The sequence below is a fragment of the Panthera onca genome, chromosome D4, assembly GCF_046562875.1.
Source record: "Panthera onca isolate mPanOnc1 chromosome D4, mPanOnc1 haplotype 2, whole genome shotgun sequence".
Classification (NCBI taxonomy): domain Eukaryota; kingdom Metazoa; phylum Chordata; class Mammalia; order Carnivora; family Felidae; genus Panthera; species Panthera onca.
In genome coordinates, this window is record NC_138351.1 from 48925488 (window position 1) to 49502203 (window position 576716).

General features: G+C 35.6%; 1 long non-coding RNA gene and 1 pseudogene across 1 annotated transcript; one reads left to right on the forward strand and one right to left on the reverse strand.

Moving 5' to 3' along the window:
• Positions 1-55031: 55031 nt before the first annotated feature.
• On the forward strand, positions 55032-480398 carry LOC144614052 (uncharacterized). The gene is made up of 4 exons (XR_013551586.2): positions 55032-55146; positions 433547-433624; positions 477971-478053; positions 480223-480398. It is a non-coding gene; the product is annotated as an uncharacterized LOC144614052 (long non-coding RNA).
• Positions 178508-216547, reverse strand: LOC132663377 (transcription factor BTF3 homolog 4 pseudogene; annotated as a pseudogene).
• Positions 480399-576716: the final 96318 nt, after the last annotated feature.

Consider the following 576716-nt stretch of genomic DNA (forward strand, 5'->3'; position numbering starts at 1 on the left):
AAAAAGAGGTGCTTCATATATTGTGTTCATTTTTATAGTTGGTGGGAGTAAACATCCAATATATTTCATTGTAGCAGAATTCAAACTCTGTCTCTTTGCAGATTCATATTGACTGACTTGGTTTCATGCTTGCAATACAAACTTTTTGGCAAATAGACATGTCTCTTTACTCTTTTAAAAAATATTTCCCACATGGTTGGTACATACTAAGCCACTGTTAGTTCTTTATTAATAAATTGAAAATGTGAAATGTGTATTTGAAAAGAAGCCCAGGATATTACATAAAAACGATCTGACTCATTTTTTGTTCTTTGTCCAAGAGACTATCGCAGACCCCTGTGTTTTAGCTCCTCAGTACAGAATTTTTGAACCATACTAAAAATATCAACTACTATGAAACATTTCTTTGTTTTTCCTACCTCTTGCCTTAATATCTTGACAATTCCTAGCATAATACTCTCTCTTCCTTAACTCTTCAGTTCATACATTCTGTCCTTAGGGACAAACTATTCACTTGACATAAAATGATCACCGGAATGTACATAATTTCAAGGTAAGTGGATTTGAATGTAAGCTGAGGAAGAGAAGAACAATGTGAACATTTATCATTGACATTTGCATTTTTAAAATTTAGTCCTATGACAATCTTTAGAGTTATATAGTATTGTCTGTCTTTTGTAAAGGCAGTTATAGTAAATAATTTTCCCAGAAGATGTATGCCCTGAACTGTTAGGATCTTTCTTCCCAAATCCCTCAACTGTGGTTTTGTTAAACTCCATTTGAACTTCAGTAGTGTTATTAAAATCTGAATAACACTACCAGCCTCACAAGGTGTTTTAGAGCATTAAAAATTGTAATAAATGCAAAGTCCCAGGCATCTTCTGATTAGTTTCCTCCTATATAGGAAATTTTTTTTTGAGGACCTAGTTTATGAACAGTAGAAGTGGATTTTGAGCCAGTACATCATCAGTGCTTCTTACACTTTGTTGAATGAATGAATGAATAAAGTTCTCCTTGTTCAAAAGTACAATCCATTCTAATTGAAGTGAGGCCATTTGTTGTACCAGCTTTGAATTCAAACAGATCTGAATCTTAAAACCTGGCTCTGCTTCTTCCGTGATGATAATTATATAATCATAATTCCCAGGAATTACATGAAACACAGAGAAAAAAATTAGCAAGCAAACCTAGTTAATGTGATATAAGATAATAGTGTTTTGGTGTAAAAATATCAAAAATGGGGCACCTGAGTGGCTAGGTCAGTTAAGCAACTGACTCTTGGTTTTTGGCTCAAGTCATACTCTGATGGTTTCTGAGATTGTGTGCTGACAGCATCGAGCAGATAGGGATTCTCTGTCTCCCTCTATTTGGCTCTCATCCTCCCTCCCTCCCTCTCCCCCCACCCTCTCTCTCCCCCCACCCTCTCCCTCAAAATAAATAAAATCTTAAAAAAAAAATTCACATATTTTCATCCAGGAAAACCATATTAACAAATAAGGAACACTTTAACTTGTGTTTTAAAACTTCATGTTGAGGGGTGCCTGCATGGCTCAGTTGGTTGGGCATCTGACTTCGGCTCAGGTCACGATCTCCCAGTTCATGGGTTCTGCATCTGGATCTGTGCTGATGGCTCGGAGCCTGGGGCCTGCTAGGATCCTGTCTCCCTCTCTGTCTGCCCCTCCCCTAATCGTTCTCTTTCCCTATCGCTCTCTCTCAAAAATGAACAAACATAAACAAAAAATTTAAAAAATCTCATGTTTAAGAAAATGGTCTGATAGAGTCACATATGGATATATTTTAGTGAAGGGTAAAAATTTTCCACAGTTCAACTGTGTTATTTTTAAAAATCAACGGATATGGAGAAAGTTTATAAAAAAGGGAGATAGCCAAATTAGGAATAAATTAGAAAGTATATTCTAATCTATTGTGAGGCTATACCTGGACTGTGCCATTAACTAGTTGTGTCCTTTAATGAAAATAACTGCTATTTCTTGTAATCTCAAATAATTGTGCCATAAAATGTCCACATTCCTTTTACTTCTAAAAATTCCCTGATTCAACATATTTTGTATGCTTGTTAGCTACTTTAGGATTATGCAACTAATCAAATAGGGTTCTAGGTTGAAATGAACTGACTTTTCTCATCTGATATTCCTTCTATATTTAGCCTCCTACTTTCTGTACTGTGACTGTTTTACCTTCACTCGTACATACATCATTTCTTAAACCTTCACCTTGAAAATTCACCTCGTTAAAATACCAAAACATTCCTTAAATAACAAGCCTATGTCTCGAGGTAGATTTCTTGGATATTTCTTTGCAAAACAGAACCTAGAATTTTGCCCTTTATGATTTATGAAAAGTGTGGGTCATTCCACAGCTAGGTCTTACCTCTAAAGTAAGTGCCATTTGCTATCCACATTTGGGGATTCATTTATTAAGAGGCTGAGATATGAACATCTGTCCATGTTCCAACTGAACAAATCATTGTAAGTAACCTTTCTAACCCAAGTTCAATGGCTGAGACAGACCATTATTTATATCTGAGGGGTTTTGTTTTGTTTTTGCAACAAAAGCCATTCTCTTACTGTACTCTCAACAACCGCTTGTATTGCATTAATCAGACCTTAATTAACAAGGAAGAAAGGTGATAATTTACATTTATTTCAAATTGACACATTGTGCTTTATTTAGCAAATGAGACCTGTCAGGCACTGCCAGTGATGCTTAGATTGAAGACAGAGTGTCGAAAATATGTCTTCCACCTGCCTGTGCCTTTGTAGGAGGGAACTTTCAGTGTGTTTACACAGGGATCATTAGACGTACCTCATGCTAAGCGTTCATGAATCTTTGAATAAGAAATGCTCAAAGGTCATCAGGTATGAAATATTTTATAATGACACACTGCCATAAGGCATGAGAAACTGATTTATCCTCCAAAGTAAACTCAGAGGATAAAGGAAAGAGAAACAGGTCTCCAAACCATTGCAGATCTATCTGAAGAGTGGAGGGTTGAAACTGTGAGAAGGAGGGCTAGGAAAAGTGTATTGACTGAGCATCCTGCAATTCAAAGATGGGTTGGGGGTCTGAAGTAAACAGATGAGCACTCGAATTTATTATCAGCTTTTGAGAAAGGACATTAAGTTGCTATCAAATGTTAGGAAGAGAAGAGAATTTAGGAATCAGAATCACCAACCCGCTAATTCTGTGAGGTGAAAATGGAAAATTAGATAATTGGTTGGCTCCTTCTTGCCTTTCACTGGCCATGTTAGGAAAGGTTGAATTTGAAATTTAGGAAGGCTGAAAGAAGTGGATAGTTAAAGTAGATCCATGTTTTCCTCCTGCTCTTTTAATCTAAGCATGTTTTCAAGGTTTTTATTATCATATATTTCATGCCACAGTTTAAGCCAGGCAATAAGAAAGGTCCTGCAAGCTTCTCTCTTCCATGTTGGATGAGCTTAGACCCTTGATCACCCCCTATAGGATGCTGTGCATGTGCCGGCATCCATGACTTGTCTCATGTCTTTTTTTGTTGAGATGCCTGCTCCATATACTCTATATGGGAAACCTCTTGGCAGCTTTAAAATGTGGCTCAAATCTCATCCCTCCCCACCCCAAAGCTTTTGTTCTTCCGGGACTTCTGTGCTCCCAGAGCATTTTAAGTGGCACTTATCACATTGTATATATACCTCTTATCTGCCGACGTGTAAGTTCTTATTTATCTTTATTTCCTCCTTGCTCAGTCCAGCGTCTGGCACAAGGAAAATCTTTCAAAGCTGCTAGTTGAATTAGATTAAATTTCAATACAAAATTCAGTGTTCCAGCTGAATATTTCCAGCTGGAATTTTGTTATGGTGAAATTTTTATATTTGATCTTTGTACTGTGTCACTCAACTGGCCCAGGGATATGTATGTATACTCAGAGGTGTAATTGTGCTGCTGAAGATAAAATTTATGTGATATATACCATATATAGTATGCATCTATTAATGCATAGAAACAGCATATACAATCTCAAAATGTTAACCCCCCCTCAATTATACAGTTTTTATAAATTTGTAGACTCTCTTCCATTACTTTTATCAGTTGACTTTTTTATTAACATAAATCATTAGAGAAGCTTAAGCCTTTCAATCATTCAGCTCCTGATTTGCATGCTAATTTGTCTCCTTATTTCTTAATAAATAAACTTGAGCAAGTTACTTAATCTCTTTTGTTAGTGTTTTTAAAGTTTATTTTCTTTAGAGATAAAGAAGCTAATCACAGCTACCTCATTTTATTATTTTAAAAGATAGAATGGATAAGATGCACCAAGTCCCAAGCAAATCTTAATTGTTCCATTCATGTTTACTACCCTCTCATCACTCTTAGGATCATATTGTAGAAAGTACATAAACTTATATGTCAAGGACTGAAATTCGCATCAATTAATGACACTGAACAGGTCTCTTAACCACTGTGAAATGCCATTGCCTTGTTTAAAAACACAGTTTCATCGAAATAGCGGCCATTCTATGAGAGAAGCTCTTTGGAGGAAAGAGAGATTTCTTGTTTGATGAATGTTGTTGCAGGTATAAAGCCAAATGCAGATGAAAAAGACATGATAGGGCATGATAGACTATGATGCCAAATCTGCATAGTCTCACAACACTAAATTGATGGTAAGGTTTGAAGTAGAAATGTTTCCTATTATGATCTGCCCAGTAGGAATATTGATTTTTATTTTCTCAGGTATGCTAAAGAAAACATATTATTTATGGATCAAAGTTGTAAATTTTGTTTTATAGGTAAGATTAGTAGGAATTAGAAAAAATGTAGTCCACTTTTAAAATGGATTTCATTATTGCAGATAAGTTGTTCTATGAATGTTCAGTAGCAGAGCTGGGGCTAAAGCTAGGTTCCTGTCTACTCCCATGATTTCAGCTCTTATCTCTAAGGGAAGAAAGAATTTCCAGATCTCCACATTCTCTTTTTCAATTGCTTGCTGACATATCTCTAGATAATTTAATACTAGTATTGTAAACATAAAATATTACAAATATAGTTGTTTGTAATTTTAAAGTGCCAATTCTCCACACACTTATTACTTATCTAGATTTTCCATTCTCTTGGTCACAAAGAATCAAAATTTGTTTCATTTCATTCCATCTATTTCCAAAATCTGTAGTGTCTCATTCTGGAGTGTTTATTGCAAAGATCTCTTTTATACCCACCACCTTGACCGCTGTTGATGATTACAACATACAGTTGCTGCCTTTGGTCCTTTTCTGAAACCATTTTTTTTTAAATATATATACTTTATCTGTATAAATTTTTCAAAAAAATGACAGGCCATATTGTGGCTTCTCACTGCCTAGAGGATTAACTTTAGTTCTTTGAGCCTGGCACACAGGACTCGTCGGAAATGGTTTAATGATTGCGGTTTTTGAGAATTCAGAAGGTTCCTCTCGCAGAAGATAGCTGGAAGACATGAACAACATACACACTTCTAACAATATTTTGAAGATTTACAGAGCAAAGATTGGGGAGGAGACAGAAATCCAGAGAGAGGAACCTGGAATTTACCCTGGTAATGCATTGAGATTTGGGCAAGAGGTAGTGCTCTTTGAAAATCTGGAAAGTGCTTTTGAGAGGCTCTTGAGTATATGGGCACAAAGTTGGAATTCGGGGCCTGATGTGGTCCCACTAACACTTGTGTGCTTTGAGGTGGAGGTTCTAAGAGCTTCACCACAGAAGTCAGTCTTGGTGATAAGCAGACAAGCCCTCACAGAATCTAAAGTCTAGCATTAAATAATTTCAGAGCTATCAATTCGACTAAGGTGATCTTAGATTAATAGTGTCCCTAGGAACCTGGCAAGTGCAAATGTAAATTCTCTCTGGAGGAAGATAACATTATTCTAGTTCTTACATTATTTCAACAGATGATTTTTTTGGATACAGTGTCTGAGATAAAACAAAAAAGGAAAGGCAGATGAGTAGACAAAACAACCTGAATGATAACAAGAAGAAGCAACAAAGAAAAAGACCTTCAGTTAATGGATGTGTTTGATACAGACTCTGAAATACTATACAGTATTCAAAAAGAAAAAAACAACAACAACAAATCAAGACCACTGGGGGCCTGGGTGGTTCAGTGGGTTAAGTGGTTAAACGTCTGACTCTTGACTTGGCTCAGGTCATGACCTCACAGTTGGGTTTGTAAATTCCAGTTCCATATCGGGCACCCCACTGACAATGCAGAGGCTGCCTGGGGTTCTCCGTCTCCCTCTTTCTCTGCCCCTCCCCTGCTCACACTCTCTGTCTCTCTCAAAATAAATAAAAAATAAAAATAAATAAAATATGTAAAAAAAAAATCAAGACCAAAATTTTAGCAAATAACTAAAACCTATAAAAAGGATATTAAAAATATGAAATAATAAAAAGGTAATTAAAGTATTTAGAAGTTGAGTTTATCAACCAGTAGATACAGATAACATGAATAAGTGAATTACTAAAATGAAGCTGAAAGTTAAAGATGAAAAACAAAAATAGATATGACATATGGAGAATATAGTATAAAGTTCATATATATGTATGCTGTATGTAATTGGAGTCTGAAAAAGAAGAAATGTGGCAAAAGTCAGATATGCAGAAATGTTTGAAAACTTACTAATATTCTTAAAACCATTACATCTTACAAACCCAAAGCTTCATGGCTCATGGGTCAAATAACAAATTTCATTGGATATTAGAAAATATTTTGTACTAAAAGATGGTAAAAATACTACAAATCAAAACTTGTATGATGCAGGAAAAGTCATGCTTAGAGGGTTATTTATAAACTTAAATGTATATATTAAGGGGGAAAAAGGTTGAGAAGTTTCCTTAAGAAATTAGAAAAAATTAATAATTATATCTAAAGAAAGTCAAATGAAGGATATAAAAGAGTAGAAACTAATAGAATAGTAAAACAATGGAGACGATTAGCAAATTAGAATATTTTTAAAAATTAGTGGAATTGGTAAACCCCAAAATAAATGGGAGAAGACACAAGTGCCCTAAATATAAAAGGGAACATTACTACAGATCAGGACATGAGAAAGGTAGCAAGAAGATACTATGAGCAACTTTATGAAAAATGATAAGAAATGAACAAATTTTTAGTGAACTAAAATTGTAAAAACTAACATAAAAATGCAAAATCTAAATAATTTCTGATGAACTTTAATATACCGTTACCTTTATGCCCTTACACAAATACACAAACTTATATCAAGTGAATGAATTTTACTAAAAGATGGAACACTTTTCAACCTGTTTTATGAGATCAGCATAAACTTGACAGTGAAGTCAGATAATATAATTAAGTACAGCTCAATCATAAACCCTGAAACAAATTTTCTAAAGAAAATTAGAACTCAACACATTAACAGAATTAAGGAGAAATATCACACAACCTGCTAAAAAGACACAGAAGAAAAGCTTTCAATAAGGTCAATATTCATTCATTAAAAGGAAACTATTAGTAAAGTAAAATAAAAAGAAATTTCCTTAATCTGATAAAGGGTATCTCCAAAAATCTTCAGCAAATAACATGGTAATGAAGAATTATTAAAAGCTTTTCTTTTTGGATCTGAGCACATGTCCACTGTCTCCTGTCTTACTTGACATTACTTGGAAGTCTACATAGTGTATTAAGATGCAAAAAAGAAAAAAAATGCAGATATTAGGAAGGAAACTATGAAATTGTAATCATCTGCAGTTAATATGATTATGTACAGAGAAAACCCCAAAGAATCTAAACAATTAGAATTAACAAATGAGTTTAGCAAGCATATTTCCGGATGGTAACAGTAAGAATTTGGAAAAGGAAAGAAAAAGGAATCATTTTAGTTGCATAAATAATGTGAAAAATACTGGAATAAATACAGGGAAACCTATGTAAGTCTTCTATACAGAAAACTGTAAAAATAGTATCAAGAAGGCCTAAATAGGGGCTCCTGGGTAGCTCAGTTGGTTGGGTGTCCGACCTCACCTCAGATCATGATCTCTCACTTAGTGGGTTCAAACCCCACGTTGGGCTCTGTGCTAACAGCTCTGAGCCTGGGGCCTGCTTTGGATGCTGTGTCTCCCTCTCTCTCTGCCCTTTCCCATATTGTGCGTGTGCATGCTCTTTCAAAAATAAACATTAAAAAAATTGAAAGAAGGCCTAAATAAATAGAAGAAAATGCATATTCATAGATCAGAAGGTTCAGTACTGAAAAGGTCTGAATTATCCCAATCCAAATCCTAATAGTTTTTTTTTGGGGGGGGTGAGGGGCGGGTGGTAGTGATGATTATAAGATTTACATAGAAATAAAAGGTCCCCGAATAGCATAGATAATAGAAGAATAGGTAGGAAGGACTTGTTCTCTCAGCTGTTAACTTACTGTATTATTACTGTAATTAAGACACTGATATTGTCACAGGAACTGGAAAATAGATCAAAAGAAATAAAAGTCCAGTGAAAAACCCATATTTTTGAGGATATTTAGTTAGAAAGTTGGCACTGCTAAACAGTGGGGGAAGGTTAATCTTTTTAATAAAAGTATGTAGGGCACTGGCATTTCTACATAAAAATAGTGAAATCCAATACCAAGTACAAAATCCAGGTAGTTTTTAAATTTAAATCTTTTAGAAGGTATTAGAGGATAATATGCTCATGACTTTGGAATAGCGAAAGCCATCGTTCTACACCAGCAAGTCATTTGCCTGCTGTACTTAATTCCTCACTAGATTAACCTGGCTTTCCTGTCCTGGTGATAATTTGTTGACAGGATAAACTTTCAGACAAATAATAGCTACCCAATAAGCCACTGGCTGGCCATAGTCTTCAAAGTCTGTTTGTATATAGATGAGAGTGGTCAATTACATTTTTTCTCTCAGTTTTTTGAAATAAGAGCTATAAGAGTATGTTGCTCAGCAAGTGATTTGCTCCTAATTAGACTCCATTAATTAACTCCATTAAAATTTTTGGAAAGAAAATTAAATCAGGTTCTATTTAAAAGGTGTTTCCCTGATCATATGCCATATGTAGGTGCCTCAGGATTTCTATAGTGCAAATTGGCATAACGTTTTAATTCCTTTGGTAAGATACATATCAACAAGATTTAGTCTTAGTCTTAATTACATTTGAATACCAAAATCTATGTTTTACCTCTAACTGCAGGAGAAAAATTCACCTAATTTACAAATATGTCTATTAAAAATATAAATGAAACTCAAACTTGAATTAATTTTTGTTTCCTTAAAATATAAACAAGTACAGCCATCTAAAAATACATAATCCAGAAAGTTCAACACAAATAAAAGATAAAATAAATTTTACTAGCCTCAGAAAAATCTAGGCATATTTAATGTAAATACCTTAGTTTATGGTTCATATAAATACAGATATGAAAAATAGTATAGTGTAAAGTTTCAAAGAAAAAAACATTAAAAGGTGGTCTTTTGTTGCTTATACTTGACTCATTCCCATTTCTGCCTATATATTGAAATTTTCAATAAATTCCATTCTGTATTTATCTCACACTCAAGGAAATTACCAATGTGATCTTGACAATACTTGACCAACTCCTCTCTTACCTCAATTACTTAGTTCTTAAATTCCAAAAATTAAGTTCTCAAGTTGTCATTCTTTTGTACATGTATTCATTATCTATTATTCAATAAACAAATCTTTATTTACTATTCCAAAACACTAGCACTTTAGTAGGATTTACATACTTAGTCCTAACAGATCCAAAGGTTTCTAGTCAGCCCCTTCCTCCACCTACTCCTACCCACCTCTAATGCTCCCTCTGCCCGCTATGGGTAGATCTTACCTTATTTTGATTCCTTTCCCTAAAGTTTTTAATTAGCAAAGTATTGCATGGCATTTGAATGCTGCTGATTAGCTTCTAAAAGAATATCTTCACTGACAATCCCATTGTGTATTAAATCAATCCAGTTTTTGATTTTTTTTTCTTATTTGAATGAAACCAGTCATTTTCCATATTAATTTAGTTTTATGAAAGAACAACACAGTTGTCATTCATCTCCTTGTAGAAGCTACTAATTTTAAAAGTGGCTCAGATCTGAAAGCCAACTCAGTACTAGGAATTAAATTAAAATTGACAGATACACAACATTAAGGTTCGACAGAAGATTTAGATCATTGAGCTATAAAATGAAACGTGTATGCTCCCCAAATCAAAGCCTCTCTCCTCCAAAATACTGTTCTTTCATTCCTATTATGCCGCATTTATTAAGTTGTAGAAAAACAAGCTGACAGAAGTCACTTTGTTTTGCACTTGTGTAGCCACAGAGCTTCAGTTTCCTCCTTGTCAAAAGTCATCAGCTTGGTCACATTTCTATCTTTCTCTGCACTAGGATTATAGAATCAATGGGATACTCAGGTGGCCATCATCTTCTCAGTCACTTGAGCCCCGTTTTCTACATGAAGGCTCTGAGGCTATGTAGGGATTGCTTGCAGGGCACCTGTCTACTTATGTTAAAAGCAGGCATGGTGTATAGGTTTATTCTTCTCGTTCACTTGAGCTGTTACCAACCAAGTCTGTGTTTCCCTTATGTTTCCTTGTACACATTTACTTCACACATAGGTAAAATGACTTTTTTTACCCATACTGTAGCGGGTATCCTCATGTCTGCGTTACCTATACCCTTTCTCTCTCAACCCCTGATGAGTGGGCAGCTGAAAGAGAAGCTGTCCTACATTCCAGCATATTGGACTAGAGACAAGCAACTGATGAACAATGAATAACGCTCTATTCTGTGAATGAGGAAATGCGAGATGGGGCTTCTCAAACATACCAATACACTAGGCCCTCCTAGAGGTCAGCTGAAGCAGAAATATTGGGATGAGGCCCATACCATTTAAACTTTTGAATTGTTTCTATTGGTCAGAATCAAGAACCACTGATTTTGATCTTAGTTTTCTTATACCTATTTTCATAGGCTACTTTCTGTGTGTATATGTGATTTTCTATATTCATATTATGAACACGTATGTGTATGGCCACATTCATATATGTTGTCACAAAAACTTAATTTTTGGTGCTTACTCTGATTTCTATAATTCTATCATAGTTTTCACTAACCTGAATGAATGATCTTGAATCTCTCCTTTCTACCATATTATTCCATATGATACTTAGTCTGTGTCAACTAGACATTAATTACAAAAAAAAACCACATCCATTTCTCTGCTGCATAAAATATGATTAGAATTCCAAATAGTAAATTAGTCCTTAAAATAATGCATAAGTAATTTGTCACATATAACACTTTCCTGATAAAAATATATTGATATGAAATGATAAATACTATTTTGATTAATAGGTTAAATTGAATTTTTCTTTTAATTCACTTTTTCTACATTGCATTTATTAAAAATGCTACAGAATTTAATTAATGTTTAACATGGAAAATTGTGTTTGGTAATTGGCTTAATTTTTTTGCTAATTGGTTACATATTAAATCCTCATTTTCATAGAACACTGCTCATTACCAAGAAAAATAATTCTAGTCAAGAAAATATTCATCACTTTGTTGGGGGTTTTATTCCTAACTTAATAAAAAAAAAGTTAATTTTCAATGAATTATTTCTAGTTAGGGATATTAACTTTAATCAGGCAAACTTCTTACCATTTTTAGCTTACAGTTTATATATACAGTTAAACATGTGTGTGTTTATTTACCAAAGGCTGTGTGTATTTAAACAGAAATAATTACCATCCATAAATGTCTGTTGGTTAAGTACTTAATAATTACATTACTGGCTCAAAGTAAAACATTTTTATGCATTGTGGTTTTTTTTTATACTAGATATAGATTGTAACAAAATCCTGTGGTGATGAGGAATACATTCCTTGATGAGGCAAAATATTATTTCAAACACCAATAATTCATATTTCATATAAGCATTTGCCTATTTATAGGTTGGCTTAAAATTAACCTGAAATTTCCTATTGTTGGAGACATGTTCATCCTAAGGGTACAGTTTTCTGCATTTATAAGCCTGTACTTAAATACGAATAATACATTTTAGTTTGTTATTATTGTCAATGTCTACATGAGTTGACTTAAATGCTAAGTCTGTAATCTTTCAAAATGCCTAAGTTCATATTTTTCCAATGACAAACTATACTTTTACCAAGTTTGCAGTTATTTGTGGGGCTTATTATATTTTAATAAGAAAACATTTATTGCAAACCTGTCACATCTTTTAAAACATGTTTAAAATACTTTGAGAAATCTAGAAATAACTCTCATAATAACTTATATTTCTATAGTCAGTATTTGAAAAACAGTTTGAATATATTTTCCCTTTGGAATTTAAAATTAACAGTTAAGATGGGGCACCTGGGTGGCTCAGTCAGTTAAGTGTCAGTTAAAGGTCTGACTTAGGCTCAGGTCATGATCTTGTGGTTAGTGGGTTCGAGCCCCACATTGGGCTCTGTGCTGATAGCTTGGAGCCTGGAGCCTGCTTCAGATTCTGTGTCTCCCTCTCTCTCTCTCTGTCCTTCTCCCACTTGTGCTCTCTCTTGCTTGCTCTCTCTCTCAAAAATAAATAAACATTAAAAAATAAACTGGTAAGAAATTAAAAAAAAAACAACCTGATATCTATATTCCTGACTAAAAAAAACTACATCTTTATATTTAATAGAATGTATACACATATGCATTTTTGCCTTCATTAGAAGTGAATAAAAATAGTAGTATGACTATATCAGAAAGTTAATATAGGACATACTTTCTTAACTGTCCCTTAAGAAATAGATTTTGGTTCTTTTCATTCTATGCAAAATGAGCACCATTGTATTGGTGGTCCATAATATTAAATATTAAGGCAATATTTTTATGAAAAAAATTACGCCCTTGTTTGGTGCATCATATAGTCCAAAAATATCTCTGTTTGACAATTGTATATGCTGTGAACAAGGGAAAAGTAGCATAGACTTACATGGGAGCAATCATTTAGGTATTTTTACCATTCAGAGGAATCATAATGAGTACACCCATGTATCTTGAAATAATCACTGGTGGTAGTTACACAATGGAATAAAATATATTGATGAGACTAAGCCTCGCAAAATGACAGAGAAGTAACCAGAGTTGATATTCATTTGTTTTTCTGATTGAAATACAGTCCTTCAGGCATTCCCATTAAGAATCATGAATAAATTTTTATTAAACTTTAAAAATTTTCATATGAAACAGAAGAAAAAAGTATATGGAATTATATTTTCAAATGTTTTTTTGGTGTGAAATATAACACAGTTACAGAAAAATGCCCCCCCCCCAAGTATAGATTAATGCATTATCACTAAGTGAACAGCTGGAGAAACTCTAAGTCAAGAAATAAAACATCTTTAGTGCCTCCATTGTGCCTCTCCTTATCTGTTCATTCTTCTCTAAAAGGTAATCTCTATCCTGACTTTTGTGAAAAGAAGTTACTTGATTTTCCTCAAAATTGTACCACTAAAGCCTGTATCTACACATACTATTACAGTTTTGTCTGGTTTCAAAGAATATACAAATGGAATCATTAGAATGTTTCCTCTTGTCTGATTTATTTTACATGATATTTTTTTGTTTTGAAGCACTATAATTCATTTTCATTACATTATTATATTGTATGAAGATACTGTCACGTCTTTATTTTAACATTGATGGGCATTAGGTTGTTTCTGTTTTGGAACTATCACAAATAATGCTGCTATGAATGTTTTCATAATGTCTCAGTATGGATTTTTTCTTGGATATATTTGGAAGAGTAGGATTGGCCACAGAGTGTGCATTTATCCAACCTAAGTAGTCGATGCTAAACTGACTTTTTAAACCCACTTAAGAAAAATGGCTTTCAGAATGATTGTGCTAATTTACTCATTCCATTCTTTACCTGAAACAAACATACAGACTCCTCAGTTCCAAAGATGCCCCTGCCTAAGGTGACTAAAACAGACACCTACACTTTTACTCCTTTTCCAAAAGGAGGCATGTGATGGTAACTTCCAGAAACTACATCCAAAGTTGCTGACATGAAATGAATTTTCTGAGTCCATAGTTTCCAAGTGATGTTGATTATCCTTCCAGTTATTCCAAAATCCACTAGCCATTCTATGAAACCCAGCACAGCATTTTCAAAGATGAATAAAATCTTGACTATTTACCTTGAGTGAGAAGATATGACCTTTGAGATGCTCTTCTGTGCTGCAGAGCCTGCTTAAAAGAAACGTGCCAGAAGGCAGATAGCATCTCAGAACTTTAAGTAGACAATAGGAGAGTGGAAGAATATATACATACATAGTGATTAAGAAACGTATTTAACCTGATAAGTCAGTGTTTGCATTTGAAATTTGATAACTCAGTTTTCTATTGTCAAAGTGCATGTACTGCACATTAAAGGGAGGTGAATAAGATTCATAAAAAAACAGTTTAGTTTCCCTAAACAAACAAACAAAAAACACATTTGGTAGAATGAGAGATTGCTGAGCCAGCCTTTTTATTAGGGGCACTCAAATTTCAGTATGAGGCTGTTCTTGCCCTTTTGTTTTCCAAGTGCCATTTTGTTTTATTGTCAAGTAGTCTTCCAGTCCACCTCTTGGATATGTGTTGGTTGTGTGGTGAGGTTGGATCAGGTTTTGGTAAGGAGGAATTACACCTGGCTGCCAAGATTCAGAAAGGAGGTTAGGAAAAGACCAACTAAAAGGCTGCAGTTTAAAAAGTAGCTTTTTAAGCTCATTTTTGTTTTCAGCCCTGTTTTTAAGATCTGCCCTCAACTGGGCTAATGACCATGGGTCTGGAGCCTCTCCAGATCAATATTCTCCAGGGGGAGAAGGTGGGTCCCTTGGCTTCGCTTTTCCCCTAGGCATTTATATGATTATTTCTTCTGCTCTTTTAAGCCAGTTATCACTTCTCCATATGCTTTCTTCCTTGCAACCAGTAGAAATAACTTGTCTGCTGTTTGCTGTTCTCTGATTTTCTATCCTTGGGTTTATAATAATTTACCATACTTTGGTGGAGCCTGGGAAGACAGATGAAGTAAATTCATGTAGGCATAGAAACATTGTGCTAAGTAGACTATAACCTCTATGAAGAGTGGACATGTGACTTTGTTATTCACATTTCCATACCCATGGTCTAGCCCTAGTACCTAGTACTCAGTAAATATGTGTCAAATAAATCCTCGAATGACTGTTTCAAAAAGAAACACCTTTGCAATATTTAGATGCCTGTTTAACAGAGTTTATGTCCAGTAAAAAAGAAGGGAAATGCAGAAGTAAGGTGGAAAGGACGTCAGACTCTTTTTCTGATCTGGCCGGGTGGCATAGACAGACGGACAGTTGCTATTTAAAACTTCAGTACCATTTGTCTCTTAGTGCACATTACCAGATTTGAAAGGCTGTGAACATTTAATTCTTTCCCGAGCGTACTTCTTTGTTTACTCCTAGGGTATCGGGATCACATTCCTGTGCCGCTTGTAAGTACTATCAAGTGATTCTTTCTCTTTATCCTGAAAAAATAGAAAGTCAAAAGCGTATTTTTCTTACTTGGGATTTTTAAATGTGTCATGGTGAATTAAAGAAGTCACCTTCCATACACCCTGGCTTTGTAAAAGCTGGTCTGCTCTAATTCTTAGAAGATAGCCATTTTTTATTTGAACAAATCTGTCCGGTAACTCTGTATTCTTGCAATCTTGAAAAACCTACACAGGTTGATCCTGAAATACTTTGATCAAGGATGTAGAAAGCAGAAACAGGTCTGAATATTTCTCTAGACCCTCTCAAAAGATGAGAATTTCTTAGCATCTTTAATCTGGCACTTTTATGACAACATTGGCATGATGGATGTGCACTTATCAGAATAAGTTAGATTACTTTATTCTCTATTGCTTTTAAAGAACTTGGGAATTCTAATTTGATTTAGGCCTTTTGGCTAATGTCCATCTAACCCAGCATGACTTATAAAATCTACCTTTATAAATATGTGCTTTTTAGTATATGTTCAATATATCAAAACATTTATAAGAGCAGGCAAAAATTCTTCAGAGACATCATACTCTTCCTGAGTATTCCCTCTGGGTAAAGTTACTAGTTTGGGAGGTGAAAATATGTTGAAATACTATATCTGTTTACAAATGAATATAGTTAATGAATCAGTATAATGCTACATAAGCCTGCGCTCTCTTATTTCCTGGAGAATCCCACGGTTCCCTCTTATCTATGTACGCTAATTTGAAATTAAATTCTTTATATGAAGGAAACAGAATTAAAGCAGTGCCACAGCCATGATGTGTCTACTTCTAAAAATTCTGCTTAGTACACAGATGTTGGTGACGCACTCTATAGATAGCCCATTAGCTTTTGCTGTATTCAGAGGACCAAAATTAGTATTGCTACCATCCTGTGACTATGGCCATTCTTAATGACTCTTGCAATGTTTATGGATAAAACCAATTCTCAATTATCACTCTGGTAATTGAGGCTGCATTTTTAGCATAAGTGAAAACCATGGGAGGCCCAGAACTTCACCATTGCAGAGAACCTCAAAGCCTCCTCACTCTGCCCTTTCTTTATAATTTGACCTTCTTTTTATTTCAGAACCTTGTTCTGATTTGATCACATTCCTCAGTGCCTGGAAAAGTTCTCATAATACACATTAATTTATCATATTCTTCGTATATATTTTTTTCCATCTGAGCTATTAGACCCTTTCTTTTTTGCTTTCCACGATGGAAGCTTTGTTCACACACCTCCTACCTACATTTTCCTTACATGATTCCTAATAGAGACCTATCCTGAAGTATGTAGAGCTGACATTCTGAATGGTAGATATCAGGGATACATGAATTTTAAGTTGTGCTCTGTCTATAGACTAATACCTTGAGGGCAGAAGCTTTGTTTATCCCAATAAATGATGTATCCTCATAGCCTAGTGCAGCATATGGCACATGGTAGGCATGTTTGTTGTGTGAATGATTGTAACTGTGATTCCATTAATTTTGAACTTCCAAATAACCAGAACTGTTGCTTTAGTCCAGCTACGAATGGGTGTGTCTGAGAATTGCACCAGGATCTGACTCATGTTGCATCATGAAGAGGAAATAATTTACTGTGTTCATCATTGCCCTTAGCAGCAATCATCACAAAAGAGGTTGTAAATGCTTAATTGTCTGTGGAGATCTATGTGGTGGTGTGTGAAGAGTAGGAAAGGCACAAAATTCAGAGGTTTTGACAGACCCATATGATGTAGACTGGGACAAGCTACACCAGGTGGAAGGCAGAATTTGGTCCATTTTGATGGCAAAATCCAGAAATATGAAAATTTCTATTTTTATGCTACAGAATGATTTGATTTTTCCTAAATAAGGTCATTTTATTTAAAAGTGTTGAGAACAACTTTTATGAATAGTTATTATGTGTAATAGTTGAATAGCTATTAACAAAATTATAGAAAAAAACAACCAATGCCCAGATGCTCAGCGAATTTTATGCATACAAACTTTCTTGCCATAGTTTTTCTACATCTCTATACATAAAGAATAACTATTAGTAAATTAAGAATTAAGAGCCTCTTGAAACTAAAAGATAGTAGCTTAAGGAAGTTTCCAGTCTTACTGATGGAGGGAGAGAAATATTTCACATGTTTTTAACATGTATTTGGGAAATTCAAGCATAACAATTCTAAGGCGCAATAATGTCTTGAATAAAACAAGGAGAGACATCTGTTTTTTTTTTTTTAAGGTACTCTAACAGTATATGTACTGACATTATCCTGATTATTTGAATTTGCTAATAATTGTCCTCCGCATAATACTAGCACAGGTTCAACCTTAAGATGCATATGTTGTGCTAATGTTAAGATTAGCTGATTAATATTGATGGCAGCTAAGGCCAGTGGCTAATGTCTGACATCTGTTTGGGAAATCAGTGTTCCAATTCAGGAAGCTGACATTTCTGTCGAGGTTAGAATGAGGGGTTATTGTGTAAGGAATTATGATTAGGGTTTTGTGTATGGTTAAGGTTAGGAATAGGGACATGATCTATTTCATTTCTGTTCATCTCAGTGTATTTCTGGTGTCAAGCTGCTTGCTCTGTTCTGTGTTAACAGGGAGGTCTTCCCCTCTGTCCCCTTGTGGCACGTTCACTGTGGCACATTATTTCACTTGCTCCTTCTATGTTAATGGACTGATTGATCTCCTTTTCTTCTGTGTGAGTGCTTACCTTGTCCTTAAACAGTCTTTCCATCTGGGACAGAGGCATTTTATTTGTTGATGTTCCATTTTTGAAAAAAGTCACATGTAGATACTTGCACTAATGTAAAGTCAGGGTTAATTTTTATGTCACCCTTTTACAGATACCAAAACCAATCTTGATCATGAAACCACATCAAAAGGCATTTTAGTTTTTGGAGGGAAAAGTAAAAATACAGATTTATCCCCCAAAATGTCTGGAATATTTGTGAATCAAAACTGTAAGCCAAAAAGAAAATAAGTATCATAAAGTTCTTGAAAGTTTTCAGGCATAGAAACTGCTTTTATTCTTGTTCGTTAGGGGATTTAATATGGGTTCAAGTTTTAAGGAGGGTGCGGATGAAGGAAAGTAGAATTTGCATGCAGCTAATACAAAGGGAGTAAGAAAGTTTTATAATCTTATTGCAACAAAAGGGGCAGTAGTGAAGGGAAATAACCACAAAGATTCAGAAAACAGATCACCTGGAAAAGCAAAGAACAGTGTAATGAACACATGTTGAATTAAATCCATTTTACGTCCATTTTGCTTCAACTGAAAAATCAAGTTGAAAATCACCAAAACCTTGAAAACTCAGAAACATTTCTCAGAAACATCCGAGGGTCTAATATACATTGCTTGTTTCATGTTTGTAATGAAGTCCCTGAAGCCATGAACCAAAAGGATCAAGACATTCTGTGCAATAAGGCAGAAAACTAGAATTTTATCACACCTTGGAAGATTTTTCTTTTTTTTTTTTTTTGGAAGATTTTTTTTCTAAAATGACTTGTTTTTTAAATAAGATGGTTTTATATTAAAAGTGTCAGTTAACACCAAAAAATATTTCTGTAGTACACATCTGTCTATGGATGAGTTGGAAAACAAAACTAAATCAGAAGAATATGGAAATAGGCTGTGAGCATTCTATGGAGGTTGAGGCTAGGAAAAATGGTTTTTTTTTGGTTATGATCTGTCCAGATTACTGTCAACTCTTAGACAAGGATATTTTGTTTGTTTCAGTAAAATATCTCTGCCAAAATGTAGCTTGGGCAAAGAGTACTACTTAAACTTGTTGTACATAAGATTCCACACCTTTAAAATGGATATCGTGGGATGCCTGGGTGGCTCAGTCATTTGAGTGTACAACTCTTGATTTGTACTTGAGCTCAGGTCGTGATCCCAGGCTCATGGGATAGAGCCTTGCATCAGGCTCTGTGCTGAGCATGGAACTTCCTTGAGATTCTCTCTACCGCCACCCCCGACCCCTCCCCTGCTTTGTCTCCATCTAAAATTTTAAAAAGTTAAACATTGATAAATAGGGATATTGTGATAATTAATGAGGTACTACATTTAGACATACCTGATAGTAAGTGCACAATAAATAATGTTTAATATTAGAAGTATTAATCTTATATAATTCCTAGCTAGCTTTGGGCCTTTTCTTAGTATACACTCAATAAATGAATGAATGAACGAAGAAAATGTCCACAGCATTTTTGGAAGAATACGATTCAAGGAAAGTATTCAAATTTTGAATTAGAAGTTACTGAGTGTAGTCTCTTACCTACTAAGGCAGTCCTCTAATTTGTGCGCATGGATTTATACTGTCCTGCAAAACATTTTCCTTAAGTTAAAATGAAATGGGAGTACACTTAGCTTTTGCCTATTGGTGCTAACTTTAACCCCTGGAGCCTCAGAGGTGTTCTACATTGTACCGTTAATAACACTATGCCTTGGAGTACAGGAAATACCACTGCTTTGTTTAGACTTCTATCTGGGTAAAACATTCATTTTTATTCTCAGTTGACTTGATTTTCTTGGAATAATTGCTCAATCATTCTGATTTTTAAATGTCTCCTTGCACATACCATGACCAGGCCATAACAGAGACTCCAGAAAGCTCTGACTTGTGCCCAGATGGATTATTAATAGTGACTGACTTTATTATCACCCCAGCTAACAAGAATTTATCGCTTGGTACGTGTTAGGCGCTGTAGTAAGGCTGTAGATGATTTAGTTCTGCTTTTTTCCAGAACCCTCATACGGCAGATTTCATTACTGTCATTTCTTCTATTTAGAAACAGAGGTAGAGCCTTTTTCTATCACTAGCCTAAGGACTTGCATCTCGTTGCTGGGAGAGTTGCATCTGAAACCTTTGTCTTTCCTGACAGGAACAATAGAGTTTTCACCTCTCTACTTCCCTGCTATAATTTCTGCCTTTTCCTGGACACCATGATATAAACCGTGGTATTCTTGAAAGATATGGCTAAAAATTCACCGAAAGTTAAAAAAAAAAAATCTCCCTCAGGTGTAGAATTTGGGTGGTTGATTAAGGCTTCCCTGTACCAAATAGAATCTCAATCCAGAGTGGGGCTTTAAATATTGTCATTTCATTTAACTCTTAGTTATGAAGTAGTTGTTGTTATTGCTATTTAAAGTAATACATATCATGTACCTCCCTGGTCATACACATGAATTGCTAATGCAAAGATATTGTATATGCATATGTCAAGGGTCTGCTCCACCTTTGTGAATACTCTTTAAGATTGCATTAGCATTTTTGACAGTCATAGTGTATTGTTATTTCATACTGAGTTGTGCTGACTAAATCATACATCTTTTTCTGATGAACTATTCAATGGGCATTCTAAGATTTGGTACCCCAGCAATTAAGGACATAAAGGCTAGGTTCTTAAGAGAACAATTTATTAGATCTTTGCTTTCATGTGAATCTTCTCCAATTAGAGATTCACATTCAGTCTATACTAATGCACTTCTGGGACCCTAAAGTTACTTGATTGGTTCTGCTATCAGCGAAATATTAGGGCTGAAAGGCAAACGATGCAAGTATGAAAGCAAGGAAAAGGAAAGGAAGGAAATTCAGTGGTTTGATATTTTGATTGATAGTTGTAGGGTTCATGCCAATAAAAGTCATTATTTGGACAGCGTTACTGTGGTTAGTGACTCAAGCAATGTGTTCATCATGCCATATTTTATTTTGATATTCTTTATTTTTTAATAAGGAAGGGACGTATTCTTCTTCTGAAAGAAAATGACAATATACAGCAGTCTGGGCATGAAGCTTGCTTAAACCTATCTCAAACGTAGGTCATGAGAATGGGAGCTTTTACACCTGTCGTATTCATTGGGAGGGAGATGATTATTCCAGATCTTTAAATTAATAATATAACATCACATGCTTTAAAAGTTAAAATAGTGACATAAATGATGAGAAGTCTTTCAGCCCAAAGGATACTTTTTACACTGAGAGTAAAGTGAAGCATATCCTAAAAGAACCAATAAATAAGAGAAGATAATCAATATGCTCAGAGACAAGTATGCTCAGCACACAAAAGTGAGCAGTTTCAGAGAATGCTGGTGCTGTTTCAATGAAATGAATCAATTGTAACTAAATTTCTAAATAATCTAGTAATATTTGATTTTTTGATGCATGAAATTAATTTTACTGCAGATTTTTAATATAACAATATGTTCCCAACATGGAGGACTTTTCTAATTTAGTATTTGAAACCTTATGTAAAAAAAAAATGTTTCCCTCTTTTTATGTTTTGTATTAGCCATAACTTAGGACATTTTTTTGAGGAAGGTTTTGTTTTTCTTTCTCAAGTCTCAGTAAGCAGAATTTAGTTGAATTTGATAAAACTAGTTATATAAGACGAGGTGGGTAATTTAACTGTCAAGCAAACTGGAGATAGACTACATAGCACTTTTTGTTTTTCTTCCGGGAAAGTATCATTTAAAAAGCATTCATTCCCTTCAAAATACTTCCTCACCTTATCGCCTCTAATGAATTTCAATGCTGTTGGTGAAAAATATTTTGAAATATTGGTCATAAGATAGTTTTCAAACATTCCAGTGAAGTGCTTTAGAGCTTCACCCTGTAGCATCGGGAGGATTCATTCCTGTTGAAACAAGAGAACGGAAAACAAGACTGGCTGTAGCAGTCGCGTGCTCCAAAAGATTCAAGTCAAGTGGAAATCAGAAAAAAAGAACAGGCAGCACAGATGGTTAAAAGTAAGTTAGTGTTTCTGAAATTAGCTTAAATTGTTTTAATAGCTATTTATATTTTAATAGCATCCTTCAGTGGTTCGTCTTTTGACATTCTATCTATGAAAATAGGTGCCAAATTGAGAAAGTACTTGCGTATTTATAGGGATATTAATTTGCGGAACTGGATTCTTAAGGCTGCTATGAATCACCCCAATGCCAATATCTAAAAACACAAACAAAAACTCCCAGTTTTGATTATCTTTGTTTTCTGATTTTATATAAAAAAAATCTGTTTAAAGATCTGGATCTTCACTAAATCCTGTACAGGATGGCTGTATTTCTAGGAGACTGTTCTAACCACTCATTTTCATTTATGTGGTGCATTATGTTACCTGAAAAGCTGTTAAGGTGGTAGAATCCAATGACAGAAAAACCATCCCAGGAACAGAATTCTATTGCGTCAGGATCCGTTGGACATTTTTCTTTCTTTTTCAACTCAGGGTGGGCAGTTTTTAGAGATGTGACCTAGTCTTCCTTCTTTGTTTAAGTATTTTTAAATTCTAGTCATTGTGCAGTGAGAATTTGCAGGTGTTTCTCGGAGAACTTTTTCCCCTCTAGCTGGATGTGGAAAGGACAATGCAATTAATAACAGATGGCACGGGATGACCACGTCCTTGAGAGAACGCCTTATTGGCACCTCCTGCTAATTGTATCACATATAACACAACTAAAAGCATAATAAATCTGAACTGGGGGACATTTTATGCAAGAGCTCTTCTCCTTTTCCAGACGGTAAATTGCTCAGCTCTTGAAATATCTATAACCTTGTGACACCTAACTTGCATTAGCTTAATTGCCTTTTTTCCCTCTCCCTCCCCCTTCCACCCTCTCTTTCCCTCTCCCCACCTCTTTCTCTCTTTCTCTCGCTTTTTCTCTCATATATATTTTGTTCCTCTTGGGTATAAGGAAACAATTGGGCTTGTGTTTCTCTACCTAGTTTAGTGCTGGGTCTAAAACAGCTATATTTCTTGGCTTGTATGGAATTTGGTCAGAGTTTGATCTCCTAGCTTTAATGAGAAATTATGCTTTCAGAGGGCTTTAAAACACTTTGCTTAACATTAGTTTTGGGAAAGAAAATGTATATCTAACTGCTGATTGAATAAACCTGCAGAAGAGAACTTTGATTAATTGGGAAAACATGTAAGCTTCACACGGACACACAGGCACAAGGCTTTCTTTTTTGCACAATGGCAGTGACTCACAATATCTTGTAGCAGTAAAAAGAATTATTCTCACTCACTCCACGACTTAGTTTGTTATTAACAATCGGTAACGTACCAATTTTTTAGTGTGTCGTAATGTAACCTCCTAGCAGGCATTTTTTTTCTCTTCCACTAAGAAAACGCTGTAGCAAGTATCGTGAATTTCTTATTTATTTCCTGCACATCTATTTTCAGTTTTGGAGGTTTGCCTACAAGCAATCAAAAAGCAATGAGGGGGTTAAAACAAATACCTCCAAAGTGTGGAATGTATGTTTAAATTGTGTCTTGGTTGGCTGTTTGTGTGTTCTGTGTGTGCAGGCATGTGTCCTTTCTTTCACTAGGTGGATGTCTTTTCCTCTGCAGTAATGTATCGTCACTGGTTAGAGTGACTTTGATATTTATGTCAGTTGGTTAAACCAACTCTAAAATAATAAGACAAGTTTTAGCAGATGTAAGAGATGACATAAGGAAATTCAACCATATTCTGAGATCCTTCTGATATTATTACTGCTCCTGGATCCCCTATTGGGTGCTTACACTTTGAAGCAACAACATAAAAGGGTATATCTGGACCCGGGGCACACGAACTTGGATGTGAAGGAAAATGGAACTTTGTCATGATTTTGACCATTTTCATTTGGTCTCTGGTGAGATGTGAGGTATTCTGCTAAGTTATCTGGTAGACATGTAATTCCCAATAGCAGGCTTACAGAGGAGCAAATAAATCAACATTATTCTTATTCCTAACTTAAAGAGAGGTTGATTTAGGTCCTGGTCTGCCGATAGCTAATGAATGACCTTGGGTAGGTAAGTCTCAACACTTTTCTGAGCATCACTGTCTTTCCTTATACAGTGAGAGATCAGGACTAGAATCAGTAGTATTCAGACAGTGCTTCCTTGAAGATTAGGAGTTCTGCTCACCCCTTCTTGCAGATGGTGGGTTGGGGGTAAAGGGAGAAGGTAGATAGGGGATCCGCTTATGCTCAGAGCAATTTTGGTATTGTTGTCATGTTTGTTTCATGTAACATTTCCTTTGAGCAATTGTGCCTACATGTCGCATAGCTTAAATTATCCAAAACAATTAGACTGCATAATTGCTAAGGTTTTCCGTTTAGTGAGAAATCCTAAGATATGTGTATTAGCATGCCTCCTATTTAATACGAACTAATTCAAATGTACTGAGTGAATGAAACCTGGCATTTAGAAACAATTTCTCTGCTCTTTCTTGTTCTGCAGTTGATTTGAATAATAGACCATACAGGGATGAAAATCAGTAAACTCCTTTGCATTAAAGGTGCGTGTGTGTGCGCACGCATACATGTGCATGTTTAAGATGTGTGTCACCTGTGTGTCTATGTTTTGAAGAAGCAGTCATTTATATAGCAGGAAGAATCGCTAAAACCCACGTGAATGATGGGTCATGTGCTTTCCTTTGATTTCATGTTTGTCATCTTCATGCCTGGGTATTTATAGTCCACAGTCCTCAGGTCAGTGCAGATGGATAGTTGCTCAGTAGAAACATAAAGATTGTTTTTATCAGACTTAGAAAAAAGAATGAAAGCATAATATTAATTATAGTGACACTTGGCCTTTGTGTCATCTGTGTCCCTGTTCATATCAGACATTTTCTGGGAGCAGATCCTTATTTCTGGGTCAGTAGTCAAATAAAGATGTTTGCTGTATACAGTGGAAAGAGAGGCTAATGTGATAGGAAATATACTCATTACCATATATCTCTGCACAATAACTCATCCTATTCCTGACTTTCTCACTTGTGGTTGCTGTGAAGACGGGGGCAATTACACAGAGAAAGTATCTGAGAAAGACAAAGCCTGGAATGGATACAATAGCTTGTTTGTGGGTGGGAACCTTGGCCTCGTTCTCTAAGCCTGATCACTTAACAAATTTCTTAAGGCATAGTTGATGCTCAGGAAGTCTTTGATGCATATAAATAAGTGAAATAATAATAATAATAATAATAATAATACTTGGGCCAATACAAAAGATAAGGTGATTGCTACATAAAGATAAATTTCTATTAGGAATTGTTTATAACATAATACAGTGAACAAATGTGCATTTGCATATGCTGTTTTATATTATATGTGATTGCAACAACTAAAAATAAAAAAAGCCTATTATTAAAAAGAGGGCTGTTTCCTGTACACTAATATCAGTCAAATGTTGTCATTTACTGGGGGTAGGGAGGAGACAATGTCAAAGAAAAAAGTTAGGAATTGAATGTACCGTTCTTTGTTTATGATAACCTTTCTCCTCTGCAACTCATTATAGGTTTTGCCACTCATTTTTGAACCTAAATTTATCTCTGGTCCACACAACCAGGTGATATCTCACCTATATTATTGTAAATTATTTACATCACAAATTCTGGGTCATGAAGCAGAGGTGATGGAATATTTTTACATAAAAATGTTGGAATCATGTTTTATTTTCAGCTTCTTAGGCTGATCATTTTATTTGCAGTGTAAGTATGTCCTACATTAGCTTCTGGATTTGGGTACTAGTGCAGTGAATGGGATCAGTGAAGGAAGAAGCACTCTGTGCCTCTCGATTAATGTTATACCTCAAATCCTTGGGTAATTGTTGATCTACTTGGATATAATTACACTTTTCTGTTATTTTATGACTTTGGATATGTCATTTGAAATTGATTCGATCCTTGTTCAGAATAACAGTGATAATACTAGGCATTGATTTATTATTGAGAGTTGGAGGGCATCATAATGTTTGGTAGTAGAGGATTGATAAGCATTAACTATTATAAAGTCAGTAGTGGAAAAATACTGGCTTTGGAATCTATCTGACTTAGATTGAAATTTTGGCTTTTCCAGTTACTTGTTTGATACTGAAACAGTTTCTCCTACTCGAGGTTGCTTATCTATAAAATAGCATAAAGACCTCACATGGGGTCATGTTGAGGATTAGAGGTAATAAAAGCAGAATGCCCACTGTAGTATTGCTGTATCCTATTCATTCAAGATTCACTCCTTTTATCAGTGTTCTTTTTTTCTGATACTAGCAAAAAGGAAAATACTGGTTTAGATCAGTGGTTCTCAGCCAGGGGAAGTTTGGGAGGTTTTTGATCTCGTTTGTTCTCTTTTTCTTTTCTTTTCTTTTTTTTTTTTTAATACACCAGTGCCCTGAGGGATGTTTGTTAATATCTGGAGACATTTTTGGAGGTCACAAGTTGAGTGAGGGTGCTACTGGAATTTAGTATGTGGAGCCTAGAGTGCTACCAAATATCTTGCAATGCATAGGACAGTCTTTCCTAACAAGTATTTGGCCCAGAGTTTCAATAGTGCTTAGATTGAGAAACCCTGATTTCAATTACTCTGAGTCAAGCTGCTGTCTTGAAAGACAAGTTGTAATTTAAATGAACTCCTTCAGATTCCACGAATTTAAGCTAGGAAGTGTCTATACCAAATGGCCTTACTATCCTTTCTGTTATGCTTGCCTGGGTCTTAGGCTAAAGGAAATGACTTCTGCCCTTAATATAACATAGTAGAAATGCCTCAAAATTTCCAGTCATTTAAGACATAAAGCATCTGAATTATAATTGTCTCCTGATCAAATTGGCCGAGTAGTTAAGAATTGAAACTCTCATTGACCTGAATTAGTTATTCTGTGGTCTGCGTTTTGCACCACCTTTCGACTTAGCTATTTTCAGGAAACGAGAGGGCTTATGGAGAATCAATGATGCAGTGGATGGCTAAAAGCATAATTACTTTAGCACAACTTTCTTTACTAACATTAGTTTTAAGAGTATAGTATTTATTGTATAAGCTCATGTATTCTATTCATATTAATTCATATTTGGAATGTGGTCATTAGTACAGATTAATGACTTAGGTTGGAACGTAGATGACACAAAGACCTGGTGCCATCCTAGTTGACAATAGGGTGTTTTCTTTTAAGGCAGATAAAAACTACCTTCATGTTGTCATTGAATACCCATATATTTTGAAAAAATGTGCTGGAGATTGCAGACTTTAAACAGAAGAGAGATAACATGCAAAATCAAAGAAAAGCAGAAGAATATGTGATACTTATCTACCTTTATTCAAAAAAAACCCCACTGTTTAAAATAGTTGTGTATCAAATTAGCTGTTTAATCCTCATAAAGAGGAAAAAATAACACTTCGCAATTGAAATTTGCCTGTTGTAGGTGTGGCGGGACATGGAGCAAAAAGAGGGGATAAAGTCTTGTTTCCCTGCAAGTTTATACTCCTTTATCTCTTCATCCTTACAAGTGGACTCAGGCAGACGTTTCTTGATTTGTGTCGGTTTTATTATTTCCTAAGTAGGCAGCAGTGTTTATAGGACAAAGAGTAGCACAAAAAATTTTTTTTTTCAACCAGAATTTTTTCTCCCCCTGAACTTTTAGCACCTTGACTCCATACAATCTCCCTTCTTCTTTTCCTATATCACTTCGTTATCTTCTGGGTGCTTGTCTGCCATGTGGAGTATAAATAATGAGCCCTAACAAAAGGCACAGTAGTCGCATCAAATAGGTAAACTTGCTGAAGGAGTCAGGAGGGATAAGCAATGTTATATTGACAAGCTGCACTAGAGGGCAAGAGAGAGAAGAATTCTAGTTTCAGCTGCACTACTACAGAAAATACAGAAGGTAAACTTGTATGTTCACCCTTGGGAGGTTAGTAAATGGAATTCATTTCAAAGTCTCTTTCAGATACCTGGCACTTATGTGGGAATAAAAATAACTCCATAAAGTAGGTAAAAAAAAAAAAAAAAATTTGTGTCTTACCTATCCCAGAAAAGAATTCATTGGTGTGCAAGAAGAAACCTTAAAAACAAACAAACAACAACAAAAAACAAAAACACGCACCAAAAAATCCTGGAAAATAAAAATAAATAAAAAGCAGAATTTCTCTTTGCTGGGACAAAGGCACAAGGAAAATCTTGTCAAGTGTTTTAATAGGGAAAAGAATCTTGCCAAAATTACAAAATTCCTTGATTGACTTTTTCTTTCTTCAGCCTAATAGTCAGCTGGGTATCTCCCCCTTCTCCTAGTGAGATTTTGTTGGGATATCAATGTGGTGACTATGTCTTTGAACAAAGTACTATCATGTGCTGGTGACCATCTCTCTTATTATAACAAATATGAATTAAAATGGATGGCAAGGAGACATCCCAGTGGAAAATGTAACACTGGGTTATTTACCTGTTATCCATCCACTGGACCAGCAGGGAAGGGGGGTGAACTATCCCCTGCTAGGTCGGCTTGTTTGAAACTGTGCTTCTCCCTCATGTGGCCGGAAATCCACAGAAGACTTCTTCCTTAAAATGACATGAGCTAACAAATCTCTGCTCTTTCCTGTGTTTCTGTTCAACAAGGGCTGGCTGCAAAGTACTCTTGTGTTTGTGCCCTGAGTTGGGAACTGAGTGTTCTTTTGAACACTCTCTAATGGGTTAAAGAAATTGAAGTGCATTATAAATGATAAAATCCAAACATACTAGAGACACTGAATTGACTTGTGGAAGCAAAACTTACTGAAATTACAAACGATTAATTTCAATGAAAAATGTGTACAAATAAAGAATATTATGTTGAAATTTAGGGCATGTCAAGAGTTTATCAGAGGATGTTTATCAAATAATTTGAAGTGATTTAGGAATAATCCCTTAGGAATATCATCATTATCATTCGTTAGGAATGCTCCAAAGCAAATGGTTTTTTTACGGTAGCATGTGACTGGGAGAAATAATTAGAATAAAGGGGATGGTGAGATAGATGATAGAAAATTCTAGAATTGGAAATTTAGAGGATACATATTAGCTTTCTAAAATCTACCCTTAATATATCAGTGTACTTGTGTATGGAGAAAACTGATTTGAATAGCTATTTGGTATCTTTTTTAATTTTTGAGCATTTCGTCTTCCATTTGGTATATATGAGCAAGCTATAGTCACTCCTATTGCATACAATAGGCAAAAAATTAAGAGATTTCAAATTATAGTATTTAACTTGAGAAAAAAAAAGTGGAGGCATAGCACTGTTGGGAACATTGCTAACCTAGACTTGGTGGTTATACAAAACAGAGCTGACTTTTTACAATGACCAAAACACCATAACAGAGGAGAGCCATTGCCTGAGGAAGTGGAAAATCCAAGTTGTCTCTCTTTATTTGAAAGGAGCCCCCTTTCTCATGTGTAAATGTCATTCTGCAGTAAGTAATGAAAACTCGAGAGAACCCTGAGGGGCACCTGGTGCTTTTAGTAAATGATGCAAGCCCCATTGACTTACTGCTCCCTTTGGTATCAGAGCTCCTTCCATGCTTCCAGAAGAAGCAAGATCAAGAGGCTGAGAACATGCAGCTTCATATTAGGGCCTTAGCAAAGGGAATTTGAAAACATCAGGATACCTCGAATGTTTATGCTTCCCCAAAATGGGGTCACTTGGCTAACTCCGTCTGAGAAAGGGCCTGTCATGCCTTTCAAGGCAGGGAGACAGATGACCAAGCTAGAGATACTAAGTTGGTTGATGGAAACATTCAGTAGATGAAATATTTTGCATTAAATCGGGCAACTTTTAGCCCTTGAAAATATTGTCAGTATTACCTGCTTCCAAACAAACATTACATACATACACTTTTTTGCATAATTTTTTCTCACTCTTTCAAAACAAGCTCTATTGAGTTAACTTTTGATGGCTTCAATCAAATATCTTCTTTTAAAATTTTCATTTATTTATTTTGAGAGAGAGAGAGAACACACCAGGAGAGGAGAGGGGCTGAGGGAGAGAGAAAGAGAGAGAGAATCTTAAACGGGTTCCACATCCAGTGCAGAGCCCAAAGCAGGGCTTGATCCCACGAATTGTGAGATCATGACCTGAGCCGAAATCAAGAGTCAGACGCTGAACTTACTAAGCTACCCAGGTGCCCCTCAATCAAATATCTTCTACCTTGGCATTTGGCAAAGAAAAAGAAACATCATTGTAAACACTTCTTAATGTAGAATATCAAGTTGAAGAGACAAAACTCTGTATCTTAAGGAAAGCTGTCTAATCAACTAACCAAGGCACTGACTTTCCATAAAGAAACGTAACAGTCATCTTGTTCTTCACAACATGGTAGGATATTTATATTTACTTCATCAACAGAAGATTCCTCACAAATACAAGTACTCAGAGCAAGGGTGCCGTGTGGAGTATTCAGGAAGGAGCCATTTCTCTTGCTATTTATATGATCTTAGGATTTGCAAGGTAAAATGTTTGCCTCTATAAATTGGTTACTACCCGGGCAATACGAGCGCAACTTTCATACTAAAAGAGCATTTTTAAATGTAAAAACTTAAGGAATAAAGTAAAAAATAAAAATAAAAAAAATCACTTCTATAAGACAACCATAGTATTTACCATATTACATAAAACTTATTTAGGAGGTTGTTCTTACCCTTGAAAGAAAGATATAAAAGTGAAGAGAGATGAAAGATAGGGAAAAAACCACGTCCCAAACTATATGTTTACAACATAGAAAGACTGCACGCAGCCCTGTTAATGAGCAGGGCATGTGCCAGCTGTGCCTGCAGATGGTACTGATATGTAACTAGACTATTGGCCAGTAGGCTCACTGGGGAGTCCTAGACCCTGTCTTACTCTTATTCAGTCTGTAAAATGATATAGCTGGACTCCCTCAGGCCTGAAGACAGAGTTAGAGTCCACATACACAAGGAATATCAAACCAGGAGTCAATCATATTTCTAGCCAAAAAGGTCAAGTATTGAACTTAATCAGCTGGGTGAAAACAAGCCACTTGTCAACTTTGTCTTAGGGGCAGGGAGCTCGATTCTTATTATCTCAGATGGCAGCAGTGTCTTGGCTTTGGGATGCGGGAATGACAGAATGGAAACACCACGTTTAGTATTTTAGAACTAAATACCAAAGTGTTTTAAGTAGTAACATGGATTTGGGGGATCTGTGAAAAGTCAATGAAACATAAAAATTGTTACTTTCATTGAAGTATTGAGAGGTATATTTCATACTTTCTTTCTTTTTTGGGGTATAGTAATTAAGTGGCTCCCATCTACAAAGCAATGTCTTCTCATCAGCAATTCGTAGCTGAGAAAGCCGATGCTGGAAAGCCTTAGTGCGGCTCTCGTAGGTAACCGGTGGTAGAACCAGAAATTAGACCAGCGCTCTCTACAGCTAAAATCTGTGTTCTTACCACCAAATCACTATGAACTTCAGTGTCTTCTAAGCCAACTGCTTTGTTGTTTTGCCCTTAATTATTTAATATGCTTTGATGTTTAATTTTTTTAACTAATGTTAATAGGGTAAATGTTAATTATGTGGCACCTGATAATTTTTTACTTTGATCAGCAGAATAACAGACTTTAGTGCCCTTAATTCTCTTTGATACTATTGGTTTTAAGAATGAGGGAAAATAATTTTTTTCTCCTCTGAAAAATCAAATACAGTGTTTCCCTTGCAATAAATATTATGGCACAAATGTAATAGTTTCAAAGGTAATTGAGTTTTTCTCCTTCAAGATTAGACTTGTAGGATTAATGTTATATTCAAGACATAAATATAATCACGTAGCTTATAAACAGTCTAATAATTAAAAAAGAGTGGGTCATTGCTTTTATTAAAAAATTGAGAATGGCTTTTTAAAAATGTCCAACACTAAGCAAGAGACTAACTTGCTTTTGGGTAGTGTGAAATGTAGGAAGTATTGTAAAATACATGTTTTTAGAATTTTTGCTATCCTATCCCTTTTCTCTTTAATTTATTTATTGATATGATAGAAATACCAGAAGATTCAGAGAAAGAGGGAGAACATTTTTGAGCATCTGTTAGGTACCAATAACTGTGCTGGTGTGCTTTTCCTTCTTGGTCTGGTTTAAGCACAGGTAAACTTAGTATTGTGGTCTCCTTAGTTATAAGGAAAATGGAACTCAAAAAGGTCCACTAATTTAGGAACTGGCATGACAGATATTTAAGGCTACATCTCTCTGGCCATAGAGGCTTGGCATTTTCCCTCTGCTTTATGGTGGAATTACAAATGCACCACTGACTTCATCAGCTTTCCTTTTCAGTGCTCACAAAATAGATGTTGGAATAAAATTAAGGAAATCCGGGGAAATAGCGATTTAAATTTTAGGTTGTCTCAATACTTGAAATCAGTTGCTAACATAGTATACATAGTTTGAATACTTGTACATTGAACTCAATTCTTTTTTTTTCTACATTGACTTCACTTTGTTAGCAGTTGGGTATAATTCTTCATATTTATTTTTGTTTATCTTCAGTACACAGAAGATCTTAATTATTTAAGATTTACATTTACCATTTAGTTTTTCAAGTGAGGTCTGTAAAAAAAAAAACAACTTATTTTTAAGTATGCTTACATTTTAAAGGAATATTTCTGTAAATTCGTTTTGGATGCCAGGGATCTTTAAACCCCAACCTCCCCCCCTATTTTAGGTATAATTAAATTAAACTTTCTGTTGGGGCAGCTATCTGCTTCCAAGGAAGGTAATTTTGTTAAAACTTTAAAAACCCTAGGTAAGCCATAGGAGGCTTGATCTCATTCTAGGGTTAGAGAGCCACTTTCAGAATGATATGCTATGATAAAGAGATGAAGGCAAAAAGTAAAAAACACAGTGTCAGACCATCATGATGTATAATTAGTATGGTAGAGACTATATTTTTCAAAACGTTCAAAAGCATGTTTCATTGAACTTAATCTTGTCCGTTTCCCTGCCATCCCTAAATTATAAATGTGTGCACAAATACACACATATTAGCTCTTTGCTTAAAACTCTCTTAAGCATTGACATTAGCCTGTTAAATGCCATGGCAAGCCTAACAGAAAGCCCAGTTACTTAACTAAAGTTCTCTCCGTAGTCATTTGGTCAGAAAACTTACCTTTATACAGGATCACTCAAAATAGCGAGAACACTTTTTTAAGGACATACCCAAAGCCCCAGTACTTTTTTTAAGTTTATTTATTTATTTTGAGAGAGATAGAGCACGAGAGGGGAAGGGGCAGAGAGAGAGTAAGAGAGAGACAATCCCAAGCAGGTTCCATGCTGCCATCCCAGAACCAACGTGAGGCTCGAACTCTGAACTCTGAGGTCATGACCTGAGCTGAAATCAAGGGTCGGACGCCTAACCGACTGAGGCACCCAGGAGCCCCTAAAGCCATAATATAAAGGGATTTACTGTACCAATTTGAAAGGATGATGAGGAAAATGATTAGAGGAACTTGAAATCATCCAGGTGAGAGACGATGAGGACCTGAAATAAGGCCACAGAATAGGATAGATTCAACAGATACCCAGAGTAGTATGTGGAATTCATCTGCTTAAGTGACCATTACATGCAGAGGAAAGAGTACCATATACCAGATCTGGCTGAAGTGACTGGTTACACAGTGGTATGATTTGACAAAGTCAGGAAGAGGAATTGTTAGCATAAAGGTAAGGAATTCACTTTTGGACAGTTGGCTGGGAAATACTTGGAATTCATCCAACTTGATTTTTCCAGTGGAAGGTAGAAGTAAGTCTGGAGCATACCAAAAAAAAAAAAAAAAAAAAAAAAAAAAGCCTCAGAAAAGATAGAGATGTTGGAGTCACCATGCTGTATACAGCTCCTGGGAGAGGGATGGGACTAGGGATGACTTCATCTTTGACGGGTAGGCATCCAATTACTTCATTAAATGCAGCAGTGGAACAAGGTGCTGACAATGCAAACTGTAATTTTGCTCCCAGAAGTCCTGTTTTTGAAATCGACAAGTAAATTTAAAAAATACCTGCATATTAAATATTTTAGATAGAGCATATGGTGAGGGATCCACGAGGCTGAAATTGCAGTTGTCCCACAAAGAAACGGGCAGAATTGGAGAAAGTTAGTGTCTGGAGAGGTTTAAACTTCTCTATGGACTCATGCCAATGAATACTGCATTAAGGTTATAAATACATTAATCAAGAAAAGAGGCGTTGAATAATGATTCATCCAGAACTTAAAAATCCTGTGATCTATTTGAAGCAGGCTGACAACATTATAGGAAACAGTGCATTTCCTGTTAAGCATTTGCTTGTTTCATTTACTGTAATTCCCTATTCCTGTTAACCTATTCACTTTTGCCTGAAACTTCTGTATTTATATTCAATTCAATAATCAGTGACACTTACTATAAATGGTGTGTTTGAGAAAGGTTTGTGTGCTTTTGGGTTAAGTGAAACTTGAGTCCATATCCCCTCCCATTTCAAGAGGATAATAAGAGTACTGACTATTGTGTACTAAGTGCCTACCTAGTGCCATGCTTTAGTAGGAGCTTTGCACATATTAACTAATCTTCAAATCAATTCTGTGAGCTTTGTTATTGTCCTTTAAAGCCCTAGAAACTGAAGCTCTGCACATTAATATTCAAAAGTACAAAATCAGAAGGAAACAGAAGTCAATGTTGATGATTGGTTTGAACGATTCCATGGTCTGTCTGTAGTCTTCCCATTGGTTTGTGCTTGCTATACATGGAAGATTAAAAAAAAGAAAAAGGTGGGGGGAGAAATGGTCCTGTTCTACATCAATTAATTACATACCATAGAGTAACATTTATTTGCGAATCTTCACTGTATTTTCCCATTTTTTTGTAATAGCAGTTAACAGAAACTAATACACACAAGCAAGATTTTCAATTTTTGAGCTTTGCTTTGTTCTAGAACAGGGCAATGGTAGGGGATGATTTTAAATACTGTAGAAAGTAAAGATTGAAAAAAAAGGAAGGATTGAATTGATAAATATATATAAGAAATACCAGATAACTTCTCCAACTTAAGAATTGATTTTATCTCTATATAAAAAACAAAACAAAACACTATTGGTGCTGCCTTTTCCAGAAATCTCCTTCTTAAGCTTTTTTTCTTTTTAAGAAGGACATTAGAAAATATATTTAATATTCCACAAAAACTGCTCTGCTTTGCCTTTTAGAAGGAATCAGAGGAGCAATGGTATCAGTCAGCAGACCATTTATTCAAAATCTATTAAACAAATTAACTCACCATTGATTAGTTTCTCATGCAGCATGATGAGTTGGTGGATGAACCAGGCTTCTGACATCAGAGAAATGCACAACTCTTCTTTGCTCATGAAAGTTCTCGATTATAATTTGTTTAATTTACTATACCCAGTGAAATTCATTATGCCTTCCGTATCAGGTGTGAATGGGATTAAACTTTTAAAATTTATATTTGAAATTACTGAATATTCTCTTAGAGCCCTGATACTAATAAAAATTTACCTCAAAGTTTGCTGTTGTCAGTATCTTAGTCACTAACATGGATCTGTTTTTGTTCATATACATGTTTAAAATGAATTCTCACAGGTAAGTAAGACAAGTAAAGTTGAAGATGAGGTTAGCCAAAGGAGAGAAGATGTGTGAAAATAGTTATATAGAGTGGTCTTAAATGGTACCAACATGAATTAAGAAATGTGTTATATAAAGGCAACTTTCCTTATCTCTAGGTGGAATGTCTATAGTCATGCTAAATGCTTTTTGATAAGTTTTGACATTTTAAAATGAAAGCTGTTTTAACAAAACCACACTTAAGAAAAACGCTTAATCATTTTAAATGCTGCCTAATTGGTGAATAGATATTCTGTTTCTCTTACAGGATTTTGTCAGTTGACATTTTTGGTATATTATGAAAAAAATACTAAGCATAATAATTAAATGCTTGTATACTGGAGATGAAGAAAGAGAATATTGAAACAAATAGCATGCAAATATTTCCTTCAGTCAAGTAAAACTGTCAAGTACTTCTATTTTCTTATCAAATTTGTTTGCCTTCATTGTATTAGATCAAAACCGAAGAGATCACTGCTTGGAGTCTTCTTCAAGAACAAATCAGAACTACAACTATCTGTAAAGTGAATCTTTTCAAGAATATTTTACTGATCAAGGACTTCTTTTAAGTCAAACTGATCTTAAAGAGAAATAACCATGCTTAACACTTTTATAATGCTTTTGCCTCCAAATAACTCAACTGATTAATTCTAATTAATCTTTACAACACCCTTGTGAGGTGACAAATTGGCTAGAACAGTTCCGCCATTCTGATATAATTAATTATAATCATGTATATATATATTAAAAACACAGTTGTATTTTACTTCTTAAATTTGTAGCTTCTAATGTAAATCACATCATACTCATTTGATGAAAAAATGATGTTGTAAAATGAGAACAGATTTAAAATCATGTCTGTTGATGCTTTAAGAGGAAATCAGAGTTGGGCTTTGGTTTTCCCATTTGTGCATGGAGCATGTTTGAAATAGCAGAGTATGGGGCAGCTAGGTGGCTCAGCCAGTTAGGCAACTGACTTCATCTCTGATCATGATCTTGTGATTTGTGAATTCAAGCCCTACATTGGGCTCTGTATGGACAGTGCAGAACCTGCTTGGGATATTTCCATTCTCTCTCTCTATCTCTCTCTCCCTCTCTCCCTCTCTCCTACCTGCATGCTCTCTCTCTCAAAATAAATAAAAAAAAATTATCCTTGTAAAATAAGAAATTAAAAAAGAAAGAAAAAAACCCCAGCAGAATATGATCAAGTATGGGTATTTCCTGGCCTAGGACCTGAGGGACCCTAGATTCTAACCTTAGTTTTCTCATTAACTTACATGTCTGACCTTGAAACTTACTTTTCTTAGCTATCAGGTAGTGATAATGTTACCTACCTAGCTATATCAGAGATGTTTGACGGCTAAGTGGGACAATCTATGGGAAATAGCTTTATTATTTTAAAACATTTTTAAAATAGAAGTTATATAGTTGTGAAAGAAAAACTAACTATTATAAAAATGTATTGCTAAGGACAGAGATAAAGAGTTTATGGGGGCTTGCCTTTTATTTCATTAATTCAGCATTTAAAAACATATTTATTGAGCTAGTCAATGACTAGAGAGCTCACACATGGTGAAGGGCATGTATACAGTGGGGAGGGTATATCTGGTAAATCTGTATAATATAAATATATTAATTATGACTCTCTTGACCTGGCATATCCTAACATTAAGTTTCTTAATTAGTACCTTGAAAGGAAGCTTGGGACTGAAAGTCCTTCAAATGGATGATGTAACTTATAAGCAGTGGGTCTCGTCCTCTTCATCAATTATAACATCTAAAAGAAATGATCAAAAGAGAGGGTGATGCTGACTGTAGTCATGCAGTGACCTATGTGATAATAGCTTCAGGACCTTTGTCCACTGTTCCGAGCCCCATACCTCTCCACCTGAAATATACAACCTGAAGAACACCACCTTGAGTCACAAACCTTTTGTCTTCTTTAGAGGGGAATAGCTCCCATCTTGGGCGCTGCCCTCATTTATTTTTCCTGGTTTCTCTTACATTGTCTGTTGCTCTTTGTGAGGCTCCTTTGCTGGTTTCTGTATATCAGACCTCTAAAACTGGAATGCTCCAGAGATTACAGTACTTGGACCTTTTTTCATTTTGCATTGACTACCTAGGTGGTCTCATTCATTGCAGTGGCTATAATGCCTTGAACTTTGAAATACAGCTGTCGATTTTGGATTTCTTGCCTATGCTTTTACCCTGACATAGGGAATCATATTTCCAATACCTACTCACCATCCAAACTTGAATATACTTAGTACGTATCAAACTTAAGAAGTCCAAAACCATATTCCTGACTCCTGCATTTGGTTTGTTCCATCCATCTCTTTGGTCTGTAAATGGCAATTCCATTCTTCAAATTATTGAAACAAAAGCCTCAAGATCACCCTCTATTTCTTTGTCTCCTATACTTCACAAATCCTGTTGGCTGTACCTTCAAAATACCTCCACAGTTCAGTCCCTTCTCATCACATCAAGTAGAACATCCTGACTCAAGCTACTGTTGTCTCATCCTATCCCAACAGTTCCTAATGGTTCTTCTTGTTTCCACCCTTGCTACCTTATGGTATATTTGTAGTCGTCATACAGAATTATGGTTCTCACCCTTCGCCACAAAGCAGACTTACCTGAAAGTCTTATTAAAATATAGATTGCTGGGCTCCATTCCCAGAGCTTGTGATTCAATTAGTGAATTTGCACTTCTACCAAGTTTCTGGGTGATTGAATGCTAATGGTCTAGGGACCATCCCTTGAGAACCTGTAGAACTTTCCTTCTCCAGGTATGGCCCACTGACCAACAATATCACTATGACTGAGGAGCCTGTCAGAAATAGAGAATTTTGGACTTCACTCACACCCAGTGAATCAAAATCTGCATATTTATAGGATTCCAAGGTGATTGTTCTATACATGTCACAGAAACACTGATGAAGAGTATTCCTTTTACATTTCAATCACATAATATTATTCCTTTACTCAAAATGGAGTTCCATCTTGGTATGGATAAAACCCTAAATTTTTACCAGGTTTAGAAAGTTCTGTGTGATCTGGCCTCCTGTTAAACCCTCTGACTTTGTTTCCTCCCGCACATCTGCTGATTTACTGCCCTCCTGCTGCATTGATCTCCTTTCTTGAACCCACTATGCTCTGAGCCACTATGATTTTGCTTTTTCACAGCCTGGAGTGCATTTTTCCCCAGTAACAATGTGGCTTATGTGCTCACTTCCTTTGGCACTCTGCCAAAAGTCAACTGTATCAGTGAAAACCCTTTTACTAACAATAGCTAATAACAGTTTCCCCTCCTTAACCTGACACTTCATTTTTTCTTTCTTTTTTTTTTTTTAATACAATTTATTGTCAAGATAGCTAACATACAGTGTATACAGTGTGCTCTTGGCTTCGGGAGTAGATTCCCATGATTCATTGCTTACGTAACGGCACTCAGGGCTCATCCCAACAAGTACCCTTCTCAGTGCCTTCATTTATTTCTTAACCTGCTTTAGTTTTCTATGTAGGACTTACTAAGATCTGACATACTACATATTGACTTAGTAGCTAATTTCTAGAGCATAAGTTTATTTACTAGAGGTATTTTGACTCTTTAGTTCACTTTTATATGTCCAACGCCTTGAACAGTGCCAGGCACATGGTAGGGATGAAAAATTTGAGTGAATTAAAAAAAAAAAATCTTTTCCCAGGACTGAATTTTGAATCAGAAAGTACTAGAGCCTGCCAGTACAGGGTGCAGAAGGGAGGGGAGAAGCAGAGTTCCGGATTAAGATTCAACAAAAAAGGTCAAGTAGAAGACAGACTTTCTTTGATAATTTTTCTTAGGTTTTTAATGAGGAGACTGATTTATAATTTACATATGGTCGTTGTGTATAAGACATATTTTCTCCAGTTTTATACTTTATCATAGGATGATAGACCAAAATGATGGGAAGTTTACTAATGCATTTACTGTCGGCTTACTTTACACCATTGGACCCAGCTACGACTACTTTTGGCTAAAGAATTTTAAATTACTGGTGATAATGTACAGGAGTGTGTACAGTGGGAAGGAGGTAGCCAGTGAGAAGATGTAGGCTTAGGTGTTAGGATTGTTTTTATTTGATGCCTTTGTTAATGATCTGGAAGGAAGAATGAGAAGTTCATTAATTAAATTCACGCGTTTACTAAATTGGGGGGTGCCAGTGACACCAGGGAAGAGAAGAAGAAAAGGTGGAAGGTTTTAGAGGAGTCAGAGTGGAGAGATGTGAGTTGGAATTCTGTCTGTAAGGAAGGTCCAGATTTAAAATGTGGGACATATTTAAACAGTCACTTGTGATAATATTCCTTTGGTAGTGGTGGTAGCATCGATAATGTTGGGGGAAATAATTTGTTATGGCTGAATTCTGACTCTCTTGTATCAAGAGTGGCTCAGGCACTGTCATTTCTGTGCAGTAAGCCATCACAGAAATCCTATGTGTAGCAAAAGACAACTCTTAATCTTCAACTATAATTAGATTTTATTTAAATATGTCTAGGGGTATTAGATGCACATGGCCCATATGGGGAAGCATGCGGTATTCTGGGAAAGAATTCTTCCTAAGGGAAGGGACTAAGGGCTCTTTACATAATGGGTCAGAGCTGGAGGAACAGGTGATTTATGAGCTCAAGTCTTCATTCAAATTGTAATATGGCCCAGCGTCCATGGTGTCACTTCTGAACCCCAGAGCCAGTAAAGCTGTTAGGTAGAATCATTCTTAACTTGTCATAAATGGCCAGATATTGGTAGTTTCCTGTATTTTCACTAATGAGCTCTTTGGTATAAGAAGCTTAAAGTTCTGAGGAACCAGTGCACCTGCACTGAGAGGAGACTTCACCCAGTTGAGTGCAGCCGGTGTTAGGGAAACACTGATGGCCAGCAGATGCTGTACTTATTTCTGCTGAGTGGTAGCAGTGGAAATGGAACTTCTAGTAAGAATTAGCAGCTGGAGGAAGAGAGGAGGAAAATGAATTTCAAGAGGTGCTCCAGAAGACTAATCCACAGATGAGAAAGACTTGGGAATTCTCACAGAGGAGGTATTTGGGGTCATAAATTCTGCTTTACAATTCTAACTTTTATATTTTGCCTCAGGCTGTTGTGACACAGAAAATGTAGCTACACACTTAGTATAGTAGGTACAAAAAAGCAGAGCAGAATTAGGATCTGAAGGACTTGAGGAAACCTATGATACGTTCAAGACCAATTGCTCTGCTCCTCCCGTCTGCCCTCCTGAAGAATGTATCTATGGCAGCAGATGATATTCTCAGACTTTAAGTGCAGCCACTTTGGAGGGGTCCTAATGAGGTAGAACTATGGTTTTGTTGGTGTTATTACCGTGTGTGTGTGTGTGTGTGTGTGTGTGTGTGTGTGTGTGAGAGAGCATTGAAGAAAACACATTGCGTTCCCTCAAATTGGAGTGCTCAGAATACCAGGTGTTCTCTCTCTGAGGAGCCAGGAAAACTTCCAGACTCTTAGCATTCTGCAGCCTTGGGTGGCATAAAGCAAAAGAAAACGCATGCATACCATACTTTCATGTAGAGTGTCCCTGTTTTGAACTACGTGTGAGGGATGTTCGTCAACAGCTCCAGCCCTCTGATTCTTAGCTGCCTTAGGTATAAAATAACCAAATGGCACCAGATGTTCTTGATGGCTTTTTTCCTAATGTAATATTCTATCATACCACTATGTTGATACTTTTAGTGGATGTTAGGCGCTCTCTATATATTTCACTTCATGAGAGCAATTTTGTAGCCAGAATAATCTTTAAAAATCAACCAATACAAATGAACAATAACAACAATAACAAGTAGCTATCATTTAATGATAGTGAATGGTCATTGTGCACCAGACATTGTGCTAAGGAATTTTCATGAATTATCTGGTTTAAATCTTAAATAAGGTTAGGGTTCATTTAGTGCCCATGGTAAAGCATAGAACAAGGCTGGGAGGGCTAGGATGAGACACTTTTTAAACTTTTCATCACCCCCTCCCCCCCCCCCACCACCCAATTATGCACAGTAGCTCTTACTGGTATAGACAAATGTTTTCCTACCTTTTTTTTTTTTTTGAACTAATAGAAGATGCAATGAATAAAATACTGTAAGTACAGTGCACAAATACGACCAGTGTGATTCTTGGTCGTTTTCTACACTGCTGACAGAGAAATAGAGTATAGATGAACTTTATGAAGATATCTTAGTGCCACTCTATCTAGAAACGTTTCTCAAAAGGCCGATTCACTCCAGTGCTACTTTCCTGGCTTTGCATCATGTTTAAATTATGATGAACTCTTAAGCATGCTGGATGAAAGCATTTTTCCATTCTTTCAAAACTTCAAACCATAGTGTAGGAACTATTGATTTTTACCCAAGTGTCCTCTCTGTAGTATTTCAGAAACTTTATCCAGACAAAGTAATTGGTAGTTCTAGGCTCCTTATTCTCACAGCTGCCAGGTCCCCTAATTTGGAGTAGAGAGTCAACCGTCCTTAATAGATGATTTATAGCAGGGCAAAAAAGAGCTATTGGACACCTGCAGAGCAGAGTAAATGCACCATATTGAGCAGCTGAGGATGTTTCTTGACAGATTTTGTTTTAGGTAAAAATGTGAGACATTTTTTTCTATAGGTTTCTTAAAACATATATTATAAGAGAAAGAAAATCCATATGGTATTTATTTAAATGTTTTAAAAATTAGATATTGGGAGAGACTCTTATATTTGTATTTTTCTTTGAGACAGAACATTTTATTTCTCCAAGAATAAAGAGAAAGAAAAAAGACCTGAAAATTCATGTTTAGTTCCAAATTTAAAGTCAGATTTGACATGGTTTTTAAAACATGACCAAACAAAAATAAGTCTGTGGTTTCAAAGAATGAAGTCAGCTTCAGGGGGAAGCAGGCAAGCTGTTTCTCTGGAAGACTCCTTATTCCCTTAGTCAAAACAGAGCAGCAAACAAATAAACAGAGCCCTCAAGTAGTAGCACCAAATGGTAGTTTGGGACATAATTCTACAGAATTTATAGCTTTAACCACACAGGACTGGGTATCAATTCAGGGTTTCTCTTTCCTTTATGCTACGAAACAAAAGAACCCTGTTAAAAGAGGTAATGAATTGTGTAGGCTGTAATTGCTAGTCTGTCGGTAACTGTTACTGGTTTACAGCGCTTGAGAGCGAGCTGGAAGTAGGCTGTACTGTGTAGTCTGCTAATCCATACTTGTTAGTAAACGGAGGGGAGAAGGAGAAATAACCATCTTCCAGAGCTGTTTTTAAAGAGCACCTTTACTCTGACGACGTGGACTAACATGGTACCTAATTTTACTCAGCTTGAAGTAATTTTTATAATGACACACAGAAAATTCACAAATACTAAGTCACAATATGAGGCCCGGGTTGATGTTACGTGAAGAAAATAAAGGAACTTTTTCTTCTTTCTCTCTCCCTCCCTTTCTTCTTTTTTCTCTCCTCTTTCCCTCTCCCTTCCCTCCCTCCCTCCCTCCCTCATTCCTTCCTTCCTTCCTTCCTTCCTTCCTTCCTTCCTTCCTTCCTTCCTTCCTTCCTTCCTTTTCCTGCCTGCATTCCTTCCTTCGTTCCTTCGTCCTTCTTTTTCCTCCTATGTATCTATACACACATCTACCTTGTTGAATATATTTTTATATATTTAAAGATTTGTTACATCTCAGATGTGGCCCTGAGAACGTAGAAAATGCTGATTTCCTTAGCCTGTTCCCCCTATTTTTATTTCAGGCTGCGCTATATATTTTAATTTGCTTGAGCCAGCACAGAATTAAAATACTGGTTGGGGTGGGGCTCCTGACTGGCTCAGTCTGTAGAGCAGGCGACTCTTGGTCTTAAGGTTATAAATTTGAGCCCCATGTTGATGTAGAGATTATTTAAAAATAAAATCTTTAACAAATGTATTGGTTAGGGTGAATAGAATGACATCAACAAAAGCCTGATAGATTAGAAATAAGTTATTTTTAATTAGTAGTGCTCCCATTTCTTACATATTGCAAATAATTTATATCTTTTTTTTAATGTTTATTTTTGACAGAGACAGAGCACGAGTGGTGTAGAGGCAGAGAGAGAGAGAGAAAATCTGAAGTAGGTTTCAGGCTCTGAGCTGTCACACAGAGCCTGACATGGGGCTCGAACTCACGAACCGTGAGATCATGACCTGAGCTGAAGTTGGGCGCTTAACCGACTGAGCCACCCAGGGGCCCCATAAATAATTTATATCTTTATTTGAGCGATTTGCTTTTCTACTTTTTCCAAATAATTGAATGATTAGAAATCACCCTCCCTTTTCACTTTTACCATAAAATCTTTGAGAGTGGTTCAAATGACTATGTTAAAAATAAATACTCAAGGAAGGAGTCAAATTCTTTGGAAAGAGTATTAGGTGTCCTTAGCATTTCAAGCCCTAATTGTTGACTGACTAACAAGACAAAGAAGAACACCTTTAGAAAGGATTTTTATAATTATTACTGGGCTTTCACTTCTTTTATATTGGTTTCTCAACACACATATTGTAGACATCAACAACAGAATTAAAGCAGCAAGTAGAAGTGGGAAATTAACATTTACTGAGCATGGATGCTTTACATACACTAATTTTAGTGAACACCTTAGGGATTAATATCCCTATGCTACATGTAAAGAAGACTTTTACAGATGAAGAATCTTACCTCTTATTAAAAATGATTAAGTCTTAAATATGAACCTCGATCTCCTTTGCCCCAAAAAGTTACTTTTTCCTAACATTACTTTGGTAAAGAAAAGGAAAATGACAACAGGAACACAAAAGTAGTGGTTTATGTGTATACAGAGACATTTTATTTTTCAGTGAATAACCTAGGCTCCTCAGGAGAAAGAATTAATTTGGTTATATTTATAATTTTCCTCTGCATATATGATGCCATACCCAGTGAAAACTAGAAGATGGATGCATCCATATGCAAAGTAATAATCTTCTATCAAGTGTTATACCTTGTATGTTCTCAAATTTATCTTTCCATTTTCCACTTGAAATGTACTTCTCTCTTAAATAAAATTCTTTCAGAATTAAAAATCTCTGATTTTCATATACCAAACAATAGGCACATAAATGTTATCTTTTCATTTAGTATGGTGAGCCCAAATATAGTATATTACGAGAAAACATAAGCAACTTATGAAAACATATGTACCTAAGTACATTTACAGATATAATAAAGTAAATGAATATATCATAAAATTTCATTGTTTGGCTTTAACTTTTATCTATCCTGGCACAGGTTTTAGAAGATTGTGGATAGGGGGAAAATGAAAAAAAAAATAACAGGTTATAAGGCAAGTATGAAAAGTAGCTTTAATACCTGAGTTTCAAATCCAGATTTATCTACAAAATTAATCTGAGTTTCCTAGGCTAAAATATCAGTTTGTGGCTAATTTTTCAGATTGAGTTGTTTGTTTTCTTACTGAGTTTTGAAAGTCTTTAGATACTCTGGATATAAGCCTTTTATTAGATGTATGATGCAAGTATTTTTACTGTGTCTTGTCTTTTCCTTCTTTTAATAATGTCCTTGAAGGGCAGATATAATTACATTTTCTGAGGTCTTTATCATTTTTCGATGGAGCATGGGTCAGGAGTCCTATTTAAGAATTCTTTGACATAGATCACAAAGATTTTCTCCTATGTCTTCTTTAAAATTTTTTTTTGAATTTTGATTTTAAATTTTGAACTATGATCTATTTTGAGTTTTTGTGTTTTTGTGTTTTTTGTTTTTTGTTATTGTATTTTGTGAGTTATAGATCAAAGCTATTATTTTCCCAAGTAGGTAGCCAACTGTTCCAGTGGCATTTGTTGAAAAGATAAACATTTCAACCACTTGCACTTTACAGTTGGGTAAAAATCAATTGACCATATACATGTGCGTCTATTTCTAGATTCTATTATGTTCCATTGATCTGTTTGTCTGTCTTGATGCCAACCATGTTATATTGACCTTTGTAGCTTTAAAATAAATCTTGAATTGGTCAGGTTAAGTCTTCCAACTTAGTTCTGTTTTCAAAGTTGTTTCGGCTATTCTAGATCTTTTGATTTTCATATAAATTTTATAATAACCTTGTCAATTCCTACAAAAAATTACTGGTATTTTGATATGTGTTTAAGCTACAGATCATTTTGGGGAGAACTGACATCTAAACAACACCAAGTCTTCCAATTAATGAATTCATGATGTTACTACATTTATTTAGATCTTGAAAAAAATTCTAAGTGATATTTTTAAGTTTTCAGATATGGCAGATTTATTCCTAAATATGTTATATCTCCATATTACTATACATGGTATTTTAGAAAATAATGGTTCTAATTGCTTATTACTAGTAACAGAAATATAACAGACTTTATAACACTTATGGATCAGTTTTTTGTTTGTAGATTCCATTGGATTTTCCATATAGACATATAGTTGTATTGTCCATGAATAAAGACAGTTCTAATTCTTCCCCTAAAATCTGAACTTTTAAAAAATTTCTTGCATTGTTGCACTGGCTAGGATGTTCACAATGATGTTGCATAGGAGTGGGGATAGGGGACATTGTTGTTTTTTTCCTGATCTTAAAGGGAAAGCAGTTCAACTTTTTCCATTAAGTATAATCTGAGATTTTTTTTCCATAGTTGTCTTTTATCAGATTTATTTGATTTCTACTCCCTGTTTTCTGATTTTTTTTTTTTATCTGAAATGGATATTGGACAATGTCAAATTTTTTCCTCCATTTATTGGAAAGATTGTATGATTTTTCTTTTTTAGTTTGACATGGTGAATTGCAAATTATATATTTATTGATGGTTTCTGTTTGCTGAATTTTATCTGGAATATTTGTGTCTTTATTCATGGATATTGACCTGTAATTTTCTTTCTTGGAATATCTTTGTGTGATTTTGGTATCAGGATAAGTTTTGCCTCATTGAACGAGTCAGGAATTATTCCATTCCCTTAATTTTACAGAAAGAGTCTGTACAGAATTGATACTTTTTTCCTTGAAAGCTTGCTAGAATTTGGGGCTTCTGGGTGCTTCAGCCACTTAAGTGTCTGACTTTTGATTTCGGCTCAGGTCATGATCTCACAGGCGTGAGATTAAGCCCCACATGGGGCTCTGTGTTGACAGTGTGGAGCCTGCTTGGAAATTCTCTCTCTGCCCCTCTCCCACTTGTGCATGTGCTCAGGCTTGCTCTCTATCAAATAAATAAACTTAAACAAACACAAAAAACTTGCTAGAATTCACCAGTGAAGCCATGTAGGCCTGAAATATATATTTTTTTCTTGTGAGGTTTTCAAGTGCAAATTCAAATTTTTCAAAAAGACATGAGGTTCTTCAATTGATCTGTTTCTTCTTAAGTGAGCTCTGGCAGTTTTCGTAATTCAGTGCATTTGTTCATTTCCTCTATGGTGTTTAAATTATTGGCACAAACTTGTTGATAATATTCTGTTATTATCCTTTCAATATCTATAGTATCTCCAGTGGTATCACCTCTTGCATTACTCGTTTTTATAATTTATATCTTTTTTATTTCCTGACTATTCCAGCTAGAGGTTTATTGATTTTTGAAATTCTCAACCAGTTTTTGATATAATTTCTTTCTCTTTTTTTCTCTATTTATTGATTTTTCACTCTGATCTTTATCATTTTCTTTCTTCTGGTTACTTTAGATTTAATTTGCTCTTTTATAGTTTATCTACATCTTCATCAGCACTTATTATTAGAGTTATTATGATTAGTTATCTTTTTTACCATAGCAGCCCTCGTGGGTATGAAGTGGTATCGTGTGGTTTTGATTTGCATTTCACTTAAGGCAAACGATAGACTTATGTTGTGCTTCTAATCCTTTCTCAGAATATCTGTTATCAGCATGTCTATCATGATTCAAATCCTTCAAATGGCAATAAATACATTATTCTTTTCTAACTGCCTCTATTACTTACAAGTATCCTAATGATAAAATTGCCATCAATAATAGTCAACACTTTTTAAACACTTCCTGAGGTCTAGGCTTTTATATATCTCACTCAGTTCTCACACAGTCACATAAATGAAGAAAACTATGTTAAGTGAGCTTCAATAATGTGGAACAGGAGTTGTCAAACTACTGCTGAAAGGCCAAATCCATCCCACTATCTACTTCTCAATGGCTACAAGCTCAGAATATTTATTACAGTTTAAAGTGTTCTTAAAGGAAACAAAGAAGAATATGAGACAGAGACCTATGTAGCCTGGAAGCTTAAAATATTTCATATATGACCCTTTACAGAAAAAGTGTGTTGACCTCTAACTTATAATGACACACACAGGCTTCAAAATTAAGGTCACCAATAGTGGAATAAGGGTTTTACCACTGACAACGTATAGTTTACCTTTGAACAACATGGAGGTTGGGGCCGTTGGTCCCTTGCACAGTCAAAAATCCGTCGGGTAACTTGGCCCCCCCAAAACTTAACTACAAATAGCCAACTGTTGACCAGAAGTTTTACCAATAACGTAAACAGTCAATTGACACATATTTATATGTATTAGATACTATATTGTTACAATAAGGTAAACTAGAGAAAAAATATTAAGAAAATAAGAGAAAATACATTTACATGCTATCCTGTATTTATTTTAAAAAGTCTACATATTAGTTGACCCACTCATTTCAAACTCATATTGTACAAGAGTCAATTGAACTTAAAGCTGTGTGTGGCCTCCAGTTACCTCACTTAGTGAAAGAGCAGGGGAAAACCAAGCAAACACAGAAGTCTAAATTTTTAAAAAAGATAAATTGTGCTGCGTATTATGTGCTTAATATAAATCCTATGACTTGATGTAGAAGAGAGAAGAAAATTTGAACACAATCCCTTGAATGTACGTGAGGAAAGAGAAAACTTACTATACTTGTACAAAACGTGAATCGAATGTGAACGAATATATTCTGGGGATTGGTGCATACTTTTACTTCTCCACAGTCCCTAAGGATGCTGCATTTCTGTAGGTGAGATGCCCTCACCCAGAAAGATAAAGATAAGCCACTAGATAGTATATGATAGAGGAAGACAGACTGGCCTATGGTAAGAATTTATAGTAGAAAATAAAATCACCAATCTGAGGGTATGGATTATTCGAGTACAAGGTAGTAGCGTTGGATGAATTGTATAAAAGTAACAGCAACTCTGACATTCTAAACCAAGTGCCAACTATAAATATTGACAAAGCAACATTCACAAATCAAAGTACTCGATTTTTTTGTTTGAGCCATTTTATATGTCCTCTGTGCCATCTAGAGATCTGGTTAATTATCATGGTAGACTTTGTCCTGTGATGATCAGCACTGTTCCATGTTTTCTATTCTCTCATCTTACCTACCCTTCTTGTCTATCTCCTCTATGTTTCTTTAAAGAATCAAATAACTTTGTACTATGAAGCCTTTGATGATAAACACATAGTATCTTTTTTTCAGCGCCTTCTTTTTTCTAAAATAATGTTTGCTAATTGGAACTCATATCCAAAAATAAAAATTTTGAATTCTCAGAGCAACATTATTTACTTTTTATGGTAAAATAATCGTATTTTAAGGAACTTATATGTGAACCTGAAATCACATCCCATCTTTAAAGAAGGCTTTAGTTGGTGTTACACTCTTTATCTTGAGGCTTGAAATGTTATCATTAGTAACTACATTTTTTTAATGCTTAAAGTAATTAAACCCATTGCTTTTTCATCAGAATGAAACACCCTTAAATATAAGCAATTTAAAAACCTATAGTGTCATTGGTCAGGCTGAAACCTGAATGCTGGTAAGAATCTCAGTATTCCACATTGTCTTTCATTGATGGCTACACTAACACAATTATAATATTTTATATTTCAGAATGGCAATGTAACCGATCCCGAAGGGCACATTCTTTTTGCACATCCTTTGTGCCCTGCTAGGTCCTATCAACTCCTTTCTAGAATATCCTCTAATTTAATTTATCTTTGAATAATTGTTTACCAGATCAAATCTATCATTTTTTTTTCCTCCTGTAAGAAATCCTTTTGACCTTTACAGAAGACTGGACTTATAACTGAACATTATGCCAATGGAAATGATAAGATTTGATCTAAGACTTCAGAAATTTGCTTTAAGATAGTGGTATATTAGCAAATATTCACAAGTTCTTTCCTTATACAAGCAATATTTTTATGAAAATAAATAATATAATGTTCTTGCAGAATTATTTGTGAGATTTCTTTAAAAAGTAATTTATTTTTGTTAGCTCTCAGTACAATTGTTTCTTTTTCTCCCTAGCTAGGAAATATATATTAACTTATTTTATCTTCTTTTATTACCTTAGGCATTCACTATAATTCCTGGATTTAGATTTGAGATAAAATAGTGTGTAATGAAACAGTCCAGCTAGTGTTTCTTTTTAAAGTAGGGACAAAATTATATAGACAGTTGAATCAGGTATGTTGTCACAGTCATGTTTTAAGTGACCCATTTCATCTTTGCATATTAAAATTATAAACATCCTTTGGTCATGTTGAAACTATAATACCTCCAAAAAATTTTTCTTTGGCTAGCCTGTATTTTCTCTATTCTGTTGTTCAGGGCCCTTTATAAAATTTGCTGCTTTCTTTTTTCTTCAAATGTGCTTTTTTTTTTTTTTAATAAGCTTTATATTTCTTTAGAAATGGTCTACATATTTTATCTGAAAATGATTGACTCACTGATATCTAAGCTTTTGTTACTAAAATGCCTTCCCAACTCTTTGCTTATGAAAGTCTTATCTTCCCCCTGAAAGCTCACATTGTACCTGTTCTATAAAGTTAACAGTAATGATCTGATTTAACTCTTTCCTAAATGAATTCTAACACTGATATTCTTAAAAAAAACAAATTGGCACTTTTACTATTATGGGCAACTCATTGTATGTTTCTAGAGGCTCCAACTAGATGGAGGGTCAAGGGCAAGGAAAAAGATTTTGTATCTGTCTAAATGTCTACAGCCTGTCACATGGTAGATCCTGAATATACATTATTGCATTTATAAATTGATCAATTATTTTTATTTATAATTAATATTTGCATAAGAATTAAATTACAGGCAACCTAACTTAGGGAAAAACAAAAATGAAAGCATCCCAATTAATGACTGGGGCCAAAGACAGAATAGAAATTAAGCTGGCAGAAGCAATGTAGGTACTAAGGCTGGATATGTGAGTTACTTCACCTCTATTCTGATTAAAGAGCTGCACGTGGTCCCCACTTCACCAAGCAATCACATTCTCAACAGTTACTTTGGCCCAAGAGCTTCTATTCTTGCCTAGGGCTTTTATCTTATTCTCAACAAAGTAGAATGATATTGTCTAGCATAAGTCAAATTATTTCATACCTGTCTTAGACATGCCCACAAATTTTCCATTTTATTCACAATAAAAGTGGAAGTCCTTAGTATGAGGTGTGTTTGAGTCAGGGTAAATTATAGGCAGTAACAAACAACTCAGAATCTTAATGAGTTAAACAACCAAAGTTCATTTCTACCTTCTGCTGTGGGTGGGTTTTTTGTTTGTTTTGTTTTGTTTTGTTTTGTTTTTTGGTGGCTGTGAGTCATGTCCTTCACAAACATCCAGGGAGCAGGACTGCAGAGCAGTTACCATCTCAAAAATGCTTATCACCATGCTGAGGCAATTATATTCACTAGTCTACGAGAATCACATACCATATTTTGATCACAACTCTTTGTTCATAACTTGTTTTAATTGTTGCACTGCAACGTGGGGGCAGGAAATAGAACTTTACCTGAAAGAGTACACAAGAGGGGCAAAATCACAGTCCACAAGGCTTTATAGGTGGCCTCACCTCCAACTGCATTAATTGTCTTGTCTTAACCTCCTGATACTTTGCTCTTAGTTGATTTTACTACTGACAAAATAGCTTCCTCACTGCTACCTGAACACCCCAGGCATGTTCTTACTGTTACCTTACTCTGAAATACCTTCTCCCAAATATCTTCCTGGGATATTTACTTATGTACTTCCCTCAGGCATTCACTCAAATTGCAGCTGTCTCAATAAGTACTTCCCTTGTTATCCCATCTAACATTACTGCTTCCCCACCAAGCCACTGTTTCCCACTCCCAACCCCCTTGTCCTCCTCAGTCCTTTTTCTTATATAGTTTATCATCAGTATCCCTGAAAATGAAATTCAATGAAGAAAAGGGATTTTAGTCTGTTTTGCTAGATGTCAGCCTACAGGACATTGCCTACCCATGGTAAATCTTAATAAATATTTGTTGCATAAATTTTGAGTCAAAAGTTATGAACACTGCAATTATGACTACAATGACACATTCAAAATTACAATTTATAATTATTTGTTGACAGCTACTATATAACATCTATTATAAGCAAACATTTTATAATACTTGCTGATATATTAACCCATTTTGTTGCAGGATAATGCCAGAACGTAAACACAATTATCCCCACTTTACAAATGTGTAAATAAGTGATAAGAATTAGTATGCTTAAGGTCATACAGTAATAAAAATTTACTAGAAGATAACATGGTAAAGTTTTCATTTAATGTTCATTTTAATTAAAGAATTCTCACCAAATACCTATGAGTTGAAGGGCATTGTACTCGTAATGAAAGAAGATAGGAAATTTAGTTAAAAGCAGTGATTTTCAAGTCCTGAAAGTAATGCAAATAAATTCATGTTCACTTTCAGTATCTTTGTACGGGATAGCAACAGTCCTCTGTCCTAACTGTACATTAGAATCCTACATGGATCTTTAAAAAAAAAAAAAAAAGCTGATAGTCCATTCCTACCCCTAGAAATTCTGATTCAAACTCCCTTCAGTAATTCCAGTATGCTGCCAGTGTTGAGAAGCATTGAGTTAGATGATTAACTTAACCACTGAGCTGCTGCTGGTGGTGGTAGTGGTAGGGCGGAGGATTTGTGGATACTATTTGTTGGAAACGAGGAGTCCCTACGTATGGTTGAGGATAGGTTAGGTTACATACCCTTGCCCAGTTGTTCCACCGATCAAGGAAAACCATGATAGAAGCAATAGTTCATTAAAATACTACATATATTTTCAAATATCTCATCAGTCTTTTGTGGATGTTTCTTTTATCCTTTCTGATTTTGGTAAGAATAAGCTGACAAAGTTGTTGGAGAACAGAGAAAAATTATGCTCCCGACTCTTCAGTTCCGTTTTGCGTTGTCAGGTTGTTAGGGTTGGCAGAAAATTTTTCAAAAAGTCATTGTTTTATCTGGGATTATTCACATATGTCTTCACACACCCAGTTCTGGTCCTTTGGATTAAGGAAGCCTATTCTGGGGAATTGTGGTCAACATATTTTTGTTACTGAATTGGTGGAATTATGGGCATGTTGGTGCAGATGTTAAGTTTCAACACATAATGAAATCACACCCCTCTTTCTACAGTACAGAAAGGTTTGGTGTCTCCTTAGGATGGCCAAAACCATGAGAGGATAGTAAGTCTCCAATTTTCCATGAATTAACAATCATGGGTGTTTAAGCTAGTGTTGGGTTTCACCTGCAACAATCAGTTTAATTTTGTTATTAACTCAATTATGTTGAAATAAATTAGAGTGTCCACTATAGCATCTAATTCTCTATTTTTCTCTTGGTGGCATCTCCACAAAGTTGAGTTGCTTTAACTTTATTCAGACATTAAAATATTCATGATCCTGGTGGTGAAGAATGGCCCATTTTTTTCAGTCCAGCTCATGAATTAATTCAATAGCTAGGCTTAGTAACCTGGAAGGTGTTGGCTTCTATTTCAGATAAATTATTGTGAGGAAAGAATACAAAAGATTTATTACAAATCATATGAATGATACAGCATCTTTATGGCATGCAGCTTGTAGTGTTAAAAAACAGCAATTCTCTACCTCAGTTAACGCAATGGATATGCTACTCAGTGTTTCTAAGGTTGCAAAATGCCTGCAGAACTGTCTCCGAAGAGATTTACTCTAGGATTCAGTTCTAGAATATATGAGGAGGGGGGTAATTTTCATTTCCCATTATTTATGAACTAGCCTTGGTGTATCATTCAAGCTCTCTAACTTTGTTGATGGGCCTCAAACTCCTCACACTTTGTGCCTCAACTGCACACCTCAAAACACTATACATCACACACACCATTCTCCATCAAAACAAATCAGAACTTTTTTGAAGGGCCTGTTTAATTTGAGCTATGTTACCTTTCTGCGATTACCATTTCTTCCTCTAAATGCTGCTCTAAAGACACACAGCACAGCCTAATTTAACAGTACCTACTGTTTCGATTCACAGTGATCTGTTAATTTTACCACCTTTCTCTAAGTAGTATGACTTCTTTTGAATTGAGGACCTTTCTAGACCTTGTAAGGGCACAAGTATTATAAAAGGATAGCTAGAATCCTCGCTCTGAATAAACAGAAGGCTTATTTTCTGGTTTTGAGATCTCCTATAAATTTCTTCAGTCACTTCTCATTAACAGAACAAAATGTAGGTTTTGCCATTCTAGTGGAGCTCAAGTTATTTCCTTGTGGAGGGTTTTAGGGTCTTAGATTTTTTGCTGTATTCTTTACCATATGTTCCAACATGCACTTCAGTAATGGTTCTCTCAGAGGATTGGTGCAGGACTCCCAGAGACTCTGTGACTCTTCGAGGCTGCTGTAAAAATGGACACATGGCTAGTGAAGGTTTATTTGAACCCCATATTCACATTACATACTTCATTTCTACATTACTATTTTTAAGACCCAGCATTAGAGAAGAGAAAGGGTTCCATAGCATTTCTTTAAGCTATTTAGATTTTCTAACATCGTTCCCAACTAGCCTGAAAAATTCTGGGGATGGAATTAGAAGACAGCTTAATTATTGGCTCTGTTACACATTAAATGGGCAGTGTTGGGAAACTCAAAATCTTGAACTTCACATTTCTTTCTCTCTACTTCTCTTTCAAGGCTATTTGAGTTAAATAGATTTGTGTGAATGGTTGTTGAAAATCTACAAAGTCCTATATAAATTGTGCTGAGCATTGTCTTTTTTCCCCTCCAGTTTCATAATCTGCCATTTCCACCCTGCTTGGTGCCTGAGGAGCCGAACCCTATGGACCACTCCAGCAGGACTCTTGTTGCCATCTGGCTTTCAGCTGGCGAGTGGGAAGCACATCAAAGGTAGGAGAGAGGAAGGATGGAGAAGTCATGGTGTGTTTCCCCTGACTCCCTCCTTGCCCAGGCTGCAATTTGTCAATGACTCTGTTTCCGCTCTTTTTCTCTACCAATATGGACAATTCCTCTGGGGTATTTTCTCTCCTGTACCTGTAGGTACTGGTGGGCCCTGATATCTGGTCCTCTTCTGTCGTTGCTAGCTTCAAGGCTATTTTACCTAGTTCCACGCCCACCCCCCACCACATTTTCAAAAACAGTTTCTTCAGCATACTCTCTTCCATCATCTGTTTTGATGTTGCTAATTTATTAATAAGCGGATACTCTATACCCCAGTATAAATCCACATATAGAAATTCATATTTTCTGAAATTTTCTAAACAAACATACACACAAACACATTCCTAAATATATGTTTTCCCCTTTTCCAGAACACCTTTCCATGGTGGGCTTGAGTGCTATGTTAAATTTCAAAGGCATTTCATGAATTTATACTCAGTTTTGTTTAAAATTGTGACCTTATTTCTGCTAGTCTTGATTTTTAATTTTAACTACTTTTAGATTAACTTAAGTGTTATCGAAATCATATGTAACTATTTGTATCAACAGTATTTTTCATATGCGGTTTTAATATAAATATGTGTGTGTGTGTGTGTGTGTGTGTGTGTAACATGCAACTTTATGGCTAGAATACATGTATTCATAATCCAAAAAGTTTTTTAGAAGGGATTCTTCATTGTCATCAGGAAATTCTTTTCCCATGAGAATGTGAGAAAGTCTGGCGTATCGCAGCTCATAGGTCATTCTTCCCAAGAAAGAAATGTTCCTTGAGGACATTCGTCCTTGAGGTTCACGTGCAGTAAATACTGTTATGGGTGCATCATGCCAGCTTACCAGCTGCAAACTCACCTTCGCTAGTCAAGTAAGATGTTTGTGGACTTGAATTATTCAAATAGCCTAGAGCCTGATAATTTTTTTTTTACACTGAGGTCATTTGCAAGCATCAGTACTGTAACTGGTGACCGGAGTTACATAATGTAGAAACAATGATGTCACTCAGCTGAATACTTCTACTCTTAACACTCAGCCCGTGGTCATTCAGGCACAGTACAAGTGGAAGTCACTGTTTCAGGAAAATTTATCAGAGCATCAGAGCTTACTGGCTTCCATGAGCAAGTTAACTCTTTACTTTATCAGTCACATGTCTACTCCTTTAGCTCCATTCTGAGACAGGATAAAGACTGGCTTCTCCATTGCAATTTTACCTCAATTCGAGGTTGCCTTACTATTCACTGTTCTCCTCATGGAAAACATTAAAAGATAGAGGTCACTGCAGTCCTTCTCTCTGGCCAGGCTTTGATTCAGCTATACAAGGAACATGGCGCTACATATATATATATATGTGTGTGTGTGTGTGTGTATGTATGTATATAAATGTATATATATATAAATGTATATATATATTTTATACATACGCATATGTAATCCTTCCTTTATATTTTTGTTCTTATTTTAGTCCATTGCAAGTATTATGACGGTTGTCTCTGCTCTTACTCACAATGCTAAATGCACTTATGTTATCCATTTGGCTTCTTGGGCTCTCTAAACAACAGAAAATGACCAGAGGTCAGATGGGAGTTTGAGGCAAGGCTTTTATTGGGACTTATGCTTCAGCACAAGGGAGACAACACACAAAAAAAAGGTTCTTCAGGCAGGCACCTTGACCAAAGACCAGGGAAAGTTTTCAAAGATGTAAAGATGCAAAAGGAGTGATGTCTAAACATGCGGAGGAGGGGAGAGGCACAGAAAGTTGGGCACACAGTACAGTGGATAGAACATGCTTTTTCATGCATTGCATATCTAATTAGCATGTTAAATCTCCACCCCTCGGTGTAATTTTTAGTATTATAATGAGGGGAAAATGTGGGTGAAAGGGTAGCACTGGGGTCCACCTTAATGCAGATTGGTTTGGTTAGGTCTTTGCTGGTCTCCTCGTAGAGTCAGGAATTCCTACAAGATATGCTACTCAAAAGGCATAGGGTTTCCATTATCCGGGAACACTGGGTTTCCCTCTCAGAAGCAAGGGGACCCAAGTCTAGTCCATGCTCTGTCTAGGGTTGAGATGCAACCAGCCATCCCAGAGAAGACTAATCTTTGATTTTAAACCTATCATCTCAGTTACTGTCAAACACTAACATGAAGGTTTAAATTTGTGATGATGAGTTTTTTACCTCTTGATGTAGGGATATATTTTTATTAGATTAACTGCATTAAATTGCTAACCTGGAGAATAAAGGGAGGCTGCTTATATATCTAAGCTCTTGATAGATTTTAACTTCATGAGAATTGTAATTAGTGTCAGTAAGATCGATGCTATTTGAAGTTCATTGAATTCTCAACTAGGTGATACTCATTATTTTCTTTTTGAGCACCTACTCAGTATAATCCTTTTTTGGTCTGATAGAGTTGCATTTGGTGTGATATTTTGAAAAGTACTCTAGTATAAGAGCGAGAGTTTGGATCCTTCCAAAATTATGTTTGCATATCAATTGTAACACTTCCTGGTTAACATTAGATTGAACACATGTTATATTGACTTTAAATTTATATTTAAAAATGAGAAGCTAATAATACTTAAAACAGCTAGCTGTGAATAGTCAACAAATGTTGATTTAATTTCCCCACTTCTATCCTCCTCTTTCATGTTTGCTTATAGACACTTGGGTAAAGATTTTAGCTCCTACTAGCATTGTAGGAAAAAGGTAAATTTTTCCTTTCTATTTTATTTTGCTCCTTTAAATAAATGGTGGTCAAATACACATAACATAAAATTTCCCATCTTAACCATTTGTAAGTACACAATTAAGTAGTGTTAACTACATTCATATTGGTGTGCAACTAATCTCTAGAACTTTTTTCATCTTGCCTAACAAACTCTGTAATGATCAAATAACACCACCCCATCTGGCTCCTCCCCCCACCCCCACACCCAAATTTCCTTCTATAGTGTGACTTTTAATGATTGCAGCAAAGTTAATAAAATCGAAGATTTATTCCAAGTTACTGTGTTTCAGTAACATGATTTATAATCACATTAACTATACACCTCTAGTTTTTAGAATAATTTAGGAGATTTTGCTAAAGAAATCAAATAATTAGGTTATATCTATTATTGTATTCTTATCCATTAAATACAAGGAAACCAACAAATCAGAAAAGGAAATTATTTACTCTACCAGTTTCCTCAACCTTTGGTTTTAGAAAACATAGTAATTATGTCTGTAAATCATAGTCACCAAATACATAGGATCAGTGGGTTAGGGTCTTTGCTATAAACAAGGCCACGTCTGATAACTGGAGACTTGGGGACACTGAATCTTACATTTTTTGTCAGCTCTCTCGTGATTCTCATAATGGCTGAAAATGTGAATATTTTTACTTACATTTAAGTTATGCTGAAAGTAGTTTAATGCTTATTTCTAAAGTTCTAAATTTATATCTAAGTTTGTTTCATATCTAATTTTCAGTTCTTAATTACTTCCTAGCCTTCAACATATACGTGTTATAGGTTGAAGAAACAAGTAAGTAATTCACTTAGGAATGTAGAAACGGCAATTCTTAAATATTATTTATGTGCATTTTTAAACTTCAGAAATATTTGATGTCAGTAACAAAGAAGGATTAAGGATTAAGTCTGCTAATAAATGTAAAACACTGAAAATAATGCCTGACACATAGAAAGTGCTAAAAAATTTAGTTATATTGTGATTATTGCTATTATTATTAATTGGGGAATTAAATTGAATGGACAGCAAGTGTGATACTTACCAAAGTTACAGTATTGGACAAAACTCAGAGGTTCTTTTCACCCCAGATACCTACTCTATAAAATATGTGCCTAAAACCTATCTTATGGAAAGAAATACAACAAATGATTTAGGTTTTTTAATTCTGCACATGCAAGGTACTTTCAGATCCAAGACATTTTCTGAACATAATCCTGAAATGCTGGGGTTTCTTTCAAAAAGCAGCAACCAATCTATAAGCTTTTCAAAGCTGAATATTTTTTTATTTTTTTATTCCTTCTAAAATAAATGAATATGTATGTAACTAAAAGAGTAGATCTTCACTTTGCTTTCTGTAGGTGATATTTTCTGTATTCATAATTTAACTAGGAGTGCTAGCTAATTTTTTTAAGTAAAGAAAGGAAGAAGCATTATGTTCCTTCTCATTTCTGCAAAAGTGTATTTGCGTGTAAGAGGAAAGATGCAGAGGCCATTTTAAAAATTGTCCTATTCACTTCAGTCTGCTATAACAGAGTTCCATCGAGAGGGTGCTTAAACAACAATTTGTCAGAGTTTTTGGAGACTGGGAAGTTCAAGATCAAGACTCTGGCAGAGCTAGTGTTGGTGGGAGCACTGATCCTGGTTTGCAACAGGATATCTTCTTAAATGCTCATATAGAGGAGATAATGAGCCATACTCTCTTCCTCTTCTTCTGAGGGCATTAATACTATCAGGGGGTCTCTGTGCCCTGGACTTACCTAAATTTAATTACCTCCCAAGGTCCACACCTGTTAATACCATCCATTGTAGGTTAGATTTCAACATAAGAATTACAGGGAGACACAAATATGCTGTTTGTAAGCATTCACCTTATAATGTATTGAGATTTTGTGTCTTTCAGGGTACTTTGTAGAATTTGTTTTACAGTAAGTGTAAACTTTTTTTCACCCTGGATTACTTTGTTTAATTCCAATGAATCCTACCATCATTTTCAATGCCGTTACGTTTCATTCTTAAGGAATCTCCCTGACCCCCTACATTATGACCTTTTACATTTGGACAGATTGCTCAGGATAATAGCACTGGCCAAGCCTATATGGGTGTCTAAAGTCTAGTAGCTGTTCTACTTCTCTGATACATTTGGTAATCTTTGTGGAGCCTGGGAAGGGAAGTTAAATTATTATAGTAAACATGCACCAAAAAGGGATTCTCCACTTCTCTCAGGGGCAAAGAGTCATGGATTTCCATAGTGAGCAGAACTTCAGAACTTCATGCATTTTCTAGCATTGAGACTGTTTCTATTCTAGCAAGAAGCCCAGACTTCTAGAAATTGAAAATCAGGAGGGGAGTTTGTTTAGAAGTAAATTCTCTTTGATATAGCCCACAATGAACTTTCCCCTACATCAGTGGTCCCACAAGCCTGGGCGTGTATCCGAATCACTTGAGAATTTGATAAAATACAGATTGCTGGGCCCTACCACCAGTTTTTTGATGTTAGGTGGGGGTTGAGAATTTGCATTTCTAGAAAGGTCCTAGATGAAGCTAATGCAGCTGGTTCAGTGTTCTCACTTTAAGAAATGCATTCCTAAGGCAAGAAGAAGAAAAAGATTTGACTATAAAAAGACTCAGTGGTGAGACATATGCCATACAAGGAAAAAAAAAACAAGAAAGATGAATATCTCAATACATTATCATACCAAATAGTTTTGTGGGAATATAGGGAACGAATGCACAGGATTTAAAGCCAGACAAAGAATAATTTAAATTGTGTCATTGACATACACATGGACAATTAACTTATAGAACCTTGTTTTTTTTTCATCTCTTTAATTTGACTAATACCAGCTTCTTAGTATAATGGTTGTGAATATGAAGTAAGAGTAGTGAAGCACCTGGCCCATTTAACAAATGCCAATTACCCTTCTCACGTTTACAGGTGTTTCTGAGATAACAGGTTGGAAAATGGAAACAGCACCCAGGGTTTTTTGTTTGTTTGTTTGTTTGTTTGTTTTTTGTTTTGAGTAAGGCAAGCTTGAGTTCTAAATTCTGCTTTATTAATGAGATATTCAACCTCTAAGCCTTAGGTTCCTCACCTCTAAAATGCTGTCACGAGGATTAAGTAAGATGGTTTTGGTAAAGGAGTCAGTTTATCTTGCCCAAAATAAACAATGAGTCAATACTGCGTTCTTGTCCTACCATCAACAGTGAGAGACCATGAATTTGTCAAATGTGTGTATTTCTTGTATAGAATGGAATCAAAATCTGCTCTGGACTTGTAGCTGTGATACTTGTCAACCGAGTTCATGTTGGGAGATCTTCCTTAAACTGGAGTAGTTTTATGAAAAGTTTAGGGAAAAACTTTTAAATACTCATTTAAACCCACATTTCTCCCCGTGAATACCAATATTAATGAAGCTGAATGAAAGTAAAGTCTATCTCCAAAAGAGGGAAATTGATAAAAATCCTATCCACCTCAAAAATTGGCATTAATCTTCTTTGTTACTTGTTTGGAAATTTTGATTTAGGCTCTTTGAAAAAGAATGAAGAATTTTGGACCTCTTCAAGCAGTGAATGAATCTTTCTATAGATATTTTATGTATTATTTTAGTAAGATATACATAACAAAATTTAGCCATCTTTAAACATACTATCTGTGGCATTAATTATATTCACAGTGTTGTGCAAACATCACCACTTCAATATGGTAGGAAAGGAAAAAAATCTAAAACTTTTAGAAGTTAATATTAGAGAATATCTTATTTTTAGCTTGTGGTATAAGTGGTTTTTTTTTAATTTCTTTTAAAAACAAGGTGAGCAAATATGAATCATATAGGAAACATTTGATAAGTTTAATGGTATCTGTGTATATAATAATATCAGAAAAGAATAAGAAGTTACAGTCTCAAGGGGCGCCTGGGTGGCTCAGTTGGTTAAGCGTCCCACTTCAGCTCAGGTCATGATCTCACGGTTCGTGGGTTCGAGCCCCGAGTCGGGCTCTGTGCTGATAGCTCGGAGCCTGGAGCCTGTTTTGGATTCTGTGTCTCCCTCTCTCTCTGCCCCTCCCCTGTTCATGCTCTGTCTCTGTCTCAAAAATAAATAAACATTAAAAAAAAAAGTTACAATCTCAAGAAGTTAGAGCAACTTAGGGCTGATCAGGTTTTAGTATCCAGAATATATGAAAGACTTGTTCAAAACGGTTACTAAAAGGGAAACACCCCACCAAAATAGTAGCAAAAGTCATGAACAAGAAGTCTACAGAAGAGCAAATATAAATACTGAATACGCTAATGAGAAAATGTTCAAACTTGATAATAATCAGGCAAGTATAAATGAAAACAGCAGGGAATGCTTAAGTGACAAAAATTTGAAAATAGAACAATACCAAATCTTGTTAAGGATGGAGAAAAAGGGAATTCTGATACAGTGCTGTGGGGTCCAAAATCAATAAAAATGTCTGTAAAAAAACCAATTTTATTGTGAAATAGATTTGAACATATACATACTCTAGGTCCTTGTGATAGATGATGTCATTGTTGATAATAGCAACAGTGCAAACAACCCAACCACCTTTCAACAATCAACTGAATGAATAATTGGTCTATCCTACAATATACTTATACAGTAAACGTGTGTAGATCTCAAAACCATAAAACTAAATGAAACTAGTAAGTAAATGGATAGTTAATTACATTTATAATAACATTAAAAAGAGAACAGGGGAACCTTGGTGGCTCAGTCAGTTGAGTGTCTGACTTCAGCTCGGGTCATGATCTCACAGTTTATGGGTTCGAGACTTGCATCAGGCTCTGTGGTGACCACTCCGAGCCTGGAGCCTGTTTCAGATTCTGTGTCTCTCTCTCTCTCTGTCCCTCCCCTGCTCACACTCTGTCTCTCAAAAAAAAAAAAAATTGATATGTTGTGTGTATATGTGTGTATATATATACATACACAGTTGACAGCTATAAACAAAACCAAATACATGATTACATCAGAAATCAGTTTATCTTCTGCTGGGGTAAAGAAGGCGGGGGGACATCATGAGGAAAATCCACAGAGCTTGTAAGATAGGGATAAAGTCCTATTTAAGTTGCTTGGTAAGTACGTGAAGATTCATTTTATTGTTTATTTTTCATGTGCACATTATTGTGTCTTTAATATTTTTGGGGAATCTCATTTAGGAAGTATAAAAGGAAAAACATAGAAAAGAATTAGAAAATATATACATGCCAGTGGGCTTTATTGCACTAAGGGAATTCATTGTAAATTGTGTTTCCCACATCTAATATTTTCATTCTGGGGCTAGAATATGAAAGATAGACTATCACATGGAGGCTTCCTCCCTCACCTTCCAACATCCTGCTCATCCTGATGGATTGCCTGCAGCACCTCCCTTCTTGTGGAATCTGGAATAATCAGTTTATTTCCTTTGAATAGCAGTTCATCATTTTCATTGATTTTCTTTCTGCGGGTAAAATATTCTTTGATTTCTTATGTCACTTCACTTTTCTCTTTAAACTATCCATCTCTTCTCTGGCCTCAAAACCTCTGGGGGCTCCTGTTCTCCCTCTGCTTGTCTGACTGAGGGTAGATTTCCTTGTGAAAATGCTGAGGGATTTTTTTTTCTTCATCACCCCAACTACGTGTGTGTCTTCTACTCTATCAATATCTGCCGTAATTTGATGTAGTTGAAACTCCCTTTCTTTCTTGTTGCCGTCTGTCATGGCAAGCAACATACACAAAGGATATATACAATAAGCAATTTTCTTGCTGGACTGCTGTGGGCAGGGACTTGGGTTTTTATAGTAAGTACTTATGCTGTTAGTGCCAGGAAGATTTAAGAGCGCATTATTCTGAGAACATCAAGCCCCTGTATTGCACTTCTATTTCAGAGAGAATTATTGGACAGAAACGTGGAAACTTTACTGACAAAAAGATCATCCTATTTCCCATCAACCAGGTTAAACAATTCCAGTGATTGCTAATAATCCACATGATTAATATATATTACTACTTTGCTATGTAACAGCCACTATGCTGTGGTAATTATCTCATTTTATCAGTGTAAGAGCTTTGATCTGGTAATGATAGGCAAAAGTCCAAATTGAAATTGAAGAAAAAAAAACTGAAAAGAAGAAAATTAAAGGGAGAAGAGTAAAACAAGGGAAAGGTTGTGAAAAAGGAGAAATGAGTCTCATTTGGTACTTCTTATGTTATCTGTAACTTATAAAATCTAATCTGGAGGTAAAATTTTAGATGAAGACACAGTAGAAGAAACATTTTAATTTATTGTTCTAAGAATAAGGTACTTACATACACCATGCTTTTCTCATCTGTTCGAATGAGAGCTAAGAAATTATATCACATAAGACAATTTACGGTGAATTTTTAAATTGACCACCTAGATCGAAGAGTCTAAAACAAATACCCCAAATTGGTCATCATTTTCTTTTTTAAAAAAATAATAATAAAATAACTTTATTCTTAATTTTCATTAAGAACACATAAACCTGAAATCATGCTATAAACCTGAAATGATCCTATAACATGCATAAAATACTATTGTTTTCTGCATTATACTCGGATTCATAGTAATTTATCCAAATATTTTTACTTATTTTGCCAAATACTTAATATTTTAGCAATTACTTCAGATATGCTTATGCTGTTTAAATAGACATACAAATATCTATATACACATATATCATTTAGCTGTGTAATCCTTGCTATATAATATAAGCATATGGATATAAGAAAACTTGAATTTTTTTCCTAAAGAATTTCAACATATTGTCATGACCAATGCTGGAGTGACAAACTTGCATATATAATATCTGCACACTTTTTCATAATTTTCTCTTTCTAAAAGAAGAATTGCTAGAATCCATGCTTATGGACTTTGAATATATTTTTCTGAACGGCCCCCTAGAAGTCAGTGTCAATTTAAATGCTCCTTAAGTTTCTGAATGGCTGTTTTCATATCCTTAACAACACTGGATCAGATGAATCTTTTAACCTTGCCAATCTGACAAATACAAACAGTAGCTCTTTGGTATTTTAGCTAATTTATTCAAATGATGCCTAAGTTTAACATCTGTCTTAAGTGGAATTCCTTGGGAAACAGACTTGCATGTGGGAATTTTACTGGGAGGTGCCCACAGAAATAAGAGATTAAGTAGATCTAGGTGAAGAGAGTTGAATTGCAAAACGGTTGAAACATGTAGTTATGATTCCCCAGGGTGAAGAGGAACTAAGGTTGCCTTTCCAAGTTTCCTTGAATTAGGTATGTACTCATTCAGAATGCCTGTCTATTCCCCTTTACTGAGTGTATGTTCAAGCAAGTAAATGGCCATAGGTGCTTCTGGAAAAGGAATGTGGATCTCTCTCATATATATCTGCTGAGGTGCTGTAGTGTTGTTCGTTGTGTGGACTGTCCTCTACTTTAATCAGTGGGTTCTGGCGCAGGTCCAGAAACTTCTCAAGGATTGTATATGTATTGGGATTGCTGCCTTCCTCTCTTGACTGGCTGTCCTTGATTTCTTTTGGTTGTATAGAATGAGCAGTACCTTACTGGTTGCACATCAATCTTGCCCTTAAGAGCAGTGAGTTCTCAAAATTATCTTCGTAGATCTCTGTGGATCAGGCTTCCATGGGTATCACTCAAACATTGCTACTTATTTATGGTATCTGGACCCACTTTGCTTCTAAGAGCTCAGCAACACCACCTGTCCTGTATTTTCTAGATTGTATCATCTGCACCTCTGTCAGTGAGCCAAAATTTTCATATTCAAGTTCTTTTGTGAATTGTGCTCAACTAAACTCTTTAACCTCTCTACATTATAGGTTACTCTTTTGCGAAATAAGAAAAAAAAGTGAATTGTTTCCTTTCAACCTCATATTCCTGTTTCCAAGATAAAGTGAATAAAAATGTGTAAATATGTTGCATAAAACTGTAGTCCTAAACAAGTGTATCACAGTATTTTTATTTCTCATTACAAAATCATGCAGTGGTAGTGTCTCAAAATACCCTGTTTGGAAAGTGTTGGAAAATCAGTACATCTTCTCCCATAGCTAAGTCTCTGCAAGGGTTAACCGTTAAACACTTGCGTCCATAACAAACAAGACTTTCCTTTTTGCCACAGTTACAGAATATAATCCTAGAAACACTATACCTAAAATATTAGGTGGAATCAAGGAACAAATTGGGTGGGAAGATAGTTTGACTGAAAGAGCATTACTGGGACCCTGGGGACAGCTACTTAGGGAATCATACTGAGAGCTGAGCATACTCACCAGAGTATATGTACTTTTCTCTGTGTGACTTGGAGGTTGAATGGAAAAAGTACAACCCACTTCCTCTGGCTCAACTATCCCATACCTTCTCTTATGGGGTAGGATCTACTTTAGCAGTTAGGTTGCTGCTATTGAACTTAAAAACTTTTTTTAATGTTTTTTAATTTATTTTTTTGAGAGAGAGAGTGCAAGCAGGGGATGGCAGAGTAAGGGGGAGACACAGAATCTGAGGTAGGTTCCAAGCTCTGAGCTGTCAGCACAGAGCCAGACACAGGGCTTGAACTCACAAACTACGAGATCATTATCTGAGATCATGACCTGAGCCAAAGTCGGACGGTTAACCGACTGAGCCACCTAGGTGCCCTGAACTTTTGATTATTTTTGATGAGTATTTTCATTATCATGAGACCCAGATGATTAATATTCCATATCCTATAACAAAAGAAGTGTTTCACTAAAGCAAAGGTAAATTTTCAAAAAGGAAACCTTCATCTCCTGATGATGAGTCTAAAAGAGCAGAGGGCTTTACGATGAGAATACTTGTTTTTTGGATGCCCAACAATATTTTTCTTAACATAAAACAATGTTTTTCTGTTTTTTTTATATTTTACCTCAAACAAAAAAATTCAGAAAATTATATAATGCATATATAAGTATATAAATACACACATACATCACTGTGATATACAAATTTTAAAATTTTTTGGCAAAGATGTAGAGGAAAAAACTCAGGAACTGTTGATAGGAATGTAAATGAATGTAGCTACTGTGGAAAACAGAATGAAGGTTTCTCAAAGAGTTAACAGTAGAATTACCATATGATCCAGTAATTCCAATCCTTTGTATTCCCAAATAATAAAAAAAAAAACATTAATTCAAAAAGACATATGAGCCCCTATGTTTATTGCAGTATTACTTATAATAGCCAAACTATGGAAGCATCCCAAGTGTCTGTTGATAGATGAATGGACAAAGAAGAGAAGTGGTATATATATACAATGGAATATTACTCAGCCGTAAAGAATGAAATCTTGCCATTTACAATAGCATGGATAGAGCTAGAGAGTGTAATGCTAAGGGAAATAAGTCTGTCTGAGAAAGACAAATAGCATATAATTTCACACATATGTGGAATTTGAGGGAAAACAACAAATGATCAAGATAGAAGAGACTGAAAACCAGACTATTACCTATAGAGAACAAGCTAGTGGTTACCAGAGGGGAGATGGGTGGAGGGACAGGTGAAATTGGCAGAGGGGGAGTAAAGCGTACACTTATCACAATTAGTACTGAGGAATGTATAGAATTGTTGAATCACCATGTTTTATATCTGAAATTAATACAACACTGTATGTTAACTATACTGTAATTAAAATTTTTTAAAAAAGTTTTTTTTAAACAAATTTTAAAATTCTGCATCCTTTGTTGGTAATACCTTACTTTGGGGTTTTGTTATCTTTTTTTCTTATTTTAGAAAATAGGTTATATTAATACGTACTTTTTGTAGTTCAAAGTTTTAACATTTTCTGATAGAGGCTTGGCTTCTGGCTATAAAGAATAATTTGACATCTTAATTTATTGAGATCATTAAATAAATCTTTATATTGTCTAGAAGGAATTGAAATAAAAAGTTTTTTTTTTTATTTCCTCAAAGCTGTAACTGTAGCTGAGTTGAGACTTCACTTATCTTGAGTTAAAATTTGTACTGTATGATAGCCATTTAAAAATGAAATGTGTATCTGGAATGGTGACGACAAATCTTTGTTGCAGTTTTTTGAAAATAAGTAGTTTATCCCATATTATGTTCTTGATCTGGGTGTGTTAACGATTTCAGAGTTACTGAGAATCTGGCAGGAAACATCAAAATAAATGAATGGAAAATCTGTATTAACTAACCCATTCACACAATTAAAATTAGAGCATAATCACACAATTAAATTTAGAGCATATGGATGAATTCTTCTTTTTCCAGTTTGCATAGTTGTCAAATTTAGAAAAGCTGTTGAAGAAAATTAAATATTAAATCTGGAGGTGTGACCTTTTGACGGCTTGAAAATAAAAGCATAAATTTAGGGGATCAAGCTATTGAAAATCAGAGATAAATGGAAATGTAAAATTTTATTAAAATATTAATATGCAGGAAATTCTGATTCCAGGAAGCAAAAAATGAATTTTATTTTTTAATTTTTTTAAAAAAGATTTTTTTTAATTAAAAATATTGAATGTTTATTTTTGAGAGAGAGAGACAGAGTGAGAGTAGGGGAAGGGCAGAAAAAGAGGGAAACACAGGATTTTTTTTTTTTTTTTTAAATTTAGAGCATGCACGGGGAAAGGGGCAGAGATAAAGAGAAGGCCAAGTAGCCTCCACACTCAGTGCTCAGCCCAACACAGGGCTCTATCCCATAAACCTAGGATTATAACCTGAGCTGAAAACAAGAGTTGGACGCTCAACTGAATGAGCCACCCAGGAGCCCCAGAACTTTATTTTAATAATTAAAAGTTAACTCAGTTTCAAAAATAGATTTACTGCTTTGTCATGCAAATATGTCATTCCAGTAGGTGACTAGGTTTATTTTATACTTTACTGTTTTGTATTACAAAGCCACAACAAAGTCTTTTTTTTTTTTTTTGCTTAGTTAAAACTCCCTAAGAGATAATTATTTAAACATAAAATAATAGAAACATATTGTGGATTTATTACATAGGTATATGTCACATATTGAATGGCAATTCAAGCATAAATGTTGGGAGGGGAGAAATGTAAGTAAAGTGAATCACTATAGCTTAAATATGGGCCGGGGTAAGTAAAAAAAAGAAATGTACACCATAAAAATCAATAAGAAAACAAATAGCAAACAATAAAAAGAATTAGCTAACAAAATAGATGGTATGGAATCATACAAGAATCGAAAAAAAAAAGGGAAAAGGGATCAACAAAAAACGACAAATATAAAACATGGAGTAAGGAAAATAGAAACAAATCAAAATATATCCATAATCACATTAAATGCAACAGGGAATTAAATTGAAATGCAGATTGTTGTGAGAATGGATAAAAAGCAAGACAACTGCATACTGACTATAAGAAACACTCTAAATGAAGACTTCAATGGATTACAAGTAAAATGATGGACAAGGATATATAAAATGCTAATACTAATTAAAAAGTTTTGAAGCCCTATGCAACGTACATTTTGCAGCAAAGAATATTACCAAAGATAAGCATATTCAACAGGAGCAAAGAAGTTTAGTTCATCAATAGGAAATAACGGTAAACATTTATTAACATGACAACAGAGCTTTCAGTATATTTATCAAAAAAAAAAAAAGAAAGTTTTAAGGAGAAGTAGACAAATCCACAGTTTAGGTTGAATGCTTTAACATTCTGCTGCTAATAATTGAGAAAATAATTACAAAATCAGTAAGAGAATGGAATATTCGAAGAACACTATCAAGTAGTAACTTGATCTCATTGATATTTATAGACCACTTCAGCCAAATGTAACAGAATATACATTCTTTGCAAGATCACATGGAACATTTGCTAAGACAGAACATATTCTGGCCTATAAAACAAGAATCAGTGAATTCAAAAGGATTCAAGTTGTAGGAAGTATTTTCTTTGACCACAGTGGAATTAAAGTAGAAGTCAGTAGAAAATTTTCCAGATACTTGGAAACACAATTCTAAATAATATGTGGGTCAATAAAGCAAGCACTAGGATACCCTAGATATTAGAAATACAAAAGAAATTGATTAAATAACATCTGGGACACTTCCATCATTAAGGATCCAACACTCAAAATGACAGAACTGCATCCATAGCCTACATTTTCTACTACTGAAGCTAATAGTACTCAGGTACTAGTACAATGCTGCTTTGCCTCATTTGTTCCATGTCCTCAAAATAAAAGACAATTGCACTAAAATATCATGTAGGTTGTAGTTTATACTGTTATGCTATGTTGGAGAAGAATGCTTCAACGTGCCTCTTCCTTAAGATTGCATTCCGAAGTATCATTTGCCAGTATTGATATGTATCCATTTTTCTGGGTTTTTTCTGTATTTCTGCTTATTCATGGTTCTCGAGCTACTTATGAATCAGCACAAAATTGGCAGTAGTTTTTCTGGAGAGCTAAAGAACATTTTGCAATATTACAAAGTTCATATTATTTATTGATTTGTGTTTTTATAGGAATAGAGGTAGTGTGCAAAGTGTAATACTAATTCTTGTACAGAATAAAGGACTCATGCAATTAATTACAGGATCTGAAAAAAAGACTGAATAAGTAGCAAACAATATGCAATAAGTAAAAACAAGTAAATAATGGCAGGACTTGAGCATAATTTTTTGATAGAATGATGTTGTGTGCTTAGTATTCACCGAAAATCTTTTCACATTCATGGTGCTCACAGCAAAGCATTTCAAATTTATAGATATGATTTAGTAACTTGACATATAAAAATAGAAATAATAATCACTACCAAATGTGGCACATTCAAAGTAAACTTATTAATTTAATAGGTAATAAAGAAAAGAAACTATACATAAAAAGTAAATAAGTCCTACTTTAACTGGATTGTACTAAAGACAGAAATCTTGCAGCTATAATGTGCCAGAGGTAAAAAAATGCTTTGGAAAATTTTTTTCCCACCCTTATAATTAACTAAGCATTAAACAAAAAAGTCAAAATTAATGAGTGCTTTATTGGTTTCACTTGTTTTTAAAGTATAGGCTTAGACTAACACGAACACCAAAAAAAATTTTTATTTGAAGTACTGATTTGAGAGATTGTCAAGGACAAGTCTATGGAGATGATAAGGATGGTGAAAAAAAGAATTTATAAGACACAGTTCCCCCCCCCCCCCGATTTTAAGACTTTTATGCCTTATTATAGAGCATTATTTAAATTTTTACTAAGAGACACGATGGTTTCAGAATAGATTTATATTAGACTTTATAAATAAACTAGAAGAACTAAGAAAACAACAGAAAAAAATTTTAAACATGAAATCCTGTTATTTGACAGAAAAACAGAATTTTTAATTTGCTCTGTATGTACTTACTTGGTATGAATTGTTACTTATAATTAATGCTATTGTTAAAACCTTTCAAACAACGATAAAAAAAAAAATAGTTTCGTTATTTCACTTTTGAAAGGAGTAAATGCTTATACACATAAATTTTAAAGAAGCTTGTTAAATGAAAACATTTAATATAAAATATAAAATATTTATTTTATATAAGGAAATTATAACCATGAACAAAAAGGTTTGTATAATTAGGGAGAATATCCAGGAAAAGACATTAAAAATCATAATTCTATTTCTGTACACTGTAGATTGCAGGTATAGTTTAAATTGAGAAGACCTTTTAAATAAATTGCATGATATACTGCTATTTTCAGTTTTTTTTATACTTCAGCATCAAAAGATGGAGAAGAAAACCTAAGGCATACTATTTGCACACACTAGATTTCTTCAAGAGTCAGTAAAAACCATAATATAATTGATAGTGATTTTTTTATTGGTAACATTAAAATATTTTTAATATTTTCTGGGAATAATTTATATATGTTCTATAATGTTTGGATATTCTATGTAAAATTCTTGATCTGAAATTGCTTTAAATTTTTAATGTTTCAAGTTGCCATTCTCTCAGCTGGGTAAATTTTCTTTAAAACTAAGAAAAAAAAAACTAAGACATAAATTAATATTGACAATTACACAAAAATTTCACCTAATTAGGTAAAAATGTGAAATTATGTGAAATTCTTGATAGTAATGTCAGTATTAGTGATTTTACTAAAATGTAGGCTCTTATCAATCAACATATGACTTTATTATATTTATATTTTATTGTATTTCTCGTACAAACATCACAGGCTCATCAGTAAATCCCCCAGATGAGAATAATGATAAATTTTCTTAAATGTTTAGACCAGCCTTGTCAAATAAAACTCCACATTTACCTGTAGTTTTCAATTTTATTATTATGAAAGTTTATCAAGATAGGAAGAAAAACTGTCGAATATTTATTATCTTAATTTATATTTCTGAATATTTACATAGAAAGTATGTGAGCTCCATTTATACTCTTGCCACGGGTCCTGCAAATAATAGGAACTTGCTGCTCCTGGCGACCCCTGTTGGACTTGGGTCCCGCGGAGCAAGTATTAAACCTCTGAGATTTCAGGGATGTTCTTACTGTCCATTCTAATTACAACGGGGACTGATAGTTGACTTCTGTTTTCATTAATTTTATTACTATCTCTATGAAACGAGTATAATTGTGCCTAACAAGCACATAACACGTACCCTCTGAACTTCACGGAAGACCTACTTCCAATTTAGAGTTTTTGGACACTTCTAAATCCTACACAGTACTTGGGAGCAACCTGGCCTAGTCTGCAGCCCACCTTATGTTTTCTTGCTCTGCCCTGGGTCTGACAAGATGAGGGACACCTAGGGATACCCACTCAGGGTTTGCATTTCTCTCTGGAAAGGAAGACCCAGGAAAGGGCTCACTCAGGCTTCAGTTGGGGGTTCTAAGGCACTTGCTGAGGAAGTGGGGGAGACCAGAAAACCCCAAGCAGCAGCTGGAGAATGTGGGCTCAAGTGAGTAAATCCTGGTTACACTAACGACTCTGACTCATGTGTAGAAGGGAGCACAGCTGGGGAGGTGAGGACCAGAGTTCCTCCAAAGCCCTGGGCTCAGATCCACATCCCCTCTTGCCTAGGTCTCAGAGTGGTTCTGGTGCCAGGCGCTGTGCTAGAAAAGAAAATGCAGAGCTAAAATACACATTTCCAGATACCAAAGGAACTTAGATTGTAGTGTAGTTACTGATTGGAATATTTGCATGATTTCTATGTAATCCTTTCTGAACTAATAAATAACCATAGGAAGTGAAATAATGAAAATGAAAATATTTTAATAAAAGATGTTATATAAGTGCACATCATCACTTATGTTGCTATTCTTAGGTCATTGATTTGTGTCATTAATATTTGTCTTTGAAATTATTCTCTGAGTTAGAATTCTAGAAAAAAACTGTGGTTAAAAAGAGTGCCAGGTATGGCATACTCTTAGCTGCATAGAATTTCTTAAATCAAACTTTTTTTTTTTTAAGTTTATTAATTTATTTTGAGAGGGAGAGTGAGCACAGTCTGGGGAGGAACAGAGACAGAGGGGGAGAGAGAGAATCCCAAGCAGGCTCCATGCTATCAGCCCAGAGCCCCATGTGGGGCTCGAACTCACTAACCATGAGATCATGACCTGAGTCAAAATCAGGAGTCAGACGCATAGCCAACTGAACCACCCAGGTGCCCCTCAAAATAGGTTTTGAATTAAGGTAGGTTTGGGGGTAATTAGTGATGATCAATTCTTGCATATAAAATATAATTTCAAATGGAAAGAAATCTGTTTTCTTTTGAATGAGTGACATTAGCATTTTCCACATAAATCCTGTCCTCTTCCAGCTTTGTTACTTATCCTTGCTCCATTCTTTTATATTCCTCTTTCCACCACCTCACGCACATCTCTGTTTGACTTTCCATATCCAGCTACTTATTTACTTTCGTAAATCTGCTAACTTGCATTAAGATGTTCCTTTAAAGTCGTGCATTTGCTTGGGTATACATTTATTCTTGTATTTAAATTTTTGAGGTAATAAGTTTTAGGGAAATCCAGCTGAGATATCCAGCCCACTCTGTGTGATATCTGCATTTTATTCCAGGCATATCTATAATAATCTCTTCAGAAAGTGGAATCTATACTCCCACATGAGCAGAGAGTGCTAAATTTTTAATAACTTCCTTAGGGTTTTCATTTTTACTATGATGCTTTCAAAGATTACAGTATAATTTAGGAATGAGAAAATGTTAGTGTTTTTACCAGTAAGTGTTAAACTATCATTACATTCATTTGTCAGTCTTCTGTACTTTGATTTCCATATTTAAACATACGTAAGCTTCTAAAACTACACGGAAGGCAAGATAACTAAACCATGGTTTCTTCATTTATGTAATGAAGGATAATGGTAGTACTACTTATAGTTTTGTGGTGAGGATTAAATGGAATTTTTGCCCCTGTCATGTAGTTGAGCTCCTGGCTCAGATCAAGTATTCAATTCATTTTAATTATTACCAGGCAGTTACTCTAAGCATAAACAGTGATCTGTATTGTCCATTCGACTGGTTATTTGGAGGTTGATCACCAATTAGTATGCCCTATCCCCTTATAAGCAAATTGGTAGTTACTCTGAATTATGCCAATAAAGTGGTTAGTTAAAAGTGAAATTTGACAAATAGTATAATAGATCGTTCAGTAATTAGCTCTTTTTATGAAGGAAAAATACAATTTAGCCATTTTAAGTCAATTAGCTTAGGCCTTACTATTCAATATACAAAAACAACTTTATAAGGGAAATGAATGCCATAGAATTATAAAATAACTGGCTTTAAAATACTACAACTCCTATATTGCTTATATTTAAAAATATTATTTGGCTCACTATTTTAATTATTTTTTTTAATAGCAACCTTATTTATACTTTACCTTATTCTTCTGGGGGACAATATTCCATCTGTTTCATTTTTAAGCCAGATCTTTCAGGGTACATAGAAGTTTCTTAATTTCAATTTTGGTTTGTATGAGGCCTTAATTATTTCTTAGGTCATTTTATTTTTTCAGTTACACAAGGATCTTAGAATTTTTAAAAATCTCATATTTATAGAAAGATTTTCTAAGGATTATGAGATTTCATGAACATTATAATTTTTATGGTGAAAATTTTGAAATATACACAAAACTAAGGAGAATTGGATAATCAACTTTATGTACTTAACACATGGTTATAAAAATCAGTTGCCATTTTGTCTATTTAATTTAATATGTATTTTAAAGTATATACTGGTAATATAAATATATGATCAAATATATGAAATATAAATATATAGTACCTCCAAGACTCAGGAGAAATACTAAAAAAATTCTCAGCGTATCTTTCTTATTTCTTGTAAGACCTCTGTAAAAATTAATTGACCAGTGATAAGCCGACCATTGAAGAAAAATAACACAAACTAATAATTTCCCCATGGCCTTGTCCAGCTATGAATTATACAGGGATCTTCTAAAACTATTGAGCATATAATTTGTAGGAGAATTAAGTTTCAACCCACTTCCTTTAACTTATAAAGAAAAAAGTTTATGTACCACCAAATGAAAAGGAAAAATAAATCTCTCTGTGTATAGATGTTATATCTTGTTTTATCTAAGTATAAAGAATCTTCAATGAGGAAAATCAATTTTACTTTCACCAGATCATTAATGGTGTACACTCAATCTAAATATTTTTACAAAATAGCATAGCTCTCTTTTTATATTAAATGAGGTAGAAATAACATATAGTGTTATAATAGTTTCAGGGTGCAATATAATCATTCAACAATTCTATACATTTCTCAGTGTTCATCCTTCTAAGTGTACTGTTAACCTCCTTTCCTTTTTCACCCATCCCCCCTGCCCATCCTTCCCCTCTGGCAACCACCAGTTTGTTCTCTGTATTTAAGAGTCTCAGTGTTGTTGGTTTGTTTGTTTTTGGTCTTTGGTTGGTTTGGTGTTTTTTTTTTGTCTTTACTTTTGGTCTTTTTTTTTTCTTTTCTTTGTTTTGTTTCTTAATTTTCATATCAACACTCTATTTGAATTCCAGTCCCTGATAAGATACCAAAGGAAATGTCTCTCGGATGTAGTTTTTGATATATATTCTAATATAGTTATAAAAAGTATGGGTCGAATTTGACATAGTTCTTCCTAGTATCTTTCCAGTGGCTATTTTGTTTGGGACACTGGGATCAAACACTTATTTGTGAGTCAACTTAGATAACTGGGGCTGCCTTGTGCTAATTTCGGTCTGCCATAGCAATAAACAGCAGTGTAACCTCCACAGGAAAACACACCTTCTCCCTCCTAGCATTTGTCTGGGACTAAAACTTTTTTACATGGGCCCCCGTGACCTCAGGCAGCAATCTTGTTCTCTCAGGATAACAAACAGATAAATTCATTTGATTCCTTAAAGGAAGGGGGGTTATGTGAAAAGTCAGAGTGTTCATCATCCCATAAACACCTTAAAGGAAGTAAAACTACAAAACCGAGAGGGCAATGAAAATTGTTAAAACCATATATATGAAGTTCACTCCGCTAAGATTGGAAATAAGGCACTAATACCCATTCTCACTTCGCCGGTGCTAGAAAATTTAGTCAAGGCAGTGAAGGAAGAAAACATTTTCATTTAAAGGCATATGTAATAGAAGGGGAAGAAATAAAACTATACCTATTCATAGACAACACAGTGTGTAGAAAAGCGTAAGGAATCTAAAATTAAAAAAAAAAAAAGACTGAAAATACCAAAATTCCCAGAGCTAATAAGTGAATTTTTCAAATTTAGAAGATACAAGTCAACACACAAATTTCTATATAATAGCAACAAAAAACTGGAAAACGAGTTAAAAATACAATACTGTTTATAATAGCACCAACAAAAATTAAATATTTGAGTATAAATTTAATAAAATTTCAGGATGTCTCTGCTAAAGACTACGAAATGCTGATAAAAGATATAAAGGAAGACCTAATGAAATGGGAAGACTTAGTTTCTGAGATTGGAAGACTCAACATAAAAAATGTTAAGTCTTCCGGTGCCTGAGTGGCTCAGTCAGTTGAACGTCCTACTTCAGCTCAGGTCATAACCTCATGGCTCATGAGTTTAAGCCCTGCATTTTGCTTTCTGCCGTCATCAAAGAGCCCTCTTCGGATCCTCTGTCCCCCTCATTCTCTGCCCCTGCCCAACTCATGCATTCTCTTAAAAATAAATAAACATTAAAATGTTAATTCTCCCTGAATTGATAAATAGATTTAATGCAATATCAAAAAACCCAACAGAGATTTTGTAGATACAGACAATATGATTCTTAAAGTTGTATCAAAGTGCAAAGAAATGAAAAAATAAATGAAACGTCAAGTTGGAGGGCTCATACTACACAGTTTTAATATAAAATTATAATTAAGAAAGTGTTTTGGTAAAGGTATAGACACATAGATCGGGAGAAAAGAATAGAATCTAGTAACACATTCACACATATACAGCCATTTGATCTTTGACAAAGTTGCCGAAAAAATCCCATGGAAAAAGGAGAGATGGCGTTGAAACAATTGGTCATCCTTGTGTAAAATAAAAAAGGAAAGAGAAAGTTAAAAAAAAAAAGCTGAACCTAAACATTTGACGTTATACACAAATTTACTCGAAATGGATCAGATATAAAAGTAAAACATAAAACTTATAAAACATTTAGAAGGACATATTGGAGAAAAAAATCTGATGTTAGGCAGAGTTTTTAGGTATGACAACAAAAGTACAATCCATAAAAGGAAAAAATAATTGGGTATCATCAAATTTAAGTTTTTTCTCTGTGAAAGGCACTATTAAGGGAATGAAGAAACAAGTTACAGACTGGGCAGTGTATTTGCAAATCAAAAATTCAGCAAAAGGCTATAATTTCAGAATACCAAAACTCTTAAATCTCAACAACAAAACACAAAAGTGGTTAAAACGTTGGGCACTTGATGAGAGAGTATATAAAGATGGCATGTAAGTACATGAAAAGGTGACATCATTAGCCATTAGAAAAAAGCAAATGAAAACCATAATGAGATACCACTGCACACCTTTTAGAATGGATAAAATGAAAAAAATGCAATACTAAAGGCAGATGAAAATATGGAGCAAACATAACCCTTTTGTTGGCGTTAAAGTAACATGCTTTCAGGTACACAGTAGTTTCTCCCCCCTGATCTCCTACAGAAGGACTCAGCAATCTCACTCCTGTGTATTTACCCAAGGGAAATTAAAACTTACACATCACATTACACATGGTGTAGGTAGCAGTATTTGGTATTACAGCAGTATTCAACAGCTTTGTATAAAACCTCCTAATGGGAACTTGCCAAAAATGGAATTACTTCAGCAGGTGAATGGATAAACTGTAGTACATCCATACAATAAAAAGGAACAAACTATTGATACACATGCAACAATATGGATGGATCTCCTGATCTTTCTTCAGAGTGATAAATGCCAGTCTCAAAAGTTTGCATACTTAATGCTTCCATTCTAGAGAAGACAGTATTGTAGTGATGTAAACAGTTGAGTAGAGCTGGGAGTAGTGATTGGAGGAGGATGACTATAAAGGAGTAACAGGAAGAAGTTTCCTGGAGTGATACAATGGTTTGGGAACTTGACCTCAGTAGTGGAAACATGAATATCTCCATGTATTCATATATAACTGTACCAAAAAGGCAGAGGCCATTTTATTGTATGATTTTAAAAAATGACACACATACCTCCTTGAACGCATGTATAATTATTTACAATTTACGTAAGATTTCAAAGGATATTGAGTCCAAGTAAAGGAGATATCGTGAACCTTGTAAAGGCTACTTTCAGTTAAGACAGAGAGTTGTTAAATTTTTAAAATGAAGTTGCTAACAATTATTATGATATTATAGAATACTAAGTGTTAAAAAAGAAAACATTTGCTCAAGAAATTCTCTCAAAATGGAAGAGATGATGAAGAGATGGATACAATAAATAAAAAAGATAAAGGCATGGAGGCAGCTGTATGTAAACTGAGAACAGAGCAGGTGCAGGCGAAGTAGTAAATGAAATAATCAACTACAATTTCCTAAACTGAGAAAGATTATACTTGTCAGATCAAAATGACAAAAAAAGAAAGAAAGAAAGAAAGAAAAGAGATACATATCTAAACTTACACTTGTGATACTTTTGCATTTAAATCTTTGAATAATAAATCTTACAGTATATTCAGTGTTGGAAGAGTGAGTAGGCAACCTGTAAGAAAAACATGTCTATGTTGTTTCCTTTTACTTGAGATTTTGTTGTGTGGCAATAAAACATATATAAGTCATTATTTTAGTTGATCCTCATGTCTAATTGTATTGCGTAGAAGCATAGCCCATCTTTCTGGTCCCTCTGGTTCTGGAAGGAGGACCTAACCTAGACCAGCATAATTCTGAGCTGAGCACAGTCCATGAGAGCAATGACTGATTTCAGCTTGTTAAACTCAGAACAGAATAAACTCAAGATTCTTGATTTGAATGTGCCTAGTGCTGTGATGATGTGAGCCTTGAAACTTCTATTGCTATCTTGCCATCATGGTGTCAATCAGCTTGAGACTGAAGGTGACACAGAACAAACAAAATCATGAAATGGATACTCTGATGGTGTTTAACCCAGAATTCGCCTCTGAAGCAAGGCTGCTTTTTGACTCTTCAGTTGCATAAGTCAGTGCATTTCTTCTTGTGTGTAAGACAGTCCAGGCTGGATTTTCTCTTATGGGGAATAAAATGCATCTTGCAGGACCAAACATTATAATTTAAATATTTTATTGCCATTATTCTCTATAATTATAAATGAAGTCAATAGTTCAAGTAATTTTGTACCATTTTTCTTTAATAATTTTAAGTGTCCATAATTAAGATTGTATTTGTTCAAGTAAACATGATTCTATATTCTGTAACTGAAGTTAGTATTATTTCTTTATACTCAACATTAATACATCATAATCATTTTTACCGTGTAGTAAATATATGCTCTAAAGCTACATTAGACCATTTTTTATCCCTTTATGATATTTTGAAAATGAATTGGGGAACCTTGGCTGAAAATATTCATGCAAATGTTGGTCTTACATATACATGGATTCAATTTCCAGGTGATTTATTGACTATGTATATTGTATGTCATAGGAAAATGAACCACTAAATCTTTTCATGTTTTCCAACCATACGGGAGGTCTAATGTGAATCCTTCAAAAGATTTATTTAATGTCTAAAAGTTTTCCTCATTTTAACTTTTTCCTTACTTTATGATCATGTGGTTAAGAATCTATATACCTTCTTACAAGATTTTGCAATAAATCATTCAGTAATTCAAAAATTATATACGAGAAGACGATCATTATTTATAACAAGGCATTGCTTAATATACATTCATAAATCTACTGCAAGTTAGATCACTATGTTCATTAGTGGGAAGATAAGCAACACTTTTAAAACATCAGTAGTAATTTTAGTTGTATGCATTTAAAAATTTTTTTTCATGTTTACTTTTGAGAGACACATATAGAGCGCAAGTGGGGGAGGGGCAGAGAGAGAAGGAGACACAGAATCCGAAGCAGGCTCCAGGCTCAGGGCTGTCAGTACAGAGCCTGACGTGGGGCTCGAACTCACAAACCTTGAGATCATGACTTGAGCCGAAGTCGGACACCGACTGAGCCACCCAGGCTCCTCTACTTGTATGCATTTTAAAAATAAGATTGGTATAGTATAAGCAGACATAAAATAGAAAGCAAATGTAAATTATTGGATTGTATTTACTCACTAACAGCATTCTGACCAGTGGTATGATAACCAACAAAGAGTCACTGTTCAGAAAATTATCAGGATGCTGAACTCAATCAAGATGAGAGACTTTAGTATCTAGAACCATGAATTTTTTTTTTTTTTTGAAGGCAAGATTAAACTACATGATCAGATTATCTTACTATGCATAAAATTGACTGTGTATGTGAATTTTTCCTAATTACTAAATTTTAACAAGAAGCTGTCTGGGTCTGCTACTTAACATCATAAACTACATGCCTACTTCACTGTCTTCACACAATAGACCATGATCGCTCAATAGTCAAATGCCATACAAGAAAACAAAACAAATCAGAACAACAACAAAAAAGCACGGTAGATTCACCGTTAATGGTTGGTGTGATATTGCAAAAATCTTGATTACTTACAAATAAGTGATAAAATCATAAATTCTAGAATTAGGGGGAAAAAAGCTGTTTTTGTTTTAACCCTGCTCTCCTCATTTGCTTAAAGATTTTGTCTCTCGGGATGCATAGGTGGCTCAGTTGGTTAAGTGACCAACTCTTGGTTTTGGTTTGTGTCATGATCTCATGGTTTTGTGGATTCAAACCCAACGTCAGCTTATGCACTGACAGTGTGGAGACTGCTTGGAATTCTCTCTGTCTCCCTCTCTCTCTCTGCCCCTCCCCTGCTCACCCTATCTCTGTCTCTCTCAAAACAAATAAACTTAAAAAAATTTTTTTTAAATAAAGATTTTTGCCTCTCACCTGTAATTAAGTTATAAAAATGTTATAAAAATGATTAGAAATGACTTCAGTAATCTGATCTTCAGATTGATCTTCAGAACTATTCTCATTAATCATTGTTGATTAGAATTAAAATAAATGAAATGGCCATATAGATATTACTGAAATTTAACTTAGAAGTAATTTTAATACATTATTTTTATAAAAGTACAGAATCTTAAAAGACCATGCTTGGTGTTCCTAGAAAGATAATTCAATAAAAATAAATTCTAAGTGAAAATTTTATATTTTTATAAATATATATTGCAAATACATAGAAAATCTAAATATACAGTGATAGATATTTTATATATTATATATAAATATTTGCGATTATGTATAAAATCATTTTTCATTGCCAGTATTCCTACCAGTATAATTCATATTGTTAAGAATGTGGAATTGGTAGGAATAAAGAATAAATTTTTTTCTTTAGACAATAATATATTTTTCTATATAATAATATAGAATTATAGGTAGTTTGGACTGTATTTTTAATCTTTATTATACTTTGTTTTCCAATTATCCACTGACTGATGAACAGATAAGATGTGGTATGTATATACAATGGAATAATACTCAGTTAAAAAAGAACGAAATTGTGCCATTTGCAACAATATGGATGGAACTAGAGTATTATACTAGGCAAAATATGTCAGAGAAAGGCAAATATCATATGATTTTCACTCATAAGTTGAATTTAAGAAACAAAACAAGCGAGCAAAAGGAACAAAAAGAGAGAGTGGCAAGCCAAGAAACAGAATCTTAACTATAGGGAACAAACGGATGGTCACCAGACGGGAGATGGGTGAGAGGAGGGGTGAAATAGGTGATGGGGATTAAGGAGTGTACTTACTGTGATGAGCACCAGGTATTGTAGGGAAGTGTTGAGTTACTATATTGTACACCTCAAACTGATATAACACTGTATGTTAACTAACTGGAATTTAAATAAAAAAAAAAACATTTTAAGAAATGATCATTTATTCAATTAGCTGCAGAAAACATCAGTTCAGATTTTTGTTGATACTCTTAGAGTTTTTTAGAAGGAAATTTCTTAAAAAATTTTTTTCTTACATTTATCCATTTTTGAGAGACAGAGAAAGAGCACAAGCAGGGGAGGGCCAGAGAGAGAGGGAGACACAGCATCTGAAGCAGGTTTTGGGCTCTGAGCTGTCAGCAAAGAGCCTGATGTAAGGCTAGAACTCAAGAACCACTAGATCATGACCTGAACCGAAGTCGGACGTACAACCGACTGAGCCACCTAGGTGCCCTAAAGCAAATTAATTTCTTAATTGATAATACACCTGTATGCATAAAAATATAACCATTTACCAAAAAAATGGGCTCATTGGTTTTTTTAAAAGCTCAATTCAAAACTATTCTTATACACATTAGTCAGAATGGTTGAAATGACATTAGTGGAAACTTAGAGACCGCAGGAGCCATTTCTTTTTAAAACCTGCGGGTTAGAAGAATGGTCTTTTAAGAGAATATTTTATGTGTACATGTATGTTTGGGTATGTATTCATAACTTGGGGGTTATGCATTTCTATTAATGAGGTGGTACTAATGACTAGATTCACAAATATGAAAAACCACATGGCTGGACCATTTCCTTTGTGATGGAGCCTAGACACTTGCTTCTTAGCTCGTCATTTTCTGTGATTTGCCGGAAATCTTGAAAGTTAACAAGGTGGATCCAAAGCAAACCATTTGGTTGGTGGTGCCAATGAGAGCATGACAGATCATTCTATGTGATTGTGTATACTTGGCAATGTAGAACTGTTAACTTCAAAGAGCTTGCTGGGAGGAAAGCTTTTGGAGTAATGCAGTTGTTGACTTTGTGCATGGTTGGGTATTATTAATACAGGAGCTGTTTTTCATATTGGTTTTATAAAGTTCGAAATTGCACTTGACTAGTTGGAGTGAGGTTAGAGGATGATTTCTGAAGAGGGTATTTTGGAAAAACAAAGTTATTTTTATTTTGTTTTCTTAAATAATAAATAGCCTAAAAACTGTTTACCACTGCCACCACAATAGGCTTGTAAAAACTAGGGAATAGGAAGAATTGGCAAATGGAGGAAGTTCAATGGAGTCTTTTGGGATTAAACTAATGAATATTAATGCCAAATAATGCATGTGGGACAGTAAAGGAAGTGAGGGATACAGAATGAAACTATAGAAAATGAATAGATGAGAGAAAATAGATAGTAAATTGCAACCATAAGAGACATGATTACAGGAAGGAAGGAATATCAAATAAGACTGTTCAAAGATGCTTTTCTCAGCAAGTTTCTTATTTAAAGGGTAAAAATGAGTTATATTTTCCACAGTCCATATCATTCTAAAAACTTGAGGACTGTTTAACGCTAAGTTCCAAGGATTATTAAATATTACTGAAAAGCTGTCCTATTAAGTTTTGAAAAAAAAAAAATTAACAGACTCCAGGAGCATCCTTTAAAAATCAGGTGGGTCTCAACCTTGGCTGCCCATTAGAACCACTTGGGGACATTTTGGAACTCCAATACCCAAGCCATACTCCAGTGTATTTAAGTAAGAACCCTCAGGTTATGATGTGGGCCCAGACTTCAGTATTTTTTTGTTTTCCACATGAATCTAATGTGCAATTAGATTTCCAAATCAAGGCATTAAGAAATATTTCTCAAGGTATAGTTCTCAGACTTCTTACATCAGAAGCACACCAGAACTTAATAAATACATTCTTGAACTGAACTCTAAATGTCTTGAATCAGAATAATGGGTGGTGAGGAGGTGAAGTCTGCAATTTTAATGAACAGATTTTTTTGCTTATTATATATATATTAATTTGGGCAAATGACAAAATGAATTGGATAAACTGGACAAATTTAATCTTAAAGAAATTTTTTTTCTGAGGAAAATATTACAAACAGTTTCAGTTATTATAACAAAAATACTCTGCTTATGTAGAAATTTCTTTCTTAGAAATATAACTGACATGTATTTATATTATTAAGTTTCCCAAATCCTCCACAGGGTAGTTCCAAGCACCAATGAGGTTCAGAGAAATTACTATCATGTGCGAAATTACTGAGTTAGATTGTAGTAATGGGTAATGGAACCAAGATGTGAATTTGTATGTTTTTAATCTGAATCTTGTGCTTTATTCCATTAGGTGGTTTTCCCTAGCGTTTCTCTGATCACCATATCCTAGCATCTTCTCTATTTCTTCCCTATACTCAATCTTTACTGTTAATTGATGCATTCCACTCAACCTTGCCAACCTCCAGTGTCTTCCTTTCAGACTTCTGACTTGTTATCTGTAATAATATCCTCATCCATTTTGTCATCTCTGGTAATCACCTGAGTTCATAGTCAAGGTTAGAGAGGAACAGAGCTACAGAAGATCTCAGCTACCCTATTTTCCTAACAATTCCTTTTGCAGCCACTGCATTTACAAAAATTCAATTTCAATGAATTTAATCATTACGTACCTTACAACCATGGTAAAATTTAAAATTATTTAAATCAGTGTTATTTAAAATTCAGTGTTGTCTCTCCCATTCCCAAAATACCTAATCAAGTCTTTTCATGTAAAAGCATAGGCTTTTATATTACTGTTTTATAATAGCTAAAATAATGCCTACTTTATAGGATAAGAAATAATAATGGGAGGTGCCCAGAGTTTTCTTTTTTCCTTTTCCTTTTATTTTTTTTTTAATTGCCATTCCTAAAATATACCTCATTTCTTTGGAACTTAGTCAATATAGTTTTTAAAATATTTATTTATTTATTTTGAGAGAGAAAGAGAGCAAGTGAATAGAGGAGGAGCAGAGAGCAAGAGAGAGAATCCCAAGCAGGCTCCATGCTGTCAGTGCAGAGTCCCACATGAGGCTCAAACCCATGAACCAGAGATCATGACCTGAGCCAAAAATCAAGAGTCAGGTGCTTAACTGACTGAGCCACCCAGGTGCCCCTTAAGCAATATTTTTGTTGTGGTTTTTTGTTACTCAGCAATCAAATTCCACTCTGCTAATTCGTGTCTGATTCTGGCTTCAGTTGATGCCCTAACCTGCCTAAACTTCATGGTTTATTCATTCAAAATTTTTAACCAGAACTACACTCTTTATTCCTGGAGGTGACATCATTCTTTTCTTTCATCATTGGCCACTAGCATATGTAAACCCAACTGCCAGATTTCCTCAATCCTGGTTGAAAGCTCTTAGGCATGTTTGGAGTCAAATAACCTAATTCAACAAAACCTTTTCTGAAGGGGATTGCTCTCAAACCTTCATTTTTATTGACAACATAAAATCATTCTTTAAAATCAGTCTTAGGATAGACTGGCTAAAATTAACAACTCAGGAAACACCAATGTTGGTGAGGATGTGGAGAAACAGGAACCCTCTTGCACTGTTGGTGGGAATGCAAACTGGTGCAGCCACTCTGGAAAACATTGTGGAGGTTCTTCAAAAAATTAAAAATAGAACTACCCTTTGACCCAGCAATAGCACTACTAGGAATTTATTCAAAGGATACAGGAGTGCTGATGCATAGGGGCACTTGTACCCCAATGTTTATAACAGCACTTTCAACAATAGCCAAATTATGGAAAGAGCCTAAATGTCCATCAACTGATGAATGGATAAAGAAGATGTGGTTTATATATACAATGGAATACTACTTGGCAATGAGAAAGAATGAAATCCTGCCATTTGAAACAATGTGGATGGAACTGGAGGGTATTATAGTAAGTGAAATAAGTCAGTCAAAGAAAAATATTATATGTTTTCACTCATATGTGGAACTTCAGATACTTAACAGAAGACATGGGGGAAAGGAAGGGGAAAAAATAGTTTCAAACAGGAAGACAAACCATACGAGACTCTTGGATACAGAGAACAAACTGAGGGTTGATGTGGGGGTTGGAGGAGAGGGGCAAATGGGTGATGGGCATTGAGAAGGGCACCTGTTGGGATGAGCACTCAGTGTTGTATGCAAGTGATGACTCACCAGCATGTACCCCAAAACTAAGAGCACGTTGTATACACTGTATATTAGCTAACTTGACAATAAATTATATTAAAAAATCAGTCTTCCTATATAATTACCATATTCCTCTAGTCTCTTTTCAAACTCCTCTGATTCTTTCAGGCCCAGGACATTTTCTAGATGATTCCAACCAATCCTAAACTCCTCCTCTGTGTACTATACTTTTTTTGTTTGTTTGTTTATCTGGAGCCACTTCCTTCTTTTTATTTGTTTCCATTCTTATCTCGAGTATCAGAGTGTAAATTCTCCCAAAGACATGATCATTTCTATTCATCCCACTTCAGCATGCAAATCCCATTACTTTCATAGATGTTATATCCAAAAAAAAAAAAAAAAATGGTCAAATGAATGAATGGGTTAAAAGTAGGGGCTTCAAACTCCAATGGTGCTACTATTCTGTGGAAAAAGCATAGCCTTTCACATTGACTGTGATTTCCACATTCTGTTTAAGCATAATTGATTAGTCAACATCCAACTTACTGTAAGCCAATTAGATAAAAAAACATTTGTATGGACACATATTCATGAATGGAAGTCTGAGAAACTTCATGGACCCTCTCCCCAATATAACCATGTTGGTGAAAATTTTTACAAAAGCAATTTAAAGTCTCTGGAAATTGTCTAAAGGACATTAAATAAGAAACATTTATCCCAGGAAATTAAATAAATATTAATAAAGGCAGTGAGAGTCTATGGCTGCTGAGCCAGGCCTTCCCTCCATTCCCTAAGCACCCTCCATTCCTCTCCTGCCCAATTCAGCAAAATGGAAGCTCATCCTTGGTGGATGCAGTCAAGAACACAGTATTCCCTCTCTTCCTAATTCTAAGTTGAGGACTGTGGAATCTCCCTATGAAAGGTAGACTGCTGACACTTTGTTCATTCTCACAGTTGCATGCTTCAGAAGCTCTATACCAGAGAGAAGCTGCTGAGAGGTGTGGGGCTCTCTTCCTTCACTCAACTTTCACTTGCAGGTGTAAGTTCTGTGCAAGGGGCCACTGCCAAAAACGCTAAGATGGCAATCATCTACTCCCAAGCTCATTTGTAAGGTGGAGTTTCTACATCTGGAGAATCAAGTGGAAGGGACTAAACGCTACTGCTCTTAACTCCGTGCCATGCAGATAGAAAAGAGGTATCACTACAAGAGAAGCAGACCACACTTCCTGTCTCTAGCTCAGGAACAGTGGCAGAGGTTTTGGCAAAAGGACAGAGACAGCCTTAAGAACAGAGACCTATGAAGTTTTTCCTAATGGAACTGACATTATTTAGAAGAGAGTGTGAGGAGGTTCAAGTTTAAGAGCTTCGTTGAAAAAAAAAAAAACAACAATGGGGATTTGGGTACTAAGGAGTTAAGAGGAAAGTTACTCCATAAGAGCAATTAAGTAACCCTTAGTTGACCTAAAAGTTTACCAGAGAGAACCAGGATAAAATAAGCTAGGAAGAGCCCTCCTGGCATAGTAACAAACCTCTAAGAATGGCCTCAAACAAATTTGATAGAGACACAAATTTAATAGGATCAGACTATAGAGCAATTTATGCTCCAAGGTATTGTCAGAAAATAACCAGAGTAATCAGCCATCACTCAGTGGAGGCTCAGAGTTCCCTGTGATAGCAACAGAGGCAGCTTAACAGAAACATCTGAAAATGGGATAGTCAAAGAGACACTAAAACCACTGCCATCATAAGGTGAGTGCGCACCTCTCCAAGGCATTGGATGTGATTCTAGAGTTTGGAAAAAAAATTGATTTTGACAGTTTTTGCAAGCTTGTTCACTGCTTTATTAGTGGGATGGAGTTTTGGAGCTTCCTACTCCACCATTTTCCTGTCAGAGCCTTACAGTCAATTGATTTTTGACAAGGTTGTCATCAAGATAGTTGAATGGAGAAAAGAATAGTATTTTCAAAACCTGATACTTTAAAAATCATATGTAACTGATAAACTATAAAATTTTCAAAGGAAACCATAGGAGTAATGACCTTGGATTAGGCAGAGCCTTTTTAGAGATGACGTCAAAAGTATAAGCGATCAAAGAAATGAAATTGGTAAATTGAACATCAAAATTTAAAACCTTTATGCTTCAAAGGGTACCATAAAGAATGTGAAAAGCCAACTTGCAGAATAGGAGAAAATATTTGCAAATCATATATCTGATAAAGGATTTGTATCCAAAATGCATCAAGAGCACTTCCAGTTTAATAACATAACCCATTATATAACGGTCAAATTTTCTGACTAGATGTTTCCCTAAAGAAGATATACAAATATCCAATAAGCCCACGGGAAAAAAAAAAAAAAAAACGGATCCATATCATCAGCTACCAGGAAAATGCAAATCAAAACCATAATGAGATACAACTTCCCAAGCAATAGTTTTAATAAAAAAAGATAAATAATAACAAGTGTTGGCAAGAATATGAAGAAGTTGGAATCCTCATACATTTCTGACGGGCACCTAAAATGATACAACCACTTTGGAAAACAGTCCAGCTGTTCCTCAAAATGTTAAACACCGAGTTGCTTTATGACAGCAATTCTATTCCTAGTCATGTACCCCCAAAAAATGAAGATGTATCGCCACACAAAAACTTATACATGAATGTTCATCGCAGCATTACTCATGGTAACCAAAATAAGCCTTCTGGCCACATCTGTGCTACGTGTTGGGAGTTTTGAAAAAATAATGCCATTGGTGTTTTGGCTTCTGTGGACATAAAAAGAGCGAATGAGTTCTTTATTTTCTCTTTTCCTTTTCTACCTCTCTTATTCCCCCTCTTTCTTCCTCAAATTCATTAAGAACTCTAAAAATGTACTCACTGAAGAACTGTTATTAGAGTGAAGTGACTTACAGAACTATTCTAAGGCAATCTATAAACAAAGGCATGTTAGTAAATCCTTTATAGAGCAGTGCTGAGAAAACAGAATGTATGTCAGAACAGGATGAGATTGGTCACTCTGCTTCCTCTAAGATCTGTTAATGCAGTTTTTTGGGGGGTTTTGTTTCTTTGTTTTGTTTTGTTTTTTTAAGTATGAAAGAAGCAGTATGGATTCACAGTGAGAGCATACAGGATTAGATGCATGAGGCAAGTCATGATATACAGAGTTTTGCCAAGAATTTCCTGGAGGACCCTAAAGATAGTGGCATGATTAGAAGACAATTGCTGAACTGGCATTTCCTAATGATAAATATAAAGGATTTGGAAAGGATATTTGAAGAGATTTGTTAAATACTGGATTTAAAAATATCAAACATACTAGGATTGATTTGATTGGCTTTGTACATGTATGTTTAGGAAATGATGCATATTCCTACTGAAAGATAACATTGTGATTTTCAATTTATTGGGAATTTGTGAAAATCCTATAATGTTAAGAAGTCTTTGCATTTAGCAGCGATTTTACTCTCTGGAGAAGCAGCTTATGTGTGCTCGAGGGGGAACAAAGCTGATGATATTAGCAAGTATTTCAGACGGATATTTTTTGCCACAACATCTGGTGGATAATAAAAATGATCCTGGTTTATAGTTCTTTACCAGTGTATGTTTTTTAAATGTAAGGTAAACGAAGCTAGTGTTAGGCAGTTAATGCAGGGAGAGTGTGTAACCATAGCCACTGGAAATTCAAAATGTCTCCATGAAAATAAGAGAATACGAGTTGGCATTTAAAGCACTCGACAGTCAACACATGAATTTATTCATGCACTATTAACATGATTTGATTTTAATGAGCAGTTTTCTAGGGTTCCAGTCTGATTTCCTTCTCCTACAGCTTTAGAGGCTTAGTGACCCTGGGATGATGGCTAGTTTTCTGTTGCGATAGAAACCACCATAAACATTTAAGGCTCTCAGGCAACTGTCTGTAAAGCATCTGTGGCCCAGCTGCATTGGTTTGCTGTGCGTTTTTGCTCTTGTCACCATAAATCCTCATGTCCAGTCATTTTAACTGAGTAGGCCAGGGAGAGCATCTAAGAAGATGCTCATAGCTCTTATATCCTTAGATACTCCTACACACTGGGAAAATTAGAATTTGGGCCTAATCATAGAGATTTTTGACTAGGATCCGTACCATTAGAAATCACTTGACTAGTTGCTTCACTGTAGACCAGAAACTTCCACATGTCCAGGTTTGTATTCACAATTTTGTTTGGAATGCTTGGAAGAAGAAATAGACCACTTTTCCATGGTTTCTCAGTATCAATGCTGCTGGTTTTGCTGCTGATCTCCCTTACTCCTGGTATGGTAATATACCCATATCACTATTAATGACCACTATTATAGTAATGCTGTTTGATGTTACACTAATGAACCCTATCTCTGTCCTACGTTGACCACACATTCACTAACAATGCACCACAGCTCTTTCTGCTCCTGAAGACAAGGAAGGTGTTTCTTCTAGCACTTTCTGTCATTCCTTTTTAAATGACATTCCTTTTTTAAAAATGTTAATTTATTTTGAGAGAGAGAGAGAGAGAGAAGGAGAGAGAGAATCCCACATCAGGCTCCACACTGTCAGCGCAGACCAAAGCAGGCTTCGAATTCAGGAACCATGAGATCACAATTTGAGGGAAAATCAAAAGTCAGACGCTTAAAGGATTGAGCCCCCTAGACACCCCTCTCATTCTAGATATTGTTACCTCACAGAGTGAGGTACACACTTTAACCAGCTCCCTCGTCAACCTCCCATGCTATATTATTTCTAGTGTTTGCTTTTTTGAGAAAGTTCCTCTTAATTGTTCAGAGCTTAAATGGGAAAGGTTGGATTTAGTGGGAACTTGTCCTATAACAAGATTTTTTTTGGTAAAAAAAAAAAAAAAAAAAAGTTGAAATAAGTTTCCTCTTCTTTGGTTCTCCTTCATATTAGAGTATCCTTTCTCTTTTCTAAGTGGCACCTTTTGCAACAATTGAATAGGGTCTTGGAATAGTATTATCCTCACCAACAAAGGTAAAGAACTTTATTCTCAGTTTCCAATTCTACACTATCCCCTAAAGGATCAAGGTATCCTCATAGAAAGGGTCTTCTGTTTTTCATATCCTAAATGTTTATTTGGCATGTGCTATACTATATGCCAGCCACTATAACAGATACCCTCAGAACCACAATTTGTGCTGCTTGTGTGTGTGTGTGGGGGGGGGGGGGGCGGTGAGTGTGCATGAATCAAGTGATTTTATTCTTCTTATATTATGCTTTTTTATCCTGTTTTTTAAATTTTCATTTGAGTATAGTTGATGCACAACGTTACATTACTTTCAGGTGTACAACGCAGTGATTTGACAAGTTTATACATTATGCTGCCTGCACCATAAGTATAGCTCCCATCTGTCCCATTACATTACTATTGCAATATCATTGTATTCCTTATGCTCTGTTTTTTATTCTCATGACTTTGTCCATAACTGGAGGCCTATATCTCCCTCCTCCCCTCACCCATTTTTTCCAACTTCCTCCCCACCACCTCTGGCAACCATGACTTTGTTCTGTGTATCGCTCTCTTTATGCCTTTTGTTTATTTACGCATTTTTTTTAGATTCCATTTATGAGTGGAATCGTATGGTATTTTTCTTTCTCAGTCTGATTTATTTCATTTAGCGTAATACCTTTCAGGTCCATCCATGTTGTCTCAACTGGCACATCTCATTCTTTTTTATGGCTGTGCAATATTCCGTTGTGTGGCATTCCCATATATATACCATATCTTCTTTATCCATTCCTCTATTGATGGACACTTAGGTTGCTTCAGTGTCTTGGTTATTGTAAATAATGCTGCACTAATCACGGGGGTGCATATATCTTTTCAGTTTAGTGTTTTGTCTCGGTAAATACCCAATAGTGGAATTATTAGATCGTATGGTATTTCTATTTTTAAGTTTTTGAGAAAACTCCATACTTTTTTTCCATAGTGGCTGCACCACTTTACATTCCCATAAACAGTGCGCAGTGTTTCTTTTCCTCCACATCCTCATCAACTCTTGTTGTTTCTTGTGTTTTTGGTTTTGGCCATTCAGACAGGTGTGAGGTGATAGCTCATTGTGGTTTTGATGTGCATTTCCGTGATGATGGGTGATGTTGAGCATCTTTTCATGTGTCTGTTGGCCATTTGTGTGTCTTCTCTGGAAAAATGTCTATTCAGGTCCTCTGCCCATTTTTAAATCAGGTTTTTTGTGGTTGGTTGGTGGGTTTTTTGTTTGTTTGTTTTTTGTGTTTTTGGTGTTTTGTTTTGGTTTGGTTTGGTTTTGAGTAATACAAGTTCCTTATATATTTTGGATGTTAACCCCTTATCAGATAAATCATTTGCAAGCATCTTCTCCTCTTCAGTAGGCTTTTGTTTTCTTAATAGTTTTCTTCCCTTGTGCAAAAGCTTTCTATTTTGATATAGTCCCAATAGTTTATTTTTGTTTTTATTTCTCTTGCCTGTGGAGATATACCTAGAAAAAAATGCTGCTGTGGCTGATGTCAGAGAAATTACTGTGTTCTCTTCTAGGATGTATGGTTTTATGTTTCATGTTTAGGTCTTTAATCCATTTGGAGTTTACTTTTGTTAATGGTGTTAGAAAGTAGTCCATTTTCATTCTTCTGCATGTAGCTGTCCAGTATTAACAGCACCATGTATTGAAAAGACTGTCTTTTCCCCATTGTACATTCTGGCTTCCTTGTTCATAGACTAATGGACTGTATAGATGTGGGTTTATTTCTATCTTCCATTCTGTTCCATTGATCTATGTGTCTGTTTTGGGGTCACTATCATACTGCTTTGATCACTAGTGCCCTATCGTATGTCTTGTTATCTGGGATTGTGAGACTTCCAGTTTTGTTCCTTTTCAGAATTGCTTTGGCTATTTGGGGTCTTACTTGGTTCCATACACACAATCTATGCTTTTATCTTAGACCCTTATGGAGGATTTCTGCAAATTCCTCCGGCAATTATTTAAATCAGGTGCGATATACTTTGAACTACAGAGAAGGGAAAAAGTTGGAGGCAGTAACCTGGAGACAGGCTTGTGATGAACAGGTATATGATCTATGGAAGATGGAGCCCAAATACCTATGTGGGGAAGATAAATGTTGGTTCTATATAAAGTACATTTTTTTTGGTTATCTGAAAAATTTAATGTTCTCACCTAAATTAATGAGAAATAACACTTGAGACTATTGGGAAGAATTGTTGAGGACTTGAAAATGGCCAAAGGAGACTACAGGGTATTATTGAATTCTTTGAATGAATTTCTGTTGTCTAGTCTATTTTAAACTATTTGGGCATTAGAGGGTAAGCTGTGGAAAAATGATCACACTGCACATGATTCCTGACCATAGAAATTAAAATGAGTTCTGTCCAGGACAGAGTATTAATCCCCAAGTCAAATTCTCATTTGAACCAGTCTTAACAGGCTATTATTACTTCTCTTATTAATTAATAAGTTGAAGAAAATATTTGACATGGTTCTTTTTATATTTGTACAAAAGTCTTTAAGTAAAATGAAAAAAATAAAAAATTAGAGCTACCATGTAACATTATGTTAACTAAATTTGATTTAAATAAAATTAAAAAATTATGAAATGTATATATTTGTACAAAAGTCATGATTTTACTTCTTCCGCAGTTATAATTCACAAAAGGGCTATGAATGAATGTTGATTCCTTTTTGACCCTGCTGACTGCTTTGAAACCACCATACTTAATACACAAAGATGATCATTACATTCACAGTAACGAACATCTGAAAACTAAAGAAAAAAAAATCATGGAAAACTTTAAAAGTATACCTATTTTGTTCTTGAAACATTAAATGTTAGCTCTTTATAAAAATTCTTATAAGTAGCAAAAGCAATAAATTAGATTTTGTTATGTCTCGAAAATTATTACAATTTTCAAACCATTTTTCTAGAATTATGACTCTTCTTGTTTGCATAACTGGTCATTTTTCAGAAAGGTTTTTGAAAGTATTAGTAAATATTTTGATTTAATATGATTAGTAAAGTGTTTTTGTCCATTATAATTAACCCACATAATTGTTATTTTTACTGTTTTTTTAATTGCAAAAGAGACACATTTTCATCATAACTTATAAAATACTAAAATCTTTAAAGAAGAGAATAAAATTTTCTCATCCAGAGATAAACAAAGTAATCATTTTTAAAAGATTGGTTTTCATATTGCTTCCATAGGATACACACACACACACACACACACACGTACACATATACAAATATACATATACATGTATGTATATACATGCATGTATATATATATACACGAAATATACATATCTACAACTTATCTGACTTTTCATTTAGCTAGTGTATGTATTTTTCTGTATGCAATTAAAGCTTTGAAAATAAAATTGTTAATGATAGCATGATATTATAAAAGCTAAATTTAATTATGCTTCCTTTGTTAAATATTTTGAATATTTTCAGAATTCTAACTATAAATTATGCTGTGATAAACATCTTAGCCTAAAGGTCATTGATGATTTTTCAGGGTATTTACTTGGACTTCCAAAACAGAATTGCCTCTTCAAAAAATGTCTGCTATTTTACGGCCCTTGATATATATTTTCAAATTATTTCAAGAGATTGCACCAATTTACAGTCCTAGCACAGACTATATGTCTCATAAGTGGAAGCCAGATATTTAGGGATAGTTAGTATTTTCTGTGTATATATAAACCCACATACATGCCTACACATTAATAATTATCTTGGTGATCAGTAAGTTACTATTTAAAATAGAATTCTAATAAATATTCTTAAATTGCTTATATTACATAGGTTCCCTGACATTGTGCTGTTTTTAAATACCTTTAAGCATGGAAGAAATTGACTAAAGCTAGGCTAGTATAAAACAAAATTTACGAAATGCATATAACTGACACTACCTTTAAATAATTCTTAGTATCTTCTTAACTCATCTTAGGTAAACATTTCTAAGTTCTGGATAAAGCCTTGCCTTTCCTGTAAATGTCACTTAATACATAAAAGATTCTTGGACTTGGTCAGATTTAGGATGAAATATGCTACATATAATTCCTAAAGTGCTGGCTGTTTCATATCTACATGCCTAAATCATTTTATTATCCGCTTAATAGCAGAACAAATTAGTCATCCTCTCTGATTCTGGTGCCCATTATGCTGAGACATGCCCACCCTAATATGCTTTCTGATAAAGTAAATGCTCACCCTGTCAGAGCACAAATCTTATTTGGGCTCCAGGAAAGTCAAGGGAGAGAGAGCTGAGTCTGCAGCAGGATTGCTTACTCGAGGAGAACTGAGATTTATTAGCCAACTTCATTAAATATATGGAAGACCCCAGCACTCAAGGTTAGAAAATTAGGATGCAAACATGAAACCTCTGTATGAAATGAAACAGGTAGCAAAAAACAGGAAAGAAGGATCTTTGCACTTTATAGAAGTAAAGGAGGTGGGCTTATATTAAAGTATTTAAATGCTCTAGCTAGCTAAATGAAAAGGCATGCCTTTCAGTTATTTGCTTGGTTCGGTAATCTGTGACTGTAAGTAACAACACTAATGAAATCTCAGAGAGATGTATGGTTGTTGATAAATACAAAATGAAGTCTCAACGCCAATTGCATATTGCTTTACTTATATAAATTAAAAAAAATTATTTAGAGTATGTAGTTTAACAAGTAAAATTTAGTGCCCCCAATATTTCTATGCAAAGTATTTATCTGCAAGATGGTAAATAAATTTCAACTTGGAATAAAATGTATGCTACATTTTAATGTAATGTCACTGAAATGGACATTTATAGAAATGGTGTTTTGGTATTTTCAATGAAGATTTTCGTTCAAGAAGTTAGTTAAGTAATAGGTGGGCAGTCAAAATTATGTGAATGTTTTCTCTTTTGTTTGTTTCTAGGTTCCACCCCTTTATATTGTTGATGGCCATGAGTCAATTTTTCGTAATTTTGGATAAAACACATATATTCTATCATCTAAAACTGCTGTCATTTCTGGCCCCTTCTGAGACTCTTAATACTGAAGTTTGGGCATGTAAGAATAATTGTGTTGGTATCCTGTAATATTTTTGCTTTTGACTTGAGAAAAATACCTGAAATGGAGTTAGAGAAAAGGGCAACTAGAATCTAGAGAGAGAATATCAGCATTGCAGGCTTCAATCGATAGGTTCTAAATCTAAGAGAAGTAGAGTAACTTTTCCAAAGAAAGAATGATATCACCAAATTGTTAAACTCTGAATCTATATTCTTTCGAACATATGTTTTTTTTCCCAAATCAAGAAAGCAAGTGGGGAGATGGAATTTATGTTAGTAAAAATTTAGTAGAGAAAGTCAAAAACAGGGACTAAGTGATAGGGCTGAACTCCACTGGGAGTAGGCATTGAGATTAGAGTTTATAGACCCAGCTAAATTCATGTAAAATAGCAAGTGACCATGGTTGCATCTTTTATATATTCCTAGTGCATAGTTTGCTTACTGGTTTAGAAGATCCTTGTCCACATTGTGCAAAATACACAGTTTCTTGCCTTTGGCAACTTAGTCCACTACACATAGAGATAACTAAAGGCCATACAAGGAGGAGGCTGAAGAAGCCAGTTGAGAAGAGCCTTTCGAAGGAGATGTATTTTTGTGCTGTGTTTATTTTGGGTTCTCACAATGGTTTAGTTGGAAGAGGTTGCATCCACTTCACCTCAAGCTATGTTTGACCTTGAGGAGGTAAATTATAGAACTTCTGAAATGCTTCTAAGTTTGAAAGACATAGTCATTGATATTTTACAGGTAACTATTAAAAAGAGCACCTCTCTGGTGGACTAAAGACACATTATGGAAATTTTTTCAAGGGAAAGCTCCACTTATACCAAATTTGGACCACACAAAAGGCATCTAAGCTTCGGCTGTCCTAGAATGAACTTTGCTAAAGATAACTGTTTGAAAGGGCAAAGAGTACTCCAAAGAGTGGTGGAACATTACAATCTTGAGCCTAAAGAAGAATCATACATGACCATTCGGAGAAGAGGGTGTGCTCTGCACTGAGGGAACTTCAGTAGAAGATCTCTCCTGAAGGATAAAAATGTTCCACTAGAGTAAAGTGATGGCAGCTGTCTATTGACATCAAGAAGGCTCTAATAACAGATTAGAACCATACCAGTTATGTGTCACTGTACCTCTTAATCTCTAACGTTTTCTTTCCTTCAGTATAATCTTGACAGAATCAAGGAAGAGTATGTAGAATAAAGTAGTCAATTGAGAATGATGGAGAAGAGGTTAGAAGAAAACAATGCTTTCAAAGGAATAATTATCTTCATTTGATTACACTTCCTCAACCCCAGCATTCCTTAATAAAACTTTGATCAGTGTCATATCTAAGTTTATAGTGAAATTTCTGACTGGAGTTTGCCTGAGAGGAGATTGTTCTTCCTCTGACTGACCTTGATAACTAATTATTAGTTATGATGTTAGTTATGAACATTCTTGTTTTAGGAAACAAGAAAAGAGGTCAGGCTATTGATAGGAGGCAATTTCAGAAGTCTTGTATACCACAGTAACCTCAGATTTCAGCTGAAAATACAAATTAAAACTACCAAGATTTGTTTATGGTTAAATATGTAGATGATGGAAAAGGATAAAGAGCAGATGACTTGAGGATGAGTCTAGGAGGCAGCACATGTGTCATCTTTCAGAATGTAAGCTCTGTTACGGAACTAATGGGTTTAAGTGCTAATGCTAACACTTCCTAGCCGTGAGAACTTGAAAAAGTAATGAAACTTCTCAGAACTTCGCTTTCCTCGTATGTGGATAAGGAATAATTTTGATATCTCACACTTCGGTTTCTTGTGATGATTAATGAGCTAATTCACATCATACATTTAGAAAAAGAACTGGAACATAGTAGTTAATAAATAAAAGGTACTATTATCATAAGTCTCATCATTACCACCACTATTACCACTGCTACCACTATCATCATAAAAATTCTTCCATGGCTTAAATTTCAGATTTTGACCCCCCCAAATGAATTTTCCACATTACACTAGTATTTCCAGCATAATCTAGGCAAACAGATTGATTAGTATAAAGCCAGTCTATAACAGTCCAACTGACCAAATGTTTCCCCTTCTTTTTGTTATGTTTATCCATTTTTGAAAGAGACAGAGCACAAACAGGTGTGGGGCAGAGAGAGAAGGGGACACAGAATCTGAAGTAGGCTCCAGGCTCTGAGCTGTCAGCACAGAGCCTGACGTGGGGCTCGAACTCACGAACCGCGAGATCATGACCTGAGTGGAAGTTGGATGCTCAACCGACTGAGCCACCCAGGCGCCCCTATGTTACCTCTTCTTGATTCCTCCCAGTTGTAGTGTAATCTTAGAAGGGATCCTGTCATAGTGTTACATTCTTTTTTTCAGTAATGCAAGATAATCATGTCATTGAAGCTATTTATTATACATCTCCCATCGAATATGTACTTTAATTGGGGATTTGCTTGATGCCAGTCATCATGCTTTATGCTTTACAAATACCATGTTTAATCCTTAAAATAAGTTCCCCTTTCAAGGTAGATATTATTCTATTTTTCAGATGAGGAAACTGAAGTTTAGAGAGCTTATGTGGCTTATGTAGAATCTCACATATTAAAACCAGTAGGCATAGGACTTAAACATACCTTCTGATTCCAGAGATCATTCTTTACCTTGAATTGGTGTATTTTATTGGGACTTGTTTGACATAGTCTGAATGGTTATAGATCTCTAAGTGTCTAATCCCCTGTGTTTTTTTTTTTCATGGTGCAGTGATGTGCATAAGATGCTCTGTGTCCATCCCTGACAATCTCATCTAGCTGTTACCTCAAGCTTTACTCCGTTATTAACCTTTTGGGATCTTTTCACAGAACAATTTCCTTATACCAATGCCATACCTCATATATTCTGAACATTATTAAGTTCATTAGAAAAAAAAAGAGGGAAGTTCAACAATTTTTTGATACATCAGCATATACAAGGTTACAAAATGGCTGAGCCATAATATTAATCATAAAATGTGGTATAAAGGCCATCATACCAAAATTCCATGTTCACTTTAACTTCTATGTAATAACTGGCTTTCACTGATTATTGTAGCCATGATCTCAAGATTGTCTTAGTCAATTGTATTTTGTGGACTAAACCTCCAGAATTGTCCATATCAAGAACCAGTTATTCTTACCACACAGACTTAGTCTATGGCCAAGTGATTTGTTTGACTTGATCGATTGTGCTAAACTGTGTTCAGTCAAAAGTGATCTATGAAGATATCATAGACTCTATTCAGAACCTGTCCTCAAACCAGATAAAAACATACAGAAAATCTTAATATATCATCAGAAAAGGATACTTGAAAGAAAAGTAACCTGTGACTAAAGAATCTTGCAAAAATAAAGGATAGTCCTCAAGTCTCTCCGTAATGTGTGATAAATCTTTTTCATTTTTCCCACTTAAGTAGAGGCTTACTAAGAAATCAGCCTTCATCTTGTCCCTGGTTCTCTTTCAGTAGAGAGATTTCATGAAAACAAAGTTGTGCTTTACTCACATAGATATGTTTCACTTTCTCCTCCAGAAGTCAGACAAATAATATTCCAATAAAAAAGGTTTGCTGACCTTACCTGAGGACTGGCTCAGTGCTCTGTTACCATTAACTTTAATAATACTTTAGAAAACCTGCCCTAATCTAGAACCAGTCCATTCCTTGTCACCCCCTATGATGCCTTGTTTTGAGATTCCTACCAAATACAGACTCCCACACATTGCTTTACTATAAATGAGCTTCATTCTAAAATAAACTACTCTAAGGAAGTACACAAAAGGAAGTACACAAAAGTGATGGTACATCAATAAATTTTGGATACATCAATAAATTTTGCTTCAGAAAATTAAGCTACGTTCTTAAAATGGTTGCTAGTGATTCACGATGAAATTTTATGGCCACTTTATTGATAGTAATGCTGCAACTCCTACATTCCGTGATCCTCTTCCCCTTTTTTCTCTTGCTGTTCCAAGTAGGAAGAGGTGTTAACACCATAAATAATAGATGTAGTGTCACTGATACAAAGGCAGAGCACTAGCAAAATGTATGTGGACAATAACAAAGAAGTAGTTCGTTCACAGGAGGATTTTGTTTCTTGCTGGATTCTACTCTTGACTTCTACTACAGAGCCAGATGAGGTTTGAATGAAGTTTATGCAGAAAAACTCTTGTTCATTAACCCTATATTCTGCTCTCCCTTTAGAAACAGTCTTACAGAGACATTAAAAGTCTCCAAATAGTTTCTCATTCTGACCTGTTACTTAGCAGCATTTACATGTTCCTCTGGGACTTAGATTGTTCATCACCAAAAATGGAGATGATAATTTATATTTCACAGGGTTGTTATATTACCAGTATCTGACACATAATCTGTGCTTCATAAATGCTAGCAGTTATTATTGTTGCCATCATGATAGCTGAGATAGGTGTCTTTGAGTGACAATATTCTTGCTTACCAATTATGCTTATAAGAAAATGATGTATGCTGGAATTAAAATGGGTAAGGAGAGGCACATAGGAAAGAATAAAGGATATGAATGATAATTCCCTATTTACCTTTAACTTAATCAAATTTAAGAAGCTACTGAGGATGAGAAGCAAAGTCTGTATGCCCTAGAACAGATTATGTTGTGCTGCAGAGGCCCAGAGGAGGTTAAAAGCGGACCAGTGGTGACTTCCTTCATCTTTGGGAGAATCAAAATCTATGCCACAAGCAAATGTTTTGCTCAGTTAAGAATGTCACAATACCTCTTTTTAGATGGGGTTTAAAATTATGAGGTCATGGAATATTAGAGCTGAAAGGGCCTTGGTGATCACCTCACCAGTGTCTGAATTTTATAGGTGAAAGAACTGAGGCCAGAGTCATAGAATGATTTGTTCAGGGTCACTCAACTGGTCAGTGGCAGAGATAAAAAAAGACATCTGGTAGCCTCATAGCCAGGGTGTATATGAAAGTTTTATATCTGTAGACCTTACAAACAGAGTTTCAATAAGAAGCAGCTGGAGGCATGAGTGTATTTTATTGTATTCTGCAAGAAAAATGAATCTGCAGATAGTTTTATACCAAGAAAACAATATTACACCCAAATTAGGTTCAAGAGCTGTCAACAATAAAGTAATTCTATCAGCTATTTAAAGTACAATTATTACTGTGAAGTACTTGGTAGTCCAAGGATATCTTTATATCACACTAAAACATCTGGACGCTTCAATCAACCGGATGTATTTACATTTTATAGACACAACCCAAATGATGTAGCAAATTTAGATTTCTTTTTTTAACCACAGGGTTAAGTGCTCTAAATGTCTGAAACAAGCTGAGTTGTAACAGAGAGAGTGCTCAGTTAGTACTGGGTTTGCTAATCACCACCCTGATCTATTAGGTTTTAACTCTCAGAAGCCAAACTTGATTCCCTCATTTGAAAGTTCACCACTTCAGGGAGTAAGGAGAATGGGATAAATGGATGTAATCTTCGTATTTTGTCGGTAATGATAAGTTCTTTAAATTTGTCAGGCAATCATGACTTGATATTGTTCTGCTAATACTGTGGTTGGTTTAGGATGTATTTCTGGAGAAACAGGCCTATACTCATCTTTCAAAAAATGAAACCCAGAAATTCCTTCCTCCCTCTTCTTTTCCCGTTCATTTCCCACATGCCCCTTAAAAGTAAAGTTTGTCTCCTCTCATGTGCAACCTTTCTTAATTTCATGATTCAATTTGGTCAGTAAATATTTTGTGATGCTTGAGCTGTTTACCAGGCAGTGTGCTAGTTGCTGGGTGAATAACAGTGAATAGATTAGATGGCCCTTAACTTGAGAGACCTTGACATTTGACATGGGGTACAGAGACATAATGACAAGGTGTGTGATAAGAGCCATGACAGAAGAACATACAGGGTGCTGAAGGACACGAAGAGAAGCATCTAACACAGCTTTGAGTGTCTTGGATTAATTCATGACAGAAGAAAAAGATAGAATGAAAGGGAGGGAAGGAAGGAAGGAAGGAAAGAAGGAAAGAAGAAAGGAAGGGAGGCAGGCTATAAAGAAAGTAGATGATATAATCAGTCTAAAAATGTGTAAGGGCCCGTGGTAATTTTGAAAATTCTTTTGGTGTTACCCAAGTACAAAGTTCAACAACCACTGTTTCGCTTGATGGGTTATTTAGTTTTACTGGATCTGTGGGAATCAAATTGTAATGCTGAAATAGGTAGAAAAACAAACAGAAGTTCATATAGAAACAAAAACTCGGGGTGGGGGAGAAAATGGGCAGAATGAGAAAGCTAAGGAGAAATTGCGGTCAAAGCAGTGGGCATCAGGAGAGAGGCAAGATACGAGTTGTTGGGAAGTTGGCAAGCTCTCATATGTAGATAATTCTAGGCAGCAAGGTCTCTTGATTCAAAAATACCCCTATACTACTTACAGTGCATACTGAAGAACAGTATCTACATACTTTCAGGATGGAAGCACTCATTCCTTCCCCTGTCATTCTGGAAAATTGGCTTGGGCTGAAAGGAGCTGCCTTGCCTGAGGTCATGCTCCCCTGTTTCCTGTGTTGGCCTGCCTCTAAAGAGTGGTTTCTGCCATGATACAACTTCATGGGCTCTCCCTTTCCTAAATTTGAACCATGTCCAAAGAGTCTTCTGAGCTTCGGAACAATCACTGGGCTCATTTGAGGTCGCTACTGTATCTCCATAACAAATTATCCCTTGGTCCAATCCTGTGTCTTTCACTCCTTCCCAGATGTTTGAACCAAGGCCCATGCCCTAACAAAATTTGTGCATGCATATCTCAATTTCAGAATCTGCTTCCCCGGAAACCTGGCCTAAAACGTCTTTCTGGAAAGTTAGTAACATCATCAAAATCTGCTCACAGAGGCAACTACATCTAATTCTAATGATCCTATGTTAATATTAAATGCTAATGGTTAAACAAGAGTTTTAAGATAAAGAAAATTCTGCATTGTCTGCTTGACAGTTAGGTGTGATTTCACGTTTGACAGATAACAGTATCATCTTCATGGGGGCCATTCAGTCAGCACGTGCTACCCAGTAGTAAAAATCTATCGAAAAAATGATAAAATGAAATTACTGCTAGTCTTAAAATGTTGGGATAATCTCAACTGTTTGTTGGAAATATGACTTGAAGACTTTTTTGTATCTAAAAAAAAGGATCCTTGTTGGAATGAGAAATTCAAAGCAAAAGTTTTCTCAAGAATCCCCTCTTCCTTGATATCCCTTAAAAAAAAACCAGTCTACATGAATTTGCTTAGTATTTCACTATAGACTAGAGACTTAAAAATTGACATCAAGTGCTTTAAAAATGCAATAGAAAAAGTAGAGTAAAATCAATAATAGTGTGAGGAATGACTTGAACAGCTTGTATTTTCACAGTGGTCATCAAAAAGTAATTTTATATCCAATAATTTGTATCGATTGTTTGTGAAACTGTAATGCATTATATGCCATAAGCCTGGTTGTGCAGTTATAAATATATGTACCATTTTGTTGGTCTTGTTTTCTTTTTTTTTTCTTATGAGTTTCATTTTCTCTAAAACGCATCTTACTTTGTAGTGTTTCTATGTGGAGGCAAGATTCAGAACCGCGACTATTAATTCGAAATAGCTTCAGCCACACAATGGGCACTCTTCTTTGGGTAGTGAAAAACAAGGGCAAAATGTGTAACCTATACTATCCAAGAGAAAGTATTGTGGAATCATCTATAGTGTGATCATCGAGTACTGTGCCTTTTCCTGGGGCCCATATTAAACTATTTCATTAAAAGCCTGATTGTGCCATTTAAATGTCAAAAATATGCAGACCCTAGGATATATTCAGCATAAAACCTCCCAGTATATCTAGAATTTCTATCATGGATAGAGAAGATATTACCTCATCAAACTTTGTATTGCCCTTGGCTTTTATATTTATGGACTTATCCAAAGTAGCATTCCTTTTCTCTTCTGTCTTTTCAGTCAACATTCTCTGGAAAGGGAATACTACGATGAAGAGCTTTAATTTACTTAAAGTGAGGTTTAAGGTACCAAGGCAAGACATACCTGAAGGAAAACATAGTTTTTTTCGTTATAATCCTCACATGGATTTGAATTGGGAGAAGAAAACCTGATGTTAGGAGTGTTCCTTGCTGATTGCTGCAGTGGATATTTGTGTCAATTTGGAGGGAGAAGCTAGAAAGGTCCAAATTACTGTGAATAATAGTAATAATAATAATAATAGTAATAGTAATTTTAAACAACAGAAACAATGGGGGTGGAGGAGGTGGAGGAGGAGACATTTTATCAAGTGAAGAAGAAAGGAGACAATAGCCTGTGAGAATTTTTAGTTAGTTTGCTCCGGGACGTGTGAGAAAAAGTTTGCTATTGGATTGAGCGAGTTTTCAATACTGGTACGAGATGAAAGTGGATTCTTTCTAGGGAACAAGAAAAGGAGCTGAGTTCTGATTTACAGAAGGAGGGAAGCTTTTGAAAGCATAGAAGTTAACTCTGAAGCCTCTAAAGCTTAATCTGATACGGCTTATAACTACTCCTCTGGCATTTACTGTTTACGTGACCTTGAACAGCTTACTTAACTTCTTTGAATCTCATTTTCTTTATCTAAAAATAAAGAGTATCAATACGTATTTGAAGGTGGTTGTTAGGATTTAATGAAAACATTCATTCATTTATTCAAGAAATATATGCCAAGAAATACATGGTCCTATTTATAACAGTGTCCTAGTTATATAAGAGTACACAAAACAAGTTTCCTGACCTTAACAAGCAAGTTAATAAATCAGCCAACAAATACACAAATAAGGTAATCACAGATTAAAATGATCAAGATATGATGAGTGATAGATAAAAGGTAATTAGGATAAAGGGTCATTGCTTTAGAGAAGTATGTTTTAGATGGGTTGATCAAATGAACCTTTTCTGAGAAGATGACTCGGATTAAAAGTGACTAGTGAAAGGCAAGCACCGAACAGCCCAGAGAAAAGCATTTGAGGCGGAGTTAACAGCAAATGCAAAGGCCCTAGAATACAAAGAAGCTGGAGGTAGAGGAATAAAATGGCTAAAGCAAGTTGAGAGAGGCAGAATGTGGGCTGGGCTGGATCTTTCAGTCAGCACACAGTAATAGTAACCATTGAAAAGTTATGCTATCCATTTAAGTTCTAAGACTGTTTCTATTACAGTTGAGGAATTGATCTAACGTTGGCAGGAGATTATTGTATCCAGTAGTGAGTGGTTTAATGAATATTGCTAAACTAGCGAACAGTATACGAAGTTTTAATTTAGAAACTTACTAGTGCATTCTTACATGAACTTGTGAAAATTATATAATCTCAGCCTCAATATCAGTGATTCCCTACATTTCGCCTCTATGATTCTTCTAAAGCCCCCCCCCCCCGCCCAAGAATTCAAATTATAAATATTGTAACTAGTAAGATCCATAGAGTAGAGGAAGGTACATCATATATCTTAATCATGACATGTGGGTTGTGACTCTCAGTGTAAACATTGTAATTAATTTGAATTGTTGATAAAATTAAGACTAATGTGTCATTTTACTGTAATCATTTAATTTGTAACTTATCATTGCCACTTTCCAAAATAGTTTTGATGCAACAGTCTCTAGTGTGGTGGAATCACTGTCAATATATAAATTATCTGTAGAACACACGTCATGAACATACCTAATGCAAATGGAGAGAAGTATCAAACAATACCAGGATGTTTTGAAATACTCACATGGTGTCAAGAATGATGAAATGTTAAACTGAATTGCGCCCCTGGCCCCCGCTTCATATGTTGAAGCCCTGTCCCCCTAATGTGACCATATTAGGAGGCAGGGACTCTGAGGAGCTAATTAAAGCTAAATGGGGTCATCAGGGTAGGGCTGTAATTCAATAAGACTTGTATCCCTAGAAGAAGAGGAAGAGATACCAACAGTGCACACGGACAGAGTAAAGCCATGGAAAGACATAGCAAGAAGGTGACTGTCTGGAAGCCAAGGAGAGAGGCTTCACCAAAACCAATCCCCCTGGCATCCTGATCTTAGACTGCTGGCTTCCAGAACTGTGAGAAAATGTATTTATGTCGTTTAAGCTCCTAAGTCTTGTTTTTGTTTTTTGTTTTTTTTTTTTTTTGTTTTGTTTTGTTTTTTTATGGTAGCCTGAGAGATAAATGGACCCTACTTCCAAGTTAACAAGTTAGCCTTGCACACACTGTTTCATGGATATCGGCAGGAGCCACAAGATTATTTAGTCAGGGTCAAAGGCCTATATGACTCAAAATAATAGCAGTGGAGAAAGTATCAGCATATTGTCTTGTGCTGGTTCTCTCAGTCTTATTTCCCAAAGGATGACACAAAGAGGACCGAGTGATGTCTGCATTTGCATGAGTTGTGTTGTATAACAGAGGAAACGTGGGTTAACAAATGGGGGCAAGCATGCCTTCCCTTGGTCTGAAGGCTGTAAGGAAACCTGACCTGTCTTCTGAAAGAAGACATTGTTTCTATCTTCCAAGGCCATTCACTGCGCTACAAATATCCTTTACAAGATAATCTGGAACATAGAAAATCAAGGTCTTCATTTGCAAGGTGTGCAAAAATGTGGGAGTCCAGTGGAGAGTTATCTCCCAACACAGGGTTGCTCTTGTAAAGGAAAAATAATGGCTCAGGAAAATTGTGTTCAAAGAGAAGCTTCATTAAAGAATCTCATACTTCTTAGATGAAAGATAACCAACAGCTTCGAATGCAAAAATCTGGTGCTTATACAATCTTATATTTTATTTGAATGAATTAGTTTTTGTTTCTGTTTTTGTTTTTTTAATTAAAATGCTCCTTCCCAAGTACAGTAACCTTGGGCAACACAAGCAATTAGGTGGGTGAACATTATTGATAAATTTAACTTCAGTTTCTTGGTCAAATAAGTAAGTCGAAAGAGGGCAGTAATTAAGAAATGGATCTTCTGACTACCATAAGTTTGCAATTTTGAAGATGGAGCCCTGATATTTTTTTTAACTTCCATTAGATACAATTACTTCTGACCATTTTCAGTGGTTTCCAGGAGTCAGAATTCATAAGTCTCCTTTCCTCTTCCCACATCTCCAAGCATGGTTTTTCCAGAAATAGATTAAATAAATTGATTCAGCCCTTCTCCTGGGCATGTTCTATACTTGTTCCATAACCATGGACTCCTTTAGAACCAAGAAGGCATCTTCCCTTGTGTTTGTTTCTGAAATGCTGATCGAGAGTCAAATCTATCATGTACAATGATTTTTTTCAGAATCCTAAATGAATTAACAGGCTTTAAGACCAGACCTGCCAGAGTTCTAAGACACTTCACTCTTCATTGTTATTCTAAGTTGCTCAGTGAGCTGTATTATTGTAATAATTGTATGACTTTACTTGAGATCCTGCTTTCAGGAAAAATCTGGGACATAATTTTAACTTTGGAAATAACACTTGTTCCCTTCTGAAGTCTGCCACTGTTTGATTTGTAGTGTAGGTTCATTAATGTCACCATTAAACAGGAGACAAAGGGCCATATCATTCAATATCATCAAATCACTGTTATGTTTAATTAAGCAACCAATCTCCTAGGCTCAAAATTCTCATTTAATTGTAAAACACAAAATAGCCCAGCAAGAACAGAGGCGGGGGGGGGGGCGGGGGGGGGGAGAAGAAACGCCACTTTTAAGTATGCTTTGTCATGTCACTTCCAACTTTTCTCTGTAACCTAACAGCCCCCCTCCCTCAGCCACCGGCTTCCACCCGACAGTTAACAACACACGATTTTCAAAGCAACACCTTAGCGCTCATGAAATTCGTTACTAAGGTTCAGATTAAAGCTTAATTTATACTATTATCATCTACTAATTGTTTGAACATTCTTAGTCCATCAGTGTGAAACATCTCTAAATGCGGTGAAGCCTTAAAAAACTTCTCCGGTATTTTTGTTGCTTTCTCTGAGAAGTAACGTAAACGTATTATTTATGAAAAGTTTTTTTTTTTTTTCTGCTTGTGCCCATTTCAATTAATCAGTCTAGTGATCACATATCTTAAAGCCGCTTGCATCATCTGAAAAGTTTAAATATCAAACAGATATCAACCAAAAGAAGAACTTCCTTTAGAGTCATTAATACCCTGCTGCTTCAAAGAACATGTATTAACAAAATCATTCTTAGTAATTAGAATAAAATGATAGTTATATTTTGGGCCAGCTACATGGGTATACGAGCTATGCCATCACACAGTGACCTAAGGGTCCCATGCTTGGTTTAATAGTTGGCCCCTACTATCTGGAAATTTGTAATTTTTGAATAAAAGGACCCATGTTTTCATTTTGTACTGGATATCACAAATCATGTAGCCAGCCCGGTTATATTTTATAACATACTTATGACTTTATTTTCATTTTAATTTATCTGCCAAGTAGCCAGCAAGGACCAGCTCACGTAGCTAACTTAGTCCATTTACAGAGTTGTTTTTTGTTTGTTTTTAGTGTGGACGATAAGGAAATTCTTTCATGTTCCCCAAGTTTGTAGTCAAATATAGAGAGAGGGAACTGAATTAACATTTGGATGAAGAATTTTTTAAAATATTTGTTTAATAGTAGAAAAAATTATGTAATGCTGAGCTGTATCATTAAGATGTCTGTAGCTGAGACAGGATTTATGTGGTTTTTCTTAAACTAAGAATTATAACATATAAAAAAGAAAGAGCCAAAATAAATAAGCAGATAGCCTGAAATGCCTTAAAATGCATTGTCACAGTTTGATGCAACATCACATAAATTAGAGAAATCAATATAGACGTTAAAATATTCAGGAAATGCAGATAAAGAACAGACAGGGAAATGGCCTTACAATGCAATATGAGATTCTGATTAGGCATTCAGCTGATGTCTGTACGTCACTGGTATCTCTCTGTTTTTTAATTCTGAAGCTTGAATACTGGAGTAGGCAATGACTTCCACAGAAGGCCTGCAAGCATTCTGCTCTTCCCCAGGTAAAGGGCAGTCGCTGAACTGCCAGGCTCCTATCACAACTTTTCATATGTCTTTATATCACTCCCTGTATCTCTAAATCAGCTCAACCTGTGTGTTAGCATTCTGTCGCACTCAGCATCCACAGCAAAATCAGAATGAAGGGAACTGAGGTAAAGAGTTAGAGATGATTAGACTTTAACGTTCACTGCTTACTTCTCATTAGTTCTGTCCTGAATTCATTATGGTGTCGGCACAGGGGCCAATACTTGTTTATGTAATGGTTAAGATATCCTCCTGTTTGAAGATTCAAGAATAGATCAAGAAAAGCCCCCAAGGCCCCTTCTAGGCCTACTGTAGTATTTGCTATTGAATTCATAAAACGGTGCCCTTCAGGGTAAAATCACCTCCTAGCAGAGAGAGAAGATGAAACATTTATTTAAAATGTATCAGATGGCACATCATCAGGTAGCAGAATATATTAAAATATATGGAATTTTTAGATCTGTCAGCGGGGTGCTCTGTTCTTTTTTAAGTGTCATAGTGGCATATAGGAAAGAAGATTGCAAAGATTATACAACTTTCAGGCATTTAGGGCTTCAATGAACAAACAAGTTTATTTGCATCAGATAAAAATTAGACAGTATTAAAAGTATGTTTACCACTACTTTGTATGCACACTTTAAGGTAGAATGTGTTTACATCTCATTTTATCAACACTTATAACCATTCGGGAGATGTCTTAATTGGAGCACTTCCTTTTTTTTAATTTTTTTAATGTTTTTATTTATTTTTGAGACAGAGACAGAGCATGAGCAGGGGAGGGGCAGAGAGAGAGGGTGACACAGAATACAAAGCAGGCCCCAGGCTCTGAGCTGTCAGCACAGAGCCTGATGCGGGGCTTGAACTCACGGACTGTGAGATCATGACCTGAGCTGAAGTCAGACGTTTGACTGACTGAGCCACCCAGGCGCCCCTTAATTGGAGAACTTCTTAAATAATGAAGTCCTTTTGAGTAATTGAGGACACTTTGCACATAATGTTTATGGCAATAATTAATAAATCCTTTTGTTGTAAAATGTGAGTTTCTTAAATAATAAACTGGTAGCAATGCTTAGGGAGATGTGGAAGGAATTTTTGCCACTGGCCATTTATTTAAGCCTTCTAGGTCTCAGTTTCCCAATGTGTAAAATTACAGACTAGCCAAGAGTTGAGGTTCATCTGAGCTGTTATGTTATTCTATCTTGATAAGACCTGCAGAAAAATTTAATTGCTCATTATCTGTCTTTGAGATTCACAGTTTCATTTCTTTACTAATTCCTTCATTTGTTGATTTCCCCAACAAGATTTATTTGACTCTTGTCAAGTGCTGTGCTTAGTTCCTGAGACTCAATGACAAGGGAGGGTGAGGTAGGAGGAGGTGGGGGAGGTGACCTCATTTAGCTTACGGTCTAGTGAGTGAGGCAGACAATAATAAAAGAATGACAGAAGTAAACATGACCTTGAAACTACGGTGAATACCATCATGAACAATTACATGGAGCTGGGGGCTGCATATTACCTAGTAAAGAACAAGGATAATAATAATGCTGAGAGCTGAGAGGCAGAATTAAAGATAGGAGGAGGCTAGAGTCAGGACTGGCACAGGGAAGAGGAATATCTTGGTTGATAATGATGTGGTTTAATAAAAGACCAATCTGTTTCAAAAATAGAATCTTGTGATCTTTCTAGCCCTAAACACAGTTTATGGGTGTATTTCAATGTGCCTAATAATTCAAAAGTTGCTCTTCTCCCTTTTGTTTCTTTTCCTTGAATTATTACTATTTTTTAGCATGTTGAAAGGTTGATAATCCCTGAAACACGACTTATTTTAGTACTAGCCAAGGATGAAGTAATGCTCCTATTTTACATTGATGATTATGTGATCAGCCTTTTCGTGACATTTTCCATGGTGCCTTTATTTGCTGCAAAGGTAAAAACAGAAGTGGATCAATTGACTTTGCTCTTTGTAGGCCTGGCAGAGGAGGCTTACACCTGATGTGGTCATCAACACTATAAACAGTCAGAGATACATTAATTGGAATCTTTCTTAAAGAATGAAGTTTCTGGGTAATTGAAGGCATATGTGTATGCACTGTTTATCATGTGAATCAATAAATGCTTTCATAGTAAATCCTCACTTTCTAATAGCACCGCAGAGAGAGAGTGCTTGTGACAAATTTGCTCATCTCTTTTTCATTTAGGAGCTGATCTAATGATTTAGAGTCATTGCTCTGTCCTTATAAAAGTTAACAGATATTGCATTGTACTCTTAAAGAAGTTTTATAAATAACAGATTTCCAGTTTCACTCTTCAGATTCAGAGTTGAACCGACCTCCAAATACTTGATGAACTCTAATGAAAAATGAGTATACAGGAAACTTTGCTTTATGAAAATTAGAACCATATAGCAAGCTTTATGTATTAAAAAAAAAAAACTTACTCTGATTATGTGAGGAGATAATAATGGTGCAATAATGCATTTCCCAGAATGACAGCCAGTGATATCTGTAAATGGCCTTTGGTAGAAGAAAGAAAACACACTGCTCCAATCAATACACAGATAGTCCGTAATGTAAAGATTAGGATCAGAATATTTAAAAATTTAATACTTTGCCACTCCATATAGCACTTTGGAAGTCAATATCTTTGGGAACCTGGTCCATTTCCCTTCTTTGAGAGCATTATATATTTAAGGTTTTTAAATTATTTATCTAGTCCATGTGATTAAAAATGAAAAAAGTTAGCCCATCCATTATCTTCTGCAGCTGCTGTCTGGATATTAGTCTCCCCACCCCCTTGAATCCGTGTTTTTTTTTTTTTTTTTTTTTTTTTTTTTCTTTTTACCCTGTAAAGGAAACTCAATAGGTACATTAAGAGAGCAAAAGAAAACCTTATCTACTTGCTAACATCAGAGAATGTTGCTGTTTAAGCGGTGTGCAAGGATGGCTGTGTGTGAACAATATACTCAAATATTTTTACTCAATTATATTACTTTCAGAACTGATAGTCAAAAATATGATGTAGTTAAATGGCAAGAAAGAATATTATGTCTCTTTTCCTGGTCAGTTATATTTGGGGGATTTATTTATCTTTTAAAAAGTGTATTCTGAAAGTTACTCCAAAGTCAACACTTTGAGAATAGGAACATTTTTTAAATTAGATTATTTTAGTCCTTCCTCCCTTTACTGTCAGGAAGGGAAGGAACATATTTAAATAAAGTGGAGAATCTTTTTAAAAATAGTCACCAAATTCAGGGTAATTTCTCCTACCAGTTTAATTTTATGGCTATTAATTTTCTTTCTTGTGAAAGTTTGATTTGCTTATGTATATCCTTTAAATGTTACTGATATCACAATTGCTGGTTTTCCAAATGTGTTATTCAGTGTGGATTACAACCTATGACTTTTATTATATCCTTTGAGAGTTTCTACTATTAAGGGTGAAATGAGTTTGTTTCATAATCGTTATACATCTCTTTATTTTTCCACACACATACTCAGTAACCTTTTTGCTCTCCTTTTAACATAGAAATATTTAAAATACCTAAAGAAGAGACTATTGGAAAATAGGATGTATCTAAAATATTAAAGACACTTAGAAATATTCAAAAATGAGAAAGACAGGGGAATGTTTTATATTCTTCTAAGTAAGCTAAAAGACTGTGGAAGGATATCCCTTAGATTATTCCATAGAAATTCTCCTTTTGTTTCGTGCAGATCCTGTCATGCCACTTGGTTTACAGGAATGTTGATTATTATAGACTCAGTGCATTGGCTACAATGGAGGGCAATTCTTTTCTCAGCCTAAAACCCACGTAACTCCAAGATTAACATGTTGTTTTGTTTTTTTTTTCCCTGCTTTCTCTGAAGCAGAATAAGGAAGAGATTAGGAAGAGGATCCAAGCTAAGATTCTGGGTGTTTCCTCTGGTTATGAACAGAGAGAGGACTAAAGAGCAACAGTGAGTTGTGTGTTGTATTTCTTTGGTGCACTGCGCTCAAATATGTATATTTTGTGGAGCTGAGTTTTTGGCACAATACGGACTTAGAGCATTCTAATGACGTCAGGCCAAGAGGAAGAATCTTCAGAGGATTTTACCGTTTCTTTTATCTTAAATCTCATTCTGTTACAAATAAACAGTTGATTTTCAGTTGTTCCTGAGCTTAGATTTCAGTTGAGATGAGAGGGATAGATGTGGCCCTTCCAACATTGCCATTTTATGATCTATAAAATGAGGGAATGTATGGTGAGAACAGACAGCTCGATTCTGCAGCCCTACTGCAATGATAACAAGATTGGCAGTTATGTCACCCCCCCCCCCCCCGGTTGATCTCACACCTCTCTGAAATGGGTTCTTTTCATGGATCTTCCCACTGCAAGAGCAGGTTATATGGAGAATGGTATTTTTGAAGGACAATATTAACAATTAGAAATAAACGAATGCAGGGCACCTGGCTGACTGACTAGGTAGAGTGTGTGACTCTTGATCTCAGGGTCATGAGTGTGAGCCCCATGTGGGGTATAGAGATTACTTGAAAATCTTTAAAAAAATTTTAAAAGCATGAATATATAGTGGCATGATAACAAGACACATTTCTTCTTGTACAGTGAACCTGACACCTGTAGGTCATAAACTTTAATATTTAAAAAGATTGAGATATAAGGTTACAATTTATGAAGGGTAGAGGGAGTATCCTTAATCAACCTGATACTTCACTTTTGGTCTTACTCAATTTTACTTATTTGACCTGGCTAGATTTTTCTAGATCTGCTTTAATATATGTCTCACATGATTCTTGTCCAGTCTGGATTGCATTAGAGCATTGCAGTCTCGTATCTGGATCATAATTACTCTTTATTGAATACCCTTATTCAGGGCAGACTAAGTATCCAGCATTTATATCTATCTTAGCATTCATGCAACACAATTATCTCCAGGATCCACCAGACTCTACGTACAATTAATAATGAAAGTATGATGGCTTCTTCAATGCACTGTAGATTATTGCTGTCCAAATTTTCCCAAGTCATGAAAAATAATAAGGGCTAGCATTTATCAAGTTACTTTAGTATGTGCATGAGACTGTGCTAAATGCTATGTGCACTTTCAAATTTCATATCTCAAATCTAAGAAGCAGGCAGTGTCATTATCCTCTCTTTGGGAATAAATGCGGGCATAGAGGATTTAAATATATTGCCTAAATTTTGTAAAACAATCTGGTAAATGAGCCTAGGATTAGAACTCAGTTCTTTACAACACAGCAGCCAGTGCTTTCCAACTCTTAATATGCTATTTCCTGGGAATAATTCACATTTACTTTCAAATAATTCTTTTATGGTCCTCATCATGCTCTTCTTTTTTTATGTCTGTTTTTGAAACATCACTTGCAGGTAGATAGTAAGCTACCTTGCTGCTCTTGGTCAGTGTCCTCTGTGAGAAGCCTGTCTTACTCACCATTTTGGTGACATGGTGCTCCAGGACTCTTGCATTGCCCTAAGACACTGGATTCCCTCACGTCCTATTTAATTCTGTACCTTTTTTTAACTTGCTTTCTAATTTGAGTATTTTCTATTTGCCTGCCAGCTTATTCTGTGTTCCTGTGATCTGCCTTTTGTTCTGCTCTCATCACTGGAGGGCTATTTTATTAGTTGAAGACTTTTGTTAGAGTATTAAAGTATAATTTTCAAAAATTTAAAAACATGACTCTCATAACAATATAAACTGAATATGTCAATTTTTACTCAACTCTAATGAAAGAACCAGCAAGATAATCAACCTGGTTTGAAGAAAAATTTGAGGAATTGGGATTTTCATAGTTTTTCAGTTAAAGAAATGTAGAGATAAATTTGCTAATTAGTCCATGACTGAATAATGGTTAATGTCTACTAGACAAAAAACAGTAACCTTTGGATTACTTTTCCTCCTGACCAGAAACCATTTGAATTGCTATTGTTGAAGAATCATTTGCAACTCTCTTAGACAAGAATCATATGCATGACTATCAGTTTTGTAAAAATTCATCCCTAATACTTTACAGTTGTGAAATATTCTGATTATTACATTTGTGATCAAACAAAGCTATACACCCTAGAAAATCAGATAGTCCTCAGAAAGGGTGAGCTACTCCCAATACTATATTCAAAATATTCCCAATAATCTCTCTTCCTGTTTGCAAGTTCTGGATAAATTTTCATGATGAGTTTTTCAGGGTGAAATATGGCTGAATATATCCTCCATTGTCTAGAAACATGGATGTCATGACAAATTCTCTATAAATATAGTAAGGATTCTCCTGTCTAATGAAGGTCAGACTTTTTTTTTTTTTTTCCTGTTTTGACATTTTATGATAACTGGCCTATGGTCTACAGTGGTGCTCGTCTATAAAATGTAAACTCAGAGTTAACTTAGATAAGAACATTTCTCTTCTACCCAGGGTGACAGGGGATCTTTCTCCAACCAAAACTTGGAGGCACATGACTAAGATGGGAAACAACTTGACTGAATTTTGAGTCTTTTGTTTTAGTTTTTTGTTTTGTTTTTTTGTTTTTTTTTTATGTAGGCTCACAAAAACTAAAAGGAACCAACTTTGGGTGTGTGTGGGGGATGAAATCCTAATGACCCTCAGCATCAAACTAATTGAAGAAATAAATTCAGAATAAGGATTCCAAATTGAGATTTTGAAGATAAATGAATAGCTCTTTTGATTAGAATGTATACTGAACCAACCAAAGAAAAGGTCATTTTTAAAATTTATTTCATACTGGCTAGCCAGGACTTACATACATATTTTTCTAGATAGAAATGTTTTGCTCTTGTTTCTTGGTAACACAATAGGAGCTTTAAAATATTTGTTGAATTTTAATGCTAATAAAAGCCAAAAAACTATAACATAATACCTTTTCTTATTTTCAAAGAAAAACTTATCAACTATATTGTTTAGAATTATATTTGGTTTTGCTTTTTTTTTTTTTTTTTTCATTTTTCCCCCCTCTTCTACTGGCTGCTACCATATTGGAATATAATACCCTTAGTGTCCTTTAGAATTTCACCAAAATTTCTGAGCTATGAGGAAAGCAAATTTAACAATGAGAAAAGCACATAATAGTTAAATATTATGCATTTGCTTAATAGATATTTATGTAGCTATTCAAAGTATTTATCATGTATGAATTGCGGAAAGTTAAAAAATTTCTCATCTTCTGTATTGATGTATGCTACCCAATGTCATTGTTGGAAATAATCAAGATTTCTGTCTCCACTGATGTTAACAAATATTTTTTTTCTTGTAAAACCTTGAGAAAATTCACATATTTTTTTTTTCTTCACATACAAACTATGGATTTAATTTGGAACGTGTATTTAGATGTTTTTCCTTCACACCATTTTTTGAGGCATGGAGAGAGGAATTGGTAAACTTGGATATTATCAGTGTTAAGTGAGCCACCCAATATGCTTTCTCTCCAGTAGCATGCACACTACGCAGTCATACTACTTAGCTGATGACACATAACAGTTTTTTTTCTTTGAAACCTATTAAGGACTCCTGTCATCCTAATAGAGTCTACTGAAAATTTTCATCAAAAAAGAAAAGGTGCATATGATAGGATTTTCATATTTCCAGGTGTCTCAGAAAAAGAGTGAGATAGCAACAGCTTTCCCTTTCTAGTCAGTGGTTAAGATAACAAAGTGGCATGTGGAAAAATGATGAAGAAATAAAAAAAATATAACCAACTCTGGACTGGACCATGGAGGAAGACAGAGGACAGAGTGTAGGGAAGTAAGAATTGCTATCAGACTTTCCAATATGGGAAGCTCTAAATTTCCATTAAAAAACAAAAACAAAACATTGTCTAAAATTCATAAGGAACAAGGGTTCCCATGTTGAGAAGTGATATATTCTTAAGAGATACTATTTTTGAAATATTTTATTAAACAAGTTTTCTTACATGTGGGGCATTGATTTTGGTGTTCAGGGCTTATATTCTAGTGTTAGTCAAACAGAGAGGGAACAGTGAAGAATCCAAAACACGTTTTTAAAATATTTTGTTACCTTTAGTATTGCTGTGATAGAAACTTCTGGACAGAGAATGTAGAAGACAGGATTTTCTCACACACACACCTCCTCCCAGTCCACCCATCCCTCCTCCCAGACACATTTAGCATCACCTTGATGACTTTATGATAGAAATATTTTGTGAAATATGTGATGTGAAAGATTGATTCAGCTATAATTTAAACTTTGGCAAATGACTACGAATAGAAACATGTATCGATAGTAAAAACGAATGAAACAATATTAAGCTAAAAGTTTGACACACACCCAGTAGATGCTCCACGTACAGTTCAAGTGTGAAGAGCATGGCACACTGGAGGCAATTACATTTTCAGAATGAAAGGAGTTATAATTCCTGATCCTTGGGCTCATTCATTTCAAGGCTTGCTCAATTGCAAATGTAACCAGAGATTTAATAACTAGTGTTACCCTGGGAGGATGCTGTAGGAAAAAATTTAGATTTAAAAAATATATATTCACATCCTCTACATAAATGGCAACTTTCTCTCTCTTGCTTAAGAGCAGACTGACAGAAAGGTTATTCACTTTACTCTGCAGGCACTTAACACATTTGAAGCATAGCTCTTTCAGGCATCATGTAAAATAGCACTTCTCTAAGGGCGCCTGGGTGGCTCAGTCAGTTAAGCATCCAACTCTTGATTTCGGCTCAGGTCATGGTTTCACAGTTTATGGGTTCAAGCCCCACATCAGGCTCTGTGCTGGCAATGAGAAGCCTGCTTGGGATTCTCTGTCTCCCTTTCTCTCTCTGCTCATCTCCTTCTCTCTCTAAATAAAATAAACAAACAAACAAACAAACAGACAGACATTTAAAAATAGCTCTTCTCAAAACCAGTCTTTGTTTTTTTTTCTTACAAGCTGTTTCAGAGTTACCTGAGTGTCAGGGATTTGGTAAATGTATGTGTAGAAGACCCAATAAGGGGTGAACAAAACATGGAGGACTCAGTATCTGATTTCAGAAAATGGAAATGAAAAATAATATTTAATTTTAAAATACATGGATGTTTCCACAGTTCAGTATAAAGAGATGGAACAAAAGATGGATGTTGAGTTTTGTGCAAGCTCTTGGAGGGAGCTCTTGGAGCTCGTGGTATTACCATGCTATAATGCTTTTGGGGAACTATAATGCTTTTGGGGAATTACACCATGGTGCCAGATAATCATCACCTTTTTCTTCCCTTCCTCCCTTTTTCCTCTCCCCTCCTTCTCCCTCCTCTTCTTCCTCTTCTTTTTCCTCCTCCTCCATCCTTTTCTTCTTCATACTCCTCCTCCTTTTCATCTTCCTTCTCCTCTTCCCCTCTTCCTGTTCTTTCTCCTTCTCCTCCTTGTTCTCTTCCTCCTCCTCCTCCTCCTCCTCCTCCTCCTCTCCATCCCCTTCTCTCCATCCCCTTCTCTCCATCCCCTTCTCTCTCCCTCACCTACAAGTGGCCTAAAGGCTCCCTTGCTTCCTCTTCCTTTCTCTGCTCTAGTCTCTATAGTCCTTTGCCCATTCAATCTCCTACACATACAATCCCACCTAATTTATTCTCTGAGGACTGAACACAGGAATATTCTAATTTCCAACCCAAGTGGCAAAATCCTAATAGTGTATCTCTACGAGAGGTGCGGGCAGTGTCACAGATACTCATTTTATCTCTCTCTCTTCATTTCATGTTACATCCATCCTAATTATCACTACCAATACTGCCTCATGTCTCTAAATCTGGACTTTGGTTCAGCTCTTCAGAGAATAAAACCTCCACTTTCTCCAGGGATAGAGGAAGGACAGTAGCCTCACTGCTTGTGCCATGGAGGAGACCAAGAACCTAAGAGCATCTAATTCAGAGATTCTACTGATCTCTCCACTCCAGATACTGGCTGATGCACTGAGATTCAGCCTATTTCTTATTGCTTATCTACATTCTCATTCTGCCACCTCCTTTTAATTCATGAACATATGCAGACATACAGGTGTATATGTGCACATACACACAGGCAGTTAGGGTTCAGTCCATTTATTGTACTAAAACTATTGCCACTAATCTATATGCTTTCTCTCTCCAAAAATTATATTTATTTCTTTTTTCTTTTACTCATCCAGTATTTAATTCAACAAACATTTACTGATCATCCACTGTGAACTAAGATTTGAGCCCAGTGCTGAAGATACACATAAGCAAAACCAGAACCAGTCTGTCTTCCCCTTGGCAGTTATAATCTAAAAGGATAGACAGATGGTTATTGAATAAATGTAAAATCACACTGCTTGATGCCTTTTACAAGTTGTGGATGCAGAGATCTATGTCCTTTTGAGGTTTTATAGCATGATATTTGACTTGGGTGGTTAGGGAAGTAGTGAACGAGCTGTTATTTGAAGGAAGATTAGTTAAGAGTATTCCATAAAGGAAAGGGCTGATGCCAAATGTGGGTAGTAGTGGTCTACTGATTGCAACTCCAGGGAAGAGACAAGAAGTAAGGAAGAGGGATAGGGTTAAAGTGGGGGTGGGTGTGGCACAGGGGTGGAGGACACCTACTATACTGTCAGATTAGATGGAGCATTTATGTGATGATTGCTGTTGAAAACAAGGGCGTTGAAGGAATCTGGACCATCCTCACATCATTTTTATGGAAAGGTTTCATGGGAAAGATTATTGTCCCTTTCACTTTGTGTTATATATGTCCTTAGACCACATCTAGGATTCTGCTAGTTTTGAACATGGGTTCTTTTCTATAAAGTCAACTGAGTAAGTTCTATCTTAGATGTTGTAGAGTTATTTAAAACTTTATATATAGGTGATCTCAAAAGGGAGGTAAAGTCACCCCAGCCCAACTTTGGGCATCACTGCTGTAGGTGGGGAAAGGAGGGCCATGATCCAAAGAAACGGGAGCAGTTGAAAAACTCTTTGTTGATGACTTGAGCTACACATGATAGCTGGAGAGAATATTCTGAAAATGGGGCACACTTAGAGATTGTGTGGTGATGAGACCCCCCACCCCCCACAAATGTTCCAGGCTTTTTTTTTTTGCTTTTTTTGTTTCTTATTTTTTATAAAGAGGAGAATACTCCATTTTTTTTTTTTTAAATGTTTATTTATTTATTTTGTGAGAGAGAGGGAGAGAGAATTCCGAGCAGGCTCTGTGCTGCCAGTGCAGAGCCTAATGAGGCGCTCGACCTCATGACCTGAGCCAAAATCAAGAGTCAGATGCTTACCCAACTGAACAACCCAGACACCCTAGGGATTTTGGTTTTGTGACTTACTCTTGTGTGGAGGAGGTGGACGCAGCAATGTGTGCTGGGCCACCCGAGGTTGTTGGACATGTAGTGGAACCAAAGATAACTGTTTCTAGAGAGGACTCTGTAAAGCCTGGTATCCATCTAACAGTGAAGAAAATTTTCGTTGGTGGGATTAAAGAAGATACAGAACAATATATTTTGAGAGACTACTTTGAAAACATATAGCAAGTAGTGAAACTGTAGAAGTTACAGAAGCCAGGCAGAGTGGAAAAAAGAGAGGATTTGCTGTTGTAATGTTTGATGATCATGACACCATGGGTAAAATTGTCATTTAGAAATACCACCCTATTAATGAGCATCATCGTGAAGTAAAAAAGGCCCTTTCTAAATAAGAAATGTAGTCGGCCGGATCTCAAAGAGGTTGAGGACGTGGATCTGGCAACTTTAGGGGTCATGGAGACCACTTTGGAGGTGGTGGTGACTCTGGTGGAAGAGGAGACTATGGTGGTAGAGGTGGTGGCAGGAGAGGTAGTTACGGAGGAGGTGGTGGTGGCAACTATGGCAGTGGTCTTGGTTACAGTAGTAGAGAAGGCTATGATGGGGGTGGACCAGGATATGGAAACCAAGGTGGCAGATATGGTGGCGGTGGGCAGAGGATATAGCGATGGCAACGGAGGAGGAGAATTTGGAGGTAACTACGGTGGTCGTGGGAACTATAATGCTTTGGAGAATTATAGTAGACAACAGCAATCCAATTATGGACTTGTGAAGGGGGGCAGTTGCGGAGAAGTTCCCGCAGTCCCTGTGGTGGTGGTTATGGGTCTGGCGGTGGAAATGGTGGCTATAGTTGCAGAAGGTTCTTCAAACAAACAAACAAACAAACAAACAAACATACAAACAAACCAGCAAAAAAAAAGAAAAAAAAAAAAACCTCAGAAGAAAAGTGTTACAGTTCTCAGCAGGAGAGAGAGTTAGAGTTGTCAGGAAAGCTGCTGGTGACTTGGAGATAGTCGTCCCCAGTGCATTAGAGGAACTGTAGAAATCTGCCACAGGAGGAATAATGATCCACATACTCAGAGAAGTGACTGTACCTTAAACAGGAATCCCTTCTTGTCCAGGACTGTCCTAGCCACATTCTGCAAAAAGTGCAACTATGAATTAGTGCAGTGTGATGCCAATTAGATGTGCGTTCCTGATGTAGCTTTTCCTTTTTCTTTTTGTTACATCTTTTCATGACATCTCATTGTCCTGTAAATTGTGGTAGCTATACCAGGAATAAAAAATTAAGGAATTTTTAACCTAAAAGAGAAAATAAAATTTTATATATAGGATGTTTCACGTCACAAAAAGTCTTGGGACTTAAATGCTTGCCATCTTAAATAATTGGAACATGATGTGTTCAAGAATCTCTTGGTCGTACAGCTCAGAATCAGAGTTACTGAGTAAAAGCTTCAGGGAGGACAGCTTACTCTGAACATAAACAGGAACAAAACAGACAGGAACACCTTGGCATTGAGTTCAGACTCTTAAAATGGAATTGAGTGGCTCAGAATAAATATCCCATAAAAGGAAATACCAGGGTAAAGAATCATTGCATGGGGCATATTTTATGCATTTTGTGTGGGGTCATGAAGTAGGAAATATTAATACAATAGATGTAAGTTGAACCAGAAAAATTCAAAGATAATCCACTTCTTTGATTCTATAAATGGAACCTGTTTAACTATTTTGGTGCTCTGTTCAATTCCTAGCCACTTAAAAAATCACCACCTTTCTTTGCTAGCAGCCTAGGCAATTCCTTTGCCTGCGGCTTAAGATTTGAATGAACTGGATGTTGGGTTTTTTTTTCTTTTTTTTTTTAATGCGAAATATGTTTTTGATTTGTAAATGAACTCAGGCACAGCAATGGACATTGAAATTATTATTTTTTAAATGAAATAAAAATAGAGCTGACAGCTAAAGAACTTTCACAGCAGTTATTATTATGTGTTATTATTAGCAGCAGCATGTGGTGACATTTTAGGCTCCAAATCCACAGAAATATATCTTAGATCATGGGTATTCCAGATGCTAGGGGGAAGAAAACAGAAAGGCTGCTGTCTGGCTTCACATGACAGAACTTTTTGAAAATGAAACAAGAAATCTGATAATTTTTTACTAGGCAGTGGAGACTGATTTATCTCTATCCCTAGGGGTTGAAAGGTTAACAATGGGATTTTTCGACAAATGTAGATATCAGCCACCAAGAACACTACTCCGAATATGCTGAGGAATGTCTTTGACTCCTTCAGCTGTATGAAATCTATCACATTATTAGTGACTTAATGGAAGAATATATTGTATTTTATGGATTTAGTCAGCATAGAACCCCCTAAAACACAGCTTTGAATAAAAGTGAAATCTTGATGTGGTGTGGCCTCTTCTCCAACTAGTACAAACAAACTTCTAGACTTTCTCGAAGAAGTTTTCTGCTTTGGGTACTCAAATTTCTCTTAACAGAAATTAGGACATTGACATTCTGTAGGTGGATAGGCGGCATATTATAGTCATTAGAAATGTGGATTTAGAATCAAATTCTGCTGCATTTGAGTCTCTGTAACTCTGTTCCTCCCTAGAAGTGCTCTCCTGGGAATTTCATCATCTCTGAAATTCTTCTGTTCATCTCTTCATAAAATTCTCATCATCTCTAAAATTTGCTTTCCTCATCTGAAAAATGTAATAATAGTCACCCGTATCTTCATAGAGGTGTTGTAAGGATTTAATTATGGAGCATCATATCAAGCACTCAGATATATGTCTGACGATGTATGTAGCTGGCAAGTCAAAAAAACACAACTTATACTGGACCCTAAATCATGGGGAAAGCTCATGCTCTGGGTCTGATACACCTACCTGAATTTGATCTCTGACTTCATCTGTAATGAATTTTGTTACTAAGTCATGTTCTGGGTCAGTAGCTGACCCAGAGCACATCAGCATATTATCTATTTATTTTTATTTAAAAAAATTTATACCAATTAGTGCCATGCCATTTGGATTATGAAATCCTTTAAAAATTGACTAAAAGAATATTAGTTATATCACATGAAAATTTTGTGTGGCTGTGACAGATATTCCCCCAAAGAGTGACTTAAACAATTAGTATCTTTATTTTCTGTCACAGGATGAAGATTTGAATGTAGGGTATTTAGGGGTAGCTGTGGCTCCATGATGCAATCAGGGTCTCAGAGTCTTTGTAAAATCCTGTCAGCCATCCTTAGGATGTAGTTATGCCTCCTTGTGGTCACAGGTGTCTTCTCCACCTTTATGTTCAGATGCTGGGCAGGAAGTGGCAGGGCACAGAAAAAAGGCATATGCTGTGTCTCTCAGCCATATAAATCCTACCAGACAACTTGCTTTTACTTGTCATTGGACAAAGCCAGGTCACTTACTCCTTATTTATCTGGATTCTGGGAAACAAGAGTTTTATTGAATAAAATGCCACCACTATCAAATTGGATTTTTTTATTGAGATGGATGATATGGAAGAGACCAGTGGACATTGGGAAGGCATCTAGTAATCTTAGACAAGATAAATAAAAATTCTGCTGACATGCCTACTCCCTCACACATGATCACATTTAATCCTCCAATCTAAACAAAACAAACCTAGTAGCCATACCTTATAGGCTTATTTTCAGATGTGTCTGGGAACTTGATATGTCCCAATGCTGGGAATAGAAACCACATTTGTCTGGCCTCAGGGCCTATAATCATTGCACTGTGCCACACTGTCTCCCCTGCAATGCTTTCTCTGATCTGGTAGCAGATCATGAAACAACTGTGCTTGATCCTCATCATTTTTGTCTTCTTAGAACTGGTAGATAAATGGTTAACTGTGGTTCTGTTACTACACTTGAATAAAGCTACATGTCCATCATAGAAGGTGATTATGTCATGGGGCAGGATTATCTAGTGAACAAAGCAGTTACCTCAGATGTGGGAAACCTAGGGTCTTATACTTGGTTCTCTCTCTGCTGACGGTGCCAGTTACCGTTGCTGGTTGTCAACTGTCCTCATTTGTAAAACGGAAAAGGTAATCTGACTCTTACATTTGACCCCGTTCTTGTAAGGATAAAGTTAGACAATAAATGTGAAAGTACTTTTTGGAAGTGTAAGTGCTTGCTCTACAAATACAAGGAATTATTATTATCGATCCAGTAGCCCAAAGTGGCAATCTGCTTGATACTCCATCAGAGGCTTAATTGAGCAGTTTCGGTTCAACCATCTAAGCTGACAGCAGCTGAAGACTGATTCTCCAATTTGACAAAGTGCAGGATCCAGATGAATGCATTCTTTCTTCTCTGCTGCATGCCTGTAAGGATGGATTATCAGCCCCTCCAGGAAAAAAAAAGTAAAAAATTAGTCTCAAAAATGAAATGAGATCATAAATTTGTTGCAGATGTTACTCATTGAAGATTATTTGTGTAAAGTGTTTGGGGCATAGTTTTTCTTATTTATGCTTCATCTAAATAAAAACAGATCATTCAATTTATTATGTCAACAATTATTTATTAAGTGGATACTATGCCTCAGACATTGTACTTGTGTCTTAGAACATAACAGGAACAGGAAAAATATGGGTCCTACCTTCGTGGATTTTCTAATCTATCATGGAAGAATAATATTAAACAGTTAATTAAACATGTCATGTTTCATTAGGTAACAGTGTGTCAAAAATCTTAACAGAATGGTGTAAAAACATGAAAGAAAGAGAAGAACAATGGAAACTTTCTGTGGGATTGCATACAGACACGCACATGCACACACATACACACACACACACACACACGCACACATATATAAGACTTTACACAATCATGAGGAATGTATCCTAAGAATTCTTAAATTCTTGGGACGCCTGGGTGGCTCAGTCAGTTAAGCATCTGATTTTGGCTCAGGTCATGATCTCACAGTCCATGGGTTTGAGCCCCGCGTCGGGCTCTGTGCTGACAGCTCAGAGCCTGGAGCCTGCTTCGGATTCTGTGTCTCACTCTCTTTTCTGCCCCTCCCCTGCTCATACTCTGTCTCTGTCTCAAAAATAAATTAAAAAACATTTAAAAAATTAAAAAAAATTCTTAAATGAATTTTTTTATTCAACTGTTAGAGGCCACATATTTTCTTTCTTCAAAATATCTATATATATAATCCATGCATTTCTCTTTCTCTCTTAGCATAGACCAAATGCTATCATGTTACTTATCCTATTTTGACTTTTTAATATATAGAAGTTTAATTTTAAGAGAGCATGCTGTAATAGATAAGGAGGCGTGGATATACCATTAAAGAGAAAGCCTGTTAATGGTTCCCAGACTATTCTCAGATACACTCAGGATGGCTTCTGCCCTATGACCCCATCTATACTAAGAGTGTGGGTTTCTGACTTATGTTTGAGACTTGGTTCTACAAAAGGCATTGAGACCTTCAGGCTGACTCCAGATGTTGACCATGCTTATATGATTTTATGAATGAAAACTCTTATATCAGTTATGTAGAGTATGTTCTGAATAAAACACACATAGTGTTCTGTACGAAAACTCTATTGTATGAAATAATTTTTGGCTGATTGTTTATCAAGTTGAACATTTTATGAAATAGTATGAGACAAGGTTCATGAAACTACATCCCATAGGCCAACTCTGGCCCACTGATAATTCTTATAAATTGTGTTTTAAAGAAACATAGCCATATTCATTTGTTTATGGCTGCTTTTATGCTGTAACAACAATTTTGGTAATGGTCACAAAGATCATCTGCCCCACAAAGTTGAAAGTATCAAAGACCTACTTTTTTTACCAGGTCCAAGGTATATATCTTATATCAAGAGTAAGCAAAATTTTTCCATAAAGGGACATAGAGTAAATATTTTAATCTTTGTGTTGAAAACACAAACAAACATGTTACTGTACCATGTTTGGATCCAGGCCCTACTGTTTACAATTTGTAAGATATTAAGTTATTTAATATCTCTGAGTTTTTGTTCTTACTATGGAAAAAGGGTTGATGATACCTGTCTCACAGGGATGTTGTAAAGATGATATAAAACCATGTATGCACAGTGCTTGGCACATGCAATAACATAATTCTTCACATTTTCATGGAATGTAAAGGAAATGAGTATCTTCAGGGTATTGAGAACATGAGACATGAAATGGAGTCGGAGTCAATATCAGAATTAGGTAACTGTTTAAGTGGGTCACCAAAATTTAATATGGGCGGAGAGAAACAGAGCTGCCAGACCCCTGAAATTATGGTCTAGCCTGAGATTCTCTGAAAAGAGCTGACTTTGGCCTACAGATCTTTTTCACCCATTCTATATATTTATGCTACTTTTAGTTTCATTAATAAGTGGAGAAACATCTTCTCTCTATTTCATCAAATAAGAAGCAGAGAAATTTAGAATTTATAATTTTTTGATAAAGTGGAGGCATATATATCTTTCTCTTTAAAAGACTGCATCACAAATGGTCAGTGTTTGGATTAGTGGCTGTAAGAGGAGTATTCACTCTTCTCAGGGTACCTAATTAACCTGATTGTGTTTTCTCTTTGACCAACAACTGTAAAAACATTCAAAACTGATTCAGCTCTGGTCTCAGTTACTAACTTTCAAAAGTGGATGCATAAGAGCGAAGTCTCGTATCTAGATACCGGTTCCATCACAAATCCCCTCCATTTATGTGTCTATATTCCATGGTGGATTTGGTCACTTTTATGCACGACATTTCTTGTTTTTCTCAAATAAAAGAACATTTTAGTTTTCCTTGAGATCTCCCTCCATTTTAATAATCTTGGAAAGGTTTCTTGATGATAAACCAAGACTTCTGGGGTAAGCAGTAATGGTATCCATTCTTGGTTCCTTATCTAGTTGTAGTATGAAAGTTACAGAGAGTATCTATGTAGTCCCACTGTCTGATTGGGATGCCAGAAATATGTGTTTTGATGGTATTACTTCCATGGCTTGCTCTTTGGACATCACCATTTGACATCGTAGCACAGTAATCTATATGAATCATGCTAAGCTTTCATTGGCTGATCTGACAACAGGGGAGCATTTGTTTCATGATAATATTGCCAAAATAGGTTAACAACCATTGGTTACTTCATAGTGAATGTGCTGATTTATATCACCTCTGCTAAATGTATATGGGAGGAGAGTAAGATGAAAGTGGATGCTGAATTTTTTTGTTGATAGACAGTTTATGTCTGTTTTAACCATCTCTTACTTTTCTTGACTCAAGGACACCTAGAACATTCTCATAACCTCTTAATGATCCTGAGTACCAGATGCCTATTGCTAATCAACATGATCACTGTTGCCTTTGCCATTTATAAATAGGGAGTATGATGAATATGCAGGGCCATTTGCACTGAGCTTGAAATCTGCTTCAGTCTTTACATGATGTAAAGAAGCATCTGCCTGCCTTAGTCACCCAAACAAATTCCAAAAATGAAAGGTGAACATATCCAAAAGCTGTTGGATTTTACTTTTCTAAATTTTGCCACTGTTGTATGTCAAGGAGATTTAATAGCAGTTGCTTGTAAAGGAAATTATAGAAGAAAACCAAAACCAATGGTAAAAAAAAAATTACTTATATAAAGAGATTTGTTCATCTGAGAATATGTTTTTTTATTCCTGAGAAAAGTAAATGATTTCCAGTTTATATGTAGCTATTTATTTAACAAACTTCTCAAGGAAAATTTCTGCATCATTAATTGTATAGGCCATAATGTCTTTTTATTGGGATGATTTAAACAGAGAATACCTTAGACTTTTTTTTTCATACATAGTCTAACCTCCTCTTTCAAATAAATACCCATCTCTCTTATTTCATATCTCTCTTTCTTCCTCCCTACAGCCTCTCCTTCTCCCTTCCCCCCTTCCTTTATTTATACAAAGCAACAATATTGTTTTTTATGTGCAATATGAAGACACATATTTAAAAGAGAGAGCTGATATTTTGGGAACTTGTATTATTGCCCTTAAATATTGAAAGTACTCTTGTAAGAGGGATTAAACTTGGGAAATACAGCCTTTACTGAATAAAACTAGGTTAAAACTATAGGTAGGGAAATTTTGTCTTGATATGCAATTGATTCTTCTGTGTCAGAAATAATTAATATAGGAATGAATTGTCTTAGTGAGGTATTGAGCTTTCAGTGATTGGGGGTGTTAAGGCATAAATGCACAATCACTTGGAAGGCATTTTGTTGAAGTTAAGAATAGATCTAAGTGTATTTTGAGGTCTATTTCAGCTTTAGAATTTTATGGTATCTATAATATATACTCACATGCACACATGCACTTACAAATGGAGTATGTATCTGCAATAAGGTGACGATAGATTCCCATAATTTACTCACTTTTGCGAAATGTTCTGATGTTGGACTGTTTAATGATTACCTTGTTAGAACCAAATAATGAGGCTTACTTTGTAGCAGTCTACTCTGGAAAAAAATTGTCACTACTATTCTGAGTTGTTCTGGAAAGAAGTTAATTGTAGGCAGAAGAAACAGGGAGAAGTGACTATAGGGATAAATATCTCTGTCCTTTTTTTATTGCTTGCAGAACTGAGCCTAGAATCTGAAGTATGAATCAGACTTGAATGGTTCTGGGTACAGTGTTGAGCTACCCCTGGAAGATTTATATAGAAATATAGTCTATACTATAAATACATGTAAAAAGGGTAACTATCTGAAGATGGGAAGATGGGTCAAAAGATCTTCCCAGAAGAAATCACGTCTGAACTTGTATTTAAATGATTTAAAGATGGTATGTATAAAGGGAATTCCAGGAAGAAAGGAAAATCATGAATAAATGGAGACTATGGTTTCCCAGTCCCCCTGCTCTGCCCCGTGGAAAGTAATAATATGTAAGACTGGAGAGAGAAACTGGAGTCAGATAGTAAGTGGTTATAATATGTTAAACAGTTTGGAATTTAAGAGAAATGGGAAGTGTTTTTTAGTATTTCAAGCAGTGCAGTGAAATAATCAGATAAAGATTTTAAAAGCCTTTTCAGGCTAATTTTTAGACACTGGATTAGAGCATGATGAAACTGGAAATAGGAAGACCACTTAGAAGGTTGTGTTAGTAATCTGTGTGGGCAACGTATGGCCTTTTTGTCACCAACTTCCAATCATGTTCATTCCCAATCCCCAAACATCCAGCTTAGCTTTAGCCACCACCTGTAAATCAATGAAGATCTGTGCCTTTGGTCTTCTCTCTTTTCAGGTAAAAAAATGAAAAACCAAGTACTCTGCTTGAAGTTCTATTCTATGGGAGCATTTCCTTTCTCCATTGTCCTCCTAGGTCACCCAAGACTGAGATTATGGTGCTGTAGCTGTGCAGAGTTCCCACATATCATGCAGTTTGTCCACAAAACTGAGCCCAAAATATTTCTTTCTTAGTCACCTGGACATAAGATACTCCCCATGAGGCCATGGATGGAATTTGAGAAGTAGTTTAGGAGGGGTAGATGCTATGAAATCTGATTCATTGATGTATGCAGTTTACTTGTGACTTCAGGGCTAATTTGATCTCTTACATGTCAATTTACTTGATGTTGGAATGCTTCTTTGCACTCATGCCTTGGGATGAGGGGATGTTCAGACAGCACTCTTCCAGCCTCTACCCATTACCTAGCTCCAAAACCACATTCACATTTTTAGGTATTCATTACAACAGGTCCACTTCGTGGTGCCGTTTACTGTCTTGGTTATCAAGGGCTGCTTTAACAATAGACCACACACTACATGGCTTAAGCAGTAGACATTTATTTGTCACAATTCTGGAGTGAGGAGATCCATTATCAAGATTTGCAGATTGAGATCCTGGTCAGAGCCCTCTTTGTGGTTTGTGGACTGCTGTCTTCTCTCTGTGTCCTCGCAAGGCAGACAGAGGAAGCTCTAATGTTCTTAGTCTTCTTCTAAGGATACTAATGTTATAATGGGGGCTCTACCCTAATGACCTCATTTGAATCTAATTCCCTTTCCCTCCAAAAAACCCTACCTTCTAATACTATCACATTAGGGGTTAGGGCTTCAACATGTGAATTTGGTGAGGGAGGCACACAAACATTAAGTCCATACCATTATGTAACTATTATCTATTGGATTTTATTTAAAGAAAATGACCCATTTTACCATTTCAAGCAGGTGAGTGAAGCCATCAGATTTGCATTTTAAAAAGCACATACAGGCCATATTTTATAGAATGGGTTAAAATGGGCAAAACTGGGGATAGGAATACCTATTAGTGATTGGGATAGTAATTCAAGTAATAAATGCAGTTGATGTACATAGGATCATGGCTGTAAAGAGAGAAATGGTACCAATTATAGAGATATTCAAGAGGTTAACCCAACAGATCTCTGCTGTAGTTTCTGGCTTGAGAAATTAAAAGCTTGAATTTTCTTCTATTGAAATTTGGGTTACTGGGTAGGATCTGTATTTCCCCCCTAAAGAGAAATCTCTATGCTCTTTTTGGCTCACATTGTAGAAGAGCTTCTTTCAGGGAATTTGCATAGAGATGGTGAGTATATTGTGGGATATTTAGTTTTGAGGGCGTAGGGAGAAAATAATTCATCACTCAATTCTCGTAATATCCATGCTTGGAACACAGAAATCAATAATAGCGTTTTAAAATATATTGTATAATGAGTTGCTTATATAAGTTTTAACTTACATTTTATTAAAATAACACTAAAGAAGGAGGCTACTTAATATTTATTAGCCTCAGTTTTCCTTCATTTTTTAATCATTTTATAAATGAAGGAAAACTAATGCCAGTAGATATGACAGCCTCCCAAAATCTAACAGAATTGAGTGAAGACAGAACTTAAACTCACTTCTCCATATTGCCCTGCCAAGGTCCTAGCAGAAGTACCTGTTGTTTTAGGACCTCAGGTTCACCATATATCAAAAGAATGTAGGCTATCCCTTCCAATTCAAGAGCCTATAAATTGATGGCTAGAAAACCATTGTTTCTGGACAGCCTATACTCCCATAAAACCAAGACAGCAATATTTATAGGCCATTTAGCTTCACCTCTAAGCCCAGCCTACAAAAACAAATTTGAATTTTTTTTTAGGAAGGTTTGAAAAAGAGAGACAATCAGTCTTTCTGGATTTTCAATACAGATTCAGACTATTATAAGAAAGTGAAGGCCACTGTACAATTAGGATAATATCTCGTCCTTTTACTTTCCATAGGAAACAAAGAATGTTCGACACTTAAAAATGAGAGTCTGAAAAAAAATGAGAGTCTAAACTCTTTTTTGTTTGTTTGGTGTAATTTATTAAATCTTCAGAGGACTTTCATCCAGAACAATGAAATTGAGCTTACTAACTGTAGAGAACAAACTGATGGTTACAAGAGGCTAAATGGGTGGGTGGGTGAGTTAAATAGGTGTTGGGGATTAAGGAGTACACTTGTTGTGATGAGTACCGGGTATTGTATGGAAGTGTTGAATTACTACATTATACACCTGAAACTATTATTACACTGTATGTTAACTGATGTTTAAATAAAAACTTGAAAAGGTAAGAAAAATACAAAACAATAAAATTCACACATTCTCTGGACAGTTTTATAGACAGTCTGAATTTTTTTTTAAAAAAAGATCTTAGATATTCCTTGAAAGGGTGAACATTTATTTATACATGCTATATTTAGAAACACAAATGCCAAGGCTTATTAAGGAATATTATTTGGCAGTCTAGTGATTGCCAACTCCCCTAGGAAATCAAGCCTTATATAATGTGAAGGAATAAATTGAGCTGAAAATCAAGATTCTAAAAACAAAATAACCATCAACATATATGTTTTGGTCTTTGGTGTCCACTCTCATTCCCAAAGGATGCTTTAGCAGTATCTAATATTCCTAAAATGTAATAATTTTATGCCCAATTTAGGATGAATCTGCTTACATGATCTTATTTTGAATGCCTTGCTGATTTTGACTGGTCTGTGCTTTGGCTCAGTAGTCATTGGGGGTAGAATGTATATTTAGCGCTATTAAATGAAGGAGCAAACTATCACAACACAGCTTGATGTTTGCGCTAATGGGAATCTTCCCAGGCAAATCAGTGGAAGTGATTTTATAAAATATTTATCTTTTGGAGACAGGACCTTAAGAAATTTATTGCCTCTTTGTGTAGATATTTTCCCACCAGTCTAAAAGAGGCAATGTTAAACATAATTCTGGAAATGGATCTGAAATTACCACACTCTCTTTGAAAAACACACAGATTATTTCACTTATTTATTATTTCCAAGTGACCTCAACTTGAAATTTTAAGCTGAATCTAAATTAGTATTGGATTATTTATGAAATATCAGCCAATAGGTCAGCAGTGTTCTGGACTATTTGTGTGAGATGACACATGGTAGCCAAAAAGACCGCTTCACAAATCAACCTAAAGTAATTCACTTGAGAGGACTAGAATTTTTTGGAAGATTTATTAGAGAGTTTGACGCTTTTAAAGAGCAAGTAGGAATGGAATGAAATGAACAGGGCATTATCATGGCTTTAATGTTATCTCCATAGAGGTGAGGTTACCTAGTGCAAAAGACTCACAAACTACCAACTCAATTTTCACATTTTATAAAAAGAGAGCTTAAAGTAGGACTTTATTCTGAGAAAAAAAGTTAAAAAATACAAACAATAATTAAAACATTTAAAAGTATTTTACAAAAATAAAACATTTCGAATTGCTGATCTAGCTCTAGTTAGATCTGGTTAAATATATATACGTACATATATGTACGTATATATATTTAAAATGAAGCTTAAAATATGAAAGGACAGCTAAAAAATGAGATGAACTATATGTGGAATGAAATATAAAACATTTAATGCCTAACTCTTTTAAAAAGATCCATAGAGGAATAAACTGAAATAAAACTGAAAATACTAGGAAGACAGTAAGAGAATGCAAAACAACTAAGCAGATACTTGGCAGGATGGAAAATGAAGAGCTCATAACTACACACAGCGGACTTCATCATTTGCTGGCCTTTGGATTGCTTTTGACACTCTTGTGGAATAGCAAATATAAAGCCAGCAGATGTAGCACTTTCAATGGAGACTGATAGAAAAATCCTACAATGGGAAATTGTTCCAAGTGATTAAAAGGAAAAGATTCAATAATCTGATCAAATAAAGAAGCAAATACAGAAGTATTTAGTAATAGATTTTATAATGGGAATGGTTTCTAAGGAAACACATATCCGTTGCCTTCACTAGTGCAGACTATCCTAGATAAGTTAGAAGCCCTCATAATTTCTAAAAGTTCAAGTCATAGTGCAAAAAAAAAAAAAAAAAAAAATCTCAAAATCAGTAAATGCCACTTTTTAATGAAAATACAGTGTGATAAAGACTAAAATATAATTAAAGTGGGAAAGTCTCACCATCATAGCTCTCTTTCCATGAAAATCTTTTCGAATGAGGAAATGAACCTTTTGAGAAAAATGCAGCTTTTTGCCTAAACTGTGAATTGTCTTTGCAAATATTTCTTCAACAGAACTCTCATGTGAAAAGAGATTGCGTTGAATCTCAGGTTGCAGTGTTTTCTCTTTTATATCATATGCATTATAAAGTAATTGGCTATGGTAAGACATTAAACTATAGAAAAGTTATGTAGTTTTATATGTAATCTCTCTATATTCATGAAAGCAGCACCCATGTCCTACACTTTTTATTTTAGCTCTGGTACATTGGTGAGAAATGAAATATTTCATTCTATCAAAATATTTGCAAATACTCCTTTGGTTTAAATCAGTAAAAACATTTATGTTCATTGTACTGGCTGGACATATATATATATATATAATTTATATATGTCAGTATATAATTTATACTGAAGAACTGTCATAGGATTAATCACAATTGAGGAAAAATCAAGATTAATAGGTAAAATAAAAGAACTCTGAGTCTAATTATTAGACCAGTATCAGACCTAAATGTAGGTCAAAAAGACCAAACCCTCTTAGTTTGGGTCAGGAAGAAGAAAATCTCATGTTGACATTTGGAGGTCAACAAGTGTGATCAAAGATACACTGAGGTCATATTCACTGATTAGAAATTAGTCAATCATTACCTTACAAGAGAATATATGTAGAGATTTAATAAAATTGTATTTCATTCACAGCATAACAGGCTCAGCTTATATGCAGTTTAACTTCTTCATACCTATTTTAACCTCTTATACATGGAACTATGGGAATTTAGAGGAGTGTTTAAGGTGGAAGATAGATACCTTCTGTAAAATGATGGCAAAGAAATCTTGGTATTTAATTTGGATTAACAAATAAATGACTTGTTTGGAAGGTTAGGGCTTTTAGTTTTAGAAAATTCTGATTTGAGTTTGTACAATTGGCTTCACTCTATGCACAGTAGACACATTACAATATGGCATGTAAAGAGGAGAGATCTCAGAATCTAGCTTCTCACCTGTGGTTCTTCTCATCTCTTTGAGTTTGATCTCAAATGTAGTACATCTTACTGACTCTCCATTTATGCGTTTTCCAAAGTGCCTTTACCTGCCTATTTTTCCATACTCTGTTCATCTCGAGATTATTGATTTACTCTTACGTGTGTTCAGATCTGTAACAATGAACCATTAGTTCACATTCTCTTATTTGAGTCTCAAGTTGTTTCTCGTGAATTATATCCATGAAGTATGGCCAGATATTTCTGGAAACCAGTGTCTTTCTAGCACCTTGGAAGGTCATATATTAATACATTTTTAGAATCATTTGGAGAGTGTTTTACTCTTGTGTCAGAGATGAATTCTCTCTGCAGTACATTGAAGGGTGCAATGGAGAAAACTTGAAAGAGGTGGGAAAATGAGGGAAAGGAAGAAGTAAAAGGTGACTTGGTAGATCATGGAGAGATTTGAAAATGAAAGAAAACTGAAAGAAAGATTTTTTGAGGGCAGGAATCTAGATTTTCACATACTGTTATTAACAAATTTGGGGGGGAATGAGTACCAATTACAGCTAGTTGAAGTATTGTAACCATGCCATGAAGATGGTCTTGATAGCACAGTCTCTTAAAGGACCTTCTAGCTCTTTCATTTGTAGGTAAAATTTTAATGATAGAAATGCTCCAAATATAAAGTACTTCTCATTCCTTTCTTGGAAGAGTGTCTCTTTTATTGCCATAACCTTATCCAAAATTTTGTTTGTTTGTTTTTCCAATGCTGTACATTACACAGAGCTCATCATGGTAAGTTTCCTCTCTAATCCCCTTCACCTACCTCACCCATCCTTCCACTCCCCTCCCCTCTGGTCACTATCTGTTTGTTCTCTATAGTTAAGATTCTGTTTCTTAGTTTGTCTCTCTCTCTCTCTTTTTTTCTTTGCTAATGTTTTGTTTTTTAAATTCCACATGTGAGTTAAATCAAAAGATATTTGTCTTTCTCTGACTTATTTTGCTTAGCATCATACTCTTTAGCTCCGTACATGTTGTTGCAAATGGCAAGACTTCATTCTTTTTTTCATGACTGAATAATATTCCATTGTGTATGTATACCACATCTTTATCCATCCATTGATGGACATCTATCCATAATTAGGCTATTGTAAATAATATGGCATTAAACTTAGGGGTACGTGTATTCCTTCAAATTAGTGTTTTTGTACTTTTTGGGTAAATATCCAATAGTGCAATACTGGATCATAGGTAGTTCTATTTTTGAGGAACCTCCATAAGGATTTCCACAGTGGCTGCACCAATTTACATTCCCACCAACAGTGCACCAAAGTTCGTTTCTCTCCACATCCTTGCCAGCTCTTATTTTTTCCTGTATTTTTGATTTTACCCTTTCTGACAGCTAAAAGATGATCTTTCATAGTGGTTTTGATTTGCATTTCCCTGATGATTAGTGATGTTGAGCTCCTTTTCATGTGTCTGTTGGCCATTTGTATGTCTTCTTTGAAGAAATGTCTGTTCATGTCTTCTGCCCATTTTTAAATTGGATTATTTTGAGTTTTTGGTGTTGTCACATAAGTTCTTTATATATTTTGGATACTAACTCTTTATCAAATATGTCGTTTGTGAATATCTTCTCCCATTCCATCAGTTGCCTTAAGTTTTGTTGATGGTTTCCTATGCTATACAGAAGCTTTTTATTTTGATGTAGTCCCAATAGTTTATATTTGCTTTCATTTCCCTTGCCTCAGGAGACATACCTAGAAAAATGTTTCTATGGCCAATATCAGAGAAATTACTGCTTGTGTTCTCCTCTAAAAGTTTTATGGTTTCAGGTCTCACATTTAGATCTTTAATCCATTTGAGTTTGTGTATGGTGGAAGAAAGTGGTCGAGTTTCATTCTTTTGCATCTAACTGTCTCATTTTCCCATCATCGTTTGTTAAAAAGACTATATTTTTATTATTGCATATGTTTTCCTCCTTTTTAGAAAATTAATTGACCATGTAATCATAGGTTTATTTCTGGGTTCTCTATTCTGTTCCATTGATATATGTATCTAATTTTGTCCTAGTACCATAGTATTCTGATTACTAGAGATTTGTAATAGAACTTGAAGTCTGGAATTGTGATACCTCCAGTTTTGTTTTTCTTTCTCAAGATTTCTTTGGCTTTTTGGGTTCTTTTGTGGTTCCATACAAATTTTAGGATTGTTTCTTGTAGTTCTGTGAAAAATGCTATTGGTATTTTGATAGGGATTACATTAAACATATGGATTGTTTTGGTAGGATGGACATTTTGGCAGTATTTGTTTTTCCAATCAATGATCATGGGCTATATTCCCATTTCTTTGTGTCATCTTCAGTTTCTTTCATCAATGTTCTGCAGTTTTCAGAGATGTTTCTTTCACCTTTTTGATTAAGAAGTTTATTCCTAGGTGTTTCATTATTTTTGATGTAATTGTAAATGGGACTCTTCTAATTTCTCCTTCTGCTGCTTCGTTAATAGTGTATAGGAATGCAATCAATTTCTGCACATCGATTTTGTATCCTGCGACTTTATTAAATTCATTTATCAGTTCTCGTAGTTTTTGGTGGAGTCTTTTGGGTTTTCTATACTTAGTATCATGTCATCTGTAAATAGTGAATGGTTTATTTCTTCCTTACCAATTTGGATATCTTTTATTTCTTTTTGTTGTCTGATTGCTGTGACGAGGACTTCGAGTACAAAGTTTAATAAAAGCAGTGAGAGTGGACATCCATGTCCTATTCTTGAGCTGAGGGGAAAATTTTTCCTTTATTATATATGATGTTCACTGTGGGTTTTTCATATACGGCCCTTATTATGTTGAAATATGTTCCCTCTAGATCTACCTGGTTGAAGGTTTTCATCATGAAAGGATGTGGTAATTTGTCAAATGCTTTTTCTGCATCTATTGAAATGATCATAGGGTTTTTGTCCTTTTTCTTATGGATGTGTTGTGTCATGTTGAATGATTTGTGAATATGGAATCACCCTTACATCCTGGGAATCAATATCACTTGATTTTGGTCAATGATTACTTAAATGTATTGTTGGATTCAGTTTGCTAGTGTTTTGTTGAGGATATTTCAAACTATGTTCATCAGAGATAATGGCTTGTAGTTCTTTTTGTGTGTGTGGTTTCTTTATCTGGTCTTGGTGTCAGGGTGATACTGGCTTCATAGAATGAATTTGGAAGCTTTACTTCCTCTTCTAATTTTTGGAATAGTTTGAGAAGACTAGGTATTAAGTCTTCTTTAAATATTTGATAGAATTCAGCTGTGAAACCGTCTGGTCTTGGACTTTTTTTTGTTGGGAGTTTCTTTTTTTTTTTTTTTTTTAATTATTCAATTTCATCACCGGTAATTGGTCAGTTCAAATTTTCTATTTTTGCCTGCTTTAGGTTTGGTAATGTTTCTAGGAATTTATCCATTTCTTCTAGGTTGTCCCTATTATTATCATATAATTTTTCATGATACTCTCAGAATTATTTGTATTTGTGTGGTGTTGGTTGTTATTTTTCCTCTTTGATTTGTAATTTTGCCTATTTGGGTCCTCTCTCATTGGCTCCTCTTTAAATTTTATTTTAATCTTTATTTATTTTGAGAGAGACAGAGAGAGAGTGAGATAATGAGCAGGGAAGGGACAGAGAGAGAGGGAGACACAGAATCCAAAGTAGGCTCCAGGCTCTGAGCTATCAACACAGAGCCCAACATGAGGCTCGAACTCATGGACTGCAAGATCATGACTGCAAGATCATGACCTGGGCCAAAGTTGGAAGCTTAACTGACTGACCCACCCAGGCGTCTCTCTCATTGGCTCCACTTAAAATTTTGTTTTTATTATGAACAGTTTTTCGAGACAGAATATTGAGAAAACTGGCCTCCACAAAAGTTGAACTGTTTGCACTGTGGACGTAATAAAAATGCTTTTAAATTTAAATTGTGTATTGTTTTTTTGGTGTGTGTTCAAAAATGCTATGGATTCTAGGACAGTTGTTACCTGAAAACTTTAGTTGGGAGTCTCTATGAAGGTATTTAAAATACTCAGCTGTATCATGACCTGGCACTCTTCAGTAAACAAGCATGGGGAAAAAAATCTCTTCCAGTATCACCTCTCACAAAGGCTGTGAAGTACTTGACCTGACAACTAGGTTTGGATTCTTATACTATGTTCACGGTCTATTCATTATGCTATGGCACTTTCTGCTAATCACTTATTATGGCACGAAGTGAGCACTGTTAACCTCTTTAAAGAACTCTGATCCAATATTGAATTACTTTCATGAAGGTTCTTGGAGCACAGGATCAAGCTGCCTAAATCACACAAAACCCTGGCACAGTCATTGTAAAAACAGTCATCGTTTTTAATCAGATAAATTGATTATGACCCAGTTAGGTAGGCAGAAAGGTAGTTATGGTCTGGGAAATCTGCAGATAATAAGTTTTTGCCTGAATTGGGGCTTAGAACTCAATACCTTGGTGAAAAGAGAAGGATTGGGAAAGGCATTGAGGAACTTCAGTAATAGAAAGCAGAACTTAGCAAACAGATTATTAAGACTGAGCTCAAACATAAGGGAACAAAATAGAAATCCGGTTACCAGAATTTAAACAAAATCAGAATTTTGGTCACAGGAATATGGGAGAAAAATATTTTGCCCTTAGGTCTAAAACTCTGGTTCCCAGTGGGATTATCAGAAAACAATATTGATCCCAAATCTCCTGTGTATTGAAATGAAGTTCCTTGAGTCCCCCCTGACAAGTGGGTTCCACATTCTGGGGTCAGACTTAGTCCAAAGGTCAGAGCCTAGCATTCTAACCCTAGGAAATGAGGGATTTGGAGACTGGGTATCTGGAAGATTTTGAGAGCTATGAATGATCATTGGATAAGATTCTTTTAATTCACAAAATCAAAGTTGTATAATGCTTTCTGTAATGATTTGATAGCTAATAAATTCTTTTTTTTAATTTTTAAGTTTATTTATTTTGAGAGATAGCATGAGTAGGGGAGGGGCAGAGAGAGAGAAAAGAAAGAGAGAAAGAGGGAGGGAGAGGAGAAGAGAGAGAGAGAGAGAGAGAGAGAGAGAGAGAGAATATCCCAAGCAGTCTCCGCACTGTCAGCACAGAGCCCAATGTGGGGCTCCAACTCATGAAAACACGAGATTATGACATGAGCCGAAACTGTGAGTCAGGCGCTTAATTGACTAAGTGACCCAGATATCCTGATAGCTAATAAATTCTATTGTTATGCCAGAACTGAAAAATTAATTACCCAAAACACTTGTGTTTTTTTGTTATATTCATTTTCTAATAGTTTTCCAAATAATCATCCACAAGTTAGCTCTGCTATGCCTTTTTTTTTTTTAATACAGGAGTAGAGTTCCAAATTAAAAAAAAATTATGACAAGAATGGAAATAGGTACACTAGAATTGTTATGCAGCATATTAAGAATTCAGGCTCTTTCATGTAGTTTTTAATAAAGATAAAAACCCTCATCAAACCAATATATGACTTGACTACTGGTATTTCTCGAGGGACCAGAAAATGGAAGACAACCATGGTATGAGGAATTATTTCAAATGCTGCCTGGTTGTGCAATCTGAAAGAAAAATACATGAAGTAGATAAATCAAATTTACTTCAGATCTAGCCACAAATCACTTCAAGATCAATTTCTTAAATGGATAAGTACATTTCTATACTTTTTTTTTTTTTTACTACAATTACATCCACTGTTGTGTTTCACAGGTCATTATTTTAACACTATGAAATACTTCTCAGAATCCTCCTTAACAAAGATATGAAAATGAAAAAAAAAAAAAAACACATAAATTAGCCACTTGGTGGCTCATAACATGGGGATGAATGGAAAGGCTTTGACTTTAACCTCTTTACACCATAGTGGATGTAACTGTTTAGCACAATGAGAAAGAAGACACTAAGACTAATTGAGATTAGGCACGATCATTAGCAGATTGGGTAAGAGCTAATTCATGCATAAATTTTGAAGCGAACATAATATACATTTTTTATCTTTTTGAAAATAGTGTCTATTTTTAATTGTATCCAACTTCATCTGCCTTGACATGGAGATGTTGGGTAGACATTTGAATATATAAATCTAGAGTTTAGTGAAGAGGGCTGGACTACAAGCCAATGGAAGGGTTATCAGAATTTAGATAATATTCAGAGGACTTGGGTGGGATGGAATTAAAGTAATGTAAATAAAGGTTAGAAGATAACAAAAAACTAAACCCTGAGATATTCACTTAATTTAGAATTCAGGAAAGTGAGAAGTAACCAGCAAAAGAACCCCAAAAGGGGGAAGTCAGAGAGATGAGAACCAGTTGAGGAAAAACTGTCCACAAATCAAGAAAAAGGGAAGGTTAGTAAATATCCTCAAAAGATCAAATAAATGATTAAAATTTGGTGTTGCGAATAGTGATTTTGGTTGGAGTGGTATTAACAAATTGTAATTGGAGTGAGTTCAAAAGGGGATGGTTCAAAGGGTTTCAAAAGAGAAGAGACAGGCAGCATAGACAGCTATATTAAAGGGTCTGGCTGTAAAAAGGTAGAGTTGTTGGGTCACGAAAAGCTATATTTCTTGGAGAAAAGATTGCTTGCAGTATATTTCTCATTCAAAGCCTTCTTATACGTGAGCTGTATGCATTGAACTAAATTTGGACTAAGAAACGTATTCAGCCAGGAATATTATCTGTGTTCCTTTCTTTAGAGTAAGAAAGATAACCACTAAAACTCCCTAGGAAGGGAAAACACTGCAGTCCTAATAGGTGACTGTTTACTTGTTATTGTTTTCAAGAGAAGTTTTAGTACTGTAGCCAAAGTGAGGATTTGGGAGTTACGCAGACCCCAGTTCAAATCCATACACTGTTTTGATGTACATTGTAATTTTAGTTTAGATGTTTGAATTATTTCTGCATTAGAATGCAGACTACAAGTGTAGATGTGGAGTCAATTTGCAACCTGTGAGGTGCTGGTAATTGATGGGTTTTTCCTTTCATGGTTGATTTTTAGGCTTGATGAAATAACATTTTAATAAGTTTTAAACTTTAAAACTGTTCATTTTAAAAAATTCTGAGTGCCTGACAAACACTTAGCAAATGTTAATTATGATTGTGATAGGAGACACCCCTCCCAACCATACAGATGAACTCAAGCTAGCCAACATAGTTTTAGAAGCTGTGTGCTGTCACAGAACCTGTAACTGAACCAAGGAACTTAAACTTGAATTTGCATGTTGATAAGTCAAAGAGAGAAACTCCAGGTAAAATTGTACCACAGAGTAAACTTTATTTGCAGTGAATAAGGAGATCATGGGGGATAACTTCCAAAGCCCTGACTACCTACAGAAGAGTAGATAGTTCGTTTTATTTAGAATTAGGATGAATATTTAGATAGAGGAGTCTTGTAGGTTTAGGTAGAGGCTGGCCTAAGGTGCTGCATGCTTACAATGTGTTATGTAAATGAAGCTTGTGTTCCTCCTTGGGCCAGGATTTTAGTATTATAATGAGGTAAAGGTAACTGTCATGCCTTAAATCCCTCTGTGGTTCATCTGCACAGGTGTGAGTCAGGGGTTAAGTTCAAACTGGTTTGTTTAGGCTGGCAGGAACTCTTTGCGCAGTTGTCATTGTTTGAGGACTAGTTTCAGTTTTCATCACAGATGCTATGCCCCTTGGGTCTTTTGCCTGATTTAAGAGATGAACTGGAAAAGAAGAGCTTAAGGAAAAATGTGAGACATGGATTTGTTGGTACAAGCAGGCGAGCAGTAAAGGTCAGGTCTTGGAGTCTAGCTAATGACAAGGATCTTCAAGAAATCTACTGGGGTGCCTGGGTGTCTCAGTCAGTTGACCACCCAACTTCAACTCAGGTCATTTGATGTCATGGTTCCTGAATTAGGGAAGCCCTGCATTGGGCTCGCTGCTGTTATCACTGGGCCCTCTTTGGATCCTCTGTCCCTCTTTCTCTCTGCCCCTCCCCGTCATGGCAGCGCATTCTCTCTTTCTTTCAAAAATAAATAAACATTAAAAAAAAAGAAATTTACTCTAACGGTGAAATAATCTTAAAGATAATTTTTTATGAGCCTAAGAGTATTCAATGTGTGTAATAGAAAAGAATCTTTTTTAGACATTATACTGTAGGGAAATAGTGGACATTAGTCCAGCATAAACATCTTCTTGTGTTTGGGAAATTATTTGTAGTCTTAATCTTGAGAGGTGGGATTCTGTCTCTACCCATACAAATTGTATAAGGTCAGATATTTGTTCTTTCAGACTTAGAGAAGTTTGAGTGCATCAAAGAAAAATTGGACCAGACAAGTTAAATAGACAAGGATGATTTTATTCAAAACTATTAAAATAAAGGAAAGAGATTAAATTCAAGTTTCTTGAAATGAAAGGTAGAGATGTTTTTAAATGCTGGAATGAGCCAGTGGAAAAGTACTGGAGAATGTTACAGGGGAGGTGGGCCAATTAGCAAACATAATTAGACCATTTGTGTTTGCTAATTGGCACTTATCTCATCAAAATTAAACTTCTACCTTTCCACAGAGACTGGGAGATGGGGGTGCTATCTTCTTTGATGATTACATTTCAAAGGGATGGCTCTCAGGTCCTTGAAAAAGACATTTCTGAGTTGTGGAACTGGCAAGAGGCTGAAAGGAGATTTACATCTCAAAGGGACGGAGAAAGAATTTACAATTGCAAGTTTTCTTAAGTAAATGCTCTAAGAAAAGGGATGTCAGAGGACTACAGTCTGGAAGAAACCTGTCTAAAGTTTGAGTCATACTGAGGGGAATGTTAAGGCTGCTTGGTCAGAAGGCAGATGATTAAGACTTGGTCAATTGGATGGCTCCTCTTGGGACCTTTGGCATTTACCCAGGTTTTAATATGCACAGTCCAGTGCCCACTGGGAATGGTGAAGGTGATGTTGGAGTTGAGATTCCAGCAACATATTAGACATGATATTTAATAGTGGCAGACCCCAAAACATCTTTCCCATAGCCAGACTCTCCCTATGGTTATATTCATAGCTTCTTAGATTATCTTGGTTCCTGTCTGAATTATGAGCCTGGTTTACTGGTTTGTCTTTGATTTACTGGAACTCTCCAGTATTTGGGCAAAAATAGTCTTTCTGCTTAGTTAACTAGAATTTATTTTTCCTTTGCTTGCAGTGAAGCACACTGACTGCTCTTTAATGTTTTTCTGGATACATTTTGAACATTTTCATGCTGGATGACATTTCTTTTATGCCACTAAGAAGAGTTTTATTTACTCCTCTTTGGCACTCCATTGTCACTATCGTCACTGTGAATTCATCCTCACATTGCCTGGAAAAGTAACAACAGTTCCACATACCATAGGATGTCCTCAAAAGAATATGCTATGCCAGAATAAACGATGAAAACTAATTAAAACTTTAAATGTGACTAAAACAACTGGGACACTACATTCAGCATAACTGAGGATACAGAAGATGTGCCAAAAATGTGAATTTAGTGTTTTATCGATTCATGTGTAGATGTAAAAATAAGGATACAAATGTACTTCTTTAACATGGCATCTTCTTATTCCTTATGAGGTTATTTATTATATATTATTATAATATTCCCCAGTATTGTATTTTTCGCCTTCATCCCTCTTCCAGTCTTTGCTTTGAAACAAATATTTCTTCAACACAATTGATCTCACCAGTATAATGTGGGATGCTCTGAGAGATATTTGTAATATAGAAATTTAATTCTTTAAGTTCGAACAGCCTAAAAACTTAACCAACCAATACTGAAGAGTGTTAATGTGGTCATTATAATGGAGGCTTATAGGAACATAGAGGATCTACTCCATGGCATAAAATAAGGAAGATTCAACTGCTTGTATATAGGGGGCAATATGATAGGGTGAAAAGAGCTTCGTCTAGAAATTAGAAAAATCATTTTGTATTATTTTTATGAAGTGAATTGATCTCATCGGGTCATTTGGAAAATAGGGACAATAATAATATGTGTCCACCTCAGCAAATTGTGATGAAAACAAGTAGCAAAATAGTATATGTACAATCTCTGACTCAATAGTGAAGGCCTATGTACATGTAGGTCATTATTAATGCTAATTAATTATTATGGATATGAAAGTTAGAAACTTCTGTTATTAGTATTATTAGAACTATTAAGTAGTCAACAAATATTTTATTGCTATTACTATTACAATTATTCCCTTGTTTTATAGTTAGATAAGTTGCTCAATAACATCATCTTTCTGAGGAATTGTTTTACTTATGTGACATGTCAGAAGAGTGCCATTTTAAGGTTGTGGTCTCCAAACTTGTCAACACCTGCTCCTCCTCTCTCTCTTGTACTTCAGTAAAAGGTAGCTCCATTCTTCCAGTTGCTACTGTCAAAAACTTTAGCATTATCATTTCTCTTCTTTCTCACATATGTTATATCCCATTTCTCAGGCTATGTCTTTAAAATATGTTGAGGGGACACTTGGGTGGCTCAGTGGGTTGAATGTCCAACTCTTGATTTTGGCTTAGGTCATGAGCCGAGGGTCATGGGATTGAGCCCAACATTGGGCTCTGCTCTGAGTGTGAAACCTGCTTAAAATCCTCTCTCTCTCTGACTCTCTCCCTCCCCTCTCTCCCCTCTCTCCCTCTGGCCCTCCTCAACTCACACTGTCTCTCTCTCTCAAAAAAAAAAAAAAAAGTGACAAATCTGCACACTTCTCACCATTATGACAGTTACCTTCCCCACAGTTTGTCCACTTGCTGTGGTCTCTCTATTGAACTACTGCAATAGTATTGCAGTGGCCTTCCTGTTTCCACACTCAGTGCTCAACCCAAGAGACATAGTGATTCTGCAAAATGTAGAGCTAATCATGTCACTTCTTGCTTAAGATCCTCCTTTGGGTTGCTATCACCACATAAGGCCTAACATGAGTGTCTCTGCTCTTGCTGTCCCTTTATCTCTTTTATTAGTTATCTCTTTCATTAGACTTTGACTTTAACTCTGGAAAGCCAAAAATACTCCTGCCTCAATGACTTTGAAGTTGGTATTCCCTCTGTCTAAAACACTTTTATCTAGGATATGTAGAGGGCTTGCTTGCCACTTTCTTTGTGTCTCTGTTCAAAGACCCCCTCTTCCACAAATCCTTCACTGACCATTGTATCCAAATCACAAGCTCTGTTACTCTCTATAACTTGTTCTACTCTATTTTTTTTTCCTGTAACACTTATATCTACCTGACATTATATGGTGTTTAGTATTTGTGTATTACAAGCTCCATGAAAACACGGACTTTGTCTCATTCACTGCTTTATTTTTTCAGAGATGAAATCAGTTCATAATGTGTGAATGACACTCAGTACATTTTCGGGGAAAGAATAAGTGAATGAGTCCGTTTAAAACGTGATGTCTTTTGATTATTTCCCTAGAGATCAAATTTTATGAATTTTTCTTCTATAAGCTTGGTCAGGTTGGAGGCTGGGTGCTTCATATCTAAAACACGAAAGGATTAAGGCAAGGTTGCTTCCAATTTTTATTAATCAAAGAACTGTAGACACCGTAATGTCTTAGTCCCTTATTATTTTTCATCACCATGAGCCCAACAATATTATTATATCTAGTTGATTAAACTGTATCTGAAAACAAAAATTTGGTGTTTTAGTCTGGGCAACTCTAATTTGGATGAAAGTATGCTTTGCCTAAAGTATGCTTTGCTTGTTTTGCTTAAAGCTTTGAAAAATGTAGCACATTTCTTCCAAAAACCAATGTACTTTAGTGGACCCTTACCAATGTGAACCCTTAGGTTGGACCTCTGTTTTAAGGGCCATGGTCATGGAGATAGCACCAAATATAACCTTACTATTTTGACCTGATGGAGGAACACGTTTTATGTATATGTGTACAGATGTTACCTGGCCATACTCCTAAAAATGTCAAGTAAAAGGATGCTATCGTAAAGTTGAAGAGCTGAGCTTTTGTTTTTTTTTTTTGTTTGTTTGTTTTGTTTTTTTTTTTAATATATGAAATTTACTGTCAAATTGGTTTCCATACAACACCCAGTGCTCATCCCAAAAGGTGCCCTCCTCAATACCCATCACCCACCCTGCCCTCCCTCCCACCCCCCATCAACCCTCAGTTTGTTCTCAGTTTTTAACAGTCTCTAATGCTTTGGCTCTCTCCCACTCTAACCTCTTTTTTTTTTTTTTTTTTTTTTTTTTCCTTCCCCTCCCCCATGGGTTTCTGTTATGTTTCTCAGGATCCACATAAGAGTGAAACCATATGGTATCTGTCTTTCTCTGTATGGCTTATTTCACTTAGCATCACACTCTCCAGTTCCATCCATGTTGCTACAAAAGGCCATATTTCATTTTTTCTCATTGCCACGTAGTATTCCATTGTGTATATAAACCACAATTTCTTTATCCATTCATCAGTTGATGGACATTTAGGCTCTTTCCATAATTTGGCTATTGTTGAGAGTGCCGCTATAAACATTGGGGTACAGGTGCCCCTATGCATCAGTACTCCTGTATCCCTTGGATAAATTCCTAGCAGTGCTATTGCTGGGTCATAGGGTAGGTCTATTTTTAATTTTCTGAGGAACCTCCACACTGCTTTCCAGAGCGGCTGCACCAATTTGCATTCCCACCAACAGTGCAAGAGGGTTCCTGTTTCTCCACATCCTCTCCAGCATCTATAGTCTCCTGATTTGTTCATTTTGGCCACTCTGACTGGCGTGAGGTGGTATCTGAGTGTGGTTTTGATTTGTATTTCCCTGATAAGGAGCGACGTTGAACATCTTTTCATGTGCCTGTTGGCCATCCGGATGTCTTCTTTAGAGAAGTGTCTATTCATGTTTTCTGCCCATTTCTTCACTGGGTTATTTGTTTTTCGGGTGTGGAGTTTGATGAGCTCTTTATAGATTTTGGATACTAGCCCTTTGTCTGATGTGTCATTTGCAAATATCTTTTCCCATTCCGTTGGTTGCCTTTTAGTTTTGTTGGTTGTTTCCTTTGCTGTGCAGAAGCTTTTTATCTTCATAAGGTCCCAGTAATTCACTTTTGCTTTTAATTCCCTTGCCTTTGGGGATGTGCCGAGTAAGAGATTGCTACGGCTGAGGTCAGAGAGGTCTTTTCCTGCTTTCTCCTCTAAGGTTTTGATGGTTTCCTGTCTCACATTCAGGTCCTTGATCCATTTTGAGTTTATTTTTGTGAATGGTGTGAGAAAGTGGTCTAGTTTCAACCTTCTGCATGTTGCTGTCCAGTTCTCCCAGCACCATTTGTTAAATAGACTGTCTTTTTTCCATTGGATGTTCTTTCCTGCTTTGTCAAAGATGAGTTGGCCATACGTTTGTGGGTCTAGTTCTGGGGTTTCTATTCTATTCCATTGGTCTATGTGTCTGTTTTTATGCCAATACCATGCTGTCTTGATGATGACAGCTTTGTAGTAGAGGCTAAAGTCTGGGATTGTGATGCCTCCTGCTTTGGTCTTCTTCTTCAAAATTACTTTGGCTATTCGGGGCCTTTTGTGGTTCCATATGAATTTTAGGATTGCTTGTTCTAGTTTCGAGAAGAATGCTGGTGCAATTTTGATTGGGATTGCATTGAATGTGTAGATAGCTTTGGGTAGTATTGACATTTTGACAATATTTATTCTTCCAATCCATGAGCAGGGAATGTCTTTCCATTTCTTCATATCTTCTTCAATTACCTGCATAAGCTTTCTATAGTTTTCAGCATACAGATCTTTTAAATCTTTGGTTAGATTTATTCCTAGGTATTTTATGCTTCTTGGTGCAATTGTGAATGGGATCAGTTTCTTCATTTGTCTTTCTGTTGCTTTATTGTTAGTGTATAAGAATGCAACTGATTTCTGCACATTGATTTTGTATCCTGCAACTTTGCTGAATTCATGTATCAGTTCTAGCAGACTTTTGGTGGAGTCTATCGGATTTTCCATGTATAATATCATGTCATCTGCAAAAAGCGAAAGCTTGACTTCATCTTTGCCAATTTTGATGCCTTTGATTTCCTTTTGTTGTCTGATTGCTGATGCTAGAACTTCCAGCACTATATTAAACAACAGTGGTGACAGTGGGCATCCCTGTCGTGTTCCTGATCTCAGGGAAAAAGCTCTCAGTTTTTCCCCGTTGAGGATGATGTTAGCTGTGGGCTTTTCATAAATGGCCTTTATGATCTTTAAGTATGTTCCTTCTATCCCGACTTTCTCAAGGGTTTTTATTAAGAAAGGGTGCTGGATTTTGTCAAAGGCCTTTTCTGCATCGATTGACAGGATCATATGGTTCTTCTCTTTTTTTTTGTTAATGTGATGTATCACGTTGATCGATTTGCGAATGTTGAACCAGCCCTGCATCCCAGGAATGAATCCCACTTGATCATGGTGAATAATTCTTTTTATATGCTGTTGAATTCGATTTGCTAGTATCTTATTAAGAATTTTTGCATCCATATTCATCAGGGATATTGGCCTGTAGTTCTCTTTTTTTACTGGGTCTCTGTCTGGTTTAGGAATCAAAGTAATACTGGCTTCATAGAATGAGTCTGGAAGTTTTCCTTCCCTTTCTATTTCTTGGAATAGCTTGAGAAGGATAGGTATTATCTCTGCTTTAAATGTCTGGTAGAACTCCCCTGGGAAGCCATCTGGTCCTGGACTCTTATTTGTTGGGAGATTTTTGATAACCGATTCAATTTCTTCGCTGGTTATGGGTCTGTTCAAGCTTTCTATTTCCTCCTGATTGAGTTTTGGAAGCGTGTGGGTGTTTAGAAATTTGTCCATTTCTTCCAGGTTGTCCAATTTGCTGGCATATAATTTTTCATAGTATTCCCTGATAATTGTTTGTATCTCTGAGGGATTGGTTGTAATCATTCCATTTTCATTCATGATTTTATCTATTTGGGTCATCTCCCTTTTCTTTTTGAGAAGCCTGGCTAGAGGTTTGTCAATTTTGTTTATTTTTTCAAAAAACCAACTCTTGGTTTCGTTGATCTGCTCTACAATTTTTTTAGGTTCTATATTGTTTATTTCTGCTCTGATCTTTATTATTTCTCTTCTTCTGCTGGGTTTAGGCTGCCTTTGCTGTTCTGCTTCTATTTCCTTTAGGTGTGCTGTTAGATTTTGTATTTGGGATTTTTCTTGTTTCTTGAGATAGGCCTGGATTGCAATGTATTTTCCTCTCAGGACTGCCTTCGCTGCATCCCAAAGCATTTGGATTGTTGTATTTTCATTTTTGTTTGTTTCCATATATGTTTTAATTTCTTCTCTAATTGCCTGGTTGACCCACTCATTCGTTAGTAGGGTGTTCTTTAACCTCCATGCTTTTGGAGGTTTTCCAGACTTTTTCCTGTGGTTGATTTCAAGCTTCATAGCATTGTGGTCTGAAAGTATGCATGGTATAATTTCAATTCTTGTAAACTTATGAAGGGCTGTTTTGTGACCCAGTATATGATCTATCTTGGAGAATGTTCCATGTGCACTCGAGAAGAAAGTATATTCTGTTGCTTTGGGATGCAGAGTTCTAAATATATCTGTCAAGTCCATCTGATCCAATGTATCATTCAGGGCCCTTGTTTCTTTATTGACTGTGTGTCTAGATGATCTATCCATTTCTGTAAGTGGGGTGTTAAAGTCCCCTGCGATGACCACATTCTTATCAATAAGGTTGCTTATGTTTATGAGTAATTGTTTTATATATCTGGGGGCTCGGGTATTTGGCACATAGACATTTATAATAGCTCTTCCTGGTGGATAGACCCTGTGATTATTATATAATGCCCTTCTTCATCTCTTGTTACGGCCTTTAATTTAAAGTCTAGTTTGTCTGATATAAGTATGGCTACTCCAGCTTTCTTTTGGCTTCCAGGAGCATGATAAATAGTTCTCCATCCCCTCACTCTCAATCTAAAGGTGTCCTCAGATCTAAAATGAGTCTCTTGTAGACAGCAAATAGATGGGTCTTGTTTTTTTATCCATTCTGATACCCTATGTCTTTTGGTTGGCGCATTTAATCCATTTACATTCAGTGTTATTATAGAAAGATATGGGTTTAGAGTCATTGTGATGTCTGTATGTTTTATGCTTGTAGTGATGTCTCTGGTACTTTGTCTCACAGGATCCCCCTTAGGATCTCTTGTAGGGCTGGTTTCGTGGTGACAAATTCCTTCAGTTTTTGTTTGTTTGGGAAGACCTTTATCTCTCCTTCTATTCTAAATGACAGACTTGCTGGATAAAGGATTCTCGGCTGCATATTTTTTCTGTTTAGCACACTGTAGATATCGTGCCAAGCCTTTCTGGCCTGCCAAGTTTCAAAGGAGAGATCAGTCACGAGTCTTATAGGTCTCCCTTTATATGTGAGGGCACGTTTATCCCTTGCTGCTTTCAGAATTTTCTCTTTATCCTTGTATTTTGCCAGTTTCACTATGATATGTCGTGCAGAAGATCGATTCAAGTTACGTCTGAAGGGAGTTCTCTGTGCCTCTTGGATTTCAATGCCTTTTTCCTTCCCCAGTTCAGGGAAGTTCTCAGCTATAATTTGTTCAAGTACCCCTTCAGCACCCTTCCCTCTCTCTTCCTCCTCTGGGATACCAATTATGCGTATATTATTTTTTTTTAGTGTATCACTTAGTTCTCTAATTTTCCCCTCATACTCCTGGATTTTTTTATCTCTCTTTCTTTCAGCTTCCTCTTTCTCCATAACTTTATCTTCTAGTTCACCTATTCTCTCCTCTGCCTCTTCAAGCCGAGCCATCGTGGATTCCATTTTGTTTTGCAATTCGTTTAAAGCGTTTTTCAACTCCTCGTGACTGTTCCTTAGTCCCTCGATCTTTGTGGCAAGAGATTCTCTGCTGTCCTGTATACTGTTTTCAAGCCCAGCGATTAATTTTATGACTATTATTCTAAATTCACTTTCTGTTATATTATTTAAATCCTTTTTGATCAGTTCATTAGCTGTTGTTATTTCCTGGAGATTCTTCTGAGGGGAATTCTTCCGTTTGGTCATTTTGGAGAGTCCCTGGCGTGGTGAGGACCTGCAGGGCACTTCCCCTGTGCTGTGGTGTATAACTGGAGTTAGTGGGTGGGGCCGCAGTCCGACCCGATGTCTGCCCCCAGCCCACTGCTGGGGCCACGGTCAGACTGGTGTGTGCCTTCTCTTCCCCTCTCCTAGGGGCGGGATTCACTGTGGGGTGGCGTGTCCCGTCTGGGCTACTTGCACACTGCCAGGCTTGTGTTGCTGGGGATCTGGCGTATTAGCTGGGGTGGGTAGGCAAGGTGCACGGGGGCTGGAGGGGCAGGCTTAGCTCGCTTCTCCTTAGGTGATCCACTTCAGAAGGGGCCCTGTGGCAGCGGGAGGGAGTCAGATCCGCTGCCGGAGGTTTGGCTCCGCAGAAGCACAGAGTTGGGTGTTTGCGCGGAGGGAGCAAGTTCCCTGGCAGGAACTGGTTCCCTTTGGGATTTTGGCTGGGGGATGGGCGGGGGAGATGGCGCTGGCGCCTTTGTTCCCCGCCAAGCTGAGCTCTGCCGTCCGGGGGCTCAGCAGCTCTCCCTCCCTTTGTCCTCCAGCCTTCCCGCTTTCCGAGCAGAGCTGTTAACTTATGACCTCCCAGACGCTAAGTCGCGCTTGCTGTCGGAACACAGTCTGTCCGGCCCCTCCGCTTTTGCCAGCCAGACTCGGGGGCTCTGCTTGGCCGGCGAGCCGCCCCTCCGCCCCGGCTCCCTCCCGCCAGTCCGTGGAGCGCGCACCGCCTCGCCGCCCTTCCTACCCTCTTCCATGGGCCTCTCGTCTGCGCTTGACTCCGGAGACTCCCTTCTGCTAATCCTCTGGCGGTTTTCTGGGTTCTTTAGGCAGGTGTAGGTGGAATCTAAGTGATCAGCAGGACGCGCTGTGAGCCCCGCGTCCTCCTACGCCGCCATCTTCCGGAACCCCCGAAGAGCTGAGCTTTTGAATTCAGACCTTAACAGACCGGTTCTTCCATTTGTTAGGTATATGAACTACAGCGAGTTGATGAACCTATTTTTTTTTTTTTTTAGCTATCAAATGAAGACAATAGTATGTAAGAATTGAACAATATCTTCAGTGAATAATTGAAAGAATTGAGGTCCTTAGGACAGCATCTGTGAAATAAATTTATAAATGGTGGTAGTGATAATAAGATGATGATGTTTTCACTAGGATTGCTACCTTTGCATCTTATGTCTTTCAACACTTAAGGGTCTAGAAGACCTCCCCACCACTAGCAGATGTCATAAAACCCAGCAAAAATATAAATAAATCTTCCATAGATGGAAAAAAAATACATTTTCCTATTTTTTCACTATTTCTAGTAGTAACACACACCTTCTAGAAATGACCAGTCATCTAGTTTCAGGGTTCTGTTTTCCACCTGAGCTCTATTTGCTCCTCCCTGTATTCACTGAGCCCTGACCCTTCATTTTTTTGTGTGTCTGTTGTACAGTAATATTTGATTTTACTAGACTTCTCTTTCTGGTCTATGCTTTCTTCCATCCCTGCTTCCATACGGATTTGAACAAAAATCAAGAAAATAGTAAAGATATTAACATTTTTTTGTCCTCTTTCAAAGGGTTTTGTCCATTTGTGTTTTTTCTCATTCTCTAATTTGTGTATGTTAAGAATGAGAAAAAAGAGAAAAACAAATTTTAAAAAGTGGGAAGCAATTACATATGATCCTAGTGGCCATCTTGGAAAGTTTTCATTAGAATAACTGAAGTTCATCATCTATATCTTTATTCCATCTATTGGTGAAAGTTTCTCACTTTATCATTTGTTTTCACAAAGACACAATATTAATATTTGTATAGAACACATGTAACCTGAGTGACTTATTTTACAACTCTATGGGAACTGGAACAAGCTATAATTTTGGAGCAGGGAAGACACTGTAGTTCTCTGTATGTTTCCCTAATTAATGTCAGTGATAATGTTCAATAATCAAATGCCTAGGATATAGAAATTGCTGAGAATAAATTTGTTGACTATAAACTAAAGTGATTATTTCTAACTTTGTGGAGCTACATGACTGATGTCCAATTCAAAATAAATTAGAAGGAATGCATAAGGGCACAATTACTCATTTTACCCATTGTTACTTACTTCTTAACTTCAAATGTACACATCTTTAGTAAGAGGAATAGGCCTATAATTTGTCTTGGATTGCAATTTACAGGGTACTTTGGCAAATTTCTCACTTTAGTAGTAGTTATGACTGTCACTGAAATTGTTCATCATACATGCACATGCATACTCTTAGGTTCATATATATCTCTGCAAACATAGTCACGTATTTATGCTATATACATGAATATAAGATTATGGTTATGAATTTAAAACCTGAATACATATGAATACATATAAATACATGCAAACAATCTTATGGTCTATCTATTTGATCTACCTAACATGTGCCAAACTCTTTTTCATGGTTAAACAGTTTGATACTGTTCCCCAACAATTGTATTATGATTTATTAAACATACGCTAGCACATAAGAGGATCTGACACATAGAAGATATCAATTAGGGGCGCCTGGATGGCTCAATCAGTTAAGCCTCCAACTTTTGGTTTTGGCTCAGGTCATGATCTCATGCTTTCATGAGTTCAAGCCCCATGTCAGGCTTTGTGCTGGCAGCGCAGAGCCTGCTTGGGATTCTGCCTCTCCCCCACTCATGCTGTCTCTGTCTCTCTCAAAATAAGTAAATAAACTTTTTTTAAAAAAGTTACCAATTAAATAGCTGTTGAATAACAGCAACCTATACATGGAATTTTTGGATATTTTTGTGTTGAAGTTTTTTTTTAAAACCAGTCTGTTGAGGTATGATTGACATACAAAATACTGTACATATGTAATGTATACAACATGAAGAGTTCAGAGATAAGAATATACTGGGAAACCATCATCACAATCTATTTTAAACTTTATTTTAAATATTCCAAAGTGGATGTAATTATTGACATAGTCTTGAATATAAAGGTTGGTGTCACAATTAATGGAAAATGGTATGATATCTTCTCTAGGGAAAATTTTAGAGGTAGATATATCTACTAATAAGATTTTTTAGAAATGGATTTATGGACTCAACCACTTGATGTTTATTAATAATGTGGGATAAACATGGGGGAAATTTTATTCACATCTGTGCTTTGGAGCCAATACTATAGACTATATTTCTGTTAATGTGTTTATGCTTATCATCTTTTTAAAAATCATATAGAGTGTCATTTCCCTCATTTCAATCAGGTCTTAACTCCCTCCCAGATACTTCTTACATACATTATTTATATAGCAAAGTCAAAGGGCAAAGAGAATAATATGAATTGACTTGATTTCAGTATTTGTCTGTTTCTTATTATCTAAGAGCCTCAGAGTTTTTCTTTTCCTCCCATACCTGGGGATTTTAGTTAACTTAAACTTAAACCAGCTTTAACTCTAAAATGTCAAAAGAAATGTGGCTCTCACATTTTTAATGCTAAATTTGATGAGTATGATCAAATAGCCAAATAAATTAATAGATAAATAATAAAACTTTACTGAGGTTATAGTTATTCCATATGAAGATTGAAAGTGGTTTCTCAAAATACAAAGGTAATGATAACTTTTATTGCCTTGAAAAAGACTTGGCTAAAATAAAAGTTTCATGGGAAAACTGCTACTGATCTTTAAATATAGAAATGAGGAGAGATTACAGGAATGAGTCACTGGGGGGATAACTAAAAAAGGTTGTGCAGACTTGAATTCTAGTTGACCTATATCAGTCTCCTTTTTTTGAACCCTATCAAAGAAAAAAAAACAAAACAAAAACAAAAACAAAAACAAAAAACCTGACTATTAACTTTCCTAGTCCATTAATAGACTGGGATCCTAGATTTGGTAACTTGATGGGTAGGGATTGAGATACCTGTTAAATTCAGAAAACATGATTTTTGGTGAGTTTGTTAAGGGAATTCATACTTAGGATATAAACTATTCTAGTGTCAGAGGACTTGCCTGTGTTTCTTGCATTTTGTGTCAGTGGAACTGTTTCCATGATATTCTTATAAATCCTAGTGACCACTGAAAAATTAGAAATAGGAACCCATGAGAAGACTTATTAATCACTGGTGGTTGATCCCACAGTCAAGGTATTGAATCAGCAACAGCAGATCTGGTGGAGATGTCTGAGGTTACCCCTCCTATTAATGGGTTTTATTTATTTATTTTTAAAGATTATTTAGTTTGAGAGAGAGCATGAGCACAAGGTGGGGGAGAGGCAGAGAGAGAGAGAGAATCCCAAGCAGGTTCCACAGTCTTAGCATGGAGCCTGACGGGGGGCTTGAACTCAGTAACCATGAGATCATGACCTAAGCCAAAATGAAGAGTTGGACACTTAACCAACTGAGCCACCCAGGCAGCCCTGTTAATGGGATTTAAATTCAATGTGGCCTCTTGATGGATTCTGTGAAAGACAAATTGGCCCCTATAATCAAGAGATGAATTTATTCAAACTATTGCAATAGAGATAGCATTCATTCATGAGGAACATGTCAAAGAAGAAAGAGAAAACTTGGTCATAGTTATTATTATTTTTTTTAATTTGGAGATTTGGATATTGTTTTTTGTTTTTTCTGTTTTTTTTTTTTGTTTTTTTTTTTTTTTGTTTTGTTTCTTTTTCTCTATGGGCTATATTTTTCTCAGGACTGTGAAGTACCCTGAATAAAATTATCTTCATAATTTGTGGGGGGCATCTTGACTCTCACAGAATCAATCAAGAGTCTACGATTAGTTTGGATCTCATTAACAGTCGTTGGACATATTTTGTTATGGGAGCTAAATAGGGGTGATTTCTTTGACAGTATGATTTGAAGTATCGATTAAATAATATACTGTCATGACCAATTTTTAAAGAGTTTGAGAGCAACATGATAGAGGATCTCCTCAAAGGGTTAGTCATTTGGTAAAAGATAGACACTGTGGAAAGCAGTGAAAAGCAAGATTAGGACAGTTCTAATATTTCAAGTTTCTCCTATTGGCGTGTATAGTGTGGTTATGCTCTGGTTAACCAAAGGTTTGAATAGGAGGCTCAACATCTACATTAAAGAGACTAGAATAGGTAAAAATTAGCTTCTGATTGGACAGCACTGTCAAAGGAAATACTTACCCTTCGCTCTTTCTTTGTGCCCCTCCTTAGTGGAAAAGTTACCAATTTAACCAGCTAAAAATCCCAAAACACTGATGAGTACAATTCACCTGTAAAAAACATTAATGTGCATGCAAAGTCTAAAATTGGATGTGGCTTCTCTTTTTTCTTCCATTCAAATTAACAGATCCAGTATCTGCTTTATTCTTTTTTTTATTTTTTAACGTTTATTTTTGAGACAGAGAGAGACCGAGCATGAACGGGGGAGGGGCAGAGAGAGAGGGAGACACAGAATCGGAAGCAGGCTCCAGGCTCTGAGCCATCAGCCCAGAGCCCGACGCGGGGCTCGAACTCACGGACTGCGAGATGGTGACCTGAGCTGAAGTCGGACGCTTAACCGACTGAGCCACCCAGGCGCCCCCCAGTATCTGCTTTATAGGCTGGTGTAGGCCACCTTTTTCCAAAGCTTGCTCTTTTGCTCTTACTTCCATGCAGACTTCTGGGCTATGGAAGGTGCCAAGAATTCAGATTTGAGCAGGGAAGCGGGTAAGAGTAGATGTGCTGATGGAGGTGACAGTTGAGGAGACTCTAAGTTACAGCCTGAAGTTAGAGACTTGAGTCATGATTTTCTGGGTTAACCTGATGTTTTATATTCTAGGACCTGCTGTAACAAAGTCCCACAAACTGGGTGGCCTAAAACAACAGAAATTTATTTTCTCACTTCTGGAGACTCCAAGTCCAAAATCAAGGTATAGTCAGGCCCATCCCTCTTCTAAAGGCTCTAAGGAAGAGTTCTTCCTTGCCTCTTCCTCACTTTCTAACATCTGGTGACTCCCAGGGATTCTGTGGTTCCTTGGCTATAGCTTCACTACTCCTCATACGGCCTTTGTTTTTTTCATGGCTTTCTTTACTTTGTGTCTTCACCTGTGTGTCTTTTCATAAAGCAGTCAGTCATTAGATTTGGGACCCACTCTAATCCAGCATGACCTCGTCTGCAAATTACATTTGCAGAATCTGCAATTTCCAAATAAGGTCACATTCTGAGATTCCATGTAGATATGAATCTTAGGGGGATGCTTTTCAAAATAGTATGCTGGCTACTAATTGTTACTTTGCTTTTTTCACCATTTTCTCCCTATGCATATATCTTGTTCAGGGGTCTCATTATCAAGGAATACTTCCAGGTACATTGCTTTTTGTGCCTTGCTCTCAGAACTAGCATAAATCCCTTATGCAGAGGGTTTTAAGCATTCACAGTAAGTAGCCTTTGGAGGGTGCAGGTGAATGCAGAAGAGATGTGGGTGGGTCCCTTGTAATGCCTGCTACAGGAATCTTCTTTTAAATTCTATTTTTCTGAATGACTTGATACTACATCTTAGAAACAAATAAGTTTATACTTCCCATTTAGTTTAGAAAAAGAAATATTATTTATGTGCATTTACATGTTTTTATAATTTGAATAGTCAGTTGACTGTATAAGGTAACTAAAACCATAAAGAAGAACTAAATATAAGCCATCCTAAAAGTGGGATTGTGATTGGTGGACTCACCACCTTTCTCCCATTATTAAATGACATTTAAAGTAACAATTTCCTAAAACAATATACCTCACTTAATAACATTGTTTTTCACTTAATAAAGGATAGATATCTTACATTACAGCTGGAGTTAGTAGAACTCAGAGCTGTAAAATGCTCTGAGTTTTTTTTTATTAAAATTCTAATCTGTTCTAAGTATGTATATAATCTGATCATTTAGAAAACGGGATTCTTAAACCATCTTGTATTTCTCTTAGACTATCTTGTACTCCTTTAAATAGTAGTCTTTGCTGTGGTTTCCATTTTTATGATTTTACAAAAAAATCATAAACCTTATTATTTAATCCACTGTAACAGTATTAAAAATTATGCAGTCCCTTTTGTCATAGACTTGTCTTTGTGTATATACACCCCAAAATTCTTTTTTTAAGTGTTTATTTGTTGAGAGAGAGGGAGAGGGAGAGTATGGTGGAGGGGAAGAGAGAGAGGGTGAGAGGATCCCCAGAGGGCTCTGTGGTGTTAGCACAGAACCCGATATGCGGCTCGAACTCAGAAACCATGAGATCATGACCTGAGCTAAAATCAGATGCTTAACCAACTGAGCCACCCAAGCGCCCCACAAAATTCCTTTTTGGAGTGCCAGGGTGGCTCAGTCATTTAAGCATCTGGCCCTTGGTTTCAGCTCAGGTTATGATCTCACAGTTTGTGACACTAGGCCCACATAGGGCTCTGGTGCTGACAGTGTGGAACCTGCTTGGGGATTTATTCTCTCTCTCTCTCTCTCTCTCTCTCTCTCTCTCTATCTGCCCTTGCCCCTCCCCCTCCTTGGTCTCAGTGTCTCTGCCTGCCTCCCTTCCTCCCTCCCTCCCTCCCTCCCTCCCTCCCTCACCCCCTCTCTCAAAATAAATAAACAAACTTAAAAAAAATTCTTTCTGGGGAGCCTTGGTGGCTCAGTTGGTTGAGCATCCGACTTCAGCTCAGGTCATGATCTCCCGGTTCCTGAGTTGGAGACCCACCTTGGGCTCTGTGCTGACAGCTCAGAGTCCCGTGCTTGCTTCAGATTCTCTTTGTCTCTCTCTCTCTCAAAAATAAATAAAACATTAAAAAATTTAAAAAAATTGTTTCTGATAATAATCATTTATGTGTGTGCATCATATTTATAATGAAAATGGTCAGGATGGCAGAATAGATAGATAGTAATTGTCAATGTAAGTGTATAAATCCTCATATTTATCATTAGATACGTTTTAATCTCTACTGTGCCCTACTCTCTTTCCTTTGTTCTTATAATTTAACTCCATTTTTATTTTATGATATAGTTACATTTCATATATATTTCTCTCAGCTATTTGAAATTATTTTTAGAAACAAGACACTGTTTTAATATAAGGCATATGTGCTTATATATACTATAAAAGAGAGTAGCCTCTTATGCTTAACCAAAATTAAGCAAGCAAAATAAACCAAAGAGATGAAGAATGGCTACTTGGAAGTAGTCCAGGTGTGCAATGAAAGTCTGAAAACAAATCTATTCTTGCTATGTGTTGAATTTTCTGTTTATTTTATGAATATGTTAATTTGGATATCTGCATTGATTTAGATATCCTAAGGACATCTGTAGATGTATTTGCTTCCTAGTTCTGCCTTAACAAATTAACACAAACTTAGTGACTTAAAACAACACAATTTATTACCTCACATTTCAGAAGACTAGAGGACTGAAATTAAGGCGTTTGGTAGGTTGGTTTCTTCACAAGTCTCTGAGGGATGAGCCTTTCCATGCCCCTCTTCTAGCTTCTGATGGTTTTAACAATCCTTGATAGTGTTTGGCTTATAAATGCATCACTCCAATCTCTACCTCCGTGTTCACATGATTTTCCTTCTGTTTCTCCATGTCTGTGTTTCACATCTCCCTCTGTTTTCTTATTAGGGCACCAGTCATGAGACTTAGAGTGGACCCTAAATCCAAGTTGATTTCATCACAACATTCATCTTTAACTTATATCTGCAAATACTGTTATTCCAAATAAGGTCACATTCTAAGATTTTGCATGGGCATATACTTGGGGGCCACTATTCAATTGACTACCTTAGCATTTTTGTCATCTGAGGAAACTGGTCCAAAATCGAAATACATCTGCTTTTTAATGAGCTGTAGATACATTGAGAATAGGAAATTGTTAAGCCTCAAAATTCAATTACTTATTTGATAGATGTTGAATATGAGGCAAAGATAGATAACTTTATTGAATATTTGAATTCTATGATCTTAGCTCTTTTTAAGGACAAATGTTTAACTACACCTCCTAATGAAGCTTATCCTTGATATACATATCCTTGCTATTCAGTATTACATGACCCAACTCTCAATTCTCCTACCCACTTTATAAATTGGCCAAGGATCATATGTGTCTGAGAAACTATACTAACGAGATTTTTGCTTTTTACAATATGAATTGAAGAGTATGGACAAAACAGTCACATAGTTTAACAATGGGAGTTGAAGCTCAAAGGATGCATTGAGAGGGGATAATGCAGTAAAGTAAAAGTCGCATCTCATTATGAACATGTAAAAATAATGAGAAACAATAACTAAAGTAAGTAGATCACATAGAGATTACCCGTAGAGAGCAGGGATCTCGATTGTGGGGATAGAAAAAGACAACAAAGAGCCTCACAACGCAAAGGATTTTATTCTTGCTGTTCCCTTTGCTAGGAATGCTCTTTTTCAAATAGCATCATGGTTTATTCCCTCACTTCTTTCAGGTTTATGCTCAAATGCTACATTTTCATATAGCCTGTCCCTAATCACCATATGTTCAATAAGAAGCCACTGGCATCACCATTGTCCCCAGTGCACTACTCTCTAGCCCCCTCCTCATATTTCTGTTTTAAAAGAGTACTTACCATAATACATGCACACACCTATTATATCTCTATTCACGATAATATAAGTTACTTGAAGGTAAAGCTTTGTTAAGTGCTCATTACTGTGAACTCAAATGCCTAGAAGAATTCCTGGAATATGACAAAGGCTTAATAAAACGTCATGAACGAAGAAAAGTGAATAAACTAAATAGAATCTGTGAGGTTCTATGAGTTCTGTTAATACATAAGTGGAAATTCTGGGAACGCTGGTGGGTCCCAAACCCAGTCTCAGTGTCCCTGAGGTGGTTTTGTACAACAGACCCTTTCGGAATTCCTTAAGATACCTGACTTCAGTTTTGTATAATACTCATTTGATCTCGTGTGAACAAATCTTATTGTTTATAAGCAAGGCAATATGAGTTAAGTACAATACAGCTTCTTAGTGACAAAATTAGAGGTAGAACCTAGACTCTATATGTAGTTGTCTAAGTAAAATACATTAAGAAAATATGCTGCAAATATAAACATAGATTGAATTTCATAAATATAATTTATTGGCAAGATTATCCATTGGCTTGGGATATCTATGTCTTTTAATCTGATATTTTTAAGCAGATACTCAAAAATTGATAACATTTATAGTAAATAAGAAATGTGTACCTTTGCAATAACATTTGTAATTCTCCAACTCAGCAACAAGTTAAGTATATTTTTCTATTTGAATTGTCAGTGGAACAAGAGTATACTCAATGTAGAGTTGATCTGTGATTTTGATGAAAATCAGAGTTTACATTGCTATTTTCATGGGTATTATCAAAGGGATTTTTGTCTGCGCCTGCATTTTTAGTTATTCAAGGGCAGTCATGAAACCAAGTTCTGTTTGTTTGTTCTGAAAACACTGTAATTCTTTTTATACCTTCTTAAATTAAAGCATACCTTCCCTAAAATGGCATTGTATTGGGTGGATTTCCCTCTGAGAGGTCCAAAATCTATTAAAGTGAGATATGAATGGAATTTTCTGCCCTAAACAGGATTAGGAAATACATTTCTGCCTCTACTGCAGAATGGTTCTTATTCAAATTGGGTAGGGTTCCTTTTTTTAACCCTGAGATCTCAAATGCATTCACATGCATTAAATACATCAGGAAGATATTTATAAATATTACATACCCATTTTCAAAATGCATTTATTTTCAGATTGTAGATTGGGACATACTCTTTTTTCAAGGAAACATGTATTTTTTCCAAATAATATCAGTAAAAACCAAGATATGTTATAATGACAAGATTTGGGAGTAGCCGTTCAAAAGAGACATCTATATGAGATTACCAGAAATTGTAGCTGCTGGGGTACTTGGGTGGCTCAGTTGGTTAAGCATCTGACTTTGGCTCAGGTCATGATCTCATGGTTCATGGGTTTGAGACCCACGTTGGGCTCTGTGCTGACAGCTCAGAGCCTAGAGTCTGCTTAAGATTCTGTTTCTCCCTCTCTATCTGCCCCCCCCCCCCCATGCTCTGTCTCTCTCTCTCTCTCTCAAAAGATAAATAAACATTAAAAAAAATGTAGCTGCTTTCTTCCAGTCTCCATTTCTTATAAATTGTAGTTATGTTTAATTAGGTTCTGATTAAGGCTGTGAATATACACCAAAGTGACACAAAGATAATTTATTAAATATAATGTCTTAATATGTCTTTGCCTTTGTATTTCTTTATAATTTTTTTCCATAAATTTCCTTTTCAGATCTGAGGGTAGTATACACAAAGCCTATTGATCCATTATATACTAAGTATCTGTCTTTCAAAGTACCAATCATTTGCTAATAGCTATTTGCACAATTATTCATTGGAATACAAATTTGCAAATTCATAGCAAACAAAAATCACTTCTAAACTTAAATAAGACCTCTGCCTTGGTGATAAATGCAATTTTATGAAAATACTACCTCCTTCGGATCCTTTCTTTGTAAAATGTGGCATTAGCTGATATGTAACATTTCATACTTCAGAAATATAAGTACAAGATACTGAGAGGAATAATTGACATAACTAAAAAGAACTTACTTGAAAAAAGATCATATTTGATCATAAAACAGTGATCATAATTACTATTTAATAGCTGTTACCCTGTTACAGATGTAAGTTCAAGTCTGGTTTTTACTCAGGAACAAATACATTAGTTAACCAAGTCTCAGGCTTTACATTGTAGAAAAGATATACATATAGTAAAAGTGCCTATTACTAGTTTTCAATTGTCTATAGTGGGAACTCTTTTCTTCTAAGAGAACTTCAAATTGCTGACTTTGATTTTAAGGTTTGGTCTTCTCATCAACATATTTCAGATAAAACGGAATTTGTGAGAGCACTTACCCATAATAGCCATTGTCTACTTCACAGAGGAAGGGCACTTTTGTTGCAGTATTTTATACCTCAGTACCCTGGATTTGGTGTCTTGCTGCTTCAAAGAAGGAAGAGGTGGACACAAAATAAAATGAGCAGCAGGCAAAAGTTTTGTAAGTGTAAGATCAGAAAGAAAGAATAGTATGAAAGCTCTCTTTACAGAGAGGAGGCATTCAAAAGTGAATACTCCTGACTGTTGGCAAGGGACCTTGTTTTCTAAGATTTTGGTCACCCCCCACGTTCCTTCCCCCCTTGTTCTTTCTCAGGTTCTACCCTTATTGGCTTTGGGTGTTGGGTTATCCATTCCTGACTGGTTCGATTCCATTGTGTGAAGAGTCAGACTATGGTCACACTGTACCTCATAGAACTTAAGTTTTATGGTTGACTTATTTTAGTTAGGTATTTTGATTGTCAGATTCCTAAGGGGAACGTGAGGGGGAGTAGGTGGTGTCTGTTACATTCTTAAGAGGAACCTTATGCCTGAGGGAGTTTGCTGTGGTCAGATGCTCCCAGCTTTGTTTTAAAATCTGTGTTTTCCCCACCCAGGGATCTCAGGTCCTAACTTTTCCCTCTGTCTATTTTATCCTATCTTTTGCTATAATACTTTCTCTGAAATATTTGCATTTTTGTAATTCACCAAAATTCTATTTTAATAAAATTTCTGATTATAGAATATGTGGTTTTCATGAGCTTTTTAAAATTAATAGACTATGATTGTAATATAGAACTCTAGGACTTTTTAGAAATGAAAGTCAATTATTTTTAGAAGAGATATTGTGTGATAAATGTTGGCATTTGATCTTCCATGATTTTCATGTGAGATGGTCTAGTATTCTTTGGAACCTATCTGCTTTGCAACCCCCTTACTATTGCTATGTTTCTGCCCAGATAATCCTTCAATGATTCTTTCCTATAATGTATTGTCTAAGAAGACATTACAAGTCTAGGTGTTCTTACAAAATAAATATGGCATGGTTCAGTGATAAAAACATAGGCATGAGGTCAGAAAAACTTGAATTCAAAGTCAGAGCCACCATTTACTAATAACACAATCCTGGGCAAGAATATTTAACCTTCTTGAATCTGCTTTCTTATCTTTAAAATACAAATAATATAAAACCCATCAGTCTAATACAAGCATTAACTGAGGTAATATACTACCTATCCAACTCAAGCATTCTGAGAAGTTTGGTATATTGGTTAGGACTCTCCAGAGAAACAGCACTAAGAGGGTGTGTGTGTGGTGTGTGTGGTGTGGTGTGGTATACACACACCACACCACACACACGTATATATTTGTATATATAGATATATATGTGTCTGTATAAAAATATAAATGTATTTATATACAGACATAAATACAGATACAAAATAAATACAAATATAAATAAGAATACATACAAATATACAAATCTATTTATACACACACACACACACACACACATATTAATTAGTTACAGGAACTGCCTTATGCTATTATGGAAGCCGTGAAGTTCCATGATCTGTTTGTTATCTGCAAGCTGGAAAACTAGGAAAACTAGTGGTGTAATTCAGTCCTAAAGCCTAAGATCCAGGAGACTAGTGGTGTAAGTCCCAGTCTTAGTTTAAAGACCTGAAAATCATGGGCAGGACAGTTAATGTTGTAAATTCTAGTCTGACTCTGAGAACCAGGAGCACTGATTTCCAAAGGCAAAGATACATGACATAGAGAAGATACATATTCTGGTTCAGTAAAGGAGTAAATTTGCCCTTCCTTCATCTTTATTTTTCTCCCCATTCAGACCCACAAGGGACTGGATAATGCCCACTCTCGTTGGTGAGGGAGATCTTTTTTACTCAGCTTACCAATTCAAATGCTCATCTCTTCCAGAAACACCCTCACAGACACCCAGAAATGATGATTCTGGGCATCTTTTAGCCCAATTAAGTTGACTGACACATTCAATTAATTATCATTTTAGTTCCTTCTCTTCTTCCATATTTGCCTTGTGTCATAGGTGTAGATACTTGCCTATAGAGGTCTTGTTTTGTTTTTATGTTCTCTGTAGCTTATAATAAAACCCTTAAGAGATTTCCCAAAGATGTTTTCATTCAGGGTCAGCTATGTTTGAAACTGTTAATCAATATTTCAAGGAAAGATAAAAATCTTATTTGGACATAAGAATAACCAAAGAAAAGTTGGCAGGAATAAAAGAGTTCAATATAGCTCATGTGTTGTAAACTAAAAATAAAACTAGACTGAGCTCGGGTAGCTGAGGTAACAACCATCAGAACTGAAAACCAGTCTGCAATATAGGAGTAAAGCCAGAACCAAATATGAGGTGTTAGGATAGATTATAGAAGAAGTCAAGAGAAGAACATAGGAAAGTCAGACTTGTAAATAACAAGTTTTTTTTTTTTTAGTGTCTATTTATTTTGAGAGAGAGAGAGCAAGCATGTTCGCACGTGCACACATCAAATGAGCATAGGGGAAGGGGGAGAGAGGGAGGGAGGGAGGGAGAGAGAGAGAGAGAGAGAGAGAGAGAAAGGAGACAGACAATGCCAAGTGAACTCCAAGCTGATTCAGGGCTCCATGCAGGGCTCCATCTCACCAACTGTAAGCTCATGACATCATGAGTCTGACACTTAACTGACTGAGCCACCCAGGCACCCCTGAAACGGGTGCATTCTGATGGGAGTTTGAGAAGATCCTCATTGTCTTCAGGATTACTTTTCCAAACCAAAGTGATTGACCCTTCTGTTATTAGGAGTTCATCTGGCTTCTTTAAGAAGCCTTTGAAAGAAAGGTTAGTGATTGAAAGGGAACTGTTCATGTGAAAAGTCCTCACAACTTTTAAGTCCTGTACAAGATCAAGATAACCTGGAATTTTTACTGATTGCATTGTACACTACTTAGCTCAGGCTGTAGTAACCCCATTAGTATCTTGAAATTAGGTTCATTCTTAATTTTCTTACCTAGAATTAAAAGGGATGTGGAGAGGGATCTGTGATACCATTGCCTGAACAGCATCATAAACAAGTGTTTCTGACATCTTGTATTTCTGCATACATGTTAGTTTTGTGCTTTAACATACGACTCAAAGGTGAGAGTAAAGTGGAGTGCTAATTATTTATATAATTTATAATAGAAGACAAAATTTTATAGCTCAGCCTTTATAATATGAAATAGTATTACATATTGAAGGAAAGCGTAAGATGCATTTTCAACTTTTTGGGGGATAAACCTTTAATTCCCATTTTGAAACACAGACAAGTTCCTAAGAACGGCATAATATAATTACATTTTCAATAAAAACACTAGTAAAACATAGCTTGTAATTCTTCTGGTCCCAAAATTAGTTACCTATTGGTTAATCTGAGCCTTTTATGTAACTACTGATAACACGTGAGAATCCCTCCATTCTAACCTGATGATGGATATATATTTCATACCTTATGATTGATTTGTTTATTATATTAAAAACATTGTTATCTCTAAGTTACTTACCATGAATCAAAATATTGCCATAGATGGGTGTACGCATGTGCTCTTCTAATCAGTCATTGATTGATTTTTTCCTTCACCTTTTCCACGTTTTGGCGATGAGATTTTTCTGTGTACAATGAGATATGACCGATGTGAAAATGTGGGAATTATAAAGGACTTTACAAATACACACCATTATTGTTATTTTCTACTAAATTCCAAGTTATGAATTTTTATTATGTATTTGATTTCAAATATATCATAGAAATTTGGTAAGCTGGGATTTTACCACTCACCATTTCATTCTTCCACATTTTATCCATTCTACTATGCCTATCATAAATCCTTTGTTTTACCTTCCCTGAGACTGTATTACTACCAGGAGTCCAAAAAATAAATGTTCAGAAAATAAGAAAGAGAAACTAGTGAATTATTATGCATTGTGATATGTCAAGCTAAAGTATAACTGCAAAAAAAAAAAAAAAAATCACAAATGCCTTGCATTCCTGAATTCACACCCTATTGGGATGTGGTGTTGTTATTCCCCACAACATACAGAATCTTTTTCTCCATCCCTTGAAACTTAAGTTGGCTGTGAATTGTTGTGTTAATGGGATGTGTACAGGTTGGCATCTGCCTGTATTCATTGATTGAACCCTGAGACAGCTTGTGTTCATTGATTGAACCCTGAGACAGTAAAGAAGCCTAGACCATCTTATTGGAGAATGAAAGATCATGTAGAGTAGAGATAAGCCATCCTAGATGAACCTACCAACCAGCTGACAACTTCCAAAAATGTAAGTGAGGTTCTTTTAAAACGTCCCGTGCTCTCAAAGCTGGCCCAAATCAGAAAACCTGTCCAGTCAACCTAAGAATTATTAGCAGTTATAAATACCTGTTGTTTAATGTTTTGAGATGATTTGTTGTACAGTTTGTTACTAAAACACAGCATAGTACATACTTCTTAAAGGGATGAGTTGACACTTTGAGAGTATTAATTACTTTGTTCAGTTTCTAACATCTTAAACTAAAAATAGGAAGGAAGAGTTTGAGAGTAGTGAGATGAAATGACGCTTCCTATAATCTTAACTGGTACTTGGTGAATCGGAACTTTAAAGAGTCTCTGTGCCCTTGGAATTTACAAGAAGCATCTTTAGAGAATTCATAAAAAGTATATTAGACCAATGAGGAAGAATGAATTTCAGGACTGTTGAAATGATCTGTAGACTACATGTTTTGTTCTGTGTTTGTCTCCCTGAATAAGAGAATGACTTTTTATATGTAATATATGCAAATTGATCTTTCTATAGAAGTAGAAAGAGCTCATGGGATGCATATTTATGGTCTAGTTCAGTTACAAAGTTGACAAATATTAATTCAAGAGAAAAAATGGTAATTTTTGGAGGGACTAGTCAAAATGAATAACAAGAGTTTGTTGAAAAAATAGTGTGGGATTGTTGAAAGAATAGATAAATAGATCATTGGAACTAAATAGAGAGACCAGAAATAGGCCCACATAAATACAGTCAACTGATCTTTGACAAGGGAACAAAGGCAATACAATGGAGAATATATACAATTCTGTTTGTCAGGAATTTTTTTTTCCCGGTGTTAGAAACCCAACTTTCCTAACCACAAAAGGGAATTTATTGCTTATACAACTGAAAAGTCTATGGATGTAGCTGGATTTAGGAATGGCAGGATAAGGGACTCCAAATATTCAGCATTTCTCTCATTTCTCAACTCGGCATTATTCTCTTTTACCTACGTCCTTCAAAAATTCATAAAACATAATACTTACAGCTAGAAATCTAATATATGTGAGTTTCCAACTAAAATTGGAAATTGAGTTTTGATATCCTGGTCTATGTTATAGGCACTCTCCGGGACTAGGTTCAGCAGCTATACTGAATAACCTGGACTAAAAGTAGGGGAAGGGATATTGTCCAATGGACAATCAAAGATAGCAGGATGGATATTATATATCCAAACACAAATATTGACTACAGGCATTCTGAAACAGGTTGAAATATATTTAGAGGTAAGATAACAATAAACACATAACAAGAATCAGAAATCCAAATCTGTCATAACCGCTTTCCCTCAGGGGACCCTGCAGAGAAAACGATGTTAAATGACCTTTCACTACCACTATTGTACTTAGGTATAAAAAATGATATTAAATCCTGTGAACAGAAGTTAACCCCTAGGAGAACTCCTTTTGCCTAAGATAGACCTTTCTTAGCTTAGATGTTTCCCTCAAATTTTTACTCTCTTAACTCACACTTAAAGATGTGAAAAAATGAGTCTAGACCACAGAGCATGTTAGCCAGCAAGAAGTACAAGAGACAATAAGAACCCAGAGAATGTTTCCGATTACTTGAGGCAACGAATTCCATATATTCTGAAATCAGGGAAGAGGACACATTCTCCAATTTGTTATATTAGTTATATAGAGAGGGAGAGGGAGATTCTTGTATATACAAGATACATGTCCTTTTATTTTTTTATGTTTGGGCACAACCCACAAGAAGTCCCAGCCCCTGGGATTATAGCTCAATGGTACAGGCTAAGATTTGGTCAATACCAAGGGCACTCTTATTTTTCAGTGACCTTAAGTGTGAAGTATAGTTCAGAATCTAAACTCTTCCCCTAAAAACAAAAACACCACTTTTGGACTTTTTTTTTCAGATAATATTCTAAAACTTAATGATTTTGCAGTTTTAAGTATTTCACTTAAAACTTGTGAATGTAAAGCCTTCATTCCTTTCAATAGAACAGTTGTATTCAAAACTATTCAGTACAGTAGCTCCCAGCCACTCATGGCTATTTAAATTTAAATTTAAATATAGGGGCATCTGGGTGGTTCAGTCAGTTAAGCATCTGACTTTGGGCTCAGGCTATGATATATCTTGGTCTGTGGGTTCCAGCCCTACTTCGGGCTCTGTGCTGACAGCTCAGAGCCTGGAGCCTGCTTTGGATTCTGGGTCTCCCTTGTTCTCTTACCCTCCCCTGCTCATGCTCTTTCTCTCAAAAATAAACATTAAATTAAAAAAAAATTTATTGCGGGGGGGGGCCTGCGTGTCTAGGTGGGTTAAGACTTTGACTCTTGATTTTGCCTAAGGTCATGATCTCACAGTTTGTGAGTTCAAGCCCTGTGTTGGGCTCTGCAGTGATAGCACAGAGCCTGCTTGGTACTCTATCTCTCCCTCTCTCTCTCTGCCCCTTGGCTGCTCACGCTCTCTCTCCCTGTGTAAATAAACAAACATTAAAAAAATAAATTCAAATTTATTAAACCTGATTAACATTTAGAACTCAGTTCCTAAGACATGCTATTCATATTTAAAGTACTCAGAAACCTCATGTGACCAGCGGTGAACATATTTGACATATTTTCATTGTAGAAGTAAATTTTTATCATTCCAAAGTTTCTATTGAAAAGCAATGGACTAAATAACATGAAAACTCTCTCACTATATACACCTAGTAATATAGGCTAAATAACAAATATTGAGCTCAAAGAAGATCTACATATGCCATAAACATGAAAACATCTGGAAACCAAAATAGTAAGAATGTTTAATACATAAATTAGCTGTTCTGGGATGGTATAAGTGTGGAGATCTCCAATCTGAGTAAGAAATGGCTTTGCTTTTTAAGTCCTATTGTAGGTGTAGAAGATTGAGGTTTAGTCTCTCACAAGGAGTGCTGGAATGGAAAACTTGAATTACAGCTAGGGCACTGAAAGGAATTAATCTCAGTGTGAAATGGATTTAAAAGTTAGAAAAGTTACACTGACTAGAAAACACCATAGAAGTCTGTCTTCCTGACCGGGTTCTAGGTAGGAAAATGACTCTTCTGAGAATTTATAACAGTAGTCCTCGTCACACATATTTTTGTAGTTTTGAATTTATATGATTTGCATACTCAGTACACTTCAAATGGAGAAATAAAGATGGGAATTGATGATGAGTTGATGACATTCCATGAAAACTTGGCAGACAGAAAAAATAAAAGTATAAAAACCTCAACCTAGAACACATAGAATTATCACAGATAAGAGGTGAACACCCATTCTGAAACTACAAAAAAATAGAGCAACAATCAACTATTAGTGAGTAAGCAGATACAACACACAGACATAGCATATGAAGTTTTGATATTCCATATATCCATGGAATAGAGTCCAGAAATAAACTCTTATATTTGTGGTGAATTGATAATTTATAAGGGTATCAAGACAATTCGATTGTGGGGAATACAATTGTTTAAACAAACGTATACACACATACAAAAGAATGAATGTGGACCCCATCTCACATATAAAAAAGTTAACACAAATATATCAATAATTTAAATGTAAGAGTTGAACCAATAAAAGAAGAAAACATAAGATAAATCTTCATATAGTGATTAATTCTTAGATATGACCCCAAAGCACCACTGACAAAAGAAAACAATAGGTAAATTAGACTTGATCAAAGTTCAAAGCATTTGTGCACCAAAGAGCAACATATAGAAGGAAACAAAAGAAAACAAACACAAAAGATGAGATAAATATTTATAAATTATATATATCCAATAAGGGACTAGTATCCAGATATAAATAATTAGTTCAACAATGAAAAGACGAATTAAAATTGGGGCAAAGGATTTGAATAAGTATTTCTATGAAGATATATAAATAACCAATTAGCACATGAAAGATGATCAACATCCTTAGTCTTAAGAGAACTCAGTCAAAACTACAATGAGATACAGCTTTGCATCTACTGGAATGCACGTTAATAAATAAGACAATAACAAGTGTAGACAGTGACGTGGAGGCATTTAACCTTCATTCACTCCTGATGGGTATGAAAAATAGTGCAACTACTTTGGCACACAGTTTGGTAGTTTCTCAAAATGTTAAATAGATACACAGTTACCATGTGACCCAGCAATTCCATTCCTAGATATATATCCAAAAGAAATGAAAACACTGTCCAGTCAAAAATTTGCAAATCCATATTCGTAATAGCATTGTTCATACTAGTCAAAAAGTAGAAGCAACTCAAATGTCCATCAGTACAAGTGAATAAACAAAATGTGGTCTCTCTACACTAGTATATTATTGGTCAGTAAAAGTTAATAAAGTAGTGACACATACTACAACATGGACAGACCTTGAAAGCATGGTAAGTGAAAGATGCCAGTCACAAAAGATCACATATTTTGTGATTCTGATTATATAAAATGTCTACAATAGGAAAATCTATGGGGACAGAAAGTAGATTAAGGGTTGCTAGGGGCTGAGAGTTGGATGAAATGGGAAGATACTGCTAATGAGTATTGGGTTTCTTTTTGGAGTGATAAGATATTCTAAACTCAGTGGCGATGGCTGCACAACTATGAATATATTGAAAAACACTGAATTGTATGCTTTAAAAGGTATGAGATTTTAAGGTATATGAATTATATCTTAAGCTGTTATAAAATACATAATGGAATAAAATGGTACTATGATAAAAGGAAAATACAGTTAAAAAATAAGAACAAAAGAAAATCTATTAAAAAAAGTGATTAAAATAATAATAAGTATGCTAAGCCACACGTTATCCCTGAAGCAAGAACCATTGTTTCAGAAAATCAACTTGGGGAAAATTCCCCAGAATACAGCGAAATATAAATATAAAAATGTGTCCATGTGTGTACAGATTTATAGGTCTATAAATACATATAAAGTATAGAAATATATGGAAAAGTGTTTAAGAAATTTAAGAAATTGAGAATTTTCTAAGATAAACGAGAAGTTCCAACATAATGTTGAATAGGATTTTCAATGGAGAATATTTTGATTTGGGGAGAGGCAATATATGAAATTTGTGGCAGAGAATTTTTCATAATAGAAATATATGAGTATTCACACTGAAGAAGCAAAATGAGATGTGAATTGGGTTGGTAACAATATACATCTAGACACACATAGTGCAACTGAACAGAGAAGGTCTGTGGAAAATAAACAGAATAAAATGAGTCATTACCCACAAGAATAAATGACTTCTCAAGGGCAACAATGGAGGCTAGAAGAATTCAGAAAAATAGCCTCAAAATGATGGTGAAAAATAACTGTCAACTTACATATCTATATTCAGCAAAATTACCTTTCACAGACCCACATTTAAAAGAACTAGAAAATGCTAGAAGAAAACAGACTAATACACAAAGCAACTGGTAGACACATGAATAATACAAAAAAAGATACGATTATATTAAGTAATAATTATAACAAAGACTAATTTGAGGACTATAACAAGTGAACAAAAAATTACATTTGAGATATGAGGGGCCATTGAAATTCAAGGTGTAATCTTGTATAATAAGGTTGGGGAAAGACAGAGAAAAAGATTTGGTGTCAGAAACATACACATTAGTATCCTTGATCTGTCACAAATTAACTTATTTTTGTTTTCATGCCTACTATAGATTCTAAAACTGGTAGGAAGTCAATAGGTTTTAATAAGTATGGACTTGAATTTACCTAACATTTGCATTTCAATAACATTTCAATCTGTTAAAGAGGAAATACAAAACCAAAAGAAAACAGCAAGAACAACAATAAAGAAACATAGTTATGACTTTCCTTACCAGGGTCTCTCGGGCTGAGCCAGTTCCCACAAGGATTGTTCTGAGTTCCGTTGTTAGGCAGTAGAGTAGGCTAGAAAATCCAAATTGTGGCCAGGAAAGGGAATTAAGGTCATAGCTGAAATGGCAGGACTAAGTGTCAAAGCATTGGCAATGTTGATTCAAAAACAAACAAAAAAGCATTAGTAAAAATATAAACTACTCAGCAGATTGGAGCTCCTTAGCATGAGGACTGTAATGTGGATAGGGACCAACAATCCAGGAAAGAGTGTATTGGAATTTCTTTTTCTTCTTTAAATAATTTTTAATGTTTATTTTTGAGGCAGAGAGAGAGAGAGAGAGAGAGAGGGACAGAGCATGAGTGGGGGAGGGGCAGAAAGAGAGGGAGACACAAAATCTGAAGCAGGCTCCAGGCTCCGAGCTGTCAGCACACAGCCTGACTCGGGGCTCAAACTCACGGACCGAGAGCTCATGACCTGAGCTGAAGTCAGACGCTTAACTGGCTGAGCCACCCAGGTGCCCCTGGAATCTCTTTTTCTTTAGTGTTGGCCATATATTGCAAGAGCTAGACATGGGGTTTGAGGAACACAAAGAGAGCCAAATCTCAGAATCTCAGGGTCCACTTCCAATCATCTTTTCTAAGGGATTGGATCCAGTTGTTGCCCAAATGTAACACACCTTTCCCACCCTTCCTCCATTAACCCCTGGGACTTCTCACCTTAACACAAGAAAGGTTTCCACTCATAACATGTTGTCAAGTCCAGAACTGAAAAAAAGCTCTCACTGTGCACTGGTGAAAGATTTTCATCTGGTGCAGCTTTGCTCGTTACACTAAACTCCTACCCAGAACTTCTCAGTTCTCTGGAACTCATCTCTGATCTGGTTTTTAAAACTCCCTTTCTCAGAATACATGGAATCTAGCCCCTCATTTAGTGATTTTGGGGACAATTGCCCCAGGGGAGCAAGTACTTCTCTAGGAACCCTTCTTGATTCCTGCTAAATATCTGGGTGTTTAATTCTTCAGCCTAGGGGGGCAAGTTTGAGAACTGAGGAGAACTTATGGGTGCGTAGGATCAGCACAGACTGGCTATTGGAAAATAGTACACAAGTAGCAGAGGAACTTTTTTCATTGGTGCAGGTATTATGTGTCTCGGCTGAAGAACAGACGATTGCTGAAGGATAGGAGGACTTTTAATCCGAGTGCTAGTCTGCTAATACTTGATTAAGTGTGGGCTATTAAACAGACATACTTTGATTGCAAGTTCTATTCATTTTTCTGGTGGCTCAGAGTCTAATTATGAAAAATAATGGACAGGCTTACAACTCCAGCCCAGTATGAGAAAGTTTTTAAAAATATACTCAGAAAATATTATTAGAGGTTAGAAGCTAGTGTGAGTTTAAGAGAGTTTCCTAGAGGAGGTGACATCCAAGATCAGGAATCAAGCTGAGAATTGATTATAATTGTGCAGTATAAGAAAGAAAGGAAGGAAATTTCAGGCATGTCTAAAAAAGTAAACATACAAGAGAAGGGATGCATAAAGGGACAAGATAGATGAGATAGCATTGAAAGTAGTTAAAAAGGCAGGCATGTAAGGTGAAAAGATTTGATTACCTGCAGCCAGGTAAAGAGAAGAGAGAGAAAAAAATTAAAGTTTGTTGTTGGTTTTATTTTATTTTATTTATTTACTTTTTTTGCCAAGTTACTTGTACTGCTGGCTTTAAAATTAGAATCTAACCACTTCTTTTATTAAATTGACAGAAGCAGTTGTTTGGGATCTGTATTAACACAATCCAAATCTTTGGACAGTTAAGATTCTGGTGCCGTTGAACTTGGGCTAATTAAAACCAATAGCTGCCAGCAGGTTCATTAATCCTGATCTGTTTATAGATCCATTGTAAGGAATGATCATTTATTATCTTAAGACCCTGTGCCTTCTGATAATTATTGTGTAAAAATATGGACAGAGAGTGCCCATTGGCAAGAAATGTTAATCTTTTCAATTCATACTTGGAGTACTTGTAGAACCCAAGCATATTATCCCTCATTGAGAGGCAGGAGTGACCAGTTGGTTTAAACCAAGGAGACCTCTGTATAAATTAATAGATGTTTTAGTTGAAAGTAGTTGTCAACATGACCTTAATTAGTATATTTGCTAATAGTTGTTCTATTGAGGTAATATGCCAAGATCTAACCTAGGTATGAAGAAATAAATGGAGGCTTTAAAGTTAGGCTTAAATTGAAATCCCAGGTTGGACCTCGTGATATTCAGTCTTGTGTAAGTCATTGGGTTGCTCAAAAGTGAGAATCATATTCCCACATGAGGTGCAGGTAACCAGTATTTGGCATCTAGCACGTGCTCAATGAAAATATGCCTTTATAGAAAGTGCATTCTCTTTGAGAAATGTGTATGTGTGTGTGTGTTTGTGTGTTCAACGCCTGTGCACACATGTGTGCTTGAATTTATGAACACAGTGATAGAAGTATTATTGACTTATTGACTAAATCTCATTTGTGTTGATTATGAGGTAATTCTGGCCATGCTGTCTAACTACGACCAGAAAAAAAAGGACTTTAAATCAATTTTTATATTGAAATCATGATGTTGCGTATATATCACACAGCTTCTAAAAGAATTATACCTAATAGGCCCATTCTATGAGATTCCTCATTTAGTTATCTTGCCATAAGTTTTGTCACTCATTTATTAAAACAGGCATCCTGGGAGTTCCTTTGCTGTACTTTATTGAGACTTTTCTGTAGATTAGGTGGACTTTTGTTATCACCTATCTAACAAAAAGTCACAGGCCAAAAGTAGTGCAGCCATACAATCTGGCTCAGAACTTTGAGGCCTCTATTACTATCATTACTGATTTTTTTTTTTTTTTTTTTTACTTTTTCCTTAAAATCTACGGGAAGTATTCAGTCACAGGCCCTAATGTGTTCCAACTCTTCATTGGAAAATATTATCTCACTTATAGTTTCTCTCAGCACCTTCTTGAGCATCATTATCTTCAACTTAGTTGTAGTCTTATTGCTTGCTTAGGTCAAAGAAATGGGTGAGATGTATTATGTCAAGGGAACAGCGCTTAAGAGTCAATATATGTATTGCCATGCTCCCTTCTTCGTGCCATGGTGATCATCCAGATGGTAGTGTATACCACACCAGGCATGTCTGATACGTAGCATGGGTAAGATGAATGAATGAATGTTATTTTCAGTGATTGTAATGTACAGATTCTTTGTTAGTGCATTATAATCTGACCTATCCTGACTGAAACATGAATGATTGGCTGAAGGTTGTGCCAGCCATCAGTTTCATGATGACATAGCTTGGTTATATCAGAACATTAGAAAACTATGCACAGATACGTATCCTTTTTATACGAGGAAAGATGTGCTTCTATTGCGGTGTATTCTGGTATGACGCCATTGACCTATAAGCATATTTATACGTTCGTAAGCAAAGACTCCGTGAGGCTCACCATGCTAGTAGTGTGTTCCAAAAACAAAAAGGTCTTCCCCAGCACAGCGCTTTTCTCAAATGCAATGAAATTTGTTTTATGACATTCCCAGTCAGAATGCAAATCTAATGGCTGAATAATTTTTGTTTTCTCCCTTTTTATATTTTAATGTTTCATTTTTTTGTTTGTTTACTAGGCAAATAACCTTATTAACATTGTCCCAAACTTTACTCCCAGGCTTCTTCAGCTTAATTAGTTGTAAAAGATGAATTGTGTATAAGCAAAAACTGAGAAGAGCTGTAGTGTCCAAGGGGCTTGGGCTTAAAATATTAAAATACTGAATATTAAGGGGCACCTGGGTGGCTCAGTTGGTTAAACACCGACTTCAGCTCACATCATGATCTTACGGTCTGTGGGTTTGAGCCCTGCATTAGGCTCTGTGCTGACAGCTCGGAGCCTGGAGCCTGCTTCGGATTTTGTCTGTCTCTTTGCCCCTCCCCTGCTTGCACTCTGTCTTTCTCTCTCTCAAATATAAAAAAATAAAACATTAAAAAATTAGAATATTAAATATTAAAATATTGGGATATTAGAGATCTAGATGTTTCCACATCCATGAAGAAAAATTTTAAAAAGCAGCCATAATGTAAAATAGTGGCTCCCAGTAACTTCATCAAGTTCTCTCTTTGTTAGAAGTGGACTCAGTTCAGTTTGCTTCATTCTTGGAAGCTTCATCAAAATTCTCCACAGGATCTAGAACTTCCTCCCCCTCCTCTTCTCTGGTAGTAAGTGGTGCTTGTCCAGCCACAGATCGATTGGGTGGGGCTTCAGCCAGTCTTCTTATTAAACTAGGCAGACTGTCTTCACCAAGTTGATTGAAGATCCTGGGTAGCATTTCTGTCCTGTGATGGTGAAAGTGTTCACTGCCCCAGATGCCTGAACTTCAGGCTTGTGAAGGTGGATCACTCTTCCCTGGTTTTGAACATATGCACTTCTTTAGTACCCGAGATACTGTTTACCCCTAACATCTTTAAAGTGGACTGAAGTTTTTTATCATTTGCTGTCGCCTGTTATATGAACCACCTTCCTTCCCCGAGCAGTTTCCTTTCCCACCAAGGCGCATTGTGCTTGCAGTTTGGCGAGTTTTTCCTGGTTCGTGATAGTTTCTTTTATCTTGTTGAAGCGAAATGGGTACACGTGGGGGACTAGGGTTGGCTCTCAGGCGGTTTGGACAGACCAGCTGACGTTAGGTGCGCACCCGCGTATTGTGCACACTTTTTAAATACCTACCGCCTAGTAGGTGGCCTAGCACAGAATCATAAGTATTTAATTAACTCAACTGTGTCATTTTCACTGTAAGGATTTGTTCATTGTTTGACAGTGCCCTATGATAACCTATAGGAGGAATTTTTCTGGACTATGTACCATGAATATTCCTAATTTCTCTAAATATCTGATGTCAATTTTGACCCCTTTTGATTGACCTAATATGTTTTTTCTTTTCTTCTTGGCCAACAGACATGCAATCCATTTGAGATTCTCTTCTAACAATCAATGTACACATTATGTGGTTTAACCATAAAACATATTATATTCTTTTATTGGGACATTTTTCTCTTTGCCTAATTTTTCTTTTGCAATTTTGTTTTATTGTATTATATATATTTTAAATATATACCACATATATATCTACATTTATATGTACAAAACCATATTTTTATATGTTTCTTAACATATATTATCTTTTTTTATATAATGACCATTATTATACTGTACTTGGAAGCTTTTTTCAAATGTTTTAAAATGTACAAAATCCTAGGCACTTTAATTGTGTAACTGTTGGCGTTGTTAGACCATATCATCTAGCTATAAGGCTTTAAGTAGCAAGGGCAATTTAGTCTCAGTGAAATTGCTCACTGCTTCAAGGCACCTAATTAGAAATTAAAATACCTAGGTTTTATTTTTTTTAATTCCTCTCCAGCTCTATCTCAGCATATTTTAATCTGAACTATATTTCTCTGTTAAATATGATTACTGAGCAATGACAGAACTCATGGTCATTCATTGCTCATTCATTACCAGTTTTCATTTATAGTTGAAATGAATACTTTCCTCAATTATATTTTTTAATCAATCCCAATCCTTTCTTTTTTACATAAGAGATATTAAGCCTTGAGAAAATTTCTGCAGAGTAATAAAACCTGTTAGATTAGATTAATATACATGGGCTGCTCAACTATTATTAATTTAGACAGACTTTCATTTTTCCTTTTTTGATTACACAGGACATTGATTTATGGTACATGAAATAACCAAATTGCACTTTTGAAATTTAAAATTCTAGAGTTCTCCTTACATTATTGGCCTTGAACTCAGCTATTTTGTCCTTTAAAATATAAAATAGATACCCTTTTTAATTGAAAGGTATATATTGCCTAGTGTAGCAAGTATATTACCTAAATGTTTGCCTGAGATTAATGGGTCATTTTTAATGTCATTAATGTGTGCCATTGAGTCACCACAGAACTTAGCATATCGTAAAACCTTTTATATTTTCTTCGTTAGTCTCATTGTAGTATACTTACAATGCCTAGAATACCAATAGTGTTGGCTTTAACTTTTTGACTTGTTTTGTTGCTTATGTCTTTTGAGTTTTCGTTCCAAGTCCAGAAAGAAATGATGTTGATAAGGCTACTGCTTCCTCCCAGTCTGTTGCATGCTGAGAATATTTTAGAAATAGTTGGTTATGTATCTTTAGGAAACTAAGGTGCTCAAAACTGTTGCCCAGGCTCCATTTGACTGACCCTGGGCCCCTCAGTGGCCAAAAAAGAATTTTAGTTGCTGGAAAGTCCTCTGTATGCCTAAATGTGAGTGTGTATATATACATAAACATCTCCTCTAAAATATGTTGGACTGATACTCCATCAGAGGTCACATATATTGGCTCCTATAACCTTGCCAGGTTGATGTCCTTAGCTGACATATGCCAAATACTTGTCAGTGACATCCCCAAAATTCATGCAGTCAATACTATTGAGTACCTTTTCTGTACAGCCATTTTCTAGGCACTGGTGATAGTAGAAATAAATATAAAGATACAGCCTGTATTCTCATGAAATCTGCATGTCAGTGGTTGGGACAGAGATATAAGGTTTTAATTCATTAATGGCAAAATTAAATAAATAAAATTTGGAAAAGTGCTACAGAGGAGAAATGTAAGTTGCTATAATAACTAACAAGTGAGGAAGCCTAACCTAATCCTGGAAGGCAGGAGAGACTTCTTGAGTCAGCCATAATGCATAGATAGGATGAGGAGGAAAGGTCCTGATCAGAAAAGCCTGGTAAGTTCTAAGAACTGTGGTGGAGCCACTATAGGTAAATCTGCATTAGAAGGCAAGAAGGTGAAAAGCACCAGAAGTTACTCTTGAGTTAGGCCAAGCCCAGACCCTGTTAGACTTTAGAGGCCATGTTTTATAAGTTGATTTCATTTTTTTTTAACTTTATTTATTTATTCTGAGTGAGGGTGAGCATGAGCATGGGTGGGAAAGGAGCAGAGAGAGGGCGTGCGGTGAGGGGGGTTGGGGGGTGGGGTGGGCAAGAATCCCAAGCAGGCTCCAGACTGCTAGTGCGTAGCCTGGCATGAGGCTGGAACTCAGGAACCATGAGATCACAACCTGAGCCAAAATCAACTGAGCCTAATCAACCAACTGAGCCACCCAGGCGCCCCTTGAATTCTTCTTAATGCTAAAGAAATCCAGCACCTGTGGAGACATTAGGACCCGTTAAACATGATGAATAGTAGGTCAAGCATAAAGGGATAATGGTTCCTAATCTCTCAGCTTTGATGTAGAGATTGCAAATATTCTGAGACTTCTTGATGAATGGTAGATTGAGTCAAAATCATACGAGGTCAGACTAAAAGTACAAACAGGTCTCTTTCAGAGACTTTTTAACCCACCATTAGAGTTGACCCTTATCAGCATAAGCATGAGTTTGAGTTTGATGTATAAAAGTCCAGTTTTGGAGCAATATATACAAACTGGGGGGAAATGCTTTGGAAATATCCGCGTGCAGTGTCCTACGTGGCAAATTTCTCTATTTCCTTGTAGCGTCAATAAAGCAGTCCAGCTTGTAAAACAACCCTTGGCTTTTCAGTGTATCTTGCTGTTGCTGATGTGGAAGAGTATAATGGTCACAAGTATAAAAGGCTCTTTTACATTAAATTACACAGAATAAATTTCCCTGCTCAGAAGATGATAGCAGCTGATTTCTTCAATTTACTCACAGAAGATTCTAACACTAAATCTGAAGCTACCACAGAGTGATCTAACTTTGAGGATTACAGTGATGATAATGGGGCTTCTAGTGAACTAAATTAATGTTTATGGCCTTTTCTTTTCTGCTTTCATTGTTGTTGCTGCGGCTACTCCTGCTGATGCTTGGTTTTTGTGTGTGTGGCTTTCTCAGTAGTGTTGGCTTTAAGAACAGAGATAGAATACTCGTGCAAATCAATCAGATTCCACAAAGGCTTACATTTCTGTAGGATTGACAGTGATGTTTAATAGACTATTCCTTTTCCTCCGCAAGTTTTAGTTTTGCTACCAAGTTTAAACTTCTTTTTAAAACTTCCTTGAATACGAAATGATACTAGTCATGGGTGCTTAGATTCTCTTTAAGAACACTCTGTATTTCCTTAATTGATACATATATTTTATATAATGTTTGTATGATTCCCACTGTTTATTATATTTCTGTTGAGTTAAATCCTATATTTTTAGGTTTACTCTCTTTTATTATTTTTTTGATTAAATTTTGTTTTAAGTCTATTTGAGAGAGAGAGAGAACACACAAATGGGGGAGGAACACAGAGAGAGATTGAGAGAGAGAGAGAGAGAGAGAGAGAGAGAGAATATCTCAAACAGGCTCCACAGTGTCAGTGCAGAGCTCAACACGGGGCTCAATCCCACGAACCATGAGTTTGAGACCTGAACAGAAATCAAGAGTCAGATGCTTAACCAACTGAGCCACCCAGGCACCCCTCTTTTACTGTTTCTTAAAAAGCAAACTCATTATGATTTCTGCAAAACTTCAAGTATATCAGATTCTCATATCTATCATATTTTATGTTATTTTAAGAGATACTACTCGGAATTGTTTTGTTTTCTTTTTCAAAATTTGAATTCTCAGTAAGAAGCTCTTTTTAATGGCTCTTTAGTTTTCCACCAAATGTGTATAACTTATTTAAACTATTACCAGTTGATTGAAAATTTTCACTTCCAGTATTCACCTACCTTTCTTCAGTAGAGCGATAAGAAGAATTATAGAGCGACTGGCCTTAGAATATCAAGTCACCATGCATTACAGCAAATAGGAGAATGGGCTTCCCCCTGTTCGGCAGGAATGAATGAATGAAACTCAGTTTCCTATAGATCATGTTGTGCTTTTCCCTGAGAAGCTTGAATCTGAATTTTCATAAGGACCTGGAAAGCTAACTTACTGAGAAGAATCCTTAGAAAATTCTCCTTGCAGCTAAAATTGACATGTACATTGTTTGATGTCAGAGGCCTCCCTGTTTATTCTTGCCAAAGAATGCTTCTTTATTTATACCATAAATAGGTAAAGTGGCAGGGGGCCTTGTCCCTCATTGGGAATACTATCTCACTGTCCACAGCAAGTCTCTTCCTGGGATGGTGATAATACAGTGAATAGTGGCTCTTCCTGTATTTGGTGTTCAGGTTTCCTTTATAAAGCCCTTCCCTTAATTTGCAGGGCATGACATTTTTGTATTCACTTTCCTACAACCTTGGTACATGAATTTTTATAAGCATTTCTGATCGTTTCTCTGAACGACAACAACAACAAAAGAGATGACTAACAAATATTTACAGCATTTTATTATAATTGAAATGCCAGGAAATTTGCTAAGCATTCATGCATGTTCTTTTGTTTAATTAATTATTATCTCTTTTTTTTCTTTTCAAAATTATTTTTGATTTTTTAAAATTTTAATTCCAGTGTAGTGAAAATACAGTGTTACATTAGATTTCAGGTATATAATATAGTGATTCAATAGTTCCTTATATTACTGCTTATCAAGATTAAGTGTTCTCTTAATCCTTTTCACCTATTTCACCCATCCCCCACCCATTAATTAATTAATTTGATGGAAGCTTAATAAGCCCATGTTACAGTTGAGAAGACTGAGAATTTAAGAACGTAAGTATCTTGCCTGGGGTCACATAGGTAATTAATATAGAGCTCATTTCTGAGTTCAGCTCAGAAAGGAAGAAACCACACTTCTTTTCTGAAACTGGAGGAAAGGGAGTGCTAGAGATCATTCTGATGGAGTCAGAAGCAGGTGTTCTGGGGTTAAGGAAGTAAGGCAGAGGGAAAATGGGAAGCTCTGTGCAAAGATGAGAGCTTTAAGATGTTTAACTTGAAAAGTCTGTTTTGTCCATTTCAGGTCCACTTCAAGTCAAGTTTGTCACATTCAAATAGACTTGAAAAGTCAATTTCAAGTCCATTTTGGACTTGAAAGCCCATAGCTGAAGAAGAGATAAAGTGAGGCTTATTTTCATATAACAGCAACTAGGGCTTTGTAGGAGTTGTTCAATTTGTCTTAATTTCAGAGTGAAGGCTTAAGATGAAAAGCAAAGCTATCCCCACTTACCAATTTTCTTTTAGATTTAAGGGAATTGGTAAGATATTACTATGGAGAATTATGAACCGTAATACAAGCTAAGGCGGTTGCCATAAATGCAAAATGGGAGGCCTTTGGGCCTGTTGGTGCAAAAATAGTGAATTGGCAACAAGGAGGTAAGTGAATATTCAGATGATGTCTGGGCTCTAAGATAAACAGAGGATGAAAGAATTTAAAGATTGCCTAAAAGACAGAAACTGTGAATGAGAGCCAAGATTCAGTTATGTCAAGGGCAGGCGAAAATTCCTGAGTAAAGGCTGAAGGTGTCCTTGTTCTTAACAACCAGATGGGAAGAGTCAGTATTCTGATTAGAAGTAGAAGACAGACTCCGGGGATGGAATGCAACATTCGCTGAAAGATATTGAGAAGACAGAAAATATCTTGATGCTTAATTTTTAAATATATATTTTTCTATTTTGAATGCTTTTATTTTTTGAGAGAGAGCCCAGGTGCATAAGCTGAGGAGGAGCAGAGACAAAGGATTCATTGTGGGCTCTGCACTGACAACAGGGAGCCTTATGTGGGGCTCAAACTCCAGAACCGCCAGACTCTATACGAGCTGAAGTTTGCCACTCAATGGACAGAGCCACTCAGGCGCCCTGAGGCTTAATTTAGAAAGGACAATTGTGAGCATAATTCACAGGGTCTTTATATCTGCAAGTTCCTACCTAACTTTCCAATATTTCATTAATGCAGATTTCTGAAGTTACTATTAAACTCAGTTCTCTAATACATAAAATCTTCTAAGTAAACTTTAAAAACCATGATAGGTAACTTCTTTTTTGACTTTGGACTAAAATACAACCTTCTTGGCTGTGCTATTTTAACAAGGAACTAGAGGCTATAATCAACCAAATCAATCTTGGCAGTTTACATTTAAAATTTTGTTATTTATTGAAAGAAAATGTGTCTATCTCCATGCTAACATCACATAGACTATGTATTTTTCACACCTAGAAAAGTATTTTTCTTCTACGTCTCAAGAAGTCACAATAGGAATTGAGGTCAACTGTATGTTGAGTGCATTAATTTTGCCTACTTTTGGTTTGATACTTGAGTTGACTATAAACTATAAAGAATTGATATGTCTGGGCAACAGAAAGTTATCTGAAATGATATTTTTGGAGGACCATATGTATCTTTCTTGAATGGGTTTATTGCATTCTGTGATAGCATTCTTCCTTGAGGTTCATTTTAAACAAAAGGGGAGAACCTATAGTAACATCCAATAAAACAAACAAAAAGCAATATTGTAAAAAAAAAAAAAAAAAAAAAAAAAATTCCAGTTCAAAAGGTAGCAGTGATTGTGCCCCGACCGTTAACAGACTAATACAAGGAGTGATGACCTTGTGGAGTTTGTTGGTGATGAGGTCATAAAATGTGACAAAAAGAGATTGCAGTTTTTATTGTTCCATTGATTTCACCTTTTCCCTTTCGATATGAAGTTGGCTAAAAGACTTTATTTTGTTACTCACTGAGTCTGGGGAGTGTGCAGAGAGAATGATGTTGGTTTCTAATAGGTGCTAACTATGTTGAGAGGAGGTCAAGCAAGTTTACATCAAGAAAGAACTAAGCTGAAACTTGCATCTTTCCATAAATCCAGGGTGTATGATGAAAATTATAATAGTCTCATTAGATAATATGCACACATCAAGAGCAGATGGGCTTTCAGAAAACAAAGAACTTATTTTCAGGAAATCTTTCTGATTATATAAAGAGACTATATAAAGAAAGGCAAATATAGAACATTATTAGTGTCATAGAAGTGATATTTTGTGATTTTTTTTTACATATTCCCATTTTGTTACATCTGTTCAGGTTTTCTGATCTTAATCTGTGCTCAGCTCGTGACACAGATTTAGTATAATACATACTAAGACAGAAAGGTAAGTAGGGACAGTTTCTGCCTTAATTTTTTACTTCTACAAACTTTCTACCAAATGACCAATATTTTATTTAATACAACATGACATTTGGACTTTAAGAGCCCACTGTTCAGGAGAAAGAACAAATTCCCATTTTTTTCTTTTTTTTTTTTTTTAACTTTTATTTATTTTCGAGTGACAGAGACAGAGTGCAAGTGGGGGAGGAGCAGAGAGAGAGGGAGACACAGAACCCAAAGCAGGTTACAGGCTCCGAGCTGTCAGCACAGAGCCTGATGTGGGGCTTGAACCCACGAACTGAACTGCGAGATCATGACCTGGGCCGAAGTTGGACACCTAACTGACTGAGCCACTCAGGCGCCACCCCCCCTCCGCCGTTTTCTTATTTTTAACTTACAATGAACCAGTAGGGCTGATTTGAGTAAAATTTTAGAAATGGAATTAAAATGTACTGGCTGTGTAGAAGACTCTTTATACTCTCCTGGGGTAGAACCAGTGAGGAAATATTACAACTGTTTAATCTTGAGAAAGTCATTTAATTTTTCTGACTGTTTACTCATGTGTAAAATGAGAGGAATAGACTGGCTTTCCAGATCAAACATACCGTGTTTCTGTGATATGTGATACACCGGTGAGATAAATTCTTTCTTCAAAAATACCAAAACCAATCTAAATAGATGAGTTAAGTCAACTACAAAGGAACATATAATCCACCAGTGTTCAGCTGCTGCCCAAAAAGTAAAATGGCATGGTCAGTAAAGGTTTGAGGACATTGCCTCAAAAGCAAAGAGGCACAGAGAAAATAAATCATATTATTTGGAAAAGAGAAATGAGACTCATCAGGTTTAGTGTATTCAAGATTTCTAGAGTTTTAAGACTGAAGTTCAAACTTCTGGTACCTGATTTATAAAATAAATGCTTTTCTCATTATTCCTTGTGATCTGTCCTTTCTCAGAAGTTCATATTGAGAACTGCTTGAATGATAAGAATGGATGGTTTTGTTAGAAACTTTATAATAAATTGATTTACTCAAGTAAATTGATTTACCATGTCTAGACATGGTCTATATGGCATTAGTACTAACATGCATGAAAGATTTTCCTTAAAAACTAAAATGAGAGGGGCACCTGGGTGGCTCAGTTGATTAAGTGTCTGATTCTTGATTTTGGCTCAGGTCATGATCACATGATTTGTGAAATTGAGCTCTGCATTGGGCTCTGCACTGACAGCACAGAGCCTACTTGGGATTCTCTCCCTCCCTCTCTCTCTCTCTCTGTCCCTCCCCCCCAACTCACTTGCTTTCTCTCTCTTAAATACATAAACATTAAAGTAAAAAAATAAAATTATAGAAATGAAAATACTTCATTTGTGAGTGAGTGTTCAGGATATCTAAACCAAACTATTCAATTTATAAGTTTACAAAATAAACTTTAACTGAGAGCTTAAACAATATTTTTAAGGTCACATGGCTAGTTAGAAGAAGTATAAAATGGACTATAACCTGTAACCCATAATTCTAACTTGAAGCTAAAAGCTCTTTACTTGGAAAGCTTTACCATGGAAAAAATAGCTATGAGCTTTTATTATAGGAAGTTTTAATAGCATTAAAAATTTTCATGGCTGTATTCATAAAAATTTGATCTCTTTGTCCATTGTATTGGTTGTCTCCAAAACTCAGTATAGAATCTGATATAATCAAACATGGGACAATTGCCTTAAAGAAGTAATAAAGACAAGAACAAGAACTTGTAATGCAAGGTGCATACTTCATGGCTTCGAAACAAAATTTTAAAATCATAAAAATCTGTTTGAGATCCCTATGATTTGGTTACAAGCTACCTTCCTCACATAGTTTATTACCTTTTTCTCCCTCTGTCTGAGCTCTCTACTGAAGCTAAATGTAGACATCTTCCCTTACTGTGTTCATGCCTTATGTTTTACCAACTACCATCACTAGCCATTTCACTCCTTTGGAGTGCCTTTCTGTTACCATTTCTTGAAGTCTTACTTCTCCTTCAAATATCTTTTCTTGTGCAAGATCAACCATTTCTATGTAGATTTTACTAGTTACTCCTTCTAGTTATGGTTTCAGTATCCTCTGAGCCCTTAGACAGTCTTCACCATTTATACCACTCTTTTGATTTTTATCTCCCAATGCCATGCTGTTTCTTCCTGAGCTGCAGTTGTTAATGGCCACCCAATATTTCAAGTACTTCTTCATCTAGCTTCAATTGCTCTGAAGTCCCAGTAGTTCTGACTTCCTTTATGGTCAGGTCAGTTAATTTCCTCGAGATAAAATTTTGTCCTAGATAGAAAGGAAATAAACAAGACAATAAATAAATTTAACTTGATACAAAGTGGACATGCCCACAGCAACTGCAAGTCACAGAGCTAACATTTGAATTAAGTCCTTCTTTCCATCTAATCCTGTGTCCTTTTTCATAATGCCTCATTGGAAATCCATGCCACACTACTACATGATTCTATACTATTGATTACCAATTCTAATTTTGTGGCACCTTGATTGTTTCTCGTTGGTAAGAAATGATTCATGGAAATCTCAAAAAAAAAACCAACTCTTGAATTCTTTTCAGTTTCAAGGTAAAGACTGTCAAACCTCTAGAAAACTATACACTTTGGTGAAATGGAACCAAGAACATGAAAAATGCTTAAAGACATGGGGAGGTACAGATAGAAGAATTGTATACCTTCTCATTTTACATAAATGGAAAAGGAGATCCTTTGAATCCCACACAGTTAGTAGCAATTATTTTTCTGAGAAGCCACCCATTTGCTCTTTCTTTGACCATTTAATTTGTCATCATCATGATTAGCATTATTATTAGTAGAATTAGTGATAATAAGATACAGCAGGTGTTATGGCTTGATGATGCATTGGATTACTCTTCGTTATACCTGGTGTTTTTTTTCCTGGTGTTTTCTTAGTGCTTTATTATGGTTTCTCATTATATTCTAGGCCTTTTCAATATATCTGAACCATCCTTTAATTGTAGGTGACACACATAGAATCTGGAACCTAACATTTATTGAAAAAAAATATATATATATTGAACATATATATGTTGAATATATTTATTTATTTATTTATTTATTTATTTATTTAAGAGAAAACAAGCATAAGCGAGGGAGAGGAGCAGAGGAGGAGAGAGAGAGGGGTGTGGGAATATCTTAAGCAGGCTGAGATCATGATGTGAGCCGAAATGAAGAGTTGGACACCCAACCTACTGAGTCACCCAGGTGCCCTATTGAATATATCTTTATTGGCTTTCACAGTAAATGGATATATGAATAATATGGTTATTGAAAACTCTTATTTTAAAATAAAAAATGAGTGTATAAAGCTAAAATAAATGATTATCTATTAGATGGAAGAAAACCTCTCACTATGATAAATAATTTACTTACACTCTTTCTCAAATTAAAAACAAAAAAGAATCCCAGAAACAAATCGTTATTGAGGAATTTTGCCAAAATGGAATTTAGATCATGCCACTCTTCTGTTATAATCCCTCCAGTGGCTTCCCAGTTCTCTCAGAGGATAAAAGCATTTGCCAGTGCTTCCAGGATAGTGGCTTCCAAGGCACAACCTTTTATGACTTTATTCCTCTTCCCCCATCTTCCTTAGTCTGCCTTAGTCACATGACCACTATGCAGTTTCTTTTCGAGGCCAGGTATCTTCCAGCATTAGAGCCATTTTCTTTACCTCTGCCAAGGATACTCTTTCCCCAGGTAACCATGGGGTTAGTGTTTTCACTTCCCTCAGCTTCTTTCTGTATTAGGGAGATCTTCCCTAACTACCCTATGTAAAATTGCCACTTCCCTGTCCCATGCACCACATAGACACACACACACACACACACACAGTGCAGTATCATTCTTTATTGCTTCATTAGTTTTCAAAATACTTAATACATAGCACTCATCACCTTCTAAAGAACCATAAAGAATGCATACTTTAAGTTGATGTTGAACAATTGGTTGGTTGGTTTGTTGGCATATCCTCTGGGCCTAAATCAGTGTGTGGAATACAGTGAGTGCATAATAAATGAGTAGCCAAGTAGGTATTAGCTATAGTATATCAAAAATGAATATTTCAATCTCAGTGTTTCTGCCATTTACCAAGGCGTATTTAGGTTTTGAATGGCAAAGAAAATTTTTTCGGAGTATTTTTCTCCATGGAATTGTGTTCACTTACTTCCCTTTTGTGAGGTTTTTTTTTCCATGGAGGCTTATATACTTTATGTCTTAGAATTTTTTAGATGATGGAAGTATTTGACAATTGAAGTTAGTTTCATAAAATAGAATTTTTATTCTAAGGTGTAATGATAGTACTGATACATGCAATTCCTAGATCATCCCTCATTTTAGCTGAGACTAAATATATATATTTTTTTACCAAAAGAACAGAAAATGGGCTGAGTTGTTTTACTTCTTTTCTCAATTGAAATCACACAGTTCAGGGATGAGCAGTGACAGCTGGTGGCTCTGATTTGCCTCACCCTCTGCTTTTGATTTTGATCTGTTTGGCTTTTAATAGCCAATAAGCAAAAATAGTTTTTATTTTTTTTAAATGGTTGCATTTAAAATTATTATTCAAGTATCCACACAATATCCTTGTTTTTTTCCTGTTGACCTGCAAAGCCTGAAGTATTTTCTAATCTTGCCCCTTTATTTTTTAATGTTTGTTTATTTATTTTTGAGACAGAGAGCACGAGCAGGGAAGGGGCAGAGAGAGAGAGACACACAAAATCCAAAGCAGGCCCCAGGCTCCCAGCTGTCAGCACAGAGCCCGACATGAGTCTTGAACCCATGAACAGTAAGGTTATGACCTGAGCCGAAGTCAGACGCTTAACCAAATGAGCCACCCAAGGGCCCCTACTATCTTGTCATTTAAGAGTTTACCAACCCCTTTTCTTTTTTTTTTTTTTTAATTTTTTTTTTTAATGTTTATTTATTTTTGAGACAGAGAGAGACAGAGCATGAACGGGGGAGGGTCAGAGAGAGGGAGACACAGAATCTGATACAGGCTCCAGGCTCTGAGCTGTCAGCACAGAGCCCGACGTGGGGCTTGAACTCACGGACCGCGAGATCATGACCTGGGCCGAAGTTGGCCGCTTAACCGACTGAGCCACCCAGGCGCCCCCAACCCCTTTTCTAGTTACTTGATATGGAATAAGGATTTAAAACTCACTAATTAGGAAATGAGTAGCTCCCATTCGTGAAGAACCCACTATGTGCTTTGCACTGTCATAAACACTTTTTATATTTCAAATCCTTAATATTTGTGCAAGTAAGATAATTTTGGTCACAGCTTTATATGTGAGGTTCATAAAGGTAAATGATAGCCAATATAATATTAGCAGCTTCCCCATCAGATTAACAATCAACTACTTTGGGATGAAAACCCTTGTCTTCCAAACTTCCCACATTCTATCTCTCCTCAACCTTGCTGCCAAATAATAGTAAAAGTAGCAGAAGCCAGGCACCTGGGTGGCTTAGTCTTTTGAGCATCTGACTTCTCATGGTTCATGAGTTCAAGCCCTGCATCAGACTCTCTGTTGTCAACATGGAACCAGCTTCAGATCCTCTGTCTCTCTCTCTCTCTCTCTCTGCCCCTCACCACCTCCCCCCGCTGCCCCACACTCACGTGCGTTCTCTCTCTCTCAAAACTAAATACACATTAAAAAAATTTTTTTTAAGTAGCAGGAGCAACAACAATAAGGCTAGCTAAGAAAACAAAAAAATAAGACTTAATGAATAAACTTTCAACTTAGAGTTCAAAACTTCCTGATGGTCAGTCTGCTGCCTTAGTTTTCAGGACCATCTTCTATTTTCTGCTTTTTTTCAGTAATATATAATGCAAGATGGAGTTTGTCAGCTGGTGGCCAGGAAAATAAAGAATTCTTGCCAATATCCAAATGTCCCATCTGGTGGTTGGTCATGACTCTGTGCTTTCCACATGTTACCACCACTGGGGGGGTGCATCCTAATCTCTGAACGGTAGGCCGTGAACAGAAATGGGTTACTAAAATAAAATCAGATGTTCCCCAGGTAAAGCCAACAGGAGCTGAGTGTCTCGTCATAAATATTTGGAAATACGTTGATCATATGAATAGTATTTTTTGAAAACTGCACTGAAATCTTTGAATATGTAGGTTTTGGAGACATTCTACCCTGAGAGAATAGTTTGTATGCTTATTTCTTTTATAGATAAAGACCAAATTAAGTAGTTCTCAAGTGTGAATTAACACTGGATGATTTAATAGAAAAATTGTTTATAAACATTTTCATTAGACCTATGTGAAATCCAAAGTATATAGTAAGTGACATAGTGCGCTTGAAAGAAAACTGAAATAAGAGGCAATGAGAAGTGTCCAATCCATGCTTTTCATATTACCTTTTGTGAGGTGTACAACTAGCTTTTAAAATAAGGTAATCCTGGAGTGCCTGGGTGGCTCAGTCAGTTAAACGTCCAACTTCAGCTCAGGTCATGATCTCACAGTTGGTGGGCCCGAGCGTCATGTCAGGCTCTGTGCTGATAGCTCAGAACCTGGAGCCTGTTTCGGATTCTGTGTCTTCCTATTTCTCTGCCCCTCCCCCTCTTGCACTCTGTTTCTCAAAAATAAATAAACATTAAAAAATTTGTTTTTAAAAATAAGGTTGTCCATGGGGGGGTCATCACCAATTATTTAATATTTTCCATTTGTAAATTAAAAAAAATTAATGTTTTATTTATTTTTGAGAGAGAGAGAGAGAGAGAGCGAGCACTGGGCAAGGGCAGAGAGAGGGAGACAGAATCCAGAAAGCAGACTCCAGGCTCCCAGCTGTCAGCACAGAGCCTGACGCTTGGCTCAAACCGTGAACCACAAGATCATGACCTGAGCTGAAGTCAAACACCCAACCGACTGAGCCACCCAGATGCCCCTCCATTTGTAAATTTTAAATAATAATGTTCATTACAAAACTATACATACAGACGTATACGCACATACAAATGTAAACATACATAACTACCTCTAATTACCTTTCTATAAATGTGGATTTTTTTTTCCTTTTTAAGTTAAGACAACCATTAAGATAAGTCCATTTCCTAAGGAACTATAGCATATCCTGCTTTTAGTGTATTGTGTTTACAATTCCTGCTGATTTTCCTGATTGAGTTGCTTGCTGTTTAGCATTTTGCTGAGATGAATAGGCAGGCAGTCAGCTCAGAACATAACATTACATATGAGTCACTGTCTAATGATACAGTGTTAGTCTGGTATACAATCTAAAACAAAGGTAAATAAATTGGGAAAAAATGGAAATGACTTGAATCTAGGAAATATTGGTAAGATGGCAGTTCAGAATACTGGGAGGCGATTTCTGTAGTATTTCCACAATTAAATAATGCAGAATTATGGAAATACATTTTCACCCATTTATTTTGCCATTCTATGTTGGTATGTATACAATGATTGTAAGGGGGAACCATAAATCTGTATATTCCCAGGGAATATAATTCTCTTTACCTGGCAGCTTCTATATGTATCATATAGCTGTTGAATTCGTTACATAGTAAATACAAATTGAATTAATACTGAATCAATAAACTGAAATGAGTTGAATTTATTTTGAATTAAAGAAATTAAAAGGCAAAAAATGGTAATGATTTCGAGACTTTCTGGCAGAGATGGTGAAAAATAAATAGAAGGATAAGGAAATATTTCACCAAATCCAGTCAAATTGCTCTTTAACTAAAAGTCAAATTATTAGCTTTAAACTTTATTTAATAGGTACGTCTAAGGCTATTTCATTTTGCCATGGCAGTTGGGTATTTATTTATTTTTAGCATAAAAGGAATTTAAAAATATTTACACACAACTGTAGGAATTATTAGAGCATCAGCATGCATTAGAGTTGAAACTAACTGCCAAGATAAATTGTTGGACATTTGTAGGACCTAAAATTATCACCTGAATCCAGTGAACAATAATACCTTCTCTTCTTAAAACCTGTGTTCTTAAAGTCCATCTTTGAAACCTGGAAGTAAAATGTGTTACACACAGAGCCTAAACTGTGCTCTGAAATTTACAGTGTTAGGCCAGACTGAGTAACCTGAAGGAATCCCTGAAAGTCGCTTGATCCTCTTTTAAGCTTAAAGGAAAGTGATGGTAGTAAATTCTGTACTGTTGGCCTTAGGCCCATTGCAAGCTACTAGCAAGGGCAGTTTTCATAGCAGACGTTGTAGTTTGAGGAGGAAGAAGACTTTGTTTTCTTGTCGTACGTGTTGTTGAAAATTTGTTAAATGCATGGCTTTAACAACCTGCCAAACTGCTTTAACATACTGTAGCAGCCACCAAGGTAGTGATTTTCTTCTGTGCCTCATTGAAAATAAAAGGCGAAGATCTTCTCTAGCTTCCAAACAGAATTAGGGCCCTCAGGTTGGCAGTAACTTGGGAGACCATCTTATGTATGGACATTTACTGTTTTTTTATGCAATGAGAAAACGAGATCCAAAAACTTAAGAGAAGTTGGCAAGTGTTTTACAGTGCGGCCCAAACTAGAATCTGAGTAATTAATTGGACTCCCACTCACCTGTTGTTCTGTCATTCACTGACACCAGGTTGTGATGCATGGGATGTTTGGGAGAAGAGGGAATGATTACCTTCTATGTTCTTAGATCCAGGATTGTTTGTGAAAAGGCAGTTTCTGTTTTGCTGGCATGGAGTGATAAGAGCCATTTACCTGAAAAATATTGTGTCCCTCATTGTTAGCAAATAAAATTTGAATTTTATGATGTCTATTCTGTGGATATAGTCTTGGCATACATACATTATTTAGATACTGAGTGCTAAAAAGATAAAAACACAACATTACTTCTCAGTGTTACTATAAATATGATAAAACAGTAATGTAGATAATATAAAAATCGTAAATATGTAACACACCTTAAGGTTTTGGTTGCTCAAAAATCCATCTTCTCAATTAGGTGTTACTTGACATTAACTTTTTTTTTTTTGACAACTTATAAACTAATAAATAGAAAGCTATCCCAGAAGGGTACTTTGGGCCACGAAGAAGTTATTCTGCAGTTCAATATATGATACCACAGTCCACTGAGTGTATAGGCCACTCGGAGATAATGTGGAGCTTAAAGCTTATTAAAGTATATTGCCATTTACTTTGACCCTTGACAAATTCTATTCTTCAAGGTTTTTCCTCTGCCTTCCTTTTCCCCCTCTTGACAGGTAATGATTTCAAAAGATCTATTAGATATTATATGCATAATGAAAGTGCAAAGCTTGCTGTCAGGTACAATAGACTGCAGTTTTTATTTGAGGCCTCAAAGTTAAACTGTGTCACAGGTATCTGGAAGGTCAGTGAGGACTGTGCCTTTTTCCTATCTCATTTCTTTGGCAGGTATTGGCAAAGTTACTTGGTTAATACATAATAGTCTTTATAATACATAAAAGTCTTCTCTTCTTCCCCCTTTGTCTTGAAGGCCCGTTTATTCTTCCATAAGGAGAAGGTCAGTGACGTTTTCTGTTGTAATGGCTTCCTTCCTATTCATTGTTATGCACTTTGTAAGTTCGCATTAATATATAACAATAAAAGTGGCTCCTTACTTTTTTCTTATAAATAAACATCATATTGTCAATTTGTCTAAAGACACATTCTCAAATATCAACTTTAAAGCATCAGCCATAATTCTACCACTATTTCCATTTGTGTATATTCTTTTCCATACACCTAATACTTGTTTATATAATCCCTATCAGAGTATATATACCACATTTATATATCTTTTTCCCTTAAAATTTTGCTCTTACGAATTATGAATAGTAGCCATAGTAGTCTTATAATGGCTATAATCTTACCATTTCAATGTACCAGGCTCTATTTATTTATTTATTTATTTACTTGTTTATTTATTTATTAAAAAAATTTTTTTAAATGTTTATTTATTTTTGAGACAGAGACAGAGCGCGAGCAGGAGAGGGGCAGAGAGAGAGGGAGACACAGAATCTGAAACAGGCTCCAGGCTCTGAGCTGTCAACACAGGGCCCAATGTGGGGCTCAAAACCACGAACTGTGAGATCATGACCTGGGCCGAGGTCAGACACTTAACCGACTGAGCCACCCAGGCACCCCAACCAGGCTCTATTTAATGTGTCCTCATAATTTGGACTTTTTTTTTTTTTTTTAGTATCACTGATAATGATGCAACAATTGTTTTCATGCATGCTGTTTGAAATTCTATTGTATTCTTTCCTTAGAGTAAAATCCTACCACCAGAATGACTTAGACAAGGCATGTACATTGTAAAAAATTTGTTATAAGTTCTCATAATTCCCAAAAGGTCTGTACAAAATTAAAATGTCACCTGCTTTGAATGAAGATGCCAACATGACATGGCATGAAAGCCATGGCAAACATTCTGTGTGGTCATTTATGTTTGGTTTGTTATAAAATTTTTGCTCATTCTTCCAGGTGATCTTTGGCAATTCTTGATAACTTTCAAAAAAGAAGGGTGGCCTAAGTTTTATTCTACTAATTTTATTTCTTTTTGTATAAATCCCTCATAACCTTTCATATACTTATGTTGGAAACTTCACTTAAAAAAATGTTTATTGGGGTGCCTGGGTGGCTCCGTCAGTTAAGCGTCCAACTTCAGCTCAGGTCATGATCTCGTGGTCCATGAGTTCAAGCCCCACGTGGGGCTCTGTGCTGACAGCTCAGAGCCTGGAGCCTGCTTCCGATTCTGTGTCTCCCTCTCTCTGTGACCCTCCCCCGTTCATGCTCTGCCTCTCTCTGTCTCAAAAATAAATAAACATTAAAAAAAATTTAAAAAATGTTTATTTATTTTGAGAGAAAGTGCTGGCACGGGAGAAGGGCAGAGAGAGAGAGAGAGAGAGAAAGAGAGAATTTGAAGCAGGCTCCACATTCAACGCAGAGCCTGAGGAAGGTGGACTTCACGACCGCGAGATCATAACCTAAGCAGTTATTAAGAGTCAGTCACTTAACCCACTGAGCCACACACCCCAGAAACCTCATTTTTTTCTGATAAATGTTTGAACTATTACATGTCTTAATTGTTACCTTTCTATTTTTATTTTTTTAATTATCATTATTATTATTATTATTATCATTGATTTTTAACGTTTATTTGTTTTTGAGACAGAGAGCATGAACAGGGGAGGGTCAGAGAAAGAGGGAGACACAGAATCTGAAACAGGCTCCAGGCTCTGAGCTGTCAGCACAGAGCCTGACACGGGGCTCGAGCCCACGGACCGCGAGATCATGACCTGAGCCGAAGTCAGACGATTAACGGACTGAGCCACCCAGGCACCCCTCTATTTTTATTTTTTATAAGACCAAAGTTTGACCAAAGTAGTTTGTGTTTTGTTTTGCCCAGTTTTTTGATGATTTCTTCTGTGATTTCAAAGCTGGAAAATTCATAATTGCTTCACATGGATAACAAATATTCCTTATCTCTTAGGAGCATTTTTATATAGATCTACAAGTGTTTGCTTTTATGTGAAGTTTATCATGGTGCACGACGTTATGCATATAACCCACCTTGCCTATTTTTCCCTCTCCTCAAGTTTTTATTAAATTTTTCTAAGATTGCTTTCCACTATTTATGTAATGCTTTTGAATTTATGGTTTTGGAATTCTCATGACATCTGAAGAAAAATATGTCCTGGAAATAGATATTTTTGAGGTATCTCCATCAGGTAAAATTTCGAGAACCGTGGCTGATAAGTTGGTAATGATTACCATACATTTTTTTTTCTTGAATTTTATTACAAGATAAGTTCAGGGAAAAAAATCATGGACATTTTAAGAGCTAGTGCATGGTTTGGAGTGAAGAGTAGTAGATAGCTAATCTCATATATTGTGTTTTTATCTAGATCCTTATTTTATTTCTTTGCATTATAGCTTTTACAAGTTAAAACTTGGATGAAATACTCCTTTTGATTTTTTTGGGGGGGAAATTTTCTCCTTGCATATCTATTAGTTTTGGCTTTATGCATTTTTATGGGATTTAATTGAGTCATTTAGGTTTATTAATATTATTTAAGTGTCATGTTTTTATTAAAATATCTGGTTTCTATAGTCATTAGAAGTTTTATTTTATCTAGCACAGATCAGTGGTATATATATTTAATTTCTGTTAAATTTATGAATTAGCCTAGCCATCATTTCCCGTTTAGTCTTTTACGGTATTTTGGTATTTTTGAGGCTTATTGTTAGTCACAAGTTATTGGGATTTTTTAAAATACTGTTTGTGAGTCTTCATCTGTTGTCTTTGCTGATTTTATTCATTAGTAAATTTAAATCACAATCATTATATATACTATTGGTCTGTCATCTTATTTGCTTTTAAATAAAATTGGCAGGAAGCTCTCTTTTCAAATGCTTTTGAATAATGCACCTTTCAAATCTTATAAGATTTTCAATGTGAATATCAAACTAACATTATTTGTGATTAACTTTCTATTCAACAAATTTTTTCATGCCATTATCTCCAATAATAACCTATTGCATCACAATTATATTCCTCCTTTATTATGAATTTTTTCAGTATTGAATTATTAATGGCTCGATACCTCTTATTCTATTTTCTATTTCTGCTATCTATCACAAGATTAAAAACTAGGATCATAATTTAGACTTTATAACAGCTCTGTTTGGGCCCTCTATTCTGCATATCTCAGTTGCCAGGTTGTAAATCTGGGAATAGGAGACTGGGTTGCTATTCTAATTATTTCAATGTCTCATTCTAAATTTACATATAATTTCTATAGTGAACATAAAAATTCAGAGAGTTCTGAAAAATGTATATCTAAATGTAACTAGCAACCCTAATAAGGATATAGAACATTTCCATTCACTCCAGAAAGTTCCCCCATTCAGTATCCAATTAATTTGCATCCCCAAGAGGTTGATTCCTATCAAGGTGGCTGTTTTTGCCTATTGTAGACCTTCATATACATTTATACTGTGTGTATTCCTTTGTATTGGCTTTTTTTCCCTGCTCAACATACTGCTGTGAGATTTATCTTTGGTGTGCGTAGCAATAGTTTGTATACATTTGCTCTGTTTCATCCCATTGTACTATCTTCTGTTGAAGGATATTAGGGTTGTTAGAAGTTTGCAGGTATTTTGAATAAAGTTGCTATGAACATTTTTAAACACAATTTTTTGGTGAGCAATTGTTTTCATTATCTTGGGTAACAACCTAGAAGTAAAATTTCTGGATCTGAAGGAAGGTGTATATTTAATTTTTCCTAAGTAGTCGTACCATTTTATAGTTTTTGCTGCAACATAAGGAAATTCCACAATTGTTCCACATCTTTATCAACACTTAAAAGTGTGATATTCTTGACATCTGTTATAGATGCTAGTGAATTTTATTCCTATCTTGATCAAATTCAATACATTTTACCAAAGAAAATAGGCAATAGAGATCTCTGTTGTTGTTACTTACCGACCTGTCTAATTTCCCATTCTTTTTTGTAACATTAACAAAAAAAAATATAGTACGACACTTACAGAAAAGTACAAAAGCATAATTGTGCAACATAATTATCATAAAGTGAAATCCATGTAAATAATACTATAGAGCTCATTCATTATGTTCTTTCTTAAAAATAACTACTATCCCAACTTAAAACTCTGTTATTTAGTTTTGATGTACTTCTAATTTGAATGCTATAAAAAAAATAGCCTTTTGTGTTTGACCTATTTCATCCAACGAAAGGCTTGAGAGAATTATCAAAGTTATTGTGTGTATCTATAATTCGATAATTTTAATTTACTGAGTTATTCCTCCTTTACCTCTTCTGCTAATGAACATTTATGTTGCTGTTATTAAGAATATAACTTCTATGAATGGTCTTAGACATATCACTTGGTGTGTGCATTTCTTTTCTTTTTCTAAGTTTATTTATTTTGAGAAGACAAAGACAGTGTGAGTTGAGAAAGGGCATAGAGAAAGGAGAGAGAATTCCAAGTAGGCTCTGTGCTGTCAGCACAGAGCCTGATGTGAGGCTGGATCCCATGAAGCCGTGAGATCATGACCTGAGCCAAAACCGGGAGACACTTAACCGTGGGACATTTAACCAATTGAGCCACCTAGGTTCCCCAGTATGTGCATTTCTGTTGCATATATACCTAAGAATAGAGATTCTGTGTCAGAAAGTCAGCATATATTCCAGTTGATAGATAATAATAGAATTGTACAAAATTGTTTAACCAACCTATACTCTGTTAACAGTGTTTGCAAAATCCAATTGCTCCATAAACTTTTCAACAAGTTATAATTTTTGTCATTTTCATTTTGGCCATATCAGTAAGGGAATTCACATGTCCTGATTATTGAAGAGTTTAGTTCCTTTTTCAAAGTTTTATGAGACATATGTATGTGTATTTTTTCTGTTTAAATCTATTGCACAATTTTTTCTATTCAGTTTTCAGTATTTTTCTTATTTAATGACTTCTTTTATATTCTGAATATAAGTACTTTGTTATACATATATATGTATATGTGTATATATGTGTGTGTGTATGTATGTATATATATATATGTATATATGTATATATACTGCAAATCTTTTCCACTGCATGGCTTACTTTTTCTGTTTATCAGTTGATAAGTTTATCTGTTCTTTCTCTTACAGCCAGGGCTTTACTATCCAATTTAAGAAATCCTTTCCTTATCTAAAGTCATAAAAATAGTCTCTGTATGGCCTTGTAAAAGCTTTGTGGAAAGGGTCTTCATAATTAGATGTAGAGTTTTCTCAGGGATTGATGGATGTGTGGCATCTGAAGCTAAGGATTGGTATCCTTTTTCTACATTGATATTTTATTGACCAAGCACCCACATTTTATTGAAATGTTTGGCCTTTACCCATTTATTATAAAGCAAGTTTCCATATGTATGTGCATCTATTTTTGGTCCACTATTCTGTTATTTTGGTTTTGTAGTTCAATTTTGACTAATACCATGATATCTTAGTTACTGTAGCTGTATATTAAGTTTGATATTTTGCAGAGAAAACCCCTTATATTATTCTTAGTGAGCATTAGCGTTTCCTGGGTTACTCCACTGCCATGTAAATTTTAGAATCACATCAATTTCTGCACTTTCACCTCACAAAACAAAACAAAAAACTTGGTAATTTAAAATTTTTTATTAGATATAACTGAAACTGTATCACAGTTTGGGAAATTTTATGTTTACAGAATCAATCTTATTAGATAGTACTTTAAAATTTTATTTTCTTAGATTTTATATTTATAAGTGAAATTAATTTTCATGTAGTATCTCTCAATTTGCTTAAATTACTTGCTGATGCTAAAATTTATCAAATATCTGTAGACAATCTAGTGATATGAATATAATGAGAATTTTCCTTCTTTTTTTCAATCCTTAGCTATTTTATTTTTTTTAATCTTGTTTTATTATACTATCTAGAACCTCACATGCAACATTCCACTGGAGTGATATTATCAGATACCTTTTTCTCAAAACTGATCTCAGAGGCAAAATGTTCAATATTTTACCATTAACCGTGACTGGGATATGTTCTCTTTCTTTACTGTGCAAAAAATAGGGATTCTGTAGTATTGGTGTTATTTATTCCTTAAATAATATTTGTAAGACTAAAAACCACTGAAGCTGAAGTTTTTCCTGTCAGGAGGGTTTTGATTACAGGTTCAAATTATTTCATAAATATAAATTCTGAGTTTTATTTATTCTTGTAACAGTTTTAGTATATTAGGAGTTTGGAAATTTTATCTACAGTTTTAAATTTAATGTCATAAAATAACTTATGATATATGGTAATCGTATTTTCAATGTCCATTGAATCTATAATTGTGTCTCTTTATATTCATAAAATTATTTATTTGGATTCCCTCTTTCTCATTTTTCTTGATCAAGTTTGATAGACTATATTTTATTACTTTTTAAAAACCTTTTGCTTTTGTTGAGCCTTTTTATTAAATACTTTATTAAATTTTTTTACTTATGTTTCTTATGTGTTTTCTTATGCTTTATGTGGGTTAAATTTGCTGGGTTTCCTTTAATTCTAACTTGGAAACCAAAGTTCTTGTACATTTATTGTTTAATTTCCAAATATTTGGGGACTTCCTTCTTGCTTTTTTGTTCTTGGTATCTATCTTAATTCCACTTTTGTCAAAAAACATGAGTTTAAGCCTTTGAAATTTCTTGGCAGTTTTTAAAAGCTCTGCATGCTGAAAGTTGGGAAATGCTCCATGTGCATTTGAAAAGAATATATATGCTGAATTTGTTTAGTGCATAGTTTTTTATATTTTGATTAGATCATTATATTTATCTTATTCTTAGATTTATCCTTCCTGATGTTTTTTTTTTCTCTTTGTTCTATTACTGAGAAATTTTGTCAAAATATTTTTTGTTTTGTCCGCATTTACTTTTAGTTCATTCAACTTTTGCTTTATCATTTTTAGACAATGTTATAAGGGATATACAAGTTTAGAATTTTTTATCTTACTGATGAATTGAACTTTTTGTGATTGTCTTTGTCTCTACTAATACTTTTTGCCATACTCCATTTTTGTTTGAGAGTAATATAGCTATATGAGCTTTGTTTTAGAGTATCCATTAAAAATTGTTTTCCATTGTTTTTCTTTCAAATTACTTATATACCTGTTTCAAATCCTTTGTAAGCAGCATGTAGTTGGGTTTTATTCAGTTGTATAATTATTGTCCTTTTGCTAAAAAATTTATTGTAATATAATTTAATATAATTACTATGTTTGTTTTAAATTATCATAATATTGCTTTTCATTGCTTCCTTCTGTTCTACCTCTGCTTTTCTTTCTTCCTCTCTTTTTGATTATTATTTATTTATTCCACTTTACCTCTCAGTAAGTTTGGCCATTGTACACTCTTACTATTCCTTTCATTTATCCTAGAAATTGGAACCTGCAGACTTGATTTCTCAAGGCTTTCATAACATTATACATTTTTAAATCTTTTTTTCCCTAAAATGCAGAGGTCCTAGACCTCATTAGCACCATTTAACCTCTTCCACCTATGTGCTATCGCTGACAATTTCAATTCTATGGAATATTTTATACCTGCAAGAAACATTGCATTTATTTTTTAAATTCATATTTATTTCAATTTAGCAACATTTTTTAACATTTCCATTGCTTCCATTACTTTTTCAGTCTGAGATGCTTTCTGTTCGATCTAAACAACACCCTTTTACTCTCTTCTTTGGTGAACTTCTGTTGGAGCAAACTCTGCTTAATTAATACATTTCCTTCTAATAACCAATGTTTCCAAAACTAATGGGCAGTATAAGTGTTCCTCCATTGAAGGTAGTCAGGTTTTTTCCTATCTGATTTTAAAATTTGCCTTGTTATTATTTTTTCTGCTCTTTTATGCATTTAGCCATTATTGCCTCACAACTGCTTCTTCCCTATTATCTTATTTTTTTCTGTCTGAGATTCCAATTACATATTTGGTTGGCTTTATTTTTCTTTTCTATGGGTCAGTAAACATTTTCTATAAATGGCCAGGGAATATATATTTTAGGCTTTGTGGGCTATATATGGCATCTGTTACAAAAACAGGACACAGGGCAGATTTGACCTGTGGGCTATAATTTGCCAGCTTTCCAACCTCTGATACATACTGTTGTTTTTTGCTCTGAATTGCTATTCTTTCATAGATTGTGTCTTTGGTGTTGTATTTAAAAAAAAAATTTTTTTAATGTTTATTTATTTTTGAGAGAGAGACAGAGTGTGAGTGGGGGAGGAGCAGAGAGAGAGGGAGACACAGAATCTGAAGCAGGCTCCGGGCTCTGAGCTGTCAGCACAGAGCTCGACGCGGAGCTTGAACTCACAAACCATGAGATCATGACCTGAGCTGAAGTCGGACGCTTAGCAACTGAGCCACCCAGGCGCCCCTCTTTGGTGTTGTATTTAAAAAGTCATTGCCATATTCAAGGTCATCTAAGTTTTCTTCTATGTAACATTCTAGGAGTTTCAGAGTTGTGCATTTTACATTTAGGTCTTTAACTCATTTTGAGTTAATTTTTGTGAAGAATGTAAGGTCTGTGTCTAGGCTTCTTTCTTTCTTTCTTTCTTTCTTTCTTTCTTTCTTTCTTTCACATTTGGATGTCCATTTGTTCTAGCACCATCTGTGAAAGACCATCTTTGCTCCATTGTATTGTCTTTGCTCCTTTGTCAAAGGTTAGTTGACACTATTTATGAAGGTCTATTTCTGAGATCCCTATTCTATTCCATTAATCTAGTTATTCAACAGTACCACCCTGTTTGATTACTGTAGGTTTATAGCAAGTCTAGGGGCACCTGGGTGGCTCAGTTGGTTAAACATCGACTTTGGCTCAGGTCATGATCTCATGGTTCGTGAGTCCAAACGCCACATCAGGCTTTCTGCTGTCAGCACAGAGCCCACTTTGGATCCTTTGTCTGCCTTTCACTCTGCCCCTCCCTTGCTGCCTCTCTCCCTCTCTCTCAAAAATAAACATTCAAAAAAATTACAGTGAGTCTTGAGTAGTGTACTTTTATTGTGAATTGCATAGAATCAATTTTCCAACTTTGTTTTTCTCTTTCAGTATTGTGTTGGTCCAGTTTTTAAAATGTATGCAATAAAAATGTTTATCAATTGTTCAAGATCTTCATTTTCTGGTAACTCTAACATCTGTTTTATTTAAATAATACAAGAATTTTATGAGGTAGATGTTAAAACTTCTCAAATTAAAGACTATGGAATTAACATTCATAATTCATAGGGGTCAAGAATGCAGGAGAGCTGAGATTTCTAACCAAACTAATCTGATCCCAGAGCCCATACTTACAGGTTTCTCTCTTCTTTTTCCCTTCCCTTCCCTTCCCTTCCCTTCCCTTCCCTTCCCTTCCCTTCCCTTCCCTTCCCTTCCCTCCACATTCAATTATTTATAAGCCAAACATCATTATAGGTCCTGTAAGGGAGCTGTGAAAAAACAAACAAAAAATTCCATTCAGCCTTTCTAGAAGTTTTGGTCATGTGTGTTTGGTAGTGGTAGAAAGGTGGGAGTGGTCAGGGGTGTGGCAAGTTTTAAAACGAATAAATCAGAAAACTATATATTAGATGGTGGTAATTCCCCTGGAGAAAATAAATCAAGCAAACACTATAACATATAACTACATAACCTACTGGAAAAGGGATGACAATTGCGGTTTTAGATATGGTCATGAGAGAATATGTCATTTGAGTAAAGACCTAAGGAGGATATGGAGTTGAGGAGTTGAGGAAAGGAGTTGAGGAGTCATAGCTATAACTGAGGGAGAAGTGTTCTAGGCCAAGTAAGATTCAATGAAAATATCCTAAGATAGTAGCACACTTAGATTACTTGAGAAATAGGGGAAAAGGCCAGTGTGGCTGGAACAAAATGAATGAAGGTGACAATAGCTGGAATCATATCACAATAATAATAATGTGATAGACATTGTACAGTATTTTTCAGGCTTGGGTCCACAAGATGGTTCTTAATGGATCATTTTTATCTACTAGCAATTGTTCAAGATTCCTATGAGCTTCAGGCCCCATTTCACTACTATTCCTAGTCTCTTTAAAACAGTTTTTTAAAAAGCACATTCTACTTTTCTTACATAACTTTGATAAATCTCATCTTGCTGGGCTTAGCTTTACTTTCTTTGGTTATACTATAGTCTCTAATTATGTAGTATAACTGTGACTGCATTAAAATGCTACTATGAGTTTGTCAATTTATTGAATGATTAGAATAAAAATTATTGCCAAATCTCAAATATTGACATTTAAGCCTAATAGTTCCATTTCAAATATGACTGAGTCATTGGAAAAAACTCTTGTAAGTTTCCCTGTGTAAACCATTATAGACCAGGCTAGTAACAAAATTATTAGGAGTTGATAGGCATATGTAGATTCCCAACTATATAGCTGCTAACTGAACATCTCTATCATAAATGGTAAACAAAAATCCATGAGGACAGGCTTCAATTTCTTTTAAGTTTATTTATTTATTTTGAGAGAGACAGAGGGTGTGAGTGCAGGAGGGGCAGAGAGCCAAGGAGGGAGAGAGAGAGAGAGAGAGAGAGAGAGAGAGAGAGAGAGAGAATCCCAAGCAGGTTCTGCGCTGCCAGTGCAGAGCCCCATGTGGGGCTCAAACTCACAAAACCAAGAGATCATGACCTAAGCTGAAACCAAGTCAGACACTTATCTGACAGAGCCACCCAGGCACCCCAACAGGCTTCAGTTTCTAATTAGAATATGGAAAGTTGCAAGAGATGTCACTCTTGCCTGAACAAAACCATCTGGATGATTTCAGAAATTATAGTTGTTGTTGTTTTGCTTTAACCCATCTGAGAGATGAGGATAAAAGAAATGGTAATGAGCTAAATTCTAAGTAACAAGCACTTCACTGGAGCACAGGGATGCATGCTTACTTTTGACACCTGGTAGAGGACTAGAAAAAGGAGAAATAGACTCATAGGGTGATGAGAAACTAGCTGAACCTTTAGAAATTTTTAGCCTGAAGAGCCCAGTCACAGCCTGAGTCTGCATTTACCTGTTTACTCCTTCCCATGAGTTGTCATATAGCATAAGTCAGTATTATGCTGAAGACTGAGAGGGGAAAGAGAAATTTGAGTGATATTTTTCCTAGACATGTGGGCCTTTCTGCAAAAGTAAGGTAGGACCCTCCAAATGCTGAGATAGGAGAGGAGAGATGAATGAAGTTCAAGGCATTACAAGCCTGCAGAGAGTTAAGACCAGCTATCTTTCAATGGCTCAGAAGCTGGGGCAAGCCTGGGGAGCAAAAAATCCTCATGGCCCTCCAAGAAAAGGTAACAGCTAGGCCTCAGAGCAATTTGAAAAGCTGGTCAGTAGGCTGTAAAACAAAAGAGATTTCTTGAATCTCATTACATAGATTACAATTTCTGCTCATGGCAAAGTCTCCTGCTTTCTTCCAATCATCTTAAGTCAGTAGTGGTCTGAATTAAATAAAATTGCAACAAAGCCCAGACTGAACTCAACTCAGGTTGTATGGACTCAGCATCCTAAATCTAGTGGCCTTTTTCTGGAGGTAAACATGACAGACTTGAGTCTTTCTTGCTCGTCTTGTGTGCTAAATGTTGAAAAGTTATAAGCTACCTGGGCATTTGGGATTTTGTGAGGGTAAGTCTATCGTTTCAGGGCATTTGCATATTGGACTATTTCATTATTTGTCATTTAAGTACAGGGTAAAAGAGAGGGATATAAGGTTGAGAGGCTCAGGGAGGAATGGCTTTGTCTGAGGGAAAAAAAGCTTGGGTTTGATTGGAATCCTGTACCAATTAGCTACTCCTCGCAGTGAACAACACAAAAACTGACTAGCTTAAAAAACAACTCTCGTAGCTCAGTTCACACATCTAAATCTATGGGTTGGCTCAGTTCAGTGGTTCTTCTAAACTCTCTGGGACTGCTCATCCATCTAGGGTCAGTGGCAGGTTTAGCAAAGAGGCTTCTGTTGTTGAGAGTTGACTGGATTTTGCTTGGAACGATAGATAGGCTGGGGAGCGGAGGATGGTTTACAGGGCTCTCTTCTCATCCATCAGGCTTGCATATATATCTTTTATGGGACTGGGCAGGGCTCTGAGAAAGCCAAGAACTACAAGGCTGCCTGAGGCTAGAAGATGTCAGTTCCATCTTCTATTGGCTAAAACAAATCACAAGACAAGGCTAGGTTAAATGGTTAGGGAAATGGATTATACCTCTTGTTGGGAATTACTGCAAAATAACATTGCTGTGAGCTATGGGAATGATTTGGTGGCAGGAGAACTGTTATATTTTAAAAATTCAGGGAAAAGAAAAAGAGGTCCTGAACTAAGAAGTAACACTATTAAGTGAAAAAGAGGATGCCTTCTCTTTATATGTGGGATACATAGGGAATACACATGCCTGCAATACATTTTCTCTTTAATCTCTTCCATGTTTGTTCCTTTTTTAAGTTATGAGTATCATCCAACGCATGGCTGCTACTAATACGTAAGGTTTAGAGGTACGTGTATTTTCTAAGGACTGCTGCACATTCTGTAGAGAGAATTTGGAGTTAGAGATCATTATGAGTTTTCCTCAGAACTCCATGCTGTTATCGCATAGTAAAAAACAAAGCTTCTGAATACTCTGTGTTCAAGTGTAATCTATGCCACCCTGTATTATTTTGATATTACATAGCGCAGAAAAGTAAAGTGCATTGTCCGAAAAGTATCCTATAATACTGTAGGATATTATTTGGTTACATTTGAAGCCAAAATTTTCTTTATATATGTATTAGAGATGAGAAGTTGATATTTTAAGCTTTTGATTATTTTTATGCATGAATTTCTATATTTTTACAGCCACCATTGGGTGAAGTGTAAACTATTAGAAATTTGACTTTATATAAGAAAGTCAAGAAGTAACATGTGAACTCTGGAATCTGATTTTATTGATGATACAGCAAAAAAGAAAAGCAAATGTTAGAACACAAGACATAGCAGTGCTAACACTGCCCAAATGTGATGAAGTAAAGAAACTGCACGGGAATGTCTCTCAAAAACCATGTGACAAATGAAATTCTTTGTCATTGATACATGAATAAGGAAATTCTTGTTCTGAAGCAAAATCCTGTACTTCTTCCTCTCTTAGTAGGCAACATTAAGAAACAGTGCATTTTCAAAATATTCAGTACTGAATGTTGAATCTTGAACTAAGCATGTAATTTCATACCACTTTAAATTAAGGTTCTGTCATTTTAACATGACTATGATATTTAATGACCCTATGTCATTTCTTTTTTTTATTTAAAAAATTTTGTTTCATTTTATTTATTTTTGATAGAGACAGAGCATAAGTGGGGGAGGGGCAGAGAGCGAAGGAGACACAGAATCCGAAGCAGGCTCCAGGCTGCGAACTGTCAGCACAGAGCCCGACACGGGGCTTGAACTCACAAATTGCGAGTTCATGACCTGAGCCGAAGTCAGACGCTCAACCGACTGAGCCACCCAGTTGCCCTGACCCTATGTCATTTCTATTGCTCCTTTTTTAAAACAAATATCTAGTAAAATTAACATACAGTGTTATATTCATTTCAGATGTACAATATACTGATTGAACAATTCTATATATTCCTCAGTGCTCATCACTGTAAGTGTGCTCTTAATCCCCTTCACCTATTTCACCCATCTCCCCACCCACCACCTGTCTGGTAACCATCTGTTTGTTCTCTGTAATTAAGAGTCTATTTTTTGATTTGTCTCTTTTTTTCTTTGTTCATTTGTTTTGTCTGTTAAATTCCACACGAGTAAAATCATACGGTATTTGTCTTTTCTGACTTATTTCACTTAATATTGTACTCTCCAGACCCATCCATATTGTTGCAAATGGCAAGATTTCATTCTTTTTTATGGTTGGATAATATAATATTCCATTGTGTGTGGGGGTGGGTGGGTGTGTGTGTGTGTTGTATACAACATCTTCTTTATACTTTCATCTATTGATGGACACTTAAGTTGCTTCCATAATTTGGCTATTGTAAACAATGCTGCAATAAATATAGGGGTGCATATATATTTTCAAATTAGTGTTTTGTATTCTTTGGGTAAATACCTAGTAGTGGAATTACTGGATTATATGATAATTCTATTGTTAATTTTTTGAGGAACCTCCCTACTGGTTTCCACAGTGGCTATACCAGTTTACATTCCCACAAATAGTGCATTAGGGTTCCTTTTTCTCCACAATCTTGCCAACAGTTGTTGTTTCTTGTGTTTATTTTGGCCATACAGACAGGTGTAAGGTGATATCTCCTTGTGGTTTTGATTTGCATTTCAAAATGCAAATGATGATGATGGTGATTTGAGCATCTTTTCATGTGTCTGTTGGCCGTCTCCGTATCTTCTTCGGAGAAATGTCTGTTCCTGTCTTCCCATTTTTTAATTGGATTACTTGATATTTGATATTTAAAATGTTCTTTATATACTTTAGATACTAACCCTTTATTGGATGTGTAATTTGCAGATATCTTCTCCCATTCAGTACATTGTCTTAAGTTTGTTTATTTGTTCACCTTGCCGTGCAGAAGCTTTTCATTTTGACGTAGTCTCTCAATAGTTACTTTTGCTTTGGTTTCCCTTGCCTCAGGAGACATACCTAGAAACATGCTGTGAAAGCTGATGTCAGAGAAATTGTTTGCCTGTGCTCCCTTCTAGGATTTTTATTATTTCAGATCTCACATTTAGGTCTTAATCATCTTGAGTGTACTTTTATGTATGGTGTAAGAAAGTGGTCCAGTATCATTCTTTTGCATGTAGCTGTCCGGTTTTCCTAACACCATTTGTTGAAGAGACATTGCATAGTCTTTCCTCCTTTGTCAAAGATTAATTTACAATATAATCATGGGTTTATTTCTGGGTTCTTTGTTCTGTTCTACTGATCTATGTGTTGGTTTTTGTACCAGTACCAAACTGTTTTGATTACCCAAGCTGTGTAGTGTATCTTGATATATGGGATTGTGATACCTCCAGTTTTGTTCTTTTTTGAGAATGCTTTGGTTATTTGGGGTCTTTTGTGGTTCCATACAGATTTCAGGATTCTTTTTTTTTTTATTATTAAAAAAATTTTCTTAACGTTTATTCATTTTGTGAGAGACAGGGTGCGACCAGGGGAGGGGCAGAGAGAGAGGACACAGAATCTGAAGCAGGCTCCAGACTCTGAACTGACAGCACAGAGCCCTACACGAGGCTCGAACTCAGAAACCGTGAGATCATGACCTGAGCCGAAGTCGGACGATTAACAAACTGAGCCACTGAGGCACCCCTAGGTTTTAGGATTCTTTGTTCTGGTTCTGTAAAAAATGCTATTGGGGGTGCCTGGGTGGCTCAGTCGGTTGGGTGTCCAACCTCAGCTTAGGTCATGATCTCACAGTCGGTGAGTTCGGGCCCCTCATCAGGCTCTGTGCTGACAGCTTGGAGCCTGGAGCCTGCTTCAGATTCTGTCTGTCTGTCTGTCTGTCTCTCTCTCTCTATGCCCCTCCCCTGCTCATGCTCTGTCTCTCTGTCTCAAAAATAAATAAAAACATTTAAAAAAAATTTAAAAAATGCTATTGGCACTTGATAGATTAATCTGTATTTAAATCTGTACATTGCTTTGTGTAGTATGGACATTTTAACAATACTTGTTCTTACAGTCATAAGCATGCATATCTTTCCATTTCTTTGTGTTGTCTTTAACTTTTTTAAAGTTTTCAGAGTATAGGTCTTTCACCTCCTTAGCTCAGTTCATTCCTCAGTATTTTATTTTTTTTGGTACAATTATAAATGAAATTTCTCTTTCTGCAACTCCACTATTAGTGTATAGAAATATAACAGATTTTTATCTAATGATTTTGTACCTAGTGACCTTACTGAATTCATTTATCACTTCCGGTAGGTTTTTTTTTTTTTTCAGGCTTTAGAATCTTTAGTCTTTTTAGTCTTTAGAATTTTCTGTATATGCTATCATGTCATCTGTGAATAGTGAAAGTCTCATTCTTCCTTACCAATTTGGATGCCTTTATTTCTTTTTAATTTTTTTTTTTTTAACGTTTATTTATTTTTGAGACAGAGAGAGACAGCATGAACGGGGGAGGGTCAGAGAGAGAGGGAGACACAGAATCTGAAACAGGCTCCAGGCTCTGAGCTGTCAGCACAGAGCCCGACGGGGGCTCGAACCCACGAACTGTGAGATCGTGACCTGAGCTGAAGTCGGACGCTTAGCCGACTGAGCCACCCAGGCGGCCCAGGATGCCTTTATTTCTTATCTGACTGCTGCGACTAGGACTTCTAGTACTATGCTGAATACAAGTGGAAAGTGAACATCCATGTTTGGTTCCTAATCTTAGGGGAGAAGCTCTCAGTTTTTCATTCCTGAGAATGATGTTTGCGGTGTGTTTTTCCTATAAGGCCTTTAGTATGTTGAGGTATGTTCCCTCCAGGCCTATTTTATTTACGGTTTTAATCATGAATAGATGTACCTTGTCAAATGTTTTTTTCTGCATCTCTTGAAATTATCATGTGGTTTTTATTCATTCTCTTATTGACGTGATGTATCATGTTGATTAATTTGCAAATATTAAACTATCCTTGGATCCCAGGAATAAATCCCACCTGATTGTTTTGAATGATTAGTTTAATGTACTTTGAGGTTAGGATTTGCTAATATTCTGTTATGGATTTTTGTATCTATATTTATCAGAGATATTGGCCTATAGTTCCCCTCTTTTTTTTTTCCCCTAGTGTCTTTATCTAGTTTTGGTATCATAGTAATGCTGGCCTCATAGAATGAATTTGGAAGCTTTCCATCCGCTTCTAGTTTCTGGAATAGTTTGAAAAGAATAGGTATTAACTCTTCTTTAAATATTAGGTAAAATTCGCTGGTGAAGCTGTGTGGTCCCAGACTTTGTTGGGAGTTTTTTGAATACTAATTCAATTAAATTACTGGTGATCAATCTATTCAATATTTCTGTTTCTTCATGCTTCAGTTTTGGTAGATTATATGTTTCTAGAAATTTATACATTTCTTCTAGATTGTCCAATTTGTTGACATGTAATTTTTCATGATATTCTTTTATAACTCTATGTGTTTCTGTGGTGTTGATTATTTTTTCTCTTTCATTTCTGATTTTGTTTGAGTCTTCTCTCTGTTTTGTTTGTTTGTGTTTTGTTTTCTTCTGGCTAAATGTTTATCAGTTATGTTGATCTTTTCAAAGAACCAGTTCCTGGCTTTATTGATCTGTGTGTGTATGTATGTATGTATATATGTATTACTCTTATTATTTCTATTTTGTTTATTTCTACTCTCATCTTTATTATTTCTTTCCTTCTACTGGTTTGGGGCTTTGTTTGTTCTTTTTCTAGCTCCTGTAGGTGTAACGGTAGGTTGAGATTTTTTTTTTTTTTCTTATTGAGGTTGGCCTGCATTGCTATAAACTTCCCTCTTAGAACAGCTTTTGCTGCATCTCCAACATTTTGAACTGCTGTTTTCATTTTCATTTGTCTCCATATATTTTTTGATTTCCTTTTTGATTTATTGGTTGACCCCTTCATTGTTTAGTAGCATGTTATTTAACTGTCATGTATTTGTGTTCTTTCTGGACTTTTTCTTGTGGTTGATTTTTGGTTTCTTAGCATGAGGGTCAGAAAAAATGAATAGTATAGCTTGAATCCTTTTGAATTTGTTGAGACTTGTTTGGTAGTCTCACGATTTATTCTGGAGAATATTCCATATGCACATGAAATACATGTGTATTCTGTCTTAGGATGATATGTTCTTTTTTTAATGTTTATTTTTGGAGAGGGAGAGAGGGGGAGAAGGAGAGAGGGGGAGAAGGAGAGAGGGAGGAAGGGAGGGAGGGAGAGAGAGAGAGAGAATGAGAGAATGAGAATGAGTTGGGAGAGGCAGAGTCAAAGGGACACACAGAAACTGAAGCAGGCTCCAGGCTCTGAGCTATAAGCACAGAGTCTGATGCAGGGTTCAAACTCACAAGCTGTGAGATCATGACCTGAGCTGAAGCTGTGAATGCTCAACCAACTGAGTCACCCAAGTGCCCCAGGATGGTATGTTGTGAATATATCTGTTAGGTTTATCTGGCCCAATGTGTCATTCAATGACATTGTTTCCTTGTTGATTTTCTGTTTGGATGATTTATCATCCGCATATGATGGAAATGGTATGTGCATTACTGTCAATAACTTCCTTTATTTTTGTTATCAGTTGCTTTGTGTATTTGGGTGCTCACATGTTGAGTCCATAAATATTTATAGTTATATCTACTTGTTAGATTGTTCCCTTTATGATGATGTAGTGTTCTTGCTCGTCTCTTGTTAAAGTCTTTGTTTTAAAATCTATTTTGTATGACATAAATATTGCCACCTCCACTTTCTTTTTATTTCTATTTTCATGATAAATGCTTTCCCATCACTTCACTTTGAATCTGCATGTGTTTTTAGGTCTGAAATGAGTCTCTTTTAGGCAACATATAGATGGGTCTTGTTTTTTTATTCACTCCATCGCCCTATCTTTTGATTGAAGTGCTTAGTTCATTTACTTTCAAAGTAAGTATCTATAGGCATTTACTTATTGTCATGTGTTACTTGTTTTATGGTTCTTCTTGTAGTTCTTCTCTGTTCCTTTCTTCACATGTTCTCTTTACTCATGGTTTGCTGGCTTTCTTTGGTGATATACTTGGATTCTTTTCTCCTTATTTTTTGTAGATCTATTACCAGTTTTTGGTTTGTGGTTATCATTAAAATTATATATATCATCTTATGCATATGGCAGTCTATATTAAGTTGATGGTCACTTAAATCTGAATCCATTCTAAAAGCATTAGATTTTTATTCCTCTCCCCCCTCCATATTTTAGGTGTATGGTGTTATATTTTACATTATTTCATTTTGTGAATCCCTTGACATATTTTTATAGATATAATTTTATTTTTTATTTATTTATTTGCTTTCTGTTTCTCCTGCTCCAGCTTATAGTCTTTGCTTTCCACTCACAGAGTCCCCTTTAACATTTCCTGTAAGGCTGGTTTGTGGTGATAAATTCTTTTAACTTTTGTTTGTCTGTGAAACTCTTTATCTCTCCTATTCTGAATGGTAGCCTTGCTGGATAGAGTATTCTTGGTTACAAGTTAATTTTGTTTTGTTTTGTTTTCAACGCTTTGAGTATATCATGCCACTCCCTTCTGGCCTGCAGTGTTGCTGCTGAAAAATCAGTTGGCAGCTTTATGAGGTTTCCCTATATGTAGCTGTCTTCTTTTCTCTTCCTACTTTAAAATTTTTCTCTTTATCACTTTTTTTTTTTTTTTTTCATTTTAATTACTATGTGTCTTGGTGTGGACCTCCTTGGTTGATTTTGTTGGGTGCTCTTTGTGCTTCCACAGAGATTGTGGATCCACAGATTTGGATTTCTGTTTTCTTCCCCAGATTCAGGATTTTTTCAGCTATTATTTCTTTAAAAAAAATTTTCCCACCACTTTTTCTCTCTTTTCTTCTTCTGGGCTCCCTGTAATGTGAAAGTTGTTACATTTCACATTTTACATAATAGTACATATCACTGAGTTCCCTTCACCTATTTTTGTTTTTTTATTCTTTTTTTTCTGTCCTATTCTGCTTGATTGCTTTCCATTGCTCTGTCCTTCAGGTTGCTGATCTGTTCTGCATCCTCTAGTCCCCTACTTATTCCATGTCATATATTTTTAATTTCAATTACTAAGTTCTTCATCTCTGTTTGGTTCTTTGTTATGTTTTCTGTCTCTTTATTGAGGGTCTTAGTGAAGTCATCCAGTAACTGTACTTTTCTTAAGTCCAGTGAGTATCTTAATGACCATTGCTTTAAATTCTCTATCAGTCATATTATGCGGTTATATTTAGTTATCTAGTTGTGAGTTTGTCCTGTTCTTTCATTTGGGACGTATTCCTCTGTCTCCTCATTTTGTCTACCTATCTGTGTCTGTTCCTATGTGTTAGAAAAGACAGCTACATCTCTTGTACTTAAAAGTAATCACCTTATGAAGAAGAGGTCTTGTAATGACCTGCTATGTGAGGTCCCCTGTTCACCAGAACTTGGCACTTCAAGGGTGCTTCCTATGCGTGATTCAGATACCCTGCTGTTGTGCGTGAGTTGCTTTTCCCTTCAGTCCATTCATCTAAAATGGCTCTCTTTGCCTCTTATGGACAGTGGCCCCTGTGGTATTAGTGGGCCAGTCTCGGGACACCTTGGGCTTGAGTTGAGTCAGACTAGGCATTTGCCACAGTTACAATAGCACCAAACTACAGGGTGTTTGACCTGTGTTGTTCCCTGAGAAGCTATTGTTGGTGGGTAGAGTCTGCATTCAGACCATTTGTCTGCCTCCATCCCAGCACTGGGACCAATGTCTGACTGGTATGTGTGCTTATCTTTCTCTGGACCAGGATTTATATTGGAATGGTGCCGGTTCCTGTTGGGGCTGCTTGCACACTGCCAGATTTGTGGTACTGCTTTGCATAGACTCCTACCAAGGGCAGGTTGGAGGGTGGGAGTCCACAGAAGAACGCAGGGGGCAGGGTGCATGGTGCCAGTAAAACCTGTGCTGATATGCTGTGGGAGAGGATCTGCAGCAGTCTAGGAAAACTGAGACCTGCTGTATTGGAGGGGTTAGAGCCACAGAATTGTGTGGGACAGGGCACACTGCTCACAAGCTAGACACAGAGTGTTGGTGCTTTGCTGGTTCCTGTAGGTGTCTGTCCCTGTGTTTAGGCTGGAGGGTTGGGGGACGGAAATGGTGCCTGCCAGCTCCTTTGTTCCTGGAGAAGTTTCCTACATATCCTTCCCCTTCTAGTACATGCTCTGAGATTAGTCAATAAGTCTCCTTCCTGTATACCCTAGGGTGTTTTTCAAATTCTTTCTTCTGTATCTCCTTGGGGCTTTGTTATGCTGTAGCTTTAAAGGCTGAGACTCCGTTTCCTATCACCTTTTGGCTCTGCCAGGACTGAGCCTGCTGATTTTTTAAGTTCGGGTGCCAAATCCCACAGAATAGAAGAATTCGCAAAGCCAAGTCTCACTGACTTTCAAAGCCAAATGTTATGGGGATTCATGTTCCTAGTGCAAGGTCTCCACCTTGGGTGCCTCACATGAGGTCTGCTCCTTTCCTCTCACTGTGTCTATGGTGTCTCTCCATCCCTTGTACAGTCCCATTGGTCCATTTAGTTCTGATTGTGTCTGCCCTTCCTACCCTCCTCTATGTGGCCTCTTCTCTGCATTTAGCTGTGCAGTCTGTTCTGCCAGTCTTGTGTCATTTTCTGGGTTATTTACCCTGATGTGAGTGTTACCTGGTTGTATTTGTGTGACAGGGTGAGCCCAGGATCTTCCTACTCCACCATCCTCTCCCTCTATTGCTCCTTTTTCTTAAAGATTATTTGTAATAAAATCATTTCACTTAATTGAATAAAATATTTTAAAAAAATACAGCCTCCACATTTAAATGGGAGATTGGCATTGCTATGGACTGAATGTTGGTGTCCCCTAAAATTCCTGTGTTGACACCCTGATCTCCAAGGTGATAGTATTCAGAGATGAGGCCTGGGAAGTAATTAAGTCATAACAGGAGCCCTTAGGAGTGGGATTAGTGCCCTTGTATGAAGAGGCATGAGAGAGATGATCTCTGGCTCTGTGCCATGTGAGGATACAGGAAGAATGTGATTATCTGCAAACTAGTAAGGGGGTTCCTTACCACTGGCACAAATCTGTTGGCACAAAGCATTCTCCAGAACTGTGAAAAACAAATATTTGATGATTAAGCCATTCACCCAGTCTATGGTATTTTGTTATAGCAGCCTGTACTGACTAAGACAGACCTGTAATTACAAGTGCATCTCAAAGGATTTACCTCTCATTTCTTTTTCTGAATAGTGCCTCCTTTGATAGAAGATTCATTAATTTCATGTCACTTGGAATGAATAGGTGATTAAAAAGGGCTAGTAGCAAGTAGAAATATTTTTCTACTTTGTTTTGATTTTTGCAAAATTGTAACAAGCGTGGGCTGAGATCGATAAGAACTGCCCACTACTAAGGTCAGTGTGCCCTAATTAGTTTTGCTACATTGCCACTCTAATTTTATTTGACATGACATTGAGAAGAGGCTCAGAAGGCAGTCAGCATCTAACAACCATGATGAGCTTTAGTTACACCTACTGACAGAGTAATTAGCAACTAGATATGCCACTTGAAATGAAAGGAAAGAAAAACTGTGATGCCCAGTCCCTTTATAAAAATATCAATGACGATTCTCTTCCTACTAAAAATTTCTAATTCATGAAAACCTTTCAGTCATTGTCATTGTCATCGTCATCGTCATCGTCATCACCAGTCTTGTGCCTTACTGGTTGTATAGGCCCTGGGTTGACTGCAACTTGAGGTGATGATATGATCTGGTAATTTATCAAGTTTTGTGGTATTAAACTCCTCTCTGATTCTGTATCACCAAAATCCATCTTATTTGGGGAATTGGAGAAAGCTTTCCGCATGGTAAAGTGAAATTTAACATCTCTTTAGTTACCATATTTTTGTCCAAGGGTCGGGTTAGAGAAATATTCTGGAAAATTGAATTTTCATTAAGCATATGCTGAAAGATTTTAGTCACATCTATTTCTCAAAGCTGAAGTGAAGACCAACTATTTTAATTTCTTGAGTGTCTATTTTGCCTTGAAGATAACAGAAAGATTTTACCTTAATTTCAACGTTTGTTCTGATTCTCACTGATTAATTTACTTCATTAGGTTGATCTATTGAAGTTTATGATTCATAATATTTTAATTTCTTAAGTGTCTACTTTTAAGGATGTGAGAACAGGATTTATTAAAATTCTGAAAAGTTTTCTAATTTTTTCACAAACTCTTCTATTAAGGAATTTAAAATATTGAGTGATTCATCTGTTGAAGTTTAATGATTTCTCTTGATTCATTGCTCAGAATATCAAAAATGTCTTTTCACCATTGTTTATGGTAATCCTTACACTTGACATCAGTCTCATTTCTGGCCTCTTTTTCTCTGCATAGGAATAACAGAATATCACACTTAGGGGTTTTCCTCAAGGCATCCATGTTTTCATGGATGAAACTATAGAGTTGAAGTCTTCCCTTTGAATATGTCAAATACCTGCTGACTTATAATCATGGGAAATAAAATAATCATTATTTAATAGGCCCATTTATATTAATACATGGAAATATAATAACACTTTGCCTGGCTCCATTAAACATGGTCACTTTGTGATGCTCTAAACCTGACTTCTTCCATGTGCTGAAAATACATAGATTGTCGGAGCCACTGATTGATTGCCATCCTCCTAAAATTAATAATTAATAATAATTAACCAGTGGCTAAACATCTATTTCCTTTTAAAAATACTCTAGAATGCTTCCGTTTTAGTCTCTGACAACAACTGGGAAAAGTTGAAACACCACCTCTTGATAGTTTCTGAAATATCTACACAAGTGTATTTGATTATTTTATCTTCCCTCAGACCATTGCTCCTTTGGGGAGGAAACCATTTTATACAAAGCAAAAATAATAGAAATTAGCATGTTATTTTTTAATCACTAATATTTATTGAGATACACTTTATGTATTATTAAATATACCAGGTTTTCAAATTTTTAATCACCCCAAATATTCCCTCACAGTTTTGTGGTGAATTCTCCCAACACTAACAGATCCTCTTTCTGTCACTTGGGTTAGTATCACCTGTTCTTGATTTTTATATAAAGAAATACTTTCATGGGGCTCCTGGGTGGCTTAGTGAGTTAATTGTTGACTTGATTTCTGCTCAGGTCATGATCTCGTGGTCATGAGATCTTGACCCGCATTGGGCTCCATGCAGGGCATGCAGCCTGCTTAAGATTCTCTTTCTCCCTCTCCCTCTGCCCTTGTCCTACTCATTCATGCTCTTTCTCTCTTTCACAAAGAAAGAAAGAAAGAAAGAAAGAAAGAAAGAAAGAAAGAAAGAAAGAAAAGAAAGCCATTCAAGACTTTCAAGATACACTCTTCTGTGTCTGGCATATGTCACTAGGCATAATTATTTTGAGATTCATCTGTTTTGTTATGTGATTTTGTAGTTGATTTATGTATTTTTTATGTTCCTTCATAGTATCCCATTGTCCGTATTAGCACAATTTGTTTATTTCCAGTTGTTAAGGAGAGTTGGATTGTGTCCAATTTGGGACTATTATAAATAAAGCTGTTATGACCACTCATGTATAAGTCTTTTTCTGAACACAGCTTTTGATTTCTCTTGTGTAAATACCTAGGAGTGAAATGGACTAGTCTTCTGATAAGTCAATGTTGAGCTTTATAATAATGTGTCACTATGTGTTAAAAAGTTGTTATACATATTTTATGTTCTCATCATTGAGATAGGAGGATTCCAGCTTCTCTTCACCAATATTTAATACTAAAATTATTTTTAACTTTAGTCATTCTATTGGATATGTAAGATATGCCACTTTGGTTTAATTTGCATTTTCATGGTAATTAATGATAATGACTACTTTTTATGTATTTCTTGGCCTTTGTAGATCCTCTTTAAAAAAATTTTTTTTAATGTATGTTTACTTTTGAGAGAGAGAGAGAAAGAGAGAGACAGAGCGAGAGCAGGGGAGGGGCAGAGAGAGAGAGAGAGACAGAGAAACCCAGAATCCGAGGCAGGCTCCAGGCTCTTAGCTGTCTGCACAGAGCCCTAAGCGGGACTCAAACCCATGAAACGTGAGATCATGACCTGAGCTGAATTCAGACGACACATAACCAACTGAACCATCCAGGTGCCCCTGTAGATGCTCTTTTCCAATGTGTTCACATTATTTACTCATTTTTAAATTGTCTTATTTTTGAATTGTAGCAGTTCATTTTATGTATTCTCTTTATATATTTTACATATTTAGTATAAGTATAAATATATATATTATATATATAATAATTTTCTTGTAGTCTCTGTGATTCATTTTCTACAGAAAATCTTTGAAAAGCATAAAGTTTCATTTTGATAAAGTCTAAAGTTTAGTTTATAATTTCTGTACGTCTTTTTTTTTTTTTTTGTCCTGTCTAGGAAGTCTTGGCCTCTCCAATTTTCTTCTATGATTCATTTTGAGTTAATTTTTTTTGTATGCAAAATGATTTTTTTTCCCAAATATATATGTAGGTTTTTAGTTCCATTTTCCCATTGGAATATATTGTTACCTTGTTAAAATCAATTTACCATGTACATGTGAATTTATTTCTATGCTCTCTATTTTATTCCACGGATGCACATGTCTATCCTTACTCTGAATTAATGTGGTTTTGTAAATCTAAAATCCAGTAGTTAGGCTCCTTTTATTTTGTTCTATTTTTTCCCCATGACTGTTTTGGCTGTCTTAGGTCCCTGGCATTTTTAATATTCATTTCAGCATCAGCTTGTCAAATTCTACCAAATAACTTTATGGATTTGATTGGAATTACCCCGAAAATGTAGAAAATTTGGGGGAGAAAATAGCAACAATATTGAGTTTTCTAATTCAAATACATGGCACATCTCAGTTACTTAGAGGAACTTTCATTTCTCTTTTTGTAGTTTTCAGTGTATACTTACAGATGTTGTGTTAAATTTATCTTCGAGAATTTCATGTATTTTTGATTTAAAAAAAATATTTTCCAATTTTATTTTTTAACCAAGGTATAGAAGTGCCATTGAATTTTATATGTGAACTTGTATTGTTTTTTAGTAAATGTGGTTAAATAAGTCATGGGTACTCTTCTTTATTTTTGTGGATTCCTCATATCTTGTTTTAAAATTATTTTTAAGTATCTGAATTATTGCTATCACCTTTTATGGCACACCCTGTACTAATCTAGAAACATTTCTAAAATCTCATGTTCGGAGTTCCCCTTATTGTGTTCTGAAATAATCTTTCTGCAACTTGTGCAATCTTAGATTTTAAGGCACAGGATATAGTTCATCAGTTAATTAGTTGATATTACAGACTCTAACTGCTAGGCCTGTGTTATATGCCTATAACGTATTATATATATATGCCTATAATATATTTGATATCTATCTATCTATCTCTATATATATAGTGAGTGAAGCATATATATATGCTTCACCCATCTTTCTCAGAAGAGACACACCTGTTTGACGTTAGGAAGTGATTTGGCTACTCTATACCTCAATTTCTCCATCTGTTTATGAGATAAAATGAACTGGTAAATCTACAGGTGCTTGCTTAACCATGTTAGAGGGAGAATAAAAAAAGGAAATATATGGATGGGATAGGAATTAAATCACATTCTGGATTTCGTTTATTTTATAATACCAGTCCATTCTCTGCATGCAAATTACATTATAAAAATAGGTTCATGGAATACGATAATGCTGAATGATGTTTAACTTTGGCTTGTCCGGGAGTATATTTATTTATATATTTTAAAGTATTAAATAACCTACCCAGACCTTATAAAACAAACCTACACAGACCTTATAACGCATAAAGTTTCAAGAGTGGGCATGGGAACATGTGTCTAGACAAGGGTATTCAGGCAAGGAGGACTATAAAACACTCTGGAAGGCAAATCAATATGCTGATGTGTGTGAAATACAGACCATACCCATATAGAAAGAGGCTTTATCAGCCCTTATATATGGAGTATGTTTTGTCATGTTTGTCTACCAGGGGCACCAGATTTTTGACTGAAATTGCCCACTAAGTTTAACCTGGCCTAATTCTATCCATAAAAATATGTAAAAGTGATGTATCTCAGAGAACTCTCATTACACCAAAAAAGCCGAGCCTGACTATAACCACATTGTATAGAGAACTAACCAATATTCCCTATGTAGGTAAAAAGCACAAAAATCTATAGCTAAATATGTTATGCAACTAATGTGTGTTCTCCAACTCCAACCAAACTTCCAACCTCTCACAAAATATTTTATTCGGGACTTGGACTATTTTGAATACTTAACAAATGCTTTTGAATCAATACACACACTTTTATTGGTCTCTGTCATTTGAGGATTCACCCCCAAATCCACTAAAATCTGTTTTATTCCTTCATTCGTTTCAACTATTAACGGTGAAATATTTATTGAGCATTTACAGACACGAGGATGTATGCTAGGTTTCAAGGAAACATAGATGAAAGGCAAAACTAAAAGAGTAAACATTGTCCAAAATGCAGAAGATCTTTATTCTTTAACTGAGACCTTATCTGCCTTCTTTTCTCTACAGCTATGGCAGCCATTGCTAGAGCCGCAGACCCACAGTGCCTAAAGTTCCAGACTAAAATGTGCAGTTTCTTATCTCCAAGACTGTGGTTATATTCATTCTTTCCTATCAGTTGTCATACTTCTGTTACTGTGTCTAATAATTCTGACTTTTGGTACATTTGCACCTCGACTTCTTTTTGCAACACATGTCTCAGATCCCCTACCCTGCTTCTCTGCACTACAATAATTCCTGTCACCTAATTGCTTTCCTTTGGGTGATTAGCAGTTTGACTTTGTCCCTAGATGATGAACTCCTGGAGAGCATGACTTACTCTGCTTAATCTCCGTTATATAATATTGCATAGATCACTGTATATTTACTGAGTTACCAAATTACTGAATGGAGATATCCCCCTGAAAATTGAGATTTCTTTCCATTTCCTATACAGTGTCCATTGCCTCTTTACCCTGAGAATGATTTCTCTCTATGCTACTGTATTAGTCAGGGTTCTCCAGATGAACAGAACCAATAGGATATTTACTTACTAATTATCTGTCAGGGGATATTTCATGTTAAGGAATTGGCTCAAATCACACAATTGTAGGGATTTGTGAGTCCAAAATGTGTAGAGCAGACTAGCAGTTTGGAAGTTCAGGGAAGAGATGGTATTGCAGACTAAAGTCCAAGATCTGAAGACTGGAAATTGGAGTTGCAGTATTGCAGTCTTCAGGCAGAATTAATGCTTCTTTAAGAAATCTCTGGTTTTGCTCTTAAACCCTTCAACTGATTAGACAAGGCCCACCAACATTATGGAGGACAATCGACTTTATGTGAATTGTACTCATTTAAATGTCAGTCACATCTGGGGGTGCCTGGGTGGCTCAATTGGTTAAGCATCTGACTTCTGCTCAGGTCATGATCTCACCGCTGATGGGTTCGAGCCCTGCATCAGGATCTGTGCTGACAGCTCAGAGCCTGGAGCCTGCTTTGGATTCTGTATCTCCCTCTCTCTCTCTCTCTGCCCCTTCCCCGCTCGCACTCTGTCTCTCCATCTCTTAAAAAACAAATACACATCAAAAATTTTTTTAAAAAAGTACCTTTACAGCAACATCTAGGCTGATGCTTGACTGAAAAACTGGGAACCGTGGGCTAAGCACAAAGTTGGCACATATTCTTAACCATCATGGTAGCTATATCCTATGTCTTTCTACTCTTCCAGATATATATTTTACTGATTTACGTTATAAAGGGACTTTATAAATAATTTTAGAAATGGGGAGAAAAGAAAAAAGCATGAATTCTATGTACAATAGGGAAACAACTCTCTAATACTGAAGTTGCCAGTCATAAGCTGCTTCGTTTGCCTTCCTCTCAGATAACACTTCCTGTGGTGGCTATGTGTTTGAGTCATTCTTTCTCCATGCATACCTAAAACATGTTGTCAACACATTTGTTAAGTTGGAGGCTGCTATGTCGGTCAAGAGGTACATTCTCTAACTGGAAGACATTTACATTGGAGGGAAACAAACTTACTGTACTGAATTATTTTTCAGAGAAGAACGGCATGGAGACTTAATGATGGAAGCACATAACATTAAAAAATACAGGAATTGAGGTCTATTAACAACAAAAGTATAAGAGGTTATATTTATATAACGCTTCTATGGGCTAACTTACGTAAAGCATCCTAAATGCTATACAAATACTGACTCATTCTCACAAAAAACCTACAAACAGATAATATTAATCTCTCAAAAAAGATGAAGAAATTAAAGATTATTAAGAGTTTTTTTTGTTTATTTATTTTTGAGAGAGACAGAGAGAGACAGAAACAGAGACAGAGCACAAAGAGGAGGGGTTCAGAGAGAAAAGGAGACACAGAAGCCAAAGCAGGCTTCAGGCTCTGAGCTGTCAGCACGGAGCCCGACGTGGGGCTCGAACTCAAGAACCGCAAGATCATGACCTGAGCCAAAATCGGACACTTAAACAACTGAGCCACCCAAGTGCTCCTTAGGTATTTTTAAGTTACATATACCACACTGTGAAGCAATAGTATCATTTATCTATTGCCACATAAGTGCTGCATAATACAGAATCCCCACATTTAGTGGATTAACTCAGTGACTGACAACAGTAATTATTTCTTCTCCGGAACACACCAGTGTGGTTTGGGTAGGAAGATCTGCTTCAAGCTATAGCTCCTCACTGAGTATCACGATCAGGTTCACTCCATGTTGGAGCCCAGGCTGAGTAGACAATGACGGCTTTTCTCATGGAGACAGTAAGCCAAGGGCACATGCATATTTAAAACCTTCGCATAGGCCGCGCGTGGTGACATCCCGGCGGCTGCAACGAGTCACGTGGTCAAGCTCGAACTCAAGGATGGATCTGCAAGTCACCGGGTAAAGGGTGGAAGCAGAAAACAGTAAAGAATTTTAGTTAAAATATGCTTCTATCAAATGCCTTTGCGAGCGAAGAAATAGGGCAGTGACTTCACACATTCAATTCCCTGATTCACCACTCTATATCTATAGAGAGTATAAAGGTTGTTTTATAAATGATAAAACTGAGACCCAGTTATTTTCTCAAGGCTACACAACTAACAAACATCATAGTTCCATGTATTAAACCATTCTGACAACATGGTTGTGGCCTATTGTCATCTATATCCAAATTTCTGTGAAGGGTGTTATTCATGAAAATTTCAGTAGATCTGACTTCAATATTTAGTGTTTTTAAACTTCAGTTCACTCTATTCAAAAGTTAGTATAAATAAAATTGCATTTAGGAGGTGGCATAATATGTTGGAAATAAGTTTCTGCTTTTCTAAGCAAAATTCAAGACTGGATAATATAAAAAGACAAGATAGAGAATAGTTTGAATTTAAGAGACCCCTTAAATCGTTATAATTTGGAAAATAATCTCTAAAGTAGGGAAGAATTTATTACATAGTTTATAAATATTTTAATAAGAATTTCCCAATGCCAGATAATTCGCTGATTTAGATATTAATCTGAATAACTTGTTCTTGGCATCCTTACATTATGGGGGTGTGTTAGTGATGAGGGAAACAGAGGCAAGAGAAACGTACCTTCAATTAAATCTCCATACAGCCTGCAGCCCCTTGATAGACACCTGAAACATTCAGAGCATGACCTTCCTCAAGGAACTCATGGCTGCCTTACTTCCTTGATGTTTTTGTTTTATTAAAGACTGAAACTAACCTTATCTGAACAGCAGCTAGCTCCTCAAGGTCCTGAAAACCTTGCTTTCAAATTCTGTAGACACTTACGCTATCTCTCACCCCCACTAACTTAAAAGTATATGATCAATCACTCCTCACAACCCCAGTGCAACTCTTTCTGCCCACGGGTCCCGTCCCTGTGCTTTAGTAAAATCACCTTTTTGAACCAAAGAATGTCTTAAGAATTCTTTCTTAGCCATTAGCTCAAGAACCCCATCATTAGGATTGTTCATTTAAGACTGCGTTAATTATTTTATCAGCAAAGCCATCTTGATTGTTATGGTCCTTATGGGCTTCTCTTTATTAGTGATCCGCCCTGCCATACTTACACCACTTTATCATTTCAGTCCAATAAGGGCTTAAGTAGACTTTCCAGAATCTTGAAGAGCAGCAGATCATTCAAGAAGCCTCCAGGGAGGGGCGCCTGGGTGGCTCAGTCGGTTAAGTGGCCGACTTAGGCTCGGGTCACGATCTCGCGGTCCGTGAGTTCGAGCCCCGCGTCGGGCTCTGTGCTGACAACTCAGAGCCTGGAGCCTGTTTCAGATTCTGTGTCTCCCTCTCTCTCTGACCCTCCCCCGTTCATGCTCTGTCTCTCTCTGTCTCAAAAATAAATAAACGTTAAAAAAAAAAAAAATTATTAAAAAAAAAAAAAAAAGGAGCCTCCAGGGAATTACTTGCCAGAATCTTCTCGGCCCCAACGGTGGAGTTAGTAAAGATACAGAGATATTCATAAATGAGTGTAGGACTAGACCACACAGGAGAACCAGCAGCAGTTTTGATTCTCTGGCCTTTAACGCACTTTATTGCCTCAGTCCTCCTGGAAGAGAAAGCAGGTATAGAATTGTGAGTTCCTGGGGTCTCCAAGGGACAAGGAGAGCAGGGATGCTTGCTTTCGTCCGCCCATCCAGGACCTGGCAAGAGAAAGACTGAATTCTGAATGAAGGGAACACTCCCCATCTAGTAACCCATATTTGTTTGTTCTTCCTTCCTTTATTTTTTTAATGTTTGTTAATTTTTGACAGAGAGAGAGACAGAGTACAAGCCGGGGAGGGCCAGAGAGAGAGGGAGACCCAGAATCTGAAGCAGGCTTCAGGCGCTGAGCTGTCAGCACAGAACCCGATGCAGGACTTGAACCCATGAACTGTGAGATCATGACCTGAGCTGAAGTCAGACTTTTAACCTACTGAACCCCTATTTATTTTTCAAATAATGTAATTAATTAATTATTTAATTATTTAGAGAGAGAGACCGTACGTGCATAAGTTGGGAAGGGAAAGAGAGGAGAGGGGCACAGGGAGCATGAGACCATTAGGATGCTTAACCGACTGAACCACCCAGGCGCTCCTGTTTGTTCTTCCTATATAAAGGTAACAGTTGACATGTAGGAAGCCTGTTGTGTTCCTGAATGACAAAGATAACAGAAAAAAATTTTCATGGAGCATTTCCTCTGTTTTTTAAACAATATCTTAAGTACTTTACTAGTATTTTGTTTAAAACTCACCACAGTCCTGAGGGAGATATGTTTACCCCCATTTTACAGAGATTTAGTAAGTTAATCTCAAAACTTCACAAGTATATGAAACAGCAAAGAAAGGATTTTACTGTAGATAGTCTGACTCTTGGACTCATGCTGTTAACCGTTATGCTTCCTTATCTAAGCACAGGTATATCCGCCGGGTAGTATGGGATCCTATAGGAAAAACATCCTAACCCAGAGAGATGGAGCCTAGAGGAGGCAGTTGGAGGAAAATCTTGTGGGAACAGATGACATGTTTAGATTTATTGAGGGGAAAGCAGGATGCAGTAGTTAAGTTTAACATTTCTGAAGGCAGATTGCCTGTTTTCTACCCCGGCCTCACCATTTACCGACAGAGGCACCTCGTGAGCCTCTGTGCCTTAAATTCTGTGCTCCCATCTGTAAAATAGGTTTGAAGGTTTAATGAAACTGTTTCTGTGAGGGTTTAATGAAAAAGTTAATCTCAAGCATTTGGTACATAATTCACTGCTCCATAAATGTTTGCAAAATTATTGAAGGTTAATTATGAGTGGGCTACTTGAAAGGTAAGAGGAGGAGGGAGCTGTTGAAGGCAGAAGGACTCTCATGCTCTTTCTCTCTGCCCCTTAATTTCTTATGTTTGTCTTCAAAAAACAGGAGATCAAATTGGCTTAAGCCAGAGAATAAATAGTTGAGAATTTGTGTAAGATGAAAGAGACGTGGGTATATTTATAGTTGGGAAAAGAGAAAATGGAGACAGGAGCATTAAGTATGATGGCTGCCTTCTGAGGGTCTGTGCGATAAGGTTTCCAACTGCGGGGATAACATCGATGGACTATATGAAACAAGGGCATTCCTTTATAAATGATCGAGATATACTTTGCAAGTAAAAACTGCTGTTGAAGAGGCCAACAATTACTTAGATGAGAAAACTCAGTGTTGACAATTTGTGAAGAAAGAGCACATGTTTTGGAATCTGGTCACATAATCATTTTAATTTTATCATTCTTTATCAACTGTGTGACCTTGAACAACTTACTCATCTTTTCTGAGATTTACTTTCTTTTATTGACTATGAATTATGAGAATATACATACAAATAGGATTATAAAATTTACATTTACATTTTGGGGAAAAAAAATACCCTGACCCTGTAGTGTATTCATTAACCTTTTAGAAAAACTCTGCATGTCCTTCTTTCTATTTTGTGGCTCCCTTCTTCCAAACCCTTGTCCCTCAGAAGTAATGTATTTTTTGTGTTAATTCCACTGATACTCTTTTAGGTCCACCCTGTATATACGAATCCCTTAATAATACAGTGTAGTTTTCCTTTGCTTCAGTGAAAATCACGTTCACTTTTTGTTCTGTGACTTGTTTCTTTTCCTTAATATTATGTTTTGGGGACTGGTCTGTGTTAAAGATACAGCTTCATTTCAGGGTGCCTGGGTGGCTCAGTCGGTTAAGCGTCTGACTTCAGCTCAGGTCATGATCTCACAGTTCGTGAGTTTGAGCCCCACATCGGGCTCTGTGCTGACAGCTCAGAGCCTACAGCCTGCTTCAAATTCTATGTCTCCCTCTCTCTCTGCTCCTCCCCTGTTCATGCTCTGTCTGTCTCTCCTTCAAAAATAAATGAAAACATTTTGGGGCGCCTGGGTGGCTCAGTCTGTTGAGCCTCCAACTTCGGCTCAGGACATGATCTCACAGCTCATGAGTTCGAGCCCCGCATCGGGCTCTGTGCTGACTGCTCGGAGCCTGGAGCCTGCTTCAGATTCTGTGTCTCCCTCTCTCTCTCTGCCCCTAACCCACTCGCGTTCTGTCTCTGTCTCTCTCAAAAATGAATAAACGTTAAAAAAAAAAATGCTTTTTTAAAAAAAGGATACAGCTTATTTCATTTCTTCTATATGTTGTATACCACTCGATAGTAACTGATCAAATTAGCTAATGTATTATTTGTGCATTCTACTGTCTATGGGCAATTTTACCCTCCTACACCCCAGTGTGTGTCTCCTAAGAAAAAAACTACTGTGTACATTCCTACATGTATCTCTTGGAATGTAGATACACACCTAGGAGTACATTTACTGGGTAATTTGATGTGTGCATCTATAACTTCATTAGTTAATTAATGCCTGACTCTTTCCTGAATAGTTGTTCCACTTTGTACTCCCATTAGCTGTGGGACTTTGCATGTCTTTCCTTTCAACATTTTTATTACCAGTCATTATTTTTCACCAATCTGGTAGGTTTGTAATCTTACCACATTATGGTTTTGATCTGCATTTCCCTAATTGTTAGAGCAATTTGTCTTATCATATGCCTATTGGCCATATGAGCCTCCCGTTTATGAAAGTCTTATTCAAGACTCCTAGCAGTTGTTATTCTAATTGGTTCTAGGTACTAGATCTTATTAGTAATATATGTTGCAAATACCTTAGCTCAGTGTGTGGCATGCTATTTCACTCATTTACTGAACCTATTGAGGAGCAAAAATTCTTAATTTTAACGTAGTCAAATTTACCAGTATTTTCCTGTACGGTTAGTATTTTGTGTCAAGAAAGTCTTTGTGACACCAAAGCTAGAAAGACATTTTCTATATTTATGTTAAAACTTGTGTAGTTTTTTCTCTTCATTATTTGTTCTTTAATCCACCATGAAATTATTTCTGTGCATGGTGTGAGGTCAGGGTATGTGTTGACCATGACAATGTGTCACTCATATCTCCTGCCTGAGGGAGGGTAATTGAGCGATGACACTCTGCATCTACTGCGCTTGTGCAGGGCATACTCATGAATTAGTGCAGCAGGGATAATAAGACTGGCCCATTCCTGGGAGATAGTGGTCCCGTCTTGTGACTTTGGCTCACTCCATTGACCTGACCAGACTTTTAAAGAATTGAACTGAAGACTGGGACTCGTCCTTCTAAGGGATCAGAACTACATCACAGTCTGATCTCTCTCTCTCTACCTTCCCCCATCCCTTTACCCTTTTAACCCCTAAGTGTTTCTCCCAGTAAATGTCTTATGTGACAGATATTTGTTTGCTTCTTAGAGGATCTATTTTTATTTTATTAGAGTTTTTTTGTCGTATTGACAACCACTTGTCCCTACACCTGAACTTTAGTTTTCATGTCCGGAAAATGGAATTTTTACATCTACCCAGTATGTTTGCTCTGAGGGTCGGAAGACTAAAGCATTCATCATTGCGCTTCAGAAAGTTAGCTACCTATTACTTTAGTTCCATTTCTCATGATGTCCTTTTCAGAATGTAGATGGATCATAGTTTGGTTGTCATGAACTAACTAAGTAATCTTGGGTAAGGTCTACCAGAGAGTACGTCTGTGCATTTGGGCCAGCCACTTGACATTAAGTCTTCCCTTCACTGCTTAAAGAGCTAAAAGAAGATAATCTGCTCTACCTAGTTGCTTACTTTGGTTTAGCTAATGAGTTACTAAATTTGGTAATTAGTTACTAATCAAATAGTTAATGTGCATGAAAATATTTTTGAGACTGTGAAGAGTTATACAAAAGTAGGGGAGATGGGGCCCCTGGGTGGCTCAGTCGGTTGAGCGTCCGACTTTGGCTCAGGTCATGATCTCCTCGTCCGTGAGTTTCAGCCCCGCGTCGGGCTCTGTGCTGACAGCTCAGAGCCTGGAGCCTGCTTCGTATTCTGTGTCTCCCTCTCTCCCCCGCTCATGCTCTGTCTCTCTCTCTCTCTTTGTCTCAAAAATAAAGATTTAAAAAAAATGTTTTCAAAAGTAGGGGACAATCAGGCATTAGTAATGTGAAACTATTAATTAAAAGCCACTACTATATACAGTGTCATCCTGTATTTCTTTATCCATTCGACCTATTCCCAGACTATCAAGTTTAAATAAATTACATGCAGGTGATTTTTTTCTCAGTGATAGGTAAAGGTAGGTAAGTAGACAAATAGAGATATTAATGTAATACATATTTTTAACTCCATAATGGAAGCTTTACTTGGCTATAAGCCTATAAAATGTAGCTATACATTTATGAATTATATAGTGATTAGAAGAGAAGCTTGGATGTGCGGAATATAGTTTTTTATTTCTGTTCTAGTAATTTCTTTGTTTTGATAGTACGCCATATAATACCTGATAGTTGTTAACTTTGAAAAATGACATCAAGTACTCACACTGAATATAACCATATTTTCAATATTTATGCACTGCCTAGACTGGTAATAAGAAATATGGAGGAGGACTTTGTTTTAGACAATTACAGATATTACCTCAACCTTCAGAGATATGATTCAAAACTTATTTATGATTTAATTTTAACTTATCCATTACCTTTAATGTTATCATGTTTATCCTTGATATTTATATGTATCTCAATATCTTTCTATTATTGAATTCCATTTCTGCTAGTATTGCTTCTTAAAAAAGTTCTGTATGTAAATACAAAGGTAAAGATTTCAATATCTGTTTACTACATTCAGTGCACCAGTTGTATATATCAAGAAATATTTGACACAAATTCCAATGTAGCCAAATAATATAGTGAATTCCAAAATGATTAAATAGCACATTCACATTGGGATTCTACCAACTTATGAGTATATGTGCATATATATATTATTGATTCTTAGGTTTATGGATTTATACAGACCTGGTGAGTGATTACCAAATAGGCCGTTCACTTTAATAATAATTTTTAGACCCTAACATTACCATGGTGATGGTATTCCTAAAAAATTATAAGCCTCACCTTCTCTTTAGTAAAAGATATTTTTAATAGAGTATAAATTACAGTATAAAGATTCAACTTGAGTAAATACATAAGTCACTGGATTTTCTCTCTGAAATTATAATTTTTTGGTGTGATATTTGCCTTTGAGAAGAAAATTTGTAAGAAAGATGAGGATTTAATAAAACCTTTATACCTTCAAAATATGCACAGAGCACTATAATATTTGATAAAATGGAAGATAATGGGCATATTCTCAGAATGTATACCCTAGGAGCATAGATACATGTATCATGTATGTTCCAAGAAGAATCCCCAGGTACTATTTAAATAAAACGTTCTGTGGCCAAATAATTTAGGCAAGTGTTGGCTTTGGCAGTTAATCAGGTTTTTTGTTTGTTTTCTTAAATTGAAGAGCTCAAAATTCTATGGTAATGTGAATCCTTAATAGAAAGCTTAAGTTTGTAGTGGTTTCTAAACTTACTTGACAATGGAATTCTATTTTCCCTCAGATTTTTATGGTACATGCATTGGCAAATGTTGGCATAGGCATGAAATGTAATTGGCCTTTGGAGAAGAGAGAGGTGACTCTTGGTAAGAAAGTGGACAAAATTGTTGAAGAATTAGTAACTATATAATGGGGTCGATTTAGAAATGGGAGAGAAGGGAGAGAACATTCTAGGAAACAGTTCAGGAAGCATTGTGGGATTGATGCACTCATCAAAGCCTGAGAAAAGTTTTCCTATTGGGAAAAAGTGGGCAATATACCTGTATCCAGAGAGTATCTGAATCCAGAGTTTGTGCATTTCTTCACAAGTAGAAGATTGGATTTCACCTTTAATTTTGATTTTCCTGTTTGACTCTTTAATCCATCTGTAATGAAATTTCAGACATAATGTGAGGTAAGGATTGAATTTCATCTTTACACCGTAAGATGAAGCAGCATATGTTGCTGCAACACCATATGTTGAAATGACCATCTATTCCCTAATTTTGGGTAATTCAGTTATATCATGAATCCTATCTCCAAATACTGTGTATTTCTGTGCTCTCCGTTTTATTTCATTTGTCGGTTTGTCCATATCTTTGCTAATAATACACAAACTTTGCCTTTCCAAAGTGGTTGGGCCAAGTCCTAACCTTGCTCTTCTTCAGGAGTACACTGGAATACTTCACACTTTTCTCTTAACAACCTCTACAAAACAAACAACGAAGTTTGAATTTTGATTGAGATTACATTGAATCTATTGCTTTATTCTGTATTAGTTGACATGATCTCCCAATTGATTTACATGGGTTAGTTTAATGGATTGGAATTTGTAATTTTTTGAATAGGTCTTTTAAAATATATGTCAATAAAATTTTACAATATTCTGCATGGTAATCTTACATATGATTTATTAGACTTATTCCAATGTATTTACTATTTGATTACTATAAAAAGTAGTATGTTTTATTTTTTATTTTTATAGAGTGAGAATCTTAAGCAGGCTCCACACTCAACATTTGTCCTTCTGGGACCACCTCCAAATTATGCTAGTTGTACCTAGTTAGTTTTTTTTTTTTTTTTTTTAAGTTTCCATTTTTGCATTTGGCAATGTATTATTTAGCATTCTCCAGAGATATAGAACCAAGAGTAGACACACGCGCGCACACACACACACACACACACACACACGGCAAGAGGATGAGAGAGTGTACGTAAGTCTCTATTCATATTCATATTTATTTTTTTCATATTTATATTCTATATCTACTTTATTTGTAGAGATTTATCATAAGGGATTGGTTCATGTGATTAAAAAGAATGAGAATCCCACAGTCTTCCAGCTTCAAGCTGGAAACACAGAGAGCCAGTTGTGTAGTCCTAGTCTGAGTCTGAACTGTTAAGAACCAAAAGAATGGATAGGGTAAATTCAAGTTCAAGTCCAAATGCCTCAGAACTAGGAGAGCAAGTTTTAGTTCTAAGTACAAAAGACCAATGTCCTAGCTCAAAAAAGTCACACAAAGAGAGGAATTCTCCTTTACCCTTTTAATCCTTTTAACCATTTAATCTATCCAGGCCTCTAAGAGATTGGATGAGACCTACCCACATTGGAGAGAGCAATCTGCTTTACTCAGACTACTAAATCAAATGTAAATCTTGTCAAGAAAATCCATCACAGAAATAGCTAGAATAATGCCTAACCATATATTTGGACACCCTATGGCCCAGTCCAGTTGACATGTAAAATTAAATATCAGAAGTAAGAACCTACCATGAGACTTTTTCCCCCTTAGGAGGGTGGAAAGAATCTTATGGAACTTCTTCAGTAGGAGATAGACTATAGATAGCCTTTATTTAATAGAAGTATATTGGATTAAGTGCTCAACTTGAATGAACCTGGACCTTGTTGTTTACCTCCTAAGTCCTATGAGGTCCTGAAAAGTGAAGGTCAGATTTGTGAAGTTTAGGTATACCCTCCAGGCAAGGGCTACCTTTAGGACAGAATTCTCCTTTCTGGATTTTCTTCTTGGCTTTGTATTTTTTGTTAGTTTTTTTGTTTGTTTGTTTTGTTTTATTTTTTTGAATAATTTTCTGTTCTTTCCAGCTTAGAAATTCATTGAAAAAGATATATATGTGTGATTGCAATATTTGTGTATATTTATGGATGTGTGTAAATATATATTGCATATATACAGAAAAAAATCATTCTGGGGGGCACCTGGGTAGCTCAGTCAGTTGAGCATCTGACTGTTGGTTTCGGGTCAGGTCATGATCTCACGGTTTGTGGGTTCAAGCCCTGTGTCAGGCTCTGCACTGACAGTGTGGAGCCTGCTTGGGATTCTCTCTCTCTCCCTCTCTCTCTCTCTGCCCTCTCCTGCTCATGCTCTCTCTCAAAACAGATAAATAAACTGAAAAAAGTATTCTGTATAGGGGTCACTAGTGTGCCTAATAAGGTATAATTATGGACATGGCTAATCATAGCTTTTTTATATTAAATTGAATGATAGTCTTCTTTAAAATTATTTTTGTATATACCAGCTTCAATTTTTATTTAAATTCACCTAAGATACACTTTGGGATTTTTAAACATTAAATTGTAGACAACATCCAACTCTCTCTAGAACTAATAGGAATGTTATCTCAAGAATTTACATATATATGGTCTTTATGGTAGATCTCCTGTAGAGATTATGTTAGTCCTTGGTTCCTTTTGTTACTTTATCATGCAGAAAAGTTTCATTTGGAATTTATTGGGGTAGTGGGTTGAAATTCACCATGCAACAGTTTTTAGAAAACTAGAAATGTGCAAAATTGGCCAATTTTCATGATATTTAAATATATGCTAATGTGCAATTTATTTGGACTATATTCATTTTGTTGGACATGTTTTATACCTAAGGATTCATTTTATGAAATGTAAAATGCATGCAAATGTATGCCTCATCAAAATGCTGGTCAGATTTTTGCTTTTGATTTTATCTGTTGCTTTAGATGCCAATTTTTTTCTAATGTATATAGGATATCACTAGTGTGGCTTATGATTACTTGAAAATTCATCATAACTGATTCTGGCCTAAAAGTGAAAACTCGCCCTTCTCAATAATGAAATATTGAGTTGTTTAGTGTCCTACACTGACACCATGGGGGATTAATTAATTAATTAATTTATTTGCCAAGTATGTATTGATCACCTATTATGTTCAAGTCTGAAGAGATATAATAGTGACAAATTCAGCAGAGTTAGTATCTGCTATCAGGGAGTTTACAGTTCAGTAAATAAACCCTTTAGCTTCATAAGTGGAACTCAGAGTAAGCAATTACACATTTCGGTAATGTCAGTGAAGGAAAATAAAGGTAATCCCAAGAAACAGGATCAGGAATACCTGGCTTGGATTCAGGGTCAGGGTGTTCTCTGTTTCAGTGATGTTAAGACATAAAGGACAAGATGTATCAGTAAAAACTGGGGGCAAGAATGGTTCTATAAAATGGAAGAACAAGGGTTGAAATAGGGCAAAGTGATTTGGGGAAGAGTCACACAGAATGAAATTCATGTGGTGGGCAGAGACCATATCAAAGGAGATCTTTAGGTCATGCTAAATATTTGAGATTTATCCAAAGATGGATAGCAAGCCATTTAAGGTTTTAAACTGTGAATTACATGATAAAACTTTTTTGCTTCTAAAATTTACTTTGGTTACTTTGTGGGGAACAGATTAAAGGGAAAACCTCTGGAAAATGAGCACCCGTTAGAAATTCAAGAAAAGCATAGACTCAACAGGTTAGTGAGCTGAATGTCATCTTACCATCCTGCCATTCCACATTGACAGTTAAATCCACTGTTGCTATATAGTTACATTTTAACTCTATCCCTAATATCGTGGTCTCTAAGCTATGACATCATATCTAGAAAATATTACTTATATACAAGCCTCTTTGTGAAGAAAAGCTGATGGCGGATACGAAGGCTGTCCTTTGGAATGCCACCATGGGGAGAGTGAGAAAATGAGCCAGGCAGGAAGCCAGGGTGAATGGAAACTCAGTACCGGGGAGACAGAGGCAAGAAGATGGAAAAAGTAAAGTCTAGGTAATACGGTAAAGACAGACTCATTTATTTCCCAGTTCCTCTTCTTTTTCCTAAGTATATAACTATGCAAATATAGTAGAGACATCCGATTTCTCTTTTGTCAATTAAACAAAATAGGATTTAATAAACAAGTGGTTTATGGTCAGGGTCCTTGACTGGCTCAGTTGGAAGAGCATGTGACTTTTGATCTCCAGGTCGTGAGTTCAAACCCCACATTGGATGTAGAGATTACTTAAAAATAAAATCTTAAGAAAACAAAACAAACAAACAAAACACATAGTTTGTTGTCTTATTTTCTGTCTTGCCTGATAAAGATACTGCTAGAAAAAAAAGCGGGGGGAGAAAACCCTTAATTCTATTAATAGACTATTAAAAAACTGCCTTTTCTGGGACACCTGGGTGGCTCAGTTAGTTAAGTGTCTGACTCTTGTTATCAGTTCACGTCATGATCTCATGATCAGTCGTGTGTGATCAAGTCTCGCTATCCACCCCGCATAAGGCTCCACACTGAGCATGGAATCTGCTTGGGTTTCTGTCTCTCCCTCTCCCTCTGCCCCTCTCCCACTACACACATGCACTCTCTCAAAATAAATAAGCATTAAAAAATTAAAAAAAAAAAACCCTGCCATCTCTAATATCTAAGTTGATATGAAAATGTAGTTTTGGGGAACATGAAAATGAGAAATTCATAGAAATTAAATTCCTCATTTTCCCAGTCATAAGCTTCTACCTCTTCCCGATAACTTTTTATTTAACTTATTTTTTTTTTAAATTTTTTAGTATTTATTTAATTTAGAGAGAGAGAGACAGAGCACAAGCAGGGGAGGTCAGAGAGAGAGAAGGAGACACAGAATCGGAAGCTGGCTCCAGACTCTGAGCTGTGAGCACAGGGCCCAATGTGGGGCTTGAACTCATGAACTGTGAGATACTGTGTGACCTGAGCCAAAGTTGGATGCTTAACCACTGAGCCCCCAGGCGCCCCTAACTTAATGTAATCAAATCAACTGACTTTCTACTTGACAAGCTTCATTAATCTTTTTAATATTGGCATCTTCATTTATACTCAGTGATTCTTGCCTTGAAAAAAAATGCAAAATTAAATATATTCTTACCATACGATCCAGCAATTGTACTCCTTGATATTCACCCTAGGTAGTTAAAAACTTGTGTCCATTCAAAGAGCTACCCCCAAATGTTTATAGCAGCTTTATTCATAATTGCCCAAACTTGGAAGCAACCAAGATATCCTTTGGTAGGTGACCAGATAAATGAACTGTATTATATTGGAATTAGGAATATTATTCAGCACTGAAAAGAAATGGGCTATCAAGCCTAAAAAGACATGGTAGAGATTTAAATACACATTACTAAGCGAAAGAAGCCATGTAGAAAGGCCACATACACTGTATGATTCCAACTGTATGACGTTCTAGAAAAGGCAAAACTGTGGATACAGTAAAAGATGGTTGCCAGGGATTAGGGTGGGAGAAGGATGAATACGTGAAGCATAGAGGATTTTTAGGACAGTGAAAATATTCTTTATGATACCATAATGATAGGTATATATGTATACATTTATTCAAACCCATGGAATGTACATTGGTAAGAGTGAAGTGTAATGGACCTTGGGGCATGGTGATGTGTCAATGTGCGTTCCTTAGTTGTAACAAATGCACTACTTGGTGAGATTGTTGATAAATGAGAGGCTGTGTATGTGTGAGCACAGGAGATATATGGAAAATCTCTGTACCTTTCCCTCAAATTTTCTGTGAATCCTAAATTGCTCTAAAAAATAAAGTCCTGATGGAAAAATGTGGACAAATGATTTGTGCTCTGGAAAACTTATTAATTTCTTTTAAAAGGAAATAAGATCAGTTTAAGTTCAGGTTGTTGTTGATATATTACTATACATTCTGATCTGCAACTAGGTTTTAAAATTATATAAAAGGTTACTTTTTGATTTAAAATGTAAGGCAGCCTGCTTGTGAAGGGTGCTACTCTTTGGAATACATTTTAGCCTTTCGCTTTTAGAGATTTATTAATTCAAGAGCTATTTATTCTGAATCTCCTGTGTTTCTGAGATTGTTCAGGTTCTGGGTATGTAAATGAGCAAAGCTGATAAAAATCCTTGAGTTTATGGAGAGAGAGGGGATAAAAGTGGCTGTTTTTCATTTTTGTTTCCTTTTTAAAAACAATTTAAGACCCCCTATAAAGGGGTAACTGCATCACTTATTTTCTAAACCAAGAAATATTTGATAGTGCAAGGGCTTTATTAATAATTATGTTGGGACAATGGGCAAAACCAGGGATGGATAGTAACTCTCCTATAAAAAATTTTGATTCATTTGTATTAGAAGTAGGAATGTCCAAAGATTCTGACTCAGTTACAAAATTACAGGTACCAAAAAAAAAACAAAAACAAAAACAAAAAACCAGTAAGGTCATCTGAGGATTCCTATAGCTTTCTGAGGAACTTGGAACATGTACCATTTATATTTGATTTCCAATGTAAGGAAACATTTTTTATAGGGGAGGCTTCAATTCAAACAACCACTAAAAATGCGGTTTAGGCATGGCTCGGGGCTATAATTGCAATGTACTCCCCCGAGGTTCTTGTTCAGAAACAGGAGACAATTGTTCAGAAATACTGTGTTGCTTAATATCCCCAAACAGCTCTCCTTTTTTTTTTTTTCCCACTGAAAAGTGTTAGAAATTTTTTCAAAATTGGTTTTTATGATCAAAGACTACCCATTCTCAAAAATGTCTTCAATAACTTATCAAAGATCTTCCCTGCAGTTTCTTTAGGATATATTGTGTTTTTCCCACCACGATTACTGTAGTGGAGAGTTTTATGTTTCAAAGAGAGCGAGAGGAAAGAGATAGTGAAAATGTGTGACTTATTCAGGTCTCTCCCAGTACATGGTTGCATTTTACTTAGGTAGAATGGACTCCTCTAACAACTTGGGATGTGGTCCCTTGTTGTTGTTATGTGTTTGATGGGTGAAGGGGGAGCTGGGGTAGTTTATTTAATTACAAAAGAAAATTCATCTTGTGTTAATTGAAAAACCTAATTAAATTCCTTGGGAATCATAATTCACACTGCTTATTTTTGTTATTGCCATATTTTAGCCTTCGTATCCCTTTTTGTGATCTGATGATTTATTAGTAGAAATTGATCTGGAAGAGAGAACAGGCCAGGATAATGCAGCATTAGATTCACTAGTTAAATTTTTAATTCCATGGTGATGTTCAAAATACCAGTAAGTTATCTTCCTGACACCATCAGGGAATGTCATCTGAGGGACGTACTTTATTGGTCTGGTCTAGTATATTCCACTTGTTTAGATTTTCTCCCTTCTCACTGATTTATTTAAAGCCATAGGCTCATAATTAATAGAAGCAGCAAAACGAGCCTTCAGCAAATTAATTATAATTATGCATGCCATGCATATGAATAATCTGGTTGATAAATTTATAATGGCGGAAACTATTATGCGGATTAAAATGATAAAGGCAGTTTTATCAGGGAACTGGGAAGAATATATAACTTAAAGATACTTGCAATCTGTCCTTCAGTCTAATTTGGCTCCCAGCTGTTATTCGAGTTTTGATATGAAGCTCTTTATTTTGAGTGCAATTGTCATAACACTCAGAGATGTTATGTGGTGCCATTGTGTAATATTTGATCAGTGAACTGTTCCAAAATACAATATTGTGCTTTTGGAATTACTCACTTTACCAGAATTTGCCAAACACATGAAACTAGACTTTTAAAAACCTTTATGTATCAAGCACTGTTTGTAATAAAGTAACCAAACACTGTTTTACATGCTCAGTTTTATTTTATTTTTAATTTTTTTAATGTTTATTTATTTTTGAGACAGAGTGTGAGTGGGAGAGGGGCAGAGAGAGAGGGAGACACAGAAACTGAAGTAGGCTCTAAGCTCTGAGCTGTCAGCACAGATCCCGACGTGGGGCTCAAACCCATGAACTGTGAGATCATGATCTGAAGTCCGGTGCTTAACTGAGTGAGCCACCCAGGTGCCCCACATGCTCAATTTTGATGATAAGACAGTGGCATAAGTGCATGGGGTAAAATTCTTAGTATTTCTTGGTAGTATTTCTTTAGTCTATGGTTGAGTTAATCAGCTAATCATTTTTTATGACAAAGTTTGCATAATATAGTAAGACAGAAATTCTAAGGAGTTAGTTGTCTTTTGTCCTCTTCATCTCTATGATAGTTGTATTTTGGTAAAGATAGTCATGGTCATATATATTGAGTGTCCTGAACAATCTTTTTACACCCTCTCCATTTTGGGTTTTAAAGCTGACCATGTGACCAATGAGGTTGATTAAATTCCAGTTCAGTCTTGAACAGGGAATTCCTAAGACAAGAGGAGAGAATAAAGGCTAGAGAAATAAGCTGTCGTAGAGTCTACTAATGAGAACTGATATCTGATTCTGGGGAGAGATTAAAAAAAAAATTTTTTTTTAATGTTTATTTGTTTTTCAGAAGGAGAGAGACAGAGCATGAGCTTGGGAGGGGCAGAGAGAGAGGGAGACACAGAATCCGAAACAGGCTCCAGGCTCTGAGCTGTCAGCACAGAATCTGATGGGGCTCGAACCCACAAACCGCGAGATCATGACCTGAGCCAAAGTCGGACACAACTGACTGAGCCACCCAGGCGCCCTGTGATTCTGGAGAGAGATTTAAAGTGAACGCCAAGTTCCAAGAGTTCAAAGCAAGAGTCATAGAGGTTACACAGACAGGAATAAAGAGCTAGGAGGATATTATCAAGTGACATTAGGGAAAAGTGAGTGTAACTGGGTTTGTGTGAGTGTGAAGAGACTGGGTGTTGAATGGGCATGGTAAGTTAATCCCTTATTAATCACCTACAAATCAGTTTTATTATAGCGTTTCTCAAACTTGACTGCACAGGAGTATCACTTAGGGAGATTTTTTAAAAAATTCTAATCCTAGAGTCCCATGCAAGACCAGTTTTATCAGGGTCTTTGGACATGAGCATAGATAAGATTATTTCTTAAAAACAAAACATTTTTATTTTCAAGCCAAAATGGAGAAATCCTCCTTGATGATCGCAATATGCAGTTAGAGAGGTTTGGAGTAAGAGTCATGCCTTTGTATTATAATTTATATTGATATAAGCCAAAGGAAGGGAAGGTTTGATATCAGTGTCTAAACGGATCATGCATAAAGAAAACTACATGCACCTCCCTCTCTTCTTTCCTTTCTTTCTCTTTCTAAATATATCTAGAAACTGATTATTTTTCATCTGGTGCATCACAAAAATTTCCACTTGGTAGACTACTTGGTAGGCCATGTTGATTATAGAAGAAAACAACTATGTTGTTCTGCTGAGTAATAAAGCCAGTGTTTTCATGTACAGTGAATTAATTTGAAAAAGCTGTAGCCTGAGTGGCTCAGTCTGTTGAGCCTCCAACTTCAGCTCAGGTCATGAACTCACAGTTCATGAGTTCAAGCCCCACATGGGGCTCACTGCTTTCAGCGCAGAGCCCACTTTGGATTCTCTGTCTCCTTTTTCTCTCCCTGCCCCTCCCCAGTTCTCTCAAAAATAACTGAAACATTAAAAAAACAACAGGAAAACAAATGGTAGCAGTCCCAAACCAAAATGATTGCCTGTGCATTGAATATGTCCGGAGTGGTTTGCCCATATGCTCACCATCATGGTCCTGCCTGTGAACTAATTTGCATCTTTTCTTCATTTTTATAATTATTGGTGTATATGCTTTAGAAGAAAAGACATAGATTTTTAAAAAATGTATGGATTGGAGCTACAGTGACTGTGTATAATTAGCTTCATATTTTTGCCCCTCAGGTTTGTATTTTTTAAGCTGTAAAATATGAATTATGAGCTCTACTGATATTATTATAATGCTTAAAACCTATATGCAACTCAGTTAACACAGTGCTTCACAGAGTAGGTGATTGAAAAATATCTGTGTTCTCCCTTCCCTGCCATACTTTTTCCATGTCCAAGAAGATTTTAAGGTGTCTGATGACAAAAATCTACCTACAATCAGGTAAACAAATATATACTCAAATAAAATTTATGAGGTAAATATACTCGCCCTGAGAATTTATTAGTTACATGAGTTAGTATTGAAATAGCCCTTTGAGCTTCCTGGCATCCAGGACAAAAATAGAAAACAAATTTTGACTTTATTAATAACAAGAGAATGCAAATCACTTCTACAGAAAACATTTTCCCCCGATAAGATGTTCTAAAAGGATATCACTCAAGGTCTTTCTACAGGGAACATTGAATAATGTAAATGGATAATGCCTTCAAAAATGATTTTATAGCTGATGCAGAAGCCATCTGCATATGGCTGTTCCTTGCATCAACCCTCAATAAAACCCAAGGGCATGGCTTTAAAGGGTAGCAACCTGATCATTATTACATTTTTATGGATGACTCAAACATCCTTCTCCATTGTACAAGGAAAAAAGTCAAATGAGAGATCATCTGGCTTAGTACAACTTAAAATACTCCTCAATTAGGAAATAGGATTCTTCCTATATCTAAATTTCTTCTGAAACTCTTGTGTGAGTAGGTTTGCACGCGTTATCTGTCATATATTTCAGAAAGTTAACATAGAACATAGTATAGTATTTTAGTGCAAATAAAATATATTTGTGTTCCATGGTCCATGCTTTGATGTAACAGAAATAATAATGACCTTGTTCTCTAAAAGCAACCAGTTATACAATATACTACATTATGGAGGTGCAAAAATTGTATTTCAGAAAAAGATCTGAAGATTAGCACAGTAAGCAAAGTGAACACTATCTTAATGTTTATTTTGACAGTCAAATTACTTGAAATCCAACTACAAATATGTAGACCTTCAGAAAGTTTAGCTAATAGGTGGTCGTCACTGGGGGAAGGTAATGAGGTGTAAAACTCATTTCTCTTTACTTGCTTTAGAAAAGATTTTATTTTTGAATACTTGTAAAGTAATTCTTCCTGAATGCATTTTTCCAGTTGCCAAATGCATGGTATTTATAAATGTGACACCTTGAACTGTAACAAAGGCATTTCAGACCTGTACTCAGAATTGCACATATTAAAATGATAGTAAGTATAGTATTCAGATACAGTGTCAGGACAGTGTAAAACAATTAGATTTATTCTGAAGTGTCAAGACAATGATTCAGATGTTCTGTGACTTTAATTCCTAGTAAAACTAAAAAAATAGATAAATCACTCAAATTATGAATAAATTATCATAAATTTCTCAAATTATGAAATTCTTAGAAAGGATTCTTACTATTTCTTTGAGGCCACATAACCAGTTAGTGATAGACTCAAGAATTCCGTTTCTTCTCTCCTTGTTTATTACTTTAGAAAGTGTCGTGTGATGGAGTGGTGTATAAGGACTCTGTGTCTAAATAACGATGCCTAAATGCTGCATTCAGACCTGACAGTTGGGTTTCTTTTAAATTGTAGAGAAGGGAATTTAGACTGTGCATTCAGTTTTTTTCAAAGATTCTACAATTCTAAGTGTATAAGTGAGTAGCACAAACATTATGATGACACATATATAAATACTTCTGTCATTGTGCTCACAGACATATGCAATTCTGGCTCCATTGGAGAGAACAGCGACAGGAGCTGTCACCCTTCCTACTACAGTTACCCACTGGTAATACTGTGCTCCCTCTCACTGTCAGAAATTTGCCAAAGCTACATGACAAGTTCCTGCACCCATTGTCTTTACTTGAGAAAGAAAAATGAGAATAGTCGCTTGCCCCATTTTACACATTAGCAGATATGTTCCAGTATGAGACTGAATTCAAAAGACTGCGTTTCATTATGTTTTGAAAGTGGGATCAAATCTTTCAGCAATACTATGCACTCCATCTGTGAGCTGGGGCAAAAATCACATAACCTACCTAAGTATCAGTTTCTCATCTGTAAAATGGAGTGGGGTGCCTGACTTTGGCTCAGGTCATCATCTCACAGTTTGTGAGTTTGAGCCCCACATCTGGCTCTCTGCTGTTAGGACAGAGCCTGCTTTGGATCCTCTGTCTCCCTCTCTGCCCCTATCCTTCTTGCCCTCTCTCTCTCTCTCTCTCTCTTTCAAAGAAATAAATATTAAAATGGGATAATTATAACCTATCTGATAAGGCTGTTGCCTAGATGGCACATGGGAATTGCTTGACAAAGTGAATTAAATGTCTCACAGAGATCAATACATATGAACCATTTTTATTATTAGACAAAAATTAGAAATGTTTTGGTTCTAGAGTATTAGAATTATAGAGGAGATACAGAGATGCCAATGGACTAGCAAGGCAAATTAACTTCAAACAGAAAAACGGAATTGTAGAGTGAAAACAGCTTTTAGAATTTTCTAGGCCCATAGTTTCTAAGAGTTAAAGGGCACCAAAAATTATCCTAGCCCAACTGCCATTTACAAGTAGAGTACCAAACAAAATATTCTGACAAAGTGACTAAACTATCCTATGCATGAAGACTTCCTACTACCTACAAGTTCATCCTGACACATGAAACTCTGGAGAGATTTCAGTACTACTAAAACATGCTTCTTTGTTTCGAAACTGATTTCTAACAAGCCTTTTCATTAGCACCTGACATTCTGCGTTTCCTTCATTTTTTTTTAATAATAAGAAAAATAAATTTTAGAAAAGTTTATTTACAGTCCCATCTTCTAAAGAAAGCTGTTGTTAAATATTTCGGCATGTGTTATTCCATGTTTTCTATGAACTTTCCATTGAATTGTATTATGCAGTTTTAATGTCCACATAATCTTTGATTTTACGAATTTGTTGGTTCTATTGCTGTATAGTAAATTGTCTACTTTTGCTATCATAATCTCACTAGGAGTATATACTACGTGTTAAATGTCGGTTGTACGAATTATAACTTTAGAATTGTCTCTGAGACGAGTATCAGTGGATCAAAGCCTATGAATATTTTTAGGGATCTTGATTTATAGATTTACAAACTACTTTCCCTAAAGGTTGTGGCAAGTTAGAACCATATCAGCAGCGCGTTGAATGATTATACCACCGCCATGTAGCCACGTTGACCTTTTACTTGTGTCAAAACCCACAAATTGATTAATGTAGAACATGTAATTCCAAATCATAATACTCATTCAAAATTAATATGCCTTATATATTTTTCATAAAATTAGAAAAATAATTATATAGTAATAGGCCGGCCCACTGTGCTAATTCTAACAAGTAAAGAACTAGAAGTACAAAGAGGTTAAATAGTTTACTATTTGTCATAAAAGTGGCTTGGGACCGAACCAGGATTAAAATTTAGGCTTGTTCATTCCCAGGCTGCTGCAACTAAAGAAAAAAAAAATGTTCTGAACTCCAATTAGATTTATGAACCAATATGTAACAGCACATTTAATAAATTTTATCTGGACTGGATATAGTAAAAAAGTTGAAATGGCTTAGCGATATTAGAACAAAAAAAAATGACAAAGGGCATGAAAAAATTCTTTTAATTAAAATATTCAGATTGCTTAAGTATTAACGGAGCAGTTTAAATATGCATATAATATTGGAATGATGGAGATAATTGGGGAGAAGTGAATATTTTGTATACTTCAGGGGAAAACAAATAAATGATAGGGGCCTCAACTAACATTTATTAAGATTCTATTATTTGATAAGCTAATTTGCAAAATATCATAAATACATGATTATAGAGTATACAAATTATCATAATAGTACCTACATGAATAAATAAATTACAAAGTTTATTTGTACATTTATATGGCAACTTTGAATTTGTAATAAGCTTGATGTAGATCGTATTTATACATTCTCACCTAATTCTCCAAAGAACCTCCTGTGTACCTGTTCTGCAGATCAGGTGACTATAGTAAAACTCTGGGAGGATAGAAGGTTACACGAGCGCAATGTAGTTTTTACAAGATGAGAGATTCAAACATTGGGTAAATCTTTTACTCCTATTTTAGGAAATGCCTCCTGCTGTTCTTGCTGTTGCCTGACTCAAAGTTTTACTTACAAAGTCTTTTACGCAAAACCTTCCAAATATGAGACATCCCATCCCTTTACATGTGTTAAAGTATGAGGAATGTATTGAGCACCTGTTCTGTGTAAAGCACTCCAGTAATGGTTAAGAAAATGACAAATGATGTTCAAAATATAGATCCTATTCAAATAACTGATAAACATATTATGGCAGATAGGAGCATTGAGCTCAGAAATAGGTTTGGGGCTTTATGCCTAGCTTTGTGTGTAACTAGTTAAAGGGCTTTAGATATTGTACCTCTCTGAGCCTTTATTGATAGTTTAAAAATATATATGCATAAATATATACTATATATAATGTATCTAGATGTATCTTTAGTTTATATGACATCTATGTCATATAATTCTATAATTAAATATTTTATGTAATATTTATATTTATACATTTATATATTTATATCTAGATATAATTATGTCTAGTTATAAATTATGTGTAGTAAGTGATATATCTCATATTAACCATATGGCATGTGTATATATTATATGTAGTATATATGCATTATATATTACATAAAATAAATATACTAGCTATCATTATATTTTCTGTATGTAAGTATTATATAGAACAGATAATATAGTAATAAAAATAAGTATTAGATACTTCTCAACTCCTATGGAGCAGATAGTAGGAATTTCAGGACGAGTATTAGAGAGGGGGGCAGATATTTCAATGTCAGGTGTTGTCAGGTTGGGTATTAATGCATTACCTAATTCATATAGTCAGCAGATATATACTGGTCACCAAATAAGCACAGGCACTGGATCTGAAAAATTCAGTTCCTCAATTTACAAAATTACCCATTTAGAGGGAATGGCAGGTACCACAATATGTAACACCATAGTTTTACTCTAATAAAAATACTAAAACATAGCAAATGCCTCTGAAACATCCATATGAAGCTAAAGTGAGGAATATGAGTCTAGGGCTTGGCGTGGGGGTGGTCAGGATACATTATGGAAATTTAAACTTGATTCATGTCCCAGAGTTACGTTGTGCAGAGGATGGGTGGTGAGAATATCCAGAAGTTTTAGAAGCAAAACTACCATAGAGGGTGTAGGGAGAAAAGAAATGCAAGGAAAAACTGTTTCCTCAGAAAACGACAGGAAGACATGTTGTGAAAAGAATGGAAAGGCAAAGAGAAAATAAGAAAAAGAGGGGTTTACTGAACTCTAGGAAGATGTTTTCACTGGTGATCCAAGCATCTAACTCAATGGCTGGATCAAGATGATCTGAATGTTGCATTGAATTAGACCACCACCCAGTCAGAGCTGAATAGAGAATGGCACAAGTTAATTGACAGAGATTGGAGCCCCAGTTCTACAACTTACAGGTCAAGCTACTTTGAGCAATGTAATTAAAACCTTAACTCTTGCCATCTTCCCTCATCTATAAATTAAAACTGTGAGTATGTGAGTGTGTGTATTCGTGTGAGCTAGAGAGTGAGTGAGAGGGAAGGTGAGAGAGGGAAAAAGGAAGAGGGAGGAAGGGACGGAGACGAGAGTCATAGTCGGTGTCAAGTTGGTTATTAATCTTCCCTCTTATACTTAGGTACTAATACATTCCTTCTAACTGCAAAATTCCCGAAGTTCCAGATCTGGCATTTCTAGATTTCCAGATTTGGCCTGACAAGACCTACTGGTCCATGCTAGGAAGTAACCTGTAAACAGATCTAAGGAGTTTACATTCACAATAAGCAGTGGATGGTAGGGGTCACCTTGGGATTCTCACTTATTCTTTTTCCTCAGCAGTGAGATCATTTACAGGCCTCTGTCATTCTGCATTCTCTCTTTGACTCCAAATGCTTCATTTTGGCCCTCTGTTAGCTGACATGGAATAATTATATAACTTTGGAAATCATCTGGTGTGTTGATGCTGAAACAGGGATTACTCCAAGGGCTTTCAGTGGTGTTAAAGTGTGAAGCCAAGCTCCATTGTGTGCAGCAAAACTTTTTAGTGCTCTAAGTGAGTGCTGAGAACTTGGGAGAGGAAAGTTATATGAGACGTCAGAGGCCGAAGCTGGGCCTAAATATGACCCTTGCAGTCTCTCTGGCTATAGTGCTTTGCCTTCGTCATAGGTTGTGTATTGGGACGAAAAAGACAGTGGGAGCAGTGAGTACTAGAACTGGGAGAGAACTGAAAAATAGCCAAACAAAAAAAGAGGAATTTTGCTGACGTACAAGTTCTGTTTACAATTGCTTTAAGTAGGAGAGGCTTATGTCTGGCCCATATGACGGTTGAGGCAAACTGATAGGAAAAATATGAGTAAAATTTCCCAACATACTGTAGTGAAACTGGTTTTAAAAAATTTTTAACATTTATTTATTTATAAGAAAAAGAGAACCAGTTGGGGAGGGGTAGAGAGAGAGAGAGGGAGACACACAATCTGAAGGAGGCTATAGGCTCTGAGCTGTCAGCACAGAGCCTGGCACAGGGTTTGAACCCACGAACCATGAGATTATGACCTGAGCTGAAGTCAGATGCTCAACTCACTGAGCCACCCAGGCACCCCCGAAACGGGGTTTTAAATGTCTCTGGAGTCCCATAGGCCATGGTTGTTGATAGAGTATATCTTGGCATTGTAATAGAGATGACCTCTTGCCTGTGAGACTCATTGTGTATGAAGAGGAGGTGAAAAAAGTGAACAACCAGAAGAGAGTTGAGCGTCTTTTGCTGAATATTAGAATTTAAACGTAACTAATGGGATGTGCCCATGTGTTTCTCTAAATATAAAGAATAAACTTGTGTCAATTCCATTACCACCCCTGCCCTAGATTTTCTGGGGGAGGAAACAGAATCACTATATTCCAATGCTGCATTTGATTTTTCTTCTGTAATATAGATACATCCTGAGTGATTTACTAGGTGTTTTTCTCCTCTTATTCCCAAGACTGTCTGACAGGTGAAGGAGAGAGAGTCTGTCAAAGCGTAACATTCGAGAGGTCAGATTGAGACAGAGCAGAATTCATTCTTCTGACAGAGATATAACAAGACAAAAATGGATTTTTAGTTGTCCCTAGCAGATATCTCTATAACACAACATATTAGACACTTTTTAAAAAGAGGTGTGGAAGAAGAAATTAGAGGTATGAGTAGAGAAGTGATTCTCTAAGACTAACCACCCAATTAGGAAATTTTTAAAGAGATGAAACATGAAGCTTGCTTTTTAAGAGAATTATTATTCATACCATGTCTTGTCTCTGCTGACATAAATATATATGATTCAGCAAAAGGAAACGTAATTATAGGATGAGAAAAACTAAATAAAAATGAAGTGAACATAGGTGTGATCAGATGGGAACAAGATAGAATCCATAGGCTGTAGAGCTTGCAGTAGGGTCCCAAATTTCACTCTAAGCATCCTTGAGATCATTGCAAAGAGGTGCACATGGCCACTTACACAATTCATCAAATTCATTACACAAAATCAAACTAATAACTTGCAAGAAACATACCCATTTTTAATATTGATGTGAAACTTTCCCTTGAAGTTGAAGCTACATTAAAGGGATACAGATAATGTTACGAAAAGCTTCTTTAGTGTAAACACAGCACAGGAACACATTTTGTCAGAGTATTCTGGAAAATATCTTACTTACATAGACCAATCGCGTGCTGCCAGTCTGTAATACGGTAGAAGCAGCACTGTCTTTGGATTGGAGAGGAAAAGTCTCAAGTGTTTGTCTTGGGAGAGTTACTCTGATCTCTCTGAGTCTTTGTTTCTCGTCTGTTAAATTAAGAGAAAGGATAATTATGTCTCCTGGTACAAAGATTGCCTAGCTAGTTCCACGCGTGTAGAATGCATTGAGTAAAGGTCAATTTCCTTCCCCGTGAAGTTCTGTGTAAAATTCTACTAGACTCTAGTAGGGTAGTTTCATGTATCATCCCCAAAATGGTTACTTGTGGCCTATTTGTCTTAATGAGCTTACACGATTATTAGTGTGTACCAACTGCCTTTCACCATGCGTGTCCCCTTCATCTGCGGTTCCCGGACTCAATCATGTTGAACTCCAGGACTGAGGGACTTTTGGAGGCTTCCTTCCTTTTGTTCTATGCAAAGAGCTTGGCAACCATGGAAACAGTCCCGACTGCTCATTTTGCACATTTCTTCCCCAGCGTGGTAATCAGGCCCAGGCAGAAGATCACATCAAGTGCCCCATGTATGCTCACTTTAAAAAGGAAACTACTCTAGCTTCTCCCTTTCCAGCAGTCTTAAAGAGAGAAAGGTGACAGAACATGTGATATATTTTACATCGACTGAACATTTCTCAGATAGAGCGAAGGTACCGAAATTCAGAGAGGCTATTTTGGAGGCTGGCACAAATTCCAGCTGGAGTGGTGGGCGTTTTGTTTATTTCATATAAAAGTGCTATTTGGTGTGATTGCGCATAGTGGGATCCAGCATTACTTGTCATTCCCCGGAAGGTAAGGCAGTGGACTGTGTGAAATAATACAGTGAGAGAAGATATCAGTAAGTAGGTCCCACCAAGTATTTTTACTAGTTGAATATGGTTCATTATAGGAAATGAGAATCAAAGAGAAGACTGCAAGTAGCTAAAGGGAAATAAAGAAAAATAAATAAATAAAAGTAGGTGAAACCAAATAGTAAATAATACGTTGCCTTCCTTTGGTGTTGCCATATCCTGTTTCGTGATCCTAATTTCTTGTTTTCTTTATAAATACCTGCATTTTTAACCACATAACGCATTTTACCTGAGGTTGAGTCTTATATAAATAGAATTACAGTGTGTATGTTATTTCGTTCCTGTTTCTTTTGCTTAACCTTAACGTTTTTGAGATTGATTTGCTGTATGTTAGTAGCAGTTTGTTCCTCTTCATTTCATATACATTTCAATTACATGATTATATTACAATTTACTCATTTTAGTGATGATTATTTGAGTCATTTCCAGGTTGGGGCTATTATGAACAATGCTGATATGAGCATTTTTGCACGTATACAACAGTCACTAATTTTTTGAGGGTATACATTTTTAAAAACACATTTATTTATTATTAAGAGACAGAGAGAGACAGAGCATGAGCATGGGAGGGGCAGAGAGAGGAGGAGACACAGAATCCGAAGCAGGCTCCAGGCTCTGAGCTGTCAGCATAGAGCCTGACGCGGGGCTCGAACTCACAAACCGCGAGATCATGACTTGAGCTGAAGTCGGACACTTAACCGACTGAGCCACCCAGACGCCCCATTGAGGGTGTACATTAAGGAGTCAAATTCCTGGGACAAAAGATACGTGCATCTATAAATTAGCTAATTCCAAATTGTTTTCCAACGTGATTTATCGATCTGCATTCACTCCAGGAATGTATCAGAGTTCTCATTGTTCAGATACTCACTAATAGAATTGTTGGAGTACTTAACATTGTTTTGGGTGAGGGCATCCACACTGGACCCCCACAAAACTGAAATCTCTATGGAGTGGATCATATACACACTTTTAAAAGCTTCCGAGGTACACTAATCGCCAGTCTATGCTGATTAAATCTAAAATCACAATTCTTCACCTTAAATTGGAATGCCTACCTCTTACTGTCACTGGGAAAACAAAACAAAACAACTATATGTATAGTTTTAAGTTTCCTTTATTTAGTGTTTTTGAAGTATGCTAAGAAGCATTCAAGGGGCACCTAGGTGGCTCAGCCAGTTAACCATCCGTCTCTCGATTTTGGCTCAGGTTATGATCTCATGGTTAGTGAGTTCAAGCCCCACATTGGGCTCTGTGCTGGCAGCATTGAGCCTGCTTGGGATTCTCTGTCTCTGTCTCCCTCTTTCTCTGTCCTTGCACCATTCTCTCTCTCCCTTTCTCTCTCTCTGTCTTTCTCTCAAAAGAAATAAATACACTAAGAAAAAGCATCCAACTTTAAAGAAAATGAAATTAATCTCTTTCTTCCAAAAGGAGGGAAGTATGTAGACCCTTTGCAGAAACAGATCCTTTAAATATTTTACAATCAAAGGTTGAATGTAAGATTTTACTGTTCAGTTTGTAAGAAAAACTGGAGAGCAAAATCAGGGTTATATATTTTTATTTTGCTTTATGTTGTACATCAATGAATAAAGTAACAAAAGTAAAGTTGGAAATGAGTGAAATCCACAGTCCACAAATTATATTATTTACTGACCATGCTTTGTTGCTTCACTTCAAGAATAGGGCAAATAGAATGAAGGAGACATTTTCCTGATGTGTCTGGCTAAATCCATTCCTGGATTCAGGCACTTGCAGACACAACCCCGTATTGATTGGTTAAACTTCGCCAGTAGCAGAACATGGCTGACTGCTGCTGTTCTGTTTTTATTCACAGCTTCTGCTGGCATCCCACACAATGAATCTGATTATTGTCCTTTTGTTATTTTGTTTTCTGTGAGGTCAGCAAAATCATCCTGTTGTCACAATCTGTATTGGAACTCCAGGATACAAAAAAGAGAAATAGACTTCTTTGAACATGAGGGCTGTGCTGTTTGGCATACTACCACATCTTTCATTGACTGGTTGATTTACCATATTGTACGAGAAAGTGCTGTACAGGCAACTGCAATTGGAAAGGAAGTCTTTTATCAATCTCTAAGAACGAAGTACGCTTATGCACCTTCCCACAGTATTCCCTGAACTCAGGGAATTCAAGGAGAAATGTCCAGATTCACAGAAAGTTCGTTGTCTTTAACATCCAGAGTTCCCATTGAAGAAGCAAATGGCCAGAGTGGTTACTGTTGATGTGCTGTACAGGATTGGGGGATTTTTTTTTTCCTTAGACACACAGCCTTTCACATAGGATTTTTGGAAACAGAACAAAGCTCTCTGCCCCCTGCCTTTGTGAATACCTACCTTTTATAACTTTACTGTAGTCTGAGATACATAAAAAGAAAATTAACCAGTATTCCATATATGATCACCATTTATAACCAGTATTTTTTCTTAGACATTTAAGCAGTTTTTTGTGTTTTTTTTTTTTTTCCTTTGGGTGTGTGTGTGTGTGTGTGTGTGTGTGAGACCAGGGTTTTTAAACACTTGCTTTCACCAACTTCATAAGATAACGAACATGCAAGGAAATAGATTGAAATTAGTTATCTTTAAAAAGTAAGTTCTATTCATAGAGAGAGAGGTCAAGTCTGTCTCCTATACTTCTTGCAACTTGTACTCTTATCAAGCAGTTCAGAGAGCTTTGGATGATGACTTTCTAAGCATCATGTCCCCTTGAATAGAGAAAATGGAGAAGTAGCCCTTGCTTCACTTGGAAAAGCTGCTTTCAAACCAGCGTTCATTCAACATTCAAAATCTACATTTTTAATCCCAATATAGTGTGGAATGTAAACACTGAGGATTGCTCTTAAGTTGAGGACTAGGATCAAAGGTTAGGAATTGTAAAGAAAGACACCGTGATTTGGTATAAAACATAATGCCTGATGGCCAAAATGGAAAGAATAGTAGAAATTATACCTAAAAATGTTGTTTTTGTTGTTTCTGTCAGCTGAGTGGTATTTCTTAAGGTATATGAGCTCTCCAAGCTTTAGCTTTTTCAATTAATTCACCTCCACCTTTTTGGGAGGGCAAGTTATTAATTAATTAATTAATTTATTTATTTATTTATTTTTCTACTTTTTTGGTGGGGGGAGAGCAAGTGCTTTTTAAATGTCAACCTCATATTCAATATAAATTATTTTATTATATAATAATGAACTATTATATAATGAATATTAAGTTCATATCATATGTTATATGAACTGTTATATACTACATAATATCATATAATAAACATAAATGTGTATGATAATCTATAGGTAGATGTATATATGCAATATATAGTAGAATTAAATGATATACTATAATATATTCTACATTTATTTATATAAATATACATATACTATATATACATTTCCATATAAACATACATATGCATGGACATACACACAGATAAGACACTCCAGGAGCTAAAAAGCAATATGTCATTGGAGATGCTCATGGAGAGACTGTGAGCTTCACATTTATCCAAGATTCTGTTAGGAACTTGGGTCAATTTATTATGCGGCCACTGTCTATGATAATTCAATAGTTTTAGAAAGTATGAGTGTAGAGTCATAGAATGGGATGTATTTATAATGGAGAGTTTCCTTCTGAGCTCGAAGGTCAGGAGATTGAGATAACATACAGGTTCTGCCACGTCCTAACTGTGGACCTTGGATATAGGGGCTTCACATCTCTAAGCTTCAGTTGCCTCATTTGTAAAATGAGGACCCATGAAACTACTTAGTTAGCATGATATAATGATGAAAGAGAGAATGAATGTTGATCACTCAGGATTGTTAATTGCTCATGGAATTTGCAGGAACACTAAAGGACCAATCTTGAATGCTGTATAACCAGGAGCAATGAATGAAGCCAGAAGCAATGTAGTCAAGGGGAAAAGCAGGACACCACATGAGTGTTACCATGCAATAATAATTTGTATCTACGTTACTATGTACTGGATGCCATAAACTACATGGTAGAGAAACCAGATTTTGAAATACATAGTAGTAGTCAAATAGCTTCAACATGTAGTACTTTATAATTCCCCAAATACTTTCTTCTTCAAGATAGATATTATTGTTCCTATTTGAATAAAAGTGAAACAGCCTCATCTAAGTACCTGAGGCGAGCTTTCACATATACCAATAATAAGTTACTAAGTGGAAATATAACTCATCATGCTTTCACAATTAATTGTGAACACATCATTTATTCATTTCATTATTCAGTATTTATTTAGGTCATAGTAAATATTAAGCATTTTAAAAAGTGTAGTAATAGAACCATATATAAACCATATATATGTATCCTACATCTTCTAAGACTAGTGGGAGATTTACATACATACATTCTGAATTACTCTCACCTTTTCAAAGAAACCCTGTCTTTCAAAAGAAGATTCTTTGCCCCGTACCCTCCCCATCCTTTTTGGTATTATATCATTCACCAACTTTGTATCTTATTTACATATAAACTTTTTGTGCTTGTGTAAAGTAAATCAAACTGCATGAGGCTAAGAACCCTATCTTCTTTACACCTATATTCCCAGTGACCACTACCTTTGATAAATATTTGCCAGATAAATGACAATACAAGGTCATGACCATTAAATAACGCCATAGAGGCAAAGAGAAGATTCCAGGAGTTCTTTCCCAGAACAGATGAGGCTTAAGTTGGACTTTGAATAATTAATTGGAGTTGCCCACGTGAAAATGTGTGAGCAAGAAGAATTGACTAAGTTTATTACTGATGTTAGAGATTAGAAGTCTTTGACACCAGATGACAGAGAAGTTAATGAGAGGGAGGAGGGCGTGAAAGGAGACCTTTCTCAGAGTTTAGCCAATGGCTGATCCTTTGGAAAGCAGACTTGGAATTGGAGGGCATTAAGGTTGATAGGGTTAGGTATTTCTGCCTGCCCAGACTGCTAACTGCCAGGCGTAAGGTCTTGCACTAAAGAGTAATAAGCAGGCAGAGGATAGAGCTTGATCCTGTTACGTTACTGCCAGGGCCACTGATTTTACTCATTCTAAATAACAAGTTATATTTTGCTCGGGGCAAAGTGCTTAATATATGATAATTTTTACTAGGCCTCTGTTATTCCGTTTTGGTTGGCACTTTTTTAAAAACAACATGTATAAACTTTTTTTTTTTTTAACTTCTTAACTCTTGCTAGAGGACCTCCATATTGGTTTTTATTAGGTTTTGTGAAGTTTATTTTTTTTTAATTTTTTTTTCACATAATGATTACCTAATTTATTTATTTTTGCAATATATGAAGTTTATTGTCAAATTGGTTTCCATACAACACCCAGTGCTCATCCCAAAAGGTGCCCTCCTCAATACCCATCACCCACCCTCCCCTCCCTCCCACCTCCCATCAACCCTCAGTTTGTTCTCAGTTTTTAAGAGTCTCTTATGCTTTGACTTTCTTCCACTCTAACCTCTTTTTTTTTTTTTTTTCCTTCCCCTCCCCCATGGGTTTCTGTTAAGTTTCTCAGAATCCACATAAGAGTGAAGCCATATGGTATCTGTCTTTCTCTGTATGGCTTATTTCACTTAGTATAACACTCTCCAGTTCCATCCATGTTGCTACAAAGGGCCATATTTCATTCTTTCTCATTGCCACGTAGTACTCCATTGTGTATATAAACCACAATTTCTTTATCCATTCATCAGTTGATGGACATTTAGGCTCTTTCCATAATTTGGCTATTGTTGAGAGTGCTGCTATAAACATTGGGGTACAAGTGCCCCTATGCATCAGTACTCCTGTATCCCTTGGGTAAATTCCCAGCAGTGCTATTGCTGGGTCATAGGGTAGGTCTATTTTTAATTTTTTGAGGAACCTCCACACTTTTCCAGAGTGGCTGCACCAATTTGCATTCCCACCAACAGTGCAAGAGGGTTCCCATTTCTCCACATCCTCGCCAGCATCTATAGTCTCCTGATTTGTTCATTTTGGCCACTCTGACTGGCGTGAGGTGATATCTGAGTGTGGTTTTGATTTGTATTTCCCTGATGAGGAGCGATGTTGAGCATCTTTTCATGTGCTTGTTGGTCATCCGGATGTCTTCTTTAGAGAAGTGTCTATTCATGTTTTCTGCCCATTTCTTCACTGGGTTATTTGTTTTTCGGGTGTGGAGTTTGGTGAGCTCTTTATAGATTTTGGATACTAGCCCTTTGTCTGATATGTCATTTGCAAATGTCTTTTCCCATTCCGTTGGTTACCTTTTAGTTTTGTTGGTTGTTTCCTTTGCTGTGCAGAAGCTTTTTATCTTCGTAAGGTCCCAGTAGTTCATTTTTGCTTTTAATTCCCTTGCCTTTGGGGATGTGTCAAGTAAGAGATTGCTATGACTGAGGTCAGAGAGGTCTTTTCCTGCTTTCTCCTCTAGGGTTTTTATGGTTTCCTGTCTCACGTTTAGGTCCTGTATCCATTTTGAGTTTATTTTTGTGAATGGTGTGAGAAAGTGGTCTAGTTTAAATCTTCTGCATTTTGCCGTCCAGTTTTCCCAGCACCATTTGTTAAAGAGACTGTCTTTTTTCCATTGGATGTTCTTCCCTGCTTTGTCAAAGATTAGTCGGCCATACGTTTGTGGGTCTAGTTCTGGGGATTCTATTCTATTCCATTGGTCTATATGTCTGTTTTTGTGCCAATACCATGCTGTCTTGATGATGAGAGCTTTGTAATAGAGGCTAAAGTCTGGGATTGTGATGCCTCCTGCTTTGGTCTTCTTCTTCAAAATTACTTTGGCTATTCGGGGCCTTTTGTGGTTCCATATGAATTTTAGAATTGCTTGTTCTAGTTTCGAGAAGAATGCTGGTGTAATTTTGATTGGGATTGCATTGAATGTGTAGATAGCTTTGGGTAGTATTGACATTTTGATAATATTTATTCTTCCAATCCATGAGCACGGAATGTTTTTCCATTTCTTTATATCTTCTTTAATTTCCTTCATAAGCTTCCTATAGTTTTCAGCATACAGATCTTTTACATCTTTGGTTAGATTTATTCCTAGGTATTTTATGCTTCTTGGTGCAATTGTGAATGGGATCAGTTTCTTTATTTGTCTTTCTGTTGTGTATAAACTTTTTAAAGCAAGGAAGAAAATATAGTTATTCCCTTTTTGGTTTATGATTAGAGATAGAACCTACAAAAAATAAATATGCTATATCCAACCACAACATGTTAGGGAAAGAAACTGAGTGGGATCTGGATATATGGAGGTGAAGATAAATCGGGGTGCTGTTACTTACTTTGCTTTCTAGAAATCTTTACATTCAGGAAGGCAAAAAGGAATCCTCCTTTTTAAGGCCTTGGTTTTCCTTTTTATCCTTTTCTTTTCCAGACTTTAACTTTAAATTTGCATTACAAAGTCTGTAATTGAAAGTCTAACTTGCAAATGTGAGCTGCTTTCCACTTTAATTTCCATGAAAACTAAGAATCAATCTGTGAAAATAAAGTCTATGGAGATTTCCTAAAACATATACATAATTTTGACTTATAAAACTTTTGTGCATATTTGTAAGAAGCTCAGAAAAATAAAACATTTTAAACTGATTTTTCATAAAGTTATAGGCGTATTCCCCGTGGACTCATGAACTGTTCTAGCTGGAAGGAGCATTAAAGATTATGAAACCCCATTTTTTTCAAAGAAGAGAAAGGAAGGCTTGGAGCATAGCATGATGAAGTAAGCTTGACAGGTGGGGTTGAAGTGAGGGATTTGAGATAGCACTCAGGGCTGCAGGGCATGTTGACTTCATAGATGTTGTCCACTAGTGTAGTCTGGAGTGCAAATTGCTTTGCTGAGTGATACTCAAGAGCCCAGATTTTTTGTCCAAGATCTCCTTACAAGCACTTATCTTATTTCTGCATAAAATATTAAAGATGAAGATAACTATTCCTTTCTTCGAGGATTGTTGGGAGAGTTAAATTATATAGTGTAGGTAAAATATTCATCCTGGGGTATGATAGATAGTAAGAGATCAGTGCATACATCTGATTAAAAATTGATACATTTCGGGGCACCTGGGTGGCTCACTTGGTTAAATGTCCAACTTCGGCTCAGGTCATGATTTCACGGTTCGTGGGTTCCAGGCCCTCATTGGTCTTTGTGCTGCCAGCTCAGAGCCTGGAGCCTGCTTCGGATTCTGTGTCTCCCTCTTTCTCGGCCCCTCCCTTGCTCACATTCTCTCTCTCTCTCTCTCTCTCTCAAAAACAAATAAACATTAAAAAAATTAAAAATAAAAGATATATTTCTCTGTTGACTTTCATCATCCTTATGCATATATTAACTTACATAATATTTTATAGTTAACAAAGCTATACTGTGCATATGTGTGTGTGTATTCCTTTGCAATCCATTTATGCTTCCTACTGCAAAAAAAATATTCAAATAAAGGTATGAACAACAAAATTAATTAATCTCTAATGAAAGCAGGGAATTACAGAACAAGAGTGTGAAAGGAAACAGTACCTCAGAGATGGTGATCAAGTTTTTCAGTGGTTTTTGAGGAATATGGAATAGATGATTTGACAAGCACAACGGCAACACTCAGGGGAATCTCCCATTTTCTTAGAATGTTGTAACAAATGACTGAATGGCTTTGTTGAGGATATTTGAGAACACCCCACACATTGATGTTCAAGTGGCATTTCCCAAGCATTTTCCTTTTCACTATTCTCAATGCATTGCTGGATGATTTTATTCATTTTTTGTTTGTTTGTTCTCTGTTCTCCTCCAAAGACTTCAAAAAAATCCTCAAAGTAAACATAATCCTCTAAATCACCAGGCGAAATATGTAGAGTTAGAATTATTTCATTAAAATTTTAATTAAATGAAAAAGAAAATCAACAACAAACTTAAACATCCTGTGACTACTGATGGGAAAAGTGACTGTGGTTTTAACCCCTTACTGCAGTATTGGGGGTGGGGAGGGAGGAGAAGATGTGAAGCAGACAAAAAGTCAGAATCAGAAAGTATGTCATAAAGAACAAAAACCGGGGCACCTGTGTGGCTCAGTTGGTTGGGGGTTCCACTCTTGATCTTGGCTCAGGTCATGACCTCACAGTTGTGAGATCATGCCCTGCACTGAGTTATGTGCTCACAGCATGGAGCCTGCTTGGGATTCTCTCTCTCCCTCTCTCTCTCTCTCTCTCTCTCTCTCTCTCTCTCTCTGTCCTTCCCCCGTTCACAAATGCACATGTTCCTTTGATATTTATCAAACTAAATGAATAAACATTAAAAAAAAAAACAAAACAACAAAATCTCATTTGTCTAGCACTCATCGTTTGTGTGTGGCTAATGTTGGCAACATTTTCAAAGCACTTTTTTGTCTGTCATTTTATCTGAATTGCGATGGACCTCTGGCTTCATTGTCATCATCTTTTGTCGCTAAAGGAGTTTAACAGTCAAGTAGTAGGTTGTTTGGGGATTTGTTGAGAACATCAGAACTAGGACTCGGGTTTCTGAACTCTTCACTTTTTTTTTTCTTTTTTTTGCTTTTAAATTTGCAGTATATGATCACTTGATGGCATAAACCCAAAGTATACTTGAGTCTAGAGATGCCACCTTCTTATCCAAGTCCAGAGTTATATTGACTATTTAATTTTATTTAAAAAAAAAAAGGAGAGAGATACTGATTGAGTGAGACTTCTCTAGAAAAAGGACAAATTAGAAAAAGTCTGCCCTTCTAGACAATTGTGGCCCTAGGGGACATGGCTAGGAGAATGAAAGATGCTTTTGTATGAAGAGAAAAGCCATCTTTTCTTCCACGTTGACATGACCCAGAGTCAGGAATCAGGCTTGGATAGTGGCTTTCAGTTGCTACTTAACTGAGTTTTTCTGTCATGCACAGCCACATTCAACGGACTCATTCTCTTCTACCTTAACTTCCCCATCCTTTTCATTATGTTCTGTTTGGGTTTTGTTTGGTTGTTTTGTTTTAATGTCTAATTAAACTTCAGGGAAAAGAAAACAAAAAAAACTCTAAGGCTACCATAAGAATAAAGTGATCATAGAAAATATCAATGTTGTCTAACTTTTCTGAAACTAAGGTATTTTGATAAATGAAAGATTTAGAGTTCCATTATCCTGGGTTGGTATTGTGCTTTTGTGATCTTAGGCAAACAAAGCCCCCCCTATAGAATATAGCTTACTTCTGATTCTCTTTCAAGGGTTAGACCCGCCAGTCAACAGTGGAGATTTCATGTCCTATGATGTGGTGCACAAAAGAAAGCCTAATCACCCCAAAATATTCACCAGAACTTCCCAGGCTGTCACATTAAAGTTGAGTTGCCCTTCTAAAAAATGAAGATGCCTTATCTGGGAAGCAAGTGACCCACATGATTTTCTGTTGATGAAAGATGATTCAGAAAATGCAATGTTTGTGGTACAAAGCTTATACATAACATCAAGGGGATATGTAGGTGTCATTCAGATCTACTTTACTTTGTTTTATCTCCCTAAGAATCTAGTTTCAAAGAAATCAAATGTAAATGGAACCCCACTGTAAAACTAAGCTACATTAATTTTGAATCACAGTTAATAACTGATCCAAGCAATTAATTTGAGTACTAGTAGCCATAGGTATTCTGGCATATAAGGTAAAAGGAAAATTACAGTGGATACTTGTTAAATATTGCCAGTTTTTCAAAAAGTTGTACCAATTTACACTTCCATCACCAGTATCTGGGGAAAAAAAAAAAACAACTATACCAAAACAATGCATGAGAATTCTAGTTAATCTACATCCTTATCTATACTTTCTATTGGTAGTCATTTAATTTTTATTCTGGTTGTTATGTCATAGAATCTCATTTGGTTTTAATTTACATTTCCCCAATAACTAATCATATTGAGTGCCTTTTCACAAACTTGTTGGACATTAGAATATCTTCTGTGTGAAATATTTGTTCAAATCTTTTGCCCATTTTTTTTTTTTTTCAAACGTTTATTTATTTTTGAGACAGAGAGAGACAGCATGAACGGGGGAGGGTCAGAGAGAGAGGGAGACACAGAATCTGAAACAGGCTCCAGGGAGCTGTCAGCACAGAGCCTGATGTGGGGCTCCAACTCATGGACTGTGAAATCATGACCTGACCCGAAGTTGGACGCTTAAGTGACTGAGCCACCCAGGTGCCCCATTTTGCCCATTTTTTAAAAGTTAGATTCTCCATGGGGCGCCTGGGTGGCGCAGTCGGTTAAGCGTCCGACTTCAGCCAGGTCACGATCTCGCAGTCCGTGAGTTCGAGCCCCGCGTCAGGCTCTGGGCTGATGGCTCGGAGCCTGGAGCCTGTTTCCGATTCTGTGTCTCCCTCTCTCTCTGCCCCTCCCCCGTTCATGCGCTGTCTCTCTCTGTCCCAAAAATAAATAAAAAACGTTGAAAAAAAAAAAAAGTTAGATTCTCCTTTTATTATTGATTTATAAGAAATCTTTACATATTTTGGTATTAGGTCTTGATAAATTATATGTATTTCCTAAATCTTCACTCATTGTTTTGCCTTTTCACTCTCTTAACATTTATTTATTTTTTATGAGAAGTTCTTGATTTTGGTATAATCCAAAATATCACTTGTTTCCTTTATGGTTGGATGATGCTGTGTCATATTAAAAAATCTTTGACTGCCATAGGAAAATGTTCTGCCATATTATTATCTAGAAGCTTTATCAGTTTATCTTTGACAGATCTTGAGTCCTACTAGAATTTAGTTTTATATATAGTGTGAGGTAGGGGTTGCTATCCACTTCTCATATCTAGATTATATGTATAAGTTAGTAAACTTTATAGCAGTATGCTTTGTTTCTGTTTGACACCTTGCCATTTTTAAACATGCATATCATTTTCACTTGTGGTATTGATCATGTTCAACTAACTAATTATTTTTCTGTAGTGTGATGGTTCTGATGATTATGTTTAGTTGACATACAAAATTTCCTTGGTTATCTCTTGAATACTCTAGAAAACTTTAAACATTTTTTAGATATGTTATTATCTAAATTCTTCTTTTAAAACTCTTTCTGGCCCATCTATCCATCTTTGTCTTTGCTTTACAAAGGTCTTTGCTTTAGCAAAAGGTTTTTTTTTTTTTTTTTTCATAGTATAGATAATATGGATTTTGAGAATAATTATCTTTCCAGGGTTTCTAATGAATAGCAGAAATGGCCACATCCAAATCCTCCTTCTCAGCTGCTGATAAGATTAATATACTGATTAACACCTTTTCCAAGTTGGACTGGAGGTGAAAGTAATTCCATTTGGCAAAGCCTCATCCCATTTGCTGACATCTTCATTAACCTCACTGATAAGGAAACCATTTCACAATACAAATTTCTCAAGGCTGGAGATTTTATCTTCATAGAGTCACCTAACAATACTAATTTGAAGTATGAAACATGCCAGTTCAATTGCTTCAATAATTTCATTGTGCCCTCTCCTTTTATTTTTCCTTTTTAAAACATTGACAAAAAGAAACCATTTCCTTCACACTCACTAGCAAAGGCTGATTTTCAGAAGGACATTTCACATTTTGAGAAAAGAAGGGGCAGAAGTATAATTTAAAGTAAATGAAAGTGTCATCATAGTAAGGGGAAAACAAATGGGTAAAAATCTGTGAAGAGAGAAAGTAAGACCATTCTGTTTGGTGTTTTATTAAACAAAAGAAACAAATCTTAGACTTTTGCGAAGTTTGCATTTTAGCCGTTTACCCTTTCTTTTGTACAGTAAGTTTTTGATTTAATGAGAAAATGCCAATGTTTTGTTTTTATTTTATAATAAGTTGAATAAGAAATTTTTTGACTAACTTTGGCTTTTATGAACTACAAGACATTTCCTCTGCTTAACGGTAGTTTTCTGCACTGTCTAGTGTGTATTCCTCAAAAGCAGTTTTTAATAGGACTTCTAGATATCTTCAGTCACAGGCAGTGGTGTGCAGGTAAATATTTAACAACTGACTCTCTCTCTTGAGAGAAAAGCATTATGATTTGTTATGTTTTTCAATTTTCATGGTATAAATACTCCCCCATGACCGATGTGAACTGCAAACATGATGTCATTGGATGTAGAATTGGGAGGAAATGTGCAGTAATACATCATTACATAGTGTTATGATGTCTGGATACAATTGATGTAGATGACCTTAAATCCCAGATGGTAGTAAATGATACATATTTCAATATATATTTCAGCCTATATTCAGTATATATTTCAATGGGTGTGTGTATGTGTATTTCAGTATACATATACTTTTGGTTTTAATACTATATTAATATAATTTTTAATAAGTAGCTGTGTTTAACAACTGGCTTGTGAGGTTCCTTAAAAATTAATCTGTTCTAAGGAAAAATGTGGTTCAGTTCTAGCACACGACTGGTTTATAGCTGTGGTCAAAATGGACATCAGCAATAATTTTTCAATAAAGGCTTACAAGCTTCTTTTAAATCTCATGATGGGGAAATTCAACTATAATCTACATTTTTAGGTGTCCAGGAGTCATGAGAGTAAAGGGCTTGATTTTGTCTGATGGTAGAAAACCTCTGTTCCATAGTCTAGGAGGATTATAGTCCTGAATGCCCAGAGTATGGACCATGTGGAGACTGAGATAAGGTCTCAAAATGTGTCATGACTGGAACTCTAGTCCCCAGAAGGTTCAGCCTCAGAGGCCTGGCTGTATGTAGGACCCTGAAAGAATTTAGGATGTTGGGCAGAGAAGAATTAGAAAGTACAGCTGCAAATGAGTTCATACATTATTGAAAACTGCAAGGAAGAAAGGAAGAATATGTCTGCAGCTGTAAGTTTTTATTTTAGAATGGTTGGTTCAATAGCAATCAGTTAAACTAACATCAGTTGATTTGCGTCCTGTGCCCTTTCTGAAAACAATATTATGCCACCATCTGAGCAAAACAGGCAGATAGCTCTACCTGAAAAGATATGGATTATATCAGAGGTTTTTAAACTTCAGCATGTTTTAGAAACATTTAAAACACAAATTTCTGGACCCAACTCCCAAAATTTCTGATTTTGTGGGTGTCCTGTGAGCCCTAAGAATTTACACTTATGCCAAGTTCTGTGGTGATGCTGTTTCAGATCTTGGGGACCACACTTTGAAAATCATGGGTTTTTAATATTCTTTAGCTTCATTCCATGACCCTGAAAAGTGAACCTCGTAGTGAATAAAGAATCTGACATTTCATTTATTGTATATCTTTATCTGTGAACTACAATTCCCTTGTCTTATGGAGTCTGTCCCAAGGTATATATAAAGGTGATCCTAACTAGCTAACCTTGGGCATAACCCTTCCTTTTTCTTTCTTTTTTTTTTTTTAATTTATTTTTTTGTCTATTTTTAAGACAGAGACAGAGAGACAGAGTGTGAGTCGGGGAGGGGCAAAGAGACAGAGGGAGACACAGAATTTGAATCAGGCTCCAGGCTCTGAGCTGTCAGCACAGAGCCCAATGTAAGGCTCCAACCCATGAACCGTGAGATCATGACCTGAGCCGAAGTTGGACACCTAACCCAGTTGGACACCCAGGTGCCCCAGACAGAAATGTTTTCTGACTGAGTGGTTGTGCCACTTTCTCTTTTCTTTTCCCTTTACTTCTCCTTTCTTCCCTCTTTCCTTCCCATTTTCTTCCCGCCTTCTTTTCTTTACCCTCCCCTCCCTTTCCCTTCCTTTACCTCTCCTCTACTCTTTCCCCCTCTTCCATTTTCTGTTCCTCTCCTTCTTCCCCAAGCCTTTTTTTATTCCCTTTCCACAATTATTCTCATAAATGAAAGTGCTTTGTCCTACCCTAGTAGCTGTTAAGATATATTCCATATTAATCATAATTGATATCTTCACTGAAGGACTATTTAGTATTCTGTATATTCATAAATAATGTAGACATATGACTATATATGAATAAAACAACCAATGTGTACTTAGTAAAGCATACTACACTATCTACTTTTATAACTGTTTAAGGAGAGAGGAGGGTGGGGAAGAGTAACACGGTTTTAAAATTATTGTAAATTCTTCCAGAGATATTGTTAATTTTATTTTTGTTTTGTATTTAAAATATATTAGCAGTACCTCTCTTAAAAGGTACTCTCTTAAAAGCAGTACCTCTCTTTTATTTATTTATTTATTTATTTATTTATTTATTTATTTATTTTTGAGAGAGAGAAAGAGTAGGGGAGAGGAGTAGAGGGAGAGAGAGAATATTAAACAGGCTTCCCAGTCAGTGTAGAGCATGATGTGGGACTTGATCCCATAACCCTAGGATCATTACTTGAGTCAAAATCAAGAGTCAGATGCTCAACCAACTGAACCACCCAAGCGCCCCTTAAAAGCATTATCTAAATACAATATTATATATACCATATACTGATATACTATAAGCATTTACTGTAGAAATATACTATGACCATAATTTCTGAATATAATAGTACCTGAGTAGCAAGACCCAAGTGTTACTATACATGCCATAAATATGACAAAAGGAGAGGGGAAATCAGACAAAGGTTAAAAAAAAAAAAGGAAACTAGTTTTTTGATCACAGGTGAAAAGAAATAAAGTTAGCTGTTCTTTTCACTGAAGAATTGGCCAGATTCTGAGATTTGAATCCATGGGGCCAGGAGAGGAGACCAGATAAGAATTCAACACAGATTGAGTTGCCATTTGTTTCCCAAGGGTTGTAAAAGATAGCCACTATGCTACTGATTTTATCTCTTTGGCTTTAGTCCTTGACTCAAGAAACGTATAAGGGAAGGGCCCTGGAAAGGACTGAGTCACTTACTCTAGAAAATATGTATCCATCTCAGGCAGTGAGGTAATGGGGGTCAGCACATATATTTGAGGCCTAGAGAAGCTGAATAATGTGGGTAGCTGAAGTCTCTGCTCGTTCACATAGGGATTCACATATCCAGTCTACTCAAATAATTTCTGAATTGTCATATGCAGAGTTCTCTCTGTGTATTCAAAAAAATGTTGATAATTTTCTATTGTTTTAGCTGTATCTAGGAGTGTTGGGAATTATGTGTTCTCAAATATGTCATATTAGTGCTTATAGAAGAAATTCTTATGACAAAAGATGGAAAGAGATTGTGATATATACTTAGCTGGGCTTAGAAAAAGATGTCACAATTTTTTTTTATGCCGCCATGAAACATCATTCTGAAAATAATATATTTTAACATATGCATTTTATTAGATACTTATGGTGCATCACTGTAACATTCTTATAAACTAGCTCCTTAGCAATTAATTTAGAAAGAAAAATCACTTGTCTTATGGTGGTGGTCCAGCATTACTGAGCATTTATGTGATACAGTATAGAGAATATTGTGCTTTGGCACATTGCTAGAGCTCTGTATTAATTTCCTAGGACTGATGTAATAAAATACCATAAACTGAATCATTTAAAACATCAGAAATTTGTTCTTGTAGGAGCATTGAAGTCTGAAATCAAAGTTTTGGCAGAGTTGGTTCCTTCTGGAGGTTCTGAGGGAGAATCTATTCCTTATATTTCTACTACGTTTTGGTGACTTCCAGCCATCCTTGGCGTTTCTTGGTTTGTAGAGAACCACTTCAGTCCCTTTCTCATCTTCACATGATGTTCTTTGTTCTAGGTATCTTTATGTTTTCACAATACCTTTTAAAAAATGTTTATTTATTTATTTTGAGAGAGAGAAAGAGAGAGAGCGAGCAAGCGAGCAAGCTGGGGAGGAGCAGAGAAAGAGGGAGAGAGAGAGAATCCTAAGCAGGCTCTGCACTGTGTAGGATCCAACACGGGCTCTATCCCATGAACAGTGAGATCATGACCTGAGCCAAAATTAAGAGTTGGACGCTTAACCATCCAGGTGCCCCATTTTCACAACACCTTCTCAAATGGACAGTGGCCATTGTATTTAAATCTAGTATGACTTCATCTTCTTAACTAATTACATCTGCACACATTTTACTGCCAAATAAGATCACATTCTGAAGTTCCAAGTAGACATGAATTTTGAGGGGACACTATTCAACCAAGAAGAAAATCCTAATCAAATACTGTTAAAAGTGACCAAAGAAAAATGTATATTATTTATGCCAAATATCATATATGAAGAATATACATGTATGCTGAAATTTTCTCTGACACTGGCTTTGTTGCAAGTTCACAAATGTTTGGGACAGTGAAGAAGACTAAATAGCACTCTGCTAGTGTTCTGGAAGCCAAATCTTACATGTCCATCACTGCTAAGCCCCATACATGCCTAGTTAATACTTTCATAATTAGTGTTTCTTAATGACAACAGATTATATTTTAGCTCTAATAGCTTTGCAATTTTTTTCATTCTGCCTTCCCTCTTTTACCATACTAGAATATTTGACCCTCTTTGTGAAAAGTTTCAGTGAATGAAATTATTTTCAGGCTTAATGTCTTTCAAAGAATCTCTGCCAGCATTAGATAATTCATTATATACCCTCCTATTCCAGATAACATTCTACTACACGTTGTTCTAAGCTCCTCACATAGATAAACGCTATGCAACAAGATGTTTCCGTGGTTTTTGTGCTTAACTATGCTGTTATAGTTTAACATTCTAAATACCTGGCATGAAATGATGTAAGAAAAGGTTCACTATTTCTCATTTCAAACAGCAGGAAAATGTGAAATACAAAACCACTTCCATAAAGAATCATAGAGTGATGTGGAGAGAGTGTGCCATGAGTAATGTCAAGTTTCTTATAAATTACACCTTTGATGTCTTGCAATCTGTAGGTTTCTGTATACTTCCTATTGAATTCTAGAACATAGGATGTTTTGAAATTGCCATGAAAATATAGCCATTGGAATGGTGCACGATCATGTTGTTGAATATATCTTAAAAATAAGTTCCAAGATGATAAGAATTAAAAATAGCTAAAAGGGTTTAAAAATATATGTGGTTAATGACCTAAAGAGTGAGATTCCACAATTATTTGGAATTCTGACAAAGTCTTTTGGACTTCCCTCTCCAGGTATGGGTTCTAGAATACATAGGGGGAAGCCTTTTGGTGTGGGTTTTCTGCTTCCTTATTATAATAGAAATTCCAGGACAGTGCCTCAAGTGCCAATGATTTGGTGATCCTGCTGGTGAAAAATAATAGTTAATAGTATAGCAGTTTTTAGAAATTATCTCAAAGCATGACATTTGTACAAAAATCAGTAGCCACCTTCTCAGTACCAAAATAATGTTCATGTATGAATGATAAAGGGAGAAAGAGGTAAAGAAGGAAAGAGAGAGGGACAAACTGTGTGTGTGTGTGTGTGTGTGTGTGTGTGTGTGTGTGTGTGTGTGGTTTGATTGGAGAGGTAGGAAAGTGCTTTTTATCCAATGTCTACTTAGTAGGACAATAGTATATTAAGAAATGGAAACATGTATTTTTCATCAGAAGAACAGCTTTAATTTCATTTTTATGAGGAATATAACTTTCATTTCTGTACTGATGATGTTGTTTAAAAAAGGGTGAATTTTATTTATTTTATTTTATTATTTTTGACATAGAAAGGGAGAGAGAGAGAGAGAGAGAGCATGAGTGGGGTAGGGGCAGAGAGAGAGGGAGACACAGAATCTGAAGTAGTAGGCTCAAGGCTCTGAGCTGTCAGCACAGAGCCCGACGTGGGGCTCGAACCCATGGACTGTGAGATCAGGACCTGAGCCAAAGTCAGACGCTCCACCAACTAAGCCACCCAGGTGCCCCCCAAAAGGGTGAAGTTTAGATTAAATATGTCTGTTATATAAAAAAAAAACCAGAAGCCAAAAAACTTAAGACATTTTTTACATAGGTAGAAATTGAATTGCCCTCTGAAATATTTGGAAAGTATCAGTTCAGCTATAGAAACTTCTATTAATAGAATTTTTATTAAAAAAAAAATATGGGGCCACCTGGGTAGCTCAGTTGGTTAAGAGTATTTGACTTGATTTCGGCTCAGGTCATGATCTCCTCATTTTGTGGCTTTGAGCCCCGTGTTGGGCACTGACAGTGCTGAGCCTGCTTGGTATTCTATCCTTCTCTCCCTCTCTGCATCCCCCCCCAACCCCCCCCCAAAAAAAAAGAAAACCAAAAAAACCAAAAAACTAAAATTAAAAATACACTGCCTTCCAGGAATAAATACGCTATTGTAACCTTAATTTGAAGATTATGACCTGATAGAAATCCCCAGTTTCAGGTGCATATAGAATCCCTCTTCCTGCTATCTTTATTATTGATCTTATTATTTTAGGTTTCACTGTTTGTGTTACCACAAAGAATACCCTCCGAGAATATGTGTTCAATCTCAATTTGCTAAAATTCTGCAGTTGACACATTATCTGCTCCTCGCTAAGGTATTCTTAAAGCCACTATGGCTCATTTTTCCTGTAGACACAGGTGCAAAATTGACTGTACGCATCCATTTTGATTTTAAGTTTCTTATAAAATAGACAGTGTGAAGGATAACATTGCATGAAACATAACTAAAAAGAGTGTTGTGATTTTTTTTTTTTTTTTACTGAGGAATAATTCAAAATATTTGATAGGTTTTTAGAGAAAATGTTCATCAGGTTTTTAATAGGTGACTGTGATGCCTTTCTTTGCTCTTGTTAAATGTTTCTGTGCAAAATAAAACAAAAGTTCACATATATTCTGGCTTTTCATATTTCCTTTATAAAGACTGGAATTTTTAATACACATTTAACACTCCTGAGAATATATTAGCAAATTATACATGTAATGATCTACCCTTACCCCTTTTCCCCATTTTTCTCATTCTTTATTTGACTCTTAGGTGTTCTTCTCTCCTGTGTTCAATATAGTTATTTTAGTTATTTGGCATGAACTGTTTATTTTTAAATAAATTTATTTCTGTGATAAAAATGTTATCAATCTTTATTTTCATTAGCAGAGTTTTTTACTCCATTGTAGTTAACATAGAGTGTTATTTTAGTTTCAGGTGTACAATGTAGCGATTGAACAATTCTATACATTATTCAGTAATCATTGTGATAAGTATAGTCTTTAATTCCCTTTGCCTATTTCACCTATGCCCCCTCTGGTAACCATCTGTTTGTTCCCTATAGGTAAAAGTCTGTTTTTTAGTTTGTTTTGTTTTTGCTTGGTTCATGTATCACTTAAATTTACATATGAATAAAATCATATGGTATATGTCTTTCTTTGAATGACTTATTTCACTTAGTGTTATACTGTCTGGATCCATCCATGTTGCTGCAAAAGGCACGATTTCATTCTTTATGGGTGAGTAATATTGGTGTATATATATCACTTCTTTATCCATTCATCTATTGATGGACACTTGGACTGCTTCTGTAGCTTGGCTATTGTAAATAATGTTGCAGTAAACATAAGGGTACATGTATCTCTTTGAAGTAGTGTTTTTGCATTCTTCGGGATTACTGGACTGTAGTGGGATTACTGGACTGCAGGGTAGTTCTATTTTTTAACTTTTTGAGGAACCTGCATACTGTTTTCCACAGTGGCTGCACCGGGCTGCATTCCCACCAACCGTGCACAGGGTTCTTTATTCCCCACATCCTCACCCTCATTTATTATTTCTTATGTGTTTGATTTTAGCCATTCTGACAACTATGAGGTGATATCTCATTGTGGTTTTGATGTGCATTTCCCTGACGATGAGTGATGTTGAGCATCTTTTCATGTGTCTGTTGGCCCTCTGTATGTCTTTGGAAAATTATCTCTTCATATCTTCTGCCCATTTTTTAATTGGATTATTATTTTTTGGTGTTGTGTAAGTTCTTTATTTTGAATATTAAACGTCAGATATGTCATTTGTAGATGTCTTCTCCCATTCAGTAGGTTTTCTTTTAGTTTTGTTGATTGCTTCCTTTGCTGTGCAGAAGCTTTTTATTTTGATGTAGTCCCAATAGTTTATTTTCGCTTTTGTTTCCCTTGCTTTCAGGACACATATCTAGAAAAATGTTGCTATAGTTGATATCAAATAAATTATTGCCTGTGCTCTCTTCTAGGATTTTTATGGTTTCTGATCTCACATGTAGGTATTTAATCCATTTTGAGTTTACTTTTGTGTATGGTGTAAGAAAATGGTCCAGTTTCATTCTTTTGCATGCAGCTGTCCCTAGCAGAGTTTTTTTTTTTTTTTTTTTTATTGATGTTCATCTTTAGTTCATAAATAATTTGCTTAAAATGCTGAAGTTATTGATTTAATTCTCATTTTTCAAAGCATAGTGTCTTTAGAGATTTCTGGAGAAGATTGTGACCTGAACATATTTTTGCCTCTTTCTTCGTAAACTGGCTAAAATGACTAAGGGGAAGTAAACATTAGGACAAGCAGACTTCAGCCTTTAGAGCTAGTTAAGGATGTTTAAATACATGTCGAGAACTGTAAAGAAGCAATAGGTGCTCAGATGAAGCAAGTGCAGAAATTCTTGAATTTTAGAGTAACTCTAAAGTAGAGGGGTAAGGCTGAATATGAAGAAGTCGTTAGGAAAGTGGAGAATGCACCTCTTAACAGAATGGTTCAATGGGTTTGGTTAGTAGAATTCTAGAGGCCTATGTTTTCTTTGTATAATGATTGTACAGGTGACATTTTTTTCTTAGAGATTTACTGTGTTTCCTGCATATTTGAACAATGGACATAAAGTATTTTACAATTAGGAAAATGTACACCAGGGATATAAAAAACCTAGGTGAGCATTCCATGGTTTAATGAATTTGGTTAAATTCTATGATAATTACTCTGAAGAAAAATGATACAGATTGTCTGAAGTTTTCTCATATTTGGTTGGTCAGGAGTTATAATACAATCATATCCTTGTCCTAGCCACTCTCCTACTGATGCTGATCCCAGCTCTGGTAGGTGTAAAAAGCATGTAAATTGCCTGTTCATTAATCTAGTAGGTAAAGCAACAGTTCCAGACAAAAGTGTCCACTTGTTGAAATTTTTGATGAAAATTTTAACACTTTAATGAGAAAGAAAGCTCAGAGGGACATAAACATGAAATCACTAAGCATATGGTTGAATATATAGTGTATAAATTCTAAATCTGAGAGTCTTAAATCATTTACATTTAAAATTCTTTCTGCAGAGATGAAATTTCCACCCTTTTGCAGAAAATGTAATATAATTGTTTCCTGCTTTATCAGGCCCATACCCAGAATTTTCTCATGTTGAAATAATGCAGTTTCCACTGTAGTAGAAGTTATTGTCAGCAGTACTGAAGTGTGGCTGAAGAAATAAAAATGGTTGGCCAGGGGACAAAAAAAGGTGGAATGACAATGTATATTTTTGCCTGAGATCCAAAAAGATGAAATGGATAAGGAAACTGAAAAGGGTAGAGATAAGAAGCTTCTAGATGAAAAAATAGATATCTATAAAGCAAAAGATGTCTGTTCTCACAAGATTTTAGCATGAAAAATAACTCTCATTAAAATAGGAATTATGAATCTCTATGAAAAAAACATTTCTCCAATTTTGTTTTCAGTAACTTTTGGGGCACAGCTTATTTCAAGCAATTAAATAATGAAGTGTATGTCTCTCTGCCCCTAAAAGTTATTATAAAACAAAGTCTACAGTTTTAAGGTTGAAATTGGCTCAGTGTAGGACACAGCTGAGTTTTGACAAACAGTGTAAAAACTTGGTTTCTGGTTCATTCACTAGCTATTTAATTGTTATGTGAGTCACTAGAATTGAGATGATTTGGGAAAGCACATTGAAAAATGTAGAGTGCAACGTAAGTAGTTGTTATTATAATATTGTTATACAATCATACAAACAAATATATTAAATTTTTAAATTTAAACTCAAGTTAGTTAAAACATAGTGTAGTCTTGGTTTCAAGAGTAAAATCCAGCAATTCAGTGATTCATCTCTTGCATGACACTCAATGCTCTGAAAGTGCTCTCCTTAATGCCTCTCACCCATTTAACCCATCCCCCTACCCACCTCCTCTCCAGAAACATCAGTTTGTTCTCTGTATTAAAGAGTCTCTTATGGTTTGCCTCCCCCTGTGTTTCTCTTTTCTTTTTCCTTCCCTTCTCCTATGTTCATCTGTTGTGTTTCTTAAATTCCACATATGAGTGAAATCATATGATACTTGTCTTTGACTGACTTATTTCACTTAACATAATATACTCTAATTCCATCCACATTGTTGCAAATGGCAAGATGTCATTATTCTTGATCAGTGAGTAGTAGTCTATCTTATATGTATAGCACATCTTTTTTGTCTGTTCATCAGTCAATGGACATTTGGGCTCTTTGCATAATCTGGCTATTGTTGATAGAGCAGCTATCAGCATTCTGGTTCATGTGCCCTTTCCAATCAGCATTTTTGTATCCTTTGGATAAATACCTATTGTGTAGTTGCTAGGTCATAGGGTAGTTCGATTTTTAATTTTTTTGAGGAACCTCCACACTGTTTTCCAGAGTGGCTGCACCAGTTTGCATTCCCACCAATAGTGCGAAAGGTTTCCCTTTTCTCTGCATCCTCGCCAATATCTGTTGTGGCTTGAGTTGTTCATTTTAGCCATTCTGACAGGTATGAGGTGGTATCTCATTGTGGTTTTGATTTGTATTTTCCTGATGATGAGTGATGTTGAGCATCTTATCACATGTCTGTTAGTCACCTCTGGATGTCTTTAGAAAAATGTCTATTCATGTCTTCTGCCCATTTCTTTGCTGGATTATTTGTTTTTTGAGTGTTGAATTTGGTAAGTTTTTTACAGATTTTTGATACTAAGTCTTTATCTGATATGTCATTTGCAAATATCTTCTTCCAATCTGTCACTTGCCTTTTAGTTTTGCTGATTGTTTCCTTTACTGTGCAGAATCTTTTTATCTTGATGAGGTCCTGATAGTTTATTCTTGACAGACAAATGCATTTTAATTAGTTAAATTAGTTTAAGTCATAACTAGATTCTTAAAGAATAGTGGGCCTTTTAAAAGACAGTTAAATGAAGTTGGTAGGATATATTGAAAATAAATATTTTGCATATATTTGCATAATAGTCTTGAATGTACAGAGACTTGACTTTGGATGAATCCATATACTTGAAAACACTGAAGGTATTAACCTGGATTTTTAAAGTCTTATCAAGCCCTGAATTGTGGGCGAAAAGTCTTTAATGTTTAAAATTGATAAATAGGTATTTAATGTTTATGGTTAATTAATGCATGTACAAACCATCAATTTTCTTTCTAAAAGCTACTCTGCAGAGATCAGTCATTACCAAATTACCAGTCATTTACCCAGCATTGTAGCTGAGAAAGAGGGGTGCCAAGAAGTTGCACCAGGAAACTAATTATATTTATTTGGCTGTGTCAGCAATGACCAAATCATACATTCCAGTACCATGTCCTGTCTTGAAATAGTTTTTTACTCTTTTGTCAACAAGCATGTCAGAGGCTGATATAATTTTTTTATTTCCTTAAGGTATATAAGGATTGATAATTGTTTCTTGTCACTTATAAAATCATAAACCAGAGCCCAGAGATATAAGGACCTTGCTGAAGGTTTCTTAACTAATCAGTCATAAGTAAAGTTCAAGTCCCCCGATTCCCAGGCTAGGACAGTTTCCATTGCACTATGCAGTTTGTTACGAATGAAGCAATCACAAACTGGAATAACATTGCAGCGTTGGAACAAAGTGGTGATTCTTTTTGATGTTGGCAGCCGTGCCCTAGGAATAGGAAAGTGAGCTGTTTATAATCGTGCTGTGCACTCATTGAATCCTAAAAAGCACATTGATTCTTCTGGATGCCTTGGTGTCCAGAATTCATATTACGGCTCCAGTGTAGAACTCTGTGCTACTCAGAGGGTATACAGGGGTGCAGGAAGAAAAAAAAATTAAACTCTTATTAACTAAAGAAATCTACCTATTAATATTTAATATACATAGTTAATATACATAAATTATAATGAAGAAGTATGTATTAAAGGTTTATGCTCAATATGACTTTATTGATGGAGGTTCACAATCAAAAACATATGGAGATCAAGTTGAAATTGCCCACATCAATGAATTTATCTTAATGCAATTGAGATATCCAGAGTGACGTTTTAGAATTCTTTTTTTTTTTTATCATATTATCAAATTGTGAAGGTGAGACATATCTTTATCTTTCTATTGATTACTTCAGAGTGATAATTTTAAATATTTGTTGGATGACTACTAAACACTGTGGTAAATGCTAGGCATGCAGCAGTGAAGGAGCATGATCCTTGCCCCCATGGAGCTTGTTATCTGGTAATGAAAAGTTCAGGTATAGGAATGAGACAGCATTCCAGAGATTGTAGCAACCACCAACGCCTTATTTTTATAACTAGGAAACAGTGGTTTAGATATCTTATATGTGTTTAGCTTAATGGATTTTGGTTTCTAGGATTTTCATAAATTTCCATATCATTCATTTTCTTGTTACCCCTTCTCTTCTCAACCATCAAGCACTCGGCAGGCATCTCTTACCCTGGTCTAGACCCAATTTAATTCCTAGAGTCTTTGCTGATACAGGCTGCCATAGACCTGCCTCGTTAACAACAGTGTTCCAAAACCTCTCCCCAGTTAACACTCTGATTCTCAAAGCCAATTGTTGGGAAGAAAGTATCTAATAAAATTGATTTATACTTAAGTTATTTATGACTGACATTTACTTAATAAAGCTAAACTATAACTGAATATAGTTCACATTTATTGAGTGGCAGTAAGTTTCAGAGATTATACTATCAAAAGGGAATGATTCACGGAGCCCCTACAGTGTGCTGAGAATCCATAGTATAGAATTGTCCACAGTCTTAGTACTCAGTAAATGTCGATTAAATGAATTCATAACCTTCCCCTAACTATTGGCATTTTATGAAATGTAGTCTACTAGAGTAGATATAGGATGAAATTTGGAATTAAAGATTGATTTGAATCTTAATTTTTCTACTTACTTTCTAGTGGCCCTTGCTAAGTTATTTAACTTCAGTAAGCCATAGTTTCTGCCTATTTAAAGTGGGACTAAGAGTATCTCATTTCCAATGTTAAAAGTAACGTGATATTAGTATTATAACTAACATAGGCAAAGTAACTTGAACACTGCATATAGTAGGTATTCATTAAATAACAAATAGTTAAAGGAATAAATCTCTAATAGGAGAATTTTAGTGTGAAATTTATGAGAAGAATTAAATAAGTCAAGTGTTTTTCAATAGGAATAGGGGAATGAAAAACCCTGGTCTATGCTCCACTGACTGTGGACATGGTATGGATAGAGGTAGATCATATTAGGAAATTGAAATGTAGAACATGTTTTAATAAATTTGATTTTATGTGGTTTTGGCTTTCTAAGACAGAAGAAATTTTCCTTCAGATGATAAACAGGAGGAAGGGTATTTTATTCAGATTGAAGTGAATGTTCTTCACAGATTGCTGTATACTCCGTAGTCTTTGTTATGAGAACATTCAATGGTCACGAATATGTGCATAGGCATAATAGCTGAGATAAGAAGGTTTAAAAATATCAGTAACATCTTACTCTTCTAGAAAAGCATTATTTTAGTATTCATGAAACTTTAGTCTCTAAATTTGTATTTTTTTTCCATACAAAAATAACGTTCTTGGAAAGATGTGTGACTCGTAGACTCACAGAAAAATTTGAAAGCTTAGCTTGCGAGGTTCAAGTACCAACAACTAAAAGTCAAACTCTTTGAGATTTCATCCTCAAATCAATCAGTTCCAGAGATGCTTGATGGGGGCACCTTGACCAACCATCTCCCCTAGTTTCTGCGAGGTGGGGAATGAACAGTTTACTCAAAGAAAAGTTAATAAACGTCAGGTATTTTTGCAAATATATTAAAAAAAAACTTTTATGAGCCAGGCTACTGTAATACATACATGTTTACTTTAAATTGAAATATATGAGGGGTGCCTGGGTGGCTCAGTCAGTTAAGAGTCCTACTTCAGCTCAGGTCATGATCTCACAGTCTGTGAGTTCGAGCCCCACATTGGGCTCTGTGCTGACAGCTCGGAGCCTGAAGCCTGCTTTGGATTCTGTGTCTCCCTCTCTCTCTGCCACTCCCCACTCACACTCTATCTCCCTCCCTCTCTCTCTTAATAATAAATAAACATGAAAAAATATTAGAAAATAATAAATTGAAATACGTGACTTTAATATTCTTACAACTCACATATGGCTATGGTATGAAACAATTTGGTATTAGTTAGGGTACTCCAGAAAGCAAATACTTAAATGGGATTTGATGTGAAAAAGAGTAATGAGACAAAACAGCTCTGAAGGATGGAGAAGAGAGGTGTAGCAGGGAGGATTTTCAGTCCATTTTGTAGGATTGATAGCTAAGAAAAGAGAAGGATGATGGGCTAGGAAGATTCTGGTAACAGAGTAATTTTAACAAAATTTGAGCCAGGCTTATGGGAAATCCTGTACCCAAAGTTGTTAAAGTACTAAATAATAACTTTGTAGTGAAGATGACCCTAGAACCAGTGTGGTGTTCAGTCATTGGCTCTGAGCAGTTGGGGAAAGCATGACCTCTCTATGAATCTAGTTGTGTATCCAGGAGATGGCATCTGGGCCTGTCATTTGACTGTGCTTCCTGTCCCAGTGGATCTGAGCAATGCCTTTCTGTGGTTGCCACAAGCACACAGTAAACAACGAAGAATCCTCTTGTCCCCAATTTCTTAGTCACTCAATTTTCCTCTTTGCCATCTTTCCCCACAAATAAATAGCGATTACTATATAAAATGTTGTTGTTCCTGGGGTTCCTGGGTGGCTCAGTCAGTTGAGCATTCGACTTTGGTTCAGGTCATGATCTCATGGTTCCTGGGTTCAAGTCCCGCGTCGGGCTCTGTGCTAACAGTCCAGAGCCCGGAGCCTATTTCAGATTCTGTGTCTCCCTCTCTCTGTGCCTCTCCCCTGCTCAAGCTCTCTCTGTCTCAAAAATAAATAAACATTAAAAAAAAATTTTTTTGAAAAGTCAGTGTTTCTTAACATGTCTTGCAGATCTTTCCATATCCCTTCATGAGAGATACTTTATTCTGTTTACTTGTTGCGAATAACCTCATTGCGTGACATGCAAAAATGTACCTTTCCCCTTTTGATGAGTTTTTAGGTTGTTTTTCAATCTTCGGCTATTTTGAACAATACTAAATACATTTAATTTTACTCATGTTTTCTTTTTTTGTACCTATGTGGATAAAGTATAGAACCAGAATTACCAGCTCACAAGTAATTTCTTTTAAAATCAAACATTTTACAGGCTCCTGAGTGGCTCAGTTGGCTAAGCATTGGACTCTTGAGTTCGTCTCAGGTCATAATCTCATGGTTATGAGATGGAGCTCCACATTGGGCTCCATGCTGGGTGTGAAGCTGCTTAAGATTCCCTCTGTCTTCCCCCCCCCCCCCCCGCCCCAGCCTCTACCCTGCCCTCCCCTCACATGCATACACACATGCATACACACATGCATGAACATGCTCTCTCTCAAAAAGTTAACCTTCTTTTTTAGAGATAATTGTCAATGCTCAGGTAGTTGTAAGAGATAATACAGAGATCCACCCAGTTTCCACTAATAGTAATAGCTTGCAAAACTATAGTAAAATATAGAAATTGGGATATGGACATTGATACAATGCAGCTATCTTATTCAGATTTCTCTAGCTATGCTCATTAGTGTGCATGTGAAAGTGTATGTGTGTTTTTGCATGCGGTGCGTATAGATCTATGCAATTGTATTATAAGTATAGGTTTGTATACTCACCATCACAGTCAAGATAATAAATAGTTCTGTTATCATAAGGAAAGAAGCAACTTGATCTAGGAGTTACAGGTAAATAAATTAGATTGAAGCGACATATGTTAAAGAACATAATCAATCCATTTCTAACCAATGATCTATCTATAAGCAATTAAAGCAGTATTGTTTTCCTCAAAAATGTAAGAGACAAACAAATTATAGTCCTCAAGACACTTGGTGGTGAGATAGAAATATCACGCAAAAATATATACATATAAAAGAAAACTCTGAGGATTTATGCAATTTATGTTAGAGGTTATAAATTACACTAAGTTTATACAGTATATTTACTATTATACAAATCATTTGTTTCCACTTTGTTTCTAGGACCTAGGGTATTCTGAAGAATAACGCGTTCAAGTATTAAGATTTCCCTGTTCAATATAGGTTTCTAGATGCCAGTTTCTGGTATCTTTGAACTCATGTTGATTTCTAGTTATAATTTAACCTGGTCAAAGAAGGTTGAAGAAATGAAGCAAGAAAGTAAGGGAAAAAAGGAAGAAAGTGAGGGTGGAAGGAAAGAAACAAGGAAGAAAAATTAAAAAAAAAAACACAACCTCTCTTTTAGTTTTGAGATAAATAAAACCTTTTTTACCTCAATACTTCAAATGCTCTTGCACAGAGTTCACAGCTATTCTACTGGAGTTGACAATTGCCGTGCCTTTTTGGAAAAAGCACAGGGATTGTTAATTAAAAATTAATGGGTTGGGCATGCTCTTATTATTGGGAACTAAAATATTGTTATTTTCACTATTCCTTCTTAGGACCACATTTGATTATAGAAGTTTCATGAGAGTTCAGAGTGTGTTCTGTTCTCAGTTGAACTCTGTAAGGAAGCTAATTAATGAGAAGTATACTATCATTGGAGTATTTATGGTTGTATTTATGATATGTTTCTGATAGCTGCTAGAAAAGAAAGCTTTACTTTTATAATTTCTTGTATTTTTCCTATTTAAGCATATTTTATAGGAGCAAGAACTATAAAACCAAACACATTTGATTATTCTGAAGTGTTTATGATACAATATATGGCTCAATAAATTCAACAAATGCAAAGTTGATGAGAAGGAGAAAATGTGTTTTTGATTATTTAATTTGGAAGGTAGAGATGTGGTCCATAAAATTCGTACTAAACTCAAAAAATACATTAAATAATAAAATGCATTAAATCTTCACTTTTTAGCTTTTTGTTTTGTTTTTTTGTTTTTGTTTTTGTTTTTGTTTTTTTTTTTCATCCCAATCATTTACTTGTTGGCAGTAAGGGAAGGGAGGCAGTGAGAAGTTTACAAACCTCCCTTACAAATTCAGAAATCATTGAATAAAGATTTCATTTTCCTATTAGATACGATAATAATCAAATGTGATTTTAAGACTCATCCTTAAAAAATCCTGCTGTGTTTGTGATTTTATTTTATGGATAAAATTTTTAGCAATTTTAATCCATGTATTCATCTATCCTTCCATCCCCCCTTCCTTCCTTCCTTCCTTCCTTCCTTCCTTCCATCCATCCATCCATCCATCCATCCATCCATCGTCCATCATCTCCTTAGGGCCATATGAATATGAAGTAAATATGTAGTAAACAATTGAATCATAAGAAGCAAAAGAGATAAGTGAAGGTTCAACTGTTAATACAAGGCCAATCATTGTACAATATAGTGTGAAGGATTTTGAAAACATTTTTGCAATGAATTGAGAAAATGACAAATTATAATTGTATCCCAATGTATTCCTGATTTGACTAGAAGGTTTTAAAATGACTAAAACTGTTACTAGCCGCTCTGTACTCAGCAGTCCTCCTAGGTACTACAGTGCATTGAAGATGAAGGAATTGGTTTGTTTTACTAAATCATAGGACATCTCCGATGATGCAGTGTAGATTGGAGAAATGAGAAACTTTTCCTAGATGAGTATTGGACAGCTAGACTAGATATGGAGGGCTCCCTTCTCATAAATATAGGACAACAGGATAAGAAAATAGTAGATATTGGGAGGAAGTGCTTAAAAGATGGTAGGAACATATTTCAATCTAGATTTATCACTTGTTAGTTATGGAAAAAGTCTTTAGGACCACCTTGCCTCCTGATTCCTATTTTATTTTTTATTATTTGATTGTTTCTCTGCTAAAATGTTAATTCACTGAAGGCAGTGACTGTATCTGTTCATCCTTGAATAGGTCTTAGTGTTCTGAAAGTAGTTACAAATTTTTCTTCTGGGATATGTTATTCTAGGCTTGTTTGAAAGTCTTCAAATATACAAATTAAACCATGAGTCAAAGGGGAAAATTTTTTTTTTGCAGTTTACAGCTTGACAGTGTATAACTTTTCAGTGCATTGAGAGACAGTAAAATGTAGTGATGTAGCCTAAACTTTCTGTGTCGGAATCTCAATGACTAGCCTTTAAACAACTTAATCTTTCCATGTTTCTATTTCCTCATGTGTAACCTGCTGATTGAAAATGTAAGCCAAGAAGTTAAGTGCATTATCAAATGTTATACAGCAGAGCATTGCTTGTGTTGAATTGTTCTGTCACAGTCTAAGTTGGTACCACCATGTTTTAGGATATTTCACAATTTATACATAGTTCATCAGTTAACTGCTACTTAAGCTTCAGTTATATGGTGCTTCCACACCAAAATCTGGCAATAAGAATACTTCCATAAACCATATAAAAAAATTAAAATTAAAATATAGCTATGTTGATTACTTTTGGTCTTGTATATCAAAAATTGATACAACCCAGTGACCACAGTGTTATACATCTCCAGCTATCAAACATTCCACAAAATTGCCAGAAACTGTCCCGTAGTGCAATGGATGGGGTATGATACTAAGGATTAAGAGTTTCACGAAGAGTAGAATCTTAAGGTCATTTGGGTTTTTGTTACTTAAATAATTCTTAATGTTGAGTCAGTCAAAATGTACATATTTTGTTCAGGCAAGAAAATCAGTAAACCTTCATGCAATGAGAAATTTTATTGACATCAGTGCACAACCTAAACTTCAGTGGAATTCCTTGTTCTTATCATTGGATTCTTATCAAAGAACCCCACTGATAAGAACAAGGGATTCCTTGTTCTTTTGTTCCTTTGTTCCCTTCATGAGGTTAAACAGGATTTATTGTGCTAGGTTATCAAAGCCTGTCTGCATAAAATGTATATACAGCTTGATGAGTCAACTGATGTTGATGATCTGTTAAGTTGCTAATATGCGTAGATTAAGTAAAGAAAAAAGTGATCACAGAACATTTATTGTGCTTTGAAAATATGTGATTACTATAAAAGGAATCAATGTGTTCAATCATATCTGAGACTTCTTCAGAAAGCCTAGATAAGCGAGACTGTGTTTGTTTGGCTAGAAAAAGCAATTAGGATTTTTTTGTGTGTCTGTGGGAAAAAAGAATCCTGTTCATAAAACGTACGTTGTACCTTCATGTACTTGCTGCTTAGATTTTGCCATTGAATTTATAGATTTTCTATGGTGCTGTGCATGATAAATAACATCAAAGGTATACTCTGAACTTTTGTCTCCTTGGAGGTCTTATCAGAGAAACAGATACCAAGCAAAAGATCCTTTGACAAATAAATATGAGGTGGCTCTCCTGGCGTGAGATAGTTACTAATGTTTTTTGAAAGGGGTAAAGATTATATCTCAGTTTAAGACCCTCACTCCCCCAACCCCAGAAAAAATAAAAAAGAAAACTGATCCTTCTGCTAACAAATATGGTAAATGCCTTTTTCTTTTCCATAAGGGAGGTCAATTAATATACACACGTAAGTGGGAAGAACACATTAGAATACAATAGAAACTTTGATAAAGCATTCTGAAAACTATATTTTAACTAAATTATGTTTTCTTGAAGGAACATTTGTTTTAGAAAATGAAAGAAGGACTGACCAGTGACTGATGTGACAACATTGGATCCATTTCATTTTTAACTTTGTCATTGATGGTGATTTGATATATGGGTCTTTGAACCTAAGTATGTTACTAACCCCCAAAATGCCTAAATGTGTTAGCAACTTTCTCACCCCAGGAGAGCTACCTCACATTTATTTGGCAAAGGATCTTTTTCTTGATCTTTGTTTTTCTGATAAAACTTCCACGGAGACAAAAGTTCAGAGTATACCTGTGATGTTATTTATCGTAATGGCACCATAGAAAATCTATAATATAAATTCACTGGCAAAGTCTAAGTTTAAGTTAATGAAACTTGAGTATTTGGTTTGTTCAATTAACTCGATAACTGGCAAAATAGCTTAATACAAAGGAATCTGGAGTGTTCTATTTTAGCGTGTGGATGTGCAAAATACTGTCCACAAAGGTATCCCAAAATATAGCATGCTCCACCCCAACTGTCCAAAAGACTGTCAAAACTGTCAAAAGTGTAGTATTTCTTTCTCCCACGATGTCAAGCATAATTGCTTCCTCACATTCAAAGAGCGAGTGCTATTTGCTGCTGAAACCCAGACTGTTCACGATAAGCTTGGCTCACCCAAGTCTTTGCCATTGCCACCACCCGCTTGATCTCACTCCTGATAAGGCACAGCTCCCTTCATTCTGTCCAAGAGCTCATCACACTACCACAGGACCACATCCCCAGGTAGGTCTGAGATGCTTGTTTCCATTCTCTCAGCTCTGGGCATTGAACATTTCCTTCTCAGGCTACCTTGGATCCTTTAGGCTCTAGGGAGGAACAGTCGCCCTAAACTACTAATTCTTTTGTCAGCTGCCTTTCACTGCCAAATTATCCCAGATTTCCTTCATCCTGACGTATTTGATACAGCCACATGAACACTTTTTCAGGGAGAGAGTGTATCCTTTGGTAGGCTGCGGCTGAACTGTGACTCAGGGTCTGCAATTTCATGGGCACAGTGAGGTCCTCCTTACATAAAGGGAGTTGAAGCAGCGTGAACTAAGGATTATTTCACTTTTTACCTCCATGGTGACTGACTGTTTCTTGTCCCTGTGTTGGGGTCCCCTGCTTCAACCGGATGAATGTTGATAATTTAGGAGGAGTGATTGGGTTTCTCATTCCTTCCTTTGCAAAAGATCTCTGGGCTCCTTAGACAAGTTCCTTGGACCCCTTGTCTTCAGAAAAATTTTAGAAATACCAGTCAATACTTTTGTTAAAAGAGGGAAAAAAAAATCCGGCCTTATTGGAGAAGATATTATTTGTATTTGACCTGGGAGAATTGTTACTATTTATTATACATTAGTACCAAGAGTAGCAACTGCTTCAACAGGAGTGATAAAATATATTATGGCAATTCCCAAAGTGGTCCCTCATCTCTTGACTAATATTAAATAATGCAATAGTAGGAAAGCAGCTGAACCATCTAACTCTAAAAAATGCTGAAGGCACATACCTTTTATGGATCATTTTATCATTACCTCAAAATTAAAATATATTCTAATTTTTCATTTCAAATTTATAATATCTTTTGAAAGCAGCATCACTGAGTTTTAAAAAGAGGCATGAGGAGGAATTTTGAAACAAATTGCTCTAAGAAACGTTAAGACTGGTTGGGCACAGATTAGGCCATTTGGGCCATACTTACGAAATGAATTAGAAAACAAATGTGATTTTTATTAACGCATGAGTGAACAGAATTTACAGATTAAGAAAATCTTATCAACATTATTTGAAAAGGTTCTCCATCTATGAATTCTGTAGAAGGAGGACATTATACCCATATTAAAAAAAAATAATGCTAAAAGGTATTCAGTGTTTTTTAGAAGTACAGTCAATAGCTGAGGGGGGGAGATGTGACAACTGAGTGGTTTGCAAGGTTTTTGCTGGATTATTTTAGACAGTGGAGGCTGCCACGACCTGTGCTCCCTTACGATCTTTATTAGGGCTTAGAACTCACGTATTATTATCCTTAAGGTACTGCTCCATCTGCTCCAGCAGTAGTGATGCTGACTCACACATTCTGTTTCAAGACCTTCTCAGTCCTTGTATGCAACTGAGATTTTCTCTGTACGGCAAAATTACCTCTACCATACCATAACGGTTGAGGAAGATGACGTTCTTTTGCATCAAGGAGAAATGGATCACATATATAATATAGAGGACTCTGACTTAGGTAAGAAAATTTCTTCCTGTGAGAGAAAAAGACTTGCGCGGAGAGAGCCAAATAAAACATGGACAGAAGGGGTTCGATGGTTCAGAACCTTCACATTCTGCCTCAACTTTAACCTGCTTATCTTCACTCCAACTCAGACTCAGCAGTAATACAGCACACCTAAGAATCGTACACTAAGAATTTTTGCCCAGAAGAATTCAGAACAAAACTAACTCATGATACAATACTTGAGGATATTAAGTGACATATAACATACAAGCAAAATTAATTTTAATGTCTATTTAACCGTCTGCTACCAGAATCCCAAACCACTGTCATTTGTGCGTGTGTTAATTTTACACGGAGTTTTAAGCAACACCAGCCTCAGTCGGTGAGTCGAAATGAACACAGTAGGTAGAAAATGTCTTTTTATACAAGCTGAACTATCCACTGGTTGTCTTTTATTTTAGCGGTGGCTTAGCATTGTGTTTACCCTGTAATCAGAGTGTAACATTTGCTTAGTCCTCTGTGTCCACTAGCTTCATTAAAAACATGAAAATTTGCCACCAAAAAGAAAGACAATATTTTCATTTCAGTAAATTCAAAAGCCTTAAAGATTAAAAACAGTTGCATCCCTGTCATAGGATTGTGAGCTCAAAATAGGAACACAGTTTCAGTTTGGTAAACCCTGATCGACTTATCTCTTATTATACATGGTCTTTCTCCTTAAAAGGCCTACCTTGTTTGATAGCATTCTCACCAATTATAGGACTCCTTTGTACTAAGGCATTGTTTGCAGAAGGCCCCTGTTAAAATGCAAATATGCCATCTGGCAGGCCTTTACCTCATTAGCTCACACGATCACAGCAGCACATATTATGTATTATATTAGATATGGAAGAGACACTGAGCTGATGAACTCTAAGAGAAGACGGTTGGAAAAACCCCAAGCAGACGGTGCTTTGGGATGGGGCCTAAGGGCGATAGAGCAGAAAGGGGAGAGTAAGATGCATGGCGGGGGGAAGTGAAGACAGTGATTCCAAGGTTGGCATTTCATCCAGGTCTTGGCTGTGATGGATCCACAGAGGCATAGAATGCCTGAGCTGGAAGAGAAATTTGAAACATGTAATCAAACACCTTTACCTTCCAGATGAGCAACTGGAGGTTGCGAATAGCTAAATGACTCCTCTAAGTGCCCTTTGCTACATTCTCATCATTAGCTGTTGAAACCCCAGAGGGCCAGCACTTACCTACCGCCTTAGCATTTCACCATGTGTAAAACTGCATCATTGTTCACATGTAATTTCTCATGCATACTGGGTGGATTCTGCTTCATTCAACGACATCGAAATCCCTTAAATTATTATTTTGTGTGTTCCCATAGCAGTCCACAGAGTTAGGGTTGCCCCTGCTCCAGTCATTGCTGCCCAAGGTCAATGGCCAGCAGAAGTAGAGTTTAGAGAAGAATTCAGAGAGTTAAGCTCCGAGGCAGCCATGTCCAGGAGGCTGTGTGTTAAAGCATTTAGCAACTGTTCTTCTGGGTTCCTGATCCGAGTCCCACACACTGACATACATGGAGTAAAGTGTAGTGTCCTGTTCTGAGAAGCATCCGACACCCCACTTCTGTTTTAACCACTGCCCGTGTGACTGACTTGTCGAGATGGGATAAAAGATGGGTGCCGAAGTGACTCCTGAGGTCCTTTGTAGAGTAGGAATGGGAGAGGCTTTACTTCTACAGGAGCATACCAAATATTTTCTCCTAATATTTGAGCAGATAGTATATTTGTAACTGAAGAAATGGTTGTGTTTTGGGTTTAAGACAGCAACAGATGAGATTCCTCAAGAAGTATCCAGTAAACCACTGGGGTGCTGACATGCTTTATCATGAGGAAAAAATGTGGATTTCCTTCAAAAGCTCAGTTTTCAAAGTTTGAAATCTCTTTCATCGCCCATACTCATTTCAAACATAAACACTTTTTTCTTGATTATAAAACTGACATACTCAGTCTATAAAAGATATGGAAGCTAGGAGAAATAATAAGAAGGCTGTAACAGTTTCCTACACTACAATTCTGTCATCTAGAAATAAACTCTGTAAACCTCACATTCTGTCACCACACAGGGTTGTTGGTTGTGAATTCAGCAGATTCACCATCACTCCTGAGGTCTCCTCACCTAAGGTGAGAACTAAGTTTCCCCCAATTCCCTTCTCTCTGTGAATCCAGATTAGAGTTTCTTAAGTGAGAGGCAAGAGATTTGAACAGCTGAAGAAAGGGAGACTGTTCTTGTTTGGAGGAAGTGGCAGATAGACTCAGGAGCACACATGAGATTGAAAATGGCTCTCCCAAAGGGCACTGAAGACCTACACACTTGGCTGCTGTTGACTGAAATAATGGGTCAGAGATTTTCTGAGCTTATTGAGCATTGCTGAAGTGAAACTCTTCACACCTCTTCACACCTGGAATGCATAGAGTGCCTTCTGTTACCCTGACTGAACTCTGACCTGTATGGTTTTTAGTTATAAAATTTTCACAAATACATTTAAATTGTATTTCATGTTTTTATTATTAAAAAATATTTTTAATGTTTATTTTTGAGAGATAGAGACACATAGTGTGAGCAGGGGAGGAGCAGAGAAAGAGGGAGACACAGAATCTGAAGCAGGTTCCAGGCTCCGAGCTGTCAGCGCAGAGCCCAATGTGGGACCCGAACCCACTAGCTATGAGATCATGACCTAAGCCGAAATCAGATGCCCAACCAACTAAGCCACCCAGGCACCCATCATTTTTAATGTTATATTAAATGTAATCTACCATTAAATAATTTAATGCCCTATAATATTTAATCATTTTGGGATCTTTTAATTACTCTCTGATATTTGGCATGTAAGATTATTCTATTATCAGCAGTATAAAAAATGCTGATATTTACAAAAGCAACTACAAATTTTTCCATGGATCTGATTATTTCCTTAACAAGTATCTAGAAATAAATATACTGAAGCAAAGAGTAGAACCACTCATTAAGGCATTTGATATATATATTGTTGGGTTTTTTTTTTTTTTGTTTGTTTGTTTGGGAAGATTGTACAGATTAAGCAATATTTCACTGGCTTTCATTATTCTGCATCATTAATATTAAAAGTATGCTCATTCTTGTCATACCACGTATTCTGTCTGATAGGTATTTTAGGAAACATAGCCAGCTACCCCTTCTGCTTTGTGCAAAGTAGATGTTCAGTGGATGTCTGTTGACAAAATGATAATACGAAACTTGGCAGGGTCTTTCTAGAAATAAGAATTGGTTTTAAAACTGATATAACATTTAGTTTGCACCCAGGAGTTCCAAAAGGCAACCAAAAATATCTTTTTTTGGATGGAGAACTGAAAACTCCCATTGAATGTCTCTGATCAGTAGCAGACTGCTGAGTGACTCTCTAATTATCAAGGCAATTGGCAAGAATTTCAAGAAAAGCAGCCTGTTCTTTGGGATTTTAAATGGAGAATACAGCATAGAGTGCCAGATGCAGCTGGTAGCCAGTGAGGCATTAATGGCATGCCATCTTTCATAGATTATATTAAGATATAAGCCCAGTGTAAGTACCATCTCTAGATTTGAAGTGAAATGTTCAGTCTTTGAATTCTTTAGTAGTGTAAGACCTTGAGCAACAGTCTGGGCATTCTAAAGAAGAAAACCATCATGATTACTCCTGTAGCTCTGGTCCATTGATTGACAGTGTTGAAAAGATCAATATCATGCGAATATTCAACATTCATTGTGGTGATTCAAAAGTTTAAAATTAAAGTAGAAATAGAGAGCAGCCATAAGCCAAGAAAGAAAAAGAGCCAATTGAGAAAATTTGGTTGGCATTCAGTAACCAGGAACAGTCTCTTGGAGCTTTGAACAAGTTGAATGCAGAATCACACATAGTTGAAGGACATATAACTAGAAGCTGTAAATTTCTGGGTTGTAAAGTTCCTGTCACTTATTTTAAACACTTTTACACAAAATACTTATGACATCACGTAGGTATTGCAAAACAAAATATTATATATAATATAAGAAAATACTAGAGTAGATTTTAATTAAATGTATGCCATGTAAAGTTATATTTTGGTAACTTTGTGTCTCATATCCATTACTTCTTCCTGCTTCTCCTTTGATGCTGATCTCATACACTGTATTCTGTATCAGACTCTTTGAATTTTGCAAAGGCATCTTCTTGGTCAAAGTGTTCACATTTTCCTGCACAAAACAGCCATAAATTGTAACTCATAGCCTCTCTCCCTCATTTGGTAGATGGGGGCCTATGACACAATGGAAACATGAGGCAATATCTTGTGTTTTTGACATAATTTCTGCCAAAGTTCTCTTACCTTTTCACTTTCTCTCCATGCACAGTCAGATAAATATGGATGAGTCATTTAAATATTTCTCAGTCCAGTTTCTTTTCCAGCTTATGTTGTTCTTTTTTGTTTTTGCTTTTGTTTTTTTGAAGAAAAAGAAGAGTGAAAAAGACTATTCATTCTTGAGACCATTTAGCTTTGGTTTAATTTTCATTTCAGACTATCTTTGTTGAGTTTTCTGTTAAATGAATTCAAATTCCTCACCCAATAATCATTTTTCCTCAGCACCATATGATTTTCAGACTTATTTCTAAGAGAAGTTTGAATTTATCTTAGCCAAATAAATCCTTAGAATTTCCTTGTAAGATAAATATATCTCATTTAGAGCAATAATTTAAAATCCAATTTCAAAAAATACACCAAACTATCCCATCACCCCAGAACGTCTACGTAATCTGCTGGGCCTGGTGCAAGATGACAATGTTGGACCTCTTGCTAAACAGTTACTAAGACAGCAGACAGCAGTACAAGCACACTGTTAAGCCAAGCTGTGCCTTTCTAAGTGAGAGGTCCTACGGGCCTGCAGAGTTTTCACACCAGGAAACTGGCCTTTCCATTATCTATAAAAGAACTATTAAAACGGAAAATAAAGTTACAGCCTTCAAATGTGAAGGTGATAGGCAAAATAGGCAAAAATAAAGGTGATAGGCAAATTTTCAGAGGAAATTGAAGCCAGCATTTTGTTCCCTGTTCCGTTCAGGCAAATAGTCTGTGTTCAATAGATAATAAGCCAGAAATTAAAGTGTTTTCTACAGGTTTGCCATTACACATTTTTGGGCACTGTAGAACAGGGTTTCTCAACCATGTCAGTGTTGACATTTGGACTAGATGATTCTTTGTTGTGGAGATTGTCCTGGGCATTACAGGATGTTTAGCAGCATCCCTGTTCTCTATGCAGAAGTACCTGTCCCCCTGCCCCCCCCCCCCCAACCAAAGTTGTGTTGATCAAAAACAACATTGCCAGGTATTCCCTGGGGAGCAAATCACTGAAACACTATTTCAGATACTACCTCATTTTTGGACTTTACTGTTGACAAAGAGTCTCATTTTAAACAAACTTTAGTCAGACTTCCCTGAGTCCTCCTTCTGGCTAGATCTCAACCTGAGCTCTGTCCTTGGCCCCTTTAGTCCAGTTTCAGCAAGAATTCTGCTGGCTCAGTTGAGTGAAAATTCTCCATCCTTGATATGCGCTAGAATTCTTCACCTTTCACCCTTGGTATCTAATGTACTCTTGATATCTGTGTAATTATTGTTTTAACATATTCTTTTAGCTTGATTTATCTCATCTTGTTTGATGTACTATATTTAGATATTATACCTTTGCTTACTTTATTTCTTATTCTCCACCCTTAATATCTTATCCTGGTCTACCTTCAGCAAAAATCCTGGCGAGTTGGGTTAGCCAGAATCTCTCTTACCCCTCATGTTTCCTCTCGGTAACTTTCCATCCACTGATTCCCACCCTGTTCCTGGACTTTAGATCTACACTTGTCCTTATTGTATTCAGAATTAAGCTCTCTCCACTACTGCAAAATCCCTTTGCAGTAGTCCTCTGAATAAAGTCTGCCTTACTGTTCTTTAATGAGTGACTTGAATAATTTTTTTTTAACACTTTTCAAGGGAACCTCTGGGGGTGTTTGTTAAAAATTCAAATTCTCCAAGGTTCGTCTTGAGAGATTCTGATAGTACAGGTCTTGAGGGGGCCCCACAAATGTGCGATTAAGAAGGCTACCAGGTAACTCTGATATAGGCGATCTAACTTTACACTTAGAAAAATACCGATGTGTAGACGAGTAAGTGCAAATAGAGGTCTACCATCAGATGAATAGAGTTTAATGATGGTTAGATGCTATTGTCATATTTACTTAGGACAGCACACACACATATGGCCTCTAGATTAATGTTCAAGTCTCCAATTCAATTTGCTTTTGTAGACACAGACACAATCTGCTTTGCAATTAGGTAAGCACCCATCTGGCAGAGAGAAAATTTGGAGGCTGTAAAATAAAACAGGTAAAGATTTTTCTCTGTCAGCAAGGCTGCCTGAAATAATGATCAGCTAATGAAAGTAGTATAGGACTGAGCATTTGTGATTCTTTCGGGGTGAATTGGAATAGATGGCCCCATTGAAACAATACCTGATGTCAGATTCTTAATGCTACCCCCCTTTCTTTCTGACTAAGCTGAATTATTTAAATATTTTTTTAACATAAGCAAGGTCAAATATTTGAAGGAAAGCTCAAGAAATTCACCCAATGACATACTTTTCAGAACTAAGATTTTAGAAATTAGTTAATTCCTATAGGATTGACAGAATTTTAAAACTTGCTTCCAGGTGTTTTGGATTTCATGCTATGGCATATTCAAAAGACTAACGGAGAACAACAACAACAAAAAAGGGAATCCCTTTCTTTTTGTATATCCTCTCTACTTTTTCTGTGAATCTACAAGTCTCCCTCAAGTATATTTCTGCCTCAGGGACTCTCAGGTTCTGCCTTCTGAGTCTGCTATTTTGCTGTCCTCATTTAGGAAGACAGAGATAAAATCTGATTAGTTTCAATTAATGAATAAATTAAATCTCAAAAAATTTAGTATTAACTTTAGTTTCTTTCCTAATTGCCATAAATCTCAAAAAATTTAGTATTAACTTTAGTTTCTTTCCTAATGGCCACCACTGACCAGTCTATCACATTTAGTCTCCTATTTATCTATGGCTTCAAAGAACCCAAGTGAAACAAAGTCTCTAATAAGCTTGTATTCTCCTCTCCCCATCACGTGAGAGGCAGGAAATGTTTGAACCAGATGGTTACAGCTTTCCTTTTAAGTAGCCTTCCTAACAGAGATGGACCCTATATGAAACTGGAGATCAATCAACTGACCAAGTAAATCAGGTATGCAGAATATTGTTATTTTCATTGCATAAAAGTACAGATTTGCAGCATCTTTAGAAAATGTTTTCTTTTGAAAAAAAAATCTATTTGGTTCTCAAAATTAACAATTTCTTTAGCACATAAATCAATGTCAAATGGTTTTCATTATGTTTCATTGGTTTCTTTCAAGACATCTGCATATTCAACAAGGCTCATTTTCCTGGATTCCATGAATGTTACCCATTGAACAAAGTACTACCAGCAAAAGATATATAAATATATAATTATAAATAATTTATAAAACATAAGATGACAAAATATGGGCATAAGGAGGTCTAAATTCAGTACAAAATATTTGTCATTTCCTACATTTATTAATATGCTGAAAAGTCAATAATTGTGAATTCAATCCTTTTTAAAACCCCCTCTAAATATGAGTCTTAATCAGAATCCACATATCTCAGTGAAGACATAGAATTTTTAATATACATACCATTCAGAATGGATAAAAGTATACAGGGAAATCTTTGAATATGTATGTGCACAAACAAGGATTTTATGAACATGCATTTCAACTTTCCATACTTAACTGCAACAGTGAAGAATTGAAAGTCATACTCAAAGTGAAAAAAATTGTAGATTTGGGGGCATTGCAGACAGATAAATTCTTCAAAACACACTTCACATGGCTTCAGGTGGAACTTAATACTTGGGCTTACTTGGAAATTTCTGGATCATAAAGAAAAAGAATGCTAACAACTTGAGAAAGGATTTGTACCTAGATTGCTTTTGATATAGGGCCTAGTCTGACCAATAAGATGGATGTCTTCCTGTGTAAGGTTCCTAGACTTCAGACAATGAAGAAATTCAGGTCGGAGAGACAATACTTTATGTGAACTGCCACCTTTCCCACTCTTACAGATTGGGTAAATGGTTCTCATAGATCCTCAATGACCCTGGATATTATGAACCCAGTTCTCTGGCTTCTTAAAGGTGTAGCATCAAGGGCATTTTCTTTTGCAGACACAGATTCTTGTCTTTTGAAGGCTTTTTACCAGATCACCCCACTGTAGAGCTTTTCTTAGGCTGTGTGGCCCATATTTCTTCTTTTCTTTCTTTTTAAAAAAAACTTTTTAATGTTTATTTATTTTTGAGAGAGAGAGAGAGACAGAGTATAAGCAGCGGAGGAGCAGAGAAATAGAGGGAGACACAGAATACAAAGCAGGCTCCAGGTTCCAAGCCATCGGCACAGATACTGATGCAGGGCTCAAACTCTCGAACCATGAGACTGTGACCTAAGGCAAAGTTGAATGCTTAAACAACTGAGCCACCCAGGTACCCCACTTATTTTTCAATTAATTTTTAACTCTTCTATCTTACACCATGCTATATTCTCAGAGGTCTTAATGGATAGATACCTATTTTATATGACTAATATTTTGTAAGGTTTCATTTGCCTATCACTTTCACATTAATGAATTTCTTTTGTAGATGTCTTATTTATTTATTTTTTCCCTCACAGTAACTCTGTGAGTTAGATAAGGCACTTATTATTACTTTCATTCCACAGAGGTAAATTTTATCTTGGAGCTATTGTCACTTCCTTGAGAACATACACAGAGTAAATGACAGAGAATGGATTTAGCCTAAGTCTGTGGATTCCCAATTCAGTACTCTTCTCATCACTCTAAGCTGCCACTGTGTGCCATTTGTACCTCAGGGACACAGAAAAAGTGATCACAGCTGCGAGAATAGCCTATGTGATTAATAAGGAACTTCACAATTACTCACAAGAGGGAGAAAGAGTGCAAGTTAAGGCTCCTAAATGAGGCAATCAAATGGTTAATTTTGTAGTAGAATGCCTTCGTATGACTTTAATTTTAAACCCTATTCAATATCCAATCTGAATAAGTGCAAATCTGTTATTTATTCTGGAATTAGCCTTCTCTCTAAGTTTCTCATTAGAATTACGAAAAGTGATATTGGCTGAAGTTGCCCAGAAATAGGGTTTGATTTTGATTTTAGTATCAGGCTCGAAAAGGGGCAAAATAAATGATAATGGTACTGACCTTCATGAAATTATATTGCAGTCAGTATTCTGATTTGTTACCATGGCCTTAAGAAACTAAGATAAATTCTGGGGCTAAGAAGTGAAGTCCTGGTGTAACAAATACCTACAAATGTGGAAGTGGCCTTCGAATTGCTAATGGGTGGAGGCTGAAAGACTTTTGAGAAGCAGGAGCTAAGAAGTCTACATTGACTTTAACAGATTGTGCATAGTAATATGAATGCTGGTCACTCTGCCAGTGAGGGCTCAGGAGGAAGGGAGGATTATGGTAAAGAAAGCCTATGGTACCTCAGACAGTACACACACGTTATTATCATAATGTTAGAGAAATATCAATGTTAAAGACACTTTTGGTGAGCGATCAGAAGGAAACAAGAAACTAGAGGAAAGGTGATTATTGTTATATAGTAGCAGAAAACTTACCTGAATTGTGTCCTACCATTTGTAGAAGTCAGACCTTATAAGTGATGAACTTAGGTATTGAGCTGTGATGTACAAGCAAAATGATGAAGGTTCATACTGGTTTCTTGTTGATTATAGTAAGTGCAAGAGTAAAGAGGTACATTAAATGAATATTAGTAAACAAAAATAAACTAGGGCTTGATGAATTAGAATAGTCTCAGTCTGTCCAAATCACAGAAGACACTAAAATTAAGGAGATGCATGGTTAGGATAGACTGCTTGGAAAAGATAGTCAAGAATGTGGTTAGACAACTGTTGGCTAGTGCCTCTAAAGAATCAAAAGTTCAGATATAACCTCAGAGGATTGTTTGAAGAGAATAGACATGTGACTTACGGATCCACACAACTATCTCAGCAGAAGCCAAGAATAGAGGTATGATTTTCTAGGTAATATCTTTTTGATTAGTGTAAATTATCATTTACATTTACTAATTCAATGCCTGACATGCCTGTATATTTTTCTGTGTGTTTTGCCTATAAATTCTGTGAGAATCAATTTTTAATACCAATGTTTTATTTTAGAATAGTTTTAGGTTTATAGAAAATTTTCAAAGATAGTACAGAGAATTCCCATAGAGTCAACATCTAACTTCCTTTAGTGTTAATGTTCTGTGTTACTATGGCACTTTGTCAGAATTAATGAACAACAAAGATTCGTTATTATTAACAAAAGTCCATTCATCCTTTATCCATATTTCCTTAGTTATTACCTAATGCATTTTTCCTGTCCCAACATCTCATGCAGGATTCCACATTACAATATAGTCATCAAGTCTTAGACTCCTCCAAATTGGCCATTGCTCATACTTTTCTTTATTAATGGCCTTCATAGCTTTGAGGATCTCTGGTCAGATATTCTGTAAAACGTTCCTTAGTAGCACTTTTGCTTATGTTTTGATCATGATTAGACTGTGATGATTACTTTTTAGGAAAACCATAGAGATACAGTGTTCTTTTCATCACATCATATGAAGGGTCCACGTTGTTAAGACCATTTATCTCTGTTGATGTTGACATTGACCATGGCGCTAAAGTAGTGATTATCAGACTTCTCCACTGTAAACTTGCTCTTTTTGTCCATACTTTTTAATGGACTTTTTGCCCATAATCTGTTTCCATACTGTGCTTATTGGAAGGAAGTCACCATGCCCAGCGCAGACTTACAGAGTGGTGACTGAAAGAGATATTTGTCTCTCTTATTTTTTATTGTTAAATTTAAATTTATTTATATCAGTATGAACTCACAGATATTTATTTTATATTTTAGATCATACCCCAGTGCTTCTTTTCTTAATTGTGGCCATTGAGTATACTTTCAGTTGTCTCCTATGTTTCTTCTGCATAGCTTTATCACTGTGGTATACTTCCTTGAGTACTTTCTTACTTTCTGGCAGTATGCATATTTCAGGCTCATCTTAGGTATTTTCTAGAATCAACCACTTCTCCAAGAAGCCCTGATTTTTTTTTTTTAATTAGGGAATATGTTAGAAACCAAGACCAGCATTCTAGGTGTGCTTATTGCTACCAATGTGTCATTGCTTTTGGGTCCTCTCAGCTGAATATACTGTGTATACTAACACATGTATATGCATATATTAGTTTGCTAAGACTGCCATTACAAAGTACAACTCACTGGGTGGTTGAAACAAATTTTTATGTTTTTATTTTTATTTTTTTTATAGTCCTGAAGGCTACAAGTCCAAGATTAAGATGTTGTCAAGGCTGATCTCTCCTGAGGCCTCTATTTTTGGTTTGTCCACTGCCATCATCTTCCTTTGTCTTCACGTGGTCTTTTGTCTCCCCAAATCTCTGTGTTCTAATCTTCTCTTCTTATAAAAACTCTGTTCATATTGGATTAGGGACTACTTTAATGATGCTATTTAACCTAAATACCCCCTTAAAGGCCCTGTCTCCAAATACATCGTGAGTTGATGGAGGTTGGGACTTGGACACGTGAATTTGGGAGGACACAATTCAGCCCAGAATTATACAAATACCTATACATATTTCCATATGTATCCAGATGCTTCTATATTAATGCAAATATAATTTTATACTGATGCCTCCAACTGTAGTGTGGATCCTTCTATTGTTTTCTCTATTGTCTGTAAACTTATACTGCAACAAGGAGAAATCTGGCTCCTGCTCTCCACCATCTATATTCCTATCTATTTTAATTCCAATTTACATTTATAGTAGTTTTAGAACTGTTGACTGATATTCCTGTAAGAAATAACTTTGGGGGTACATGGGTGGCTCAGTCGGTTAAGTGCCAACTTTGGCTCAGGTCATGATGTCGCGGTTGGTGGGTTGGTTCATGAGTTCGAGCCCCATTGGGTTCTATGCTGACAGCTCAGAGCCTGGAGCCTGCTTTGGATTCTGTGTCTCCCTCTCTTTCTGCTCCTTTCCCATTCGTGCTCTATCTCTCAAAAATAAACAAACGTTAAAAAAATTTACAAAAAGAAATAACTTTGGCAACTGTAGTACAGTGTTGATGTACAGTTAAACATGCTTTTTGTCTTACAAAAATCCATTCATTTACAAAGTTTCCATAAGGCTATATTATTTTAACCTTGAATCCCTCAGCCCCCTAGATGCTTGTTTTAAAAATATGTACAATAAGACTAACTTATTTTGCTGTAAAATCTATGGATATTGACAAGCCATAGTGTCATGTATTTACCATTACAATGCAATGTAGAGTAGTTTTACTACCCTAAAAAATCTCCTGTGTTTCACCTATTTAATTTTTTAAAAATGTTTTATTTATTTTTGAGAGAATACAAGTGGGGGAAGGGCAGAGAGAGAAAGAGTGACAGAGGATCCAAAAATGATCTATGCGCTGACAGCAGAGAGCCTGATGCAGGCCTTAAACTCATTAACTATGAGATCATGACCTGAGCTGAACTTATCAGTCAACCCACTCAGCTACCCAGGACCCCTCACCTATTCACTTCTTTATTCTTTCCCAATCCCTAGCAACCACCAAACTGTTTACAGTCTCTACTGTTTTGTCTTTTTCAAATTGTCAAATAGAATCATACAGAATGCAGACTTTTTAGACTGCTATCTTTTACTCAGCAAAATAAATAAGATTCATTTTTAGCTGAATAGTATTTCACTGTATGGTTGTGCCACAGTCAGTTTATAAATTCAGCTGTTGATTGACATCTTGGTTGCTTCTGATTTTGGAGATTATTTATTTTAAGTTTATTTATTTTTGAGGAAGACAGCGAGCATGCATGTAAGCGGTCGAGGGGCAGAGAGAGAAGGAGAGAATCTCAAGCAGGCTCTGCATTGCCAGCATGGTGCCCAACATGTGGCTCAAACTCATGAACCGTGAGGCCATGACCTGAGCCCAAACCAAGAGTCCAGCACTTAATAGGCCGATTTTTTTTTTAATGGATTGAGTTTTCAGCTTAATGGACTTCACTTAGTGTGGAGTTGTGCTACTTGCTAAGTATGTGCATTCCAATTATGCATTCTGAAACTGGAGAAATAACCACAAAATGGGTTTGCAAATCCACTGGACCCACTGTGAGATTGACTGAGGCTAAAATTCCATTGACCACCTGACTTCCAGAAGTTCCTACTCTTTCTGATAAACTATAGTTCCATTTTGGGTGTATGGGAATTAATATCAATTCAGATTCAGTATCCAATAATTCTTGAAAAATTTTACTATTTCCTTTTGTCAAATGCACAATCACCCTGGGAAAAGCTGTAGGTCCCTATGGGAAAGACTGAGAGAAAAACTAAAAGAATAAAATTTTGGTTGAGTAGTGTGATCCTTCTCAAGAGTACCCAACCTGTCCTTCATTCAGGGATTTGTAGGTCTGTAAATTGATTCATCTTGGAATTGATTTAGAGGACACACATTAGTCTGTGTGAAATAATAAGAAATATATATAAAATATATCATATTAAAATATAATATATATATGTAAAATAATCTGCCCTGAGTTCCTGACATAGAGTTCCTAGGACTCCTAATTCCTGAGTGATAGGAGTATCTGACAGAGATCTTAAAACCCTTGGAATTTCCTTGGAGATATCTTAAAGATACGTTGTTCCATCTGGCCCCTCCTGCAATTAAGAAAGAGACACAACACCTAGTGAGCCTCATTAGTGTTTGAAATTAACATACTGCTCATCTGGACGTGTTTGCTCTGGTCCATTTACTGAATGACTCAAAAAGCTTCTAGTTTGAGTGGGATTTAGAACAAGAGAAGGCTCCATGATAGGTCTAGGTCTAGGCTGCTGTGCAAGCTGTGGTGCCACTTGGGCTCCATGATCCAGCATATCCAAAGTTGTTTGAAATACCAGTAGAAGTTACGAAGGCTATTTTGAGCCATTGGCAGGTCTCCATGGATGAATTGCAGCATGGATCCTTAGGATTTTGGAAGAAAGTTCTCCCATCCTCTACAGATAACTGGTTTCCTCTTGAGAAACAGCTTTTGGTCTTCCATTGGGCCTTAGTAGAGACTGAACACTTAACTGTGGTCCACCAAGTTGTCATTGACCTAAGCTGCCCATCATGAACTAGATGTCATCTGACCATGAAGCCATAAAGTTGGGTGTGTAGAGCAGCCTTCCACCATCAGATGGAATCGGTATGTGCATCATCTGGTGAAGTAGACCTTTAAGGCACAAGTAAATTACCTGAAGAAATAGCTCAAATGTTCATGGTCCCTCATCTTGCCACATTGCCTTTTTTTCTCCTATCCTGTACCTGTGACTTCATGGGAAGTTCCCTATGATTTGTTGACAGAGGAAGAAAAGACTTAGGATGGGTCTACATGAGCAGGCACTACTCAAAAATAGACAGCTACAACACTACAGTCCCTTTCTGAATATGTGCATAACTCATACCCACAAAGGAGTAACAATTTGGTATATTCATTATTGTATAATCTGTATTATCAATGGATAGAGGACTTATATATTTGAACTAGGTGTAAACAAAATCCAAATATTTCTAACGATTTTTCATATAGGATGCCTGAAAGTGTTTCCACGGTTAATGCCTCACTCCATAAATCCAAACCCTGTTTTTCCTCAACAACCTCCACACTTTATGGAGACGTTGGCATATACTCATGTTAGTCCTGGCCTGGACATATTTTTTAATATTTCTGGGTGAGTCATAATAGTGAGTAAGTACTAATATTCTTGGAAACCATTCTTTCATCAGGGCTGCTAGCAGTAACATCATTATACATGAAGGTGACTGCCCATCACATAAAAATATTCCACTAAATATTTCTGTAACTCGACTTTCCCCTATCCAGGTCTTAAAAATGCCCATGATTATTTTCAAACCCACTAAACAAAAAAAGGATATATCCAGGCTGAAGTGAAAATGACTCATAGCTTTAACCAATGGTGGTTAAAGTATTTTATTTTTTTCACCCATTTATCATCCATCTAATCTATCTGTCTATCTATATGACAATGAGAATATGCTTCTAGGTTTTTTCCTAAGACTTTGGAATGGACTTTTGGAAGGTGAAGAGCTCTGAATATTCATCTCCATTAGCTTTATGGTACATCTACCTCTGATTCATAGAAGATGTGAGTTACATATTTAAGGATGAAATGAGTTGGCCAGAACTAATAGGGGAAAATATTCTAAGCAATGTGTATAGCAGGTACCAACCCTCTTTGGAGATACTTGAGAGAAGTTCATACATGGGGAAATGTGAATATCTCTGTGTAAAAAATAGAAGAAAATTTTAGAACAGAGAAGATGTCAAATCATAATTTTTAAGCAATTAAAAATAAAATTATTCATCTGTTATCTATGTATCTACCTATTTGTCTATATCTAGCATCTATCATCCACCTATAATCTATCCAATATGGGGATAAGATTGCAAAGTTATGTATAGAACTGGTGAATACTCTATAAAGCAATAAAAACATAATATTTGCTTACAAAACGAATAATTTTCTCTGTGGAAAAAAATTAGTGGCAAGTTAGTGATTTTCTAAAAGTTGCCATTATTTTTGCAGAGTCTAGACCTTAAGTAATAAAACTGGAATTTGCAAGAAACAAAATTCCAGAGCCTGTAACACCAGAAAACCCATGAGGTGGGTTTGATAGAAAATGCTTTGTTATATCACTCAAAAGGCAGGAAATAACTTTTCTATCTTATATTCAAGTTTTGGATGTTTTTTTTTTTCTCAAGGAATAAGCTAGGACACTCTTAAATTGTGAAGTAGTCTTGTTTTATGTCCAGGACAAAAAGGAATCTTTGGGCTCTTCTAATCAAATTATTGTTATTTACAAATCTAAAACTGCTTTGGTAGTAGGAGAAAGGATAAGTTGTACCAAAATATTCTGGTGATTGAACTGTTAAGCATTATTTTCAAATCACATTTGGGATAGATAGGTGAGGGTGGTATTTTAGAATATTGTCATAGAGCAGAATTAAACTGAATTGGTATAAACTGAGTCTGAGCCTCTCAACCAACTGACCAAAACTAATTAAACTGCTGATAATCACTGGGTTTTTCTCTGTACAAAAATTTTCTACTCAAAAAGGATTTATGAGGTTTTTTCCTTTTTATTGCAAAATTCATCAAGTTTCTACTATAATTCACTGAAATCTCTAGTTATATGAGAAATGAATTTTGTAGACATTCTAACAGTTTTCTGAAGATTTATGTTATATAAGTTTGATACTTTCCTGTAAGCTTATATAATTGATTTTCCTTTCTTTTGAAATGTAAAATTGTTTAAGTAGTCATTAGGGATAATGCTATTATAGACTCATTTATAAATGTTACTTATTTTTTTTTTCTTTTTGACTCCTCACCAATGGCAATGCATCAAAATGATAAAATGTTATTGTGCTTTTTTGAAAACCAAACTTTGAAAGAAGAATAATTTTAAAATTAAAAAAAATAAAATGATTCAGAATTTCTATTAACATTAGAAGATTCTAGGTTTGCCATAGCTTTTTTCTACAGCAATGAAAAATGTGTGGTTCATATGGGAAGTCAATCCACTCTTTCAAACTGGATTTCTCCTCTTGACGATTAATCAACAGAGTATTCCCGAAATATCACTTAACTCATCTCCTGATGTGCTGCATGAATCATAGATCCGGAAAGGAAGAGTCAGCTCACTTCACTAATGGGATCAAATGACTAAAATGGTAGTGCAACCCCAAGATTGCGTCTAATTGAATTTAGAATTTGTTATGCTCAGTCTAGAACAGGGTTTTCCAAATATCAGTACATGAGTTATCATTTGCCATTATCTTTCTCTCCATGGAGAGAACTGTTAAATATGCTCTTCTTCTCCTCACTCCTACCCCAATATTTCTGGGCTTTGTTTGAATTTAATTTTTGAATAATGATAATCTTCTAGTGATAGGCAGTATCAAGCCCTGCATATGATATAATCCTGGTGAGTAAGAGGCAACACAGGTGGATCAGTGCATTTTATTTTTGCCGATGTTCAACTGTACAATGTCATAGTTGTAAGCAACCAAAAATTAGGCCTACCTGCCAGATGCTATTCTGGGTAAGCTGCTTTCAGGGAAAATAACAAGATTTTGCTCTCTGGGTCAAAGCTAACATATCAAATAATGACTATAGTTATTCACTAGAATTGAGTGGCATTTATTTCAAGAGACGTTTTGGCAATATAAATTTGTTGCATGATCTGTAAAGAGTGGAAATATATGGAGACAATATCGAAAATAGCATACCAGTTTTAGACACCTAATTCATGATTTCCTATGTGGTTTTACCATGCTGATAAAACTGACTTCTTTTCCTGGTGCTTGTCAAGTTGTTTATTGGCACATGCCAGTTAATCAAAAATAAATGGTAAAAAAGTAGGAAAGAGAGATCATTTGATTTTGGTATGTGCTAATAATTTCAACTCCCATTTAGCCAAATATTTTATGTTTGTAAAATAACACAAGTACTTCCTCCTTTGTCTTTCTAAACATATACTCACACATACATGCACACATATGCACACACTCATTTATTTGCTACTTGAGAATATAATCTAATTGATATAATGGAAAATATTTTTTCTTAATGTTTGTAGCACTTTCAACCTCTAGATATAATGACATTTCAAACTCTTTGGGGAGAGGAAAATATTCAATTAGGAGACTCTTATAAATACTCAACTTGAAAGATGCAGACTTAATGGAATTTGTTTATGTGCTTTCTCCTTCCTTGCCACCAATGTATCTCACTAGAATGAAAAGCGATATATTAAATGAAATTACTGGATCCATTTCCTAAATATGACTATACAGAATTTCAAATCCCATAGTACTGAAAAAGTCATTGCACTATTGCTTATTTCTAAGCCTTTTCTCAGAGTTATAAATTATGTAGAGCTTTGATAAAGTGTTGCATGATTTCATGATAATACTGTAAAGTTATTTTTTCACCTGTTTTGACAAACATTCAGTGATTGAAGATCCCTCATTTTTATCCACCCATTGGACAGAATTGGACAAGGCAATGAACAAAAAGAATAGAAGTAAATACAAAGTCAAGGCTCACTCATTACGTAAGTGACAAAAGAAATTTAATGTTTAAAATGCACTGGCATGGTACAGATTATTTTCAATAAATTGTGAGTGGGAGCCAGTTATAACACTTCTAATGAGATAGGCCTTAAAGAAACCCATGTTCCTATTTTTGGAAAGGCCTTGATAACAGAATGGTGTATAATGTCACTACATTTAGAGTGCCTATGCATTATTTAAAAGCATATTAACTGCATTGGTTACAATAATAGCTACATTTGTTATTACTTTATGCTTTCTACCACTCTTTTTTATAGCTATTATCTCAGTTAATCCTCAACAATAATCACAGGTGGTATTAATAATTTCCTCTATTATGAATTAAAGGCATAGAGATATCGGGCATTTGCTGAATATCCTGTTTCCTTCTTCCCCCAAATATACAAACATTAAGTTTGCTTTTTACTTTTGGGGTGCCTGGGTGGCTCATGTGGTGAAGTATCTGACTTTTGATTTTGGCTCAGGTCATGATCTCACGGTCATGGAATTGAGTCCCTTGCTGGGCTCCACGCTGACTGTGGAACCTACTTGGGATTCTCTCTCTCCCTCTCTCTATGCCCCTACATTGCCCATGCTCTCTTTCTCTCAAAATAAATACTAAATAAACTAAAAATAAAGATTTCTTTTTTACTTTTAATGGCATTATGCTCAGGTATTGAATTATATAAACTCATTTCCCCTTCAGAATTTCCAATGGTTTCTGAAATGCAATATTAAAGTACGAGCTTCTGTCACCAGGGACATTTGCTATATATATATATATATATAGCATACATTTGCAGTATGTGTGTGTGTGTGTATTATACATCTAATATTAGATACTCAGGGCAAATGAACTTCATGATGTTTTCAAAATCAGGTCTTCCTTGCTCTCCTTTGTTGCTGGTATATGGATTTCCTGTTCACATATCTGCCAATCTTGTGTTTATTTATAATGACCTGCTTAATTGGTCATCTTGGTCAGGAAGATCTCCTTGAGATGGTCCCCTAAATTTGGGTGATTATTTATTCCTGTGTTGCTGATGTATCACCCATCCCCCATCACCCACCCAGAGTCATGTTTTGCTCTCCAAATACACCTTGAAAGTCTGTAGACAAGTTACTTAGTCTTCGTCTTCGTCTTCATTTTAATTCTAGGATCAACACGTTGACTCACCCAATGAGTATTTGTTGAATTAGTTAATAAATGATTGGACTCAAAGTCTGTAACGTTTTGATGAATGTAGCAAGTTTCTCTTCCCATGGAAGTTCACAAACATGGAGTTGAAAATGTGCTGTTCTATATTTATATGCAAGTAAATGTTGACCCTCTTCCCTTCTTTCTACATACAAAGAGGAAGGATATTCTATGATTCCAGTTTGCAGGAGGTTGTCTATCCCAAGCCTAGCTTCCACTATCTACTTCTCTACTGTTGCCTATTTTCTCCTATTTTCTCTTAATTTGAATGTCTGCTACTAGTGACTCTAATAGTTCTAGTAGTCATAGACTTGCCATTAGAGAGTGCTGCAAGCTTCGTCATAGCAGTTACACTAATAAAGGATAGTCATATTTTCTTCATATTTTCTCGTGTGTGTGTTTGTGCATGTATCTGTATTAAAGATGTCCAATATCCAAGGTTCTAAATTCACATTTCTTTTTTTTTTTAAATTTTTTTTTTTTCAACGTTTTTTTATTTATTTTTGGGACAGAGAGAGACAGAGCATGAACGGGGGAGGGTCAGAGAGAGAGGGAGACACAGAATCGGAAACAGGCTCCAGGCTCCGAGCCATCAGCCCAGAGCCTGACGCGGGGCTCGAACTCACGGACCGCGAGATCGTGACCTGGCTGAAGTCGGACGCTTAACCGACTGCGCCACCCAGGCGCCCCTCTAAATTCACATTTCTACTAGAGCTCAAAATTATAACCAGGACTAGAAATCTCCTTGTTTATTGTTCACTTTGCATTCTCTATAGTTCCAAAAAGTGATTTTTTATACTGTAATTTCAGTGGCCGCTAAAAAAAGCTTTGTGACTTTTTAAAACCAATTTTGACTTGAAGCAATAATATTTTCCCAGCTTCTGAGGAATGTATTAGAACAAAACACAATTTCTAATGCTATAGTCCTTACTTGCTCTTCAAATGTTTTTGAAAAGTATGCTGACAGGTGATTAGTCAAACTGAAAACCAATTGCTACAACTGTTTACTCTAAATGATAAGTGATTACTTTGTTTTCAATGCATTTTAAATAAATAGTTGAGTCCGCTTCTGAGATACATATGGGAATTTATTGTAATATATTTTCTCAACTCGTGTGTGTGTGTGTGTGTGTGTGTGTGTGTGTGTGTGTGTGTTTTGTACATAGGCAGTGTTCCTTGACACTAAGAGCACTCATGGATTTATTTGTTCCAAATATATGCCCCATTAAAACCTGAAAGTGTAAGAAATATGAGGTAGTTAGACAACATGCTTACTATTTTAAACCTAATTGTTCTGCAACATATATATAAGGCATGGCCAATAAATTCAGAACCAAATATTGACAAAAAGACAAAAGCATATTCACATACTCATAAGGAGAATGCAATTGTTTCAAAGTTTTTCAACAGGAGTCCTGGGAATCCTAGGAAGTCCACAACGAGGGTTCTGAATCGTATGGAGTTGTATTAGGTAGTTTTCATGAGTTCTTTGCATGTGTTTCCTTGATACAGGTCATAAAACTCTCTTCATATTTTCAAATAGTCATAACCCTAAACTAGTATGAACCCCAGCAACAAAAGTTGTATGCTTTAAAAATTATTTTATCAATTCCAGAACCGTGGTGAGTTCCCTGGTCAGTAAAACCATCTGCAAAATATTCTCTCACTAATGTTCCCTGTCCATAGTCTGAATGGTCCTTTAGCAAGTATGAGGTAAAGCCTGGAGTATACTTTGTGGCCACTCTAAAATTAGTGCATAACTATACTGATGCAAACCAGTGAAGATGTTCATAGGGCACATAGTAGAACAACATAATAAAGTCCATTTTTAAGGTACATTCTGTAACTATTAATTTACTTTGACATTTCTCTTGGAGCCAGATCTTCATTGTGACCCGAGACTTTATTTTCCCAGTTATGGTAGCCTTTGCCTTGACTGGGTATCTTAAAGCCTTACTGTAATCATGTTACCTCATTTCATGTTTACACTGCAAAGTAACACAAACTCTCTTTTATTTAGTTTGCATGATAGCCAGGTGTTGTTGTTGTTGTTGTTGTTGTTGTTGTTTTCCTCTACTAAAACTATTATGCGTGTATTCCAAATCTACTTACCTGTTTCATTTCTGATTTGTCAATAATCTACTACCCCCAGACTCACCGATTCTCAAGGGGTTTTTAAGCTGAACATGTGACACTTGTGATATTAACAGGAGAGAAGCATTATCCTTTATGACATGTTCTAAATAGTGGAAAGAATATGGAATATGGAGGAGGATTTTTTTCAGGAGGACTTTTCTTAGGGCGGCCCTACACATCTCGCTCTGTAAGCTTCCATTTTCACATCTATAAATAATATTTCACAAAATTGTCAAGAGGGTAAAATATGAAAATATATCTGAACTAAGTTCCCAAGCTGTACCTTCCTGCTCAAATGTTAAAATATTGTCATTACAGTTAGCCTTATCTTCCCGAGATTCTGAATCCTTCAAAGGGCTCGTCATCTCTGGGTTGTAGACTGTTTTTGATGACTTCACCCTGGAGGAAACAGCTTGCCTAAGGCCTGACATGGAGGCCTGCTGCATTGCTAGCTCCCTGTGCTCACTTTTGGCAGGTTGTGCTGATTTATTGAGCTATTTGATTTATTTAATGTACCATGCCTTTGACTGCGTATACTCTATAGCAGTCACTCAAAATGCAAACAAACACATCATATGCTCTTTAATTACTCCCATCCCCCTTATTATCAATCACTGCCAATATCAATGGGACATCTGTGATTCATGCTATAAAATTAAGGTCAGAAAACTCGCCTTTGCAGGAGTGAATAGCAGCAGTTTTGTTTGTACTCCTTCACTTAATGGTTTAATTCAAAAAGTGGTTCTCAGGAAAATGACAGGCAGAATCAATCTTGCTTAAGATAAAAATAGGATGAAAAAAAGCATAACTGGGCAAAGAGGAAGGAAAAAAAAGTAGCAAAAGAAGAAGAAGTTGTTGAGGGATGTGAAGAAAGAAAAAGACATAATGGCAATAATACGGTAGCTTTTAGGGTACTCATCCTGACTTACAAAAGAATGTATTGTTCAATACACATCCAACACTGGTAAAAGTCCCAGGGGGCCAGTCTTGGATCCTATACTTTATAGAGTTCAAGTTCTTGAATCTTATTCCATTTTCTTTACTTATTCTGTTGTCGATTCCTTATTCTCTGTTTTCTTGTTATTAATCCTAATCCTCCTAAATTTAGTAAATTTGTATACATGTAATTCTGATAATACTGCAAGTGTGACCAGTTTCTGTGATCTCCCTAATTGTGTATTCTTGCAGGAAGTTGCTGCCATCTTAATCTTTGTCCACACTCACAGAAAATATTCAAGTTGAAGGAAGGGACTGATACTTGAGAGAATGGAAATGCAACCAGTTTTCTGACCAATATTTTATAAATGCTATAGTATTTTTCACCTGAATCCCAGTTTTCCATAGATATGTGGATGAAACGAATATAATATACATATATGTATGTATCTTATAGGTCTATTTAAATGATAGTGATATGTAATTCATTTCATTGCGTATGTGGTCATATGCACTTTAAAATTTACATAATGTTGAATATGCTCAATAACTTAGGACAGAATAGTATTTTTATGCTGCTTGGAAGAACACAGAACTTAGCCTGTATGTTAACCCTAGCAAATAAATATGTGCCTGGTAATAATGGTAATTGCCTCACTGAGATTTTCTGAGCTATATTAGTAGGTAGACCTTCCCGAAAAATCAACATTTAAGGACTCTGTAATTGTCGACAGGATCTAGAATGCCTTCAAGTTATATTTCTTCTCTAATTTATTCTGCCACTTCAGCCTATTACACAGTATGGTTAATCTTTCAGAATAGTGCTTGTCAAGTTTTAGTGAATACTCACTTGTAATGTATGACAATAAGAGGTATTTAAGCAATACTCGTGGTTTAATAAAGTAATTTTTCCATTTGTTGACAACTCTATAGGAACGTTTGCTAACTGGTGTGTATAGTAAAAAGAATTTTCAAATAGTCACAATAACTGCCATAAATATGGAAACCAATATTTATTGATAAATAATATGGCCCACTGTTTGTATTTGTCTCAGTTAAATATCACAACAGCCTTTGTGATAGGAATTATTGACTCAGTTTTTACCAATGAGTAAAATGAGCTGTGGAATACAAATTAACTATTAGTACTAGGTCACTCCATGAAGGGAGTGGCAGAGAGCATTGCCCCCCAGGTATCTGAGTATAGAACTTTGCTTCTTCCATTATACCATATGGTCCTTTAATGGCTAGCAGGAAGAGGGTATGCAAATGTGAAAGAATTGCAGTTGGTAAAATTTTGGTTAACTATTGGTTTGTTTTTTTAAGTGAAGAAACCTACCCCCAAGTTTCCGAAATTTCTTGCTAGCTAAATGGATTGAATGATTTCCATGACAGACAAGGACTTTTTCTGTGCCCATTTTTTAAATCAACGCATTCCTAAAGCCAGTGAAAAACAGAAAGTGTGTCTGAAAAAGCCACAAAGTAACAAAGTAAGCTTGAAAAGGGCAAGCTTGATTTTTGGTTTTTATAGCACTTCTCTTATTTAAGAGGATACATTTTGTGGAGGTTTTGCTGTTGTTATTGTTGTTTTAATTCTAGAACATACCTCTGATTTTTGATTTTGGAAGTATTCAGAGGAGACCACTTCTTTAAGTGAAAATTGTCACTTTGAGAATATGGATGATTTATCAGGTGCAGGATTTTTTGTTTCTTGCAGAATGTCTGATGAGGTAAGAGTCTTTCCTAACAACATCTTGCAGATTAGTATCAAAAGCTTGAAAAATACCATTGAAATCAAGGACATTCCTTAGAAAAGCAGTCAATTGTTATGAAATAGATAATGTGTTTTCTTGCAAAGCAAGAGAATAACTATCATGTGGATGTTATTAATCTTACTTGAAATCATTTTAACATTCTAATTTGCCATGTTACACTGTTTTTTTTTTTAAGGAAACACAAAAAGCATACTGATTTATCGTCAAATTTAGGCAACTGTATCGCTCAATCAAGGATGTTAAATTAACCATTTTCCAATAAGTCAGGCTTACAGTTTGCACTATGAAGTATAAATATGTCTTAAAGTTGCCCTTTCATATGGTAAAAAGGACTTAGATTGGTAAAAAGCAAATGTTTACCATTTAGAAGCCAAAGTAAGATATATATATATATATATATATATATATATATTTTCCTTAATTAATATATACTTGAGTCAAATCTCTTAAAAAAACACTTTTTTTTTTTTTTTTGAGAGAGAGAGAGCATGCACAAGTAGGAGAGGAGCAGAAGGAGAGGGAGAGAGGCAATCTTAAGCAGGCTCAGTGCTTAGTGCAGGGTCCGACTCAGAGCTTGATCACCCGAACCATGAGATCATGGCCTAGGTCAAAATCGAGAGTAGGATGCTACACTGGTTGAGACACCCAGGTACCCCAAAAGGAAAACATTTTAAAGAGATCTATGATCTATGTTAAGGAAATAGAAATGCACTTTTCTTCAATACTATCTAAATTTGTTATTTCCTCATAATAATTTAGTGACACAGAGATTGTTGAGAGAATAAATTGTGAGAATTGTGAGTACACTATTGCTGTTATAAATCACTTCATTTGTAATAATCCTAGCTTTCATGTGCACTTTTAGATCTTTTTTTAGGGATATCTTCTTTAAGTTTATTTAAGATAATATGTATTTATTATGTATGCTTAATACAATGGCAGTAATGTATTTTAAAAAATGTTTAATATTTATTTATTTATGAGAGAGAGACATGGTGGGGGTGGGGCAGAGAGAGAGGGAGACACAGAATCCAAAGCAGGCTCCAGGCTCCAAGCTGTCAACACAGAGTCCGGCATGGGGTTCGAACCCACAAACCATGAGATCATGACCTGAACTGAAGTTGAATGCTTAACCAACTGAGCCACCCAAGCACCCTGGCCGTAATGTATTTTTAATAAGTTCAAATTTTCTGGTTTATTTTTCCTGTGATTTTGTTAAATATATTTGTAGTTAGCATATACCTTCAAATTGCTATGATTCACATTTGTTATTACTCAGCATTTATTTTTTTTTAAACTCAGCACACTATGTTGCACAAAGTACACTTAGTTTTTTTTTTTAAGATTTTTTAAAGTCTGAGCACTTGATTTTTCTTTTATTTCTTTCTTCCCTTTTTTTTTTTTTTTTTTGGTTTATCAGCACTTTCAGGATAGTGATAGATTATGCATATTCATCCATTCCTTGTAGCCTATTCTGTGATGAGATGGTGGGAACAGTATGTTTGTATAGTAATTAAACATTTATTTTTTTGAAAATATGGGTTTATTTAAATGATTTCCTCAGCAAGCATTTTTAAGTATTGTGTTGGACTCGGTGTAAGAAAAAGGTGAAAACGTGTTTCTAAAAGAGTTCGTAGTCTTAGGACAAACATCTTTATGAAAATTACAGTAAAACATAATAAATATTCCAATGGAAGTGTGCAGTTCCCAACTCTGTGTGTAAAATGAAGTTCCCATTGCTATGGTAGTAATCAATCTAGGTTATACTAAAGTTGAGAGTTGGAGATTGTCTCATAATATGTCATATTTGTTAGTGCAGGAAATTAGTAAGGGAAACAACATATCTAATGACTATGAGGCTTACAAAATGTATAAATTTGTGTAAATTCAACATAGAGTGCACTATTCTACAGAGGCTATTGATAGGTGTTTATTGAATGGTAAAAGGAACAGTGCAATGGAATATTAATGCCTTAAATATAAACAATGCATGGCTGACAAAAGAATGCCAAGTGGTAACTACTTTCAAAAGTGTTTTTTTTTTTTTTTTTTCATAATTTTTTTTATTTTTTTTTATTTTTTAATATATGAAATTTACTGTCAAATTGGTTTCCATACAACACCCAGTGCTCATCCCAAAAGGTGCCCTCCTCAATACCCATCACCCACCCTGCCCTCCCTCCCACCCTGCCCTCCCTCCCACCCCCCATCAACCCTCAGTTTGTTCTCAGTTTTTAACAGTCTCTAATGCTTTGGCTCTCTCCCACTCTAGCCTTTTTTTTTTTTTTTTTCCTTCCCCTCCCCCATGGGTTTCTGTTATGTTTCTCAGGATCCACATAAGAGTGAAACCATATGGTATCTGTCTTTCTCTGTATGGCTTATTTCACTTAGCATCACACTCTCCAGTTCCATCCATGTTGCTACAAAAGGCCATATTTCATTTTTTCTCATTGCCACGTAGTATTCCATTGTGTATATAAACCACAATTTCTTTATCCATTCATCAGTTGATGGACATTTAGGCTCTTTCCATAATTTGGCTATTGTTGAGAGTGCCGCTATAAACATTGGGGTACAGGTGCCCCTATGCATCAGTACTCCTGTATCCCTTGGATAAATTCCTAGCAGTGCTATTGCTGGGTCATAGGGTAGGTCTATTTTTAATTTTCTGAGGAACCTCCACACTGCTTTCCAGAGCGGCTGCACCAATTTGCATTCCCACCAACAGTGCAAGAGGGTTCCTGTTTCTCCACATCCTCTCCAGCATCTATAGTCTCCTGATTTCTTCATTTTGGCCACTCTGACTGGCGTGAGGTGGTATCTGAGTGTGGTTTTGATTTGTAGTTCCCTGATAAGGAGCGACGTTGAACATCTTTTCATGTGCCTGTTGGCCATCCGGATGTCTTCTTTAGAGAAGTGTCTATTCATGTTTTCTGCCCATTTCTTCACTGGGTTATTTGTTTTTCGGGTGTGGAGTTTGATGAGCTCTTTATAGATTTTGGATACTAGCCCTTTGTCCAATGTGTCATTTGCAAATATCTTTTCCCATTCCGTTGGTTGCCTTTTAGTTTTGTTGGTTGTTTCCTTTGCTGTGCAGAAGCTTTTTATCTTCATAAGGTCCCAGTAATTCACTTTTGCTTTTAATTCCCTTGCCTTTGGGGATGTGCCGAGTAAGAGATTGCTACGGCTGAGGTCAGAGAGGTCTTTTCCTGCTTTCTCCTCTAAGGTTTTGATGGTTTCCTGTCTCACATTCAGGTCCTTTATCCATTTTGCGTTTATTTTTGTGAATGGTGTGAGAAAGTGGTCTAGTTTCAACCTTCTGCATGTTGCTGTCCAGTTCTCCCAGCACCATTTGTTAAATAGACTGTCTTTTTTCCATTGGATGTTCTTTCCTGCTTTGTCAAAGATGAGTTGGCCATACGTTTGTGGGTCTAGTTCTGGGGTTTCTATTCTATTCCATTGGTCTATGTGTCTGTTTTTGTGCCAATACCATGCTGTCTTGATGATGACAGCTTTGTAGTAGAGGCTAAAGTCTGGGATTGTGATGCCTCCTGCTTTGGTCTTCTTCTTCAAAATTACTTTGGCTATTCGGGGCCTTTTGTGGTTCCATATGAATTTTAGGATTGCTTGTTCTAGTTTCGAGAAGAATGCTGGTGCAATTTTGATTGGGATTGCATTGAATGTGTAGATAGCTTTGGGTAGTATTGACATTTTGACAATATTTATTCTTCCAATCCATGAGCAGGGAATGTCTTTCCATTTCTTTATATCTTCTTCAATTACCTGCATAAGCTTTCTATAGTTTTCAGCATACAGATCTTTTACATCTTTGGTTAGATTTATTCCTAGGTATTTTATGCTTCTTGGTGCAATTGTGAATGGGATCAGTTTCTTCATTTGTCTTTCTGTTGCTTCATTGTTAGTGTATAAGAATGCAACTGATTTCTGCACATTGATTTTGTATCCTGCAACTTTGCTGAATTCATGTATCAGTTCTAGCAGACTTTTGGTGGAGTCTATCGGATTTTCCATGTATAATATCATGTCATCTGCAAAAAGCGAAAGCTTGACTTCATCTTTGCCAATTTTGATGCCTTTGATTTCCTTTTGTTGTCTGATTGCTGAGGCTAGAACTTCCAGCACTATGTTAAACAGCAGCGGTGACAGTGGGCATCCCTGTCGTGTTCCTGATCTCAGGGAAAAAGCTCTCAGTTTTTCCCCGTTGAGGATGATGTTAGCTGTGGGCTTTTCATAAATGGCCTTTATGATCTTTAAGTATGTTCCTTCTATCCCGACTTTCTCAAGGGTTTTTATTAAGAAAGGGTGCTGGATTTTGTCAAAGGCCTTTTCTGCATCGATTGACAGGATCATATGGTTCTTCTCTTTTTTTTTGTTAATGTGATGTATCACGTTGATCGATTTGCGAATGTTGAACCAGCCCTGCATCCCAGGAATGAATCCCACTTGATCATGGTGAATAATTCTTTTTATATGCTGTTGAATTCGATTAGCTAGTATCTTATTAAGAATTTTTGCATCCATATTCATCAGGGATATTGGCCTGTAGTTCTCTTTTTTTACTGGGTCTCTGTCTGGTTTAGGAATCAAAGTAATACTGGCTTCATAGAATGAGTCTGGAAGTTTTCCTTCCCTTTCTATTTCTTGGAATAGCTTGAGAAGGATAGGTATTATCTCTGCTTTAAATGTCTGGTAGAACTCCCCTGGGAAGCCATCTGGTCCTGGACTCTTATTTGTTGGGAGATTTTTGATAACCGATTCAATTTCTTCGCTGGTTATGGGTCTGTTCAAGCTTTCTATTTCCTCCTGATTGAGTTTTGGAAGAGTGTGGGTGTTTAGAAATTTGTCCATTTCTTCCAGGTTGTCCAATTTGCTGGCATATAATTTTTCATAGTATTCCCTGATAATTGTTTGTATCTCTGAGGGATTGGTTGTAATCATTCCATTTTCATTCATGATTTTATCTATTTGGGTCATCTCCCTTTTCTTTTTGAGAAGCCTGGCTAGAGGTTTGTCAATTTTGTTTATTTTTTCAAAAAACCAACTCTTGGTTTCGTTGATCTGCTCTACAGTTTTTTTAGATTCTATATTGTTTATTTCTGCTCTGATCTTTATGATTTCTCTTCTTCTGCTGGGTTTAGGCTGCCTTTGCTGTTCTGCTTCTATTTCCTTTAGGTGTGCTGTTAGATTTTGTATTTGGGATTTTTCTTGTTTCTTGAGATAGGCCTGGATTGCAAGGTATTTTCCTCTCAGGACTGCCTTCGCTGCATCCCAGAGCGTTTGGATTGTTGTATTTTCATTTTCGTTTGTTTCCATATATGTTTTAATTTCTTCTCTAATTGCCTGGTTGACCCACTCATTCGTTAGTAGGGTGTTCTTTAACCTCCATGCTTTTGGAGGTTTTCCAGACTTTTTCCTGTGGTTGATTTCAAGCTTCATAGCATTGTGGTCTGAAAGTATGCATGGTATAATTTCAATTCTTGTAAACTTATGAAGGGCTGTTTTGTGACCCAGTATATGATCTATCTTGGAGAATGTTCCATGTGCACTCGAGAAGAAAGTATATTCTGTTGCTTTGGGATGCAGAGTTCTAAATATATCTGTCAAGTCCATCTGATCCAATGTATCATTCAGGGCCCTTGTTTCTTTATTGACTGTGTGTCTAGATGATCTATCCATTTCTGTAAGTGGGGTGTTAAAGTCCCCTGCAATGACCACATTCTTATCCATAAGGTTGCTTATGTTTATGAGTAATTGTTTTATATATCTGGGGGCTCGGGTATTTGGCGCATAGACATTTATAATAGTTAGCTCTTCCTGGTGGATAGACCCTGTGATTATTATATAATGCCCTTCTTCATCTCTTGTTACAGCCTTTAATTTAAAGTCTAGTTTGTCTGATATAAGTATGGCTACTCCAGCTTTCTTTTGGCTTCCAGGAGCATGATAAATAGTTCTCCATCCCCTCACTCTCAATCTAAAGGTGTCCTCAGATCTAAAATGAGTCTCTTGTAGACAGCAAATAGATGGGTCTTGTTTTTTTATCCATTCTGATACCCTATGTCTTTTAGTTGGCGCATTTAATCCATTTACATTCAGTGTTATTATAGAAAGATACGGGTTTAGAGTCATTGTGATGTCTGTATGTTTTATGCTTGTAGTGATGTCTCTGGTACTTTGTCTCACAGGATCCCCCTTAGGATCTCTTGTAGGGCTGGTTTCGTGGTGACAAATTCCTTCAGTTTTTGTTTGTTTGGGAAGACCTTTATCTCTCCTTCTATTCTAAATGACAGACTTGCTGGATAAAGGATTCTCGGCTGCATATTTTTTCTGTTTAGCACACTGTAGATATCGTGCCAAGCCTTTCTGGCCTGCCAAGTTTCAAAGGAGAGATCAGTCACGAGTCTTATAGGTCTCCCTTTATATGTGAGGGCACGTTTATCCCTTGCTGCTTTCAGAATTTTCTCTTTATCCTTGTATTTTGCCAGTTTCACTATGATATGTCGTGCAGAAGATCGATTCAAGTTACGTCTGAAGGGAGTTCTCTGTGCCTCTTGGATTTCAATGCCTTTTTCCTTCCCCAGTTCAGGGAAGTTCTCAGCTATAATTTGTTCAAGTACCCCTTCAGCACCCTTCCCTCTCTCTTCCTCCTCTGGGATACCAATTATGCGTATATTATTTTTTTTTAGTGTATCACTTAGTTCTCTAATTTTCCCCTCATACTCCTGGATTTTTTTATCTCTCTTTCTTTCAGCTTCCTCTTTCTCCATAACTTTATCTTCTAGTTCACCTATTCTCTCCTCTGCCTCTTCAAGCCGAGCCATCGTGGATTCCATTTTGTTTTGCAATTCGTTTAAAGCGTTTTTCAACTCCTCGTGACTGTTCCTTAGTCCCTCGATCTTTGTGGCAAGAGATTCTCTGCTGTCCTGTATACTGTTTTCAAGCCCAGCGATTAATTTTATGACTATTATTCTAAATTCACTTTCTGTTATATTATTTAAATCCTTTTTGATCAGTTCATTAGCTGTTGTTATTTCCTGGAGATTCTTCTGAGGGGAATTCTTCCGTTTGGTCATTTTGGAGAGTCCCTGGCGTGGTGAGGACCTGCAGGGCACTTCCCCTGTGCTGTGGTGTATAACTGGAGTTAGTGGGTGGGGCCGCAGTCCGACCCGATGTCTGCCCCCAGCCCACTGCTGGGGCCACGGTCAGACTGGTGTGTGCCTTCTCTTCCCCTCTCCTAGGGGCGGGATTCACTGTGGGGTGGTGTGTCCCGTCTGGGCTACTTGCACACTGCCAGGCTTGTGTTGCTGGGGATCTGGCGTATTAGCTGGGGTGGGTAGGCAAGGTGCACGGGGGGTGGAGGGGCAGGCTTAGCTCGCTTCTCCTTAGGTGATCCACTTCAGGAGGAGCCCTGTGGCAGCGGGAGGGAGTCAGATCCGCTGCCGGAGGTTTGGCTCCGCAGAAGCACAGAGCTGGGTGTTTGCGCGGAGCGAGCAAGTTCCCTGGCAGGAACTGGTTCCCTTTGGGATTTTGGCTGGGGGATGGGCGGGGGAGATGGCGCTGGCGCGTTTGTTCCCCGCCAAGCTGAGCTCTGCCGTCCGGGGGCTCAGCAGCTCTCCCTCCCTTTGTCCTCCAGCCTTCCCGCTTTCTGAGCAGAGCTGTTAACTTATGACCCCCCAGACGCTAAGTCGCGCTTGCTGTGGAACACAGTCCGTCCGGCCCCTCCGCTTTTGCCAGCCAGACTCGGGGGCTCCGCTTGGCCGGCGAGCCGCCCCTCCGCCCCGGCTCCCTCCCGCCAGTCCGTGGAGCGCGCACCGCCTCGCCGCCCTTCCTACCCTCTTCCGTGGGCCTCTCGTCTGCGCTTGACTCCGGAGACTCCCTTCTGCTAATCCTCTGGCGGTTTTCTGGGTTCTTTAGGCAGGTGTAGGTGGAATCTAAGTGATCGGCAGGACGCGCTGTGAGTCCCGCGTCTCAAAATTGTTTTAAGAACCTACCTGACACTAATGATATGATATCACAATGATATACAATGTAGTTGGCTTATCTGCTGTTATTTCATTGCTTAATTTTTGGTTTCCATCTGAGACATTAGTATACTGAGACATCTCACCATGAATGCATTTCTCTTGGAATGCTGCTCAAAACAGATTAGGAAAATTTTGTTAGGCATCTTAACACATATTACTGTTGAACTTAAATGTGTTTCTATACTGACTCAGCTGTAACATTTTAGTTAATCAACTTGACTGACAGATCATGCCTATGCACATGGCAAGCTTTATGGGGGAAGGAGTGTGTGTAGAACAGATCATCAGTCCAGGAACTATGCTATGGTATGACCATATTCATCAAATTATATTGACTCAGTGTTGTATTCCAGTATAGAGTTGAAAATACCGCAAAGGAATTATGTAAAGTGAGATAAGAGAAACAAGATGTTATGGAAGAGTTATCTAGGACTTCTCGGAAGAAAGATCTTGATGTCCATGGTATCAACCCTCAAGAAGCTCATAGTTTGATGTGAGAGTCTAGTATAAAAGTCACTCAAAAAATAAAATTTATAAATATGTGATTATTATAAATGATACAAAGCATTTGGGGTGAATTGGAGACATATTAACACTGGAGTGTTAGGAGAGGGATGGAACTTAACTGAAACTGAAGGACAAGTAGGTTGGTCAGGTGGAAAATACTGCATTTCCTTACAAGTATGATTGGTTGAGTTTACTTAAACTTAATTGAATTACACTAAATATCTTGACATACATTTTCCCTTCTTCCCCTTTTCCTCCTCCTCTTTTTCTTTCCCTTTCTTCTTTTTTGGATTATTGCACATTCCTGAACTTTCTTAACACCTTGCTGAACATATTAGGGCAAGTTTCCTTTGCATGCAATGAACTGATTGCCAGCTATAATTTATTTGAGAGTTTTTTTGCCTCTTGAGGTAGACCTATATTGCTATAAACTTCCCTCATAGAATTGCTTTTGTTGCATCCCAAGGGTTTTTGAACCATTGTGTTTTCATTTTTATTTGCTTCCATGTAATTTTTAATTTCTTCTTTGATTTCCTGGTTGACCCATTCATTGTTTTTTAGCATGTTATTTAATCTTGATGTATTTGTGGTCTTTCCAAATCTTTTTCTTGTGGTTAATTTCTAGTTGCATTGTGTTCTGGTCAGAAAAGATGCATGGTATGACTTTGATCTTTTTTTGGATTTGTTGAGGCTTGTCTTGTGGCCTAATATATGATCTATTCTGGAGAATGTTCCATGTGCACTTAAAAAGAATGTGCATTCTGTTTTAGGAACAGTTAAAGTTGCTGTATTAAAGTTGTATTGCTGTTGAGTAATGCCTTTATATTTGTTATTAATTGTTTTATGTATTTGGGTCCTACCATTTTGGGTGCATAAATATTTATAATTGCTAGGTCTTCTTGTTGGATTATCCCTTTTATTATTATATCAGTATCCTTCTTTGTCTCTTGTTATAGTCTTTGATTTAAAGTCTGTTTTCTCCAACATAAATATTGCTACTTTAGCTTTCTTTTGACATCCATTTGCATGATGGATGTCTCTCCATCCCTTACTTTGAATCTGCAGGTGTCTTTAGGTCTAAAATGAGGTTTGTTTGTTATTATAGGCAGCATACAGATGGGTCTTGTTTTTTTATCCATTCTATTATCCTATGTCTTTTATTTTTTAATTTTTTTTAAACATTTATTCACTTTTGAAAGGCAGAGAGAGACAGAGCATGAATGGGGGAGGGATGAGAGGGAGGGAGACACAGAATCCAAAGCAGGCTCCAGCCTCCAAGCTGTCAGCACAGAGCCCAATGTGGGGGCTCAAACTCACAGACCGCGAGATCATGACCTGAGCCAAAGTCGGCTGCTTATCCGACTGAGCCACCCAGGTGCCCTCCTATATCTTTTGATGGAGCATTTAGTCCATTTGCATTCAAGTAATGATTGATAGACATGTATTTATTGCCATTTTATTACTTGTTTTGTGGTTGTTTGTGAAGATTTTCTCTGATGCTTTCTTGTTTTTCTCTCACGGTTTGCTGGTTTTCTTGAGTGATATGTTTGGATTTCTTTCTCTTTATTCTTTTAATTATTATTGGCTTTCGTTTTGTGGTTACCATTAGGTTTGCATATACCAGTCTATATCAAATTGATGGTCATTTAAGTTTGAACCCATTCTTTAGTCCTGTCCTCCCCACATTTTAGGTATATGGTGTCATATTTTACATCCTTTTAATTTTTTAAGTTCCTTGACTTATGTTTTACGAAATAATCATTTGTAATCCTTTTGTGTTTCCTTCCTTTATACCGTCACTTTCGATCTTTCCTTTCCACTCAAAGAGTACCCTTTCATATTTGTTGCAGAAGTGGTTTAGTAGTCATGAACTCCTTTGGTTTTTGTTTGTCTGGGAAACTCTTTCTCTCTCCTATTCTGAATGGTAGCCTTGCTGGATAGAGTATTTTTGGTTGCAGGGTTTTTCCATTCAGCATTTTGAAAATATTATGCCACTCCTTTCTGGCTTGAAAAGTGTCTGCTGAAAAATCTGCTGATAGCTTTATGGGGGTTTCCTTTGTATGTAACTGTCTTCTTTTGTCTTGCTCCTTTAATATTTTTTTTCTCTACCAATATATTTTGACATTTTAATTACAATATGTCTTGGTGTGGATCTGCTTTTGTTGATTTAGTTGGGGGTTCTCCGTGCCTCTTGGATCTAAATATGTGTTTCCTTCCATAGATTAAGGAAGTTTTCAGCTATTATTTCTTCAGATAAGTTAACAGCCCTCTTTCCTCTCTCTTCTTCTTCTGGGGTTCCTATAATCCAAATGTTGTTAGATTTGATGGAGTCACTGAGTTTCCTAAGTCTCTTCTTGTTTTGCATAATTCTTTTTCTATTTTGTTCAACTTGATTATTTTCCATTACTCTGCAATCTAGGTCATTAATTAGTTCCTCTACTTTTTCCAGCCTGCTGTTCATTCCATCAAGCATGTTTCTCATTTTGTTTATCAAGCCCTTTATTTCTGCTATGTTATTCCCTATCTTTGTATTAGTGGTCTTATTGATGTCCTCCACTTTTTTCTCAAGTCCAGTGAGTATCCTTATGATCATTGCTTTAAATTCTTTATTAGGCAGGTAAAATTCTTTATTAGGCATCTGTATCTATATCTATATCTATATCTATATCTATATCTATATCTATATCTATATCTATATCCCTATCCATATCTATATCTATATCTATATCTGTTTCATTTGGATCTCCAGCTGTGGCTTTGTTCTGTTCTTTTATTGGGACACATTTCTCTGTCTTCTCATTTTGTATAAGTCTCTGTGCCTCTTTCTTTTTTTAAATTTTTTTAAACGTTTATTTATTTTTGAGACAGAGAGAGACAGAGCATGAATGGGAGAGGGTCAGATAGAGGGAGACACAGAATCTGAAACAGGCTCCAGGCTCTGAGCTGTCAGCACAGAGCCCGACGCGGGGCTCAAACTCACGGACCGCGAGATCATGACCTGAGCTGAAGTCGGCCGCTTAACTGACTGAGCCACCCAGGTGCCCCCTCTGTGCCTCTTTCTGCATTATTAGGAAGGTAAACTACATCTCTAGTTCTTGAGCATAATGGTGTTGTGAAGAAGAGGTCCTGTAGTGCCCTGCAGTATAGCAGTATAATATCCTCTGTTCCCCATGGCCTGGTGCTTCCAGGAGTGTCTCCAGTGTGTTCTACATATACTCTGCTGTAGTGTCCTGGCCACTTTATCCTTCAGGCCAATTGTCTGCAGAGGCTCTCTTTGCCTGTTGTGGGAAGTATTTGATCCCTGCTCTGAGAGTGGCATGTTTTCACCACTGCCCTGGTCTGTTTGTGAAATGAGACCTCCCACCACCACCACTAGAACCTGAGGCCTTAGAAAACTCCCAGATTGGGAGATGCATTGTTAGCAGAAGTTTGGGCTGGTTGTCTGGGAGAAGGGTCCACAGTGCTGGTACTAAGGCAAGTGTGAATGGGAAGGGCCATTCGTCCAGAGTGCTTGGGAATGAGGAATGGTGTAAGCAAGTTCAGCATCAAGCATCAACACTGTATTGGTTCTCACAAGCTCTGTGTTTATGCTGAGTGGGGAGAGAAAAAAATGGTGCCTGCTAGTTCCTTTATTCCAGGAGGGGTCTCTCTGTAAAGACTGCCTTTTGGAACATGCTCCAAGATGAGCAAATAACCTCCCCACCGTGGGCCCCAAGCCCTCTTCAGATCTCTGTTTCCATGGTGCTAGTCCACAGGCTGATTGTCTTCTCTCCAAGAGCAGCACGATGCCCTCCTACTTCTCCCAGAGCCAAGCCCACTGACCTTTAAAACTCCAAGCCTTAAGCCCCGCTGGTTGCAAGAACTCAGGAAATTTGGGCCCTCTCCTTTTCCCAGCCATGTCTCATGGGGATTTGTCTTTTCCATGCTCTCCCCTGTGTGCTAATCTGTCTCTCATTCTTCTTTGCAACCACGGCTCCCTCCGCCACTGAGCAGCCATGATCTACTTCTCTCTCAAGCCACATCTCTGTACTTCCTACCTTCTTTGATGTAGCCTCTTCGATACCTTTAGTTGTAGAGTTTGTTCTTCCAGCTTTCAGATAGATTTCTAGGATATTTAGGGTGATTTGATAGGAATCTACTTGTAGTTGTGGACAAGTCTAGGATCCTCTTACTCCACCCCATCTGTCCCTCCCAACTATAATTTAGAAGCTTTTAATGAAACACCCTGCATGAATTCAAAGCTGCACACACAAATGCAAGACAGATTGTCATTTAGGAGAAATTATAGTTTTATATTTCCTGTAGAACCCAAGTATGCTGGATCTGAAAAAAAAAAAAAAAAAGAGGGACGAGGACAGCCAGTCTGAGGTTATGTTTTTATTTTGTATGCAGGCTACTGAATACAGGTTCTGGATTCTCATGTCATTCTTCTTTATTTGTTGAGGCCCATATTGGATTTAGAGTCAACCGAGATTAAAACCACAGCAGTTACTGGGAATTCATAATTTTAACTTTCCACTCCCCGTGATTAATAAAGAGCCACTCCTTATCTTCTAAACTGTCATTTTATTTCTAAATTTTATATATAAACATACACATACATATATATCATACTACACTTTTTTTCTTAAGGTAGATTTGACAATTATGTCACTCTCATAGGGAATGATATTTATGCATTCCACATTTTTTGTAATTACAAAAAACTAGGTAATTTAAGCCTATATATTTGCCTAAGCATGTACTTTTGCCATGTCTCATAAATGTTAATATGAAGTATTCCTGTTGACTTTATAATGTAAAAAATAAACACAAATATATAAGGTATAAAGAATTATACTTTTAATTCTATTTTACTCAAATGTATCCTTGAATAATCTTTGAAAATTATTTGTATTTCTCAATTATTGGCTTCATAAATAATGCTGCAACAACCCTTTTTGGTATAATTTTTATGTATATGTTTTGTTAGTTTTTTTCACCAGATAGGAGATTTTTGTCTTAGTGTGAATGTATAGTTTTATTGGCTTTTAAAACAGGTAAAGCCTGGTCCTAATTAATATATCCACTTGAAATGTACATATGCATATATATGTATATATGTGTGTGTGTGTGTGTGTGTGTGTGGAGAGATACAAACATTTGCTTAACAACCATCATTGCTTTACGTAACAGATAAATGATAATCCAAGTCCTTCACTCTGCTTACTTCCCTAACATCATCTTGGGAAATTATTTCTCTCATTCACTAAGTGCTGGCCAAGCTTCAGGGCCTTCATGCTGTTTTTTTCGCCTGGCATGCTCTCCTTAGCTCCTTCAGTCCTGGATGTTTCTTTTTCTTCAGTTCACTGCTTAAATTAAATCTCAGAGGGTATGAAACTGATGTGCTATGTAGAGTAGCCCCTCCTCCAAGTCATTTTCTTTTTCATAGCTCCTTTCCCCCTTGATTCATCACAATTTATGAAATTTAATTATATATTTATTAAGACTTATTTATGTTCTGTTTCGATCCCTAGGTTTACAGCTTATTTAGGGCCAAGACATCTTGTCATTTTCGTTCATCACTGTCCATTCAGATCTTGGTATAGTGTCGAGAAGTTCATAAGGCTGAGTAAATATTTGCTGATTGAGCAAATGAATGTGTGAATGAATGAATGATGGGTGGTAGGAGAATATTTCATTTCTCTTTTCAATGAATTACTAAATTAAACTTTATATATAACTATATAATCCTTCAAAATTCATTGTAGTTACAAGGTTTTCTTTTTTTGTTTTTTTAGGTTGGGCAGTAAATTATATAATTAAGAAACATCCACATGAAACACAATATTAACAAGTAATCACCAGCTCAATGATAGGGTAGTATTCTTTCAATTCATCTTGTCGTTGACTTGTTCACTGACATTGAACCAGATAAGAAAATCAGGAGAATAATATATTATTATTGGATAATCAATTATACAATGCAAATATCTAATCAATTAAATAAGCATTTTCAAACATAGTTTAAAAGAAGTGATTATTTTCATAGCGATAATGGAATTTCCAAGTAACTGTAATTGTAGTAAAAAATTGATTGCTAATAAACTCTGTTTTGAGATCTAAGTAATGCACAACTACATATATTTCACAAATGTTAACTACTGTCAACTCTGTTCTAAAGCAAATGTAATTTCAAACTATTTAAATACACTTTTCCCTAGAAGTTTTTTTTTTTTTTTTTGAATTTTTTTCTGGGCCTATTATTATATTCTGTTAGGGAGTATAATCTGGGATTAGTAATTTATACAATACAACTTTATTAGAGTAGTCTGAATGATTTTGTTTGTTTGTTTAAGAAATGTAACCAGTTCATCCCTGCATGTCACCATATAATGGTCATATTTAAACTCTGAAGAATTTGGTGGTTATTCAGTTCACAATTCTCAGTCATTATGTGTTTTCCTTCCTGTCTTCCTTCTTTCTCTCCTCTTCTGTTCTGCATTTCATCTAAAAGAGACACAACCATGGATTTGAACAGAATTGCTAATAGTTAATAGCTATTCAATAGCTAGTAGTCACCTTCAAGTGACCTTCAGGGATGTCCTGTTATTGCCCTTTCTGTGGGTGCTCAGATTTTAGATTAACTTTACAGGAAATACACGTCCACTTTTAATGACAGGGTCCAGGTTGTTCTGATGAATGTCTGTCCCCTAGTCCTGATTGACATCAGCAGGCTGTGGAGGATGACAAATTGTCAGACAACAGATCAATCTGTTTTCTCCATTAAGTAATGTGGAAGGAAAGAGCAGAAGCAGGGTCGGGGGCGGGGGGTTGCTTTCTGCAGTGACCTGGATGCCTACTAAAGATGTTTGTAAATTAAGCATGTTAGCAGTCAGCTTATACCTATACATGGAGTAGTGTGCATGTTTGAGTAATGAGGACTGAATACTCAACAGATACCTTCAACAATAAAACCACGAATAAAAATGAGGAGAAAAAAGGTATTGAATAAGCTGTGAATGTAAAACTTAGTATCCCCTGAGGATGGTAAGAATATGCCGAGTATAGAGATGGAAGGTATTAATAAAACTGGAATTATAGATGTTTGAAGACTAGGAAAATGCATTACTTATTATTTATTACTTTTTTTGCAAGTGTTTTGTTTTTATTTTTTCTTGTTTCATTTTTTTTTTTTTTTTGGTTGACAATGAGGGTTTGTGGGAATAGTTTGAATTATAAAATGTTTCTCTTGGGGTACGTTTCACAGAGGTTGTGCCCGGGAATTATTAGGCAATATGCATTTTACCTAGTTTTGTCAACTCAAAATTCTATATAAAGAGAGACTTATGTAAGATCTATAGTTTTCAGGGAAATTGTAAACTCAATTTATGAGCCACTTTTTGGTAATATGATGTTCTTAATATAAAACAGTCAATTAAAAATTGGAACTTAGGAGAGAAACTGGCTAATGCCACCATTATTAGATGAACTTAGAACCTGTCTTTCAAAAATGGGTATCACCTTAGGAATGTTTTTGTTTGTTCTCTTGGTTTCAAAGTGAACAGTGCTGTGAGTTGAACCAAAAATTTAAATTTCTTAAGACAGAAGCAGTATCTCTATCTCAGGAACAGGATACAATTAAACCATAGAGACAGATTTTAGCTTGCAACCCAGGAACATCAATCAATCAGTCAATCAATCTCTCTCTCTCTCTCTCTCTGTCTGTCTCTCCCTCTCTACTTTGCATTATTCCTCATATAGTCGCTTCTGTTCTCTTCATATAGACCATGTATTTCTTTCTTCATTAAGATCATATGGGTACTTTTGATATCTTACTTTTTTTAAAAAATCTTCCCTCTTTAAATGTGCAGTCACATAGAAGGAATTATTAATACCACATGCCAAATCTCCAAACCACAACTTATATCAAATGTACAACCAGTTGCGGCCCCAAATGAAAAAGCCAAGTATTCTGAGTTGCTTGTAACCGTGTAGACAAAGGGAGAGTCTTCCCAGAGAATGGGAGACTGTTGTTTCCACAGGGAGCTGTACTGACTGCCCAACAATTAAGCTTCTACTATAAAGAATGTTTGTGAAAAATGCCGGTGAAAGTAATAATGCATATAGACACTTACTTTCCATGCACTTTCATTACCGGATTGTTGGTACCTCTGGAAAAAATGGTCACTGCTAATACAAATACAGACATTAGAGATTGCAACAAATATTTAATTATCAGAAATTTTAAGGACAAAACATTTATTTTCATCATGTATTTATAAGGATATGCCTTTTTGATTGCAAATGAATAAGACAGTACATAAGGAAGCTAGGTTTTAAAAACTTACCAATACCACTGGTGTTTGGAAATTAGGAGGTCAATCTACGCTAATTGTAACATCGTTACACACACACACACACACACACACACACACACACAACGTAAGGAATACTTATATTGCCCATTATGCAAGACAAGGGGCAATGAATAATTTGCAAAATTTGCCCAGGAAAATGCTTTATTAAACGTAGGTAATAAGCTATATGGTGATGTAAGTCCTTCACCTGTAAATTGTATAATACAATTTCAATATGTTAAGTTCTTTTAAAATGAATAAGGGTCTTATTGGCAAGTGGACCCCAATTTGGACTTGGGGAATGAAAACTGGATTCCAAATTAAGTTGTATCTAGATAAAGATTTAGACATTAGCCTTAATGGGATGGCTGGGGAAGAAAATTCTAGACAGAGGGACTAGTTCTGAAGAGGAAAGAACATGGGTCATACATGGATTAAGAAGTTGAGTTGGGAGGGTGGTGTCTAGGCAGCTCAGTCGATTAAGCATCCAACTCTTGATTTAAGCTCAGGTCATGATCACATGGTTCATGAGATTGAGCCCCTTGTTGGGCTCTGTACTGGCAGTGTGGAACCTGCTTGGGATTCTCTCTCTCTCTGTCCACCCCCGACTCACGTGTGCACTCACACTCTCTCTCTCAAACATTAAAAAAAAATGAGGGGGAGTATGAATCCTTAGAAAATAGGAAGAAGCTTAGAAGGTTTCTGGAGATAAAAAAAATTTAGAGCTAGAGAAATAAACAGTCCTAGTGTTGAAAAGTCACGTTAAAGATGCTAGCTAACGATGACTTAATTTTAAGGACAATCAGCAGCCATTGAAGAATTTTCAATAGGAATGTGCTTGCATGTAAATAAAGAGTTTTCTGAAAACATAATGGGCATTTTGAGCAGCAACAGGGTGTTAAGGTAGCTGTCTTCAATGGGTGGAGTGTTTTGCCCACACAAATTAACAGTTTAAACACATATATTGAAAAGCTACTCTCAGGAGAATTAGAGATATTTTATTTAACGCTGTTTTTCCAGGATGAAATTTGACTTTTTTTATTTTCAACTTACAGGTAAAAATACTGAACTACAGAGAGGTAAATGTGTAGCCCTGATTACACATATAAAATTCAAATCTTTAACTCTACAATCTCAACCCTTCTCTTACCTACTGTCAGGCTTCTGGCCAGATGTGAGAAGCTGAATCATTTAACTCAAGGGTAACTGGTCCAAATTTCAAATTCAAGTTAATGCATGTCAGTTTCATGAAGCTAAGACTTGTTTTTAGTATCCAAGGATTTTTGAATTATTTGCAATTTTATAGATATGGACTTATAACTAAATTATTTCCATTTACCCTTTAGAATGTCCATGTATTTATATGGTTACAAATCCACAAATTCTCCTCTTCACTTTAACAATATATATTCAGGCAATCTTCGAGGACTTTGCCATACAGTCCTAGTTCTGGGACCTACTGGTATTATTGGATTACTCCAACAGTAATATTATACCATAGACCTGTACATTAGAATGATGTATCATAGTAATTCTAATGCAGTTATTCCAATATGATTTAGATGGTAATCCTTGAAGCATTATCTAGATATAACACTAGAGCAATCTCTGAGGAAATTTTGTTCATTCCAGCCAGGGAAAGGAAAGTCCTATTTGGTGCGTGAATTATTCAATATGTACTTAAAGAGGTAGCAGCCCTTTTAATTTGGCAAAGATCGTTGTCTTAATTGGTAACAATGACAAATGACCCAAAGCTTGCAGTATCCAGATCCAAAGGAAACAAAAGAAAAAAGAAGCAGAGAATGCAAAGTTGGCCTAGAACTGAGCTGTGTCTCAGGAAGAGTGGAAAAAAACTCTAGCAGTTGTTTGACAAAGCTACCAATTAGTGTCCTACTCCATAGAAGAGATCACAAATTTGAAGGGATTTCTTCACAATTAAGGGATGTAAACATAGGCACTTTTATAAAACACCGCTCAAAGAAAATGATGTGTCAGGCTCTTTAAGTGACTGAACATGCTATTAAAGCAGATGAAAAACCTAGTGGAGCAGTACTTGCTTGTGTTAAGATGGAGACACCTATGGTCCCCAGATTTTAGAGCTTACAATTTCATCTTGGTGACATTTGTTTCATCATAGTTTAACCAGATAAATTAGTAGAATACAAGTCAGAGAACAGCTTCTGTTCTATATCCTGACACTTCTAAGATGATTCAATCATCCCCACACTTCTCTGACTTGATTTTCTTTAGAACAATAGGTGCAATAAAAGAGAATTAGTAAGTCAATAAAATATAAAAAAAAGCAATTTGGAATGTCCAGACTCCCAAATATATAGAAATCAGATTTTTTTTTTCACTTTTGCAGCTGAAGATGTCAATCTGTAGAGCTACAGTCCTCACAGTCTGAACAACTATGCTAGGGAAACTTACAGGGTGGTTTCCCCATCTTTTTATTGTAAAAAAACTCAGAAGTTCAGAAAAGTTTAAAGAACAGTCCTACAGACATTCCTTTGTGTCCCATCTAAACTTGACAATGGTTGGAATATTTACATATTTGCTTTTATCTCTATGTGTCCACACACACGTACACACAGAAAAGAAATTGCAGCTATGTTTTATACCTAAATACTTCCATGTACATATCCTAAGAAAGGACTTCCTCCCATGTAACTATATATATATTGGACATATAATGACCACAACTAAGAAAAATTGACAATTACATAAGATAACCTATTATCTACACAAGATTCAACTTTTCTCGATTGTCTTTAATGTATTTTCCAAATCAGAATTCAATCATGGCCCCCCTATTATATTTTTTCATGAATACATCTTTTAGAGAAGTTTTAGGTTCACAGCAAAAGTGAACAGAAAGTGTAGAGAATACATATTTTACACATATATTTATGTCTTTATAAATTTTCTTTTAATCTCTTTTAACCTAAAACCTACATCTCCACTTTTTTTTAACATTATCTTTTGAAGAAACCAAGCAGTTATAGAATGCCCTGGTATAGATTTGTCTGATTTTCCAGTGGCATTATGTAATATATAACTCTATCCACTTTAGTTTGTACAAACAGAAAAATAGCTTCAAGGCTTGATTATATTCAAGTTAAATTCCCCACCCCCCAATACTACTTTCTTCACAAGAGACGCTTTATAATTGCATTACATCAGGAAACACATATGTCAGCCTGTCATGGTATTAGTGATGCTAAGTTGGATCCCTTGTTTAAACTGATAACCTAGAAATTTCCTCACTTTAGAAGTCTGATTTTTCCCTATGTGGTTTACGAATAATCTCTGGGGTGATACTTTGGCACTGTGGAAATGTTTTCCCCTAAGAACTTTTTAATCTAATGGTTTTTCAGTGCACTGATAAACCATGTCTGATATAATGGGGTGGGGTGCATATTGGAAATTTAATACTTCTGTCATTTTTTTTTTTTACATTTATTTGCTGGATCAGCCATTGCTGATCAACACTGTGATTTTTAAATATAAATTATTCAATTGTTACTTTGAAAGAGGTATTATAGGATTTGTTACCTGCTGTGAACATGAGGCTGAGATGAACCAGGTGTGTGTGTGTGTGTCTGTCAGGTTTACTTTTTCTCTATAAAATGTTTATTATTTAAAATAAATTGAGCACACATAAATGTTGTAATTAAAAATTAAGGGAAATTGAAAATTCTTTCCTCAAATTTTGAATGTTACTTAATTACTTAGTTTGGGAATAAAAACGTTACATTTTTTGAGCACTTAGCGTGTGTTGGACAATTTGTAAATTAACAACTATTCTTGCAAGTAGAGATCACCATTTTGCAGAAGAGAAAGTGTATGAAAAAATCTGTATGATTAAACATATATTTAATCACCTAATAAGTTTCAGAGCAAAAATGAGAAGCTAAATATTTCTCCTTTCAAGAAAGCTTTGCCTTTTGTATTGTTCCTTATTAACTGTCTTGCCTGGAGTTGTATGTTTCACGTTATGTACATCAAACTTTCCGATGCATAGAACTGAGGTGGACTTGGAATCTATTGAAAGGAAGTGGATTTGATTAGTGATTTTAAATTAAAACAAATTTAGTGATTTAAATTAAACAAAATTTTGTTTTTAGTCAGGTGTGGTGAGGCCAACACAACAGGAGACTATTGCCAGTGAAAAAGTTAATTTGTTACAGTTCCCCCAGAGGAAGGAGCATGCCACACCCCTTAGACAAGAGTTGGTCAGGAGTCAGCAGCAAGGCTTGACGGGAAGTTTTTTTTTGTGGTTTTCAAAGGAAGAAATGGGCAAAGCAGGGTAAGCAAGCTGAGCAGGTTAGAATTGGATAGTTTGAATAATTCCAGTGGGCTCTGAACTATATGGGTAGTTGCCAGTTGTCCGATATCTGGCCCTGGGGTGATTTAGGACAGGCAGATAGTGTCCTATGACTGCAGGAGCCTGATAAAAGGAGGCAAATGGGGTTGGTTGGTTTGCATTCAAAAGGCATGCTTATAGGTAGGTTGTTGGCTGTCTCTAGGAATTGGCTACCTCAGAGAAGGGCAGCCCCCACCTGAGTCTGTGAAGCCCCAAGACGTCAAGACTTCATAAAATATAGAAAATGAAAAACATGATGAATGAAATTCGTGATAGATATTGTCCAAAAGTTTAAAAACTGTACATGAATGAGTTAGATTTCCCCGTGAAGTCATTTAATATCATGGGCTTATATAGTGTGATAACCTATAACCATAACTGATACAAACTTATTATAAATCATGTATCAGTTAAGAAATGTTAAACCCTGTTTCATGTTAGATGATTTGTCTATGTTAGGGATTCTGTTTTAAATAAACACAAAAGTACAAAGATATATTATACATAAATATATTAGATAATTCTTGCCAGTTGTATAACTACTTTTATTTTTAGGGAAACCTAAATATTATTTATACGAGAATAGCAATTTTTATCATAGTTGGGCCTATTGTGCTGCATATTAGCATATGGATTCTAGAGGTTCCAATCCTTTCATTTAAAAAATATTAATGTTTATATGAACCGTATGTATAGCCTGTGTACCATGTGAGCACTTTGTCTAGTTTATAATATCGTCATGGTACATGGATATCACTTGCCCCCAAAGTAAAAAGTATTTATTAGTATACTTTTTATTCCCAATTTATTTATTAATTTTAGTTGCAATCGTATGATTGGCGTAGAGTGACAGTTCTACATTTATCAGATGTCGGTGGTAATGATATGAGATTTACAAGGTACTAGGTGACTTCCATCTGGGTAACACTGAAGCATCTGCCAATACATATGATCAAGCAGAGGACACAGACACCAAGTGCTGAAAAGCAGCAGTCTGACTCTGATCCTGTTGGATAAACAGAATATTTTTGGCTCCACCAATGTATCCGTGGAACTAAAATAAATTTATGGCAATCAAATTAGCATCTAAATATAGTTACAACTTCATTTTTAGCACCTCGGATATTAATAAAGAAGTGACAAACGATAAGAAATCACTTTTCTGTTTTTGAAATGCTATCATTTATGAATTTATGGTAAGCTTCAGAATCCCTCCTGCTCTGAATAGCCATTTCCCTAGAAAACAGGAACTAGCTCACGATCGCTGAGGTCAGATTTCTCCATTAAGGTTTCTACATGCCACTTAGGTCTTTTTTTAAAAATTTATTTAATACTTAATGACTAATGTCTTTCACACTCTAGCTTTGTATAAAAAGAGGATTCAAAAAGTATAGATAAATTAACAGAAATTTGCCATTTCTGTTACTTAATTATTGAGCTTATCTCTATTTATTAGTTAGACCTAACTTTATTAAAATCAAAGAAGTGTGCTTGCTTTCAGAGATGTAGAGGAGGATAATAACATGGAGAAGGCAATTGAAGGAGACATACTATTTTTAAAAATGGGAAGACAGATTAAAGCTAATGGCAAGATTGTTGCATAGAATTCCAGTTTTGGAGTGCCTGGGTGGCTCAGTCAGTTAAGCGTCCGACTTGGGCTCAGGTCATGATCTCCCTGCTTAGGTCATGATCTCACGGTCTGTGGGTTCAAGTACCGTGTTGGGTTCTGTGCTGACAGCTTAGAGACTGGAGCTGTTTTGGGTTCTATGTCTCCCTCTCTGCCCCTGCCCCACTTGCACTCTATCTCTGTCTCTCTCTCAAAAATAAATATACATTAAATAATTGTGCATTTATTAAATTTTTTTGACATATATTGATTTTTGAGAGACACAGAGAGATAGAGCAAGATCAGGGAAGGGGCAGAGAGAGAGGGGGACACAGAATGTGAAGCAAGCTCCAGGTTCTTAGCTGTCAGCACAGAGCCCAACCAGGGCTCAAAACCACGAACTGTGAAATCATGACCTGAGCTGAAGTTGGACAGCTAAGCAACTGAGCCACCCAGGTGCCTTCACCTGCCCAAATTTTTTTTAATTAAAAAAAAATTGTAGTTTTAACAAGTATTTGGCCACCAACTGGGATGGTGTATTTTGACGGTGAGAGTTAAAGGGTAACTGGCTTAAATATGAGAAGCATAGCACTGCTAACTTGTACGTGGTGGACAGTGACATGTAAAACTATGGTTTCCTTCAGGGCTAAAGTGACAATGTATAATGAAGTTACAGGGGAGCAAACTGGATATTTAGAGGCTTTACAACCATTAGTATTTACTTCTTGATTTGTTAACTAATAGTGAATCTATTGTTAAAATCGTTTGAAAATGCTTTTCAAAACTTACTGTCATTGACCATTAGTGGATAGGAATGACACTTAGCAAAATCTTTTAAAAACTATTGGGTAATTAGTAACTGATGAGTCTTTGGGAACTAGATTTTCCTGTGGATTTTGTTTGTTCAAGGCATATGTTCTATTAAAATGGCAGAATGAAGTTTAACTATTAGCCAAATGTAGATACGAGCCAGGTTTATCAATGGCCTCTGAAACCTAAAGGTACCCCAAGCTTCTCTTCTCACTTCATGGTCATGGTGGCAACATGGCACAAGGGAAACATGAGATAAAGTTAGGGCGTGTGGATTTGAATCTCAGCCTTCACTTGACCCTAACCTAAAAATGGAGGTAATGGCCGTTATCTTTGAGATAGTGTACAGGATTAAACATGTTAAAAATATGTGGCACACAGCAGGCCCTTGCTGAAGGCAGGTAGGAGTTGCTGATACTGTATCTGTCATTATAAATAGTATTATTGTCATATTTTTATTCAAGCTATTACTAGCTTTCTCTTCTTAACCTTAGGTATGTTAAATATTTCATGTGACTTATATCTGAGAAAAACATTGGAGGCTCTATAGTTTGGCGGTGTTAATACTTTAGGCAACAGGATTTATAGTATATAAAGTATATGTCAGAGTAGTCTTTTGGGAAACAAACAAGGGGCCAGAATCCTGTCTGCTTATCTTTCACCTCATTAAATGCATGAGACACCTGAAGCCAACCATTAGAACCCAAGATATCTAAAAAATATGTTTTGGAAAACACTAGTCTTAAAGGTTTATTTTATAGATAATGAAATTGATTCAGAAATGTAATAAGATTAACCCTCAGTACTACAATTAATATTAAAAATGAGGTTAGTTACAAATATTACTAGCTCTTAGTCTAGGATACCTTCTATTTTATAGTGTTTCTCTACCATAGACTCTTGTCTTCCTATTTGCCAGCAATATTTCACATGGTACCGATATATGCTAACTCAGGTAAGCATTATAAGAGCAGAACTTTTTATTCCTTCAGACAAAAGAAACAAATCAAGTGTAGAGAAGATTTTAAGAGATATAGCATACAATTACTCTCTCTGTTTCATTTAAACAAATAATGCGACATCAATTGATGTAACCACATTGTCTTAATAAAAACTTGCATGAATTAAAACATTTTTCCTAGTGTACGTCTTCTACTTCATTTATAGGAAATACGTAGAGGGATCCTGAAACTAGAAAGATCTCAGATAACATAAACTTATGTATTTCTTTCTTGATGACTTTGAATATGATTTACAATGTAGTCATGAAATGTGAAAGCTTGAAAGTCACATAGACATGTTCCTAAGTTGCATCTCTTTCACTTTTTGGTGTATGATGACCCCAAGTTACATTTCTCTCAGCTTTATTCTCCAGTCCTAGAGTTCTAAATGGAACAAATAACATGTCTTCATCAGAGGTCATATAAGAATTAATTGAGATTTTGCAATGTACTTAATGCCCTAAATCATCAGTTTCATTCATTGGTGCCTAAAAGGGACTGCATAGTGTAAAATCCTGAAATGAAAAGGCAGGTGATAAAGGTTATATGAGCATTGGTCAATCCATGGGAGCAAAGTCTGCTGGTATTTCTCTCACTGGCATTTCATGTTCAAAATATGAATATATTTTATATTTAATTTTTTGTTTTAATATTTGTTTTTATTCAAGTTAGACCCAGTTATTTTACTAAGTATTTTTGCTGAGATATTCTTGTTTCGTATTTCATAAGAAATTACTCTTATGGTGATGTAAAAATTAAGAAAACGTGTTTAAGGCTTGATTTTTCTATACTTATGTGCATTTTATCACGAAAATTTAAAGCACACCATAAAAAGCATAGAGCTGGACAATAAATCTTTGTATGACTAGAAATCAGATTTTTAAATTACCAAGATTTTTTTAATTTAGAGAAATGGTTTACTTATTTGTTGATTTTTCCTTGATAAAGTATCAAAAAGCAAATCTCCTATGCCATGGCTATAAGTACTTCAGTTTTCATCTTTAAAAGTATGAGTATTGTCTTACATAGTCACAAAGGCATCATTATACTTAATGGCATTAATGTGTAAAGACAATCCTTGTTTTCTTCTTCTGGTTTTAAATATATAAGTGGTTTTCAAAAAGTAAAAGTAAATTTTTGCTGTGTTGGACTCTATTCTGCAATTACATTGAACTGTGTCACAGACTTAAAAGATAACTTTATACTCATTTAAATGAAAATAAGTATTTATGGCCCTGAAAATATATAAAATATTTGTGGCAGAACCAAATATTAATTTATAGAACATAAGACTTACTAAATCAACAGCCATCTTTTTAAAGTGTGTGTGTAGAATCCTACATATCATAAAAATATTAGAATGCAAAAATTATTTTAGTGATGACTTAGGGTATGATGCCTTTGATTAATATAATTCATGGACAAAGATTTAAGTCATACTTATCCTCATTTATATTTAGAAGCATATTGATATGATTTGTTGAAAAAAATCAGTAACCTATCTACTTCCTAGTAGGAATTCTGACTTCTGAAAGCATTGGCCTTGGCCACCTAATTATTCTAATTTCGTGAATGCCCTTACTAAACCACATAAAATCATCATTATAAGAGCATTTGAGAAAAACCTGTATTAAGATAGCATTTCTGATGTTGTTTTCTGTAACAGGCAGGGTTAGGTCAGGAAAACCAAAGCTATTCTATGTTTTCCATTAAAGAAGGATTTTAACACGAGAAATTAAAGAGTTATACGACCGTTAGAAGTAGTGTGAGAGCAAAGGACAGGGAAGACTGTGCCACGGATTTTAACTTTGAGAAGCAATGTGTGGCTCTCAAGAACATAACCCTAAGCAGGTGGAAACACAAGAACCTCATAGGGAATCTTTCAAGGAGGTCATGTGGAAGCTACTTTGAATACTATAAACCACCACTCAGCACGCAATGCTCCAGGAGCCATTGCCTTGACAGTCAATGTCATTGATTGATGATAACATCTCAGAAAGCCTCTGTGAAGTTTAGGTCTGCCATATGCCCATGTCGTGCCTTCTTGCCTCTAGAGAATAATGGCTTCCCCCCTTTTTTAAAATCTACCAGTCTCACATGAGGATATCTTTTTGGCATATTCTAACGTTGAGCCATATGGAGAGAGGCATTCTGGAAATACAATTCTTGTTCTTTCTTCTGGGAAGGAATGGTAGTGATGGTGAGTTGAAAATACATACACATAGGCCTTTGGTAGAGGAGTCTATTGTTTTTCTTTCTACTTTGGTTTATCTTATTGAATATGTATTCCTTCTGAAAACTTCTTGGGTGAATAAATGATGGAGGATAGATAAAGCAGTATGAGATTACATTTTTCTTTGATTTTTAAAAATCATTTGGTGACCTATGATAGTGTAAATAGCAATGAAGTTATGAGATAGAGGTTCTAACCGGCTTGGTCACTTAGGGTCCCCCATGTGACCTTAAGTTAGTCACTTAGCCTCTCTAAGATTTGGTATGTTCATCTGTTAATTAAATATAGTCAGATCTGTTCACTAGCACTTGTTACAGTGGGTTGCTTTAGGAATAACAAAGCAATATATGTGTTTATACTGTGTCACCCAGGTGTCAGAGAAATGAATGATTGATTCCTTTTCCAGTGTTGCAAGGTACAGCAATGTACACATAGAGGAAATCCTCAGGAAATCAACAATCAATCAAATTGTCCAAAACAGTTCCCAGCCTTCAAAAGGTTTCTCTCCCCAGCCTCGGAAGACTGGCTTCTGATTATTTTTAAAACCACTTGTTTATAGCATGGATGTAAAAGGAACAAGAGTGTCAGAATACTCTTTTTATTCTCCCTTTTAGCCTATCGTCAACAAAATTGACGAAAACACCTGCTTGATCTCAGGCTAAGCATGGACAATCATTCATTCCTAACTTTATTATTCACTGAGTAAACATATAACAAGAGATGAGTTTTACCAAGTGAGAAACAGGCTGGGGAAACAGTGAAATGGCATATGAGCAAATATAAACAGACTCTATAATGCAGATTAATACTCAGTAAACCTATGACTGCATATGAGAATGACCTCCAGTACTTTCCACTTAAGTCATCTCTGATGTGATGTTCCAAGTCGTCTACCTGGGGACTGCCTTTCAGGGCTGCAACCATGCTGCCGTACTGGCATCCATGCTGGCATCCTAAAGTGATGCCATCTTCTTGCCGAGGCCCCTTTATTCAACTTCTGGGCGGAACTGCCCAGAGAAGCATGTAGGCTCTCCTTTCTCTTCCTCTTCTTTCTAATTCTTAAGTCTCGGAGAAACTGCTTCCTCTAGTGTCCTGTCACCCAGAAAGGTGTTTCTAATAAGATAATTTTAGCAACTGTAACATTTTATAAAGGAAAAATGTTTAGCAATTTATTCTTTGTGCCATATAAATAACTGCATCAATCAAATAAACACATTTAAAAATGAAAAGTACTTGGCGACCCTCTCTGGGGCCACAGAAGTAGGGAAGAGAAAACACAATATAACCTTGTGGTAAATTTTTCTACTGTGTCTACTGGAGTAGAAATTCTGAGAGGAGTTTTCTGTCAAGATGGTTTAGAGAAGGTAAAAATAAAAGAGGAAAAGATAATGGTCACCTGATAGAATCATCAACACATTTAGATAAATTGAAATACAAGGCAGATGAAGGAGAGGAAGGAATCACGGTAAGAATATGATATGTTTTGTGTGGATTGGCTAGGATTGATTTTCCTTCTTTCAGAAAACATGACGAGAAAATACATATTCCTATGAATATTTCATTGGGTAAACAAATGCACAACCATTGTTTTCTGAACCACAGTTTAGTTTCTATATGGTATATATGGGAAAGCCACAGTCCACCATGGTCTTATGTGTGAGAAAGATTTGGAGTGCTACAGGCCCAGGGCACATATTCTGGTTGCCTTTCATACTGTCACCAAATGCCCTTCATGAGAACTGGTGATTCTCAAATCTTTGATCTTGTTTCAGCTTTTGAGGGCACAAAGACAAGGCACTTCTTAAATAATGCAACTAGTGCAATCTCCTAGACAAATGGCAAATTAATCAGTCTCTAAATCCTTGTTTTTTGAAGACTTGTGCATTTTTAAAGAAGACAGAGTAATTGTTTAGTGACTTGGTGCCATTGATTTTCATTATGGATGGTGTTGGCTGGGTCTGTGTCAGGTCATCAGGGAGAGATAGCCTTTGCATAGCTAAATAAAATGGGGGGAAAAGGCACTTCTTATTTCATATTCAAGAGGAAAAACTCCAATCCTTCAAGAAGTTTTGCATGACCTTCCTTTAGGAACAACTTTTGCCCATTGCATGATTTTCAAAAAATGACAAAAATCTCTCTGCACAGATTTCAACAGGATGTCTTGCCTTCAATGGTGCAAAGAATGCCTCACCTGGGACAATTTTAAAAGAACGATGAATCTAAAACAACATGAACAAGATGATTTAAAATATTCGATTGAAATCCATAGTGAATTTCATGGCTGTGGTTGAACATGTTTAAACTAGACCACTCAAATCAAATGAACACTGTTTGCTTCAGCTGATGGAGAGAGCAGAAGTTTTGGTTTTCAGAAGTTCCATTTAAGTTAGGTTTGCTGCTATTTTATGTAGGTGTAACCAAAAAATTTTATTGATGCTAAATTGGCTACAGTTAAAATGCCTTTTGTTAGTCCCAAGATAGCTATCTTTTCTAATATTTTCTAGATGGGATTCTCACACATTTGAGTTGGATGTGAAATTGTTTTAAATTTATAACCAAATTTCCCTCATCCTTCTCCATTTTGCTGAAAGGTTGGTTAAACTTTATTCACTGTTGATTCAGTTTTTTTCTTTTAAACATAACCAACCTTATGTATTTATTCCCCAGCCCCTAATTTATTTAGTGTGTATAGACTCTGGCATCAAAGTTTCTGCAAATGAAGTGTTTTTATAGACTTAAATCTTTTGGAAATGAAATTTGTCCTTTTTTTTCTTTTTTTCTTTCTTTCTTTCTTTTTTTATTTTTTACTTCACCGTGGCTGCTGCTTTTTTTCTCCCCCCAAAAATCTCACAGTTGTCATATTGTGACAACCCTTCGAATTCCTCCGGAGAAAAGTGTGACTCTAAAAAGGTTTTGCCCTGATTTATTTTTTGGATATATATCATAGCAATTCCCTCATTTAATGATAAGTAAATGATCTGAGTCAGTGAGCTGTTACACAGTTCAGTAAAAAGAAAGGAACTGTGCCTTACTGGAATGAGATGTTTGTAAGATTTGACCCTTCCAATCTATGTGATAATTTTCTTCTAAATATAGTAATCAAGAGCTATTAAATAAATATAACAATCAAGGACATATTAAAATCACTCTCAGATAATGGCAAAGGGAATCTTATTAGATGGGATGTTATAATATTGCAGAAATTTGACAGGTAATTTAAGAGTCTTCAAAGGTTTTTTGATTCATTGACCAAATATGCCTTAAGAGTTTAATTAAGACCGGTTTAGAGGACTGTTAACCATATTTAATGCTTTCCGTGTTGTCCACACCATAACACTAACCGTCCCCAAATATCAAATAATGATTGTATCCTTTTCATCTGGTCATTGAAGATGGCGATTAATATTATCTTGGCTATCCATTTGAATGTTGTTATCCAGAGAGGAAAGTAAACATTGGGATCTATGTCTGAAATGTCTGTCTTCAGTATGTTGTAAGTAGTGGTAAATTTTCATGACAGAAGAACACTGTTTTTTTCTGTTTTTTGGTTTTTGTTTATTTTTTTTTTCTACCTTTGGTCAATTACTATTTGGGGAAGTTCTCAACTAAGTTCAGGCAGGCATTTTCAGGGAGCAGCAAAGGTAGACTCTAATTTCATTTCCTTCCAAGTTATTTTGGCTATTCACATTTTACCCTCAGGTTTGTTTTAATTCCTTTTGTCACCTTATTTGCAAATTTTTGTCCTGCATAATATGGAAGATAATTCATAAGTATTCTCAGAAATCAATATAATAGTTATGATATCAAATATTTCATGACACAATTCCTGTGTTCTTTATTCCTGATGACAGACTGCAAAGTACTGCATTATCTGAGTGAGAGAGTGGAAAGGAGAGGGAGGAGGAAAGAAAAAGTAAAGGGAAAAGTAATAGAACAAATGGAAATTTGAGGGAATCCACGTGGCATTTCTACTGCTTCGCAATATGCAAGCATAATTAGAAGGTTATTGAATAAATTAAGAATGAATTGACAACCTTAAAACTACAATGTGGGGCAAATGGCTGGCTCAGATGGTGGAGCATGTGACTCTTAATTTCAGGGTTGTGAGTCTGAGCCCCACTTTGGGCATAGAGCTTTACTTAACAAAAACAAAACAAACCAATAAAAAAAACCACTGATAATGATGCAGTATTTACTATGTGAATAATTATTTCCAAGATTCGTTTGAGTTTGGAATTCAACTCATAGACAAGATTCAAGAGAGGATTCTCTCTACCCTATTGTTGAATATGTTCTATTTTATTGAGAATATATGAATGAGAATATGTAGTGAAAATATTATCACCCATCACTTTACTTACACAATAGATATTTATCTTTTCTAAAAGATACATCTATGTGGAAAATAGTGGTATAAATGAAATGTTGGTAATTGATGACATAGATTACTTATTAGTGATATATTGGTGTAAAATTTAGAATATATGTATATATATATATCTATAAATATGTTCTATATATGTATCATACATATTTATATTTAGAGATCTTAGTTATATGGCAAAAATGGTGTTGGGCAGGGAACCTCAGAGATCTTATATCAAGCATAAGCCAAAAGCATGTGTGTTTATGTCTTTCTGTACATGAGAAAAAATTACCGACATAGCTGTGTCAAAACTCGAGGCGCATGCTGAAGCCTAGACATCAGGAGGGAGAGGCAGGAAGTAAACACATTTAAAGAGCCAAAGAAGGTATTAAACCAGAGGTGAAATCCTGAAGCTGAGGTCTAGAGGATGAGTTTAGGACCATTAAATATGAAAGTAATTATCAGGTTACATTGTAGATGTTATAGTTTTTATAAGTTGTGAAAACCCCAGGGCAGGAATAGTCTGATACTTCAGGGGCAGAGGCCAAATGGAGTTATGGGACCAGGGAAAAAGAGAAGATGGATATTTGGGTATTCTGAGATCAAGGAAACTACCCAATAAGTAGTATGTATGTATGTCTACGTACTGCAGAAAATAGTGACAGTTGACTAGAGCTAGCCTTTTCTTGTATTTAGACAAGTCTCCTTTTTTAGTACATTTCAACTATATGTTACTTGTTAGTCTCTAGTCTTAGACTCTATGCTCGTTGAAGATAATGCCCATCAATCATCTGATTAATGCGATTCACTTACAAGTGAGTTATTGGGGTTTATTTATATGATAAAATGTTCGAGTTAGGAGGAGAAAAATCGGTTTCAGATTCCTGGAATTCCATTTATTAGTACGAATATAGGCAAGTTAGTTGAACTCTCAACATCTTATTCCTCAGTTTACCTTGTAGAATTGTGTTAGAATATAAACAAAATGAGTTGCGTTGTGTTTAGTTCATAACAGGTGTTTAATATCTGGAGCATATTTTGGACATCTACAGTGCCTGGCCCCTAGAAGATGGTCCAGGCTTCTTCAAATATGTTTGATTCACTGAATGTCTTAGTTTGAGTTTACCCCAAAATAGAGATGGACACAAGGAAGTACTTACACTTATTCTCCTCCCTGTGGGATTTTACTCCCTTGAACTTCTGGGAGAAGCAGCTTCCTGTGGACTTGAAACAAGTTATGGGGTGGAAATGCATGGAACAGCCTCAGGAAGAGCCTACCAAAATATATGCAGAATTGCTCACTGCCCCTGTGCTCAAATCACAAGCAGCCTTAGGGGTACGGAGCACAGCACAAGAAGGGTCTCTATAACCAATAAATCATGGCATTCAGGCTTAGAATTTCAAAAGCAAAGAATAAATATTTGGAGGAGGAGTACATTGTTTTCTGCTTTATATTTATTTTCTGCATGCCTAGCACAGTTCCTGACACATATTAGATACTTTAAAAGAGTTTGTTGATTTAAAGTATATTAATCTACTGGTAGTGTCCTACAGAACTGCTAACAGATACATGCTGAAAATGGAGAATAAAGGTCAGTGTACTATATTCTTTTTAATTAGTTCGGCCTATCATTATTGTTGCTGAAGTTATCCTCATAATTCTTTTGGTCTTTAATTACTATCTTGATATCTTTTTGGATTGCCTAAATGTAATACTCTTTGTAGGTAATCAATGATAAATAGCCACAGTATTATAGGCCATAAAACATCTTTTGTGATCATATAAATGCTATTTTATAGGATCGTTACAATGGATTTCTTTCCGTGAGAACCCGCAAATACAAAAACGCCCTTAAACAGAAAGGAATTGCAAACACTCTCTCTTGAGAACAAGAGTTGTTTGTACCAGATATGAGGAGATCTCCCTCTTCACTTTATGTGTCCCCTAAATAATAGGCCCTCCCCAGAGGTGTTTATATAGGATAACTTTAACTCTGACTTTAAGCTTGTTCATTTTTTGTTATCTCTATCATCTTCTGAGGTTAAAATATTAAATCATCATATTATTCTCTGATCAATTAATATGATTCCTCTTAAATACAGTTTTGTGTTTAGATTTCAGTGACTTTTCATAAGGAGTATCTAAACCCAGCAGTTCTGTGCACTACCACTGTTTTCTCTCATAGACAAATTTCTTAGGAAGGAATCATGGTCTCACAGGGTGAGAAGAGAAAGTACAATCCCCCAGTCATCATACAGGAAGAAGTGGAGTTGTTAGAACGCGTGTCAGATGTACAGCCTGATTCTTAAATAGCAGGGTTGAAGTATGATTTTTTGGGGAGAAACAGCTTCAGCAATATAAGACAAGATTATCTCCTGCAAAAACATGTACACTTTCAAAAACAAGAGATTGGGGAGATGCTAATCTTTTGTCTAATCCTCAGAACTATCTATGTCAGAGTTTCATTGTTATTGCTGTTTGTTGTTGCTTCCTTTTGTTTTATTTAAGAATTGAGTTACCAGATAAGTCACTAAGTGAGAAATGAATCTGAAATTACGATCACTATTGTTGGGTTTTTTTCCCTGCCATCCAAAATCCCTCCCTGCAACCCCTAATAATAACCGTGCCTAGTTTGTAAAATACACTGGCCGAGTTAGAACATGTTGAAAAACATTTCAAAGTAGGCTTGAAATAATAATGTAGATGATACTAAGCCTCTTCATTATCTTGTTACTTTAACATACTGTTTTCTTTTTTTTTCTTCAAGTTTATCTGAATACCAAAACCAAAGCCAAAAATGCATATACAAACACTTACTTTCATATGGTAGAGAGTTTGAGATATTTCAATACTTGTAAGCAAGTATTATAAATCAGTATTATAATATATTTATAATATATTTATAATAACCACTGTGCTGTGGTTAGTTCAACAGGCTAGTGAACTGACAGAAGATGCATTTTTACTCCTGAAATTATTATGGATGCTACCTAATATGCCACTCAAACAACCTTCCTGTTCCTCTCTTTATTGGTCCGATTATAGGGAGTGCAAACACATTCTTGTGGTTGAACTGCATCCAGTTAGACCCATTAACAGTTCTTTCAATTCAGGTTTGTGGAGAGAATATCTTTTCCAACCACAGAATGTCTGTTTACTAGAGGGAAAAATGCATCTTAAAGTCTGTAGAGATTTAAAAAGGCAGGGAAAACTTTACAGAGTGTCCAGCAGCATCTCTAGGTAGAAACTGAATAAGATGAAACCAAGTTAAGGTGAGTTCAGGAGGGGAAGCTTTCTCTGATAGACTTGCAACTCCCTGCTCTGTTTTTATGTGGCATGGTCTCAGAACCTTTCAGTTCAGTTTCTTTTTAAAATTTCCTTGGGCCCAAATACCTTCTTCTGGAAAGCGTTGCAGAAATTGTGTTATTATTTTAGCAGGAACAGCTATTCTACAAGACTATAATAAAACTAACTAGAATTTGTATTCTTCTGAGACTCTTGTTGGACACTTTCCACTTCTGCCCTGATATAAGAGGCCCTCTGTAGATGTCTCTTCCCTGGTTATCAAGGAAACCTCGCTTTGGCTTCTGTAAATATTATTGCAATTATATTTTGATCCTACCTATACTAAATGCTGAATCTACCCTTCCTTTAAGGCTCTTCTCATCTAGTTTGTAAAACTGGAGTTGCCCAAACATGGTTCACAATTGAACAATAAGTGGAGCAAATACTATGGAGCCTGATGGTTCTTATATTAGAGTTGTATCCTTGTTCAGAGAAAATGCTACAGTATTTTGAGGGAAAAAATGGAAAGGTTTATTGAACCATGTATGTGAAATTTGTAATGATCAACTTTAAGGAGAGAGTTTGTCTCCATTTTACCACCCCCCACTCGCTTTACATCCCATGGAGAACCCCTCGCCTTCACTTGTGTCTCAACTTTACCCGGAGAAAGGACTGTCACCATATTTATTTGAATACCTATGTATCTTTGCTTAATTCATTATAAGTCCCTCAAATTCGATCAGAGTATAGCCTCCTCACCTAACTCAAATGTCTGACAAATAGTGGCTGTTCAGTGATGTTTGCTTAAAAGAATGAAGGAGGAGGGCAAGAATATCATTGTAACTTTTAAAAAGACAGTTACTTAACTTTTATTTTTCTTATTTATATTTGTTTCCTTGTGGCTTTAAAAAAAAATGTTTGATTAGTCATGTTAGAGTCTTTGTATCACAGATAGGGAGATGCCAGAAATGTAATTTTAACTGAATTTTCTCTAACGTTTACCCAGTGACCCAAGAGGCTTACAACATTTTTAGGAATTTTAGCATGCTGATTCTTTTGACTCCTTGGTTTCTTGGAATATCCATCTCTTCTCTTTTTTCTTCTTTCTTTTCTTTTTTCTTTTCTTTTTCTTTTCTTCTCTCTTTTCTTTTCTTTTCTTTTCTTCTCTTTTCTTCTTTGTTCCTTTTTACTTGGTGTCTGTTTTTGGATTTATGTACAAATGTATTTTTGTGTTATTTCTTTATTGAGGTATACTTAACAAAATTGTAACATATTTGAAAGGTACCGTGTGATGCTTTGATATACATATACATTTGGAAAGGATTCCTTCCACTGAATTCATTTAACAATACATCATCTTCTTTGCTTACTTGCTTCTTTGTTTGTTCATTTGTTTATTTATGAGATTTAAGTTCTACTTTCTTAGCGAACTTCAGTTATACAATACAGTGTTGTCAATTATAGTCACTACATTATATATTAGATCCTCAGATTTTATTCATTTTATAACTGAAAATGTGTACCCTTTAGGCTACCTCTCTCTCTTTTCCCCACTCCCAGCCCCTGGCGACCTCTTTTATATTTTCTGTTTCTGTGAGTTCTACTTTTAATTTATTTATTTTTAATTCCACATTTAGGTGATAGCGTGCAGTATTTGTGTTTGGCCTATTTCACTTAGCATAGTGACCTCAGGTTCATCCATGATGTCACAAGCAGTAGAATTTCCTACTCTCAAAAGGTGAATAATATTCCATTTGGAATATATATATATATAACATTCATCTGTCAACAGATGTTTCAGTTGTATTTTTATTGTTTCTCCACAAGGTGTGGTTCTGATACCTAAAATGATATTCAAGAATGTGCAGAAGGATTTCTGATTGCCACAGTATCTGGAAATGTTGCTGGCATTCAGATCCCATAGACCCAGGCATCATCCACATACTGAACTACATGTAACTCTCTTGCACAATGAAGACTCCCAACTTCCCTAAAATGTTAGTAATACTCCCACTGAAAAGTTCTATAAGATGTTAAGATGGAAATCAACATTTCTTGAATAATTACATAATCTTGAATATGTTGTAAAAGTTGTTTTATTTGCACTGTGGAGGTGGGAGACTATGGGAGATGCACAGAGGTTTAAAGTGCTACTTCTGGGGCACCTGGGTGGCTCAATGGGTTAAGCATCCGACTCTTGATTTCAGCTCAGGTCATGATCTCACTGTTCATGAGTTTGAGCCCCTCATCCAGCTCTGCAATGAGTGTGGAGTCTGCTTGGGATTCTCTCTCTCCCTCGCTCTCTGCCCCTTTCTCCCCATCAAAATAAATAAATAAACTTAAAAAGAATAAAATAAAGTGCTATTTCTTTTTCTCTGGGAATTTAAAATCTAGTTAAGAGATTATAGAGAACAAGGAAGCTGGAAACATTAAAATTAGTACGTTCAGACAGTTTTTTTGATCATTACTTACCTCTGCCTAGCTCACTCCACATTATAACTTGCCCTATTCAATGAGTCAATGTAGGTGACATGTGACAAATGTGTATAGCAAGAATTACATGCTTTGAGGGACATCAATGGACTGTTAAAATTATAGACGCTATATTGATGTGATGGGAGAATTTTCACTTTTTGTATAGCTCTGATGATCACACATAAGAATACTCTCAGAAATACTTAGCTCTCTGTTGCTGGCATTGGACAGTATAAGAATAGAGGGAAACTCTAGCATAACTTCTTGGATTGTCAATATTACCAGACATCAATTTTATATAATTTTATGTTAAAATAAACATGTATACTGTTACCAATTAGATTATAAAATTCACATGAGTTTTAAACATAAATCAGATGACTGTGGAGACATTTAATTCCTGTTTTCAGTTATATTCTTAGACTCAGTGTTGCATATGTTTATTTTCCTCTTTTATAAGGGACATTTAGTGAAAAATTTTAAGAATACTAGAGTTAGCTGTTGGCCTTCTACTCAAACAATTTTTTTTGCCAAAAGTAAGTCTCCAGCCAAGACAGAGAAGGGTACAAGTGCCCATGAACCCTTTTAACATTTTTCAACACAATTCTCAGCTCTTCCATTATGTGGAATTGCTATGTTCACCAAGGAAGGATTGACATATGAGTTAGAAGAAGAGATGAGAGTGAACACTCTCTCTCTAGATTTGTAGCCCCCTCCCCTCAATGAATCAGGGGAGCTTTTAAACAGACAATAAGCTTACTCTCCAAAATCACTTTTCCAAAGGGAGTAGGCTTTCTTGTGGGTACAGAAATGCATCCTCTTGGAAACAGGTGCTGACACCCAAGAACATGAAAGTACTGAAGTCATAAATAGCTGAGGGAAAGAGGAACACTGAGAAACTCCTGGGCAAATTGATGAGACAATTCAAAATATAGTTGTCTACTATCTGCCTATTGCTTAGGTGATCCAGATAAACTGTAGATGAACTGCAAAAGAATACTTAATGACCGCTCACTGAAAAATTTTCAATGAAACTGACAGCTATTCAAGTAGGAACAGTGAGTTAGGCACCAAAATAACTATCTACTGAGACTTATTTTTCTTGAATGCTCTGATATTTTGCTTAGAGATAATGAGAAGTAATCAAGGATTTGTAAGAAGGAGGGCTGTACTAGTTTTTCTTCTCTGGAATAATTTTACATTGCCGTTACTATGGATTTGCATCAGTATTGTTATCTCTAGAATGAAAATAACACCTTTCCCCCCCCCAAGGTTTTTGTGAGACATAAATGAAAGAATAAATAGCATAGTGTACTCACAAAGTAAATACACAATAAACACGAGCTATTATTAAAGGATTTTCTGCAATAATTTCTCCCTTAGCTAGACTCCAGGAACCTGGTATCCTGTTCCTATTATTAGATCTTCTTGTGCTTGTCAAGGGTACCCATATTTATTTCAACGCTCCACCTCAAGCAGCTAAAAGTTGTTTATCAAAATTATTTAAATTAGAATCTTTACAAGATGTTGCTGCATTATTAATGTTTTTGTTTTCTCTTTTTCCCTATTTGTGCCTTGGAGTTGTGAATACATGTGAAAAATACACTATTGAACAGATATTTTTCAATGACCCCTTGTGACTGAGGCACCATAGTAGTCACTGGGAAGGCAGTGGGAAAAGGGATATGGGAGTGAGCTAAAAAGGAATTTTTACGTATTATAGTAACTATAAGACACCTGCTCACTATGTTTGAAAGCAAAGAAGAGTAGCACCTATCTTAGCTTACTTGTCTGTGTAGAATAAGAAGGGGCAGCTTGTGCAGAAAGTTTCTTCGAGAAACTGCTTTTTTTTAAACGTTGTTATTTAAATTCCAGTTAGTTGACATGCAGTGTGATACTAGCTTCAGGTGTACAATATAGTGACTCAACACTTCCCTACAACAACCCAATGGTCATCACAGCAATCCCCTCCTCAATCCCCATCACCTATTTCACCCATACCCCGACCCTCCTCCCCTCTGGTAACCATCAGTTTGTGCTCTACAGTTAAGAGTCTGTTTCTTCATTTGGCTCTCTTTCTTTCTTGGTTGCTTTCTTACCTTCTTGCTTTCTTGCTTTTAACTAATTTTTTTAACATTTATTTATTTTTGGGAGACAGAGACAAAGTGTGAGCAGGGGATGGGCAGAGAGAGAGAAGGAGACACAGAATCCGAAGCAGTCTTCAGGCTCTGAGCAAGCTGTCAGCCCACAGCTCTACGCGAGGCTCGAATCCATGAACTGTGAGATCATGACCTGAGCCAAAGTCAGACACTCCACTGACTGAGCCACCCAGGCGCCCCTCTCTTTTTCTTTGTTTTGCTTGTTTGTCTTTCTCTTATTTCCACATATGAATAAAATCATATGGTATTTGTTTTTGACTGCTTCCGCTTAGCATAATACTATCTAGCTCTATCCATGTCATTGCAAATGGCAAGATTTCATTCTTTTATGGGTGAGTAATATTCCATTGTAGATGTGTGTGTATACTCATCTTCCTTATCCATTCGTCAGTCGGTGGATGCTGGGGCTTTTTCCATAATTTGGCTATTGTAGATAATGCTACTACAAACATTGGGGTACATGTGTCCCTTTGAACTAGTAGTTTTGTATTCTTTAAGCACATATCTAGTATTGCAATTGCTGGATCATAGGGTAGTTCTATTTTTAACTTGTTGAGGAAACTGCACACAGTTCCAGAGTGGCTGCGCTAGTTTTCATTCCTACCAAGGGTGCAAGACAGTTCCTCTTTCTCGAGGTTCTCATCAACAATGGGAGAAAGTGTATCTTAAAGAGTAAAGGGGGTTTAGTCTGGAGGAAAGGAAACTACTTAATTTGGGGCTGATCTGCCACTGTTATTTGGTATTTCGGTATTTCCAAATCCAACTATTCCTTTCTCGTTGCCTGCTATAACTCACTCACACCAACACATAGGTTTTCTGCTTTCTAACGTGACTTACGTGTAACTCCTATTATAAGCTATCTAATTGAACTATGATACGTGGTCCTGCTAGACCTACAAAATTAAGCATCCTATGCAGTATTGTCAGTCACTTGCAGTAGAGGTCCCCCAAATCTGAAGTGGAGAATTGAAAAGGGAGAGATTACCTTTTAAAATGAGGACAAGTAGGAAAAGTCAAAAGTAGATGGAAAGTGGAGAAAAATGTTTGGCATTTCTTGGTCTTGAATGTGAGAGGCATTTTTTTTTTTTTTTTAATGTGGCTGGAATGAATCTAAACCCTTTTTCTGTATTTGGAGGGTTCACCAATGTGTGATTTTTTCCAGATGGCAGAGCCTACTTCCTATTATAAACAATGAAAATGACAAGGGTTTGTTTGCTGCGTTTCCTTTTCAGCCAAGACAGGGACATGTGATGTAGGCTTCACCCATAAGATGCACGATCCCACAGTTAATAATGGTGAGAGCAAGGGGCGGGGGGGTGCCTGGGTGGCTTAGTCGGTTAGGTGTCCAACTTCGGCTCAGGTCATGAGCTCCTGGTTTGTGAGTTCGAGCCCACATCTGGTTTTCTACTCTCCGCGTAGGGCCCACTTGGGCTCCTCTGTCCTCCTCTCTCTCTGCCCCTCCCCCGCTGGTTCCCTCTCTCTCTTCTCTCAAAATAAATAAGTAAACTTATAAAAAATAAACTACATACACACATATATGCGCATATGTATATACATATATATGTATATATGTGTGTATATATACATATATATGTACATATGTAAACGTAAAAATGGTCGTGAGAGCAAGGGCACAGGTACCATGCAAGTTCTGTTCTGAAAGCAGGTAGGAGTAGCAGTGGCAGTACCATCTAGTTGGGCAACCTCTGTGCCTGGGGAACCAGTGACATTTAATGTTCTGCAGCAGAGGCTGAGGCTACTGCAGATGTGGCCCTGGCTGCTCTTTAGATTTCCTTGAATTCCTGCCCATGTCTCAAGTTTTACTCAGCAGTCTGCCTGGCAATTCTGTGGACTTTCTAAAATTCTTTCAGTCAGTGCCTTTTATGCTTAAAATAGAAGAGTAGTTTCTGTTGCTTGAAAGTAAAAACCAAGGAAGGTGTAAAATAAGAGAGTTTTGAAAAGTTGTTATTAACCTGATGTCTTCCACAGATCAAATAGGCCAGTTATGGGAAAGCAGTGGTCCTGACAAGTTCTGCAAACTCGTGCCAGCTATTTATGACGTGAGACTTTTTAAATGAACTCTTTTTACACCCATTCTCTGAGTTCACATGTATTCTGCTAACATTAGCTTTTAGTAGATCTTTTTAAAGGTTCTATTTAACAACATTTGTCTTAAGAGGACCCAAGGAAAGGAATTTATAAGCATATTAGATCTATTAAAAGTTTACTCCCACCAGTCTTTACAATGGGAGCCCTGGGAATTAGAACAGATGCCAGAGTGACTAACTACCACAGTTAATATGTATTGAATGTCTATTTGTGAAGTACTACACAAAATGAATTACATGAATTAATCTCATGTTATACCCACTCGATCCTACGAGGAAAGAAGTACTATGTTTGTTTTATAGGTAATGAAACTGATAACTGAACATTAAAAAAAATAGACGTAAGCCATATAGATGTCAAGTGAAAGAGCCAAGATTTAAATCAAGGGCTATCTTTATACCTGAACTCTTCATCAGTGTGCTCATGAGAAATATCATTTCCTGTCATTTTTACCCTCCAAAATCCTTCTTCAATATCATTTCCTGTCATTTTTACCCTCCAAAATCCTTCTTTCACAGGTAAGCTCAGAAGGATGTGTTTGCATTAGGAAGATCGTCTATACTAATATACTAAAGTAATATTTTTTGCTTTTTCCCACTCATATCATTCTCATAATTTTGATTGGTTTTACTTCATCAGTGGAAAGGAAACGAAACGAACTACGATCTCTTTTCTTTTTCCAGTATTACTGATAAATAATTGACATACACATTGTGCAAGCACAATATGATCTGGTACATGAATATGTTGTAAAATACTTACCATAATAAAGTGAGCATAACACATCCTTCCCCTCACATAATTTCTATTTTGTTTTTGTTACACTGGGAACATTAGAGCTCTACTGTCATAGCAACTTTCCAGTATACAGTACAAAATTAGTTATAGTATTCAGGCTGTATACTAGATCTCCAGAACTTATTCATCTTGAAATTGAATGTTTATAGCTTTTGATGAACCTCTTCCCATTTCCCCCACTTCTCAGTTCCTGGAAACCACCATTCTACTCTGTTTCTATGAGTTTGTTGTTTCTAGATTCCACATGTAGGTGATACCACACCTTATTTATCACTCTTTCTGACTTATTTCACTTAACGTTAGGCCCTCAAAGTCCATCCGTGTTGTCTCAAATGACAGGATTTCTTCATTCTTTATGGCTGAGTAATATTCTGGGGTGTGTCCATGTGTACACAATATTTTCTTTGTCCATTTGTCCATTGATGGACACTTGTCTTGGCTTTTAGGAATAATGCTGCAATGAATATGAGGGTGTGTATATCTTTTCAAGCTAGTGTTTTTATTTCTTTTGGATAAGTACCCAGTAGTGGAATTATTGGATCATAGGGTACATATATCTATTTTTAATTTTTTGAGGGACCTCCATACTGTTTCTCATAGTGGCTGCACCAATTTATATTCCAGCCAACAGTGTACAAATGTTCTCTTTTCTCCACATCTTCACTGGCATTAATTATCTCTTGTCTTTATATATTACATATTAATATATAAATATAAATATAAATATATATGATTTAATATATATTATATAATATATAATATATAAAAATATAATATATATGATTTATTGCCAAATTGGCTAACATACAGTGTGTCTTTATATATATATATATTATATATGTATTATATATAACATATATAATAAATATATATAATATATACAAATATAATATATAATATATATTATATATATGTGATTTATTGCCAAATTGGCTAACATATATATAGACATATATATATGTAGACATATATATAGACATATATAAAGACAGTGTGTCTTTATATATATATTATATATATTATATGTATTATATATGTTATATATGTTTATATACATATATATAATACATATAATATATATATATATATATATATATATATATATATATATATATATAATTTATTACCAAATTGGCAATAAACATACAGTGTGTAAAGTGTGCTCTTGGTTTTGGGTTATATTCCCATGGTTCATCACTTACATGCAACACCCAGTGCTCATCCCAAGTGCCCTCCTCAATGCCCGCTCCTCATTGCCCATCACCTATTTTCCCCTCTCCCTCACCCCCCTATCCACCCTCAGTTTGTTCTCTGTATTTAAGAGTCTCTTACTGTTTGCCTCCCCCGTTGTCTGTCTGAATCTATTTTTTCCCCTTCCCTTCCCCCATGGTCTTCTGTTAAGTTTCTCAAGATCCACAGATGAGTGAAAACATATCTCTTATCCTTTTGATAATAGTCACTCAAACAGGTGTGAGGTGATATTTCCTTGTGGTTATGATTTTATAGTCTCTGATGATAAGTGCTATTACTGAGTTGAGCACATTTTCATGTACCTGTTGGCCATCAGTATGTCTTCTTGGGAAAAATAGTCAGTTTGTCTGCCTATTTTTAATTGGATGTTTTTTCCTACTGAAGTGTATATGTTTATGTGTTTTGGATATTAAGACATTATTAGGTATGTGATTTGTAAATAATTTCTCCTATTTAGTAGTCTGCCTTTTCATTTTGTTCATGGTTTCTTTTGCTATGAAGAAGCTTTCAGTTTGGTGTAGATCCACTTTATTTTATTTTTGTTGTTGTTGCTTTTACTTTTGGGGTCAAATCCAAATAATCATTGCCAAGACCAATGTCAAGAGTTTACCCTCTATGTTTTCTTGTGGGAATTTTATGGTTTCAGGTTGATTTTTTGTGTGTGTATGGTATAAGATAAAGGTGCAGTTTCATTCTTCTACATGTGGCTGCCCAATTTTCTCAAGACCATTTATCGAAGAGACTTTCCTTTCCCCCAGTATAGTCTTGACTCATTTGTCATAAACTAATTGACTGTTTCTGCACAGGTTTATTTCTGGGCTCTGTATTCTGTTTCATTGATCTGTGTGTGTGTTAATGCCAATACCATAGTGTTTTGATTACTAGTTCTGAAATATAGTTTGAAGTCAAGAAGTGTGATGCTGATTTGTATCCTAAAACTTTGCTGAGTTTACTTATTAGGTGTAAAGTTTGATGCTGGAGGCTGTGTTATTTTCTCTAAGTGTAATTATGCCATCAGAAAATAGACAGTTTGACTTCAACATAATAAAGACTGTCCATGACAGACCCACAGCCAATATCATACTCAATGGTGAAACGTCAAAAGTTTTTCCTCTAAGATATGGAACAAAACTACGGTGTCCACTCTCACTATTCCAACTCAATATTGTACACAAGTCATAGAGCAATTAAATATGCAAAAAAAGTCATTCAAATTAGAAAGAAAGAACTGAATTTTTTGAAGCCAAAATCAACTACTCTCAGTTCCAGTGTGCACAAATAATACCTAATCACATTTTAAATAATTTCTCTGGCATATTCTCAGTGAAGTAGAATGAAAGCCTAAGTGGATATTCTTTTGAAAGTTTCTCTTTGCATAAAATAGGTGGATTGGTTGCTTAAACTTTCATTAGTATTGTCTTAGTCATTTTGAGCTGTTACAACACATTACCGCAGACTGGGTGGTTTAGAAACAACAAATTTATTGATCACAGTTCTGGAGACCAGAAAGTCCAAGATCAGGCATCAGCATTATTGCCTTCTAATGAGGGCTGCCTTCCTGGTTCATGGCTGACAGCATCTCATTGTGTCCTCACATGGTAGAAGAGGCTAGTGATCTCTCTGGAGTCTTTTTTTATAAGGCTCTAACTAGTCCGCTTCATGATAGTTCCACCTTCATGCCTTAAGCACTTCCCAGAGTCCCCACCTAATTAGTACCATCACACTGGGCATTTGGATTTCAACACATGAATTTCAGGGGGGGAGGTAAGGGGACATAAATATTCAGACCATAGCAAATACTAATTATATCTCTACTTTAAAAATTTGTTTACAGTAATATTTTATTAAAAGTGGAAGAAGGGAAAAATGGGCTAAAGACATTTTCATATTTCCTCTCTATGAATTGACTCTATTTAGAAGATAGAGGAAATGAGTTTTCACCACCCAGGAAGATTCTAATCTAGCCCCTTAGTCAATTTATTGATTCTTTTACAGGGAAGGATATAGTATTTTATCAAGGATAAAATCAAGGGTTTTATTTTCATGGCAGAAATTTAGGCACAAATAAAAATATTGAAAAACTAAAGGGCAGAGACACAAGGTACAGAACATAAATATAAATTTTTAAATGTACAATAACTTTTGTAAGCCAGTGATAACATACAGATATGCAAAAAGTCATGACTTTTTGGTGAAATGAACTCTGCGACCTACTGGTATTGAAGAACTGTCAGGAATCAGTGAAATGGTAACTGAGAAAAATGTCACAATACAGATGGACTCTTACAGTGATTTTCTTAAGGGGATACTAAATATTAGGATTGAGTGACTTAAACAGATTCACAAAGGAGTATCAGTCTCTCAATATGAGCATGTGAAACACTTAGAAATATTAAACTCTGTAATAAAATAATAACCCATGAGATACTTCTCTGACCTCTGAGAGGACATTTCAGGGTGGTCCTCAGGGTACATGAGGCTAAAAACTTTTTTATTTCCTAGATTCACTTTACTATAAGTTATTGATATATTTAGACAATGTAAGAAAAGGATAGTAAGTTGGCTAAGATATGACTTAACAGTATAAGGCAACGAAAACTCATATAATGGCTTGCTAAAGAGGTGGTTTTAAAACTAGTTCCCCCAATTAGCTGCTCTCACACTCTACAGAGGCATAAAAACAATTCTCAAGTTTCTAGGATTAATGGCTTATTGAACAGCTACCACAAGAAGTGCTAACTTGGAAAGATAGGAAGCAGGTAGCCAACTTCATTAGATTTTTTTTCGAAGGGAAGAGTATTTGTGGTTTTGATCAAAATTTAATTTTGAATCTAAATAGAGAACCCAAAAATGAACCCACAAAAATATGGCCAACTAATCTTTGATGAAGCAGGAAAGAATATCCAATAGAATAAAGACAGTCTCTTCAGCAAGTGGTGCTGGGAAAACTGGATAGCGACATGCAGAAGAATGAACATGGACCACTTTCTTACACCATACTCAAAAAGAAACTCAAAATTGATGAAAGACCTAAATGTAAACTAGGAAGCCATCAAAATCCTAGAGGAGAAAGCAGGCAGAAACTCCTTTGACCTTGGCTGCAGCAACTTCTTACTCAACACGTCTCTGGAGGCAAGGAAAACAAAAGCAAAAATGAACTATTTGGACCTCATGAAGATAAAAAACTTCTGCACAGCAAAGGAAACAGTTAGCAAAACTAAAAGGCAATCAATGGAATGGGAGAAGATATTTGTAAATGACATATCAGATAAAGGGTTAGTATCCAAAATGTTTATAAAAAATTTAGCAAACTCAACACCCCAAAAACAAACAATCCAGGAAAGAAATGGACAATAGACATGGATACACACTTTCCCAAAGAAGACATCCAGATGGCTAACAGACCCATGAAAAGATGTTCAACATCACTCATCATCAGGTAAATATAAGTCAAAACCACAATGAGATACCACCTCCTACCTGTCAGAATGGCTAAAATTTACAACTCAGGCAATGACAGATGTTGGTGAGGATACGGAGAAAGAGGAACGCTTTTGCACTGCTGGTGAGAATGCAAACTGGTGCAGCTACTCTGGAAAACAGTATGGAGGTTCCTCAAAAAATTAAAAATAGAGCTATTGTATGTAAGTGACGAGCCATGGGAATCAACCCCTAAAACCAAGAGCACACTGTATATACTATATGTTAGCCAACCTGACAATAAATTATATTTAAATAATTGTATACTTTAAGATGCCAGACTAAGTGGTTTATTAAGGAGTTAAATACAAATAAACATGTGGCAAACAATATATCATAATTCAAGAGGTTAATTATAAACCTCTCTTCACTATTCTGCCATTTCTACTCTTAATGTTTCAGAACTTGGTGCGTAGTTAGCTGTATTGGAGGGATAACTCTTGTTGAATGTGCAGTAGCTTCAGCCGGTGCCAAAAGCCATGTGTACTCTGCATGTGAACATCTTCTGGAAATGCCCCTTGCTTTCTGTCATGGCCTTAGAGGAATGAAGGACATTTTCTAGTCTGAATATTTCTAGGAAGTGTTCTCAGTTTATTCAAAGGTTGTTTCCCAGCATTGGTTTTATATACTTTCAGTTGGAGAGTATAGCAAACGGGCTTTTTTTTTAATCTTTTTTTTTTTTTTCTTAGCTTTTCTCATGCCTGCTGTAGTTAGGTGACAACAACAAGTGTATTGTATCAAAGGTTATTATTTTAGGTTGTCTTGTTCATAGGAAGGACAGACAATGTAGATGTGGAAAGGGCAGCAGAATATATCTTCAAAGAGCAATTAAGGAAAATGTCTTGAGCGTGGGTGAGAATAGATTTTGTAAGCATTCTGGTTCTTCAAGAGAATTTTCTTTTCAGTTAGGGCTGACCAGGCTCAAAGATTCCTTTGGATATGGTTTTGGAAATTTACAAAACAGATTGAGACCATTTCACTCATGCATCGTCATTCTCCATATAGGAAGATAATCTCCTTCAAATAAACCTAACGAGGTTTGGCAGTCTTTCACTTGTGTTGGGAGAAATGGGACTCCATATGTCACCCAGTACAATACACCAAAGAGATAGCAAATTTTGTCTGGCTGTCAAAATTTGCTTTTGTTCTTAACAAAGTGACTCCCTGTCTTCTAAGACAGAACCTCAACACTTTTAGATGTGGCAGAGTGATTGTACAATAAGTGATAAAAAAAAAAAAAAAAGAGTTGAGTCAGCCACCAACATCTAAAAGTCAGTGGCTTTTATTTAAGTCATGATGTCTGGCTTTTCTTGAAAAATTGGATAGTGTGGTAAGATTCAGCTGTTATTGCTACATGGTACCATATCCAAATTTCCCTATACTCCTTATAAGTCTTCTCAGCACTGAGGCACTTTAGTCACTTCCCATTTATTATTACATTCACATTATTTTTCCCTATGGTAGAACCTATCTCGTACCCGTGACTCTATCAGTATGGGAAAATTAAAGATAGACCAAGAAGGCTGTAGTTTTCACTAGCTGTGGTAGTTGATTTTGTGACTTATGCAAATCGTTATCTTATCTATCTATCTTTCTCAGTGGGGTGGTACTAGCAGAATATTAATGCACTTAACATTCTCACTTTCCTTCCACCACTTCTTTAGAGGAGTGAATAATGCTCTCAAGTAGCCTGTACAGTATAGAGCTGGGCAGGGAGGAAACAGGTGGTGAATAATGATTTAGAACACAATCCCAGTGAGAGGGTGAAAGGGAGTCACTGTGAGATGCAGAGTCAATGAAGAAAATCAGTTCCACAAGAGAAGAAAAACACTGGGAAATAGGATTTACAGTTATTTATCAGAAGGTAAGACCCTGGGAAGAGTTTTAAGGTCTAATTCTACTTTTTTTTTTTTTTTTTTTGGTCTAGAATGACTTGTAACTGCAAAAAATCTAAGAAGCACTACCCTAACCTACCCCTGATCAAAGAAATTAAATGTAAATGAATTGAAGTCATATTTTCTCATATACCTTGATTAGACTTATATGGAAATCACATTATGAAGAACACTGATTTCAGTTATTAGAGTAGAAGATACTCTGATTTGATCAGGCACATATTTATTAACTTTATAGGTGTTAATGGGCTACAATTAAAAAATAACCAGATTACAGTTATATAGTTATAGTTATATTTCTTTTTATTATAATAATTTCCCTATGTTTCTCCACATATTCATGGAATATCTTATAAAATGCTTTCATTATTTATATCTTATTTAATACTTATTAATTTCAGAGTAAAATGTTTAAACTTTCTTTGGATGAACTCTTGATGGGGAGAACAAAGAAGTTTCTGCACGAGGGAAAGGTGACATACACATTACTTTTCAAGATTTGCAGTTAAGAAATGAGCTCACTTTCAAATACAAGAGTAGGGCACAGAATTCTGTGTTGCTTTGCAGCTTTTTATTTTTTTTTTATTTATTTTTTTTTATTATTATTATTTTTTAATCTCATCCCTGCACCCTGCACCCTGCCCCTAGACCAATTACATCAGAATCTATGGGGAGGGGGCCTAGCATTGATTTTTCTTTTAAAGCACACTGGGTAACTAGTGTTCAACCAGGGTACAGAGCCACTGCTGGGGAGCACAAGCATTTGGTCTAGCAGAACTTTGCAGCTTTTTAAATGATGTTCTCATTCACAAATGTTATGGTGCTTTCACTTGATTAATGTCTTCCTTTTGTAGAACTACTGGAGACCTCAAACAATGAAAAATACAAACAAAAACATTCACAGAAACTAAACATCATGTTTAGAAACTTCATAAATAGAATTTCCACAAAATAAGAGTGTGTGTAAATAAATAACTTGTACATTCATAATATAATTCCTTACACAAATTTCACATTTGCACCAATTAATTACAGAACATTCTTTGTCTTACAACCTGATGGCAAACTGGGAGCCTCAGAGTCAGAAAGCCTGGTTGGTAATGGATGTGCCATACGCTGTGATCTATGGGAAGGTTACCTTGTGTTTGTAACTCTTCAGAGAGTAGATATTAAGTTAAATTGTTTTTATTTTTTTTAGACAGAGCAGGGGGAGGAGAAGAAAGAGAGGGAGAGAGAGAGAGAGAGACAATCTCAAGCAGCTTCCATGCTTGGTGACATGTAGGGCTCGATCCCATAACTCTGGGATCATGGCTTGAGTCAAAACCAAGCCCGGTGCCTAACCAACGGAGTCACCCAGGTGCCTCTAAACTAAATTCATTAAACAAAGTTGTGGTGAGGCACCTATGATCCAGAGTTGTGAATGTGTATAGTGGTAACTTTAGCTATATCGCTTCTTAGCACATATACTCAAATATTTGGAACAGAAATTCCACCTGATAAAGGTTCCAGTTTCTTTTAATGCACCTTCAAAAGATCAATGTCCCCTGGCAAAAATAAATAACGTCTTAAAACTCAATTTTAATCTATAGTTTCAAAGACAAGTTGTGGTCCTGAAATGCTTTTGCCTGTACATTTTGTGTGTTGAACTGTGTTTACCATCTATTTCTGTGATTCAGTTCTTTCTTTGAAGACAGCAGCCTGACATTGATGATGCTTAAAATTCTTCATACTTTATACTTACATCTTACCTGAAACATTAAGACCACCGTAACATGTTCTTGGAGGTTCTCTTCATGTCCAATGGGCAATTCTTCTCTTTTCCTTCACTAGTGAGAATTAAATTGGATTATGCTTTTCACTACATCTGCAACCAAAATTTATAAGTTACACATAATAGTATATGATATGTCTAGTATATATAACTATAAATATCCATGTGTGGGTACAAATAAGTGTGTTATACATACCCATAAATACTATGTATTAGTGTTCAGACACCGATGAAATTGAAACATACATACAAATGTAAATTTGTGTTGAAATATGTTATGTAATAAATTTAAATTCTTATATATAATATATAATTATAATATAGTTATATTACTATACATATGTGGATATTTAAATAATTATATGTATATATACACACGTAAGTATTATTTACGGAAGTATATGAGTTTCTGTGTATAGTTTAGGTGTTTAATGAAGATATAAGATCTTTATATATAAGACAAAAAAGATAAAAATTCCAATTCTTAAATCGTCGATTTGTATTGTGAAGTATATTTTTAATAGTAAATTGCTTATAATCTTTGACATACCTTTCTTCATCTGTTAGAGCAGGAATATCACATTTGTCACAGAGTTGTCGAAAGAATTACATTAGATTACCTAGGTATAAAACTGGACAAATTATCTCATTTGGGGAAAATAATACCATAAAGTATTACATGGGTGTGGAGGAATAAATATAAAATATTTATGATTAGCTTGCTGAGTTGAGAATAGTCTGTCTCCTATTTCAAAGCATTGATTTCAGTTACTTTTTTTAGTAAAATGCCTAAACTTTTTACTTCTAAGCAAACACTTAAACAAAACTATCACCTGAAATTTATCCAGTTGTCTTTTTATTTCCCGCAGTTGATCAAAAATAGTCAAAAAATTTTTATTTTACTCTTGTTTGTAGGTTGGTAGATCCTGCAAACAGGTTGCTTTTAAGATCTGTATTAGATTTTTTATTAGACTTTTAATATATTTTATAAATATATTTTGATGTTATTAAAATGTCACATACATTGTATCCAATTACAAAAGGATTTGGCTTTTGCAAAATATATGCATTCTTCTAGGATGTGATTAATGCCTGCTATTTCTAGGGGTGTAATTTTGAGAGCAGTCTTTCATAAAACTTCTTGTAAATTTGAAGTTATTTAGCACAATATTCATTTAACCAAATTACTGTGCTAATAGCAATTCCTCTTTCTAAATAGTTTTCAGAGGTAGTGCGTATGTGCCTGTCACCAATCTTTAGTATTTATGACTTGACCAGTGATCGTCTTGTGCACAGGACATGCAGTTTATTTAACACTTCTTGGCCCTGGTCTTCTTTATCTATGGCTCCAGAAGTTGTTAACATGAATTGAAACCTAATTTATAATCTCTTTCCTCAAGGAGAAGAACAAATTTTTTTTTTTTTTAATTGAGATGTAATTGATAGGCAACATTTTTAGTTTCAGATGTACAATATAATGATTAGAATATATTGCCAAAAAAAACACCACAATGAGTCTAGTTAATATCTACCATCAGAGTTACAATTATTTCTTCCTGTAATGAAAACCTTAAAGATTTACTCTTTGTAACTTTCAAATATGCAATACAATATTATTAAGTAGAGTCACCATGGTGTACATCACATTTCCATGACTTGTTCTATAACCAGAAGTTTGTACATTTTGACTCATTCTACCCATTTTTCCCACCTCCCATGCCCCACCTTTGGCACCAACCAATCTGTTCTCTGTATCTATGAGCTTGGTGGGTATTTTGGTTTGTTTTTTTTGCTTACTTGATTGACCTTTTTTTTTTCTTTTTTTCGATTACACATATAAGTAGGTTATGTGGTATTTGTCCTTCTCTTTCATCTTGCATAATGCCCTCAAGTCCATCCATGTTATCACAAATGGCAAGATTTTGTTCTTTTTTATTACTGAATAATGTTCCATTGTGTGTACATACCACATTTTCTTTATCCAGTCATCAGTTGATGGACACTTAGGTTCTTTCCATATCTTGGCTATTGTAAATAATGCTGCAGAAAACATAGAGATGGGATATGTCATTTTGAGTTAGCATTTTCATTTTCTTTATATAAATTCCCAGAAATAGAATTTTTGGATTATCTGGTAGTTCTATTTTTAATTTTTTGAGGCACCTCCATACTATTTTCCATAGAGGCTGTACTGATTTACATTTCAACTAATGAAGCATAAGGATTCCCTTTTTTCCACATCCTCACAAACACTTGTTTTTCTTGTCTTTTTTAAATATTTTTTTAATGTTTATTTATTTATGTTGAAAGAGAGCACAAGCAGGGGAGGGTAGAGAGAGAGAGGGAGAGAGAGAATCCCAAGTAGGCTCCTCCCTGTGAGCACAGAGCCTAATGCAGGGCTTGATCTTAGGAATTGAACCATGAGCTTATGACCAAAGACAAAATCAAAAGTTGGATGGTTAACCAACTGAGCCACCCAGGTGCCCCTCTTGTCTTTTTGATAAAAGCCATCTAACAGGAATGAGGTGATATCCCATTGTGGTTTTTATTTCCACTTCCCTGATGAATAGTGGTGCTGAGAATTATTTTATTTACTGGTTGGCTTTCTGTATATCATTTTTAGAAAAAAATGTGTATTTGTTCACATCCTGTGCCCACTTTTTAATTGGATTGCTTCTGGCCATTGAATTGTATGAGTTTTTGATACATTTTGGATATTAACTCCTTATCAACTAAAGGATTTGCAAATATTTTCTCCAGTTTGGTAGATTGCCTTTTTGTTTTGTTGATGGATTTCTTTGCTGAGCAGAAGCTTTAATGTAGTCCCACTTGTTGATTTTTGCCTTTGTTGCCTTTGCTTTTGGTGTCAAATAAAAACAAGACAAAACAAAAGAAAAAAACACTACCACCACCAACAAAAACAAACAAACAAAAATGGTGCCAAAACCAATGTCAAGGAGCTTACCACCTATGTTTTCGTCTTGGAGTTTTATGGGTTCAGGTATTACATTCAGGTCTTTAATCTATTTTGACTTAATTTTTATATATGGTGTAAAATTAGTTCATTCAAATTCTTTTGCATGTGGTTGTACAGTTTTCCCAGTACCATTTATTGAAGAGACTGCCATTTCCTTATTGTATATTCTTGGTTCCTTGTTTGTAAATTAATTGACCATATATGCATGGATTTTTTTTCTGAGTCTTTTCTACTGATATTTTCTACTGTTCTTTTCTACTGACATGTCTGTCTTTGTGTGAATACCATATTATTTTGATTAATATGGCTTTGTAATATAGTTTGGAATTGGGGAGTATGATGCCTCCAGGTCTGTTCTTTCTCAAGTTGGCTTTGGCTATTCAGGGTCTTTTGTGGTTCCATAGAAATTTGAGGTTTGTTATATTTCTGTGAAAAATGCCATTGGAATTTTGATAGGGATTACAGTGAATCTGTAGATTGTTTGGGGTAGTATGGAAAATTTAACAATATCAATGAGAAGAAAAAAATATTTTAATATTTAAAGTTGATTTGAGAAAGAAAAAGAGTAGGGGAGGAGCAGAGAAAGAGAGAGAGAGAGAGTGAGAGAGAATCCCACACAGGCTTCACACTGTCAGCATGGAGCCCAATGTGGGGCTTCACCTCACAGACTGTGAGATCATGACCTGAGCAGAAATCAAGAGTCAGATACTTACTTGACTGAGCCACCCAAGTACCCCCAAAAGAACAAATTTTAAAAGTTACTATTCAAGTCTTCTTTTAACTAATCAATCTAAATAAAACTGAAAAATTTTCCACTAAAAATCATTGACAGTCTACTACATATAAGACACTAAAAGGTAAATCAAAATGAAGAATATATAAGGTTAAGACTCTATCTTCAAGCAAAATAGATTACGGGAGATGGCAGGATAGCAAGAGTAGGAAAAAAAAGTTTTATGAGTGCTAGAATTAAGGAAATTAAGAAATTTTTATAGAGGAAATAGGTTTAAAATTAAATTTATAAGAAAAGTCATAGGGCTAAGAAAGTTGAAGGCATATTTAGGTGGCTGAGATGAGATTTATGTGGCATTAAAGAATAAGGAGGGCATATCAGACACTGGTGTGGGTGGTGTATGGAATGTGGGTGTTTTTTTGTTGTTTGTTTTGTTTTTATTTTGGGATAAGGATATTATCCTTATAAATAGTGGCTTAACATAGCTGAATCTTAGTAGCCAAAGAACATGGACAAAGGTGAGCTTTCAAAACCATACCTGGGAATGTATTGAATAATTTGGAATAGAGAAATCTTTGGATATGTGCAGAGGTTGAAATAGGATGATGACAGTAGGAATAGAAGGAATATTTTCAAGATACAGTCTGAAGAATTATTAGGACTTACTGTCAGAAGTTAGAAGTAAATGAAAGAAGAAGTCAAATTTGACTTTAAGAGTTTCTGGTCTTATTGATGGAAAGTCATACCACAGAAATAAAGAGTTGTTAGGAGAGATACTGTAAGTTTTGGATATTTTGAATGTGATATCTGGGCAGATACACTAATATGAAGGTGAGAACTGGAAGAATGAAACTTTTGAGAAACGTGGGCTGAAGGCAAACACTTATGAATGATTTTAATGGAGGAGGCGACATGAAGTCATGGGATTTCTTGAATGCGCTGAGGAAACTTGAAGAAACAAAGGCGATCAAGGAATAATTCATGGAAAATGTAATTAGGTGTTTAGAAAAATAAAATGAAACATAAAATAGGAAAAATAAAGACAGAGTTAGGAGTTCAGAGAAAGAATATTTTCTCAAAAATGAAACTGAAGAAGTTAGACCACTGGTTCTGGAAAATCAGCAGAATGAGCAGATTGTGTCCTCTCTTTGCATTCATAAACAAAAACACTAATTTGGGGAGAGGAATTCAGTCTCACTGAGAATATTGTGAAAGTTTTGACTCTGCCTAGGGAAAAAAATGATCTATACAAAACCTTTTACATTTCATGTCTGTGCATGGACATGATTTCCAGTGGAAATCCATCTATTTTATGTTTTCATGTCCATGTAAAGTGCATCCAGGGACTCTAAGTTAAGACAACTTTGAAGGAAAACAGTATCTACCTTCATTGGCCAACTTCAACTAAGTCCAAGAATCAAGCCTAGGTTAAATTTATAATGGAACACAGAGCTCTCTGTTTTCTGATTCTGCTCACTTGCAAAATTGCCTTTCTTTATTCTCCTTATTTGTTATTAATTTGAAGAATTACTATAAAGGTGGAAATGTTGATGAGCAGAATGACCAGTGGTTCTAGTTTACAACCTTAAGCCCAAGGAAAACCTCATTCCTTAGCCAATAACTTCTTGGTTACATAGAAGGAGTTAAGAACACTAACTTAAATGGAAATGGGGAAAATACCGTATAGATAATTCTCAAAACTGTTGGGTTTATGCTTTCAACAACATCTTAAAAACAGACTCTATGATTTTCTTTCCTACCTAACATCGTCCTCTTTTCAGGGAAAGCTCTGGGCTGTCATCTTTGCCAATACTTCTGTCTTAGGTCAGTTTCCAAAGAGTAAAACCCTGAAAAAAAGATTTGTGTGCATGCAAGTGATTTATTGAGAAGGTGCTTCCAAATGAAACCTGTAATGGAATGAGAAAAGCAGGACAGGAAGAAGAATCTAGGAAGCGATTTCAGGCTAAGTTCCAGAATCAGCCTGATTCACAGGGTTATTTCAAAGTTTATCCTAACTGGAGCCAAGGGGGTATAGCACTGTAATACTCCTAGAGTTGCATACGTCGTTCATTTTAAGGCCATAGTAAGGAGGGATATGGTAATAAACTCCAAGACACTTAGAGATCATCCAAAGCAGATAGAGCATAACAATAGACCTCGAGCAGTCCTGGTAATATTTTAACACTGGTAAAAAATATCCAAATAATATTATGCTTCCTAGTATTCTTTGCTCTGAAATAAATTTTCATATTAGTATAGTCACTGCATCTTTCTTTGCATAAGTTGTAGCTAAGTAGACCTTTTTCATCCTTTTTCATTGAATCTGAATGTATCTTTATATTTTGATTGCATTTCTTATAAGTGACATATGCTTGGGTCTTGTGTTTTTTTTTAATTTAAGGTGGAAATGTTTTAATTGGGGCATAGGAGTTAATTACTTTTCATGTGATTATTGTTATGGTTGGGTTTAAATATATTGTTCCATGTGCTTATTGTTTGTATCACTTGCTATCTGTTCACTTTTCTACTCTTACTACCTTCTTTTAAATTGAATGAATCTTTTGATAATTTCATTTTACCTTCTTTGTTAGCTTATTAGCTGTAACTCTTTGTTATTGGTATTTTAGTGGTTGCTATAAGAATTTGGTTTTTATCTTTAAATCATCACAACCTACTTTGAAGTGAAATCACTGTACTTCACATGTAATATAGATAGATAGATAGATAGATAGATAGATAGATAGAAAAATAGATAACCTCATGTCTGCTTCCTGGTTAAAAACCTATGCGTGATTTTTCTGACCTGACTGTAAACCATAGGCAGGCATGTTTTGCCCAACAGGACTGATGAGGAAGAGCTGCCTCCCCACACCTGTTGTACTCTACAGCCAGTGCATTACAGTCTCTGTAGAGATACCTCCTCTGAAGGGAGGTGTAGACAAAGACTCGGGCCCTCTGGCTGGTCATGCTCGTCCTGGGCAGCATTCCTAGCTCTGGTGCCTTCATCCCAGGTTTATTTATCTGGGACCTTGGATGTAGGTCTTTCTCAGATGCCCCTTCTAAAACCTCTTTAGAAGGGGAAAACATAAGATACTTTGTGCCACTTTGACTCAGTACCCAGTACTTTCCTACCCTTGGTACTCCCCTATTGCCCTGGCTCCACCCCAAGGGTCTATAAAACTTTATTTAGGACTCTCTAAACAGTAAGACAACCTCCATGCCTGTCCTCATCTCCCTGATCCTCTACTGGTGACCCATTGCATGAGGGGAAACGAAACAAGTGGAGGTCAGTACTTTCTCTGGTTTTAGCCTCTGACTTACACCATTGTGGTAAATGAAATCTTCACTGTTACTTTTATGTTGGCTCGCTGCTCTAATTGCATATTCTGACACTTAGCAACTCAGCTTTTTTTCCCGGCTCAGGTGACCTCTTGATGCTTTACAGTAGAATTCCATTTCTCCTATTCTATCTTTCCTGCCATTATTGTCATACATTTCACTTTCACACATATCATAAATCCTTATTTATGTCTAAAAGACAGTCTAGTGTCTTTTGGATTTAAATAATAGGAAAAGGAACTTCCTGCGTTTACCCACGTAAGTTTCCATTTTCAGTGCTTTCTTTTCCTTCTGCTTTTTGATTAATATTTTCACCTAATATCATATCTCTACTGTCTAAAGGATGTCCTTTAATATTTTTGGTAGTGCAGTTTACTAATGATAAATTATTTGCTTTTATGTGTCCAAATAACATGGGTTTTTTTTGCCTTAATTATTGAAAAATAGGTCTGTTTTGGAAAAGAATTCTCAATTCAAAGTTTTGTTGCTGTTGTTTTTAAGTCCACTATTTTAAAGATGTCACACCACTGTATTTTCACTTCTGTTTTTTCCAATGGAAATATGATCTTGGATCATCTGCACATAATGATTTTTTCTTCTTTTAAGGATTTTCTTTTATCTCTCATTTTAGAAATTTTATCACAATGTCCCTTGGTATAGGTTTCTTCTTGCTCTGATGGTGTTGTGCTGAGCTTGTGAAATATATGGATTTGCAGCTTTCATCAGACTTGGAAAATCTTTGACCATTACTTTTTCCAAGTATCTTTACTCCTCTTCCCCATTCTTTTAGGACTTGAATTACTCACAGATTAGGCTACTTAAAATTTTCTCACAGTTGTGTTTATTTTGCATGATTTCTATTGAAATGTTTCAAATTAACAAATATTTTTCTCTTGCCATTGATTTCATCTAGTGCATTTGTCATCTCATAGATTGTAGTTTTGACCTGAAGATATTCAAATTTGGTCTTTTCTGTAACTTCCATGTCTCTACTTACTTTTTTGAATATATGAAATACAATTATAATAACTGTTTAATATGGCCTGGTCAATTAATTCCAACATCTTTTTCAGTTCTGGGTTAGATCGGTTTCCTAATTATTATTTGTTTTTTCCTGCTCTTTTGCATCCCCAATTAATCTGAATTGACTGCCAGATGGTGTGAGTTTTAACTTTTCGATAGCTAGATATAATTTCATTCTTGTAAATAGGTGTACGCTTTGCTTAAGGATACAGGGTAGATATTTGAGAAGGGGTTGATCTTTTTGAGTCTTGATTTTTAAAATTTTGAGAGGTAGGATTTGAGCAATGTCAATCCAAGCCTAATTTTTCCCCAGTCCAGAGGCAAGGCCCTCCTTTGCAATGTTGTAGTTTTCTAGTTTGGCTGCTGGAAAGAGATACTATTTCTCATCTAATATGAGTGCTGGACACCATTTCACTAAAACCATTTGATAGGTTCTTTCCTAAAGATTTTGTAAAATATTTAAAATTAATTGAGACTTATTTTATAGTATATGTCCCATCTTGGTGAATGTCTCACGTGCATTTGAATAGTGATTATATTCTGTAACTGTTGGTGGTAGTGTTCTATAGTAGAGGATAATAGAGATGGTAAACAATAATATTCACACAGGGTTTTGATGTGGTCATTTATTCATACTTGCTTTTTCTCCGTTTGACATTTACTAAGAGGTAGTGTTAGGAACTCCAACGGTGATGGTAGGTTTGTCTCATTCTCTTTTAGGTTGGCCAGTTTTTACTTGAAGCTCTGATATTAGGTATAAAAATATTAGGATTTTTATATCTTCCTGATTAATTGATTACTTAATTATTATCAAATTTCACCCCTTTCCACCAATTAACCTTTTATGTTCTGAACTCCATGTTCTTTTTGTCTGATATTAATATAGTCACATCAAATTTATATGTTTAATTCTATGCCTTTAAAATCCTTTTACATTCAGCTACACTCACCTGCCTTTTTCTTTATACTTAATGTCCATCACTCATTGGCAGCACAGTTAGTCTTGTTATTTAATTCCGAGTGAAATTTGCCTTTCAATTAGAGTGTATAGTCCATTTACGCTTAATGTAATTATTGATGTGATTGGTTTTAAGTCTACTTTGCCTGTATTCTATTTTCTGTTTTCTGCACCTGTTGGTTTTCTTCTGTTTCCACTTTCCTGGGTTTTCATGTACTTTTAATACTATGTTTGAGTTAGTATTGTAGTATTATTTTATCCCCTTTATTACCTATAAAATTAGTGACATTATATTATAGATTATAAGCTATTTCTTTTTTATGTTCCTGAATTTAGCTACTGGCTCCACCACCTAGACATCTTAGATAGAAACCTCACATTCTTGGACTTTTCTTTTAGCTTGCCTCCAGCCAGAAACTAAGTCTATTTTTACCTTCCCAAATCTTTTAAATACATCTCTTCTTTAAAAGCAATCACTGTGACTGCCATAGTTCGGGGTCATATCACTTCTTACTTAATGAAGCGGAATAGCCTCTTAACCAGTTTTGTCCTCTCATTTGCTCATTCCCAGTCTGCCAATTTTAGATTAGTGTTGAGATTCAAGGTCTGGCTATAATGAAATGGAAGATCATGTGACCTGAAAAGATCAAAGTACTTGGAGGACAAGATATTCAATGGATCTGTTTGCACTGGGGAGCTTGTTGTATAATGGAGAAGCTACTGTGAGGAAAGAAGAATAAAAAGGTGGGGTTGATGAATTGGGGGGAAAAAAGAGAATACTAAACACTAGTTGTAGTGAGTGCAGGTATTTATGTATAAGAGTTGTGTATAATATCAATAGGGAAGAAGGAAAATGATGGCTGGTAAAGGGTTGAAGGACCTCAAGACTCTTCAGGGAAAAGATGATGCCACCAGGAGAAAATCATCTTTAATCTTATGGCCTTACCTTCGCAGGTCCTTAATCTATTCATGGTGATTTTCATACATTAAGTGCTCAAATGGTTTAAGTGAAAACATAAGTAAATCACGAAAGATGGGCAAATGAACAAGTTCTTCACTTTTTGAGATTTCTTGTTTGTTTCTGTCTTATTTCACTGGACCCAGAATCTAACTCTTTTCCCTTTTGTGTGTTAAAGAGAACTAAGGTTCTTAAAGGAAAACATTTCTGGAATAGGCTTGTTGGGAAATTTAAGGTCATTGCCATAAAATGAAAGGCATCAAAAATGCATAAATTGAAGACAGGCAGGAAAAAATTGAAATGGCTGAAGGCATCTTGAGCAACGTGACATTTACACAGTGGCTATGTAAATTTAAATGGTATGTCATAGGATTCAAATAAGTTGGTACATTTATTTTCAAAATGTTTTCTTTCAAAAATAATGTATGTCTATTATGCTAATTGTAGAAATTAAAAGGTGATATTAGCAAATCTATTTTAACCTGAATTAATGTATGGCACTCTTAAAATAAAGTTCCAAATTAAATTCAAACATATTCATGCTCTCCCAAGATTACAGTATTTTTATGATCTGGTGACACTCTAAGGTTTCAGGTACTTTATCATATGTATGTATTCATACAAAATCAATTAGAGTATTGAAACAATTACCGACTGGATATTGAATAAGAAATATCATCTGGTATTTCCAATTAAAGTAGAAATAACCTAACTTTACTTATATGTACAAAATGCTCTAATCCATTGTCCATGAATGAGACAGGCTTCTCATTCATGAAGGAATTTGAAGCCTTTGCAGGGGAATTGGTGATGGCAAGTCTTCAGAAGCTTTGATGAAATACTTCCCCTTTCTTAAATGTACTTCTCTTTTTGTCAAGCCAATACTTCCCATCTTCAAGATTTAACTCAAGAAATACCTCTTCACAAGCCTTTCCTTACCCAATGGGACTGCTAAAATTAATCATCACTTCTTTGTGATCTTATAGTATCCTCTGCAAACACTTTTCAGCCTTTTTGTCCTTCCCTTCAGGATGGAGACAATCATTCCCCAGGTGCCTGCACTGGTATCTGCTAGACTCATAGCTGAGTCCTTTTCTGTCGATTGCCTTCAGCTATCTCATGCAAGGTTACACATTCATGCAGGTGCAGCCTGCATTCAATGACTTGTCAATGTAAGGTGACAAAGCCTTAAACACTGCCTTACTAAAAAAAAAAAAAAAAAAAAAAAAGTCTAAGAAGATATCCCAGCCCCAGAACTTTCCATAGGATCAGCTGAATCCTCTAATTCAATTACATCATAATTTATAATTTTCCTTCTCACCAGTCCTACTCCCATAAATCCTTTCAAAGGGGCTAATTATTAACGCACTGCCCAATAAAGTTCCTACGTGCAATTTGAGTGTCTAACAATCCATTTTCTAGACAGCCTCTTTCTTAAACCCATAACATAGTGATCTCACGTTGCCCACATAAGGGAAGAAAAAACTAAACTTTTTTTTTTAATGTTTATTTATTAATTTTGAGATGGAAAGGGTGAGAAGGGAGGGGCAGAGTGAGGAGAACGAGAATCCCAAGCAGCCTCTGCACTGTCTACACCACGGGGCTCGAACTCACAAACTGTGAGATTATGACCTGAGCTGACATTAAGGTTCAGAGGCTCAATCAACTGAGCCACCCAGGTGCCCCAAAAGGGACCTAACTTTATCTAAGAACTGTGACAGGTGATTTACATGCCTCCTTTCCTTCAATCCTCTTCAATCCTCTTCAATCTGAGGTGCAGGCTCTTCTAATATGTTAACTTCCAAAAAGTTGTTCCTGTATCCAATTGATGGAGCATGGTTTAAACTTTGAGGCTGTGGATTCATGTCCCACAAATAGGGATTATACGTTATTCCTCGGACCTTCGAAATTAGGTATACTCTCCTCCTTTTTAATCACAATTTGTATGGCAGTTTTGTTTTGTTTTGTTTTTCTCTTCCAAATAGAACATTGTTTAAATTTAATAACTCTTGGTAAGTCAGGTTATACTCTTCCCTGATTTCCATCATATTTTTCTATCTGTATTTGCCTTCCCTGTACACATTTTGCTGTGCACAGTCAAGCAGACCTTTCAATTGTAGACTAATTCCTTGCTATCTATGGTTGGCCACTAAAGTTTCTTCAAGAGTGCTCTTTCCATACTCAGGTTTTATATTCTTGAACTTCTGGCCTTCTCTTGAATTAACTTCAGGTAAATAGGCATCCAACATTGAGGTTGATTTTCTAGTCATAATATTAAGCCTTTCAACTGACAAAACTGGAATTTGCTGCCATCATTGCATTTTACGGAGTGGGTAATGCCTTTTTCTGTGATGAATTAGTTGCACGAGTATATAGCACATTGCATGATTAATGTTTTGTCCTCTGAAGATCTTGCCAATACTGGATATATTATACGTGCCAATATGCAACATGGGCTGTTTTCTCATTTCCAATTTTCTTTATTATCTTAAATTTTGTAATCATATGCCACTTCTTGCTAGCAGTACTAACTGCCACTGACTGTATCATTTATAATTAAGTGAATCATACTTCTAAAACTCCTCTAAACGGAGCATACACAGTACAAGTCTGAACAATGACCTCCTTGGTTCAAGACTGTGAATTCCGGCTTATCACGTTTGGAAGCTGAACTGATACTCTGTGCTATGGAGTATGCACTTGTTTTCATTTCTTTTAATTGAGAAGGTGAATGTTTGAAGTAGAAAAGTTGATGTTAGGGAATCCCACTTCCCGTAGGATTGTGTAAGGACCCCATGGAACGGCTCCACAGTAAAACTGGCAGAAACTATTAAAAGACAAACACCCATTTAAAGTTTCTGAGGGGCACCTGGGTGGCTAAGCGTCCGACTTTGGCTCAGACCATGACCCCTCGGTTCAGGTGTTCGAGCCCCCTGGAGCCTGCTGAGGATTCTGTGTCTCCCTTTCTCTTTGCCTCTCTCCCTCTCTCTCTCTCTCTCTCCCTCTCTCTCTCTCAAAAATAAATAGAAATATTAAAAAATAAATTTTCGGAAAATGATCCTGTAGACACTCAGCAAATGATGAAACATTTATTCAAATATTCTTCTAAATTTGGTAAGAGTTGAGAGATTCTGGTATTTGAACCAAGAACTTTGCCTGAACCTTCACCATACCAGCTCAGCAAGACACAAACTCCACTCCAGAGTGGTATAACCAACACATAGGGCTCGCTTTCCCTGCAGCTCCCATTCACAGGGCTTTCTTCCTGGATTCATCATATGGATAGGATGTCAGCATGTCTTTCTTTTTTTAATGTTTATTTTTGAGAGAGACAGAGTATGAGCAGGGGAGGGGCAGAGAGAGAGGGAGACACAGAATCCGAAGCAGGCTCCAGGCTCTGGGCTGTCAGCACAGATCCTGAGGCGGGGCTCAAACTCAGGAAATGCAAGATCAGGACCTGGGTCAAAGTCAGACATTTAACTCACTGAGCCACCCAGGCACCCCAGGATGTCAGCATTTTATCCTGCAGCACCCTCCCCTGCCCCCCACCAGCCACCTGCCGCTGAGGCTACATTTACAGTGAGTGAGGCTCTTTTTTAGTTGGGAAGAAATGGGGAAAGAGATCTTTGAAAGAGGTCTTCTGGATTTAGAAGAAATCTAAAACCCACTTTAGGATTTATTCCTTTCAGGAAACAAATTTGATTGGATTAATCTGGGAAGCAGTTTTAACTGTAACGTATTGTTGAAAACAATGTAGCCATCAGCTGTTAATTACAGGAGTTTAACAGCGGCTGTGGTCAGGGAAAGAAGCAGCCAAAGAAACTCTACCAAAACTAGTGTTACAACCTTAGGCACCCTCCGGGTCTGCTACCTGAGGAGCAACAGAAGAGGCTTCACAAAGTGGAGAGGAAATGAGTGTCACTAAAATGATCAAGTCACTAAGTTAAGAAGCACATTAAAATAACAAGCTCCACTGGGGGAATGGTAGCCAGAAGCAAGTTTTTTATTAAAAAATAATAATAATAATAAAGTGTTATAAAGTTGGTGCTGGGAACCACACTCACACACAGTGAAGATTTTGGGTTTCAGTAGGCTGATTAGAAGTTAGTGGACCCTCTGGTAGCAGCTGGTTGTGTACTCAGCTAAATGCCTTCCAGGGAGAAACTTGGAGATGGGCATTTTTGCTGGCTCCCTCTGCACTGAATCCAGGTGTGTGACTGAGGAATGCATTCGTGTGCCCATTTAAAAACTGCTTGTGTGCTATAATCATGCGGAACTTTCGGTACCATTTTGGAAAATTTTCTGTAAATATAAAACTGTTCTAAATTTTTAAGTTCTTTTTTTAAAAAAAATTTTAAAACATTTATTCATTTTTGAGAGACAGAGCACAAGCGGGGGTAAGGCAGAGAGAGAGGGAAACACAGAATCCAAAGTAGGCTCCAGGCTCCGAGCTGTCAGCACAGAGCCCGATGTGGGGCTTGAGCCCACAAATCACGAGATCATGACCTGAGCCGAAGTCGGACACTCAACCGACTAAGCCACCCAGGTGCCCCTAAATTTTTAGGTTCTTTTAAGAAAACACACATAAAAAACAAATATTGGACAGAAATATGCTAGTCATTTAGCAATTTGGTGTTATTTAATATTAGAAAAAATGAATTATATCCATGTACATGCATTATTCACGTTTGAGTCATATAATAAGAAAGAAGAATTTTTTTAGGGTTTTCTTTCTCTTTTTTTAAATTTAAATACAAGATAGTTAACATAAAGTGCAATAATGGTTTCAGGAGTAAACTTTAGCAATTCATCATTTACATATAACACTGGGTACTCATCCCAATGAGTACCCTCCTTAATGTCCATCACCCATTTAATCTATCCCCCCACCACACACCTCTCCAGTAATCCTGAGTTGGTTTTCTGTATTTAAGAGTCCATTATGGTTTGCCTCCCTCTCTCTTTTTGTTTTTCTTTCCCTTCCTCTATGTTCATCTGTTTTGTTTTTGTGTTTGTTTTTGTTTGGAAATTCCACTTATGAGTGAAATCATATGATATTTGTCTTTCTCTAGCTGATGTATTTCACTTAGCATAATACATTCTAGTTCCAACGACATTGTTGCAAATGGCAAGTTTTCATTCTTTTTGATAGCTGAGTAGTATTCCACCACACGCATGCACACACGCACACACACACACACACCCCAAATCTTTTTAATCCATTTATCAGTCAACGGACATTTGACTCTTTCCATAATTTAGCTATTAAAGATAGTACTATAAACACTGGGGTGCATATGCCCCTTTGAATCAACACTTTTATATCCTTTGGATGAATTCCTAGTGCAATCGCTGAGTTGTACGGTAGTTCTGTTTTTAATTTTTTGAAGAGCCTCCATACTGTTCTCCAGAGTACCTGCACCAATTTGCATTCCCACCAATAGTGCAAAAGAGTTCCCTTTTCTCTGCCTCCTTACCAACATCTGTTGTTTCCTGAATTGTTCATTTAGCCATTGTGACAGGAGTGAGGTGGTATCTCATTGTGGTTTTGATTTGTATTTCCCTGATGATGGATGATGTTGAGCATTTTTTCATGTGTCTGTGAGCCATCTGGATATCATCTTTGGAAAAGTATCTGTTCGAGTCTTTTTCTCATATCTTCACTGGATTATTTGTTTCTGAGGTATTGAGTTTGCTAATTTTTTATAGATTTTGGATAGTAACTCGTGTCAGATATGTCATCTGCAAATATCTTCTCCTATACTGTTGGTCACCTTTTAGTTTCGCTTATTGTTTCCTCTGCTGTGCAGAAGCTTTTTATCTTAATGAGGTCCCGATGGTGTGAACTGCTCCCCAACTTACAGTGGACTCCCAAACCCTTAGACACTTCACTTCTGGGTTCTTCTTCCCCTCTCCATTTCCTGGGCTTATTTCCAAGGGCTTTGCAATGAGCATGCACCAAAGAACAAAGGGAGGTCTTTGCATCATCACCTCAGGGAATGTACCTTTGTTCCAGTGAGACTACTCTTGCCTTACATAGGCATCGATGACATCCAGGTAAGGCTGTAACCTCCACAGTACTCAGCCAATGAGGAACTAGGGGAGGGACTTCCATGCTAGGAAATAAATTGTCTGCTGTAACTTCCCTGAATGTTCCTGCTCATCAGACACTGGTCTTGCAAGAAGGTTTATTAAAGCCTCGATTCACTGTGCTCTGAATTTCCACATTCCTCCTTTGATTGGTTTGGTGGGATTATTTCTCTCACATTGATCTGTATGTCTGTTTTTGTGCCAGTACCATACTGTCTTCATGATTACAGATTTTTAATACAGTTTGAAGTCTGGAATTATGATGCCTCTGGCTTTGGTTTTCTTTTTCAACATTACTTTGGCTCTTCAGGGTCTTTTCTGGTTCCATACAGATTTTAGAATTGTTTGTTCTAGCTCTGTGAAGAATGTTGGTGTCACTTTGATCAGAATTGTATTGAATGTATAGATTGCTTTGGGTAGTATCAACATTTTAGCAATATTTGTCCTTCCAATCCATGAGCATGGAATTTTTTTTTTCCATTTCTTTGTGTATTCTTCAATTTGTTTCACAAACTTTATAGTTTTCAACCTACAGATCTTTCACCTCTTTGGTTAGGTTTATTCCTACGTATTTTATGGTGTTCAGTAAAATTGTAAAAGGGATCAATTCCTTGCTTTCTCTTTCTGCTGCCGCATTATGATTGTATAGAAATGTAACCAATTTCTGTATGTTGATTTTCTTTCCTGTAATTTTGTGGAATTCTTGTATCAGTTCTAGCAGTTTTTGGTGGAATCTTTTGGGTTTTCCATGTAGAGGATTGTGTCATCTGCAAAGAGTGAAAGTTTGACTTCTTCCTTGCTGATTTGGATGTTTGCTGATGTTTTCTCTTTTTAATTGAGTTATGTTGTTGCCGGTGAACTGAGGAGAACTCCAGGCCCTAAAGACTCTGCCCAGCCCTCCCAGGGACATTATCAGAGGCTCCTAGTCTTGTTGCAAGAGGTGTGAGTGAAGAGTTTATTAAATGAGAGTCCACTCTGGGAATGTGAGAGTGAGAGTGGGTGAACTTAAGGGAAAGCTGAGCACTGCAGAGTTTGGGACTCTTTCACTGACAGTTGTTAACTAACGGGTGAGATACTTATTATTTGTGGAGGGGATCTTGGGGGGAGCAAGTTTTCTCTACTTTTCTCTCTTTCTTGGTCAGAATCTCTGGCCTTCTTTGTCTTGGGCCTGTCTCGTTTGAAGCAGATTTCTTGTGTCTTTGTGAAAAGTTGCCAGGACAGGTTGCTAACTTTCTGAAAAACAGGACTTGACTCCCCCTTTGCTGGCCTCCAGGCATCCTGTCAAAACCTAGCTAGCTGTTTCCTCTAACAATGTGAAGAGTGCCAAGCAGTGTCTATATTGGGAGGTAGTAGAAGACAATGCCTGAGGAGTCTGTTTGGAGGCCACACTTATTTTTCTGTATGATTTAGTGAGAGGCAAAACTCAGAACCCATCTCAGACCTCCTTGATCAGAACCTTCACTGTACCAAGATGCCCAGGTGAATTGTATGCATGTTAAAGTCTGGGAACTAAGTTGTGGTGCTCCTTCTAAATTTACTCTATTCTTTCTTTTCCTGATGCCGTTTCTTGTCCCTATTATATCAGGTAGATTTGGTTTTTTTTCCTCATTTACCTTTTCTACTGACCCCCATAGGCATTGGTGTTTGTGGCCTCTGCTAGCTCTTCAGTTAAATGAAGATTCTGACCATCTACTGATGCACTTGTTAATGAGGATGAGTCTTTGAAAGCATTGACCCTTGGTGGTATTGGGATCTACTTAGAATGTAAGGAGGACTAGAATTAAGCTGCTTGGTATAGGCATAGAAAAGTTAGGAGATGATACACTTTAGAATTTGGCCATTTTTATTTTATCTCCCTGTTTGCTTGGCTTTTTTTTTTTTTTTTTTTTTCTGTACAGTGGGACTGATTATTAGTAATTCTCCCCACATTTTGTGGATTCTAGCAGACCACTAGCAAACACAGAATGTAACTGTGCACATATTCAAGTACTACTAATTTGTCTTCAAAAGCATAATTAAAAACAATTACTGTGAGAGGTGCCTGCCTGGCTTACTTGGTAGAGTGTATGACTCTTAATCTCAGGGTTGTGAGTTCAAGCCCCACTTTGGTTGTATGATTACTTAAAAATTAAAAACTAAAAAGAAAAAAAAATACTGAGATAAAATCAACATATAACAGCATATTAGTTTCAGGTGTTCAACATAATGATTCAGTATTTGTATATATTGTGAAATCACAATAAATCTAACATGTATCACCACAAAATAGTCATACATTTTTTTTTCTTGTGATGAGAACTTTGAAGATCTACTCTTTCGGCAATTTTCAAAACACAACACAGTATTTTTAACTGTAGTCACCATACTGTGTATTGCATCTCTATGACTTTTTTTTTTTAAGGAAAATTGTTCTAATATCCTCAGTGCTATGTGTAATTGAGGGAGATATGTTCAGTCTCTTTTGGTCTTATTCTTTAGAAATCCTTATCTTGGTTTATACTATTTTAAGAAAACATGGTAGAATCTTGCCTCTAATGACCAAAGTCAGTAACAAATTTAAATTAACTACATTAAGTTAACTAGATTTAAAGAATTCTACATTTCGCTGAAGATAAGTAAACATAACCTGAGAAACTTTAAGTATCTAATAATGGCACAGTGACAGGAGTGTGATTTGAGTAACTGTTAAGTGATTCCAATGGCCATGAGATTAATCACTCTGCTATAATACTTCTCTTATCTATCTGTGATAAATAAAAAAGAAAGCAAAAAGAGGATTGTGTCCTGCTAGTCTATTCAGTCTGTGTTGACTAAATAAATAAGTAAATAAATAAATGTTCTTTTTCATTTGAGTTGTAGATCACTGGGGAAGATGCATGAATATGTACAGTTAAATTAATTGCAAGCAAGCAATAATGCTTACATATTAGCATAAGCAAGTAAAAAGTACATGTAGCCTTAAGGATATAGAAGATAAAAGTACTAAGTCAAACCAGAAGGACTATTCTGGAAGCTATGGAGCCTAAAATTCCATGAATAATATGAAATTCAGTGTATTAGAGCCTAGGATACAGATGATAAATATCAATGTAACAAGACACATCTGAATATATTCTACCTATGGAAATTTTTATCCAACTTCAACAGAGTACAGATGAACACATTTAATTTATTTAAACCCGTCTACTGCAGCATATGTAGCATTCACTCCAAACTTGTTCTCATTCACTAAGCCACCCAGTGTTCTAGATAACAATTCAAATGGAAATATATTTCTATTCATGCTGTGGTTACCAACCAGTGTTGAGTCCTTGGCTCTAAACTTGTTCTTTGCTAACAACTACTGTTTTGTCTCTCCTGGTGGTACTGTTTTAATCTTTTGTTCAATATTCACACTTCATCATGGCTTAGGGATAAGAGTTGCCTTCCTGGGTGGCTTCTCTAGCAACCTGCCTCATTTACACTTTATTAGAAACAGCACTCCCACATTATAGTGTAAATTTTGTCTTCAGGAGTCTAGGCCTTCAATTTTAGAAGTTCGCCAATTAACCTACATATTATCCACTTTCTAACTAACTTTAAGTCAAGATTACTTAAGTACCTATTGTTAGACCTGCACGTTATTAACATTAAGACGATGGCAATGAAATGTTTCCATGGATGACATTTTAATGCTTAAATATATATTTAGTAATTGCTTAGAATATACATTTATATACTATATATATACACATTATTATATATATTATATATAGTATATAAGCATATACTTTTATAAATAAAAAAGTATATGGTATATAAATGTATACATTATATACACTTTGTATATAATATGTTATATATTATATATTATGTTACATATAGTTACATTACATATATATGCATTATATGTAGTATATAAATGTGTACATATATACATTATGTATATTACATATAGTATGTAAGTATATGCTTATATAAATATAAAAGTATATAGTAGGTAAATGTATATTCTTATGAATGTGTGGTTTTATGTGTGAGTTTTCTTTACTATTTTTATTATGTGCTCATAGCTAGTAGCCAAACAGAGCTTGATGTCTATAGCAGGAAAGAAAAATTGGCAAATTCTAGAATCAAAATTGTATTTTGTAATGTTATTAAGGAAAGAATGAGCACTCTAATGAAGAGAAAGGGTATATTAAAGTGTTGACTGAGCCTGGCATGGGGTTCTGCTGTGGAAATGGAAAGCAGTAAAAACCCCAACAAATGAATTATTAGTACATTTTAAAAATAATTTATATGAGAAAATTATCATATTTATGATAATTATCAATTTATTTGGACAGGAAAAGTAAAAAAAAATCTGAATTAATGAATTTTAGTACATAGATGAATCATCTTTGAAGTAAGTCTATTTGTGCCAGTTTACATTTGCTTTTAGTAAAATAACATGTATTTACATGGAAGTACACAATTTTGTGACAAGCTTGTTGATAAATTTAGAGACCAGTTAACAAGCCAGACATTTGTATGGGTGTAAGGTAACTTTTCACTCAAAAAGCCTTAATATTTTTTTCTTCATTGCCTTTGCCATGTATTTCTTCTCCTATGGAATAGCCAGCCCTTCCCCTCAACCACATGGCCCCTCCTTTGTAACTCTGACTTAATTCTCTCTTGAGTGAAACCTTTGTAAGCCATGTGAATCCATGCATCTATCATTCCTTTGAATATCTCTAGTATTTATTATACAGAATCCTATATTCTTATTTCTCTTTGTGTCTATATTGTCATCCATAACCCAAAGAGACTGTGAATTATTTTCTAGAGTTTTATATATCTTGAAACTTTTGTAAAAAAAAAAAAAAAAGAACAAAAATAAATAAAGAAAGAAAAAAAGAAATGCATTCGCTAGTATTCTTATTTTTGCTTCTTATCTTTGGATTAACCACTCCTACTCTTCTGTTAATATTATTTTTATATGCCTCGACTTTTTTTGACTATCCTAACCCACTCCCACTCATTTATTTTTCTTTTCTAACATCATAGAATTGCTGTTTGCATTTATTGGCAGAGAAATTATTGTGTTCCTTGTAAGTTTACCTACTTTCCTTTATATTTTATCTCTGATGTAATTTAAGATTATTCCACATTCTCTGAGGATTTTCTATGATTCCAGGCATCATCCTTTTCCCTAACACATACCAGAAGGTTCAGCAAATCTTAAACAGTAGATGTGTTGTACTGAATAAATACATGAATGAATGAAAAATATTTTATTTGACACATTCATATTTACTGCTATTGGCCATGTTCCATAAATATTTTATTTTTTCTTAAATTATTAATAATTTTTATAGGAGACCCAAGTGTAACTCCAGTTTTAGGCAGCCATTTATCTGGCTAGTTGCTGCATTGTGAATTTGTATAGAGCCTGAATTTGCTATGAAGTATCAGGCTCTGACTGACTTGCCTGAATTACTTGTAATATTAATTTTTACTTTCATAATATATAAAATGAGACATTTGGATTAGTTGAAAGCAATTGTCTTTTGCAGGCCTAGAGTTTTCTAATTCTAAGGCTAATTATATCTGTGCTTAAGTGGACCACAGAAGTTGAATGCACGCATTATACAATGTGTGACTTCAGTATTTTTTTTTTAATTTGAGTTCAATATGATATTTCTTCCTGAGACATTCAGAGGCACTGGATTGTATCAGGGTAAGGCCATGGATACTGAACTCAAAGAGATTGAGTTCATATCTAAGTTTTTCCATTTATTGCCTAGGTAAACTTAGACAAAAATAGCTAAATTTTTCTATGAGTTTGTTCATCTCTGTAATGGGGAGAATAATAAGTCTACCTCATATATCTATAACTGCCAATGCAGTGAAGCATGTTTAGTATTTAGCAAAGTGACTGGAACATGGTGAGCAGTTAAGGAGTATCAGTTATTATTATTATCAAATTAATACTAGAAATAATCAGGTATAAAAAAATATTTCACTGGAAATATCTGACTCTTTTTTACCATTTGATCCTTTCCCCCCCTGAGTACTATTCCACTTTGACATTTCACATGGAAAGTTTAGATTTCACTTTCTGTTGTGTATTTCACAAGAAATTTTCAAGTCTTCCAAGACTATAGTCATGCTGCATAAAGTCAGCTAAATAATAAGTAACTTTGAGCAATATTTAAAAGTTACTAGGATTTATTCACTGAAGTCTGCAAATTAGACATTACTTAAAAAATCTCAGCTTTGTCACCTTTGTATTATATTCATTATCTTTCAATAAGATTGAAGGTTAATGTTTGGCTTTTGCAGATAGAAGCATCAAAGCTTAAGAAAACCCATGTGAACAGACATTAAAAAGGACATGATGTCCTATTTTATAATAAAGTGATTACTTGATCACATCCTAATTGTGTATTTAGGGATTTGCTTGTCTAGATTGACTCATGGCAATAATAACTTCTTTCCAGCTACCAAGACTTTCTGACAGCTCTTTGAGGGGGTGCCTGGGTGGCTTAGTTAGTTAACCATCTGACTTGAGCTCAGGTCATGATCTCATGTTTGTGAGTTTTGAGTCCCACCTTGGGCTTCTGCTGTCCACACAGAGCCCTCCTCAGATCCTCTGTAGCCCTTTCTCTCTGTTCCTTCCCCACTCATGCTATCTCTCTGTCTCAAAAAATAAACATTACAAAATAAAAATAAAAAGCTCTTTGAAACACTTGATTAAGTTGCCTTTAAGATCTTTATGTGGAGACTGGTGCAGAAGATGCTAGGGGTGTTCATAGAAAAGTTGTTGACTGCTTTGAGGTTATAGTTTTTTTTATGGAAATAATAATTTTAATAATGTTTACAATGTTTCAGCTACGTGCAGAGCACCCTGCTAAGCACTTAGAACAAAAATATGGTGAAGGTTTAGTCCCAGTATTCAAACAACTTATCACCAAATATGAGAATGTATTTGTACAAAACAGGTTGTTGTCAGTACGTTATAAGTAAACCAGTAGGGGCTTGGTGCAGAGATGGTAGGAAGGGGACATTAGAAAAAGTTTGCCAGATATTTACATTCTGGGTTCTTCTTAATGATATTTGATGCCGTATATAAATTTGGAAGCTTTCTGATACAGCACACCCCTGAAACAAACCTGGTCTCTCACATGGCTCTGAATGAGATGAGTGAATATATTTTTTTCTTGAGATGTGCACTTGAAGTGCAAATCTGGCCTCAAGCGTGGGTGAAAGGAGGCTACATGGTTTAGGCTCATAGGTCCCCATGTTTCATAAATGTCACTAATATATTTCTGTAACATTAGATGTGCTGTGACAGAAGACAGAACCCAAAATCTTTCTTCCTGGAAAAAGTAATTTTCCTTTCATGAAGAAGCAGTCTTGTTTTGGGGAAATCATATAATTACTAGGAGAATAAAGAATCTTTGAAATAAAGGAATGGGGATTCTTCCTTTACCTTGAACTTGCCTCTAAGTGAGTATAGTTACCCACCTGGCCAGCCAGACTTCTCCATTCTTTGCCATATTTATTTTTTAATCATTAGACATGACAAAAAATTGTCATTAGTGCTAGAATACTGAGACAGGATAATGGCTTGCCACTTTGAAAGGAAATGTCTCTAGAGCTTTGCCTGTGGGAGATCAGAGTCCTGTCAAAACATTCTATTCTGTAGGATTAATCTCTTAAATATGTTAGAATACTTCCATTTATAGAACTCTCTTGTGACTTATAAGCTGTGATATTCAGGTACTGACAAATGGATTGATAAAAATCTTTCTGTGGCTTAATGATAGAAATAGAGTGAGAAAAGCTAGGTCTGTTGTGTGTGTGTGTGTGTGTTTTATTTTTTGCATGAGTTATAAAGCCACAAATTGGGCTTAAGGGGGGACCAACCATTTCTTGCTTAGATTTCCCTTGCATCCTAGGATTCTGAATGAATTTTAAAAATATTAGGCGGTGATAGTATCTTTTGAAATATGAATGTTTTTTTCCAAGAGTTAGATGGGGTTGTGTTTATCATATGTGTGGGCAATAGCATCTGGAGATACCTATTGTTATCTGCTGTTTGAAAGTCACACACACACACACACACACACACACACACACACACACAAAATCACTGTACCAGATACAATGGAAGATGGCGCACCTCAGAATTCCATGTAACATCTGGAAATTTCCTTGATACCTCTTGATTCACCAACTTTGGTTGTAATAAACACAAGTAGTGCTACTTTTCTCAAAGATATTTCTTATATAAACATTCTGGCACAAAAATATATTTTTTTTCATTCAAGATGACAGTTTGTGCAAAGATCTTGGCTAACCTTCATGATGAGCTTGTTAAAATTGTAGTAGAAGAAAAAAAAATGACATTCGTAACAAGACCAGGATGGCAATGACTTATCAAATCATTTATTTGAAAAGATGGGAGTGATTTTAGCTTCCATCCATCATGATGTAATTGGTGAAGGAATAGTTTTCCACTGAAAATAACTAAAAATTATGAAAAATGTATATGAAATAGGTATATTTAGATATTGGACAATTGACAAAGAATGAAAACCAAAGAAAAAGGCAACCACGGTTATTACCCTGGCCTTTTGCCCAGAGGCACTTCCGGAAGCCTGCCACAGAGAGGGGAAAAACCAAGCCAACGCAATAGTTGTGGGAGTTGAGGAGACTGAGATCAAAGTTCAGCAAGTCTCCACACTGGAAATTTGCTGGAGAGGAGGCAGCTGAGTAAAATAAGAGCTTCCTAAGTCTACATAGGGGACCCCAGGAATCTGCTGCTGAGTGACACATGTGTGGACACATGTGCAACTCTGCAAGAGAAAACAAGCAACTATCAGAGCTGTGTAAGATGAAATTACTTAAGAATGTACAACGTTAGGAAATGTTTACGTTCTAATTAGTCAGAGTAGAGAGACTTTTTTTAACCTGGGGCATTCAGTAGAGACTCTGGAAAGGACTAGCCTATATACTAACAAAGTCTAAATATAAATCTCAAAGAGATAAATAAGCTCTACAATTAACTGTCGTCTTATCACTTTTCAAGACAACAAAATCTAGGCAGACAACAATGTATTATTCACAATATCCTGCATACCCATATAGAAGGAAACTTCCTTACTTTAGTTAGTAAAGGGTATCTATATACATGCATACATATACATAGATATATACATACATATATTTACATACTTATATGTGTATAACTTATATTTTTTCATTTTAATTTCAGTATAATTAACATACAATGTTATATTAGTTTCAGATGTACAGTATAATGATTCAACAATTCTATATATTACTCATTGCTCATCATGAGAAGACGACTCTTAACTCTCTTCACCTATTTTACCCATCTATCCACCCACCTATCCGCTGGTAAACATCAGTTTGTTCTCTACAGTTAAGAGTCTGATTTTTGGTTTGTCTCTTTTTCTCTTTGTTCATTTATTTTGTTTGAGAATTTAAAAATAGGAGTGAGATAATATGGTATTTGCTTTTCTGACTTATTTCTTTTAGCATTATACTCTCCTGACCCATCCATGTTGTTGCAAATGGCAAGATTTCATCTTTTTTATGGCTAAGTAATATTCCAGTGTGTGTGTGTGTGTGTGTGTGTGTGTGTGTGTGTGTGTGTGTGTGTGTACACCACATCTTCTTTATCCATTCATTTATCAACGGACTTTTGAGCTGCTTCCATAATTTGACTATTTTAAATAACGCTGCAGTAAATATAGGGGTGCAAATATCTTTCCAAAATTAGTGTTTTTGTATTCTTTGGGTAATACCCAGCAGTGGAATTATTGGATCATATGGTAATTCTATTTTTATTTTTGAGGAACCTCCATACTATCTTCCATAGTGGCTGTACTAGTTTGCATTCCCACCAACATTATATAAGGGTTTCTTTTTGTTTCCTGTGTTTTTTATTTTAGCCATTCCAACAGGTGTAATGTCATATGCATTGTGGTTTCGATTTGCATTTTCCTGATGATGAATGATGTTGAACATCTTTTCATGTGTCTGTTGGCCATCTGGATGTCTTCTTTGGAGCAATGTCTGTTCATGTCTTCTGCCCATTTTTTAAATTCGATTACTTAGGGTTTTTTTTGGTGTGGAGTTGTATGAGTTCTTTATATATTTTGAACACTAACCTCTTATCAGATATGTCATTTGCAAATATCTTCTTCCATTCCATATGTTGTATTTTACTTTTGTTGGTTGTTTCCTTTGCTGTTCAGAAGTATTTTATTTTGATGTAGTCCTAATAGTTTAATTTTGCTTTTTAAGATTTTTAAGATTTTAAGGAAATCTTTCCTTATTTCAGGAGACATATCTAGAAAAATGTTGCTGTGGCTGATGTCAGAGAAATTACTCTCGGTGCTCTTTTCTCAGATTTTTATGGTTTCAGGTCTCATATTCAGGTCTTCAATTCATTTGAGCATATTTTTGTGTATGGTTTAATAAAGTGGTCCAGTTTCATTATTTTCGATCTCACTGTCTCGTTTTCCCATCACCATTTGTTAGAGATTGTATTTTTCTTATTGCGTATTTTTTCCTCCCTTCTGGAAGACTAATTGACCATATAATCATGGGTTTATTTCTGAGTTCTCCATTCTGTTCCATTGATCTGTGTGTCTGTTTTGGTCCTAGTACCATACTATTTTGATTGCTACAGCTTTGTAATAGAACTTGAAGTCTGGTGTTGTGATAACTCCAGTTTTGTTTATCTTTTTCAAGATTTCTTTGGCTATTTGGGTCTTTTGTGGTTCCATACAAATTTTAGGATTGTTTTTTGTAGTTCTGTGAAAAATGCCATTGTTATTTTGATAGAGGTTGCATTAAATGTGTAAATTGTTTTGGGTAATATAGACATTTTGGCAATATTTGTTCTTCCAACCCATGAGCATGGGATATCTTTCCATTTCTTTGTGTCATCTTCAATTTCCTTTCGTCAATGTTTTGTACTTTTCAGAGTCAGGTGTTTTCGTCTTTTTCGTTAAGTTTATTCCTAGGTAGCTTATTATTTTTGGTGTAATTTTAAATGGGGTTGTTTTCTTAGTTTCTCTTTCTACTACTCCTTATTAGTATATAGGAATGCAACAGATTTGTGTACATTAATTTTATATGCTGTGATTGTATTGATTTATCAATTCTAGGAGGGTTTTTTTTTTTTTTTTGAGTCTTTCAGATTTTCTATATAGGGTATCATGTTGTCTGCAAAGAGTAAAACTTTTCCTTCCTCCTTACCCCTTTGGATGCTTATTTTCCCCCTTGGTCTGACTGCTGTGGCTAGGACTTCCAGTACTATGTTGAATAAAAGTGGACATCCTGTCCTTGTTCCTGATCTTAGTGGAAAAGCTCTCAGGTTTTCACCATTGAGTATGATGTTAGTTGTGGCTTTTTCATATAAGGCCTTTATTATGTTGAGTTATATTTCCTCTCAACCTCCTTTGTTGAGGGTTTTCATCATGAACAGATGTCAAATGCTTTTTATGAATCTATTGAAATGATTATATGGTTTTTACCCTTTTGTTGACATGATTCATCATGTCGATTGATTTGCAAATGTTGAACCACCTTTGCACCCCTGGAATAAATCTCATTGATCGTGATAAACGATTATTTTAATGTATGGTTGGAGCCAGTTTACTAGTAGGTTTTTGTTTTGTTTTTTGTGTTTTTTTTGAGGACGTTTTCATCTATGTTTATCAGAGATATTGGTATCAGGGTAACGCTGCCCTCATGAAATGAATTTGGAAGCTGTCTTTCCTCTCTCTCTCTCTCTCTTTTCTTTAATAATTAGAGAAGAATACCTACTAATCCCTCTTTCAATGTTTTGTAGAATTCACCTGTGAAGCTGTCTGGTCCTGGACTTAGGTTTGTTGGGACTTTTTTAAATTACTGATTCAATTTCATTGCTGGTAATTGGTCTGTTCAAATTTCCATTTCTTCCTGAATCAGTTTTTCTTGATTTTTGAGGTAGACCTATATTGTTATAAACTTTTCTCTTAGAAGAGATTTTGTTACATCGCAAAGATTTGGGACCTTTGTGTTTTCATTTGTCTTTGTGTATTGTTTGGATTTCTTCTTTGACTTCTTGGTTGGTTAATGCCTTCATTTCTTAGTAACATGTTACTTAACTTCCATGTATTTGTGTTCTTTCCAGAGTTTTTCTTGTTGTTTACTTCTAATTTCATAACATTGTGGTCAGAAAAAATGCATGGTATGACTTCAGTCTTTTTGAATTTGTTAAGACTTTTTTGAGGCATAACATGTGATCTTTTGTGGAGAATGCTCTCTATGCACTTGAAAAAAATATGTATTCTGCCATTTTAGGATCCTATCTGGTCCAATGTGTCATTCAAACATACAGTTTCCTTGTTGATTTTTCTGTTTGGATGATGTATCCATTGATGTAAGTGGAATGTTAAAGTCTCCAACTATTATTGTATTATTGTCAATTACTTTGTTTATGCTTCTTATTAGCTACTTTATGTATTCAGGTGCTTTCATCTTGGGTGCATAAATATTTACACTTGTTATATCTTCTTATTGGATTGTTCCCTTTATAATTATATAGTATCTTTCTTTGCCTTTGTTACAGTCTTTGTTTTAAAGTCTGTTTTGACAGATATGAGTGTTGCTACTCTGGCTTTCTTTGCACTTCCATTTGCATGATAAAAGTTTTTCCATCCCTTTACTTTTAATCTGCATATGTCATTAGGTCTGAAATGAGTCTCTTGCAGGCAGCATAAATATGATTGTTGTTTTTTATTCATTCTGTCAATCTATGTCTTTAGATTGGAGATTTTAGTTCATTTACAGGCAAAGTAATTATTGATAGGCATGTACTTATTGCTGTTACCTGTTTTATGATTCCTGTAGTTCTTCTCCTTTCTTCTCCCATTCTCTGCTATCAGGGTTTTCTGGCTTTCTTTAGTGTTATACTTGGATTCCTTTCTCTTTATTTCTTGCATATCCATTACCAGTTTTCGATTTGTGGTTACCACTGAGTTTATATATATCATCTTATCTATATGGCAGTCTGTATTAAGTTTATGGTTGCTTGAGCTTGAACCCATTCTAAAAGCAAAAGATTTTTACTCATCTACCCCTCCACGTTTTAGATGTGTGGTGTCATACTTCATATCATTTTATTTTGTGAATCTCTTGACTGATTTTTATAGATATGTTTAATTTTACTACTTTTGTGCTTTCTACTTTTCTTATTACTGCTTATGGTCTTTCCTTTTCACTCACAGAGCCCCATTTAACAATTATTTTAAGACTTGTTTAGTGGTGATGAATTTCTTTAACTTTTGTTTGTCTAGGAAACTATTTATCTTTCCATCTATTCTGAATGATAGCCTTGCTGGATAGAGTATTCTTGGTTGCAAGTTTTTTGTTTTTTCTTCCTTTTGTGTGTATCATACCACTCCCTTCTGGTCTTCCAGTTTTCTGCCAAAAAAGAGTTGACAGCACTATATAACTGTTTTCTTTTGCTGCTTTACAAATTCTCTCCTTATCACTATTTTTTTTTTTTTTGGCCATTTTAATTATTATGTATCTTATTTGGACCACCATGGTTTGATTTTTTGGTGGATCTCTGTGCCTCCTGGGTCTGGATTTCAGTTTTCTTCCCTGGATTCAGGAAGTTTTCAGCTATTATTTTTTAAAATAAATGTTCTGCCCTTTTTTTCTTTCTCTTATCCTTCTAAGATCCCTGTAATGCAAATGTTATGCTTGATGGTGTTGCTGAGTTCCCTTAATCTATTTTCATTTAAACAATTATGTTTATGTATTTTTGAGAGAGAGAGAGAAAGTGTTAGCAGGGGAGGAGCAGAGAGAGAGAGGGAGACACAGAATCTGAAGCAAGCTCCAGGCTCTAGGCTGTCAGCACAGGGTCCAACAAGGGGCTCAAACTCATGAACTGCAAGATCATGACCTGAGCTGAAGTTGGTTGTTTAACTGACAGCCACCCAGGCACCCCAATCCATTTTCATTTTTAAAACTTGTTTATTTTCATTTTATTATTTTTCTCTCTCCTGTTCAGCTTGATTGTTCTCCATTACTCTGTCCTCCAGGTCACTGATCCCTTCTTCTGCTTCCTGTAGTCTACTCTTTATTCCATCTGGGGTTTTTTGTTGTTGTTTTTATTTCAATTATTGCATTCTTCCTCTCTGATTCATTCTTTTTTCTTTTTTCTGTCTGTTTTGAGGATCTCACTGAGGTCTCTAATCTTTTCTCAAGTCCAGTGAATACCTTTATGGACATTTCTTTAAATTCTATATCAGGCATATTACTTACCTCTGTTTCATTTAGGCCTCCTGCTGTGATTTTGTCCCGTTCTTTCATTTGGGACTTATTCCTCTGTCTCCTCATTTTGTCTAATTCTCTGTGTCTGTTTCTATGTGTTAGGAAAGAAAGCCACATCTCCTCCTCTTGAATATAGTGGCCTTACGAAGAAGAAGACTTGTGGCGTCCTGCAATGCAGTATCCCTGTTGACCAGAACCTGGAGTTTCAGTGGGGTCTCTGTGTGTTGTGTGCACCCTGCTATTGTTGCTGAGCTGTCTTGTCCTTCATGTAGTCATCTGCAATGGCTGTCTCCCTGTTATGGACAGTTTGGTCCCTGTATTGTTAGTGGATGTTAAACCAGGCATTTGCCAGAACCTGTGTAGCACCCAAGTATAGGGTGCTCTCCCTGTGTTGTCTGCTGAGAAGCTTTTTTTTTGGTGGGTAGGGCTTGCAGTCAGACCCACTGTCTGCCCCCCGCCCACTGCTTGGGCTGTAGTTGGACTGGTGTGTGTGGTTATCTTCCTTCTTCCTGGGGAAAGAGTCTCTTTGGAGAGGTGCTGGCCCCTATAGGCTGCTTGGACACTGACAGGCTTGTGGCATCACTTTGGATGGGCTCTGCTCATGTGTTTATTAGAGTTAGGTCCATAGGAAAATGCGGAGGTGAGACATACAGTGTAGCAAAGTCTGTTGTGGGAGCAGTGCTGTCTCCACCTGGAGAAAACCCTGCCAAACCCATCTGGTTTGGAGGGGGCTGTTGTACAGAAGTGTGTGGGGCCTCTTTTAGCAAGCTAGGGGGAGGGCATGGCACTGTGCTGATTCCTGCACGTGTCCTTGTATCTAGCCTGGGGGTGGAGGAGCTGGCTCTGGCTGACTCCTTTGTTTTTAGAGAAGTCTCCCAAAGTTCCTTGCACGTCTAGCACATTCTCTAAAATTACTAAATAAATTTCCTTCCTGTATACCCCAGGTGTTTCTCATACTGCTGCTTCTATAATGTATCTCCAAAGGGCTGTTTGTTTGCTGTATCTTTAAGAGTGAGAACTCTTTCTCCCTCCTGGCTCTCCCAGAGCTGACCCAGCTGATTTGTCAAGGTCCAGGTGGAAAGCCCCACTGATTCTACAAACAAACAAACAAACAGCCAGCCCCTCTGTCCTTCATAGCCAAATGTTATGGGGATTCATCTCTCTAATGCAGTACCTCCGTGCCTGGGGTGCTCCAAGGGGGGGGTCTTCTCCTCTCCCCTCCTCAGACCCAGGGCTCCCTGTCTCCTAAGGTCAGTCCTACTGGTCTGTTTTGCTCCTGCCATGTCTTTGCCCTTCCTACACTCTTCCATGTGGCCTCTTCTCTACATTAGCTATAGAGAGTCTATTCTACCAGTTTGGGTCACTTTTTGGTTTATTTACACTGATGTGGGTGTTATCTAGGTAAATACAGGGGATGAAGTGAATCCAGAAACTTCCTACATAGCCATCTTCCCCAGAAGTCCTCAATAGACCTTTTAAATAAAGAAACCTACACCAAGGTACAACACCATGATATTTCAGGGCACTAAAGAAAACTGTTTCTTTAGTGAGAGTTAAAAATTTACCCCAGAAAGTAAGTCAAATAAGTTGAAACCTGACTACCTTTAGAATTTTTATTAGAAACTTGATGATACAAGAAGGTAAATGGAGACCAGCACTGCAAAGAGACTTTTTGAATTTTGACAATGTTACTTTATAATATTTTTAATTATAATACTATTAGAAATGCAACTCAGAAAGCATACCTGTAATAATACATTTTTTTCAGGAAGTTTCTTAAGGATGTTTTCCAACAAAAGTGAAACAATAATCAGAAATAGAATGTAATTATATAAGAAATACTGGAACTCTACTCTGAGTATAAAGAAAAGAAATTGCCCTAGATTTGAATAATAGTCAGCAAGTATGCTTCAAGAACAATGTCTTCTAAGAATAATGCAATGAATCCTGAACATTCAGAATGGCTAGTAATAGATATAAACTGGAAAGAATCTAAATGTTCATGTGGATAAACTGTGGATGTTGATACATTGTAATACTAGTTACCAATAAGAAAGAAAGTAATGGCTGTTATCTGCAACAACACGAGTGAATCTCAAAATGCTGAGCCAAAGAATCAGGCGAATAACAAAAGTGTTAATTTTAAATATTTCATAAAATTTTCAAAACTGCAAATAATTCATAGGGAAAGAGTAGATCATCTGTTTCTTGGGGACAGGAGGAAAGATAGAGATGAATTACAATGTGGTGTGAGGAAACTTTTGGAAGGTGATAGAAATGTTTGTCATCTTGACTGTGTTGATAATTTCACGAATTATCCCCATTGTGTACTTCAAACAAGCAAAGTTGAATGCATTTCAGTTATAGCTCAATGAAATTATAAAACACAAAATCCTATTTAAGATTACGTTTGACTACCTTTTGTCTTGTTTGATATGCCCTAAGTTACCAAGACCTAGTTAACTGTTGAGCAAAATAGCAGGTTAATGGTCCTATTGGGCATTAAGAAAGGTGAAATGGACCGGTGTTTTCTTAATTCTGCAGGTGAGAATATATACTTTGTAAATTATTTTTTTTTTTAATTTTTTTAACGTTTATTTATTTTTGAGACAGGGAGAGACAGAGCATGAACAGGGGAGGGTCAGAGAGAGGGAGACACAGAATCGGAAGCAGGCTCCAGGCTCTGAGCTGTCAGCACAGAGCCCGACGCGGGGCTCGAACTCACGGACCGCGAGACCATGACCTGAGCCGAAGTCGGCCGCCCAACCGACTGAGCCACCCAGGCGCCCCGTAAATTATTTTTTTTAAAAAAAGGAAAAATAAGACATTTGTAGTATAATCACATTGTAAATGTATTAATTATTCAACTTTTACAACCATTTGATAGGATAATTTTTTCTGTCTTGGTAAGATAAAATTTTTGGTTTTAATCTTTAAATGAAACATATGCTTTGGCTTCAATTTGAGGTGAGGCTTTTAATAATAAATCATAGACACTAAATGCACAGAAATATTTTATGTCCCTTAATGTTTCAGTTATTTATTGCTCCATAAAAAAATGACCCCAAATTTCCGGGTGTAAACAATAATAATCATTTGTTTTACTCACAGTTTTGCTTCTTGGGCAAGGTTCATTGGAAACAAATCATGCTTGTTTCATAAAGTGTCACCTAGGGCAGCTCAACTACTGCAGTCTAGAATCCCAGGAAGACTGGATTGCTTACATTTTGTTGCTGATATTGTTAGTCAGCTGGTATCTCAGCTGGAGCTGTCTTACAGAAAATCTACATATCACTGCTTGGTATCCTCATAGAATACTAGCTGGTTTCCAAGAGCAAGCATTCTATAGAACCAGGTGGAAACTGTTTATTTGCTATCTCTTCCTGTGTAACAAATTACCCCCTAATTTAGTGGAATTGAGCAACATCATTTATTACCTCATGGGTTATTGTGTTATCTTGTTTTTGTTTTTTGTTTTGTTCATAGCTGGGAATCTGGGTATGTCTCTGTGTCAGGGTCTCTCACAGGCTGTAATCAAGGTGTCAACTTGAGGTCTAGTCCTCCTAAGATTTGACTGGAGACATTTCTGCTTCTAAGCTTGCTCACTTGGCTGTTGGCGGGATTCAGTCAATGATAGGCTATGGAACGGGGGTCTTAGTTTCTCACTGGCTGCTGGCCAGAAGTCATCCTCAGTTCCTTCATGCATGGGCCTCTGCAACATGGTAGCTTGCTTCATCAATGCATGCATGCTGACAACACAACAGAAAGAAAACCCAGCAAGAGAGTAGCTAGTTTTTGTTAACCAATCATTAAAGTCGCATCCTTTCTCCTTTGGCACATCGTATTTCTTAGACACAAGCACCAGGTCTAGGTCGGACTCAAGGGAAGAAGATTTCACAAGGTCACAAATACTACAAGGTAGGGATTATCACAGTGTCTTTAAAAGCCATCTACTGTAGCTATATTTCCATTTATGATTCAGTCTTAGAAATTATGCAACATTCCTCCCCTTATTTTCTGTTAGTCAAGGTGGGCATAATGTTCTGCCCAGAGTCAATATTGAACCTAGTACTCAGAGGGTCAATTTCCTCTTAAATAAAATACATGCTGGATGGGATACATGGTGGAGAACACCTCTGGAAAATGCAATTGTCTACATTTGGTCATTATAATTAGGCAAGGATTTGTTAGAGCATATATTCCTGATTACTATTAACATTATCAAAAAAAAAATGGATTTATTTTTGTACTGTTTTTCTTCTAGAAAATATATGGACCTCTAGAAAATGTGAAACATCATGATATATTACAAAAACATTTGAGAAAAAAAATCTGTGAAATTATAAACATAGTTATGAAGCAACAAAAAAAGTATTGTTTTGTACAGTAAAATAGCCTAATGATTAGTAAGTGTTCATCCACAGCCTCTGCATATTCAGTGGTGACCTATGTTTTGAAAATATTCTTCGGCACTAGAAAAATCAAAGTTTTAGTTTTTACACTATTTATTAAGTATATGGCCTTAAGAAAATATTTAATTTGAGGTTCGATTTCCTTATTAATAAAATCTCATTAGCTCCTAGAGTTGATCTCAAATTTAAATGAGAAAATGAATGTGTAATATGCAACATACTTAGTAACCCATCAATCTTGTAAGATGGTGTTTTATAAGGAATGATACCTGCCTAGGGTTTCCTATTTTGGACACTGGAATTTTGACTTTTGAGCAAAGTGTGTTCATTCCAGTTATTTATATCATATACCTCATTGGAATTAATTCATGATTTACAATGATAGAAAAAGAAAATCGTTATTGAGAATGTGTCACAAAGAAAGATGTCAAACATACTATTTATGCGTTTTCCTAAAGGATATGTATAGGGTTTGAATGTTAAGACTCTGCTAAACCATTAGTAAGTATGTCCAGGTTAGCGGTGTCTCTGTGGTCTGACGGCTCTTCTTCAGTATTTTTTTTTTTTTTTATGGTGTTCTTGGCCCCAAAGGATCTGTCTGAAATTCCTGCCTCTTCCTGCAGAACCCTTATTTATAAGTGACATGCATTTTTTTGGTTGTGTGTGTACTTTAAATTTCAGGGGAGTTCTTACTATGCTTTCGTATTCGCCACGGATTTTTAGCTGTTTGGGAATGCGCGGAATTTCTTTTCCTAACATTCTGTATTTGCACTCTCTTTTCTATAATTACTATCTGCTCTAGAACAGTGGTTCGCAATCTGTTGTCGCTGGACAGGCTGGATCAGCAACACTTGGGAACTTATTAGAAATACAACTTTTCAGATCCCCACTAATACCTACCGAATCAGAAACTTTGGGAGTGGGGACCAGAAATCAGTGATTTAAAAGTGATAGTGATTCTGACGTACTTGTTTGTGAGTTACCAATCTAGAATCCTCATTCCTCATGCATGGTCTGCATTATCTGTAACCTGTGGCAGTGGGAAGAGCATTTCAAGGCCCTTTTGGTGGAAAGGACTTTTGCAGTTGGAGTTATTGTTGAAGATTATTCCCCAATTTTACAGAGGTATGTTTGCTTTTAAAGCATTACTCTGGCAAGAGTAGTTGCTTTATGTAAATTGCGTATAAAAAACACATGTGCAGTTCAGGAAAACCATAGAAGAATTTTAAAAAGTCTCTTAACTGTTTAAAAGCTAATACCTGTGGAGAGATGGAGATACAGATTATGTACTGCATGGTACAAAATTTAAAAACATAAAAGGTGTTCATCAAAAAATTATATTCATTCTCACTACATCCAGTGACCACTCAGAATTCCTCTCTGGAAACAAATATGATTATCAGTATCTTATGATAAAATTTTAAGATATTCTATAAAAATAGGAATATGTATAACATATATTCAAATATATACTTTACTAGTATACTATGTACTCTGTTGTTCTTTTGTTAACCTAAAATATTGTAAAAATTGTCCTATATTGGTGCATAGAGTGCTGCCTTATTATTTTAGTATTTCCCTATATGGACTATTTAACAGTCCCTCACTGATAAACATTTAGCATATTATCAATCTTTTGCTATTATAAACTATTTTACAGTGAATATCTTTATATGTCACATTTGCTTGCATGTGACATTATTTGTAGGTTAAAAATTTAAAGGTATTTGGTGAATGGTTTGTTCATTTTTTAGTTTGGCTAGATATTTTTAAATTGTCTTGCGTAGAAATTGCACAATTTTTACACAATAGAAAATATGCCAGCGAAACAGTATTCCATACTCATGTGAATAATGAGTTATCAAACCTTCAGTATTTTAATAGACTATTGTATCATAGCTGTTTTAATTTGCATATGTATTCTTCGGAAGTTCGAATAACTTCACATGTTGAAGAAACACATATATTTCCTTTACTATGAATTGTTTTCTCATGTCCTTTACCTATTTCTTTCTATTATGATGTTGGTATATTTAATTTTTATTTGCAAAAGGCCTTTACATATTATGAAAAGTAGCTTTATGAAAAGTTACAATTATTTTCCCCATTGTTGCTGTTATTTGACCTTATTAATGCAGGTGTGTATTTTCAAGTAACCACCTAGGTCTATGTGTTTTAATTGTCTCTTCTGATGTAGTCTATGCTCTAAACGTTTTTATTTTGTGTGAGTATATTTCATCTAATAATTTTGAAGGTTAACATTTGCGTTTAATTCTTTTAATGTTTCATTCATAAGGTATCTGTATGTAACATAAATTGTCTATTTCTTCTACTGTAGCTATTGACATTATCTGAAAGTGACATGCTTCAAAATCTTCCCAGAAACACTCTCCTCTCTTACTTCCATCCACCACGTAACTTTAGTTGATTTCCTTTTTCTATTTCTTTAATTTTTTTGCTACTTACTTTAATTCTTCAATGTGGATGTATTACTTCTGTTTCTAGAAATATGGCAATACTTGAAATTTATTTAAAACAACCACAAGACCATGAATTTCTACATAATATATAATGGCCCCCTCCTTTAAATATGTAGCAGGCTTGAAAAACAAAGATGCCACAGTGGGATATAAGAGTGATAAACTGTCTCAGAAATAAAATTTACCCAGGGAGTTTGCCTATCTTAGGAACTATTTGGACTGGGATTTTGGACCACAAGTAGCATACATCAAGCCTAGAGTAAGGAAACATTTGGAAATAGGGAATTGAGGCCCATAAAACCCTGGTACCACTGTAGAACTACATATAGTCTCAAGAGAAGAGTCAACTCTAAAATCATACCTGCCTGTTGAAAATTCTTCTATCTTATCATGGTACCCAAATGAAAAGCAGTTTCTCCTGACAACATTCAAGGACATGTCTTTTTTACTTTAAAAATGAAGTTTAAATTTAAGTATTCACATAGAAAATATTAAATCTGTCCATAAATTAAGATGATCCAAAATGTATGCTGGCACGTGGTACCTAGCCAAAGAAAATGCAAATATTTTTAAATGTAATATATCCTTAGCTCAGATTATAAAGCATTGCCAAGGATGAAAACCCAATGACTCAGTGCCATGAACACACAATCTAGAATGGGTGGTGGTTGTGGGGAAAGCCACCATAACTTTCAGAAGGAAAAAAAACAAACAAACAAAACCCAATGACTCAGTGCCATGAACACACAATCTAGAATGGGTGGTGGTTGTGGGGAAAGCTACCATAACTTTCAGAAGGAAAACAAACAAACAAACAAACAAACAAACAAGCAAAGAAACAAAAACATCCTCAACAAAGTAGAAAAACTACACTCCTAGAAATCTAGAAAATTTAAATATTAGATACAAAATACGAAATTAGTATATTAGGGTATTTAAGTGAGTAAAATATTAAGTAAAATTAAGTAAAAGAAAAGGTATATGTTAAATTAGCTAAATAGAATGCTAGAAGTGAAAATCCTAGAAGTGAAAGGATGAGTAAATTTTAGGGAGAACTGAAGGGGAAATTGGTGAATTACAAAAAGGTTCTGAAAATTACCCAGAATGAAGCAAAGAAAGGAAAAAATATATAAAAAGGAAGAGGAAGTTAGGAAATGTTGAGAATAAAATAGGAAGACCTGTAATTTTTTTAACAGCAGTTCCAGAAGAAAAGAATATGGTAATATCCAAAGAGATAACACTTGAAAAATTTCCAGAATTTATGAAAGATAGATACCCTCAGAGCAAGTAAACACAAGTCCCAAACAAACAAAAACAAGTCAAACCTGGTTATATCATTGGGAAATGCAGAACTTCAAAGACATTGAGATTTTGGAATCAACTGGAGAGAAAAGAAAAAAATGTTGTTAAGAAAATGAAATTAGAAACAGGCTTTTCAATATTAACAATAGAATACAGAAAATAATTATCAAACTAGCATTATACATGCAGGGAATTTAGAGGGTGGGCAAATTTAAGAACATAAAAACAAAAAATAATTAAGAGAATTGTTTATCATCAACAGAATTTCACTAAAGAAACTTCTAATGGATACACAATGGGAAAATGGGGAATATTTTAAAAAACATCTGAGCTGAAAGAAGTGACTTTGAGCAAATAAATCAGCAACATTTAGGCAAATATAATTAATAGATGTCTGAAGTAATTACTGTACTATCTAATTTAAGGAGTAGGAAATAACTAAAAACCAAGAGAATAATATTATAGAGGATGAGAGTGCAAGAAGAGTAAGAAACATCCTAAAGTCTTCATATCTTTTAGGAGGATTCCGTATTGATGAATCCTACATTTGGTGAAGTATACATCTGTAAATTCTCAAATGTCTAAAATAATGTTTATAAAGCCCAAATGGTTAGAACGGAAAGAGTTTTTTGCATGTTGTCTGGTTTGTTTCATTTGTTTAATTCTTACTTAATTCAAAATACAGAATGTTTAGGTTGGCTTTGACAAAAATTTAAGTGCAAGGATTTTATTTAGAAAATTATTGTAGAAAAACAATATTGTAGGGTGTGGGGAGGCGAGAAAAGGAAAGGTAGGCAGCCAATATAGAGTATGTTAGTAAACAAGTTAACACTGTAGGAAAGTGAAACTTATTCCCTCTGGGGAATCCTATGACCCTTTGGAAAACATGTGCCTCTGTGTTACTATCCTTTCAAGAAATAAGGGAACTTCACCACTTCCATCAGTCGTTGGTTGAGGCTGCCTTTTAGGGGGAGGAGGTGGCCTTGAGGAATGAAGAATACTTCTTGTGCTGGCCACTTATTATGGTGAGATCCTCTTGTCTATGGAGAATGGAGAGCGTCTTCCCTGCTGGTTACTTGTGGGGTGTCCCTCTTGTCCTATGTCCCCCAGCCACATGTTGTCTTAAGGTAGGAAAGCAGTTTCAGGCCCCACTAGTAAGAGGTGAATTTCACCTGACCTCTTATTGTCAGGGACTTGTGATGTTTCCTTCTTGCCTAGTCTGCCATGCTGGCCTTTTATAGGCAGAACTCTCATGAGATTGAGAAAAAGTGAGCCTACTTCTCCGTCATCCATTGTTAAGGTTGGGAATCAGGAGAGTGTATGTCTGGATTGCCACCATCAGCTGGTGGAAAGGGTAATAAGATTCTCTGCCTCCAGTCTGGTTCCCAAACCCTAGCCTCCAACCTTTATCTTTTCATCTTTTAGAATTCTCCTTTGGTAACCACTTGAATTATTTCTAGGATTTATGGTCGTAATTAGAGGAAAAGAGCAGGCAGAGAAGAGTCTATGTAATCTTATCTGGAGTGGAAGTCTCTGCTGTTGTTTTTTTTTTTTTTTTTTTGTCTTTAATGGAATTTATTTCTCTATTTTGCAGAGAATAATAGCATTACAAAAGCACTTAGATTAAGAGTTAGTCTTCTGAAAATTAATTTCAGAACAGTTTAGAATTTTATAGACATCTTTAATGTTAGCTACAAATATGAGAAAATCCAGGTGTTTTGATAGATTCTTGATTTCTACAAGATTCTTTGGGCCATTAATGGTATCAATAATCTGCAAAATACTCTTGACTATATTGTAAGAAAATAACTTTAAAATGAATAATGGGATACACACATGAACAATGTCAAAATTGGGTAAACGAATGCTAACACCACACTGGTTCTGAGATTTCTTGCTTACTTATAGGAAGTACTTTTAATTTGCCACATCTGAAATGACAGAAATGACTGGCAGACTTTCTGTCCTGGAAGAGTCAACAGTCTGGGAGATCAGAGAGAAAAACTCATAAATATGCTTTAAGAAAGGGGGGCGGCAACAAAAAGCAAAAGTGACAAGAACGATTACGTAGAAACATGAAAGTGTAGGAGATGAAGGAGAGACGGGGGAGTATAGAAACAGAACAATAGGTAGGTCTTGAGAGAGCCTTTTTCCACAAAGCCATCCCTGAACGTGAACAATGCAGCAGATGTTATAAACCCATACAAAACTCATTAATTGTGCCCTCAGCATTCTTTATTTTTTCAAAAAAGAATTGTGGACTGGAATAACATTCTAGTTGTACGCACTGGGTCTAGATACATAACATAACTTAGTGAACACTAGCTGTACAGAAAGCTGTACTACACTGAGATTTAATTTAAACTAAATCTATTTAGGGCAACAAATATATTTATTTTAAAAATGATCCAAATAAAGCTTGCCTGTTATGAAATTCTGGAACACATTTTGCCCTAAAATTTTATAAACTTTCTCTCCATTTCCTTAAGTATTATTTTCATTTCCTTCTAATATACTAGGTATTGCTGCGTTAGGGAAGAGAAGATCAGATGACTTATTCAAGACCATGTGGTACATCAGCTCCAAGTTTGATGTCTTCCTTACTGTCATTTAATGCCTCCTCCCCATAGAAACTAATTCTCAAAACACCTGACAAATGCATACACACACACACACACACACACACACACACACACGCAAGCATTTGTACTACTCGATCTTTACCCAGGAGAAATAAAAAATGTATGCTCACACAAAAACAATATGTAGATGTTTACAGCAATTTTATTTATAATTGTGCCAAACTGGAAAAAATGAAACTGTTCTTCAGCTGTTGAATGAATACACAAACTGTGATGGATCCTTACAATGGAAAAACCATTTGGAAATAAAAAGGAACCAATTATGCCACAATAACATAGACGAACTGAAATGTCTTATGCTAAGGGAAAAAAGCCAGACTCAGAAATCTACATGATGTATATTGGTCTGGCTATGTAATTTGTAGGGCCCAGTACAAAGTGGAAACTATTGTTCAAAATTAAGACTTTTGGGGGTGCTGGGTGACTCAATCAGTTTAGCATCCAACTCTTGATTCTGGCTCAGGTCATGATCCCAGGTTTGTGCGATGGAGCCCTGCTTGGGGCTGAGTGTGGAGCCTGATTCATTCATTCATATTCATATTCTCTCTCTCTCTCTCTCTCTCTGTCTGTCTCTCTCTCTCCCCTCTCTCTCTTGCTCTCTCCCTCCCTCCTTCTGTCTGTCTCTCTCCCTCTCCTTCCCACTCATGCTCTCACTCTCTTAAAAAATTAAAACTTTTAATACGGTGAAAACAGAACATTAAACTAAACACAGGGCCTTTGTAAGTGCAAGTGTGTGTGACTGTATGGGTTACAATCCCATGAAGCTGGCACTAACTGTATCATTTTGTTACTGTGACATTCTCAAAAGGCAAATCTACAGGAATAGAAAAAGCATCAGTATTGCCGGGGGCCAGAGCGAAAGGGAGAAGTTCACTAAATAGGGCATAAAGGAGTATGTTGGGTTAATAGGACTATTCTATGCCTTGCTAGAAATGGTGGCCACCCAATTCTATGCGTCAAAATTCATACAACTAGGCATGGAAAAGGGAAAAGTTTCTCTTTTTAAATTATATAAGTCTTAAATTATGTGAGTCTGACTTAAAATCCAAGTATGCATTAACATTTTATTGAAGAATGGCTATAAATGATTCCAGTGATACATGGAACATCATACAAACAAAATGTGATGGGAAAGGGCAGGATTAATGACCTAGACTGGAATATCTTCTTGGCCTCTTCCTAACAGGGTGACATAGTTTCAGTCATTTGATGTCTTTGAGTCACAATTTTATTGTCTCCAAAACAGGATGGCAGTAGTAAGTCAAACTTACAGGGTGCTATATGATCAAAGAAGGCGATGTATGTGGAATTTTTTTTTCAAAACTTTTTAATATTAAAGCACTCTGGGATTATTAGCAGTGGTAATAAAAGCACCAATTTATTATCTTTCTTTCCTCAAGTTTAAAATTTGTCATGGTGCATATTTCTAATACTGAGAAGACAATCAAAATCAGAAGTTCATGTTAGCGATGTTCTACAGAGATACAATTTAATATGTAGCACATTTTAAACCTGGAGACAGGTATTGGTTTTTGCAAAGTGCTATACTCTTTGTGAGGAAGCTGTTTAAAAGTTCAATTCTTATTCTCAATGCAGTGGCTATTTCCCCCCACATTCTATAATCAGATGTATGACTCACATTTGCCTTTTAAGTCAGTTAGGGAGAAGAAAGGAATCGCATCGAGCTCTGAGTTGGTTTATGTCCCCATTGTACCTGATGAGAATGTAATCCAGTATAGTACCTCACCACATTGCAACATAATTATTTATTTAAAAACATATTAGCTTCCATCTGATTTATGAACTTATCAGTGACAGGATATGAGCCTTATTTATTTCCATGTTTAGCTAGAATATCTTTTACTAGCACATAGTTATCTGTTTAATGATGTTGGCTTTCAGAGTAAAGAAAGCTCGATGTTATTGGTGGACAGAGTGGCAAATTGGAGAGAGCACGGTCAGAAAACTTGAATACTGTTTTCTTATCAGTTATGCACATTGAATAGGAGCCCTCACATTTTCTGAGCCCCAGTTTTCTGAAGAGTTAGGTGCCTAGGAAAATACTTGGCTTGCAGCTATCTCTCAGTACATATCAATTGTTGGGCATTTTCCTCCTAAAGCATCATTGTATAGTACTTCATGGGAGTATTATAGTGGTCAAGTGTAATAATGGATGTGAAATGTAAAATTTCTTTTTATGTAAAGTCCTATTCAACAGATGGCAAAATGAGAAAGAGGGATGGACTCGAGTAAAGAGAGCTTGACCAGTAGCACAGATTCTGTCACCAATCAGCTAAAGTACTTTGGACAAGATTTGTACTATCTCTGGATTTTTGGTATAAAATGAAGGGTTCTAAATTTCATTCTACATTCCAAAATATTTACTTCAATTGGACAGAGAAGCATATTCTATATTTAAAGCAAGACAAATATGCAATTTGACACAATGTTATTTGTCTCTAGTTCAACATATATCATAACTGGGATCCTAATCAGAAAACTCAATAATATGATGAATAAAATATAAACTGGTTTAAGGATTCCATTTTCAAACACTTTTTTTGCGATCATATACCAAGAGTGGTTTGTGTTTTTTGCATTCCACAACTTCCGTAGCATCAACTTTTGCATTGATATTTTGTCTCAACTGTATTATAAAATCCATAAAAGCAGGGTCACGGGTTAGGTATATTTTAAATCTCTGTACTAGCTAGACACTGTCTTGCACTTAGTAGTTGCTTAATAGATATGCATAGGCTGATTCAAATCTAATGTCTCTGTAATCAATCATACATTTTAGAGTATTGATCCATGGTTGAGTTCAGTTAATGGGCAGGCTAAACAGAGTCAAGGAGCTCCTAAATTTCACTACAGAATAAAAATTAAAAAAAAAAATTAAAAACCCTGCTTCAAATTATTTGAGAATATATTGAGCTATAATCAATTACAATCATTCATCATTGGACATCTAGGTCTATTATACAGTCCAGTGTAAATGTGATTGTCTTACAATAATGATACACGTAGAAATTCATACTGATAAGACTAATGCATCTTTCCAAGACAATTAGAGTCCATTTTCCATTAGCCTGAATGAAGTAAGTTCCGTTTTCATTAGTCACAACTTCTGACTCTGGAAGGCTAGAGAGAGTGAAGGACAGCATCTGATGTTCATGAGTCATTCTGTTTGTCCCTTCTTTGGCTGGGTTCCAGCACCTAAGGGAAGCAAAAATTCATTGTGGCTTTAAGATCATGTCCTTCTTCCCATTCCATAATCGAGTACACGTTACTGATAACAAGCATGATGTTTGCCTTTGCCTTAGTCTGAGTGACCAATTACCTACTGAAAGTGATCTCTCTGCCACCTGGAAGCCCTCAATTTTTGCATCTTAATTAACTTTCCAAGGACTTACAAACTGACTTAAATCAGTTGATGTAATTATTTAAAAACACACAATTAATATCATTCCATTCTATTAATTTGGCTTAATTATTGTACTTGCTACTTAGAAATCTTAGATTAATTTTAAGTGAACTGAGGAACTTGTCCTAATTTCTTTTCACTATCAGTTTAGTTTATGTAATCTTAAATTTTAAATATGACCAAATGGAGTTTTCAAATTTTCAAGGTCATAAGTTGATTTCAGAGAATACCTTCTTTTCAATGAGAGATTGTATCCAGTAACAGATTTTTAGTAATGACCATGGATTAAAATTTGTGAAATGAGTAAAGGTGTAGTTTTAAAAGCAGGTAGTTCACACTTTGGAATATCAGGGCAAAGGCTTTGCTGGCTCACAGTAATACAAATGTCCAGATTGCAGTTCAAGACATGACCTTTATTATGCATAAGTATTTTTTTCTTTGCAAGAAATAACTTTGCACATAAAATTTTATGCTATTTTCAGGCTTGGTCTGACTGCAATAAATCTTTTACTGAATAAGCCGTAATACCAGTATGGAGAGCACAAGTGAATAAGTCAGAAAATGGTTTGACTTAGCAAATCTTGAAGTTATTACGTGATTAGGAGGGATTTATGTATTCCATAATCTAGCATGAGGAAGATACTGTGATTTGTGCCATCTAAACTCTTTCATTAATAAAGCCTACATTCTCAAAATGTAATCTGATTTGAAAATATTCTCATTTTCTTCTAATCTTTGGAGTATAACATAAAGAAAGCACATGGACTTGTGTTTTAGATGGTTATTTAAATGCTGCTTCCAATTTCCTGACCTTGGGCAAATAATTTATTCTTTCTGAGCTTCAATTACTTCATTTTTAGAAAGAATAGAGAATATTAACTCTACAGCATTGTTGTCAGAAGAGTGAGGGCATGTGTAATATGCCTAGCACAGTGTCCCATATATGGTAGGTACCCAATAAATGTCACTTCCTTTATCTGGAATTTCTTGCCTGTTTTCTATTTTTACTAATCTGTTCACATTACATAAGTGTTAATGAGTTATCAGAAAGTACATTTTTGTCAGTTGGTTAAGAAAGCAGGAGTAACCATCACCTATTTCGGGAATAATTCTCATCCTTTAGCTATAAAAATACAGGACCATTATAATTCTCAGCTGAAACTGTAAGAAGCTTTCGAGTGTTCAAGCATCTCTATCCTGATGAATTAAGAACATCTATGTCTATATTTTTCTCACTCCCTTTGGCCTTTGATATACACTACAAAAATTAGAGTCGCCGTGATTGTAGGAAAAAAAAAAAAAAAAAAGAACAAACAGCCCTAGCCTTGGAAGCATTCATCTTTTTGACTATTGTTCAGGGAAGACCAAATTACCTGGCAGTAATAGCTGGTTTCCCTATGAAGCAGATTAGCATGCAGGAAGTTTATTGGGAGTCTCTTGTATTCCATACCTAAAGAAGAAAAGGGAAAGGAAGGAATGGGGAGGGGGGAAGGAGGAGAGGGGGAAGGACTAGAAGGGTAGAGAAGGGTAGGCAGGGGAGAGAAAGAAGCAGACCAGAGGGAGAAGTTGAGCAGAGACTTATTTCAAGGGAAACATCAGATGTCCCCACTGGAAGGTCTAAGTGTCCTATCTTGAGATGAGGTGACTGGTTCTTTCTATCCCTAAAATTATCAGTCATTGCTTGTAAAATTCTTGACAGGAGAACTAATGCTGAGCAAGGCCAGCTCTCCTCAGTTGCGGCAATAACCCAAAGTGGGTGGGGAACTAGAAAGATCTCCTGGTAGCACTGTTGGCAGCTGGGGAAATAGATCCTTTATTACTGAAGGGGGGGATCAGTGTGGCATGCTATGTTGCCTCTCTGCACTTTTACTTTGCATGATGATGTAAATGTTCTCAACCCCTCACACTACACACAGAGTAACCTTCACCTGTTTCTGCAGCTGATCTTTGCTGGGGAGAGCATTTTCCTCTTTCACAACACAGTAGGAGATGGAATTTTCCAATGTTGGTAGCAGTTGCTGCTTCTTTGCCTAATAGTTACAATTGTTAGGTACCGATCAGCAATGTTTCAACCTCTTCTCCTGGAATGTTGGCTATTAGCAGCCCCTGATTGCTTCCTTCTCTCTGTGATCTTTAAGCCATAAGAACTGACTTAAAAATAATCACAAAGAGGGGAAATGGAGGAGAGCATTTTCTCAGGCAGGTATGGTCTGTCTGAGCTGAACTGTGGAAAGCTTCAGTGACCTTTCCACAGAGGGAAGACTAGAGAAGATGGGCCAACAGGGAATGGATGCAAGGGTGTGGTTGGGATCTCAGGGCTCCAGGCTGGCTGACCCTTTCTTCTTTGCCTTCAGGTTTCAAATAGCATCTAACTAACTACTACTCTTCTGACTGACAGGAGAACAATGTAAACAAACACAGTTTTTCCATTACAGAGCAAATTTTCTCTGTTCATAGAATAAGTCCTCAGTATAGAACAAGTTCACTTGACTTTCTGCACAAGTCAAATCTTCATAATTAAATGTGGTTGAGAATTGTTCAACTCAAATGTTTCTCTGTAGTGCTGTTTATTTCCCTTGAAAGATCACAACACTGAAATTGGACTCTTTTTCATCCTCATCCTGTATTTTTTTTCCATAGGTACCATATTGTGAAAAAGGTGGGAAAATGGGAGCTTTACCAAGCTTACCAAATGGGAGAATATTGTATGAAAAAGGATGGGACTTTTTTTCTTTAAACGTTTATTTGTTTTTGAGAAGAGAGAGAGCATGAGCAGGGAAGGGGCAGAGAAAGAGGGAGACACAGAATCTGAAACAGGGTCCAGGCTCTGAGCTGTCAGCTCAGAGCCGGACGCGGGGCTCGAACTCAACCAACTGTGATATCATGACCTGAGCCGAAGACTGACGCTCAACAGACTGAGCCACCCAGGACCCCCATGGACTTTTTTTTTTTTTTTTAATTGGGCTTCTCTAGTTCAAAACAATGCAATGGTCCCTGCAATGTGATTTGGTATATGAGATAGTTTGTGTTTCTTTGCCTGCCCCTGTCTCTCAGCTTTTATGTTGGATCTGTCCTAGAAAATTAGGCAAAGTTATGAATTTTTTCTTTAAAATTGCTTATATATAGGGGCGCCTGAGTGGCTCAGTCGGTTAAGCGTCTGACTTCGGCTCAGGTCACGATCTCACAGTTGGTGAGTTGGAGCCCCGTGTCCGGCTCTGGGCTGACAGCTTGGAGCCTGGAGCCCGCTTCACATTCTGTGTCTCCCTCTGTCTGCCCCTCCGCTGCTTGCACTCTGTCTCTCGCATTATCTCAAAAATAAGTAAATATTAAAATATTTAAAAAAATAAATAAAATTGCCTATATGGTGCCTGATGAGCTTTCTTAATCCTGACCAATTATGGGAACAGTGTTCCGTTGTGATATAGGAGAAATCTATTAAGTTGTAGCATATTAAAGAAAATATGCTAACCACATGCAGTATTGTTCAGCTTGTGAATGAAATGTCATTTTCTTTCTTGAAATTGGAGAATGTTGTAGGTTTTCCTTTTTCTTTTTTGCGATCACATTTCCATGCCAGAAATATTTTGTTTTCAATCCTGTTGGTGTCTTTCTGACACTCTTCATTTTCCTTTTATGGCTTTTTAATTATTTCATTAATTTCACCTATCAGCATGAAGGATAATGCTCATTCAGAGTACGACACTTCTCCATTTGGCAAATTGTTGTTATAGAGGGTATTGTCGGTTTGATGTTGAATTTGATAAAATATCCCATTTAAACATTCAAATTTTAAATTCACATAGCCTTTATGTATGAGAACATTTTCTAATAAGTAGCATTTAGGAGGTGCTAACTTAAATTATTTTATAACATCTAGTATTAACAATGAAGAAAAGAATAAGGAAGTCTGAAGTAGGGGAGATTGGTGAAAATGAGTGGAGACACAAAATAGAAATAACTCTGTTTACAGAAATAGCTCCGTGCTGAAATCATGCTTATAAGTCACCACAGGGAGAAATAGAACATATGCTGCAGATGTGTATGATAACCGATTAAACATTGAATTTATTGTCTGTTTGGAGAAAAGTCACAAATAAAAATTTAAATATATTATGCCTGGTAGAAAGGTTGACATCTACGACTCAATTCAGGGAAACGAAGGACCCTGAAACTCTACCATATTTGAATTATCAGGTCAACTTAATTCCAGGGAGACCTGTCATTTCTGTGAGAAATAAAACGCAGCTGATGTTATTGTTAGGTACAATCCATTCACTGCATACCATGAGGGCAAAGAACCTTACTCTCCAGGGAATAGATTACTGATTTTCTCCTTTTGGAGGAAAAAAAAAATCTGAAAGTGCCTGTTTTGAGTAGGAAAGAAAATGCAGAGTGCCTCCAATAGCAAACTAATAGATTGAATTTGATAAAGGAGGATGGGAATTTCAAATACCCTTTGAAGATTCCTTTAGAGACTATTAGGAAACACCATGACCAAATTGGGTGGGTGAGAGAGAGGGGCTTGCCTCAGAGAGGATCGATCTCTCTCTCTCTCTCTCTCTCTCTCTCTCCCTCCCTCCCTCCCTCCTCAGAAAGGAAAATAAAACAAATACCAATGTGTGACTATTCTTTTCTTAGTTTTAGCAAGCAATTAATGAGTTCAATAATAGAGACACCAGTATATGTTATGCATAAAAAGTGTTCTTAGATGTTTTGAAATAGAATGATAGTCTCAATTTACACTGGTTTATTTCCATAGACTTTAACAAAATGTATTTGCAATTGAAGTCCTCTGCCCATACTATGTAGGCAAGCACAGCTTTTCCTGGTTATAAACCCAGGAAATTAAACTGAATTTATGCAAGATGAAGAGAGTTCCATAGCTACCTTTGAGCTGTTGATATACCAGCTACAATGCTATGAGTTTGGACTTCCCCCCCCCAAAGATCAACAGTGAATGGAATGTTACACCATGTAGAGAAGAAAGGAAGAACCTAGAGGGAATGCCTTTACAATTTCTGTGTGGCTCTAAAGCTGTGTGACAATTATCCTCTTTCTTCCTCAGGTGTCAGAAACTTTTCCAGAGAATGTAATTGCTGGATGAGAGCATCATCCTGGAAATCTCAAGGTTCTTAAGAATGTTAAGGCTCTTAGAGCATATTTAAGTTCTCTCTCCCCTCTCCCCCCTCTCTCTTTTTCCCTCTTGATTAGCTAGCTAAAGCTTTGCCACTTTTGTTTTTCTTTTCAAAACACTAATTCTTGGGTTTTTTTTCATCTTTTCTATTGTCTTCCTGTTCTCTATTTCATTCATTTCTGCTCTCATCTTTAAGTTATTGTTTCCTAACTTCTGCTTACTTTGGACTTTGCTCATTTTTTTTCTAGTTCCTTGAGATATAAAATTAGGTTGTTTAAGATTTTTTTCCCCTTAATACATAAGATTAGCATTATGAACTTTTCGTTTAGAACTGCTTTTGTTGCATCCCATAAGTTTTGGCGTATTGTACTTCCATCTTTATTTGTCTCAAGACTTTTTTAAATTTCTTTTTGATTTCTCCTTTGATCTCGTTGTTGCCCAGGAATGTATGGTTTAATTTCCACATATTTGTGAATTTTCTAGATTTCCTCCTGTTATGGATTTCTTGTTTCATACTGTTGTGGTCAGAAAAGATAATGATCCAAATTCTATGTTTTCTTAAATGTGTTGAGACCTGTTTTGTGGTCTAACATGTGATGTCTCCTAGAAAACATTCCATGTGCGCTTGAGAAGAATGTGCATTCTGCTGTTGGATGGAGTATTCTGTATATGTATGGCTGGTACATTTGGTCTTTAGTGCTGCTCAGATCCACTGTTTTCTTACTGGTTCTCTGTATGGATTCTTTATCCATTGTTGAGAATGGGATATTAAAGTCCTCAACTATTACATATTGCTATTTATTTTTCCCCTTTAGTTCTATTAGTATTTGCTTTTTATATTTAAGTGCTCTGATTTTTGGGTGTACAGATATTTATAACCGTTATGTCTTCTTGATGGATTGACACTTTGATTACATAATGACCTTCTTTGTCTCATTTGTCTAGATTTGGCTTAAAGTCTATTTGGTCTGATGTAAGTGTAGCTACCTCTACTTTCTTTTGCTTACCATTTGCTTGAAATATCATTTGTCATCCCTTCACTCTGCGTCTGTGTGGGTCTTTAAGGCTAAAGTGAGTCTCTTATAAAGGTAGCCTATTGGTGGATCTTGTTTTTTATCCATTCAGTCACTTTATGTTTTTGATTGAAGAATTTAGTTTGTTTATGTTAAGTAATTATTGATAGATAAGGACTTCCTATTGCCATTTAAATTACTTTTTCTCTTTTGCTGATCTTTTATTCCATGTTTCTTATCTTGCTGCCTCCCCCTATGATTTGATGTCTTTTTGGAGCAGTATGCTTTGACTTTTTATCATAATCTTTTGTGTACCTACTACATTTTTTTTTCCTTTGTGGTTAGCATGAGGCTTACATAAAATATATGTATCCTATTTTAAACTAATAAGTAATTAAAATTCACTTTGATGAACCTCATCCTCAAGTTAACATTCTTAGAAACATGAAAACTACCCAGTTATGGCTACAAAGTCTAAACACTGTCCCAAGAGCTCAAGAGCTAGGATGAATAAGTTCTAGAGATCTGTTCTACAACATTGCACCTATAATCAACAATACTGTATTGCACACTTAAACATTTAAGGTAGATCCTATGTTAAATGTTCTTATCAGAGCTCACCTCTCTTTTTCTTACTATTTTTTTTTGTGTGTGTGTGTGTGTGTGAAGTACTATATTTGTATCTTCCTTAGTCCTTTGTTTACTTTCTCTTCATTTTTCTCTTCTTTTCTTTTTTTTTTTTCATCATGGTAAATTTGCTCCTTAATTCCCAATCACTATTTCCCCATCCCCCCGTCCACCACCACTCTGGTAACCATCACCTTGTTCTCTGTAGATAAGAGTATGTTTCTTGGTTTTGCTCTCTCTCTCTCTCTCTCACTCTCTCACTCTCTCTCATTTGTTTTGCTTCTTAAATTCCACATGAGTCAGATCATAGATTATTTGTCTTTCTCTAACTGATTTATTTTGCTTAGCATATACCCGACATGATGCATGCCCCTTTCTTCAAAAAAAAAAAAAAAAAAAATAGAGTATAGATGGTCAAAACTACTCACAAGAATCCTAAGTCTGAAAAGCTAAAACAGTTTCAGTTTTTAGGGACAGGCAATCTGCTGTCATATGTATCCACAGTCTTCCTGACTGTATGACAGGTTAATTGTCTATGAATCATATTATTAAGGAGTTACTGTTTAATGCTCTTAGTAAATCCAATATTGGTTTTCACTTCTCAGCCTGGAGCCTTTTTTTTTTTTTTTTTCTTTTACATTTCATTTGGAAACCTGTCTTCAGAGCCTGATACTCTATAATGAGTAACACCAGTGGAGGCAGAATTGTCACACAAATTCACTGTCATAATGACATTGTCTCCTGAACCTCTTAGGGACTGTTCAGTTTAGCACTGGTCAAGAAACTTCTGTCAATATTTAATCTGTATCGACTCATGGCTCGATTATAATGCGGAATGCTGATTACATCCATCTTCCCATGCAGCATGGTTCTTTCTGGTGACAAAATTCTATTGATACATTTGTCCTGACCATGCAAAATTTCAAAACTGCTGAGATTTTTACTTTCACATAATGTATTAGTCCTCTCACACAACGCACAAGAGCATTAAGTTATAAGATTTTTTTTCCACTCTAAGGTGGTCTTGTAAATCACGTATTAACAGATCCCTTCATAAAGCCATTTGACCACTTCCTCTACTCTGCAGAGCACCATTTTGTAAATGAGAGGAAACACCATTTTGTTGTTTAACATCCATATGAAATGTGATCTTGCAAAATGCAATGTTTCCTGGAAACTTTACAGTAAATCGAATGAACAATCCCTGTTCTTAAACTTCTACATGCTTTCTCCATTGAAAAATCACGTAACTGTATAGGGAAAATTCTTCATATTATTATAAATATATGATATGATATGATATGATATAATATATAATATATAATATAGTAGATAAATATATAATATAGTAGATAAATATATAATATATAATATATAATATATAATATAATATAATATAATATAATATAATATATAATATAGTAGAACGGAGAGTGATCCCCTTCTCTCAGAAATCATCAAAAGCTCACGCTACACTGAAATAAAATTTTGAAGCAACAATACTTGAAAGTGGTGAACTTAATGTACTAAAGGTCAAGTGAGGAGGTTGGAAGATTCCTGAACTTGCAGATTCTAAGCAAAACCACCAGTGTTGGATTCTGCAAAAGAGATAGGGTACCCTTCGGGGGAAATTATGAATTCCTCATTTGGAAATGCAGAGAAAGAAGATTCTGAGGGTACACTACGACACTGTAGAGTAGTGATAGAGTTTCAGCTGAATGAAATATCTAGCAGAGGGTAGGGATTGACTCTAGATAGTGTCACTGAAGCTGCTAACCTCTAGTGGCTGTGGAAAGATGAAAGCTAAAATACCGCCCCCCCCCAACACACACACATACAGACAAGGCACACAACATAGTACAAGTACACTCATACACACAAACCCTCACAAAAGCATATTTTCACAATTTTTCTGGGTTAAAACAAAAGCCACAAACTGATGAAAAAGTCAAGGAGAAAAAAAGTTACGCAGCATTAGAGACAAAAATCATGGCTCTGGAACATACACAAAGGTGATCCACAATACTTGTAATTTATAACCCCCCAAGTGAGAACTAACTAAAAGTATAAGAGAAAAGTACAAAAAGAATTCTATCTAAATGAAGAAAATCGTACAGAAAAAAAATATTACTTCAATTTATATCATTGAAGAGGAACATTAACAAAAATCAGTAGAGGAACAGTAACAATGAGGCAAAGACTGGAAAGGATACCAGATTTCTAAGAGAAATCCTTGAGCATAAAGGAAATATCACTAATATATCCAGGGAGGGAGAAAAGAAACCTAGACTTGCCTCAGGGCTAGAAATAAAATGTCATTTAAATACTCAAAAAATAAAATGTTCTCTGATCTTCTCATTGACATTTCTCTGGTTACTAATGAAGAAAGCAAGAAAGTGGAAGAACTTCTTATATGTTTATTGACTATTCTTTTTTTTCTGTGAATTTCTTAATGTATTTCTTGATCTCTTTTCCCTTGGTTTGTCTGACTTGCTTTTCTTTAGTTGTCACATAGGTTTATATGACTATGTTGTATTAATATTTCTTCTTAACCTTTGGATTGGCTTTTCGCTCCTGTTATTTCTCATCGCTACCGATTGTTTTCATTCAGTTTGCTCTTGTCCTTGGTAGTTGGTATGTCTTTTAAGAAGCCTTTCCTACCCTGAAATCGTAGTCTTCTATATTTTCATCTAATTCATACAATTTTGAAATAATTCTTAATACCTAGGGAGTTCCAAAGACAGCTTCTCCGTATAGGGAAATGGAGTTTTACTGCACCTTTTGCCCAGGTACCCCCACTGGTCACATCCTATATAACTATAGAACAGTAGCAACAGCAGGAAATTAACATTGGCACACTGTGTGTGAAAATGCTATCACTTTATCCCTTGTAGCTGCATGTGACCACCACACTCCAGACATAAAAACATTCCTTCACCACAAAGATTCCCCTCGTACTTAACCTATTCATAGTCACACCTTCTCTCTCCTCACCATTCTTTTTTTTTTAATATAATTTATTGTCAAATTGGTTTCCATACAACACCAGTGCTCATCCCAACAGGTGCCCTCCTCAGTGCCCATCACCCACTTTCCCCTCTCCCCCACCCCCCATCAACCCTCAGTTTGTTCTTTTTTCTTTAATTAATTAATTTATTTATTTATTATTATTTTTTAATATATGAAAGTTACTGTCAAATTGGTTTCCATACAACAGCCAGTGCTCATCCCAAAAGGTGCCCTCTTCAATACCCATCACCTACCCTCCCCTTCCTCCCACCCCCCATCAACCCTCAGTTCTCAGTCTTTAAGAGTCTCTTGTGGTTTGGCTCCCTCCCTCTCTTTAACTTTTTTTTTTCCCTCCCCTACCCCTCCACCCATGGTCTTCTGTTCACTAGTTTGTTTTCCATCTGTATATTTTGTCATATTGAGAATGCTACATAAGTGGGATCATATAATACATGACCTCTTTAAATTATTATTTTTTTCCGTTAGCATAAATCTAGTTGCGGCATTTATGAATATTTTTCCCTGAATATTTCATGCTGTGGATGTAGCCGTTTAACCATCACCAATTGTTGAGTATTTTGATCGTTGCCAGTTTCTGACCCTTACAAATAAAGTGTTTAACAATTATGTAGAGGTTTCTGTAGAGACATAAATTTTCGTTTGTGTAGGATACACACCAAGGATTGTGATTTCTGGGTCCTGTGATATATGTATGTTTAGTATTAAAAAAAAAATCCAGATTGAGCCATTTTAAATTCCCAGCAACAATGTATCAGAGATTGAATTTCACCACTTCCTTGTCAGAATTTGGTTTTTTAGAATTTTTTTCTTTTTTAGGTGTTCTGATAGGCATGTGGTGGTATGGTACTAAACTTACATTTTCCTGATAACTAGTGATTTGAACATCTTGTCACGTGCTTAGTTGTCATCTTTATATTCCCTTTGGTAAAGCAAAGTGTGGCTCTATCTTTTGCCCATTTATATATATTATATAGTATCTACATCTATATATAGATCTATAATGGAGCTTTGAGAGTGCTTCATATCCTCCAGATGTAACGCTTTTGTCAGGTGTATCGTTTCCAAATATTCCCGCTTAGCCTGTAGCTTATCTTTTCACTCTTTTCACAGGATCTTTAACAAAGGAAAGATTTTAGTTATGTTTTTTTTTTCTTTTATGGTACATGATTTGGTATAATGTCTAAGACTTTTTTATTGTGTCATAGGTTCCGGATTATTCCCCTGCGTTTTAGTGTTTTATGTTTTATATTTAACTTAATGATCCATTTTGAGTTAATTTATAAAGAAGGTACAAGGTTTGGGACACCTGGGTGGCTCAGTCCGTTAATCATCCTTCTTCACCTCCCGTCGTGACCTCATGGTTCGTGAGTTTGAGCCCCGTGTGGGGCTCTATGCTGACAGCTGGGAGCCTGGAGCCTGCTTTGGATTCTGTGTCTCCCTCTCTCTCTGCCCCTCCCCAAGTTGTGCTCGCTCTCGCGCTCTCTCTCTTTCTCAAAAAAAAAAAAAAAAAAAAAAAAAAAAAATTAAAACACTTAAAAAAGAGAAGAAGGTACAATGTTTACATTTAGGGTTTTATTTTTCTATGCATATGGATATCCAGTTACTTTGGTACCACTTCTTGAAAAGGCTGTCCTTCCTCCAATGAATTGTTTTTATGCATTATCAAAAATAACTTGATTATACTTATATAGGCATGTTTCTGAAAGCTCTGTTCGATTTCATTGATTTGTATTTTGATTCCTCTGTCAATTGCACATGTTCTTGATTACCATATCTCTATAGAAAATGTTAATACTTGGTAGTGACTTTCAACTTTATTTTTTCCTTCTCTCTCTCTCTCTCTCTTTTTTTTTTCGAAAGATTTTTTTTTCTTTTTTTAGCTATTTGAAGACCCCGGCCTTTCCATGCATATTTTGGAATAAGTACATCTATACTGGCAAAAACATTGTGGTATTTTGACAGGAATTTTATTAAATCTTTACATCAATTTGGAGAGAATTGATATCTTTATAATGTTGATTTTTATAATCCATGAATATTTGGCTTGTATAACTTTCCACAAAATTTTCTAATAATTTCTTACACCATATCCTTAATAGTCCATCTTTTCTCTTGACATGTAGGAAAAACTTGTAAACATAAACTTTTGTTTTATTTATTAGAGGGATCCTTGCTCGATTTATTGACATCTGATTCAGTACCATCTTGTTTTTATTCCCATAGATTTTTATTAAGCTTTGGTATCTAAAAGCATAAACCCTTGATCTTATTTTTCTGGAAAATAACCTTTATTATTCCAATCAATTTTATTTTCCTACAAATTTCATAATGAGCTTCTTGATTTCTATGAAATAAAAGATGAAAATTGAGTAAATTTAGAGGTTAATTTGGGTTAAGAAATCAGTATATTTATGACAAAGAGACTTCATAACCTTAGGTATGGTATATTTCTTTGATTATGGAGACTTATTTAACATCCTTCAATAAAGTTTTACTATTTTTATTAAGGCCTTTCACATAGTTTGTTAGATTTATGCCTATATACTTTATATCTCAGTTACTATTGTAAATGTCATTATTTTAAATTATACTTCCTAACTCTTTGATGTTGGTATTAAAAATGTACTTGGCTTTCAGATATTGATTTTATATACAGTAATACTTAGGAATTCTCTTTAATTCTATTACACAAACGATAAAGAGACTAGAGTAAAGGAGAATGGAAGATGATTTCAAAGTGTGTGGAGTTAATCAAGGAATAAAGTCATAGATTCCTATCTTTTTATTCTCTTTTGCTTTAATCACACACAGCACAGTCTGATTATTGTTCTCCTTTTGTTTTGGGCACTGGAACACCAAAAATGATTCTGGCTACCCATCACAAATTTATGGAAATTAATTAAATTATGGAAAATAATGAACATCTTCTTGTGTGTTCCTTTTACCTGTATCTTTACTTCATTTCTGCCATTCGGCTTCACTTCACCTCAACTTTATATACAATTGTTAATAATTGTTGAGCTATTTTCACATGTTCTAAGAAGTGAAGCAAGTTGTCAATGATCGCACAATAAGTAGATGGCAGAACCAGTAATAGAATCTAGAAGTTTTGGCTTCAGAACTTGGGTTGAACTATTTGACTACTGCTAACTACAAAGGCATATGTAAGTATATATATGGCATATAAAGTATATATATAAGTATATATAAAGGTATATATAAGTATATATATATATATATATATATATTAATATGACAAGACAATGTGTCTGTGTTTAATACAGCACTTAATAGGGCAGATACAATATATGTTTCTTAGTAAAGGTGTGGCAGGTTAGTTTCTTTATAGATGACTGTACCATAAACATGAAGCCTGACCAGACTGAGGAATTTAGAATATATCCAAATAATTCAAGCTATTTGTGTGATTCTGAACACAGACAGCCTTCATTAAGATGAAAGAGTAAAGGTACATTTATGTGATAGTTTTATGGCAGAATCACTGATACTTAGAAATTAATTACAATGAGGAACTGGGCATAAGTAGGAGGTGAATTTGACTCTAAGTTTTCTGATGTGAATGACCAGGTATATGGTGAAATAGAAAAGAGAAAAAGGCAGAATTTTATAGATACTCAATGGTCAATTATAAATAGGTTAAGCTAGACTATGCGCAAAACTTCAAGGTAGGAATATCTAGTGTGTAGTTAGACATATGGGGAAGAGCTGGGAATTTGGGGGGTTTGATAGAGATATTTGAACTCATCAGCATAAAAGAAACAGTTGAAACCACAGTCTCTGATTTTTTTTTTTTTTGTAAGAACGTACAAATAGAGAAAACAAGGACAACAACAGGCCAAAACAAACCCTAGCATCCTTAGCAATTAAGGAAAAATTTGAATGAGGTATACATAAAGGAGACCAAGAAGGAACAGTGTGATATAAAAAAGTAGTTCAGAGAATGTTCTATAAAGAAGTAGGGAGCTATCATTCAGGTCACACCTCCTCTGTGTGAGGAAGTCAAGTGGGATATGATTGTAACTATGGCATTGGATTTGATTAAAGTGAGGGATGTGGATAATTCAAATTAATCAAGGAATTAGTGGAATTTGGCATAAGGCTGTCATTTTAAAAGTTAATTTTTAAAGAAAAAGAGTTAAATGGTAGCTTGGATATTAATTTTGTAAAAATCCCATATTTTGTTATACTTTTCAGACATCAGAGCTGTTTGATTTTGTGTTCTATAGTTTATGTAAAGGAGAAATCTAAATATTTGGGGAAAGAGGAAAATTGGATTGATTTGCTCCTTATGAGTTTAAAAAGTGCTATTTTAATATTAGCCTAAAAGATACTTCATTTATCAAAAAGGAGGATGAGGTTAGGTAGGTTTTTGCGTATCAAAAAAGGGAATAACAATGATGTTAGATTTCATGTTTCCATGTGATGTTCCAGCGATTACAAAGTGATTTCTGTTAAGTGTTTTAGATTTGTCTCCTTCCAATGCTGTGACATTATACAAGTTCCTTGTCTCTCAAATTTTCATCTGTAAATGATGACATGAGAATAAAAATTTTTCACCAAGCACTTAATTGGGCCAGGATTTGGGCTCTGAAGATCTTCACATGCATTATCTCATTTAAACATCCTAACAAGCTAAAGAAATAATTATGACCACAGTGGATCTCAATCTGTAAATGAGGAAACAGTGACTTGCCTGAGGTTACACAGGAACCTCATTAGTAGAGGAACTGGGATTTGAACTTTTGGAGTCTACACTTAGTTACCGTGTCATGTCTTTTCTCTAACATCAAGAGCAACTTGATATTGACCTAATAAAGACTTTGCTGAGGCTTCAATATGATAAAGCATGGAAAGTGTTTCGATGAATGCCAGTCCGTTATTTGTTTCAAATAGATTTTGCTGTTAAAGTTACAGCTTTTGTTACATGATTTCTTCTGAGTCCTGTGGATACTCTATAGTTAATTCTAATTTTTCCTACATCAGTGAAATTATAACTCAGAAGCCATGCATTTAACAAAAAGCATAAGTTCTTTCTTCCTGTATTATATATATATAAATATATATTAAATATAAATATAAATTATAAATATAAATATAAATATATATATATAAACATATATATATATGCACATATACAAATGTATTGCATCCATCTATTTTGTTCCCCATATTGTTCTACATTTTTCATGATAATTCAGATTTCCATCTCTTCACTGTCATATTAAACTAAGATCGAGGCAATTTGACCAGGTACTGCTTCCTCGCTATGTCTTCCTTTGACCTGAAAATCTGTTATCAAAGGCTGTACAAATTGAATCATTATCCTGACTTTCGCAGCATATTTTAGTTCAATTGCAATATCTCCATTGCCTCTGAAAGCAGTTGAAATGAAAAGAAATCATGCCTTCATACTTTATGAACATGTGGGTATCCTGTCAGGCCAGCGTGTGACCAAATTATTTCAAAGAGTGAAACCAAACTACCGGAGCAGATTTGTCTCTGGCTGGAAGCCTTACTTCAGTAGCTTGGCTAGAGCACTGATCTCTAACATGCTGCATCAGGATGACCTAGGGAAGAGGTAATTCCATTTCAGATTGCAAGTGACTGTTCATTGACACTGAAAGAGAAAGAGCTTGCAGCAGGTCCTGTCACAGATGCTCCAACAGTGGGCATACCCTTTGCCACTTTGCAAGTAAAAAGCTATGTTTATATATCTAACATTTATTCATTTGGCTGTTACCTGATGAGTTGATGAATTAACCAGTTCTGCAAATTGTTTATATCTCAGCTTTATCTTTTACCATCTGTGTGATCTTGGACAGGAACCTTAGTTTTCTCTTCAACAGAATAAGAATAGATCATGCCTTCATGAAATTCTTAAAAGAAGTCTCTAAGTGCCCTTTAACTTTCCAACACTTAATATACATCATGTCATCCACCTCCCTTTAAATACATCAGTGTTTCTACATTTCTCTCTATTGTTTGAGATTATTGTTCTTCTTACGACTTGAAAGATTCTTATTTGGGAAAGAGGTTCATTGAGATGTCCCACTCTGTCCCTTACTAGGGGTCTTTGGGCTCTTACTGTTCTAGAATCCAATTCTCTGGGTACTCTTGGAGTTGCTATAGTTTTCCAAAAAACATGTAAATAGATCAGTGTAAAATTGGAAAGCTCAATATGAAATTAGAAAACTCTCCATAATACTACTTACATTGCCAATTAAATTGCATATCAAATAAACTTGGAAACTCCACAGTGCCACCTAAATTGTCAAGGAGAGTTTACCTGATCAAGGCATTGAGTTCAAGACAGCTAACAAATAAAAGAATCATCACTGTGGATAAAAATAACATAAATTTGACTATCTTAATTTAAAATTGACAATGATGCCCTTCCTGTTAACACAGTGAAACATAAAGTCTCAACTTGGGGCACATAAAACACTGAGTCCTGAGCTCAAGGACTCAAGTTAACTTGGTTCAGCATAATTGGTTTTCAGTAACTTTTCCAGGTTATATTAATCTTCAGATGATGATATGAAAAAGTACTCCTATTAATAGCACTTACTTCCAAATTTGTTTCAACTTCATTAATGTCTACTGTGTACATTTTCCAAGCAGTTGTTACCAGATTTTTTTTTTATCTGACATCTAGATTATGATTTTTCTCTACTCTCCTGAGAGGACACAGAGTCCATATCTCTGTTAAGAATTCAGGCTTATAAGCTTGGATCAAATTTGCTATTGTTGCTGTTTTAGAGTTTATAGCCCTTTTTGTAATGCAGTTCATAGTGTTCCTACCTTGTCTGTAAGAAATACATAACACTCCCATTTTATTTGCAAAGATGAGATCCCTCAGAGGGCTTAAATTTAATAGGATTTCTATGAAAGGGAGAATAGGATTTCTATGTAGATAGAAAGGATTTCTATATACACTTAGTTTGAAACCTTTTCTGATGCAGTAACCACCTATTTGCTCCCTTTCTTCCTCACCATTAATGTTTTCCCAAACTCTGTTGCCAAAATTTTGAGGGTCTTAGGTTGTCTGTACTGTTTTTACACACATTTCTGACATCAAATGTGTGGGGATTTACTCCCATACTGACCAATTTTCCAACTTTATGGACCCTAACTTTGTGTCCTACAATTCGATTCAGTTTTGACACTATTGTAGTTGCACAGAAACCATAGGTTAAGGGCTCTGTCCCATGAGGCTGCCACCATGTCATTTGCCACTCACGGGCCTCAGATTATCGCCTGTACTTCTGATCAGTCAGTTTTTAACTCAGGCACTCCACGACCCCCTCCTCAGTTTTGACAACTTGGCTACGATGGCTCACAGAAATCAGGAGAACACATTACTTACTATTACTGGTTTATTATCAGAGATAGAAGTCAGGAACAACTAAATGGTAAAGATATACAGGGCATTGTCCAGAAGGGTCCCAAACACAGTAGCTTCTCTCTCCATGGAGTTGAGGTATGCCAACCTCCTGGCATGTGGATGTATTCACCAGAACCAGAAGCTCTCTGAACTCTGTTTAGGGTTTTTAGGGAAGTTTCGTTACATAGGCATGATTGATGTCATTGTCCATCGGTGATTGGGTTAATATTTTGTCCCTTTCCTTTCTCCAGAGGTCCAGGTGTAAGGCTAAACGTTCCAACTCTCTAATCACATGGTTGGTTCTTCTTGCAACCAGCCCCCATCCAGAAGGTGTCCAGAGACCCATCAAGAGCAACTTTATTGAAACAAAAGTTACTCCTGTCACGCCTAAAAATCCACAGGATTTAGAGCTCTGTGTCAAAAACTGGGGACAAAGACCAAATACACATTTCTTATTGTATCACAAGTCAATCGTATCACCACTTTTCAATGGTGAAATGAAAAGATGTTCCACATCATATGTCATTAGGATGCAAAGCAGATGAAAAGACTAATTTAAAAAGACATATGCACCCCTAAGTTTATTGCAGCACTATTTACAATAGCTTGTAGTTTGATGGAGAACAAACTCTTTAGATTTGGTCCCCATGGCTAAGCAGCATTTTGCACCACTCTCCCTTGGGCTTGCTATATGCTAACTGTACTAGGCTTTCTGTCTCTCTGTTACTCTAAACTTGTGTACTCTGTTTCCCCATTGTCTTAAAAAAAAGTTTCAGGTTTACAGAAAAAAACAAGCAGAAAGCAGAGTTCCCATCACCCATTAACATACGGTGTGTTCTATTATTAACATATGCATACGCATTTGTTCTAATTGAGAAACCAATATTGATACGATATTATTGACTAAAATCTGTAGTTTACATCAGGATTCTATGTTGTACCTTGTATGGATTCTGACACATGCCTAATGGCCTGTATCTACCATTACAATGTCACAGTATCATACAGAATACTTCAACTACCCTAAAATTATCTCTTGAGTTCCATCAGTTCATTTCTCCTTTCCTCACCTCTGGACCCTTGGCAACCACTGATTTTTTTTAACTGTTTCCATAGTTTTCCTTTTTTCAAGAATGTCCTGTGTTTGGGATCGTACAGTATGTAGCCTTTTCAGATTGGCTTTCTTTGACCCAGCAGTATACATTTAAGATTTCTCCAGGTCTTTTTGTGTATTAATAACATTTCTTTTTAGTGTTGAGTAATACCCTCTTGTCTGTATGTACCGTAGTTTATTTTTCTCTTCACCTACTGAAAGACTTCTTGGGTGCTTCCAAGTTTTGGCAAGGAACTTAGCTGCTGAAGTGTCTGGTAAGAGTATGTTTACTTTCATAGGAAACTACCAAACTGTTTTCCGAAGTGGCTGTACCATTTTGAATTCTCACCAGCAACGTATGAGTGTTCTGTTGCTCCAGACGCTCACCAGCATTTGGCGTTCTTAGTATTCTGGATTTTGGCCATCCTAATAGGTTATGTTCATTGCTGTTTTAATGTTTAATTTTTACTGAAAATGTACTTTTCAGTAAACTGGAGAAAAGGAGTTTTTACTTTTCAAATTGGTTTATGAATCTGAACTTAGAAATACCACATTTCATAGAAAATAGTTTATGTGTATTCATACATGAAGTTCGGAATGAATTGAAATTTTTCAAGTAAATTCCCTTCATTTTTTCTTTTTTTTTAATTTAGTATCATTGACACACAACATTAGGTTAGGTTCAGGTATACCATATAATGATTCAACAATTCCATATATTCTGGAATGCTCACTGTAAGTGTAGCTACTATGTGTCACCATGATTATAATACCATTAAATGTATTTTCTATATTGCACCTTTTAGTAGAGTGACATATTCATTCCGTAACTGGAAGTCTGTATCTCCCACTCCCCTTCACTGATTTTGCCCATCCCTGCATCCCCCTTCCCTCTGGCAGCCATCATTTTGTTCTCTGTATTTATAGGTCTGATTCTGTTTTCTGTTTATTTATTTTGATTTTTAGATCCCACATAGAAGTGAAGTCATAAGGTATTTATCTCTCTCTCACTTATTTCACTTAGCATAATACCCTCTAGGTCCATCTGTGTTGTCACAAATGGCAAGATCCCATCCTTTTAATGCCTGAGTAATATTCCATCGTATAAATATGTCCCATTTCTTCTTTATCTGTTTATCTGTGGGTGGACACTTGGGTTGTTTCCATATCTTAGCTATTGTAAATAGTGCTGCAATAAACTTAGGGGTGCATATGTCTTTTTAAATTAGTCTTTTCATCTGCTTCATCCTAATGACATATGATGTGGAACATCTTTTCATTTGCTTATCATCTGTATATCTTCAATGGTGAGGTATCTGTTAAAGTCCTTGACCCATTTTTAAAATTTTTTAAAATATTTTTATTTACTTTTGAGACAGAGACAGAGCATGAGCAGGGGAGGGGCAGAGAGAGAGGGAGACCAAGAATCGGAAGCAGGCTCCAGGCTCTGAGCTGTCAGCGCAGAGCCCGACATGGGGCTCAAATTCACGGACTGTGAGATCATGACCTGAGCTGAAGTCGGATGCTCAACTGACTGAGCCACCCAGGTGCCCCCCATTTTTTTTAATTGTAGTGTTGGTTTTCTTATTGTTGAGTTTTAAGAGTTACTTGTATATTTTGGATAACATTCCTTTATGAGATGTGTATTTTGCACATATTTCTCCTAGTCCATGACTTGTCTCCTCATTCTTTTGACACTGTCGTTTGTAGAACAGAAGTTTTTAATTTTAACAAAGTCCAGATTATCTGTTGTTTTCTCTCTTGGATTATGCTTTTGGTGTTGTATCTTAAAAGTCATTGTGAGAGACAAGGTCACTTTGTTTGTTTTTTTTTTTCCCAGGTTATTTTCTATGATTTTATAGTTTTGTATTTTACAGTTAGGTATGTAAACCATTTTTAGTTAATTTTTCTGAAGTGTGTAAGGTCTTCCTTTAATTTCACGTTTTTGCATATGACCGTCTTCTTGTTTCAGCACCATTTGTTGGAAAGACCATCCTTTCTCCATTGAATCACCTTTGTTTCTTTGTTGGTGACCCACTGATTATAACTGTAAGGTCTGTTGTGGGATCTTTATTCTTTTCCATTTATTTGTCCATTCTTTTGATAATCCCACAGTGCCTTAATTGCTATACCTTTATAGTAAGTCTTGAAGTTGAATAGTGTCAGTATTCCAACTTTGTGCTTTTCCTTCAACATTCTGCTGGCTGTTCTGTATCTTTTGCTTCTCTATATAAACTATAGAATCATTTTGTCAATATCTACAAAATAACTTTTTGGGATTTTAATTGTGATTATTTTGAATCTATAGGTAAGTTTGAGAAAAGCTTACAAATTGACAATATTGACTATTCCTGTCCTTGGACATGTAATAGCTCTTCTTCTTCTTCTTCTTCTTCTTTTTTTTTTTTTTTCATATATTTGATTTCTGTCTTCAGAGTTTTATGGTTTTCCTCATAGAGATCTGATACCTATATCTTTTTTTTTTTTTAGATCTATACATAATTACTTTATTTGGTGCTAATGTAAATGCTTTGGTGTTTTTCAACTTTGAATTCTAGTATTTCATTGATTTTGTCTAAGAAAGCAGTGGGCTTTTGTATATTAACTTCTAGGCAACAAACTTGATACAATTGCTTTTTAGCTTTAGGAGGTGTGTTTGTGTGTGTGTGTGTGTGTGTGTGTGTGTGTGTGTGTGTGTGATTCTTTGAGATTTAATACATAGACAAATGTCATAGATGAATAAGATAGTTTTAGGTCTTCCTCCCCAATCTGTATCTCTTTTATTTTTTGATTTATTGTCTTAGCAAGGATTTCCAGTATGATCTTGAATAGAACTGGTGAGAAGAGACATATTTTCTTTTCATTTTGTTAGCAAGAAAACATCTAGTTTTTCACTATGTGATTTTAGCTATAGGATTTTTTTTTTGTATATTCTTTACTAAGTTGAGGTGATAATCAGATAATCTATTCCAAGTTTTCCTCATGAATGGGTGATGGATTATTACTTTTTTTAATCCTTCATCTACTTAGATCATATGATTTTTCTACAGGAGAGAAGGTAACAGCATGTGATTCAAAAGCTCCACCTCCCTTCCCTTAATAATTTAGTTCCTAAAGGTTAAAATGTGCTTCACTACTGTCTCTAGGATTTTTTTCTGAGCCAGAGAAATATGTGAGTCACACTTTTGCTTTTGTGTTTGTGCATGTAAGGACAATGGCAACTACATCATAGTGGACAGCCGGGTAAAGCAATTATAATATATCATCAATTGGAAGATGCACTCCGATTTCAGAAATACTAAAATGTGATCAAATATCCATGTTATAATTAATGAACTATGTTATTAGTATCAAAAAGTACAATGTAAGTGCATAAATAAAACATTAAAAAACATTGATTCAGAATAATTAGCACAAGAAATTACGTCAGATTTCTAAGATCATTACTTCCGGAGAGCAGTTCAAAAATATTTTTAAAAAATACATTGCATCAAAAATGCCCAGGTTGAAAAAAGATTCTAAGAAAAATTGACAAATATGTGATATAAGTATAAAGTCATGAGAAATTCTTACATAGATTTACTAAATCTAAAACAAAAAACATTAGGGGCACCTGGGTGGCTCAGTAGATTAAGCATCCGACTTCAACTCAGGTCATGATCTCACTGCTTGTGAGTTCAAGCCCCTGTTGTGCTCTGTGCTGACCACTCAGAGCCTGGACCCTGCTTCAGATTCTGTGTCTCCATCTCTCTCTCTCTCTCTCTCTCTCTCTCTCTCTCTCTCTCTCTCTGCAGCTCCCCGGCTCATGCATGTGTCTCTGTCTCTCTCAAAAATAAATAAACGTTACAAAATATAAAAAAATGAAACACAAAACCTTAATTTGTAAATATATACGTAAAAATTATGATCAGATATGGTCACGTGTTATACGGCTGAATGAAATAGCTGATGTCTAGGGTAATAAAATGGTAGGGTTTTTTTTTTTCCATTTTTAATTTTGATATCAAAGTATGGGTGGTATCCTAAATAAAACAAATTGAAAAATAAGGGAAAAGAACAAAATAAGTGGAAGAAACAATTTACTTGATTTTTTTTTTTCCTAAAACTCTAAGAATTATGGGAAGAACACCTGAGCAGTTCCTCTGGGAAAGAATTGGAGGATCTCTTTCGGGAAGGCTTTATCATGCCTGTTAGTTTTACCAGAGATGAGAGCAGCTACCTCACAAGAGACTTGATTGGCGGAGTTCATTTGAATTCAACCTGGGATCCAAATTGCATAGGTGGTAACTCAAATTCTAAGAAAGTAAAAGGTTTGATGCCAACATCAAATCTATGGATGGAACGTATTTATGTTGCAGATGGTATAAAGAGATAAAGGAAAAAGTTTGCCTGTAGGAGTCTGGGGTGAGATGTCACTGAGCAGGCTGACACCAGACTGCAGGTAGATTTGGTATGAAATCTGGTTCCTGAGATTGAACAGAAAGACGATGACATGAACCCCTTGACAGGTGTTTTCCTTTTGGATAGAGCACCTCTTCAAATGGACCGTCTAAATCCTGCTATGTAAGTAAGGACCTATCCAAATGCAATGCATAATACAGAGTCATGTTTCAGGAGTAGAAAGCAAGCAAATTGCGGTGCTTGTGTAAAAGAGGATTATGTGTGTTTTCTATGAAGACAAAAATGTTATGCTTAAGACAATGTTAACCTAAAAGAGATGTACCAGTTTCAGTGTGTTTGACTTACTGCCAAGCCAGCTTCCTAACTCTTCTGATCTGCTGCAAAATTATCATGATCCTCAGAGCATTCATAGAGCCATGAACGCTTATCTCTTGTAATCCTGTTTGGCAGAAATAGGACTGAACCATTTTATTAAAAATCATTTATTCACTGACTTTTTTTTTTTTTTTAGTTTTTAAATTAAGAAGCTATTATGGAACAGTCACTGAAATTGGCTTTGTGGATGCAATGTCGAGTGAACATCCTTAAAACCCTGACAAGTGCTACGATGTACATTTTACATGATACACATGATGTTATGAGAGTGAATGAAGGACATCTTACCTAATCTACAAGGAGGGTGATCATTTTTTTAGAAAGGCATGTTTATGCTGAAATTTTGAAAAGTAACTAGTAGAGGTATGGGAAGAGCATGGGGGGCACAGAAAATGGTATGTGCAAAAGGCATTGATAGGGAATGGGAGGAAATGGCATGTTTTGAGTTCATCAATTATTTATTAATAGATGATACATAGGTAGGTAGGTAAGTAGACAGACGGACACTACTCCTGACCATCACTTCTTAGAATTTCACAAGCATCCCAAATTGAACAATTAAGATTTCCTTATCCCACTCATTTGTGTTACCTACTGAAGCTTAGTTTCCCTTTGTTATGAGCTAATAGCAATGGGTACACTGTGAGAGGAAACAGACATCCTCAAAACCATCATCAGTAAAGACATTTTGTCTCTCTGCTTCTTGATCTCTTGGATGAGTTACCACTGATAATGATCTGTGGTTTGGCTTTTTAAAAAACAGATTATAGAGATAAGCAAATAAGTCCTGATAGATAAAACAGTACCATGTCAAACATTAATTTCCAATGCTCAGGGTTTGCCACCAGGAATGCTCACTCAAAATCCAACCCTGCAAAAGATTTGATTTATAATATTCTAGTCAGAAAAAAAAAAATCACATCTAGAGAATATTGTAGTCTAAACTTGATACCAATATAACATAAATGCTTTACATATATATGGAATATAAATATATAGTATATATATATATATATAGTATATAAATACATAGTGTATAGCCTAGTATTATATGCTATATATATTATATATTGCTTAATAAATGATATATAGTATATAGTGTATAACTGTAGTCTATTATATAATATGTAATACATATTATTTAATAAACTTCTTTCATCAATATAGTCAGCTGAGAAAATTATTAAAAAACATTCTAGAAAAAGACATTAAAATCTGAGTTCTGAGTATGTTTCTTGTATGTTGTTATCTTGAAGATTACTCAATACCTTTGCATTCATTAACTTTATTAATAAAATGAAGTGTGGATTAAATGGCTAAATGAATACAATCTGACTAGTACAATTTCAGGAACATACTAAGTGTTCAATGAATGTTAAATATTCAAAACTATTATCGTTCTTCTTTTTTCTATTTCATGTCTTCAATTATAATGAATACTGATATTATATATTGAAGATACTCTGTACATTACCATCTAAATCAGTGAATCACAGCCTTACACAGTGGATATGGCCATGTAGGCGGTAGCAGTTGGGAAAGCCTGGTGTTAGTAAGTCTGGAAATCAAAGCAGTTGGAAGCCTTGGCTATCTAGAGCTTATCTCTGTGGGCTAAAATTATAACATGTGAGGGGAAAAGTTGCTCCTAATTTACTTTGATGATTTCTAGTAGGGAACCACACAAGGAGAACAGCCAGTACCTTTTGTCTTTGTTTATAAATTTTGAGTCCCCATTTTGTCTTTTGTGAAGTCAAATTAATTGTGTTCTAGATTATACAGTACAAATTCTTCATGTGAAGTAATAGCTGAAAAGCAGTAATTAAGGCCCACTTGGATGTGCATCTATAAACATGGATCCCAACCATAATTCTTATACATTATTTCATGATACCTTTCCCTCTGGACACTAGACTTTAGTATCTATTGTTTGATGACAACAAATTCCATGTTAATACAACTAATGTGGCAAGAATGGATCCCACAGAGGCCTAAACAAGATAATTTTGCAGCCTCTTCTAAACTGAACATAGTCCTAGAAGACCGCAATATGCATAGATTCATTGCTGAACTCCCTATCCACTTCTTAGTAATATTATCTTGTAGATATTTTTATGTATATAATAATGGAAATTTTGTCCTTCAGAAACACACAAATATCATAATTAAACAATTGTTTATATATTGAGTTGTCATGTAATAAAATATTATGTATATTCACAAATGTATTTATAAATACATACATAACAAAATGATTTTAATTTTTGCATAACATTGCTCTGAATGGATTATCCAACATGCCTTTAACAAACGCTTGGTTATTGTGTGTGTAAGTTACTCAGACTTTTCCTACTATAAATAGCACTGTACTAAACATCTTTATTATATTTTCTCATATTTGCATGAGTATTTCCTTAATATTCATTAGTAAAAATAAGGGGTGCGTGGGTGGCTCCATAGGTTAAGCGTCCGACTCTTGGTCTTGGCTCAGGTCATGATCATATAGTTTAGTGAGTTCGAACCGCACAATGGTTCTGCAATGCAGTATGGAGTCTGCTTTGGATTCTCTCTCTCTGTCTCTGCCCCTACCCCATTCTATCTCTGTTTCTCTTAAAAAAAATAAAAAAACTATTTAATTAGTAAAAATGAAATGCACTTTTCTTGTAGGATCTTTTCATACTATATGTTCAAAATATAAAAATGTGCGTGCAGAAGAAACTATGCATTCCCTTAACCCATAATTTCACTCATGTTTTTATTAAATGCTTCCCTTACGACACTCTTTCATGTACTTATTTACACATACAGATTTTTTTCTGCACTTCTTATTATGCTTTCTTGAGTTGTCTTTTTTCCCAGTGTGCCCATTTAACATTTTTGTTTTTGAAAAGTTCTCATCTATTCTCGTTCTGTTTTCTTATGAGTGAAATTTGTGATCGTTTACTTAGATTCTAAAGTAAAATCTGTCATTTTCAGTAGTGATGTTTTTCAGTTATATCTTTATTTGGTAAAACTTGATTCTAAAGGAGTTAATATTTCAACAAATATTGATCCTTCCCTTTTACCTATTTATGGCCGTTTTCTTGATTTTCATTCTCACTTGGTTGGTTTCAGTTCTGGTAATGTTGGCGAAAGCAAATATCATTGTCTTGTATTTGAACACTTCTGACTTTAGAGAAGAATTTCTAAACTGGTCTGTGAAAAATTATTTCTGGAAAATTTTAGTACATTTTACAAAGGCATCCTTATTTTCATTGGGATGGAATTAAGGAGACGTCATTAGGGAGACGTTATGTATCTAAATTTATATTAGAAGGAGGAAGATTCTGCTATTACATCAAATCTCCTAACTCTGTTAGCTTTTTCTGCTCTGATGGATTGATTTGTTCCATATATTCCACTAATCTTTATAGAAATGGAAAATATGCATGCTGCTACTGGCCTGTTGAACTAGTAATCACTCATAGTATTCTTTAATTCTGGATTTGGCCTCGGAATTCTTCTCAACATGTTGCCCTACCCTGGATAGTCACTAACATGCTACTGAAGTTGGCAAATGGAATAAAATTTGTACACCAGCCATGTCTACACTCTTGTTCCCTGCTTTTGTGTTTAGATTATATATGATGGGTATATGTGTGTGTGTATTTCACTATCACATGTTTGACTTTGAACATATTATTCCTTTCACTGATGTCACGGTCTTACCTCCTTATATTGAAGGAAGAACCAGAACATACTTAAAAACAAAACAAAACAAAACAAAAAAACCCCAGAACATGCTTATTTTAAGAGGCCTAATAGCAACTAAAATATTCTGATATCACTTGATAAAACTATTTGAGTACACAGACATGTTCCCAGTGTTCTCATGTTCTCCATTTTTTACTTTTTAAACATTTATACACTGTAAAATTTACTAGTGGCCTACAGTCCTATGACTTGAAAAATGCCCAGTCATATATTTACAACGGTCAATATTTGGGTATTCCATCATCCTTTCCTACCCACATTCCCTTCTGTTGCCATTTGTGGTCAGTTCCTCTCAACTCTCATAACTCTGAGAAACTGTATGTCTCTTCTCCATTCCTACCCTTTTACCTTTTCTAAAATGTCAAAGAAGTAAATTATATGCTATATAGCTCCTTGGATCTGACCTCTTTCACTTAGAAAACTGCACTGGAAATTCATCTATATTGTTACATGGATCAGTAATCCATTCTTTTTGATTTCTAGGTAGTGTTCCATCATGTGGAGGTATAACATTTGATCCATTCACCTGTTGAAGGGCATTTGGATTGTTTCACACAAATGGTAAGTCTGAACAATTCCATAAACATTAGAATAGAGAGTTTTTTGTGTGTAAACTTAAGTTTTTATTTCTTTTTGGATAAAGTAATAGAGAGATCAAGTGGATAAAGTGAAAGTTTCACTTTATAAGAAGGTCCCATACAATTTCCCAGCGTGGCTGTACCATTTCGCATTCCCACTGCAATATATGGAAGTTTTAATTGTTCCTCACGTTCACCAGCCCTTTCTATTTCACTGTTTAAAATATTTATACATGGAAACATTTTAAATAATTTTTATAACTTTATAAATAAAAATCTTGGTTAATAGAAATAATATGAATTTCAAATTTGAGATGAATGAAATACATAGCAATGAGAGGTTGCAGGTCATGAATCAATAATTATCAAATTGTGAAGATTTTCTTCCTGCCAACTGCATCTAACTTCCATGAACTTGATTTGTATTGTGACATATCAACCTGATGACAGCACTTTGGTCAGATAATATGCTTTGTGGTTTTAAATAGCCTTTTCCTAAAAACTGAGCATGTTGTTGACTTTATCAGATGTGTGTCACCTTAGTGTTTGTCATGCTTAGTTAAGTGTCCATTTAATCTTTTACCCATTTTTTTTTTTAGAATTTAAAGGATAACTTTTACTAATGCATTTTGTGTCATAACATACATTTAAAAATGTATTACGTTAATAGTAGAAGGAATTAGAGGGAGGAACTGAGAATATTGTTATAAGGTAGGTTCTCTACACATGAAACAGAATAATACTAATTAAAGTAGCCTCAGATTATTTAAAATATATATTATAAACCTAAATAACTGTTAAAAATTTTTAAAAGAGGGATAAGTAGGGGCGCCTGGGTGGCCCAGTCGGTTAAGCGGCCGACTTTGGCTCAGGTCATGATCTCGCGGTCCGTGAGTTCGAGCCCCGCGTCGGGCTCTGGGCTGACAGCTCAGAGCCTGGAGCCTGTTTCAGATTCTGTGTCTCCCTCTCTCTGACCCTCCCCTGTTCATGCTCTGTCTCTCTCTGTCTCAAAAATAAATTAAAAAATGTTAAAAAAAAATTAAAAAAAAAATTAAAAATAAATAAATAAATAAAAGAGGGATAAATAATGTCAATAAGAATAAAAATGCTCAAATTTAGAGTAGGTAGAATAATAGATAAACAAAAAGGAAATGACTAACAGAATGTGAAAATAGCAAAATAAATTTTAATCAGAGGTGTCAGTAATCACTTTAACTATGACTGATTTAAACACTCCTGCTACAATAGATTGTCAGAGTAGATTAAAAATAAAAGATACTAGGGGCGCCTGGGTGGCGCAGTCGGTTAAGCGTCCGACTTCAGCCAGGTCACGATCTCGCGGTCTGTGAGTTCGAGCCCCGCGTCAGGCTCTGGGCTGATGGCTCGGAGCCTGGAGCCTGTTTCCGATTCTGTGTCTCCCTCTCTCTCTGCCCCTCCCCCGTTCATGCTCTGTCTCTCTCTGTCCCAAAAGTAAATAAAAAACGTTGAAAAAAAAAATTTTTGAAAAATAAAAGATACTAATCCATGCCATCTACAAAAAATTCATCCTTCGTATAATATTGTTACATTTAATTTCATAATATTTTATTCAGCATTTTGCACCTATATTCAGTAGAATATCTGGGCATAGTATTTTTTTTAATGTTTTGTTATCAATGTTCCATTAATTTGCCAAAAACAATTTGACAACTTAACTACTGTTTTATTCTTTGGAGTTGATTTTGCACACTTAAAATAATTATTTAAAACATATTTGATTGTATTAACTGTCAGTGCACCTGGGTTTGAAGATACCTTGTGGAAAGTGTTATTACTATGTTTTTAACTACATATTCAGTCTGCATTTTATCTTACTGGATTTGGTAAATTATAAATTTTCTGATATTTTCTAAAATTTTAAGTATTTTGGCACAATTTTCATAATATATTCACCTAATTGTAAATTTATTGTGATTTTTAAATATCATTATCAATTTTTAATGCTTTATTTTTTCATTTTTTTTATTTTTTTATTTTTTAGAAAATTTTTAAGTTTACATCCGAATTAGTTAGCATATAGTGCAACAATGATGTCAAGAGTAGATTCCTTAATTCCCCTTCCCCAGTTAACCCACCACCTCTCCCACAGTGCCTCCAGTAACCCTCTGTTTGTTCTCATATTTAAGTTTTGTCCCCCTCCCTGTTTTTATATTATTTTTACTTCCCTTCCCTTATGTTCATCTTTTCTGTGTCTTAAAGTCCTCATATGAGTCAAGTCACATGAAATTTGTCTTCCTCTGGCTAATTTCACTTAGCATAATACCGTCCAGTTCCATCTATGTGGTTGCAAATGGCAAGATTTCATTCTTTTTGAGTGCCGAGTAATACTCCATTGTATATATATACCAAATCTTCTTTATTTATCCATTCATCCATTGATGGACATTTGGGCTCTTTCCATACTTTGGCTATTGTCAATAGTGCTGCTATAAACATGGGGGTGCACATGTCCCTTTGAAACAGCATACCTGTATCCCTTGGATAAATACCTAGTAGTGCAATTGCTGGGTCATAGGATAGTTCTGTTTTAATTTTTTGAGGAACCTCCATACTGTTTTCTGTAGTGGTTGCACCAGCTTGCATTTCTACCAACAACGCAAAAGAGATCCTCTTTCACTGCATCCTTGCCAACATCTGTTGTTGCCTGAGTTGTTAATGTTAGCCATTCTGACAAGTGGGAGGTGGTATCTCATTGTGGTTTTGATTTGTATTTCCCTGATGATGAGTGATGTTGAGCATTTTATTCATGTGTCTGTTAACCATCTGGGTGTCTTCTTTGGAAAAGTGTCTATTCACGTCTTTTGCCCATTTCTTCACTGGATTGTTTTTTGGGTGTTGAGTTTGATAAGTTCTTTATGGATTTTGGATACTAACCCTTTATCTGATATGTGGTTTGCAAATATCTTCTCCCATTCTGTCGGTTGCCTTTTAGTTTTGCTGATTGTTTCCTGTGCTGTGCAGAAGCTTTTTATTTTGATGAGGTCCCAGTAGTTCGTTTTTGCTTTTGTTTCCCTTGCCTCCAGAGACGTGTGTTGAGTAAGAAGTTGCTGCGGCCAAAATGAGAGGTTTTTGTCTGCTTTCTCCTCTAGGATTTTGATGGCTTCCTGTCTTACATTTAGGTCTTTCATCCATTTTGAGTTTATTTTTGTGTATGGTGTAAGAAAGTGGTCCAGGTTAATTCTTCTGCATGTTGCTGTCCAATTTTCCCAGCATCACTTGCTGAAGAGACTGTCTTTATTCCATTGGATATTCTTTCCTGCTTTGTCAAAGATTAGTTGGCCATACGTGTGTGGGTCCATTTCTGGGTTCTCTATTCTGTTCCATTAATCTGAGTGTCTGTTTTTGTGCTAATCTTTTACCCAATTCTTAATTGGGGTATTTATTTTCTTATTCTTGATCACTTCACTTTATTATAATCTTGATTTCTCTGGATTAGCTTCACTTAAGGCCCTGCTATGTGGCTCTTTCTGCCTCATTTTAGGCTATTGTTGAGCAAATAGATAATCATTACTGACGAGTTAGATGATTGTAGTGAAGCAGTCACCATTCATTTATTATTGGCCGACATAGAATTCTTAAAAGACTATGTGGGGGGTGGTGGTAAAAAGTAAGTTCAAAAATATGTGGAATCACACCTTACTTAAGGATGCAAACTTAGCTAACTTAGAACTTCGAGCAATTGCTTAAATTTTAAAGATGCTTGAGAAGCCAACATAAGTATTGGAAAATGTATTCACGTATATACACATGTGCACATTTAAATATATAAACCACTCAGGCCCTCACTTAGAGATAATTTACTCCTTATTTTACAAATAATTCTATCAATTTGAATTTGAAATTCTTAAACCATGGACAAGAATTTTTTTTATTTTAATATGAAATTTATTGTCAATTTGGTTTCCATACAGCACCCAGTGCTCATCCCAACAGGTGCCCTCCCCAGTACCCACCACCCACCCTCCCCTCCCTCCCACCCCCCATGAACCTTCAGTTTATTCTCAGTTTTTAAGAGTCTCTTATGGTTTGGCTGTCTCCTTCTCTAACTTTTTTTTTCCTTTTCTTCTCCCATGGTCTTCTGTTAAGTTTCTCAGGATCCACATAAGTGTGAAAACATATGGTATCTGTCTTTTTCTGTATGACTTTGAATTGAAGTAGAGACTGTTAAGACAGATTCAATATTTTATTACAAGTGAAGATTACTGATAATCTTTCATAGAGGTGAATAAGATATACATAAGAATATAATCATTTTTTTAAAGCATGCAGGTTGGGGTGAGTCCATTTAGAAATTGATATGTAACATATTCAGTATTTCTATACCATGGTGAGATAATACATTTTGTACAGGATAAATGTTAAAAATTGTAAGTAGCATGTTTAACATTCTCTGCTTAATAGAAGAATCTGTATAAATTATCTTAAAGAAAAGATAATTTGTATTTCCATAAAATGTAGAGATTGTTAATATGTGGTGATGGGAATGAACTAATTTAGAGTTCACAACTGAAGTTACAGTCTCTTGTATGTTACAAGTAATTTGCTGACAGTGTCACATAAACCTATCACTGTATCTTAACACTTAAGGGAAAGAGCTTTGGCTGCAGTAAGATTGATGCTAAAGGCAATTGGGATACTAACTTTGAAGTAGCAGAAATATATTCAATACATTAAAACAACAATGAAGAAACACTTCTTAGTATAGTAGAAAATAGCATGCCTGTTTATAAGTAGAGATTTAAAGAAATATATTTTGGAAATGACCAGGATGTCCTTTCTGCATACCTTCACTTTTACATATTATTCCTAGTGATTTATTTGAATGTCTTAGACATACCCGGTGCTTCTGTTCTGATGCTTTATTGTTCTTTCACATGCCACTCCCAGGACATCCAGTGAATGCTTTATTGTTGGTCATAGCTCATTCCTACTCATACTGAGTATCGCCATTTGTTAAAATGCAAACTCCTTTCTTTTTAATTTTAGGATGAATTGGTTTTACCCAATTATTCTTATTGTCTTTTCTTCTTATTTCAAGTTGTGATTTCCATCATGCCGTCTTATTTTATTTAATTTCCTAGATCCTTCAAAGAACTAGGCACTCCCATGAAAGGAGAACTTGAGAGTTTGATTTAGACATCAGAATTCCAAATAAGTCACAATACCCACCCCCTTTCATAATAAGTAAATGTTTCAGATAATTGCATGTATTTCATTTCTTGTCAATCATCCTTTTAACAGAAGATACCCTTTACCTTCAGTGAGTTTTCTAAGTGTGACAGAAATTGATGTAACTCTCAAGAATCATCACACATCTGAATAAAGATGACCTCTTGGTTAATAGAGGTAATTTGAATTCATTGTACTTTTGAGATGAATGCAATATTCAGCTTTTTATCGGCAGGTGACTAATCAATATGTATCATATTGTGAAGAGTTTTATTCTTGCCAACTACTCCTTACTTGTTTGACCCTGATTTATACCTTTGTTGTACTAACGTAAGTCAAATAATTTGCTGTCTTGGGTTAAATAAATTATTTCAATAGAAATATTCAAATGAGCAATAGAAGTTTCAGAGTTAAATATATTCATGCCTAAACCTGAATTTGGCACCGCATGTCTGGGTAATTGTTGGCACTTTATAGCAAAACACTTAGCTTGATCAATTGTAGCTTTCTCAGTAAAATCCCAGAGCTCATCTCTTGGAAGAACATACGGTTAAAGCAAAGGGGGTGGAGGGGTGAGGATGTTAAAAATTGCTTAGCTGAGTCTGACATTTTACCTTTTAAATATTAATTATACTGTGGGCTTCTTCTTATTTACATACCTAAGTGTTTGCTTGGGACATAAATGGTACTAAATTGTCTTGAGAAAGCCATAGAACAGCTTTGTTAGATAAAACTTCTTGCAGCTGGTAATTTTTGGCAATTAATATTATGAATGCTAATGTGATGGGGAGAAGGGAAGGCACTTCCAGGATGCCACTTATCTCTGTAAAACGAAAGAAAATGTCAGAAGTGGTGAGCCTGCTGAGAGTATTACTTCTGGGAAGGAAATAGATGGCAAATGTTAAAATTATCATATTTATGGACAGGCTAGAATTTTAAGACTGGAGTATCTAATAAATAGTCTAGTAAATAGGGTTTATTGTAAATATTTTTAAATGCTTGTTTTGAATTGTTTAGTATAACAATGAAGTTTTTTTTTTTTTTTTTTTTTTTTAAGTTATACTGAGTGCATTACTGGTCCAAAGTAACCCGTCAAAGCACACTCACATTAATTAGCTCATTTGATTATCTCACGTGGTGAGAAATTTGGGGCAGTTCCGTTGATGCTTAGGGCCAGTAGTTAAGATAAATATTAAAATGAGATATATATTAAGATAAAAAGTGAGCTTGATACTTCACAATGTGAAAGCCTAAAGTTACGAGGAAAAACATCAGCAGAACTATTTACTGGAATCTGCTACTTAGATATTATAATTGTCATCGTAAGTTTCAAAATAGTTACATTCTCTTATGCTTTCCATGTGAATAAAAAAAGTAGCTAGACCATCATTGCTCATTAGGCTATGGAACTCAAACCAGACTAACTCTTCCCAGAAAGAATGTAGGAGGGGAACAATAACAAGCATTATTAACATAGGAGTTGTTTAGAATTCAGAAATGAAAATAAATGATCACTCTGCACATTTTCCATTTACAATTTGAGATACTCTGAGTTTCAGCTTATACTAGTTTCTCTGAAGATTTCAGATGGCCAGGTGATACCATTTTATAAAGACTTAGGAAAAACATAGTTTTAAATATTCTGTAGTACATTTTGACTCAGGTGCAGGCTTGAATTATGGTGACTGTGGGAAAAAAATGATATTTTGATCAGTAAGGAAGTAAGTCTTCTTTTTATGTTAAAACATAGCAATAGGAATAGATTTACTTAGCTATTTTGCTCTGTTCATTTGTATGTGAAGAAATAACGATGAAGAATTTTACTGAAATAAACATTCCCAATTTTGTGTGATAGTCTAAATCTCCAGTTTCAATTATTCTCTCCTATAATGTCTATAAACGCAGTCACAGGTGGCATTCCATGCATACTAAGTTTTGGTCTGTTAAACACGGTCACTATATAAAGAAACCAAAAGTGATAAGTTAATAAAACATTCTTCCTCTTTTTATTTGAATTTACCAAGTCTTTATTAAACATCTGCTTTATGGCTTTAGATCTGTAGAGAAGGAAATAAATAATATTGCATTGCGTTAAAGAACCTGCTTATTTGTCCTTTCAGAAACAAATTTGTGAATGTGAAAAAGTAAAAAAAAAATAAACATAAGTGGCCACGGGAAAGGACACATACAATAGACAGTACCGTAGAGAGTTGATTTGAATAGTATATAAGAAAGAAATACCAGAATTATTTCCAGTTGGGTAGCACTAAGCATTGATAATGCAAGGCTGATGGTTGATAGTATGCTCTGGTTTGGAATTAATCACTGGATGCCTAAAATTCCTTCGGGCGGTGGCGGGGGAGAAGGGGAATCACATCATGAAATTGCAATGTAGCTAAATCTTTATACGTAAAAACTGTTTCTCGTGAGGTTACTATTCATACCAAACAATTTGAAAATAACTCTAGTTGAATGGATAAAATATAAAATGCAATGCCATATATCTTTGTTTGCTTCGGTTGCTGTGCCAAATACCATGACTTAAACAGTAGACTTTATATTTGTCATCATTTTGGAGGCTGAGAAGTCCCATGATCTGGTTGTCAGCTAATTTGGTTCTTGGTGAGGACTCTCTTCCTGGCTTGTATCATTACATGGGGAAAGAGGGCAAAGGGGAGAGATATCGGCCCTCAATGTGTCTTTCTAAATTGAAGATTAAATACAATCCCAATCAAAATCCTAGTATTATTTTTATAATGTAAAAATTGACACCTGGATTCTAAAATGCATGTGGAAAGTCAAATGACAAAGAATAGCCAAAACAACTTTCAAAAGAAGAAAGTTGAAGGAGTGTATGGCCTTGATTTTAAGACTTACTACAAAAAAATATTAATCAACACATGAAAATATTGACATCAATAAAACAGATGAATGCAGCAGAAGAGAAAGTCCAGAAATAAACATAGAGATAAATGAATGACCTTCAGTAAAGATATAAAAGCAATGCAGTGGAGAAGGAATAATCTTTTATTTTTTTCATAGTTTTTCTTTTTTTCTAATGTTTATTTTTGAGAGAAAGAGAGAGTGCAAGCAGGGAGAGGCAGAGAGAGGGAGACAAAGAATCTGAAGCAGGATCCAAGCTTGAGCTGTCAGCACAGGGCCCAACGTGGGGCTTGAACCTACAAACTGAGATCATGACCTGAGCCGAAGCTGGACACTCAACCAACTGAGGCAGCCACCCACGCATCCTGAAGGAATAATCTTTTAAGTCAGTCTTGCTGCAGCAGTTGGGTATCCATAAAAACAAACACAAAAACAAAAACAAACTTCCAAAAATTAACTCAAAATGGACCATATACATTAATGAAAAAAAAAAAAACCCTAAAGCTAAAAATTACAAAAGGAAACAGGAAAAATTTTCTTCTTTAAATTCAACAAGCATTTCTAATTTACATCAAAAGAATAAACAGTAAAAGAATAAATGGACAAATTAGTTTTCATTAAAATTAATAACGTCCTTTTTTTAAGAACCTCCATACTGTTTCCACCCTACAAGCCAGCAATTGCACAACTAGGCATTTATCCAAAGGATACAGGATTGCCGTTTTGAAGGGGCGTGTGCACCCCAATGTTTATAGCAGCACTATCAACAATAGCCAAAGTATGGAAAGAGCCCAAATGTCCATTGATTGATGAATGGACAAAGAAGATGTGTGTGTGTGTGTGTGTGTGTGTGTGTGTGTGTGTGCGCGCGCACACACACATCTGAATACTACTCGGCAATCAAAAAGAATGAAATCTTGCCATTTGTAACAACATGGATGAAACTAGAGTTTGTTATGCTAAGTGAAATAAGTCAGTCAGAGAAAGACAAATATCCTATGCTTCCATTTAAATGTGGAATTTAAGAAACACAAGAGATGAACATAGGGGAGGGAAAGAAAAATAAGACAAAATCAGAGACATAAACCAAAAGAGACTTAAATACAGAGAACAAACTGGGAGTTGCTAGAGGGGAGGTAGATGGGAGATGGGCTAGATATGTGATGGGCATTAAGGAAAGTATTTGCTGGGATGAGCACTGGGTGTTATATGTAAGTGATGAATCACTGGGTTCTACTCCTGAAGCCAATACTATGGTGTATTTTAACTAACTTGAATTTAAATAAATACATTAAAAAATTAAAAAATTAATAACATCTTTTCTAGAAAAGCTATTGAAAAGACAAGACCAAGATTGGGAGAATATATTAACAGATATTTTCCCTTAGACGACTTGTATTGAAAATACATGAAGAAATGTCAAAAATCAGTAATAAGATGACAGATTAACAGAAAATTAAAAAAAGATAAATGGATGGCAATTAACACATGAAAAACCACCAACATCATGTCATTAGGGAAATGCAAATTAAAATTCTAGGATAACACTACAGACCTAGTCTATCACTAAAACTGGAAAGCCTGAGCAGACCAAGTGTTGGTAAGGATATAAGAGAATTGGAATTGGCTCCAGTGGTGAGAATGTAAACTGACACTCCCATGTCAGAAAAGTTTCCTTGTTCCTCAAGAAGTTAAACATTCACCTACTGTATGAAGTATGTGGGTAGCAGCAGGGGGAAAAGGGAGAGAAGGAAGGAGGGAGGATTGTGCATACTCACAAGCTCTGGTATCTTTTGTAAAGGACACTAATCTCATCATGAAGAACCTGTCCCCTATGACCTCATCTCAACCTAATTACCTCCTCAAGGCCCCATCTCCAGTTAATGTCACACTGGAGGTTAGGACTTCAGCATCGAAATTTTGCAGGAACACAGTTCATAGCACCGTGAAGAACTAAAATGTATATTCAACGTATTTGCACAGCATATTCATGTAACATTGCTAAGTGACAAAGCAAGTTGAAAAATAGTCAAAGTATGATAGTAAGCCTATAGAAATTTGATACAGTAAAAAGCACTGGGGAGCCTGGGTGGCTCATTCAGTTAAACGTCTGACTTTGGCTCAGGTCATGATCTCATGGTTTGTGAGTTTGAACCCCATATCCGGCTCTGAGCTGACAGTGCAGAACTGCTTGGGATACTCTCTCTCTCCCTCCCTCTGCCCCTTAACCCCCCTATATTTCTCTCTCTCTCCCTCTCTCTCAAATAAACTTTAAAAACAATTTCTGAAAAAGCATTAATAAGACAACCCCAAATGTATTTCCATGGGAAAAGAATCTCAGAGATTTTAAAAAAATTCTTTCTACTTTCTAGTATTATCCAACTTATCTGCAATGACTAACTTCTAGAATGAGAGAGGTAAATGCATTGAAAGGGAGGGAGAGAGTGAGAGAAAATAAGTTACTCCATAATAGATCATGCACAATTTTGGAGATATCAGAGTGTAAATGCACAGATTTGACATACTGCTAATTGAAAGGAAAATAATTGATAGTAGATAGTTTTTAAATGTTTTTATTTATTTTTGAGACAAGGAGTACAAGCAGGGGGAGGGCATACAGAGTGGGGGGACAGAGGGTCTGAAGTGGGGTCCATGCTGACAGCAGAGACCTTGATGGAGGGCTTGAACTCGCACACTGTGAGATCATGACCTTAGTGGAAGTCAGAGGATGAGGCACCGAGGTGCCTCTAGATAATTTCTTATTATAGTGGGACTAGAGATCAGAAAATCTCTCATCTGCTGGATGAAAACAGAGAGGAAAAGGGAAGAAGAAAGAACGTTGTGGTAAAAGCATAGTATCCCATTGAAGTTCTTCACTATTTTCAAATAAGGGACATCCTTTCTGATTAAATTGTTCCATATTTTTATCTCTAGGAGAAAAATTAGTGTTGACCAGAATTATGAGAAGAAGCCTTAGAAAACAGTAAATGCTTGAGAAATTATAGAATTTGAAGGCTCTGTGAAAACTGGAGTCTCTGACACAGCCACAGGTTAGAATCATCTGAGTGTCCCAGTCTCTTTGCACAGAGATCCTAATCTTTTTTTTTTTTTTTTTTAACGTTTATTTATTTTTGAGAGACAGACAGAGCATGAGTGGGGGAGAGGCAGAGAGAGAGGGAGTCACAGAATCCGAAGCAGGCTCCAGGCTCTGAGCTGTCAGCACAGAGCCCGATGCGGGGCTCGAACTCACGAAACGTGAGATCATGACCTGAACTGAAGTTGAGCACTCAACCGACTGAGCCACCCAGTTGGTTGGCTAGAGATCCTAATCTAATTTGTGTGTGGTAGGGTCCACTGATGGGTATTTTTAAATAACTCCTGAGTAATGAAAATACACAGCCAAGATTGAGAACCAGGGAGAGCTGAACAATGCAGTCCATAAGTTAGAACTAACTGACATTAGGTTCTGAATGGATGAGAGCTGTTACTTGACCCAGTAAATATTCAGGATCCCATCTGCGTTGTTGAGGAGGTGCATGGTCTGATGAAAATTGTAGTCTAACCTTAGTTGTTAACTGTGAAGAATTTGAGTCAAATGTGACCAATCTTAGTGAGATTTTAAGGTATCACTTTAGAATCAAGATGAGGAAGGGGAAAAAGACTTAGTCTATATTTTGCTTTATAAAAAAATGTTTAGAATGAGAGCAATGTGATTATCTTCTGATTAAATGAATTGCATATTAGAGAAAGTATCAGGAACAGGCTACATGAATAACCATGTAATTGACAGATTTCAGAATATTTTTGACGTTTGATGAAGGATTTTATAACATGGACTTTTTCTTTTAAACTACAAGATTTAAAGGTAGTGGAAAATTATAAAAAATAGAATTGAGAGCATTTTTGAGGCTCAGTATTGGTAGTTTCCTGCTCCCTCCCCTTTGTGAATATTTATTGCGTATTTTGCCTTTTAAAAATGTACACATACTCCAGTAGTGACTCTTTGTATTTACAGAGCTTCATGTGACCATAGGCCAGAGGGCTTAGAGGGGAAAATCATGAACTTGAGTTTGAGAGATTTTGACTTTAAAGTGAGTTTGTATATTCAAGGAAGACTGATTTGAATATACTTGAAGACTGATTTGAAACCTGAGACAATTAGAGAAAACTATTGGTGAGGATCTCAGTAAGAAGAGCTTAAAGTAACAGGTGAAATGGGCAGAATACAGGTATAGTTTAATGCCTCAGGCAAGCAAAAGTTAGACTGAAAGTCTGTTGAAAGTTTGGTCTCATTATTTTGGATTATATGAAAAATGATTCAGTCCTCAATAATTGTTTAAAAAGAGAAATTTTAATTCCACTAGCATTGTATGGACTCTGGTTATTGATAATTATATAGTATCTCTCTCCTAATATTTAAGACTACCCAGCTCTCCATATAAATATGAGACCTCCGAGATCTTAGAATAAGAATAAACTTAAAACTTACCCAACTTTTCAGGGGAATGCAAGAAAAATTTTCCAGTCCCGAATCTTAGTGCCAAATGAACAGGTTAAATTATCCCTGAGAAGTAGTTACTTTAATGTAGCCGTTGGATGATTGGCAAAAAATTTATATTGCCTGCATGACCCCAAACACCTCAAGAAGATGAGAATTTAAAGTGGCCTGAATGATAACCCCAGGTGCATGGCAGAAGTGAACAATCCTGGAGCACTTGGGTGGCTCAGTTGGTTGGATATTTGACTCTTTGTTTTGGTTCAGGTCATGATCTCCCAGTATGTGGGATTGAACCCCTTGTCCAGCTCTGCACTGACATTGTGGAGCCTGCATGGGATTCTGTCTCCCTGTCTCTCTCTGCCCCTCCCCTGCTTCCTTTCTCTCTCTCTCTCAAAATAATTAAAAGTTAAAAAAAAGAAAGGTAAACAATCTTCACAGGAGGAAAAGGCAAAGAGTTGAATAAAATGGCTAAAAGAAGCTGCGTACAAATACACAGTTAAACATAAAGCTGTAGAAAGGTTGAAAGTCAAATACATAATAATAATAATAATAATAATAATAATAATAATAATAATATGCTGAAGGTATATTAGGCAAAAGAGAAAAATTATTATTGCCATGCTAATTTTAACATAAAGTATGTTTAAAGACATAAAGCTTTATTGAGGTAAATAGGGTCGTTATATAATTATGAACGTTTCATTCCACTAGGAAGATACAAATTTTAAACTTGTATGTACCTAACAACATAGCAACAAAGTTAGAACTTGACAGAACTGCAGAGGAAGTGACTAATCTACCACCTATTTGGAAATACCATACACATGTTTTAATAGTTGATAGATCAAATCAGCAAAAATCAGTTACAAAATACAGAAAATGTGAAAATAGTCCCTTGAGGAAGTATATGCTGTATTTTATTTGTGCAAATTAAAAAACATATTTGAGGTTAACATCTCATTTCCACCCACCCTAATATAGTCTGCAATTTGTTCCTATAACTGAAAAAAAATTCTAAGACCATCTAGGGAAAAGTACTTAACCAGATAACCAGGGACGTTGTTGGGCATTTTATAGATTGGAATAATTAGACTTTTGCTAAGTGAAATTCTAGACTCTTAGTCCCAGGACAGAACAGTAGCCGATTAAATGAATGTTATTAAAGGTTTTCAGGTCTAGTCAAAAATTCATTTTCAAAGCTTTGAAATGAAATTGAACAGAATCTTGACAGCATTTGTTCTGTATCTGACACGGCTGCTTCAGAGTATTACAAGATACAGAAATTTGATGGTCCATAAAAATATCTCAGATACTCCTTCCCCTGTTTTTCTAACTGAATCAGAGTGGGTTCCTTGCCCTGAAAATTTACCTTTTACTATTTTCATATATAATCAAAATTTTGCATAGGTGTGTCTGTGTGATGAGTTCTTGATAGTATATGCTCAATTTCTAATTTTTTTTAAGTAAAGGATTTCTTCATTTTTGATTAACCAGAGCAGAGAAAAATCGCGAACCCTTTGTTTTGAACAAAACTTTATTTGGTGTCCTTGTTTTTCCTTCCAAAGTGCTTGGGCCTTGTTTACACTACCTCTATGACTCTTAGCAAATGATGCTTTGTGAAATAGTATTAAAGATATTTTTTAAACATTTATTTATTTTTCAGAGAGAGACAGAGCGTGAGTGGGGTCGGAGCAGAGAGAGAGAGAGAGAGAGAGAGAGAGAGAGACAGAATCTGAAGCAGGCTCCAGGCTCCAACTCATGAACCATATCATGACCTGAGCCAAAGTCGGATGCTTAACTGACTGAGTCACCCAGGTGCTCCTGTGAAATGTTATTAGATGTTTGACTTCCAATTCTACACTTCTAGTCCCTTTACAACAGAAGTTTGCCTTGCCCATCTTTAATATCAGACTCTTGTATAGTTCTGTGTACCTATTAAACATTCACGATGCTTATTGAGGCCCCTGGGTTGCTAAATCAGTTAAGCATGGGACTCTTGATTTTGGCTCAGGTCATGATCTCAAGGCAGGTAAGGTCTAACCCAACATAGGGATCCTTGCTGGGCCCGGAGTCTGCTTAAGATTCTATCTTTCCCTCTTCCTCTGCCCATCCCCTGCTCACACATGCACTCTGTCTCTCTCTCTCTCTCAAAAAGATAATGCTTATTGAATGGATGGGTGCATGAATTTATGCATAAAAGGCTAACTAGCTAGAATATAAGTCCTCTTATCCTAGTAAGTACACCTATTTGGACCAAGACATCTTTCTCTGTTGTACAGGCTGCCTTCCCAGAGCTCAAGATAATGCCGAAGATGAGGTCTGAAACCAAGTAGAGTATTCGACAAAAGCACAGGATTTTAATCAGGAAAATTCTTTCTTGGGCAATGGTTAGAAAGAATTAGTGAAACCATCTGCATTAGTGAAATCAAAGTAGTGTAAACAATGTCTAGGTACTTCCCAAGGAGGAAATGGGGGGGGGGGAGGAAGGTTATTTAAAAAGAAATCATCTTTTTTAATTCTTTTGTACTATGGCTTATGGTAATGTAAGGGATTTCTACTTAAAACTCTGTCCTTATAAAAATATTTATTCTTCTATAACTTCAAATTTATGAAATTAATTTGTGCTTCATGTTTTTATCCCAGTGATGTCTGTTCCAATAGATGAGTTATTTACATGATGGCGCTATGAAAATTGCAACATTCTAAAACAGCCCAGGATACTCTTTTCTCTAAACAAGCAGATTCAACCAATTCCAATGGGACCTATTTTATTTTGGCAGAAAGTAAGATTGCCTGGAAGTGTATAAATATTCTGGATAATTCCATTAGAATTTCACACAAAGATGAACACATTTGGTTTATTAATACATACATGTAAACACACTTATTTACAGATTTTTAAAGCATACATACACTCACGACACATTATGATTACTTAGTATAAAGGAGACTCTGTAAGGGAGGAGGAACAATTAATAGTCTATACTGTGGATGTTCTGTGAGTAGCTGTCAAATGTTTGGCAGTGTGCGATTTACGACAACTAACCTGCAACAGTTTTACATAACATGTTTTCTTAGCTTGGGTTTTCTAGTTCAATAGCCTGAGATGACTCTTGAGTACATGATTTATTGAGAGAGGGCTCTCAGATGAGACCTGTTAAGGGGGTGAAGGAAGCAGCATAAGGAACAAATCCAGGCAAAGATATGGTTTTGGCTGAAGTCCACTGGGCATTCCCTGGTGAAGAGGCTCCTCTAGGTCCTGGGCCATCTGAGACGGGCTAAACTGAGCCATTAGCAGACAACACTCCTGGAAGCTAGCGGTTAGTGCACGGTCCCAGTGGAGGGGGTGCCTACAGAGCTCCAGCAGGGTCATTCATACCCACCCATTCCTGGTTTTCGTGTGTGTGTATGGGGGCAGCCCTCGGGAGGGAAAATGTGAATGTTAACTGCAAAGATGTCATACTAATCATCAGTATTATATCCTTTTTTTGTTTGTCACGTTGTAAAGTTATCTAGCAAATATGTAGCTGGTAAATGAGACCTACGATATGCTAATTTGATGCTTTGTTTTGTGATAAAAAGTAATACACTCTGGTGATATGTTGATGGTTCACTTCCTAACAAGATAGTATCAGCTTAAAGCTTTGATGCTGAATTGAAGATACAAGGTCCTTAGAGCTGTGACAGATCTTCAAGGGGATAGACCTACTGAGTTTCCAAAGAAATGATAATTACACACACGAGATAATTCCCACATTGTTCTATATCTTCTCCAAACCTTTTAATCCATTGCATTAGATACATCTAAGGATTACAGCAATCGTACCATATACCATCATACCAAAATTTAATGTAACTGAAGAGTCAAAAACTCAAATCTAGATATTTAGTTTTACGAAGTTGCCTTCATTACTCTTTCACCAGTCCCCTAGTGAAAGCATTTAAACTCCACCAGAGATTAGATAGCCCTTCTTGTTTATTATTCTGACCTCTTCTATTGAAGGCTTTAGAAGACTGTCTATTTTTTCTACTGGTTGATTCTCATGGTATTTTGTGTCCTCAGCGGTTTTGTGATCTGTAACTATGAGTTCATTTTCAGAACTTTTCTGTGGAATTTTTGCGACCTTAGATTAAGAGGTGTTTGTTCCAGGGGCGCCTGGGTGGCTCAGTCGGTTAAGCGTCCGACTTCGGCTCAGGTCACGATCTCGCGGTCCGCGAGTTTGAGCCCCGCGTCGGGCTCTGGGCTGATGGCTCAGAGCCTGGAGCCTGCTTCCGATTCTGTGTCTCCCTCTCTCTCTCTGCCCCTCCCCCGTTCATGTCTGTCTCTCTCTGTCTCAAAAATAAATAAACGTTAAGAAAAAAATTTAAAAAAAAAAAAAAAAAAAAAAAAAGAGGTGTTTGTTCCAGAGAGGATTTGTCTTTACTTTTCTCAGGCACTGAGGGGCAATTTTCAACCTGAGTTTGACTGTGGGGCACAGTCCTTCACAAGGCCTACTTATAGTTAAAATTTTCACGTTAGATTATTATTTTTCCCACTGTTACCCAGTGTAAAAGTCTGCAAGCTTCCACAATGTCCTCTTCCATAGTATTGTTTTCTCCTAGCTCATACTTGGTAGAGTTCAAGGCTTAGTTTTAAGTAAGGTAATACTATTAAGGTGGGCCCTGACTTTGTATCTGGTCCACTGAGATTTGCATCATCTAGGAAAACAAATAAAAACTAAAACAGCTAAAGGCCACCAGGGAATAAAAGATATTCTCAGGTTGGCCTGAAACTTCAGTTCTAAATTGCCACTTTCATTTATTGCAGTTACTTCATTTTTGTCCTCTAATTCCCTTATTTTGTGAATAGTACAGTGATACTAAATAAATATATGTGGATTTATGTGTATATATGTTTATAATACACAAATACATATGTGTTTATACGTGTATACAAAATTATGATCGGGAAGAGATGGGCAGATTGTAAGTTCTGTGAATTTTTTACAAAACCTTGAATATAAGGTATAGTATATGTTTATTAGGTGCTAATTTTAGTGTAAATACATGTATTGGTACTAATACATTGAATACTTCAACCTCATTTATAGTACCCAATATCTTCCTTCTATTTTACCTACCAGTTTTTTCAGTTACAGAGAGAAGACTATTTCAACCTCTCGCAAAACAACTGCATTTGTACATTTTCAGCTTAGCTATTTAGATATAGTGCCAAGTGTTCATTATTTAAACGATAAATAAATAAATAAATAAATAAATAAATAAATAAATGAGAGAAAATTGAGGAAATTGAGGTTTTCTGATTCTTTTTGTTATTGACGCACTAGATTTTCTTCCTGGATACTAATAAGAACTTTATCTCTGATACTTTTAAATTGCCATATGAAATCCAGCTGCCACCTTCTTTGTATTCATTTGATCTGGAGCAATGGAAGATTAACTTTGCGCACGGATTTGTTAAGGAGGCTGTGGTTTCCAACTCAGTTAATTATTCTATTGTGCCTGTGCTTGTTTTCAACTTATTTACTTTCAGTCCTCCAGATGCTAATTATCAATTGAAGCTGCGCCACTCAATTCAACTTGTTACATTTTCTTATCTTGATTTTCTTCCTTTGAATTCTCAGAGTATTCTTAAATTGTCATTTACAACCCTGTTTTTATTATCCATTTTCTCATATTAGAATCATTTAAAATTATGATGAGATCTCTCAAACATAAAAAACGGCAGAGAATCATGATAATCATTGATGATCCAACAACTGGTTTGATGAAATGTAACAAATGCAGGTTTAGGCTCTTTGTCAAACTCTTCATTTTTCTCCAAATCCTGAGTTATCCAGTATACTGAATTCATTTACTATTAATTGTTTTGTTTTCTTTTTTTTTTTAATTGTGGATCTATTGGTGAAAATATGTTTAATTTTACTTGATTCACAAATGACTATTTAGTTTAATACATAGTTCAAAGTTGATAGTTCTTATTTCTCAGAACTTTCAAAAAATATTCGTCATTTTCTGGTCTCTCTTAATGTTCTTAAACAATCTTTTGTCAACGTAACTGTGGTTCCTTGATTGGTAATCTGCCTTTTCTCTTTGACCTTTTCAACTTTTTCTCTTTACTTTGTTGTTTTCATTCTCTGTTTGACTTTATTCCACATACTATTTCATTTGTCTATTGAATGCTTATATTCTCTAATTATGATCGGGGGAGGGTAGGATGGAGACATTTTTACTAATCAGAACTGAGGCCAAGTCAACAGGATATTTGTAACCTCCCTTTGCTAGAAGGTATGTTGGGTTTCTTTTACCCAACCCATTTATCAAGTATAAAATCTTTTCAAAGATTTCAGCTAAAGTAGTTACAGTTTATAACCATAGATCAGTCTGATAAACCTAGGCTCCTATTTTTACTAGTTTTGTGTGGATGCTATGACAAATTACCACAAACCTAGTGGCTTAAAACATCAGATACTCATCATTTTACACTTCTGGAGGTCAGAAATCCAAAATGGCTCACATTGAGCTTAAATCAAGGTGTTGGCAGGGCTTCATTAATTTCTGCTAGCTCTAAGGGGATAATTTGGTTTTTTGGTTTCTGGTTTTTTCCATGATCCTCCTTCTAGGGGCCCTCACATTCCTTGGATCATGGCTGCGTTCCATCTTCAAAGCCAGGATTGGCAGGTTGAGTCCTCATATCTCATCTCATCCCATCATGCCACATCATTCCACACCACGTCTCTACAATCTTGCTTTGTCCTCACTTCTTTGTCACTGACTCACCTCCCTCCCTCATAGAAGTATCCTTGGACCAGTTTGATAATCCAGAAAACGATATTACCTCAATTCAGTGATTCCGTTAATGTCACCTTAATCTCATCTGTAACCTTGGTTCTCCTTTACCATGTGACCTAACGTATTCACAGGTTCAAGGGATTAGGATATTAACATCTTTGGGAGTGAGGAGGGGCATGATTCTGCCTACCATAGCATTTATACTGAAATTATCTAAAAACAACTTCTTTATGGGGCACCTGGGTGGCTCAGTCAGCTAAGCATCTGACTTCGGCTCAGGTCCCGATCTCACCACTGGTGAGTTTGAGCCCGGCATTGGGCTCTGTGCTGTCATCACAGAGCCTGCTTTGGTTCCTTTCTCCCTCTCTGTCCCTCCCCAGTTTGTGCTTTCTCTGTCTCAAAAGTAAATAAAAACATCAAAAAAAAATGTTTTTAAACAATTTCATTACAAAATTATGCGGCCAGTTTATATTCATTCTCTGAGGAATTAGTATTTTTAATATGATAAATTCTGATCATAATTTGAATCTGCTGTATCCTAGTGACTTTCTTTTCATTGCGATACATTATAGTATACAAATGAATAAATAATATGGCCCCAAATAAATTTATTTTTCTAGTGTTTATCACTTTGATACCTAACTATTGCTGTGTACTGGCAGGATACTATATATTAGACAAATCTGTGTACCTATTTTACAAAATTTTATAATACATGAAGTGCAACTTCCCTACTAAAATACTCCAAATGTCACATTTGCTATAAATCATCTGATAATAACCAACTTAATCTTGTGTATTCTATAGCTATACCAGTTTTTTTTTCAATAAATCAGTAAGAGTTGTGATAGGTAATCATAAATTATTTTCAAGGCTTTGTCCTGGAAAGAAGGTTCAAAAGCTCAAGAGTATAGCCAGAATCCACTACAGCTAGTATCCCAGTTCCAGTGACCATAAACTTTTGTCAGCAATAACCTAACTGGTCACTCACACCTCCCATTGTCAGCCCCTACTTCTGATCTTCAATGCATGTCATTGAGTGATTTTTAAAAGTCTGCAAAATAGCCTGGACAATCTTTTAAACAAATGTAAGTCAAGGACACCTGGGTAGCTTAGTTGACTGAGTGTGTCCCACTCTCAATTTCAGCTCAGATCATGATCTCGCAGTGCATATGATTGAGCCCTGCGATGAGCTCTGCGCTGTCGAAGCCTGCTTGAGATTCTCTCTCCCCCTCTCTCTCTCTGCCTCTCCCCTGCTTGCACACACACTCTCTCTCTCAAAAATAAATAAACTATATAAACAAAACAAACAAAAACCCCCAAATGTAAGTCAGATCCCTATTATTCCTCTGTTGCTAACCCTCCAAAATCTCCATATTTTAGGAAAAGACCAGTCAGTGTCTAAAATGACACAACACTGCACCCATCTTCTGTATCTCTGACCTTGTCTGTTTGTCTGCTCCATAGACACTGACTTGATTGCTATTCCTCACCCCTCAAACCCTCCAGTGACACTCCTCTCTTTGGGAAAGCTTTCTCTCTGCCTGGGATATCTCCATATAACTGCGTGGTTAATTCTCTTACATCTTTAAAGTCTGTTCCACAATCCCCTTTTCTGAGCATTCTGTTTAAAATTGCATCCCATTTGTTTTAAACCTAATCCCCTTCACTCCTCTGCATTATTTTTCTGTAGCATTTGTTTGTTTTAACTGGTTTGCTTCTAACATTTGCCAGGCCTGAGGCAAGAGTATAAATAGAAGTCCATATACAATAAATATAAATATTTAAGTGTTTTCTATCCAGGTAACAAAATATTAAATGAAACATGTTTTATCCTTCTCCCCCAGTACATGTACTTTCACGACAATGAGGAAGGTTAGTTTTGCATTTCAAATTGCCAGGCTCCTCAGAGTTTCACCTGGGGGTTCAAATTTCGAAACTCTCATCTTTCTACTTCAGGGCCCATTCATTGCACTGACAATCCATGTGTTCTTCCCAGACATCAAGCCATAGCTTTTCACGTATCTGCAGCAAACAAATCTTGGTTCTTTGGTCTACAGATGCACGCCCAGAGAGGACTCTCCATCCCTCAGGGATCAGTCATGAGGAACGGGGCAAGAATGGAGGCTTCTTAATGAGGCCCAACCATTTAGGATAGTGTTGTACTATAACATCCTAGATATTTTATTTATTCCGTTAATTGTCTTGCCTCTAGTACAATGTGCACTCTTTTTAGGTCAGAAATTTTTATCTGTTTTGTCACTGATTTAGTGGCTCGAATAATGCCGATCACATTTGTAGGTGCTCAGTAAATATCTGCTGAGCGCCGAGGAAAGTGCTTGACTCTGAACAGACCCTCACCATGAGATAGTTGCCTTTTTGCCTTCCTCCATGAGCTTCTGGCTTCTTGAAGTACTTCCTAGTACTGAGAATAGGCTTAAGGTGTTTGTTTTAGTCTGCAAAGAACTGGTGCTATGTTCTTCCATTTTAAAATCCTAAGAAAGGTTCCATTACAAATATTCATAACTGATTGTTGAGAGGATGTTTCTGCTCAAAGGTTCAACCAGTGGACATGGTTTCGGAAAGGAAAGCAGAGAATCAGAAACGCTGAAGGAAGATTAACAGACACACACTAGGGTTTTAAGTTATCTTCTCCCAGGACCAACTCACTCACTCTAATTTTGGGATTGTGGCAAGTGAAGTATCTGGGGTACACGATGTAAAGAAGCATATGCTATTAAGATCATGCAAGTACTAAAGGAGATAAAAGAGATTAAGAGGAGCAAACTTCCAGTTACAAACTAAGTCATGGAGATGAAAACTACAGCATAGGGAATATAGTCAATAATATTGTAATAATGTTGTTTGGTGACAGATGGTACCTACATTTAACATAGTGAGCACTGATTAATATATAGAATTGTTGAATCAATATGTTGTACACCTGAAACTAATTTAATATTGTATATTAATTATACCAAAACACATGTGCGTGCGCGCGCACACACACACACACAGATCATTCAAGTACTGTCTCACATTTCCAGAATTCTCAGAGAAATTAAATTTAAATTTTGTCCCCTAGGCACTTTATTAGCCTCACCACCCTTGTCCTGACACACACGCTTCATCCATGTATACCTGCGTGCATTTGCAAGTTATAGATATGATATGTTCCTGTTTTCAGTTTGTATGTAATTTATGGCATACATAATTGGTATAATAATACCAACATTTCTACTGACTATGACTCTGATCATGTAGCATTTCCAATTCAAACTTAGGTTTCTTTCATTTGTAAAATGAGTATAAGTCAACCTCACAATAAGTTTTTTTGAGGTATAACTGACCTCTATCCTTGCGATAGTTTCAAGTTTCATTACAACATAATGATTTGATATATAATTTTATATATACCCATATATATGGATCCATATATATATCTCTCTCTATATATGTGGATATATATATATGTATTTACGGATATATATATAATAAGTATGTTTTAAGGATGAAGTGATTTAAGGTAGGTAAAGCTCAGAGATATGTTCAGAGATATTAACACACTTAATATTTGTTATTTTATTATTCTGTATTAACATATTTTTTTCAGGTAGAATTTTAGAAAATTATATTTTGACAAATTAGAGGAATTGTGGGAAAATGTTTACCATTTACCTCTGTAATTGCCGATTTAATTTTGTTTATCTTAAATAATAAACACTAATCACCCCAAGTAACTATTTTATTATAACGTTATAATATTGGATATGTATATATGTATGAAATTAATCTTTGTAGTTAAAATTATAATAGTTTCCTAGAAATATTATATTTTCCTAATGGTTATATTTGAATGTCTAGCTAGTGAAATTTTTGTCTCGAAAGCTGATCTGCTATAAAGAGAAACACAAAAACTTAATATAACACGTCAGTTTCTGATTAGCTTTTATAAATGAGAATCACCAACATACTTATACATGCTCATTAAAATATCTACTTGATATGGAAGCATGTAGGTATAAGGTGCAAGTTTGAGATGATGTTTATATTTGATGCTTGAATTTTCCCTGTAAATTAGAAATCTTACTTTTTCCTTCTCTTTTTGATGGAAGTTGCTTATCTTAGCTCTCTCTGAATTTCAGTGTTAAATTGTTTTTATTTCAAGCATTTTACTAAATTATGTACAGTAATCTTTAGTCATGAATCCATTGAACATTTTATTATTGGTTTTGTCAAAATAGAATACTGAGCCCTAGAAATTTCCCTGAATAGTCTAAACAAACTAGTACCTATTGAGAGACAAAAGCATAATTAGAAATATACCCCTCATAAAAGTGCATTATTGTTACCAGTTTAAATGATTAGATAAGTTTTCTAAGAATGATATTTTTAATACAAAGCACTCATAATAAGATGAATTATGGAAGCCAGCTGAAATTTTAAAACATTTATTTCAAAGAAAAAGAGTCCATATCCTCTGCTTTTTTTCCTTACCTAAAGATTCAATTTTAGGAAGTATTACTTGTGAAAGTGTAGGTAGTTTGCAGCAAGTTGTGGCAGAACCTGGCTAACCTGCCACAGAGACCCTGCCATAGTACAGATATGAGAATTGCAAGGTCATATTCAGTTTGAAGATGGATCTTATATTCACATCGTCTCCATGATGCTATTAACCTAAATTTATATGGGCATTGCGGAACCACTCTTTATTATTATCTTGACTTAGAAACACCTGAAAGATACAGAAAAACCACTAACCATAGAGAAAAGTTTACCAAATGTTCAAAAAGCCAATTGTAATGAGTAATCATGAAAAAAAATAACCTTTATAATGTATTGTCTTGAGACAGACATTTACTTTTAAAAATTGTATGCCTGAAATTTAAAGCCTTCTATTACCAGGGATGAAGAATGTATTTGCTGTAACAGTTAACACGTATATAGGTTATGGCAGGAACAAAATACATAAAAAAACAAAACAAAACAAAAAAAAACAAAAAAACCCACAAAACTTCAACTTAGTTTACATCTCCTAAAAAGATTCACATTTAATTTTTCCAATTCATAATTCTGTAGCAGGTTCTTAGCTAACTTTAGAGTCTGGTGAAGTCTACTATTTAGTTTATAATTTTTATGAATTTTTGTGTAGGCCTAAATGGTTATTACCTTTCAGTAAGTACACATATGCTAATGCGGCTAGTTATAGGCAACTGCTTGTTTATACTGTGGTAAAGGGTTATTTATATACATTATATAACTCAGCTTCATCTTCAAAGTTATGATAGTCTTATTATCCTTATTTTATAAATGAAGTATGTCTATTTCATATTCAAGTTAAGTGATTTAAGAGTAAACAGTTAAGGAGGGACAGAGTCAAAATTAAAATTCACATGCTTAACAATAAATATGTGTGCTAAATTACTTCATTTTTGTCTTGACTGCCTTACCACCCACCACTAACTTGTCTATTTGAGGAAAATTGGTAAGATACTGATCCTGGATCCATAGCTGATGTTCTTTCTGTACCTCTCATATTGTGACCATTTGATACCTATGTAGGAGCCATCCTGACCAGAAGTAGAAAAGTTTAAAGAGTTTCAGACTGCCTCTTTGCAGCATCACCCTCCCCGCACCCCACCCCTTTTTTTTTTTTTTTCAACTTTGTACCCTATCTCTTCTCAGTGGGATTTTGCTTCATTTTTACCAACACTTCACTCTCCAGTTTTCCTTAATGGATTCTAATCTTGGTATCCTATATCTGGTACTAAAACACGGCCTCATTCTTGTTCAGTGACACTGAGCGACTTGAGTCCTGCTTCTGAACTATGGTCATTAGAATGGAATCAGAATTTCCTGATGATGGATTTTCTGGATGCCTTTCAGCTGCTTCACTTACTCTTGAGCCATCCATTTTTGTTGTTGAGAATTTCACTTGCTCTCGCATATCCTGGATAGTGTCACCTGCTGTTGGGCAGGACCTCTCGGCTTCTGTAACTCTTTCAGGCTATTCATAGCCTCTTCTAGTAGACAGGTCTAGTGTCTTTCTTGGATCTCTTTTACTTTCTCCATATTACTGTTCTTTTTGGGAGAAATCTCAACATTTTTCTTTCAATAAAGACAACGAAATAGGGAGAGGCTTTCTTTTTTTCAGGTTTTCACATGTGTTGGTTGGCAATCACTTTTGCCTCTGCCATTCTTGTCTTTTCATTTTTAGAGACATTATTAGTACTCATTTGAAATTAGTGCATGGTACAGTTTACCTAAATTGTGATAAAAATATAGTAGTCATGTTCATATAGAAGTAAAATATAGAAATTATGCATGCTTTTATGCTATTCTTTCTATTTTGTGATAGTTTATAATTACAAAGACCAGTAATTGACTCATCAACACTCATGCAATAAAAGCATATTAGATTAGGAAACAGTAGTAAGAAATGCCAAACTGGATTAAGAAGTCCATGTTCTTATAAAGTATATATGTGCAAGTAGCAATAAGATGACATTTGTTCATCATCCATTAAATGTCAGAACAAGTATTTATTTACATGTCCTCATTCTTAGAGATTATTACATTAAAATAGGGTTTAGAAAGTACACCAAAACTACTTTACATGTGGAATAAGCATGCATACAGTTATCTCTTTTGTCCAAAATATGCCTACTAATTATGAGTACAATGGGTTAAACTGGATGGTTTTGAATCTTTACGCAAAGAAAATCGCCACGTATCTATTGCATAGCTTGTATTGCTACTCCCAACTCCTTGACTAGATGGATAAGCTTAATTTTGGTTAGTAATATGAATAGAATATGTTACAGGTTTCCGTTTATTAAAATACTATTTATTGGACATCATTGGTGTTCCATTAACTGGGTATAGAATGTTCGAATAGGCAAGCCAAACATCTCCACCTTCTCGGAGTTTACCTGACAGGATAGTTAAAAAAGGAATGAGAACACTGGTGCTTTAGAGCTGGTTCTTCTACTTAATGGCTGTGTGACCATCGATAGAAAACCTTCATGGCCTCAGCAAACACCGAAATCAAAAACTGGAACCAATCAAATATAGCTGGCTGTAGCTATATCAAGAATATGTCCTTTTTCATCATGGCAACGTGAATGGTGGGAAAGGAAGGAGGTTTTAGGGGATTGAGATGCCAGGTAGACCATCTGATGAGATGTTTACTATAGAGAATAATGGAATCATATGTAACACTTTCATCTGTCATGCTCCTTATTATGAAATAATATGAGGAAAAGATAGGATTTCAAATTAATAAATAAAATGAAATGAATTCACTTAAACCTCTTTAGATATATATATTTTTTATCCACTGCTGAAGAGATACAAGAATTGCATTCTAACATAACTGCTGGTGTATGTTATTCTCTGTAATGGAATCTCTCATAGCCAGCGCAATATTGTGAGGATCAGCAGAGAAATGTCTATTTTCACACACTAGCAATGATCACCTCACAGTATTTCTCACATTTAAATTCATAAGCAATCTAGGAATAGGATAATTTATAGTAGGTGACATCTCTTTCCGGTTAGGCAAAGTGTTATTAATATAAATACATTTTAATTTCTTGTAATGTTTATTTTTTGAGAGAGACAGAATATAAGTGGGGGAGGGGCAGAGAGAGAGAGAGAGGGAGACATGGAATCAGAGCAGGCTCCAGGCTCTGAGCTGTCCGCACAGAACCCAACATGGGGCTTGAACTCATGAACTGTGAGATCATGACATGAGCTGAAGTCCGATGCTTAACCGACTGAGCCACCCAGATGCCCCTAATAGTAGATATATTTTAAAGGTGTGCACATTATAGAACAACTCTGGAAAATGTCTATGCCCTCACTTTCCAAAAGATTTGTTTATCTTCAAAGGAGGAAAAATTAATCAAGTATTTAAAAAATACTATTTATTGTACCCCAGTAAGTAATTGTTCTCCATTCGAATTGTCCCCGTTATTAGTTATTATAAGGTAACCACAACCACATTCCGTTTTACCAACAAAATAGTTCATACTTTTTTTCTCATATTTACTGTGTTTGCCTAAAAGTTCTTTGTAAGTTATGAAGCAGAAACTGACCTTCAATAAAGATCAGTCCCAGATTCTTATGTAAATTACTCTACTAGGTAATTCTAGACATTCATGTTGCAGAGAATCACCTTTTTGATATCCTGATTTCAGTACTTTTGGATAATACTCAGACGTGAATTTTTGGGTCATATGGTGGTTTTATTTTAAATGTCCATTGACAAATGAGTGGGTAAAGAAAATGTGGTATACATATACAATGGAATACTATCCTAATTAAAAAAAAAAAAAAAAGACCTCCTATCATATGTAGCAGCATAGATAAGACATTATGCTGTGTGAAATAAGTCAATCACAGAAGGAAAAATGCTACATGGTTCTACTTATCTGAGATATCTAATGAAGCCAAACCCATAGAAGCAGGAAGTAGAATGGTGGTTGCCAGGGAATGGGGCGAGGAAGAAATGAAGAATCACTATTTAATGGATAGAAAGTTTCAGTTACAAGATGGATAAGTTCTAGAGATCAGTACAACACTATAATTATAGTTAACAGTAATGTACGGGTCACTTAAAATATTTTTTATCATAGATTTCGCGTTATTTGTTTTATTTATCACACTAAAAAAACAAAAGAAAAAAGTGAAAAATAAATCATGGTTCATTAAACAGAGAGAGAGAGAGAGAGAGAGAGAGAGAGAGGCATTGGTGTAGGGATCTGAGCAGACATTGGTTCAACAGCTTTGAGATAACATCAGGTATCTAGATCAGAACTTCCAGAACTTGTTTTAGATTAGAAGCAGATATACTTTATGAAAGCAAATTGCTTTATTTAAGATCCAGAGGAACAGGAATTACTTACTCAAGATGAAATATACTGAAGAAGAAAACTTTATTATGGTTGTCATCTTCAAATTATTGGTAATATTTTTAATGATCTCTTTTCTGATGGGCATATGAGTAAGCCCTTTCCTTTTCCTCTTAAATTACTTAATTTAAAAAGTTCTATTTTTAAAAACTGAAATGAAACATTTTTAACAATTTTCAACTCTTACAATTCAGAACCAAATACTTTTATTGAAGTACCCTATTTTCATGGTAATGTAGTTGTGTGCATTGGTTCAATAAGGCTACTGCTAGCATTCAACCAATTGACTGTGAGACTAAGGCCAAACCTGTCCTGTCAAATTTAATAAATTTTATTTCATGTAATCAAGGTTACACACCATCATTAAAGAACAAGGGTTATACGTGATGTGTAAAACCAATGCCTCCAAGCCCCTACTTGGATTCCTGAATGCTAACTGAACTTGATTTGCAAAGAGAGACTCTACATACCTCAGTGGTCCTAGAGGACCAGTGTCACATAGTCTAGATGTGCAGAGGCATTGGATCATTGCAGGATGAGGATCAGTGGGGGTATCCAATGGATAAATCATTTGTCTTTCCTCCAATGATACATTGTTTTCAGACGTAGCTCTATATGAATGAATCCTCTGAAAGTGACAAAATTTGAACAGTTATATTTGTTACAAAGCTATGACCAACTCAGTAATAAATTAATGAACCCACTTTAATCTATGGCCAGTGAACAACATAAACATCTATTTAAAAGTACGGAAAGATAATCAGAAAGTCAATATCATTGTTTAAACCCCAGGAATGAAGGGGGATCCAAAATTGGAGGTGAAAATGGTGAAAAATAAAACTTCGTGTTTATCTGCATATCTACCATCTCCTCCTCCATTTTTAAAATTTTTTTAAATGTTTATTTGTTTTTGAGACAGAGAGAGACAGAGCGTGAGTAAGGGAGGGGCAGAGAGAGGGAGACACAGAACCTGAAACAGGCTCCAGGCTCTGAGCTGTCAGCACAGAACCCGACGCGGGGCTCAAACCCATGAACCATGAGACCATGACCTGAACCGAAGTTGGATGCTCAACCGACTGAGCCACCTAGGTGCCCCTCTTCCTCCATTTAAAAAAAAATATTTATATATTTTGAGAGAAACAGAGACAGCACCAGCATTGAAGGAGCAGAAAGTGAGGGAGAGAAAGAGAATCCCAAGCAGGGTCCACACTGCTTGCGCAGAGTCTGACACGGGGCTCATACGAACCATGAGGTCATGACCTGAGCCAAAACCAAGAGTCGGACGTTCAACCGACTGAGCCACCCAGGCACCCCATAAGGATAGTGGTTTATGTAATAATGGTGTATTTTAAAGTAATTTTTGTCTTTAATCAAGCATTTCCTGAAATGGAGATTTTAAAGACTCCTTATAAAAATTATAAAGTAGAATTGCATGATGGAATAGAGTTGAGCAAGGAAATAGAATGGCTCCATTTTTAGTCGGGCAGACTGCAATGGAGATCACTTAAGCAATTAAACAATAATCTTAAGCATAATGGATTGTTTCCAAATGCAAAAGATGTCCAAGATATATACATATATCTTCAATTGGGTAGACACTACATAGTTCTTGAGAACTAATATCTTCCCTTAAACGTAATGTATAGGAATCCCTTTGATTTAATAAAAAACAAAAATGAAACCAACAAATTGGGGAAACATATATAAGAAACAGGAGTGATTCAGAGAATAAGAGACCTCAATCAAAGAAGTGAGGTTTTAAGAATGAGGGGTCCTGTGAAGAAGGGCTCTCCTGCAACGGAAGCAGCTGAGTACAGGGGCCTGAGGTTAGACCCAGAAAGGTCCACCCATGATGTCCCAAAGAATATTCCCTTGTGAAGAATGAAACTCTGAATTTAAACATTGAATCCTGAAAATTGTCTTTATCTAAAGCAGAAAACAGTGTCTTTTTCTTCATTTGATTTGTTTTTTCTTTAATGTGCTACACTAAATTAAATAAATTTATTTGGTATTAATAGAGACTGGAGTGATAGCCCCGGAGAAAATGAAAAGATACAGAGCCTTTCCCAAAACCTGTTCCTGTCAGTGCTGGTAGCTTTGAGGCTTCAACATCAACCTATCAAGCGCACTTCCTCCCAGAGATAAAGGAATTTTCAGCATCATCAAGAAAATAAAGTAGTAAGATAGGCTAGCATTCCAAATACAATGGGACAGCATGGGCCCAAAGAAGCCTTTCCTAAACAGACAGCTCAAAAATGTGACAAGATCCAAGTTTTTACATATCCTGCCAAATCAGACGAAATAGGCCTCTAAGACAAGGGGGGTAAGGGGCACCTGGGTGGCTCAGTCAGTTAAGCATCGACTTCGGCTCTGGTCATGATCCCACGGTTTGTGGGTTCGAGCCCCATGTCGGGCTCTGTTCTGACAGCTCAGAGCCTGGAGCCTGCTTTGGATTCTGTCTCCCTCTCTCTCTGTGCCTCCCCAGCTTCACTCTGTCTGTCTGTCTCTCAATAAATAAATAAATAAACAAACAAGCAAACCAAAAAAACCCAAACATTAAAAAAAAGAGACAAGGGGGAAAAAAAGCAAATATCTGTATCACACAGATTTATTTACTTTTAAATGTGAAACTTTTCCAGGATGGGAGAGAACCCTCTAGAAATATAAATTTTAAATTGGGGGCCTTACTAACAGTTTTTATAGGAAATATAAATGTTTGTGTTCTGTATTTATAACCCTATCATCAAAATGGAGATTAATTAACATAAAAAAGTGATATATTTTAAATTACTATTAAATGATCATTTGTTTTAGTAACACAGAAATTGTATCCCTCTTGTTGTAGTTGCCTACATCGTTAAGAAAATATCATATATGGTCTTAACATGAGAAAGAAATGATGCCAAAAGACGGGCCATCCTGTGCTATGCTTTAACTCATTGTTGTATCTCAAGACGTATGTGTCTGCTTGTTTCTTTGCTACCTTTTCTACTGTAATCATCCAATTTTGCAAGCAACTGAATAAATCCATCCATATCCAACTCACTTGATCTCTTAATGATGCTTAGATCATGCAATATGTTATCAGAAGGAGGTTTCTTCCTATCTGGGTGCCCCTCGGCATACCCCTGTAGCTCCTTAGCAAAGGCCCTATCTGAGTTTCCTCATAGGCAACCCTAATTACATACCCTCTACCTTAGCATTCCCTCAAATTCTCCTGGGGATAAAAATTATCTGGAGTATTCATTAAACAGGTTCCCAAGCTTCATCTCAGACTCATAACATAAAAAATCTCTAGTTCCCATGATAGGCACATTTTATATTAGGCAAGTCTAAGGACAGAATGCCATGACGTAGGACTTGGACTCCTCTCCATTCCCTTGGTGTTGGTTCTCCTTTACATTATTGCAGGAGCCAATGAATTTTGTTGATTTTCATTCTAATCTCTCCTGCCTTGGATATACTGTACACAACATAGAATTTTCTTTCTGTGGTTGAAGAATTGATAAATGCACCACGTATTTCAGAAGTGTGTGTTGCCTTATAATTACCAAGAGATTGAAAACAAAATATATTTAATGTGGTGTGAAGCGGAAAGCTGATTTGGTGGCTTTGAGTTTTGCTCACTTGCAGAACGCTTTGAATTAAGAGTGGCCCAGCCCTCGGCAAAGCACTACATCTAGCTTCCCTGCACACCTGGCTGCCCCATTCTCCCAGCACTCCAGAAACTCTGGGGCTGCCCTCAGGTTATTTGTAATGTATGAATTTCAGTTCTTCAAATGATGAACGATATTTAAATTCATTTTGAACAAAGTAGGCTTGAAAACAGCCAAATTCTTTGAAATTGCAAGTTGATTTTGCTGAGTGCCTTTCATATTTTTAGTAGCCAAGGGGCAGGGGAAGCCAAGAAAGACTGAGAAGATACTGAAACTTTAAAGATGCCTTGTTTCTCCCAAAGTGCTGTCAACTACTATATCAAATAGAAGCTTTAAACCAGGGGAACTTTCTTTCTAATGCCATTCTAGGGAAAAAAAAAAAAAACTGAGCAGGGAATTGTGGCTACGTAGGGGAATGATATAATTACTATTTTAAAAAGTGTAATAGCTGATGAGTTCCTAGGCAAACATCAATGTATTATTAATATTAGTGCTCAGCACTGCAGTTGGCCGGTTGAGATTTCTGATTCTTACTTGTCCTCACAGAAGAATTTTTATAGCAGGTGGATCAATGTTTTACTACCTCAAGAAACTCATTTCAGATTCCACTTAATGATATAAACCTAGACAACCCCATCAAGGATTTTCTCTTTTTATGCTAAGCCACTGATACGTATTCTTTAAAGGAAAAGGATGGTTATGAAAGGAGATGAATGAAAGTAAATGACAATGATGAATATTTTTTTTACACAATGCAGCCTTGAAGAAATTTAAAAAATAAAACATAAAAGAAAACAAAAAAACCACAAGTATACCAGAATCTGAGAAATGTGTTTCATTGTCTAAGACAGGTTCAACTGAGCAGTATGAAAGAGGAGATGATGAAACTGAGCATTAAGAGTGTTAGACTACAGTGACATCAACAAGATGGCAACCTAGGTTGTTCCTGATTTTGCTCCCCCACACAAGAAGAGCTAACTGTTCAAACAAGACACCACTGTGAGAGTCCTTGATAGTGAAATGAAGCACTCCCTATACCATAGGGAGAGTCTGGAAACAGTCTGCACTAGGACGATTAGAGAAGTGGCTACTCCTTGACCACATTGCCCCTCCCCCAGGCCAGCACAGTACCACGCAGAGAGGTCTACTAACCCAGGCAAGAGAGCTGAGACACAGCCTCACTCACTGTGGAGAGTGTCTTCCAAACCCATATGACTAGAATGTCCAGTGACAACTCCTTGAAGCTGTGTGGTCCAGAAGCCCTACAGCTAAGAGGTGGGCAGACAGAGCCAATAGTTTGCAGAGCAAAGCCAGTGGCCCTGTTCAGTCAGGGAACTTGGGGTACAGGTTGGCTTGAGTGAAAACAACAGACAAAGAGCTTTACCAGCTTTAAAGGTGCTTCTCCTGCTGCATTTGGGCAGGGAATATCATTTGTAATCCTGCTCATCAGTAAATTCAGCTTGACTACAGAACCTAACCAGAGCACATGGAAAGCTGTACAGTGCCTACAACAACCCTACATACGGTGGCACTTGAACAGTGAGCACAGCCTGTGGCTTCTCTAACATGCATGAGTAAATCAGTGGCCTGACTTGACCAGGGAGTTCGGTGCACACTCTGGACTGATTTGGGTCCCCAAACAATAAAGCTGGGTTCTCTTCTATGGAATGGGGAAAAATATTTGCAAGTCATATATCTCATAGGAGTTAATATCCAAAATATGTCAAGAACTCATATAACTCAACAGCAAAAAACAAACAAACAAACAAACAAAAAAACTAATTAAAAAAATAGGCAAAGGACCAGAACAGACATTTCTCCAAAGAAGATATATGCAAGGTCAACAAGTACATGAAAAATGATGAACATCACTAATCAAAATGCAAGTTAAAGCCACAATGAGGTAACTCATACCTGTTGAATGGTCACTATCAAGAAGACAAGAGATAACAAATGTTGGTGAGGATGTGGGGAAAAATAAACCATTGTACACCTACTGGGGGGACCGTAAGTTGGTATAGCCACTATAGAAAACAATATGGAAGATCTTCAAAAAAAAATTAAAAGTAAAACTACCATACGATCCATCCAGCAATTCCGCTTTTAAGAATAGATCCGAAGCAAAAAAAACCAAAAAAACAACAACAACAAAAAAAAACAAAAACAAAACAAAAAAAGAATAGATCTAAAGCGAATGAAAACACTAACTCAAAAAGATATCTGTACCCTCGTGTTTACAGGAGCATTATTTATAATAGCCAAGAAGACAGAAATAAGTAAAGTGTCTGCTGATGGATAAGTGGATAAATAACTTATTATATATATACATATACACACATATATACACACATCCATACATATATATACATATGTAACATATATGTGTGTAATATATAGTATACCACAGACAGTGGAATATTATTCAGCCATAAAAATGGGAGAATCTTAGCATTTGTGGCAATATATTAGACCTTGTAGGCATTACGCTAAGTGAAATAAGTTAGAGAATGACAATAATGATCTCTCTTATATGTGGAATTTTAAAGAACAAACAAACAGGGGCACCTGTGTGGCTCAGTTTGTTGAGTGCCTGACTTTGGCTCAGGTCACGGTCTCATGGTTCATGAGTCCGGGCCCCGCATCAGACTCTGTGCTGACAGCTCAGAGCCTGGAACCTGCCTCAGATTCTGTGTCTCCCCGTCTCTATGCCCTCCCCTGCTCGTGCTCTGTCTGCCTTTCTTTCAAAAATAAATAAACATTAAAAAAAAAAAAGTTTGAAGCACAAACAAAACCTCATGACCTCATGGTAAACAAGATCAGACTTGTAGTTGAAGATTCAAGGAAGGTGGTTAAAGGAGCAAACTTGCAGTTATAAGACAAATAAGTACAAATAAGTAGGGATAAAATATTTGACATGATGGGTAAAGCTAATACTGTTGTGTGATACTTAAAAGTTGTTAAGAGAGTAAATCCTATGAGTTATCATCACAAGGGGATTTTTTTCCCTTTTCCTTTTTAAAAATTTTTATTGTATGTATATGTGAAGGTAAATGATAGCTGAACCTATGGTGGTAATCATTCCACACTATATGTAAATCAAAGCATCATACCATACACCTTAAACTTATAAGTGATGTATGTCAATTGTTTCTCAATAAAGCTGGCATAAAAAAAAGTGTCTAATATTTTTAAATTGAATTACCATAGGGATGCTTAGGCTATCTGAATCGTATGTAGTAAGAAAGGGTTGGGGAATTTTGCTGGACACACATGAGGATTTTCCACTCCACTCTGCTACTCTGAGAAAGTTAAGTAGTTTGCTGTAATGTTTTTGTGTCCCAAGCATCAAATTTCTCTGCAGATCTGGCCCCATGGTGGATCCAGGTAATATAAGCTAGATGATCCTCTCTATTAAATATTGCCTTATTTAGTTGACTCTGATTAGAGGCAAACCCCACTTCTTTCCCACTAAATTCAAAGAAGTATTTACACAATTCCTAGAGATAAAATGGAAGGAAATTGAGGGAACGTTTCTGTTAAAGTGCATGCTTTTCTTGAATGAACATCAAGCATTGCTAGGAAGTTCTAGAGGGTAAGGCGGGAAAGGGAGTGGATCTATTCATGGTTGCCCTTTAGGGCTTAATAAAGTTTCTTGCCATTTTCCTCACAGCTTGATAGAAGTGGACTAAGGTGAAGAGATCTGTGATCCCCCTCCGCAGTCTCCAGGCTAAAAAAGCCAATGAAGTAGAAAAATGATATTGATAAAACTACCCTGCCTTTTATAAGTATGCCCCACCAGATGAAAACTGCTCATTGTTGGCGTTTAATCTGATATGACCTCAATCATCTTTTTTTTGTCTCTGAATACTAAATGGCTGACTTGTTATTTAGCCTCAATAAGCTTAAAAGAATCCCACTCTGAATGCTTCACAATACTTTAATATAGTCCACAAAAGTAAAACCAACAACACACTTTTTTTTCCTTCTTGTCTTAGGAGATAAAAGATTAAATGGATGTTTCAAGACTGAATGCTGAAAAAGTCTTAGAAACAAGTATTTTATGATAGCTTCATTGTTGTAAATGTTTCCACTCCCATCTATTCAGACACGACACCAAAAGAAAAAAAGGTCCTCTGCAGAATTCTGGACATTGGTATATTAAAATGGAAAGTTATTTCCAACTCCATGGGATTTATCAATTGAATGTAAACTTCTTGATAGGAGAGGCTTTATCTCTCGTATTTTCCACCATCTCTGCAAGAGCCGGGAAGAGTGACATGTGGTCGATGTTCAGAAATACCCAAATAAGTTTCAAAAAATAAAGATACTTTGCTGCCCTGCCCAGTGGTTAATTAGATGTTACCACTATCTGTGCACTCTTTTCTAAGGGAATGCTTTATCTTACTCTTTCGAATTTCAATTTAAAACTCTGTGTTATTTTACAAACCATAGAAGTGTCTTTGATTCATATTCTCCAAATTATTGTAAGAGGAACCAGAATATGGTAAATCATTTTCAAGAACACTTCAACATACTTGCCCTTAACTTTCAACAGAGAATTTATTGACCAACTCACAAAACTGTGTGAGAGTTATCTTGTAGCTCAGCCAGAGGACTACAAGGCCAGATCAGTTACACCTTGGCATTTCTTATCTAACAATATGCCAGATAGGCCTTCAGAAAATTGTTGTGCAAAGATAACAGAGTATTTCTAACAGAAACAGGAGGTAGGAATCTCTGAAAAGCTATAAAATCCATCCAGAGAATTGCACTAAATGTCTCACTGTTGGGTTGGTTAAAAGAAGGCAATACTTAAAAACATAATACCTCGGGGCACATGGGTGCCTCAGTCGGTTAGCGTTCAACTTCCACTCAGGTCATGATCTTGTGGTTCGTGAGTTTGAGCCCCGTGTTGGGGCTCTGTGCTGATACTTCAGAGCCTTGAGCCTGCTTCAGATTCAGTGTCTCCCTCTCTCTGGTCCTCCCCTGCTTGCACTCTTTCTCTCTGTCTCTGTCTCTGTCTCTCTCTCTCTCTCTCAAAAATAAATAAATAATAAAAAAAATAAACAACAACAAAATCATATTACCTCAAAAGAATCACAAAGGGATGCTAGGGGCAGTGATGAACTTTTGTTATAATCTCCACAGAGTTTTTACAGATTTCCCAACACACTGTTTACAGTAATTCCGATTATTTTGTTTTTGGATGTTTTAATAGGAAGAGACAAAAGTAGGCCATGTTTAATAAGAATTGGTGAAAACATTTACATGTGCAAATTAACAGGTTATCATTTCATCAGGAACTTTCTACTTCTTTCTTGGGTAAAAACCATACTTCTTTTGCTGTTATGTTTTGAAGCTGACTTTTGAGAACAAACTAATAAATTTATTTTAAACATGTATCAGGTTTCTTCAGAGACATGTTCGTTAAAGTTTGTCTCAGACGTACCCAGTGGTATCAGGGTTGATCTTAAGTTCCTAGATCAGTTCTGTTGTAACCCTTCATTATTGCTTTATCTTCTTTGTTTAGGGAGGTTATCCCAGTGTATTATTGCAGTAAAGCATTGGACCTAAAATCTTACATTATGGCAGAAACTCAACAAGACAGAATAATTGCATTTAAATAGCTATTAGGAAACAAACACTTTGAGTCATGAGAGTTAGCACTGGTAGTAGATTGGGAGGGAATAGGCATGTGTATGGTAGAATATAGAATGTTTCCCTTGTTGTATTTAGGATTGTTGATGTTAATTGTGTCAAACAGACTGGGACCTGAGATGAATCTTTTTTTGCTAACTATTAGGGTGGTCAATGATAACATTGACTACCACTTACTCAGCTTCTCCTATATATTCCAAGGGCCATGGTAAGATTTCACTTTCACAGATGAGGGAGATAGAAGGTAATTGCTCTTTGTTCAAGTCCGAAAGTTTAAAAGAGAATGCATCTCACACTGAAACCGAGGTCTCTTTTGTTCCACAGCTTGGTATTTTAGCCACTGTGCTAAAATAGGTATGGAAGACTAATGTGGGAGTGCTGAGGAAGAAAATGATTTCTATCCCCACTGGATAATCAGTCCCAATAAAAAAGCAAATAAAAAATGATGGAAGAAAAATTACCAAATCACTTCTTTCCCAAATTCCATTTCTCACTCATGTAAATGAGATGTATGAGAAAGTTCTGAAGTAATAGCAATGGATATTTTAAATGATTAATTATTAATAGAGAATTGGCAAGTTTAGTATTTGTCATTTCTCACTAATCATATTTCTGGGTTAATTATTAACAATGCCCCTTCTAATAAACTGCTGTTTTAGAAAGTCTAGAGGGAGATATTTTCAGAATCTCCAGAGTTTAGGTAGGAGTGGAGTGTTGTGGGCTGGAGAAGGCATGCATATTTATGTTAATAACAGTAAAGAATGACTTGTAGGGAATTTCTGGAAATGGGAAAGCTGGATTGAGAGTAGAATGAATTCTAGTAGCATATGCTTACACTTCTGTTTAGGCAATCTTAGATTTGAACTATGTAAGTCGTTTACATTATCTTCATCCAGGGTATGCTATCTGCATATATCAGATATATCCTATTATCTGTATATATATTATATTACATATGATATTGTGTGTGTGTGTGTGTGTAAATATATATCTCAACATTTTTCTGTACTTTTGTGGTCTAAAGAAATGAGCTAAAATGTTCTAACATTGTATCTCTGTAAGTTTCTCCCTTATATGTTCTGCTAGTTTGGTGTGTATATTTATATGTCATTTTTGGTTATTAGACACAAGCAGATTTCTGATATTTGATCTTCTCTAAACCTTATAATCTTTGAGTAACGGGGTTACAAAGTAGTATATGATCATTTCAGTTTCTCCCCATTTTAGCCACACTCGTTAGCCACTCTTTTTAATTTTAGCCACTTTAATGGGTTAGGAGTATCTCATTATAATTTTCATGTTCATTTCCCTGATAAATAGTAATGTTGAATATATCTTAATATGTTTATTTGCCCTAAGTATGTATTTCTTGGTTGTCTATTCAAGCTGCCTAATCTTGTCATTTGACTTTCTTCTTTTAATAAAGTGGGAAGTTGTTTATAAATTCTGTACTATCTTTTCTGTCTTCATTTTCAAAATCTTGCTTGTGTCTTCTGGCCTTTGTAATTTCAGAAGAGAAGCTCATTATAATTCAAATAAACATTGCCCTATATGTAATATGAGACATTTCATTGGCTACTTAAGATTTATTCTTTGCCTTTCTTTTTAAAAACATTTGTTTTATTATTTTTTTTTATGAGAGAGAGAGAGAGTGAGCTGGGGGGGAGGGGCATGGAGGGGAGAGAGAGAGAGAGAGAGAGAGAGCGTGTGCATGCGCACGCGTGAGAGAGAGATCCTTAGGCAGGCGCCACCCTGTGGGATCATGACCTGAGCCAAATTCAAGAGTCAGATGCTTAATGGACTGAGCCCTCCAGGAGCCCTCTTTGCCTTTCTTCTTTAAAAAAATTTTTACTAGTATATGCCTATGCATTATTCTCTGAATTTATCCTGTTTGGAGTTCTCTGTGCTTCTTGAAATTGTAAATGTATACATTTATATTTATGTATTTCACCAGATTCGGCATGTTTGGGGCCATTAGGTTTTCAAGAAGTTTTTCTCTGCCCCATTCTCATTCTCCTTTCCTTATGGAATGCTGATGACCTGTATGTCAGATGCTGATATTATTCCACAGGTTCATGGATTATTATTCATTTTGTGAAAGGTTTTGCATCTCCTTCTGGTTGGATAATTTCTACTGATCTTTCTTCATGTTTACCGAGTCTCCTGTTATCTATATTTTGCTCTTAAACCAATGAGTGAGTGTTTGACTTCAGATACCGTATTTTTTTTTTACTTCTAAAAATTCATTTTCATCCTTTTTATGTTTGTATTTCTTTATGCTGATTTATATATTTTCATTTATCTCTAGTATCTTCTTTTACTTCGCTAAGGCCAATTCTAATAGCTACTCTTCAGTCATTGTCTGACAGTCCTGTATGTAGTTACCATGGGGTTGCTGTGCTCGTTAACAGTCCTTTCTCGTGAGAATGGGTCACGTTTTCTTCTGCTCTTCTTAAACTTAGTAATTTTCATTTCATATGAATAGTGTGAATATTAATATTGTATATAGTTGTGATTTAATGACATTCTTCTGAGATCTGTTGATTTTTTTTCTTTTTATGTATTTATTTTTTTAAATCTCAGCAACCAGTTAACTTGATCCCACTTGGACTATAGCCTTGACCAAGCCTGCAGGGGGCAATGTCTCAGTTGAGTGCTTTGTCTTCATAGGAGCTACTTTTAGTTTTAGCATATCTTGGCATGGCTCCGGAGTTAGCCAGAGATTGAATTTATACAAAGAATTAGTGTTCCCTTTCTGGAGCTTTCTTTACTGGGGTTCCTTGTTCATATTTGGTGTCTCTGGTTGCCCTGGAGTTCTTTGTTGTGATGCTAGAAAGGTCACGTTTATTTATTGGGAGAATCAGACCCACCCTGAGCTACTACCACTGAAACTATGGTAGTCATCAGGGTAAGGACTCACTAATGGACAAGCCACTAGTACAGATGACCTCAAAGAATTTTTTTCCTAAAAACAGCCTGATTTCTTTGGAGGGAGGGAGGGGGTTATGTTTTTGTTTTATTTAGTTTAGAATTTGTAACTGTCATTTGTAGGACTGTTAGTTTATTAACATCCTCCTTTTTCTTTTTTTTTGTCTACTTTTGTCATGAGCTTTTGTTCTGTTGTTCATCATTTTCTTTTCAGTCCTTAGGAATCTCTGTATTGTAGAGGCATCTCTCACTATGTAGTTTATTCGAATTCTCTTCTTATTCCCAGTGGGATAGATTAGCACCTAAAAATTGGAAAATTTAGAAATAGATATCAGTTTACAATTTACATTTATTCAAGTAAATACTTGAACAATTAGAAACACGGCCTTCAAAACTGAGGTAAATACACATGTCTACAGTCTAAACAAGGAGACCATTTAATTCATGTCAAAAGAAAGGACATAAAGAGAGTATTAACATAAATAAACCTTACTCGGAATACAATGATAACATTAAGACAAGATGTCATAACAGTACATGTTTAAAAAGAACTAACTACAGATTCAGGCCTTGAATTATTTTAAGTATTTGTCTCCAATTGATACCTTTGAGTTTTTCTCTTTTTAGGGAATGCTAATTGTGCATTAAATATTCTTTGAATTATCTAGCTATCCTGTTCTGTTTTATCACTTTCAGTTTTACTTATGTTTAGTGTGGTTTTCTACAGATTTTGCTGTTACTAACTCTGTTCAGCATTTTCCCATTGCTACTTCTATAATAGCTTTAATATGCAAGTTCATTTTGTTTCCTCAACTTGTCTAAGTTTTCAACTTACTCTTCTGCTTTATCTTTTCTTTTAAAAATACCTATATCTCTCTTTCGATTTTTTTCCCACAGGTATTTTGACCTTAATTTTTTCGAGAGAATGGAAAGATATTTTTCTTAGAGTCTACTATGTTTCCCTTAATAATTCTTTTTTTTTAAACATTTATTTTTGAGGGAGAGAGACAGAATGCGAGAGGGGGAGGGCAGAGAGAGAGAGGGAGACACAGAATCGAAAGGAGGTTTCAGGCTCTGAGCTGTCAGCCCAGAGCCTGACACGGGGCTCAAACTCACCAGCTGTGAGATCATTACCTGCCAAAGTCAGATTCTCAACCGACTGAGCCACCCAGGCATCCCTCCCTTAATAATTCTTAATGTGTTGCAAATTATTAATCTGTTTCCTTATTTTGTTATTTTGTTTATTTTTATTTCATTTTATATCTCAGTATCTATGCATGGTTCCCTTTTCTAGAGTCTCTCAATTTATGACTAATCTGAATAAACTCAGCCTAAGCTAGGTCTGCTATTTGCACACACATGCACACACACACACACACACACACACACACACACACACACACACAGAGTGAAGAAAGGATTGGTGGTAGCAGAATAGGAAAAGAGGAGAGATAGGACAGCCAGCCATTAATACGTATTTTTCTAATACTTTATTTTCTTATCTTCTAGGCTGTTTTTTATTCTCTGAATCTTTAGAATGTTTTCTCAAAACTACTTAGAATATGCCAAGAAAATCAATAAAGTGGTTTTCAAATGTTTCTAGTTATTTGACAAACACTAATTTATTATTTTTATGTGCCTGGCACTAATGTAAGGTTTCTACAAATATCACTTCCTTTAATCCTCACCATTGCTCCACAGAGCTATTAGACAGGTCTGTGTAATTTTTACAATTATAGATGAAGATGCTGATTTACAGAGAAGTTAAGTATCTTATTCGAAATCACAACTGAGAAGTAGTGGAATTAAGACTCGGACCTACGCATCTACAGAACAATGTACTATAAATAATATACTTGTCATTACTAGTATGCTTAGCAAGACTATTGTTGGCTGTGTCCCTTTACCTTGAAGAATATTTTAAAAGTCATCTTTATTTTTTTTTTTTAAGGTAAAATCTAGGCTGGCCTGTAAAATGCTAGTATCTCTTCACTTTCTATTAAAATTTCACAGCTTATTAGAATCTTCCTTTCCAACGTCCTTTCCAAGTAACGTCACAGGATAGACTAGTCTCATTAGTGGTCTCATTATCCAATCTTCTTGGATGGGTTAGTCTCATTATTCTCTCCTGTGGCAAAAACATTTAATGTCCACGAACACCCACGTGTCTGCCCACATTCCTTAACCCCCTCGTAATTGAGCAGGGCCATTGGACTAGTTCTGGTAAGCGAATTTTGAAAGACAATGATGTGTACCTCTTCTAGATTTTGACAATATAAACATCCCTTGCAACTCTCCAGCTCTCTCTTCCCTTTCTATACTTATTCTGGTGGCCACCTGTTGGCATGGAATGACTCAGCAGGAGCAGCAAGTAGGCCACTAAGTCACTGCACACTGGAATACTATTCTGGAGAATAAAGTGAACTGTGTCAGACGTTGAATGAAAAATAAAATTTTGTTGTGAGCCATTGAGATTTCAGGGCAGTTGCATCATATTCTAGCCCATCCTGACGAATATACCTGAGGTGATTGCATCTTAGGAAATGCTTCCCATGAACATGCTAAAATTGTGCTAAGAGCTATATGTACAAAATATATCTAAATCATGTCAATAATTTAAGTCTTCAGAAAAAAATTAATTCAATTCACGTTAATAAAGTAACATACATTTTTTCTCTCTATATACAATGAAGTAAGAATCTCCGTGCAACGTTGCATGTTTTCAGTAACTGGTGTTAAAAAGTTTTCACAAATACATTTATTGGCTTATCTAAATACTAAATATATCATGACTTTACTCTTGATCATTTATATCTGAAATAGGGGCGCCTGGGTGGCCCAGTTGGTTAAGCGTCTGACTTTGTCTCGGGTCATGATCTCACAGTTCTCGGGGGTTCAAGCCCCGAGTCGGGCTCTGTGCTGACAGCTTAGAGCCTGGAGCCTGCTTCAGATTCTGTGTCTCCCTCTCTCTCTCTGCCCCTCCCCTGCTCACACTCTGTCTCTCTTTGTCTCTCAAAAAATAAAGAATAAACATTAAAAAATATTTTCTAATCTTAAATAGACTTGAGTTCATGAGTTAGTCATTTAGTTCAACTATAATAATTAAGACTCTACTCTATGCCAGGCACTATTGTTAGCTCCAAGTTTGTAAAAAAAAATGTAAATCATAGGATTTGATGATATAATATACAATAATTTTTAATTATCTTTTAGGCATCATAACAGGAGCACAAACAAAGTGTGGTCAAAGAGTAAAGAAGGACAAAATCAGGCAGTGATAACTGGCCGAATAAGTAGGTTAATATTTGAATATATATTTAATTTTTTATATTTAATTTTAGCTTATCTTGTATCTATTTTTGTCTGTGAAAAGCAGACTTTTTTTCCAGATGTTTTTAAAATAAATGAGGCATATTCAAAGAGTTCTTTCAAAGTGCCATTTTTGTGAGAGGATGATGGAGAACAGAATTGAAAGAATGGGATTTTTTAAATTTTTTAATGTTTTTATTTATTTTTGAGACAGAGAGAAAAACAGAGCATGAGTCAGGGAGGGGCAGAGAGAGAGAGAGAGAGAAGCTAAAGCGGGCTCCAGGCTCTGAGCTGTTAGCACAGAGCCCGACACAGGACTCGAACTCATAAACCATGAAATCATGACCTGAGCTGAAATCGGATGTTTAACTGACCAAGGCCTCCAGGCTCCCCTGAAAGAATGGAATTTTCAATGCCATATACTATTATTTGATATTTATGATACTTTTGTTTGATTTACCTCTCTATTTTTTTTTTTCCAGGGTAGACGTGCTTTGGTTCTCCCTGATATGTGGACATTTACAAAGTAATTTTGGGTAGTGGTCTACTTTTAAAAAGCTTCCAGGTAAGATAATACTGTAATCTTTCGGTTTATTTCTGAGGAACATCAAAACAAGAAAACCTCAGTGAATTGTCCAAGATGACCCAAGTGATCCTCCTCTGTATCCACTCTACTAGGAGGAAATAAAAAATATATATTAGCTATAGATACAGGATATAATCCATGTCAAAACAAAGCAAGAGCTTGAACCATAAAGGATTATGAAATAAAGAGCAGAAGTGAATGTAAGTATAATCTGATGTGAATTAAGTATAGGAGAACCATGTTTGTTTCATCTGGCCCATTCACAAGCTAGCAACATTGCCAAAAGTTTCCAGGTACACAAAAGCACTCGCATAGTGTGAGTCTAACATAAAGCTTTATATCGATTACAATGATAGTTCTGAAACTGTATATTTGATGACTTGTGTTTTTCTTCCGCCAAAACCTTCCAGTTGAGTTGCTGATGCAAAAGTCTGGGCACATTCTAATGTAATAAAAAATGTAACACAAAGCCCACAAAGCCAGTAAATACCCTCTTTGTCTCTGATGCATGTCAGGAAATTGAAGTAAATAGATTTAAAACTCTAACATTACAGACGATGAGATTAAAAAGCCATTAGTAGTCATAAGCCCATTAGAACTCTAGGCACCAAAAGACTCTCAGAGAGAAATTTCTTGACCAGATAAAAAAAATATTGATACCATCCTTCTTTCATTATTCAATAAAAGATCTTATTGGATGCCTTGTTAGTATTCTATTCCTTTTTGTAATAAGTGCTTTTAAACAGAAAAGTTTCATGTATGTCTTTCTTTTTAAAGACACACACACACAAATAATAACAAAAGTGACCACTTGTTTCATTAACGTTATAAGTGAGGCAAAATCATTTCATGATCTTATTGGAGGAAAAAGCTTGTCTACTTTCAGTCTCCCTGTTAGCTTTCTTAGTCTTTTCTCTTGCTGCCCTGTTACTTGCCCGCATTCTTCACAGTGACCAATGATAGCTACAGCAATGTCTTTTCCAGTCTCCTAAAAATAGAACTATGCACTCCAGCAGATGACCAGAAAGAGAGTTTCTATTCTTATTGCTTCCTGTCAGAGAATTCACTCAAAATACGGTTTCAAGTTGAAATAAAATATCCCTAAGCCGATCATTTACGACAGGACCAGAATGGGCAATGGTGGTAGAAAGGAGCATGGGATACAGAAAAGGAAAAAAAATGCTGTTCAATAGGTATGATCATCTAAGGCACTGATGGATTGACATAATAAATTAAGTAAAATGGAATTGTTCAAAGAGTAATTCGTTTTTGTGAAAATTGCCTTTTGGCACACCCACTATAATTCCAGACTTTTGTCTAAAGTAAGGTTATATGTATTTTACTATATTAAATGAAATGAAACATTTATAAATGAGTGATTAAGCAGCATAATTTGCCACTCCTGTTCCCACACTTCTGGAAAAAAAAAAAAAGGACTGAAATGCAATTAATACTAAAGGTGAATTGTACCATGGGATGACTGGTAATTATTGCACTTGGCATAATTCTCTTTATTAACACGTCGCTTATATCATTGTACCCTCTCAGTTCTTTCTCAGCATTTTACTTTATTTTATTAATATCTCACTTTTCTACATTTACAGTTATTTCCCCATCATTTTAAATTCACTCCAAGTTACTAGCATTGCCATGTTAAATACAAAGGATAGGGGACATTAACAATGACTGAAATAATCTTGCAATTGGCAAAGAAGCTTGGCTTTTATTACATTAATATAGCGCTAATTGAAAATTGAAATTCTATCCTTTCAGCAACCTTAGTCAAAATCATTAAAATAATCCCAAACTAGAACTCAATCAAAACATTTCTTTGAATAGTACCTGACTATATTCTGGTATGAAAATAGGATAAAAAAAAAAAGTCAGAATGTGGTTTTACAGATTGACTGACTCATGACAGAGCCTATTGTAATCTGATTGTTGAGTAAATTGAACAAAAGTTGGATGAAACTAGCAGATACCATTTTATGTAGGTGTGAATCTCATACTTTATAGCTTAAGAATTTGGGCTGTTTTGAATTTTCAAAAGTGCTTTTTTTAAACAGTCCTACCTATTGGCTAATAACCCAGGACTGCATCCTTAGATGTAATCTAATCAAAAGACTTTTTTGGATCTCTTCCAAATAGAGAATGGCCATGGGTGATGTTCCTGTCTTCACTAAGCACCTAATGAACTCTCTAGGTCCTTGAGTCTACTCCTGGATTAACGCGAGATCCAGAAACTGTGGACCCAGCAACTGTAAGTGTCGAGGCCTGAGCCTCTTTCTATCATACTGCTACACAGCCAACCCATTACAAATGTACTAACCACACGTGGGGTGTTAATTGGAGCTTGGCACCCCCGGGAACATGACAAATTAATTCTCCACCCATTAGAAATAAACAAAACCCCAAAGAGCTTTTATTAACTACTGTGGATTTGGGATTCTTTAACCCTTTTTGTAGTACTCTATTCATTTACCATAGGTTTAAATGAAATAGAATTGTATTTTAAAAATCTCTGTTCTGGTGACACAGAATGCATCAAAGTACAATGGTGCTTAACATGTGAATTGTTTCATATGTTCTGTCACTTCTATGATACGATTACTCATTGATTGAAAAGTCACTTCACAGGTGTAATCTAATTGGAAGGTAACATTGCATAACGGTTAAGAGACCAGCTGAGGAGGCGAGAGGGCCTTGATTCAGATTTTCCAAGTCTGAAATCTGTCTCTCCTAATTATTCTTTATGTAACCTTGGGAAATTTGTCCTTATATGTAAAATGGGGATATGAAATACCTTAGGATTTGTTGTGAAGATTAAATGGAAATAGCATACATATTGCTGCATATAAAATCTCTGCATATGAATCATAGCAATTCACATGTTCATGTCAAGGATTGTATTCAGAAAAAGTCATCACATTCTCTGTTCTTGAGCAAAAATATTGCATTAGGGGATCACGTAGTTTTAAATTTCCTTTCAATGTTTGGTAAGACTATAACTTCCTCTGGTCATGTAACACAGTTATCAAGGTAACCTTTATCAATATGCCAGAATATGTTAGTTCTCTGTACAAGACTCTTTCCTATAGCTTTTTATCTTAACCTACATAAAAGTCACAGTCTTTTAATGACCTGTGACATCTTCTATTCTCTACAACTCTCTCCACTACTCGCTGTGCTCTTGGCACAGCCACATGTTGACTGCTCATCCAATCTTTCAAGGGAAATAAGCTTACTTACTCGGGATCTTAAATATTTCATTCCTCAGGTTTCTGCATGATTCACTTCCATACTTCCTTAAGCTTTCTGCTTAAATGTCACTTTTTCATAGAGCTTTGCTGGCCCTCTTCTGTGAAAGGGAAAACCCTCCATCTTGGATCTTTCCATCCCTTTAACCCATTTTTATTAGCCTACACTAGAATAAGTCCATGAGAGCAGAAAAGTTTTTTCCCTGTGCTATCTTCAACAGTTCCTGGTACAGAGTAGGGCTATAACAGAATAAGGTTTGGCTGACAATTACAAAAGCCATAGTAACAACAGCTTAAACAAAAAAGAAATTTGTTTGGCTCTCACGTAAAAGTCCCTCATTTTTTAGGGGTTCGTGGCTGGTTCCTGCTGTCAGGGTTAGAGATTTCTTAATTTCAAAGCCTTAAGCTTCCAGATGGATCCTTTAGCTTCAAGTCCAGCTCTCTAGCCACCATGCTTGCATTCAAACCACAGAAAGTAGGAAACAGAAGTTTTACACCCCTTCCTTTTAAGAGCATTTCGTAAAATTTGTACACACCACTCCCAGTATGTATCATTGGGCCATTAATTAGTCGTAGAAACAAACTTAACTACAAGAGAGGTTGTAAAATAGAGTATTTTGAGCAACCAGATGTGCAAATAAACTTTCATAGTTCCGTTACAGGTGATGGGGAGAATAGATATTGATGGACAGCTAGCAGACTCTGGAACATTTCTGAATAAATGTTAGGGGAAAACTGTGTTAAAAGAAGACTAATTTTTACATTCAGTGTTGATTCTGTGGGTTGCAAAACTAGTTCGTTCAAAACCAAAATGTTATCAATTACATGCAGACATGATGGCGGTGACCCAGACATAGCTGTTTTCCATTCTTAATAAACTATTGCAAGGATGAATGCGAAATATTCACTGAAACATTTCACTTTGATTAGGAGTAAACACTGTATATAAAATCTAAGCACACAGGTTATTTTGCCGTAGACCCGGAGAATAATGTTCACTAACTCACTTAACCTCATTTCTCTTCTTCTTCTTGTTTAATTTTAATTTTTGTTTTTGTTTTTGTTTTTGTTTTGAGAGAGAGAGAGACAGAGAGACAGGGGAGGGCCAGAGAGGGAGACAGAATCCGAAGCAGGCTCCAGGCTCTGACCTGTCTGCACAGAGCCCAACTCGGGGCTCGAACTCACTAACTGTGAGATTATGACCTGAGTGGAAGTTGAGTGCTTAACCGATTGAGCCACCCAGGTGCCCCCTGTCATTCTTTTTGATCCAATCCAATAACAAATAGAGGTTGATTAGCTCAATCAGGCAACATGGAGTTTAATAAATCCTCTTCTATTCTGTTTCATTACTTTTTATATGTTAAAGTTTGTATTGGTAAAGTCTACTTTTAAGCAACCAAGCAACAATAACAAAAAACTACTTAAAAATAATCTCACTTAAAAAAAAAAAAAAAAAAAAAAAAAAAAAAAAAAGAAGGGCTTCAATGAATTTCCCCTGTCAATTGCATTTTCTGCCTCTGAGCCTTCTCTGAGCTATTTCCCTGATCTGTGAGACAAGGGATTCTGGCTGCCAGCTTCCTGAGCAGATCTAGGGGAAAATTAACACATCCACAACTGAGCTCAAGCATTGCTGACATCTGGTTTACTCATTTTCACAGCGCACTTGCACTGCACCCTATTGCCTTCTTCTTATGCAGTGTTTCATCATGTGGCTCATTTCAAGAAAATGCATTTAACTTTTAGGTACTACTCTGTGGTATGAAGTGTGGCAAATAGGAAATAAAACAACCTTGAAAGAGCATTTCCACATATATGCAGCTACAGTAATCACTGAATATCAAACCTCAGAACTTACGATCTGCTCTATTTGGTAAAAGCTTATGAGACCAGGGACAATGTTGATATCTAAAGAAACGTATCTCACTTTTGAAGAGAATGAAAACAAATTATCTCTTTACATGGATTGGAGTTTATTGCTATCCCCAAAGAGAATAAGCAATTGCTTTTATACATTTATTTGTTTAATGGTGTTATTTAATAGCAGGAAAAAAGAACCAAAGTTCAAGGCTTTGGGCTTAATTTGGAATTGTACCTTTGAAAAGTATTCTGCGTATTTTGTATGTTCTAGTTATAATTCAGTTGCCTCATTTGTATGATTAATATAGAGAAACCCCTTTAATGCAAACCTCAATTTAATTTAGAATATATGATAAAGCAAGTAGTATTAAAATTGCTTTGATCCTATGGGTATAAGTTTTGCCAGGAAAATTTTTTATTATACAGATTGATATCATAACGTGTGCAGTAGGAGACCTAATGAACAAATTATGATCCATCAGTAATAGAAAATTGATGAAGAATATCTTCCAATAAATATTTTATTTGGAATTGTTCTATAAACTTAGTATTATTTAAACCATACTTGAAAAAGCCTGTCAATCCAAATTTGTATCAGTGTGGTTTGTTCTTCTAATCCGTCATTAACAGTTCTTTCTTGAATCTTACATTTAAAAAGTGAAACATTCTCCAGTCCTATATTATTGATCTGCACCAGAATTTCAAGTCATATGATGCTGTCATGCTCTTTTGGAAAAGATGTACAGGGCACAGAAGGAGATTGTAATTATTACAGCATCATATTTATGAGGAAAGTTACAGTAAGAAATTGAGTATAATATAAAACCAAGAAATGATAATTTAGATACCTGTGAGGTATTCAACAACATTTATTAACTCTCACCTGTAAAAGTATAATAAATATGGTTTTGCAGTCCTAATCATTGGGTATTATGTAGGCATAAATATGTTGAGGGTGGGATATTAAACTCAGCCAGATTCCCTATGTGGTCATTTGGAAAGTCTTTAAAATGTTACTTAAATTTTATTACAAATCACACATTTTAGTTGTAAATTTATATAGTCATTAAGTTAATAAAACTCTGTATTTACTAGAGTAATGCTAGAGTATATCTTGCATTTTCATTAATAAATGTTAGAATATATAAATTACGTAAGTGAATAATAATTCTTCAAAAGAATTATTTCAAAGAGGTTAAAAATATTTAAAAGTTAAGATTAATTCATAAAGTCAAGTTATCCAATAAATCAGGTTTCTTCTATATTATTTAACTGCTTGAGTCACACAATATGTATGTTTGTATCCATGAAAGGTATTGTCATGTTTTGCCTTCCCAAGAGACTGCCAGAAAAACCTCTTGATCAAAAAGTTAAAATGGGGCACCTGGGTGTCTCAGTGAGTTAAGCGTCTGACTTCAGCTCAGGTCATGATCTCGCGGTCTGTGAATTCCAGCCCTGCGTGGGGCTCTGTGCTGACAACTTAGAGCCTGGAGCCTCCTTCAGATTCTGTCTCTTTCTCTGCACCCCCCCCCCCCCCCCGCTCATGCTCTATCTCTCTCTGTCTCTCAAAAATAAATAAATGGTGCATTGGGTGTTGTATGGAAACCAATTTGACAATAACTTTCATATATTGAAAAATAAAATAAAAATAAAAAAAGAAACTAAAATAAAATAAATAAATAAATGGTAAAAAAATATTTTTTAAAAAGTTAAATTTATCAGATTTAGTCCTTTAGGGAGAATCCGACTTGAAAGAGTCTTTATGGTGCCTTCGAGGGAGGAATCAGAGAAGAATATGGTTTTAGGACTTGGACTGAAGTAGTTTAGGTGCATCTTGCAAGGAAGGGCACTGGTGAAGGTTGGTCAAAATTTTTGATCTAACAGCTTAGGACTGGTTGACGCAGCAAATCAGGGATCTTGAAGTATGTGATGAGCAGGATTTTAGTTTTGAGAAGTACACTGTTATGTGGTTCATAGTCCAGTCTTCTAGTGGCAAATATTTCTTGGAGAAAGCAGCTTTGTTATTTTAGCTTGACCTCAGGATTGTTTAGCATAGGAAACAATGTCTTTACTGTTGTTATTTAGCACAGGGACAGGTAAGTTTTTTCAATTTAAGGGCTTTCTACTTGTATGAGAACAAACAAAATTTACTAATAAATGATATATATTGTTCTCACATTGATATGTTCTTAGTTTTCACCTTTATGTCTAAAGCATCCCATTGACACCAACTTTTCCCTTGCTGTGTCCTGTCTTTACTCGCCTTTATTTTTTTATTTTTTATTTTTTGATTAAATGTTTTTTTAAATTTATTTTTGAGACAGAGAGAGACAGAGCATGAACAGGGGAGGGGCAGAGAGAGGGGGAGACACAGAATCAGAAGCGGGTTCCAGGCTCTGAGCTGTCAGCACAGAGCCCAACGTGGGGCTCAAACTCACAGACTGTGAGATCATGACCTGAGCTGAAGTCGGACACCCAACCGACTGAGTCACCCAGGTGCCCCTCTTTACTTCTCTTTAAACTCAAAACGCAAAGACTTACTGATTTCTCACAGTTCTAGTATCAAAATAGATTAAGATGGAAAATAAATGAAAATTTATTTTTTTAATTGATTATGATGGAAATTATCAAATTAATAACAGTGAGCTTTCTGTAGATTGTGTGATTTGACATTTAATCATCTTCTGTTGTCCTATTGCTATCTCCATTTAACATGTACTGCTACCAAAGCACACAAAAGTTAAGTGATTTGGGAGGTCACTGACAGCTTGTGGATAGAATTTGACTTGAATGTATGAGTTTAACACTATGCTTAAAGGAAAATCTCTAGTGAAAATAATTTAAAGCAATATTGAGCAAAGAAAAAAAGGGGACAAGATCTTATAGGTTTTGAGGGCACAATCGCATGTTTCTATCCCTGAAAAAAATCCAAGAGTTTTTCTCTAAAGAAGTAGACCTTGTTACAAAGCCTACTTACAACATTTGGCGATCCAGAAGAATAAGAACTTCGTTGGGATGTGATCTTCCATGTCCTGAATTTCAGTTAACCCATATTTTTGGACCACTGTCTCCCCCTTCTGCTCTTTCATACATATAATGTGCAGCCTTTCTAGTATCCTCAAGGTATGTTGGATCCTTTATAGCTATGTTGAATCAGGGCTGTGGCTTTCTCCTCGTATCTATACTTACCACTCCTCAAGTTGCTTTTTGTGTTACCAAATGCATTGAAAGTTTTCATCACTTATCTTTCTCTACTCTGCATTGCTCTATTCCCCTAGCCTAAAAGTCTATTTCTCGGGGTTTACATCTAGTAATTCTCTTATATAATCATACTTTTTGAACAGCAAGTTGGTACCTGGGAAATATGGATCAGAGGAAACTTGGCCTCACTGCATCTTTATTCCTTAGTGTCATCCTAACTAAATCTGTGGTTTGGGTTGTAGGACAGATCATAGGAGAAGACAAGATGTGGAAAATGGATAAAGTAGACAATGGGTTGTTCTGGAGAAAGTTAACACCATGGAATAGGGAACTTCAAGTGTTAGATGTTAAGTTATCCTGGACTTTTGAACACTAATATGTGTATTTTTGCTTGTGTTCATAATGATGATTATAAAAGGCCCCCAAACAGATAAACTTGTGACTCTGAATTTGGTTATACCCTTTAGGAAGTTCTATTATAAAAGTTAATATACAACTTCTACTTTCAAATGGTAGTGTGAGAAACACCATGGACTCCCTCTCTCTAACAAAACAAGCAAAACTGGTGACAATTATTTGAAAAATCATTGAATGTCTATGGCAATTACCCTAAGGGTATACAGAAAATGAGGAAACATTTATCTGAGAAAATCTATAGCTAAGAAAGCCCCTCCTGGTATCAGAACAAACCTCAAAGACTTGCCTCAAAAACTACCCCCGCAAAGGGGGCTCAATTTAATTCAATCACACTATGGGGTAACGTATGCTCCAAAGCATTGCCAACAATTATAGTTGACGCTTAAACAATATGGGGGTTGTGGGACTGACTCCCCACACACAGTTAAAACTCTGTGTGTGATTTGTGACACCCCAAGAACTTAACAACTAATAGCCTACTTTTGACTTGGAACCCTTACCAATAACCTAAACCATAGATTCACACGTGTTTTGTATATGTATTGTATACTGTATCCTTACAATAAAGTAAACTAGAGAAATGAAATGTTTTTAAGAAAATCATAAGAGAAAAAATATTTATAGCACTATGCTATATTTACCAAAAAAGAATTTGCATATAAGTGTACCTGTAGAGTTCAAACCCATGTTGTTCAAGGATCAACTGTATACAGCAATCATCTGTTATTAGTGAAACCTATTAGCTATATATGATACCAACAGAGGCAGGTAGCTTAACTAAGAAATCGGGGGAAGAGAGCAGGAGAATCCTGAAAAAATTTACTTTCATCCAAGAGTAACACACATGTCTAAGGCTGAGCCTCTAAAGAGCAAGATAGCAGACTTCTCATTGAGGGAGAAATAGATTTTGCAAAAATAGTTCAGCCAAATCACTAAATGAGCAGGAAAATGATAAAAATGAGCTCTGTGGTGGGATGGGAGTCAGTACTAAAGCTGTTGCAGTATATTATCTAAAATGTCCACTTTTCAACAACAAAAAAAGAGAAATATAAAAACATTAGACAATGGGACCAATACACAGAAAACAAAAACAAAACACAAACTAAAAAGGAGACAACACTTACTTGGGAGAGAGCCAGATGCCAGATTTACCTTAAGACAAATAGACTTTACAACAACAACAAAAAATGGTATTAGAGACAAAGTGGGGCATTTTATAATAATAAAAAATTAATCCACCAGGAGGATATCATAATTTAAAACATATGCATCTAACAAAAATGCCCTAAATTAACATGAAACATAAAATTATAAAATTCAAGAGAGAAATGGATAATTCAACTATAGTTGGAGAATTCAATATTCTACTTTCAATAATGGATAGAATTACCAGGCAACAGATCAACAAGGAAATAGATGATTTGAACACTTTGAAGCAACTAGACCTAACAATCATCCATGTAACAGTCCATCCGACAACAGCAGGATAAATATTCTCAACTGCCCATGGAATGTTCTCAATATGCTAGGCTACAAAACAAGACTCAGTAAATATAAGAGAATTGAAATTATACAAACTATGTTTTCTAATGACAATGGAATTAAATTAGAAGTCAAAACAAGAAAGAAATTTAGGAAATTAATAAATATGTGGAAAATTATATGCTACACTCCTAAATAGCCAATGGGTTAAGAAGAAATAACAAAGAAAGTGAGAAATACTTCACGGTGATTAAAAATTAAGGCAGCTTATTAACACTTATGAGATAAAGTTAAACTTGCAAAACAATGGTGAAATAGACAAACTCTTAAAAAGCTGCCAGGTACTGAAACTAACTCAAGAAAAAAATAGAAAACCAGAATACATCTATAACAAGAGATTGATTTAGTTAAAAACAAACAAACAAAGTCTACCCAAAAGAAAGCACAGGCCCTAATGGCTTCACTGGTGAACTCTACCAAATATTTAAAAAATGATTAATAACACTTTTTCACAAGTTCTTCCAAACAATAAAGAGGAAGAAATACTTCCCAGCTTACCATATGGGGTCTGTTTTGCCTTGATTCCAAAAACAGACAAGACATAAAACAAGTTAAGAAAACAACAGACCAATGTATAGATGTAAAAGTCCTGAACAAAATGTGAAAACACTGATTAAGCAATACATAAAAAGGATTATATGCCATGAATAGTTGGAATTTATTTAAGGGATGCAAGTTTGGTTTAACATCTGAAAATCTGTTTATTAAATCCACTATATGGGGCGCCTGGGTGGCTCAGTTGGTTGGGCGTCCGACTTCGGCTCAGGTCATGATCTCACGGTCCGTGGGTTCGAGCCCCGCGTCGGGCTCTGTGCTGACAGCTCGGAGCCTGGAGCCTGTTTCAGATTCTGTGTCTCCCTCTCTCTGTGACCCTCCCCAGTTCATGCTCTGTCTCTCTCTGTCTCCAAAATAATAAAAAAACGTTAAAAAAAATTAAAAAAAAATCCACTATATCAGTAAAATGAAGGATGAAAGCCATATGATCATGCCAATAGATGAAGAAACAACATTTGGAAAAATTCAACACACTTTCATCATAAAAACATTAAAAAAAGACTATGATAGAGAACTTTCTCACCCTTATAAAAGGCATCTACAAAACATACTCAGCATACTAAATGAGGAAAGAGTAAATGCTTTCTCCTTAAGATCAGGCATAAGACACAGATACCTGCTTTCAATTTCTACAACACTATATTGGAAGTTCTAGTAATGGCAGTTTGGCAAAAAAAATGAAATAAGAGGTTTTACAGATTATAAAAGAATAAATAAATGTATTTCTATTTGTAGATACATAATCTTGTACGTAGGAAATCTTAAGGAATGCACTCAAATAAACTAGAACTAAGAAACAAGTTCACATTGGCTACAAGATATAAGATTAATATTTAAAAAGTCAATTATATACCTATACACTTGTAGTAAACAATCCAGAAAATATTAATGAGACAATTCCATTTGTAATAGTACCAAAAAGAATAAAATCTCTGGGGTACCTGGTTAACTCAGTCAGAGGAACATGTGACTCTTGATCTTGGGTTGTGAGTTCAAGCCCCATGCTGGATGAGAGATTTTAAAAAATATTTAAAAAAATAAAATCTTAGATATAAATTGAATAAAATAAATGTAAGACTTTTACTCTGAAACTACAAAACGTTGTAAGAAGTAAGAGAAGATCTGAATAAATGAAAAAAATTTATATTCAAAAATTCGAAGACTTAATATTGATAAAATGGTATTATTGCCAAATTGAGTTACAGATTCAATGTCATGCACAATTCTTATCCAATTCTGACTGGTTTTTTTGCAGAAATTGGCAGGCTGAAATTTCAGATAGAAATTCAAAGAAAAAAAGAAGAAGAAAAAAAAAGACAAGAAAGAGAGAAAAAGAGATAAAAGAAAAAAAAAGGCCCATATAAGCAAAACAGTTTGGAAGAAGAAAAAACTAAAGTTTAAGATGCACACTCCCTGTTTTCAAAATTTGTTACAAAGATCCTGCAAACAATACGGTGTAGGACTATCATAAGGAGAGACATATAAATCAATGTAATCAAATTTAGTGTTCAGAAATAAACCCTGTCAATTATGGTCAATTGATTTTTGACAAGGTTGCCACACGAATTCAATGATAAAAGAATAGTCTTTTCAATAAATGGAGCTGGGGCAACTAGATAGTCAAATAAAAAAAATAAGTTGAACTCCTATCCCCTACCATATAAAAAAATAACTCAATAATCCAATGAAGAAATGGGTAAAGGACATGAATAGACACTTTTCCAAAGAAGACATCCAGATGGCTAACAGACACATGAAAAGATGCTCAACATCACTCATCATCGGGGAAATACATATCAAAATAACAATGAGATACCACCTCACACCTGTCAGAATGGCTAAAATTAACAACTGAGACAATGACATGTGTTGGTGAGGATGCAGGGAAAGAGGAACCCTTTTGTATTGCTGGTGGGAATGCAAACTTGTGCAGCCACTCTGGAAAACAGTATGGAAGTTCCTCAAAAAATGAAAAATAGAATTCTACTACCCTATGATGCAGCAATTGCACTACTAGGTATTTTTCCAAAGGATGCAGATGTTCTGTTTTGAAGGGGCACATGTACCCCAATGTTTATAGCAGTGATATCAACAATAGCTAAAGTATGGAAAGAGCCCAAATGTCCATCGACAGATGAATGGATAAAGAAGGCGTGGCATATATGTACAATGGAATATTACTCAGCAATCAAAAAGAATGAAATCTTGCCATTTGCAACAATGTGGTTGGAACTAGAGGGTATTTTGCTAAGTAAAATTAGTCAGAGAAAGACAAATATCATATGACTTCACTCATATGTGGAATTTAAGATATAAAACAGATGAACATAAGGGAAGGGAAGAAAGAAAAACAACATATAAACAGGGAGGGGGACAAAACATAAGAGACTTAAATATGGAGAACTAACAGGGTTGCTGGAGCGGTTGTGGGTGGGGGGATGGGCTAAATGGGTGATGGGCATTAAGGAGGGCACTTGTTAGGATGAGCACTGGGTGTTATATGTAGGGGATGAATCACTGTATCCTACTCCAGAAATCATGACTGCACCATATGCTAATTAATTTGGATGTAAATTAAAATAAAATAAATTTATAAAATGAAATAAAAAACAAAAACTCAAAATGGATCAAATATCTAAATAATAAGAGTGAAAGCTTAGAAACTAATAAGACTAAAACTTTGAAAATGGTTTTTCTAAATGATAACAGAAGTGCAAGCAACAAAAGAAAAAACGTAAATACATTGGACTTGATTAAAATTAAAAACTTCTGTGCTCTAATGATACCATCAAGAAAGTAAAAACCCAAAGAATCAGATAAAACGTGCAAATAACATATTTGATAAAGAATTTGTATCTAGAATATATACAGAACTTTTATAACTCAATAATAAAAAGGCAGAGAAACTGCCATGGCAGAGAAATTAAAATTCAAAATGCAACAAGATATTAATCCATACCTAGACGAGTATGATCAAGATGACAGATACTAACAAGTGTTGGTAAGAGTGTGGAAAATTAGAACCCTCAGATATTACCGGTAGGCTTGTAAATGATGCACCAGTTTGAAAAATATTCTAGCAGTTCCCCAAAATGTAAAACAGAATTATTTTATAACCCAGCAATTCTATTAAATATACCCAAGAGAAATGAAAACATATGTTCACACAAAAATGTGTACAGAAATGTGTGTTGCAGCCTTATTCTTAGTAGCCAAAAAGTGGAAACAACCAAACTGTCCATGAACATATGACAAATGAATAAACAAAGCATGGTGTATCCATTAAGTGGAGTAGTATTTAGGAATAAACTAAAAGAATGATGTATTGATAGAGGCTGTAAAATGGATAATCGTTGAAAACATGCTACATGTAAGAAGCCAGTCACAAATACCACCTATTGAATTATTACGTTTGTATAAAATGTCCAGAATAGGCAAATCTATATTGATAGAAAGCAAATTAATAATTGGCTAGTGCTTTGGGAAGGGGAGAAAGTAAGGGCTTAAGAAGAAATGGAGAGTGACTGCTAATGTATACAAGGTTTCTTTCTGAAGTGATAAACATGTGCTAAAATTGATGGTAGTGATTACACAACTCTTTGAATGTATTAAAAATCAATGAATTATACACTTTATTTTTTTTAATTAATTTATTTTTAAGTGTATTTATTTTGGGAGAGACAGAGACAGCATAGGTAGGGGAGGGACAGAGAGAGAGAGGGAGAGAGAGAATCCCAAGCAGTCTCCGTGCTGCCAGCACAGAGCCAGAAGTGAGGGTGGAACTCACAAAACTGTGAGATCATGACCTGAGCCAAAAGGAGAGTCAGATGCTTACCTGACTGAGCCACCCAGGTGTCCCTTGAATTGTACACTTTAAATTGGTAAACTATATGTATGTAAATTATATAGTAATGAAGCTATTATAAAATATCTATTTCACTAATTTTTGTGAATTATTAAATTTTATGTACACTTAGTTACAAATTTATATATTTATGTATATAAGCAATTGTGAATAAATGCATATATTTATGTGTGAAGGAAAGTAAAAGGCACACTATGTACCTCTTGAAATTGTATTTGGAATTCTGAAAAAATTGCTTTCCTTTGTATAGATGAGCATTCATTTTACTGAATAAGATTTATTCACTTTAACTTATTGTAAAATCAGTGCCTGTTAAGTGAACATGCACATCCTTCTAAGAGACTTCTGATGGTTAGCAATGAAAATCCCAACTACTGAGTTTTTATCAGTAAGATTAACAAACACCTGGGGAGGGACAGTAAGAAGTAAGACCAAAATTCCATGATATTTTAGAATTTCCTTAAGGAGATATTAATTTTGAATAAAACATGAACATTTTGGTCCCCTGGTTTTTAAACAAATGGTTGCTTAATTGAATATGTGTCCTAAAGCACTGTGGTGATCATCTTACTTCCATAATATTATTCAGACTTTGCTCCAAGCATCTGCATTTCGATACATATTTTGGCATTTTGCAGTATGTACATACTGCATAACCAAATGGCATGAAATATTCAGATAAAATATAGCTTATTCAAACAGCGACTTGAAAAGTAAAATTATGACAGTGTGTTCATCATGAAATTATAATAGTTCATGTATGTAAGAAAATACCTTTGTTTACAATATTAGTATTTACAGGATTTTTTTTTAACATGAGTGTTAAACATATCCATTTCTTTCATTCACTGATGCTAAATTAGAAATTGTTTTTCCAGGGGTGCCTGGGTGGCTCAGTTGGTTAAACGTCCGACTTTAGCTCAGGTCATGATCTCATGGTTCATAAGTTCAAGCCCGGCATCAGGCTCTGTGCTGACATCTCACAGCCTGGAGCCTGCTTTGGATTCTGTGTCTCCCTCTCTCTGCCCCTCCTCTTCTCCTGCTTTGTCTCTCTCTCTGTCTCAAAAATAAATAAACATTAAAAAATAGAAATAAAAAAAGAAATGGCTTTTCCAAAACCATAAGCACAAGAACATATTTTTTTAAATGTTCCAACCACGTATATTAAATTCATCTCCTACTTTTGGGAATTTAGAATTAGTGGCCTATAATTATGGAAACTTTCGGTATCATTTTCACTTTCTATGCCATCATCAGGCAACAATAGCAACTCATCTAATTTTGACAACCTTGAATGGGTTTGGATATCTACATAAACGTGATCTTTGTTCAGAATCTTCTCCAAGATTGCCTTCATTTCTAACTTACTTTAGTGAATTTTCCTAAAATGAGAAAGCAGAAGTAAGGGAAAATGGGCAGTGAAAGAAAATAAATCTGGGTTTTCACTTTCTGCTTTTGATAAAGAGGGGGATGGGGAAGCCAAAACCCAAAAACCTACCTCTTTCCTGTGAATACATGTTGATATTGCAACATTTTATTTTTACTCTGATAAATTAGTCAGAGAATGGTAATAAACGTCTAGACCAGTGAACAGTATTCTGCTTCAGTCCCACTCAAAACAGTTGGATTATTTTCTGTTCCAAAAGAATTTAACTCTCATGACTGGTAGTAACGTCTAGAAAGTCTGAAGAAGCCTGGTCCCATTGGACTGAAGGCTCCCTCCTTACTGAGGAAAAAATGCAGGGGATGCTGTCATAATTAAGCAGGCGAGAGACCAAGGACAGAGACAGGTGAGAGAAGGTCCCAAGAAAAGTGGAGGAGGGGAACAGGAAGGAGAAAAATCTCAGAAAGCAGTTCACGGTAATTTTTAACACTACCCTAAAATAACAGAAGGGGGAGCTCTGGGAAGTTAGAAAAACCTATTTGAGTGAAGTCTTTTTTTCTCTATGCTTGAGAAAACTAAATCCAAAAAGAACTGTATCAGAAAAAATAGCAAGGTTAAATTTTATAGAAAATTATTTGAAGGAAATAGAGATCATTGTAACATCCTTACAGCTATTGAAAGTATTGAAGTACCAAGGGGAAAACAATTAAAGGACACAGATTGCAATGTACTATATGAGAACAAGTTAGACATTAAGAAAATACACACAAAAAAATTAAATAACAACTACAAATACTCAAGAGTAAGGCGGCAGGATTTCAAACATACCTAGAAATAATATCAGATAGCTTTAAAACTGAAGACTAAACTAGAAGAAACACATGACAAGATAACACAATAAAAAATATCTTAAGTAGGTGTAGAAAATAAGAAACAAAATTAAATGTAAAAAAACAAAAGAAATAAAGGATTCAAGAGAAAGGGATATGTATGGCAGACTGATAAAGAGTATTGACATACTAGAGGTCCTAAAGAACTTGAGGAAACAACAGAGAAAATAACACAAATGCACATTTCAAGGAAACTTCAGAAAACATTTAAACTTGACATTAATAGATGTACTGCAGACCTGAGAATATTGACAATCACGATCAAGACCTCTTCTAGCAAAATTGATGCACTTAAAATTAAGAAAAGATAGGGCGTGTGATAATTAAGTTAGAATATCATCACACTTTTCAATAGTCATTTTAATGTAAACATACAGAGTCAGATACTTCAGTTATTCAAGGAGAGAACATGCGGACCATGAATTTTAAATCCAGGATAATTGACATTCATGTATCCCACACAGAGTAAAAATGTTACAGCTAGTGAAAACTCGGAGAATATAGTTTCTGCAACATGGTCCTAAAGATTTTACTCAAGAACAAGCTTCCAGAAAACAAAATGACCAGAGAGACAGAGAGTGAGGGAAGAGGTGGTGAGTATTAAATATATCATTCTTATAGTATCATAATTAAATGCAAGTTAAAAAGGGGCAAAATAGCATGCAATGCCTAGTTGGTAATTTAGATGCAGTACGATGATTGAAAAATGGAGAGGAAAATGGGGTAGCATGTATCAAGACTGTTAACTGTTTTCAGTAAAAAATAATTGGTGATGACAGGAGTAATAGCTAATATTTTTTCAATGTTTATTTATTTTTGAGAGAGAGAAAGACAAGTTGGGGAGGGCAGAGAAAGAAAGGGGGACAGATCTGAAGCAGGCTGGATCTTTGCTGTCAGCACAGAGCTGAATGCAGGCAGGGCTCAAACTCACGAACCGTGCGTAAGATCATGACCTGAGCTAAAGTTGGTCGCTTAACCGACAGAGCCACCCAGGCACCCCAATAGCTCATATTAATATTAATCTAAAACTAGTAAATGTAAAGAAGACACTGAAAATAAGTAATTAGGAAAATTTAATTCTTTCATCTCAAGTCTTCTAGAAAACTAGAACTATCCCAGTGGGAGTAGGGAGATCCAGATGTGACGTAGGAGAGGTTAAGTAAAAAACATTGTAATGGCACATATAGAGTAGAAATATCAGTATGAAAACATTAGATATTATACCTTAAGATACTTATATGCAATATCTACACACACACACACAGTTCCTAGCTAGTATGTATTCTTAATGTATATCCTTAGTTCCATCCATTAAAAACATCATAGAACAATGACTAACACAACAGCCATTTGCTTACCTAGCACTAATAACAATCATGATTTATCTTTTCCCATTAGAAGAAACCAGAATTTTGTGGCAAAGGGACTGATTCTGGGCAGAAAACATGCAAGTTATCAAGAAAGCTCTCCAAGAAAATAAAAGGACTCAGGAGCCCTCTCCTCTTCCAAAAATAAAAATCGTTACTGAATAAGAATATTAGAAACTGAATTATTTATCCATGTATTAGGGTAAAAACATGGTACATAAAGTAAAAACAAGTCTAGGCAAGGTTTCCAAAACAATATTTCCTTGTTGATAATTTCTTTGGGAATCAACTTCTGTGATGAAATGCTAATCTCCAAAAATATGAGAAAAGTTTTTTTTCCTGGGCCAACTCTTTAAAAGGATGTTTAAATATTCAAGGGATGGCATCATGGCTTGCATATCGTATGCTAAATAAACACAAATTGATTTTTATACCATATCCAAGTCAGTTGGTTATAAAACCATTCTAAAAATATCAGTGTTTCTGTTTGGTTTGAATTTGGATTATGAAACAAAGAAGATGTGTTTACCTAGTACAGGTCTGAGGATTTTGATATACTGTAAGAAGAATTTTTTAAAACTTTAATGAAGCATGAGTAGAATAACAGGTAGATGTTTGTGATTTATAGGATTATTCTAGAAAGCAATGACTTCTTACTGATTACCTATCATATCCAAATCTTAATGAATGATTGATATAGATAATGTAAAATAGCTTTAGTCATAAAATAAAACATAAATATTCATTGGTTACGTATCTATAATAAATTATTGTACATCAGTAAGCCACCTCCATTGTTACCATGACAGTCAATACAATGTAAAATTAAAAACATTTTTTTTAATGTTTAGTCATTTTTGAGAGACAGAGTGCAAGTGGGGGAGGGGCATAGAGAGAGGGAGACGCAGAATCCAAAGAGGTTCCAAGCTCCAAGCTGTCAGCACAGAACCCAACACGGTGCTAGAACCCATAAACCATGAGATCGAGACCTAAGCTGAAGGTGGATGCCTAACTGACTGAGACATCCAGGCGCCCCAACAATGTAGAATTTTAAATGGGTGCAGCCAATGAATAACTACCACTCCTACTCCTCACACATCAACTCCTCCATTGCTGGAAACATGGAGATTTTTTACTCTTCGTTTTTTTCAAATTCAGTCAGAATTTTTTTTTTTTTTTTTAGAAATCATATGCATTCAGTTATCTTAAGTTCATACTTTGCCTGGCCTATATAATATCATAGTACATTACTAGGATTCAGATTTTAATAAATAGCTCAGAATTATGAATATCTTAGCTGTCTGATTGTTGTGTAAATATTAATTTTTAAATATTAGAATAATCCAGAAAGTAACATAGGTCTAGTTTATTATTGATTGCATCAACCCCTGATTACTCTAGAAAAATTACTTCCCAAATTATTGACAATGTCACTGCTGTGCATATCTGATGTCTCCTTCAGCAACCTTACTGATAGCTAATCCAACACTTAACTTATTTTTAACTGCACCTGTATCAGTTTACTTTGTATGCACAGAAGTCCCTTGAAACCTGAGCACTGTTAACCCTTATGTTTTCAATGCTAAAGTGAAAACTCTCTACAGAAGTGTCAACTAAGTTAGCAGTTAGAGAAGTAGGTCAATTTACTGACACTAAGTAACAATTCTTCATTATTTATTTTGGAGCATCTAAGTAAAAAGCAGTTCATTATTTGCCACGCCCATTCACGGGTAAATACAAAGACATAATGGAAGCTTCAAAATATCTTATGCCAAACCATACCTATCTTAATATAGCAGTTTCTGAGTCATAGATTTAAATTTGAAAAAATCCAATCTCATTTAGTACAAATCCTCCTGCATTTTCTGCATTGAACACACGAGAAATAACAGGTAGCCTCTTGTTTCAAGAGCAGTTTCATTCCTAGTAAGTGAAGATTTGTCATATTCATCTTCAGGTGAGGATTGGAGACAAGGCTTGGACTTAAGGAGACAGAAAACGGTAGCTTAGTAAAACTAGAATATCTAAAGTGACAGCTTTTGAGCAGTACTTTAGACCAGAAAGAAAAAAGATATACCACTAATGAGGGACAACATATTAACATCTGCCTGTACGTGGATCTGGGATCTGGATGGAGAGTATTTTTCCTGAAGTATCTTTTTCTAAGTCTTAACTGACATGGCTATGTATACCAAATTTAGAAGACCTGTGGTGTTAACATCAACAATACAATTATAATAAAAATTATTCCAAGGCTGTTACATAGATACCGAATAGATACACATGTAAAACCATTATGGAGTAAAAACAGTGAAACTAGGTTGTTTTGGTTTTCTAGAAAACAAACAGAAGAGAAGCTTTTAAATGGTGGCATTCATTACAGCATTAGAAAACATCAAATGCCTGTGAATATATATAACAAAATGTATGCACAAATATCTACCCTTATAAATACAAAACACAGGAAGTTTTTTTAAAAATATGAATAAATTTTCTTGGATTGGAAAATGTTCAACTATTTGAAACATATAGTATTTTAAAACTATCCTGTATTTTAAACTATCCTATGAATTTTAAAACTATCCTATGAATTCAATGAAATCATATGAGAATCCTGTAAAAGTTTGTACATTTGTGTAAATCCATAACTTCTTTCTAAAGTGTACATGGTAATTTAAGCCTTGAACAGCCAAGGAAAACTGGAAGAAGAAACACAAAGCTGGAGAAATGAAAGATTCAGATACCAAAATCCATTATAAATATGGAGTATTTTAAAAGTTGTGGTATTTACTACAAGGACAGATAATAAACAATAGGATATGTATCATTTTTTTTTTGATAAATGACTACAGCAAGAAAAGGTCAAAATTACCTCTTAAATGGTTTAAGTTCAATTAGACATACATGTTTTTCAAAAAGGGAATGATAACCCTTGATTTATACTTATCATATGCAAAAGTCAATTACAGATACATCATAGATTTAAAGGAGAAAAATTAAACAATAAAGCTTTTAGTTGAAAACATTCTTATTTATTTCCTTGGAGCAGGCAAAGTTTTTAGCAGAATGTAATGTAAAAGGATATTCAGTGAATTAAGTTCCATTAAGATGAATTAAAATACACCATGAAGAAGGTGAAAATTAACCAGTGTGAGAAGATGTATGCGATGCATAAGTCAAGACCTGTACCCAGATAATATACAGCGTCCCACAAATAACTAAGAAAAAAGCAGACTAATAAGAAATGTGTACAAGGCCTGTACAGGCTCTTCAAATGAGGATTTTCCAGGGGTCAGTATGCATATTAAAAGGTGTTACTTTTTATTCATCAGAAATGAAAATTAGATACAACTACACAGCCAAAAGAATGGTCAAAATAAAAATGACACACAATAGTGAAGTTTAATGAGGGTGTAGATAGATGGAAATTTCCATGAACTTTGGTCTGAAGTACAAATTGATAAAAATCACTGTGCTGTGATATCTACCAACATGGAACATATATTTACTGAACCAAAGTCCATAAAGTAATTCCTCTTTACTCCAGAAATGCATGCATGTACACATGTATAGGGATGTTCCTAGAAGCATTATTTATAATAACCAAACACTGAAAAAATAAAAAACATCCACAATAGTAGAATGCATAAATAAATTGTGAAATAGGCGAAGAGCATTGAACAAACTTCATGACATACAACAAAATGAATGAAATTCCAGGTATAATTTGAATAAATAAAGCTAGAGAGAAAAGAGTATGCATGATTTTATATATGAAGTTTTAAAAGTAGGCAATGCAAAATATAATGTGTGAAAATACATACTCAGTTGGTAAAACTATACCAAAAGGGAAGAAAATGTTTATTTATCATTGCCATCAAAAGAGTGGTTGTATCCAGTGGGGAAAGAAAGGAATTTCATTTATTTTTATTTTTTTAATATTTTTTAATGTTTATTTATTTTTGAGAGAGAGAGAGAGAGAGACACTGCGAGCAGGGGAGGGGCAGAGAGGGAGGGAGACACAGAATGTGAAGCAGGCTGCAGCTCTGAGGTGTCAGCACAGAGCCTGATGCGGGGCTAGAATTCACAAACCATGAGAGCATGACCAGAATGGAAGTCAGGTGCTCAACCTGAGCCACTTGGGCACCCCAAGAAAGGAATTTTAATTGCAACGAGCTGCGCCAGGGCCACCTGAAATGCTGGCAACGTTTTACTTCTTGAAACCTAAGGGAGGTTTCAGGTTAAGTGGACAGTCTGATTCTTTAAGATTGACAGGTGCTATAATATGTAAATGATGCCAATTTTAATTTTGAAAAAAAGCTGATTTCCAAGATCATTTAAGGGGATATTAGCAAAAATAACAGTTTAGTTTGAATTAGAACCACAAAATCTAAGTGGCAGTTATGATAGTTAAGATAATATTTAAAATGGGAGTCAAAGACATATTTCCTGAAGAGGACATCTCAGATACAGAAATAATATGCTCTGCTTTATTATCATCGGCTTGTTATTATTTGCACTCCATAAAGGTTTTCCATATATTTCTCATACATTGACTGTATCACAACTTACCTGATTTATTTACTTAAAACTGTTTAATCTTGGGGTGCCGGCATGGCTCGGTTGGTTGAGCACCCAACTTCGGCTCAGGTCATGATCTCGTGGTTCATAGGTTTGAGCCCTACATCGGGCTCTGTGCTGACAGCTTGGAGCCTGGAGCCCACTTCAGATTCTGTCTCTCCCTCTCTCTCTCTGCCCCTCCCCTGCTTATAATCTCTCTCTCTCTCTCTCAAAAATAAATGTTAAAAAATATATTTAAAAATTTTAAATTTTAATTTAATTTAATTTTAATTAAAAATGTTTAAAAACGAGTTTAATATTTTACTTTTTTTCTAGTTGAAAAGTTTATATTTTCTCTTAATGTGGTATCAAACTGTTCATATGTCTGTAATATTTGATTACCTGATGAGAGTCAAACATTTAAGCCTACCTTTTTTGTTAAGCCAGGTTATGCTATTATAAAACAAGGAATGAAGTGGAATTCAGAATGAAAAATGAAACATTCTTTTTTTTTAAAATGACACTTTTGACACACACACCCTTAAGATGGCACAGATTTAGCTAAAAGGAACACATTCCTCCTTAACTTTATAAATTAAGCAGAAACTGAAATCTTTAGCACTTTATTTCACATACACCACATTCCATAACTAAAGCTCTCAGGATTAAGATAGTCTAGGAAACATTACATGGATTATTTTTATTTTTTTAATAAAACTTTCTTCTAGAGTCTTTCTGTGTTCTAGTTTGTTGATAGGTTAATATGCATTATATAAAATAAAAGTTGTGTGTTTAAATGTTATTTGACAAACTTAAATAGATTTCTTTACAGCAGTATTTCTCATCCTTCTCTATTTGCTAATGCATACCTTGACTCTTGAAGAAAAAAAAAAATAAGTGTATAAGACTATAAAATCTTTTCAACTTGGTTCTTATTAGCCACGATTTGCAGACTATACTTTGGTAAAATTGAGCTTAATTCTAGGTAAAAGCCACAGCATTCATTTCTACTACTATGTGATGGATGTAAAGAAACAAAGGATATCTTACCTACTATTTCATCTTGGTAATGGGAGGTTATGGGTAAAATAATTGACTTGTGAGAGTTTGGGATTAATAGTGCTGTGGTGAATATTTCCCAGTAAAGTTATCTTTCACCTTAGCAGTACTATGTAGGCATATTTTTATATCTTTTGATCACAAGAGTCACTGGTTGATTGGGAAATGATATTATACCTGTAAACTTCCCAAGACCACCAGTAAGATTAAGATTAAAACACATAAACTAGCTTTACATAAATACAGTTTAGGCAGTCAGCTATATGTGTGAGAGCACTTCTTCTGTGTTGTGGGTCTGAGCCAAAGGCATAGAGCCACATTCAGTGTTTTGCAATGGACAAGTTTCCTTCATTTAAAAATTTTTTTTTTTAATTTAGAGGTTTATAGGATTGGATACTTTAAATGAAGAGAGAATTTTTAAGAGTGCTTAGTTTCTGTGGAAGAGTTTATTTGGCTTTATAAACTAGTACACGTCAATTATGCATCAATTGACAGTTAAGAGAGTATTGAGATTTATTTTGAGAGATGCTGTGTAATCAATTTTAAATTACAGGACACTAATATAATTAGATTTTTAACACATAAAAATTGTAAGGAATATTTAGGCACTTAATCGGAATTTTAAAAGCCAGCGATAACAAGTTAATAATTATGACAACTAATAGAGTATCTATATAAATGTCACTATTTTTATTAATTGATATTTAATTTGCTCTAGCCTGCCTTGGTAAATGTTAATTAAATGCCAGAAAATTTCTTATAATTTTCACATATTAATAATCTTATAATTATGTCTTTATTGCTTACATAATTATGAGTTAATTACACAGCTACTAGATTTACTATACCCTTTATAGAGAGCTCAAGACTATCCATTTTTCTCCACAGGTCAATAAACTTGATTGCCTGTTAACTGCTTTCAGTCATAGAACATCAAAAGCTGTTTAAGAATAAATATACATTTCCATCCAACACAGTGAACATCACTGATCAAACTAGGAAAAATGAGATAATGGAAATCTGCCATTATTCCTTTTATTAATCTATTATTATCTTTTACCTTAGAAGGTCTTTGTCAATTTAGGACAAAACGGAGGAATTATTTCTTTCACAGACTTTTCTAAGATGATGTAAATGAAGAGTATTTTCTTTCTAGGTGCTTTTATGTGTATCATCCCATTTTATACATAGAGGAACTTTATAAAATCCAATGATCTCCATTTGGCCAATAAGGAAACTGATTTAAAGATTAAGTGACTTTCCTAATATAATCCCATATTATTATTTCTTAACCCACACATTGACCTTTGTCACTCTCCATTCCCTTCTATTTAGACAACCCCCCCCCACACACACACACACCCCCAACTGTCAACTTCCAATGTAGGTAAATTGTCACTATGCTTTCTATCTCTAATTTTGGTTGATGACTAAACATACAAAGAAGAAAAGCATAAGTTTAGTGATTGGTTCTTCAACAAACCCATGTTTCTAACTCAAATTTTTACTACTGTGGTAAAGCCTGGTGATGAAGAAGCCTGGTGATGAAGAAGCCCATGCTTTATTCACCTTTGGATTCCTAGCTGAGGGTCTATGATAGAACATTCGGTATTTGACACAGATATATAAGTGAATTCAAAACTTTTAGGGTCATCTAGGTGGCTCAGTTGGTTAAGTGTCCAACTCTTGGTTTTGGTTCAAGACATGATCTCACGATTTGTGAGTTCAGGCCCCACATGGGGCTCTGCACTGATAGTGGATTATCTCTTCCCCTCCCCCACTTGCTTCCTCTGTGTCTTTCAAAATAAATAAATAAGCTTTAAAAAATGTAAAACTTTCAATCAAGGTAGGTCCATTTCCTACTTCTCTCGATGGTCATATGGAGCATCAATATCAATCCTCAGATTTTAAGCTTGCTACTTTCGTACCAGTGTGACAATATTTTCAGGTAGAGAGAGACCCTCTTCAACCACTTCCTTGTATCTGCCCATTCTCATATTTCAACCCATTCTCTGCTTATTTTTTCCTTATTGCAGAAACAGTGATTTTTTTTTAGGGCAACTCCTCCATTTATGTTCTTGATCATCTCTATTTTTATCTAGTGTTTATAGGCCATCACTGATTTCATAAAAAGTACAAATGAAAAGCATATACCATTATTTCAACACAGAATAATTTAAATGTCAAAATCACTGAATAGAGGAGAAAATTCATTTATATTTTATTTACAGAAGTATTTTATAGACAAACTTGATTTTTTAAAATTTTAATTGCATGTCCTAAAATAAAATAACCATAACTGAAATATATAATATTAGTCTTTTTTCAACATATTGCACCTTGATGTATTAGGAAAAGAGTGGAATTGGATATTATGACATCTACTGTTAAAATTGTGCACTTGAAAATGAGGGAAATAGATGAAAAAGTTTTTGTGGTCATTTCTAATTCTAGATTTAAAATAAAAAAACTCCGCTGGACATAGTTTATTGAGATTAGAATACATTGTTTAGTAAGCAACAATCACTTCTGTATTCTCATTCTTGATTTTATAAAACAGTATTTTATTCATCATTACGCAAATTTTATTAGAATTATTCTTGTATTAAATAGCCTACATATTCAGAACATGCAAGAGACAAAGTTTTACAGGAATCAGTATGAAATCTGCTACTCAGCCTGGGATCCAATTTTCTTCATAATTTGATGTCACACTACTTGATGCATTTTCTCAGTTCTCACAACATATAAGTATTATTCTTATCTCCTACTACCTCCATAGCTGGCTAGTCTACAGCTGTGACCAAAAAGACTGTATCCACTCACTTCTGAGTATTCACATTGTTCTCATTTTGAAAGAACCAATGAAGTCTTATATTTTATCATCTTTATGACATATTATCAAACAATCTAGCCTTCACTCGTCTCCTTTAACAGTAATGTTCCTCAGTAAATACTGTTCATTTGATTGATCACCACTTTTACACTGTTACTTCTTCACGTGCATTTTTAATTTTTCCCAAACTGTATCATTAGCTTTTTCAAATGAATGACTAGGACTTCAGTTTCTGTTTTATGTCCAACAGCCCCAGGCAATGTATTATGCATACAGCACGCAATAGGCATTGTTTAATTCTTATTTAAATCTTGTACCAGGGCAGCATTTTTAAATTCTGTGATTCTTTGGTGAAAGACAACAAATTACCTAGAAGCTTGTAGAAATAGAGAGTCCTCAGGCCTGTCCTAGATCTGAGAATTATGGAATAAGGCCCAATACTTTTTAAAAGGAGCCTCACTAATTCTTACGTACACTATAGACTGGGGCAACTGAGTTTGTATCTAGATTACTAACGTATAAACCTTACTTACTTTTCACCTTTGTTTAGTGTTGATGAACATCGAAGGAAAAAGGATACTGAAATTTGTCAAACATTTTTTGAATCTTTAGATGAACTAGATACTATTAGGATAAGTAGATACACTTCTGTTTCCACATATGCCTTCTTTATAGATAACATTTAGAATATCACAACAAGAAACTATGAAACACCAATGAAAAATATTTTGATGATCTGAACAGTTGATGTGCTTTGAAATCTAGTTTGTATAGCGAAACAATGTGCTAAACAACAAATTTTAAAACATTAAAAATAGACCAGTTCCAACAAAAGGAGATTATTAAAGAAAATTCAGTGTATATCACTTTGTTCTCCCTAAAGATATATATCCTTTTTAAGAGAGGAAGAACTTAAACAAAATATAATTGAGAAAAAAAAATTGAATTATCCTGCTAGTTTGTTTTGTTTTGCTTTTCTATGGGTAAGAGCCATAATTCATTTTGTGAATTGTATTAGGGAAAATAAAATGTGTCTTAAAAGACTGCTTAGGTGAAGCTCCATTCTGGAGTAAGAATTAAATTTTATGGGAAACCAATTTCTCTGAAGCTTTTCAGCTTAAAAATGATTTTTTTTTTTCAAAAGCCCTAATCGTTACTTTTGGTTTAATTCAACCAGCAGCTAATCAAACCAGAGTTTCATGAACATTCTTTACAGAGGAAGTTGGTTCACAGATATAAACTTTAATTTTTAATTTCTTGACTTTGGGTGTGTAGAGAGAGATAATATAGTTTCCAGGTATGCATTTAATTTTTAATTTCTGCTTGTGCCATTCTGAAGGCCGTCGGGTAGTCGTGTCCTGCTACAAAGGCACCGTTCCCATAGGACTGGACATTTACGCACTGTAAATACACAGCTGCGCGCTGTACTGGTTTCCAACGCTCACATTAGTACGACGCTAATCCATGTATATTTGCAAATTGTTATGATCATTGCTCAGAAATGGCATCAGTTGCAGCTGCAGCATTCTGAAAATATTTCAGACTTGTGATGGCTGGAACAACAACACAGAAATTATAATCATCTGACATCCATCACCACTGCTCCTTCACTTGATTGCACCAGTCAACAAATCCTGGGCAGGAAGACAGTGAAATAAGGAGCTGCACCAGCCTCATCTATTAAAGAAATCTTTATTTTTTTTTCCCTCTGATTCTCACCATTCCAAATTTCTGCCATCTCCCTTCTTCCATTTCAAACAGTATCCAATACACAAATAGAATAAGAAAAAGAAACAGGATTTTTCAAAATGTCCATTAAGTGTGCTACTTCTTCAGAACTGAATAAACACGCTTCTAAAAAAAACTGTGTCTCACAGACTGTGAGGTTACTAAATGTTATTCTGAATATGATTTTATTTATAGTGCAAACTTATTTATCTGGCTATTTTTCTCTTCTTATTCCCCCTCTTTGTTTCTCTTCTTACTGGACAACTAAATATACTCCATGTCCAGGGTAGATGGGATTTCTTTGAAAATGCTGTTCTTTTGTCTCTTAATCCGTATACTATGGCTCAACAGTTTCCTGTTACAGGCTATTCTGATAATTGATGTCTATGAAATCACTATAGACAATTCAATCTATAACATTTTTTAAAGTCTCTGTTATAACCTTACTTAGTTGTATTGGTCTTTGTTTAATCTCTCAGACAAGCAAAGCAACTTTATAAAGTCTAACACCGAGCAAAGTGCTTTTACTTAACATACGTTAAATACATATTGTAGAATGAACGAATGAATATACAAATATTCTGAGGACCTATTACAAAAGTTTATTTTGTCTTCTCAAATTAAGATTCATTTAGACAAATAAAAATGTCCTAGTCTTGTAGCATGTAGTAAAAAATCTTTCATTGGCTAACCTTTGCTTGTCTATTATCCCTGTTACAAACTCCATCATTTACCACACCACATATTATACCTGAATATCTGCAGATTTTAAATGTACTATTTCATGCCTTCTGCATATTTTCTTTGTGAGAATTCTGTTCACTAATAGCATATCTCAAAGACACTTTCTCTAGAAACCTATTAAAGCATACAATTCAATTTTTTAATAAAATTGCAGAACTGGGTAACTATGACCAAAATCTAATATAGAACATTTCCATCACCCCAGTTTTGATTCTCTTAATTCTTCCTGTAGATTTGTGTTACTGGTTGTTTGTTTGTTTTTCACTCTATTCCATCTTTATTCCCACCTGCCTCCTTTGTGCTGCTGTTGTATAATACACTTGTATAATATAATACAAATTACATGTTTATATATATATGTATTTACACACACACACACACATATGTGTGTGTGTGTGTGTGTGTGTAAACCCTAAATAATGCAATTGTATATATATATTGTATTCAATTTTTAGTCAGTTAAGAAGAGGGAGAAGAAATATGTAATCACACTGTCTTCTATTACTACCAATAGATAGATAGACATAGATAAAGATATAGATAAAGATATTTTTTTTACCAACACTCTATTATTTTAATTTATTTTTATTATTATTTTTTTTATTACCAGCACTCTGGTTTTTGTCATGTGGCTTTGAATTATCTGCTGGTACTTTCCTTCAACCTGTAGGATCTTCTTTCATTACTTCTGATAACACAGATGTGGTAACATATTATTCATATTTTATTTTCATTTTTGAAAGATTTTTTTTTTTTTTTTACTTTCACAACATTGATAAGTTGTCTGCTACTCTCTGGTCTCTGTTGTTTCTGATAAGAAGTCAGTGATTAATTTTATTAGGTTTTCCTCAACTGTGATAAGTTGTTTTTCTATATCTGCTTTCAAAATATTTTCTTTATCTTGGGCTTTCAACATTTAACTGTGATATTACTGAGTGTGGAGCTCTTTATATTTATCCTACCTGGAATTCATTATATTTTTTTGGATGTATATATTAATATTTTTCATCAGATTTGGAATAGTTTAAGCCATATTTTTCAAAAACTTTTCCTATTATTTTGTCTCTCTTCTCTCCTTTGGTATTGTGAGTATGCTGGTGTTCTTAATGATGCCCCACATTTTTCTAAGGCTCTGTTTATATTTCTTCATTTATTTTTATCTCTGTTCTTCAGACTGATCATCTCTATAGTCTCTTTTCAAGTTTGCTCAATCTTTGATTTGCCTCATTAAATCTACTGTTGAGCATCTGGTGATTTTTTGTTCTTATTAACTGTAGAATTTCCACTTAGTTCTTTCTTCTAGTTTCTATCTCATTATTGATAATATTCTCTTTTTGGAGAGATATCACTATTATGATTTCCTTTCATTCTTTACCTGTGATTTGCTTAGTTCTTGAAATAAATTAATATTAGCTGCTTGGAAATCTGCTAAATCCAAAATCTGGGTCTCACAGAAACAGTTTGTGTTGTATGTTACATTCATCTGTTTCAAGTACACATTGTAGAGCTTTGCACGTCTCATAGTTTTTTTGATTGAAAACTGTTACCTTAAGATAATATATTGTCAAAACTATGGAGACTGAGTTTCACCCACAAACTCATATAGAGAGTTTTTGTTTTTGTGATTGGTCATTTTCTCTTTTGTTGAATGACTTTGTTGAAATGACTCTGAAGTTTATGTTCCATGCAGTTTGAATCCTCTGATGTCCCTGCTTAGATGTCTCTTTTTCTTGTTTTATCTTTTAGCCTGTCTATGAAGGGCTTCCCCATACGTCACTTACTGATCAAAGAGTGTGTTTACATCCCCTCACCAGTTTGATTTCCACTCTTTATTGTTGGATGTGTATGTGGCTTGTCAGCTGTCATGGCAGTCAATTTTTAGCAAACATTAAGCCAAGAGCTGGTAGCTTGGAAGTTCTCACTCTGATTTCTTCTGAGAGAGCATGGCCTTGGGTACGCATAGAGTCTTCCAGATGGCCAGAGGTGCATGTTGTTTCATTTTGACATTAATAAACTTCCGAGAGGTTGTTCCTTAGTTAGAGTAACTTAATGTCTAGCCAACATTTAATCAAAGATTTTAGTTAACTCCCCTGTGCCAGTGGTTTTCTTCCCTCTGTTAATGGATGTGTGTGAGATTTACGGATGGTTTTCAAGTATTTCCCAATCTGACATTGGGTACAGCCCTGTGAATGTGCACAATCTTTCTGGTTCCCAGAGTTGAATGTGATCTCAGGGGGCTCCTCTTATCCTTCTCCCAGTTTGCTCTCTGTTAAATCTCTGATTACTCCACTGTTTAGCTGTTGGCAGTCAGTATTATGGAGCAACCAGACTCTCTTAATTGCTTTCTCCCAAGATCCACATTGTTTTTGACATTGAAGGGAGCCTCTGTTCTGGTTGCCAGCACTCACCTAAAGGAGTGTTTCTGCAACCTGGGGCTAGGGAGGACAAGGTACCCTGGTGACCTTCTCCCTTTGTTATGAAATCATAGTCCTAGACAGGGAACTACAGGGAGAGGGTGCCTCCTTGTTTCCACACCCACCCAGGGTCAGGTTGCCTAAGGCAGACCTGGGGAGCACCAAGGGATTAGGTTGTCCTTCAAATGCCACAAACTCTTGGTATTCTTACTAAGGTTTAGAAGATTTCCTTGAATGAATGTTTCTCTTTACTACATATCCTTAGGACAATTTTCAGAGAGTTCAGTTGTTATCATCATCATCACCTTCATCATCATCAATAATGCAACATGGACAAGTGGGGCTTATTAGAGGAATGTAAGCATTTCTTTTTATTAATGTGTCTATTAGCATAATTCACTACAGCAGTAGACCAAAACTTTTTTAAAAAGTATGTGATAATCTCCTTAGATTCTGAAAACTCAGTGATGAGACACACACTTCAAAAAACACTCATTAAAGATCTTTCTTATAAAAATAGTTTGCAAGCATAATTTTACTTACCTATGTATTTACCTATTATTTCAACCAGGGAACCGCATAGAGACCTCCTTTATCATCACAATCATTTAAAAGTCTTCTAAATGTTGTAAAAGAAACAAGGGATAAACATTAAGCAGGAGAAAGTAAAATTATCCCTACATGTAGATGATATTACTTCTTATTTTGAATGCCCAAGAGAATTAATTAAAACTACAAGTGATATGGTAATTCGATAAGGAGGTGGGCAACCACAACCAGGGAGGTAATAAAATTAATGAAACACGTTATTTATATAAACAAGACCAAAATAAAGAAAATACTGAAGAACCAGTAAGACATGTACAAGATCTATTGGAAGAACAATTTTAATTGCTACTAAAAGTCACAAAATAATACTTGTATATTTTACGTTCTGTTTAAAGTTGCATGGCTGATAGAACTGAATTCTAAGCAGTAGATGATTATAGTTAATGGAATAGCCAGTCTGTTTAGTGACCAGATACTCTCTCACAAGGACTGAGTGGTTGCCTGACATCTTTATCACACTAATGCACCATTAGAATGCAGCCCTTGTTAGAGCAGACACAGTAAAGAACAAGCATATTCTGTACTATGAAGACATACTAGAATTTTGTAGAAAGACAACTCTAACTGAACTGTAGTTGTGGGAGTGGGTAATTTTTTTTTAAACATCATTACTGCATTTCATAGATTCCTTACCACCAGCACCAACCCACCCTAATTGATGCGTAATAACTCCTAGAAGAAATAAAAATAAGGCACTGGATTCTCTTCTAGGATAAGAGAATATATATAGCCTAATCTTACAAATGAGTTTAGTGCACTCTATTTACTGATGTTAAAAATATATATGTTGACTTTTGCTTGTAAGGTTAATTAACTATTTCTTAAAAAGGTATTCATCTTTCTATATAAATAATGTCCGAATATAGTGCCTCCATGTTTGGGTAATGTTAATAAAGCATTTTCTTTTTCTGAAGTCCAGAATAGAAATGTTTCTGTGGTTCTGCTTTTACAGAGGAAATTTATTATATTAGGCCACAGCTGTAAATTTTCTCCCTCCAATCCTATAAATTTCTTCTAAATGTTTAATGGTTTATAACTGTAATTATTCTTGTGTGCCAACATTAAACTTTAAAAAGTTTAATTTGGAGACTATTCAGAGAAACTCATCTTTTTTACAGCCTCATAAATAGTTCTTTGATGAAATGAGCAGAGGCTCTGTGTCTGCCCGAGGTGAATACAAATGACACCACATAGACTATACTTATGGAGAGGAAACAAATGCATCGACGCCTAAAGTGATCAGCTAGTCCTCAACAGCAATGGGGAGTGATGTGTTCAAAGATGGGAAATGACAGGGTTCTCAAGCCTCCTCCTCCTTGTCCTTGCCCCACCCCCACCCCCACCATTTTCTCCTCCACCTTATTTTCCTGAAAGTTTTTAATATTCCCAACTAGTTCTAATAAACAGAGGATGGTATAGGGGTAGTCACCATGGGGCATACACACTCCTAATCCATAATATATAGTTCATGACTTCTATTTAGTCAGTATATTTCAACACCACTTTTAAAGACTATCTAATGGAGAGGGCATGGCTATATCATATATTACTAAGAGTATGTCTTCTTTGCAAAGTTTAGTTGCTAAATTGTACCAGTTCTGGAACTCAGATGAATGAAAAATGCTTTAGTTTTGAAGTAGGCTATGAAAATTGAGATAAATATTGGAAACTCTCAAGTGAGAGTTATATATGGAGTGCTTCCAAAGGTGAATTTACATGGTAGCTCTTTTAAGTTAAGATAGAATAACCTTTAAAATTCCTTTAATTAAATTCAAGGGACAAACATTGACAACTTTGGCTACCTACAGGTATATAGTAAAATAAGGGCACATCCTGAATAAGATTGAAGATTAGTTTTCATTTTTTAATTATTAGATTATTATGTGTGAATCTATATCTTCCCACAAAACAGTGCTTTTTCTTTTCGTATAACTGTTTGAATTGAAAATATTCTCAAATTAATCTATAATATTTTGACATCCTACCTTAATCCAAAAAATATTTAGGGTGACGGACAATGAAATATATATCTTAAATCATTATTTCTTCTATATATTAATATATACATGTTTGTAGCATGTATTTTTTTTCTAATTTTAAAACCAACACATAATCAAACAATAACAACATACAGAAAAATAGATTTAAGCACAACGAAAAACATCTATTTTCTTTTCCAGAAGAGTCTATTCACTCCATAGGTGTAATTCACATATGATGGAGAATTGCTCAGACCAATGAGACGTATGTCAGACTTCTGACTTACAGTAGCATAGGTAATAACTTTATTTTTTTAAGCCACTCAATTTGTGGTAATTTGTTATAGCAGCAGAGGAAAATAACACAATAAAAATGCATCAGAGGTGTTACGTGCAAAGATAAATATATGATGGAGCACCTGGGTGGCTCAGTGGGTTAACCGTCGAACTCTTAATTTTAGCTCAGGTCATGATCTTATGGTTTATCAGGCTCCATGCTGTCAGTGCAGAGCTTGCTTAGAATTCTGTCTGTCTCTGTCTCTCTCTCTGGCCTTCCCCCATTTGTACTCTTTCTCTTAAACTAAATAAATAAACTCAATAAATAAATAAATAAATAAATAAATAAATAAATAAGAAAGATAAAATATATGACAAGTATAACACAAAGGTTGAGGGGGAAGAAATGAAAATACTAACAAGGCAAAGCAAAGAGTTACAGATAATAAGCCAACAAATCAAGTGGAATCATAAAAACATATAAAATAACCCAAAAAAGTTAGAAAAAGAGAAAAAGGGAACAAAACAGATGAGCTCAATAGTAAACATATAATAAGATTGATTTAAGGGTAAAGATGCTGATGATCACGTTAAATGTAAATATATGCCAATTAAAAGTGAGAGATTGTCATATTGAACAAAACACCAGGATGTATGTATATGCTACCTACAAGAAATGCACTTTAAATATAAACACACGTATAATTTAAACATTTGTGTGGGAAAAAGATATACTATGGTAAAAATAATCATAAAAGGTTTGGTATAGCCATATTACTATCAGACAACGTACATGATTGAGCAAGAATATCACCAGAAATAAAATGGCTATTTTATGAGAGTAAGAGGTGAGTCATTCAAGAGTTTATAATAGTCCTAAGCATTTACGCACATCACATTTCAATACATGAAGCAAAAATGATAGGATTGAAAGAAGGAAAAGTCAGATCCACAATTCAAAGCACATTTTAATACTCTTCTCTCAATAAGAGATAGACCCAGGAGAGAGAAAATCAGTAAGGATATGGAAGATTTGATCAATACTGTCAGCAAAATTAACCTAATTGACAGAGATTCTTAATCATCAACAGAATACACATTCTTTCCTAGGACACATGACACATTTGCCGAGATAGACTATATTCTGGGGCACAAACGAGTCTCAGTTGTTTAAAAGGATTCAAGGCACACAGAGTGCATTTTCTGACCATAATGGAAATAAAGGGGAAATCATTGACAGAAAGATCTCTGGACAATCCAAACATAAGCATCAAAATGAAAATTTTAAAAATATTCTGAAATGAATGATAATTAAAACAACATGTAACAAAATATACAGGGTGCTGTTAAGCAGGAAATTAATATCAATGTGGGCTTACACTACAAAAAATATGTCTAAAACTAAAAACCTCAATCTCCATGCTAAGACACTGTAATGATCAAATACAATTAAATGTAGATTAGCAAGGAAAAAAAACTATCAGAATGAAAATAGGAAATCAATTAAATGGGAAAGAAAAGAAAACCAATGCAACTAAAATATATTTATTTTAGAATATCAATTAAAAAAACCTTCCAACTAGATTAATCAAAAAATAAAATGAGAGAATATTAACATTTCCAAAATAAGAGAGGCGATATCATTATACATTCTGCAAATCATGAAAGTATACACAATAAATATTATGAACAGCATAGTAACAATAATTTTAAAACTTGGATAAAATGGAATGTTTGTTGAAAGCCACAAACTGCTATGGCACATCCAAAAAGAAATGATAACCTAATTCTGTCTATACCTATGGACAAAATTGAATTTGCATCTAAAAACCTTTCCAAAAAAAAAAAAAAAAAAAACAAACAACAACAAAAAAAACAACTCCAGATCAAAATGGCTTCACTGGGGAACTCCACGAAATATTTCAGGAAAACATAATAGCAACTATGAAAAACTCTTGTAGAAAAGAGAAGGGAAGGAAATTTCCAATTAATTCTTTGAAGCCAGTATTACCAGAAAAATAAAAGGAAATACAACTAAACTACTCTTCTTGAACATAGGCATGAAAATTCTAAACAAAATTTACAAAAATAAGTATTAATATACAAAATGTATGAATTATCCATGAAAATACAGGATTTCTCATAGGAATAAAAAATTGGTTTAATATGCAAATATCAATCAAAGTGTAATTCAAAATATGTATAACTGTTTTTCAAAGAAAAAAAAAACATGGGATTATATAAATAGACAAAAAAAAAATTGAAAAAATTCAATATTTACCCAGATGAAAATATCTCACACTAAGAATAGCCGGGGACTTTTTCAGAATTCTGATAAAAAGCATCTACAGAAAAAATTACAAATAATATCATTCTTAATGGTGAGAAACTAAATTTTTTCTAAGATTGGTAACAAAAATATCTCGTCTTACCACTCCTACCTATCATTGTACCAGAAGTCCTAGTCAGTGAAATAAGGGAAAGAAAGGATATGAAAGTCATAGAGGTTGGAAAGAAAGAAATAATAGTCCCTAATTTCAGGTAACGTGATTATGTAGAAAGTCCCAGGCAGTCCACAAAACATATCACATATCACAAAGGTAAGTTTGGTAAAGTCACAGAATAAAAAGTCAACACACGAAAAATCAATTGTATGTATTTACTAGCAATGGACAATTGGGAACTAACATTTTTTTAATATAAAAAATCATTCAATAGTTTCTTTAATCATTAAACAAATCACACTATCTTTTATTTTAACTTTATTTATTTTGAGAGAGAGAGAGAGAGAGAGAGAGAGAGAGAGAGAACATGAGCACAAGGGGCGGGGGGCAGAGAAGGGGAGAGAGAGAATCCCAAACAGGCTCCATGTTGACAGTGAGGAATGCCACACGGGACTCGATCTCACTGTGAGATTGTGACCTGAGCCTAAATTAAGAGTCAGACGCTTAACTGATTGAGCCACCCAGGCACCCCCACAATGTCTTTTAATTCTCTCCACCATAATTACTGTTTTTCCCATTGGCTGATATTTTTCTGGCATGCCTAAAATGAGATGAAAAGAGGAGGATTGTTTCCTCTGTCAGTCAGGAAGAGCCATTTCCTTACTGGGATTCAGTTTCAAGTATCTTTCACAATCCTCTATGCTAGTGTTTTACTATCTAAGTCTGAATCAAATCAGGAATTAGAAATCACACAGTAGGTTAACCAGGGAAAGCATGATATAAAGAACTATGAAAACTATAAGGAAACTCCACATGGTGCCTGAAGGATAAGAGAGAGTACCCAGGGAAGGAAAACTTGGAAGGGTTTCTGATTTTGTTGGAGAAGGTTTCATTTGGTCTAGTGGATGACAGAGAAGCTTAATGACTTGCCCAGGCCAGAGTTGGTCTGCAGTCATGGTATAAGCAGGAAGCAACGTCACTGTGCTGAGGGTGAAGCACCTTTCTGGGAATGCCCTGGAAAGCAGCACAATGTCCCGCCTGAGAAATCATGGTGCAGATGCAGGTGGGAGGTCTCTCCAGAGCTGATTTTCCTATACAGGGCCTACTGAAGGTTATTGCCAGGCCTAGTCTAGGCCACAATGTTGGGGCAGCGATCAACCAGATGTTCTTATCTGCATACAAGTAACCCACCAAGCAGCCCTGAACAACAGCTAGAAAGCTGTTTCCCCAACCCCCCCCCTCCCCACCCGTATCTCTCCACTAACCTCTACTGAGAAGTATAATAGGCCGCTTACCATGCAGGGAGGATGCTTAGAGTTCTGTCTCTTATGGGTGAGCGTATACAGCAAGGCAAATTTGGAGTAGCGAGGCAAGATAATTGGCATACCCTTTAAAATCTTATATCCTGCTATTACATAGGTCAAATGGAAAATGAATTATCCAACTCTGTGCTATAAAGATAAATTTCCACAATCATGATTGATAAGTACAGTTAAATTTTCTAGACATTGTTAATATGAAGAATTCTTTTTTAATTTCATCCATCACTTTTCACCAACACAATTACTGTGATCACTGCATTTGCTACCTACATCCTCACTCTGTTCTTTCATTTTGTTTATCCTTTGTAGTCTCCTAACTTAAGACAGCTTTTCCTTTCTGTGTATAACCTCATCCCCTTTACCTTCTTGGTTTTTTGGTTTTTTGGTTTGTTGCTCTGCCGTGTTTTTTTAAGAGAGAGTAAGAGCAAGAGAGAGTGAGCTGGAGAGAAGGCAGAGTAGGTGAAGGGAGAGAGAGAGAATCTTAAGCAAGCTCCACACTCAGCGAAGAGCCTGATGCAGGGGCTGGATCCCACAACCCTGGGATCTTGACCTGAATGGAAATCAAAACTCAGACGCTTAAACGACTGAGCCCCTCAGGTGCCCCTAGATTTTTTTCATGACTTCATCATCTCTTATTTTTTAAAACAGAACTATTGAGGAATAATTGACATAAAATAAACTGTACATATTTAAAGTGTAGAATTTAATAAGTTTTGACCTATGAATACAACTGGAAAATCATGGCAATCAAGATAATGAACATAATCATCAGCCCCAAAGTCTGTGCATGCTTCATTGTCCTGACGCGTTCCTGTCCCTCCCACCTTTGCGGCTCATCTGCAAGCAACCGCAGATCAGCTTTCTGTTGCCATAAGATTTACCCATTATCTTCTTAATAACTCTAGAATCCGTCATACTGCCTCTCTCATTCCTGAATTTGGTAATTTGTGGATTCTCTCAGCTTTTACTGATCAGTCTGACTAGAGGTTGATCAATTTTATTGATCTCAAAGAACCAGGTTTCAGTTTCAACTGTTTCCTCTTTTTTTTTTTTTTCTATTTCATTGATTCCTGGTCTGATTTTTATTACATATTCTATTTAAATGTAGTTCAATTTGTTTCCTTATGTTGTAAGATGAAAGACAAGATCTTTGATTTGAGGTCTTTCTTTTTTTCTAATATATATCCATTTAATGATATTTTAAAAATGCTTATCAGTTGTTAATAATGTTTCATCATTATTTTATAGCTGAACCTACATCCCACAGATTATATGTTGCATTTTTATTTTCATTTAGTTCAGTATACTTTCCAATTTTACTTTTGATTTCTTCTTTGATAAACCAATTATTTAACAAGTATGTTATTCAGTTTCTGAGTATTTTGGAATTTTCCAAAGATCTTTTTGTTATTGATATCTTATATCTCGTATATTTATTCACACATTTGTTAGTGCTCTTCATTTATTTGTTATACAATTTTCAAAAAATTCCACCCTTGACACTATATCCTAACCACTATGTAATGATACAGCAGAACATTTGAAAATCATAAATCCAAGTAAAGTATATATAATAGATGGCATAACTGGATACAGAGAATGAAATAATAGTTTGATCAAATTCCACAATATTAATTTAAAAGGAATTAATTTAAACTCATATAACACTTAGTAGTGTAAGTCCACATAATGCTTGTGAGAGACAGTTGACCAGTAAGCATGTCCATATTTAGTTCTTGCACAGCCCAGACCCCCGAAATCTGTTTTATTAACAATCACCTAATGAGAACCCATGTCTATTATAACTAGATCCTCATAAAATTTAATTATATGTATTAAATAATATATTATTAATGTAAAATATTTGTTGAGGATTTATAACTACATACTGAATATATTGCTTTATATACTCATAAGTGTCTTTTAAGAAATCATTAAAGTATCTATTTAACCTCAATAATGATCCTATTAAATTTCAATTTAATGCCTAGTTAAGTATGTTTAGGGCAAATCATTCAAGCTATGCCCATATAGATAAAGTGAATTAAGGAAACAAAATAGTTATCTGAATAATTTCAGCCAAAAGTAAATTTTAATATCTCCATTAGCTAGGACAAATTTATTCTCTATAATTCTTGGACATTTTTGTTTTCAAAGAATGAATTATGTGCCATTAAAACTATAGCAAAAGCTCTTCAAGATCATAATCTTTGTTTTGCTTCTCTATCCTTCACAATGACATAGACTAATTGGATCAATGAGGATGTTTAGAGGTCATGCAACAATAAATTCTTAATAAAAACTACTCTACCTGAATTAGAAAAACTAAATGATATCTACATAGCATCAGTTTTTATGAAGTGTAATATTGTATAGATTTTTATTACAGGTTTTACAAAATATTACTACACTGCAATTTTCTAAAGTGTTGTTAATGTAAAACCAATTCAAGACTCCTATACAGAAGGTTTGGAAGCAAAGAAAGGAATTTATTTGATTGGCTATAGCTTAAAGCCTGGTTGACTGTGATTAGTTATCCTTAGGTTTCGATTTCTTAACCTTGAGGCATTTGCAGGCTTAGGTTTTGGTTTGCTTATTTAGGTCACCAAAGCATTAAAGCCACTGTACTATAATGGCTTCCTTGTTTAGTTAATTTAACATATAATATTTATTTTTCATTATGTAAACACCATTCTTCTGGATGCTGAATCATATTTGAAGATTAAAAGTGTGTAGAATTTTTTCATTCTAGAGGGATAATATATATGCAAATGAAACCATTAAAAAGCACAAATATATTGTGCTAAATGCAAGAAGAAAAGTATATAGGTGAAAATATTTCAGTGTTCAGGGGGACAGGAAATTATCTCTAAAGGAAAGAATGAAGTGTTTTGTGATAGGAGTGGCAGGTGAACATACCCTTGAAAAACTGGTAAAATTTGGAAAATACAGTAATCGGCAAATAAAGACCTGGAAATATTCCAAAAGAACTAAGATATGGGAATGGAAACACTTTTTTATAAGTCCAGGAAATAGTGAGCTCTAAGTCAGCTCTAAGTCTGACAGAAACAGACTATGTAAGAAGGGAAATAGTGCAAGAGGTAGTTAGCAATTGTCAACATTGACTGGCACAATGAATGAAATGAATGTCTAGCTAAGGAGTTCAGATATTGACAAGGCTTATTAAAATGAATGTTTTGATTATAATTTTTTAATGTTTATTTATTTTTGAGAGAGAGAGAGAGAGACAGTGTGAGCAGGTGAGGGGCAGAGAAAGGGAGACACAAAATCTGAAGCAGGCTCCAGGCTCTGAGCTGTCAGCACAGAGCCAGATGTGGGGCTCAAACTCATGAACCTCAAGATCATGACCTTAGCCAAAGTCGGACACATAACTGATGGTGCTCCTTGATTATAATTTTTTAAAGAACACATTGTATATAATACCCCAGGTGTTTCCCTGGATGTTGTGTAACTCATATATCATTTGTTTAACAAATCTTAAATATACTTTGGCAGGGAAAAGAATGAACCCCAAAATGTTTCTTTCAGAAAAAAATCTTGGATTAAGTTGACCCCAGAGAACACCAATCTTGTGTCAAATTTTATTCCATAATCTTTTAAATAGCTATTGTAAAAAGATTTGTTATATCCAACCAACGGGAGAAGAAGAAAGAAAGAAAGAAAGAAAGAAAGAAAGAAAGAAAGAAAGAAGAAAGAAAAGAGGAAAACCCAGTCATAAAAAGTGAGATTGAAATTGATAAATTGAAATTGATAAATTGGTGACTTAGCATGCAAATCAGTACCTTGGAAGAAGAGCAGGAAGAAGCCACTGCAATTCTCCATAAAAATTAAATGCTAATGCTGAACTTGGGGCATCAATAAAGTCAGTTGGTATATTAGTTAGGATTCTTGGTTTGCAAGTGGCATAAAATTCAAACCAAACAGGCTTAAAGGGGGAATCATTGGTTGATGTAACTGTAATATCAAGTTCAGGTTTCACGTAAATAGCAATTAGATGGAAGCACTCCAACAATGTCTCATTACCACGATATATATATATATATATATATACACACACACACACACACACACATACATACATACATATACATACATATGTGTACATATATATATTTCCCCTTCTCTCTCTCCAGGCTCTCCTTTGTCCTGATTCACTCCATTTTCAGGGGTATTTTCTGTCTTTCCAAGACATGAATAACAGCTTTGGATCTGATATACCTCAGCCTGAATCAGGTGGTAGAATGCAGGTTTCTTGCCCAGAAATTCCATCATTATTAGTATTCTTTTGTTTCATTGGTTCTGATTAACTCATAAGCACCTGTCATGATGAACAGTGAATGGGATGCTCAGATGGGCCTGGGCCTAGGACATCGGTTCTATTTCCCACCGGTGGGTAGAAGTGCCTACATGTGGGAGAAAAGGTGTTCCCCGGTGGGTCATGGCGGGGTATTGGTGGTGCAACTATCAGAAGAAGAGAACAAATGCCAAGCAAAAAAACAAACAACCAAACATGCCTGAAATTGAACTGATCCCAAAATGACAGGTGAAAAAAAACATTTTTTTTTTCTGTAGCTTCATTACTTTTGCAATAAAAGTGGAATGGTATGTTGTCAAAATGTAAAGTTGACTTTGATTAAAATTTCATGACTTGTGAATTGTTTGTGCTTTCCATAATAGTGTCAGGTGTGGGCAATTTATGTGGCAAAATGGAAGATTCTTGAGACTTCTCTCTCAACCAGAAAACTCCTATTTTGTTCGATGTCAAGCCTCAGACTTTATGAAAGGCTATACCTTCTGTCCCACTTTGTAATTCAGGCTGAGTCACTTTTAATTTATCTTTCCCTTTCACTGTTCTTCAAAGGCACTATCAAATGAGGCCAGTTGACTCCTGTACAATTTCTGGACCCAGCCTCTTCCTCTCATTATCAAAATGTGTCATCTTTTATAGTACACTTACTTCTAAAAGTAGTAATTGAAAAAAAAAATTAGAAGAACAGTTGTGAATCTCTTGATTGAATTCCTACAAAAGGAGACTTTATAATATTTATTTTGACTAGAAAGTAAAAGAATCGCTTCTATAAAATATTGTGTTCAAGATTGTGAACCAGCTGCCTCCTCCTTTCACACTTCAAATTTGTCATCTCATCACAGAATAAAATCCCACCGTAGTATTAGTCAAAGAACAAGAGAGTTGCATAGCTCATTATGTACAGTACAGAAGAAAAACCAAATATACTTTGTAAAGTGGTCCAAGGAGGATGTTAAGACTCCCTAGGATTTCACACAGTATTTAATGAATTTGAACTGAATCTGTGTCACTCTGTTGTTTTCTAGTCATATTACTTATATTTTAGAGTCATACCAATATTTGGAAAAGTTAGAAATGTCATAATGTCTTATTTTAGATTAATTTGATTTAAAATTTGATCTCCATTGATAATGTTACCCTTTATCTTTTATGTTACTCTGCTGTCCCAGATCTGCTGCTTGAAGACTATTTGTTCAGGATCTCTTCTTGCTGGAAACTCCTCTTTACTTTCACTGTTGTTATTTCAAGGATTCCATTGATACTTTTGGCTCTATACTCTTTGTACCTTATATAATGCTTCTCTGTGAAATTCTGTGACCAGGCACATAGCAGTCACTCACTAAAGTGAAACTTTAAAGTGAAACACTTCTGTGTTGTATTCAAACTAAATGAAGATTTCGGCGGGGGAGGGGGGAAAAGTCTGTTTTGTCATTGTCCAGTGTTTAATTTTCTATGGTTGTCAACAGGGAACATACAGGTTCCAAAGTATCTTTCAAGTCTTAAAGCAATGCAACAAAGAAAGGTCAGTCATTTTCATTCCCTTAAATTTTTACTGTGCTATAAATAGCCATATATATTTATGTATGTATTTACATATATATTAATAAGGTATATATTCAATTCAGCAAAATACATATACAGTTATACGTTTTGTTCATCTCCCATCTTTCTTCTACATGAACATGAATAATTTAAGATTTATAGTGAAGTCGTAAAATATTGTTCCAAATTGATTACTGGCTACAGTCTTGAAAGCTTAAAAAAAAAAAACAAAAAAAGGTAAAAAAAAAATTGAAGCTACACAAAATTCTATATTATTTCTTAAAGACATCTCAAAGACACAAAACATGTTATATTCTTCCCCCAAACATTTGCCTTTTTTCAGCTAAGCTCCAAAAATAGGGAGAATCATTCCAATGGAATTGAAGCAGAGCAGAATTGGTCAGCCCAAAATATGCCTCTTTGGCATAGGATTATTTTAAGTTTATTATTTTCAAGAAACGGCAGATACAGAAGCTCAAAAAAAGAAAAGTTACTCTTTGTAAGGGAAACTTGTATTTATAAGGGAAAATTCCATTTGTAAGGATAACTTCTCTGTGTCAGGAAGAAGATGACTAAATCTGTAGAAACACTCATCAGTGGAGAAGGCACCAACTTAAATCTGAATAACAAACACACCTTTGTTTACTGTGCTTTTCCTAGTAACTTCCCATAACTATCCTTGCCCCACCCCTTTGTCTTTAGCTTTTGAGCTCTGTCTCAAGGTGTTGGCCTGGGCCATGGCACAGAGTGTTATTAAGTTTTTCTGGAGCCATATTTGTTAATTAGATTGTTCTTTATTTTTCTCCTGTTAATGTTTAATTATCAGCAGTGGTACAGATCAAGAATGGGGAGTTCTCAGCCAAAAACCTAGAAGGGTAAAGGGAAAATTATTTTTCCTTCTACTCAATCCAACCAGAGACTGAGCTGATCTCAGATGGTGTTTTGGAAATTGTTGGAAGAACCAACCTATGTCTGTATTATCCATGGTATTCATTAAGACCCTCCTCCTTTTTTTGTGGTGTGTTCCAACTGTGGGTGGGGGGGGGGGGGGGCTGGTGGGGCAGGCAGTGAAAGAATTCACTGGAGACAGAACAAAGGAGATAGAAGTTTACTGAATACACTACAAGAGAGCATTGGGAAGGGCAGCAAAGGAGAGACTGCCAGGAGGAGGTGGTGAGGGGCTGAAGTTACAGGGTGGAGTGAGGAAGTATGAGAATGTATGGAATTTTCTTTTTTTTGGTAACTGTGCCTGGTTATGAGTAACCCCATTGGTCAGTTAGGTCTTATGGCCTTTTCCAGGTGAGTGGCTTAAACAGCCTGTTTGAATTCAGCTCTGTGGTCAACATGGGCTGTTTTGCCTTGCTTAGGTTTTCGTTGCTCAAAGCCTGTTGCCTAAAAGCTGCCTCTACATTTTTTTGTAAGTACTACACTCCTTTTTTTTCCTTCTCTTGGCACTGTGTATTTACTGAGAGGCCCGCTCAACTTCTCAGCATTATATATAGGCTTCCTAGTCTTCTGTTTGATATATTTTATGAATTACAAACAATTTCAGGAGAAAACTGGCATAGGATCAGATTTATTTATTCAAGCCTCCCTTCTCTTTGGGATTTAGGACACCCACTTCCTGCTTCCTTTAGCAGGCTAGATCTTTCTTTCTTTCTTTCTTTCTCTCTCTCTCTCTCTCTCTCTCTCTCTCTCTCTCTCTCCTTGGCTCCATAAAATTACCTAAATATCTGATTACTTCCCTCTTGGCAATCCCCTATGCTTTGACTCCCATGGCACCTAGCATAAAAATTTGCAAATGCCCTGAGGGGAAGAGTGGCAAATGCAGTATTGCATTTGGGTGACTTCTTCCCAGGATTTTGTCCTCTTTAATTTGACTGCCTTTGAAACACATTAATGTTTAGAAGTAGATGTTTATCTTTCATATTTCATTCGGCTTTGCTAGGTCTTCTCAACCAGGTATTTGTTTGAAAATGTGATTTCTGGAGATTTCAGTGGAACTTACCATCAGGAGCCCCAGGGGTGAGGAAGAAACCAGCACATTACAGATGTCAGAATAGCTGATTGAAAAGGACCAGCATCCATGCCATGAAAAATAGTTGAGTTCCTGAAGTAACTTGCCCTGTGGAAGAGTCCATCATTGGGCATCACAATAAGTAAGATAGCATGGCCAAGTTGCGTAACTCACTTTAAATTATGTCAAAGTCAAAACTATCCTAACTTCAACAGGGGAATCGAGGGATACCATAATACTGTTCTCATATTTCCTCTTGCTAATTGATTAAAAAAACCAGAAGCAGGATCACAAAATGAGACTATTGCCTTCAGCTCAATTCAGTATGAACGATGAAAACTTAGTTAGGGTGCCATTTTGTCTTGGAGCAGGCTTCTATTTTCCTTGACCCATGGAAGCTGTTTCCATTTCTCTGGCTCTTGCTTTGTTTCCAGATGCTTTGTTTCTAGATCCATGACTTGGGTTCCCTGCCAATGCTTTCTCTCACCTCTGTACCCTGCCCTGTTTGTTCAGTGTCTTCTCGAAAATGAAGCCTTTTCTTACCTCCACCAATAAAACTGCTTTTTCTTTTCCCAAATTTTTCAGCACATCTTTTTCATACCTTTCTTATGCCCACTCTGATATTTTGCTTTCTATTTTGCGCTGAGTTTGCACTATGTAAAGTCAAAGAGTACCATGTATCCAGTGAGATCCCTGAAAAACAGGGAGGTTTTTCATTCATCATTGTTTGGACGGTATCTGGTACATGGTAAGTGTCTAATAAGTATTGATATTAGATAGCAATGATGTTAGAATTCTAATTTAGAAATAAACAAATTTCTCCCTGAGACTCCCTCTTTCTCTCAGCTCCTTAACTGGAAATATTCACATTGCAGGTGTCTCTGAGAGTAGTTACCCCTTTGGATCCAATTAACGTTTAGCTTTTGCTTGCAAGAACAATTCAGTCCTGAAAGTAGTATCAGCCATAAACATGAGATACAAAAATTAACTTTTTTTTTTTAACAATTCATTTCCCCCATGGGAAGCAAACAGGTAGAAAAGTAAATGAAATTAGCATTCTTATCTTCTCTCCCAGCATAGATCTTAAGGCAGTCTGGATGAGTTTGCAAGATTAACACGCTGGAATTTCACCTAAGAATTGTTCACAGCTCCATGGATGAGTTTAAATGTAATTCAGAAATATCATGAAGGAATTTAATTTCCTAAAAATGAGCACAGACATTGCAAGGATTAGAATGCAAAATACCACCAAGTTTCCGTAAGCATTTGCTGGAACTGACCTTGCTATACACAAATATTCTGTAATTCAGTGTGTACCGGTTATTTTTCTATCCGAGGCAGTACCTAGTTTAATTTTTTTCTCTACACCCTGAAAATTTGTGGTCTCTTAATTTAAAGGAGAGGAGCATGCTGCTGGGACCTCCCTGTTTGAGTAGCTTTATTCCAAAGGGGACACATTTCCCTGGCCTTGAGATCCACAATCTTATTCCTACTTAGCAGGAACAGATAAAATCCAAGTCCAGTGGAATCTAAAAGGAAATACATTTTGGGACTTTGCAAATTGTTCGGTTTAGATTCCTAATTCCTTTAGTCATCATGATGCAGGTATGAATGATGAACATTTCTGAGTGTGTACTATGTCTCAGGTACAATGCTGGTACTTAGCCTACATTATTTCCCTGACGATCAGTAGACATTGCCATGTAAAGTAAGTTCTGTAACTTCACTTTTATCATTCTTGAAAATGAATAAGAAGAAAAGATCTAGGATCCCTCACTCTGTCTCTGATCATCCTCTAGCTTACATCCTTGACTGCAAATCATTTTGTAACTGTAAAACTGAGGGCAAATTAGTCCACAGTATTAACTGTACATTGTATTTTAATCATTGTGCCTCACTGGTGGTGTCATAAGGACTTGAAACATGGGTAAAATTCTCGAATGGAAGTGCTTTTGTTTTCTTTTTTCTTGTTTAATTTTTTTAACGTTTATTCATTTTTGAGAGGCAGAGAGAGACAGAGCATGTGCAGGAAAGGGGCAGAGAGAGAGGGAGACACAGAATCTGAAACAGGCTCCAGGCTCTGAGCTGCCAGCACAGAGCCCGACGTGGGGTTCGAACTCACAAACTGTGAGATCATGACCTAAGCCGAAGTCAGACTCTGAACCGACCGAGCCACACAGGCACCCCAATGTTTTCTAATGCATTATATTTGCTGTCACCAAATTCATACTATATATTTTTGTCATTTATATGATGCACGAGACTAACTAAATTGCTGGCCTTTAGGAAATAAAAGTAAATAAACCATGAGGGAAATAAGAATGAAACAATTGAAAATGTTTTCATCAATGATATAATGGGATGGTAATGAATTGAGTTGAACCGTGTGGTTTAGTCTTTACTGAGCTGCACACTTAGTGTGGGTGGCTCTGAGCTTCAGCTTCCTCATCTGTAAAATTAAGAGGATTGAATTCCATTTTCTTTAATATCCATTAATTTAAAGTATTACATGGTACTAGGGAACCAAAAGAAAGAAACTAATTTTTCATAAGACTCAAACAAAGTGGAATGAGTCAGTGTTGATGTCTCCAGAATATTTTGACACAGGGAAGAACAAGTCATTTATTTTTGGTTTTCTCCTTTCAGTATAACATTGATATTTTACACTCTAATCAAAGAGTAGTTGGTACACTTGATCTCAAACATGTATTGAAAACACAAATCCAGAAAAATGGAGAGAGCAAGCCATCGAATGATACGTAGACTTAGGTTGATGCCTGCTACCTAGAATTCAAGGAGGATGCTGTATTAAACACTAGAAAGGAGGTTCTCTGGAGTTTTTGCAAGATTCAGAAAACCTGGCCTTCTGTACAAAACAAATCAAGTACTCTACTCAGTCACTAAGTCTGTGAATGTTGGTATCTTGTGAGACTCAACCAATACGAGAACAATCCACTTGCAGTATTTGTGTGGGACAGTGGAGCAGTCTAACTTAATAACTAACTTAATAACTGCCTTCTCTTTCCACAGCCTTGGCAGGAAATTTCTACTTTGTACAGTTAATGGTAGAAAGTTAAGCACCAGAAGGCGTGGAAACCATTCTTCCTTTTGGTTTTGTAAATTCTTTAGTTTAAAACCATCAAGTGGTATTTTTAAAGACAAAGTTCACCATAGGCAATTACTTTATAGACTCAGAGCTCAGAAATCTGTCATTTTCAGTTACTCAAACACTGTGGAAATAAAAAAAACGTAATAAACACAATGTTTTCTGAGCCACAGAGAGATAATGCATACATTAATACCCAGTCTAATAAACAAAACATGGATTTTTAGTTCAGCCAACATTAAAAATAATAGAGTAGAGATGACTGCTGGACACATTGTTTTATAACATCAGTATGTAAACACTTACTATTTGGCATCTGTTGTCCTAAGTGCTATATCACTATCATGAAATGGAATTATTTAATAAATTATTACCATGAATTATTACTTATTTCCATTTCATAGATGATGAACCTGAGGCTCTGAAAGATTATGTAACTTACCCCAAGTCACACAGCTATAAATGATATTGCCAGGATTTAATCTCAGGCAATTTTAGTATAGAACGCATACTTGAAGCTATGACATTTTATCACTGTTCTGACAGTGGAAAAGTGTGATAATAAGTAGCCTAAAAATACAGATGACATAGGAAATAAAAATGATCATTAATTATGGAACAAATAGAAATATAAATGTTTTATCTATTAGCATATTTACTATAGCTATGTATTAATTGGTCCAGCAAATTATTTTACACCGGTGTTTCTGTAATTTGTGCATGGCAGGACACATTTACTTAATTTACTGACCATAAGTTTTCTCATATATAAATGTGGGATGTTTTCATTGTGAGAGATGCTGTGATAATGTAATGGTTGTAAAGGGCCTAGTACAAAGTCTGGAATATTCGGAACACTCAATACACATTAGCTACTATTAGTAGTCATTAATGACAATGTAATATAGCATGTGCTGAGATTCTGGTATTTAGATTCCAGTGGATCATACCACATTTTTTTTTGCCTGATGCTTATGTCAATCAAAATGTTTCTAATGTAGTTTGTAATTGTTTTATATATAATGAAGTACACCAAGAGTAATACAAGAAAAAATTGAAAGCACTGATCTTTTGCAAAAAGTTTGCAGAAGGTATTTTTAAACCTCTCAATATATTTGAGGATTTAAAAAATGCCATAATCTATTTCTAAGACTAAAATAAATGATTCTTAGTTTAAATTCATCGGAAATATATAGTTGGTTGTTTCAGGTCATATTCTAAAATGCTGATGCATTGTAAATGCTCACATTAAACATAAATTGCCCATGTCAGAGACAAACCATTCATATGGCACATAATCACAGCTAGTATTAGTTATTTTACAATCCTTTGGTAAAATGTTATAAATATTGAATCTATTTCAAAAAAGATACTTTTTCTATGTCAATTCAACCTGAAAAAATGTCCCTTCTTTAACCTTAAAGTGAGAACACTATTAACAAAAAGATAAGCTATTTTTTTAAATAAGGAATGATATTCACTGTGGCTACATTTGTTTTCATTTATTTGAGAGAAACATCCAAAATGCTGGATAAATATAAAAGCATTTATCATAACATATGGTTGATCTATTGAATGCAAAGGAAAATTTTTGGTGACAAGAACAGAAATAAGTAAGCATTTTAGTTGGGGTTTGCCCTAAAGGCATTTGGTGATAACTTCAGTTGATTAGGACCTGAATATATTTAAAAGCGTTTCTAAATATTTTGGTTTTTTTTTTTTTTTTTTTGAGAGAGAGAGTATGGCTCAGATTCAAAAATTACTAAAACCATAAGAAAAATAAGTCATCATGAGTCAATAGGAAAATACTATTTAAAAATCAGAACTGCCAAGCTCATCAATGTTCAAATATCAGGGACAAAGACAGTATACACAAATTATATTTACCATATAATTCAACTTAAGAGGGTTAAATTAATCAAACTCCTCAATTCCCGGTATGCCCACACATTGGTCTCTGTGGAGTCCTTTCATGATCCACGTATTTTCCTTTAACCACATCCTGACTCCTTTTTATATTCCTGTCAACAGTGGTTGAGGTATGTGGATATATGTCCTTGAATTGGTATATACTTTTGTACATATGTAGGGAGGTTCAGGATCTGTATTGTTTGATTTACATACATGCTATGTTTATTTTACGTAATTTACTCTGTGCTATGTTTTTGAAATCTATGTTGTTGTGTTTCTATGTGGTTTGTTTTTTAACTGCTTTCTGTGATGGAATTCAAGTTTACATAACTACTCTCTCTGTTCACACAAGCACTTCATGATGAACATCCTATATGTTCTCTTATAGGACTTGAGGAAAATTTGAAAGAGAGAGAGAGAGAGAGAGAGAGAGACAGAGAGAGAGAGACAGAGAGAGAATGAGTCAAGAGAGACTTGCTTGCTCCGAGATACTTAATGAATCCTCTTAAGAATGGCTGTTTATGTCTTCCTTCTCCATCTGACTGTATTCTAATGATTAGGATTCTACATTTCATTGTGTTTGAACACTAAAGGCCATCTCCTAACTTGTTGAAAGTTTAGGGTTTGTTTAAAAGTCTTTACCCAAGGTTGCCAAAAAGGAAGTTTCATGTTGTCATTGTGACAACACTCACAGTGCCTAGGGAATTACTCTGTGGCTTTTAAGTATATAATACTAGAAAGACATGGGATCGGGGCGCCTGGGTGGCGCAGTCGGTTGAGCGTCCGACTTCAGCCAGGTCACGATCTCGCGGTCCGTGAGTTCGAGCCCCGCGTCAGGCTCTGGGCTGATGGCTCGGAGCCTGGAGCCTGTTTCCGATTCTGTGTCTCCCTCTCTCTCTGCCCCTCCCCTGTTCATGCTCTGACTCTCTCTGTCCCAAAAATAAAAATAAAAAACGTTGAAAAAAAATTTAAAAAAAAAAATAAATAAATAAAAAAATAAAAAAAAAGAAAGACATGGGATTTCATTTCCGACCTGAACCTAATCTCTATGTCTATGACTTTCTAGCTGTGTAACATCGGGCTGATCCCTTAACTTAGAAGCTTTAATTTTATGATCTCTAGTATGAGAGTAAATACCTATCTTCTATAACTATTGGTATGATTAGTAGACATAACATACATAAAATCCCTATCACAGAATAAACCTGAAATGCAAATTCTATTCCCTTTTCCACCTTCCATAAAGCTTGGGATAGTGGCTCTTCATAGTTTGAGAGCACTGAGTACTTTGAAAAGGACATGAAAACAACCCACCAGTTTTGTTAAAGAAACATGTATATATATTAAATGTAAAATATTTTACAAAACATCAAGGTGACCACAGACCAGCCCAGCAGAACTCTTTCTGCTCCGGTCCTGTGTCAGGAGATAAAGAATGAGAGCTTTCTACATACCTTCTACAAATTATGATTTGCTTTATATGGAATGGTCATCAACAGCTTTTGTTTTCTTGTCCTGAGGCACATGTCTCTGTCTATGCCTTTGGTAAATGGTTTCATTTTCTGCCATTATTTATTATTTGTACTTGTCACATTTTTAATTGTATAATTAAGATGCCATTGGTCTTTACTAACAAAAAATATCACCAAACTGTTATGACAGGGTTGTACCAAATAAATCCTGAGGTCACAGAATATTAAAGGAAATTTAAAGATTCCAAGCTACAAAGTTATGTAATGTATTTCACTCAGGGGCAAGCTTAATCAGGTCGAGGAATAACCAGTTTTACTAACAGCAATTGTAACACATAGTTATCAGGCTCTGTATTATTCATTGAAATGACATTAGACTGGTGACCAGTGTTTCAAATGGAGAATTTTAGGAAAATGGGGCAAACAAATAGACATTTTTTCTAGCTCCTTTCTATGAAAACAGCAATAATGAAAAACATATAAAACTAATTTAGAACTACAAGAAGTTTTCCTTGAGATAACAAAACTGAAGTCTACAAAGTTTATGTCCTTTGCACAAGGTCATGTCCTGATTGGGTTTTCTCCATTCTGTTCTCATTCTAGCCAACGTTGCTGTGAAATTTTTGTTCCTATTTTTGTTTTTTCTCTCTGTTTTAGTTTCTTTTCTCCCCCTGCTTGGGGCATGCTACTGTTTGGCCCCACTAAGAGCATGAATAGTTTGTAGACACGCAGGCCTCAGGATATGGAGGTTTGGGGAATGTAGATGAAAATATTTTTAGCAAATTCCAAAGGGCTGTATACCTCTTTTTATTGAAGTAGATTTTCTTTCAAATGAATATGGATTTATACAAATTCAAACTGCTTAATTGTAAAAACAAATGCATATAGATGATGCTCAGCTAAAACATATGCTCATAGGTACTGTATAGATGGAACAATGTATGCTATTTAATCATGAATTATTTTTATCTTCAAGATAATTTATTGTTGTTTGGGGACATTATTTCTGAGTCTTGTTTTTTATTCTCACAGTTATGAAATGGCGCTTTAAAAAATGCCTTTATATTTTTTCTTATACATGAATTGTAATGTACAACCAGCTTTTTGGCCTTTTTCTTCCTTTAATGTGAATAACTCCGAGACAGATGAGTATGGGAACAAAGCACTCCCAATTCTCTCTGTGAGAAATCTGCTGACACCTGAACTGGCTTCTATTGGAATTTGTTTTTGGCTGATCTTTACATGACCTTTGAAATCCTGGCATCTGACCTACCTCAGGCTTGGACTCCATGGCTCTAAGCCTAGCTGCTTCAGGGACTTTGTCTTCCCAATCTAGTATTTTCTGGACCTCTCCATCTGTCTTAACCCTATGGAAGCCGAGATATGAGAAGCTAGCATTTTCTGGACCTCTTTGCCAGCCTGAACCCTATGAAGGATCAGTTGTGTTAAAGCAAAATACCACATACCTCTTCCTAGTGACCCTCGTGCCCCCCAGTAAAGGTACCAGTGCTGGAAGGTATGCTCATTGAGGGAAAACCATGAGCAAAACTGGAAAATGCAAGATATTTGGGAATCTCTGGTATTGTATACCAAAAAAAAAAAAAAAAAAAAAAAAAAGCCTCAGCCAGATGATTCAGTATTTTACTTCAAGAGTTCTTCTAGATGAGAGATGGCTAAAGTTAACAGATAGCTAGATTGAAATTTTAGAAAACGTCCAAGACCATGAGTCCAAAAATAATATTGTTAATAATACATTCTTTCACACTGAGATGCACTTCTTGGTTCTGGCTTGGGCTCCTGACAGATGTGCCAACATCCTCCCGGGGAAAAAATGGAGTCCTCACAGGGCTTCTGCCCAACTGGAAAAGGGAAATTCTAGCCATCTCTTAATAAAGCATGTACTCTAGAGATTTGCAACTCAATTTTGTAGACCTAATGAGTTTGGAGATGACTGGAATAAACATTGAAACTTTGGTTGCAGCTTAGCCGAATTCTGGCTAATCTCTATGTCCTCTGTGGTTTGCCCTTCACAGATGCAAACTCCTTACAGCTATTGCTGACCGAGATTATTAGAGCCATACAAAGCCAATTGAAAACAAGTCGAGTGACAATCCTTGTTGTGTATCTTTAATTTACAAAGGGAAATTCTCTGGGCAGTTTTCATTAGCTTCTAGCAAGTTTAATTGGATGAAAACATTGCTTTCATGATCTTTGATACCATGTGTTGGTACAAATTAAAGCATAGCAGCTTCTAGTCACGGAATTTCGCTTCTCAAATGCCTCCAGAGTGTTAGGCTAGACAAAGGAGGGTCCTTAACAGAATTATTACAAACCTCCAAGGGTGCAAATTGATTCTTGTGAATATCAAGATTCAGTACCAAACAAAAGAACAAAAGTTCAGATAAACACATGCATAATCAAACATTCGTGAGAAACATATAATGTGTTCAAGACAAATATGACATTTAGGGGTTCTTTATTATATGAAATGGTGATGGGCGCTTTTATGGAAAGATTTGTTTTAATATATCCCAGTATATGAATCTTATCTATGTGGTATCATAACACATTGACAATTTTCTGACCAGTTTCAATTTATATAATCGCTGATGGCCTATTAACTGAATTTGGTCAATAGGAGGCATTGAACCCTGGTAATTTTGTTTATGATTACATTGATTACCCCAATGAAGTAATCTTTTGGCCTGAAAAATAAATTAATCTTCTGCAGTTAGGAGAAGGTAAAGAGAGAAGACAGCAGACTAAGATTTAATACATTTGTCTAATCAGGTAATCACAGAAATAGTCATGTCCAGATCTTCTGGTTGAAAAACACCATTATGTAGATATTTCTGAGATACACAGTCCCTGGAAGGCTAACCAAAATCACCAATTCCTAAAGCATTTCCAATTACTACATAAGACTGCTGTGCAGAACAGAATACTTAGATTGGCTTTTAAGGGTGTTCACTCCCCAAAAGGAAGCCATGCATCTCTTACTGAATTCCTTAAAAAAGAGCAAGGGGAAATCCTAAGGAAGTGTCCCAGTCCTGATCATACACATTTTCCTCTTGCCCTGTCAAGGAGTGTATCTGCCAAACAGAATGGATGTTCATATCATCTATTAACTCTTCTTGGTGTTGGCATATTCAGACTTTTTTAAAAAAAAATTTAATCTTTATCTATTTTTGAGATGTCTCTCAAAAATGTGTGAGCAGGGGAGGAACAGAGAGAGAGGGAGACACAGAATGCGAAGCAGGCTCCAGGCTCCGAGCTGTCAGCACAGAGCCTGACGCAGGGCTTGAACTCACAAACTGTGAGATCGTGAACTGAGCCAAAGTCGGACACTCGACCGACTGAGCCACCCAGGCGCCCCCATATTCAGACTTTTTTTTTTATCTTCCATTGACTAGACTCCAGGGGGTAGGCGTTTGCCTACCTGTTGTGAAAAAGGTTATCACCTGAAATAAACAGACAAAAACCTCCTTAGTGAAATGAGAGTCCATGGATATGTTTTTAAAAAATAACAAATATATATCATGGATATCTCCACTCCTTATTCCTGTGGCTATGTCAAACGTCACAGCACTGTGGCCAGGCATGTGGAAACCTTCACAAGAGTGTTTCAGGCTATTAGTACCAGCCCATGAGGATGAGTACATGAGTAGAAAGTTTAGGTCCTACCCTATGTCATGAGTTTGGGAAAGCATTCTGGTCTTATAAGGAAAATATACCCAAATAATCTCTCTGGGAATAATCTCGTTATAAATGGCATGCCCCTGTCATAATTCTTAGTAATTTGAGATTCTGATGGGAATACTTTCAGGCTTGTCCCTAATTCTAATGTATATGTTCTGTTTAGATAATGCAGTTTCATATTTTACAACAATAGGTTCAACCAGACAATGGAAGTTAGCAGAACAATTTAAAAGTTTGGAAGCGATCAGGTGATATCTAGAAACATTTTAACCTTTTTTAAAAGAATAAATTATGCATGCAATTAAAATATTACTAATAATTCATTTGCTTGAATAGTCATAAACTTTAAATATGATATGTAGCTATTTGATTCTACTCCATTTTTTAATTAGAAAAAAATGAAATCATTTTTAGCATTAAAAATCTTTAATAATGTTTTAAATGAAAGATCATGCCAGTGGTTGTAAAGAACTAATTCTAATTTCTGGAATAAATCAGCAAAATGCATTTCTACTGTTTAGAAAATGTTTCCTAAAAGAAAAAAAAAGCATTTGTATGCAAGCACATGCTTTCCCTTCTTATGCAAATCTCAAAAATGTTTTAATTTTCTTGAAAACTTAATTGACATTATACATAGCAGCGAAGGATTCATACAGAATCACATTTATGTGAAAGTAAAGGTTCCTGTCGAACAGTGCAGACTTGAAAGCCAAACCAGGAAATTATAATAAGCAACCAAGTAAACATTTAAGTAAAACGTGTGCTACAATGATGGTGGTGTAATGGGGTGATTCTCAGTAGAAGCATAGGGGACAGATGACAAGGAAAAATGCTGCTTGAACCCTGTGGTGCTGAGTTTATCTTTCTTATTGTCCCCAAATGTTCACAGTAGATGATGGAGTATTTCTTCCATCTCCTCCTTTTCTATGTCTGCCCAAGGAAAGAGAACAATTCATTGTCTCTCGTAATGCTCTTCTTCTGACAACTTGGAGAGTGCTCCCCAGATACTTATGGACCTCAGTTGACAGAGACTGGGAGGGCGGGCATGGAGGGGCTCCAGCCATTCCCGTGAGCCACACCTGTGTAATCTTTCTCTTCCCGCTTACTGAAACTGCTTCACCAGATGCCACTTCTCCCTCTGAGCCGAATGGGAGAAACCTTAATAGATTTCAGATCTTACCCCTATATGGTTTTAATTCTTTTAATTCACAAAAGGCAAGATTTAATTCTCCCTTTCACTGTAAAATTGAACTGGATTCCCTAGGACAGTCAGAAAGCTATTCTCATCATCACACTTGGTGCAGAACCATTAACCTTTCTAACTTATCTTAATCTCATGTTCTCAAATTGGCCACAAAAATCCCAAATTCACTTCTGCCCCATAGTCTTGCCTTTCTGGAACACTGTCTTCTTCATAGATCTGGACAGACCTGTTTGAAGGCCTTAATGTATCATTCAAACTTCTATGGGAGTGCCCACGTCTTCTTTATTGAGATTTCACATTGAGACACAGCTCAGACACGTAAAAGGTAAGGAGGATCCAGTGAGCATATTTGTATATCACCTGTGGCCCCAAGGAGCACAGACTGAGGCAGAATATGCAGTGAGGAAAACACAGGGTCTAGAATTGGACCCTCTGGGTTTGAATCCTGACTCTGCCACATACTGGCTAAGTGGCCTTGGCAAATTATTAAAACTTTCTGTGCCTCTAAACTCTCATCTGCAGAATACTGCAAAATAATATTAGAAACAAAATTCTAGCTTTGCTGGGAGTAATGAATGTATTAATATATGTAAAACCCTTGGACGTGTGCCTGGTATTTAGTAAAGCACAGTGTAGGTATTTTCTATCCTTATTTAAAAAATAAAACTGGTTGAATGCAGTTAAATCACCCAATGCTTCCTCTATCTATATTTATCTAGGGATACGTAAATAAAATACACACCATACACACACATACACACACACACACACACAAAGGAATGGTATGTTTTACATATATATAAATATACACACATAAATTTACATATACTTATATATATATAAATTTAGTATACAATATTGCATATGTTTTAAATCTTCAAGTGTTACCATACTATGTGTATTCTTTGATAACTCACTGTTACCCTCAGTATTATACTATGAGATTTATTCATATTGAGACTGGTGGCTCCAGTGAATTCATTTCTAATTAATTCATTCAAGAGTTCTAGTATGTGAAATATACCACAATTTTATTATCTTGTCTCTTTTTAATAAACATTCATGTGACTTTTAATTTGTGCTATGAAAACACAGCCACTATGAACATTGTTTAGATGGCCCTGTATTCCTGTGTCTCATGTTTTCTGTACTGCACGTACTCATAGGGGTAGAAATGCTAGGTCTTAGAATATGTGGCTTCTACTTTCTTAGACAGTAGCAAATTGTTTTTTCAGGGTTGTTAAAGTCATTTGTTCTTTGGATACCTATGTTTAAGACTTTCCGTTGTGTCACATATTCACCAAAACCACTACTTAGCATTTTTAGAGTTCAGTATTTTTGTGAATATCCTAGTGCGATATACACAATGATTCATCATTGTGTATGTTATGAAATATTCTTATTCTTGTCCATTTCAGTATGTTTGCTATGTTTACTGACTATTCATTAAAAAAAAAAAAACCTTTTAATGTGTACTCATTTTTGAGAGAGAGGGAGAGCAAGCATGAAGGGGTTGAGGGGCAGAGAGAGAGGGAGACACAGAATCCGAACAAGGTTCCAAGCTCTGAGTTGTCAGCAAAGAGCCTGACAAGGGGCTCGAACTCATGAACTTCAAGATCATGACCTGAGCTGAAGTCAGAAGCTTAACCGAGTCACCCAGGCGCCCCACTGACTATGCAAATTTTCTTTTGTGAATGTTTATTCGCCCACATTCCATGTTGTCCTGTTCTTGATTTTGTAGAATATTCCATATACCAGTCATTTGTTGTTTATATGTTTCAAATATCTTAGACAAACACTTATGTTTTCTTTGTTTTTAGTGATCTAATACCCACAACTTTAACATTTTAATATAATCACCAATATATTTTTAATAATTTAGGATATTGGAATTTTGTCTAATAAACATTTAACTTATGGTAAAGTGAATTAAAACAAAATGCACCATTTATATCTAATATGATGTTATTTATATTGAAAATATGGGGGTGACTGGTGGCTCAGTTGGTTGCACATCTGGCTCTTGGTTTTGGCTCAGGTCATGATTTTGCCAGCTCGTGGGATTGAGCCCTATGTCGGGCTCTGTGCTGGCAGCGTGGAGCCTGCTTGGGATTCTCTCTCTCTTTTCTCTTTCAAGTTGAATAAACTGCCCCTCCCTGCCCCCTCTCTTTCAAATTGAATAAATAAACTTTAAAAGAAATATATGTATGAAAAAGGTTTGAAGTAAAAGTCTGATATAAAGTGCTGCTATAGACTGAATGTTTGTGTCTCCCCAGAAGTCATATGTCGAAATCCTAAACCCTAAGGTGACTTTGTTAGAATGTAAGGCCTTTGGTAGGTGATTAGACCATGATGGTGAAGCCATCATGAGAGGATTGGTATTCTTATAAATGAGACCCCAGATAGCAAACTTGCCCATCTACCAGTTGAGGACATAGAGAAAGCAGCCATCCATGAACCAGCAACTGGGCTATCACCAGGTTACCCAATCTGCTGGCACCTTGATCTTGTAATTTCCAGCCTCCAGGACTGTGAGAAGTACATGTTCATTGTTTATAAGCCATTCGGTCTCTGGTATTTTGTTCTAGAAGCTTAAACAGGTGAAGACCAGTGGCTTCTACTGTATAATGTTATTCTAGGCAAATTTTTCATCCAGTTTGCATGGCTCTTCACAAAAGTCTGTTGGTTTATAACTATTCTACCAAGAATTCCATAAGTAATAATAAAAGTTTGGGAGGCTGTGAGTTGTTCTGCAGGCACAACACACATACATACTCACATGGACTCAAGGCAGCCATCTAAGTGTCAGGATGGAAGGCACTGGGAAGAAAATACAATCCATGGAGTGTGACTTCCTCTTCACTTGGAATCCTGTGGGGATCATACTTACTGAAGATCTTCTGCTGATTAAAATGGCAATCTCTGTTGAATCAGTATGCAAAACACACCCTACAGCCTTCATCCAGAGTCTTCAAGTGTTTTGATAAAAAGTGTCCTCTGATTGAGTGTGCTAAGGTCTCTCCTCCTGATTAGGTCACCTCCCTTGATGATCATAATTCTTAGTGTCACAACAACACAGAAACAACAATAAAGCAATGATAACAACAAAGCCTTCTGGGCATTGACGTTGCTTTTCATCTCTGCAACTTGCATGGTTTTGTAAATTGTCTCCACTTTGTAAATGTGCAGAGGTGGACTACTGGGCTTCTTTTCAAACAGGAACTTTTATCTAACAAATGATGCCATCAAAATCAGACAGTAGTGGGGGTTCCTTTACCCCTCTCCTGGCAACGCACTTTTATCATTATTCTCCAACTGGTAAGTTGGAACTGTTTGCTCCAGAGAGATTAGACAGGACATAGTTTTTTTTAAGGATGTTCTATTGGTGCATTGTGAAATGTGGAAATTCTCTAGTGAGTCTGGACAGGTAAGTAGCTCCTAACACTAATGTAAAGTCTCTCCAACCTGAAATGAATATGGATTTATCTCAGTTACACACTTTGGGATAAAATATGGGATGCAATTGCTATGGAGCCATGTAGTAAGTTTCCTAACCTTTCCTGTAAGCTCTAACATCCCACCCTCCAACATATTCCTTATAGGTTCGTCTCCATATTTAGCTGTGTATGGAGAACATCTCTCCAGTCCCTCTCTTGGTACCCATGGGAACCAAACTGTCAGGCCATTGCTTTTGCAGGGAAACAGACAGATATATAGGAAATTACAAACTTGGGGATGTTAAAAAATGTTCCAGACATGCTCCTTGGTTAACAGTCCCTGACTCCCTTCTGGGATGGTAACTAGACACCATATTGTTTTTATGGCTCCAAGAAGACCAATTCTTCCCCAGTGTAGACTGAGGAGGCAATCCAAGGGAGAAATATAAATGTCTATTTTTCTCATTTGGGCAGTTTCCATGTCTGGGGATTTACACTGGGTAATACTCATTTTCTTAAGCCTCTACACCTCACTGAAAAACCCTTTGAATATTTCTTACCTACCCAGAGAATCAAGTAGCTTCTTTGTGTTCCACATCTGTTACCTAAATGTTTTCTGTGGGGTGAAATGTGCTATTGGTATCTTGGAAAATTGTTCAATGTTTTTATTTAAAACAAAATAGAATTTGTAACAACAAAAACAGGTGTTTCTCTAAACTCTGCCTCCTACACACACACACACACACACACACACACACTCACACAAATTCTGTGTGAATGTAGACCTATTCATACCACACTATAAAAGTAACAAAATCTATAGATATTGTTTCATCATCATTATTATTGTAGCTGCTATATACCTCATGATTTTTTATACAACTTTAAAATATTTAACATGTATGGAAACAGAGCTCCTGATTTTGTTAATCAGAATTTAAATATTTCAAGTAACATTTTTTTGTTTGTCATGAATTTAGTACTCATTATCTTCGGTGAGGTCTGCTATTCATTTATGATAATATCAAATTAAGTATTATTGTTAATTGAGCTGTTAAATTATGAAATTGAAAATTAATCCAGTGATATGCAGGTACCAGTTCATTCATCCTAATAAGTTAGCTTTCTGTTAGTCATCAAAATTATTTATTCAGCTTGCATGGTATGTGTTCAAAAGCGAAACTAAGTAGGCACAAAAGTTCTATGTATTGTTTTAATATTGATTTCCATGGATCCAGCCTATTCAACTTAAATTGGACCTTAGAGAAATTAATGTTCCAATTACACATAAGAAAATGAAACTCCAAAAGTTCAATGACCTTGTACAGACCTATGACAAAAACCCTGATTTCTGAATTTCTAGTCACCGAATTATAAATCTAGGAACTGACAACAGTCTCTGTCGCTAACAAGTCCTAGAAAATTTTCTACCTTCTATTGCCATATCTGAATTACAAAGTATGGAGGCCAGCTAGATACTTTCTAAAGTAATACTGGTCCTAATATTTTGGTCCTAGTGTTCTGTGATTGCATTAATACCTGTTCTACCAAGCCAACTTGCCTTCTTAGTTCAGATATGCAGATTACAATTAAGAGCTCTCACCCTCCAGGGACACCTGGGTGGCTCAGTGGGTTAAGCGTCAGACTTTGGCTCAGGTCATAGTCTCACAGTTCATGGGTTTGAGCCCTGTGTCGGACTCTGTGCTGACAGCTCAGAGCTTGGAGCCTGCTTCAGATTCTTTGTCAACCTCTCTCTCTGTCCCCCTCTTTCAAAAATAAATATTAAAAAAAAATTTTTTAAAGCGCTCTCACCTCCCGCCTCAGAAGGACTAGTTCTGTACTTGGAATTGGGGATTCTTTTCCATTAATGGAGAACAGTTACCATATGAGCTTTCAGATAAAAAATAGTATTCTAACTTATGTGTTTGCACTGCAGATGATACACATTTCAGGCATAGAAATATAATTCCTCTAGTTTCCTCTCCAGAGTTGAGGAGTAAGCAGTCTTTCTGTGGAATATTAAAAATGCAATATTGATTTTTGGCTAAGTAATTTGATCATTTAGACACATTAATCAATGCAGTTTTCAGAGCGCATTGAACAACTGGTGATCAGTGATATGGCAAGCATATTCAGTCAATGGTCAAGACATTCAGCAAGATGGTAGGCAGAAAGGGTGTCTAGAAATCTTAAAGTGGTTTGATATCCCTAAGATACTATATTTCCATTGAACCAATGAAGAAATGACCTAGGTGAAAATGGCATACAGGTGAATGTTCAAGCATTTCTACTTTAGGGATGACAGATGCATATGTGAAACTTCAGAGATTTCCAGGAAGCACATTCAGAAACTAGTTTATTCCTGTAGGTGACACATATGACAGTTATGTCAAACAACCCCTTTGGGATGGGCCACATGAGACAGAGTATTCAGTGGCTGCATTCTTTCTACTAAAAGTGTGATCCACTGATGGGCTACCTGGCAACTCATGAATATTTGTTAGAAATGCAGAATCTCAGGCACCCCTTTGTCAAAAATACTAAAGGAGATTCTGCTTTTTACATTTTTAAAAATATTTTATTTTTGAGAAGAGCACGTGCATGCTTGAGTGGGGAAGGACAGAAAAAGAAGGAGACAGAAGATCCGAGGTGGGCTCTGTGCACTGACAGCAGCGAGCCCGATGTGGGGCTCAAACTCACAAACTGCAAATCATGACCTGAGACAAAGTCAGACACTCAACAACTGAGCCGCCCAGGCACCCTGAGATTCTGCTTTTAACAAAAATGTATATACAGCTTAAAGTTTGTGAGGCACTTGCTTGGAAACTTTCTAACTTTAAAAATTGTGTTCTCCAAAGTCAGGCCAAAATAGCTAATAATTAACATTCATTTTGGGGGGATGCTGCAAATTTCTTCAGCATGGAGGACACCTTTCTCCAGAAGAGGTATTTCCTCTATCTCATTTTCCCCTGGAGGTCAGAGGCCAGCAGGCAAATTGACGTTGCCACCAAGAGCTTCTGCTCTGCCCCCATATTGGGCCTGTTTCATACTGTGATGTTTGCATTTGGGAGTTTCCTTTGCTACCAACTTTATTATTCTTCACCCCAAGAACTTTGACGTGAAATCCTATTGACAAGCGGACCCTCCACCACTCTAAATGGACCCTCCTCCATTCGAAAATTTCAAAATTTTAAGGAAATAAAAAGAGGTTATTTTCTATGAAGAGGTCAGTGAAACTTGGGGCAGTGTGTGTGTGTGTGTGTGTGTGTGTGTGTGTGTGTGTGTCTGTTTCTCTCTTGATGAAAAAAAAAAGTGCTTTACTTCTTGTCAACATCTGTAATTCAATCACAGAAGCTTTCTCTTTCCCTGGCCAAAATGCCTTTTTATTTCTGGACTCAAGACAAATTATTTTCTCTTTATACTACAAACTAAACCAGATTCATTTTCACTGTTTTTGTCGAATCTCAGAGAACCATGATCCTTTTTATAGCACTCATCTAAATGTATAATACACCCTCACTTGTGACACTGATTATTACTATCTTGCTATGAGAAAGCAGCAAGTGTGTATCATTTCTCCATATTCCTTCTGCTTAGCACAATGCCTGACCCACAAGAAGGATTTAATAGTATTTGCTGATTAAATGAACAAAGGAATACGAGACTCAAAGAGGTTAAGTAATTGCTCACAATGTCACCCAGACATGAAATGTTTCTAACTACAAATTCTGTGCTTCTTCTTCTACACTAGTGTTCTTCCCAAGCTGGCTGCATCCCAAAACCAATTAAATGAGAATCTCTGAGTATGGAATCCTTGCATTGGTATCGTTGAGGTCCTCCAAATATTCTAAGTGCTACTAGGGTTGAGAGCCACATCCTTTTCTTTGCATTCTTGTCTAATAATATAATGATACAAAATCTTCTAGTATAATAAAGAACATTCATTATGGAAGTCAAAATAATCTTGTAAATTGGTAGGGAAACACCCGTAATGAAAAATATTTAGTCTCTCGGGCCACCTGCCGGGTGGCTCAGTCAGGTAAGCAGTTAAGCGTCTAACTCTTGATCTCTGCTCAGGTCATGATCTCACAATTCATGAGATCGAGCCCTGCATTGGGCTCTGTGCTGACAGCGTGTGGAACCTGTTTGGGATTTTCTCTCTTCCTCTGTCTCTGCCCCGCCTCTGCTCTCTCTTTCTCAAAATAACTAAACTTAAAAAAAAGAAAAAAAAAGAAAAGAAAGAAAATTGTTTAGTCTCAAGTAATGAAATCTCAAAAGGAACTTGCTACCTGTCTTTAACTATTTGAAAGGTTTCTTTTATAAGTGGGATTATACTTTCTCTTTGTATTCTCAGGAGACAGGACCTAGTCACATGTGTGCGAGTTTCAGGAAGGCAGTTTGAGGCTCAATATGAGGAAATAACTTTTTAGAACTTGAACACTAAAAATATATTGGACCAAATTTGGAGATGATTTAGAATACATTCTTGGAGATGTTTTGATACATCTTGTTAGGTGGGTTGATAAAGTATAAATGCCGAATTAGGTTAGTTAGAACCCCGCTGCATGAGACTCGGTGATTTTGTGTGAATTGGAATATACGTAGGTTTTATTTAAAAAATTTCAGTGATAACAATACTAAAAATAATAATAGTGAATATATTTTGAAAGATTATCGTGGGCCCAGCACTATGTTAAACAATTTATATTATTGTATTACCTCTGATAAGCCAAGCAACAATCTGATGATGCTGGTATACTTAATAGCTCCATTTTAATAGGGAGAAAACACAGACCCAGAGATATTAGTAAACCTGCACAAAGTAATTACCCAGAAATTATTGAAACAGGGATTCAAATTCAAGCAGTCTATCCTTGAAGCCTGAATTCCAGGTCATTGGGTTCCAGTCATCCACACAGATTGTCAGTATTTAGCAAACAACTGAATACCACTGTTACCCTTTATAGACATGCATAAATTTAATCTACATGCTTTCAGATACAAGAGTAAAGTTATTAGAGAAGAAGAGATAAAATTCATTTCTTCTCTGAGAAACGGAGCCATTGTAACCACATGTTTGAAACAGCAAAGGATGAAACTCTGTTTTGTTGGATGAAGATGTTGAAGAGATATGCTTGATCTTTACACTGAATGATTGAAAGACCAGCTGAGGTGGAGCTTCTTAAAACCTCAAGTCAGAAGTTTTAATCAAATAAAAATGTTTTACAGTCTTCTGAATGATATCGCCACCAATGTTTAAGGATAATGAAATACTCTCTTTGTCTGGATCTTCCTAGGTATTTTTGTTATTAGATCTGTAATAAACCCCCAGTTGACCTCCTTTTGATGCTTAGAACCTGGTGTGGGTTTTCTTATATGTATCATCCTAGGGTTAAATATGTTGAACATGTATGTCTCTGTATGTCCTTGGGAAATGAGTGCTCTGGTGTTTGTATTACCTAATGGCCATTCCAAAACCTATATACTCCAAGAATAAATAAGTTAAATATCTTTGCTTTTAGACTGGGGGGAGGGGGAAATAGAGTATCTTCCTGATTAACTTTATAAACTTTTATACCTTATGCTGAAAACCCCAGTTTACTTTTCTCTAAAGTGGAGAAAGTTATGCCAACTTCAATAGATTCAATGAGGGTGAAATGCAATAATTATCTAAAATACGTACTTGACATTTTAGTTCCTGGTCCTCAGCTTATGTTAAGCAAGTTTTAATTGCCTTTCTCTTTCTTTCTTTTATTCTTTGTTTCATCCTCTTTAAAATGGGGTCAATATAACTCCCCAACTTAATCCACAGTGCGTCATGAAGGTAAAAGTGAATTTATATAGGTTCATATGCCATGAAAACTATAATTAACTATTTGCACTTACCACTGTTAGTCATCCCCCTTTTAATTATTTAGTTATCTATCACTGTTGAGTGGCTCTTATATTTTGAGTCTTCAGAAACAAATTTTGAGAAAGGGCTCTACTTTTGTTAGAAATACTACTAAGAAAAAAAAAACTTAATAAAGTTGAATAAATACCTAAGTTTTCCCAGGGAGTTAAAATGCTGGAAAGTGCTAAGGAATATTGCTCTAGTAATCGCCATCTGCATCCCGTTCAGATCTGTTCTCATCTTTCTGAACAGTTCCATTGTTAAGTGGCAATGGAGGTCACTCTATAGCCAAAGAAAGTCTCTCTTCTCCCCTGTTTAGTCCTAGTTGGGATTAAGTTCCCTGTTGCCATTGTCTACAGAAGGTGAATATTTCTGCTAGCATCGGGGAAATTGATGCATTTCTCTTCTTGTTCAAGCTTCTTAAGGCCCTGCTGTTTCAACTCTTTTTCTTCATAAACATCTGCTTCCTCTCCATGCACACATTATTTTGATTCCATTTGAAACTTTTACTACAATGGTGAACGGCTTGTGTTTGTTTTTCTTTACTAGAAATACACACACAGAAAGGATGCAACTTTGGTGTGAAGTTAGGCCAATAACTCTAATAGAACACTCCTTAGAACAAGAGCAATGTACGCATTTTCCCCCAAATAAATCATGTTTACATTCACCTGATAGTGACAAAGAGACAGAAGAACTATATTCGACAAAGCATATTTATTATTATGAAGTTTTCAATAAATAGGACAGAGAACAGGCTGTGATGAATTATGTTTTATTTAGGAGTGCATTTTAAAAAATTGTTAATAAAAGGACTATTGACTTCAAATAAAAGGCATAGTACCTAGTTATTTTTTATATACATCATCAAAGAGAGAAAGCTACAAACAAGTTTTACCCCAATACTTGATATTAGCCAAAATAGTGGACTTAACTTTTCCAGGGAGTAAGAGTGAATTTTCCTGTCATCAATTTAATGAAAGTAAATAAAACATCATCACAGATTAAAATAATAGTTTGGTGAATATGTCCTTCTGTACATTATTTTTGTAAACTTAAAAAAAATGATTATCAGCTGGAGTGTGCAGCTTAAAGGAACAAAGGTAGCTTTTGTTTACCCCCAAGGAGAAAATAGCTACCTATTTTCTGGCCAGCAAGAAACATTCTGCCTTGGCTTTAGGAGTAGGAATAAAGAAGTTTCATCCTGAAAATTTGGAAAGCACACTGCAGAAGTGTAAAACTTCAGCTGAGTGTCCAATTTTATATTTTCAACTCTCCAGATCCTCATATTGAGAGCCCATTTATACACAGACTGATTTGTTTAGGCTGGAAGAACTGGCTTTCTCACCAAAAATCACTCAAAATCATCAGGAATTTTAAACCTTAGCCAAGGGGAATAAGCTTCCAATTCCCCAGTATCCACAGTTTAAAACAAACAAGGGCTTCTGCAAAAATAGTCAGGGATATTTAGGACATTTCACCCAGATATCATGCTGGTAATTTTCTCCTATAAACAGAATGAACTGGTGGTGATTTTCTATCTCCCTGATGCTATTTCAAAGGTAGTTTTTTACATCTTTGTTGTAACAGTTGGTGGTTTATACTGAGATTGATCTGTATTTGTTTAGAGATTTGTTTTGTTATGTTTTTTTTTTTTTTGGTTTATTTTTTTTCTTTTTCTCTTTCTTTTTTTTTTCCCTCATAGTTTTGTTTGTTATGTAACAAAGCAGTGGCGTATTGAAAAGGTCAGGGCCTTTTTTGTCAGGTAGAACTGAGTCCCAGTTATTCTACAACTTGTGATTTTGAACAAGCTTTCTAGACTTTCTAAATATCAACATTCTCATTTATAAAACCAGGGTAATAAAATCCATCTTGCAATGCTAGAGGTAAAAGTCAAGGGGCGCCTAGGTGGCTCAGTCAGTGAAGCATCTGACTCTTGATTTGGATTTGGGTCATGATCTCCAGGTCCGTGAGTTTGAACCCCACATCGGGCTCTATGCTGACCCCTCAGAGCCTGGAGCCTGCTTCGGATTCTGTGTCTCCTTCTGTCTCTGCCCCTCCCCTGCTCGCACTCTGTCTCTGTCTCTGTATCTCTGTCAAAATAAGTGAATAAATATTTTTTAAAAAGTTAAAAAACTCAGCATAATACCTAACACTTAGCCAGTGCTTTATTGTTATTATCTGAGTAAACAAAATGAAGACCAACACTGACAAGAATCCATCAAGATATGCTATTTTGAGGCAGAAGGGAGGACTGATGAGATGTCTATGTAATTTTCATATTTAAAAAAATGTTTTCCAGATCCCTAAAATATCCATTGATGCTTTGGATCATTGTAATAAAATTTAGGATGATAGATTTGCAAAATAAATAAATAAAGGAACATCTGTTTATCCCATGGACTCAAACTGTTTTCCTTAAGAATTTCATAAACTGTTATATTTAAACTTTTCTGAAACTTATTCCTTGTTCCAATATTTCCCCCCTCCAGAGCACCTTATATCAAGTAAGTAAAAGACAATTTATCCAGAATCATTCCAGCATGTCACAGTCCTATTTAGTGTTGTGGTGAATAAAATGACAGCTCACAAATCCTAGCACTGTTTTCAGTCAGGGCTTTCGGTCCACAGTTCAAATGAAACTTCAGCATTTTCCCTAATGTCCAAAGTAATTTGGCAAACAGAATTTGGAAAAAGAACATTTTTGCTTCTGCTATGCAAGGCCCACGTGCTCCATAAATATTATTTAGCATCTCCATGGTGCATTCTGCATGCACTCTGCTTTAGAATCATTGCTATGGCCATTAGCATAAAAATGCTTTCCTCCAGTCTTTTTTTTCCCATGCTTTAGCTTTGAAATTTTATCCTTATTCATAGTTCAAGAACTTTGCAAACAAATAGGATGCTGCATGGAATACTTTAGGCAGCTTGGATCCCAGTACTAATCTGCACTTTGTAGCATGAAACGAAAGTTAAGCAAGCATGTGGCCAAAGACTGTAGCAAAAATAATATTGTGCCACAAGAGGTAAGAACAGAAATATTTATTAAGGTCACTGACTCTAAAATTATTGTTTGTTTCTCTTATAAAATTTAAGTCCAATCATAAATATAAACATATTTGTCCTGTTTGTGTATATGTATTATATATATGTATTATATACATATATAATATATGTATAAAATATGTGTATTGTATTATATATGACTATGGATAGTATACATTTGCCTCATCATATAATTTTATTACCTATATATGTATTTAGTTAAGTGTGCATATATATTTAACTTAGTGTTATATTTATATAACATATATATATATATGCATATATATTCTTCTTGTGTTTCTTTTTTTTACTTTTATATTGATCACATATCTTATATGATATGTTAATAGAAATACCTGAAGGAAATTGCAAAATCAAGGCAAGGATAGGATTAGTATAGAAAAATGTATACATAGAGTTCTTTGTAGCGTATAAATTGTGAGCTAAACATTTGTTAGGAAACAAAGCAGAGAGGAGGACACAGTCTGTCACAGAAGCCACAATGCTCATGGGAGAAAACCAAGTAAATTGCCCAACACAGCTTTTTCTGATTCTGAGACTTGAGGGAAGCTTTTTCTGTGAAGTATTAAAAAAGATATGTGATGGGGGTGCCTGGGTGTCTCAGTCCGTTAAGCGTCTGACTCTTGATTTCAGCTCAAGTTGTGATCTCACGATTTATCAGATGGAGCCCTTCATCGGGCTCTATGGTAACAGCATGGAGCCTGCTTGGATTCTATCTTCCCCACTCTCTCTGCCCCTTATGTTCTCTCCCATTCTCTCAAAATAAATAAATTAACATTAAAAAAAGATAAATGATGAAGTAGAGGGAGGGAATAAGTTTTTTTGTTTTTTGTTTTTTTGTTTTTTTTTTTTTTTTTACAGATTTTGACCACTGAGATTACCCACAAAATATGGGACTCTTAATATGTGGCTTCTTTTTCTCATATGGATCTCTTATGCAAATTAAAAGAAAATATAAGTCTGTGAGTCAAGTTTTCCTCTGTAGAATATTATTACCATATTCTGAAATGGCATATATCTTAATGGAGGCATTCTTATTTCACATAACAGACATAATTTTAAAGATTTGAGTGAGAATCAAATTTTGGTAAAAGAGAGTCTATATTTTAAATAATAACATGTTTTTATTTGTATCCTCACAGTTGAGTCCTGTGATAAACAGAAGTTCTCAATTTTAACGAAGTCCACAGAAAGGAAGCAGAGGGGGAAAAAACTCATTAAAAAAAAATGAAAATTGTTACCTTATCAAAAATGGTGACCAAGTGGCCCATAAATCTGTCAATATATTCTTAATATCATCAGCCATCAGGAAATACAAATTACAAAAACTATCAGATATAACTGCACGCCCATCATGACTCAAACAAATGGAAAGGCACACATGCATTTATTAAAAGAAGTATATACAAGAATATTAATAGCAGCACTTACCATCCTAGCTGCAGGATAGAAACATGCAAATGTCCATCAACAGTGTAATGGATAAATGTGTTGTGGTTTATTCATTCCATGAAACTCACTAGGGCAGTAAGATTTCACAGACTCTCGCTACACAAAACAATGTGGGTCACCTTCACACACAGAAGGTTAAAAAAGACCTACAAAAGGACCATCCTACATGACTCCATTTATATGAAGTTCAGCATTAGGCATCATTAATCGATGGTGAGAGAAGGCAGAGTAAGTAGTTACCATTAGCGGGTGATGGGGAAGGACTAATTGAGGAAACGTGGGGAGGTTTCCAGGGCACCTGCAGTGCTTGGCTCATGGCTGTACCTATTAGGGAACTTCATCTCGCTCCACAATTATTATTTGGTAATTCCATATGGGCTCTTCAAAATGTCAAAATTAGGGGGACTTCCTATATAGAATAAGTCAAGTTTGTTAATAAAGCAGACTAAAACATAGAGAATAAAGCCTCAAAAGTGTGTGCATCTTTACTGTGTAATGCAGTTTCTCACAGCTGCTGTGAAGGCTGTTCTTTATATCCACCTCCCTTAATAGTGCTTAGTCCACTGTATTGTTATTCGTCTCCTACATCTTTTGTCACTTTGATTAGCCTGGATACTTCTTTCAGTAAAGGAAAGAAGTATTGCAAATACAGGACTGTTAATTTTCTTTGCTGTACTCTTTAGCAATCGGCAGCTTCCAGGCAAGCCCCATCTTTTCTGTGGTGTGTCGAAGAACCTCTCTGCCAAGCCCTGACATCATGGTGCTGAGCAGTTATCACTGAGCCCACACCAGCGAGCAGGTCTATACTCCATGTCTCTGCCGTCACACTGACCCACTCCTACCATCATGAAGATTGGGCAAGGTGTGGACCTAAAGCCAATCAGATCTCTCTCTCAGAATTTTGTGAAATGGGTTCAGGGCTAGAAATCAGTTGTCTGGTTTTTTCTTGGTTTGTTTGTTTTTTTCTGATGATGAGAAAACATATATTTTCTAAGATAATACAACTTTGTTCTGCCAGGCGCAGAGTGGAATAGACAGGCTACTAAGCATATAGAGTTAAAAATGAATCAGAGAGGGATGCCTGGGTGGCTCAGTTGGTTGAGCAACTGACCTCTGATTTTGGCTCAGGTCATGGTCCCATGGTTGAGGGGATGGATTGATCCCCAAGTTGGCTCCACGCTGAGCATGAAGCCTGTTTAAGATTCTCTCTTACTCTGCCCCTGTCCCTGGCACGTGCAAGCTCTCACTCTGTATCTCTTAAAAAAAAATGAGAGATAAAGATGAGACCATGTTACCTTGAGAGCCAGAGAAAAGTAGCTTCCTTTGTTTATAACTTTCTTTTTCTTCTTCTAACTCCATGTGAAGCCAAGCTATACTTCTTCTCTTACCCATAGATGTATCATGTTAGTTTAATGTGGCTTCTCCATCTTCTATTATTTGCAAAATCATGCAAACAGACCCCAAACTGTCACCTTAAAATATATATAGTTGTTTCAATACTTTTCTGAGGTTTGGAAATTTGATCTATACATGCAAATTTATCTTTAAAATTTATACTGCATTGATTTTGTTCTTCTGAATTTAAATAAAGTTTTATCATAATGTCCTACCTCCCTCAGATTAGCCACAGAATAATATCTGGTTTAGTAGAAGGTGAGGTTCTTGGAAGCAAATGAAACTTATTTCATGTTTCATTCCCAGTATTTAGTCGGGCTTGATATAAGGAAAACTTCCAATTAATGTTGACCTGATACATGAGTAAATAATCCTGACATGCAGAAACTCTACCCAAGTGGTGTGATGGTGGCATTGGGTGTTATAAGGGAAGCATTCAGGAGAAAACATTGAGAATTTGTTTAAGGGTAAGTAAACTCTTAATAGGAATGAAGAGGGAGCAGTCTTGATGATTTTCTTCTGCCAAGAAACTGACTCCAGAGTTCCAACAGTAATGTCAATTGTAAAAAAGTTTGATGTCTGAACAGTAACCAACTTTTGTGGACTCAAAGAACAAAATGTGGCCATTAAAGGAGGCTGTTTGGAAGTTTACATTTGCAAAACAAATTTCTTCTCTTCTTTCTGCTTACGTTTGTTCCAGAATGCCTCATTTGAAGGCTCTGATTTGCTGAGGTAATGCAGCAGACTGAGCTGTACATACAGCTGCGTGTTTATGTCTGAACTACAGACAGGAGGATGTGTCCGTAAAACATGAGAATATGATTATCAAAACTTTGAAATGAGCAACACTCTAGAAGCAGGCTCAAGATTGTCCATGCTGGACCTACCACAAGCCCTGGATATCAAAAATAGGGCAATAAGCTCAATTTCAGTTTTAGTTTCCAGAGGGCTTCATTGATTTAAAGCTAATCAACAGCTGTTCACTCCACCTTCATGCAATCTGTTGTCTTTCACAGAAATCCTATTGTTTCCTTAAGACAAGGAAAGCATGTGCTCCCTTCCCCCAGATTAAATAATGCAGACACTCTAATATGGCCAAAAGGAGTATCTCCCCTGTTTTCTGTTCAAACTTTGTTGTTGTTGTTGTTGTATTTTGGAAGGAAAGATATAGACGGGTTTAAGAGATAGGGAAATAAGATGGTGGTATGGAATAAAACATGGCGCTGAACTGTAGGATAGAAAGCACACAGATGCTTCACAGTCATCCCTGAGGTGCATGATAATGACATTATTACAGACGATATTCAACTTAGTGAATTTTTTTATGTAGTTTCCTTTTTAAAACGAGTCCTGTATTTTGTTTAAAGTGCTATTTATGTGACACCCTTCTAATTAGCTTGTATTTTTCAAGCCATCTTTGAGAGAAGCTGAAGTCATGGTTAGGTTTCCAGGTCAGGGTAAAGTGAGGGGAGCAGTCACATTGTACTGGAAGGGAACTTCATCCTTCACTTATCTGATGAGTGTTAAAACTTTTTAAGTAAATGAAATGAAAAGTTTTAGGATATCGTTAGTGTCATTCTTCACGTCTACATAAATCCTTAAAGTCCATTGCAGGTGTCTCTCATTTACTCTCAAAGCATTATTTACTAAGTGAAATCAAGTTGGCATGCCCAGTGTTGGGGCAAAAGGAGCATTTGGGAATGATCAGGTTGTATACAAATCTTTGACATCATTTTGCTAAACTCAAATAGATGAATTTTCTGGCATTCATGATTTGTAAGGCCAATCGAAAGGAATGTTTTATATCAAAACTGTCCCCCAAATTCAGAATCTCTGTTGAATAGGAAATAATTTTAATATAGGTATTGCTCAGCAGATACCGAATTCTTTAGGTGGATGTGATTGGATTTAAGTTGACTCACTTTCCTACAGTTCAGCAGATGGGTAATTGTATAATGTTGCAAATTTTTAAAAATTTTTTAATGTTTATTTTTGAGAGAGACAGAGTGTGAGCGGGGGAGGGGCAGAGAGAGAGGGAGACACAGAATCTGAGGCGGGCTCCAGGTTCTGGGCTGTCAGCACAGAGCTCTACACGTGGCTCAAACTCCTGAACAGTGAGATCGTGACCTGAGGGGAAGTTGGACACTTAATCAACTGAGCCACCCAGGCACCTCACAGTTTTGCTTTTGAATAGAGGCTGCAGTGATTTATTCTTGGAAGTAAAATGGTATAATGTCTGTGAAGTCTAGACTTAGATCATAATCCTATTCTATTTACTAAATGGGTCAGGAAATCTTTTAATATTTCCATATCTTGTTCTAAACAAGGGTACTATAATTATTAAAGTTTATGATGACAAATAAGCTCTGTAAAGTATTTAAACTCCCTGGCATATAGTAAGTGATCAGTAAATGTTTATTTATATTTTCCTCATAATTAGAAAGATAATACTTACATGATTTTCTGCATAAACATGTATGTGCTAATATTAGGTAGTAAGTGGTAATAACAGTAAACAATTATTAACAATTTTTACACTGAGAAAAAAATTTAGTGGGGATTTCTCATGTGATCTTTATCACAATCTTATGAGGTAAGTGCTATTTTTGTCCCCACCTTACCGAAGAGAAAACAAAGGAGAAAGATTTCATAAATTATCCAAGGGCATACAATTTATGTGGTGGAGTGAGTTTGAGTATTTAATTTTAGTCATCTGATGCTACAGTCCATAATCTTATATGGATACTGTATTTAGAAATATAATAACCTGGCTGTAGAAAAAATTAAAAATAAAATTAATGTATAAAAGACTTGGCTAAGACAACTGGGATGGACATAGTACCTCATACTTCCAAGTTCCTACTTCACTATCCCATTGTATATTTCACCAATACCAAAACCTGACAATTCCACTTACCACACCCCACCCTTTTGTTATTATAGATTTCATGTATGAATATGTTTTAAATCTCAATTTTTTTCTTTAAACAGCCAGTTGTGTTTTAAGAAAATTATAATAAGGAAAAATAGCATTGTATACATATCTATTTTTTTAAATCATTCCTTTTGGTTTTTTTTCATTTTTCCTTTCCTTCCATATGTTATTATTTTACTTTAGCCAAAAGAACATCCTTCAACATTTATGATATATGGTTCAGCTCTGCTAGTGGCATATGCACTCAGCTTTTGTTTATCTATAATGTTGTAATACGGTGAATTACATTCCCCCACAGTTCATATGCTGAACTCCTAACCCCCAATACCTCAAAATGTGATCTTACTTGGAAATAGGGCTGCTGTAGATATAATTTGTTGAGATGAAGTCATACAGGAATTGGGTGAGCCTCTCATCCAGTATGTGACTTGTGTCCTTATGAAAGAATGCCACGTGAGAGACATATACATACACACGAGGAAGAACATCATGGAACGATGAAGGCAGAAATTCAGGGGATTTTTCTAGAAGGCAAGGAACATTGACGATTGCCAGCAAACCACCAAAAGTAAGGGGCGGGGGGCAGGCATAGAACAAAATTGCTTTTGTGACTCTCAGAAGGAAGTAGCCCTGCTGACACCTTGATCTCAAACTTCAAGCCTCTAGAACTGTGAGACCATAAATAACTGATGTTTTAGTCCCCTGGTTTGTGGTTCTATGTTACGGCAGCCCACGCAAACTAATGCCCATTGTTTTATTTCGTGTTGTGTTCAAGGTTTTTTTCACTCAATAAAGAATTCAAGGATGACAGTTTTGGTTTTTGTTTAACCATAAGCACTTAAAAGATGTTCTTCTAGTGTTTTCTGATAAAACTTTAGTAGCTACTCTCCGTTAAGTTTCCGGGTACGTGATAGGTCTTTTGTCTCTGGCCACTTTCAAAGTTTTCTCTTTGTATTTGCTATTGGGGAGTTTGGCCATAATGTGGCTACATCTGTTTTTCTTGTATTTATCTTACCTGAGGTTTGCTAAGCATTGTGAATTTGCAAGTAGGTTCTTCTCAGCAAATGGAGAAAGCTTCCAGGCATTATTTCAGCAGACAATTTTCTGCTGCATTCTTACTTATTTTCTCTTCCTGGGACTCCTATTATGTATATATATCAGATTATTTGACATTGTCTCACATGTATTCTAATATCTTCATTCTTTTTTTTCCTGTTTTTCTTTTTTAAAGTTTATTTATTTTTTGAGGAAGAGAGCATGAGTGATGGAGGGGAAGGAGGAGAGGGAGAGAGAGGATCTCAAGCATACTCAGCACTATGAGCACAGAGCCCGAAGTATGGCTTGAACTCACAAACCATTAAGATCAGAGCCAGACGCTTAACCAACTGAGCCACTCAGGCGTCCCATTTCTCTGTGTTTTTCAAATTGTATTGGTCTGTTTTTATGTTCACTGAAACCTCTCATATATGCCATTAAACCTGTTTGGTGAATTTCTCTTTCCATTTTATTTTAAAGTTTCCATCTTGTTATAATTATCTTTCCTCTGCTGAACTTCCTTACCTGAATACTCAATAAGACTGTATTTACTTTATTTTTAAAAAATATGTTTGGTGTTTCCTTTTTTAACGCCCTTATTGAGACAAACTTCATATGCCATTTAAAGTATACAGTTTATTTATTTTGTTTTTAGTAAATTCAGAGTTATGTAATCATCAACACAATTTAAGTTTAAAACATTTCAAACTCTATGAAAGGAGCTCCATATCCATTGTTATTCCCTCCCCATTTCTGAACACTATCCCCCAGGCACCACACATTTAGTTTTTTTTCTGTCTATGGATTTGCCTGTTCTGGATACTTAATATAAATGGAATCATACAATATGTGATCTCTTGTGACTGTGTGCCTTCACTTAGTATAGTGTTTTCAAGTTTCATCTATATTATTGGTATTTTATTTTTTTACTTAAAAATTTTTTTTAATGTTTATTATTTTGAGAGAGAGAAAGAGAGAGAGACAGACAGCACAAGCAGGGGAGGGGCAGAGAGAGAGGGAGACACAGAATCCACAACAGGCCCCAGGCTCCGAGCTGTCAGCACAGAGCCTGATGTGGAGTTCGAACTCATGAACTGTGAGATCATGACCTGAGCCGAAGACTGACGCTTAACCCACTAAGCCCCCCAGGCGCCCCTCATTTATTTTTATTGCCAGTAATATTCCACTGTATTATGGTTCATATATATCCATTTCTCAGTTAATAGGCATTTGAGTTGTTTCTTTTTGGGTGGCTATTCTAAATAATGCTGCTATGAACATCGGTGTGCAAGTTTTTGTGTGGATATAGATGTTTTTCTTTTTCCTTATGTACACACCTAGGGGTGGAACTACATACTGGGTGTCACAGTCCCCTACTGCTGCAGTAATAAGTTACCACAAACACATTGGCTGAAATCAGTGCAAATGTATTATTTGCAATTCTGGAAGTCTTGGGTTTCACTAGAAAAAATTCAAGGTGTCAACAGGGCTGTGTTCCTTTTAGAGGCTCTAAGAGAGAATCTTACTGTTTCCAGGTTTTGTAGACCATTTGTATTCCTTAGTTCCTGTGCCCTTTTCCCATCTTCAAATCCAGCAAGGTAGCATGGGTAAGTCTCCCTTTGAATCTTCTGCGTCCCTGCTTCACTTACAAGGGTCCTTATGATGACATTGGACCCACGGAATAACCTTCCCATCTCAAATCCTTCACTTCATCACATCTGTAAAGTCCCTTTTGCCATGTAAAACAACACATTCACAGGTTCTGGAGACTAGGGCACATATATGTTTGGAGGATTGCGTGTTATTCTGCCTACCACACTGTGTCATATGGTAACTCTCTGTTTAACTTTTTAGGAACCACCTGTTTTCCAAAGTGGTTGGTCCATTTTCTGCTCGTACCTGCAATATAAGGGTTTTAATTTCTCCACATTCTTGCCAACACTTGTTTATTATCCATCTTTTAGATGGTAGCTATCCTAGTGAGTGTGAAGTATTATCTTTTTGTGATTTTGATTTACATTGTCCTAGCGACTAATGTTGTTGATACTCCATTAATGTGCTTATTGGCTTTTATTTATTTTATAGAGAAATGTCTGTTCATATCCTCTGTTTACATTTTAATTATGTTGTCTTTATATTTTAAATTGTAAGACTGATTGATATATTTCGATATAAGACCCTTATCGGAGATCTTATTTGCAAATATATCTCCCATTATGCAGTTTATATTCTCACTTGATAGTATTGTGTGCAGCACTATTTTTTTTTAAATTTTGAACAAATCCAACTTCTTTGATTGTGTGTGTGTGTGTGTGTGTGTGTGTGTGACTTACTCTTGTAACGTTCTATTTAAGAAACCATTGGGTAACACAGATCCATAAAAATTAACTCCTATGTATCCTATAGTTCTTTGAACATATTTTTCCTTTAGTTACTTGAATGTATTTATTATAATTTCTTTAAAATCTTTGTCTTTCCAACCCACCATTTTGCCATCTTGGATCACTGGTTATTATTGACCTTTTTTTTTTTTTTTTTCTGGAGTATAGATCACATTTTTCTGTTTGTATTTTTCCTAAGTTTTGATTGTGCACTAATCCTGCTGATAATACATTATGGAGACTCCTGGTTCTGTCATCTTCCTGTGAAGATTTTAATTTTAACTCATCCTTTTACTGGTTGGTCACTTTTCACTTGTGTAGACTGGATCTTTTGCTTTAATAAGGTTGTTTCTGAGATGCCCAAAAAGCTTTAGGACTCTCTAACTTGGAGAGACTAAATCCCTAAACTTTGGTTCCTATTTGGTACTTAGTGTTGATTTTAGGTTTCATTTGGTAAGATCCAGAATGCGCCTTTTTCTGCAATATAGTTTTTATTCCTAAAGGTCGGCCTTTTTGCTTTCTCAGATAAGTACTCAAAGCATTACAAAGGTCTAAGTAAATTTTTCCACTTTAATTAGTCTGAACCTCTGATATGGTCCTTGACTGCTTGAAACCTTGTATTTCTGTTCCGTTTTCAACCCTGTAGCAGCTAATTTTTGGAAAATTTTGTGTAATCTCATCCTGCATGTGCTCAGCCTAGCTATAATCTCATGAATTTCAGGGGACCCCACCTAGCCTTTTAGGACCTCCCCATGCACATATCTTTGAGTTCTGTCTCGTCCCTTCAGCTGCTTCAGATTCTGAACTCTTCCCCAGTTTAGCAGGAATGCTGTGTTCTGCTTAGATTCCAGCTCTCTGTACCATAGTTGGAAAATTGTCCATAGGCAGAGAATAAAGGTAATTATAGAGATCACTTGAACTTTCCTTCCTCTCAGGAATTATTCTGTTCTAATGCCTCTTGTTCAATGTTGGAAAACGTCTTAGCCTCATATATTTTACCTAAGATTATGACTATTTGCAACTAGAGGACTCATCCATTATCAGTTACTTCATCATAACTGGAAGTCAGAAACTTTTGATGAGTATTTTAAATGATAGTCATCCCAACATATCTGAACGTTGGAAATCCTGTAACGTTTTCTAAGATATGTGGCAATTTCTATTGATTTAAATTTTATTGTCTGATGTATTTTAGGTAGAAAATTTCATGGCAGTGCTCATAGTGAACATAGCTGAACGTTTTAAACACTTAAGTAGCAAATGGGGATCCAAATCTAAATTAAAATAATCACGGCTGCTTGTAACAATGCAAATACAATATATAATACTGCAAAATCTGTGTGCGTGTGTATAATTAAATGACAAATAATTCACAGCTTCTCTCCTGGACCAGGCCTGATATCTTTGTTTTAAAAAACATTCCAATTTCATTAAATTGGGACAGAGGGATTTGGAATAAATGCTTTATTGAATCCAGGAAATGAAATAACTATCATGTTTTCTAGAAAAGAGATCATACTATAAATAATTTACTTTGACTCCTTTCTCACTTAACAGATATTAGATACCTTTATCTGTCAGCATATGTAGATTTATAAGATTCTTTTTGAAAAGCTTCATAAAACTCCTTCGTATTAATATACCATGAAAATTTTATGTAATTCTCTTTTGATAGACATTTAGACTACTTCCATTTTTTTCTTCTTATATAAAAAATGAAGCACACCTACATCTGTGTGTACTGTGAGTATATTTCAGAAAAGAGCATTTCCAGAAATTAAATTGTATAAGAACATTAATCATATTTAAAAATGTAAAACATAGTGACACGCTGCCCTTTAAAACTTTGTAGTGATTTACACTCCAGTATTTATCTAACAATAAACATCAGGTATTGTTAGATACCTGTCTAACATGTCTAAAAATAAATTAGAGTGACTGCTTCCAAAGGCAAACTAGAATTTGATATGCTTTTCATTTTTCCATTCTGTTAGAGAGGATAAAGGAATCTCTTATTGCTGTAACTGTTTCTAATTTTGCTTGTGTTTCTATGTTTGGTATTTTAGTTTTATTCTAATAATTTATTTTTTATGTTTTATGTTTATGTATTTGATATACATGGACTTTATTTTTTATATGATGTGCATGTGTGTAAACGTGTGTATAAGGGCAAAGTTAGATGTTTAGTTTTCATAATTGTCCAAAGTCTGAATTTTCTTTAAAATTTTTTTTATGTATTTATTTTGAGAGAGAGAGAGAGAGAGAGAGAGAGAGAGCGAGCACCAGCGGGATAGGGGAAGAAAGACAGGGAGAGAGAATTCGAAGCAGGTACTGCACTGACAGCTCTGAGGGGCTTGAACTCACAAACTGTGAGACCATGACCTGAGCTGAGATCAAGAGTGGGATGCTTAACTGATTGAACCACCCAGTTGCCCCTGAATTTTCTCACTTTTTAATTTTGTTTTGCTCTTCTTGTACCCATAAACAATATATCTTTAATGCATATGTCAATAAGACATATGCATATTTAAAAATATCTGATACAACTATTTCCACTTTGCTCTTTATTTTAGAATTTTACTATTATCATGCATATTTTTTTCCGAGAGAGATGTTTAAATAATTTCCTCAACCTCCAGAAAGTATTTTAAAATTTCATTTGAAGCTGAAATAAGTTTATAGATTTGAGATAAATAATATAGTTATGCTATTGAGTTATCTGATCTGAGAAAAGGTTTTACCTCTCTCTTTTTATTAGGTTTTCATTTAGGCACCTCAGCAGTATTTAATATCCTCTTTATATATGTAATAAATATTACTTGTACATTTCCTCCCAAGTTTTTCACTGTTTTTTGCTTGTCAACAAAATTAATATAATATTTTAAAATTATGGCAATAAATTTACTACCGTCTGTCGTTAGGAAAAATACTGTTTTATGTAACTTTCACAACCAGCCACCATATTATTTTTTTACACTGCTTATAGTTTTCTCTCTTAAGGTTTCCAAATAAACAGTCAAATCTCCTATAAGTTATGATAACATTATATTCTACTTTCTAGTATCCTTTCTTGTAAAGATAAAATGTACATTTACCCATATGTTACTAAGATAGTAGTAAGGCATAGATGCTTGATTTTATCAGCATCAAACCTATGACCATTTGTTCCTCTGACCTAATTTAATGCATTCTATTCATAGATCTCCAAAAATTGGCATAGTTTGCACTCTTTTAAAGGAAACTTGCTTTTCATATCATTGCTGGATAGACATATCTATTCTTCTTTCTTGATTCTGTGGTTGATAATATGTAGGGACATTCATATGTAATGTATTCCTTCTCTGGAGTTTTGGAGACATTCCAAACTGTATTAATCAAAAGTGCTTAGGATGTAGAGTCCTTATTATTCATGCATGTCTCTTCATCTTTCCTTTCTTTTTGGTAGTAACCAGGCAAACAATTATGCTTTCTTTCTGTTACCCCTTCTTCAATGGAAGTCCATTCTTTCTATTTCCTTTAGAATTCTCTCTTTCACTCAGCTCTCCATCTGGCTATGCAGTGTTCCCATTCGACTCAGATTGAAAAACTGTATTTTGATCTCTTCAAAATATCTTTTGCTTGGAGGTGTTAAGGAATGAGAAGAAATGAACTGGAATACCCAAAAGTCTCAATTCAGATGTGTTGTCTCAAGACACTTGTCTGAAAAATACAATGAATTCTTTATACCTCCCTCAGTGTTTGATAGTTCTTCTTGATTCGAGACAAGTACTGAAGCTTGAATAGAACACCTATTTCACATCAATCTTTTGCTTGGTTATTTGCTGTTTATGTGAGTCTGGTATTTGTCTCTGCAAAATGGAGGCAAAGATGCACTTCTCTCTTTGTCCCATCTGCTTTGACAAGCTTCTAAAATGCTTATTTAGGTAGCTAGTCATGGTGGCAGTGCGTGAGAGGAGAGGAGGAGCAGAAACAAAAAGGGTGGGTATGCCCCCTCTGGAGGAAGAAAAAAGGTAGATGACCTAATTTAATCTACTGGTCAATTGGGTCTCTTTATATACTGGGAATATTTTTTTAAGTTTTTATTTAAATTCCAGTTGGTTAACATAGGATGTAATATTAGTTTCAGGCATACAATACAGTGATTCAACACTTCTGTACAACACCCAATGCTCATCACAACAAGTGATCTCCTTAATCCCCATCACCTATTTAACACATCCCCCTACTCACCTACCCTCTTGTAACCATCAGTTCTCTATCATTAAGAGTCTGTTTCTTGATTGGCCTCTCTCTCTCTTTTTTCACTATGCTCATTTGTTTTGTTTCTTAAATTCCACATATGAATGAAATCATAGGATATTTGTCTTTCTCTGACTGATTTATTTTGCTTAGCATAATACACTCTAGCTCCATCCATCATTGCAAATGGCAAGATTTCATTCTTTTTTATGGCTGAGTAATACTCAATTATACACACACACACACACACACAAATATAATACACACATATATATAATATATACACACACACACCACATCTTTTTTATCCATTCATCAGTCTGTGGACACTTGGACACTTGTACTGGTTCCATGATTGGGCTACTGTAGATAATGCTGCTATAAACATTGAGGTGCATGTATCCCTTTGAATTATTATTTTTGTATTGTTTGGGTAAATACCTATAAGTGCAATGGCTGGATCAGAGGGTAGTCCTCTTTTTAACTTTTTGAGGCACCTCCATACTGTTTTCCAGACTGATGGCACCAGTTTGCATTCCCACCAACAGTCCAGGAGGGTTCCCCTTTCTCCCCTGGGAATTACTTGGTAAACCTGATATGATGTAGGATCACTGGCTGAGAAAATCTAATTTAACAATCTGGTCCTATGTGTTAGCTTGTCTTCATTTTACTCCTTCCTGGAATCTACAGAAATCTCAGAGATCTCTGGTTCTGTTCAGTGCATGATGATTTATAGCTTTCTAAAAATAAAACACAAATTATCTAGTGCAAATCCCCTACTCTTCAGTGGTAATGAGATGAGATTTAGGTTTCTACTCTTATCTCTAAATCCCTTTGCTCTCTCTGTTACATTCCTAACAAGAGCCATGTTATAATGGAAATGTGATAGATGAAGAAATTAACATGGCATGATTGGCACTTGAGGTATCTGCAGGATCCAACACAGATGTAAATAAGAGAAGTAGGAAACGAGAGAGTGAGAGAAAAACTTATCATTTCAGAAATGTGTAGGAGAATTGCATGAAATAACTTAAATTTGTACTTCAAATGAAAATATTTTTTGAGTGCTTATTTGGTGCCAGATATTATACCAAAGACACATTTTATCATTTCTTTATGGAAAAAACTTGATAATATATTATGAAGTAGGCTGATTGAAAGATGTAGATTTGGCTGAGCCAAGCCTTGTCTAGGATTTTCTAGGATTTCTAGCCAAGCCCAAATTTCTTTTAATGCCGATAAACAGTATAACTACACCAATGAAAGTTGAGAGAAAATTCATCCAACTATCCATTCTTTCAATAATCAAATGTTTATTGAGCATCTCTTACAGGGCACACATGAGACTTAACAAGAGCCATGTTATAATGGAAATGTAATAGATGAAGAAATTATGACACATGTGAGATTTATGTATATTAGAGAATAAATAGACATATCTTCAAGTAGTTTATAGTCTAAAAAGAGTTAATGAAACATAAACACACAAATAAGTGCATAATTATAAATTGTCATAAATACCCTGAAGGAAGGAAGTGTGGGCTTTCAGTTCTTTCTAATGACAGTGGTAGAAAGACCTCATTCAAGATGAAACTCTGTCAGGCAACATCTGGGTGGCTCAGTTGGTTAAGCTCCTGACTCTTGATTTTGGCTCAGATCATGATCTCATGGATCAGGAGATCAAGCCTCACATCATGCTCTGTGCTGACAGTGTGGAGCCTGCTTGGGATTCTATCTCTCCCTCCTTGCCCCTCCCCAACTCATGCACACATGAGCTCTCTCTCTCTCTGTCAAAATAAATAGATTAAAAAAAAGATGAAGCTATGTCAGTATAGTCCTACTATGTTGATTAAAGGCAAGAAAGCCAAGACTTTCAGTGACAACCAGAGAGAAAGATTGAGTCATGAAAAATATCCCTCAATCAAGCTCATCACCAAAAATAATAAAAAAGAAACTTCATCATAGTATGTTAAAATATTTAGCTAAACCTGGTTAAATGAATTTGGTGCTTAGAAACAGAGTTTTATCTCATGGTTTCTTTATACTGTAACTCCTCTGAGTAGTTGTAATGCTGATGTAATTCAAAATATTGTAACAAATTCAAGTACTGAACAATAGCACAACATATTCTTTATGACTTTAAAAGACAGCACTGAGGAGAAATAAAAGAGCTCCATAAATAACCCAAATGTGTGGCAGAGGGAAGGAGCTAGCCCCTTCCAATACTTTAGGTGATGGAATGTCCCTGTAACACCATTCGAAAAGGGAATCAATGAATGCCACAAGATTTAAGTGGCAGGTGGAAGAGTATATATTATTTCTATTTATCACTTCAACGATGGCAGAAAAACCATATTAAGCTTATGGATATCTTTTCTTTACCAAATATTTGCCAAGGGCCCAAAAGTGACATTTCTGGCTGCTTAGTGAAAAAGAATATGATGATACTAACTTCCCAATTAGCATATTTGGCTAAGGCATTTTTTTCTAGTTGTATTGATATATAGTTGACATACAACACTATGTTAGTTTAAGGTATACAACCTAATAATTTGATGTATGTATATATTGCAAAATTATTACCACAATGACTTTAGATAACATCCATCATCTCACAGAGTTATATGTTTTCCTTGTGATGAGAACTTCAAAGATTATTCTCTTACCATCTCTCAAATAAACAACACAGTATTGTTAACTGTAGTCACCATGTTGTACATTACATCCCCAGAATGTATTTATCCTATAACTTAAAGGTTGTACCTTTTGAACATCTTCATCTGTTTTCCTCGCCTCCAACTCCCCACCTCCAACAACCATCAGTCTGTTCTCTGTTTCAATGAGCTTTTTTTTTTTTACACTCCACATATGGGTGAGGTCATACGGCATTTGCTTTTCTATGACATTATTATTTTTTTTAATGTTTACTTATTTATTTTGGGAGAGTGGGATGGGAGGGCAGAGAGAGAAGGGGAGAGAGAATCCCAAGCAGGCTCTGTGCTGTCAGTGCAGAGCCCTACATGGGGCTCAGTTTGACAGACCATGAGATCATGATCTGAGCCAAAGTCAAGAGTTGGACGTTTAACTGAATGAACCACCCAGGCACCCCTGATACTATTTTTAAGTGACAAGGATATGACTGTGGCACAGAGGGAGAAAAGGAAGGGGAAATATCTTGGGAGCCAATTACATTTCCTCAATGAACTTATTTAGAAATAACCCAAAGGGGTCTTGAGTTTGAATGTATATAATTGATGCATTATGCTCATGGTATTAAAAACAAAATAAGACAGATTTCAAAGATGCATACAGCGTTGAAAAAAAGTGTTGGAAAAGGTATAAGTATGCAATCAAAATGAAAGTGGATACAGCTGTATGATACACTGACCGTTTTCCAAGGAATCTTTATCTCCCCCCCTCATATCTCTGTTTCAGAATAGGAAGCATATTGAGAAATTATTCATGCAAGAGAAAGAATGTCTTTATTTCTTCTTGCTTTTGAACAGAACTGAAGGTGTGGCAGGGACACCCATGGAAACATAGCATGACTAGATGTCTTAGTGAAGTTTCTGAATGTTTAAACATTTAAGATTTGAGACCTCCTTGGTATGAGAGTCTAATTCATTTTGGCAGTTGACAGTTTGTTGGCAGCTTACGCTTGGTAAGTGCATCTGACTCTGTCATCCTGTTTTCACGAGCTACCTACCTGTCACATTGTGAGTGGCCTTCCTTCCATTTCACAAAGGCTGTCTTTTTCATATTCTTGTCCTCATGGAGATTTAAAGTGACTGTCTGGTGAAAGGCCACATAATCAGTCTTTGTGATGACACCATGCCTGCACTCTAGGTATCAAAATATCATAAATACAATAGTAAAAGAACATACTGATTCAGAATGTGTTGTTTAAGTTATAATCTAGTACTGAGTGGACATTGAACCTAAGGCATATGTTAGCAATCTGTGATTTTATGTGTTGTGTGTATGTTTTTTAACTTAGAATCTGTTGTTCCACAATAAATTAATGAATCACAATGGAAGAAATAAAAAGATGAAAATATATAGGGAGAAACAATTATTTAAAATCCTGGAAGTTGATATATCGTTAACCCTCCCAAGCACTTCTGTGAAAGGGGATTTATATGATCCTGAGATCTGTCAAGTGATAAAGACAGGGATGCACAAGGAGAATCTTGATGTCCTTGTGATCATGTTGCTAGCAAAATTGCTTGTAGCTTCAGTGACTCCAAAAGCAGGCTAGATGATGAAGGCTGGAACAACATCATGAAAGAGAAAGTTCAGAGAAGAAAGGAAACGAGTTAGAAAATTCTTGTATCACTGCAGAAGACATTTTGCTCCTGACAATGTAGCCTGCAAACACACTAGAATAGTATTCATGCTGTAGAGGGCAGTCGGGCTATTTGAGGAGTAAAAGTAACTACAGGCATCAGAACAAGTAATATGTGTTGTACCACATGAGAGCTGAGAGGTGTATCAAGAGTAAAGAAGGGAGATCTCGGGGCGCCTGGGTGGCTCAGTCGGTTAAGCGTCCGACTTCAGCTCAGGTCACGATCTCGCGGTCCGTGAGTTCGAGCCCCGCGTCGGGCTCTGGGCTGATGGCTCAGAGGCTGGAGCCTGCTTCCGATTCTGTGTCTCCCTCTCTCTCTGCCCCTCCCCCGTTCATGCTCTGTCTCTCTCTGTCTCAAAAATAAATAAACGTTAAAAAAAAAATTTAAAAAAAAAAAAAAAAAAGAAGGGTGATCTCACCTCAGATTTCGCCTCAAACAGAATTAACTTTGTATGAACATAACTTCTCAGCCTTGGTAAATCTAATAAGTCGTCTCTGAAATCTTTTAAAATGCCTAGCCTAGCATATAATCAGAGAAGCAGGGTTGGAAATATGATTTTCATATTACCAGCAAGTAGGATTCCCAAGTTTATGCTTTTTTTTTCCCCAGAAGTTAAGGTTGTTCGGAGAAAACTTAGGAGCGTAGTGCATTCATATCTTCAGTATTTTCAAAATCATGAAAAATGAGAATTAAAACAAAAAGATGTTTGATGGCTAGAAATTGACATTTAACCAAGCCATAATATAAAAAAAAAAAAATTGCAATGATCTTGATCAAAAGTTAATAGTAAGATTAGAGAAACATTTCAGCATTCCACAGCCCCAGTAACATTTGCCTGGTGGTACCAAGTGACTTCCAGGTTATCAACTATATGTCAGGCATGAAAAGAGTTACTTTTGGAGAGAATGTTAAAACAAACAAAGAAACAGAACTGAAACACACTCAGTATTAATCACATTAGAAATTATTAGGATTAGAAATACTTAACCTGGGAAGAGAACAGAAAGAGATTTTAGTGTTTTAACAACTGAATTATTAGTCCATAGTTAAGTATTAAAAATAAAACTGACACTGACTCTATCAATAAATAATTCATTGCTGCCAAGAGAAATTTTATTAAAATTGAAATTGAGGATTATCAAAAGAACAATGATAAAGACTATGTATGAAGAAGTGTTTTATTGTAAAGATTAAAAGCCATGGTAAGAGAAGAGATAATTTAGTTTGTTTCAACACACAAAAAAGGGATTAGAAACCAAAAGCCACTCTTGTTTGAAAACTAAAAGTCTGAGAATTACTTCAAGCAGGCAATAAAGACTGCCAGCCAATTTTTATTAAAAATAAGGAAGAAGATAAAAGGAAGCATTAAGAATGCAAGCATAAATCACAACACATCAATTATTTGAACATGAAGACTAGTGAGGAGATTGAAGTCTTTCTAGACCCCTATTATTAACAAAATCTTAAATATATTCATTTGAAAAGCCTATATCAGAGAGAGTGAAATAAGTCAGACAGAGAAAGACAAATACCATGTGATTTCTCCTATATGTAGAATCCAGAACCAAAAAAAAAAAAAAAAAAAAGGCTTACAGTTAGAACAGATAGGTGGTTGCCAGAGGTGGGAGGTAGGGGTTAGGAGAAAATACGTGAATGGTTTCTTTTAGTTCTTAATTTTTAGTTTAAATAATTTTATTTAAGTGAGCAAAAGGGTGAGTTGTATGTTATGGGAATTAGATTCAGGAAAGTTGTTTTTTTTTTTTTTTTTTTTTTTTTCTAGTGAGAAAAAACTTCAAAGTCTTCACAAAAGAGTGTAATTGGCCAATAAACATATGAAAATGTGCTCAATGTTATCAGTCAGCCGGACAATGCAAATTAAAGCTATCATGAGATATTATCTACCAGAAGGGCTAAAATTAAAAAAAAAAAAGACTGATAAGACCAAATGTGAGTGATATGGACAGCAGTTAGATTTCTCATGCTTTGCCAGCAGTAGTAGAAAACTGGTGATATTTCCCAAAGCTGGACATATACATCCTATGACCTACCAGTTCTCCTCTTATGAGTAAGTGTATATGTTGACCAACCAATAAGAATGAGAATAATTGTAGCAGTATTTATTATAGCTTCAAATTAAAATAATCCAAATACCTATGAATAGTAGGTAGAAAAGAAAAACTCTGGTATATTCTGTGGTGGAATACTGCATAGCATTTTTAAAAATTTTATTGAGTGGGAGAGTGAAAGAGAGAGAAAGCAAGAGAGTGAGGGAGGGACAGAGAGAGAATCCCAAGCAGGCTCCACACTCTGTGTAGAGAGCCTGATGTGGTACCCAATCCCATGACAGTGAGACTAAGACCTGAGCCGATATCAAAAGTCAGCTGCTTAATGGACAGAGCCACTCAGGCACCCCACTACATAGCATTATAAAAAAGAACCATAACGGATACGTATTGTACATATTGTTGCTAAGTATCCATGTTGGTACATGGATTAATCAAACCAAAATAATCCTGAGCTGAAAAGACCAGACACAAAAGGATACACACTTTTGGATTTCATTTTTCCAAGTATAAGTACAGCAAAACCACTCTAGTAAGATACATGTCAGACTAGTGGCTACTTTTGGGGAGTACAAACTGGTAAGGGTCACAAGGGTGCTTTTGGAGTAACATTTAGAGATACTATATAGTGACTTGGGTGGCCATTACATGAGTATATCAATCTACTTAAAATGAATGTATTATACTAAATGTATATTCTACCTCAGTAAAAATTTTAGATAAGCAAGTAAATAAAGTGATCTCATTTTGCTCCATGATGGCACAAACCATGCCTTATTTACCTATTTGCACCTTGCAGGACCTAATAATGCCTGTTCAGTGTTTGATGAATTTAATTAGATTAGCCAAGTAGTTCCACCTATATGATCTTTTTATTTAGTATTTATTTATTTTTGAGAGAGAGAGAGAGTGTGAGCAAGGGAAGGGCAGAGAGAGAGGGAGGCACAGAATCCATAGCAGACTCCTGGCTCTGAGCTGTCAGCACAGAGCCCAATGCAGGCCTCAAACTCACAAACCACAAGACCATTACCTGAGCCGAAGTTGGACGCTTACCTGACTGAGCCACCCAGGAACCCCTATATGATCTTAACTAAATGATTTCAGTACAGTATATCTGACTTCTCAGTAGAACTGTGTACTTTCTGCAGAATGCTTTTAAATTCCTAATGCTATCATGTTTAAAATATCTCTTTTTTTCCAAAGAGGGAAATAGGAGCATTTGCATATTGAAAAATAACTCCATTTGCAGGGTTTAACAAATTCACATTAAAAAAACAGAGGAAATTTTGCATATGCTTTGAGGATTCTGATAGATTGTTTTGTAATATGGTAGAAAAAGTCAGAAGTTTTGCCCTTGTTTCGTACTTTCAGATATCCATTTTCTCAAAAACTCCTTAATGGTACGTACAGAGTACAAAATGTTATTTGCACATACTGACTCTATGAACCATGCTGAAATTACAGTAATTCGCATCATGTATCTTACAGTACATAATGGACAATAGAGTTAAGGAGTATAGAAGAGAGAAGGACAAAGGACTATAAGGAAAATTTAACTGAGATAGGGAAGTTTAAATTTTGTGTGTCCAGGCACATTGGTAGGTCTTTTAAGTAACCTACATAGTAAACCATCATGACGTCAGGAGCTGTACAGATACATGTTTGGCAAATATTTTATTAAAGTAGACCTACAAAATATCTTATATTGAATATTGAGAGGGGACTGGATCTAAGAAACTTATGACTAGAAGATCCTTTTGTCCGTAAATAACTTCTAACTTCATATCCAACTTCCCTCATCTCTGATTTTGTACGTAAGTAACATCTAATAGAAGTAGCAACCGTTCCCATGAGCTTTGTAGGTGACTGTTCAGTTTCTGGTTAAACGAATTGCCTTTTCAGCTACTTATGACAAGATCTGAAAATTCTAGCTACTGACATTTTTAGGAAATTAAACCTTAATTTGGTTAAAATATATATCTTCATGTAACTTTTCACATGGGGCTTTATTTTGTGCCACAAAAAACTAAGTGTTCTCACATGCATGCTATAAAATATTTGAAAGTATATTTGTCCTTTTCAAATTGAATATCCTTGGTTATCTTCTATGGTTTCTTCAGTAGTTTCTTTATAAATTCAGCTTAGATAACTCTGAATTGCCATATACAAAGAACGCCACATTGTGAATCGTATACATCATTTGTTAAAATTGAAGATGAAACTGTAAGAAAAATTTCAAAGTAATATTATACTTCCTCCGTTGCCTATTATGAACTAGTTTCATTAGACCAATCCTTGTCCTACAAACAACTAAAAATCTGAATCAATCTCTTTGTTTACACACACACACACACACACACACACACACACACACACACACACACACACGGATATTAATTCAGGCCAGTCATTGTAGTATCCAGGACTCCTTTAATGGGCAACTTTGTTTGGAGGACTCCACACAAGGCTGCATGAAATACTCTTAAAACTGGTCTAGTCGGATCTTTTCTACAAATACTTCCTATTTCAGCCTCTCCTTCACAGGAGTTAGACTTAAAAAACTCTCCCACCTTCTCTCTTTTTTTCACAAGCATTCCCGCCAATGAATGTGTTCAGTTTGTTTGTTTGTTTGTTTACTTATTTATTGTCTAATCTTGTCTTTGTGTCTAATTCTTGGAGGACCCCGAACTAAGAGCCTGGCGTTCAATGGCACATCTCTCCTCTACTTGTGACTGGAGGCTCAGAGACTAAGGACAGGTTTCACCAGTCCCACAGAGCCAGAAAGGGGAGAAAAAAAATGGAGTTAAGTGAGTGGATAGGAGAAACGTCTGGAAATATCCTGGTCTCTTACAGGAACCTCTGAAATCCATAAAGTTCTATGCACAGCCTGAAATGGAATTTTCAATTGGCCCAATCTCATTTATTTTTAAGATAATTTCTTCTTAGACTCACTTCTTGTCAGAATCAAAAGTAAATGCTTTCTTGAGCAGTAAAGCATAACTCAGACACTAGGTTTTATTACAGTTTTTCAAGTATACTACATAGTTATTAACCAATAAATATCCAGGCATACAAGAAAATTACCAAGAGAATAAGAAACAAGGTAACAAAACCATACTCAATTCATATCATGGCGTTATTAGAGGTAATATTTAAAATAATTATGATTGATATGTTAAAGAAATTAAATTTTTTTTTGTTTATTTATTTTGAGAGAGAGACAGCACAAGTATGAGCTGGGTAAGGGCAGGGAGAGAGGGTGAGAGAGAATCCCAAGCAGGTTCCATGCTGTCAGCGCAGATCCCAACTTAGGGCTCGATCCCATGAACCATGAGATCATGACCTCAGATGAAATCGAGTCAGATGCTTAACTAACTGAGCCACCCAGGCATCCCAGAAATTAAATATTAATATGAATTTATTTGGCTAAGAACTGGAAACTGTAAAAAGACATCAAATGGATATTACATAAGATAAAATGTAGAATTAAAATAGAGAAATAAATGGATGGGTTTAATAGCCAGTTAGATAAATTTAAAGAGAAAACAAATTAACTTAAAGGTACTTTAGTAGAAAATATCCAAATGGAAGCATAAACAGTCAAAAGGGAAAAATAGAGAAATGACTATGATATATCGAACATAGTGAAAAAATCTAACTTATGTGTCATTGGAGTTAATAAATTTTAAGGGAAATGAGCAGATACAATATTTAAAAAGATAATAATTGATATTGTCTAAAAATGATTAACAACATCTAGAATGGAATAAAAGATACTATAATATGTCTGGTTATAACCAACAGGAACTAGATAAATCCCCACATATTAAATGACTTTTAAAAATAGAAAATGATATGAAATAAGCATCTGCAGGCACTGAACCACAGACAGCATAAGACACTGTGCTTCCTGAAGGAAGGGGAATGAACCCTGTGAGTCCAACGACTGCTAAGCCGGTAGCCTGGTTAGAGTTTCCAGGCTGCAGCGGGGAAGGGATCCCAAATAGAGATTCATAGGGTTCATAATTGGAAAAGTCCACGAGAGCTAGGATTTGTGAAGCAAAGTGCCAGAGAATAGCATTATGTGTTGCTAGGAAATTGAAATTGTTACTTTATCTCTCCTCAAAAAACAACAACAAACCACACACAAAAATAAAACAGAAAGTACAACTCTAGGCATAGATGGCTACACTGGCAAATTGAACTAAAATTTTTAGAAGAAAATAATACCAAATCTGTATCATTTCTTCCAGAAAATAGAAGATGAGGAAATGCTTCTCAGTTCATTCTCATCGGTATACACTACCTGGTAGCACAAAGACATTAGCAGAAGAGAAAACCACAAATACTTTTCATGAACATAGCTATACACGTTTTCATCAGAATAGATCAAATGGAATCCAAAAATATCTAAAAGCTGTAATAGGTTGGGCCTAAGCAAGGTTTATTCCAAAATTGAAGATTATTTTAACATTCTAAAATCAATTTTTAAACATGGACCTCAGTGGGAGACAGAAAGAAAATGTTTATACTGGATGTGAAGGTATATTATTCACTGCATCTTTGAGTAGTTTCATACTTGTCTCTTAGTATATGCCTATTGTATTGAGTTGAGAATTCAGTCTATGATCCTATTTGCAGGAGGAGAATTTGATATGATGTTCATTTTGGAGCTAGAAAGGTATTGCTATTGTATTCCCTGTGGATTGTCCTAAGATTTAAGAGGCAAGGATTTAAAACAATTCCAGAGAATAGCTGAAAGCAGAAAAGGCAAGAAATTGCACAGGCTGGCTAAAAGTTGTAAGAGAAACAAACAGACAAGCTTTCTGAAAATATGGCCAAGATACTGATAGGTAGATTGAAAATGGAGGAGTAGAGAAACTGAAAATTCATCTGTCTTTGAGTACAGAATCGAGGCAATGGAAATGAAATTGAAGACTAGACAGAGGCCTTTGAAATAAACTCAGGGTAAGTGGACAAAACAATGGAAGACAAAGCTTACCACAGCCACATGACAAGAATAACAGGAAATCAAAGGCAGGAACAATAATACCAATAGTGAAGAAATATGCCAGTTCCTGACAGATACTGCTTGTTTGCCTCAGGGTAATAGGTTGCTCTTTCAGCAATGAAATGGGAAATGGAGGAGACAAGTGAAACATCGGGATGAAAAGGGTCATTAAACGCTCTTGTCCGGACCCAGAACAAAATCAGAAAGCAAAGTTGCAATTACATTTTAAAGACATTGTATTGTTTCAAGGCTAATATTATTTTTAATGTGTACATTTAGCAATACCTATTCAATTGTCAGTATTAGTATGTAAGATAATTTCTACTGGGAACAAGTAAGCAGTAGTGATCATTAAACATGACTAATCTGTTAATGGGTAGATAGTTTATATTGTGTAAAGAGGCAACTATGAAATGTAGCATCTAGAATATTTATTGTTTTCTGTATTACTGAACTGTAATTAAAAAATTTTTTTCAACATTTATTTATTTGTGAGAGACAGAGAGAGACAGAGCGTGAGCAGGGGAGGGGCAGAGAGATGAACACACAGAATCTGAAGCAGGCTCCAGGCTCTGAGCTGTCAGCACAGAGCTTGACACAGGGCTTGAACTCACAAACCCCAAGATCATGACCTGAGCCAAAGTTGGATGCTTAACGGACTGAGCCACCCAGGTGTCCCTGAACCGTAATTTTTTTCAGGACAGAATCTTAACTTAATCATCTTTGCTTTCCCTATAGAACAAAGTACAGTGGCTTGCACCAGCTAGTTCAATAAAGATCTTTACATACATGCAAATAAAAAAGACAAAGAATGAACCTCAACCCTTACCTCACACCATATGCAAAAATTAACTTGAGATGGATTATAAACCTAAATTTAAGATGGCCAAAACTATAAAAATTCCAGGGAAAATATAACAGAAAATCTTAGTCACCTTGAGTTAAACAAAAAAAGCAGCACTTCAAAATTACGACCTATTGTTCTTCAAAAGACTCAGTTAAGAAAACAAAAACAAAAACCATAGATATGGAGTTAATATTTGCAAAGTACATATCTGATAAAAAAAAACTTACATATAAAAACTATAAAGAACTCTTAGAACCTAATACATTTAAAATGTAATAAAACTAAAACACTGAGACACCAGTTTTTAAAATAGTAAGATTTCAATAGACATTTTACCAAAGATATGTAGTTGGCAAATAGGCACATGTAAATATATTAAATGCCATTGGTCTTTAGGAAACCACAAAGAGATACCACTAGAATGGTTTAAATTACCAAGTCTGAGTATATCAAGTGATGCAAGAGGCTGGCGCTACGAAAATCCTTATCTACTGCTGCTGGATTTTCAAATGAATATAACCACATTGCTACAAATATTTGGCAGTATTGCAAAAAGGTAAACAGAAAGCTATCTTAGTTTTGACGTATAGAGGCATTCTATCACCCGAGAGTAATGAAGAGTATTAAACACATATATCCACACAGAGAACTATATACAGATGTTCACAGGACCTTTATTTGTAAAATCCTTCAACTGGAAACAACTCAAATCTCCATAACCAGAGGGAGGAATGAACACATTTCAATATATCCATTCAATGGAATATTTCTCAGCAACAAAAAGGGACAAATTATGGATGCACACAAAAACAAAAGTGAATCCCGAAGTAACTAAGCTGAGTAAAACAGACAAAAGAGAACTTTAGGTAATTCAATTTGATGAAATTCTATAAAATGCAAAATAATCATTAGTGATAGAAATAGATTAGTGGTTGCCTGGAGACTGAGGTGGGGGGAGTGGTGAATTACCAAGGAGTTAGGAAACCTTGATGGAGAAAAAAAATGTCTTTTATTTTGACTGCTACATGGGTGTATCTGTATGTCAAAACCCATGAAATTTTGCACTCAAGTATGTTCAATTTGTTGTATGCCACTTTTATAACTCAATAAAGCTACAAAAAGAATCACAGGGGTGCCTGGGTGGTTCAGTCGTTTGAGCTTCTGACTCTTGATTTTGGCTCAGGTGGGACATGCGATTGAGGCCTGAGGTGGGCTCTGTGCTGAGCATGGAGCCTGCTTAAGATTCATTCATTCTTTCATTCTTTCTTTCCTTCTTTTTTTCTTTTCTTTTCTTTTCTTTTCTTTTCTTTTTTCTTTTTCTTCTCCCTTTCTTCCCTTCCTTTCCCTTTCCTTTCCCTTTCTTTCTCTTTCTTTCTTTCTTTCCTTTTCTTTTCTTTCCTTTTTCTTTCTTCTCTTTCTTTCTTCCTTTCCTTTCCCTTTCCTTTCCCTTTCTTTCTTTCTTTCTTTTCTTTTCTTTTCTTTTCTTTTCTTTCTTTTTTCTTTCTTCTCTTTCTTTCTTCCTTTCCTTTCCTTTCCCTTTCCTTTCTCTCTTTCTTTCTTTCTTTCTTTCTTTCTTTCTTTTCCTTCCTTCCTTCCTTCCTTCCTTCCTTCCTTCCTTCCTTCTCTTTATCTCTCTTTCTCTCCCTTTCTTTCTCGCTCTCTCTCTTTCATCTGCCCCTCTCCCCTGCTCATATTCTCTCTTTAAAAAATGTGAAATTTAAGTGGGATAGGTGCTAAGAAAACCACATCTGGCACATGGTAACTAAAATGTAAAATTTAGGGGCTCTGGGTGGCTCAGTCGGTGAAGCATCTGACTTTGGCTCATGTCATGATCTCACAGTGAGTTCGAGCCCCACATGAGGTTCTGTGCTCACAGGTCAGAGCCTGGAGCCTGATTTGGATTCTGTGTCTCCCTGTCTCTCTGCCTCTCCCCCGCTTGCTCTCTCTCTCTCTCTCTCTCTCTCCCCCCCTCTCTCTCAAAAAACAAACATTGAAAAAATTTTAAATGTAAAACTCAAAGACAAACAGAAAATTTTCTAAGAAGCACTTCCTCAAAGAAAACAAAAAGGACATACTATCTTCAGAGGAGAAACAATAAAACTGGCAACCCGTTTCTCAATAGAGACAATGGAAGCAGAAAAAAGAAGAAAGAAAAAAAGGAAAAAAAGAAAAATGGCATTTTGAAAGTCATTTTTAGTAGAATAACTGCTAGAACAACTAACCTAGAATTCTGTAACTGATGAAAATGCTCTTCAAATATGAAGACATTTTCAGGTAATCAAAATCTGAGAAAATATTACTGGCAGACCTGCACTAATGGAATTATCAAAAGGAGTATTTCAGGCAGGAGAAAACCGATCCTAGATCCCAGGTCAAAAATGAAGGCGAAATGATGAGCTATGAAAATGGTAATTACATGGGCAAATGAAAATTATCTGTATAAAACAAACCATAGTATGTTTGTGCTTGTAAATATTATTACACATTTATATATACACACAATTAAATATAAGACAATATTATTACATTAGCTGAAAGGATATTGAATGTGGTTAGCATATTGTAAGATCTTTCCATTAAGTAAGTGATAAAATTGCTTATATTTATTAAATTTTAATAAATCACAAATGTATGTCATAATATCTAGGGTGACCCTTAAGAGAATATAAAGAGAATGGATACTTAATAGGTTAATAGGTGGGTAAATGTAAAATTTAAACCACTAGTTAATTACAAAGAAGAAAAGAAAGGAGGAAGAAATATAGAACAGGTAGTATAAAGAGAAAACTAATAGTAATAAGGCGAATTTAAATTGAAATATATCAGTAAGTACCCAATTAAAGCGATAACAGTCAGACTCAGCTTAGGAAAAGAAACAAAACAAACAAAAGCTTCATTAAATGTTGTTTAAAAGATTATATATTTAAGGGTTTACAATTTCAACCTTTGAATACA